Source organism: Microtus pennsylvanicus, chromosome 10 (genome assembly GCF_037038515.1).
Source record: "Microtus pennsylvanicus isolate mMicPen1 chromosome 10, mMicPen1.hap1, whole genome shotgun sequence".
In the NCBI taxonomy this organism is placed as follows: domain Eukaryota; kingdom Metazoa; phylum Chordata; class Mammalia; order Rodentia; family Cricetidae; genus Microtus; species Microtus pennsylvanicus.
Window position 1 is genome coordinate 93,582,311 of NC_134588.1, and position 576,716 is coordinate 94,159,026.

Sequence of the window (576,716 nt, forward strand, 5' to 3'; positions counted from 1 at the left end):
TCCTGGATCCTCTACAAAATGCTTTTGCACAAAGCGGCTATTTCTGTACTGAAAAGAGATAACCCACCAAAGAGGCTGGATCTCAAAACATTGACACCGAGGGAGGGGAAATTTATAGAGATCTTTTTAGAAAATGCTGAGATTTTCTGTTAAGAAACTTTTGTTTCTTCTTCATAAATATTTGAAACAAATAAATTGACAGAAAGAGAAATACCCAGAAGCATTTTACCAGAAACAAAGTACTTATCAATAAATTATCACTAAGTACATATTGTAGAATGTCATTATTCTCAAAAGTGCTCTATATTAAAATGGGAGATTGTTCGGAGCAAGCTATCACTCTTCTCAAACAGGAGACAATGCCCACGGTGCAATGTCTGCAGACTCTACATACATGTCTTCACCTTTTACAACTATGAACCTGTAAACAGCACTACTGTTAAGTGGTGTATACTATATAATAATATACATAAAGTATGCATGTGTGGTGTGTGATGTGTGTATATGTGAATGTGGTGTGCTGTATGTATGTGAGAGAGATGTGTGTGTGGTATGTGTGTCTGTGTTGTGTGGTATGTGTGTATGTTGTGTGTATGGCATGGTGTGTGTATATGTGAGTGTGTGATGTGGTGTGTGTGAGGTGTGTGTATGTATGTGTGCTGTGGGGTATTGTGTGGTGTGGTATGGGGTATGTGTGTGTGGTGAGGTGTGTGTGTGTGTGGTGGGGGGGTTATGTGTGTATAGGGGTGTATTATGTGGGTGGTGGTGTGTGTGGTGTGTGTGTATATGTGGTTAAGTGTTTATGTGTGTGTGATGTGTGTGTGAGGTGGGGGGTTATGTGTGTATAGGGGTGTATTATGTGGTGTGTGTGTGGTGTGTGTGTGTGGTTAGGTGTGTATGTGTGTGGTGTGGTGTAGAGTATGTGTGTATGGTGTGTGTATGTAGTGTGAGGTATGTGTGTGTTGTGAGGTGTGTATGTGTGTGTGTGGTGTGTGTGTGTGGTGGGGTGGTTATGTGTGTATAGGGGTTTATTATGTGGGTGGTGGTGTGTGTGTGTATGTGGTTAAGTGTGTATGTGTGTGTGGTATGTGTGTGAGGTGGGGGGTTATGTGTATATAGGGGTGTATTATTTGGGGTGGGTGTGGTGTGGTGTGTGTGTGTGGTTAGGTGTGTACGTGTGTGGTGTGGTGTGGAGTATGTGTGTGTGGTATTTGTATATAGTGTGAGGTATGTGTGCGTGGTGAGGTGTGCATGTGTGTGTGGTGTGGGGTGTGTGTATGTGAGGTGTGTGAGTATGTGTGTGTGGTGAGGTGTGCATGTGTGTGGTGAGGTGTGTATGTGTGTGTGGTGAGGTGTGTATGTGTGTGTGGTGAGGTGTGTATGTGTGTGTGGTGAGGTGTGCATGTGTGTGTGGTGAGGTGTGTATGTGTGTGTGGTGAGGTGTGTATGTGTGTGTGGTGAGGTGTGTATGTGTGTGTGGTGAGGTGTGTATGTGTGTGTGGTGAGGTGTGCATGTGTGTGGTGAGGTGTGTGAGTATGTGTGTGTGGTGAGGTGTGCATGTGTGTGGTGAGGTGTGTGAGTATGTGTGTGTGGTGAGGTGTGCATGTGTGTGGTGAGGTGTGTGAGTATGTGTGTGTGGTGAGGTGTGCATGTGTGTGGTGAGGTGTGTGAGTATGTGTGTGTGGTGAGGTGTGCATGTGTGTGGTGAGGTGTGTGAGTATGTGTGTGTGGTGAGGTGTGTATGTGTGTGGTGAGGTGTGTGAGTATGTGTGTGTGGTGAGGTGTGCATGTGTGTGGTGAGGTGTGTATGTGTGTGTGGTGAGGTGTGCATGTGTGTGGTGAGGTGTGTGAGTATGTGTGTGTGGTGAGGTGTGCATGTGTGTGGTGAGGTGTGTGAGTATGTGTGTGTGGTGAGGTGTGCATGTGTGTGGTGAGGTGTGTGAGTATGTGTGTGTGGTGAGGTGTGCATGTGTGTGGTGAGGTGTGTATGTGTGTGTGGTGAGGTGTGTATGTGTGTGTGGTGAGGTGTGTATGTGTGTGTGGTGAGGTGTGCATGTGTGTGTGGTGAGGTGTGTATGTGTGTGTGGTGAGGTGTGTATGTGTGTGTGGTGAGGTGTGCATGTGTGTGGTGAGGTGTGTGAGTATGTGTGTGTGGTGAGGTGTGCATGTGTGTGTGAGGCGTGTGTGCATGTGTGTGTGGTGAGGTGTGCATGTGTGTGTGGTGAGGTGTGCATGTGTGTGTGAGGCGTGTGTGCATGTGTGTGTGGTGAGGTGTGTATGTGTGTGTGGTGAGGTGTGCATGTGTGTGGTGAGGTGTGTATGTGTGTGTGGTGAGGTGTGCATGTGTGTGTGAGGCGTGTGTGCATGTGTGTGTGAGGCGTGTGTGCATGTGTGTGTGGTGAGGTGTGCATGTGTGTGTGGTGAGGTGTGCATGTGTGTGTGGTGAGGTGTGCATGTGTGTGGTGAGGTGTGCATGTGTGTGTGGTGAGGTGTGCATGTGTGTGTGGTGAGGTGTGTATGTGTGTGTGGTGAGGTGTGCATGTGTGTGTGGTGAGGTGTGTATGTGTGTGTGGTGTGGGTGTGTGTGTGAGGCGTGTGTGCATGTGTGTGTGGTGAGGTGTGCATGTGTGTGGTGAGGTGTGTGTGAGGCGTGTGTGCATGTGTGTGTGGTGAGGTGTGCATGTGTGTGTGGTGAGGTGTGCATGTGTGTGTGGTGAGGTGTGCATGTGTGTGTGGTGAGGTGTGCATGTGTGTGGTGAGGTGTGCATGTGTGTGGTGAGGTGTGCATGTGTGTGTGGTGAGGTGTGCATGTGTGTGGTGAGGTGTGTGTGGTGTGTGTATGTGGTGAGGTGTGCATGTGTGTGGTGTGGTATGGAGTATGTGTGTGTGGTGAGGTGTGCATGTGTGTGTGGTGAGGTGTGCATGTGTGTGGTGTGGGGTGTGTGTATGTGAGGCGTGTGTAGGGAGGGTGCACGGGGATGCCCGAGAATGACAACAGCGAGCGTCTCCCTTGGTTACTCTCCACCTTACGGTCTGAGTCAGGGTTTCTTACTGACCCCAGCCACCTCCCACACTCTGAGATACCAGGTAGGCTCCTACCCGCTTGGCTTCCTGTGGGCTCTGGGGTCTGAAATACAGTTCCCAATCTTGCACAATGAACTCTGCCGCGCACCGCGGACCCCCGTCTGCGCTCTATGCGCTAGAATCCAGTTTGCGAGCCTCGGGCTAAGGGCTGGAGGTTGAGGAAACACACGCAGAGACAGACCGACACACGGACCTCCCAACACTGGTACCAAAAAGCCCTTCTTTAATAGCACCATGGAGGCTTAAATACCCTGCAGTCAATGGTCAACAGGTGAAAATCCCATCCTCTGATCTTCTAGGCAAAGCACAGCTTTTTGTAACTTCAATTAGAAGCAGGGAAGAGCAGCTGAAGGCCAGGACTCAATCCCAACAGAACTCTTAACTCCTTGAGCCATATTCCAAGCACAGAAAGCCTTTTCAGATTATCCAGTATGAATGTTACTATTTTCTACAGAAAAATCCATGTACTTGAATTAAGAACATTGCCTTATGGGACTAGAAAAAGAGATGGCTCAGCGCTTAGGAGCACTGTGTACTTCCAGAAGACCTAGGTTTGATTCCCAGTATCCACAGTGTGGCTCACAACTATCTGTAACTCCGTTCCCAGGGGATCTGATGCCCTTTTCTGGCCTCTGTGGATATCAGGCACACACATGGTGGGCAAACATATATGCAGGCAAAATACCCACACACATAACAAAATTTTAATTGATTCTTGTAAAGAACATTATTTTATGACAAAATTCTACCTTCACTCCCAAAATAATACACATGCATATATAGTTTAGACATTCCAATACTTAATTACTTTCTAAAGTATGCATGCATACAAATATGTTTCACACGTTTTAAACTCTGCTTTGAATACCTTGTAACTCATTGTCTACTGTGACTTTTCTGCTCCCTTGTGTGTGCAAAGGTGACTTTCTAGGACCCTGTCTTGTAATATTCTGGCATCTAATTCTCAGGAGAGTTTGTTCTCGTGTTGTTTCATTCCTATGGAACCTAGAGATACATTTCATTAAGTTTTTAGACCAATACCATTGGGAACAAAAGTCTAAAAGCTTAATTAAGAACAGAGTCTTCAAAGGGGCTCATGGAAAAAAGAAGTCTATTAAAACACAAAGCCTTTTCTCCTTCATGAATTTCTCGACTTTTAATTGAATAAATGGCAGCTAAATTTATCAAAGAACAAAACAGTTCTTCCATATATAGTACTTTGAAACAAAAAAATTCTTTTTTTTCATTTTCTTTCATTTTAGACTTCATCTCCCCCATGTAACCAGCTCCTTTTCAGAGCTGAGGCTACATTAAACTATTCTATAAGATATTTAATTAGGCCCATTAATAGTTTTAAAGCTAATCAACATAGCTCTGAAATAACATTTTGTTTTCAACCTACATAGTCGTCATGGAACACATAGCATTTTGATGAAGAATGGACCACATATTCATCAGTATCTGACTGTGATTATATTGCTATGTGATGTGTAAATATTGTTAAGTTTATATGACAATACTCCTCTTATGCCTGGATATGATGGTGCCTGCCTTTCATTTCAGCACTTAGAAGGCAGAAGTAAGCAGATCTCTGTGAGTTCCAAACCAGTTAGGGCTACCTGCATAGTGGATCTCTGATTTTTATGATAATTATGAGTGAGAAAAATGGTGTAGAGTTGGGTTGGGGAGGAGTTGTGGAGGATGTGGGAGAAGTTGGGAGAAGGGAAAGCATGATCAGAATATCTTGAATAGAAAAATTATTTTCAATAAAAAGTAGTAATTATAACCCAATTTTTTATGTTTTTGTTTCCTACTGTTTTAAGTCAGTTTAAAACATCCATCATATCAGACAATATTTCAGTTAGAAGAAGAACATTGCATCTTTTTCCCTGCATTACCGGTTTTCAGACCCAGAACCTGGTAGGCAGTGAGTTGTCGAAGACCAGCCCTGACAAAAAAACATTTCTCCTACCAGAGTGGAGGTGTGGGAATGAAAACACAACTCACGTGACAATATCAGGAAGGAGTTTTCAGGAATCCTTCATGAAATCCTGAATTCACATCCTGAAAATCACCCCCATTTACTCTCCAAAATGCTTTTAGATCAAAATGTGAACTGAGGGGGAAGTTCATTAGCATTCTGTTTTCTAGGTAGCAGGGAGAAAGACTTCAGTCACATCCACACATCACACCTGTGCCTTCTCTGTCATGTAGACTGAGAAACACCTCTTCCCCAGGGGACCTCCTAAATCACAACAGGAGGAACAGAAGGACGTTAGCATCTCCTGACCATTAGCTTAGGATGACTCCAGGTTGTCTCACTCTTAAAAAGCCAGGGGACCACCTTCTGTGTCTTAGGTGTAGACTGTGCCTTGCCAGGTCGCTCAGAATTCTGACTGTCATATAATGTAGGAATATGGCAGGTATAATCCGGCCTCTACAGTGAGTCTATCCTTGACCTGTATGTACCTCTAATTCCTGGGAACAAAATTTCACTGGACTGCAGCCACGACCATTAATCGATGATCAATCAAAGACTTCAGAGACCTCATGGGATACATAAAATATTTACCACCGCTCTCTATTCAGGAAAAGTTTTCTGAAATGCTGAAAGAATGTGAATGTCTATATTCAATCCATTAGCAAGATCCAAATAGATTTGAGTACCCAGTATCTTAGCTCTTGTGCACTGCGAACAAATGCCATAAAATAATGGTTGTTTTTGGTTAGTAAGCAGAGAACACCACTGTGCCAGGAAGCTTTGCAGCCCAGCAGTGCAGCAGGTCTTAGCACAGAGTTTATTTAAGGAAAAACTAAGCACTATAGCTTTCCTATAATTGGGAGGTCGCCAGTCTACTATAACTTCACCCCATTGGAAAGTGATTTCATACTATATTTTATGGTTACACTCATTTACTTCCTGAGTATTTAAACTATCTCAACTTAATACAATAATGCTATAATAAGTATGTTTTTGAATTTTTTTTATTTTTGAAAGTATAATTTTATTACATTTCTCTCTTCCCTTTCTTCACTCTAAACCCTCTATATATCCCTCCCTACTCCCTTCAAATTCATGGCCTCTCTGTTCACTAATTGTTAATACAGATATCCATGTATGTGTGTATACACATATGTTCTGAAATATAGCCTGCTAAGTCCATGTAATGTTACTTGTGTGTATGTTTTCAGAGCTAACCATGTGGAACTGGACAACTAACTGGTGTGCTCTTCCCTAGGGACAATCTCCACTTTTTTCAGTCACCTGTAGTTCTTTGTATAGGATGGAGACCCCACGGGTTTTATCCCATCTACTTTGGCATGCTCACTGGTGGCATCCTTGTTCAACTTAAGTTTGGGCAATCATGTGGCTGAGAATAAATATCTATAAAGTTGTGTGTATGTGTGCGTGTGTGCGCGCGCATGCGTGCATGTGCATGCATGTGCACATGTATCTGTGATGTTTAATATCCATTTATAACTTGGATGGATTTTTGATCACCTGTGGAACAAGCACTAGTCATGATTGTGTGGGCATTCCCTGAGAGGTTTAACTTATAGAAGAAGACCCGCTGTGAATGGTGGTAGCATCATCCCATACATAGGCTTGGAGCCTTCACTAAATACAAAGGAGAACAACAGTGTTCATTTCTCCCTTCTTCTTGAAGACAGACACAATGTAACCAGTTTCCTAATTTTTCTGTGACCATTCCTTCTCCACCAAGATGAACTATACACACAGTATGCCAAAATAAAGTCTTTTTTCCTGACTCTATTTATTCACATATTTTATTACAGTAGCTATGAAACAAGTAAGATATGTGACACATTTATATAAATGTCCCTAATATAGATCTTAGTTTGTTAGATATAAGATATATTAAAATGTCCTTAACACATGCTTACATGTCTGTGTTTAAAGATGTGTTTTCCTGTCCCAGAAGAAATGTTATGGAAGTTAGATAAAAATAATTATATATTTGCAATTTTGTTGTATGCTACTACTCAGCGCCAATAATGTCATGGCCATTGGAGGAGAACCTATGACCACTAATGTACTAAACCAACATAATCCCTAATAGCAATCTAGAAAGTTTTGCCCATATACCCACAGAAAAGTGTAATCTTCATCATTGAGAAAACTTCTCTTTGCAACAGACAGAGACCACTTCAGAAAAACATAACCAATCAAAATGCAGTTGTGGAGGCCAGTCCCAGTGGATATATCTACAAAACACTCCACTACCTAAGGCTCAGGCAACATCGCGGAAGACGGGGAAGAAAGCTTGAAATGGCTCTTCTTTCTTGTCCTCTTTCTATGTCTTTTTTTATTCCTCTAACCTATATGATTTCCCTCGTATTTATACTTTGTTCCCTTTTCCCTCCTTACCCACATTTCCCTCTTCTTGTCTCTTAATTATTAACATCCTTAGTTCCAAAATATAAATACTGTAAACCACAAAGGTATGTAAAACATACTTTGAGAAACAGTCAGTATCTTTAGGAACTGGTACTGAAAAAAAGTAGATGTCTGTGTGTTGAAAAATGAACCTAAATCCATGAATCTCACCTTGCAGAAAAAAAATATCAATGTAAAATGGACCATGAACATTACTAAAAATCTGAAGCTGATAGAGGAAAAACTCTTCAAGACAGAAGCTTAGGTAGGATTTTTGAAAACAATCTCCAATAGCACAGCAAATAACTCCTAAATTAACAGACAGGATTGCAACAATTTATAAAGCATCTATACAGTAATGGAAATAAGTAATTAAGTAAAGAGCAGACTACAGAGACCAGGAAAATCCTTATTAATAATACATTGAGCAGGGGATGAATATCTAGCATCTATAGAAAACTTTAAATATTAAGTAGCTAGCCAGGTGGCTCAGTGGGTAAGAACACTTATTATTATTGAAGAGAACCAGGAGTGAGCACCCACAGGGCAGCTCACAGCTGTCTGTAACTCCAATTCTAAAGGATACAACACACTCTCTTGCTTCCGTGGGCACCAAGCATGTGCATGTTACACAGACATACATGCAGGCAAATACACACATAAAATAAAAACGGAGAAATCTTTTTTTAAAGATGGACTGTTGAATTTAATAGACAGTTCTTAAGGGGAAAAGGTAAAATAAACAATGCAATAAATATTTTAAACTGTTGGAGCACCTGGTAAACACAAAAAGATTGTTCTGAGATCCCATTTCACCCTGTTGAGAAGGGTTGTCATCAAGGAAACAGAGACAAATTCTGGCAAGAAAATGAGAAAGAAACGGTTATACACTGCTGTTGGTACTACTGTATGATTCATCTCTACTGTGCCTGGATGAATACCTGAGGGAACATAAAACCATGGGTGTCAGCATAGAGTACTTGCGCATTTATGTTTATTGCTGCACTATGGATGAACACCTAGATTTGACGCCTGCCTAGAAGGGTCCATTAGCAGAAAATGGATAAAGAAAATGAAGGAAATATGCAGTGATGAGTATTCTTCATGACCAGCTTGCCTAGGTTTGGAACCACCTCTGGGCATGACCTCTGTGAAAGGACTTTCAGAGATATTTAACCAAAGGAGGAGACATGCCTTGGAAGTGCCCAGCACCATCCTGTGGTCTGGCATCCTAAAGCAAATGAAAAGGGATAAAGGGGGAGAGAGAACCAGACACCAGCATTCATCTCTCACTGCTTCCTGACTATGGGTAGGTACAAAGTAACTAAGGCCATTCCGTGCTGCCACTGCCAAGCCTTATCAACCACAATGCGCTGTGCCGGCAAAACATGAGCAAAACACATCCTTTCTTCCTCAAACTGCTTTTGCAACTGAGTAACTCATTTATATACAGTAGAATTGTACTGTTACACAGACTGAAATGATGACATTTTCAGGAAAATGAATGGAACAGAAAAATAAATGTTTACCAGGGTACAGCAGGCTCCAAAGGATAAAAATATTTTTCTCTCATATTCAGAGGCCAAATTTAAATGTATATAAATGCATATATTCATAAACTTGTGTGTTTATGTATGTGTACATGTATTGGACACAGAAGTAGACAGGGGACTAAGGGGGAAAGAAACAAGAAAGAGTGATGGAACATATATGACATGTATACAGAGAAGGAGACTGGGAAGAAAGCAGCTGATCAGCAAGAAAGAGTCCGTGGGACCAGCAAAAAAAAAAAAAACAGTGGGCAGGACAAGCAAAAACAAATCACAGGACATATGGAGAGAGCTCTTTGATTAAGAGCACTAGTTGTTCAAGCAGAGGACTGGGGTTTGGTTCCCAGCACCCACATGATGGCTTCGAGCGGTCCCTCCTTCCAGTCCCAGGAATCTGACACCATCTTCTGTCTTCTGTGGACTTCGGGCACACACACATGGTAAACAACATAATAAAAATAAATGTTTAATAAAAGGATGTTGAAAAGAATAAACTATAATCATATGCATGTATGACAATGACATAATGAAATCTAATTCTTAGTATGCTACCTGAAATAAAGTAACACATAATAAAGAAAGACACTAGTGGAAGTCTAGTTAGTTCCCCTGTTTTAAAAAAGGAAAAAGTGAGCCTGTTAGTGATGAGGAAACCTAGTGCAGTGGAAACTTCTGGATTCTATGAAAGTGACCCTAGAAAAGACTCCTAGTAGGGAAGATATGGAACCTGGACTGACTATCTTCTATAACTAAGAAAGACTTCAAAGGTGGGACTGGAACATCAACCCAGCCACAAAACTTTTGACCTACAATCTATCTGGCTTGCAAGACATGCTGGGGCAATGGTGGCACAGAACAGGTGGGAGTAACCAACAAATGGCTGGTCCAACTCTAGGCCATTGCCTGTAATGAGACTGTGCCACCCTCAGCCGGCTCCCAAATAATGACACAGAGAGACTTCTGACCAATTATGAAATCTTGACCTTACCTTAGGCTTGTCCCACTGCCCTTATAACTTAGATGAACCCCTTTATTTTAACCTATGTTCTGCCACACAACTCCTTACCTCATCTCTCCAGACTGCTCGAGCTGCTCCTTCACACCTGGCTGCTGATCCTGCCTTCTTCCCAGATTTCTCTCTGCCCTGAAGTCCTTACCCATACTTCCTGCATAGGTATTGGTTGTTCAGATATTTATTACACCAATCACAGCAATACCTTCCCACACAGTGTACAAATATCCCACATCACTTTACATGAGAGTTAGCCCCCTCCTGACACTGCCTGGATGGTAAGAAAGCAGAGACTGGACAGCGTAGAGACCCGGGATAAAACCAAACAAGACTGGTCAAAAAAAAAATCAATGAATCCTAATGATATTCTGCTATACTCATTGACTGATGCCTGGTACAATTGTCATCAGAAAGGTATCATCCAGAAACTGGTGGGCGCAGAATCAGAGGCCCACAGTCAAACACTAGGCAGAACTCAGGAGCCCCATAGAAGGGGTAGGGGAGGAGGATTGTAGGCTGGAGGGGTCAAAGACATCACAAGAACACAGCCCACAGCATCAGCTAAGCAGGACTCACAGTGGCTCACAGAGACTGCAGAGGCAATCACAGAGCCTGTATGGGCCTGAGCTAGGCCCTCTGCATGCATATTATGTTTGTATAGCTGTGTTCTTGTGGGACTCCTAACAGTGAGAGTGGGGATGTTCTGACTCTTGTGCCTTCTTTTGGGACCATTTCCCACCTACTGAATAGCCTTGTCCAGCCTTGATGTGAGAGTTTGTGCCTAGTTTTGCTGTGATTTATTATGCCATGTTCAGCCTGGGAGGCCTGCTTTTTCCTAAAGGGAAACAGAAGAGAAGTGGATATGGGTGAGTGGGGAGGGGGGAGAAGTGGAGGGAGGGGAAACTGTGGTCAGGATGTAATATAAAGAAAAAAGAGAAGTGCTCCCCTCTTTCCCGTTTCCCAGCAAACTGCTATGGCCAAAATCAGCTGTAGTGAGTTGAAAAGACTTTAATGTCCGGAAACAAGAGAGTGCCTGATGTGGCACCCGTGCGTGCCTGAGAGAGAGAGAGAGAGAGAGAGAGAGAGAGAGAGAGAGAGAGAGAGAGAGAGAGGTGCCACAGTACACACACATCACACATATGTTGGAAGACAAAATACAACCTATGTTGTCATTCCTCACCTTCTATTTCATTGGAGGCGATGAACAGCTGTGAACGTTCCTAAACAGACATCCAGGGAGTCTCCAGACTCTGCCTCCCGGCTAGGTGTAAGAGTTCTGGAGGCGGGGGCGGGGAGGAGGCAGAAATCCTTAATAAATAAATAAATTTAAAAAAAAGTTCTGGAATTACATATATTTGCTACCACATTAGGCTTCATGTGCGTTCTGGGGAATCTGAACTAAGGTCCTCGTGCAAGCATGGCAAGACTTTAATACTGAACTGACGCGTTTTCCATACTGAATCTCTTGTCTGTAAACTCTTCCATGCGGAAGTTGTAGGTACTCTTCTGATAGTGCTTTCTTGTCCACCCCTTTTCTCAACTGTTCCAAATCGAGCTGCTGCTGAGGTTCCTTTGAAGTGCTTACTGGACATCCGTAGTAACCCTTACATGTGCATAATTTCTGAAAACTCATGGGTTTAATAACTTTTCTGACCAAGTTTTCAAAAAGGAAAAATAAATGTGTGCACAGTCTAACTACTCAGCTCTTAAGGTAAGCGAGTGCCACCTAGTGTTACATTTCTGAAACTACTAAGCTTATGAATTTTAAATAGTTATTAACTCAGTTTCTTCAAAAATCGGTTACTGGTGGAGAAAGCACATGAACGCAATGTGTATGAGAAAATATGTAGCATAGTAGAATCATTCACTGGACCACGCATGTTAGCATCACTGATTGCAGAACCCTCGGAAGCTCTGCACAGGCTTCTCAGAAACAAATCAATGTAACGCTTGAACTGGACTGTTTATGCAATCCCCTTCCTTCCCAATATTTCCCATAACACAGCACTCCAAGAAACCGTTAACACATCGCTCATTGTGGTTCTACTCATAAAAATGTCATTTCACCATGGTCCTCCTCCCAACACCACCAGTTCATCGTGGTCCTCCTCCCAACACCATCAGTTCATCATGGTTTTCCTCCCAACATCGTCAGTTCATCATGGTCCTCCTCCCAACACCATCAGTTCATCGTGGCCCTCCTCCCAACCCATCAGTTCATCGTGGTCCTCCTCCCAACACCATCAGTTCATCATGGTTTTCCTCCCAACACTGTCAGTTTGTCGTGGTCCTCCTCCCAACATCGTCAGTTCATCATGGTCCTCCTCCCAACCCATCAGTTCATCGTGGCCCTCCTCCCAACCCATCAGTTCATCGTAGCCCTCCTCCCAACACCACCAGTTCATCGTGGTTTTCCTCCCAACATCGTCAGTTCATCGTGGTCCTCCTCCCAACACCATCAGTTCATCATGGTCCTCCTCCCAACCCATCAGTTCATCGTGGTCCTCCTCCCAACCCATCAGTTCATCGTGGTCCTCCTCCCAACCCATCAGTTCATCGTGGTCCTCCTCCCAACCCATCAGTTCATCGTGGTCCTCCTCCCAACCCATCAGTTCATCGTGGTCCTCCTCCTGACCCATCAGTTCATCGTGGTCCTCCTCCCAACACCATCAGTTTGTCGTGGTCCTCCTCCCAACACTGTCAGTTTGTCGTGGTCCTCCTCCCAACACCATTAGTTCATTGGGTCCTTTTCCCAACCCCATCAATTCATCGTGGTCCTCCTCCCAACCCATCAGTTCATCGTGGTCCTCCTCCCAACACCATCAGTTTGTCACATTCCTCCTACCAACACCATCAGTTCCTTTTTCTCCCAAGTCCTCTTTCTCTTTCTTTAGACCGATTTTCATTCTAACCCCCACATTTGATCATATCTATAGTATTCTTGAGTATGACAATGACACCTTCTGGGAGAGTCTAAAAGAATATGAAGACGGTGTATAGTGCATGGGGTTTGCCGCCAGCTGACAATACAGAATGGGCATTGAAGACAGGTAGGGGATCTGAGTGCAGATGAACCATACCAAAAATCTGTCTCCTTTTACCGTAGAAAGCACATGCAATTTGCGATGATTGATTTTTAATGTCAATTCACCACAAATCAGAATCACCTGAGTGGCACCTACCTGAAGAATTGTCATGATTTACCTTAATTGATGTAGGAAGGCCAACCCCTGGTGTGGGTGACACCTTCCTGTGGCAGCCCAGATTGCAAGGGGCATGGCCAAAGGAAGATCACTGATGTTTTGCTTGTTTGGCCTTTCCTCTGATCTCATTTACTTACACAGTTGCTGCTAATGAAGATTCCTTGGGTAATACCAGAGCCAGTATCACCAAGCTTCTGTTTTCCATGAATGACCAGCACTTTTCCAGGAACTTTCCTGGTTTGGGGCACTGGGCTGAGACTGTAAAACATCTGACATGAGGGTTGAGCCACTATGAGTTTAACATCCTCTCCACTACAGGACAAGCACAGTAAGAATAACCCAAGTACTGGCACTCCATCCTTAGAACAAAACAACTACGGGGTCCTCAGCCTCTCAATGGTGAGATAACTATAGTAACTATTTTAACGTGCTGCAGTAAGCAGTGTTCCTGCATGTCCTCTGCTTCAGTGCCTGCCTTCACTCTCTGCAGCCCTGCCGCCATGATAAACTATAACCTGTAAACCACATGAACCCTCTCCTCCACAAAGCTGCTTTTGGTCATAGTGTTTATCATAGCAAAGGAAAGCAAACTAGAATACAATGCAATCAACATCTGGTCTGCTCTAGAACATCTGTGAGACTCATCGCTAGAACTTGTGTTTATGACTGGAAAAGGACCTTCTGACCTGTGAATGAACCAGCAGTTCCCCAGTTCTCCCTCCACACCTGTTCCTGGGCCTTTCAGTTCTGTTTCCCACTTCTGCCAAGGGAAGGCCAACCATATCTGTTTTTCTGTGCCCTGTCCTGCCCTTTCACGCAGCCTCACACCCTGAACACGTGTCTAGGAGGTTTGTAGCATACCTCAGACTGTCCATCCCAGCGGCAGGGACATAGTAGAACACCGCTGCAGTGCCAGAATGATTGATGGTTTTAGGCCAAAAAAAAAAATTTAAAAAGCTAGACTTTGAACAAAACCCCAAAACACCCAAGAGAAAGCTCTGATTCTGTTTCTAGCAGGCAGGCAACGGTCACTACCATCTTTACTTCTCAAAACAAAAACAATAGCAAAATAAGCAGGGGGTGGGAGGAGAATAATAGAAGTCTCTAAAGCATCCGTGGGCATGGTGGATCGCTGATGGGGTTACATCTCAGCGGTGGATGGTTTCTCTCTTTCTTCTTCCCATTCTTTTACTGAATGGAACCATGTGTAGTCTCTGAGACTTTCTCTGCCTTTAGCCTTAGTCACTGTTCTCTGCGTTTGCACTTCCCCAGCACATTGCAGAGTCCACCCCACAAGGAACCGGGCTCTCTGCAGCCCCCTCTCTCTCACTCCTTGCAGCCCTTCTAAATTGCTCTTCCTTTACTACTGAAGCTTCATTGCTTTTCATTACTCAGAGGAAGACTGCTCTCCAACTGGTCCTAGTTCATTCCCAGGGATTCTAGCAGCCAGCTGATGGGCGCCACCTGCTGTTTTCTCAAATCTACAGCAGCCTTTGGTTGTTAATGCAAAAGCTCTCTGGGTGTTTAGGGGTTCTGCAGTGTTTTCATACCCTCGCCCTCCACTTTGCTCAAGCTGCCTGTCCTCTCTATAATTTGGTTTTTAAGGTAGGGTACCACTTAGAACTGGAATAAAGAAAAGGCTTGAGATGTTTGAGCCAACTACTTAGGGCTAGCTCTGAAGCTGTGTGCCCTAGGACTTCAGTTCCCTTTGTGCTGGGAGTTTTTAAAAGCTGGGAAAGGGGGAGGCTAGGTATGCAGGCTGTAACAGGAAGCGCTAACAGTTCCAATAAGGGTTTAGTCCTGAACACGGATAGGGATACAAGTTCCATATACAATACATGAACAGCAACTGCTAATCATCTGTAAAAGGCAGAGACAGTTGGGCTCTATCGCTGATCCCATTCAGTAACAATAAAAACTGCTTATCTGATAAAAGGGTGGATCAAGAGGCTTTTGAAGAAGCTTTGCTCTGTAGCATCACAGAATCGAACCACAAGAGTGCTATCCACATCCACAGCAATGCAGTGTGCTGTCTCCATGCCTTGTTCCGGTCACCGTGAGTGCTGGGCTGGAAGCCATGAAACCTCTCCCAGTAATTAAACCAATAGCTACACGAGACAGAGTGCCGAAAAGGACACTATCCATTTTGTGTCCTGGAACGCTGATAGCCCAGTAAGGGCACTAAATTGGGGCAAACCGCTACAGCCACACAAATAAACACTGTTCCTATGTAGCTGGAGAGAGGCCAGTTGGCCAAGTTGAGAGCAGAGCAATAACTCATGTCCCTTGGTCTGTGAGCACTGATGGCTGGACTGAGAAGCCTGACTTTATAGATAACCCAGTGAGAAAGGAGAACTGCTGGGTGCTGACTCAGCCACGATGGGAACAACGGAGGGGAAAGAAAATATATAACATGATTCAGCACAGAGCCCTCAGTACTTGTGGAGGCCTAGCAAGTCCCAGAAATCAGAAAGCATGTCTCCTTTAAAAAAAAAAAATTGTTCTGTCTGGCTGTCATCTCTTGGAGGCCTGCTCTTTTCTGAAGAGGAAATGGAGGGGGGGGTCTGGGGAGAGGGTAAGTGGGGGACCTGGGAGGGGTGGAGGAGAGGAACTGGTTGGCATGCATTGTATGAGAGACGAATCTATTTTCAGTTTCTAAAAAAGTTCACAAAAAAGAGAGACAGAGATAGAGGGGATTAGAAAGCAAGCAAATAAAGACATTTGCACACAGTCACCACTAGAGGGTGCTCACTGCGTTCATATAAAGTCTGGCTAGGCAGGAGAGAAAAGAGGCTGAAAAACAGCTAAAGCCATTGGTATTCTGATGCAATAGTCTGACTTTCTAGCCACTGTCCAGATATGTGATGCTAATTTCCAACTGAAGCTTTGAGAATTCAGTGCCTCATTGGGGGGGAGAGGGGAGAACGCAAATTGACCTGTCCCATATGAGACTGGCAAGGAAACCACATCGGGCCTCTACTGATTGATGTGCCCATGTTCCTTCTTCTGGGTGGGCACCTCTAAGGGGCTCTTCGTGTAATTTTCATGTAATTCAGCAGTGGGTGAAGCCAACATCAAGGGTCTTACCTATCTCAATGTTATTTATGGGTCCTATTCCAAAATTGACAGTGATTTGTTTCACATACAAGCTCAGAACTGGGGTGAGAAAAGCCAAGTACAATGGACTAGGTTGACTGGTAAAAATCTGGACTGCTGAGGAGTTTAAATGGAGAGGTTTCCCTAAATGGCTAGGGAAAAAAAGACACACCCAGATACCATAGGTTACTGAATAAAAAATTCAGAGGGAGGGATGAGTTTTCTCACTATAAGTTGTTGGACAAGAAGGCCCCCAGAGTTCCATATACGACACAGACTGCTCTGCCTGCAGTTGGTTACATTGCAAAATAAATGGTAAATCCCTAATCCTGAAGCCATCGCTAACTCTGCTCTCAGATGATGAGAAATAAAGCTGGGACTGAGCTTGGAACTTTCTCCCTACCCAGAGGCCCTGTGGAAGCTACTGGGGACTTGTTATCAGCACTTCCTCCTGACTATGGACTTCATGTGTGTTATGCTAACGATGATAAGCCAAATGTGCCTGCTTGGGAAATAATGGCGCTCCCGTTATGAGTGCAGCCAAACACTTCTCGGTTAGTTTTTAGGGTACAGGAGAGAACTCAAGTTTGATGTTATAACCTATGGCTGATCATATTCCCCAGTGGGGAAACTACTGCTATTGTTCTGTTAGAGAGATGTGAGGTGTCTGTGAAACTTCTAAATGTAAGCCTGTAGAACACTGACATTGTCATCTTTAGCACAAGGGTGAATTACATGAGGGTGGTAGTTACTGAAGAGACTAGTAATCAGTTAAAGTCCTCTGTGTGTGTGTGTAACTATATATGTATATATATATATACATATGTATATGTGTGTATATATGTATATATATGAACGAACTGTCCCTCTAAGGTTAAGTGTCCCTGATCTGACTATATTACACTTTTTTCTATCCCCAAAATTACTGATGTGTAATGGAGTGTCCCACTAGGTAATATGTGTATTAGTATATTCACTTTTAGACTTAATCCTAAAAGGAGGCCCTGGCTGTTTTAAGGAATCATAAAAATAGACCCAGCCTATGCACATCATGGTCCGTTGTGTGTTAACAATGTTTAATGCCAGTGTAGCAATAAATATACAACTATGATCCTATGTCTTGAGAGAAAAATGACAACCTCATTTCCTAGGGGTATGGGGTAGCTGGCACTGCAGAGAGCTTTCAGTACCAGATGGATGTCAGCCCCTAAATGGACAATGGAACAGAATGTGTGGCTTCGCATGGATATTTCTCTCCTGCAGGTGCTGGATGGCTGTGCTGGGCCCACTGATGGTTACCACATAAATGGATAGAGAGCTATACAGTGAGATATTTATTTCTATAAGGTCCTATTTATGATCTTCCCAAAACTTACCTTCTGTCCCACTTTGGTGGGATATTCCCCAAGTATCTCCTAACTTCAGGGTACCACTTTAGATGTCTTTCTGCAAGTGGGTATTTGAGCTAATTTTAATCACTAGAGCATTAGACAACAACCACAGTAGTGTGTTCTTATATTATTTGTTTCTTTGAGCTTCTGTACCCCAGACTGTTCTTGAACTCATTATAGAGACGAAGATGGTCTTGAGTTTAAGGCAATCCACCTGCTTCAGCCTCTCTACATACTAGTATAATCTTGAGTAATTGAGAAACTTTCAAATGAGATAAGAGGGACTACAAAATAGAACGGTCTAGGAAATTGTGCCCCTCGTGCTGGACATGTGTGCTCACTAAGAGAGAACGCTATGTCTGCATACTCATTGACGGGACACACATTACTAGTACACTCGGATGTTCAAAGCAACACATGGACCAGAACATTCGGGTGCCTAGGGTGCTTTTGCCTTAGGTCCCTCCCGCACTATTGGGGTCACCCTTTTCATTAGAGTTCCTCTTGTTCTAAACTAAGTGTCTGTTGCCGTGGCAGACTGGTCTAAGTCCTAGAAGAGTGGGAGTAAATATAGATGACATCCCCTGCAAGGCTCAGGGAGCACTGCAAAACAGGAGGCAGACTGTAAAAGCAGCAAGGAGGGAAGAGGGGGTGCACTGTCTCATAGCTAGTTGCTGGGGCTTCATATAGCGACTGACATATCTATGGAGAACAACTGTGGTGACCTACAAGAAACTTTGGGATGCTGTCATGGCAACAAAGTCATCAGAACATTACAGCAGGTAGTTATGTCTATGGCGATAATAATAATGAGGTTGTTGACATTCCCTCTTAGAGAGAAGCAGGGGAAGTATGAGACTCTAAAATCCCTTCTGAGTTGTGAATCATCACTCCCTCCTGCCAACTGCAAATAATGATGAAATGCATGAGGTTTCAAAAAATGACCGCATATAGGACCTTGCTTACATACAGCTACCTGTGAGTTCCCATGATCCTGTAAGTAAACCAGTGCTATCATTCATTTGCTATGCATAATTTGATGGAATCTTCCATTGACCTGCTAGGAAGACATCTCTATTCGGCATGAGTAGACTCGATGTCTCTTTTATGTCTTCCTAGCAGTGTCAATCAGCATCAAGGATGACTGCTCTGCTTGGTTTTCCTTCCGTTGAGATTTCTGTGACTTATGTTGCTGTTACTATTCCTGAAGAGGTTTGAAGAAACTTGTTTCTTTGCCTCGGTGTGTTGAATACATGCTCCTGTCTGACGCTATAAATCATTTAATTTAGTCAGTTATCCAGTTCCATCTGGGGTTTGAATTGTTGAGTTCATAATGCAGTGTACTGTCATTCCTGTTTTGTCCCCAAATGTCAATGTTTTATAAACATTTTACACGTTGAAAATTAGATTGCACTCTATATTAAGGAAGAGCTCAAATTTACTACCAAATGTGAATGGCATGTTTGAGCCATCTGATCATTCGCCCATTCATACCTGTTTCTTATAAATAATTCATCCTTTTTTCTTTCCATGTGAGTATCATATTTTCCTGATTATCACTGACATTGACAATTTTCCCATGCCATCTTCTGAAGAAATAGTTTTCAGTCATTTTATCATGTGTATTAATTTATGTCTTTTTCACTTTTTAATTTTTAAGAAATACTTTCACATATTAACTCATTCTCATTTATAAAATTGGAAGTATTTCCTCCCAGGGTGGATTTTCTTTTTTAATATTTCTAATATCCTTTTCAATTATGAAAACTGTTCTAAATTGTTTTGTTTGTTATTGATGCTTTCTTTTTTAATGTTGAATGGTGGACACCTAGATACCGAGAGTACCCACTGTTCTAGTGGCTTCTATACTCCCAACAGAGTGGCCCATTACACTCTGTTTACAGCATTCTAGGGCTCCTGTTGCTCACAGCTCCACAGATTTTCCAAATGACTCCTGCAATTAAGTTCTGAAGACCTGTGGACCACATGGTCAGGTTTATGGCAGCCATAACCCTACTTTTAGTAACAAATTTCTGAGTTAGTTCTACTTCTTAATGCTGTGACTAAGCACTTGACAAGAAGCAATATAAGAGAAGAATTATTTTTAGCTCAAATCTGAGGTTAGAGTCCATTGTGGCAGGAAAAGCATAGTGAACCTTGAGGCTGCCTGCTCAACATCTAGGTGAATAATGAAGCAGAGAAAGGAGAATTCTAGCACTTGGCTTCATTTCTGTTTCCCTCTTTATTCATTCCAGTACTCCAGTCATAGGGTGGTGTCCTGGTTAGTTTGGATGTGGACTTGATACAACCTAGAGTCACCTGGAAGGAGGAAACCTCATCTGAAAACCTCTCTCCCTCAGGTTGGCCTGTATCAATGCCTGCGAGAGATTGTCTTGACTGATGTTTGATATCTAAAGACCGCACTCTCAATGAATGGCACCACATCTAGGCAGGTTGGCCTGGCTATATGTGAAAGATAGTTGATCAAGGCACAAAGCTAGCCAGTAAGCAGTATTCCTCCATGTGTTCTGCTTCAGTTTGTGCATAAATTCTACCCTTGACTCCCTCAATGATAGATTGTGACCAATAAGTATAAGTGTAAAAAACCCTTTCCTCCCCTGAGATGGTTTTGGTCATGTTGTTTACCACAGCAATGATAAAACAAACTAGACCAGATGCCATTGCCCATATTTAATACTTGTCCACTCAATTAATTTTCTCTAGAAACACTCTACTGAACATACCCAAACTTGTGCCTTGCTAGTATCATAGGCATTTCTTAATCCTATCAAGTCCATAAACAAAATCAAACATGTCACAGAGTGGCTGGAGGAAGGAGCAAAAATGGAGATCCTGGGGCAAAGTGAAGTTAATCCAGTGATGGATGGATGAGGGCTTTGCTTCAGATTCCCACTGCCCCTCATCATAACATTTCTGTAGAGGTTAAGGCCCCCAAAGGACATTTTATTCTGAAACAGCTTCCTTCTGATCAGAGCTGCTCTAGAAATCTTGAAATGAAAGGCCTTAACAGGTTCAGAAAATATCATTTCTTATGCTTTTTCCAAAGACTGAAACAGGTGTTTACATTCTGGTATGAATACGGTAAATTAAGTGGCACCCAAACAGGGGACATAAAAGGAAAACGTCTGCACTAAACATACGTACTGCCATTCAGCAGGAGACTGTCTTTAGTCAGTTACTGAACGTATCCATTCCTCAGACACATCAATAGCAGCTGTGTGCGTGAGTAGGTCCTTCACTGCTTCAGTTATATCATTTGAGTGATTGGTAATATAAACTCAACACTTTTTAATGTGAACACAAGCTGTCCTGTGGACAGCCGTCAAAATATGGGAGGCCATCTGGTTTGGGAGGAACATTTAACAAGTTTGTGTTGTCTCATCATTGAAGAGGGTGATATTCTGTTAGGTTTTATTCAAAGTGGCTGCTCTGTGTTTCCTAGAACGTCAACTTATAATTTTAATCCAGTAACAGCCGCTCCTGAAGTGCCAACAACTGTGGAGTAGAACTACCAACAAGTGCTCTCCAAGCCTTGTCTGACTTTCACATAGTCCTGGTCATGGGGATTATTGACAAATGAGGAGCAATTCAGCTTGGAAATAATGGGGATCCTAGGTATATTTACTGAGCCAATTCAGTGGCCAGCTGGGACACTCACAGCTTCCATAAGCCCATAGCAACCCCCGTGGCACTGAATATGCCTCTATCACACAGGGATTGTTTCACAAGCTAAGCAACTTGGATACACTCAGAGTTGGGGTCATACATCACATCCCTTGGAGATGCGGTCCAATCCATGATTCAGAAAGTATTGTGAGTATCATTTATTTTTTTCCAACGCATAGGGCTACTATTTTTTTTTCTACTTGAACTGTTTTGAAAGCTATTCAAATCTATCAGGAGCCCCACGGCCTATGCTAGGGTTTTCAAACCAACGCTAACAAGATGTTTTGCTTAAGCTACTGTTAGCAACATTTCACGGTTCTCTTAATAATAGAAAGGGATCAAGCACTCTCTAACATGAGAAGGGGGAAAGTATTTTTCCAGATTTCAGATGATTTGAAAAACTCTTTCCCTTTAGATTGATTGTCTAATGGGATGATCCTGGACTAGTTGGTCATGGGTACCAGAGGGAGAACTTTCCCTATACCCAAAATTCAGGTAGAAAACCTCAAAAATTCTAAAATCCCAGTCTGAAAATAGCTTAGACTGATTAATTTGGAGAAAAGGAAAACATACAGAAATCAGAACATCACCACAATATAATTCTAAAAGGTATTGCATAAAAGGTATTGCCTAAATTTCTGTGTTTTCTTTTTTTTTTCTTCTCTTGGTTGAGAGTCTTACATAGGACAACCTAGACTTGAACTTCTCATGTAACATAGAATTATCTTGAATATCTGATCCTCTTGCCTCTCCCTCCAAAGTGTTAGAATTGCAGACATGAGTCACCGCAGCGTCAGCTTGGGCTTCCTGTTTTCCAAGAGGTTGTTTGAGTCTTCCATGGAGGTTTCCCCCTAAGGTAGAGGGACCAAGAGGGTAACTTTCTGCATGTTCCTAGTGAGTCCACAGCTGACAGCTGCCACTTTCCAGGAAGCTTGAATGGAGGGAGTACATCATAAGGGCTTATCTGCCTTTCTGTTGATTTGACTCCTGGACCCTAATTTCTCCATGCCTGTCTGTCTGTCTTTCTATCTGAGCCAGTGTCTCACTATATAGCCATGGCTAGCCTGGAACTTCCTTATGTAGACCAGGAAGGCCCATAACTCACAGAGCTTTGACTGCATCTGCCTCCCAAGTACTAAGATTAAAGATCAGTGCCACCGCTCCTGATTTTTCCATGTCTTTGTTATAATTTATTTTCCTCATAGATTAGATTGCCCTCAGCATCTGGTTTTATCATAAATGAAGCAAACTTGATAAAGTTATAAACTCTATGCATAAGTCTGCTTCAGCTATTTGTCTTGCTGCCACAGGCTGTGCGTGGTAACCACTCTTTTCACATGAGTCCAGCTTCTGGGAGCTTTCATATCTCCTGATAAGTGCTTGCATCCATAGGATTAAAAATGAGAAACCCTCTCTGTGTGCACCTCTGCCACAACAATTAAATGGCATACCTTGAGTCAGTTTTAATGTTAGAGTTTTTATCTTGTGAAGGTTAAATGTCCATCATTCAAACTTCTGAGCAAAGGTACCTGCCAAAAAGAGATTTTAATTAGTAATAGATTTTAGAGTCACTGTCTCATATATATTATAGAATTTATCATGATCCATGAAGCTGGATTTTAAACATTTTATTCCATTTCTTATTGTGTGTGTGTGTGTGTGTGTGTGTGTGTGTGTGTGTGTGTGTGTGTACAAGTAAATTTGGGGGAGTCAGTTCTCTCCTTCCACTATTTGGGTCCCTGGAACTGAACTTGGGTTTTCAGGCTTGGGGCAGGCATCCTACCTTTGTCCCATGAGTCATCTTGTCAACCTGAAGCCATTTTCATTCAGGAGGAGCTTTCAGTCTTTGTGGTCAAATAGCTGGCCTGTCAGCCCTAGATCGTGGTGAAAGACAGCATCAAGGATTTCACACGTTCATTGTACAAAGTAAGAGCTCAGTTCCTGTGGGCAGCAGGAAATAGCTGGGCTTAAAGTTAGTGTTCTTTGAAAGGTCAAATTAAGTGGTTTAACGAGATAGACTGATTTGCCCAGTTCCCTGGTATTAAGTCAGTATCTTCAATTTTGTTCGAATATGTTTCAAGCTTGATGTGTCATGTACACAGCAATAGGTTGTTGAAGTGGTCGTTTCTTAACTTGCTTTCGCACATCACAAAATAGCTGGTCCTGACTGGATACAAGGAGACCATCCTTTGGCCACTTGATTTAATCGATGTCAGAAATAAGTTACAAATTAGGAAACTTCACGCAGCAACCGGAGAACTCCCAGAATAGATCTTTGCCATTCACGTTTATACAGTTTACATGTCTTCAAAATTGCAAGACAAGCTCAAAGCAAATGATATCAATCAGGGGCACAAGCTTGTAATCCCAGCTGAGAAGAAAGATGACCATGAGATCGAGGCCATCTAGATAGCTGTCTTGTGCTACATATTGAGCCCCAGTCAAGCCCAAGCTGCAAAGTTGTGAGACCTTATCTCAAATATGCAATAATAATAATAATACAATAAAAATGAATTAAAGCAATACAGGGCAAATTGAAGCTTCAAAATCTCCATAAAAGTGGGAGGCAATCACCATGAGTGAGATGAGAGAGTAGTGAGGGTTGGATGTCATCAACATATACTACACAAGAAAATGTCATGATGAAACCCACTATTATGTGCGAGCAATATACACAAATAGGTTTTTTGTTTGTTTTCAGGAAAAAGGCTGTCTTGTGTAAAGTCTCATGAGGAGCTATTCTTATTTTCCTCAAGTTAAATAGCTGTATCCTGCCATTCCCAGAATGCTGCATAACTGTGAAGATTCCAGAGATCTCACTGTTGGCAATAGCCTTTTTTATAGTCACTCATTGAGTTTTATTGACTTGACTGTACCTGAAATCCCAAACAACTTGTTCTTTGCAAATCTGTGTTTATAGAAGAAGACACCATAGACCCCACATTCAGTAGAGTGACTAAGAGTCTGAACGGTGTTTTCTAGTGAAAATTTGCAAATGAGCTAATGATACTGCAGAAGGGCCCTCTGACTTATTTGCTTCCTTCTCAAATCTTTAGCCAATATCTCTCTTCAGATCATATGTAAGCATAAGAATCTGTCCAATACTTCCAACCTGTATTAAGATGGAATTTTGACTTCAGAGTCTGTTCATTTGAAGGCAAAAAATAACCATGACTCGCCGTCTAGGGAAATGCAAAAGGAAGCGTTTTTCAGAATGAGGACAGTGAACCATTTATGTTCTGCTGGTGAAGAGTTCAGAACAGTATAAGGATGAGGCACTGCAAAGACTGAGTGAAATTGTGCTTCAAAAGTATTAGAACCATGGCTTAGATTTAATTGAGTTCTTACCACTTGGAAGAGTATTGTGTTAAGTAGGGATTGGTTCATCTTCTAAAAGAACTTTAATAGGCTGGACTTGGTTACACTGCTGGCTTGACAATTCAGGGTATTTCACAGTAGTGTTGTGATAATTGGCTTTGGATGTCAGCTTGACTACATTCAGAGATATCTAGTACTGGGCTGTGAAGATTAAAGTGCTGGCCATCCAAGCAAGAGGACCAGAGTCTGGAGTCCTAGAACCCACACGAATTCCAAGGGAAGATAGCAGCTTGCCTAAAATTTTAGTCTCAGAAGGAGAATGGATCCCCAGGGCAAGCTGGCTAGTGAAAGTGGCCATATTGGGTTTGATTGAGAGACCCGGCTTCAAGGAATCAAGCATCAAAGGAAAACTTCTGACAACCTTGTACATGCACATGAGCACTCACACTCATACTAACATGCTTACACATGTGCACTTCATATATACAAACACATGGAAAAGGGAGAGAGACAACCATGACTGATGAAACACACCTGTCAGTTCATAACATTTCCAAAGAGGACCGTCGTGTGAGGATTGGAGGGGAAGATCTGCCTTCAGCATGGGAAGTCATGGGATTCAGTGGGTGATCCAGATGAATAAGGAATCCAAGGGAAAAGCATCTTAGATATATCTACTTTTTCTTCTAAGTAAAGGCATTTGCTCCTGCTCCTGTGATAGTCTACTGACATCAGAGTTCAACTTCTTTGAGCTTCCAACAAGGCATCAATAGCTGTGTTCTCCAGGGTACTTCCAGCCTTTCAGTACTGGACAGTGAAAGGTCCAAGGATAAGAATATAAAAATGTAGATTCCAGAAATAGAAATGTAGAAATAAAGAAATATAAATTGTAAGCCTAGGAGAATGAGAACAGACTGTCAGCAGCTTTCTCAGTAGCTTAGGGATTAACTATTAACAGTGGGTTTTCTGCTTTATAACCCACAGCTCTATTTATAAGGCCAAAGCATCTCTCTGCAAACCGAGAGCTAGCCTATGGATATGAGCTGAGTCAACTTTTAGGAAATAGATATATGACCTCTGGGTTATGCTCCCTGCTCTGTGAAACTGGCAGCATCAAAGGGGAGAGCACAGGGCTTCAGTAAACACTACCTGAAAGTACCAAAAAAGACAATAGATTAAGTACAAAAACTAGTTTAACTGAGAAACCCTGTCAATAGAAATTATAAAGTAAGGCAATCTGTATCTGAGTTTTACCTTGAGATTGTAAAAATTCCTCTGTTCAGACCTAGTGCTTGGTGCCCCTACTATAAAAAAGTGGGTTCAAAATTCAGCCTTTGCCACAGCCTTAGAAAATCCATCTCTGGCTGTGGTCTCAGCTAGCTGTCAGGCTTTTTGTGCCTTATGGAGATTTTTATTTTTATTTTCCTGGATTCTGGTTTCTGGAATAAAGTTTGCTTCTGGTTTATTAGATTTTCGTGGTCTGCCCCCATCTTTGCGCGAGCCCCACCTCAGACCCAACAGACAGTACAAGCGTCCAACTCCTTAGCCAGTGTATTAATAAACTAAGCAGCTGAAGGAAAATCCCTTGAAGTATAAAAGCACACATATTCTATCCGTTCTATTGCTCTACAGAAGCCTCCCTAATCCTTATTGTTACAGGGATAAGGGGCCTTGAAATTACATCACTTTTACTTGCATTTGCTACCACTTTGGAAGGGATATGTGAGCATTAAGTTCGTATAATAAGTTTACACCCAAAGGTGAAACTGAACATTCTAGTGTGTGTTCGTTGGAAAGATCCAAATTACATGCTTATCTGCTAGGCTGCACCCCAGGGGTTGTAGAAAAGCCTGCCCAGGGATTTCCTGGCGCTTGTAGAGATAAGTACAATTCAATTAGCCTATTGGGGTTTGTGTTGACCAAGAGCTTATTGTGTTGTATCCTATTATCAGTTGTTCCAGGTCTTCTATGAAGAAATACTGGTTGGAGCCCCTTAGTCCCTAGTAAAGTAATCATCTGCTCCTGCTAGCTGACGCTCTGGCTATTTATCAAGCCTGTATTTGTTTGGGGGCAATGACTTTTCCAATGACCTTTTCATTGTAACACACACAATGATTTTTCCCTGAGGGCATCACCAATTTCCCAGTAGTTCCAGATCTAGGTCTTGACCAGGAATGAAGGTGGTAGCTCCCTCAGCTCAACCTTCTCATCTTCCCGGTCATTAGAAATTTGATAGACTGTGGTGATGGGCTGGGAAATTTTCCTGCCCATAGGCCCCTTGAGAAAAAAAAAAAAGAAATTTCAATAAATCCAAAGTCACTCAGGTAAAACAAAAACACAAATATGAGCTGTACTGTTTTTTTCTCCAGCACTACCTTAGCCCCCTACTAGTTCATTGAATGTTCTGTTCAAAAGTGAGAGGAGGGAAGCATTTTAAGTTTCAGGGGCTGGAACTGCCTCTGGTCTATGCAGTGACCATGACACCTACAGGAAATACAGCTGCAAATCTGGCTCAGATTCTCTCTACTGCATCTCTCAAAGCCTCTTTATACAAGGATTGGAAGGCACAGAGTACAGTGATGTGGATCTTTGCCAGAAACTCAAGGGATCTCATCTGGCTGGTTAGTGTATGGGCCCATGGACCCAACACAAACTGATAATGTGAATGATTGCTATCCTAACACTTTAGGATTTCCTGTCAGATTCCACCTCAGTGACAATCGCCCTGTTTCCCTAGGGCAAACATTCTATGTTGGATCCCTTGATCGATCTTAAATGGAAAGACTGCTTCAGTCTCACCAACACATCAAAGAGATCATCTCTCTTGATGCTCCAGCATCTCCTTTGACTGAGAAAGCAGCAAAATGAGGGACATCAAAAGGGAATGGAGGACCTACTGAGAGAACAGGAACGGTAGGGTTCAAAGATATTGGCAATAGTTCTTCCTCAGTTTCAATATCCCTATTGTCATTCAGCAGGGATTTTGGCATTGATGTCTGGGATGCTTGTTATGTAAATTTGGCTCCTTCCTTAGAGCAACCTTTATGTGCACAGCTCAAAAAATACTGAACATATAATACCAACGCATACATTTCTGAGTTTTGACAAAAATAACTCTAGCTGTAAAATAATATAGAAACCCTATAAACAATCCAGAGACCACCTCTCCTTTTCATCTGGTGCACACTTAGGCTGTGTAATAGTATTATAATATACCATCTTTTCCTTAGGCTCACAGCTATAATTAGACTAGTCACCTGAAATTCTCCCTAAGGACCTCCTGGCAGTACAGCTAACATTTCCACAGCTACACAAATTGCAAGAGTGACCTCCCAGACACCTTGTCTTCTCAATGTTTATCTCAGCTCTTTTTACATTTGGCCTATACAAATTACCTCAGCCCAACCCTTCCGGAGATAACTGAAACACAAAAGAAATAAGAAGGGCTGGAGAGGTAGATAATTCAGTGGTTAAAAGGACTTACTGCTCCTGCAGAGGACCCAAGTTAAGTTTCTGACATTCACATGACAGCTCACAATCATCCATAGTAACTCCAGTTGCGGGGGATCTTGATGCCGTCTTCTGACTCCCACGTTTCCTGCATACACATGGTGTGCATGTATGTACACATACATGCACATAAAATTAAATAAATAAAAATTAAAAAGGAAACCAACCTTAGTTCTAATAAAAATTCGAGTTTCCTCATCAAAAACATATCACCTAAGTCCACACTGACTTCAAAGAGCTCAGACAACAAAGAACCAAAAAACAAGCAACAAATGACAACAAAAACCCCACAATAAAATTTCAAAATTTATTGTTAGTGATAGATGGCATTAACTGAGATCACTCCAGAGTTCATAAACAAGGGACAAAAGCAAGGTTTGCCGTGATTGGTGGAGAAAGCATTTAAGGTGGCCAAACTCTAAAGCTCTCAACCTTCTTAATGCTGTGACCCTTTAAAAAGTTCTTCATGTTGTGATGACCCCCAACCATAAAATTATTCCATTGCTACTGCATAATTGTAATTTTGTTACTGTTACGAATCATAATATAAATATATGATATGTGCCCCCCAGATTAGTCGCAACTCTCAACCCATGGGTTGAGAAGCAGTGTTCTAAAGGCTGGTAATTAAAACACTGACTTCTCCCTGTCACTAAATAGAGCAGAAGTCAGCTAGTATTAGCCAACATGCAAAGCTGAGAAAAAGTCCTTGGAATAAAGGTGATTCCCATCAGTACCTGGGACAATTCGCTCATTTTTCTCACTTTGAGGACATATTATTGTGAGTGGTTCAACTTCCCCACAGAGTCTTATAAAAGTTTAACTTATAAAAGTTGCTTTTCCCCACAGAGTCTTGGGGCAAAAGCCAGTACTGGGAGGTCCAAAGGACGAGGGCCAGCCACTTACGTACATAGATTAAAGAGACAAGTAGTGTGGAAGGGACAGAATGGAGAGTGAGTAAACACACCAAATGGAAGGTGTATAGTTAAAGGGCATGTGACCCCATATCCACTTGCAGTGTCCTCATGTAAACATCTGAGTACTGACAGAAGTGTATTGTGCTTGAACTTATTTATTTAATGCTCATGTATATAACTGCTGGGATCCACGGCCCAAGTGTGGAGGTCAGAGAACAGCTACTTGTAGGAGTTGGGTTTTCCTTTCACCACATGGAAAACTGAACTCATCAAGCTGGTATGTGCCCGTACCCACAGAACCATCTCAACTGCAATCGACAGAAATTTAAATGGAGAAAGAATTGAGGCAACAGATAAGGATAATTACGCATTCCTGGTGAAGGTATGGACTGGTTGACGATTATCTCAGCTCTTGTTCTCTAGGATACTCCAAACAAGTTATAATTGTTATCACCACTCCAGTGGAATAGTCTGACTTCCAAAAGATAATTGCTTCTACATAGCACTCAGCCTCAACATCACAAACAAACCTCATCATTGGGCAAAGATCTATCCAGGAAGAATTAAGGCTGCTTACCCATTTCATTCCCTCATCATTAAGGTCTCTGTTGATCAGTGCTGTTACTCCTGGGATTCAAAATGATTACTAGAAAAAAATGAATACAAGAATATGCTAAAGATGGAAACACAGAACCAGAGAAGGATAAAGATAGAACTCAGATGGCAGTCATTTCTCTCCTTCAGCAGGAAGACACCAGCTAAATATGATGCACACTTTTTATTTGGGGACTGTAGTATGCATGCTACTTTCACTAGAGAGACACTCTAAGAGTCTAGACAAGAGTCTGTGAGTCTCTGAGGTCCCTGCCTTGAGTCTGTATGTTGCACCATTAGCTGTTCCAATTCATGTATAGCAGTTGTTTCTTCCCAGTTGATAGCTGAAATCTTACTTTTTTCTTCTGGGCATTTTCTTGCATATATAATCAGATTATCTGCAGCAATGACTGACATAAACCTTATAACATTCATTTCATATGAACAACTGTGTTAGTGGGAATGATACTGTTTGCCTGAGGATCATCTAAAACAATAATGGAATCGAGTCAGTATTTTGTATGCTAAGCATAGACCCTACCTACCACTGAGCTACAGAACCAGCCTCACGCCTTAATTTTGGCATCTAAATGTGTGTCCATGAGCGTAAAGATGATAGTTTTAACTGCTTCAGTCCAAGTTCATTCCGACGTATTTCCCAGCTCATCCACCATCTCACTTCTCCCTCCTCTTACCACAGATTATCTGCTCCAGCGAGTTCTCCCTTGTTTTGATACATTCCTGTTTTCATCCTTTCTCTATGGATCCCCCATGTAAGTTGGATTCTATTGGCAACTATGTACATTTCTGACCCTGTATCCTCCTACATGCGGCTCACTCTCTACTCCGTCCAAGCCTGTCTTCTGACTACTGCCTTTGTCTCTCTCGCCCACTCCCAAACTACAGCTCTTGTTTGTTGTTGACCTTTATGCTCAGGACTGCTTCCCACAAACATTCATAAACTTCCTTATTTCATTGCCTCAAAATCCTATTCCCAGAAGGGCTTTCTAGTCCCTAAGGAGGTTGTCTTTGTATCTACATGTTACACCCGTCAGCTAGTCAGTTTTTGTATAGATATTTACTATTTTTTGAATGGTTTTATTTTAACCTTATTGTTTTTGAATAATTTCTATTTATTATCAAATTATTTGCAGCAAGGAATGTTGAATTAACATGTACATTTACATTTTATTGTATTTCTGTGTTTGTGTATGTGTGTATCAGCAAACAAAATGCTTGTATTTTCTCCTCCCCAATGAATCAGAATGAACTTCACATGTTTGCTGAAGCATAAAAACACCCAAAACTTTAAACAATTTTTTTTCCAATAGGAGTGTCAGGTTGACATTCCAAAAAAAACTGTCTTTATTCTAGACATAAGAGCATCTAATTCTTAGAAGTCACTTTATAGGTCTCTAAAACACGGATATAATTGTGTATGCTTAAATAGCTTTGAAATCAAAGACCATTCTGTCTGTTCAAGTAGGGATACCCAAACTAACTTTCTGGGGAAGTTTTTGTCATCTACTTACAAATGCTGAAATTACATATTTTCTACATTAATTGTAGTTAGATACGAACTAAATGAAAAATAATGGTAATATATAGAAAACACCAGCTTTGGATATTTAGAAATGAAGGCTGTGAGGCAATCAGCCAAGCTTCATTGGGAGTGATCACTCCCAATTTTGAAAGACTACCGCTAAATAAACCATTCTCTGCCTTGCCCAGGGGTAGAAATGCCCTTTGTCCTGAACTATAAATACACTGAAGAGAAAATATGGTGCTTCAAAACTTCATTTGGTCTCCTGCATTCATTTCCTGAGGTTCTCTGTGCCTGCTCTCTAAATTTTCCATTTAGTGTCCAAAGTTAACTGTTTTTCTTTTTCTTCACATTTTCTCATTGTCATATTTTTATGTGGAATTGTTAGAGGCATCATAATGTTATCTTTCTTGTGATTTTAATATACTACAAGGAAAATGAAAATGAATGTTTGACAGGTATTTGCTGCCTATGTAAATGATGTGCAAATAACTGACTAAGAATCCTAGAGATAGGGGGCTGGAGAGATGGCTCAGAGGTTAAGAACATTGCCTGCTCTTCCAAAGGTCCTGAGTTCAATTCCCAGCAACCACATGGTGGCTCACAACCATCTATAATGGGGTCTGGTGCCCTCTTCTGGCCTTCAGGCATACACACAGACAGAATATTGTGTACACAATAAATAAATAAATATTTTAAAAAAAAAGAATCCTAGAGATACAGTGGTAAACACACACTATAATGTTTTTAAGGAGCTGGGATAAGGTAGGACAGAGAGAAACGGATGGAGATATATCAAGTTCAGATGCAGGACACATGCTTAGCATGTATGAGGTCTTGTGTTCAATTGTCAATACTCATGTGTGTGCACACACACACACCACTACACACACACACACATAACACATTCACACATTACATATACACACATATCATACACATACCATTTACATACACACAAACCATATATAAACACACTAAGTACACAAATATATAGCACATGAATACACACACCATCTACACACATGTGCAAGACAGGCAAGCAAAGAGACATGCATCATAAAATAAGCATGATATTAAAATCACTGAAATTGAGTCAGGTATGACAGCATATGGCTTTCATTCTTCAGCTTGGTATATAGAATTGGGAGAATCAGTAGTCAATGTTATCCTCAGCTGCACAGTGAAGTTGGTACCAACTTGGGGTACATGGGACTCTATGTCAAAAATAAGCACACACACACACACACGAAATTTTTAAATACAAGGTGAATGGTTCTGAAAGCACTTCTGGAGAAGCCAGGATTATTGTAAAGAATCTAGGCTAAGCTCTTGAATGGAAATGACTTCTAGCTTCAACCAGAAAAGGCATAAAGCTTAGCATAGTAGCTAGGATAGTGGCAGACAGAGGAGTTGTCCTGACAGTTTTAAGGCAGCTTCAGAGACATGGAAAATCAAAGAGCACATTAGAATCACAGGTCCTCCCTTGTGTTGGGTTTATGATGATGTGTACTGGTAGACAGTGAGGAGACACTATGCTGTTCTGAAACGCAGCTACAACGATGAGCAGAGACTGGCTGACACAGAAGTTGATTTCTGTCACTGACAGTGATGTGGAGGTTGAGACAGAGCTCAGTGCCGCTGCCATGAGCAACCTGAGTTCTCCCCCAACAGACCTCTGCTCAGATGAAGCCAAGGTTCTTGACTTGAACCCCAGAATATTTCAGGCTCAGTCATACAGAGAAGGATAGGCATTGGTTAGGAAGAGGTGTCAACGTAGATTTAAGCATGAAGCTTAATAAAAAGGGAAGCCTTCTGAAGCTGTGAGGGGCCATGAGACATAGGATGTGGGCTTGGGCTTCTCAAGAAGAGTGGTTGTAAGCAGAGACTGTGCTTTGATTTCCAAGGAACCTACACCTGAATAATTACACAGAAAGTATATTAATTACAACACTGTTTCAACAATGACTTAGGTAAATTCCTAGCTAGCTCTTACATCTTAAATTAATCCATTTCTATTAATTAATGCATCAGCATGGAAGTTGTGACTTACTGGTAATGTTCTGACATGCTTCTCTTTTGGGGGCTATATGGCGTCTCCTCTATCTCTGGCCAGATTTCCTGCCTGGCTTTATTCTGCTAAGCCATTGGTTGAAATAGCTTTATTTATCATCCAATAAAAGAAACACATATACAAAATCACATCCCACATCAAAGCCCCTTTTCTGTCTATTTAAAAAGGAAGGTTTTAAATTTAACTTAGTAAAATTACATATACAAAACAGTTGTCAAGCAATAGTTATAACTACAATATGTAAGCCATTTACATTTGGCAAATTAAGGACAATACTTCGTCATCTATTCTATCTTTGTAAGTCTAAATTTTTATATCTAATTTATCTTTTATTATAACTAAAGAAAACTATAATTATTATTATGTAGTCTCCAACTTCATCAAAGATCCCAGGAGGATATAATATTACCTAAATAAACAGGAGATGCATTGTGAGCAACTTCTAAAGTTCTAGAATTGGCAGAGACATCTTTATGCCTTGTCAGTCACCCAAAGTTCTTTTGTAATGCTGGGACATCCATCTTCAGCCTATCGGCCTGTAATTTCTGGCAGACTTTTCAGTGAAGCAGGAAATTTGAAGATCTCTTATGCCTTGTACTGGCAAAGTTCATCAGTTGTTTTCTTCTGTGCCCTACAGAATGTCTGGCAATTTCTTCTCTGAAGCAGGAACTCTGGATGATCATCCTGTCTTTTGAAAAGTTCAGGATTCACTTTTCTGTGGGTCTTGCATGACTATTTCATATAGCATACCATCAAGCAGTCCAAGCAAGAGTAATTTCTTGTCCAAATGGCTAGTCTTGTCATATTGAAAGAAAATTTCATAACTAATTTCTTCAATTACCATCAATCTTTCTGAAGTAATTGGTGCTATTGAAGTAGACATGTCTTACTGTTGCAAAAAGTCTAAGTTCTTAGAACTGGTGTGGGAGAACAATTCTATATCCATCAATTATGTTTTAAATAAACACTGATTAGTCAGTAGCTAGGCAGGAAGTATAGGAAGGATAGCTAGACAGGAAGTAGAGGCAGGGCAATAAAAACAGGAGAATTTTAGGAAGTAGGAAGCCCATTCCTCTGCAGTCCTGCCTGGAAGAAGCAGAACCCTGCCAAAAAAAGGTCCTGAGCCATGTGGCTAACATATACTAGAATAATGGGCTGGTATATGTTATAAGAGCTAATATGAAGCCTGAGCTAATGGGCCAATCAGTTTATATCTAAAGTAGACTTCTGAGTGATTCTTTGGGGCTAAGTGACTATGGGAACTGGGCAGGACAGAAACCCCAACAAGCAAGCCCTCATGTTACATAGAATCTTTTAAATGCCATATTCTATAGGTCTTTGAAATGTTGAAGGTTATCTATCTAACTGAAATATACCTCTGTATAGCTAGAAAAACTAACATGACTAAAAGTTTGATTATTATAGGTGACTATTAATCTGTATTTCTTAATTATATATTACATTTTAAATGAGTTGCATAAACAAAATACTTTAAATTAGAATAGAAATATATACATAGTTACAAAATTGATCATAAATTTGTATCAATAGATCAAAATCCATCCCAATATAATGTATTCATTTCTATATCATACCCATCACCATATTTTAGAAAGAGATTAACTGTGATCTTTAATCATTTATACTCAATGCCATTAAGTAACTAGTAGCATACTGCTCACAAGCCACATTTAAGTGCTCCAAAGACCTGGAACTATATGTGTCACCAGTGTGAAACAGGAAGCTGTCTCTTTAAAAAGCTGTGCTTCTGCTTGCCACCAGCAAACAGAGCCTATGTGAAAAAAAAAATGTAGCTATCACGAAACTGCAATTGACTCCATTTTTGTGGCTCTAGAAGCATGCTTTCAAGTTTTCTTAGGCATTATGTGGAGGTACATCGCTGAGCACTGGGCACCATTATGTGAATGGAGACTATACTTTTGTTTCCCAGCCACCATGACCAAAATATTCACACAGAAACTACATTAATTACAACACTGATGGCCAATGGCTTAGGTGTATTCCTAGCTACCTCTTATATCTTAAATTTACCCATTTCTATTAATCTGTATATTGCCACAAGGCTGTGGCTTACCAGTAATGTTCTGGCATGTTTCTCCTTTGGTGGTCACATGGCATCTCTTCTCTCTATCTCTGTCTGAATCCTGTCTGGCTTTACTCTTCTAAGCCATTGGCTGAAACTGCTTTATTCATCAATCAATAAAAGCAACACATATACAGAAGGACATCATACCTCAGATGGCCTTGAGTGTCCCAGGTGCAGCCTTATAGACAATATTGGTGGCTCTCAAATTACCTCTCAAAGGAATGCTAAAAAATACATTTATTTGTTTTTTACTTTTTCCTCTTTATTTTAAATAAAAGAGATTTTAGAGTAATTCCTAAGGTGCCCTGGTTAGGATTATAATTTAAAAAGGTGAAACTATAGGTTTCAAAGGAAGTTAGAGCATATCTTTTAATTCTAATGTTTTCTTTATTTTTGTTTGTTTTTTGAAGGTCCTAAAAGTTGCTTGCTTACCACTGTGTAAAGAGAAAGACCATGTTGAAGGTCACATACACTTTGAACTTACGTGTAAATCATGTTGAATTATCATTCTTTTTATTTTATTTTTCTTTTTGGTTTTTCGAGACAGGGTTTCTCTGTAGCTTTGGTGCCTGTCCTGGAACTAGCTCTTATAGACCAGGCTGGCCTCGAACTCCCAGAGATCCACCTGCCTCTGCCTCCCGAGTGCTGGGATTAAAGGTGTGCGCCACCACCGCCCGGCTTGAATTATTATTCTTATTTAAAGTATCCTTCCCAGCAAATGTTATCTGTACTGGAATTTTTGACTCAGAGGCTTAGAGGCTGAACCAAACTTGGGAGTGAGGTGTTGACTGAGGTTTCTTTTTTGTCCAGTTCCCACAATCATTAAGTCCCAAAGAAATCACACAGAGGTCTTCATCAATTATAAACTGATTGGCCCATTAGCTCAGGCTTTGTATTAACTCTTATAACATATATTAGCCCATTATTCTTGTCTATCTTAGCCACATGACTCAGTACCTTTTTCAGCGAGGCAGTTACATCTTACTTCTTCTGTGGCTGGTCAGGACTGCTGAGGGAACTTTCTTCTTCCCAGAATTCTATTCTCATTGACCCACCTCTACTCCCTGTCTTGTTGTCCTGCCTATATTTCCTGCCTGGCTACTGACCAATCAGCGTTTATTTAAAATATAATTTACAGAATACAATTGTCCCGCCCCAGTGAGGTGTCCATTTTCTTTCTCACACCCCCATACACTGTCTTTCTATTTTTCCTCAGTGTGCTTGTTCTGACTTTTGTTCCTTTGCTTGCTTGGCTGGAGATCAAACATGTTGCCTTGCCCATGCTGAGCACAGATTCTTTCTGAGCGATGTCCACAAGCTCTGGACTTGCATATGAGTGACACTGTTCGCCAGCAGGTAAGTGGCATGGCCATAGCTGGGGTTTAGCTGACCTACAGGAGAGGAGGGAACCATGTTAGAGAAATGTCAGAGAGGCCAGTGAAATAGCTGTGCTGGCTTATGGCTTACGATTTGTCCTGCAGAATGAATAGATGGGATTTGGCAGGTGATTCTTCAGTGTGAAGAATGTGAGAGAAGGAGGGGAGTCATGAAGACACTTGTTTCCAGCATAGTCAACTGAAAGTAGTCTTGTTCCAAGGTCATAGTTCTCATTTGCAGACCATCAACAGCACCAACACCTGGGTTCTGGTGAAACTGGAATCCCTCAAGCCCCACTTCTAACCCTGATACTATGCTGAACCTCTGGCCTCGGTGGGAGAGGAGATAATCTGAAGGGAGACATGAGTGCTTCTCCTTTAGGCTACCAGACTACTTCAACAATGAATTCAGAGAATTCAAATTTCTCCAGGAAGTTCATGCTGAAGTCAGAAGAGCTAATGGCCTGTCACCCGCTGTCAGGAGCCAATTTCTTGCCCACCCAAAGGCAATCGACAACCCGAGAGAGATTTCACACCATTCTGGAAGCTTTTCTCACAGTTAAATTAACATGCACGCGTCTCCTGGCTTTACTTTGCCCTGAAATTGTAACACTGCCACAGGAAAAAGACAGAAACGAAAAGTCTTTGCTGACTTTGCCCAATGTAAATACATTCGGTGTTAACAGTTTATATTTCCTAATTAATTGTAAAATCCAGACAAACAATGTGTTTGGCACGGATCAGGACCTTGTCACAGTCCCAGATTAGTAAGGAACTTTGAGGATAGAAACCAGTCATTTGCGGTTTCTGTCCTTTGTGTTGTTTGTTTGGTAAAACTTCATTTGGTTTTTGAGAATTTCATTCATGTATACAACATGTTCTGATCATGCACATTCCCATTCCCTTTCCTCTCACCCTTCCCACATGTCCAGCTATGTTTCCCTTCCAACATGGTCAGTAGCTCCTCCTCCTCCTGCTCTTTTAACATATATCATTTACTCTAATTGTTGTTGCCCTCATGTGCTTCAGTGTAGAGCACCGGGTCACAATCAACCTCCCAAGGCCTGTGGCCCTGGAGAGAAGTCACTCTCACCACTGAGGAACTGCCAATAACTCCATAGTTAGAAGTCGGGCCTTGTGAGTCCCTCCCTCAAGTATTCTTAGTTTAATGTGCTAGCTATGTGATTTTTCATGTATACAAGCTTGGAAAATCAATGTTCTAGTACATGGGTTTTCAAATAACTTTGGTTAATACCATAACATATTTTAAACATATATATTGAAGAAGACAAGATAGAATAATGGGGAAAATATAATAAAAACATATGAAATATATTCATGTATACATACATTTTCATGTGTAAATATAAATGTTTAATATTAAATATTAAAATATACTCCTATGTACACATAGCAGAACTCTCTCTATATATACATATATAAATCTCTTTTTTAAATTTCAAAACAGGGTTTCTCTGGATAGCCCCAACTGTCCTGAAACTCACTCTGTAGACCAGTCTGGCCTTGGATGTAGAGATCTGTCTGCCTCTGCCTCCGAAGTGCTGGTATTAAAGGTGTGAACCACTACCACCAGGCATAGAAAGAACAAATTAAAAAAAAAAATAAAGTATATAGCATTGATAAACTTCAAATTAAAAATCTAAATGATTTCTTTGTAAGTATTATTAAACCTAAATGATACAACTCCCAATTTTTTGTTTATTCTGGGGATCAAATACAGGATCTTATACCTGATAGAATAGTGCTCAACCACTGAGTCCAGATTCTTTTAAGCACATTCAAATGCTAACAACAGCTTCATGCTGAGGAGAATAAGAGGGAACCTAGTAGGTTGGAAGAGGAATCTGATAAAAGGGAAGAACTTATGCTCCCCCAAAGGACAGCAAAGAGCAAACAAAGAAAGGACACTGAATGCAACAGCTCTGCTAATGTACCGGATATACCTATTCCAATAGCTCTTCTAAAGCCTTTTCACAGGATCTACCAAATTCTAAAGAGGCCCGTGTGCTCCTTCCTTCCACTCTCAGCTGGCTGTGCCTGTTCCAGACTCTGCCATGCTCACCATCATTGTGTTCTCTGCCCCTGCTTCTGAACAATGGGCATCACAGGAGCCTGATCTCCATTCTCAGCAGACCCCCAAAGAAAGGGAACAAATTCTTCTGCCCTATGCCAACCAAAGGAATGTGAGTAGGGCCCAATAGTTCTGCTAGGCCTAGGAAGCTTTTCCTACTGATATCCCCTCAACCACACCATAGAAAACCCAGAAAGGCTTCTTTAAAAACAAAACAAAAACAAACAAACAAAAAACAAAAAAAATTCAAGAGGTCTTCCAGGTGGAATGTCTAACCCAATTTATATTTAAGCACAATCTTAAATATAAATTTCACAGATCTTTGTCTCCTTGTATTAGGAGGTTGCTAACCTCTGAGTTCCACTAACTAAAGAAACAGCAGAGTTAACCCCCTTTCTCACGCATGGTGCAAAAATGAAGTTCTGTGTTTTAAATCTGTAGATAAAAACCTGATTTACTCTTGAGCTGCATTCCCATCCCCAAAATAATTTTTCCTACCCAGAGGAGGTCCCGCTATGATTCCCAGGCGTGGCTAGCTAGCTAGCACTCCTAATCACACTGAGCGATGTTGCCTTAGCCAGCCCAGTATGACAGGTGTGTCCTGCCTCAGCCCACTTGCTTGCATGCAGCCCTAGGTTCATTCCTCAATATAAAGCGCGCGCGCGCGCGCGCGCGCGCGCACACACACACACACGTATCATTGGTGTGAAGGTCAGAGAACAACTGTTGTAGCTGGGTTTTGACTTTTCACATTGTCAAGGCAGAATCTTGTTCCAGTGCTATGCCCCCTACTCCCAAATAAGAGATGTAGGACAGATGAACAGGCCAAAAGAGTAGGAGAGAATGGCTGGAAACGAAGGGATATAGACAGCCTTCAGAAGCTAGGAAAGATAAGAAAAGGGTTCCTAGCAGATGTCTTGGAAGGTATAGGACTGCCTGTATAAGCCTGATGGCCTGAGTTTAATTCCAGGAACTCACAGGAAGAGCCAGATGTGATGAGCCCTACCTGTAACCCCGACACTCCTACAGCAAGAGGAGGCAGAGACAGGAGAAACACCTGGAAAGCTCACTGGCCAGCTAGCTTGGATTTGAGTCAATTTTTATTGTCCAAGTTACCTCCAACTACTTTCCATGGGTAATGGTGAGCATAACAGATTTAGCAAAACTGGCCAAATGCTAGCACCAAAAAAGCTTCTGGTTCAGTGAGACTGTTTCAAGAAAATAAAAAATAAAATCAAGGGCAGAGGGATCAAGAAAACACACATGGTATTAACACTGGACCTCTGCATTCACAACCATGTGTACAACCCTAATGCATACACACACACCAGTGTTTAGAGATGAAGACAAAGGAGCAATATGTACAAAGGGAAAGAACCAGCAAGACAGAGAGAGGAGAGATTGAGGAAAGTAATAGGGAGCAAATATAAGCAAGGTACATTGGTATATATGTTAGAAAATGTCATAATTAAATCCATTAGTTTTATGGCTACTAAAATTTAAAGATCACAAGATGTTAAATTGACAACAGGTGAAGTACAGATGCGTTGACTTTCCATTTCTGATAGATACTCTTTCAGTAATACTATGTTCTAATCAGTCATACTGACAATCTTCAAAACAGATGAGGATTTTTTTTTTTGGTTTGTTTTCATCTGTTATCAGCTTAGATGTAGAGATATCCTTATCAGTCCCCCACAGGCTAAACAATGTGGTGCTCTTGTTAGAAATCTATGATCAAAATCTGGAGTCTCAAGTCCTGACTCAGCTGCTGCTGTAGGTCAACAAACCCCAGAGCCGCTGGGAACTACTATTTAGTAGTGAGAACTTGCCTACATCGATACCCACATGTGTGTCTCCAATGTGACTTTTCACATCCTAGAGTCGTTTTCTGATTAGTATGTGCTGATTATATTAAGTAATAGCATTCATTGTAATATTTCTACATATGCATACAAAATGCTTTTGAAACAGGATAGAAAGATAAGGGAAGTCAAGGCGATGGGAGACAGGGAAGAAACTCTTCATTCTAGGGTTTCATTTACATTTCCTGCTCAGAGGGAATCAAAGCTATTGACACAATTGAGGTGACTAAGACTGGAGCTGGGTGTGGTGCCCCGTATCTATAATCCCAACACTTGAGAGGTCAACTTAGTAGGACCAGAATTCCAGGCCAGCCTTAGCTATGTAGTGAGCCCAAGACCAGCAGGGCTAGATGGCACTCTGCCTCAAAAAACAAACAAACAATCAAAAAGAAGAAAAAAAGATTGTTTATGGATGGTTTGGAGATGTTATTCAACGGTAGAGAGACACAGCACTATCAGCAAACACACACACACACAGAGAGAGAGACAGACAGACAGACAGACAGAGACAGAGACAGAGAGATGGCCTACAGAGACAATATTTTCTTTTCTGAGAGATATTTCAAACAAGGATGTTGAGAAAATAAGAACAAAATTATGCTTGCTTGGGAGCCATATTGTTGTGACCTCTGTGTTTAACATTATCAGGGTTGCTGTCCCACCCTTAAACCTAAACAATACCTCTCATGAAACTATCTTACAACTTTATAAAAACAGAATTCTTAACCAGACATTGGTGGCACACACTTTTAAGCCTTTAATCCCAGCACTCAGGAGGCAGAGGCAGGTGGATCTCAGGGTTGGAGGCCAGTCTGGTCTACAAAGCAAGTTCCAGGATAGCCAGAGCTACCCAGAGAAACCCCGTCTTGAAAACAAATCAAAAAACCAGAATTCTTTAAAAAAAAAAGTCTTTCTACATTATATTCAATGTGTGTTTGTTCTACATTTTAAGATAATCTTAAGGGGTATATTATATTTATTGCTAAGATACCTATAAAATCTTCTCCCTTAAGCTCCACCACCCACCCTGTCTCCCTGCCCATCTTCCCCTGTCGTTCCCGCTGTGTTGAAGCTTAACTCTAAAGCATCTACTATCTGCTAATAAATTAAATACTTAGCAAATTGGTTAGCTATTTCACTCTGACTTCTCCTGACATTTTGTGTGTGTGTGTGTGTGTGTGTGTCTGTCTGTCTGTCTTGAGGGTGGGCTTTACCTTCCTGGAGGTCCCAGAGTGGGAAAACTCAGGCTGCAGGAAGCAGCCATGGCTACTCCCAGCTGCTACTGCTGCTGACAATGTGATTCTCTTCATCCTCATTGCTCTCCATTGTCCTCCCTACCTCCCCGTTCCTGCTAAGTGTCTCCTTCTACTTTTGTGACCCCATAATAGAGCTCTGTCAACTCTGACCTGCCCTTCAACTGCCACCTATTCTCCCACATTCAAAAAATGTGGGGGAAAAAACAGTATTTTCACTGCTTCTTTTCTTTTAGCTCTGCTTTCCCCTCCCCTTGGTCCTCTAAACTTCTTGGGTACATCACAGAAGAAAATAACAAAGAGACAAATAGGTCTAAATCAAAGATGTCCCAATAGAGAAAGAGCAAAAATCAAGATTCAAAGTACTGCAGCATTCAAAGAAGCAAAGAATTCTAGAGGCCCACAGGCAAATTGTGCTCTGTGTTTGGGGGCAGAGGGAGGCGTGTCTAGGAAAGAGGAGAGAGTAGCCTTATGAAAGAGGTGAAATAAAGGCTTTTCAGGCTCTCGGGATCCCTTGGAAACTGGGGTATTACCCTGGCACAGTTATTAAAGCTGTGTTTTTCAACTGTTTACTGGAAAAGGCCACTTAAGTTCAATAACCCACCTGCCCTAATGAATGCTTGTTTCAATGTCCATAGTTTGAGAAAGGCTAGGAATCACACTCTCTGATTTCCAACAAAGAACGACATTTTTCATTAATGCTACTTTTATCATATAAAAACCCACTGTTTTTAAAAATAATAATGATGATTTGAAGCATTTAACAAAACTATAAGTTAATGTCTTTAAAATAAAAACAAAAATTCACAAATAAAAGTGTTTGTGTTCATCTAGGTCTGAAACTTAGGAAGTCCTGGTCCTGGACAAAGTGTGTCTGGATGGATTTCCTTGAGAAAGCGGCTCTCCTTTATAACATAATGTCTAATTTCCTGTGTTTGTACCAAGGGCATTTCTTTTCTTTTTCCTTTTTATATGAGACCACATTGTGACATGTTTAATATTGATGAGTTTGACCTCCTGGGAGTTATAATATATGCACCCTTTTAAATACAAATGTTGTCTAATTTATATGGTAAACACATAGACTTTTGGAGATTAGCATTTTAATCAGCTTTAATCTCAGTATTTTCACTTTTCCGTACCTCTCTTTTCTCTGTCCAGAAAGGTCCCACAAATCCACTTTTGAAATGACAGCTATTTCCTGTTGTTGGAGATGTGTGTGCAACAGGCACAGAGCCTGGGGAAGCAGCACACTCACAAATCTTAGAGTGTGCAAAGCGATGATCAACGTTTTAAGAAACAGAACAGTACAACCATTCAACAAGTATTTGAACTGGGGCCACGCAGAAGTAGGCAGACTTGTGTGTGTGTGTGTGTGTGTGTGTGTGTGTGTGTGGTGCTGTATGTGTGGGGTGTGTGTGTGGTGGCTGTGTGTTCCTTCCTGATATTATGACCTGAAATTGGGCTTCAGGTTTTCTCTCGTGTCCATTTTTTTGTCATTGCTGGTCTACGAGCTTTGAAGTTTCGTGTAAATGTTCCAACACGCCAGTTCTTGAAAAGAGGGCAACATTTTTTTTTTTTTCAAAGTAGGGATTAAGACCCCAGAGATAACCTAATAGGAATATCCTAAATTCCATGCTAGTTTGGGTTCATAGACACAGCTTTCGGGAACCCCCATCTCCTAATTATCAAGTCCTAGAGATAGAAGCGTTTTTTCTTTCCCTGCTTGGTTGCAGGAGGAGCCAAAGGGGGCACTGAGGGGGCGGCGGCGGTGGGCGGGGAGCCAGGCCAAAGCTTGAGTCCTGTGCAGCCATTGGTGGGGAGTGCGAGCTGAACTGAGCATGTTCGCGCCCGCCAGCCAGGGCCGCAACCACAGCCGCAGGGACGGCAGCCGGGAGAGCCACCACCGCGCATTATGCAAAGGGGCAGCAGATGTGAGCGGGGCCAGCTGGGCGCTCCTCGGCCTCCCCTCCCAACGGCCGGCCCAGCTGCCTGAATTGTCCCCGACACTCCCCTGGCCCTGGCCAGGGCCGACATGGCCTGAGTACCCCCAGGCGCGGCGGCGCAGCAGCGGGGTTGAAACATGGGGAACCAGGATGGGAAGCTGAAGAGGAGCGCAGGTGATGCCTCCCACGAAGGCGGCGGCGGAGGAGCGGAGGATGCCGCGGGGCCCAGGGATGCGGAAACCACAAAGAAGGCAAGCGGGAGCAAAAAGGCGCTCGGCAAGCACGGCAAGGGGGGAGGGGGCGGCGGGGAGAGCAGCAAGAAGAAGAGCAAGTCGGATTCTAGAGCCTCGGTGTTTTCCAACCTGCGAATCAGAAAGAACCTGACCAAGGGGAAAGGTGCCGGCGACTCGCGGGAGGATGTGCTGGACTCTCAGGCCCTGCCGGTCGGGGAGCTGGACAGCGCTCACTCCATAGTCACCAAGACCCCAGACCTCAGCCTCTCTGCTGAGGAGACGGGCCTATCGGATACCGAATGTGCCGACCCTTTCGAGGTGATCCACCCAGGTGGTCCTAGGCCTGCCGAGGCTGGGGTAGGGATCCAGGCGCCTGCGGAGGATTTGGAAACTGCGGCAGGAGCCCAAGATGGACAAAGGACCAGTTCTGGTTCGGACACGGACATCTATAGCTTCCACTCCGCTACGGAGCAGGAGGATTTGCTCTCAGACATCCAGCAGGCAATTCGCCTGCAGCAACAGCAGCAGCAACAGCAGCAGAAACTGCTGCTCCAGGACTCCGAGGAGCCTGCAGCGCCCCCCACTGCCATTTCCCCTCAACCTGGGGCCTTTCTGGGCCTGGACCAGTTTTTGCTGGGACCTAGTAGCGAGGCTAGAAAGGACGCGGATCAGACACAACCGGTGAGACCCGACTTGCCTGAGACCACCAAGTCCCCTGTGACTGAGCATCCTCCGTCCTCTGGAGGCCACTTGGCCTCTGAGACTCCCGGCTACGCGACCGCCCACTCCGCAGGCACAGACTCTCTCTCATCTCCAGCCTTCACATTTCCTGAACCTGAGTCAAAGGAGGGCGCAACCGGAGCCCCAGCGCCTGAAGCTGGGGACACAGATGAGGAGGGCGAGGAGGATGCTTTTGAGGATGCTCCCCGAGGCTCTCCAGAGGAGGAATGGGTTCCAGAGGAGGGAGAATCTTCTCAGAGGCCGGAGGAAGAGCCGGAGGAGGGGATACGAGGGCCCAGTGTCTCTGCAGTAGCTTCTTTGCCTGGCAGCCCTGCGCCCAGCCCACGATGTTTCAAACCTTACCCACTCATCACCCCCTGCTACATCAAGACCACCACTCGGCAGCTCAGCTCGCCCAATCACTCCCCGTCCCAGTCCCCCAACCAGAGTCCTAGGATCAAGAAGCGACCGGAGCCTTCTGTGAGTCGGAGCCCCAGAACTGCCTTGGCCTCTGCTGCTGCCCCTGCAAAGAAGCACCGGTTGGAAGGCAGCCTCACTGGCGGCCTTAGCCGCTCAGCCGACTGGACCGAGGAGCTAGGCGTCCGTACGCCTGGGGCAGGAGGCTCTGTGCACCTGCTGGGGCGCGGGGCTACTGCGGATGAGAGTGGTGGCGGGTCCCCTGTGCTGACCGCCAAAGCACCTGGGGCTGCAGCGACAGCGGACGGCTTTCAGAATGTGTTCACAGGTGAGCACGCGTGCCACGTAGCTCTGGTGGCAGGTAGCCTGCCAATCAGGGCCTTCCTTTGCAACCCCGCCCCTCCACGTTCTGAAAGGCCCGACCTGCTATTTGGAGATCCTTTTGCCACCAGACATGTCTCTTGGGTGAAAAACCTTGGGTGTGCTTAGTTTTCTATTCTTTTTCAGAGTAGTAAAAAGAAAAATTTAGCTGTATGTCCTACATCATCTAAAGAGAGAATTGTTATGCTCACCCCCCCTCCCCCCAGATTTCCTCTAGGCAATATTAACCCCTTTTGTGCCTTGTTACCTCTGCTGTCCTTAATGTCATTTTTTTCCCATTCCATATTTTCACCGTTTTAGAAGAATAGACCTGTGCATACACATTCTCAAGGATTTATATTGCAGGCACACAACATTTGTTCAAGAACATTCTAAAAGTTATGTCTGACAACCTCTAACATATAGTTTCTATCCTGTAGTGACCTGGGTACCACTCAAGTACTTTGTGACGTTAAGTGATTACCCTGTTTGCTAATGCAAGCAAGTTTGATATATACTCTTAGAAAATGAATAAATAATAGACCATTAGTAATCTGTTATTTATTTATGATTCTAAGGATTGAAAATAGGGCCTTTTGCTTACTAGGCAAGTACTGTACTACTGAGCTGTGTCCTCAGACTTTTGAGATAATTTTTGTTTTGGTAAAGGATCTCACTAAGTTGCTGAGGCAGGCCTTGAACTTCTCTTGCTCAGCCTCCCAAGTAGCTAGGATGTATTGATGTCATTCTGTTTTGTCAGCGAGAGCAGGCTGGAATGTGGAAATATTGAAGACAGGGAGCTGAAAGCATAGGAATCTTATTGATGCTGTCTTCCCCTAGCCATGTGGTCAGTGGACTTGTCATCATAGACCACAACCTGGCTTAGCTTCCTGGGCTAAAACTCAAGTAGTAGAAGAGTTCACTGCTAATGTCTGTTGGCTTCCTGTTGACTCAACATACTGATTATTGAAAAAACAATATTCAAATATGAAGACCAGGGGAAAAAAAGCAGCATTTTATGCCAGTGTTTGTTGGATTTCAGATAAATACATGGATATTTAAAAATTTTAAATGCAATTTAAAATTTGTTTTATTATGTTATTGTAATAAATAGGCTATCAGTTGGATGTGTAACAAGTGCCTGTCACCTCAGTGTTTGACAGGCAGGGGTAGGAGTATGGAAGTTAGTTGAGTTCTTGTTGGCTAGAGTCTATAGTAGCTACTTTCTTAAACACATTCATTTTATTTTATTACTTTTATGTGTGTATTTGCTTTGCTTGCATGAATGTCTATGCACCATGTCTGTGTAAGGCCTGCAAAAGCAAAATAGGGCATCAGATACCCAGGGAATGTAGCTCAGGTCCTCTGGAAGAGAAGCCTGTGCTCTTAACCTCTGAGCCAATTTCCTGAACCTTGAGTTCATGTTTAGTTCACTGTTGTGATAGCCTTTATTTTGATTTTGTAGCATTGTAAAGCAGCCCTTGTTTGTTTTAGAGACTATTTCCATTTTCTTTCCTCCATGTTCTTTCCTGTGAAGATTTGCTGATAGCAGAAGTTTGAAGTCATGGATCTGTTTGATGTAATGTAAGATAAAATTAAAACATTGGAAAACTAAAGGTCATATTTTTATGGATGATGATCCAAAGGTTCTTGGATAATGGCCTTGCTGTTTGGATTTTGGTTTTTGAGAGAGGGTCTCATGTATCTCAGCCTGGTTTCTAACTTCCTGTGAGCTGGAGGAGGGCCTTGAATGCCCACTCTCCTGCTTCTGCTTTCCACTGCTGGGATTTCAAGCTTATACTCTCAAACCAGGCTCTTACTTAGTAACTTGTGTGTGAGAGTTTATTTTATTTTTTGCTGATTCTAGTAACCTTCCACTTGTTAGACAAACACTTTAACAGTGAGCTACAGCCTTGCACACTGACTACTGAATCATGGCACTGGCTTCCCAAACTTTACTAAGTGGAAAAGAGGTACTAAGATGAGAGCCTGGGGTTCAGCTCTGCGGGAGAACAGTTGCCTAGGATGTGCAATGGTCCGGGCTTTGGTACCAGTACTGAAAAAACCACCTATCCACCTATCATCCATCTATCTATCTATCTATCTATCTATCTATCTATCTATCTATCTATCTATCTATCTATCTGTTATCTATATATATCTATCCACCTTTTGTCTATCTATCTATCTATCTATCTATCTATCTATCTATCTATCTATCTATCTACCTATCGTCCATCTATCTATCCACCTATCATCCACCTATCATCCACCTATCATCTATCTATCTATCTATCTATCTATCTATCTATCTATCTATCTATTATCTATATCTATCTATCCACCTTTTATCTATCTATCTATCTATCCACCTATCGTCCATCTATCTGTCTGTCTGTCTATCTATCTATCTATCTATCTATCTATCTATCTATCTATCTATCTACCTGTTATCTATATCTATCTATCCACCTATCTATCTATCTATCTATCTATCTATCTATCTATCTATCTATCTATCTATCTTCCTATCTATCTACCTATCTATCTACCTATCTAATATCTATCATCTATTCAGCAATCACACAGGTGAAAGACAATTCCCCAGAGTTTATCAAGTCTAAAGCAGAAAGTGAGGTAATAGAACCTGTTAAATGAGTGCTGAACGAATTCCCGACAGATCATGATACCTTAAATATATTGAAGGTTTATTTCCCTTTTGCCAAAAGTGTTCTTATATCTTGGACATTCCTTAATTTTGCTAGTAATTTTAAATTTAAAATGTGCAACTCTTGAAGGTACTTCTTGGTAACATGAGAGCTTTGTTGGTTTCTTCGAGCAGACTTTTGTTATTATGCACAGTAAAAGTACAGCCAGTCACTCTCGTGTGGCAGCCATCAACCTGGTGTTAGAGGGTCGGAAATGGCTGTCACTGGCTAACCAGTAGATTTTTATGAAACCGCTTCTTCATTATATTTCTTTCATTCACTTTGTGTTGCAGAGAAAAAGAACACAGTAAGTAGATTTAACTTAACTCTCTAAAGTGTATACTGTGTGATTTGCTCCAAGGCAAGTGGAGAAGAGGACACTGGCCACTGAGCCACCTTTTCTTGTTACTAGTGTTTGTGTGTTTGGCACTAGATGACAGCTTATAGAACAGGAATCTTTGAAAAGTCGTTACCAGATCTAATGTCTTCGCAGACAAGCTATTTCTGGTTTCTGTTAGCAGTGGTTGATGATCTGACTGTCCTTGGGATAAATGGGGGGTAAATTTTAAGGGAGAGAAAGCCGGATTTCTCTTCTGAGACAGCTGTCACGGAGACTTGTGCTGTCAGGAGGTCTCCAGGTTGACCCTTTCCTTGTCACCTGCCACTTTCTGCCACTTTACAATCCTCTGAAGATCTATCTGCACTTTGAAAATTACCTGGGACTGAGGGAGCACTCAGGAAACACTCCCTAAAGAGTGTTGTCCTTAAAGAACTAGATTTTTTGGTGTTAGTGTGGAGTTATTTAGATGACTTAATTTCCAGCTGCCTTTGAGTCAGGAGAGCCTTGTATCTCTTTGTTTTGCCCAGCATTCCTTAGCTTTCCAGCTCTGGGGAAAGGAGCAGGCATTTCTCTCCTTTATTGCATTGCAGACTAGGGAAGATCGTTCAAGTGAAGAGAGTCCCATGACCAGGATTGTGTCTCTGGTAGACATGAAAATGCATAGCAATGAGGTGGTCTCATTTTAGCTGTGAAGAAATTGATGGCATTGCAGGACATTCCATTTCGAGAACTTCATAATTAATTTATTTGAAATGTATCTTTTTTCAGTATTTAGTAGGAAGAATTTGAGAGGTTCCTTTTTGAAAAGTGGTCTTGGTGTCAAACTCAGGGCCTCTTTGATGCTCAGCAATGGCTTTATAACTGAATTAGTTTCCTAGCCTAGTAATAGGGTGCAGTTAATTAAAGTTTGGACATCTAATATATTGAATTTGTGATGCTAAATCACTTTTGATAGAAATCTTTCCAGTCAATTATGCGCTTAATCTGTCTCCCTTTTGAACACATGCAATGAAAGTTCCATCTGTTTTAAAGAGGCTTGCTGTCATCGTCAGGCACATCATTGTCTTGTGAAAGCACTGGTGTTGGCCTGGAGCAGTCTAAATGTGTGGACCAGAGGCCATGGTCTTCTGTAGCTTGAGATTTTGTATCTGTGTAGTTTCTTGACTTCTCCTTGGATATCACTTCTTTTATTCTTTAGCGCTATTTTTATTTGCTTTCCCAGTCTTCCAAATTCCTTAAATTTTTTTATATTTGATTCTAAAAATCCTACAATTATGATGCTATCTATATTTCCCATGTTTCCTCTGCATGTCAGGCTCTGGGATAGTGCATTTTGTAAGTATATGTAATTTTTGCCATAGTTTATAGGATAGTTATGCCTAGTCACTTGTTCTATGAGCAACCAAGGCTCAGACAAGTCAGAGAAGCTGACTAAGAGCATTGAGAAAGTAATACTCTTCAGGGTATGTCCTTAAAAAACAATCCAGTCAATAGTGTGTAGAGAACAAAGGCAAGGAGACCACTGAGCTTCTGAAGGGCTAATTAATGAAGGACTGATTGGCAAAGGGCTTGAAATCTGTGACTCCCATTTTGGCTTTTCTAAGGGTTACCTTATTTGCTGTTTTAGTAGAAAGAATGGGCCACTCTGTGAGCGTGTATTTTCTCACAGTACACTATCTCATGCACCTAGCTTTGAATCCACTAGTAAGGGAGGCTAGCCTTGAACTCCTGGTCTTCTTGTTTCCCAAGTGTTGCAAATGCAGACATATGCCACCATACCTGGCTCTACCCTTGCCATCAATACACAGCTTTTAAAAGAATCATATTGAAAATTTTACAGCCCAAGCAGTCTGGTAGCAGTAGCTCATGATAGAGTACAGTTAGTGGCTGACATAAATGAAGAAGATATTTTGAAAATTACGTTGTTGGTCTGGGTAAGGAAGCACACTGCTTTAATGTCAGCACTTGGGAAGCAAGGGGGGCAGATCACTCCTAGTCCAATGCCAGTCGATGTAAAAACAAAACCAAAACCACCCCGCACCCCAAGTGAAGAAAGACAATGATGTCATTCCTCTGAACAAGCAAACAGGGGTGATGGATATTGTTGTATCAGGTTCCAAACACTAGAAAGAATTTGACAAGAGAACCTGTGACTAAGAACATTGCTCTTAAGTTATTTTAGCCTTGTCTGGAAGATTCTTTAGAACCGTGGCTTGAATCAAAGTTAAATGCCCTAAAGCTTCAGAGGTACATTGAATGACTGACTGCCTTATGCCCTGAATTTTGGCTTGGTTTTAAATCCATTTAAGCACTTGGCTCTTAGCCATGCGCATTTGAGATAGAACAGGTGCCATGAGTGTGCTCCCTTTGGGTTCTATTCAAAAGTTGCTGCAACTGTGTGGGGTGATGGTTTTAGAAACCCTGTTATCCTGCTTATTTGCTTCCTAGCTTTATTCTTTAGCTAAATGACTCTCGAGTGACTGTTCCTCATATATATGAAGGTGCAGACACAGTTCCACACTGAGAATGTTATGAGTCAATGACATAATGTAATACAGCCCTACCACGGTGCCTGGCAAAGAGCAGGTGTTTAATTGGTGTTAATTGATTACCTTAACTGACTTTTTTAAAAAATAAGTTTCATTGTTCAAAGTGGTCAGAGTCAAATGTGTAAAAACAGAACCAAACAGCTCTGATATTATTATGAAGACTTGGCAGGCTATAATTTGTTTAGCTACATAATGAAAATATTTCTTAAAAATGGTTTATTTGTGCATCATGTTTTCTATTTCTTTTTTCTTTCTCTCTATGATAAGCATTTTCATCACTTCAGGTTTCTGGAGGCCCAGATAAGGATGATGTTGGTTATGGGGGTGGGGGGTGTTGTTTACTAAAGGAGGTGTGGGAGCCCAGCCTGTAGATTACAGGCTTAGACCTGTAATCAGGAAGTGGAATCGGGAAGATTGTCACAAGTTCAAAGCCTGTCTGAGCCATATAATCAGTTCCAGGATAACATGGGCTCTGTGTGCGACAGTCTCTATGAAAAACTCCAAAGCAATGACAAGAGCAGGGGAAAGGGGTGGGGTCAGGCAGTTGACACCCTGTTCAGTGTTTCTGTCCTGTGCACTATCAGCCATCAACCCTCTGAGTTTTCAGCCTTCCCCTCCCTTGATTCCCTCATAAAATAGTGACTGAGACAGCTAATATATTTGCAGTTCCATGAACACGAGTTTCCTTTCCCAGACCCCAGAAGCATCTGAAAATGGCCCAGTGAAAGCCGCATTTTCTGAGGCCTGTTAGCTAGCCCAGACTTGCTCCAGATCACGGTCTACACATGATGTCTGCATCACATTGCACTCTGGGTTCAGGATTTCTTTTGGTCTTCTTTCTTGCCTTGCCTGCCAGATGCCATCCATCCATCACCTACTTTTGCTTTCTGTCTGTCTACTCATGTCTATTGTGTGTCTTGCTGGGTGCCAATCTCATAAACACTGAGTATGTGAGTTCTTGGTAAATTCTTGTCCACAGAGTTTTTCTGGGACAATGCAAGGATGTTGGGAATATTGAGGCTTCCTGCTGTCAGCTACAACCTGTTGAATCTAAACCTGAGAATTGCCAGTCTTTTTGGTCAATTGAAACTAGCTATAGTCACTGAAGGAAAGATAGCATAATAATTGTCAGAACTGGTGAGAACACACACCATCTGTGCTTGATTGCACTGGTTAAATTTGAGATGGTAACCACAGTACAGAAATTTAGGTGTCTGTATATGTGTATACTAATGTATGCACACACACATTTTAATTTAATAATTTTAATTTAATATTTAGTGTGTATGTGTGTGTGTACAAACACTCGCTCTGTGTCACACATGTAGAGGTGAGGACAACTTCCAGAATCTTCTCTTGGATCAAACTCAGGACTTTCGCTTGGCAGCAAGCATCTTTACCTGTTGAGCCATCTTGCTAGCTCTATATATATGCTCTTAACGTACATATATTTTTGGATGGGGTTCTGAGAGTCAAATCTAGAGCTTTGTGGATGCTGAGCAGGCGCTCTACCTTCTCTCTCTGAATTCTACCTAATGAAGCTACAGCTTCATCCTTAAGTACATCCTTAATGAACAGTGGTTCTCAACCTTGCTAATGCTGTGACCTTTTAATACCTTTTAATACACTATGGTTGTAGTGACCTTCCAGCCATAAAACTATTCTTGTTGCTACTTCATAACTGTAGTTTTGTTACTGTTATGAATCATAATGTAACTATCTGATATAAGGGATATCTGATGTGCAACCCCTGTGAAAGGGTGGTTTGAGGCCCAAAGGGCTCATGACCACTAGTTGAGAACCACTGCTTATTGAAGAATGACTCAAAAAGTTTTGAGGCAAGGGAAATAGTTCAGAGGGTAAAGTGCTTGATACACAAGCACCAGAAGCTGAATTTTACACAAGGAATGGGCATGGAGATCCTTAGGTCAGGGAATCTAGCCTAACTGGGGAGCATTGCACCAGGAAAGCCCCTAGTTCCAAAACATAAGTTGGCCAGTGCTTGTGGAATCACACCAGTTCTGAACTCTGGCCTCTGCACATGTGCACACACACACATTCACACCCACACCCATGTGTACTCCATCCCACAAAGTAAAGGAATAGGTAAAATTTTACTTCCCTCCATTCTTACTTTTGTATTAGAAGTAGGAGTGCAATTCAGCACTAAGGATCATTAAGGAGAAATAAAATTTGTCTGTGACTTAATAGTTGATGTAATTTTGCCAAATGTACTAACCTTATACTGCGTTTTACTTTTATTTAGTTTTTACTTATGTTTATGTGTGATTCTGCATGTGTGTATCTGTGTGTGTGAAGGCCAGAAGAGAATGTTGGAGCTCCTGGAGCTGGAGTTACAGGCAGTTATGAGCTGACCAATGTAGGTTCTGGGTGAACTTTGGTTCAGAGGAAAAAAAAATATGTAGAAGACAAAACACTCCTAGGTTTTAAAATTTTTTAATTTTTAAAATTTTTAAACTACTGGTGTAGTGTAGTTTAGCCCATTAGAAAACAATGAACTATTATAGGATCCCATATATTTGCAGCTGAGCACAGAGTGCAGAGTTTTGTAAGTAGTAAGTCACTTCATTGCTAAGGTACAAGTTTTCTCTCTAAAGGAATAACAAATGGAGCCACAAAAAGATACTCTTTGCAACTGATCCATAAATTTAGGAATTTTTCTCTTTCCCACAGACTAATCCATGCCCAGTTGGAGATGGTAAGTGATGTGAGCTCTCTGTGGGAGGTATTGTATTTTATAGCTGCCAAGATGTTCTAGAAGCCAATTATACCTTCCTGTCTGTGCAGTGCTGCTTTGGTTAAATGGCTGTGAGGGTGGGAGATAGTTGTGAAAGCATCCTGCCTGCTTATTTTTAGATATTGAATTGGATATATTGCTATCCTGTTTTTAGAAATAAATTCAGACTTTTGTTGATTGTGTTGGGACTCGGTATTTTCTGGGGAGGCATAGATGGTACAGTAAGAGCTGTTCTCATTTAGAAAGAGACTCATATTGCTAAACTGGAAATGTGGCAAATGTGAAGAAGTTATCCTAGGAGCCTTTAGTCTCTGACTTGGATTATTTCTCTAATGTGGTTCATTTGAGTATGATCAACTTTCACTATCCTTCGCCTTGTGATAATGAAGGGTAGAGGTATGGCTTTAGGTTTAGCTTCAAGAAACACTACTGTGGTTTGCTTTTGTCTGCCTGTCTGCTCCTATCAAGGCATGTATCAACATGCCTGGCTTTGACATTAAAGTTCTGTAGAGAAAAAAAAATACATAGAAGACACTATCTTCTGAGTCTCTTCACCAAGGCACCGCTGTCTGGGCTGACCTCATTCCTTCATTCCTTGATTCTTTCATACTCTACAACCAATTAATCTTCCCATTAAAAGTACCTCTTTGAAATGTCTCCTACTTTACACCACTTTGTCCCCATGTCTCCAAGCTCTCATCACTATCACCAGCTTCTCTGCATTCTTCTACTCAAGGTCTGGCTCTTTCCACAAGGCGTGAAGACCAGACTATTAAAACACACAGTTGGGGTCTGGAAGTGTAGCTCAATATTAAAGCATGTGTTAGCACCCGTGAATCTCTGCCTTCACAGTACAGTCGAATACACTTCTACATTGGCTAGTCTCAAGCTAAAAGCATTTCACTGATGTCACTTTATCCCAAGAATAAAGTCTAAAATCACATAGATACTTTATGCATGTAATATGTTCTGTGATATTGTTAAAAAGAAAAATCTTAGATTAAATTTAACAGGCCTTGAGCAGAGAAAGAGAAGGATTCTCAGAGTAACACTCCAGATAAAAAGCAATTTATAACTTGTTGGTAGGGGATAGAGAAATGGCATACAGAAATAGTCCGATGATAACATTTCTGCAGATGCCTTATTTGATCATTTTTGACAATTTGCAGCCCATACTCGTCTAGACGCTCAGAGGCTAGGTTTCATTTTGTTTGCCTTTTAGGTTAGGCTGTATTTCCCCACATGTGGAAGCTGCTTTAGGATTATTTTAATTTAAAGATTTGTAAATTATTATGTTGTGTATTAAGTATGTGATATGTAATAAGCATCTCATACAGTTTAACATACACTAATGCTTTTTAGCCTGGTCCCCTTGTTGCTTGGTTTTACCCATCTCTGTGTCCCCAGTGCCCTAGACATTTAAAGATGTTCATTCTAGGTGGAATTGACACCATTTCAGGGGAAAAATCTGGTTGCTCATATTTCTTATGTCATGGTACACTGGCATTGTTTAGTCAGACAAAACCTTCCTTTTTTAAAAAATGGGCTTAATTCACTTGATTTTTCTAATATAAAAACTACGAGGTAGCCACAGCTGGAGCCTGAGTCCTCTGCGTGGAGACAGTGGTATGAATTTTCACAAGATAGTAAATTCTCCAATGAACATGGTCTATTGTGAGAGGCTGTATCAAAAGTGGCCTTGGTGACATTGCCTGGAATGGCAGTGTAACCCCTGGCAGTCATCAGTATCAGATTCTAGGGAACAGGACAGAGGTGCCTGGAGGAGCAGGGATGAAGTTTATCAGGACAGGGTCACAGCATCTTCTCCTCTTACAGTCTTGTTCCCCCAGTAGCTTCTACCCATAAGGATAATGGAAAACGTGTCCAAGATGATGGCACTTTAGATGCAGTAGCTGCCTCCCTGGAGCACTTTACACCCAGGAAAACTTGACAAAGCCTTCAACCTGGTCCACAGACCAGCATGAGCAGGTTGATAGAATGTTTTAACCCTCATCTTAAAGGGATACTGCAGGAGAAAGTCAATTATCTCTGATTCCTTGGTGGGCAGGCAGAACAGGTAAGTCTTCTCTGGCAACTTGAACTTCATGCCTTTGCCCAGAGAGCTCAGCTTGGTAATGGTTCCCTCATGCTCTGCTGATGCACCAGTATCATCTACCAGTTGGTATTTTCCTGTTTTTTATTTTTTAACATCTATTCACCACTCTGATACCCTATTGCCATGAGAACTATTTTTATCCCTTTGAGGTCCTTGAAATGTATGTATTAATTTTGTTGAATGTATAGTGTTTCTATGTGTGTTTGGTTTGTACTTCATTATAGACGTCATTCTTCTGAAGGTCAACTGCATTACTATAGACTTTTCCTAGTACGTTTTTAGCTCTTTTCTTGTTCTTTATTGCTGCTCTGCAGTGTCCCAAAGGCTAAAAGCTCTGCGGGTTGGACAGCACCAGGGGGCACTATTCTCTTTTTTCTTGTGCCCTTAATGTTCCTCTGGAGTTATGTGAGGTGACAGCTCTGGTGATTTATGTTATCAAACATTTGCACAGTGAGGATCTTGATTCCTCACTTCCTTGGTCCTCACAGAAACACTCTGGTGAGTACGTGAATTGGACCTGGGGGTGTTGTGAGGATTACTCCATTGTGTATAACAGGAAGTGAGACTGCTTGGCCTTGCAGTCAAGGCATATGTAATTTGCCCAGGTATCATCAGATTAGTTTCTGGGATGTTTCCCCTAAACTATACTTATACTTAGCATAACACTTTGCTATCATCTAAGCTTCTGCTCTAGATGTGCAATTACGCAATAGTTTTAAAATTAAGATCTTCAATTTTAAACTTTACTGCAAAAACTTTGCAAATAAATAACACTACACAGCACAATTAACCAAAATTTTATTCCTAACATGTGTAATAGGTTTACTTTATTATGATTTTCTTTCTTATCATCATGCCCCAGTGTTCTCCTGGCTCTGCCTTTCCATTGCTGGGATTTGAAGTGGGAGCCGCTGAACTCTGCTTTTTACCTGGATTCTGAGGGTGCCATCTTAGGTCTGCATGCTCACGTGGCAGGTACTTTTCCAACTGAACCATCTCCCCCTCCCACCTTAAGGTCTGAGGTCTTGAATCTGTTTGCATTTGTTTCTACAAGACAAAATGGGGATCTGGTTCCATTCATCCACATGGGATATCCAGTCTTCCCATTGCCATTTGTCAAAGAGTCATTTTCTTTTCCAGTCAAACTTTTAAACACTTTATTGGGAATCAGGTTGCTTTGGCTATGTGTGAACCCTGGGCTCAGATAGCAAGAGAGTCTGCTGCTTGTTTTATGGCCTGGTCAAACACTGTGGCTTTATGAGTATTTTCTAACAAGGTAATAGAACCTTTTTATCCAGTCCCCCCAAGCGCTTCTAAACCAAGCCCCACCCTATTGACAAACCCTTCCTATTTAGAGGATTCAATGTCGATTAATCTTGAGATACAGAAGCAGGTTTGGGTAGCAAATATATCTTCTCTTTTTCTCCTTCTTTTAAATTTCTGTCTTTCACTTATGCTTTTGCTGTTTTTTTTTCTTCGTGTAAGAAAATCTCTCTTCCTCCAGGCTTGCAAAAACTTCCCATCTGCTAATTTTATCATCCTGCCCTTTAACTTCTTTGATCTTGAGTTCCCTTGAGTGTGTCAGGTGTGAGGCGTAGATTCAGTGTTTTCTTTTCTCCATGTGGAAAGCCAAGTTTTCCAAAATCACTTGCTAAATAGTGTGTTACTTGCTCTTTGACATCACTTTATATTATTATATATCGTTGTAATCTATATATCTGTTTCTGAGGTTTCTATTCTTTGCTCTTATGTGTTTTCTGTTTTTAACCAGTACCATATGGCTTGTATAAATGTGACTTTGCAGAATGTCTGATTCCTAATCCCAGAGAAGTATCGTCTTTTTTAGTGTTGACCATCTGTCCATATGAAGCTGCCATGTTACTTCCATGTAAATTTGAACAGGCGATTGCAGTTGTAAATTTTAAAATTATGTTTATTGTGTGTGTAAGTGTGTGATCAAGAGTCAATTTAGTAAACAGTCATTTTTTACCATATTAATTCTGCCGTTCCATGAGCACAGAAAGTCTCCTCCTCATCTACTGCTTTCTTCAAATGCTGTAGTTTTCATTGTCATGTTTGTTCCGAGATGTTTTATTTTTCAAAGCCAGCATGATACCGTTTTCTCCCGATCCCGAAAGTTTGCAATAAAGAAAAGTGCCTGGGTTTTTGGTGTTGAATCTGTAGTGTGTTTCATTGCTGAAGTGTTTAACAGACCCAAGAGTGTTTTGCTGGAGTCTCTACAGTATAGGCTCATGTCTTCTGCAAACAGGGATTAATTTGACCTGTGCCATTTGTATCTGCACTATATATTTCTTTTTCTTTCCTTATTGCTCTGACTAGCACATCAAGCAAAGTGGTGAGAGCCTGGGCACGCTGTCTGGTTCCTTATCCTCGAGACCTAGCTTTTAGTTGCCCCCTCATTTAGTCTAGTGCTGTCTGTAAGTACACAGTGTAGTCCTTCAGTTCTCAGCTCTTCCGAGCTTTCTTTTCAGGAGTGGATGTTTTCATCAGAAGTCCTTTCTGTAAATATTGAGATTATCATGTTATTTCTCTCTCAGTCCAGTTATGTGTTTTATTACTTTTACCTACAACATTGAATTGCTCTGGTATTCTTGGAATGAAGCCAATCTGCTGGTAGTCTAAGATATTTGAAATGTTGAATTTGGTTTGTAATATTTTATTAAGTTTTAGCCTTGTTCACATGTTTGTTTCTTTTTATTGGTTGGCTGATTGTTACACATAGTAGCAATCTTTACCTGATTTACTATCAAGGCATCCTGGTCTCCTAAGATGATTTTCTTAGGCTCCTTCTCTTCCTCCTTTATGGACTATATTTGAGTTCAGTGATTTTAATTCTTATTTGAACTCTGGAAAAATCTACCTGACCTAAGGTTTTGCTTTTGTCTGTGAAATTCTTTATTTTATTTTATTTTGGTTTTTTCAAGACAGGGTTTCTCTGTAGTTTTTGGAGCCTGTCCTGGAACTAGCTCTTGTAGACCAGGCTGGTCTCGAACTCACAGAGATCCGCCTGCCTCTGCCTCCCGAGTGCTGGGATTAAAGGCATGCGCCACCACCGCCTAGCATGAAATTCTTTACTAATTTTGGTTTTCTCTCTTTTTAGTTTGCCTTTAACTTTGTGGATTAAAGACCCAACTCTTGGATTCATTTATTCCTCATATTATTTTTGCTTCTTCAATTTATGTGATAATTCTTATTCTTTGATTTGTCTACTAGTATCTGGTTTTTCTTTTTTTGTTGTTGTTCTTCTAAGATTTTGAGGTACATATTGATTTATTCCCTTTTAATAACAATGACTTTTTAAACGTAAGTACTCATAACTTTAAACTTTTTCCTTAGAATTGCTTTGTTGTATTTCCAATGTTCTTGTGCTTTCATTTTCACTTGATTCTAAGAATTTTGTAGTTTCCACCCTAATTTATCTTAAATGGCTCTCCAATCACTGAAGAGTCTATTATCCAGGAACTGTGCGGTAATTCACTTTATGCTAAGCCTGCTGACCTGAGCTGGGTCTCTGAGATCTACAAGATAGATGCAGAGAACGGGCTCCCACAAGCTGTCCTCTGACCTCCACACATACACAAAGCAAACAAATATGAAAAGAAGAGTAGACTATTTTGCCAGATGTGGTAGATCACACTTGTGCATATATCATATGGGAGGCTGAAACAGAAGGATTACCCTGAGTTTGAGGCTATCTGGGGATGACGAGTGAGTTCCTGGGCACTGAGTAAGACCCTTTTTGCAATGAAGTGCACTGTTCCATCTCCATGTATTTTTCATGACTATTTTTATTATTTTATGTGCGTGTGGATGTTGATGTGAATATGTACATGCATACAAGTGCTCAGAGATGCCAGACAAAGGTGTTGGATACCCCAGAGCTGGAGTTACAGACCGTTGTGAACCATCCAACATGGGTGTTGGTGTTTGAACTCAAGTCCCCTGGAAGATTAGGAAATGCTCTTAACTGCTGAGCTGTCCTTGAGGCCCTATTTATGGGCCTTCAGGTAGATGTTCTGATGAACTGTTCTTTCCTTTCAATTTAGTTCTACAAAGCAATAGGTTCTGATAGTTGTTAATCCCTTGCTTCTCTAATCTGCCATTTTACTGCAGGAAGCCTTCTCACCAATTCCTCCCCACCCCCTTTTGAGCCATCTTTCCTGCCTATGTGAAGAAGGGGTTCTTCTATTGCAGTGGTTCTCAGCCTCGCTAATGCTGCGACCCTTTAACATAGTTCCTCATGGGTGTGGGGACCCCATAAAATTATTTCATTGCTACTTTATAACTGTAATTTTGCTACTGTTAGGAATCATAGCATAAATATCAGATAGGCAGGAAAGGAGTCGTGACCCACAGGTTGAGAACTGATGCTCTGTTGTCCTGCGTTCTGTCGAAACAATAGCAACCAAAGTCAAGCAGATGCTTGAAGGCTAACCTGGCATGGTGATGCCCACCAGCAATCCCAACACTCAGCAGGCTGAACAAAGAGGGCCATGAGTTTGAGTATTGCTTAGGGTGTAAACTGGTTTAACAAGGAAAGAAAGGGAAAGAAGCAAGCATTAACTGCATCACCTAGGCAAATAAACAAGAAACTTCTATTGCCACTGTGTGGGAGGACACAAATGAGGAAAGATCCAGAGACTTTCTGCTGTGAGCTCCAGAGCCCACGCCCTGCATCTTGTCTACAAGATTGGGGCTCTCGTGTGAGCTCAGTGTGTTTTTACTGGTTAGCACAGGCACCATGCTTCCTCTTGACTATCCTCTGAGGCCTTTCTAGTCTTTCATGGACAGTCGGTTCCTAAGGATTTTCAGCTTCTCCTCCTCCTCAGTTCCTCTAAAGGTATCGAATCCTGTAACTGGTTTTAAACAGACCACTTTAAAATCAGTTCCTGTTTGAGCGAAGGTCATTTGAACTTGGCTGTGAGCCCCTGCAGGGTGCAGACCACATGGTCTGTTTCTTTTCTATCTGATGGTAGAAATTTTGCCAAAAGCTTTGCCCAGAGCTGTTGGCTGACGCAGAAGCAGAAGGTCCCTGGAATAAGAATGAGGGTAGCAAAGTTGATACCCAGCTTTGGCATTGCCACTGTCCAGTCTTATGATGCTGGCAGATTCTGGAACCTTCTCATTCCATAGCTAGTTCTTTGAAGTTGTGACGATAATCCCAGCTCTGCCAGGACGAGGGCTGTGGCTCAGTGACTAAGCACTCTGTTTAGCTTGCCCTGTGTTTAGCTTGCCTAACTCCCAGGGTTACCCCTCAGTGGAAAAAAAAAATCCTTGGTCTGCCTGTTTCACAAGATACTGACAGATATTGAATGACTTTTACCCCACGTAGGTCTGTCCATAAAAAGGATTTTCCAGGGTTGTGGTGGTGCCTGGCTATCATAACAAATACTTGGGAGGTTGAGGACTTGAGATTACTTGAGTGCATGCATTCAAGACCAGTCTGAGAAACATAGTGATATCTTTTCTCAAGGATGTCTGTGTTTCTATACATTTTATATTGCCACTAGATACATGTCGAGTAGAGCTCCAGGGCTAAATGAGAGATCTTGATTCTTGCTAACACAGGAGAATTCCTACATTCAGTGTGATGATACATCTTTCTACTTTCAACCTAGCAGCTCTTGCCATGTTTGTCTGGTTTTTTGGGTTTTGTTCATTGAGGTAAGAGGAACATTTACAACTTGTGCTTGAATGTAAAGCTAATTCTATATGCATATAGCTGTGTTTGCTGTAGTGTAAAGAAGCTGTATGCAGAGAGGGAGGGAGGACGGAGGGGTTCAGATTCATGGGGAGCATTAATGGATTGTGAGTCCCCAGGCTATTATCAGATGAGTTGTTTTAAGCAGGAGTTTAATAAGCATAGTAAAATAATTTGTAGTAGTACGAAGCAGCGGGGCTGCGTCTCCGCCACCTGGCTAGCTTTACCCGAAATAATTACATGAAAACTGTATTCTTTTAAACACTGCTTGGCCCATTATATCTAGCCTCTTCTCAGCTAACTCTCGCACCTTGGACCTATCAGGGCCAAGCAGTTTCTTTATTACTTAACCAATGAAATCAACAGATTGATATATGACACTCCCACATCAATAATGTAAGTGTTCTTAATAATAAGAAGAAAATAACACAAAGTTATGGAATCTAACGAGGAGGTCTTGTGGGATCTTTATTGTTTGTTTTTATTTTTGTTTTGTTGTGTTTACTTTTTTAAAGACAGTGTCTTTCTTAGTAGTGCAGGATTGCTTGGAACTCACTATGCATCCTAGGCCAACTTTAAAGTCACAATCCTACTGCCTCAGCCTCCTTGCTCTGGGGAAGATAGGCACGTGTCACCATGTTTCCCATAAACAAGGTCTTAAATATTGCTTTTTAAATTACAGCTTATTAGATGTAAAAGTAAAATAAAAGTAGGTTAATATGATTTGATCTGTGCGTCCTTTGTCTTTTTAAATGGTTTTGCAATAAACTTATAATTTCCTTCAAGTTGAACCAAATTCTTATTGATCACATTTACAAGTATTGAGTATATGATTGGTATCTTTGAGAGAAATAATTATTTTTTGTGTGTATGAGTGTTTTGCCTGCATGTATATATGCTTGCCATTATGTATGCCAGTGCTCTCTGAGGCCATGATAAGGTGTTAGATAACCTGGAACTGGTGTTACAGACGGTTGTGAGCTGCCATGGGATGCTGGAAACCGAATCCAGGTTTTCTGTAAGAGCTGAGAGTGCTCTTAATCGCTGAACCATTTCTCCATCCCTAGCCTTTAAAAATAGTGTGTGTGTGTGTGTGTGTGTGCGTGTGTGTGCCTGTGTATATGCATGTATGTGTGTGCCTTGTGTACATGAGTACCTGTGGAACCCAGAAGAGGGCATTAGGGGTCTTTGGAGCTGGGGTTACAAATGGTTTGTGAGCTATCCACTGTAACTGGTATGAACTGAACTCAGGAATTCCAGAATCACAGAAACTTTCTTATCCACTACCCTCCCCTGCGCTTTAAGAATAATAATAATGATAAGAATACTAAATAATATTTACTTGGTATTGTTTCTAAACCCTTTATTACCAAGATATTAATGAACCATTGGGATTAATGAAGATGAATATTTCAAGCTTGGGGATGGGGAAGCTGGGCTAGGGTTGTAGCATAGGAACAGAAAGAGTGGTAGTCTAGCATTCTGCAGGGTTTTGGCCAGTTCTGTGGTCTTTGCAGTTCCCAGTGACAAAAGTGACCCCCTCCTTGACAGGCTGTTGCTCATTGCAATGCTGTGCATATTGTCTATTCAACAGGTGTGGCTTTGGCCAGTTGGTACTCTGTACTAAATAAATACAGAATACAACTTAGTTGCTATGAGATAGAATAAAGATGTCAAAAACTGAGCACGTTCAGATGTTCAGGATGACTATTTATGACTGACAAGCTTTCATCTAATAAGGGGAGGAAATGAAGGAACCAAGAATCCTTTGAAATGTGAGTCTGTGTCGTTGGGGGTGAAGCAATACAAATGGACCCTGATGGACTACTGGTTCTTAGTCTCAGTCATCCAGTTTGTACAGTTAAGAAGTCAGGGACTCTGGACTGACAGGTGGAGAACCTGTGTGGGACCAAATTAAGCCTTCTGAATGTGGATGACAGTTATATGGCTTGATCTGTTGGGTTGGCCCCTGGCAGTGGGACCAGTACTTGTCCTGGCTTTTTGGAGCTCATTCACTATACAGGGATACCTTGCCCAGCCTTGCTATAGGGGGAAGGGGCTTGGTCCTGCCTACTAGACTCTGTTGACTCCCTAAGGGAGGCCTTACCCTCTCTAATGAGTAGATAGGGTGTGGGATGAGGTGATGGGGGGGTGAGAGAAAGGGAGGGAGGGGGAACTGGGGTTGTTATCTAAAATGAAAAAAATTCAAATAAAGCAAAAAAGAAGAGGCACGGATGAAATTAGATGTCATCAGGCCAATCTATTCTTCACTTTTATTATGCAGCCCAGGCTGTCCCATATTCACTACATACCCTAGGTTGGTGTTGAGCTTACACTCTTTCTGCTTCAGCCTCCCAAGCACTGGCATTATGGATGTCCACCATCATGCCCTGCTCTCCAAGGAATCCTGTCCCGTGATAGATTCCTCAGTCCTCAGCTTCTGGAAGAGACACAAAAGTTCATGCCACTGCCCACTTCCTTGACCAGTTAGATTGTTTTCTCTAGACAGAAAAGAGAGTTCTATGTATTACAGCTGCAACTAGCTGGAAAAGACAAAAGCTCTCCAATTCTCACCACAATGCCTTGCATTTACTCTTTGATAAACTGGGTTGTCTATTGCAAAATCGTGTGTGTACATTGTTTGATTTTATTTTTATAAAATATTTGAGACACAGTTTCTTATATCGTCAAACAATATTTAATGTGGTGCTTGGAATTCAACCTGAATCTTGACGCATACTAAACACCACTTTGTCACTGAGTGGCTTCCGGAACTTGCCCTTCTGTGAAATCTCTGAGACAGTCACACCGTATAACCCAGGCTGGCCAGGACCTTACTGTGTAGACCAGGCTGGCTTCAAACTTGAGATAATCAAACTTCTACTCCTTGAATGCTAGCATTAAAGTCTTCAAATAGCAGAGCTGAGATATTTCACTATGCAAATCCCTGCCCCACTCCCGTAGGTAGACGTCTAATGAAATCCTAGGAATCTACTTCTCAGCTGCATATGCCATTTATATTACCAGTATTACAGTAGTTTCATCCTCCCTTCTGTAACGGCGTAAACGAATGCAGACAGATTGTAAAAATATATATACAGCTTTAATGGAGAAATAGACTTACAGAACCACCGTTTCTGCGGAGACCAGGAAAGCAGAAGCAGCGGCTGGGAGCATGCTCACCAAATTTATAGGCAAACATTAGCCCGAGGCGAACACGCCCCCTAAGAGGCGGGACTTATTGCTACACCCTTCCCTAACTCTATTACTGTTTTTTAACAGAATAATATCAAATCAATCGTAGGATTATTATTTTAGCATCAGATACTTTATAATACATCTCCAAAAGGATCCTAAGTGACATTTTATCCTTCGGTGTTCAGTAGCCTTGAAATCAAACAACTGTGAACTGCAGATATCGCGAACAAACGGTGTTAGTGTAACAAACACGTGTAGACTCTCCTCCTCATTCGCTAGATAATGTTATCACACCTACTTAAATAATATCCACATTGTATTGGATATTACAATTAATATAGAGATAATTTAGAGTTTTTAAGGGGAAGTATTTAAGGGGATATGTAAACACGGTATTTTGAGCATCCTTGGACTTTGATGTCTATGGCCCATAGCAGGGACCCTGATGCTAGCCCTCTATGGATACTGAAGGACAGCAATAGGCTGGAATTCTTTGAATATAAATAACTTGACCGTGTGGAGTAACTAATGCCTCTTCAGAACTCTGTGTTAGCGAAGATGGACAGGAAGGTGGCATTCTAATGTATGATTTGATGCATGATCAGTTACTTTCTGTTTCTCAGGGGTTGGAGGTCAGCATGTGTTCATGACTGGTTTCGAATTTGTGAATCAAAATCTCCAACATCAGTAGGCTGCCCTGTCTAGCTTTCTCATTTCTATGTCAGCTGTGAGCAGTCTCTGGGTGTGAACATGGTGGCAGCTTTTCCTTTTTTCTTAACTGACTTTTTTTCTCCAGTGTGTTTTTTGTGTCTTTGATATCTACTAAGTGAGCATTATCCTATCAGGGACCTATACCAACGTTTTTCTAATTCTGTTACTTCCTTTGCATCTTTAGGTTGATGTTTTTTCTTTTCTGAATAGTTTTCAATATTCATTAGATATATTTTATCACTCCAGACTACAGTATCATATAGGAAAGAATGAATAAATGCTTCATTTTTAAAATTAATTCTTTGATAGCTGTAGATTGCTATCCTAGCATTGCCTAGCAAGAAGAGTTTGATCTTTTTAATATATTCACTTTGATTTAAATATACTGAATTCAGTTATTTTCATTTCTTCAATAGAATGATACATAATGGCTATATAACTGCCAATCATGTGCATAAGAGCATCCTTTAAAAAAAAAACAGCAAAAATTGCCAGGCATGGTGGGATCTGCCTGTAACTCAGCACTTAAGAGCCTGAAGCAAGATTGATCCCAGCTTAATCTGCATACTGAGTTCCAGGCCAGTGATGGCTTCACAGTGAGAATCTGTCTCAGGAAAATGCAAATGACCCCTGTGATGGCTCAGTATGCAAAGGTGTCTGCCACAAGGCCAAACTGTTTGATCTCTAGGACCCAGGTGGTGGTAGGTGAGAACTGGCTGTCCACACGCTTTGGCAGTGTATACACACACACACACACACACACACACACACACACACACACACGGTTAAATGTAATAAAGTTTAAAATAGTCATTAAAATAAAACCCCAACCCAGTATTTGTTGTTGTTGTTGTTGTTGGACACTTTAGATTTGCTCTGTCCCCAAGAAGTCACTAATCCATTCACTGTTGTGTGGGCTTATGCTTAGTGTTTCACATACATTTTCTCATTTAATCTTACTGACTCTGTGATATATCACTCTTAGATTAGACTATTTAGGCTGAACTGACCCATTAAATGTTCCCTATCCATAGTACAGATGACACTCAGGCTCAGGAATAGCAGAGCAAGGAGCTCAGTAAGACATTGATGGCATGGTTCTTCCAGTTCTCATCTTCTTCCCAAATCCCCCCCCCCCTTACAATTTACCCTTCAGCGTTTTCTATGGCTGTCTTTACCTTCTGTCTCGTTATATTGTCACCTATGCATATGTGATTAGTGTGGCGGTCACCAAGGCTGCACAATTTTATAAAAAGGAGTTGTGTACTCCATTCATGATTATAAAAGAGACTTAAAGAGTCGAGTCCTGAACATTTGTCAGGGCATGTAAGCATTTTGGTAAGGAAACTAGAAAAGGGAATTTGAGAGAAAATGGCCAGCAAGGCAGAGAAAACAGAAAGGACTCTCATGAAGATGAGAGGCATAAGTGTCGTAATGGACAAGTGGGAGAAACAATGTCATTGGCTGTGTTGTAGTTGGAATGTGAAAAGTAGGCTACATGCTATTTAGTCATGATGGAAACCTTGGTGGAGTCTAGCTGGAGATGGCTTCTTGGGGCTGTCTTGTCCCTGGACCTTATCTCTCTGCTTTCTGCCCACTATCAGATGAGTTGCTTCACCATATGGCCCCTCTGCTATGGTCTTCTGGTGCATCCAAGTCTGGAATCACCCATGGACTGGGAACTGTAACAGGGAACTAGAACGAACAGGCTTTCATTTAAGTTGTTTTCCACAGGTGTTTGAAGTAAAAATGGAAAACACATATACTACATTGCTCTCCAGTTTCTGCTTTGTTGTTGTTGTTGGTTTCACTGAATTTATTTATTCATGTATTTATTTATTTATTTATTTGTTTGTTTATTAAGCAATGATGAAACTCAAATTAGAACATGCTGAGCCAGGAGTAAAGGGGAAAGGCAACGACTGTCTACAATTCCTGCTAGTAGTTTTCTATGCGAAGGAAGTTCTCCACCTCTAAAAAATACAACAGTACCTGGGAATGAAGTGTTGTAGGTTCAAGGGATATGTATTTATTTATTGGGATCAAGTCCAAAACTTTATACATACGAGGTTAGCCATATGCCAGTGTACTATATCTCCAGGATGGGCTTTCTCTGGAGGTGGGAGTTGAAGGATATAATGCTTGTTGAATGTTGGAGCTGAAGAGAGAATATCAGAGGTTAATGGGCAGTAGAAGGAATCGGAGCAGCTGGTGACCCAGTGGCATGAACTTTCACAGTAGCTTGTGCTTTTGAAGAATATTAAATTATTTGAGAATGTTTGTGGGAACAAAGGATAACCTCTCCCACCTACTTTCTTGTCTCTTAAATATGTCAGAGTTGAAATAAGATGCCTCCTTGTGAGAGGACTTCAGGACAGGGAGGTCCTCAGGGGGCAGCCAAATTACCACTGTTAATACGGACAGAGAAATTCTCTGGGCACGGTTGCAACCTATGGCCATAGGATATCTGGTTGGCGATGTTTCTCTGATTGTTACAATTGGGAATAGGTGCATGTGCCGCTGTCATCTAGTGATAATGTCATGGGCTGCTGACCCCTCACCCACAGCACCGAGTTACTGCAGGTTGGGTTTAAATAAGGTGCAAACTGAAGTTCCCAGCAAAAAGGTACACATGTTGAAGATTAAACAAGGCTGACTGGCCGATTGTAGTGCCTTAATAAGCATTAAGTGCTACTTCTGTGCTTCATGTAACATCCCTGTGATAATCACCAGCCCAAAGTGTAAGGATGTCATCAAATTCATCATGTCATCTGAGGCCTGTAGCAGATTTCCCTGCTTGGCACTGTCACCTGCCTATCTGATTGTCTCACTAATGTAGGGTGGTTTTTTTTTTTTCTTGCTTGGTTTTATTTTTCCTTTTCTGGATACAGGGTCTCACTGTGTACTGTGGTCTAGAACTTGCTATATAGACCAGGCTGGGCTGGAACTCACAGAGATCTACCAGCTTCTTTCTCACAGCTATTAGGATTAAAGGTGTGTGCCTCAACACCCAGTGATACCAATACATTTTTAAAGTGCCTTGATTTGTGACTTTCTTTGTTTCATTTTTGTTACTGTGAAAGCTTCATGAAACTATTACCATGTTGGAACGTGTTATTTGGGGCAACCAGAATCCATGGTTCTGGAACAACCATTCATAACTGGTCCTTGAGTAAACTATCTCTTGGTCTCTTGGTGCTTATGAGGTAAGAGCTGAAGATACGTGTTATAGCTTGGAAACTCTGGAGAAAGAATTTAGGGATACTTTCCCATCACAGAACTGGAATACATAGGTTTTTAGTGCCTTCCCTTGCACCCTTTTTGACTATTTGTGGCTTTTGTGCACATACTCGTTTATTTTGCTACGTGTGGTAACACACCAAGTCCTGTGCCCTGGCTTTCTGTTGTCATTGTTGTTGTTACATAGCATCTGAGTCCAACAGAAGTACCATGGTCATGTGAGAGCTGTTTTCATCCTCTTCACATGTGCAATCATTGTGTGGACAGTATTTGTTCTTCACATGTGCAGTTATTGTGTATACAGTGAGTATGATCTTCAATGTGCAGTCATTGTGTGTACAGTGTGTGTGCTCTTCACATGTGCATTGTGTGTACAGTGTGTGTGCTCTTCACATGTGCAGTCATCGTGTGTACAGTGTGTGTGCTCTTCACATGTGCAGTCATCGTGTGTACAGTGGTTATGCTCTGGTAATTAACCACTTGAGATTTGAGGTGCACTTTCCTCAGTTTTGATTATAGTTAGGGATAGATAAACTTCAGTTCTGTAGAAGAGACTTCTTGCACTTCACTTAAATGTGCTGGAAGATCAATGAATGTTCTAATGACCGAGGGGAATGGACAAGATAGGTGCTAGTTTTGCTTACTTTGATGTACCACATTTTTAAGACACATTTTTGAGACTAGCTATATTTTACTGACAGAAATGGGAAGAGGCATAAGAATTTCATGTCTAGTATTTTTTGCAGAATTGTCTACTTATGTTTGAAATTTAGGATGAGGCTCTATATATTTCAGTTGTTAGGGGACTTCTCTAACTTGTGGGAGGCCTTGGATTGACTTACAAAACACAGAGCAAATGACATAAACTTATTTCTCATATCCAAATGTAGAATGCCAAGCAATAGAGAGGTGGGGTCTTATATTAGGGCAGATGAGCAAAAGAAAGTGTGTGTGCATGTGTGTGCATGTATGTGTGTTAGATTCCTTTTTATATTCTGACTAGAATATAAATAAATATGTATTATTGAATAGCATGATAATCTTCTAGACATTCTCCAAGTATTTACCTTCTCCCCCTTCAAGTTAGCAGGTTTATAGGTTATGTGTTGCTCTCATGAAATGTATGACGTAGAATAAGATATTTTTTAAAAAAGATTTCACAATCATTTAAGTAAAATGGTCAATTACATGAATTTATAGAGGATCTTCAATGGTGTGAAAGGGAGTCACAGAAGGTTTTTTAGAATGATTGACTTTGAGTTAAAGTTGAAAGATGATTTCTTGAGGGACAGGCAACAGGACTCAAGAACTGAGGAGAGCTGTGACTTGGACGAGATCTGGAAGAGTTTTCTGTTTTTTCTGCTATAGTTTGTTGATGTAGACAAATATTACACGAATTTCTAAATTTCTAAGTGTTGGTGTGTTAGCAGTCTTTGTTAGATTTTGACCTGAACCTGGATCCTTTTTAATTTCCCAGAATTGTGGAATCTGTAACAAGATCAAGTACCCACTGGGCAGCTAGGGAGCCTTTTACTTTGGGCCACAATTAGAAATGAGAGATAAAGTTGCAAATTAGATTCTCAGCCCTTGGGAGGAAGAGGTTTTCTTTAAGGCAGAAAAGAAGTGAGGGGCAGACATAGGCGAATAAGGAGAGTCATGTCTTATATGGGTCTTCTCAGAGGTTTCCCAGGAATTTGAGTGACAGTTCTTTTCTCTCCGAATATAGTATTTCTAGTTACTGCCATGGCGGTTGTCAACTGTTGTGACCCTAGAGGATGGGTCATTTAGCACACACATGGGAGTATGCTGAAGTTTGAGGTGGTTTGGCAGCTATTTATGCTGCTGTCTTCTGTCCAGCCAGTTTCTGGTCCACATGAAGAGGAACTTCTTCTTGACCTGCAGCCTGTTCTCAGTAATACATAAGATTAGGGCAGGACAGAAATTTAGCCAGCTCACCAGAACTCTAGCTCCAGGTATTAGCTAAGAAAGACTAAGGACTGAATCCTTGACTCTCATGCCTGTCTATCTTTAGAATCAAACAGTGACCAATGGAGTACTGGTGCTCAGGGTACCCATCACTTTCTTCTTCCAAGGTGATTCTGGGGCACAGGGAAGGTTGAGGCCTGGACCAGAAGGACCCAGTCTTTTAGACTCTGTTGCTAGTATCTTACTGATTGGCATCGGTCAGAGTTTGGTGGGCACACATGGAGATTTTCAGAAATTTGTATTCTGGACGAAAGAGCAGGGCCAAGGGAATATGGAAAGTAACAGAAATAGATGTGGTTTATTAAGGAAGAGAAGGGAAGGCACTCAGGAGAGTAAGTGGGCAAGAAAGCTAGAGAGACTCTGGGACCCAAGGCCCTGAACCAAGAAAATATCCATCCTTTCTAGATCATTTACACAGAACCCACCTTCTCTAGCTTTCTTCTGTTAGTGCTGTTTGGTTATATGTAACCTATGGTCTTTGGGGTTTCCAGTCTCTCTCTGCCACTGGCTCCCTCAATTGTCAATCTTTTAATACTTTTTAGTTTTAGCTTTCTTTGAGAATTGATAACCTCATATGAGTGTGGAGTGTGGTCAATCTTCCAGGGACTATATCCCTAACGAAAACTAAGCCTGTCCCCACTTAGCAGGCATCCATGGATGGCAGCTCCTGGGTAGGGGCTTGTGTGTGTCTCCGTATTCATGCCAGAACGTTGACTGGCTTGATGTTATGCAGGCAGCCAGGGCTGCTGGGAGTTTTTGAATACAGCAGACCCTTACTGTCATGCCTAGGTGACCTGGATCACTCCAGTCCTCTGATGCTCGGACTAAGAGTCTTTCTGCCCATCGTCCTTGACGTTCCCTGAACCTTGCAGGGAGGGCCTATGTTACAGATGTCTACTTTATTTCTCAGCAGTCCACAGACTTTTATTCTGTCTGTCTTGCCATTTGCCTGTCTTGATGCCTCTAGAACCTTCCCATTCTGCTGTATCTCCCCCCACCCTCAATGGTACTCCTCTTCTCTCAAGAAATAACCCAATATTTAAATGTATACCTTCTATAGAACTTTTTCTTGTTTTAAACGTTCTTTAGACTTTTAATTTTATCATTTCATTTATGTATACGGGTGTTTTGCCTGCATGTATGTTTGTGTCACATGTACTCAGTGCCTGCAGAGGCCAGAAGATGATTCCCCGGAACTGGAGCCATAGGTGGTTGTGAGCCACTGTGTGGATTCTGGGAACAGAACCAGGGTCCTCTGTAAGAGCAGCCAGCTCTCCTAACCGCTGACCCCACACGTAGCTGTCTCTAGGGAGCAACTGCAAGCATTTTTCTGTTTCCTCTTCAGGATGACTTGTGTTTCCTGGCCAACTTTCATGCTTCTTTTATGGACTGATGCCTGTGCCTCGCTTTCTGCCTTCCCCTAGTATTGGGTGTGAGACAGTGAATATCGGTCTCTGACACTTCTAGGCCCAAAGGGTGGCAGTTTGGGGTACTCACTTCTTCATATAATCCCCTGGAGGGTCAACATCAACAACAAGAACAAAAGGAGATTTGCTTAATTAAATCCCAGAGGGGTGGAGGTTCCTTTTAGGTGGAGAATGTATAGTAAGTAACAGAGACTATTCTCTTTTGAGGCAAGAGGTGTTTGGGAACCTGGGAGAGCACATCCCTGTGCCTTTTTATGTGTGCTGTCTGGCCTCATCCTGCAGCTTTGTTTATTAGGAATCCTCCTTCAAACAAGGAGCCTTGGAAACTGTTGCTCACTGGTAATGTTTACTGTCCTTTCTCTGGGGACTTCTGAGCTAGGTGATCTGCCAGCCCCCCTCTAATAACTGTGTTTCCTACACAGGGCGGACTCTGTTGGAGAAGCTCTTCAGCCAGCAGGAGAACGGGCCTCCAGAAGAAGCCGAGAAATTCTGCTCGCGGATCATCGCCATGGGCCTTCTGCTCCCTTTTAGTGACTGCTTCAGGGAACCATGTAATCAGAACGCTGGGTCAAGCTCAGCTCCATTTGATGTAAGTAGGAGAAGCCACTTCTGTCGGGGGGGTGGGGAGGGAGACTGCAGTTGGAGGAGCAGCTGTGATGTGTGTCTGCCCCAATTGCCCTGTAATTTAAAAATAACACGTGATGCGAGGCTTCCTCCCCTGGGCCACTCAAGGACCCAGCTTGTCTACTTCTATGTTTTTCTTTAGAATATGGCATTAGATATAGTTTGCAAACTTCTCTTAAAAAACAACAATAACTAAAATCCAAATAGTCTCTCTTTGTAGTTTTCTAGGCTGATCTAACCAGGACTGATTTGAAGATCTTTTGAAAATTTTCTTTTGAGTGGAGATTAAACATGCATAGGCAAGTGTTTGTCACCGAACTACACCTCACACATCACTATTTTTGTGCTGGTCACAGACATTCCTTCAGAAGCTGCACCAAAGACTAAAATACGAGTCCCAATGGGTCACAGTTTCCATGGGCACTAGAGCGCTGTGCATTTTCCCAACTCATTTGTGCAGTAAACGCTGCCAAGAAGAAGCAACAGCCTCTGCCGTTATTCGGGCCTCCACTCAGCAGGACTTAATAGTGTGGAGCTCAGAAGGCATGTTTGTAACTCATCATGAATACCAGCACGGCCCGACTAGCATCTTCAAGCCAGAGTATTAACTTTCTCAGGTACGCAGTGTGTGTGTGGTGCGGTGCTGGGAAGCACGCACCTAACTGGAGATAGGCAAGAGTTCTCATCTGTGTATCTCTCATGAGAAAGCTGCTAGGGGATCTGGTTGGATCTTTTGTATAGAGCTCAAGAAAGGACTGTTTGAGGACATTGGATTCTGACCACATGGGTAACTACATTCCTTCCAGTATTGCCAGACAGACCTCAAAAGGCAGGGAATATGAACAGATGCTAAACCTCAAGAGCTGGTTATAGAGCCAAGTATGGTGCTTCATGCCCATAATCCCAGCACCTGGGAGACTGGTGCAGGAGGATCAAGAGTTTAAGGTCAGCCTGAGCTACACAGTAAGGCTTTGTCCGCAGAACCAAAGAGTATGAAAAGGTGATTCCACATAACTAAGTGTCCATGCTTGCTGCTTTCTTCTTCCTCTGGGTTACCAATCCTAACTTCTATTCTTTTGCCATCTCTCTCTCTCTTTAGTATGAGCAGAAGAACCCTCATAAACTATTCTAATATTTCAGTTTTGGTTTGTGAGAAACCTTTCTAGATCATGAAGCTATAATAAACAGAAAAGAACAGGACTTGTTGGGCCTTCTTTAAGATTTCTTTTTTATTTTTTCATTCAAGACTTAAATGATATGGCAGCTAATCACTGCTAGGTAGACCTTTTTCCTGTGGAAAGAATTTGGTAATTTACAAAGTCTCCTCTCTGTGGAAACTGTGTGATTCTGGAGACAGAACCTGAGGACTACAGTGTGGTGTGCTGTAGAGCTACATTCTGGCCGATACCAAGATGGAACTTTGGGGATATGGTAAATACAATAAAATAGAAACACTAGCAACATCTGTATTGCATGCAACATTATTTATAGCAGCTGTTGCCATCTTCATCAGAGCAGCTATCACTACTTGCACCTTCAAGATATAACCTGCTGATGTTCCCTCAGGGAGAGAGGAGTGGGGGCAGGGACAGGTACTCTCACCTGAGACTCCAGCCACTCTTCCCAGCTGTGTGTGACTCTGTCCAAGCTTCACATGGGCTACGTGACGTACTCAAGGTTAACTGAAGGAATAGGGAAGTTGTCATCAGGCTACAGTGAAGCTTTTCAGTGATGTAGGTGTTTGGGGAGTCATCCACCCTGCTGAAGCACCCCATCCCTTGGTCTGTAAGAACGCACGATAAGGTCACTGATTTGCAATGTTGGACATCCAAGGGATTGCTATTTTGATAACATTGATATGTCACTCTTGCTCTAGTGGGGATGAATAGCTGCAAGAGTGTGAATTTGTTCATATTATCCCAGGAGAACTTCACATAACAGTCTGGCACTTGCTTTTTTATGAAAACTATTATTAAATTAACTTTATTTTCCTAATTAAAGCTCAGAACTGAAAATTCTTTCCACCCAGTAAGTGTGAAATTGGAATAAACTGATAATACAAGATAACCCTATCCCTCCATTTAAAAGTTTGTATTGTTTACTTATTATTGTGATACTGGGGGATAAAACTCAGGTCCCCAAGCATATTATCAGAGTTCTAGCAATGAGCTACATCCTTTTGCTTTTCTCTTTTTAAGTTCTTACATGTCGCCTTACTCCATCCACCCTGGTGTTGGAGAGACTGAAAACGCTTCTTTAACTATGCTGTCTTGGAAGGTAGCTAAGTGTCGCATGAAAGTAAAAAACAAAAACACAGACTAGGGATTTCATTCCCCAGCTCGAAGTGATTGTTTTCTTCCTGGCAGTATCCTTGGCTGTGTACTACTACCTCTCTAATCCAGGCACCAAATGAACACAAAACAAAGAGGAAATTAAAAGGACTCTCATGGGAAATGTTGTTCCATATTCTAAAATAGCAGATCAGAAACAGCGCCAGAGCTTAATGAATACAGACTCAAGGATTTTTTTTTTCTCAAACTACAAAGGAAGCAAACATACTGGACATTATAGAGACTGAGGTGTCAGGATGGGAGGGGGTGTGCTCATCTCCGGGGAGAGATATTTCTGATAATTAGTCTCTCTGCTGATTTCTAGAAGAGGGTTGTTGTGAGCATTTCCAAGGAACAATTCTCCCAGGGACAGTTCTTTACAAGACGAACCCCGCAGATCTGGGCGTGTACCCACCGCTCTTGCTGTCCCCTGATCTTACAGCAGCATCCCACCCATCTCTGTTTAGACTTGTGCATGTATTGATATGGGAAATCTTATTGATGCAGTTTAGAAATTGACCTACTTCAGCAAAAGGTTTCTCATGTTAGTCTCTTGTTATTCTGTATCTTTTCAGGGCTGTAGAAAATATAAAAGGAACAGCACATTTTCCCTCATGTTACTTGATAAAGGCTTTCTGAACTTTATAAGACACATTTAGTTTTGAGCATCCTTGTTAACTCACTTACAAATGCTAAGGAAATTTATCCTATGTGCCAGGTATCGATAAAATTCAGTATAAAATTGATTCAAATGGAAAGGAAAGCTTTATTAAGGCAACAGCCCAAGAGGGAGGGGTGAGCTATGAGTATAGGTCAAAGATCTGTGTGGTGTTTTGAATGAGAGTGATCCACATAGGTTCATATACTGAATGCTTGGTCCCCAGATGGTGGAGCTGTTTGGAAAAGATCATGAGAACAGGATGGTCATTGGGGGTTTGGCTTTAAAGTTCAAAAGCCCATGCCATTTCCTCTATTATTGTTCTCTCTCTCTCTCTCTCTCTCTCTCTCTCTCTCTCTCTCTCTCTCTCTCTCTCTCTGTCTCTCTCTCTCTCTCTCTCTCTCAGTCTTTCTGCCTCATGGTGATTTTCTCAACATGTAAGCTATTAGTTACTGCTCCAGAACCATGTTTGCTGGTCTGCTGCCACACTTCCTGCCATGATAATCAAGGACTCACCCTCTCACACTATAAGCAAGCTCTTAATTAAATGCTTTCTTTCACAACTTGCCTTGGTCTTGGTGTCTTCATGGGTGTGGGGGCCTACAGAAGTGGGTCCACTCTACCTTGACTGAAGGTCAGAGAGCTTAAGCCTATGCTTGCTCTTTCAAAGTTACTGACAAGAAGTCTGACTTACAAGATATCCTAACCTAGGGTGTGGTTCCTTGGTGTTTTGAATATCATGATGCCCATAGAGGTGGATCTGCTCTACCTTGACCAAAAGGTCAGAGAAATCAAGCCTATTCCTACTTCGTCATTTTAAAATAGGAGGTTTGACCCAAGGAGTGGTTGCCTACAGGATACTTGGTTGAAGGTATATTCACTACATATCCTGCCTAAAACATCAGAATGCTTAACTCAAGAAATGTTGGCTTGCTATCTCAAGTACTGAATCAAGTGATTGTTCTGTTTGTCCTTTGTATCATGTTAAAGCAGTCTTTTGCCTTTCCCCTTTTTTTGATTGGGGTATATAAGCATATAGAAAATAGAGTGGGCACATTAAATATTCAGTATTCACTGGCTAGTCCTCCGGTTCTATCCTATGTCTCTGTATTTCTTTCATATCTCTGTTCCTCCTACCTAATTTTCCTAATCCACACACCTGTACCTTGCCCATTGAGACTGGCCCCTGACACATGAGAATAGAAAAATAACTAAGACATTTTATAATTCCAGCATTTCAGAGGCTGAGCTAGAGGGTTAATGAGTTTAAGGTCAATGTGGGCTATATAGTAAAAATCATGTATTAAGAATAATTAAAATTATCGAGGAAAGAAAGCAGAGTGTTAAAAACTGGGAGAGGTAGCCTGTGGTACGAAAGAATCATGTACTCAGAAAGGACAAAGATACCACCCGAGTTCCTATTCTGGCCTATTTATGTCAATGACATGTACAAGTGTTCTTGGTCCTGACTGGTTAGTTTTATGAACATGAAGGATTTCACTATGCCTATTTCTGCTTGGTTAACATTTACAAGTGTCTACAGGTCATAGTTGATTGATAAGATCCTGGAGACAAAATGAGACTTTCCAGAGGATAGGAAGCTGTTTGTTGGACCGTGATTGTGATTGGGAAGTTTTACATTATTACATTGGATTGATTTCCTCTGTTTTTATTTTGCTGTACTGGAGATAGGCATTAGATATATAATATACATGTGAGGCAAGTCTTCAGCCACTGAGTCACAGCCTCAACTCTTGTGTTTTTGAGGGGGCAATTTGTGTATTGGTTGATTTGGCTATCACCTTCACTTTTTAAAAAGATTTATTTATTTTGTATATGAGTGCTCTATTGACCGTAGGCCACAAGAGGGCATCAGATCCCACTATAGATGGTTGTGAGCCAGCATGTGTTTCCAGGGAATTGAACTTAGGACTTCTGGAAGAGCAGTCAATGCTCCTAACTACTGAGCTATCCCTTCAGTCCCCACTTTCATTTTTATTTGGGGATCTTCTTAGTGAGCAGCCTACCACTGAGAACTGAATCCCCAGAAACATTGGGAGAGGAATAAGAAAACCACTGAAATAAGAACAACACAAGACTAAACAAAACAGAGAAGTATGGTCACATTGATAGCCAACCAATATAGTACCAATCGCCATGGGGCAGTAAAATATATGGGAGGAGCCTCTGCTGGCCACACTTAATTTGCAGCATGTGGATGAGGCATTTTCTGTCACCCTTCCATCTCCAGTGATTACCAATGCAGCACTGAGATCTGCACAGTAGGATCAGTCTCTGTGATTTCAAACCCCACACAACGTTAAAAGTCCTTGCTGTAGAGATTAGGCTATGGAAGTTAGAGATCCTGCTGGAGTTCCAGAGGTCTGCCCATTAGCCACCAAAATCATGGAAGACTGTTGGCTTCATTGTCCAACACTGACCTTATAATGAGCTCAGTGAGACTCCACAGTGATGACTTTAGCTCCTAGCTACCAACAGTAGGGCTAATGAGCATCTACCTTTCACTGTTGACAATCACCTACTTCTTCCTGAACGTCTTGGCATCCCTCCCTTAGGGACTCCTCTTCAGTTGTCCCTCACTCTGGAGTTGTGACACATTGACCCCACTTCTCTGAATTGTGGTTTCTTGTTGGGAGGCTCCTAGGGTAGCTCAGACTTAAGCAATAGGTTCTTAAAGTGTTGCCCAGCCACAACCCTGTGATTCATGGAGAATGACAACATACACCTTCCTCAAATGCTGACTTTTCACACAAGAGAGGCCACTGATCCAAGAAATCCTAAAACTGGACTTAAGGCTTTCAAGAATTTTGGTCTTATCCTTTGGGAAGGACTGCCAGCCCTTTCAATGGGCTACCTAGACTTTTTATGACCTGAGGCTTCTGTCTCCTCCCTGTTGGGGAATATTATCCAGGATCACATTAAAATTTTTTAATGATGATATCTTGATTGAGAAGTATCTTAAGAACTAAATGTGTTTAAATTAGAAACCATTTAACACAGCAATTGGCCCATGCTTTTTACACTATTGTCCTTTAAATTGTTATAGAATCTTGCTGAGCCATTTCACAATTATGACTTGCTTTGGGCAGAACAGGGTTGTAAGGAAGGTGACCGAGAACATAAAGAACTAGAGAATGTACTCAGTGAATCATCTTGAGCAATCAAGCATTATTATGTCCAGCAATCGTGAAAACACATGGAGAGATGGAACGCATGATGGAATGCATGATAGACTGTGGACTTGAGCCTTACATGGTCTGAGAATCAGCTTTGTGTTGGGTCTCTCTTTGTCTTTGTACCCTTTCTTAGGGAAGTGAAAGACTAGGAAAAGCTACAAGAGTGACTACAAATTGTAGAGGGGAACACAACCTGCTCGCCTGGTGTTGTGTTCCTGACCATTCCGTAGTCACTCCATTACCCTGTCCTTTTCTGCAGAGGGTCACACTCAAATATGACTGTGCTGTTTAGCTCTCTGTGTATTGTGTGTAAATGTTAGGGATACTCTGTCGACGATGTAGCATGGAGGAATGAAAAGTTCCTTTTTAAAATAATGCTTCACCAAAGAATAAAGATACCTATTTTATCTGGTACTGCTAACACTAGGAAAGGAGCCCCAAATGGTTGAAGATCAGTATGCTACATAACCTTGCTCCTGTCTTTCACAGAGCTCTACTTCGTGGGGGGGGGGGTGGATGTTCTTAGATGTGTAACTCTAATGTGGGGAGGGGGAAGGATTGCCAGTGGGAAGGGGTAGTCAGTAAAAGTCCACAAGAAGAAATTTGCTGACTGTTTTCCTCAAGAACCCCTTTTCCATCCAACTTTATTTTAACTTATTAAATACATTTGTTTCTTCTTTCTTTCATTTTCTTTTTTATGTTTTTTTGAGACAGAGTTTTTCTGTGTAATAGTCCTAGCTGTCCTGGAACTCCCTTTGTATACCAGGCTGGCCTTAAACTCACTGAGATCCACCTGTCTCTGCCTCCCAAGTGCTGGGATTAATGGTGTGTGCCACTACTGCCCAGCTAATTTGATATCTTACAATGTATCTTGTGATCCTAAAAAATTACTAATACAGGCCAATTTTTCCCAAGTCAAATTACGTGTGCTTCAAAGAATGAAGCCAAGTTGAGACATCTTGTTATATCCACATTTTTTCCTTAAAAAATAAATGTAGAGAGTCTAGGCCCTGTCAGCCTAGACTAGCCTGGAGTTCACTGTATAGTCCAGTGTCTTAGGGTTTCTATAACTGAGATGAAATTCCATGACCAAAAAGCAAGTTGAGGAGGAAAGGGTTTATTTGGCTTACACTTCAGCATTGCTGTTCATCACTGAAGGAAGCCAGGACAGGAACTCAAACAAGACAGGATCCTGATGGAGAGGCCACGAAGGGATACTGCTTACTGGCTTACTTCCCATGACTTGCTCAGCCCACCTTTGTATAGAACCCAGGACCAACAGCCCATGGTTGCACAACCCACTATGTGCTGGGACCTCCCCCATTGATCACTAAATGAAAAAAATTTCTTACAGCTGGATCTCAAGGAGGCATTTCCTCAGCTGAGGCTCCTTCCTCTGAAGACTCTATAGCTTGTGTCAAGTTGACACACAAAACCACCCAGTAGCCAGGTTGGCCTTGAATTTGCGATGTCTCTGTCTGGCAGCCTCCTCTGAATGTTGGAATTTTAGGTTTGAGCTGCCACACCTACATTTTATTGTATGTTGTCATTTTTCTGCTTTCTCTGAGTTTGGGAAATAGTGGTACTTCTTTTTATCCCTTTCATTAGTTCTGTTACCACTCAGTAATGCTCATATGACTACATGCTGTAGTCATTAATATATACAGTTTACTTTTGAGATTAACATGTGTAAGAATGTTTTAAGCTAGGTATGATTAGACACAGAAGCAGACGGGGACTCTGTGGGGAGGAAGGGTAACGAGTGGGAAGAAAGGGTCTACCAAGAAAAAGTGATAAGGGGTGGGTTTGAGCAAAGTGCAATGATGTGTAGCTCAGTGATGCAGGCCTGTGTGTGTCATAATGAAGCTCATTATTCTGCATGCTAACTAAACATTTCTTTTTAAAGCAGGAATGGTTCAAAAGACACATTGGGGATACACTTTTTAAGGCAGTGACAGGCTTTCTTTGTGTTTGCTCATTTGAGAGGACCATGCTGCTTCAGATACACACTTTGGCTTCCGGAACTTGTACTTTGAATCACCCATTTGGCATACATACAGTGTGTGGTGGTTCCCTACGGTGATTGTGGGTGGTGGACGCTTATTAAAATGGGTGATTCAGCCCAACTCTTCCGTCATGATTTTCTTCTTCTTTCCTTGCTGGCTCTGCCTGAGTATCCATCATTTCTGTGTAGGAAGTGTCTTCCTCATGCTTTTCTCTCCAGCAGCAGGATGTGCTACCACTGGGCTTCTTCCCTGAAGGGTAGAATCGGGACACAGTGACCAAGCAACCAACCTGTGAGGCGCTCGTAGGCATTCCTTCCTAAGCCTTATTGGACTTTGGAAACCTGGAAGATTTAGTGTATTTTTTTTTGTTGTTGTTGTTGTCTAGATGAGGGGATGTTGAAAGTTTTATGCTAAGAGTCAGAGAGAGATAGTGTTTGAGAATTTAGGAACTATCTTATAGACTTTGTCAAGTCACAGTCCTTCTTTGATGTGTATTACACAGACAATACACAGTCTGTAAATGTGGATGCACTGATTAATAAAACTTCCATTTACAAGTGGGGGTGGAGGCAGGTAGCACAGATTGGCTTGCAAGCTGCAATTGGTTTACTCCTGGCGTACTATTAAAAAGGTGAATTTATTCAATGAATTTGACTTTTTTCTAATGAGACATTCACAAAATATTTATTGGGTCGAAACTTAGGGCAGTTTGTAAGTGGAGAAACTGCTGTGAGCTTTGCCTTTCCCTTAGACGGGAGTGTTCCCAGTGTCTTTAGAAATAGATGGAGATGGATGAAGGACAGGGCGATAAGGTGAGGGGTAGAGGGCACCCACTAGGGAATGTAAGGTTAAGGACAGAGGAGATGAACATTAAAGACTGATAACATTTCTTTTAGTTCTGAAGAGGCAAAAAAAAAAAAAAAGGATGAGCTATAAATGCAGGTGTCCTTTTATAAAAGAGGAAGTTGACCTTGAAGGTAATGGGGGAGCACAAAGAAGGGCACAGATGCAGCCCCTTTGATATTCATGGCTGCCAGCCGGGAAGGGGCTCCCTCACTCCATTCCCTGTGAGTTAGGTGTCTGAGCAGGCTTATAAGAGAGTACGATTTCTATGGAAGCCCTTCGCTTTGGACATAATAAACTTCAGAATGAGACCTGAATAGGATTTAGGAAGATGCTTTTGGAGAGGCAGGCAGTGACAGAGATGTCGCTGGCCTTGGCTCATTTGTGTCTGGCAAAGAGGAATCATTCAACTGATCCTGAGTTGACCTTCTACTTTTCTCATTGTTGCAATTGCCAGAGACCTGCTTCAGTGTGTGTGTGGGGTTCAGGTTCCAAAGAGGATGTATGGAGTTTGTGGGGACCCGGGGAGAAAAGGAGGAAATGGACCCAAACTAATGGTGTATTGGGATGGCTGCCAGCAGCATTTTATTCAGAAAAGATTACAGTTTTTATAAGGTGTGGTTGCATGTAGGATTAAATGGGAGACAAGGGGCACGTGAGCTGGTGCGTGGCTTGAGGAATCCAGCATTGGCCTTGACAGTAGGCATTAGCCAAGTGTTAAAGAGGGCCTAGTCCGTCTTGCTAGAGATAAGAATGAATGGCTTTAACAGGCCTGAACTTTCCTCCAGCTCTCTTCCTGACCTTGGGAAAACGACTTGTGAGGAGCAGACACCCTACTATAGTTTCCCCAAAAGGAAGGTCCTGATATCTTCCTCCTTTCCCATTACATCATTCTGATTTCTCTTTGTTTATTAACTGAACTCTTGCCCTTAATGGCCTCAGGCTCTAGATCTAAATTGTAGGCATTTCATCCTTGGGATCAGGTGTGTCTAGTAAATCTCTAACTTTCCTGTTCTTGGTGTAATTAGGAGGGTATATTGGAATTCCTGGTTTCACAGTGGGAGGGGGATTTTTTTTTTACAAAGAATTATTTTGTTTAGTAAAGCTACCATTGTACACATTTTATTATTTTTATTTATTTATTTATTTATTTTTGGTTTTTCGAGACAGGGTTTCTCTGTGGTTTTGGAGCCTGTCCTGGAACTAGCTCTTGTAGATCAGGCTGGTCTCGAACTCACAGAGATCCGCCTGTCTCTGCCTCCCAAGTGCTGGGATTAAAGGCGTGAGCCACCACCGCCCGGCTCATTGTACACATTTTAATACTTTCCCAAAGCCCATGAAAATTTTCCAGAAAGGAAAGGCCTAAATAGTGAGGATCATTAAAAATAAAAGTAAATTGGGCAGTGGTAACCTGTGCCTTTAATCACAGCACTCAGAAGGCAGAGGCAGGCGGCTGTCTGTGAGTTCAAGGCCAGCCTAGTCTAAAAAGTGAGTTCCTAGATAGCCAGGGCTGTTACACAGAGACACCATGTCTTGAAAAACTAATAAACAAACAACAAACAAATAAATAAATGTAAAATGGTACTGAATAAGTGTGGTCTGCAAAGTTGAAATGCTGGAACTTTGTCAAGCAGCAGTGGTCACCATGCGGGCCACGCCATGTAACAAAATACCTGACAAGCAGCAACTTACAGGAAGAATGGTTTCTGCTTGGCTCTGTAGCCCTAGTCACAGCATGAGTGTACGTCCTGGTGGAGGTGTGGGAGGGGCATGGATCACAGGATTGCAAGGCTGATCACTCACCAGGAGGTGGATCAGGAAGCAACGAGGTTGTATCTACATTTTCAATGTTCTTCCTGTCTTCCTCAGAGGGTGTATTAATTTCTAACCTTGACTCATGTTTTATGCTCTACCGAGTGGGCCAAGTCACCGTCCATTTCTTACTAGGCACTTTTCAGTTTTATATCCATGGCTTAACTCCTGCCAATCTTGTGCTGTCCTGAACTTTACCGCTAGCCCCTGTGCAGATCTTCTATCTTTAAAAGCTTATGAAAGCTACCACGCCTGGCTTTCCTGTAAATGTCTTCTAAGTATTCACTTAATCTTCATAATGAGGGGGCAGTATTCTTTACAGAAGAAATTGAAGTCATGATCCTGGCTGCTCTTACTAGAAGTCCATTGTCAGCTCAAATGCACTGAAGGTATTTTTGCAGTTCTGGCCATCTCTTGCTATTCATAGACCTAAACCGGTTCCCCCCGCCTCTGGGTGCATCTTTGACTTCTGGAACTTGTGTTTTGAATCACCTGTTTGGCCCACAGTGTGTGTTGGCTTCCAATTCATGGTGATTGTGGGTGATGAGCACTTATTAAAATGGGTGATTCAGCCCAGCTCTTCTGTCACTATTTTCTTTTGCTTTCCTTTTGCTGGATATTCCTGAGTATCCATCCAAATGGCTGCTGGTATCGGCTATTTATTTGAGAGTAGTGATTTCTCAGTTAGTGTGTTTTGTTTTTCTCGTTGGTGCTGGGGTTTGAACTCGGGGCTTTCCTCATGCTTAGAATCTGTTGTGCCCCCAACCACAGTCTCAGTGCTATGCATCTTTCTGATGTTTATAGGATCCTATAGGCAGAACAGGTGATATGTGACAGCTTCCCAGCTGAATGCTTTGGGGACATTTCTCCTCTGTGCTGCATGCTGACATGAGGGTGCTGTGGCAGAGATATTCATGGATTTGTGTTTGCATCTTTCCACAAAGTCAGGATTTGCAGGAGAAACAATAGTTTCTCAAACCCCGTGTGTTTGCTTGCTCTTTACCTTGTAATCCCTATTTACCCGATTGAGTGACTGTTGGCCATCACAGGTCTTTTCAGTCTAATCTTAATTAATTAATGTTAGCTCTCAGATCACATGCTACACTTCACACAGTAACAAGTATTTATAGACTGTCTACAAACAGCCTAAAGATGATGAGGTATTCAGAGATGCCTTAGTGGAGGCAAAGATGGAGAGTCGGTAAGATGTGGTGAGAGCCAAGAGGGCATGAGAAGATATTCAGGGAGACACCTGGATACCTGCTGGAGACCTTCAAAGCTGAGCCAGAATGAAGATTGGTGGAAGGTTAAGTTCAGGGAGAGCTCCTAGGTTCCTTCTGCTCCTGAGGGGCCCGTGAATTGATCGAGACCATGTGGAGCTGAAGTCCAGGGGAAGATCCGGAGTCTTGTGCCTGTTAACCCTTTGACACGGTGTGATGGGTGGATGACAGGTTCATCAGTGCCTCTGTGCCCAATGTGGGAGAGGGACCAGCATCTTTCATGGCTCTAGTGTGCTTGCTAAGTTGATGGGCCTGGTTTTGCTCCTGTAGTTTTGGTGATTCTTGTGCCCATGTGGTCCCCATTCACTTAAATTCATAGCTGCTACTTCTCAGTTACGTGTGAGCTCTCAGTGGTGTGAGTTCGCAGTCCTCTTTGTGCTTTCTACTGGGTCAGTGGAAGTGTAGAGTCTGCTTCAGCATGCACACTCAAACTGGAGTCGGGTGCTGCCTTGTGATATGAAATCATTGCATGGGTAAGTCTCAGGCTAAAAGTTCCTGTTTTAAAGTATAGTGAGACAAATGAATGAAAATGTATAGGGAAACCCATTATTTCCTATGCTAACGTAGAGTAGTAACATAGAGGACCTAAGTTCAGATCCCCAGGACTCACATAGAAAGCTGGGTGTGGCAGTTTGCCTAAAAGCTCAGAATTTGGGGGTACGGGTGGGACAGTAGAGACAGCCATTCCTGATCCCCAAAGCTTACTGGCTGACCTAGCTGAATCACAGAGACCCAGGTTCAGTGAGAAATGCTGCTTCAAAAATAAAGAAACAAACAAATACTTAAAATAAGGTGAAGTGTGATCGAGTAGACGATGGTCCCCACTCCATGCACAAACATACATACACACTGAAACAATTGTATATAAGCCACAATACAAAGATTAATAATAATAATAAAGTTTGGGCAGTGGTGGTGCACACCTTTAATTTCAAAGTATTAAACCTGAAAGGAAAGGCAGGTGGATCTCTGTGAGTGTTAGGCCAGCCTGCTCTACACACTAGTTCCAGGACAGCCAAGGCTGTTATAGAGAAACCCTATCTCAATCACCATAATAATAATTATAATAATAATTTTAATAATAATAAATGCCATTATTCCACACAGCATGAAGTAAGTTAGAATAAAGTGCAGCCTGATTTATGCACAAAGTTTTTCTTTTCTTTTTCTTCTTGAAAAAAACTTATGTGCATTGGTGTTTTCCCTGCATGTATGTCTATGTGAGGGTGTCTACAAACAGTTGTGAGCTGCCCTATGGGTGCTGAGAATTGAACCCAGGTCCTCTGGAAGAGCTGTCAGTGAGCCATCTCTCTAGCCCCTGCACAAAGGTTTTTAATCTGTGGTATTGCCAAATTCCTACCAGCAGACCTCTCAGGGTACTTAAGGAATTTCCTGTTTTAACTATTTAAAGACATTTGTCTATATAGTAAATGGTTAATTTTTAATTGTGTGGTGGGGATCATAAAATATCAAAATTGAAGAGAAGGTTAGCATATATTTTAGCCCAATTCTCCTAAGCTGTCAAATGAGGACACCCAAAGTTTAAAATGTGGAGTGACTTTCTGTGGTTGAGATGGCTTTCTGAGAGCCAGAATTCTCTGCCCCATAATTCCTTCCATTTGAAACAGATTTGAACTTCTCTCTGTTATCCTGGATTTACAGCCCCTGTGCATTCTTCAAGGGATGCTGGGAGATGAGGATTTCTTTCACAAGCTAACTATGTGACATGATGTAGCTGAGTGTGTCATGTTATGAGTGTTAAGGAAGGGGATAGACACTTTCAAGAAAATATTGGATCCAAAGACAAGAAAGGAGCTAAGAAGGGTGGGGGTTGGGTTTAGACCAATACCGTGAGAAACTGTCATGCAGAACACTTTGCTATGATGAAAGATAACTCAGTGGCATCATCAAACTGAGTTTGCGAGAGCAGATGTAGTGTCAAATGAAGGAGCTTGCAGCTTAATTCTGTATAAATACTGACTCTTAGGGCAGGAAGCATCTTGTTCTCATGGCATATTGAAGAGGTTACTCCTGTGATAGAAATCCTTACAAGTTGTGAGGCCTGGGGATTCAAGTGATCAAAGCCAAACCCTAAATAGAGCCATGAGCTTTAAGGTGATTCTGGGGCCTGTTTTCATGTTGCCCAGAAGGACAGTTTTAGGGCTGAAGGGGTGGACTTTGGGTTCAGGTGACAGAGTAAACTTTAGGTTCAAGTGACAGAATGGATTTTGGATTCAGGTGAAGGATGGACTTTGGGTTCAGGTGAAGGGTGGACTTTGGGTTTAGGTGACGGAGTGGACTTTGGGTTTAGGTGACGGAGTGGACTTTGGGTTCAGCTGATGGAGTGGACTTAGGGTTCAGCTGATGGAGTGGACTTTGGGTTCAGCTGATGGAGTGGACTTAGGGTTCAGCTGATGGAGTGGACTTTGGGTTCAGCTGATGGAGTGGACTTAGGGTTCAGCTGATGGAGTGGACTTTGGGTTCAGCTGATGGAGTGGACTTTGGGTTCAGCTGATGGGGTGGACTTTGGGTTCAGCCGATGGAGTGGGCTTTGGGTTTAGCTGATACAGAAAATTTTGAATGTAGGACAGAGATGCAGAAACAGTTTGAGTTGGAGTGCTGGCTTGGAATACTGCGGTCCAATGTGGCCACTGTTTTCTGATACTGCTCATGAAGCCATTGGGTTGTCCTTGGCATTCTGCTGACTCATCCAAGCTGGTGAGCAGAGGGAATTCTTAATTTTGAAAGTTGCGAATTCACAACCAGATTTTCAGAGTTGGTATTATAATGGACTGAACAGTTCTGAATCTGCTAATCTTTACCAAATATATGTAGTGTTTTGATAATATTTACTGACGATTATCAGACAGAGAAACTTCTGAGCAACTCATGGCCTTAGGATGCTGTGGAAGAAATCATTTCTTTTTAGTATTATATTTTAAATGCTATAATATTACTGTAATATGAAGTGATTTTCAATTCATAGTAGCAGAAGCCATGCTATGTGTTGGAGCAGAAATACTGAGCTGCCAACTTTGTAACTACCACAGCTGCAGCTTATCTCGCTACTGAAAGATGTGCTTCTAGACTGGGATATAGCTCAGTGGTAGAGCCCTTGTTTGTGTCTATGGCCTTGGGCACAATCTTTAGCACTGTCAAAGGGGGAGAAAGAAGAGCTTTGGAAACCTAGGCCCTGTGGGTATTTGAGGGGCTATTCTTCCTTTCAACTGTGAATTGTGAAAGTGAGATACAGTGGTCTTCAGGTATTGCCTTTTAGGTTTGCTTTTGTTTTGCCTAGGATTGGGGTCTAACCTGGGGTTCTATCTGTGCTGACAAGCTCACGGCCACTGACCTAGTTCCTTAGGCCAGGGTAATTACCAAAGAACATATTATTTGTTATTTAGTAATTAAAATTACTCTCCTTTTTTAAAAAAATATTTATTTTTTTTATTATGTATCCAGTGTTCTGCCTGCACATCAGAAAGCACCGCATCCCATTATAGATGGTTGTGAGCCACCATGTGGTTGCTGGGGATTGAACTCAGGACCTCTGAAAGAGCAACCAGTACTGTTAACCTCTGAGCCGTCTCTCAGTAGTCCCTAAAACTACTCTTAATTTAAACTGTTTTGACAAATTTATTTATGCACTTCTGAATTGCTGGATACCCATTTGATTTGGCTATGATGCTAATTTCATTGACAAGTCCTGGTGGGTACGCTCTGGAAGGGATTATCTCATAAGAGTGGAGTTTGGAATCCCTTTGCAGATGTCATGGTGGTGTGTGGTACTTACTCGGTGAGGGGGAAGGTGTGTAGTTGGTTTGCGTGGTGAATGCAGATGAATGCGGGTGTGTTCAGTGCAGTTGGCAAAAATGAGTGAAACAGTGGAAACACAACTTTTCATTCCTTGTTTCTTTAGTTCATGAACCTCAGCACTTACAGACCACAAATATTTTTACCGCACTTTGATTAGTTGATTGCAACTTAATTTTAACCTAACTTCATCCTTGGGTGTGACAGCCTGAGACTTGCCCAGAGTCACATAGTTTTAGAAGTGGCAGACATCTAGTTCCAGCCCCAAGGGTGTCACCCTCCACATTTACTCTCTACAACCAGACACGGTTCCCTCCCCTGCCAGTCCTCTTTTGTTTGTTACCTCTGTCTTGGGGCAGCACCTACACAGTAGTCTCTAGTTAGTTTCCAGGCTGCTGTTCTTGTTCTCTCCAACTCCTTCATTATAAAATAATATTCTCTCCCTTTCTCTCTCCTCCCCCTCCCTACCTCGGTGGTCCTGTGCCACCGACATGCATCTATACCTTCAAACGATTAATTTTTAAAACAAACAAACCTTGTTGGGTCTTGTTTCCCATGGTGGGGATATTTTAGTTGTAGAATAACAAAGCTTTCTCTGTGACCCCCAGTGGCTCTTTAGCTGCCCCTTTGCCCGCACTCCCTCATCCTCCTCTCTGTGCTTCTGGGAACTTTCTCAAGTGCTGATTATTAGGCTCCACTCTCGGAAAACAACAACAACAAACACAAAATCTGGAACAGCTCTGAGAATGGCTCTGAGAGCATGGGTATTTGATCACCTTGGTTTGGGAAAACTGTGCCCCAGAAACAGTGTGTCTTGTAGATACGAGTTGTTATTTAGACCTGTGAGCCATTCTTGGCCCTTTTCCTTTTAACTCAAAGGAGGCCTTTCCTTTGAATTCTCAAGGGTTATGTTCAAATGATGAGAGATGCCGAGCTAGGATTTAGTCTAATGATGGAACATTTCCCCTGAATTGCTCATTAATTTTGGTTAACTTCTTGTGTATAATTGAGAGACTTCTCAGCAGAGTGGGTGGGAGTGAAAGAGAGGAAGAAGAAAAAGGGGAGGAAAGGGGGGAGGAGAGGGCAGAGGACAGGGATGAGGGAGAACTCTTGGGGGGGGGTTAAATCTCAGTGGAATTAATACTACCTTTCATGAATCTTAAGAACATTCTATTTAATTCTTTCCTTTTCCTTTTCTTTTTAAACCCATGTTATTCCTTCTTTGAGACAAGGTCTCATGTACTCCAGGCTAGCCTGTAACTTGCTATGTATCTAAGGATAACCTTGAACTCTGGATCCTGCTGCCTTTGCCTCCTGAGTGCTGGGATGGCAGGCATGGGCTACCCTGCCTCCTTTATGTGCTGCTAGAGGGCAGACTCAGGGCTTTGAGCACACTCGATAAGCTTTCTCTCCTGAGAGACATTCCATACCGCTTCCAGTTTTCTTATTTGGGAAACAACAAGCAAAAACAACTTGAAGTATATGAAATGTAGATATTCAAACATGAAACTGTAACTGAATAAAAACCCTGTCTGTTTCAAAATAGAAAAGACCAGATTTCACCCTGGTCAGCATGTACTGTGCATATATGGTAACCATGAACCAGAAAGACCAGATTTCATTCTGGTCAACATATGCTGTGCACATAGGGTAACCATGAACCAGAAAGACCAGATTTCATCCTGCTCAACTTGTACTGTGCACATAGGGTTAACCCATGAATATTCTCTTACTTTTGCTTTCTTTCTATCTGTTTTGGCTGGTCACTTTGAGATGTCCTTTTGAAATACAAAGTATTGCAAAGAATAAATGCTGGGGATATAAAAATGTTAATAAAATAATCATTTGTCTATTAAACATTCAAAAATTCTGGAAAAATATTAAAAACCTTTGCAATAACCCTGTCTATAGGATATATATTCTAGATTAGGAATTTTATGTAGGGCTAGAGAGATGTCTCAGAGGTTAAGAGCACTGCTTTTCCAGAGGTCCTGAATTCAACCACATGGTTGCTCACAACCTCTGTAATAGGATCTGACTGCCTCTTCTTGTGTACATGAAGATAGACCACACAAAAACATAAATAAATCTTTAAAAAATTTTATACAATGCTTATGTATATGTAACTATACATAATCTTTAAAATCTTATATCATTCATACTAAGCGTGACTTGGTTTGAAGTGATTCAATTGTACCCGTGAGTATGCATAAAATAAGAAAGAGACTATTAATGTTAATTATTTCATTTCTTTATTCCGTTCATCTTATCAAATCACATTGTTTTATTGCAGTGCTCATTCCTGTATCTCTGATTGTGCTGAAGAAAGTTTTAAATTGAAAGGAGTTTTCTTGGCTGATCTCTGAGCTCTCCAATGTGGCAACGGAGGTGCTAAATTTTAGTCAAAAATAGAGCTGCTTGCTCTTCATTTTGGAGATTTCCTCATCCCTAAATAGGGAGTCAGTGTTCCTAGCCTCGCCTCTGCCCTCTACTGGTCACTTCATATTCTGCAAGGGGACTATTAAGTTCATTTCTAAATTACAAAGTTGTTGGAAGACAAAATTCTTTACCGTGAAATTTACTAGAAAATTATAGTTTTTATTTTTAAATAAAAATGCTTAGATACTTTGTAAAATTAGAGAGAGAGGAAATGTTATTTATTTCCCAAGCACTTGCTGTTTACCGTGTACAGAAGGAAAAAAAAGCAAGGCTATTGTTAAGGTTACAGCAATGCTAGGAAAAACAATTTGAATGCGTGTAAATGTTGAAAAAGTAGTCTTTGTCCTTTCTGAGGGGGTCACTCCACCAGCATCCCTTCGTTTGTTCAATTAACAACCCCCCCCCCCAAAGGAGACAAGTTTTTAATCAAGTTGAATTTGCTACAGTATTGACTCAGACTTTGTAACTTTTCCCTTTTAAGGAACTATATCACTTGATAACAGGTGATATCAAGACACAAAAGAAAGGTCTCCAATGCTCTCAGAGTAGGCTACCAGGAGAACTTTGAGGCACATCCCCTAAACATAGTCAACAACAGTATACCTGGGCTCTGCGCTGGTTTCTTCCACACCCAGGGATAACATGAGCACTGACGAAACCAGACCTCGGCCCCTCCCATACCCTCAGCTGTCACAAAGAAATTATCAACAAGCCTGAGGGTAGTTTGACAAAGTTAAGGTCAAGCAAGATACATAAGGGAGGCACATCTTGTTTCCAGTCTTGCTGGGTCAGGATTTAACTAGGGTTACACTGACATTTAATGGTAATTTCACAATGAAGTACAGCAAGGGTGTGGGGTTCCATGATAGGATTTTTGTTTGCTTGGGTATTGTTTTCTTGAGTCTTGCTGCTCAGGCTGGCCTAAAACTCAGTACCTTGGTCCCCTGCCTCAACTTCCTGAATGTTGTAGAGCAGAGAGAATTCATCACGGCTCTTTTAAAACTCTTTTGCTAATACCATTATATCACTGGTGAAAGTCAAGCGAACCTTCATCTTAGATGCCTCTTTTAGTGCCTGTAGTAACCATTTCTGGAACTCTTACACTGAGATGAGATTTACCTATGTCATCGGGCCTTGCAGCACCCTTGGAGGTATGGCTGGGTTTGTTTTAACTGGGAGGAGACTGCTCATAATTATTAGCAGAGAAATGATTGGATCTTGGGCTGTTAAACTCTACAATGCCTGTTTTGCAGGACTCCTTGAGAGTCTTTTAGGATAATTGTTACGGGCTGTGCATACCAATGTGTAAGGGTTTTAGAAGTCTGTCCAAAGGCCAAGGGACAAGTTCTAAGAGGAGCCTATTTTTGTAGCTTTGAAAAGAAGTATAAGGTTAAAAACAAAAACAAAAAAAGGAAAAAGAAAACACGTTTTCACTAACTATGCACCCCATGGAAGGATATGCATGGATGCTACAACTTGGTACCCTGTTTTCAGTTGTTGATTTAGAAAGAACTTGTTCTTGCATGTTGTGGTGATGGGGGCGTGTGTCTTGTTTTTAATCTGTGGTGATAACAGTAGTCATTCGGTGCTAGGTTTCTCCCAACCTTTGAGATCATCCCTGATCTAAGCGCACTCCCTGGAGTCTGCTCTCTAAGTAGCAGAGTTCTCACCCATCCTCATCTAGTTTCAGCCTGCTTCCTGAGCTTTAAATAGTCACCGACAAGCTTTAATGCTAAGTTTTAATTTTAGTTTTGTGGGTTTTTTTTTTACCCCCTGTGAAGAGACCCAGCAGTTAGCGCTAACGTATGCAGGACTTCTGTTTCCTACATAGTTCAGCTCACACCTTTGAGAAATGTCAGCTCTGGAGTGCCAAGGGCGGGAGTCTCAGAAAACTGTGAATGCAGTTTCCTATGGGGTTTTCTTTTTGTTTAAGGAAATTGTTGCAGGCCTTGAGACATCCCTCACTTTTGTAAGAACCTTGAGGACAGAAGGAAGACCGTCTCTGTTAACTGGAGCTTTTAGGGTACAGCTTAGACCATGATGCCGTCATACAGTAGGTTGAGTCAGTTGCCACATTTCCTGAATGTGGCCCCACTGGGAAAAGGTAAACTAACCGGGACTAGTCACCCCTCACCCCAAATCCGTCTTCATCCTTGATGTACTAGCTTAGGTTTAAATAGAAGGCATTATAGATGTATAAATAACCACCCTAGTCAAGGTGTGGTTCAGACTTCATTGGCTTAGCCAGCCTCTCTTGTAAATTGGTCTAACAATTCAGAAATTTGTGAAATCTCTCACTGGGAGACATCCCCGCCCACATGGCACCTGGAATTCATGTTTTTCCTTCTTTCAGCATGAGACTCTTGGGAAAATTCTAGCTCCTTGTTGTTCATTGTTTCTGCAGTCTGGTAACTGGAGGAAGGTTCCAGCTCCATGTGCACATTTCCTGACTTTTGTTTCTTCCCTTCTGCAAACGGTGACATCCTTGAGAGCAAGATGGAGACAGACTGAGAATCCAGCTCTCCAGTTTGGGCTGAAACAGTCCATAAGTTTATCTTTCCTGTTTCTCTGTGTGCGCCACTCTCTTTTAATGCTGCCAAGAGTTTAGAACCGGAGCCAGATCGTACTGTCAAGGCTCTGGTAATATGACACAATGTCTATGACATGAGTCATGCTTTCGTTGTGTTACTCAAGACCTCTCAGAACTCCGGGTGCTGATGGGACCTATTAGATTCATGTGCTTTCTATTAATTATGACGAAGCTAACAAGGAAAAGACAAGGCTACAGTACAAATGCATTTCTACTGGGCCTGCCCATTTAAGAAAGATGCATAGTTGGGGTCTTGGGAGAGCTTCTGCTCCAGGGACTGAGAGGCGAGAGACAGTTCTCACAGTGGAATAACAGGGCAGGTGTTATGCAGTGCTGCGTGAGGTGACTGGGAAGGAGTATGATCCTTTGCACCTGCACTTCCCAGTCACGTGGGAGCCTGGAAGAGGATGGTACTTCCTGGCTACTATGATAAAATAGCAGACAAAGGCAACCCAGGGAGGAGTTAGTTTAGGAGCAGGGTTTGAGTAAACTTGTCATTGTGGGAAAGCCGTGGTGACAGGAGCATGAAGTAGCTGGTCACATTGCCCTCAGCTGCAGAGAAGCGAGTGGTGAATACTGGTTCTGGGGTCGCTCTTACCTCTTTTATTCAGCTTACCTTCCTCCCTGTGGAATGATGATGTCAACATTTAGGGCGTGTCTCCACCTTAATTAACTTGATCTAGAAACTCCACTAGTGATTTGCTCAGAGGTGTGTTCCTGTGGAATCCCTTCCCATTGACCCTGACTGTTCGCCTTCACAGCAAGGTCAAAAGGCAAGTTGTTTGGGGAAGGAAAACCAACTTCTAAGATTGAAAGTTTCCGTCTCTGTGTATTGTCAGTGTCTCTGTGTGCGTATGCCATGTGAGGTGCCTGTAGAGACAAGGGAACTGGAACGCCTGGAGCTGGAGTTACAGGTGGTTAGGAGCCACTCAGCATGAGTTCTAGGAACCAGACCCATGTCTTCTGGGTGATCAATAAGCACTCTGAAAAGTCAAACCATCTCTCTATCCCTGAGAATATTTATATAGGGGCCCTGGGCTCTGGATGATCTTGGTGCATTCAAGAAATGTTGAAGCATCTTGGTGGCAGACGCAGAGTGCCTGCAGAGGATGGAGGACAAGAATGGGTAGGTGGCACCATAGGGAGGTTCTTCATAGGCACACCAGCTGTCACAGTTCCATCTCGGAACATTTGGAGAGCTTCAAGCCTTATGGCAGCAGATGCAGGTATACCTATTTTTGCTGTTTGTGAAAACTGCTTCCCATCGGACATAAGGAATGCTCCAGCATTGGGGTGACCGTGGATGAATCTGCACTTGGTGTGAAAGTGTAAAGCCACTGGGATGAATGGGAAGTGAGTTCTAGTGCTATATCTAACATGCAAAACATCATTCTTGGTGGTGTGCTGAGAATGTGAGGTACTGACCTATCAAAGGTCATGGTTTGTAGTTTGGAAGACCGGATGGGCAATAGTTTATATGTAAGAATTCTCCATAATTCATATTCTTAATTTGTTGACCTACACTTTGTAATTAATTAGTCCATTTAAAAATCCTCAGAGCTGAGCCTAGAAAGGCAGAGGGCACAGTGGTCAAGAGTTCCTGCTGCTCGTTCAGACAATCCGAGTTCAGCTGGTAGCACAGAAGCCACAGTCAGCTGTAACTCCAGTCCTAAGGGATCTGACTCCTCCCCCTGAACTCTGCAGGCACAACACTTCCATGCACAGACATAAACACACACACACACACACACACACATAAACACACAAACAAAAGCAAATAAAGTCTTTTCAAAAGATCAGTAGCATAATAAACCTCAAAGCTGGCTGCATGGTTACTGATGTATCAATCCCAATCATATGCCTTGACTTTAACTAGTGGCTAAAATTGGGCTTCTAAAAGAATGTGTGTGCAGCTGAGAGGAGACTCACATAGGATGAAATATTGAGGCATGTCAAAACCTGCCTTCAAACACTTCTAAATTTGGAAGAATTTATTTTAGGGTACTTAAAAATAAAAAATGATGACCTGTTCAAAGCTGTGAGCACCTGCAAGGCAGTTTCTCCCAAGTTACCCATCGTGCATCTCCAGAGGATGAGGGAGGAGGTGACGCTGCATCAGGAAGATTTTTCTGCAGTAATATAGGAGACGGTGATGCTGGTGTTAGTCTCTGAAACAGGCAACACCTTTGCTTCATGGGAGGGATTTTCGTTAATTGGGACAAAGCTGCAAGACCAGAGATAGGATGGTAGAAGATGCAAAGGACTCAGTGATGGTCAGTCTTCCTGTAAAGGAAGGCTTGCCTCTCAGGGTTTGTCTGCAGAGAAGATAAAACAATTTTTTTTTGAGCAGCAATTTGGAGCTTATCCATCTGCCGAGTAGTTGGAATTGTAGAGGCAGTGAGATATACTAGGATACTACATACATTAACTGCCTAAATGACAGGAAAAACATGAGAAAAATGAGGGCTTATGCCTCCTAGGAAAATGTTCTACTAATGAACCACCTATCCAGCCCTTCAAAATTAATTTAGTTTTGGGGCAGGAGAGATGCCTCAGTCCTTAAGAGTGCTTATTGTATTACCATAGTTCCTGAATTTGCTTCTTAGCACCCACTTCAGGCTGTGCATACACATACACAGATTTACACACACACATTAAAAAAATAAAAGAAAAATTTAAAATTCAGTTTTAGGTAGGTGGCATTTTCCCGTTCTGGGAGCTGCTTCCAAATTACCACCTTGTATTTAATTGTAAATGTTCAACCAATAGCTCAGATTTATTACTAAATAGCTCCTATATTTTAAATTAATCCATATTCCTTATTTATGCTCTGCCACGTGGTGGTATCTTTATTAGCGTGACACGTCCCCCTGCTTCTCTGTGACACCTCTTGACCTCCGACTACACCCTTCTTTTTTCCTGTATCTTCACTTTGGTCACCTGCCTATACTTTTTGCCTCACTATAGGCCAATCAGCTTTTTGTTTTGTTTTTGTTTTTTCGAGACGGGGTTTCTCTGTAGCTTTGGAACCTGTCCTGGAACTCACTCTGTAGACCAGGTTGGCCTCAAATTCACAAAAACCCACCTGCCTCTTCCTAGAGTGCTGGGATTAAAGATGTGCACCACCCCTGCCTGGCTTGGCCAATCAGCTTTTATTAGTCAATGAGAGTAAAAATATCCATACTGTATGAAAGGATTGCTTCACAATTATATTACTTAATTGACTAAAGAGCATTTTTATTCTCTACAGTGAAAATGCATTTTTTCTGAAGCAATAGGTATAAGTATAGCCTACAATATCATGCCCCAGTTATACCGTAGAAAAGAGTTGTTTACGTTTGCTTTTCTCCTGAGAACTAACATTGTATGTGGGCTCATAAATCCATTGCAAGGACTTCATGTTCTTAGTAACTGTTATTAGGCAAGTAACTCCTTTGAAATGTCATTCAGAAATCAGCTTTGTCTGTGGCTATATGCCAAATCATGGTGCTTTATTTTCACTTCTCTTCAAAATATTGTAGTGGGAAACTCCCAAACTTCAAATCAGATTGCTGTGAAAGTAAGGTACGAATAATCAGGAAATGAGTATACTTACATCTGTGTTTGGCATTATTTATCAAGCCCGTGCAGTATCAAGGTAGCATGAGGCACATACCTTATTTCCGTTTTACAGAGGGCTCAGCCAGGAAGGTGTTGACTGCACAAGCAGAAAGGCCTGAATTTGGGTAACAGGCAGCTATGTGAAAAGCGAGGGGTGGCAGTGTGAGCCTGTAACCCTAGAGCTACAGCGGCTTCCCAGGGCAATCTAGCCCAGTCAGCATGCTTCAGCTTCAGAGAGAGAGTCTGCCTCAACAGTGTATGAAGAAAGCAGGAGATGAAGGCACTTGACATTGACCTCTGATCTCCACATGCATGTGTACACCTGTGGGCATGCACTTACACGCACACATGCGCGCACACACACACACTATTGTCATCATCATCATCTTCCTTCTCTGCCCCAGTCTGATCCACCTACTCGAACCTTTTTAGGTCCCCGTCAAACCCTACCAGGGGGCATTGTGACCCAGAATACTCATCCTGTGTTCAGTGCCCGTATGAGCAGTTCTTACTTTCTACACCCCTAATGTTGCTGTATCATTTGTCACCTACAACCTCAGGTGACTGGTCACCATTTCGTTCATTCTCTTTGGTCCATATATTTCCTATCTCCATGAGCTGTATTTCTGCATAGACTCTTATTCCTGGAATATGTAGCATTCTTTTCCATGATGTCCTAATCTGGTTTGGCTGATCCTGGACTTGAGCTAGAAAACATTGCTCTTTGGCTTTTGTTCTCTTGGTAGGAATTAAGGAGAATTTATGGTTCTTTAAGCATTTGGTAGATTTCAGTAGTGAAGTCATGAGGTCCTGGGCTTTTCTTTGTTGGAATTTATTTATTTTCAGTATCCATCATTGGCTAGTGAAGGTTATCTACCCCTTTGTGGTCAGTGTTCACAGTTATTTTTGTTTTTTCTCGGATACAAAATTTCTTGGCCCATTATCACCAATAACATCCAATGATTCCTTGTAATGCCCATGCTGTTGGGTATATTTCCTGTTCCAACTCTCATTTTGCTTGTGCATGCAATGTATAGCTCGTGTGCATCCTAAAGGGACTGGCCTTATTCTGAAGTCCTGATGATTAACTCTGAGGTATAGGTCCCCAAGGGAGCCATCTGGTTTGCCTTCTGGCATGAGGTACACCCAGGAACCTTCTAATTTTGTGTGCTTTATCTTGACTACAGCTGGCGAAGCATTCCTTTGCCATAAGAGCCCTATATAATCTTGCTCTTGCCAGGTTCATTGACTTCTTCATGCCCTTTCTTTCAACTTCCAATCTAGGTCTCAAGATAAGCATCTATTATTGTCCTTGTGGTGTCCATGTAGAGACTATCCTCTAACTTTCCTGCAAGTATTTAAACAAGTTTTTTAAGCTCTACATTTTTAAACAAGTTTTTAATGGGACATCATCCCAGTGTGGCCAAACATGCTGGTAGTTCCCACTGATGGGGAAACTGAGAAGAATAATCACTTGAACCCTGGAGTTCAATGCTAGCTTGGTAGATAGTGAGAGAGGACCTCCCTGAGAACCCCAAACCAAAGCAAGCCAAATTCACACCAACAGAGCTAAAGAGACATCATATTTAGATGGGTTAAAGACCCATTTTCAGGAAGTTGTATAACTTTGCATCTGGAGTGTCTCATGGCAGGCCCATGTAATATTTCTTCTTCCAAAGAAAGACACTTAGGTTTTACAATAATAATAATAATAATAATGATAATGATAATAATAATGACAATATTAATTGGGGCAGATTGAGAGAAGTGGTGTCTTAATGGTGCTATATTGTACAATGTAAAATGCTGTTTGAATGTTTTAGATGTGTCTGCATATCTGCATGTATTTGAGGGTTTTTTTACATTTTGTAATGTATTAGCCATTTATTTTTCATGATTGAATTGATTTCCATTTAAATACCTCTTTAAATGCAGCAAGACCAGCTTTACACCTGGGCTGCAGTTAGTCAACCCACACATTCCATGGACTACAACGAAGGGCGGTTTCCCAGGAGAGAACCATCCAGGCTTCCTGATGAAGAACACAGCCCCAAGGATGTTGATGCAGGTAGGATATGGACAGCCAGCTTTACAGAATTATGTGATGGAATGTGTAATTGCAACACTTGCTTGGGAGTGAGTCTCTAGTCTCTTGCAGGTATTTTTTTAAAAACATATCTCCTGCAGGCAACCCATTAAAATCAACGGGAACCCTAAGACAATGTTCTTATGGCCGTGTCCAAAGCTGCTGGGCTAGAATATAGAGAAGTAGTATATGTACTGGGATTTTCCAGTCATTTCTTCTTTTATTGAAGTTTAAGAACCATTGTCAAAAGACACCCACCCACCTACCAGGTTGAAACCCTACATCCTATTTGGGCTAAGAGATCCTCAGGGGATATTTTTCTCTATTATCTCTGAATTTCCTTGCTTAACATTTTCTTTGTATGTCTTAAACATTCTTTTATTTACCTATAAAGAGAACTGGGAAAGGAAAAATAGTGATGTAAATTACTTAAATCTCACTTTAAAATAATCATAGAATATTCCAATGTAATCCATATTTCCCTGAAAAATTATTATTTTTTCTTTTCCTTTTGTTGTCTTAAACAATTTTGTGTTCTTGGCTGGGAAGATAATATGAGACTAGCCTCAGTGTTATTTGGAAAAATTCAGTAGAATGATGGCTTCTTAATAGACTCCAGACTTGGTAAACTGAGCAGAAGTAAGCACCATCTTCTGGTATAGAAATGAACATAGCGGACAATGAGGACTACCGAGAACTCAAGAACAACAGCAATGGGTTTTTGATCCTACTGCATGTACTGGCTTTGTGGGAGCCTAGGCAGTTTGGATGCTCACCTGACTAGACCTGGATGGAGGTGGGTGGTCCTTGGACTTCCCACAGGTCAGGGAACCCTGATTGCTCTTTGGGCTGACGAGGGAGGGGGACTTGATTGGGGGAGGGGGGGGGAAATGGGAGGTGGTGGCGGGGAAGAGACAGAAATCTTTAATAAATAAATAAATTTAAAAAAAAGAACAACAACAACAACAAAAAAGAAATGAAGACTAAACGGAACAGCGTTGATTCTATCCGCAGATCTTTCCACATCAGGTTTTCATGAGTGATGCCATGGGTTTCAGAGCTTAGGTCTTGACCACCAGCACTGGCTCAGTGAAGGAGAGATGGCCGAAGAAGTTGAATCTCGGCTTGTTGTGAAAGGGCAAAATATAAGACTATAAACCTTGGGCTCTGCGTTACATCAGCTTTGTGACATTAGGCAAATTTCCAAACTGCTGTATGCATTTCCTCATCTATGAAATGTTAATGAGAACAGCATCCGCTGTGCAGCATGATTCGGAGGACTGCATGAGCTCATGTAAAGCATTAGAGTACAGGATCGAGTGCCTGAGCCAATGGAAGTGCTCAGCCTTGTTGCTATAATTATCATTAAAGTTATTTCATGATATTATCTTCCTCATATCTTCCCTTGAAAACCAACAATGACTCTGTCAATGGTTTGCCAGGCTTCTGTCCACATTTTGCACAGCGTTCCCACCCTCTTGTTTTTAATCTCAGTTTCTTGGCAAATGTATTTCATCATGTATTCTTTCAGGCAATGAACCAAATGGGAGTCTACACAGTATCCTGCATTTTCCTTTTTAAATGCCCTGTATTTTGGAGAAACTGTTTAGTATTCACTAGATGGCATATAATCCAATAGAATAAAAAATAAACACAAGTGAGTGAGAGAAAATAGAAAACTATTTCATGTAAGATTCTATTTACTATAACACTCACAGACAATAGTTGATCAAGGGTCCAGGTAGAATTTCACACATTACAATCTTCAGAGAAAAGAGAGTTTTGACAGATAGTAACTGAAAACCCAACATATGAATATTGGCATTGTTGGTTTCTTTTTTGTTTGTTTGTTTTGTTTCTTTTGGAAACAGGGTTCTCTGTGTAGCTTTGGAACCTGTCCTGGAACTCCTTCTATTGTCCAGACTGGCCTTGAACTCATCAAGATCCACTTCCCTCTGCCTCCCAAGTGCTGGGCTTAAAGGTATGCACCACCACCACCCAGCATGTTGTTAGTTTTGAAAAAAGAAAAACTCAGGTAAAGATTTTGACCCCATTATATGTATGATTATCTTTAGGCTAAAATGCTATTGACCGAACTTCATAGGTACAAATGCAATAGTTTAAAGCAATTTCATTCAGAGCCCTTGGAACAATGGTTTCTATCCTTTTCTGCATTTGCAACATTGGTTGGCATAATATTTTGATGCCCACACTGTATATTTTTCAACTTGTGAATAATTTAAAAGAATCTTTAGGTTTCTGGAAGAAGGGTCTGGCTGAGAATGAACTAAAAGTGGATACTTATGGGTAGACTAATGAAACTAGATCCCAGTCTTTCCATACATAAGCATCTGTTCTAAAAAGATCAGTGACATTAGCATTAGACCTGAGCTTTTGTAACTGTTGTGCCCTTCTTAGAGGCACAGGTTAAGTAATGGTTTTGAAGATGGCTTTCCAATACCTTAGAGAGCATTTTAGAATGAAGGATTGCTTGAAATTATAATCTGTACATTCAAGGAAAGTTTCAGCAGAGTGAGATGACAACCTTAAAATTAGAAAGAAAATCTTTGCTTTCTTTACACCTGATAAGGAGAAATATCTATAATATATAAAAAACTAAACAAAAATGAAAAAAGTTCTTCAGTCAATAAATGGACAAAGGAAAAGAATTTAAAATGGGAGATGTAAATGATGATTAGAGATACAAAAAAGCCCTTCAGCTATAGGGAAGTGTACAGGAAAACTGTGCAAATATTCAGTTTTATCCCAATCACAATTGCTGACTTCATGAAAATATGATTAATAAATCATAATGAGACTGTAGGAGGGGGGAAGGAACATTGTTCACTGTACTGGGGATGAATTAAAGCAATTGTATCTTTCACAGTGTGTGGAGGGGAGTAGAGAAATATAAGTATTACATGTTTTCCACTCATAGATGGAATCTACATTTAATATATAATAAATATACATGCAATAGGAGACTTGCAAGTGAGCGGAAAGGTTTGTTTAAATGAGATACTGTTGATAGGGGACAATACTGGTTAATTCGGAAGGAAAAGCAAATATAACGTTTTTTCTCATGCAGCATGTGTGTGTGCATTCATGCACACTTATGCACACACATGTTCAGTGAATACAGATGGGAGACTATGGTGAGGGATTGTAAAGTAGGATAGAAGAGTAAAACAGTGGCGTGTGTGTGTGTGTGTGCGCACATATATGTGCTCAAAAGTATCTTAGTGAAACCCACTATTTTGTGTGCTAGCTAAAGAGAAATTAGTAGAAATAATAAAAAAGATACAGATGGTCATATAGTTGATTTACACATAGTCAAAGAATTAATTTTACTGAAAGTGTGTCTTCTTAGTGGATGGAAGAGAAGTGAGTAGCTGTAAGGAAGGGATTAGGCATGCTCATTTCACTCAAGTCCCTCACCATTCCACGACCACGACACCAGCCAACACAACAAATACAAACAGGGTTGTCTTAAAACAAAGCAGTGAAGGTACAGGCAATCCCGGAGGAATAAAAATAAAACCTTGTGTGTGTGTGTCTGTGTGTGTTTGTGTGACTGTGTGTTTGTTCATGTATAGAGTGAGAAGTTGAACAGAAACTTTCCTGGGAAGATCTTCCAACAATGTCTATTTTCTGGCTGAATCAACCGTATTTGTTTAAGAAAACATTTTAACAGCTTAGGAATATCTAAGATGCACAAAAGGAACACAAAGGGAGATGGATCAAATGAAAAGAATCTAGGATGAAGTAAGAGAGTGAGTCTGGGTAAGGTCAGCTCACTGCAGTGTATCTCAGAAGAATCTGCGATATTTTAAGGTCATCAGAAATGGATTCCTTCATTTCAGAGTGGAAAGGGGAGCATGAGCGATTGTGTGCCATTTCACTTGTCATAAGGTTGAAGCAACAGTTGCTTAGGGAATCACACATTTTCTAGCCTCTAATATCCAAATGATGTCGCTGATGGTCCCTGTGAAGAAGGATTTTAGAGGTCTGGAGAGATGACTACATAGTCAAGAGTGCTTGCTGCTTTTCCTAAGTCTAGCGTACAACAGCTCACAACCACCTATAAATGTGAGATCCAGGGGTTCTAACACCCTTCTCTATCCTGCACAGACAACCACACACATGAGACTTTCACAAAACCAGATATACGCATGCACACATAAATCAAAACAAAGACAAATCTCAAGAGAGATGTTGTGTGGTGTACTGCAATGTGGTATCACTGGCCCATTTCTGTGTTTTCTCCAAATGTCTTGACACTGTTTAGCTAATGAACTAATGCAGGAGTACCAAGGATGCAGTGCTGTGCTCTGTCTCCCTGTGCTTGTCACACAATCCAGGGACAGAAGGATGGATTGTGTTTCTGAGTATTGGTGTGTGTGTGTGGAGGGGTGTGTCTTATATTTTCCCTTTTGCCAGCTAGGTCCTTAGTGGGGATATCTTTTGTTGGCAGGGATGAGATAATTCTACTATCAAAGAAACAAACAAAAACATATGGATGAGCCTATTGGAACATGTTAAGCTCTCGCTCCATTTATACCTGTTATTAGAATTAAATCATCAATCCTAAAAAAGACTACAATCAGAATGCATGCAATTTAAATTCTGTTCAGTAAATTATCTGCTTCTTAAATTAACTAGATTTGAATGAAGTTGATGTATTTCAATAAGAAAACATCTCCGTTCAAATGGAGATGCCACTAGTGTCAAGTTGAACATGAGGAGAATATGCTTGTTTGATTAGCTCGATGGGGTAGTGCTGTCTGGGGCAATTGTTGCATTGTAAAGTCACTTGTTTATATTCTGACACACTCTGACACCTGTTGGCAAGTGACTATTCCATGCTAGTCTCTGACTTTTGTTTCTAAAGATGCAATCTTAGCTGAAGTTCAGGGAATAAGTAGATTTCTGCCTCTTTAGAATTCATTGCTCCCCACAGCAAGGCTTCCCAATTCTTTAATGGTAACACAGTTCCTTGACTTGACAACGTCTCATTTGCTTTCATTCCTATATTCACTCTGTAACTGTTTTAAGCACTTGCTGTTAGTGAACACTTTTCCATTTGTACAACAAGGCCAGGAAGGCTGTGCTGAGGCTATAATGTTTATCTGAGTACAAGGAAAGCTTTTACTGCAGCCTCACGGTTCATCATGTTTTTTAAACACTAACTACACAAGATATCTCGGTAGCACTGTTGTGTACATCCTTTATGACACCACGGACAGTGACTGCTCTACTGTATTTGCAGTGTCTTGTATATAACCCTGCTCCTAATACACAAAAGACTTAGACTCCTGCATTCATCTTGCTAATGAGCGGGCTTCTCGTTTCTAAAATGCAGAGGATGGATGAGATTTTTTTTTATTTTCATATACTTACATTTTCACATAGAAAATACTCTATAACTTCAACAACAACAACAATCTCTATTTATCCTAATGTGCTTCCTATATGATGAATTTGTCATCTTGCAGAATCTCAAATGACGAGAACGGCTGAAGGTAGAAAATCCCTTCAGAATCCCTTCTTACTCATGCCTCCAGGTGACAGTATTTATCATACATCACAGAAAGCAGAACCAAATTTGTCAGGACTTCAAAGAGCCTTAAAAATCCCTTGCTTCAAGACTGAGGTGGTCTCATCATGTATGAACTTTCACTAAGTGAATAACACAGTTAACATTCTTAAGCAAGGACTTCTGGGGAAAACAATCAATTAGGAAAAATAATTAAGGCTGGTCTGCAGAGCAGAGCATCGGGCGCCTCCTGTTTGTGAAATATCTAATGACACAGTATGTGTCATCGTGTGTTTATTATACTGAAAAGCAGCCATATTCACATGCTGCGCTAATGGTTTGGAAAAAAGACTGGATATTTTTGGTACTTACTGTAAATAATACATATCTAGTGGAAGTTTTTGCTTTTAACTAAGGAAATGGGAAATTTGATTCTTTAAGATATTGACTGTCTGCTTCCTTTCCAATCCAGAACCTCAATCCTCTGTTTTGGAAAGCCCGAAAAAATGTCCAAACGGTGTCCAGCAGGTAAGAAAGCCATTAGGTTGGTAAATCCCCAATTCCGTTATTCACCTTCACACAGTGATTGATCTGTGATTGGCATTTCCTCTCTGTACCAGAGGCTGAGCTTCCCAAGCGTTAGCTCGCAGGGAGATCCAGCCAGGCGAAAGGAAATGTGCCTCTTAATTTATACTTTGCAATCCTATTCATCCTTCAAGTAGAACCATGTACAAGCTTTATAGATCTGTATGATTCTATAGCCAACCAAAGAGCTGGACACATCATTTGCTGTCTCCAGCAGAAATTTCAGGCCACATCCAAAAATTCTTTGCTGTGACATGTCTAAACACAGTCCCAGGGGTACCCCTTAAAACAATTTTGGCATGACCTTCCTAATATCTAATAAGACACCCTTCACTATGGATAGGAACAAAGCCTTTGTGCATGGTTGGCAATGACTGTGTCACTGAGCCCCCAAGACTCTTAAATGGCTTTAACGGATGAGACATTCGATGACATCTTTTTTAGACACTTTTATCTGTTATTATCCATGTCTGTCAGCCCCATTTTGGAGAGGCAGAGATGGGAAGAGCCTAGAATCTCACTGGCATAGTAAAATAGCTTCATTGAGAGACATTGCAAAGGAGGAGAATGATTAAGGAAGACATTGAATATTGACTTATGGCCTCCACATGCCTGCACAAACATGCTCTGACACATATGCAACCATGCATACAGATACAGAAATAAATAATTTAGAACATCCAGAAAGGAAACATTTAATAGAACAATGGCTGTGGTTAGCAATTACTCTTCTGGATGAACAAGGAACTGTGGAGCTTATCTATAGGTATTCCCAACTGTGCTTTTGACAGTGGTTTCATCCTACATTAGAAAATAAGCTAGTCTACACTGTAAGCCAACAGGAAGAAGACTGGTTCTATCTATTGATTCTGGTCTATGGAAGATGAGAGGGCTCTCACTTGAACTGCAAACTTACGTTGGTTTCTGGTTAATGGATAGTGGTATATGTAGATTATGTAGGACGTGGTGCTCTCCCTCTGAACTGGATAACTGCTAAGATTTGAGAACTCAGAGCGAAGAATCAGTTCTGTTTTAAATAATAAGTTTATTGTTACATTAAAGTGCTCTTCTTGGAAGTGAGGTCAGGCTATGAGGTTTTCTTAGAACTGGACAGGCCCAGGGTGCTCTACCACACACCAGCTAGGTGAACCTTTACTGTTCAGAATACAGCTGCTGTTAGGGACTGGATCATAATAACGTTCCCAGATTTCGGGTTGTCCTTGTTGTTTGTGTCAGAGGAGAGACCTGTACTGACTAAGTACACTAGCCATGCCTGGTGGCATCAACCTGTGGTTATTTAATTAGCTGCAATTGTGAAAGTGGAATAGTAAGACCAGCAATGGTAAACAAACAAACAACAAAACATTATTGTGTTGGAGCTAGATAGATGGTTCGGTGGTTAAGAGCATTTGTGGCTCTCTGCAGAGGACTGGGTTCAGTTCTTAGGTACTTATTCTTTAGCCTATGTGACCCTTACAGTAACCCTTTAAAATAGCTACCGTGTTTGCCATTTTACTAATAAAATGATATTTGGAGGAGCTAAAAACAACTCTGCTAAAACTGCAAAAGCCATAACAGAAAGCTAATATTTGAGCATAGGCATTTATTTCTTATGGATCATATGATGCTAAATTTTCCTTTTATGTAGATAATCTCCAGGCGACTGTTTGGTCCAAGATGAAACCCTGGATGAATGAAATGCGATGCTCATTTCAAGAGTTAGATTCTATTATTTTTGAACTATATATTTTGTAAAAGTCAGCTCTCCAGATATATAATAGAGATGTATAAACCTATTAATTCACTTTTGTCTCTTTCTTTTGAAGTTTTACTGCAACTTCTACGCGTTAAATCGTATTAAATTTTGTGTTTAATTGCTTGGCTGGGAGGACTTAATGGTTTCTGCCAATGAAGCCCTTTGCAGTTTGCATCTTGGTCACTAGAGGGCAGCTCTGCACCTTTGTTAATTACCGCTGCTGCTGGGAAAGGAATCCTCCAGGCCAGTTTGTTGTGTGTGGATGGTGATCAGCAGTGGTTTGCTGGCCTCTCAGGCGCTGCCTGTATATATTCTGTGGTGAGGATAGGAGATGTTCAGGACTGCTTAGCCAGACCTCCAGTGTCTTCCTCACATGTGTGTTTAGACACCTGTTCTCTCCAGTGAAATTCTATGGAATTTGTTGAATGAATTTTGAACATTACTCTGGCCTATATAATAATTCCAAGCGTCCAACATCCCTGGAAACAGCAAATGATCACGTGGTCGCTGTCTTGTGTGTGTCCAGATGGTCAGGTGCTTAAAGAAAACGCAATGGGTTCTCACGAGCAAAGAGATGAACAGAGCTACGTTCCCAGTGCTTCTGTTGAGAGGCTTACAGAATTCAGGGGTTCTTTTTAAAGATAAAATTACATTCTTCAGCTCTCAATGACTTTTCAAAAGCATTTCTTCACCCTGGTTAGCTTTAAGCCTCGATGCTTGAGACGTTTTTCCTGCCTCAGCCTCCTAGGTGTGCCGCTTTACCTGGTACTTGTAATATGCTCAGAAGACTGTATTGTGCCAAAGGATTAAAATGGAACTTTTTCACCTTTAACAACATCCTGCGGTATTGAAGCTACAGTGTACATGGAAAATCCTTCAGGCCGGACTCGGTTTATGAGCATCTTAGCTGCCCAATCAATACTTCCCCAGGATTTAGACAACGGGGCTCAAGAGGTTCAGGTAGTCAGGATTGGGGAGAAGCATGGATATTCAGTGGTGGAGGTGCAGGCACAACCCTGGTAACACTCGAAGGCAGTGTTTACCATGCTGTGCACCAGGGAAGACAGAACTTTCCTGGAAAGAACATTTTTGTTTTCTGGAAACTCGAAGGAGATCAGAGAATAGTGTAGGTATTTTAACATCCAAAAAAAGGAGGAGAGACTCTTTCTTCGGGTCTTTGTTGTTGCTTTGAGGCAAGATCTCACTACGTTCCTCTGTCTAGCCTGGAACTTACTCTGTGAATTAGGTTGGCCTCAAACCCATAGAGATCCACTTGCCACTGCTCGCCCCCCTCCCCAGCCAAGTGCTGGGATTAATGGTGTATGCCATCAGGCCCAGATCTTGTATTGGCTTTAAAAATGAAAAGCAGTCAACCTTGGGAAGCAGGAAGGCTGTGTGTTTAGCAGGATGGGAAAGAAGTGGATGCCACATGGTATTTTTGTTTTACTACAGAGTGGTGGGGACATAGAGATGCCAGGAAATTAACAGCTTGTTCTATTGAGTTTTAGATGGTGTAAAATCAGTTCATGTCACAGCAACACTGTCAAGGGGAGAAAGGCCCTGCCACTCAGGAAGCGAATCTGGTGTAATATTAACAGAAGAGATCCCCTGCTCATTAAAGAGTACTTGCCCATGACCAAGCATCTTCTGGTCTGCTGTGTATAGGAGATAGGAAGAAATGGGAAGACTTGAGACAACAGGGCTCTTTCATGGTAGCATGTCTGTTGTGTCTGTCATCCTTGTTCAGGTCTTGTTTAGGCATCCATCTTGGGGAGATGGTGTGGGTGTATCTTCTCTGATATTTTTAGGAGATGCATTCTCACCTAAATGTCCTGATCCCCTGGCTCTTATAACCTTTCTCCCCCTTCTATTTTCTGCTATGACCCTTGAGCCTCAGCTGCAGGAGTTATGCTATAGACGTATCAGTTGTTGCTGGGCACCACTGAGTCACTTGTTCTCTGTGTTTGATTGGTTGTGGTTTTCTGTAATGATTTCCATCTGTTGTGAGGGGATGTTTCTTGAATGAGGGGTGAGACCTATACTTATCTGTGGGTATATAAGGACAAATATTTAGAATGTAGTTAGAAATTATGTTGGCTTAATAAAGTAGTGGTTACATTTCAATTTCAAAAAATAAAAGTAATAGGTTTTTTAAAAACAAAAAACAAAAATAAAGAAACAACAGTTTATCTGTAGGGCTGTGTCTTTTCCATATATCTATAAACCAACTTACAAGATACAGTGTGACTGCCAAGAAACTTAATGTATGTTGTAGAATACTGGAGCAATTAAAGAAATTAAAACAAAATAGTTGCAGAGAGACTGTAATGAAGAATAGTTTCTTGGGAAGGTGATTCCTCCATCAACTTAACTTGTACAAGGGTGGAAGGAAAAGCCTTCCACAGTGTGGAAAGAAGAGCCTCACGTGGGAGAAGAAAGTGGAGAACAGGAGAGGGAGTGGACTTGGCATTTGGGGGGCTATGTCCGATTGACTTGATGGGCAGCTTAGCGCTCTCCTCCTGTGGAAACTTGACCTTTGCTTTTGGCCTCTGGTGCCACTGCATGCAACTGGACGATGATTGAGCCCAGAGCCCATTGTTATCTGGGTTTCAGCCATAGTCTCCTCGTGGATATCCTTACTTCCAGTCTCCATCCCTTCTAATCTCTTCCTGCACTTCGCCCCAAAGTTATCTTTCTGAAAACACAAATTTGTTTCTCCCTGATATCTGCTTTGACTTGTTCAAGGACTGCTCATTGTGTCTCTAAAAAGTTTCAGGCCCGTGAGTTTGACGTGCAGGGTCTCCCTCCTGCCATTGCTGTCCTGGCCTTATCTCTCACTGTCTCTTCTACAGATTCAGCTTGGTCCAGCAGAAACACATCTCTTGAAGACTCCATTATCCTTCATATCTGCCCTCACACGACCCTTCTATGCCCTCATATACCCTTTTATAGAATGCACTTCCACCTTAGCTTACACTTAGATACTTGTGTGAAAAGCCTCATTCTCCAGAGCCAATTTGGAGTCTTTACCCTGTAACTACTGTTTAGAATCACTGACTTTATGTACAGGGATTATTGGTACTTTTCTTTTGTCTCTCTGGTATCTAACCCAGAGCCTGGCAGACAGGGAAAAGCCAGAGAAATGCTTGCTGAATGAATCAACATATGAAGACCACACCAATGAGACAGAATGGGGCAGGTCTCAGAAGCACTCACGTGGGAACACTCACTCACGGGGGTATGGGCTGTGGAGCAGTTTTCCTGAGCACAAATCTCAGCCTCCTGGTATTAGGTGGAGACGAGTCAGAGCGAAACAAAAGCAGGCACTGACTCCGATGCTGGGGACAGATTTCCATCAGTGGTTGCTACTGCAGTGGGGAGACACTCTGCTGCGAACTGAAGGCAGCTTTGGATTGCACAGAGGTGAATATTTCAGAGGGATGAAGGAGGAGCAAGGAGGGGTGCTGCAAGGCTTGGGAGAGTCAGGGTATGACCATGACGATGGTTCTTTACTGAGAGTGAGCTTCAGCTCTTCATAGCAGCTAAGGTCAGTTGTGTCTGCTAAGCTGGCAAGGACAGGAACAACTGGGATTCTGTCCCATCTCCGAGTTCCAGAGACAGGCCTCATCTTTAGCTGCTGCTTAAACAGATAAAAGATGTTGGCAATCTTTGCATTTTCTCACACAGTAGCATTAAGGGAGAGCACGCAGTCATTCGAAGGATGTGGCCTTGAGACATGTTAGTGTTTGTTCAAGTTCTTTTAAAATAAGGTTGAAGCCACAGAGGAAGCTGGTTACAGTTTGGTCAAGAGAGGATCATGGTTAGACCTTGTTTAGTTTGTTTTCTCTTGCTTCAGAAAACTGAAGGTCAGGGGTTGTGTAATATGTAAAAGTTGGAGGTTTAGTTAGTTTCCAGGGATGGAGGCTAGAATGTCCAAGAGGGTAGCACTGACTTGTCTCAAGGACCTTCTTCTTTGATAGCAGGGGCCGTAGTACATGGTAAGAGAACTAAAGACTGCTCTTAGGACTGGAGAAGGAGGGGGAGGGGAGGGGGATGGGGAGTGGGAGGAGGGGAGGGAAAAGGGAGGCGGGGAGGAGGCGGAAATTTTTAATAAAAAAATAAAATAAAATAAAAACAGATAAAAATAAATAAAAAAGAGAACTAAAGGCCTAGCCTAGATCTTTCTTCTTTTCATAAAGTCACTAACTCACTGCACCCAAGTAACATCCAAAAGTCCTATCTACCCCCCCTCCCCCGAAGACCCCCCCTTCAAAGACCATTTCTTTTTTTTTTTTTTTTTTTTTTGTGTGGTATTTCCTTGGTGGTTTCACCATAGGAAATGACTTGACACTTAGTGTTAAAACGCTGTTGGTGTTCCCAAGTGTCAGAAGACCCTTTGGACAACCTTCACCATGGGCTTTGTTTCAGCATGGGCTAGAGTGTCAGGGGCCATCAGTTCAGTTCAGAATCAATAATAGGTCTTAAATAGGACAGCTTTCAACAGGGATACATGTTCCAAAAAAAAAAAATTGCACATGGATCATGTGACAAAATGTGACCTGAGGCTTGCTGGAGCCCAACCCTGTGTCTTCCTGGAGAGCAGTGGCTTAGCACTGATTAATTGAGGGTTTTTGGAGGCTTTGTTTCTGACAAGTTTGAAGAACACAGGTTGATTGTGTCTTATTTAATCCTCACGGTACCCCCTGCCATTGGAAGATGGGTAGTGGAGTGTTTGTCACAGTTTAAAGGCCAGTATTGTGTTGGCTTGTGGCTTCAGGCTGTAGGCCACAGTCTTTGTTTTGCTTCTAGGCCCTGGCTTGGTAAGACAGAGCATCACAGAGTAACAGTGTGCAGTGGAGCCAAGTGGCTCATCTTATGGTGGACAGGAGAAAAAAGCTACAAACCAGCTAGGTGGGATGTGAGATTGCCTTCAGAAACACACAGCCAGCCATGTCATCCAACCAGACTCAGCTTCCTGCACTTAGGAGTTCGTTAATCAATTAACCCTTTGAACTTGGCACCCGCATAATTCAATCACTCTTCAGTAGCCCTATGAATTAGAGATCACACATTCTACATAAGATCCTTTCAGGATCAACTATGACATGGGCTATCTTCATCATAAAGATCATTAAAGACCATATGAGCCTGTGAGAAGTTAACATATTCTCAGCAAGCAGAGGCCAAACATTACCAACAAGGAAAGAAACTGCCTGGCAAAGGAACCTAGGATTGATCTGAAGAGGAACAGGAGAACCCATCAAGAGTGAAGTTTTGAATTGCTGAGTATCTCAGCTAAGGTGTTATATGATGCAATAGGAATCATAGCCAATGACCAGGGTGTTGGGGGCTTTAACTGTGCAGGGTGCAAATTAATCTGAGTAACCTTGGAATCAACTGGGAACTGATTAGAAATGCAATTGAATTGCTAACCCTAGGGGTGTGGACAGCAGGCTGTGACTTAACAGGTCCCTGGTGATTCTTAGGAACATTCATTGTAAGAGACAGTGGCTCAGCCATTATCAGGTTCAAATCTAATGTTGTTAAAGAATAAGATACAGTTTAGATTTAAGGACAAAGGTGATCAAATAGCAAGAGCTAAGCTTTCACAAGATTAAAGTGAAGCAGCAACGAGAAGGAAAATAAGCACAATTAATAAAAACTCAGGGTCAGACATTGGGGTTCAACCTGAACATCTGAAAAGCAAAACAGCCAGCCCCTGGCTCTTACCTCGATCTCAGTCTGAAATGGCAATCCTGTCTCCTAGTAAGAATGATACTGTGTGTCTCAGAGTTCTCTCCCCCTGCTCCCTGTCTTATTTTCCTCTCTAGAGCTGGGATTAAAGGCGTGCACCACTGGGATTAAAGGTGCCTGTCATTGTGGCTACTGGGATTAAATGTGCGTGTCTTTTTAGCTACTGGGATTAAAGGTGTGTGTTACCATAAGCTGGTCTGTATGACTGACCGGTGGGACTGTTTTACTCTCAGATCTTCAGGCAGTCTTTATTTACTTAAAATATTTATTTTAAATATTTATTTATTTAAAATACATTTGAAATGCCACTATAGGAAGAACTAGAAGTAATCACTGAAGAGGAGAGAGGCAGGGGGTTTGGGAAATGATTTCGCTGAGTATATGTAGCCAATTGAGTTGCCCAAAGGTGAAGTCTCCACCCTAGCCCCTATCAAAGGGAAAGAAAATAAACAAAAACAAACAAACAATAAAAAACAAAAACAAAACCAGAAAAGAAACTAGGGAAAAATGAGAAGGTGGAATTTGAAGTTGTATTAGCCGAGAGATGATGGAGGAAGGTCATTGGTTAAATTAAAAGGAACTGCCTTGGCCCATGTTATTGGTTAGGACATAGGTAGGTGGAGTAAACAGAATAGAATGCCAGGAGGAAGAGGAAGTGAGGTCAGACTCGACAGCTCTCCTCTCCGGAGCAGACACTTCAGAGAGACGCCATGCCCCAGCTCCGACCCAGGATGGACTTAGGCTAGAATCTTCCCGGTAAGACCGGTGCTCACAGATTATTAGAGATAGGTTGATCGGGATGTGAGAATTAGCCTAGAAGAGGCTAGATAGGAATGGGCCAAAGCAGTATTTAAATGAATACAGTGTCTGTGTAATTATTTCGGGTAAAGCTAGCCGGGCAGGCAGCTGGGGTGTTGGGGACGCAGCCCCGCCGCAGCTCCTTATTACTACAGAGAGAGAAGAGGATTTTATGAAGAAAGACATGCGTAGGAGTCTTGAGTACTCGGAACAGGCAGGTTTAAGATCACAGTGTTGACAGCAAGGACATGGGCAGTACCCGGAGAGCAGTTCTATTAGCATGGCTGGATCTGAGAAACACTACACCACGAACTAGTGATCTGAATCTGTTGAAGGAGGCCGCTTGTTGGTTCCAGGCAGTTTGATAGCTCAGACCTGAAATAGTCACAGAGAAATCATATTATTTAAATCACTGTTTGGCCCATTAGCTCTAGCTTTTCATTGGCTAACTCTTATCTCTCAATTTAACCCATCTCCATTAATCTGTGCATCACCACGAGGTTGTGGCCTAGCAGCAAAGTTTCAGCATGTCTGTCTCCCGTAGTGGCTCCATAGCTTCTCCCTGACACCACTTTCTTTCTCCCAGAATTCATTTTAGTTTTTCTCACCTGGCTCTGTTCCCCTATGTTGTTCTTAATTTTAAAAATGCTCCAAGATCCCCGCGGCAGTAGGCAGCAGAAATGGCTGCCGGTCCTAGAGCGGCGGCCCGAGTGGCGGCAGCGGGCCATGTGGCTGCAGACAGCGGCTGGTCTCAGAGCAGTGGTGGCGGGCCATGTGGCAGCAGGCAGTGGGCCCCAGGCAGAGATGGCTGCTGGTCCCCGAGCAATGGCTGGTCCCAGGCAGGGAGACACATGGCGGGCGGGCAGAAGACAGAAACATGGATAGACAGGACAGGCAGGGTGAGGTTGAATGTTTATTCAGGGGGTTATGGAAGGAGGAAGGGTGAAGGGGGGGAGGGAGGGAGAGAGAGAGAGAGAGAGAGAGAGAGAGAGAGAGAGAGAGAGAGAAGAGGAGAAAGAGACAGAGAAGGGGGGAAGCAGAGAAGTGGGGAGAGAGGCAGAAGCGAAGCTGCCTCTCCGAGAGGAAGATGGAAAAGAGAGAGTGAGCTCAGGCCGGAAGCTGAAGATCAGCCTGCCTCAGCGGATGGGGAGGGGAATGGGTGTGGCTTGTCTCTTAAAGGGACCAAAACTATAACACCCTATAGCTCTGTTATGGGCCCAAAGCAGTTCCTTTATTAACCAATGATATTCACAACATACAGAGGGGAATCCCACATCATGAATCCATTGTATTTGATTTCCCCTAAGCTTTATTTTTATGGCATTGGATAGTAGCTGGGTGTTAGTGCAAGGGAAGTAGTCCTTAGGAGATGGTACTTCCATCCAAAGATAATGAAAGGAAAAGCACGCTATCTACAGTGCATGTTTTCCTGGTACTGACTGGGTAAAGGTAGCCATGTACTCTTCAGAGTATGGTCCAGCAGTCTGCCAGAACATTAACTCAGTAGCTGGCTGGAAATGCCAAAGGCATGAGAACCAAAGCAGCAGATTCCTCTCTTTTGTTGATTTGATTTCTCGTTCCCTTGCCTCATGGCCAATATATTATTGCTTCTACCAGGGTCCCTTATCAATGATTCCTGTAACCTTTACATCAATCTATTGATCATCTTTTACGTCAGTATGACATGGTCAGTTAACCAATGATTATTTCTAACTCATCTCCCTCCCATGCATGTCACATGTCTCATTTGTCTACCAGAGACTACAGATTCATTTTGGGTCAAGCACATTATAATTTTTAACAATCCATTATCCATGTTATTATAAAGGGTGATGGGGCCAAGGAGATGCCACAATGAAGGAACACAGATTGAGGACTCAAGTTTTGAAACTCAGCACCTAGAGAAAAAAGTGTGTGTATCTGGTTGTATGTACCCATAACTCAGTAATACATGGGGTGCAGAGAGAGGTTGATTGCTGGGGCATGAAGGCTACCAGTCTCCTAAAATTTGAAATTATTTGTGTTTTACTTTTATAAGTAATTATACTTGTTTAAAGTCTGGATTTATTTTCTATAGGATTTGGTTATTATAGATCTGGAATGCCATTGGCTTATTCCAGAATCTTAGGGTGTTTTAGAATTCAAAACATGAGAAATAGAATTTATATTATCGCTGAATAGTAGGCTACCTCTTGTGTAGATGTGTGTAGTGTTCTCATTTGTCAGTCAAGGGGCTTAAAATCAACAGAACTTGCAAATCTGAGGGAGGTGGACAGTGAATTACATGAATAACATGTCTCATCGTTTTTCATCATGAATTACATGTCAACATTTACAAAATCAATTTAGTAGTAACCTACCAGTGAGCAGTTTTTATATTCTAGACTCTGAAAGCATCTTGCTTTCATAACATAATAAAGTTTTAAAGATGAGTCCATTAGCTTTTCAGCAAGAGCTTGTTTGAGTGTATCTTGGCTTCCTTTTCGACAGTTGTAACCTTAATGTTACTGTAATGGGTTCTTTTCTGGGAATCAGATAATCTTAAACTTGGGAACATGTTTTTGATGAACATTTTATTCTTTCAATGGCACTTTGTATTTTGTGATATTCAAGTGTTCAAACAGTTTACAAGCACTAACCATCACCACCCACGTATAAGATTTGTTGGCTATGCGATGGCATAGAATTGTCCAGCCAAACAGGAGGGCCTCTTCCACTGCTCTTGATGATTTGGGGACTTGAAACAATATTTTTAAATAGAGATAATCTCAATATTGGTAATATATAAATGAATTGCTTTTTATATGGTTTCAATCAGGTTTATCTTAATCTGTCTATAAGGATATAGTTATTATAGAGATCCTTTATAAAACTGCCACAACTATACTTTGCCCTTCTTTTTAAAGTGTGATGTAATTTTTTATAGTGATTGCCAGGAGTATTGGATAAACTATTACACAATTCTGGAAATGTTGAAAGCATTTTTGTAAAGAAGTTTAAGATAACGAAATACATTTCTCCAATGTCAAGTCCCTTGAGAATCGGATGCATCCTCTAGTTGTACCCTGAGAGGAGGAAGATTAAGTTCCAGGCACTGGACACAGGGGAACAGACTTTTAATTTGAGGGCTTTTCATGGACCACAGAGTGCCTGGCAGTCTCTTAGAGATTAATTGTGGCTTTGTCAGTGGGTGGGCCCTGTAGATGGCCACTTCATGTAGGTCCCGAGCATAGAATGTTTGCTTACATGGCCAGAAGATAGCCATTCCTCTTTGTTGATAATGACCTATATTTACCATGTAAATTCCTTTAAAAAAAAAGATAACCCATAGAGAAATCAACTGTTACTGTTGACAAGCAGTGCGGCCTTCTCTAAGAACACAACAGGAACTGTTGTCATGGACGCTGCAAATACTGAGAAAGCCAGCCAGCCCTTGACGGATAGTCCCGGATAAGGAATGCCAGATAAGATTCTTTGATGACTCTTAGCTAAGTTGAGATCAGAAAATCTTATATACATTTGGCTACTCTATAACAGTGCCTGGGTGGCTGGTCTTTCTTAAGTAGTCAGTTAAGGTTTGAGAGACAATTACTCTGCTTCCTAGATGAAAAATGAAGGTTGTAACTCCCAATATTCCATGGAGCAAGTCAAAGATTGTCAAAAAGGGAATGTAAATTCTTCATAATAAATGGAGTTACCCAATTTTTTAATTCCATTAGGCAGAAATAGTGTAAGAAATAGGCAATTCTCTCATCTCAACTTTTCTTCCATTGTCTTTGTCTATAAACTTATCTGTATGAGAAAAAAGTTCTCTGTAGAAACATTCCATCTCTTGTCTATTAAGACCTGCAAGAATTCCTTAACCCTGTACCTGCTGGCACCATCCAGCTTACTACCATGTTTGTTATAGATTTAGTTTGGGGATTTTATTCTCCTATCACTTTTCACTGCCATATCTTAGCTCTACTTCTTTGTTATACACTTGAAAATCTTTGAAGCTTGGAGAATGTGTGTCTTAGTTATCTTTTTATTTAAAAAAGTGAACGAAAGACATAAAAATATGCTATATATTATTAAATAAAAATATGGATAGGTAGGCCCAGTATTACAAACCTGTAATCCCAGCTGTAATTCAGCTCAAAGGTTGAAGCAGGAGCATCACTAATTTAGAGACTGTCTGGATTACAGAGGAAATTCGAAGCTGTCTGAGAAGCATAGTGAGACTCTTCCTCAATATGGGTGACAAATCAATTGAGCAAGGGCTACTTGTATAACTCAGTGGGTTAACATGTATGAGGCCCTAGGTTCAGTGCCTAGAATCACCAAATAAATAAAATAGATGAGTAAATTCAATACAATATTTGGCTCAGCCTCAAATTCTCCCCGTTTGTCATCAAGCACCGCTCACTATCCTCTGTGCTTTAAATGGTAATTATAACTAGAATCTGACCTCTGCCAAAGTGAGTTTAGCAAAGATCTCATGATGTTTTAAGCCACACAGTACAAATGCCCCATGAGGGGAAATTATCCATCTTTCAGAAGCTGTAGTGTATCTTAACATCAGGGAAGGTGAAGATAGAACATTTGAATCATGTCTCATAGGATCATTTATTTACTCAAAAGTTTTAACTAAAAAATAATTTTAAATATGAAATTTATATAGCTCCCTGTTATGATAAAACTTTTTAAAATCCTCTTTCCTTCCCTTCATTACTTGATTCACAACTAAGGCTTTATGCACACTTGGCAAGTAGTCTCCTACTGAGCCCTAGCCTTGAACAAGTAAATGATGAGGTCCCTTTGCTTTTAAGTATTGTTCTTTTGGACACACTCACAACTAACTCTGAAACAGTGGTATATTTTCCATCAGTTAGGCTTTGTTGCTGAATGAGATGAACACAAGCGATATCACTGCTTAATAATAAGATGTTTTAATGGAGCAATGGGAATGAGAAAGTTCGAAGAATGTTCATGTAAGATGAAAATTTCAGCTTTTAATTCTGTTTTTTGCTTGTTTCTTTGTTTTTATTCATTTATTTACTTTTAGTTTTTGTGAGACATGGTTTCTCTCTGTGTGTAACTTTGACTGTCCTGAAGCTCATCCTCTAGACCTGGCTGGCCCTAACTCACAGAGATCCACCTGTTTCTGCCTCACAAGTGCTGGGATTAAAGGTATGCGCCACCATGCCTGGCTTCAGCTTTTGATTCTTAATTGACCTAGAGATCTGAACCCCTTGGAGTGATAGTCACAAATTCGAGTACAAATTGTAATCGTGTTCCACAGAAGCTTCAAGTTTTCGAATCCTTACTGTCGTACTCAGTGTGGCTCTCAGTATTTTTGACTTCCTAGCCTCTCTGTGCCTTCATCTTCTAGGTTCTGAAAATGTCACATTCTTCCTATTTCTATAAACAGAAGAAGGAAGCTTTTGGTTAGGTGAGCCAATAGTTAAAACATTGTGTAGAATGGATTTCGTGCAAGAGATTGTTCTGAGCAGTCCAGTCCCAGTATGAGAACTGGCCCCAGCATGCTGTGGCACTGAAGGAGGGAGACAGCTTGAGGATCACAATTTATTAGATACTTACTCAGAAGTGTGGGCCTGGGCAGCAGAGAGAGCAACAAATCCCCCCGATTACAGTCACAAGTAAAGTTGTATATGTTGGTGAAGTCAAAAGGGGCTTCATCCAAGTCAGAGTACACCTGGTTTATTTCACACTAATATCAATGTCAGGGACATTCCTGGCACTAGGGCCCAGCCATAAAGCTCCACATACCACTCCAGTGTTCCTGTCTGTTTAGAGTGTGCTGGGAAACTATTGAGGGAAGGCTGATGGGGGCGATTTAGGAGTAATCATTGTGTCAGGACACAAGATAGCTGCAGTCAGATCAAGGGGAGCCCTTACAACAGTCTGGTACCAGTTATCATGTGCAATCTGTTTGTTCTTGTTTGTTTGCTTATCTTTTGCTGGCTGATGTTGTAATTGAGAATTTTAAAATTAGCAAATATTTTCTGTGGCTGCTACTGTAATTTCTGCTGTCAGTAGCTTTTGGTGAGTGTTTTGAGTAGCTGGTCTTTGAATGTGAGAATGTGAATCTTTGTTGGAAGGACTGTAATAGCTGCTCCAGAGTGAGGTCATTATAACACAATCATTTTCCTTTTTATACTTTATTTTTCTAGATGTCTATGATTTTATAATAGTTTATTATATTTAAATTGGTGATGAATTAGTGTAGTTCATATGATTTAAGAATTGGGTTTGGAAAATTTCTTTTATAATTTATTTCCTGCATTTCATTCATCAATGAACTTAGACTTTCAGTCTCTCGTTTCTTTGTTTATTTTATGTGTGAGGGCACATGCAAGTCCAGGCATGCTTGTGGAGGGCAGAGAGCAACTGTCTGGAGTAGCTTCCCGCCTTCTAGCATGTGGGTTCTGGGGATCAAACTCTGCTTGTGAAGAGAGAACTGAATGGAGGCACGCCTGCTGCCTGCTTTCTTCTGCTCAGCCAGCTTTCTTCACTTACATACAGTTCAGAGCCCAGTCAGGGTGGGTATTTGCATCCCACCTTCAATGAAGGTAATCAAGACAGCCCCCCACCCCCACGCCCCATGATCACAGACAGACTTGATATATAGACACTTTCTCTGTAACAGTCTCTTCCCAGGTGATTCTAGTGTTTGACAAACTGACATTGAAAGCTAAGTGACACAGTTGCCCATCCTCAATGGCACTGTATGAAGATGAGACATACAAGGATCCTAGGATCCCATTGGAGGATGTGGGAGCCACCTTTAAAATTGGAGGGTGGGAAAGAGGATCGACATAGAAATTTCGGTAGACGCCTTCTTTGACAGGGTCTTTCTGGAGAGGCAGTCCCAGTGTGTTGAATTGCCCATTCTTCTTTAGATGTTCGGATTTTTCACTCTCTTACTAACAACAGTGCCTGTCCTTGTCTCTCAGGAACTTTACGATGTGAAGTCTGAAGGACAGGCAACTGTCATTCAACAACTGGAACAAACCATCGAGGATCTGCGGACAAAAATAGCAGAGCTAGAAAAACAGTATCCAGCCCTGGACTTGGAGGGCCCCAGAGGCCTTCCCGGACTGGAGAATGGATTCCCAGTCTCTGCAGAAGTTGGTCTGGATGCTCTCAGATTGCATGGGAAGGTGGCACAGCTTCCAAGAACTCTTGAGGCCAAATCAATACAAACTTCCCCTACAGAAGAGGGTGGGATCCTGACTCTGGCACCTTTAATGTCACGGCCGGAAGGTCCACCATGCCCACCTGCAGCTGAAATAGGAGAATCAGCTGTTCTGCCCTCACCCTCTGGACCTCAGACAAAGTTCTGTTCCGAGATTTCCTTGATTGTGTCTCCAAGGAGAATATCAGTACAGCTTGAGGCCCAACCAGCCATGCAGAATACATCACAGCTCCATCCTCTTCCTCCCTCTCTCTCTGGGTCTGATGGCCAAGGACTTCCCCTCCACCCTTCTCTGCATACTGCATTGGAAACCAGCCATGAACATTCTGTTTTGTCCTCCTTGGAAAACAGCCGTAATATCCCCCCCGCACCACCTCTGCCTTGTACAGAGTCCTCCAGCTTCATGCCTGGCCTGGGCATGGCGATTCCCCCACCTCCTTGTCTCTCTGACATAACAGTGCCTGCTCTGCCCAGTACAACAGCCCCACAATCTACCAGTCTACAGGGAACAGAAATGCTGCCAGCCCCTCCCCCACCTCCTCCACTCCCAGGACTTGAAATACCCCCTCCCCCTCCTCTCCCTGGAGTGGAAATACCCCCTCCCCCTCCTCTCCCTGGAGTGGGAATACCCCCTCCCCCTCCTCTCCCTGGAGTGGGAATACCTCCTCCCCCTCCTCTCCCTGGAATGGGAATACCTCCTCCCCCTCCTCTCCCTGGAATGGGAATACCTCCTCCCCCTCCTCTCCCTGGAATGGGAATACCTCCTCCCCCTCCTCTTCCTGGAATGGAAATACCTCCCCCTCCTCCTCTCCCTGGAATGGGAATACCCCCTCCTCCTCCTCTTCCTGGAGTGGGAATACCCCCTCCCCCTCCTCTCCCTGGAGTGGGAATACCCCCACCTCCCCCACTTCCTGGAGTGGGCATACCTCCTCCCCCTCCTCTCCCTGGAGTGGGAATACCCCCACCTCCCTCACTTCCTGGAGTGGGCATACCTCCTCCCCCTTCTCTACCTGGAGTTGCTATTCCTCCACCCCCTCCTCTCCCAGGTATGGGAGTTCCTCCAGCCCCACCTCCCCCTGGGGCAGGCATCCCTCCACCCCCTCTGTTGCCTGGTTCAGGTCCTTCCCTCTCCTCACAGGTTGGGAGTAGCTCTTTACCAGTACCACAAGTGTGTGGGTTTCTTTTTCCTCCATTGCCAACTGGCTTATTTGGATTGGGGATGAATCAGGACAGAGGCGCTAGGAAGCAGCCAATTGAGCCTTGCCGGCCAATGAAGCCTCTCTATTGGACAAGAATTCAACTCCATAGTAAAAGGTAACTCCAAAGTAAGCTTATCCCTTACTGTAGAACTATGTGGAGGAGGTGGAATTTAAGGTATACTAAGTCCACCTATAAAAGTTTCTATTTCTGACTAAAGGCTTAAAAAATATAAATTGAATCCATGGGCAAACCAACTCTCCAGGATGAGTTCTGCAGCTTTAAAGGTTACACACTTGCACTGTGATTCTTGTTATTCATAAGAAGTCTTTCTGGAGAAACATCGTACATCAAAACTAACCCAAACTATGTGTGTAAAATAACTTTGAGAATGCCGTGGCACTTCTAGAGAAACAAGGCCATGTCACATGGCCATGGTTGGAAATGACCAATCCAAGCTAATGCTTTTTCACCTAGTGTTCAGGTCACATACTATTTGTTCACACATAATCTGATTCTTGGAGACAGTGCTGAGCGGCTTGGTCATTAAATACAGGGGAGAAGGTGGAAAACACACTTTAAATGCCATGAACCCTTTTTATTCTAATTGATCATAATTCCTTGGTGTATTTGAATGAAGTGGCATGCACTTAGAAAAAGCATCCCTTTCCATTTCTTTTTTTTTCTTCTTTTTTTTTAATTTATTTATTTATTAAGGATTTCTGCCTCCTCCCCGCAACCGCCTCCCATTTCCCTCCCCCTCCCCCGATCAAGTCCCCCTCTCTCATCTGCTCGAAGAGCAATCAGGGTTCCCTGACCTGTGGGAAGCCCAAGGACCGTCCACCTCTATCCAGGTCTCCTAAGGTGAGCATCCAAACTGCCTAGGCTCCCCCAAAGCCAGTACGTGCAGTAGGATCAAAAACCCACTGCGATTGTTCTTGAGTTCTCAGTATTCCTCATTGTCCGCTATGTTCTGATTTTATTTTTCTTTTCACTAAATCCCCACAGGAGAAGACATGCTGAGTCTCCTGACTCCCATTTCCAGTCCATTCTCTGCACAAGGGTCTTATCACCTTGTACATTGATGAATCATTTTAAACTGTAGTCAAACTCACGTTCTCCAGGTCCAGAACATGATGTTATGTTTTATTATTTTGCTTTTTATAAATAACTTTTACTCTTTCTTAGTGGCACTGCATGAACATGGAGGTGTTAAGAAGAAAAATGACTGTGGGCAAGAGGGTGGCAATGTATATATAGAGAGAGCATTTTCTTAGAAATATATATACCTTATCGAGATTGATTTTTTTAATTTTTTCTTTATTTACATGTATGTGTGTTTGGCACCCATGTACAGGTATACTTGGAGGCTACAAGAGGTATTAGGTCTGCATGAGCTAGAGATCCAGATGGTTGTTAGTTGCCTCATGAGGGTGCTGAAAACTGAGCTCAGATTATCTGGGAGAACAGTAAGAGTGCTCAACTTCTGAGCCATCTCTCCAGCTCCAAAAATATACACACATGTGTACCTATGTACATACTTACATTCATAAATACATACATACATATATGCATGCAGGCATGCACACATATATACCTTATTTATGTATTAATTAATCAACAAATTAATTAATTTTGAGATAAGATATCAAAATGCAGTCCTGGCTAGTCTTAGAATTTGCTATATGGCCCAAGATGGTCTTGAATTCACAGATATTTACGTGCCTCTGACTCTTGAGTTGAGATTAAAGGTGTATGTTGCCTTACCTAACTTGTAGATATATTTTTTTTGTTTGGTTTTGGTTTATTTTGTCTTAACCCTCAAATAATCTAGTAGGTTAAATGAAATTTGGATGTAAAAAATCAAGCATTCTTTGCTTGTCTAGCCCATTCTGACAGAGACTTTGCTTTGATGTTGTCATGGAATGACTTAATAATGAAGAATGTCAAAAAAGTCATCCCTGGAGAAATGCCTTATTCATAAATGACATAACTTTTTCATTCATTTGGTAAAACATTTCTTTCTTATCTTCCTTTTGCTTTCTCTCTCCATTTGTTTTCTTCATCCTCTTTGTTTTGGTTCATCATTATATAGGACTTGGGTGGCTCTTTTATTATTCTTTTGCTTAATTTTAGAGACTCCAGTCCTTCACTTATTTGGGAGAAAATTGAAGAGCCCTCCATAGATTGTCATGAATTTGAAGAATTATTTTCTAAAACTGCGGTAAAGGAAAGAAAGAAACCCATTTCTGATACAATCTCAAAGACAAAGGCAAAACAAGTGAGTATCCCTGTACTTTCAAACTGGAGGGGCCCTATTCTAAACTCTGAATTTTCGTTAGCAGCCAAGTTTTGAAGTGGTTTATGGACAGGGTGTGTCTCCTTGGACCCTTCTACAGATAGCAAGGAAGGGATGTGATTTTAGAATGTGTTGTTAAGTAAAATTCATTTAGGAAGAAGCACTAAAACTGTCCAGAAAGAGTACCCTGATTATTTTATTCACTGGCACCTATTTCCAGAACCTTCACCATTGCTTCTTCTTTGTTGGTGATATTTTTTCTTGATTTAAGTTAACCCAGGTGTTAATATGCATGGAAAGAGGCAAACAAGGAATAAGTCTAGCTCTTGGCATTATAGGTTAAGTAGATGCATTTAAAACCCAGTTACACCATACTTGAAATATAGAAGAAAATCGTGTCCCCTTCAAACATTTCTATCTCATGGTAGCTCCTTTAGTCTAACTTGTGACATGAATCAGAAGAAGTAAACAGGGATCTGAAGAAATGCATCTGAACATTTTGAATGGGTAGACCCCACTGGTCTTGGTCAGCAAATGATGCTCTGAACTTAGTCTCCAGGATGCCATTTATCAAGATATGAGAAGACCATGATAGTGAGCTGTGGATATTTGCTATTGGTGCCATTCGTTCCCGATGGAATAGGGGAAAAATCTAATTTGGTAACTTTGCAGTGGCATGGGAAAAAAGACTAGGGAGTAGGTCAGCCTCAGTGGGAAGGCCAATGTCCCGGTGTTCTTCTGGCCCAGTTCCAGTATCAGTGACAGCCAAGGGTCAACCTTGCCTTTCTGCATCTGACAGAGAAGTTGCAGCCAAGTGTATGGCACTGCATTACTTCTATGATATTTTAGAGCAGACAGCACTTGCACATTGGACACGGCCGAAACCATCCAGGGATGGATGGTTTAGAACGGGACAGCCAAACTCCTGGAATCCAGCTGACTGGGTGGCCAGGCTAACCCTAGCCATGCTGTAAGGATGCAAATCTAGACAATATGTTGAATGTTTACTGAAATTTTCGGGACTATTTATTGTCTTCTAGAAGCTTCTGGTAGCCGTAGGTCAATCTCTAGCAAATAAGACACAACATAAATATTTACTAAATGTCAAAAAGAATTTATTAAATTAACAGATTAGCTGATTGAGGGAGAAAGGCTTATAAATATCCCTAGATATTCTTAAACAGAGACTAAACCACAAGAAATGTATTTGTCACAATAATCAGTCCAAGACTATTACTACAACTAGGGTAAAGGAAGGATCCCCATTTTCTCAGATATGCATTTTTTCTTTTTTTATTGTTTTTATTGAGCTATATATTTTTCTTTGATCCCCTCCCTTTCTCCCCCTTCCTAGTCTGCCTTCTCCCATGATCCCCACACTCTCAGTTTACTAAGGAGATCTTGTCTTTTCCTACTGCCCATGCAGATTAGATCCATGTATGTCTCTTTTATCAGATATATATTTTTAAAGACTCTTCCCACATTTGTATAGAGCATAATGAGGCTAGGTCATCTTATCTATTCTCATGGACTATGCCAAAGATGGAAAGTGGTCCATGCAAAATTGGAGCAGAGGAGGCAGAATATGGAAGAGAGCTGGGTAGTCAAAAAGGTGCTTGACTATAACATGGGAAATCTTTTGCAGAGACTAGATACTCAGCTAAATGAATCAATCCCTCTGCATCTCCCAATACCAGAAGCTTCCTTAAAGGGATTCGGATAAGAAAGACAGCTCATATGTTGTTGGGCATTGTAGAACTTCTGTGTTTTATATAATATTCCATTTCTGGCTTACTGAATTATGATTTATGTAGCATCAAAGCTTCAAACTAAAATCGTTGGCATGAGATGGCCTCTTTGCATGTAAACACTACACCTGTGTTGAGTACCACTCCAACAGAATTACCTCACTCTATCACCAAGACATTTTGTAAACCTTAGGGAAGGAGCTTTGCTGGTATCCTAATTCACATGCTCTGTGAGTGGTCTTACTGTTGATCTTCAGGTTCAGACATTATGAAAGCGTCTCCCCATCCTGACCCCTCATAAACTTTGCAATGCCAGTTTGGCCTGGAATTAGAACTGAATTCAGATTTATTTTTAAGGAGATTAAAAATTATTTTTGTTTTGTTTTGTGTGTAGAGGGGCTGGGTGGGAGGGAATCTGCTCCAAAGTGATATATTATAGAAAAAAAAACTATACTAGTTTTATTTAGTATGAATGCCTTTGGAAGAAAACTGTCTCCATCCCATTTCCTTGAGAAATTTTGAATTATGTTTAAGGAAAGTATATTCTCTGGGTGTGCGCAGGGACATTCTCTTTTATGGGCAATGTTTTCTAGTGGTATGTGAAGACATTTGCTGTCTCGTGATTCATTCCCAGTAAAATTAATAGCTTTTAATGCCAAGGCCTACATTTATGGAGGTATTTCAAGAAATAATTCTTATATACAATGGAAAGTAGAAGTTCTGCTTTTCTTTAAATATTTAAAAATCACAAAATGATTTTCCAGGGACCTGTCTTCTTGCAATGAAGGTTTTGTTGAAAAGAACAAGTGTTTAACAGAGTCCCTGGGATGTTTCCATTGTCGTCGTGGGGACATTACTTGTGTGATGATAGTAAGAGGCTCTCTGCTGGAAGCACTGCCCTTTGGCATTGCGAAAGAGAGTGATTCTGCAGATGTCAAGTCAAACAGTGATTTTTAGGTTGCATTTATACATCCTCTTTGCAAAAAAATAAAGAATAAAACAAACCAAAACCCTTAAACACAGCATTTGGTATTTCACTCACGAGACACATATTCATCTTTATTCTGGCTATGTTCTTTACTTCTCTTTATTTTGAAGTAATGCGCATCAAGAAGTTGACTGAGAAGGTGAAAGGAGTTGATCAGCTGACAGCCTGACAGAATTGCTGATAAACAAATGAGTGCAATGTGACATCAAAACTGTATACAAATCTAATTCCAAGTAATAACAGCCTTATCGTCTAAGAAATAGAAGCAAAACTAGAAACAACTAGTCTGGTGCCTGTGTTTGAGCATCTTAGACTCTGGCCCAGTTTTAAAGACTGTTTCAAAGCCAGAAAATGTTTAGCCTTCCCTCTTTCCCACTTTGAGAGTGGCCAGTGATGTATGCCTTCAACAGACTGCATCTAATCGTGCTCAGGAGGAGTGGAAGCTAAATGCTGCCCACAGTGTAAATGTGCACATGAGGGAAACCCGTGGATTAGAAGAAGCTGTGTGATTTCCTACATATTTGGCTGATACCTGCATACATACTTATTTTGCTAAAGCTTATCATGGATTTCTCTTTATCAGATTAAATGTTCTTCCCAAATAGTTAAGGAGAAAAACTATTTATGAAGGTTAAATACATCCTGGGATTCAACCTTTGGACATGTTAGGAAAATGGAAAAGTCTCTGTAGTAATATGGGCGGCGGCAGGGTTGCGACCCCAAAACCCCAAGCCGCCTGCTCGGCTCGGCTAGCTTATGCCCGAAATAATTACACAGACACTGTATTCTTTTAAACACTGCTTGGCCCTTAGCTCTAGCCCTTACTGGCTAATTGTCACATATTAATTTAGCCCATTTCTAATCATCTGTGTAGCGCCCCTAGGTGCGCTTACCGGGAAGATTCTAGCCTAAGTCCATCTTGGGTCAGAGCTTCATAGCGTGCGTCTTCCCTGGAGCAGGTAGCATGGCGTCTCTCCTGCGTCTGCTCCGGAGAGCGGAGCTGTGGAGTCTGACCTCACTTCCTCTTCCTCCCGGCATTCTGTTCTGTTTACTCCACCCACCTAAGGGTGGGCCTATCCAATGGGCCTAGCAGTTTCTTTATTGCTTAACCAAGGAAATCAACAGATTGATATATGACACTCCCCCATCAAGTCTCTATTTGTTAAAGTTCACATTTAGTACAATTGTGATAAGGCATTGAATAATTGGTCTTCTATATTGTCTTGCCATTGTACATTAGCACTTAAACTCTGAAACTTCCATGCTAGAAACACTCAGCAATGATGGACAAAAAAAGTACCTACCTCCCATCACCTAATCTAGACCTCTGAGTGATGCTGTCCAAAATGGCAATGCCTTTAAAAGATTGCTTCCGGCTGTGCTGAGGAGTTTGGCAGATGTGTGGCCTCGTTTTCAAACTGAAAGTATAAAAGAGTGTCTCATTTATCTTTGAGTCTTAGTAAGTATCATCTATAGATTTTCAAATCACATATCACTGTAATTGGTGATTGATAAGTTCCATTGCTTCAAGGGTTGTAGTTCAATGATCACCTGCATATTAGCAGGTTGCTGTTTTTCACTACATTTGGCTTAAAGACTGAAAACCCAAAATAGTTTTGGAAACACCAAATATCCTTAAGATTTGCTTTGGAGACCCATAATAAATACTTGGTACCTAGTGACTTTTGAGATTTATTTTTCTTTATGTGTATGTGTGTGGTTGTGTAGTATATGTGGTGTGTGTGTGTGTGTGTGTGTATGTGTGTGTGTGTGTGTGTGTGTGTAGGATTCATGGAGGCCAGAAGAAGGTGTCAGATACTTTGGAGCAATTGTGAGCTACCCAGAAAGGGTGCCGAGAACTGATCTCAGGCCCTTCGCAAAAGCAGCAAGCACTCTTAACTGCTGAGCCATTTCTCCAGCCTGTGGTACTTTATAACTTTTAACATGTGTCTTTAATATAATACATTCCAGCTGCAGGCCTTAGAATATATTTACATAGGAAACCACATCAAAACACAAAGCTATAATTAGACAAGCGTAGGTTTTGTGGAATCTGGATTTGTTTTACATGTTGAAAGATTTATTATTTTTTTGAATATGCTGTTCCTATAACTGTGTGTACAGCATACCCAATCAATTCAATGAATTAAACAATAATAGCCTCTAGTTTTTGTTTTCTTTAGGCCAAAAATGTTTATATACTCCTAAGCAAATGTCTAAAATGAAAAACCAGCAGTGTAATAAAAAGAGAGTACAATTAGCTAATGATCCTTAACCTTGCTACATTTTGCATTGGATAAATTATCTTTGATAAAGTGCACCTTGCTTGTATAGCCTTTAATCATGCGCATGGGCAATTCTTTTGGATTTCTAACTGTAATATACTGTGATGGTATTACTATTATGGCAGATAAGATGAATAACGAAAGGGCACTGGATTTTAATGGTTAATATATCTGTTTATCCTTATGGAGCAGCTGTAAGAATTGAAAGAGTGCAGAATAGAACATCAGTGCTATGCTTTGGGGCCAGGTGATGAGAAATTTCTTTTTCACCACCGGTTTAGAGCAGAATAACTGTTGTACAAAGCCCTAGTAAACACGGGTAGGGTCTGCTGAGTCTCTATGGTGAACCTTGATGATAGCAATGACAGTACAACTTTTACAATTGCATCTTCTTTCCCCTTGGACCCGAAAGCAGCAGAGTCTCTCCATTTTAGCAGGAAGTATAGCAGAAAAAAGAAACAAAGCATACCAGAGAGGTTGAATGTGGTGGCTTACCTCTATGATCCCAGTACTTGGAGACAGACGCTGAGGCACCTGGAGTTTAAGGTATCTTTAGTTACGTAGCAAGTTTGAGACCAGCCTGGGCCGTAGGAGGCACTGTCTAGGAAATAACAAATAATGCATGAAACAGTTAAGCCCCTCGAAATGCTAGAGAGGGCACAGAGGTTTCTAGAGACAGATCCTAAGTAGTTCAAGTCCCTACCCTGAGTCCTTCAGGTTATGTGGTGTATATTGAAGCTGGTAAGCACTGTTCAGAAGTTGAACAGAGTATATGTCTAACTGAAATAAGGGCTGCATAGATGAGATATAACCTGAAGAGGGCCTTGAAGAACTGATTTAGTTTAGATAAGCAGAGAGGATTAAGGAATGGCGTTTGCAAATTGAACAGAGACTAAAGACTTAGTTGAAGCTCATTTTATGGGTGGGGAGGGAGAAGGAAGGACAGAAGGGGAGGAGAAGGAGGAAAAGGGATGGGGAGGAGAGCTTGAGGAAACTGGAGAGTCATGGGGGAAGGAGAGAGAGGGAGAGCAAGGAATGAGATATTTTTATTGAGGGAGCCATTATGGGGGTAGCAAGAAACATGGCACTAGAGAAATTCCCAGGAATCCACAAGGATGATCCCAGCTAAGAAGCAATAGTGGACAGGGTGCCTGAACTGGCCTTGCCCTGTAGTCAGATTGATGACGACTATCTTTAATGTCATCACAGAACTTCATCCAGAAACTGATAAAAGCAGATGCAGAGGTTTACAGTGGAGCACTGGACTGACTTCCAAAGTCCAGTCAAATAGAGGGAGGAGCGATAATATTTGTTTATTTTTAAAGATTTATTTATTTATTTATTATGTATAGTATTCTGCCTGCATGTATACCTGCATGCCAGAAGACGACATGAAATTTCATTACAGACAGTTGTTATTCACCATGGCAGTGCTGGGAATTGAACTCAGAACTTCTAGAAGAGTAGCCAGTGCTCCGAATCTCTGAGCCATCACTCCGGTCCCTTGAAAATCATTTTAAAATACAGTACACCAGTCAACACTGAAGCAGGTCCCTCCTGTGTTCTGCTGCTGAGTCTTTTAGGGAGATGAATATAGGCCATGCTGACGCACTTCCCCTAGCCCCACAAACTTCCTGCTCATCGCTTTCATGTTCAGGATTGTCTTTTTAGATGGGAGTGTGGGGACTGAATTTTGAGAACTTGGACCTGGAGTTTGCTTTAGTGCCAAGTTAGTAGTATCAGAGTACCTTTCTTTACCATTGGGAACAATGGGATTTTGAACAATTGCAGAGAAATCGAGGATTTTATTTCCTCTTTGACTTATTTAATCACAGTTTTGATGGTCCCTACCTTTTGCCTGTGGGAAAGGATGCGGATAACAATGGGCAGATTTTTATAAACTCTAAATTATTTTGATGCAAATTAAAAAAATGATTATCTGCAACAATTTAAAGATACAACTCTATTTTAAAACACTTACTGTTTGGGTTTTTCAACCCACCCACCTTATCTTTAAGCCCTGGCATTCTGTCTTTTACTTGGTCTACTAAACTGGTGACATTTACTACTGAGTTTTAGGGGGTTTTGTTGTTTTGTTTGAGTTTTTCATTTTCAAAATTTGATTTGATTTTTTTAATAGTACTCCTTTTTAATGGATTATTTTTTCATATTCCAAATTGCCTTCTTTCTTATTAAGCAGCTTGTGTTTTCTTTTAATTAATACAGTTTATTCATGTCCTCTTTGATTTCATTGAGCACTGTTACAATCTTTTTGAATTCTTTGTCTATGATTTTACTTATATCATTCTTACTAAATCAATTACTATGAGTTTATTTACTTCTGGAAGACCATGCTTCACTGATAATCATGTTTCTGAGACTTGCTCATTAGTTGATATTTTTCAGGCATCCGTATTGTTTCCTTTAAATTTTTTTTAATTTATTTATTTATTAAGGATTTCTGCCTCCTCCCCACAACTGCTTCCAATTTCCCTCCCCCTCCCCCAATCAAGTCCCCCTCCCTCATCTGCTCGAAGAGCAATCAGGGTTCCCTGACCTGTGGGAAGCCCAAGGACCGCCCACCTCCTTTAAATTTTATAGTGTCCAAGAGGAACTAAGTTTTGACAAAGATGAAGTATAGCTTCTTCCCAGTAGACTACGGATGTCACTCAGTAGCTTGACATATCCGGAATATGTCATACTCAACCCAGGGGCTTAGCAATGGCCGGCACCACTCTCAGGGTAGAAGACTAACCATAGATTATTATGGAAGAAGCAGCCACACATGATGAGTAAGGCCAGTACAAAGACAGAATATTAGCCACTGCAAAACAAACACCCCTTGACTCTATTAACTTCAAAGCAGAATAAGAATAAAGACAGTGCACTGTAGGATACGACTTACCTTAGGTAGATGTGGAAAGCAAGAAAGCAGAGTGAAACTAGCAAATAGTACCAAAGCAACAGAAAAAAGAAGGAGACCTAGTTAAACACGGCAGAGAACAACAAAGGAAAGAAAATGCTGACAACCTAGAACAGTGAAAAAATTATATTACATGGTATAAGATAATAAAGGAAAGAAGAGCAAGGTGGGGTGGAGGACATCAATTTGAAGACCGTAATGGAGTGAAATGGAGAAAGGGAGAGAGAAAATGGGGAAGGAGGAAAATGGGAAGGTTAAAAAACAAACAAAACTACTAAATTCTGGGTAAGAAGTTTATGTCTACAGTCCCCACATTTGAGAGGCTTTGAACTGGGTATCAGGAGTCTCAGATGGCCTATGGCCTGTGCTAGGGCTAGGAGAGAAGAAGGGGGACAGGGAGAAAGAGAGAACCAAGGGTCCTGGGTGGGGAATAGAGGAATCAGGACCAAAAAGCTAGAAGTGAAATAAGGGAAGAAGAGAAGCTAACATGGATTAAATAGCATAAACAAAACATGGAAAAACGAAACATGATGGTCCCCATCACCCAGGGGTGTCATTCCCTGGTGAGGGTAGATATCTGAGTTTTTGAGTCGTCTCCTTGTGGTGAAATGGAACCTTTGTATTACTTGGCCTCCTCTGCTGATTTTTGTTTTGTCTACAGCAACAAGGCTGTGTGATTTTGAGTCTAGGTCAAAGCTTCATTGCCTTCTTGACTAACTCTTGACCACTCTCTTCTTGAATGAGATATTTTCTTTTTAATGTGTCCCTAGATACATAGGTATATAAAGTACATATACAAATCTAGCATTTACTGACAGTAAATAAAATTTATTGAAGCAACTTTTGATCTATGCCAATTTTTACCACTAAACAATAAAGTAAATTGGCATACTAATGAGATGATGATCTTTGTTTATTTTATAGAAAGGATTAAATTCTGGTTAAATATTTAATACAGCAAGAACATCGCCAATCTTTTTTAGAACTGACTAGTATTTGCTTTTATAATCAGTGTTGAGAGTGGTGCTTTATATAGTATAAAATGAAAGGAGGTTACTTAGGGCCATTTCAAAAATTGTTAGGACTCCTATCTTAGCCCTGAGGCAAAGCTTCTGGAATGAGTTTTTATGAAACGCATCAGCAATTCAAATAGCAACTTAAATGTTTTAACATAATTCAGTCTAAAAATACATTAATTTGATATACTCTGGCTAAAGAATGGTAGTAGAAAATGTGTTTCATGGTGAAACATCGTTTTGGATACAAGAAAAAAAGTCACATGCTTAGTAAAGATAAAGTAGTCTCAAATCTGACCTGAGGCGGCATCGTCAGCACCGTCTGTTAAAGTGCATGTGTGCTCAGAACTGAGGCTACAGCAATGTCACCTTACTCAGCATGGGCACCCACTGCCTGCTGCCACCACCTCAGGTTCATCTTGTCTTTGGTTTTTCATTCACTTTTGATCAGCACACATTCAGACGTCTTCTATGGTTGTTAGTTCTTTTTTCTTTTTAACAACTTCTTGACAGTTTTAGACATGTGTATAAATTTTACTATACCTCCCCACTTCACTTCCTCTGGTTTCTTTCCTCTTGTCTTCACCCCTCCTCTCTCCTTCCTTTACTCCTTTCCTCATCCCCCATTGGCCTGTCTCATCCCTACTCCTCACAATGAAACCCTTCTCCCTAACTCTTCTTTCTTTCATGTCTTTTATGTGTGTGACCCACTGTGTTTAAATAGGATTAGCCAACTGTGCATGGGTGGGTTATTATTGTTTTCTGCAAACCTGATATGAGGTTGTGACTGATAGTTTGAGAAGCCAGGGTTGGTGTGTCTCTAGTGACTGGGAAAAGCTACTGTTAATCTTCCGTGCTGTGGGCACTAATGTTTGGCTCCTTTGAGGTCTGAACATATGGTAGGCTGCATTGTTACCACACATCTGTCCTAAGTGCATTCACTCATTCCCTTGCCTCTGCTCATGCCTTCTCTGCAAGTTGATTATCATGCTTGGCTTCAGGAGGAGGAAGTGAGCCTCATCCTAGCATATAGCTTGGGAAAGAGCCCTGCTACTTGGAGCTCTCCGCGGTTCTGACTCAGTTTTTTTGCTCTAACCTAAGACTTGCTCTAAGAACCTACAGACTTGCTCTCACTGGATACTTCCCCTGGTTTCTCAGAGCACACCATGCATGGTGAAATCCTGGGGCCCAAAGCCATCCAGCTGGCTCCTGGCTTGGTGGAATCTTCCCAAAATGCTTTCAAGTCACTGCTCTGGTCCAGTGTCCAGGAGGGGGGATTTTCTTCTTTTTTCTTTTTATTATTACAAATTTTCACCTCTTCCCCTCCTCCCATTTCCCTCCCTCCCCTCTCCCCCCTCCCCCTTTCTCTCCAGTCCAAAGAGCAGTCAGGGTTCCCTGCCCTGTGGTAAGACCAAGGACCTCCCCACTCCATCCAGGTCTAGGAAGGTCCAACAAACTAGGTTCCCACAAAGCCAGTATATGGAATAGAATCGAAACCCAGTGCCATTGTCCTTGGCTTCTCAGTCAGCCCTCATTGTCAGCCACGTTCAGAGAGTCCGGTTTGATCACATGCTCCATCAGTCCCAGTCCAGCTGGCCTTGGTGAGTTCCCATTAGATCAGCTCCACCATCAGTCCTGACTTCCTTGCTCATGTTCTCTGTCCTTCTGCTCCTCATTTGGACCTTGGGAGCTCAGAAGGAGAGGCGATTTTCCCGGTGAGATTGAGGTATATAGATACCAGGACCCTTGCCTGGTTTGACTGCCCATCTGCTCAGTGATGGGTCCAGTGTGGTTTGCCCTGCTGTCTTCTGTTTGATTCTGTGGTGGCTCCCCTTCCCATCACTGGCATGCAGCTTTTGTTCCTCATCATTTGTGCCGTGCCATGTCTCTAATTCTTTTTCTCTCACTCTCTCTGATGTCTGAATTTTCTAGCATTGATAGAGCAGCATGTATTTTCTTTTGCTCATTCTTCTGATTAGGATAAGCATTTCCCATGTGGACTCTCAGTCTGTTCTGCCTCCAAAAGTTGGCTTGCCCTCTTTTCTTTCTTTTTCCGTTTTTCTTTCCCTGATTCCCCCACTCTCTTCTCATCTGACTCTTTTTTCTATTATTTTTCTACTGAAATTTAGTGACTTGAGTTGTTCCCCATCTTGGAGGATAGCTGTTTTTTGTATTCCTGAAGATTCTAATAGTCTCTGCATGAGTGCTGGTCAGCAACATCAGCCTCTTCCTTTGACCTGTGTAGCTTATGCAAATTGAACAAACATACATGGCTCACTTACACTGTTGAACCTAAATTTTAATTGACTAATTAAAACTTCTGATTGTGGCAATTCAGTTCCTTTGGAGGAGCAGACTATCTTCCTTTGTCCCTGACTCTCAGCCATTCCTTCCCCACCTCCTCTTCAATCTGTTGTTTTCTCTCTTGTCTCCCCACTTCAGTTTCTCCATTCTTTTTTCCCTTTCTGCCTCCCTTTTTCTTCTCCATCTTTTCCTCCCTGCTATATGAAATGATAAATGGTCTGGTGCTTCTGTGGAAGCCAGGGTCCCTTCCTCTTTATTTACACACACCACTTTCTCGGTAACCCTTTTCTGCACCTTCATAGATGATTCAGACTCAACTGCTTCTTTCTAGTTATAGTACGAAGGTATTCTTTATACACATTTAAAATAGAAGAGGAAGAAGATGAAGAAAAAAGACTTAGTTTGGCAGTTGTGTTGAATCATTCATCAGGAAATAAAATGCAGATTTTAACTAGAGTAAGAAAGTGTATGGAAAATAGTACTCTTTCAGTATACCATTTTAAGGGATTCCCCGCAAAAGCTTCACTACCCAGAATTCGTGCTAAGTTGAAGCACAAGTGGAATGAATGGAATTGAAAGGAGAACAGGAAAGAATTGATGTCATCCAGGGCTCTGCAGAATATTCAGGGGTTTTTTTTTTCTCCTCATTTTTTCCAAGATAGCCATCAACTCATTGTCTTGGGATGTATTTGTATGGAAATGAAGGCAAGGTTTCCCCTAATTGATCAATATGACTATATGCATACTTTCCTATTGTTCTTAGAGTTGGCATATTTTTCCATATGTCCTTAAGTTTTCTGCAAACCAGAAGGAGGTAACAACTCTTGGTGGCATCTTCCCCCTCCTCAAATCGGGACAGACTTTCTCTTGAGACTTAACGCTACGTTGCCATTTTTCCCCCTCACAAGGCTTCTTACTGATGTCTGTGCAGTTAAGCCTAGCAATGTATAGATAATCCATCTCACTCTTCTCGTGACTGGGACAGAATCTCTCCTATTGCTTTTCTCTTGCTAGAAACAGCCAGCATGTTTCTCAGACCACACTGGATGCCAGAATTTCAGGTTAGAGTCACCTGGAGCTGGTGTCCCTTACATGATCAGCCAAAAGGGAAAATAGATTTGATTGTCAGGGGCCTATGTAAACATTGGCTTTGAGTGAGGCCCTACTCTTTGAACTGGCAGAGAAAGGCGGAGTGGCTTGTTTTAAAAGTTGTGTTATGGTATTCTGGACATGAAAGACAAGCTGCTGGGTTTGTTGTTGTTGCTTATATGTTTCAGAGGATTTTGTTTTGTTTTAAGTAAAAATTTTCCTATTTCAGTAATGCCAGCTTCCTCAAGCTGCCACACACAAAGAAGGTACACATGGAAGGTTGTACGTAGCCAACCAGACAATAAGACTCCCTCCCTTGACTGTTTCCTTGAATCTCTAAAAAGAATACAATACTGTTACATAGGAAATCAAAACAATTCTTTGCTTTTTAAAACAGAATTATATTTTTCTAAGTTTCTGTTAAATGTGAATGAAACTTGGGTCTATTTTAAAACATGATCATTATAGAATACAAAGACAATAATCAAATGGTGGATGCTTTGGTTTAGAGTATTTGGTGATATAATGTGAAAGAGGAAGGAAACAAAGGCTAGGGTCAAGAGGTTAGAGGGAATTATATGATTGGCTACTTAAGAGGGAACATGGTCTCTACATAGAGATTTTAAGGCATGGGAACTCAGGATGCGGGAAAGTCTCAACCAGGCTCCTGATGGTCTTGAAATCATTGACATAATGGCCATAAGTGATCGTCAACTTTGAGTTCATTCCATGGTGTTGGTATTTTGAAATTTAAGCTTGATTTTAGTGGCAGATTGTCCACCTAAACAGAGTTAAATCATGTACATAAAGCAATCTTCTTTGTTATATGATTGACCATGGACCAGAAAACGTGATTGGGAGTGAGTCCTCCTGGGCCTCTATCTGGTCTTTATCATTTTTCCAAGTTTTCCAAGTTTGGTCCTATTCTAGAAAACTCCCCTGTTTGAAGCATTCTGAGGTATCCTGAGCTCAAGTCTCTCCATCGCGGTTTGCTCCGTGGACCCTTGTTGAATAGGACTTCACCTTTGCAGGGATTAGTTTTTATTATGTTCTCCTATTATGGTGCATAGCTGTGTCTTTTGTTTGCTCATTCATCTTTCTTATTTGAAATCACAACACTTGAATTAAAAACCTACTTAAAGTATTATTTTAAATTATGCTCACGAACTTTTTCACCCAAACCAGTATTTCTAAGGGGAATGAGTGTAGCTGTCTTACCTAGGCTTAAAATTTCTGATTGCTTGAGTATCTTGATTGCTTCTGTTACTGTTTCATATTGAGACATAATTAGCATTTCATGTAGCACAACCTATAGTGCATGGACAATTCTAGAAGGAATAGCTGGCATATGACTCTGCAAATAGCAAGGAGTTTGTTTTGTAATATATCCACCTTCTTTCTTGGTCCGTCTTGTTGGCCATTCTTGAGGTTGCTCATCTGGCTTCACAGACACCCTTGTCCTGTCTGAATCACCTGACCATTCCTCCCTCCTCAAAGTCTGCTGCGTTCTTCTCCACTAGACCACCCACAGTGGTACTGAGTCTGCCGCTGTGGTCGTTATCTTTCCTACTCATCTTGCCCTGCTCTTGATGTTTTGCTCATGAATTTGCTTTCTCCAGTCTATCTTCATCAGCATTATGTTTTCACAGTGTAGCCTGCTGCCCATTCCCGATGGTTTACCGCTTGCTCACACTTTTTATCCACTCCTCAATTTTGTAAGATACCTCATGAACTGACATTATGAGAAACCATTCCTCCAGCTACTCTTTAGCCTCCTTTGTGGGAGCATATCTCTCCCTAAGATTATTTATTATCATCATTGTTTATTATTATTATGATTGATAACAGAAGTCACTTGATAGGAGTGACATTACTAGCATGACACATGCTAAGGTTCAGAGTAAAGGTGATATTTGAAAAAAGTCCTCGAAACAGTTTTACCATAAGCAGGATTAACTCTCTACTAATTAGAGAGACAGCCAGACCAATGTTTCCTTCCTTTTTATATTCTCATTAAAAAAACAAAAAAAACCCAAAAAAACCAAAAACAGAAGCCAGGTGGTGGTGGCGAACGCCTTTAATCCCAGCACTTGCAAGGCAGAGGCAGGTAGTTCTCTGTGAGTTTGAGACCAGCCTGGTCTACAGAATGAGTTCCAGGACAGCCAGAACTGTTACATAGAAAAACCCTGTCTTGGAAAACAAAACAAAATGGTATATATATATATATAGGTAGGTAGGTAGGTAAGTAGATAGATAGATAGATAGATAGATAGATAGATAGATAGATAGATAGATGAAAACTAAAATAAAAAGCAAGAGGTAGATCTCGGACACTATACATTAACCTTACCTTGGACTCTCTCAGTGTTTCTTTGGAAAGGGATTCTGTCCTAACTGTTGGTGATACCCACTGGAGACTACAGCCTGTATATTTCAGAGCTACTTTACAATCTGGGGCATGCCTTTCATCTGGAGAAAGGGATATGGGTAGAATTATTATATGCCCTGAGTTTTTTTATCACCCAAATTCTTTGGCTAATAATCTTTTAAAACTCAACTTTGTTCCCTTTTTCCATTCTAATCAGGGTTCCCTTCAGCACAGGGCATCAGGTATTTTGTCTAGGGAAGAAGAAAAACAAAAGAAAAAAAATGGCAGAAGAAATCAAACCAACTATTGAAACTTTTGCATTAACAACCTCCTCAGGTGATTCTGACCCCCCTACCCTCGCCATGATTCTTCCCTTCTTCCCGATGACCTCTGAAATGAGGAGAAAAGGGGGGCCAAGGAAATGGGCCACACTGGGCAGAACTTCAGTTGGAGAAGATATCAAGGGGGTAGAGATCTTCCAGAAAAGGGGAAATCCATTGTAGAAGAAAGGGAAGCGGGCTCTGGAAGGGTGAGTGCCCCCAGCCTTGTCTGTGCAGGTGCTGGTTTGCATCCCTTTAAGCCCAAATCCACTTCCAGCTGCATGTCTTTTTTTTTTCTGTCACAAAGAGATAATTGTCCTGCTTGCGATAACTGTTCTGCTCAACAATAGTCATGTGGTGTCTGCTTTAAATGATGCATAAGATGCTTTCTGTAGTCACTGGAATATAAAATATGTGTGTGTCAACGTTCCCACTGATTAGTTACAGTTAGGAGAGCACATCCAATGTGATGAGGACAGGTTCCTTGCCCTTTACTGTCTCTCTGGGGATAGGGAGGATTATGCTGTCCCCAAGCTCATTGTTTATTTCTTCAGTCCCGGTGCTAGCCATTCAGAGACACAGACTTAAGTTCTTGTCTTCCCTACTTCTGCTTTAGCCTAGATTTTGGATTGTTCAAAAGCAGAAAATAATGGAAGTGGAGGAAAGGTTAGGGGGTGATTCAGTCATGAAAGCCCCTGCCTCAAAAGCACATGGACCTGCACTTCACTCCCAACACCCATATAACAAACTGAGTATGGTAATATGGACTGGTAGCCCCGAGCTGGAAACACGTAGACAGGCAGATCTAGGGTAGACTGGCCAGCCAGCCTCACATGCTTGGCAAGATGAAGGCAAATGAGAGACCCTGTTGACAAATAGAAAGGATGGACATCTCCCAAGTTTTCTCTGGCTTCCACACATAGGTTCACTAACATGCATGCATTGCACACACACACACACACACACACACACACACACACACACACACACACACACAGAGAGAGAGAGAGAGAGAGAGAGAGAGAGAGAGAGAGAGAGAGAGAGAGATAAAAGAGAAAAGAAAAAGGAAGAAGTTTGATATAGCACAATAAATCATAAACAAATATTTGTACCCTCACATACAAGCTAAAGATCGATCAGAGTTATGTCCAGGAGAAAACAGTGACCAAGGATGAAGTTTCAACAGTACTCATTCATTTGTCATTTCACAAGGCACCTTCGTGTATGTCAGCTTTTGTTTTTGTTTTGTTTTGTATTTTGCATCTATGATTGACATAAACCTTAGTGTGGCCTTGGTTCGGGAGTGTTTTCTTCCTCTTGCTGGCTACTTTTGGGCTAAGTGTCCATGGAAATGTGTGTCCATGGCTCTAATGAGTCCTCTATGGTGTTTGCTACCAGTACCTGAGGACAAAAAGGAATATATATATATTTTTTGACCTATTAGCTCAGGATTCTTTTTTTTTCTTTTTTATTGAAAAAAAATTTCCGCCTCCTCCCAGCCTCCCATTTCCTTCCCCCTCCTCCCACTCCTCTCCCATTCCTCTCCCCCACCCCCTCCAGTCCGAAGAGCAGTCAGGGTTCCTTGCCCTGTGGAAGATCCAAAGTCCTCCCCTCTCCATCCAGGTCTAGGAAGGTGAGCATCCAAACAGACTAGGCTCCCACAAAGCCAGAACATGAAGTAGGATCAAAACCCAGTGCCATTGTCCTTGGCTTCTCATCAGCCCTCATTGTCCGCCATGTTCAGAGAGTCCGGTTTTATCCCATGCTTTTTCAGTCCCAGTCCAGCTGGCCTTGGTGAGCTCCTAATAGATCAGCCCCACTGTCTCAGTGGGTGGGTGCACCAGAATGAGCTCCCAAGGTCCCAATGAGGAGCAGAAGGAGGGAGAACATGAGCAAGGAAGTCTATCTCTTATCTTAAGAAAAAAAACAAAGGAGTTGAAAGATGGCTAACAATTGTGTCTTCATAAAGATTTGGGTCCTGTATGACTTTGTTGACTGTTCATCAGCGAATACCTAGCAAGTGTAATCAGAGCAATTGTCACTGATTAAAAAAAAATGGTATGTGTTTAAAAAATAGCAACTAATAAATATATAAGATAATAGATTTTGTTATATTTTTATACATTTCATAAAGAGAAACATAGAAAAGGAACAGAAAAAATGAGAAAAGGGAGAGAAGAAGAGATAAGTGACCCAAAGACTCAACTAATAATGAGAAGAAGACAACACAACAGAGGCTTCCGATGCTGGAAGATTTGAGGCCAGCCTGCTCTACAAAGTGAGTTCCAGGACAGCTAGGACCGTTACACAGAGAAACCCTGTCTTGATTAAAAAAGAAAAAAATATGAGAAAGATAAAAATATAAGATAAGGCTGACTAATTAAAAAGAGCAAAGAGATAAGGTAGAGAGGAGTGGGAGGTAAGGATTGAAACTTCCAATTTGAGAGTGGGGTGTGGTGTTCATACAATCATAGTACTTGGAACACTGAGGTGAGATCCAAAGCCAGAGCCCTGCCTGGACCTCTTTATGAGTTGGGAAAATAAATCAAAACTAAACTAGAACAGAATGAGAAAAAAACAAAGAAATTAGATGTGAATAAGAGAAGACAGAAGAGGAAGTCATGAAGGAAAAGGAGGGCTACGAGTGTATCTTGGTGCAGCGCTTGCTAGTCCTGTGCATGCCCTTGGTTTAAACCCCCAGAACCACCCAAAACCAAAGCAGGGTTGGGGTGGATGCAATAGAATAGAAATGTATGAATCAGCTAACTATAAAAATGAGATGAGATTTATAATGTAAGGAAGTAACGAGAGAAGTCACACAGCAGTTGGCCAGCCCTCTGAGAGGTAATCTACACAGTAGTGGGCTAAGTCTGGACCTATTAGCCTTTCTTTCAGAACTCTCTTCAGTTCAGTCCCTGGTGGGAACCTAGTCTGAACTCTTTGACTTCTTTGGCTTTCAGTTGAGGTGCTTGCCTAGCAGCCAGGGGGTGGGGTTTATAGGCTGAGCCAACACTGATTGCCTCTCTACTGGTCAGGACCCCTTGGGGCAGGCTCCAAGCTTTCTACCAGCTGATCCAAATCTCCAGTGTTTTAGAATGTCTGCTTGTGGGTGGAGAAATGTTGAGCCCGAAACCTAGAGGTGTCAGGGACTAAAGGTTGGTGGACTTCAACATTCTAGTGTCCCACTTCTCACTTCTTAGCTCCTTTGCATAATCACTCCCCCACCATCTGATTGCCCTGCTATCCTGGAGCTCAGAGCTCTCCTTGGTAACTTCCCTAATGGAATATCCCACCAGCAAGGGACTTAAGTAGGAACAAGCACACATAACCCATCCTTGCGACTCCTGATTCCTACAGTATTCTGAAGTCTGACTTCCAACTCCCCAGGTAGCTAAGGATGACCTTGAACTTCTGATTCTCTTACCTCTACCTCCCAAGTGCAGAGATCGCAGGTCTACAACAGACAACACATTCTGTCTGTGTGGCTGGGAGTCAGATCTAGGGCTCCGAGTGTAGTAGGCAAGCATGATAATAGCTGAGCTATATCCCTAGCCCCTGAAATTCTGATTCAGTGTCTTCCCCTATTAGCTAGACCTGAGTTCCAAGCCAGGACTCCTTGCATCAATGCGTTAGCACTTGACACTTGCTATATATTCCCGGAGCTAGGATAATGCAAGGACTCTTGATTTCCAGTGCCTCAGAACAAGGTAGGAACCTGGTCAAATAGATTGAGTTTTGTATCCTAAGTCCCAGGAAGAGGAGAGAACTGGCTCAGTGGCAATGTGCTGGGCATGCTCCAGGGCCCACTTCTTGTCAGGTCACACTTCTGCTCAGGGCTGTGGACTGTGCTTCATTTTCCGTACCTTCTCCTGTGTAGCATCTTAAAAGTGGACTATGTAAGCACCCCAGCTGGACTGGTGTCCTGGGATGGAATCACTTAGAGAAGGAGACACATGTCTTCCACTGAAATTTAGTCACGGTGTAGTGACATAAGGAAATTTCATAGGAGCAGGAAGATAACCAAAGATCCCATGTGGCATTAATCTTCCCTGTGCCTGTTGAGTGAGTACTAACCTTGTGCCAAGCACTGAGTTGCGTGCTCCAGTTTTTCAAGGCAAGTAGAAGAACTAAAGAATAAGCCTAGAGTTTGAGAAGTTAGAATTGAGTTGTACATATGACATTCCAGAGTTTGGTTTGAGTTTCTCTGTTGCCCTAAACTTAATGACCCTGAGCGAGGAGGGAGAGGTTTACATAATCCCACATTAGCTTTCTCTTCTCAAGCTTGTGTTCTAAGACTTCTGAATGAATTTTGCAAAGGATTTTGATATGACTCCACTTGTGTTCTATACATTTCTTCCAGAATCTAGGAGTAAAGTAAAATGAGTTGGCTAAGCAATTGCAACTCAGAAAGCAACATTACAAGTAGAGCCTTCCAAGGATGCTTGTATACTCAGAGACAAGTCAAAGTCAATATTCACCAAACACTTTTGTGCGGCTATGTATAGTGAGTGTTCTGGAAGTGGGGAAGTATATTGCTCAAATGAAAATGACCGAAAAGCAAGAACTAAGCTGAAGAAAGCTTATGGGTTAGAATTTATATAATATAGGTACCCACCCAATCTTCACTGAATAGTTACATTTAGAGACATGAAAATATATTAATGTTGTGTATATCCCTTATCCCCACTGCTCCAGAGTACTTAGCCAGTGGTCATGGATAGAGTCTATAAAATATGACGGATGAATTAGCATCTAACCCTTATCTACATGTTTCTGTAGATATAATATTGGAAGCCACTGGAAACATCTCCAAAACATTTGATAAGCTGATGGGTTTCCTAGGTGATTTTGCTACCCTTGTGTCTTAGTTAGGGTTTCTATTGCTGTGAAGAGACACCATGGCCACAGCAGCTCTTATAAAGAAAACACATTTAATGGGGTTTACAGTTTCAGATGTTTGGTCCGTTATCATCATGGTGGATGGCATGCAGGCAGGCATTTGCTGGATAAGGAGCTTAAAGTTCTACATCTTGATCCACAGGCAGAAGGGACAACCATGTGTCACACTGAGCATAGTTTGGGCATATACGAGACCTCAAAGCCTGCCACTATAGTGACAAAAATTTCCTCCAACAAGGCCACACCTACTCCAACAAAGCCACACCACCTAATAGTGCCACTATGAGATGCCAGGATGGGGGCCATTTTCTTTCCAAACTGCCACACCTCGTATCTTTGTTTTTAAGATTTTAAATAATTTTGCCATCACATTGTAAACTGATGCCTTATTTGTTCATTCTACCAAATTAAGAAAAATAGAAAACTTTGGACAACCACTTGATAGTAAATGATTATGTTAAGTATATATAACCCGTGACATAGTCATAAAGTTGCTTTGCTGATATTTGTCTATTTCTGAAAGAAATGAGTTCATATGGATATACAAATCTGTGTAACAAAATTCTTGTAGCACTATTTATAAAACCTTTAGTTGAAGCCTTCAAAGTATCTATCAGCACTGAGTTGAACAATAATTTGGTGGCTTAGTGAGATGACTTGGTAGTTAAAATTACTTGCTGTTCCTGTTGAGAACATGTTAGGTTCCTAGCACCCACATGGCAAGTCTAATTGTCTGTAACTTCAATTCTAGGAGATCTGGTAGCTTCTTCTGCTTTCTATGAGTACCAGGCATGTAGGCAGTACACATACATACACATATATCTGCAGGCAAACTTTCATATACATAGAAATAAAAGTACACAAGTATTTTTAAAGGAATAAACTGTGATACAATATGGGATAGTACTCTGCAATAAAATTAAGATTTAAATTTTATAACTGACAATACTGATCTTTTTCTTCTATAAAACCTAATATAAACAGTATTTCCTCATTTATATGGAGTTCAAGAATAGGAGAAGGTAATTTGTAACAATAGGAGTCACATTGAAACTTTGGAGAGGAAGCAGTGATGGGAAGGAGGTATTGATGATGATTTAATTGGTACAAGTAATGTTCTACATGGTGATTTGAGATAGATAAACAGACGGTAGATACAAAGATAGCTAAGTTTTAAATAAACTTGAAGAATTTTGATCATTTTTACAATAGTTAACCTTTAATTCCAGTATTTTGAAAACTAAAATTTCTAAACAGTAGACACTTTGCCTATTCTGCTCATTAAATAAGAAAATATTGAGCCATTTGAGGCATTGGAACAGTAGAATTGAAGATGTCTTCAGTAATAAAAACAATGAATGACTTGGTTATTGTTGGACACAGATGTGATGGAATTGTTTGATCCAATATGGAATTTAAATAGAATTGTTGAAGGCTGAGTACAGTTTCTGGAAACAACGCCAAAAGAAAGAAAACCTTTGGTTTGTAAAAGCATGGTCACATATTGAAACTTATATTCCTTAAAAGTGGACACCATAGATTTGTCCACCAACCAGACACTGTTTATATCACCTTTACTTCAGACTTCTGGTGGAGGTCTTTGGAAAATCAGTCACTTGCTTAAGTAGTAAGTATATATATATATAATTTCCAAAAAGAAAAAAAAATGAAAAATTAAAAAAAAAGTACCAAATTGGAAACATCTTCCTTCACAGGGTGTGATCCATCTTGACAGGGCTAAAACCATCAGGAAACCGTGAATAAGGCCAGAAAACAAGCCCTGTCCCTCTCAAAGTGTCCAAAAATTAATACCGTGCTAAGGTCTGGAGAGCTTGGGGAAAGCAGAGTGCTCATGACTGCTCACAGAGTCCTAACGTTTATTCAGTAAATGGATGCTAGCTGAGTCATTCATTTTTTTTTTTGAACATTTTACTTTTCCTTATTAAAACAAGAAACTAGTCATCAGATTTATCACTGGCTTTTCCTTGTTTGTTATTCATTTGATCACTAGCAAAAAAGGAAACTATTTTCTTTTTAAAAATCCCTTTTTCTGAAACCGAATAATACCTAAAGCAGGATATTCAGTGACTGCTATTGTCCGAGCTTTTGCTTTTGCTAACAAGTTGAATACAAAACTTTCTCTGTGGTGTTTTCTGTCTCCATATTAATGATATATAACAACGCAGGACACTAAAACTCTGAGGGAGTGAGGCACAGTGTGCCCAATCACGTAGTAGATGTGTCTTCAGTATTCTACAGCTTATAGTTGGTCCAGGGGCTTGATGTGATGCTGACATGATGCTGGAGCCAGACCTCCTGGGTTCGGCTCATTGCCTGCCTTTACTCTTAATGGATGTCTGACCCTGATTCTGCCAGAGCTACTGTTAAATGCACAGGTAACAGCACCAGGTCCTTAGGGGTTTTGATGATAAGAATATTGAGAGAAAGCGCTTTATGTGCAAAATAATACTTTCTCAAAGCACAGTCACTGTAACTAATAGCAAAAGCCTCCCCCAAAGGATCTGGTATTCTTACCATACCAACAGCTTATTTTTTCATTTATAAATATTTAATAACTCCTACTGAGAGAATGCTGAATCCTCCAATGAGGTGTTTAAGACATTTAATATATTCACTTACTATTTAATATTTTCACTTAACAGCTATTTTTAAAGATGTTTATTGTTCTTATGTATGAATATTGCTCCTGCCTACATATTTGTGCACCACATGCATACGTGATGCCAATGGTGGACAGCAGAGGGTATTGTACCCCTTGGAACTAGAGTTACAGACATTTATGAGCTGCTCTGTGAGCACTGAGAAATGAACTTTAGTCTCCTGGAGAAGTAGTCAGTGCTCTTAGTTGATGAGCCATCTCACCCACCCCTAACTCCTTATCCTTATTATTTATACCTTTGAAGTGTTTCCTCTTTAGTGCTAGCCAGCTAATTCGATACCCTGCACATACAAGGCACGCGCTTGATCACTGAGCACATACTGTCAGGCCCAATAACTAGGTACTTTTAGCCAGGTCATAAAACATTAAGATCTTGTACCCACAATAAGAGTGTTTTCTGATACTTTAATCTTAGCCTAGATTGTTCTCACTGAGTTGGAAAAAACCTGTATAGAAACTTTAAGAAGGACACATTTGTAAAACCAGAGTTTTAGAAGGAATTCTTGAGGGGCAAGTGCAGTTCATCAGGCTCGCATGCAATCAGAGAGATGAAGCAGAGTTTTCTAATTACTGGGATATTTGAGCTGGTGAAGGGCCAAATTATATCTTGCATATATTGTGCATGATGAAGCAGACTAGTCTGGCAAAAGGATATAAAAGCGAAGATTGTGTATTGTTTTAAATTGGAGGAGTTTAAACATTTTTGCATGTTCCCTCCATGCTTTAAAAAGTGGAGATGGATGGGGATTTGTGGTAGTTGGTTTTAATTACAAAAGCATTTTATTCTAGAAGCCTGGTGATATTTATTTAAGTTCACCATTACATTTCTACGCTGGTTTTTTTAAATGAAAGACAAGTTTGAAAATGCAGCCAATTAGAATAAATGTTTTATTAGAATACATATCTCATACTATTTTCCTTCATCAGCTTAAAAATCACTTTGAGCTCTTAGTTTTTTTAATCCTTAGATTTTATTATTTTATTTCTTTTTTGCTCGTCAATTGGTTTAGATCATCAAATAGTCTAGTTTGGTCTAAGAAAGAGATTTTCATAAAGAAGAAATTGAATTTGTTATTTTAAACTTACCTGTTTAAAGAAAAGAATAAAAATCCCTAATATATTCCCTTGTTTTTTTGATGGTGAATTCTTCTGCTGGGTTTGGTGTATGCAGGGTGTTGGGAAAGTGTGCGAACAGGTAGACAAAGGGATTCAGAAGGAGCTGACGGAGTAACTAACCTGATAAGTCATACTTGGCTGAGTAGGAGAAATCCTGACCTGCCTCTCACTGTCCTGAGCCTTGCTCACTACCCAGTATTCCATATTAGCTCCTGTAAAACAATACATGCTAGCTATTATTTTGCAGATGTATTTTAAGTATGTTACACGTGACACATGACATGCTCCGAGGTTGTGTAATTAAAGCAAGTTGACTTTATTCAGAACAGGTCTATGACTCAGCTCCTCTTTAATAAGCTTGGCTTAATTAGTCAACTATTGGCTTATTGTCCTGTGCTGTGAACCTGAGGTTCACATACTTAACAAGCTGCTCATCACCGCTAATGCGGGCCTTCTAAGAATCTAATTAAACTAACCTCAAAGGGTTATTGATTGTTCATCATCTCTACTTGAGTGCGGGTTTCTTAGGATCCTAGAGATCTGCCTACCTCTGCCTCTCCGGTGCTGGGATTAAGGGTGTGTACCACCACCTTCCAGTGCATTATTTTTATTGTCCTTTATTTCTCTCTATAACTGAATCTCAGAAGATGGTAGAACATGTTTTTGTTATGAAGAAGCAAAAGAGAACAGGATAGATGAATTTTATTTGGTCAGGAGTCCTCTTATAACTCAGTGGTTCTCAACCTTCCTATTGCTGTGACCCTTTAATATAATCCCTTGTGTTGTAGTGATACCCAAACAGAAAATTATTCTGCTGCTAGTTTATAATTATAATTTTGCTATTATTATAAATTGTAATATAAATATCTGATATGTAACTCCAAAAAGATTGTGGCCAACAGATTTAGAACCAAAATTATAGCTGCTTGCACGTACTTGAAGTTCTTTCCTTAGTTTGCATAGCTAAGGATATGAAACCTGAGCATGAGGGTTAGAATTATGGACCAAATGAGAGTAAAAGCAGGAATCACAAAGTTGATGCTAACACAAGTCAGAAAATTTAAACTAACCCATTAATGAATAGCATTTAGTGTCTACTGAAATCCAAAGACACAGGTCTTTACACTGAAGTCTTGACACCCAGAATTGGCAGGCTGTGAGAACATAGAGAAGTTCTTTGTCGCCACTCACCAAACTCTTGCTTCTGAGAGTCTTTCAGTCTTTCAGTTCTGAGGCCTGCTCAGACTCCAAGGCAAGTCAGGTTAAGCCAGATGCCATAGCTTCACCCCTGTGCCCAAAGGCACCTTGGAGACTGAATTAAATACCAGCTATATTATGGTCCTGTTGACCATGTTTTTAAAAGGATGCTTTCTTTATTGGCTTTAAGGAGAGGTATCAAATATCATGTCACCAAGTGCCTGGCTGTGCCCAATGTGATGTGTTTGGGAAACCATTGCCTCTGTTCCATCCCCCATAGTATGCACCTTTCATTCCAGCAGCCTAGTGTGGTCTTGGAATGCTGCTGTTGCCCTGAGCTGGCCACCTTGCCCGAAGGCCTAATGCTAATCTTAGGAAGAGGCTCCCTGAATAAGATTACATTCCTGTTATGTTGTTTGTGGGGAATGAATTAAAGAAACTCCAATAACCTCAATCTGCAAAATCCAACTCAAGTATTTTTCCTTTTTCAAGGTAGACAGTTAAGATGAAAGATGTCTATTCTTTTACGAAGTAGTGTGAAATAGCTCAGAGAAGGCTTTTTATTGGTTATTAAATCCCTCTGGGACAGAAATTGAGAGATCAGTTTGTATTTTCAAAGTAAGAAACCTGAATCCAAATGATAATTGCAGGATGGTCATATCCTGGCTAAATATTCCTTAGGGAAATATTTTAAAGTTCCTAGGAGGGCATGGTCTAGCCAATGTCTGTGTTAGTCTTTCTTTATTGTAGGTGCTTAGTACCCCCAACTTATTATTAACTGTGGCATTCCTCTCGTTGGAATTACTCATATGTTTCTACAGTGTTATGAAGAATAACTGGTAGTTGTTAGATTACTAAATGCAGTGCCAACACACTTCCGATTTGCATGATGTTCTATGCCTTAAGGATATTAGTGTGCTATCTTGTTGATCTTAAATTATGGGAATGTTGCATATGGGTTACTGGCTGTCTTTCACAAGAAAACAAACTGGAATATATGAACCAATGACATATGTCCAGAGTTCCATAGTTAATCATCTAGATAAAGGCCTGTCTCAAAATCCTGATCTCTCCCTCTAAATAGATGAACTCACTAAAGATCCTGAGATTGAGAACTGGTTACTGCATTTTCTTATACCTGAAGATCGCTTGTTCAGTTGGGTGTTACTATTTGCAATTTGCTCCTGTTCTCCTCTGAGGCTTGTCATTAGCATGCCTATTGATGCTCTCATGTGCTGTATACCGCTGGCACACTATGCCGTGCTCAGATGTCTGTATGAGGAACAGTGGTCTTTATGCTCTGTAATTTTGCTCTGGAATTCAGCTTTACCTAATCTCTGTGGTTGGCTGTTTTTATCTTACCACACTCTCTGAAGTATTTGCCTTATTGGATCTGTCTACTTATCCCCTAATCTAATACCCAGTTTCCAGAGAGGGTATCACGTGCCGTCTCAGAAGAAAGAAGTATTCTCCCTTAGCTAGTTTTGGAGAACAAAACTCTTGTTTGGGCTTTACGTTTAAATTATAAACAAATTATTTAGTTCCTGTTTAAAATTTCTGATCTCAGTAGTTATAAGAAACTGCATAAAACTTTAAATTATCTGGATATTTCATGTTGAGATCATTGTAATTATCTTTATTTCATGTAATACACACAAATAAATCATTTTTAAAAAGTATTCTGAGTGAACATCATACATAATTGTAGGTATAATCAAGTAATTATTTAAATATGGTTTAAGTTAGTTAATCAATATAGTTCATATCATATTTCCATCACATATTAGGAAGGTTGCAAAATGACAGAGGTGATTTGTAGTTCATGACTCGAGTTTAGTGGTAGGATAGCTGCCTACATATACCCAAAGGATGCTCAGTCATGCCACAAGGACATTTGCTCAACCATGTTCATGGCATTATTTGCAATAGCCAGAATTTTGAAGCAACATAGATGCCCCTCAACTAAAGAATGGATGAGGAAAATGTCATACATTTATACAGTGGAGTACTACACAGCAGAAAAAATGACATCTTAAAATTTGAAGGCAAGTGGATGGAACTAGAAAAAACCATACTGACTGAGATTACCCAGACCCAGAAAGACAAATATGGGCTTACTCATAAGTTGATTTTAGACATAAAACCAAGAATAACTCACCCACAGTTCACAACCCTAGAGAATCTAGACAATAAAGAGGAGCCTAAGATGGACATACATGGATCTGCCTAGGAAGGAGAAAAAGACAAGATCTCCTGAGTAAATTGGGAGTGTGGGGGGCAGTCGTGGAAGGTGGAGGGGAAAGGGAAGGAAGAAACAGGAGTGGGGAAAAATGTATTGCTCAGTTAAAAACAATAAAGTATTAAAAAAGAATAGCTGCCTACCATTCATTAACTATTGACTTTTCAATAGTTAAAAATTCTGTATTAGCACCATATATGGAATTTTTAGAAAACTGCATATTCTATGAGAAAGTGACTCGACATCAGAAATGGGAAACTTTTTTTTTTTTAACTTAAAAGATCAGTAATATATAACCTAGTGCTAGAACATTTGCTTAACAAGGATTAAATCCCTGGGGCATGAAATAAAAAACAAAAACAAAAAATGATACATAGGTATGGTTTGATGTCTAACAAAAGCCAGAAGCCATTTTTCTAAGGTTTTGGGAGGACTTCTAGCATGGGTATACTATTTAAGACAAGATCACCTGCTTCCCCATTCCTTAATGCCTATAATTTATCAGTCATCTTTCTAAGTATTGAAGTGAATAATATGGCATAATTTTTTTATCTGATAGTATATACATTCATGGGGAATGCCCCAGAAATTACTGTGGCATGTACATGTTCTAGTGGGAGAATATAAGATCCTATGAGAGGAAAGAAGCTCTTAAGTCAGCCCTTACGAGTTGTTTGAGAGGCTGGGAATGTGTAGAAAAAGCATCTTAGAATAAAGCTTCATCTTTCCTACCCAGGGAGTATTCCATTTGTTCATTATCCTGATGTAAAATAAAGCAGAGACACAAGGGAGCACAGAAGACCTCGCACAGGGTACTTACAGGATGAAGGCAGTGCAAGGTCTTCATCTGGGCTCAGAACTGGGATCCTTGGGGCTGCACATCTGGGGGCCATGAGGTGGAGACTCTAGTGATAGACTAGAGGGATGGAGAAGGATTCATCAGTGGAGTCCGATGTATGGCTGGCTGTGACCCATGAGGAGGAATGAGTCAAATACCCCCACTGGGATGACTGAGGATGTCGGATGGCTGACTGATATGTGAGAAAGAGCTGATTTGGCAAAGGACGTTTGTTTCTACTTCCTGTTGGCATCTGTTAATTCACCCCAGTGTAGGCATTGCCTGTTGCACAATGTCTGGTCTGGTGTTTAGTAGATGTATCAGTTATAATATTGCCTTGGGTCCTTTGTAATAGAGGAGAAGTCTGGGCAGCAAATGTCTCAGCCATTTCATTACTTCAGCCTCGCAATGGAGTGTGATGGAGAAGATGGCCAACTCTCAGTTTTGTTTTTGAGCCTGAGAGAATAGCCCCGAAACTGGGAGCAACACACTACTCTCTTCAGAAGCTGTGATTTCTTATAGAGTCATCCAGTTTGGATGTTAAATGTTTCCTAAAGGTACCTGTGTTGGTTTGGTACACCAGGAGGTGCTGTTGAGAGGTTAGGGAAACTTTAACAGGTGGGAAGGCACAGTGGGATTTCTTCAAGTCATGTGGGACATGCTTTTGAAGGGAATGCTTCTCTCCATTTCTTTTGTCTTCTTATCGTGAAAGAAGTGGTTCTCCAGATGTAAAAGTGATAAAACTAGTCAGCTACGGTTGGAAATCTATGAAGCTGTGTAGCATAATAAATCTTTTCTAAGTTTATCACCTTGGGTATTTGTTATAGTGAGTCAAAGCTAACTCATACACCTTGCAATCTATTGTCGAAAATGTATTCCCAGGGCTATACCGTGTTGTCAAATAGGCTATGAAAAATGTAATGTTAGCTGGGCAGCCATGATGTCCAGTTTAAATGTCAAAATTGTATGGCTGTAAGATAAAAGTTTTATAAGAGAGTCTTAAATTTGACAACTGCCTTATAGTCCTTTATTCTGTAAAATGAACCTACTTAAAATTTGGTCATGTTGAATTGAAGGAAGAAAGACATCTAAATAGAAGGTTCTAGAAGATATTGACCAAGAATATTTTGCTAGGTAGAAGATTACACATAGTTGGCATCATTAAAAAGGCCTTAAACTGGAGGGAAAAAACTCAATAACAACAACAGAGCAGGAGACAATTGGTTATCAAGATCACAGCTTGTATGGGAGCAACTATAGAAGAAAGAATCAGTACAGTGCAGTAACTAGCAAAAGAATCTCAGAAGTGTGTATGGGTTTGCAGCTCAGTGGTAGAGCCTTGTATGTACAAGTTCCTGGGTTCAATTCCATAGTACAGCAAAAAGGAAACAAACCCTCAGGGAACTACTTATGAAGGCAGGATGAAAATGGGTAGGATGGTGTTTGAGAAATGGGTAAAATTTAAGAGCAAAAATGAAAGGTGACTGGGATCAGGGAGAGCAAGACCAGGAAAGACTGTGGAACACAACAAAAAGTTTTAGCCAACATCAATATCATGCCCTTATTAGGCTTCCCCCAGAGCATCCACTGAGGAATGTGTTCTGTTACAGAAGAAAAATGTAGGGGAGGTTTTATTGAAATTGAGGACATACACTCTGGGTCATGGTTATGTCTGAGGGTGGCTTTATACACTCTACTATTTCTGTCCTAAAACTGACACTAAAATACCAGGGTGTGATGGCTATGCACAGCGAAAGAAATTATGTTAATTTCTGTAAATAGGTTTGCTTGTGTGGGTTTTATAGTTGGCGAGTAATGCTACCCTCATTTAATTAATGCAAGTACGCAAACCGAATAAAAGGCCAAAGGATTTGAATATGGGCTGTGTGTATTCTCTGGAGCATTGTGGTGAATCTGAAAGTAGAAGTTTTCAAAACTGAATGATGAGCTGGGATTCTGGCTTCTTGGTGCACCGTCTCTCTAAGTATGTTTCTGACTTGGGAATGACTGTGCTGTCCAACAGGACAGAGGTGTAACATGTAGTTCCTTTATGGATCCAGCGCTGAGAACTGCTCAGTGGCAGGACCTTAGGCTTTACACTTACATGTTTGTTGAACATCTGATCCTTATGCCCCCACCTTGCAAGTCCTGCTTTATCTTACATTTTTTAATTCAATTGGAGACAGAGACAGAAAGAGAAGAAGGAGGAGGAGGGAGAGTGGAGGGAGGGATAGACAGACGGACGAAGGAGAGGAGACGGAGATACTGATGAGATACTAGGTTCTGGTTAAGAGTAAATGTGTCTAATCATTTTTATGAACTTGTTAGGTCTTCTTAAACCAGTACTGCCCAATATAGAATTCAAGCCATGTATGTAACTTGGAATTTTCTAGCAGGCACACTTTAAAATTGATCAGAAAGACATGAAATTAAGTTGAAAGTATTATATAGGATTCAGGGTTAAAATCTTGTCTTTTGAACATGCAGTCCACATAAAATCACCGAGATCATTGATATTTCCCTTAAAACAGAAACAAAGCTCAGGATCTTTTAGGTCTGTGCATATTTCCCGTGCCTGGCCAGCCACATGTGGCTCGTTGTTCTGTATTAGTTACTGTGGTTTTAGAGACTTGGAGCCTGTTGTTCTCTTTCTGCTATTGCTGGTTGCAGATTGTTGCATGCAGGTCTCCCATTAGGGTATTGTATTAAGGATTTCTCTTTTGTTTTGATGGCAAGAGACACTGGGCACTGGCCTTAATAGGCACACATAGTATATTAATATCGTGCTGTTTTAAAGTCTCAAGCACTATTTGGAGCTAAAGCAAGTAAGTAGGGAGTAAATCTTTTTTCCCTTGTGTTTTTAACAGAGTACTAGGCTTTGAAAGCCTTCTTCCTACTTATATTTAAAATGACTTGGCTTGGCATGCACTAGGCTCTAGGTTTGATTCTAAGACAATAGAAATGAAATAGAACTGGTGGGCAGAGACATGAAGGGTAATGTTCAGGCGTAATCACCCTATGTCAGACTGCTCTGGCCACTTTATAGACTGCTGGGTGGAGTGAATGAAATATTCACCACCTAAAATGTCTCATTTTGGCTTTTGTCTTGTGCAAATGTGTGCTTAAATTTAACGGGATAACTATTGATTTAATTAGTGTATAATTCCCTCAAATTCTTCTTAATAGAAATTTCTATATCCAAGTATTCAGCTAGGTGATGAGGATTTGACAAAACAGTAAATCAATTTTTTTTAAAGATTTATTTACTTATTATGTATGCAACATTCTGCCTCGATGTATGCCTGCACGCCAGAGCAGGGCGCCAGATCTCAGTACAGATGGTTGTGAGCCACCATGTGGTTGCTGGGAATTGAACTCAGGACCTCCGGAAGAGCAGCCAGTGCTCTTAACCTCTGAGCCATCTCTCCAGCCCCAGTAAAATCAATTTTTAATGATCTTCATGAAAATTTGTGAACATTTTTTTCATTAGCTTGACTACTCTATTATCATATAAAAGAAAACTGTATATAGGTAATGGAAACAGACCACCATTATCTGCTGAATTAACAAGGATTGAGAAATACCAGGCTAACTACAAGACAAACCAATTATATTTTTCTTTATTATATCGGTCAAACTCACGAAACAGGAATGAGAAGTCTAAGCTCAACTGTATAGTGTGGGAACCACAGAGAGAGAGAGAGCAAACCCTGGGCTACCTGGTGTTTTCCAGGTACCCAAAAGGTCATGCCCTAACTTGGTCTCACCTCTTACAGTTCATTCGCTGACAGAGATTTTCCATCAGTTATCTACTTGATGCCACAGACATTCAGACCAACATTACTTAATGCTCTTTTTAAACCCATTTCTAGCCATGCAGCCTAGTTTGGCTATAGTAGGGTCCCGTGTAGTAGTAGGAGCGTGGGGGCTGCGTCCCCGGCACCCGGCCGCCCACATGGCTAGCTCTAGCTTATGTCCGAAATAATTACACGGAAACTATATTCTTTTAAACACCGCTTGGCCCATTATATCTAGCCTTTTCTCGGCTAACTCTCGCACCTGGACTAGCCCATTTCTTATAATCTGTATAGCCCACGAGCTGGCTTACCAGGAATGATCTTAACCTGCATCTGCCTGGAGTGGGAGAATCATGGCGACTCACTGACTCAGCTTCTTTTTCCCAGAATTCTGTTCTGTTTACTCCTCCCACCTATGTTTTAACCTATGAGGGCCAAGCAGTTTCTTTATTGCTTAACCAATGAAATCAACAGATTGATATATGACACTACCACATCAGTCCTGCAAGTATTGTCTGGAGCCATGTTGTGGGGAGCTTTGGTTATGTTCTCTTCCATGGCCAGATATTGTACCTAGATAAAGTGTGCTCATTACTGCTATTATAAAATGCCAAAGAAATAATATAAGTAGGAAAAAAAAGAAAACATTTACAACTACCAGAAGACTTCTCCCAGTTCATATGTATCTAATTTTTGTTTTATTTGTTTGTTACAGGAGCAGAAGGGAAGAACAATAAATTTTTTTTGCAAAATTAAATGCAATCGTGAATGTGTCTGTTTTCTCCCTAATTATAGTATTTAAATTAATACCTCAGTTGATTGAGTGAACCCATTTAAGATAAAAGATGCCAAAATTTCTTTGTATTGTATGTTCAGCTTCTCACAATTGTCCCTTACTGTGATATGTGAGCTCCTTGTGAGACACACTGCTGAGTGTAGCCACCGGGTCCACCACAGATTTCTGAAGCTTCTCCTGCTGCTCCTATTGTTTTTCTGGGTGAAATGTTGGCTCTAAAGAACTGCAGTTGTTGTCTAGATTGTATAGGGTGGAAACAGTAGACCTTCTCAACATCATCTTCTCTGCTTCACAGCATTGGCGTCCCCTAGCAGCTTGGGTAGACGCGGGAATCAGCTTGTTTTCCAGAATCCAGATAATTCTGTGCAATTAAAGGGTGGGGTGCACTGCTTTCTTTCGTAGAGTCCATGTTGATGATCCCTACAGCCTCCTGTCTACCAGGGAAGTCTTTAAGAAACGTGTTGCTGTAAGTGAATTAACTAGATCTAATATGACTAGGAAACCAAGACAATCCTTTTAAAACTCTGATTATGTGTCCAAATACTGTGGATTTCAAATGTGCTAATTCTGTGCTTTCGACTTTTTGCCTATGACTCCTTGGGTCATCTGACTATGTTGTCTCTGGGCTGTAACTTTGGTTACAGCATTCTGGGAATATGCTAGTTTGAGAACGTTGGGTTCTTGTTACCCAGGGTGTCGGCTAAAGAAGGATAGAAGAACTGATTTATAATACGGAAGTTGACTTTAAAATACGGATGATCTGCAGCCTTTATCCTTTGAGAGTTCTGTCTTCTTTTGAATGTGTTTCCTTCTGGATGGTGTTAGATCCTTCTTTATATTGTCTTATGTATAGGAATATAAATTACAACTTGGAATTGAGTGTTTCTGAAATAAACTAGGAAGGTGAAGTTGCAGGAAAGAACTGTGGCGCTTCCAGTATGACCTTTATAAAGACCGTCACCTAAACACGTGCCACTCAGGTTCAAAAAGTAAAGGTGAAAGGTCAAGAAACAGCAAACATATTTCAACCATTGTAGAAGGGTTCTTAGACATAGGGAAGGAGGATGAATGAGAAGGATGAGACTTTTCAGTGATGCTAAAGTCTTTTAGGGGATGTTCAAAATGGTGATGATGTTCCTACTCTCCTTGAAAGCGGGTTTTTGTTATAGCTCAGGAGCTTATGTTTGTAAACTTTGTGGTGGTAATCATAACCACTGTGTAAGAAAGATGGTTGAGAGACACTGAACCAGACCTGGAGAGTCAATCATAGACTTTTTGCTTTAGTATATGTACCTAAAATGCCCTTCTCCTATAACCATATTGATGACTACCTTAATTGTCATCATAGAACCTTCATCCAGTATTTGATGAAAGCAGATGCAGAGATCCACAGCTAAGCATTAAAACAAACTACTCCCGGAGTTCAGCCATAGAGAGGAAGGAGCAATATTACAAGCAAAGAGGGCAAGATTGTAACCTGGGAAACCCACAAATCAGCTGACCTGAGCTAGTGGGACTGGCAGCCGGGGAATCTGCATAAGACCAAACTAGGCCTTCTTGATGTAGGATGTCCTTCTGTATATATATTGCTTTTATTGGTTAAGGAATAAAGCTGCTTTGACCTATGGCAGGGCAGAATATAGCCAGGCTGGAAGAGATATATATATATAGAGAGAGTAGGCAGAGTCAAGGAGATGCCATGTAGCTGCTGAAGGAGGCAGACACCATGTAGCTGCCCAAGAAGTGAGAAGTAACAAACCATGAAACCTCATGGTAAAATACAAAGTAGTAGAAATAGGTTAACTTAAGAAATAAGAGCTAGCTAGAAAGATGCCTAAGCCATTGGAGAAACAGTGATGAGATACCTTGCTCAGCCTAGATACAATTGGGGGGGGGGTTGGCCCTGTCTCAAGTAATATGACAGACTTTGTTGACTCCCCATGGAGCTCTCACCCTCTCTGAGAAGTGAATGGGAGTGGGGTGTGGAGAAGATGGGAAAGAAGGAAGGCAGGAGGGAGAGGGAACTGGGATTGGTATGTAAATTAAGATTGTTTTAAAAATAAACAAAGAAGTAAACACTGGCATTAAGATGGAGGGCACAGCGTCCGAAGACACAGGATTGCCCTTGACTGACTTGATTCCTGCCCATTTTGTTGTACAAGCAGAAGGGAGGGAAAGGTCTAAATTGATACCTAGCTTCTACCTTTGGTAGATGGATGATGGATGGTGGGACACTTATTCCAAGATCCAAAGAAAAGAAGGAGATATTGGCTGGACATTTGGGATCTGACTCCTAGGAGTCTGGTGTGGGTAACGTTATAGGAGATAACGTTTAGGAAAGTAGGAAACTGCTGAATGAATGAGGGGCAGATGCCATGGGAGAGAAATTGCAGATTGAAAAGAATGAAGCACAGAGAACAGAACTGTTGAAATTTAAGGCAAAGTCGTAATTATCTGACTTCAAAAGGAAGAACTGTCAGAACCATGATGAGGAGAGGAGCTAAGGACATGAGCAACATGTTAACACCCCTGGGAAGTAAAATGACACACAAATTCAAGTGTCCCATTGCACCCATTGCAAGAAAATGGTAGGAAATTTAACAGAAGTAGCATAAGTGAGGCCAGATTGCCTGCCCCTGATCTTAGAGATTGTTGTTCATCAGAATATAACCTACTTCCAGACACTGCATTTTTAACTTCTTAGTTCTGAAGGAGACAATGTTGCTGAGCCTACTGAAGTAATTAATAATCATTTGAAACCAGTTTTTTGTATGTTCAATCAAATAAACTATTATAAGAAAGAAGTCAATAATAAACTCCGATGCTACTGTTCTTCCTCAGAGACCACAGTATCTCTTGTGGGGGGGTATCATCCCCCATATTGGAAGCTTTTCATAAGGCTGGGTTTTCTGGCATTATGCTATTTTAATGCCCATCCCCATTCCTGCCAGGAGACCAAGAGTGCTGCTTTTGCTTTGATGAATATTATTTATGCAGTAGACTTGTAATAATCAGATAGCTGTCTCTGATTATTTTATTAGTTTCTTGACTGACCCAACTTAAACCAAAAGAAAGACAAGGTCACAAGATATAAGAGCTTAGGAGGCAGCAACTGATTCTGGTATTTCAACTGTAATCACGTTTCTTTCCCCTCACTATTTCCCTTAGCAGATTTAAAAGAGAACAGGAGAGTTAAATAGACTTTGCGGGAATAAAAATTTCCTAAGCAGGAAATATTGGTAGTGTGGTTTGCTGGAGAATGTGGCTCAAGCATGGCTACAGTCTAATAGTTTGCCCGCCTCTATTGTGGGAGACTTGACTGGGGTCTGCACACGGATTCTCTCAGACTTTCTAAACAGCCAGACTTGGGGCCAGGCCAATGTGTTCCTTCCAATATGATACTCGTTGTCTTCTATTAATTAGTTGGAAACTTGTCCAACAAATGCTGATCAAATGTAGAATGAAAGAAACTACCAGCAAAATAAGGACCACCCACAAGACCCTACTACCTAATGGAGCACATTTTCTATGTCATAGAAGAGATCTGATCTGCAGACTTTCTGTATATAGTTTTATTTTGCCCTTGTAAACCAGTCTTCCAAAGTTTCATCTTGAAAACTTCTCAGGTAGTATATGATGAAAGGTGTAATGTTATTCTTCAGGAAACTAGACTAATATCCTAGAACCCCAGCAGTTTGACTTCGAGGCTGATGGTGAATTTTCAGAAGAACATGGCGGATTTTATTGGTTTGGTCTAGAAGAACCCCAAAGCAGTAACAAATGTAAGCGTTGCTCTTTAGTGGCTCTTCGTGTAGGGTTTTAAAATGCGGCTAAGCATATTAGGGTTTAAATTAATGTTTCTCCTTTTCCTTTTCCTTGAACAGGTTGTCAAGTTGCTTAGCAACAAACGATCACAAGCAGTAGGAATTCTAATGTCTAGCCTTCATTTAGATATGAAAGACATACAACATGGTAAGTATAAAAAATTTAATGAAGTCACTTAATACTCACATTTGGGCTAAATTTTGTGATGTTTGCTAGAAAGTTCTATTCATGCAGTTAGTATATTTCCTTTAGAACTATATATAACATGTTTTTTTATCCTGCTAGGTTTCTATTAATATCATTTCGTGCCTGTTCTATACCATGTTTAAGCTCCAATTTTCACATGATGTTTCTATTCTGTTCTTTTGTGATAATATAAAAGCATAGACAGGTTAGCTTTTAAACTAAAGAATGTGTTCCTTATGGTTCTAGAAGTTGCAGGGTGAAGATCAGGACCCCAGCACAGTTAGACTTTGGTGAGGGCCCTTTCTGGGGCTTCAGAGAATCATTTTCTGCTTGTATCTTGCTTGTGGTAGAAAGAAGCCAGTGCACTCTCATTTGAGTTTTGTTCATAAAGAAACAAATCTCATTCCTGAGGGCTCCACTCTTAAGGTCTGATTAAGCTCAAAGACCCTTACTCCTAATACCGAGACATGACCAGGGCCGGGGGTGGGGATTGGGATTGCAACACACAAAGAGTGGGGTCTCAGTTTGCTGCAATTCAACTCACTTCATTGTTATAAAAATTTACATTTTGTATCATACAAGGCGGGAGTCCTGTTAGCGCTGTAACTACTTAGATTGTATCTGAATGCCACCATGCAAAAGCTACTAGCAAATACTAATGTGAACCAGATAGTGGGTCTCCTAACCATTAAAACTATCCAGAGAAGAAGGGCCCCCAAGAGAAGCTTTAGTTGAGCCTTGACTCTTGGGTGCTTGATGGATAAGTCCAAAATTCTAAACCAGACCAGTGCCACCCAGTATGAGAGTCACAGATGTGCTTGTTGCATTTGCTCTTCTAAGGATGTTCTTGGGATTAGGAATGGCAATTAGGAAATAAATTGCTGTGCTTGGTGATGAACTGAAAACAGGTGTTTCAAAAAGACTGAATGACCATTTGCTCACTGAGATGTATTTAATACATTGAATGGAATACAGGGCTTGTTCTTTTAGGTCCTCATGGTCCAAGATTCCAAGATGCTGAAAGAGTAAAGAAACTTAATTATGCATATGACTTTCTGGTAGAAAACTGGTCATTCTTTTCCTGGGCATTTGAAGCAACTATAGCATAAACCCCAGGGTCTTCTACTATAGAGAGATGGAATTGCTTTGTTTATTTATGTACATGTTTATTTTATTATTTGTGTGTTTGTGTGTGTGTGTGTGTGTGTGTACACGCACATCTGCCTGTGGAGGCCAGAAGAGAGCATCAAAACCTTTGAAGTTAGAGTTAAAGGCACATATGAGCCACCTGACCTAGGTTATGGAATCCAAACTCAGGTTTTAATGATAGAGCAGTGAGCATGCTCAACCACTGAATTCCCTTTTCTAATGATCAACAGAGGGGATTTCAAATTATGTTTGCAGATTTGCTTTGTGGATTGTGATGTCCAGAAATGTAGAAGAAACTACTTCTTTTATGTTGTTTTAGCATACATTTTATTGGGATTATGAAATAATTTGGAATTTGGGTGATTTGTAACGTTTTCTAAATGGCTTTGGTGTCAGCATTGTAACACATTTTGCCTTATACTTTACAAGTATTCCTATGCCATAGCTTCCTATCATATATATGCTGAGAGATGGTCCAGAGATGACTAGGAGAATTAAAGAGAAGTATTCTGAATCTCCCTTGTGCTGCCCAGAGCCTTTGAATAGATTTAAAGCAGATTGAGTTATTCAAAGGAATGCCAATTTACCTATTAAAAAAATATGGTTTCAAGTATAACACAGAGCTTATAAATCTTGAAAATGGTTACTGGCTTTCTAGTTTCCCCATTTGTGAATGCAGATTCTGTTTGTTAGTCCTAAAATATCATGGGGCATAAGTCATAAATAGCACTAGCGTGGCATGCCCTGTCAATTGATGAGTAACTCTTAATCAGAATTTTAGTTTTTATTAAATTGTTTTGATGGAGAGGAGGCTTCCTTGGGCTGAGACATTTGGGGTAATAGTCACAGAAAAGAATGCTAAGGCTGGCGCCAAGCAGCACTTGGTGTTTCTGAAGCTGGCAGATGTAGCCCAGTTAAGTCATAGAATGAAATCTGAAAATAATGATATGGTCTTTTCCTTCAGTCAAATATTCAGCTCGGGTTGAGCTAATAATGAGAACCTTATGAACAAAGGAGTCCGCCTGACATCTGTGTCTGTGGTACAGCCAGCGAGAGTTCATTGAAAATTTGCTTGCTTAACATGCAATTCGAACAATAACATGGCGTGAACGTCAGTAGTTGACGGGTCACACAGAATTATGCATAAGCTTTATCCTATTAGGTTGTGAAGGGAGTGTTTGAGTCCCGTCGGAACCCTGCATACACATTCTCTGAAATCTTGGCTGCCTTCACTTCTGGACAGGGAAGAAAACATACCTGTTTGTCTGCTTCGCTGGGCTCTAGGGTGGGATCTCTCAAGGTCCTGCACTATACTTCGCTTCTAGGATATACCTCCACTACAGAAATCTATGGAAATGTAATCATGACTGATTTTGGATATGAAAGTGACTACAAAATTTATCCGGATCTTCAGTCTAATATTATAGAAAAAAAAAGACATCTTTGCAGGCTGGTTTTGGTGCTCGTTGTTTTCCATGTTACGTGACTTATTCGTGGAGCAGATTGGACTTGATCTCAAGTCTCTTCATCAGGCAGGGCTGCACTTTTCCATCAGATTTGTGGCTACCCCAGATTGGAGTTTTCCTGCTGTCAGCGCTAGGATCTCTAAGGTGAAGTGCACAGTACTGTTTTCAAGGTTATCCTAAACTGTCAGAATGGACATTTTCTGGGATGGCATGCTACGGAGCCACCTTGCCCATTCAGATACTGCTTTCACCTACAGACCAAGTTAGAAGTTGTGGGATAGACTCACCACTACAAAAAGCATCTTATAACTTTTATATACAGAATAATATCCGGGCCTGCCTCATCTCACTTATATTGACTAGAATTTTTCCCCCTCCCCCCCGTTTCAAAACATTAGAAAATCTAGAGTTGATTTTGCTTTGCTGTGATTCTAATTTCAATGCCTTGTTAAAGTGACAAGAGTAAGATTGGTGTCTAGAAGTCAAGGTTTAATTATAATCATAAAACACACACACATGCATACACAAATATGTGTGAAAAATAATATCCTTAGATACAAATTTAAAATGGGAATAAAATGGAAACATCATTCTGCTACCAGATCAAACTAAAGCAGGCATCAGAGCTAATTTTCTTCCCATAATACAGATAAATATTTAATAAATGTTTATTGAACAAGAATAAAACCATTTAAATGCACTTTGTAAACAATGGGGTTGCCTAACTTGTCCTTCTGACCTTTGATGAAAGATTTATCCTCCACAGATACAAGTACATCACAGAGGGAGAGTCTTTGACCTTTAAATCTGCACCAGACATTTAGAAATCAAACCCAGGCTATATCTGAATCCTAAAACTCAGGCAACATCCTTAAATACCCAGGTTATAGCGCTTAGGAGATTCTAGACTCTAGAAGCAAGGAGTATAGGTAGAATATTCTAAGAGATTTTAGCTAATCAATGTATTTTGAAAAACTATTTTTTTCAAAAATATATTTTTCTTACCAGTAAAAACCAGTTGTAGAAATTAGCATGCTAATTTTCGTGAAACATTTTGTGTGGGCTCTGTGCTTTGGTATTTTGAAGTGTTAATCTAGATGGAACTAGCTGAGCTTGTGTTAGCTGGGACTAGGGGTGCACTTTTTTTACATTGCGCTGTGCAATCAACCATTCCCTAAGACATGGACTTTTAATGTAGGACAATGACTGTTCCTAGAATTGAAGCTTAAACTGACTCAAAATACTTTCATATTCCGTCTGCAAAGTTTGGATAGATTGTAGATATTAGAGCAGGGAAACCCAAATATATACTTATTGGCTCTAACCATAGAAATAACTTTAGTATCCTGCAGGGATGATGAGCCCAAGGTATTAATAGTCTTGGTTCTTTTTGACATTGAATGTGTGCCATTTTAAGTGAACTGAGTAGACCTGTCAGCAATAAATTTTAGATTATGTCCTTTTTGAATGAGATTTCTATCTTGTTTAAACCTGAGTAATAAAAAGCATTAAATAATAATGATGTAAACTACCAAGCCTTCTTTAACAACAGAAATAATATTGATTGAGACTGTTTATTTTTTCATGGACATTTTTAAGTGCATACCTGTGCTTGTACGTATGTAGGTGTGTGCATATGAGTTCAGGTATCTTTGGATGACAAGAGAATATTTAATATTCCCTGGAACTGAAATTACAAATGGTTGTGAGCCACCCAGTGTGAGTGCTAAGTTCTTTGTTGAGCCATCTGTTTTGTTTTGTTTTTAATCTTAGGGCCTAAGATTTATTGAATACTTGACACAGTGTGTGAGATATATTGTATATATAGTGGTATATTATTTGTATTTTGATAAATAAATCTTGCCTGAAGATCAGAAGCAAAGCTAAAGCCACTAGAGGTCAGGCAATGCTGACACACATCTTTAATTCCAGAATTTGGGAGACAGAGGCAGACGGATCTCTGTGAGTTCAAGACTACCCTGGGCTACAATGAACAATGCAGAAACAAATCCAGGTGGTGTTGGCTCACAACTTTGCTTCCAGTACTGGGGTGTCACATGCCTGTAATACCAGAATTATAAATATAAAATGGGAGTGGTGAGAGGCTTAGTCTGCTTAGTTTTAAGTCACCCAGCCTTGGTAGACGGAAGACTTTTCTAGTAACTTGACCGCTTTGCATTTCTGGCTTTAGAATTGAACCCCAATTTCTGTTTCTGGGTTTTTAATTATTCATGCTACAAGTGTATATATGTATATATGTGTACGTTCATGTTCACACACATATTGTAGAGAGAAATATTAGTGATAAGTAGGTTAGATATACACTTTACTTACATAAAATAATGTATTTTACTACATAGTTCAGAGTGGCCTTCAGCTTCTCACCCTTCTTCCTCAACCTGCAGTGTTAGGATTGCACAGATGTGTCACTATACCTGATAGTTGTGTGTGTGTGTTTGTGTGCATACACATGTACGTGGGAGTACAGGCATGCATATACCATGGAATACATGTAGACGTCAGGAGACACCTTTCAAAATTTGGTTCAGTTATGATGATCTAACCCAGCTTATCAAGACTGTGTGTGTGGCTTGTACTGTTACCTCCTGAGGCATTTTGCTGTTAGTTATGATGATCTAACCCAGCTTATCAAGACTGTGTGGCTTGTACTGTTACCTCCTGAGGCGTTTTGCTGGCCTCAGTAGTGTTTATGTTCTAAGAGTGTTGCTGGTCACCCAATTTTCCTAGTTACTGATTTTAAGAAAATAAAATTATGAATGATTTTTCACATTTGTGAATTACATGAGAAAAAATTTGAAAAAAAAGGAATAAAAAAGAAGTTTTCTTGTCTTGCGTGGATCCAAGTGTAGATAACTCAAATACTTACTGAAAGAGCCATCGTGGGTGGTGCGTTTTAAGGTTAAATATCTCCCAGCGGCTCACATATTTGAACACTTACTCTCCAGCTACCTTAGCTGTTTGGGGGTGGTTACAGGCTCTTTAAGAGGAGGAGCCTCAGTGGACTGGGTGGGGAGGTGTAAGACTGGGTAGTTAGCTACCACTTCCTGTTCCCTGTCTGCTTCCTGAGTGCAGATGCAATATAAGCAACCATCCCCCTGCTTCGGCCGCCTTGCTTCTCCTACCACACTCGCTTCCCTGGATTTTCTGCACTGATGGACTAGACCCCTCTGAAACTATAAACCCTTTTTCCTTCACTTGCTATGGTCAGGTAAGCCAGTGAATGAACTTACTAGTGAGGGAAAGCAAACTCTAAGTACTAATACTGAGTATAGCACGTACCAGTGGCTCTTCCCCAAGTTTCTAATTGCTCAGGGATCACAGAAGAATTAATGGCTGACTGGTGTCTAGTCCTTGGTATCTTTCAGTTTTCCCATTTTAACGTTCATAGAGTACTTTTTTCACTTCTCAGCACCACTACTTCCATGGATTTTTTTTAAACCCTTTCAGGTGTCAGGTAACGGTGACTAGAGAACAGGTTGCGGGGCCCAGAGCCTAAATTTTGTTATAGACGCCTTGTTTTTGCCAGATTCATATGTTGAAGCCCAATCTCATTGTGATGGTGCTCAGAGGTCATGACCTTTATTAGTTCATGAAGATGAGACCCCTGTTACAAAATCCCTGCCCTTCAAAAGAGTAGAGAGAGCAATGCGCATTTCATCTTCCTCCCTCCCTCTCGCCCCCTCCCCCAACCCCTTCTCTACGACACAGCAAGTGAATACAAATAAACAGCTGTCTATTGGCTACAAGCTGTAAATGAGTCCATACCTTTAACGCCATTGGTGCCTTCTAGCATGGTTAGTCTCGAACTCGGTGTATACTGTCTTGACCTCCCTTCTGAGTGATGGGATTACAGCTGTGCTGCCCCATGCTGATGCATGTGGTGCTGGGAACTGAACCCAGGGCTTCCCCGAAACAAGATTTTGTCAATTGAGTTATTATTCCACCTCTCTCAGGACCTAGGTGTTGGACTTCCCATCCTGTAGAAGGGTGACAAAATAATTTTCTTCGATGTAAGCCACTGAGTCAGAGGCAATGACAGCCCAAGCTGACGGAAATGGATTTGAATTCTAGTTCTCCCACTATCTGGCAAGTAGAGTAAACCTGGGAAAAACCATGTCATATTGTGATGCTCAGTTTGCTCTTTATTATAAACTGCCCACGATTTTTTATTTATCAACACATGGCACTTCCCATGTTAAACACTGAATTCCATTCCATCCTTCTGCCCTTCTTAAGAAATGACATACGTTTGTAGATCTTGAATGTGTTTGAAACAGAGACACCCCTCTCCCCAAATCACCAATAGGAGACCAAATGTAGGCTTTTCTTTCTTGATTATGCCCAGTAATTTTTCCTGCAAACTTTTGCTGTGGACCTGAGGCAGGAGTAACACACAAAAGCTGTTCCTTCTCACAGAGTTTAGGAGTAAGAGGAGCAAGAGGGAGGGACTGGAAATTGCAATTCCAGGGGATCATGTCTGAGTCCTGTTATTTGTAGCCAGGGTTAGAGAAATGCTGAATTTAGCATGTGGTCATCCCCATTTGTGTTTTCTGAATGAAGATAAATATGAGAATTATTTACATCAGTGGCTTTTAGGAGTTGAGCACAGCTGTATCTTTGGATGGTGTTTTATCTCTAAGGAGAGCAGTTTGTTTTGGAAACTTGAAAGGCCGAGGGCTCCCATAATTGTGTGGTTTCTTAAACATTGTATCCATGCTGTGTGAGTCAGCCGCACTTCACATGCCTAGTTCTTGGCTCTGGGTGGCACGTGAAGGGAGCAGTCACTGGCTTTGCTGGGCAGTGAATTCTAGGGTGGGCTGAGAGACTAGACTCTCTAAGTAGTGACACAGACAGACGCTTTTGTTCATTCCTGTGACGTTTGATTTTTCCTGGTAGTCACTGTGGCTTCAAGTTATGAGTAAAATACACCAGAACGCTTTCTTTAAAAACACAAAAATTCTGGAAGGGCCCTTTCTGAACCCCTGGAGCTCAGAAGGTTGTCATTATGGTGACATTCACGTGTGTTTAGGTAACCCACACATGGAGCCATTCCTGTACCCTGCTGGGCAGCCACTGAATCATGTTCTTCATGCAGAACTTTCTATAAACAAGTTGTAGATTATAAACTCCAGGTCGTCTTTTTTTTCATGCAGATTCTAGTTTCATTCTCAGAGACAAGGGTTATTTTTTTTTCACTTGCCTATTAATTACCGAAAGAAAGTTCATCCATAATCATTTGTTTATTTTTGTATGTAATGCTCTCAAAAAATTAGAGTCAGTGTGGGTAATGTTGTATTTTCCCACCATGTTTTCCAGTGTCTAGCTGCTTTATGAAACTGAAGTTTACAAGGCTTTGCTTAGGCATTGCTTCATGCCTCCTCCCCTTCTTTTTCTAACCTTGAAGTGTTTTGCTCATATGGGATATAGGATTTTAAGACCTGCTTATTATATTTATCAAGACATTAAAATCATAGTAAATGTGGATGGATAGTGGAGTGAAGGTTTTCACTGAAACACAAGTCTGTTAGAAATAGAAATTTGAGAAGAGGTGGGCTGCACGGAGCCCCGAGGATCTTTTTTTTTTAATCAATTGTAACCGTGTCGTGAATGGAGAAAAAGACACGTGAGATAGTATGCTTTCATTAAAACCAACTTTCAGAAATTCAATATCAGAATATGCCTTAATTTAAAATAAAGTTTATTACTAAGAGTTATTTCTTACAAAAAGAAAGGCCTCGTATATCATATTAAGTTACACATAGATCATTATGTCTAGGGAAAATAGTTATTGTTAAGTCTTTTCTTACAAGCTTAGCAAAATCCCCGAGATGAATTTTTTTACATTTTTATGGCACTCTGAGAGTTGGACTTGATTACGCTTTTATGGACAGAAACAACATAAAACTTGGGATTTGCTAAGCTGCGAACCTGTATTCTTTCTCTTCGCTTCACTTCCTATATGACTTATGTATCATGTATTTGCTTGCTTATTTTTTCTGTACCATAGACTTTTTGTATGTGAACCTGAGCTCAGAGCCTTATTGCAGCTTAGGACACTGACGTCCCTATAATGCTTCGTTGGTTGCTAAAATCATGGGGTGATGGCAGAATGCCCTGGACCGGGAAGGGCATGTGTGGAGGTGAAGCTCAGATCTGAGTGCCAAGCAGATTGAGAACATGTGATTCATATTCGCTTGACTCCTGAGCCACTGTTTATGAAGTATTGATTGTCACAGAAACAATCCTTTTGAATAATCCTTGAGGAAAGGTGGGGTTTGGATCGTTATTTTGTGTAACTCAGTGTTTGAGAGCATTACAAAAATAAATGTGGCTGGAGACTCAGGTCGCCTTTGTATGTGGAAACTGGCTTCTTCGATGTTCTCTGCACAAGTACTTCTTCAAAGTGAACAGGCTTGCAGGGCGTCTTGACTCCCCCACCCCATAATTGATATCGCTAGAGGTGAGGGACAATAGAGTGATACTGTGTTCTACCTTTTCTCTACCAAGCCAACCATGTACTAGTCCTACAAGGTGAATTCTAGAAAAACAACCATGGTGCTTCCCTGACACTCAGGGAGCAGACACCAGATTAAATTGGGAAGACGTCACAGTGATGTAATGGCATGTTACCTTGTAGGAGGACTGTGGTGATAGTATGTATGGCTTATGCTGATAATGGCCTTGCATCTTCCTCTCCATGATATATGATCTTTACTTTCCCAGCGGTGTTTTTAAACCAAATACAGTGTATGCATTCCAATATTAATTAATTAAGGTAATGGACTGCTTGCAAGCATTCTACAGAGTTTAGGTTTTAATTAGACTATTGTAGGCACACAACTAAAAAGTTAAATTATGTAGAAAGAGCAGCCATAACCATGATTCTGAGGTCCCTTTATGACTTTTGTCACTTTTGTGATGGACTGCAGAAGAATCGTGTGCCCCATGCTTGAACTACTGGAGCACAATAATAGAATAATAGGCCTCTAAAAGGAAATGGGAGTATCTAAGAGTATATTTTGATAGCTTTGTTAGTGACAATATGAAATCTTTATGAATTAGAATTTATGAATGGAGAGAAATGCTGAAAGAGGTTCTCTCTCTCCTTCTCTCTCTCTGTTACGGTTTCAAATGTAAAGATATTCAGTTTCTGATAATAATTGTCAATATCCACCATTACTGTTTAGGCTAGCAATTGCTCTGTGATGTAGGTAATTTATTTCTCTTCCTAAAAGTCTAGGCAGATGTGCACAGGGTCCCAAATCAGCAAGCAGTGGAGCTGGACTCTAGGCTGGAGAAATCTAGATCCTGTCCTGGCCTCTGAGCTTAGGCTGTCTGAGAATTCTCAACTTAGTGATTGTATCAAAGGCTTAAGCTGGAAAAAATGGTGCATGGTTGTTGTCCCTCCATCGTTCTTAATTGGAAAGCCACGGTATTCTGCTAAAGGCAACTGCAGTAGCTGATTGTAGAACCCCAGTGTTGGACTTGAGTGAGCATTTACAGTGTGGGTGTGAGAGGAACTGGGGGGATAAGGAGACAGGGCAGAGATTAAGACACAGAAAGAAAGGCGCTAATGTGTACATTGTATATATAATGGTCACTTGATAGACCGCTCGAAAGACTGACTAAACATTGCTCTATTAACACAGACTACCAGGTCATCTGTCTACAGTTTTATGATTCTAGTTACACTCCAGTGTGATTTTCCCTATGGTGAAGCTGCAGAGAAGAAAGTTTTTGAGCATGGCAGACATGTGTACCAATTCCTAGGATGAGGCAGAAAGATTATACAAGCCAGAGGTTAGGGAGGACTTCTGCGACACTGTCCTCTGGGTATATCAAGTCTATTGTACTCATGAACTCTCTGTGACTGTGCTTAGCTATACAAGACCTACAGAAGATCTAGCCATGCTGAAAACCTCCCTAAATGGGGAGGGACTCACAAAATACCACTCGTGGTTAAGGCACCTTGGCAAATAAACACTGCTGAGGTAGGGAGAGTCAGTTTTCTTCACAGAGGTAGCCCTGTTATATTGCTTACACTCTGGTGGATTCTTCCACACTCATGCACATAAGGATAGCACTGATTAGACTCAGTGGGCTATGAAGACAAAATGTGAATTTGGTAGAGGCTGTGGGCAGGAGGAATCTGGAAGGAGATGGAAAGGAATTTCAGACACTGATGGTATCAAGATACATTGTATATAGGTGTGAATTATCTAGGAGAGATGTTTTTTAAAATGTGTAACGGACTTTTATTACTTTAGTGAATATTAAGGTGCTTTATTATTTTTGGACTGGATAGATTATCTCTTCTAACAAAAGAAGATATAGGCATTGGGGACCAATAATTTATTCGTTCCTACTTCCTTTTTTCCTTCACTCTAATATCCCATCACTTCCACTCCTTTCTCCTTACTATACACCACACAACCAAGACTCACCTAATGCATGGTGCTACCATTGTGATGTTCTTCGCAAGAGCATGGGATCAGCAAGGTTGAATTGACCCTCAGAGGCCACGAAATAAAGAGATCCTTCCTCTGCTGTTCCATTGAGTATTTTGTTAACTTCTGTGCAAAGCAGCTAATCACTATTAGGCAGTTCTTAAGATTATCATAGTCTTATGTGTTTTGGAAAAGCAGCCAAAGAGTACAGGTTAGGTGGATTCACCTCTAGTAGACAGCGAAAGGATTACCACACATGTCTAGTTTTAGCCCTGCGTGTCTTAGTTTCATATTGACAATTCTCAGCTGTTTCCTTTGCTTTCTTATGTTTTGCTATGTGTCTTAAAACTTCAATGACTGTATTCCTTAATTCCTTTTCTTCCCTCAATGTATCTGCCAAACTAAAATATAAATGCTAAAACTTACTTACATCACTCCTTAGGTGACAATTTGGGTGAATTATGTTGAAATTTTTGTCTGTAAAACTTTAATTATTGTGTCCCTAATGCAAGCTTTCTGCTTATAACTTCCTTCAAAGTTAGATGACTTTATATAGAATTAGACTGAAATATATGGATATTAACAGTGTATAGTTATTTGGGTATAACACATCATATATTTCTTGGGCAATATAGATATTTACTTTTGAAAGAAAATTTAATACTTTTACTTCATAAAAGCCTATGTCAGAAAACGGGAGCAAAAATGTGATCCGAGAAGTGGGGTCCTATTTTCAGGGGAACTCACTGAGCCTACTTTTACAAGAGTGTAAATGTTTACCTAAGCAAGAAGGTGAAGCCTGTTATGCCCAATAAAGGACATTGTGCAGTGCTCCTTTACAGAAAACATTCAGCAGACAGTGGGTATTTTACACAAAGTCCAGTGCGTTGTCTGAAGCAATTTACTCATCTATACACTATGCTTAAAATAAACACTACCTGGGAACTTGCCAGCCTGTTTTTTTCTACCTCTTATTCCACACCCTAGATTTTGTCACCTGCCAAAGTCAAATATGTCTTATCTAAACAGTTGAGATAAGCATGGAGTCAAAGCCACTATGGTCAAATCAACAAACCTCTCCAAAAACAGGAATGAAATACAATATCACCAAATTAAACAGTCTACAATGGCAATCATGTTTGCGTTTGGAGATTTTATTCGGAAAGGATTACAGCCTTAGTATCCATTTTTTTCCCCCCGCCTAGACAAGAAGGCGACATTCTGACTCAAACAAAATGCGTTTGTTCTCCAGTAGTTTAACTTGTACAGTGCTTAGGAGTAGGGCCTACAGATATATACAGCCTACTGACTTAATCAGAAACGCACATCCTTACCCGCATGTAAGCAAATCTGCTTGGCACATACCAGTCTTGAGTTGTGTATCACATTAATTTCTTTCTTTCTTTCTAATCAGAAAGTCTGTAGCTTTAGACTTTAGACTAAAACATTTAGAATTCTAGCCCTACCATAATAAAATTCCCTAGGAAGAGAAGATAGGTTAAATGAAGGTGATTTTCAAAAATTTTAAACTCACCAAAATGTACTTCCTTTTAAGAAGCATGCCATTTTAATTGTTAAGAAGTTCTGAAGTCTGCAAGGGGTGGGACTCCATGAATTCTGCAAAGAGAGGGACTACATGAAGTCTGCAAGGGGTGGGGCTACATGAATTCTGCAAAGAGAGGGACTCCATGAATTCTGCAAAGAGAGGGACTCCATGAATTCTGCAAAGAGAGGGACTACATGAAGTCTGCAAGGGGTGGGGCTGTGTCTGCCACCTTCGCCACTCCATCTTCAGGGTTAGGAAGACTCTCCAGCTCAGGTTTTGGACTCTGAACATTTGTAGCATATGTGAATGGTTGGTGTTTTCAGAAAGCTGTACCATCTTTGTGGGCGAATGCAGATGCTTTGTAATAATTGCATCCTTTGTTGATCTGGAAAGGATGCTTCTGGAATGACCATCATTCTTTAGGGAAATGATCCTTTTAACATCCTACTGTTTCAGCTACAGTTCTGTTTTCATAGTGACGCAAGGGCACGGGGCGTTGCAGCATCATCATTGTGTGGAGGAGCTTTTCAGGTGTTACCAGTGATGATGGATTTCTGACCGTGGATATTTTTGTATACATCCAGCTAACTTCAAATCAGTTCATTTCCCCATAGTTCTCCATGTGTATAACAGTTGATTAGCTTGGATGGATGTGTGTGCTTGATTCTAGCATGCTGTCATTCTAAATGGAAATGTGAAATACACACTCCTGTTTTTTTTTTTTTTTAACATATATTTTGTTTCACAGGAACAAGTATATTTTTGGTTTTGTTTTTTGAGACAGGATTTCTCTGTGAAATAGTCCTGGCTGTCCTAGAACTCTCTTTGTAGATGAAATGCCTCTGCCTCCTGAGTGCTGGGACTAAAGGCATGCATCACCACCACCCAGCTCTGCCACCGCCTAGGTGATACATAGATATTTTAATTAGTTTTATTTATTTATTTAAGATTTCTGTCTCCTCCCCGTCACCGCCTCCCATTTCCCTCTCCCTCCCCCAATCAACTCCCCCTCTCTCATCAGCTTTTAAGGAGTTTTTAAACTGACCATACGAAGTAATGAGTCTCATATTGACATTTTTATGAAGTCTTTTTGTCGATCCTCTGCTTTGTCACCTTCCCACTCTTTCTGGCCCATCTTCCCTCCAGTAGTCCACTTCTACTTTCTCATCAAACTTTTGATGTTTGAGGACTGATTATGGAAAACTGCTCCTCACAATAGAGCTGTTATCTCTACCCTTAATGACAACGTGGCCATCTATGAACCCATTTCCCTTATGAAACAGCTGAGGCCCAAAGAGCCCACAAATCCCTGCAGAGAACACGGAGCTGGTTAATTGCAGACTTGTGTTTTCCATCCAGGTCTGTGTGGGTTTCAGAGCATAGATAATAACTCTCAGATAATTTGGAGGAGACGGTAACATTTGATTGATTTTAGTATATTGAAACATTGTATTGAGCATAATTGTGGACTTGAATGAGAAGAACACTATTAAGAGATAGGACCTGACAGATATCAGGGACAGAGTGCTTTTATGCGGAATCCAAAATCAAGGGCGTTGGTTGATCCTCCATTTCCCAGAGATAGGCTTTGCACATTTCAAAATGACGTGAACCATCCAAGAGCATGTATATGTGAGTATGTAAGGAATGCCAAGCCAAATGTCTGGTAAGATGCTAGTAGGGTGGCTGAGGAATAATGTTTCCTAGGGGTAGATGGAGAATTTACCTCAAAGTTACATCTGCATATTTCCTTCGTTTGCTGCAGCCTTTATTTTTCTCTGCACACTTGTGTGTGTATGTGACTGTGTGTGTGAGTGTGCACACATGCATGTGAGCATTCACGTGTGTCGATGTGTGTGTGTGGAGGTCAGAGGTCAACATCGGGAATCTTCCTCAATTACTTCTCTATCTTGTTTCTGGAAACAGATTCTAGCACTGCAGCTGGAGCTCACTGTTTTAGCCTGACTGGCTGTCTAGTGAGTCCCAGGAATCCTCCTGCCTCCAGTTTCCCATGTTGAAGTTGCAGCTGCATGTCTTGAACACCCCCCTCCAAAAAAAAGAAAAAGAAAGAAAAAAATTAGATCCAATTCAGAAAATACAACATACTACTACTCTCTCTGTTTTTTTGCAACCTAATCATAATTTTTTCCTCTTCAATACCCTTAGTTTTAGAGTTTGCTAGGCTTATTCTTAAAGGGCTTAATCATAATCTCAGTGGGTATTTGAATAATACTGAGGGCAGGAAAAATTATCTTTACTGGCGACTATTGAGACTTTCAATACTAAATGGTCAGTCCTGAAAACACACATACAATGAACAATATACATTGTGAACAAGTTTTACTTATATATTAATCTCAAAAAATAATAAAAAAGAATTTAAAATTAATAGAAGCTCCACTGAGGGCTGAGAAAGCAGCCCAGAGAGGAGCCTCCTTGCCTTGCTTACATAAAGACCTGAGTTCACTGCCCAGAACACACATCAGAAAAAAAAAAAATCAGTGGCCTGCTTATAACCCCAGCAATGGGGAGAAGATCGGTGTCTCTGGGGGCTTGCTGGCCATCAGCTCAGCCTACTTGATGAGTTCCACGCAGTAGTATTGTGAGATGTGCTCTCGAAAACCAAGATGGATGGTTCCTGAGAAACAACACCTAAAAGGATCCTTTACCTTCCCACGTGGCTGCCTCTTCATGCACATGTTCCTGTCCCCATACCCGCATGTGGCTTCCTTCCCAGGAAACCTATCCCGAGATTCATCTTCCATCCAACTATAATGGTAATCATTAGAAAGAAAAACAACAGCAAGAGAAAAACAAAACAAATCACCAAAGAACAAATGCTAGTGAGGGTACCTTCATATGCTCCTGTTGGGCATATAAACTAGGCTAACCACTATGTAAATCTCGAGACTTTTCAAAAACCTAAAAGTGGTTCTATTGTGTGACCCAGCTACCATGTGTCAGAGATAACCTGTATGTCAATGTCTATTACAGCATTCTCCACAGTAGCCAAGTAATAGAACTCATATAGGTCTCTAAAACCAAGGAATAGATAAAAAGTAAGTCTATAGCCAATTATGTGTAATTTCAGGAAAATGGGTGTAACTGGAAGCAATCCTCTTGAGTGATTATGTGACAAACATATGTTTTTCCCTCATTTGTTGCTATTCAACTGCAAATAGCTATATAAAACCATGGATGTTTATATAAGGAAACTCTAGAGAAACAAAAGTAGAACGAAGATAGGAGGGACAAGAAAGGGCACAAAGGAGGAGAAGAGGGAAAAATATGTTCAACATACAATATACACAGAGATGAAATTTTTTTTTAATTAAATTGACAATTACATAGAGACATATCCCTGTGTCCCTAGTCTCTCCAGGACTTTTGTCAGGAAGGAATGTTGGATTTTTTTCAAAGCCTTTCTCTGCATCTCATGAGATAGATGATCATGTGGTTTCTGACTTTTCTTCTATTTATGTGGTGGATTATGTATGTCAAACCATTTCTGCATCTCTGGGATAAAACCAATCATCATGATGGAAAGCCTTTTGATGACTGAATTCATTTGCAAGTATTTCACTGACTAGTTCTGCATCTGTATTCATCAGAGATATTGGCCTGTAACTGTCTCTGAGTCTTTGTGTGGTTTTGGTATTGGTGTATTATTACCATTTTTTAAAGAATTTGAAAAATTACTGCTTATATATCACTAGATGTTATAAGTCTATTTAAATTACTTGCTTCATTGGTTTAACTTCAGTGGGTCATGCGTATTTAGACATTCATTCCTTTCTTTTAGGATTTCCAGGTTGTTGGAATGCAGAATTGTAAAATGTGACCTGCTTCTCCGAATTTCCTGTGCTCTTTGTACTGTCTCCCCTTCCATCTCTGATTTTGTTAATTTGGATCACTTCTTCTTCTTGCTCGTTGGCAAAAGATTTATCTATCTTCATAATTTTAAAATTAATAATTACAAAAAATGATGGATATTTTAAGAGGACAAATGTGTCCTTGCCCTGTACTTGAATATGAATGACTTTGTTATGTTTTCAGCTTGAAATCTTATACTAAATTTAATATTAATATTTCCTTTGTAGTTTCCCATAAATCTCTCACTATGTCACCAAAGAAATACAAAAGTTTCTAGCATATTACTCACTGATAAATTACAAAATTACTGAGGTTAGATTCTCTTAGGTTATCCTTAGACTAAACTATAAAACTAAAGGATAAAACTCTATACATGAATTAGCCATTTTTATTGCTTTATGTGTTTTGTTATATATTACCTCAACAAATAGTATGAATTAATCTCTTAATTTTAGTAATTTGTGCTGTTTGGTGTAATTTAATAATAAGGAAACTTGGCTGAAAATCTTACTCTCAGTTTTATATAGGAACACTAATTTTTAAATTGAGACAGGGGATTAATATTAGAGTGGAAATATCATATTCTACTTGGTGCAACATTTGTTGGTGAATTTGGGCTCTGTTCCCAGAACTGTTATATTACCTTGGTTAGATTTTTCATCCATCCTGTGCTTCAATTTCCACTTTTCTTTCTTAATTCTTTCTTGGGACTTTTGCCAGTATCAACTAGTAGATGTGTACTTTAATCTCTAAGGGGGAGAGACATAGTAAATTGCCTCAGTTATCAAAATAAATATATCAAAATTGTGATTATCCACGCTGTGATTTTCTCCTGGAAATCTTTAATCCCATGAGCGCCTCTGCGGTGGCTCTTTGGCACAAATGCCTGTGTCAATTTTGCCTCGTTTCAGTCTAAAAAGTCCGTGAGAAGCAGAGTGGATTTAATGAATTTATAATGAATCCACCCAATTCAAACTATACTACAACATTCTGCATCCCTTACCCAGGCACCAAGTTAATCAGGGAACACATTTCTGAGTAATGATGACCTATTCTGTCTACGATCATCTCTATAAACACCTAACCAAACCTTCACCAGATAGCTTGGTTAAGCTTGCATGCATGAATAGTTATTGACATGAAGCTAGGACACAGTGATTCAAGGAATCATCTGCTGACCTTTCTAGGAGTACACTGGAAAAAAATCAAATTTGTTTAGTTGAACAGTGAAAGACCCATTTATCCTTTTTCTCTGACATTTGAGCAAGTCTCATGGGATGTAGTATCTGTAATGACTTAGTGAGGGTTACTATTGCTGTGGTAAAACACCATGAACAAGGAAGTAAGGATTTCTTTGACTTAGGCTTGTATACCATAGTCTAGCACTGAAGGAAGTCAGGACAGGAACTCAAGCAGGGCTGGAACCTGGAGGCAGGAACTGATGCAGAGGCCATAGAGGGATGATGCTTACCGATGTGCTCTCCGTTGCTTACTCAACCTGCTTTCTTACAGTTCAGGGGTGGCACCCCATACCATGGACTGAGCCCTCCAGCATCAATCACTAAGAAAATGCCCTACAGGCTTCCTTACAGTCTGATCATATGGATGCATTTTCTCACCTGACGATCCCTCCACCCCAAAAACTCTAGATCATGTCAAATTGACAAAAAAATTGCCCGCACATTGAACAAGTGAAATATTTTAAAATTTGGCACCTGAGCCATTGAAATTCCTAGGCCATGGTCTTTGGAGTGGACAAGTATACACACTGAGTTTGTGTGTACTCCAACTGGGGGCCATGAACACTTTGGCTGGCAGAATTAATCATTTCACAGCTGCCGTATGGTAATTTACATTCTTTTCTGTGCCCTTTTTTCCACAGCTGTTGTGAACTTGGACAATTCGGTGGTTGACCTAGAGACCCTTCAAGCTCTCTATGAGAATGTAAGTAGAAGTTGTTCCTGTGTGATCTGCTGAGTACTTGTGTGTGCTCACATGTCTGGCTGTTCTAATGTCTTCTGAGGAAACGCAATCTTCATGTAGTTCTGTGTTCAAAATGCTTTCTAGGGACATATTGAGCAAATGTGTGGTCCCAGGGTTTTCAGAGCTGACTCTAAATTGCTGCTTTTAACATTATGCATGCTTCCTCTTCTAAAATAACAGCAATGATGGTGTGGGCACTAACTTCAGCCAAACATTGTTCTCTGCCCTTCACAGATTTAGAATTTTTTTCTCAGTTCTCACTATTTCAAAGAGAACTAATTTTACAATATGATAATATTTGGTGCAGGACAAATTTAGGCTTGGTGTCTTTTTTTAAATGTTCTGTACAAATTTATATTTTTAATCTTCTATTAGAAACAAAATTTATACATATTCATGACATACAAAATGATATCATGGTTTACCAATGTGGAATAAGTCTAATTAATATATCCATTAAGTCAGATACTTAGCTTTTGTGGTAAGAATATGGGACAATTAGTCTATTAGGAAGTTTGTGATGTAGTGAAGAGTGTTTACCTGTGATGATTCGAAAGAGAATGACCCCAAAGGAGTGCCAGTTTAAGATGTATGGCATTGTTAGAGTCGGTGTGGGCTTGTCGAAGGAAGTGTGTCACTGTGGGGTATAGGCTTTGAGAGTCTTCTATGCTCAAGCTATGACCATTGCCACATTTCACTTCCTGTTGACTATGGATCAAGATGTAGGACTCTCAGCTCCTTCTCCAACACCGTGTCTGCCTGCATGCAACCATGTCCTACCATGATGATTTAAAGGATTAATCCTCTAAAACTATATGCCACCCAATTAAATGTTTTTCTTTGTAAGAGTTGCTATGCTCATGGTGTCTCTTCACAGCAATAGAAATTCTAACTAATATGTCATCATACTATGAAATGCATCTCCAAAGCCTTCACTCCCACATATTAATTGAGGGATTGTATATACATATCAACAAATGTTCACACACACACACACACACACACACACACGGCTTATTTTATTTAGCAAAATGCTTTCAAACTCTGTCTTTATTGCATCATGTTTGTTGCTTTTTCAGGCTGAAAAATATTGACTATATGTGTGTGTGTATGTTTGTGTGTGAGTGTGGGTTACAGTTTATTCATTCATCTGTAAGACACAGCATAAAGCTTTATTTGGAGCATTTTGAACAGTGGTTCAGTGATCAAGGGAGGGCAGATACCTGCCTCCTAAACACATTGGTGTTAAATCTTTTGAGTCAGTATCTAGAAGCAAGATTGCCACCATTCACACAGTATTCAGTATTCACAGACTTTCTTCTTTTTACATGTTGCTGTTCTGGGAGATGTGAAGTGCCATCCCATTGTAAAGTCAGTTTATGTTTCTCTGATGATTTGTCATGCTGAACACATACCTGTTGGATAATTCTATGTCTTGAGTGTCGAGTGTCAAACTCAGGTCATCACACATGGCAGCAGGTGCCTTTGCCCACTGAACCATCTCACTATCCTGGTGTGTGTTTCTAATCTTTCAATAGTCTAAGATTTTTTTCCCCGTGACTTTGCTTTTAGTCTGATTTTCTTGTACTTAGTGGTGTTCTCTTTGACTTGGATTTGGTTGTAGAACTCTGATCTTCTTCTACCTGGATATTGATTTCTTTGCCCAGATCAGTCATTATTTCAGTCATTATAAATATGCTTTATTTTTCTTTTAGTTTTTCTGCCCTTAAATTCTTACCTTACACTGGTTAGGACTGTTGATGGTGTCCTTTAACTCATGTGGGCTTTCTTAATTCTTTATCTCTCCCTTTGCTTCCTAATTGAAACCATTGCCTCTCAACTGATTCTTCAGCAAGGACCTTGATGTTGGAGTGGCCTATGGCAGTCTTCCTCTCCAAAATTTACTTCAAGAATACTATTTTTAGTTCTGTGTTAAAATTTAGTTTTATTTGTATATTATTTGTATATTTTTGTAGTTTATTTGACTTTACGGAAAGTTTTCTAAATATTTTTTTTTTGTCATTTCATAGATCTCCTTTTCTTTGAGAGTCCATTGTTAAAAATTTTTAATTGCTTTTAAAGGTGTTTTGTGTTCATGCGTTCTGGTTTTTACACATTTTCTGGCTTGAGTGTTTAGCTCATGATTGTGGACAGTCTACCCAGAAATGACCCTGGGCAGGCTCAGGTCGACTGATTACCGTGGTCCTCATCTTTTCTGGCTAGACAGCTTCTCAGTTCCATAACACTGCAGTCACTTGTGTTTTCGCCGGGACATAGGGGATACACCCTGGCCAGATGGTACCGTTGTTTTTGTGTAGCAGTTGGTAGCATTACTTAATAGGTCTGGGTTTAAAGGAATTTGTGTGTGTAATTAAATGGCAGTGTGATGCCCTGGTTGTCAGATTTGGACATGTCTGTCCACAAACAGTTGACATCATGTTCACTGTGATATAGTCACAATAAAATACCCCAAGCATATCTAAGGGGTGTATACATTTACTACCGTTTCCCCATTTGAAAGCTCTTTCTTCACTCTGAGATTACCCCAGCATCTTCCTCATTTTCAGACATAGATTCTTTTCTCATTTGTCTTTATCTGTTCAAACCATCCATGAAATGGGGTAACCTCTATTTTATCATTTTAAATTTTATCATTTTTATTTTTCTCAAAAATTAATGTTTTTTTAAAATTTTTTAATCAACGTTTTTCACTTATTTTGCATACAGACCATAGTTTCCCCTCCTTCAACTCCTCCCATTTCCGACCCCTGACTCTTATCTACCCCCATCCCCATCCACTCCCTCCTTTTTCATTCAGAATGGAGCAAGCCTCCCATGTGCTTGAACAAAACATTGCATATTAAGTTGAGGTAAGACCAAGCTCCTCCCCAGATGGGGGGGATGGGAAAAATTCAAGTTTTAAAAATCAAATATTTATCAAATTTAATAATTTTTTCTTCAAATTTAGTAATTTATCTTTAAGCAAAAATATTGGCACATAGACACTTCTAAAAGATAACACAATGCCCCATCAAAATATTTCTAATGCTTCATAGTGAGACTCTTGTCTTCATAATAGGGAAAGAAAAAAAGGTTAGGAGCTGGAACATATAAAAATGTTTACATTTTTGAAACATCTCCTCAGGGAATTTGGTAGACAATATAGAGGCAGTTCAAAAAGAAATAAACGTGTCTGTCTAATAAACATTTGAAAAAGTTTGTATTCTTAATAGTCAACAGGCATAATAAAATAAGACATCAATGAGATAAGTTTTCTTAACTCTCCAATCAAAGAGTATGTTGGCGTTTCAAAACTAAGCAAAACAACGGTGGAGTCAAAAGAAAGTCCGTTTTATGTATCTGATGGTACAATCCCCATGAAAACAATTTGGCAGAATCTCCTAGACGAAGATGCACTGAACATGCAGCCCAGGAATTCTACCCTTCATGCTGCATTCTCAGCAGGCTGCCAACCACCAAACACGTTTATAGGTTCAGCACATGGATCCACTCCTACGTGTCTACTATCTGAATGCAACTCCAAGACAAATTGACCTAGACCAGAAGAATTAAGAGAATTTTAAAATACGGTTTCAAGCTATTAAGCTTTAGAACAATTTGTTTCACATGAGAAAAGCCTACCCCCCTTCATGCTTCCCTTTGCTGTATGTGAATCTAAATATAAATACAGTGAACATAAAACCAAGATCATATTATCATTATGCAACTAATGTGGAATAATATTTTCCATATGAAGCAATGTGTTTGCTCTTGTTATTTTTTCTATGACTTGAGAAAACCAGAAAAACAAGTGAAAGGGGGAAAATATTTTCCTTGCCATTCCTGGAAAGTTGCTGAGACTTTTGTGTGCTATGGCTGTGCTATCCACCCTCACGTGATCTTTGGGGACCTGATATTTTATGGTAACAAAGAAACTTTGCTTGGCTGTATTCATCTGAGAAAAGCTGGTTATGGAGTTGATATGGCTGAGGTGCTCATGTTTGTCACATTTTTATTTTTTTTCATAGTTTTCATGTCTGCTACTCCTCTGTCTCCTCCTGTGTCATTCTCTTTGAATTAAACAGTTTTACAGGGGAGTTTCCTACTAGTGAATTCCCATAGTTTTTATCTGATAGAATCTTCTTTCTCATTTTGGAGGGACAGTCTTGCTGTGCATAAAATTCTTGACTGATTAGTGTTTGTTATATGGTAAATGGATTGGCCCACTGACCCCTAACCTCTCAGTTATATGGCCTGAAATATGCCAATGAATATGGGTCTTTGTATGTTACGTGTTGCTTCTCTTTCCCACTGGAGAGATTATGTGTGCCAAATCTTGGTTAGAATATGTCTTGGTGTAAATCTCTGTTGTATCAATTTACCATGATACCCAGTCTCATGAAAGGTTGAAGAATCTTGATAATCAACTTGCTTAGACTTAGGTTCACCATGGCAACAACTTCTGGGTGTGTATTTAAGGGAGTTCCTCTGTTGGATTGCCCGAGGTGAGATGACCCATCCTAAAAAGGAGGAAATGATCTGAGCACCAACATTCAACCCTGACTGTGGATCCAATGTAACCACCACCTCAAGCTTCTACTGCCTTGACTTCCCCATCATGGTGAACTCTGCATGAAGTCCAAATAAACATTTTCTTTCTTTTGTCCCAAATACAAGTAAATAACTAATACATGTGGTATTGAGACAAAGAACAAACTCTCAGGTTTTATATATGTATGCATATTAGAAAAATATATATGAAAGAAGTGGATTTGAGGACAAGTAGGTCTGTATTGATTTTTCAGAAAACTGAACCTGCCTACGGGCCGAGAAAAGAAGAGAAATGGGATTGAGTTTTTAAAGAAGTTTGTTAAGCATAAGGATGTCACTTTAAAAAGGGGGAGAATAAAGGGAAAAAAAATCTCATCATTGCTTAAAGTGATTTTTCCAAGTGATCTGGAGATATGGATCAATGTCCAGAGTGTCCTGAAGACAGTCCAGCATAATCCTGTCCCCAGTGGCTGTCTCTTCTGTTATAGACTAAGGGCATGTCAGGCAGGCATGTGGCATAGATTGATTATAGGGTGGAGAGAGTAGGTGGACAGCTCAAAGTAGTTAGCTTTGAGACCATGTCCTCTCTTGTCTCTGCAAATGTCACTATTACTATTCTAACCTTACATGGAGTTGATCTTCTTGGATGTTTATATTCTAAGTATTCATCAAATTTGGCAAAGCTTCAGCCATTAGTTTTTCATTTCCGTTCTCTGTTCCTTTCTTCCTGGGATCCAGTGTTGAGTGCTCATGTTCCTTGTGTCCCACAGTTTCCAAAGGGCCCTTATGATGTTCTTCAATCTTTTTTCTGTTCCTCAAACCTGTTATCTTCTCTAGTCCTAAGCCCAAGTTTGTGGATCCTTTTTCTGCCTACTCAAGCCTATCTGCATTTGTGCAACCCAGTCGGAAGGCTCCTCTATGTCACTATACCTTTATACCTCTCAGCACCAGACTTTCATTTCCATTCCTTATTTATATTTTTAGATTTTTCTGTCTTTTTATTGATGCTGTCATTTTGGCTGCCCATTGTTTTTCTTGCTATTTCCATCTCTTCTTTGAGGTGTATAAAAATTCTCGTCATGCATATTATCTCATGATGTCTCTTTCAATAGGCCCCAGTTTCTTGAAAATTTGATTAATTTTATTTAGAATCTGATAATGTGGTGATGCAGCTCATTCTCTGGGATTCACTGCTTTATTGTTGCTATTGTTTACTCTGACTAAGGTGAGTTGTCTTGGGGCTGATAATTAGATTGTGGTATAAATTTAAGCTTTTTTTCCTGAACTCACAGTCTTATTATGGGAATGTGAGGTCACTTTCTGATCTAACCCTATGTCCATACTTGTTCTTAAAAGCTCATTCCCAAAAGGTAAGAAAAAAAATCAGGATTATGGAAACAAACTCTAACCCTTTGAACACTTGGGATTTATTTCAGCCAGTCAGGGAGGAGATTCTACAAGTGAGGTGTAATGATGGCTTGCCCTGTCTATCCACCTGTATGATCAATACTAAGATGCATTATCAAACCACAGAGCACTGAGTCTTTTCCTCCCTCCCTCCCTCCCTCCCTCCCTCCCTCCCTCCTTTCCTCCCTCCTCCTTCCTTCCCTCCTCCTTCCCTCCTCCTTCCCTTCCTTCCTTCCTCCTCCTTCCCTCCCTCTCTCTCTCCTTCCCTCCTTCCCTGTCTGTCTGTCTGTCTGTCTGTCTATCTGTCATAAGTACCGGTTCCTATAATCCATGCCAGTTTGATCTAGGAACATGTAGGCGGCTGGGTGCCATAGAGGTGGGATGGGAGATGGGTAGCTGCTAATAGGATAAGAGCTAAATTGGGTGACTCAGATACACCCAACTTAAAGCCCAATTCCTCTCCTGTAAGTGGCAAACTTGAAACAGACTCCAGAGTCCCTAAGAGGTTGAATCAAGAAGATTCTGCTATTACTAGTTTTTGTCAACTTGTGGTTGGCATCCGCTGGCTGTGTTTTCCCCTAAGAGTATATCTCATTTTTCTGTGCTTTGGTTTATTTGATAATTATATGTTAGACAATACTTATCCATGTATTTAATTATTAATTGCACAAAATAAAACAATTAAATGAAATCAGTACTCTTTCTATTGTATATAAATGTGCTTTTTTTTTTCAGAAAAAGGGAATCTGATTTGTTTTTAAATACCTATTATCTAGGATTAATTTTCAGCAGCAGCCACAGTGAAACACTGTTGTTTTGTAGCCCATATTGAAAACACATTGCACAATTTAGAAACAAAAGTAAAAATAAAATATGAAGGTAGAGGAGATAGCTGAGTGGATAAATGTATTTGCTGAATAAATGTGAGGACCAGAGTTCCCCAGAACCTGTGGAAATGCAGGGTGGGCATCACAACCACCTGCAATTTCCGTGCTCAGAAGGCAGAGAAGTAGATTGCCAGAACAAAGAGCCAGGTGACTAGCTAGATTAGTCATATCAGAGAACTCTGGGTTCAGTTCATGGAATTGGCCTCAAAGAATAGGGTGGAGACTGATCAAAGAACACTCCTGCCCACTCCTGCCGTTGAGTTTGGGTCTCCTCAGGCATCATCACCCATCTGTATATGAACCTACATGCAGAAGGTTAATATTCAGGAGGATGCCTATATGTTTTTCTTTGGGTTCTCCTTATTTAGCTTCTCTAGGATCACTAATTATAGGCTCAATGTCCTTGGTTTAGGCTAGAAACCAAATATGAGTGAGTACATCCCATGTTCCTCTTTTTGGGTCTGGCTTACCTCACTCAGGATAGTGTTTTCTATTTCCATCCATTTGCATGCAAAATTCAAGAAGTCCTTGTTTTTTATTGCTGAGTAGTACTCTAATATTAACCTTCAGCAAGCGATGAAAGGAGACAGAGACAGAGACCCACATTGGAGCACAGGACTGAAATCTCAAGGTCCAAATCAGGAGCAGAAGGAGAGAGAGCATGAGCAAGGAACTCAGGACCGCGAGGGGTGCACCCACACACTGAGACAATGGGGATGTTCTACTGGGAACTCACCAAGACCAGCTGGCCTGGGTCTGGAAAAGCCTGGGATAAAACCGGACTCTCTGAACATAGGGGACAATGAGGACTACTGAGAACTCAAGAACAATGGCAATGGGTTTCTGATCCTACTGCACGCACTGGCTTTGTGGGAGCCTAGGCAGTTTGGATGCTCAACTTACTAGACCTGGATGGAGGTGGGGGTTCCTTGGACTTCCCACAGGACAGGGAACCCTGATTGCTTTTCGGGCTGAGGGGGAGGGAAATGGGAGGCGGTGGCGGGGAAGAGACAGAAATCTTTAATAAATAAATAAATTAAAAAAAAAAGAAACCAGAGCAAAGATAAATGAAATAAAAACAAAGAAAATGGTACAAAGAATCAAAAAAAAATGAACCTACATGCACACATGCATATGCGTACTTGCATGAACACATGTGAACAAACATACAGCCGTATATACACACTAAACAGGCTTTTCCTTTTTAAAAAATGCAACTACTCAGTCTTTAGATATGTCTAATTAAATGATAGTCTTCAGTTGGAGGACATCTTTAGTTAATTAATCTAGTAAAGACACTTGTACACCATTTAAATAATGCTACAATAGGACATTGCAATAAATCCAGATTTGCAGAAACATGTATTATAAAGCATCATGGCTATGCATATCATGCAGTTTTAGCATCATAATATAGTCAGTGTGTGTGTATGTATGTGTGTGTGTGTGTGTCTATGTGTGTCCCTGTGTTCATTCGCATATCAAAGCCAAAGGTTAGTGTTGGAATATCCTCTTCAATTGATTTATAACCTACCAGTACAGGTTCAAACAAGAAACAGAAGCCAGAAAATATTACAAAAGGAAAATTTATTATAATAAATAATTGTCATGTGATAGGAGAATTCAGAGTTAAAGTGACATCTCTCATCATAACTTGGGGCTAAGCAAGCATATCTAGGGAAGGACAAATTTTGAAGGGGGTCCTTCAAGACTGGTGAGCAGATCTCACTGGGGAATGTGTGCTTGTAGCCCATTAGTTCATCTGGACCACTACTAATAGGTAATCAGGAAAGAAGCTTTCTGTGGCCAGTGGATAGACTCGTGTCATTCTTACAACCGTCAGCATTGCTGTAATTGTTAAGATGCTTGGAATATAGGGTGGATTTCCAAAGTCCAGGAAACAAACCTCAGGGGCCAGATGGGCCATGGCAAGTTTAGTACAAGTGTTAAGTGGTCAGAGAGCCTAGGCAATGGTTGCATAGCTTCCAAACAGGCCTTGCACAATGTGAGCTGCTTGGGTAGTGTCAGGGTGCCCTCAGCTGTCCTCTGATGCCTCTGCTGTGGGTCAGAACTGCAACAGCAGACACAAAAGGCTGCTTTTCAGTGGGAAGATGAACCCTTTTTCTGATGTAGCTCCTCTAGTGCCTCCTACAGGCTAAACCTAATTCTCTGTAAAGAAGGAAATGCCAAGGGCTCCCCTACTCTTTTATCTTGGCGTAGGTTCCAGAAAGTAAATTGCGAGATGAGCAGTAGTAAAGGGGCATAGATGATAACAGAAAAGACCCAGGATTGTGGACACATAGTCTTATCTGGCATGTAAGTCATATGTTGTATGTGACTCCATGTGACATTATTTCTATGAAGGGTGTCTGGAGGGGTTCAGCATGCATACACTTAGTTTTGGCATAGATTTTCTATGGAAAATTTTAAAACTTTATTGTATTGACATATTTATAATAATTTAAATAAAGCTACCTGAATAGGTCTTTCTTTGTGTATGATCTCTGAATAGGCTTAATTTTGCCTTACAAATAAAGACATTTGAGGGGGCATGCAAACTTTATTTAGAAAAAAATGTTTTAATTGCATTTTTTACAAATTTACGAGAGGTAATCTTTCATGGCATTCTACTACTTACCCTTGGGGACAAAGGATACAGCTAATGTGAATGCCTTCTCATAAATACACTTTCTTTTTGCCAGATGCTTAAATGCCAATGGACTGTTTTAAAGTAGTTGTATTTGATCTCCCTGAAACAGATGGAAGTATTTGTTATACAAACCTTATTTAGAATGTAATCTTTTCCCCCCCTTCTCTCTCTGATTGCATATGTTTGGCAGTGAGCTTTCCCTTCTAGATGTGAATGAATTTTGGGCAGTCTCCAAATCTAAACACACCCTAATTTCAAAAACCACAATCCTGAGGGCCCGATTCCTGTTTATCAAGGAATTAAGACTTTGTGAAAACCACATAGTTACTATATGCAGTCCACTGTAATGAGGATTTAAAAACAAAAACCTTTGTAGTTTGTTTAGGGTTATTGACTATCATTAAGTTCATAGAGCCAAGTCTCTGCAGTGTATAGTTAGTTAAATATATTGCTTCTGATTCTTAAAATATACTCATATTATGGCATGGTGAGTTTATTGAGTAAATAGAGAAAGATTCTGGGGTAGCAAGAGGGTGAGTTATTGGGTGCATTTTCCTTTCTTTTCTTTAGTGTATGGAGTGATTAACATTACATCTAAATGCATCTGAGATATCCATGGACAAGTGTGAGCTGATTTTTTTTTTTTTTGCTTTTCATTTTACTTCATATTGAGATAAAGGAACAAAAGCATCCCAAGTTGTTTGTAAAAAGAGTATTAAAACGAAGCTAGCCCTTGGAAGTCAATCCTATTAGAAGTTGAAATGAAGAAAAATGTGAGTAAAGATAGGAAGGGGGAAGAATCCTACACCCCTGTGTAATTAACCAGCTCTAATCCAATTTAAAGGAGGGGGAATGCAGGTATGGCAGAAAGAATGAGAAGTCTAAATTTACACTTCTCAGGATTGAATTTCACAGGCATACTTTATAGTTTTAGTAATCTTCACTTAGGGTGGTACTTGACATACCAGCACACGCTAATCTGGAAGAAGGCCGCAGCGTGTCACATGATACAGCATCCTGAAAAGCATATACCGTGTTGCATTAGTGGAAATGAATTGGATTAACCATCTGTGTTCCTCTTGTGTCCGAGAGGAATTGAATTGATTCTTGTTGTAAGCAACATTTAGCTATCAGGTTCTTCAAACAGACATGTATTGGCTTCACAAGCTCGCTGTTTTAAAGCTCCTCGCCTCTTGCATTTCGCTGTTCCTTTGAGCTAGTTCGTGGAATCCCTGTAAAGCATGTTCGCTTTTACCTGCAAATACGTTGAAGGTAAATTCCAGAATTAAAAACAAAAAGCTGTAGATGTTGAGTCATCCACAGATTGGTTCCATAGGCTTAAAAAAAAATAAAAACCAAAACTCCAGATCCTAAAATGACTGTGCCTGTTTGTGAATAACCAACTGTATTGCATGAGTTCCTAGAAAATGAGTTAAGCCGATTAGCATTGCTGCAGTAGTAACTGGAGAATGGAGTTGGTTGCTATACCTGCTTTCCCCCTTCTCTTACTCTTTTTTTTTATGTATTTTTTATTGATAAAAGGAGAATAAAGAAAAGAAAAAAAAAAACAAATTTCCACCTCCTCCCAGCCTCCCATTTCCCTCCCCCTCCTCCCATTCTTCTCCCCCTCCTCCCACCCCTCTCCCCTTCCCCCCACTTTTCTCCCCCTCCCTCTCCAGTCCAAAGAGCAGTCAGGGTTCCCTGCCCTGTGGTAAGTCCTAGGTCCTCCCCCCTCCGTCCATATCTAGGAAGGTGAACATCAGTTGGATAGCTGGTTTCCCAAAGGTTTCTTTACTGGCCTCCCATGCAGTTGCTATTCACTGGGAGTGGCCATTGCTAATGGCTATTTACAGATAGGCATGCCCTGCAGTTTTCTTTCAAGGTTTGTAGCTGACAAGCTGGCTGGTTTGAGTTTTGGCTGTTTTCATATGTTTGCTTTTAGTTCTATATAGTTCTGGCTACTTCACCATCTTTCAGCTCTCTGTCCTCCAACCACCTGACTGCGCTCAGTTCCTCCAGGTGGTTTTCACTCACACCAGAGAAGCAGTGAGCAGAGCGCTTCCGGAAGTCCTTCTCCAGAGGAAAGGCCATCAGACCTTTTGTTCCCTTTCCATCCTGTTTTCCTGGCGAACTTGTTCCTTGTGTCAGATGTCTTATGGGCTTACATCGTGGCTCCTCCTCCTCATTATTCACTGCTCGCTGTTAGCCGCTTGTCCGGCCTGTGTACTGTGCTCATATTCTCTTGATCATGTTCATCCTCAGCTTCTCCAAGCTCCTGAATCCCGCCCCCCCCCCAGTATTATCTGTGTTTGACGTGCAGTGAGTGCAACAAAACCATTCACCAAGTGGAGATCCACGAGCATTTATGGTATGTGTTTAACATACCAGCCTGAATGAATTCCTTTGCATGTTATTTGTTTTTGAATACCAGGCTTTGGAGCTGAGGAGATGGCTCAGTCAGTCTATTGCAGGCATATCTCTCTTTTCTTTTTTTTATATTTTTTTTATTGAAAAAATTTCCGCCTCCTCCCCGCCTCCCATTTTTCTCCTCCTCTCTCCACTTCTCTCCCCCTCCCTCTCTAGTCCAAAGAGCAGTCAGGGTTCCCTGCCCTGTGGGAAGTCCAAGGTCCTCCCCCCTCCATCCAGGTCTGGGAAGGTGAGCATCCAAAACAGGCTAGGCTCCCACAAAGCCAGTACATGCAATAGGATCAAAACCCAGTGCCATTGTCCTTGGCTTCTCTCTTTTCTTTTATGGAGATTTGGGTAAGATTTCCAAACCACCATCTTAACTAGAAGTTGAGCATTGCTTGTTACTTTAGAAAATGGTCTATGGCTTCATTGTTAGTGTCCCAGAAAGCAGAATCTAAGAGCATGGTGCAAAACCTGTTAGCCTAAGGGAGATACACTTGAGTTCCTTAGATTCTTGCCTCATAATTTTCTTTCTTTTCTTTGTTTTGTTTTCTGAGACAGGGATTCTTTTGTATCCCTGGTTATCCTAGAACTTGCTACATATGGAGAACAAATTGGTCTCCAACTCCCAGAAATCTGTCTGCCTCTGCCTAAGCCTATACCAACAAACTTTCCTTCTCATATTTTTAATCAGTGCTTACCTTATTGCATTTGAAGATCAGCATCTTCCTTGCATGTCAAGGAAGCCAATTAAAAGAGTACTTGTTACCCCATCACTTTTCTCCTCCATATCCACCCACTCAGCCTCCGAGTTTGAGGCCAGCCTTGTCTCCAGAGCAAGTTCCAGGATAGCAAAGGCTGCACACAAAGAAACATTGTCTTGAAAAACATCAATGTGAAGACCCTAGAGAAATTAATCACTTAAAGTTGGTTACCTCATTGCATTCCTTGAGGTAAGTGTTATTTTTTTTGTATGAATGCACCAGCACATGAGCTGTGTGCAGTGACCCTGGGTATATACTCTTTATATCCAGGTGTCAGTTTTCAATCCCACAAATCCAGTACAGAGCTTGCTCTTGCAGCGATACTTACAATGTCTCTCATCTGATCTTTAAAATAATGTACTAAAAGTACTTTCTATTCACGTACAAATAGAAATCTTCTGATATCTTCAGGTAGTACAAACTAGAAATTAAATAATTTCTAGTGTTATGTGACTCATTTAATAATGTAAATGCTTAGGTATGATTGAACCAGACTTTATGTCCCCTCTCCAAAAAAAAAAAGAAGGTTTAATGGTTTAAGGAGGAGATGCATGACATCCAGCTACAGCTGTGAGCCCAGACATCAGTTGACTAGAAAGAGGAGGGGGGCTATGACTGTCTATACAAAAGTCACATTCTGTTGAAAAACACTAGTTTAGCTACTGACCTTTTTTTTTTTTTTTTTTTTTGGTCCATACTGACCAAATCAAGAGATATTTCATGTTTCCATTACTTAAGGAGAGAGAAAAAATAGAAGAAGAAAGAGACATCACTGTGATCATCTTCATTCCTTAGAGAAGTAGACAGAGATGTGGTTCTCAGTAAATATGTCTGCAATCCTTCAGTGCTGCCTTAATCCCAGCTTTGATCCTTGCTTCTATTTCTTCTCATGTTTGAGTTCTAAATGTAAACCTTGCTCAATAATAGGAATACTTGTTTGTGTCTCTTTTTATTACACAGTCCTTTGGTCCTTTCATGGCATCCCCTCCTGCCCGTGAACATGAATTTTACATCTTTGTGTGTGGTGGTGAATTGTTTATATGTTCTCATCAACCAGCCATCATTTTCATATAAGTTCTCTTTCTCTGTGGTCACCTTCTTGCTTCTCGCTTTGACAGCATTAACAAACCTTTCAGCTCAAGAGGATGCAGAAAGTGTCTCTAGCACATACACGCTCAACCGTTCAGCAATCTGAGGAGGACAGACTCTCTGACACACACATTAAACATTCCCCAGTAATTTTCCATGACGGCAGGCAAGCATTAGCGAAATGGTACAGTTGGCTAGCAGATATAATAAATTTTTTCAACCTGATGCCATAAATGTCTGCTAGACCACCCTTACATTCTTTTATTCTGCTGATGTTAAATGAATGTACTTAAATCTAGGAACATTGTGGTCTATGTAGAAAACTTCCAGGTTTGGCTTGAGTATTGTTATATAAAAAGAGGATTTTTTTTAAATTTCATTTCTTTCCTTATTTTATTTTTGTAGTGGTAGCAGAGCGTGTGGGAAGCACTGTCAATGGAATTCAGGTTTCTACACAGGCTAGGAAAACGTTCTTTCTCTGAATTATGACCTCTGCTCCGATGGTTTTTTAAAATACCTCCTATGAACCTTGCTTATCACTGAAGCTAGATCCTGAGTTGAAATTACATTACGCATGAAGAGAAAAAACAGTGGATGCCTTTGACGTATGATGCCTGATACGGTCATCAACTTTCCTTGCTTGTTGCTCATGATTACAACAGCTGGAATTTAATTGGGCAATAAATTTATTAAAGGAGTAAATAATTAGCTCTCTTAATCAGATATAGAGCTCCTCGGATGTTTTCCGTCACCGGACTGACATAGGAACTTGAGCGGTTCCAGATGGTATCTCATGTATGTTTGTTTCTGAATTATTTTGTGTTCTTTCATGTTTACACATAGAGTTAAATGTTCAAAATTTGGAGGTTCCCCTCAAATATTCTAGCTATTGGATACGTAATGTTCAGTTTTTATAGTACATGAAAGCCATTTTTTAATTCACTCAGCTGTTAAGTGGTTTTGTGTATTCCAAGAACAAGATCCGCAGGAAGCAGTATGAGGATCTGTAGGACGCTATACTGGTTACTTTCCTATTGCTTTGATAAAGAAGCTTACTGACTCTGGCCTGACAGCAAGGGAACCAGTATAGGACCAAACTAGGCCCTATACTTGTGGGTGACAGTTGTATGACTGGAGCAAACTGTGGGGCCACCGGCAGTGACACCAGGATTTATCCCTACTACTTGTTCTGACTTTTTGAATCCTATTCTCTCTGGAGGGATACCTTGCTCATCCTAGTTAGAGTGGGGAGGGCCTTGGTCCTACCTCAAAGCAATCAATGTGCTAGACTTTACTGACTCCCCATGGGGAGCCTTATCCTCTGTGAGGAGTGTATAGGGGGTGGGATGGGGAAGAAAGATGGAGGAAGCAGGAGAAGGGGAGAAAGTGGGTACTATTTGACATGTAAAATTAGAAAAAAAAATGTGTGTGTGTGTGTGTTTTTAATGAGTTAAAAAAAGAAAAGGAAAAGAAACCTGGTGAAAGTTAGTTGAGATGGAGTTTGTTTGGGTTGAAGGCACTGCCTATCATGTGGGAAGGTACGGTAGCCAGCATGTGAGGCAGCCAGTCACATGATCTCCACAGTCAGGAAGCCCCGCTGTGGGCCCTCCACTGTCTCTCTTCAATCCCCGACCACAGCCCATTGAATTCCACCTACATGCAGGATGAGTCCTCCCTTCTCAGTTAAACACTCCGGATACTTCATCCTCACAGACAGCCCTGAAGGCTCACCTCTAATGTGATTCTGCATCCTGGCCAACTGACCGACAGGATTAATCATTATTACCAGGAAACAATCCTGAAAGATTTGAGGATTAGAAGAGGTGTGAGCCGGCACAATAACCCAGTAGATAAAGCTACCTTCGACCTGACCACCTGAGTTTTATCTCTGGAACCCCTGTGGTGGAGAGAACTGATTCCTACTAATTGTCCTTTGACTCCCTCTCACCCCACACCAAAATAAGTGGGAGAAAAGGACAATTAAAAAGGTTTAAGTCAGCAAACGTTAACATCCTTACCACATTCTGTTGACTTTGCAGTGTACAAGAGGATGATTTAAGTGGCCCTTTAATAATGTATGTTTTCCTTTCAAAGTCCCAAGACCAAAAAAGCTGTTTAAAGATGCAAAGATGACATAATTTACATATTTATATTTCAATATTCACAAAATGAGAGATGCCATCAAATCTCATGTATTTCACAGGACCTACATGGCTCTGTACCAGGTTGTATTTGCCTTTTTTGTGAATGGTGACTGAAACCGAATGATCTTGGCCTACTGTTGTCAATGTAAGAGAGTTCTATTGAGGAAGGGAGGGAGTCAGTGAAGCAGCATCAAGTTCTAAAGCTGTTGGAGCTGTGGAGGTGCTCATGGTGAGCTGGCGAGTGGGGTGACATTTAGATATTGGAAAGTATTGTGCTGGAGAGAAGAACTATGGGAGTTCCTAGATTTAACTGGGTAGAGGTGTATAAAGAAACTGGTTTGAGGATGAGTAAGGATAGATATGGTCAGGCTGCTCTGGGGTAGCAGAGCGTCGCACATGGAAAGGACAAAACCATTTCTGAGTTATCAGTGGAACTGGACTTAACCGGAAAAGTTGCCACAGTGATGTGGGATGAAAAAGACCTGGATGAATAAAAATACACTTCTGTGTTTCATAGTTCTCTAGGGCAATAAAACCAATATAATGAATTTATACTGAAGGAAGGTTTATTTAATTGATATACTCTATGGTGTGGGTGGTCCATCGATGGCTGCCTGACACTGAGAGGCTGAGAATCAGACAGTTGCGTAATCATAAGACTTAGGACGGATTTTTCCTAAGCAGTCCAACTCAGGTACTGAAGCATTGGAAATTTCCAGGAGAGCTGCTGGTCTTCAGTCTTCATCAGAAGCCGAAATGAGCTGGTTTTGATACCAGTGGAGGAAGCGGCAGAGGCAGCAATAGGAAAGATGCACTTGCAGCAAGAGTGAAGACAGTCAGGCGAAGAGCAAAGTTCTCTTTCCCATCTCCTTCTTCTTTGGGATTCCACTAGAAAGGTCATCCACACTTAGGGTGGGTCTGCTCACTTCAGATAATCTGATCAAGAAAAGTTTCACAGTAATGTCTGGTAATATTCAGTTGATTCACTATCCAGTCAAACCGGCAACAAAACTCATCCATCACAACAGTATTGAGCTTTCCAAATAGAACAGACTTTGGAAACCAGATAAAATGAACACTCCGGCCTTTTTGATCTTTAAGTTTTGCTTAATTTTTTAATCATTATAGATGCATAGTAAATTGCAAAATAGTACACCGACATCTTAATCTCTTATTTGGTTTCCCCAAGATAGTATCTTAACAAGAGTAAAGTTGCAATGGAAATTGCACTGGTGCATTCAGTGGACTGATTTGGATTCTGCCCAGTTTCCATGCACCCCTGCTCTGGGGTGGAGGAGGTGGCATATGTACTTGTTTGGGTAGAAGGTTATTATCCTTTTCGTTACGTCTATCTCTTTATTGCCACAATCAACATACACAATTCTTCCATCCTTAAAAATGCCCCTTATGATGCCCTTTTAATTAAACCCCTGCCTCTCTTTCTCTTCTCTTCACCCATGGCAGCCAGGCTATACAATACACAGCAAACACTTGATGTCGTTCCTAGAATTTCAGCAATCTTGTGTTCTAATTCTTGCCTGGGTCTATTCATGCTTGTGTCTAAAGGAGGTAAGAAATATTCACTGAGAAGTGCCTGCTATGTAAAAGGAGAAATTGGCGGCTGATCTGCACCCATCCTCATGTTGCCGGACAATCTCTTGAATTGTCTTTTTTTCCCATTCAGTACAGTGTGAGTCTTACAAGATCCACCCAGGTTTCAAGTCAGAGATAGATTAGGGGTTCTGCCTACTCCTGGGGCAGTATTGGGCATTATTAAAGCATCATGAAAAGCTGATAAATTAAGCCACCATTTATGATCAGTTCCTGAGGTGTTGATGACAGAGATGGTGATAAGGAGGCAGAATGGCATAGCTAGCTTCCAAACCCATCACGGGTGACTCAGTAGGGAACTCTGAGTATTACCCTATTGTCACAAAGTAGAGGATGGTGCAAAGCAGGCAGTTCTCTCCACAGAGACTATCTGTGGCCATATGACTAGGTTGCATGAGACTAATGCATGGCATATTTCTGGTAGTCCCTGGGAGTAAGTCCTAAGCCCACCAGGATGCCGGCAGTCTCCTGTTTCATGGAAGATTTGATTGAAGACTTGTTCCTGGTATTTATAGTTGATTCTCTTAAATGATAAAGTTTGGGAATCAAAATGGAATCCTTCTACAAAGTTCTTAATCAGTTGTATAGGGCAGTGTTCCTTGGAGCCTCACCTGGAAATGACAGATATAATATGATTACATCTCGCACCTCAACTCAACCCTTTCAGATCCCATTTGTTCTCCTTCCTGTTCCTTCAAATGTTCAAATGTTGATGGTGCATGAAGGCAGGGAGAATTACCCTCTGTCAAGGTGACCGCCTTTCCTGAAGTAGCCACGTGGACAAAGAGACACACACAAGTGAGCAGCACTCAAGAGAGGAAGCTCCTTCAATCACATAAGTGAGCAGCGCTCAAGAGGGAAGTTCCTTCAATCACATAAGTGAGCAGCGCTCAAGAGGGAAGTTCCTTCAATCAGCCATGACCGATGTGATAATAAGCAATGCATTGTCTCTTGAAGCAGAGACACGGGCACAGGATAAATGCAGAGATGCAGCTGCATACGTTTACAGCCAGCTGAAGTTTATTCTAAACCAAGCTGCGTGTTTCAAACTCCAGATAAGTTTTGTCTCACACTGCTCCAAAGGGCCTGACAATGCTTCTCTAGTTCCTGTTGCAAGAAAAGATAACATCAAATAATTCTTGAATTGATTCCTGCCAAATGAGGTGGGAAATCTTTCTGCGTACTCAATGATGAAATAACACATTGCCTCCAAACTCTTGGTTGTGATTTAATAGAAAAAATAAAAGATTTTTAAAGGTGTATGTTCATAGAATTTTGAAAAGACCTGGGACCCATCTAAAACAAGTACTTGCTATATTTCTTGGAATTGTCTGGATGTCTCATAGCCTCCCTAATTTATCTGTAATCTTGTGTTGTAGATGCTCTTGTCTGGGCCCATTCATGCTCGTGTCTAAAGGGAGTTGATTATATCCATTATGAAGAGCCTTTTTTTGTAAAGTGGTGAAAAAAATCTATGGCTGATTTGCAACTGTCTTGATGTTGCCAGACCATCGTGCAGACAGGGACACATTTGCTGTCTAGGATATCAGTTTTGCATACTGTATCTCTGGAGTCATTGAAAACACTGTTCAAGAAAGCCTTCCTGTGTTGGATCTGAAGTTCACCCTGGATGTCTATATAAGTGCTGGTCTAGCCCATGTGATCATTATTGGAGCAGCAGATTTAATTACAGTAGAATTCTTACAAGTCAGACTTCAAAACTGTTAGGAGATGAATTGAAAGCCCTCTCTTTAACCATACAGTCCATGTGCAGCTGTCCGGGACCTTTCAGATCAGGGCAAGGGCATGCTGGAGGCTGTTAAAGCACCCCTGGACATTTACTTATAGTTCTAAAGAGAATGGGAAGCTATCAAAAATTTCCATCCCCTCCAAAAACATGTTCAACATTCTTAGTCATCAGAGAAATGAAAATCAAAACAACTCTGAGATTCCATCTTGCACCTGTAAGAGTAGACAAGATCAAAAAACACTGATGACAACTTATGCTGGAGAGGTTGTGGGGAAAAGGGAACACTCCTGCGTTGCTAGTGGGAATGAAAACTTGCACAACTCCTTTGGAAGTTATTGTGGTGATTTTTTTGTAAATTAGAAACAACCTTTCTCAAGACCCAGCAATACCACTTTTGGGTATATATCCAAAGGGTGCTCAATCGTGCCACAAGGATATGTGCTCAACTATGTTCATAGCAGCTTTGTTTGTCATAGCCATAACCTGGAAACAATCTAAATGCCCTTTGATTGAAGAATGGATAAGGGAAATGTGGTACATTTACATAATGGAGTACTACACAGCAGAAAAAAATGACATCTTGAATTTTTCAAAAAAATAGATGGATCTAGAAAACATTATTTTGAGTGAGATAACCCAGACGCAGAAAGACAATTATCACATGTACTCACTCATAAGTGGCTTTTAAACATAAAGCAAAGAAAACCAGCCTACAAATCACAATCTCAGAGAACTTAGACAACAATGGGGATACTAAGAGAGACTTACATAGGTCTAATCTACATGGGAAATAGAAAAAGACAAAATCTCCTGAGTAAATTGGGAGCATGGAAACCTTGGAGGAAGGATTGTAGGGGAGAGGCAGGGAGATGAGCAGAGAAAAATGTAGAGCTCAATAAAAAAGTAATCAGGAAAAAAAAATACCATGATCTATTGTATATACAAAAATGACTATAGTTTTTACTTTGTTTCTTCTTCTGTTAAAATACAAAATTTGAGTACTGTTCTTTCAAGGTCTTTGAAGAATTTTGCTGAGTTTTTGATTGGCATTGCTTTGTATCTGTAAATTGCTTTTGGTTAGATTGCCATTTTTACTATGTTAATTCTACCCACCCAAGAGCATGGGAGATCTTTCCACTTTCTGGTGTCTTCTTCAATTTCTTTCTTCAAAGATTTAAAGTTCTTGCCATACAATCTTCCACTTGTTTGGTTAGAGTTACTCCAAGATATTTTATGCTATTTGTGGCTATTGTGAAGGGTAATGTTTCTCTGATTTCTTTCTCAGCCTTTTCATCATCTGAGTACAGGAGAGCTACTGAGTTTTTTGAGTTAATCTTGTATTCTGCTACATTACTGAAAGTGTTTATGAGTTGTAGACGTTCCTTTGTAGGATTTTTGGGGCCACTTATGTAAACTATCATATCATCAACAAATAGTGAGAGTTTGACTTCTTCTTTTCCAATTTGTATCCCCTTGATCTACTTTTGGTGTCGTATTGTTCTAGCTAAGACCTCAAGAACTATATTAAATAGATATGGAGAGAGCGAACAACCTTGTCTTGTTCCTGATTTCAGTGGGATCGCTGGGAGTTTCTCTCCACTTAGTTTGATGTTGGTTGTTGGCTTGCTGTACATTGCCCTTATTATGTTTAGGTATGTTCCTTGTATCCCTGCTCTCTCCAAGACATTTATCATGAATGCAATGACTGGTAAACAGCATACCTTTGCATAAATGAATCCTCCAAATTCCTGTGTTTTTTTTTTTCTATTTGATTTTTTTTTTTTTGAAAACCCAGCATCTGTGGTTACCACAAACTAGTGGGCTAGAGAAAGAAGAGTCTTTGGGTTCCAACAAACCTAAACCATCCAGTTAACGTCTGGGTTGCGGTACAAATTTCAGTCATAGTTTGAGATAATTTGTATGGTTGAAGATAAGGGTAAGAATTTGAGACCTCAGTAGGTATAAAAACACCAGACGTTTACTTGATCTTTCATGTTTTGCAAGAAGAAATCCAGGATGATGGGTTAGGAACAGTTAGACATAAAAAGAGCACAGTCAGCTTATTAGAGTAACATTGTCTATCAAATCTAGTATTTTAGACCTCATTCTTGTACTTTCATGCTCATTTCTATGAGTTATAAGAAAACATTCTCAAATGTTATAGGAAACATTTTCTTTACACTAGGTGAAGGTATAGAGGACTTAATTCACACATACTTTGGATGGGTATCGTCCTCTTTTTGTATCTACTTTTTTGTGTGCTGTCATAAACAGAACTGATCCCACTTCAGGCATGCACAAGCATCTATGTTAGAGATTATTTGACCCCATAGGGCCCTTCAGCTTACTACTAGGATGATAAATAATTGCTATAATTTTCCCATCATGTCTTCAGTGTTTATGCTCACCCTTGTGTTTCCTGCCTTCTCTCTCCATGTGCTGGCTAGATTTATATCAACTTGATATAAACTATTGCCATCTGAAAAGAGGAAACCCCCTTTGAGAGAATACCTCTATGAGATCAGACAGAGAGATCAGCTTATAGAGCATTTTTTAAAATTAGTGACTGGTCAGGGTCAGCCCAGCCCATGAAAAGTAGTGCCATCATGATCCTGGGACCTATAAGAGAGCAGGCTGAGCAAGCCATGTGGAGCAAGCCAAGTAAACAGCACCCCTCCATGACTTCCACATGACTTCCCCGCCTCCAGGTTCCTGCTCTGTTTGATTTCCTGTCCTGATTTTCTTTGACTGTGAACTGTGATATGGAAATATAAACCAAATAACCTCTTTCCTTGTCAACTTGCTTTTTGTTCATGGCGTTTTGCCATAGCAATAGAAATTCTAAGTTACTCCCTAATCAGAAATCTACCTTCTGTTGCTGTTTATTGCTTGTTTATTTCTTTCTCCATTCAATCCTTGCCTAAATTTCTATTCTTTGTTGTTTTTTTAAAGTTACCAATTGATAAATATATGCTACAAACCATATTAGTTAACGGGATGTAAGGACACATAAGACAGAATATTCTTCTCATAAGATTTACATTTCAATCTAGAAACTCATGTATGTGTTTGTGTGTTTAGCTATCATCATCGTCATCATCGCCATCATCATCATCTAGCTACCATGGTACGCGCAGGAATGGCACAAAGCAAATAGAAACCTCATTTGCTTAGTCATCTCGGGAGAATATTCATTAAAATGAAAATAAGGGGGTCAGGACAAGCTTTCCCAAGATGATACTGAGGCAAAACAAAGTATACTAAATCAAGGTACATGAAGCACATTCCAAGCAGAAGAAACTCTGGGTCACTGAAGCTGCTGGGTAGATGACTGTGCCCCCAATAGTCCCTAGGAATGAAAGAAATAGGGCCACCCAGCAGCAGTTTTGAGCCACTGACATCTCAGGCTGACCTAGCCCAATGTGATTTCCCCCCAGTAGAATGGCATGATCAGGGTATTGAGCCACTGAAACCTTGGGCATGTTCATTAGCTATGAGAAGTGATATCAAAGTGATAATGAGCCTCATCCCAGGAGAACCGTTGGGATTGATAGTGAATGGGAGAAGAAGCAGAGTCTGAAAATATTTAAAAATGACTTATTCAGAGAACTTACTTTTTCTACTTATAAATCCATGGAGGTGGGGTCCTCTCGAAAATTCCCTTATTTCAGGCTACATTTATAGAAGCAATCTTCTAGAAGCTGAATTGAGATTTAGAGCCCACATGAGAGAATTTTCTCCCTCTATGGGAAGGATACTGTATTGTATGTACATTCTATTTCAGTCACCAGAAACCTATTTGAAAAGCCATTAGATTTGCAGGAAGACTGACCTTCATGCCATAAAAAGGCAAAGACTTTACTAGAAGTCAAAGAGGTTAAAAAATCTGATTCTAATATAGTTGAAGGAAATGTGTAAGTGTTGAAATTGACCCCAGAAGACAAACCAATGTTTGAATTTAGAGGAAGCACTTTGCTTAATATAGAACTGTTTTTCATTTTGTTTTTGAAGTGGTCTTTAAAGGCATAAACTAGTTTGAAACAACTGTTTACTTTTGTCACTGGAAGTGCTTGCTTCAGTATGGATGCAGCTAAAAAAGGATTTAGTCACCAACTATGGAGGGAAAGTCTACACCATAAATGTTCAGCAATTCCTACAGTCTACCCAAGAGACTCTTCAAAGTAAAGCCATTTTCACCATTACAATAAGATGGTGTTTATCATTTCGACAGTGGGAGACATATCTGATCTGATGATATTGTGAAAATACATTGTATTCTACAAAGTTTACATCCAAGAACCATACAATTGAGTTGCAAAAAGATTGCGGGTACTTTCAGGTAGTGATTCTTCTAGCTATACGCTCTCTCCCGAATAGTGCAGAAGACCTCTCAAGTTCTGGAGGACAAGAAAGCTCCAGTACACCTACCCATGGCATACTCTATCAGGCACACTTATCCCAGATGTGAGTAGGTAATAGTATTGATGCCGTGGGCTGTTGAAGTTTAGCACCAGAGACTCAATAATATATAATCGAAAGATACTTATTTTTCTAACCTACTGGTGCTATAATTTGGATAGAGTTTGAATGTCCCTTACAAAGGGCCAAGTGTTGGACACTTACGACATTGTGGGAGGTGCTAAAACTTTCAAAAGGTGGGGACTAGTGGGAGGGCCTTATGTCATAGAGGGAGCTGTCCTCAGAAGGGTATTAACAGAGCTCTTATGGAGCTATAGAGCTTGGAAAAACCTGGAGATTTTCAGTGAGTTTTAAGACCTAGCCCACATTCCTCTTTGACTTTTATTTGGCAATATGGCATCTCACTTCCTCCCACACTGCCTCCTCTTGTCATGGGGCTCTCTGCAGATCTGTACTGTTCCTTTTGGACTGTGACTCGGTAAAGCTAAGAACTAAATGAGCAACTATTCTTTATGAATGTAGCCTGTGTCAGGATTCTATCAGTGTCAGTGAAAGCAAGGATTAGTCTGAGAATTTCGCCTTGTGACCATGATTGGACTGTGTATATGTGTGTGGTATGTGTAGAAGTGTGTATGAGAAAAGACATGACCTGAGGTGGCACTAAGTGAGCCCCATAGAGGAAAGGCAAGACCAGAATGGACACCATCATACACATGCATCTGTGAAGAAGAACAGCATGTGGGTGGCCTGGGCAAAGTGAATGTTCCTCTTTGCTCTCCCCTAACTGCACCTTCTGACCAAGGTGGCTTTGTTTACTCTAAAATGAACAGGAATGGTTTGGCCACAAATGGGATCACAGAATACTTAGCAGTAGTTAAATGTATCTGAATGCACAACAACCAAAAATTCATTCAAAATCAAAATGTAACGATGCTTAGGTTTGGTGGTTCTAGAAGCCTTGCTCACGTTGCCTTGCAAGACTTCTGGTCTTGCTTCTGAACACTTATGTGTACTTTGTCCTGCATATGCACCAACATACAGTTGCAAGAAACATTGCCTGAGCATGTTGACTCGGGTTTGACATGATTTGGTGTTATAGACTATACTGTTTGACTATGTATACAGTGTTTTATACATAGTTTTCCTACTTGCCTTCCTCAATATGTATCAAGACATTCTATCTTTGTATTCACTGTATTAGGATGTTTGATTATAAAGTGATTATTTGAGGAGCTATGCAGATCTGAGTGGCCTGGCCATGGTGACATCCAGGCCTGGCTGCTTGCCAAGAGCCATGTCTGGATCCTTGGTTTGCAGCCTGTGTCTGTGTTAAAGTCCATGGTCTGTGTTGTCACCAAAGATCACACGAATGCCCAGGTTATGGCTTTAAACCTGTGGCCATGTTGGTGTCTGAGAGCCATGCTGTCATTGGGGCTATAGTGACCTGGATGGCCTAAGCTGCCACAGGAACCTCGGTGACTTCTGATCCGAACTGCTGCCAAGGGCTCGGAGTCTCTGTTGATTTCTGTAGCCCGTGTTATCACACAGCGTCACAAGAATATGCATGATGAAATGTGAGGGCCAACCTGAGCTGGTCCTAATAAAGCTGTCCCTGCCTGTTGCCTGTCAATGGGAGCAAGAGAGTCGGCCCTGACCCTCACAGGAAAACTGGCCTTAATGACCTGGGCATGGGACGCCTGACCCTCTGCACTCAAGAGAGATGGCCCCATCACCAACCAGGAGCTTGGTAGAGCTGACCCTCATGGCCTGAGTGTAGGAGAGCCCTCTCTACCCCTCACCTAAGTGTGTGTGTGTATGTGGGGGGTAGCCCCAGCTACCCAGGCTGACCATCTTAATTAACTACCACTCAGGCCCACATCTAGGGCCTTGGGTTGGCCCGTCCTAATATCTACCCCATCTGTGACCCACTGGAACATGTGAAGGGTCTGCTCCTGCAGAATGATACCCTTTTGATCTCCATGGGTTGGAGCAATCACAGGATATCCAAGAGGAATTTTGAAGAGGGTCCAGTGATGATGATGTACTAGAAAACAAAGGAACCAGAGCAATATCTCATTGGAATAAAGATATGCAAGCGAAGCACAGAAGACAAAAGCCTGTACTATGTGACACAACATGGCTCCCAATGCCACTAAGAAGAATGAAGAAGAGTTGGAGAGCTGGAAAAGATGGAGGAGCAAAATGATCTTTGTTTGTTTGTTTGTTTTGGTGGAGGATACTGCAAGGGTGAAAGGGAAATGAGTGGAATTGGGGTGTGTGATGTAAAACCCCAAGGAATCAATAAAGAAATTACGTTAAAAAACAGAAACAAAAGAATGATTGAATTGCTGACTTCAGTTTCTTAAAAACACATAAAATGAATCTTGACCTTTGATTAGGGAAGAATTTCTGGCAAAAATTGAAATGGCTCTGCTGCACACTTTTGCCATTTTGCACCAAGCATTCGTGTGAAGTGGTATTTTCTGCATTGAAGGTTATAAATTGCCAGTCAGCTCTGAAAAACGCATAAGTTGCCCCACATCTGACTGCACAAATGCTCATAGAGCATTTCATTTCCTATAAAAAACAGAACAAGCACATCCATCTCACTACATGGAAATGCACAGTCATGTTTAGTAAAGTGGTAAATGTGTATATAGATATCAAAGGTGTTTTAAAATGTCTTCATGATTTATTACCACCAAATTAATTTTATATCTTTTTTACATATCTGTCCACTCAGACTCACAAAAAAAATTTTCTTTGGCAAAAGGGAGATAGAGATAAAAGTTTAAGAAGCCCCTTTACATATAATATAGTATATGAAGGATTTTACATTTAGTAATTCCCAATAATCCCTGGTTTAGGAAGTGACTGTGACACTGCCAGATAGCCATGGCATTGTTTTAAAGATTTAGGGGAGCTTGTATCGCTTGATGTGTTTCATAGTGTGATTGAGTGTTTCATAGTCATGTGCGTGCGCCCCCCCCCCCACAGAGGCATTTAGGTAAGTCCTCTGCCAAGATGTATGAACAACAGCATTTTGTTCAAGACATAGCATCAAAGCAGCATATATAGTTACATGTTTTAGCTAGTTGAGCTTTTTCTTTCTCGTGTGGTTTAAGGTATAGAATGAATGTGGGCTAATAAATAGCAGATAGCTTTCATGCATTTTTTTTAATGAAGAGATAATGAGATCTAGAAGACTATATCTAAGTTTATCTACTCATAGTCTTTGCCTTGTCAGTATTTACAGGCTTAATATTCTTATATTATTTTGGTCTCTCAGGCCAGTAAAATAGATACTATCATTTTAAAGGCTATTTTATAATATGGCTTCAAGAGACATTATGATGATAGCTGAGAGAATGATTCTTTACACAGCTGAGTAATAAATGATTTTTGAGACTTATTTTTAAGTATGTGTAAGTGTATATATAAGCATGTATGTATGTGCGTGCATGTGTGCACATGTGAATGCAAAGGCCTACAGAGGCTAAAGTGTATGATGCCCTTGGAGTTGGAGTCACAAGCAGTTATAAGGAAGATACAGTATGAGCTCATTGGACACATCTTTGTGAGGTGTAAAATTATGTCTGGATACAAATCAAACTAATATTAATCATCTGTAAGAAGAAATAAGTGTGCATTCATGGAATTTCTAAGCCCTTCACTTGTATTAAAAATGAAGATGATTCTCTCCGAGGATGAGGAAACAGAATGACAAATCTGTAGCTTACAATTAGAAGGAGTAGAAGGAGACAAAAGCAAAATATGGCTGGAGCTATTTTCCTATCAAAAAATCATGTTCAACAAAAGCATGAAAACCTTTCATTTTTGTTTCATGTTCTGATAGCTTAATTACACTTTTCTTTTCTCCAAGTACAACAAAAGCAATACACAGGCCCTGCAATAGTTATTTTTTAAGACATTTAACATCGAATTACTTCCAAATTTAACTTGTTTGAGATTTGAATGAGAACTATTAAGTTAAAACAAAATTATGGCCTTCTAGAATATAATATAAATAGACAAATTAATGAAAAATACTATTTTATGTTTTAATAATATCTTTCAGATCACTAATAGTCAATAGCATTATGTGGGGAATTTAGGCATGATCTGGACTTTATTACACATATCTACACTTTAAAATGCCTCACAAATTGCCAAGTTTTAATGCAAACAGATGCTAAGAAATTAAAATATAGAGAATTTTACTGTATTGCGATCATCATTATCTAAAGAAAACCCTTGAAGAGATTTTTTTTAAAAAAAGACACTTGCTTTGTTTTTTCAGAGAGCACAGTCAGATGAACTGGAAAAAATTGAAAAGCACAGTCGATCATCCAAGGACAAGGAAAATGCCAAGTCTCTTGACAAACCTGAACAGTAAGTGTGTCGTGTCCAGGGACCTGGAAGGGCAATGATCGGCTTCTCAGCAATGGGGAGTGATGGTTCCTGAGTGCATGTTTGTTATAAAGGAAGTGCCACTGTTAGGGTAGCTTAAGCTTTCCCTCCCTCCTTGCCTTTATCTTTCTAGGTTCCTGTATGAGCTGTCTCTAATCCCCAATTTCTCAGAGCGAGTCTTCTGCATCCTGTTCCAGTCAACGTTTTCAGAGAGCATTTGTTCAATTCGTCGTAAACTGGAATTGCTACAGAAACTGTGTGAGGTGGGTTCTGGACCAGAAAACTGAACACAAATTCTAATATTTAATTGTGTTCAGTCATGTTCTTATTTATTTTTGTGATTCTTGTTTACTTGAAGTATTTGTAAGTTCGAAGAATAGTAATCCCACGTGAAAGAATATTTGGGGACTAGGCTTCCGTAATAAAGTATGTGTTTAGACATATTCACAGGGCAGTGGTACCACACTGAGATCCTGGCCATTTTGTATAAGTCTCCTGGAATCTCAGATACCAATGGTTTTAATGAAACCAAAGCCCCATTTTCCATATTCTCTTAGATATCACACTTCCAAATGGAAGAGGTCTTTGGGTTGTTTGTTTGAAATGGCCCCTCAGTAAAGTGTTAATATTTATTGTACCCAAATGATGTTTTTGAATAGTCATTTGACTCTCTGGAATATAAATACTCTTCTGAATACAACAAATAAATTTTGGACTGGGGGGGAGGACCAAAATTAGCATTTAAAGCAGTTTATCAAAAATAAACAGAAGTGTTTCTTCTTATTGGGGTAAATCATCTCCCAGAACAGAGAGATACTATCAGGAACATCTTCAGAAAAAGTGGCACACAAACCTGAAGACAGACAGGTCTGGGAGTGGAGAGCATGAACTTATGGGTAACAAACCTAACTCTGGAATTCAATTTTTATAACTGCTTTTTGGGATTCTACAGTTTGTGCCAGAAATCTGTGTTGTTCCAGACATTGAGACAGTTAAGGATGATAGAGATGATGTTGTTTTCTGGAAATTCTCATTGTATGTGGGCTAGAATGGCATCTCTTGGCCTCCACACTCATGCTTGTTGGTTGCATGCCATTGCAAAGCTAACTTTGAGACACTGTTTTTAAAGTATACAAAATAATCTGGAAGGGAATGGTTTGACTGTCACTCAAAACTGTGAGTATAATATAATTAGCTTGATATTGATTTTAGCTGATTCAAATAAAATGGCATGTAAGAGAAAAATCTTTGCCATCCTGTCTTACAGACATTAAAAAATGGACCAGGGGTCATGCAAGTTCTGGGTTTGGTTCTAGCCTTTGGGAACTACATGAATGCTGGAAACAAGACGCGAGGACAGGCAGATGGTTTTGGACTAGACATTCTGCCAAAGCTAAAGGATGTCAAAAGCAGCGTAAGTATTTTGTGTTAATGGGTACACCAAATTGAGGACATTTTATTTTTAAATAGGCTTGGGTTTAAACAAAATATAAGTATCCCTTTCTGTTCTGAGGTCAAAAGTTTTATACACACATGCATGCACACATGCAACACATAAACATATATTTATGCAACTTTTGAAGTAGTATCTTATATAGTCCAGAATAACCTCAAACTTGCTGTGTTAGTAAGGATGATATTGAACTCTGCATCCTTAGGTGTGAGCCTCTATTTCTGGCAAAAGTTTTGTTATATTCTGCACTAGGTAAAAGTTGATCATCTGGGTATCTGTAGTTTAAAGGAGTGAATTTAGTGCCTGTTGTCTTTTCTTCTCTAGGCAGTATAGAAAATAAAACAAGCACGAATGAAAGTAGTTCATAAATAAAGTATAAAAGATGCTCCCACTTTCCTGTACACTGTCTTTCTACTGGCATGTATGGCAGAGTCTAAGTCTGATTGTAGATGTAGGTTTTTTGTGGGATTTTTTGTTGTTTGTTTTATATTTTTCTTTCTATTGTCGTCATTGTTTTTTATTTTGTTTTATTTTGTCTTGTTTTTGGTATAGGGTTTCTCTATGTAGTCCTGGTTGTCCTGGAACTAGCTCTGTAGTTCAGGCTGGCCTCAAGAATTCTACCTGCTTCTCCCTTCCACATGCTGGGATTAAACACATCCATCACTAATACCTGCCTGACCTAGTTATTTTTAACCCTACTTCCCTGAGGTGTTTTGCTGCTGTTTTTTAAAATAAATACTGAGGAGACTTTTGGGGGTAAAGTCAGGCATAGCAATCACAGATGAAAGTCTGAAATGGTAAACCTAGAAAATAAGAGTTGTGCTTCCCTCCATGAGAATTTCTGCACAGAAAGAACACCAGGGTGGGAGGAAATATGAGAGAACTTTTAAGTACTGAGTTTGAGTAAGTGATTGTACAAGTGAAATTGTCATCTGGAGAGAATACAGTCATCTGAGAAGCAGCATTCAGTTATTACCCTCATGAGCTATAACATGCAATCTTCGTCTTTATGAGAGAGAAGCAGCATACAGTTCTTGTCTTCAGGGGAGAGATGTAACATGAGGCCATTGTCCTCATAAGCAAGGTGCAGCATGCACTCATCATCCTTGCAAGAGAGATGCATCATGCAGTTGTCCTCTTGAGAGACATGCAGCATACAGTTTTCATCCTTATGAGAGAGATGCAGTATGCAGTCATCATCCATGGGAGAGAGATGCAACATGCACTCATTGTCTTCGTGAGAGAGATGCAGCATGCAGTCATCATCCATGGGAGAGAGATGCAGCATGCAGTCATTGTCCTCATGAGAGACATGCAGCATGCAGTCATCATTCATGGGAGAGAGATGCAACATGCACTCATTGTCTTCGTGAGAGAGATGCAGCATGCAGTCATCATCCATATGAGAGAGATGCAGCATGCAGTCATTGTCCTCGTGAGAGAGATGCAGCATGCAGTCATTGTCCTCATGAGAGATGCAGCATGCAATCATCATCCATGGGAGAGAGGTGCAGCATGCACTCATTGTCCTCATGAGAGATGCAGCATGCAGTCATCATCCATGTGAGAGAGATGCAGCATGCAGTCATTGTCCTTATGAGAGAGTTGCTTCTTCTGGTGTCTAATCAGTCAGGACTCTTGACTGTTTATTGCTTCTCCACATATGCACAAATAATTCAGCATCATTTTTCTCAGGAACTGCTATGCCAGACACTGCACTTCTGAAACTGAATAAAAGTCTTTTTGTTAGTTCAGTTTGGGGTTATTTGTTTGTTGTTTGTTTGGTTTTGAATCAAGGTCTCAGTAGTTTAGACTGACCTCAAACTCCAGGCAGTCCCGCCTCAGCTTCCCTAGTGCTAGGACTGCAGTCTCAGCTAGCTTTCTCTTGTACACGCACATCAGTTAATTTTTATGCCTTTCATGTGTGCTCAAATACACATGTGCATTCAAGTGCTATTGTATTTATATTATAAATATTTCATAGAAGCAAACTTCTGATTTATAGACATAATAAATCATATGTGCTAAAAACAGATCTACTTTCCAAATGGATGTTTGCTGAGACAACGTTTGCAAATAACACTTGAGTATGGAAAGGGCAATATAATGTTAAGCTTATAAAAATTGATCTAAAATATATTCTGATAAATGAAATTGTTTAAAATTACTTATGAAGATGGATTGTGTTTTCTATCTTGCTTCATATCTCTTCCTCCCTCTATTAAATTGTATTTTTTAGTTTCAATAATCACAAAATAACTTAAAATTAAAAATACTGGGGCAAGAAGCAAAATATTTAATAATTAGGCTTCCATTGTTCTCTCATAATGTCTATGCAAGATATTTTGAATTGGAATTTTCTTTAGGATGCTAATGTAAATGTATTTACTCCTCACTAATATTTATAAGATAGACACTACAGTTTCAGATCAACCAGGTTGTCCTTTCATTGGCAAGCCTTTAAAAGATGTTTTACTGACTCATGTGCATCTGTTTCATAAAATGACAATGTAGGACTAAGAATTGACCTCAAGTTGTCTGAGCCACAAGCAAGTCCTACTGATGGGGAAATCTTCAATGGCCATATTACAATACCCCATGAAACTGGATTACTGGGTGGCATTATTCTTTTCATAAATACAGGAAAACTCGTGCCTAGATCTAGTAATGGAAGCCCTGAGGACAATTAAGTTTAACAAGATTTATTTGCACAAGAGAAAGCCCTAGGGCAGGTAATATTACAGACCAAAGATGGTTCTGAGTGCCCTGTCCCCATCCAAATGAGTCCAGGTTATATTTACAACCAGATGAGAGAGAGAGAGAGAGAGAGAGAGAGAGAGAGAGAGAGAGAGAGAGAGAGAGAGAGAGAGAGAGAACCCAAATCAAAGCACTTGACATTTTTCTTACCTGGACATGGTTTGAAAGACTCTCTGTTGTAATTAGCCAAGTCTCAGTGACTTGGTTATCAATGTGTACTTTTAGAGTAGCGTCAAACTGGGTTGCAATTCACTGTGTAAGGAGGCCCTTCTGGACCAACTTTACCACCAGTGTGTAGAGACCAAATTAAGTCAAATCTCTTGTAATTTAACAGAGGAAATACTTCAGAGAATTTATATTGTGCACCAGGTTTTCTCTAACTTAAGTTATCTGTTGATTAATTGGATCATGACAAAAAACAATTAAAAGTTAATACTTTTAGATGTGTCAGGAAGGGAGCAAAATATTGTGTTTTGGAAGCTTTAAATATTATTGGATATAAAATAATTTTACATTTTCAAATGATATGTACATTATCTTAATAGCATAAGTGTTTATTCCTCAATCTCAGTTGTTAATATAACAAATTGTAATGTGCTTTGCATTTTAGAAGTTTCCACTTACCTGAAATACTTTTCCATTTCTCTGGTCTAAGCACTAAAGAATTTCTGTCAGATCCAAAAATTATTTATTATGGCAACACTGGCTAGATCCTTTATATGGGATTACAAGTAATTATCTAATTATGATGATATTTGAAAACCTAAGTGCTGGGCTGGAGAGATTACTCCTCAACTAAGACCTCATGCTGTTCCTTAGAGGAGTCAAGTTCTGTTCCCAGCATTTACAGGGAGGCTCACAAAGACCTGTAACTCCTGTTCCTGGGAATCCAGTGCCCTTTTCTGGTTTCCACAGGCACCGAACACACACATGGTGCACACACATACATGCAGGCAAAACACATATGCAACATTTAAAAGAACAAAAGTACTAATCAAATTCAAAATAAACACATTAAATAAAACATATAAACATTGAGTTAAATTTCTGATGGAGGGAAATAAAAACAGCAAACTATTTACGTTTGAACTCCTCTCTTAAACAGGGAAGCTTCCTCTTGGCACTTACACTGGAAGAAACAAATCTGCCATCCCTTTAGATACAATGATCAAGGCCGTGTAGAATATAAAACCACTCAGAATATTCCCAAGTTTATATGTGTACTCCCTGTAATTTACTTTACTCTGTAAACTTAATAATACTTGATAATTGTTAAGGATGTGTTACTTACTTTGATCTTTCTGCCTAGGACAACAGCAGAAGCCTTTTGTCGTATATTGTCTCATATTATCTTCGAAATTTTGATGAGGTAGGACCGACTTTGCATATAGCTCTATTTTGATTTTCTTTCCTTGCATCTGTGTGTGTGTAAGGTGCATGATATGAGTGTGATAGTGTGTTTGTGCTAACTTGCAGATGCAGAGGCTGGAGCAAGACTTGGGCCCCTCCCTCTGCGCTCTCCATCTTGTTTCCTTGATGCAGTCCCTCAGTAGCCAGGAAGCTTGTCATTTCAGCTAGGCTGATTAGCTGTCTAGTCCGAGGTTTCAGATCATCCTATTTCTGCCACCTCCTCCACCATGCTGAGATTAAAGGCTCACGTAGCCATGATTGGCTCTTTCCATGGGTGCCATAGATTTGAACTCAGGTCCTAGAGGATGGCAGAGTAAGCACTCTGGCTGATGGAGCCATCCCAGTGGCACATGCCTCCCCTCTGTAGGATGATTCTGTTGTGGTTTTCCAGTTGTCTTCTTGGGGTTGCTGCCATTCCTGTTGTATCTTTTTCACACTGTTTTGTTTTAAATTGTGTTTACTAATTAGGATGCTGGCAAGGAACAGTGTGTCTTCCCTCTGGCAGAGCCCCAGGAGCTGTTCCAGGCCTCACAGATGAAATTCGAAGACTTCCAGAAAGATCTCAGAAAACTAAAGAAAGACCTGAAAGGTAACATATGACCCTGAACTTACATTTTTAAAAATACATAATCATAATGATAGATGATAAACTTTTAAGGATTTTTAAAATAAGTTAGGCAGAAACTTCACTTAGTGTTTTTTTATCTCTTTATGTATAGCAAAAGAACAATATGCCCATATTTTTGTTTTTCGTCGCTTCTGAAAGTTGGGCATTGGAAATTCAGTTATCCAATCATATCTACCATTTGAGTCACAGTCCATTCCCCTGGGAACAAGTTCACATTTTGTTTTTATTTTGTAGCCAAGAACCTTTGGATAGCCTCCATATCTTGGTTGGATACAAATCCTGTCATTGTTGAAAGATTAATAGTTCCGGCCTGTTCTCCTTTGATATACTTGCCCAAAATTCTGTGACTCGTGAACACTTGTGAAAACAAAGCGTGTTTTGTGCACACGAGGTTAAATGACACATGTGTTTACTGTTGTATGGTGGGCAACAAAGCCTAACATCATGTAGTTTTGATTAGTGATTATCTGAAATTCCGCAAATTTCTTTAATCAGTAACATTTACATGCAAGAAAATAGTCTTCCAAAATTTACTTCTTCCCTCCTTTTTGTGCCATTTATTGTTGTTATAGTGTTGGGAATCTATTTCCACTTCTTTTTGAGTTATATTAAGTTTAGACAAAGAGAAAATAAGGTGACATGGAATTTTCATTTGATATAGTGTTAGTAAATGATATAAAGATTTAGTCACTTCTGCACAGAATTTTAACTAAAAAGATCTATTTTTATGAGACCCAGTCTCAAAAGAGGAAATGCATTTACCTGAGTTGGTCCTGATCTGTCACCAGATTTATGGCTGTTATATTCTGGACACAGATAAATTTAAATGGATTTCAATAAATATCACAATTTTTAAAGTTCCTGTATATTCACATGGTATACATTAGGTGTTAGTGAGATGTGGTCAGTTTCCCAAACACAGTAACTGGTGTTAGAAGAGCTACAGTTCTGTCCCTTATCTGTGTTCCTTTCCAATTGTATGTATAGGTACCTTTTTTTTTTTTTTTTTTTTTTTTTTGGTTTTTTGAGACAGGGTTTCTCTGTAGCTTTGGAACCTGTCCCGGAACTCCCTTGGTAGACCATGCTGGCCTCGAACTCACAGAGATCTGCCTATCTCTGCCTCCCAAGTGCTGGGATTACAGGCATGCGCCACCACCACCCGGCTATTGATTAAGGATAAGAAATGGTAGCTTTGCCTTATCTGAATTTAACAAGTATGTGAGAACTGTTTTCTTCTTATTGGAAGTTATGGCAACGTATATTTAAGTTGTTGGAAGGGAGATATGATGAGGGGTTCTGGGAAGAGTTGCAAGTGGTGGACTGTGATGGTTGGATATGTTCAGGATATATTGCATACATGTATAAACTTTCCAATAAATACTTTTTAAAAAAGATGATTGAAAACCAATTCTTAAAGCATTACATAAGAATTCCTATTATAGAGTTTGTGACAATTTAAAAATTATGTCTTTGTTTAGTTAGACTTTACATACGCAGTGGTGTGGTGCCAGAAGCATTTTGGAGAGGCTGGAAAAAGCTTCATATTTCCATCAGCACTCCATTCTCGAAAATTAAGATTTCATCTTTTACAGATGATTAATAAGGGGAATGATGTTATTAGTAAATATGAAGTTACACAAACAAGCACATAGTCACTTACATGTGAGCACTCAGATAAACACATTCAAACATTCATAATCACACACAGACATGTACATACATGCACACAGATGTACAGTTCCCACTTATATATACCTTCACATACACAGAAATGTTCACATATGTACTTACACACATAACTGAAAACATATGATACATGAACATACAGATCCTCTTTAGAACCCATTGGTGTTAAATGTATATGAAGCCATGAAAATACAAGATTTAATTGTGAGAGAAATCTGGGAGCCCAAGAGGACAAATGTTACATCATGGACTGAATGAAGGATGAGGAGTCAGCGCCTCCACTATGTCTCTTGAGTGGTTGTTTTCTAGAGCAATGCATTAGCTATAGAAAACTACATAATGGAGGATCATCTTAGTATATGTAAAAACCACAAGAGGTTAAACAAGAGTTAGCAGCCATGAAGGCTTATGGTTTACAGAGAGAAAAGATGAATGTATTCAAAGACCGGTACCATTGGTCAGCAACTGTAACATTTTCCTAGCAACTCCCTTCTTTGTGGGGTGTGTCAATTCAGTGTCATAGAATGGGAAGTGTGTGAGCTTCCCAAGAACTCTTTAGTTCATGGCAGGCAGAAGCACAGAAGAAGGAAGATGATTCTGGGGACAAGGTACACATTCCATAATCCACTTCCTTCAAAGACTTTCAACCTGTCAGTAGCCCATTGAGCCAGGAGCTCATCAATACCTGAAAATACTGTTGAGGACAATGCCTTCAAGACACTGCTGGCTGGAAACCAAGCCTCCCATACATGCATCTCTGGGGGCCATGCCATATCCAAACCATAACGGGGGGTTCATGAGCAAATAAATCCAGAAACTGCAGCATTAAGTTTAATTGTGAGAGGAAATCACAGTATTGTACGGTGGAGGGATGCGCAGTAGTTCTTTGGTTTATTTTATACAGAGCACCCATTGTTTTTTTCCCCACAGAATGTGTGGTGGGCTCTTTGGCTAGGGGAGCACACCAAACACATTCTGAGGAACACAGGCTTGGTACTGGGTTAGGGGCACAAGCATGATGTGCCTCTGAGCTCACAAGGAAACAAGTTCATGAAACACTTTACACCGTTTGTTGTTGTTGCTGCTGTTGTTTGGACAAATCAGGTTAGTTCGAAGTGGTGTCAAATTCTGAGAATTAAAAAAAATATCTTTTACTTTTCAAAATCTGATTGCTTTCATAGTGGAGATGATTTGGGCACAAGGAAGGAAATTTTATGAATCAAATTTTATTTCCAACTTTTGAGAAATAAAGTACCATCAGAAATATAGTTTTTGTATCAGCGATGCATGAAGTTACTTCTTTCTGTTAGGTGTGGTTTGGTTATGCATAGACATATTCATATAATTAAATTGAGGTCAAATTGGAGGTTATTTTATATGAAGTTATAGTACTTAAAAATAGTATCTACCTTGATCTGTGTAGTCCTTTAAAACTATTGTTTAATTTGCTTTACGTTTAGATTTATTTATTTTTTATTATATGTGGGTGGATGTTTTGCCCAAATGTGTCCGAATGTGTGTACCACATAAATGCCCAGTGCTCATGGAAAGCAGAAGAGGTATCAGATCCTCTGGAGCTGGAGTTACATGGGGTAGTTAGTTACCATGTGGGTGCTGGGAATCAAGCCTGGGTCCTCTGGAAAATCGGCCCATGTACTTAACTGCTGATTCATTGCTCCAACCACTAAAATAATTAACTTTTCATAATCAAATTTAGGGAATGCTTTAAGAAGTTTCAAACAGCCTGTCTGCACATTTTTAGAGGCAGTTGTTTTAATCAGATATAGAAAAATGGTTAAGCATATAAACAAGCCATTATAATACTCTGTGGTAAACATTCAGTAGCATTTGCTATTCATGAGATAAAATTGAATTATTTTTTATTGATTATTTTTTAATGACAAATGTGCCGTCTCCACAAAGGTGCTCATTTACCATCTGGCCCTCTTGTTTCCACATACTGTCTTCATTTTTATTTCTGAGGAAACTGAGGGACAATGTGTTAGGGCTTGGACATCTTAGGGAAACACCTGAGCCTCATCTTTGCACTCCTGCGAAGACATCCATTGAGTTAGGTCTTTCTTCTTACCTGAAGATTCCCATGTCTGCCCCTCAGGATGAGAATCAGGCTTACTAGCTCAGTGAAATGCCTTTTGTTCAGCAATCTTGATTTCTTCTGGATATCTGTAGCTTCTTTTTGATACAGTTGCTCCAAATGGACCCAGTGTCTTTGTCAGGTAATGCAATCTATGGTGAAACTATGTCACAATCTCCATAATCTCTGTGCCAGCGACCTGGCTCACAGATAGATTCTGCTGGACATGAACAAACGTTATTGATATCACAACAGAGCAACAAAGTCTTATGTGCCTTTCAAAAATATAGCAGCTAAACCAAATCTGGAGTTTTCTTTCAAAGAACATTCTACTGACTAAGGAAGCTGACTGAACTGTGTTTGTTATATTACTAACACTTAAGCCATTTATCAATCTTAAGAAAATCCAAGGCATAAGAAAAATAAAAACAAGCCCACTTATTTGAGCTTGTAAGTTCAACAATATAAGCAACAATTAATTCTTTAGGGTGAGGAGGCAGAGGAGCAGAATAAGCAACAGAATTCACTGAGCCTAAGCAGTGGGTCATTAAGGAGTACACTGTTCTCTTTCAAAATATTGGTTATGTTCTATTTCTTCAGTTGTAAATTGAATATATGGATATTCATTTAATTATTCTTAATATTTTATGTGCATGTTATATGTGTTCCTTTATGTGTATGGTGGGGTTAATAATCTTATTTGAGAAGAAAGGAAACTGGGCAACCATCCAGGAATGTTTGATTTAGAGTTGAAACTGAGTAATCTAGGCTCCACTAATTTAAACTGTGTGATCGTTCAGTCTTTTCTGTTCTTTATGAAGAAATTATATAACTTGCCAAATTCAAAAGTAAACATAGCTAAGGAACATAAGAAATTTAATTAAAAGAATAAACTATATTAAAGAAGAAGAATATAATACTCTACTTGGAGGTAAAAGATTAATATAAAAGAGAAGCACTTTTTTGGTTACACAGTTCAAACATATATTATTTAGAAGGAAATTGTAAAAATAAAATTAACTGCTAATGTCAGAAAGCTGTTGGCATTTTACAGAAACATAATCCATTATTTTGGTTATTGCTTTTACTATTTCAGAGTAAACTAAGGAAAACCAAAACCATACTACTATAATAGAAGTAATTTAATATAGAGAAGTTAACACATATTGAAAGGTCAAAACAGTACCAAAAATGACCAAGTAATATAGGAAGCTGCCATCATCCATGGAACTCAGGAAATAGGAGACATTGAAGTTAGTGTAGAACAGACACCTTTAGCAGGAGTGCCCCAAGGGGCTGGACCTAAGCCTCAGAGAGAGGATACTTCTGCTGCAAATGCTGCCCTGAGGGCTTGGGGGAGCAGACCCTGGGGAGATGGGAAGGGAAGCATGAGGACAATATCACCTCATGGATGAGACTGAGATTCTGAGAGCTGAGTTTGAGAATCTGGCTGACAGTCTCTGCCTGGCTACACTGTTACAAGGAGTGGGGCCCCTTTTTCTGTCCAGGTCGCCCAGCTAGCTTACACCTAAAATAATCACACAGACACTGTATTCATTTAAACACTGCCTGGCCCGTTAGTTCTAACTTCTTATGGGATAACTCTTATGTCTTGATTTAACCCATTTCTATTAAATCTGTGTATTGCCTCATGACGGTGGCTTACCGGCAAGATTCTAACCAGTGTCCATCTCAGGCAGGAGCTCCATGGCGTCTCTCTCTGACTCTGCTTTCTTCCTCCCAGAATTCAGTTCTTTCTGTTTTCTCCATGCCTACCTAAGTTCTGCCCTATCAAAAGGCCAAGGCAGTTTCTTTATTCAACCAATTAAACAACACATAAACAGAAGGATCTCCTAAAGAACTATACAGACACTTGGGAGGGATGTGGTGGTGCTGGGTAGAAGGTCTGGAAACACACTAGACACTGGGCTCACCAATGTCTGACTGTGAAGACGAGCAGCCTGAGGGAGGCTAGTTCCTCCAGCACTTTCCATGCTCCTCCATCCTACCTTGTCCCCTTTTACCGTGGAAACTTATCAACAAGACTTGCAAAGAAGAAAGATATATTGCAGAATCTAACACCATTGTCCAAGAGTCAGATATAGAAAGGTAGTTTGGAAGCAGGCAAATAAACAGACAAACACAAAACCAATATTTTTTATCTTTATAACTGCCATTCATTTAATTGCTTGTTTTTATTATTTGAACATGATCCTTCCCGCCTTCAAGTTTATAGTAAGTGAAGGGATATATAACTTTTGGAGACAGATCAGTCATAATATGTGTGCGTGTGTGTGTGTTTTGCCTGTCTGCCTTTCTGTCTGTCTGTGGCCATGTACCTACATATGGTATATGTTAGACCAGAGGAAAAACTTGCAGAAACTGATTTTTTTCTTCTACCATGTCTATTTGGGAAATTGAACTTTGGTCACTGGGCTTGGTGCCTAGCACTTTACCCATCTTTAATACAGACAGACTTTCTGTTATGTTGTCTTCCCACCTTCAAAGCCATCTAAACAGCCTCACCAATGGGGTTGTCTTTTTCTAAAATACTAAGAAGGAGCTAATCAAGGCATAAATTATTGGAGAGGCTGAACAGTGTCCAGGACAACAAAAAGGTGTCTGCAGTTAGTCAGTCCTCACATCTGATTTGGTTCTGATGACAGATGGCATTTTGTCAACTTGATGGTCTCCGTACTTCTTTAGCCCTTCTCAGCCATTTGTCGCTCAACTATGCTGAATGTATCTCCGGTGTCACATGGTGTACAACTTGGAACATTCAAAGATGGGGACCTGAGTCTGATTCCCAGAACCCATACGTGCCTAGAATCCCAGCACTGAGGCATCAGGTGATCTCTGAGACTTCTCAGCCACCCAGCCTAGCCATAAGGATGAGTTCCAGGTCGGGTTGAGAGACCAGGTCTCTAAAAATAGGGTAGATGGCTCCTGAGGAACATTTAAGATTGCTCTGTGGCTTGACACCTATGCACACACTATGTTCAAACATATATATAAATGCACACACACCAAGCAATCTTGTGTATGTGTGTTATACATACTTTATGGCTTCTGTTCATTCCACAATTTATCAAGAACATCTAAAATACTTCTGCTATTTTCCAAAAGTTGGAAGTTCACAGAAGTTAGTGTCACATGTAATCAGTGCAAGAAAAGTAGGATTTCAGCACACATTAAGGCAGTGCCAAAATCACAGGACACCTCCCATACATTACCTTGTGCTGAGAAACTCTTGGGCAAAACAGTTGCTGTTTCCATGCTGTAGATGAGGGAAATGGGGTTCGCAAGACTTAGGAATATGTCCAAGTATCCTCGTGAGTAATAAAGGGTAGTTAAAATCCAGAACCTATCTCCCCAGATACTGTGGCAAGCTGTTTCATCACTGGCTGTTATAAAATGATTCTTATTTATTTGTCTGAGTTCACAGAACATTAAAAGAAGCCTAGAGACATCAGCTACAAATCCAGAAATGGCATTCAATCATTTCTCATATAGTTTTCTTCATACCAGACATGAATACATTAGAAATCAATACCAGTGCGCTAGTAAAATGTTTTAAACTCATAAAAAAGCTTCCAAGTTTGTTAAAGTTCCTATTAATTTTTGAGATGTTTAATAGACTTTGAACTTACCCCAAATTAAAAGCTGTAAATGCCCTACCAAGTCCTTGACTTCATTCCATTTCTTTCTGTATCTTCTGTTCCCTTCAAATGAGGAAGCGCGTGGGTACCATTTCCATTTTTAGCATTTCAAAAGCATGTAAATTTCAGATACTTGGACTTTTTTCCCCCTTCTTCTTGTCTCCTTCTATCCAGTGTATGCCCCCCCATTCTTTTATGTGTTTCTTTCTATAACTCTGTTTTCAATTTGTCTTCTGAACTTGAGAAATTCAAACTTGTGGACAAGAGTTTCAAACCCCAACACTTTGCTTTAAATGGATCTTTTGTTAACTCTCTGTTCATGGTCTGAACTGGAAAGCACCTTTCTCTGGAGGTAGTCTCTGTTGCATTTTGATGTGTAAAATCATAGACAAAATATTACTGTATATAAAAGTTTTACTTCTGGGAGAAAATATGCTTTAGTATGAAGTATTTGCTGTACTAATCTTGTACCACAATGGAAACCACTGGTGAGACAGCATTCCTAAAGCACAGTCGCTGTGGTGTCTAATTGAGTGGCTGCACATCATTGGACTTCCCTTTAGGGGGCGCTTTGCCAGACTCCTTGACGCGGATGAATGTGTGCTGTGGGAGGGCATTTTTCCAGTTTCATCACTGATGTGCAGCATGGTTGGGTGATAGTGAGAACTGAAAGGGAATAGTACTACTCCAAAGAAGTTCAGTGAACTGCTGAGGTCTTTAGGATAACCATAAATAAAACAGTTTGAACTATAAGTCAGTACTTAAGGAAGGAAATGAAGTTAGGCACCTGGCCAGTAGTCTTAAGATCCAGAATAGCCTGGCATAATGGCACATGCCTTTAGCACTGAGAATGCACAGATAGACAGATCTCTGTGAGTTTGAGGCCAGCCTGGTCAATAGCACTACATAGTGAGACCCTGTCTCAATAAATAAATCTAAGCAACAGTATAAGTCATATAAGGCATTTGTACCCTTGATGAACATTCATGGCCAGTCCTAAAATCATGCAACCTCCTGAGAAAGTGTCACAGGCTTTGATTTTCTTTGAATAAATTTCTACAGTATATTAGGATACATTTGAGAGTGTTTAAAGATTTATGGAAATATCTAGAGACTCCAGGTGAGGGAATACCCCATGATATTTATAAAATTTAATCTGATGCCATTGTTAAAAATCCTAAGTATCTTGGTGCTTGGGTACCCAAGGCTTTGAACATCCCAGGGAAGTACTGTGCATTGAGCTACATCCTGTCTTTGATCAATCTTTCAAATTGTTGCAAATATTATGGCTATGATGGTGTCATCATACTAGTAATAAAAGGTCATATTTGAATATTCTTAAAAACCTTGGTAAGTGATAATAAAGAGATTTGTTTGGAGTAATAGTGCTTTTATTCTAGTGTAAAGTTCCCTGTCTGTCATCTTAAGTAATGAAATAATAACCTTCTGTAATTGTTTTGGAGAATTACCATTTTCTCTCATTCAGAAGAGTGAAACTTAACAAATAATTTTTTTGCATTCTGTGGTAATTATTGTAATTATTACTCTTCAGTCTTTTTATCACCCTGAAATGTCAATCAAACCACTAACTAGAGATAAACATACAAGCCTGGCGTGGTTGCTCGTATTTATAATTCCCATACTGGGGAGGCAAAGATAGGAGGATTACCACAGATTTGAAGTCAGCCTGAACTACATAACATGTTCCAGGTCAGCAAGGGATACACGCAAAAATAAAATAAAATAAGCAAACATAAAACCCAAAAATTCAGGATTTCTGCTCTGTAAGACCCTTTCCCCACGCTTGCTGGAATATTGACTAGCCTGACCTTGTACAGATGTTGTACAGCCCAGCACAGCTGATAAAAGTTCCCAAGTATAGCTGCATGTAATGTCCAATGGTTGAGGACAGTCCCATCTAACTTTTGGTTCTTGCAAACTTTCTACCCCCACTTCAGACATGGCATTCTCTAAGCCTCGAGAGGTCATGGAGAAAGGAACCTAGGAGGAGTTGGAGAGAGGTAGTAAAGGATGGACTTGATCAAAGTAAAATGGATTAATGTGTGAAATGAAAGTAACTTAAAGATTTCAAAAAAACACACACTTACTTATGCAGTTATAGAATGCTAAGACACTTACACCATGATTCTGCAGGCTCCAGCCACTGTCATTCATTGTTCTCCCTGACCTTCTCTCTCTCTCTCTCTCTCTCTCTCTCTCTCTCTCTCTCTCTCTCTCTCTCTCTCTCTCTGTGTGTGTGTGTGTGTGTGTGTGTCTGTCTCTCCACGTGCATGTACGCGCACACACACACACACACTCACAGTCTAGGTTGTCCATTGTCCCTGTATAGATGCCATTATTGCTCGTAATCTGGAGCATGGACTTCAGTGTTTATGAGATTTAGAGACTAGCCCTCAGTTTCCCAATTGTATGAATGTTCCCACATGAATAATCTTGTGGAGCAGTGTTAACTGTATGGCACAATAACTAGCTCATGCTTATATTCCTCTTAGTGGACATTGCACTGTGTGCTTAGCATGGTTTTCTTTATTTCCAAAGCTCTGTACATGAGGCACCATTACGTTCTCCATTTTATAAGATACTGAGTCACAGAGGGCATATACCTAGTCAGTTTTAGACCATAGCAAGGGAAAGAGCTGATGTGCAGATCCCCTGTCCAGGGCCGGGTAAGTTAGATTCTTTTCTGACTGCTGATGTCTCTCTCTGGCAATAAGAGATAACAACGATGATAATTAAACTTGCACAGCCCTTCTGTGTTCTGGGCCACCTCTGAGTACTTTGCATGCATTTACTTATTTAATCCTCTATAGAGCTGAAGAATGCCTTGCCCTTCATCACTTGGATCCACACACTCAAGACCCAGTGTACATCCATTGTCATATTGTTAGGAGTGAATACTTGGCAGGAAGTGCGTTGATTGAATGTCTTTATTGTTTCACAGTGTGTCTACAGTCAGGAGGCAGAAAACAAATAAGAAATCAAGCCAGGCTATAAAACCTCAATTCTTCCCCCAAGGCAATGTTCCTTACCCTCTCTGAGGATAAAGGGTGGGGGGCTGGAGGAGATGGGAGGAGGGGAGAATATGTAAAATAAAAAAAGAGAGTTTGTTTTCTTTTTTAAAATAATAATAAAAATAAACACCTCAATTCTTACCTCTACTTCCTCCAGAAAAGCTCTACTTCCCCCCCTGAAGCTCCATAATTTCCCAAAACAGCAACCATCATCTAGGGACAATGCTCAAACACATGAACCCAACGATCACATTTCACATTTAAACATATATTTATATATACATATGTGTGTATACATGTATATATATGTGTGTGTGTACACATGTATATATATGTGTGTGTATACATATATATACTTATATGTGTGTAAAACCTGTCAGAAAATCAGAAAAATAAATGATAAATGACATCTTGCCTTTCTACACCCTTCAAATTCAAATTTTCCTTCTTCCCTCTGAGAGTCACTTGGCTTGTATGTCTGTCCCCATGATGACTCCAAGCTTTAGACCTCACTGGCATCCTTTCCTGTCTACTTTATTGCTACACACATAATAGTCGCTGTGAGGATTTTTATGTCTTTAACCTTGGAGATCATTTGCAAAATGACTTGGATGTAACTCTCACAGGTATGCTCCAAAGAGCCTACCCAGTACATTCTAAAATCTGTTTCTTCAGGAACAATCACTTACTTATATACTTACATGCTAACTCTGATAATTTCAACTCTTAAATATTTATTAAATGTATGCCTTCCTGTCTCTGTTTATGATATATAATATATTGGTAAATATTATTATAATTATATAATATACAATATATTTATAATTAATATAGATAAAATATTTTATTTTTTGTTATTGTTCTTGGAAAAAGGAAGTAGTGTGCATCTCACTGCTTATAGGTCTCTGGAGGTGGAATTTGCTTTCTCTCTCTCTCTCTTTTGCTCTCTCTCTCTCTCTCTCTCTCTCTCTCTCTCTCTCTCTCTCTTACCCATAATGATATACAGATGAGCCTCGTCTGTGGGAAAGGGGACAATTTTCTTCTGGAAGGTTAGAGTTTCTAGGGCTTTTCTTCTAATCGACATGTTTGTTCTCTTTTATGTTCATTGTAGATATTAATGTACCTTTCTCAAAGTTCACACAAAAACTGGACTTTTAGGCTATGATTAACATTGATTGAACTTGGAGACTTGAGTATATTAGGGCTGGAATATGCCAACTCCCTAAAACAGCAACCACACTTCTCCTGATCTAGGCCTGCATGTGAAATTGTTATGTTGCAGTCTATTTTATAATGGAATAGCTGAGGTTTTTATTTCTCCTTCCCTCTGGCTGTATTTTCCTTTGTTGAGAAACCTAATGCATACTTCCCAATATCAATCCTTTAACATCACACAAAATCTCTTTGGCTCAGCAAAGTCTTTAAATTAAACAAAAGTTAACACGATTGGAATGATTCAGCTATGCCAACGGCCTACTGACTAATGTTTTTTAATATTTGGATTTGACTGTAATTAAGTTTTCCAAGAACTCTATCTTTGTTCTGATTTTAATAATGTTTCTAAATGACCCTTCATGTTTATATTGCAGTGTTTTGTGTTCTTAAAAAGAATTGCAGTCACATACCAATTTTCAAAATGATAAGTACTAGCCAGAATGGTATGTTGTAAAATATGGTATATTACAGCTAAGAATAGAATGGGAGACAACGTTTTAAAGAAATATTCTAACGCCTTATGTGTTTGCTGCCTTAAAATTATTCTTTTCTGTGTTGAGTGTTAGAATATGTATGAGGACTGTACATGAACAGAGTTTTTTAAACTCTAAGCCACACCATGGTGGGTTGTATCAGCAGTTCCTTCCATCTTGACAAAATATCAAAAAATATTAGAATATATTTTATCTCACAAGGTTGAGCATTGAGAGCTGGAATCTGGGCTTTGATGTCCTTTGTGGTATTATGCCATCTTCCACTGCAGTATGTCCATATTACAGAAATCCATAATCACGGTGTAGCTGATAACACTTTCTTTTGTGTGAGTTTCTGGTTCTTCTGTACCTCAAGCACTGTGTACGCAAGTGAGTAGGATACTCTTGGCCTGAGGGAATAGGAATTATGTTCAGAGACGATGATGCACAGCTAAATCAATGTGAGGCATGTTAGAGTTACCTGCCATCCTTTTCAGGCTGCCTGACAGGCGTCTCAGCTTAGCTCTTCAGGTTCAACTCTTAGGACTCAAATAGCTTAAGACTGTGGTTTTCAACCTGAGGGGTGTGACTCCTTTGGGATATCCTGTATATTATTTACATCATTATTTATAACAGTCACAGAATTAATTATGAAGTAGCAAGAAAATAATTTTATGGTTGGGTGTCACCACAATATGAGGAATTATATTAAAGGGTTGCATATTAAGAAGGTTGAGAACCACTGACTTAATTTTCATGTCTGGTAGTTAAACTAGACTTGAATATTCATTTATTTCATCTAAGTCCTTCCTTTTATCCCGTGTCATGAATATGTTCTATAGAGAAGGGACATGTGAAGTAGAGGGAAAGATTGGCCTGCTTGCTTCAGAGTGGCAATGGATCCCCCAAACTCGATATGTTTAGGTAGGAACAAGTACCAACAACTGATCATCAGGGCCAAGATATGGTAGGGGAATATGGAATATGCAGACTGAATAACTAGGACATTTTCCAGATTAGCAAGAAGTCAACTTTGATCAGAAGATAGATATTAATGATCTACACATGTGGATTAATTATAATTAATAATCCACACATGTGCATTCAAGCGATATAGCACAGTAAGTAAATAGAGAATGGTAGGTAGAAGTAGAAAATACAGCTGCCCTTGGAGACTAGAATTCCTTTACCCATTAAAGACCTAGGCTGCCACATTGCAGTTTGTTTTTTAATTGCACAAGTTTTTCTGAACACTTGCAATATTTAAAAGCAACATCCAGGCATATTCCACCAAGGTTTGATTATATAGAGAGATCTGTTTAATATCTAGATGTAAATCCTGATGGCTATCACAGTTTCACACTGGCAGAGGTGTGAGTGGACCACACTAGGAACTCCAAGACTCTGGCCAAACATTATTCGTGTGTTTCCTAGATCTCAAATTGTGCTTCATTCTCATTGTGTACAGGGAATTAATTCTATTCTGACTTAAGGTAAAAACTACATTAAAGAGAGAAAACATAATTTTGTTTACCTTAGACTAAGAATATAGTTCATAAGAGTATGGTGAGATTACTTGCAAAATTAAATGAAAAAAATTTACAAAAATCTAAAGACAAAGTATTACAATGTTTTATTTTCTTGTATGTGCACAGTCTATGTGTGTGTATGAGATGAGTGTGTGTATGTTTGCATATGGGAATGGAGGTACACACATGTCTTGGTATACTTGTAGAGGTCAGAGAATACCTTGGAGTTTGGCTAGAAGCAGGTCCTTCTTGTCATTAGCTGTCATGACCTATAAGGCAGGTCAGCTTGCATTTGGGCTTTGTGGGTTTACTGCTCTCTGTTTCACACCTCAATGTAGGAATACCATGGTCATTGCAATCGCCCTATGCTGTATGAAGGTTTTGACTCAGGTCATCCTGCTTGTGTGGATGCTTTACATGCTGAGCCATCTCCCTAACCCCCAATTTTTATTTTCTTATTTGTTAAATGTTCTTGTATCGGCGTAAATAAATGCAAGGCAGATATTAAAGAATATATACAGCTTTAATGTTTAAATAAACTTACAGAACTGAGGTTCCCGCGCAGCCGTTTCACAGGAGGCAGGAAAAGGGACTAGCTGCCTCCCACGTGCCCAATTTATCCACAGGCATTCGCCAGAGGCAAACCCGCCCCCTAAAGGGGCTGGCTTAACCCTACATGTTCTATTCTGTCAAACCTGCTGAGTGGAAACATTCGAAGACTTTGCCACAGTCAGCCCATGATCTGGGCAAGACTATAATGGGGATACCCACTGAAACAGTTTACCTGAGTTAATGGGAACTCACTAACTCTAGCTGAACAGGGAAATAGCCAGCATAGACCAAACTAGATCCTCAGAATGTGGGTGACAGTTGTATGACTAGGGAGGACTGTGGAGCTACTGGCAGTGGCACCAGGATTTATCCCTATTGCTTGTATTGGCTTTTTGGAAACCCATTCTCTTTGGATGGATACCTTGCTCAGCCTAGATATAGTAAGGAAGGCCTTGGATCTTCCTCAAAGCAATATGCCTTATCATCTCTGAGGAGTGGATGAGGGTGAGGTGGGGGTAAGACAGAAGGAATGGGAGGAGGAGAGGGAGTGGGAACAGGGGTTATTATGTAAAATGAAAAAAGATAATTTGTTTTCTTCTTTTAAAAAAATAAAATAAATCAGATTTTAAAAAACAAATAAAAATGTTTCTATCTTTGTGGGCTGTCATCAATGAAACAATCCAAGGCAGATGGCTGCAGTCTCTCTTCATTATCTGACCCATTCATTCCCTTCACCAAGTAGGTTCTGAGTAGTCCTGACAGTGAAGCACCCACACATAACACACACACACACACACACACACATACACACACACACGCACACACATACACACACACACACACACACACACACAAACTCAAACTGCTAATTGACTTCACTGAAGGGAAACATGGTCTTATAGGAACAATCTCAGCTTAAGAGAGTAATGGCCCATTTTCCAGAGGACAGCATTGATCTGGACAGTATTTATATTCAGGGGTATAGTTTTCAGCTTCAGATCCCTTACTGAGTTAGAGCCCTCCTTCCCACAGTGACAGGCATGGCTTCAGAGAATTGCGTAAAAATGATTCTCAATTCCAGCTGCAACTGTCCTGAGGGATTTATGATGCCGTAGAATGGAAAGGGAGGACAAACATCAGTGTCTGCTCAGACTCACTTATGAGTCTGCTCTTTCTTCCGGGTGCCATATTTAAACCCTAATTGCCTCGGCTGGCCTTGTCGTATCCTCTCTCTTCTTGCCTTCCTTTAAAGATTTGATTAAATTATCGGCAAAAAGTACTTGATGTTGGCAAGTAAGTGCATTGTAATACTGGCTGCCCTGCTAAGGTCACCTCCTCTTTGTGTTATGTTTCAGAAATTTTTTTTTGACTGTAATTAGAGATAAACTAGCAGTAGAAGTCTGTTGATAGTTATGATAGTAGAAATGCTTAGCTACTGCTGTCCTGGGCTCCACTGCAACAGCTCACAGCTCTTAGAAGATTTTGGCTCCAGAACTACACTAGGATATAGACTCTTGGATCCTTACCATTTTGCACATGAAGGAACTGAGGTCCTAAGGTCTTAAACACTAGTTCAGCAGATCATTTAAGAAGTGGTAGTTCTGGGTGCATACATTCTTGGCAATATCGTGTTGGTGACTCATTGAAGGGGTATATCATATTATACACACACACACACACACACACACACACACACACACACACATATATATATATATATATATATATATATATATATATATATATATATATATCCATGAAGATAGCTCCAGTGTGGATACACAAGACACATCAGTGAAAGTGGTAGATGGGTTTTCCGATACTGGCTCTTATGTTTTCAGGAAAAAAAATTATAAATGTAATGTTCTTTCTGACAACGTGGTGCTCTACAAATGGTCTTGCTTTCTTCCTTTCAGCCTGTGAGGTGGAAGCGGGGAAAGTGTACCAGGTCTCCTCGGAAGAGCACATGCAGCCGTTCAAGGAGAATATGGAGCAGTTCATCAGTCAAGGTAAACCGCAGTGATGTGTCTGCCCGCCTTAGACGATGTGTAGGCATCTGGTTCAATGAGTGTTTAAACACGACAATCTTGGCATTGTTGAGAAAGCAACAACTCCCCAAATATCCAAACAAACAAGACTTGGGTTAATCATCTCGCAGGCATAAGAGGCTAGTATTTGCTAACTATGCTAGTCTTCGTTGTTACTGGAGGGTGTCCTGTGAACAAAACACTCTTGGTTTAAATAGTCTGTTTTATGAAGGCATTGTAACTTTGTGCTTTTATGTTAAAGATTAGATATTTTGTGAAGTGTTTTTCTTTCTTCGTAATTGTTCTCTGCTGATGTTTTCAGTGATGCAGAATGAACTGAGGCCCTTGCAGACATGTTAGACAAATGCTCTACCACTGAGCGACATCACCAACATTTAACTCTGCATATGACCTCAGTTCAATCTGGTATTTATTTTCTTTGTCAAAACATTGTACCCAAAGAACAAAGTCCATTGGTGTCTTTTAAATCTTTAGGACACCATCTGCTATTTTTGTGGGGTGAATTAATATCTCTAGATAATTGATAAGTTTTTTTCAGAGAGCTTTTTAACTATAAATATTATCTCAATAATACTTCCTACGTTCTGGAGACATGAGCAGGATGGAAAAATTCAAAAGATACTAAATAAACTTGTTTCTTTTTTTTTTAATTTGGTCTCACTGTTTGAAGTCATTGAAACTTACAATTATATCAAAGCATTTACTATTCAAAACATTTCAGGCCAGGAATGCAACATCTCTTCTGAAGATCAGATTTATATCATGCCATTCTCTGGGAAGGATTTTGCTCCTTAAGGAATTCTCCTAGAGGCAAATGTGGCATGAGAAAGAGGCCAAATAACACTCGGAAGCCTGGGTCTGTTCTCTATACTCGACTGTGGCTTTCTTAGTTTGGTCAATGGTGATGACTTCTAAGGGATGAGTCATGACACCTTTTAATCGACATAAGCACAGACTTTGTTAGATGGAAAAATACTACCTCTAACATAACCAGGGAGAATGAGAAAACTGTTGAGAATCTTGAATCAAAGTGATTATCATTCTCAGAGTCAACTCTATATAAATGTAGGCAGAAATCTTCATTTCGAATGTGTTCCTCTACCAAAAATCATAGCCTTGTGGTTAGATATCAGAGAACCCTGGTATCTTATTCCCTTAGTGATGAAAAGGCTGAGTCCTGGTTTTTCCACCTGGTAGAATTTCAAGATCCAGAATGTGTCACTTAAAAAGATGATACCTGACTGTAGAAGATTATATAGGTAAAAGTGTCTAGCAGTCCTTTGTGGCTTAGTAAGAAGTAGGAAGTTCTCGGATTTTTTTCTTTGTTTTTTGTTTTTCAAGACAGGGTTTCTCAGTGTGGCCCTGACTATCTTGGAACTCACTCTTTAGAATAGGTTGGTCTCAAACTCGGAGATCCACCATCCTCTGCCTCCCAAGTGTTGAGATTAAAAGCATGCACCACCACTGCCCAAGAAGTAAGACTTCTTATTCCTAGAACTTATCTAAAACAAAGGCACACCTTCTGACAGATTTCATATGTAAAATGTTGGCAAGAGCACACATTGTACATGATTTCTTACACATAGTATAAATTTGTTATAAATTATGCCTGATTTATTGTATATAATGTTATCACATTATAGATGATTTATTATATAATATTGTTAATTTCTATTTAATAGGCAGAAATTGATTTTTTTATGACTGAACTTTCCTTAGTCATTAAAAAACATGAATTAAAACAAAACAAGCTACTGAAAATTTAGGAATTGGGTTCCCAAAACACAAAAGAACACCATAAATATTTTTCTTTGGTAATCATCTATGATTCAAGGCATAGACAAAGCCTACAGGATTTGTTTAGTAGTTTATACATGGGGAAGTCAGGATTTCCTAATCAGGCTAAGTGAATATCTCTTTACACTTTAATGACAATTCAAAAAGATCTTTTAACTTGTTTCTTATGAGTTGAAGTTATTAGAAGTCATACACTTCTAGGTTAAATAAAAGCCTTTTTATAATTATAATAAAATATTTAGACTTTGGCAGGCATCACCTTCTGTCATTAGGTTAAACAGGTTAAACCTTCTTTTATTTTTCTTTGTGGTATTTTATATTGTCTTTTTTACTTATCTCTGACCCTGTTCAAATGTTATAGGATTATCTGTTCATTATAAAAATGAAGGGATCAGAGGATATTGTTTAGTGGTTGAGCACATGCTAAATATGTTTGAGCCTCTGAGTTCAATCCCTACCACAAAATTTCAATGTGTCCGGCACATCCAGCTATTTATTGTGGTAGTGAACGTGAAAGGTGTGGTCTAAGTGGGTCCTACATCACACGGTCATAAAAGCAAATGATGGGATAGACAGCAATGGAGATGCCTGGGAAAATGCACTTTGATCAAATGTGTGAAAAGTATAAAAAAAGAATGGTCATCTTTATTCATTCAGTCTCTTGAGCCTGTATTTAGTGACTCATAGCAAGAATGATGGATGCCAAAGTATTTCTCTTAAGATAATTTTTATAAGGCAGCATTTGGAGGCTCTTGTTATTTTCTAGGTACTAAGGGCAAATTTTAAAATAAAACTTATCACTAACTATAGAGAATGCTACCTTGATAGCATCTGTCAAATCTTGGCTTGTAATTGGGTTTTTATCAATAATAGCACAGCTTTGTCATTCCAGCCCGTGCCCAGGTGAGCCACAGGAGAATGTTCATATTTTATATATTCAGAGTCTATTTAAATGTGCCTAACTCTTTATTGTAAAAATCTCTTGAACAGTTCAAAAGACAGACCGTGTCTAATGCTGGCCAAACGTTTTATTACATTAGCTCCAGAGTCTAAGAGAAACATCTCTTATCCTTATAATCCAGCTATTGTGTGGTCTGTGGATCACATTCTAACGGTCTTTGTGGATTTCATCTCATCCCAGAACCCACTTATTCATCCAAATTTTTCCCTCCCTGCCTTCCTACTTCTACTCAAGCCAAGATTTCATGGTCTCCATTTCAACATCTCTTTTCTTGGAAATGTCTCTCACGTCTGCTTTGCAGTGGGCAGCTGGAGAGGACTGGTGTCTGCTGCTTTGAGGCGTTCATAGTTTGCGAAGGTGCTAGCTCCTCTGGGATCATCGAATGGAGATTCCCTCTAATCTTATTCTGACCTCTGCCCAACATTGCTTGTTCCTTCCTCAAACCTATAAGTGCCACTGAAAGCAGCTTCACTTGGCTTCTCCCTATACTCCTAGAGAATGGCCCCAGCCAGTTACTTGTCTTTCTCACCAGCCCAGAGATCAACAGTCTTCCTCAAGACCATTTTGTTTTGCTATTATTTTATTATTTAAGGAATGATGGTAGATGGGAGAATTGAAGACAAAGAAGGGGAAGTGCAAAATGGGAGGAGCAGGACTCAGGAGCAAATCAAGAGTCATATCATGTGGAAGGGAGCAGTGGATAAAATGGCCGAGAAAGCTTCAAGGATCCAACTTTCTGAGTCCACATATCTCTAAATGAGAAACTTAGACTATATGCTGATATCCCTTTAGCAACATGGAAAAACTTAACTGGAGGCAGATCGGTCTTTGAAGAAAGAGGCTCCCTATACTATGTCTGGTGTAGGAGGTCCCCTTCTTACAACATATGTCATAGTACATGATCAGAGAAATGGGGAACCGTGTACTGGTGAAGTGATGGTGTTGGAGACAGAATAGACTTCCCTGGTTCTCATAAGAGAGAAGCACATGGACATAGATGATAGATATATCACAAGAGGTATTCCAGGTTTTTCCATTTGTTAGATTTGAAATATTGGGATTTTATCTAGTGTCTGATTTCAAAAGTCTACACTCTGAAATGATCCAAAAATCTGACTTTCTTGAGCAACGGTATCATGCATTGGAATGTTTGGGCTTGCACATCTTTGGAGATGGGTCGTCCATGGGGGTGTGAGCACCACGTGTATGTAAGTAAACAAGTGTGCATGCTCAATCAATGAGCAGATGGGTATGGGCTGGCCTCAGAATAGAGCTCTGCAGTTGAAAAGTTTGCATCAAGAGCAAGGAGATCCTTGAGTAGTTGTGCTCACCTAAGACAAGAGCAAAACAGATTCATGAGTGGTACTCTAAGAGAATGGTGTTCTTAGAGGAAGGGCAGCTCCCATAGCTGTTAGTCTTCAGATAGGATAGAAAAATAACAGTCTCTTGTAATTAAAGCCTAGTTGGGAAGAATACCAAGATGTGAATGATTCCTTTTCCATGTGCAATTGTATTGAATGGCATCTAGACTGTAACTATGAAGTTTTACCAAAGTCACTGGATGGATTCTATTTTGTGGATTCATAGGAGCAGAAATCAAATTTGCAGGCTTTCACATTTAAAACAAGTGAGAAAGTAACAATTTGAAATAGTATTGTGGGGAAGACATAATGATACACGTTAATTGTTTGACTCAACTTTTTAAATGAAGTTAGAATAATTTAGGTTATCTAAATTTTATGTCGTCTATAATGACTTTCCTTTGGGCACACGTGACTGGGAAAGTTAATTCTTAATATCTATATACCTGACCAAGATTATTTGTTAGTTTTTTAAAATTTCTTTTGTGAAATATATTTTTGGTTATGGCATAAAAATGTAAGATAATCAAGTTTGCTGGAAAATCTTAAAACTTTTTATAATTTCCTCAGAACTCAACACTCTTCTTCTTCTCACCACCCCACCCTCTTGATTTGGGGATCTAAGATATACTTTACACAAACTGTCCACAAAATAATTGTAATATTGCCCAACTATGGTGGACCTCAGATGTATTATATTGCCTGTATGTATATATATTATCTGCATGTGTTGTGACCTTTGGGAATCAAATCAGAGCTTGGTTTCCATTGTTGGCCTTCACTGTTTTTTATTCATATTTTGATTCATGTGTACTTTAAAATTTAATAAAAAAGAGTGTAGGGTTCTACCCATGCTAGTAATTGAAGTAAAGTCTCTACTGTCTTTTCATAAAGAAAAAAAAGCAAATGGGATTTTTCACAAGCTGTCTGTATCTCCTGGTGTTTCACAGACACTTCTGCCCTTAACCAAAGCATAGCAAATTGAAGCTGAACAATTCCTGTGAGTTGAATCAAGATGAAAACGCATAAATCTGTAATCACATGCTTATAATTAGAAGGGTGTTGAAACCACAAGTCTTAAATATACAATCCCTGGTATTGGTAATATTATACATGAGAATGAAGAGATGCTGAAAGCAGGGTTATTAACTGTGCCAGGTCCTGGGCAGTCCACCAGCTCTGAGGCTTTTCTGTCAGAAATGGTACTGTCTAGCTTAGAAGCAGGGTTCCATGATCAGAAAGAGGGCAGCGGGTTACTTTTATTCCTTTCTTACTTTTAAGCATATGATGGGAATTCTTTTCAGTAACAAAAAAGAAATGGATGACAATGTGAAGAAGAAGCATAATATCTTTTAATATATTTGTTTTAATTAGTATGACAATAAATAACCATAATGGAATTTTTAAATACCATTTATTTTAGCTTATTTTATATTAAAACTTTATTTTAGTAATTTAAGTCTTAGTAAGCATGCTGGTCTCCAGTTTATAATACTGAAATGAAAATTCAGAGGGCCTCATTATTATTACTTCAGATTTTTGTTGTTTATTTTTTGTTTTGTTTTGGGTTTGTTTTTTTTTTTTTAGACAGTGTCTCACTTTAGCCTAGGCTGCCCCAAAGCTTATGCTATAGTCCAAGTTGATCCTGACTTCTCCTGCTTCAACCTCCTGACTACTGGGAGTACAGATCTGAGCCGCCATGCTGGGTTCAAAAAGCTTGCTGGTGATTGAAATTACACAATAATTAGCAGGTGGAAATGGTGGAGCCAAGCCCTGGCAGAGAATGAAGCTATTTTATTTTAATTTAAAACTTGTAATAATAATAAAGGAATCGAGAGAAATGGTAGAGAAAGCTGCTGGAGAGTGTTGGCGCAGGATGGTTACACTCAGGAACTCACCATTAACAGAGCTAAAAGGGGCCTGCTTTGCTGTGAGTGAGAGTCCAACAGATAGACAGAGCCATTTGCCTGTAGTGATATTTGTTTATGTTTTAACAAATAAAGCTTGCCTGAAGATCAGAGTGCAGAGCTAAGCCTCTAGAGGCCAGGGAGTGGTAGCACACACCTTTAATCCCAGGATTTGGGAGACAGAGGCAGAGGGATTTCTGATAGTTCAAGGCCACCCTGGGCTACACAAGATCAAATCTGTCTAAAAGACAAACAGAGCTCACACAAAAGTGATCCCAGCACTTGGGATCCCATGCTTTTCATCCCTGCACTTGGGAGGTGGATACAGGAGTGATATGGCTGGGCAGAGAGAGGAATATAAGGTGGAAAGAGAGTTCATTGCAGTCTGAGACTTGGTAGAGAGAGTTGCAGTCTGAAGTTTGGAGTAAACAGATGGAGTCTGGAGATGCAGTCTGAGGACAGAATCTCCGGCTTAGTCTGAGCATTCGTAGAGGTAAAAGAACTCTCCAGTGGCTGGCCCCTCTGCTTCTCTGATCTTCAGCATTAACCCCTATATCTGACTCTGGGTGTTTATTATTAAGACCAACTAGAAAACGTGCTACATTTCCCATAATATATTGATACATGATTATTCTATTTTAGATTTCCATGTGCCTTTCTGATAATGCTTTACGTAACAGAAGCACAAATTGGAGGCAACTCCTGTGGAAACCATAGCTCATCTCTCCACATCTCTCTGAGGGGTTATATTTCCACCAGCCACAATCACTCCTCCTGCAGCTGTGAATGAGAATTAATCAGAGTCTAGGAGGACTGAGAGGGAATTCTTCCCATCCGAGGGCCTCTCACAAGTACCTCTTACCTTTTTCTATTGGGGTGTTCCAGCCAGCACATCACAGTACACATCTCTCACATCTATACCGTTCCCAAGCTGTACCCTCAGCACCTAATACATAACAATCAGCCAATAAAGACCTCGTTCCCAGGTAGAGGAATGGCTGTATTTCCAATGCCAGCTCCTGAGTTTGGCCCTATTCATGTGCCTTAGGACTGTGTGGATTGTATGTCTTCCTAAGTGATTTTCCAAGAGGGGAATCTTTTCCTATGCTTTGTTTCACAGTAAATGAGTGTTGCAGCTACTTAAGTAAGAATGCATCCAGTGTAAAACTCAGATATCTCCTGGAATTCAAATCTATTACCATTCCCTATTCAAAATCATACATACATTATATTTATCTTTTCAAATATTTCCCAACACTTGGTTCTTAGCTTCATTTCTTAAATCCTAATCTGTCCTGTAAAATGATGTTCTAGTCATTTCAAGTTTGAGTTGTCCTGGTTGTGTGTTTAATATATTTATAGCTGCTGTCTCCTGGATGATATCACTTTCTAAATCTTTTAACTGTTTTTCTATTGATATGTCTTTCATTTTACTACCATGCTATTGGAGAATCTTCGTATAATTAGGGTATAAAACCTAATCAGTTACATTGTTGAAAATACGCATTGAAGTTTGTCTTGTCAAATTTCTGTTCTTGACTGGTAAATCAAACTGTTGGATTCTCCGTTGGGACATGTACTAACCTGTTCCTTGATAATATATAATTTTTCCCTAAAAATATACTTGCTGGGGGCTGGGGAAGTAGCTTGTTAGGTAAAGTACTTGCTGGTCATCATGAGAAGTTGAGTTTGAAACTCAAGGACTAACACAAAAATCAGGGTGTGAGTGTGCAATGCCAATACTGGGAGCTAGTAGAGACAGGAAGATCCCTGGAGCTCATTGGCCTTTCAGGTTAGCCAGTCTGCAAACCCTAGGCTAAGTGAAGATTTTGAAGTAGTCACCAGACATCTGCCTGAAGTATCATGAATGCCTATAGAGGCAAATGTATCTACACACACACACACACACAGAAAGAGAGAGAGAGAGAGAGAGAGAGAGAGAGAGAGAGAGAGAGAGAGGAGAGACTTACTACACATTTGGACATATGCTCTTATTTTGATGGTTTTGCTTTCATGTTCAATCTGTCAATTTATCTAAATTTATTTTCGTCCGTGGTCTGCGATACAAATCTGATTTTGTGTCTTATGATGTTAGTTGTTTGGTACAACATGAGGTACATGCCATCTCTTCTCTATTAATATGCAGTTTTGTCTCTGCCAAGCAGGCTGTTCTCATGGCTTTCTCAACACTATCAGGTTTATTGCCATCTTTTTCTTTTTCTCAATTCAAAGCTTTTTGCTGCCTTCTTTACTGGAGTCTCCAAGAAATTGTGGAACAAGGAGAGGCTTAGCATGCATATCCATCTTAGTAATTTAGCTTTCCATAAAACTTTAGAGTTGCAATCTCAAGTTTCTTATTAGGATCTGGACACAGTTGCATAAATTTCTATAGATTATTCTAGGTAGAACCGACATTCCTATGGTATCTATGCTTTCATCCTGTGAACACAGACCAGAGCCCATTTGTTTAGGACTCTGAGCAGATGAACATGTGTTCATGTCTGTCTAAAAGGTCTTACCATCTTGTTAAGAGCTTTACTTTTTGGAAGATGTATTCCTATTGACCTTATTTGGGGCTGTATTTTATGAATTATATTTATGGTCTTTGAATGTACATAGTATTCAAAAACTAATGTGTTGCTGCCATTTATTATAGACTACAACTTACTAAACTTTCTTAGTCATGTACCGAGTGGGGATTTTTTTAATTAAATAGTATTTTTTCATTCATTTTGCATACCAATCAGTTTCCCTTCCCTCCTCGCCTCCTATTTCCTGCCTTTTCCCTCCTACCTTTTTCCCATCCACTCCTTCTCCATCTCCATTCAGAAAGGGGCAGGCCTCCCATGGTTGCACAAAGCCTGGCTCATCAAATTGAGGCAGGACCAAGCTCCACTCCTTCTGTCAAGGCAGGGCCAGGTAATTCAGCATGGGGAACAGGTGACCAAAAACCAACTAGGCATCAGGGAGAGATCCTGCGTCTACTGTTTTCTATCTAAGAGACCAAATTACACAATTGTCACAGAAATGCAGAGGGCCTAGGTGGGTCCCATGTAGGTTCCCTAACTGTTGGTCCAGCATCTGTGAGATCTTGTGAACTTGTCTTTGTGGGTTTCCCCATCATGATCCCCCTGACTGGTAAAATTCCTCCTCCCTTCCTTCCACAAGACTCTCAGAGTTTATCACAGTGCTTGTCTGTGGATCGCTGCCTCTGCTTCCATCAGTTACTGGTTAGAGTATCTCTAATGGCAAATAGAAAAGTCAGCAATCTGCTTACAGTTGATGGCTCATTCAGGAACTCTCTCTACCATTGCTAGCAGTCTTAGGCGGGGTAATCTTTGTGGGTTCCTGTGGTTTTCACTGGCACCAGGTTTCTCCTTAACTCCCAAATGTTTCCACCATCAAGACCTCTCTTTTATTACTCTCCCTCTTCATTCTGCCTCCAAGACACCACCTGCACCTAGCCTTCCAAGCCTGCTTCCTCTAGTTCCCATTCCTCCATCCCCCCCCCCAAATGCTGCCCCAGGGTATCTTTTCTACTTCCCTTTCCCAGGGAAATCCATGCATCCCTCTTTGGGCTCTCCTTGTTATCTAGCCTCTCTGAGGCTATTTATTATGGGTTGATTATCCTATCCTCTATTCCTAATAACCACCTATGAGTGAGTACATATTATGTTTTATCATGTTTGTCTTTCTGGGTCCGGGTTACCTCACTCAGAATGATTTTATTTTCTAATTTCATTTGCCTGTAAGTTTCATTAGGTCACTTACTTTTCTTTTCATTTTTTTTCTTTTTCTTTTTTTTTTTTTACAGCTGAGTAGTACTTCATTGTGTAAATGTACCACATTTTCCTTACCCATTCTTCCATTGAGAGGCATCTAGGTTGTCTCTAGTATCTAGCTGTTATAAATAATGCTGCTATGAACATAGTTGAACAAGTGTCCTTTTGATATGATTGTGTATCCTTTGGATATATGTCCAAAATTCATATAGCTGAGTCTTGTCATAGATTGATAGCAGAAGGATGGATCCCATTTTTTTATTCATTCTGTTAGCCGATGTCTTTATAGAGGCAAATTGAGTTCATTCCTATTAAGAGATATAAATGACCAGTGATTGTTAGTTCCTGTTATTCTCTCTCTCTCTCTCTCTCTCTCTCTCTCTCTCTCTCTCTCTCTCTCTCTCTCTCTCTCTCTCTCTCTCTGGTTTTGTTAGTTGCGCTGGTAGTGTGTGTGTTTCCCTTCTTTGGGATTTGCTGATGTGGGGTTATCTATTGCCTGTGTTTTCGTGAATGAAGCTAACTTCCTTGCATTGGAGTTTCCCTTCTAGTACATTCTCTAGGACTGGATTTGTGGATAGGTATTGTTTACATCTGGTTTTTGGTGATTGAAAGCTTTTTTTGGTATGATTGTCTGGGCTAGCATCCATGGTCTCTTAGTGTCTGCAAAATGCCTGTCCAGGACCTTCTGGCTTTCATGGCTCCTTTGAGAAGTTGGGTGTAATTCTGATAGGTCTGCTTTTGTATGTTACTTGGCCTTTTTCCTTTGCAGCTCTTAGTATTCTTTATTCTGTATGTTTGGTGTTTTGATCATTATGCAGTGAGGGGCCTTTTTGTTTTTTGATCCAGCCTATTTGGTATTCTGTAAGCTTCTTAAATCTTTCCTTAGGTTGGGAAAGATTTTGTCTATAATTTTGTTGAATATATTTTCTTTGTTTTTGAGCTTGAATTTTCCTTCTTCTATCCCTGTTACTCATAAGTTCTTTTCATGGTGTTACAAATTTCCTGGATGTTTTCTGTTAAAAATTTGTTGGATTTAACATTTTCTTTGACTGATGAATCTATTTCCTCTATCATATCTTCAACTTCTGAGAATCTCTCTTCCATCTTTTGTATTCTGTTGTTTATGCTTGTATCTATAGTTCCTGTTTGTTTACCCAAATTTTCCATTTTCAGAATTCCCTCAGTTTGTGTTTTCTTTATTGGCTTTATTTCATTTTTCAAGTCTTGAACTGTTTCCTTCACCCATTTGATCATTTTTTTCTGAACTTTCCTTAAGGGATTTATTGATATCTTCTAATTTTTGTTTGTCTTTTCCTTAATTTCTGTAAGAGAATTTCTCATTACTTCTTTAATGACCTCTATCATCTGCATAAAGTTATTTTAAAGGTTTCTTTTCTTCTGCTTCATCTACATTGGGATACTCAGATGTTGCTATTGTAGAAGGACTAGGTTCTGGTGATGCCTTGTTCGTCTTGATGTTGTTGAGTATATTCTTATGCTGCCAGCTACATGTCCGCAATCACTTCACCAACTGAGTCGTCCTCCTGTTCCCTTGTGTCTTTACTTTTTAAAGTGTGGCTTTGGTATTTTAACACAATTTTTTCATTGTATTTTGCTATATTATATATTTGAATATATTTGCAGTGGAACAATTATCATAGTCCAGCAAACTGATATATCTGTTATTTCATAGTTACCTTTTTATGTATTTATGGCACACAAATCTAAAGTTCACTCTTCTAGCAGGTTTCCAATGTATCATGTGATAATTGCTTATACTCCTCATGGCATTGGTTAGTTATTTGAGCTTAGTCATTCTTTGTAACTACAGCTTTGGACCATTTGACTTGCATCTCCCTATATACTACTTGCCCTTTCTAGTCTTCTGTTTCAGTATATTTGAGGGCTTGAGGGTATTTGGCTTTGCTTTTTTTAGATTCCACATGTTCGTGACATCATACAATATTTTTCTTTCTGTTAACACAATTCTTTAACAAAGTCTGATGTTGCTATTTTTACTTCTCTTTAAGCACTACAGATCTGCAGCCTCTTGCTGTTAATCTGACTTATTTATATGTCACTCTTTTGCCCAGTTTTAGCCTTAGTCTACACTATTTTGTGATTCCTAAAATAGAGAATTATCATTGTTTTAAGTATTTGGTTTTGAGTTTCAGTTTAACAGTCATGTTTTCCTTGCTGACCATTTCTTCATCTTACACCTACCTTCTGGGATTTTTTTCTCCTGTCAAATGTCTATCCTTTAAAATCCACTTTGCATTGAACTCAGGAGTGTAAATTGTTCTTATCTGTGTAAAAATTTATTTATATCACATTTGCTTTTTGAGACATAGATGTGCTAATCATAAAACATTGGCCTGAAGGGTAATAATTACTTTTAGTGGTCTGGATGCCCAGATTCATCTGTTCCCTGATGCATTGACAGCAACTTGGGTTCAGTTTTAGTCTCTGTTTTTAGTCTGAATTTGCTCTAGGGCCTTGTTCATGTTTTCTCTTCTTTTTATATTTGTTTTGGATAATCATCAGGAGGCTCTACCAAACAAGATTTATTTTAAAATAAATTCTTTCCTTACACGTTAATGCAGCACTTGTGTGCTAGAGCCCAGTGCACTGCAAAGGTTCAACTATGTGTTACATGAGAGGATTCCCCTTCCATTCACAGCTTCTAGGGAGTGAGCATATTTCCTCAAGGTCTAACCCATGGGGTGGTCCTTTGCAGTTTCTACCTTTAAGCTACCTCCAGACACATTGGAGGATTTGAGGCCTGTTCAGAATTTTTTGCTGTTTGTTCATGCAAGGAAAAGCTCTAAGTGTCAATGATAGCCTTGGGGATGCTGCCTTACACTCTTTGAATTCCTCCTCCTCTTTGTTTCAATGGCCTGAGAGAATTTTCCTTATTTTCTGTCAAGTTTTTTCATGTATTGGCTTTTATTTTATTTCAGTTTGTGTGCGTAAGGGTGTGCATATGTGCATACACACATACATGCACATGTGAAATCCTGTATATCTTGTATATAACAAGTCCATAATACTGTTGAAAATAAAGGTCTACCTTGTTTTTGTGAATACTGGAACATATTTACAATATTTTGTGTCAGTGTGTCCTTCCAAATGATTTTATTTCATTGTCAAGGTGTTGCTAAACTTATTTGCTAGTTTCTGTACTTACTAGTGTTTAGCCCCACTATATAACTATATATATTTCTCCGCATGTATACTTAGTTGTGCATAGTGCATGTATCAGTATAACCATACACTTCCTCATCCCACTCATTTCCCTGTTGCTTACAAACCCCTGAATCCACTCCACTCTAGTCCTAAGGCATCAACTCTCCCAGCCCCAATAATCTCTTACTTTTAGGTCACCAGCCATATAATCTGGGTCTTTTCCTTGTCACCAGATACTGACTGACAATATGTTATTGCATGAGCACCAACAACCTTCATCTAATCTACAGTCTTCTGCAAAAGGTTAGGGTGTCTCACAGTCACCCTAACTGTGAATTGTGAATTACTGAAGTGTGTGAATGTCTATTGTAATGCATCTAAACTATATGCTTAGAATGTTGTTCAAGTGTCCTCCATGTGATGTAATTAATACATAAATAATTGAATGTTTTTATAATTAAGTTTACATAAGGCTAAGTCTACCATAAATTTCTGAACAAAATGCCTTGCTCTTATAGCAGAAAGCTAAACACTTTAAAACTTTTTACTGTTTTCTTTTTATATTTATTTCATGTCTATGTATATACACTACATACATGGAAGAGATTGAAATGTTAGAAGGTCTGCAGTGGGTCCCCTAAAATTGGAGCTTAGGCAGTTGTGAGCCATCATATAGATGCTGGGAACTGAACTCAAGTCTTCTGTAAAAACAGTTAAGTGCTCTTAACTCTTAACTGCTGAGCCATCTCTCCCACCTTAACTATCTCACTTTACCTTCTTTTTCCCACCTGACTCTTCTGCATCATGACCAAAGCTTCTCAGCTGATGAAATGCCCTTAACCAGCTGTTCCTAGCCATTCAATTCATTTTACCCCTACAAAAGCTAACCTTACAAGGCTGTGTGAAGAGTCTCCATTCATTGTTAGCATTGTGCTGATCTTTATGCTTCCTTTTAAAACTCTTCAGATTGAAGAGCAATCAGCGTTCCCTGACCTGTGGAAAGCCCAAGGACCGCCACCTCTATCCAGGTCTAGGAAGGTGAGCATCCAAACTGCCTAGGCTCCCCCAAAGCCAGTACGTGCAGTAGGATCAAAAACCCACTGCGATTGTTCTTGAGTTCTCAGTATTCCTCATTGTCCGCTATGTTCAGCTAGTCCGGATTTATCCCATGCTTTTTCAGACCCAGGCCAACTGGCCTTGGTGAGTTCCCGATAGAACATCCCCATTGTCTCAGTGGGTGGGTGCACCCCTCGCGGTCCTGAGTTCCTTGCTCATGCTCCGTCTCCTTCTGCTCCTGATTTGGACCTTGAGATTTCTGTCCGGTGCCCTGATTGCTCTTCGAGCAGATGAGGGAGGGGGACTTGACCGGGTGAGGGGAAGGGAAATGGTAGGCGGTGGCGGGGAGGAGGCAGAAATCCTTAATAAATAAATAAATTTTAAAAAAAAGATCCAAATGAGGAGCAGAAGGAGGGAGAACATGAGCAAGGAAGTCAGGACCACGAGAGGTGCACCCACCCACCGTGACAGTGGAACTGATCTATTGGGAGCTCACCAAGGCCAGCAGGACTGGGACTGAATAAGCATGGGATGAAACCGGATTTTCTGAACGTGGTGGACAATGAAGGCTGATGAGAAGCCAAGGACAATGGCACTAGGTTTTGATCCTAATACATGAACTGGCTTTGTGGCCTGTTTGGATGCTCACCTTCCTGGTCCTGGATAGAAGTGGGAGGACCGTGAACTTCCCACAGGGCAGGGAATCTGGACTGCTCTTCATTCTCGAGAGGGAGGAGGAATGGAGTGGGGGGGAGGGGGAGAGGGGAAGGGAATGGGGGAGAGGACGATATGTGCGAGGAGGGGGAGGGAAATGGGAAATTTTTTTTGCGACAACTAAAAATAAATAAAATAAAATAAAAAAAACTCTTCAGATTGTGTCATCAATCTATCAACCACTAAGAGAAGAGGATTCGAATCACTGCTCACTGGTACTTCCTCGTATCCATCTTTCCCTTCAGTTTTATCTCGTGTTCTTTTCCTTTTGGATATAACAGTTTTTGCTTCATGTAATTTGAAGCTTTGATTCTGGGTAGATCCATAATTAGAATTCGTTTATCTTGCTGTTGAATTACCTCTTCATTATTGCACTTGACTTTTTTCCCTAACAAAATTTCTCTTTCTAAAGTCTAAGTCATCTAATTTTAATTCAGCCATGTCAGCTTCATTGTGATTAGTGTTTGCACAATGTCATTTTTATCCTTTGACTTCCAATCTAATCTAAGTTCATGTCTCTATTTTTAAGTGGGATTTCCACTAGATAGCATGGAGCTGAAAGTTTTCAGTCTAACAACCCTGCCCTGCCTTTCAGTTGGAGTGTTTGGACCATTAGTTTGATTAAAAATATGATTGGTTTTAATTTATCATCTTTACATCTGTCTACATTTATCCTGTATGATGTTTTATTCCTTCCGTTTATGGATTGGGTTCTTGTAGTATTCTATATTTCCGCTATCAGCTAATATACTATACATCATTGTTTTGTATTTTCATGATTGCTGTCATGTTCTGTCCTATTTAATTCATCACTATCTTCAGACAGAGCCATACCAATCTTCACTGGTACAAAAACCTTATAGACAGTCTTATATTTCTCCTGTAATTCTTGCTATTTTCATTTATTATAGTCCTAGATATATTATCACAAAATAATATTTTATTCCTAATTTTTGTCAGTTATTTAGAGAAGGCATGCTTTATATTCATGCTCATAAATAGCACGTCCCAGTTCTTTTTATTTGTTTATATAGATCTAATGTTTCATTTCCTTTAACACTTCCCAGTGTGTACATTTCCAAGTGCAAAATTGTTCTAGCATCTGAATGCTTGTAAAATTTTGTTTAGATTCTATTTTTGAGCAGTTGTGCTGGGCAGCTTTCTATCAGTGTGACAAAAGACCTGCGGTGACCCACTTAAACAGAGGGTTGGTTTATTTTGATTAATGGCTTCTGAGGTTTCATTTCAAGGTCACGTTGGCCCTGTTCTTTGGGAATGTTTGGCAGAAGAAGCTGCTGTGCCTCCTTCATTTGAGAGGTAAAAGGAAAAGAAGAGGAAAATGAGGAGGAGGAAAGATTTTTGTCCCAATATTTGATACCTCCTTGATGACCAAAGGCCAATGACCCCATCTTCCTCCAGTAGCCCACCTCCCAAAAGTGCTACTGTCTGTCAGTAGCAAGACAGCTTGAGAACCAAGCCTTTAAGAAATACTTAAAAAGTCATAATTACTTTGTGTGTGTGTGTATGTGTGTGTGAGAGAGAGAGAGATCCTACACCCAATTTAATAAGTGATTCTTCTCTGCTTTCCGTTTTCTATTGTTGCTGTGACATATGACCACAAATCTGACAGTTTAACAGAATTTTCAGATACACAAAATAGGGTGGTGGTATTTTCAGGACGGTATTTTTGCTAGAGACTATAAAATACAATCCACTTTTTCTCTTATGCAAATTCTAATAATAGTTGGCTTTGTTTTGGGCATATCATTGAAATATGATGTATGTTCCAGTCTGGTGCCCTTTTCAGGCCTCCTTTTCAGCTTGCTTAGGCAAATCAAGAGTCAACACCACTGTGCTCTCCTAATGAGGTCTTACCTGCTGGAGGCTCTCCTAACTACTCTATACCTGTTTTCCGATGGGCTCTTCAGACTTCAGACTCCCACTTTGACCTTGAAGGATCTTAGTGGGATCCTTAGTGGGTCTTTGCTTGGATTTGTGGTATTTCCCTGTAGGCATGTGTCACTTAATAATGTTAAAACTCAGAGAGACCTTGAAGATGATTTCTTTCTCTGTTTTTATGAGTGGTTTATTTCCTCTCTGGACCTTTACCCCTGAATTTCAGCCACATCACCTTCCATTTCTTAAATTCTCCCATGATAATTAGCTTCTGTGAGCTGCCCCTTCCAGGACCAGTAGTCTGGAAATTGACTTTTTTTAAAAAAAAAAAAAAAGCAATGTAGAGAGATGGAAGACTGGAGCTCCCAACCCCTATGTTCCCAGTGCTTCCTATGCTCCCCGTGCTCCCCGTGCTCCCTGTGCTCCCTGTGCTTTCCATGATCCCCATGCTCCAGTGGATGAAAACTGCTACCTCATGAGTTCTATCCACTTTCCCAAATCATTAGAGCCAGACAAACTGGCCCCAGTGAAGTCTGGAGGTACAGGACTCCTTTAAAAGTGCATTTCCCTTCTTTAGACTGAGCACAAATCTCTGTTCTTCACCCTGTTCTTGTGCTATCACACAGCAGTCCATATTCCCTGACAAGGCCTTTTTGCCAACTAATCCATATCTTGCTTCCCAGCTTCTCTCTTTAGGCCTTCCTTCTTAACATCTTGAGTGTTTGCTTCAGGACCTTGCGTTTCTTACCATTTTCTGTATACTCTCTCCATGTGTTAGTATGCCTGGGACTTGCTCCTCATTCTAATCCAAACTCAGATGCCTTTGTTTCCTGCTCATTGGCCTGTATCTCAGAAGACAAATGAGAGTCTCATTGGGCTGTGCTCATGAGATATTTGACAGGGTTGCAAATTTGGATTCGATTGCCACGAATTTGAACCCTGCCTTTTCATGTCTTATTTTTTCTAATATTTTATGTGACATTTTCACCCTTAATTCAAGACTGTAAACTGTGATACAGTTCCTTTCTTATCGGGGTTTATTATTGTGGATTATTACATATAAAATTAGCCAGGTAATATACATGTGGCCTGTAATACTCCAGCATAGATATTATTGTCCCTTATGTGGCCATAATTTCTTTCCCCATTGATCATTTCCTTGATATAAAAGACTACACAAATATACCACATGAGCCCCAACAAATGATCCCCCAACATACAATACATGCTCAGATATTTGTTGAAATATTGGAATGTTCATTTATATGGCTTTGATTTCTAGAACTGAAATGCCCTCATCTTCAAACATTGTTTTGGCAAGTAATATTAGGAAGAAAAGAAAACACATTGAAGGAGTTTTTATGGTTTTCAGATTTTTATTTCCAGCTGTTTCATATTTCCATGTTTCAGATTCAGCAGTCAGTGGATATTGCTTTTAATATTGAAATCTCAGTCTTAAGATGTTTGCAGTTTTATCACATGGCTTATCATGATTTGGGTTCCACCTGAAGGGTACTAATTTGGAGTCAGCCTGGTATCAGTGCATATTCGTGACTGCTCTGGTAGAAGAGCTACTTCTCAGCAAAGGAAGAGAAAAGAGTAATCCTGAGTGTGTCTTCATTTTTAGACAACATTAGTGGAAGTTGACCAGAGATCTCCAAAGTCCATAGATGGAGTAACATATAGCTTCCAGGTAAAATTTGTTTTAAAAATAGATGATACTGAGAATTATTCTAGTTGGAAATAGATAACTCTTAACAACAATATCAACAGAGTGTTCCACATGTGTGTGCATTGAATGTTTTCACAAATCTTTTCCACTTTGAGTTTTTTGATTAATATTTGGAAAGGAATCTTATCTCAAAGGAGCATTCAAATGAATATATATATATACATATATATATATGTATATATATATATATATCAGACTAGGTGATAGCAGTGCATGGCTTTATTAGTTTAGGTTTTGCTAAAATGCTACATATATCAAAATTTTTAAGTACATACAGTTTTCATTTGTATGTTTTTTGAGTTTTTAATAACAAACATTAATATATTATGTTTGTGTGTGTGTATATATATATTTATACATATATACATATGGACAAAATGGTGCATATTTTTACATGCAAAGTTGAAATGTCCTCACTACTAACAGGTAACTATGAATATTATAAAGGCCAGGTTTAATGCAGTATTTCCCAGATACGGGCTTTCCTCCTCCCGAGCTATTCTACAGCGATTGTTTTATTGTCCTAAATCTTTAGCAGCATTGGAGCAGAGAATGCAGTGAAGCGAGGCTTGGCTTTTTTCTGCTGTCGGAGCAAAGATACTCAGAATCATCCTGTCGGACATGTCTACCCTTCCAAAATTGACTTGACTTTTAGTACATTGTCAAAAGGAGGAGTGTCTTAAAAGTCACAAAACTAAAAGCAATATATTTGCGGTTAAATGACAACCTCGGATGACTCAGAGGAAAGGCAGCCCATCTGTCTAAAGGAATAAGCCATACTGGCTGCACTGAAAAGCGACCCAAATGCACATTCATAGCTAATTATAAACAAAAACTAGTTAACACTTTAAATAAAAGGAAAAATAGCACAAAGATTTAGAGCCTAGACAAGTAGATGAAAGGGCCCTGAGTTGTCCTCCATCTGATATTACTCAGAGGCAACTCTGTCTCCAATTACCTGGGAATATGTGGTATTCCCTCATGAAAGCTGGGGATCACAGAGGGCGTTCGCTCAGTGCCTCTGCTTACTCAGTCGTTTGGAACAAGGTCAGCAGAAATATCTTACAGTGCCAAAGAGTCTGGAGCCAGACAGAGACTAGAGACACCAATCAGTGGGTCAGATGACTAACTTAGTAGGGCAGCAACCACCAGGAATAATTTGTGGGGCCAGAAGTTCAGGGTAAGACGCCTCAGTGCTGCCTGAGAACATCATCAGGACTGCTGGCTTTAACTACTCGCATGCTCCATGGTTCAGAACCATTCCACCATTTCTTTGGTGGAATCAGACTAAGAGGCTAGATAATCTTACACCGTAATACTAAAATAAATGAGCACGAATTAAAGGAAATGGTGAAAGCTGCCTCCTAAGAAGTTTAGTGGTATTTTTGTTTTGTTTTGTTTGTTTGCTGTGGTCCCAACTGTGGGCTTTCTCTGCCACTAATTACAGATCTTTACCCGGTGAATTTAAAGGCTAAGGAGTAACAGCCGTGAGTTAGGTTTAATGCTATCGAACCCTTCCCCTCTGAGGATCAGCAGTTGACTGACCAACTTTCCTAGCGTGATTTCTCCATATAGGTTTAGGTCTATCAAAATATTACTTGCTGATATTCACTGGAGATTACCTAATGCAAACTATTTTCTTCTTTGCTGTTGTTCTTATTCAATCAGTCTGTTTCTTCCTCCCAGGTCAGTAGAGAATTCACTGATTTCTTTCACTCTTTGGCTTTTCACTCTATGTCCAAGCCTGTATTACATATGCACCTTCCCCAGACATTTTCTTGCTGGTGGCTCTCAAGCACCAGGACCTGCATGGTTTTGCCCATGCTATACTCCAAATAACATACCTGCTTTGGAGAAGCATTGAAAATTTTGTTTGTTTTTACAGACAAGTTCTTACTATGGAACTCTACCTGCCTTGGAACTCACTATGTAAACCAGACTGGCCTTGAACTCACAGTGATCCACCTTGCTCTGCCTCCCAAGTGCTGGGCTTGGAAGTGTTTGCCACCACACACAGACACATTGCACAATTTAAAGAAATTATTTTATCTTTGAGATTTTGGCATGTTCTCCCTAAATTCACCAAAAGCACTGTTCTTGGGGCAATTTTATTTACTGCTATGCCTTTTCAAAAATAATAAAAACAAATTTAGGAAGATATTAGGCCCAGCCTATATTATGAAAATTGAGAATTCTCTAGGTATGTCAAATTCACTATGGAGTTGGATACAATGAGAGCTGGTAGTCCAGCAACTAAGGAAGCAACAGAGGGAGATCCCCTGAGGCCAGTAGAAAGGAAAAGAAGGGAAGAAAGAGGAAGGGAATCCTGACTCAAGATAAGTAGGTAATAAAAGAAATGTATCTTAAAATACTTTAGGGTCATTCCAAGATTCCGTAAAGGTCTTGGGACATTATTTCTCCACATTGCTGGAAAGGTATTTTTATTTTAGTTAAGTATGGATTTAATTCTTCATCTTATTTTGTGTAGAAAAATAAGAAATAAATCTTGTGTATTTTTGACAATCTGGAAATAATACATCCCATCCTTTTGAATTAACAATGATATAAAAATAGAAGAAGAACACCATTGTTATTACCTCAAGCACCAGGTGATCAATACACTATCTTACTGACTTATTAACCAACTCAACAAAAAAGAAAATGTCACTCCAGTCTCATGAAGAAAGACTGTGCCATGAAGTGAAAGTCAGTTATTAAAATCTATTACAATCTAATAAACAAGCTAGAATTCAAACCAGGTTTGTAAATGATGTTCAAGACCCAAACACTGGTACTAGAATAAGGACACTGGACAGGGTGTGTACAACTTTTTTGGTAGCAAATGTGCAGGTAGCTTGTTGCAGGAGGCTGCTTGTTTGTTCATGGCTGCTCAGCCCTGAAATAACCACACAGAAACGTATTAATTAAATCACTGCTTGGTCTCTTAACTCTAGCTTCTTCTTGGCTAGCTCTTGGTATCTTAATTTAACCCATTTCTATTAATCTGTATATCCCCACATGGCTGTGGCTTAATCTGGTGCCTGTCGTTGGCAGGGCTACAAGGCTTCTCCCAAATCCACCTTCTTTCTTCCAGCATTCAGTTTAGTCTTCCTCACCTAGCTCTGTTCTGCCCTGCAATAGGCCCAAAGCAGTTTCTTTATTAATCAATGGTAATCACAACGTATAGAGCAGAACCTCACATTAGTAGCTTCTCTTGGAGATGTGAGCTGGGAGTGAGGGTTGGGAGATGCTCCACAGTGATTGTGTCCTTTAAGGGTTATTCAGCCACTCCTGTCCAAAGTACCCAAGGACACTGGGGGATAGGCTGTGGCAGAGGACAACCAGTAATTTGTTGACATGCTAAAGCTCATTGCACACCCACGCAACCCAGTCTTGCACCCATTGGTCCATTTTAAGTGTTCCCTTGGCATTCCTCTACAAACTTGGCTTAGGATCATGGTAAGTTTTGTTTGTGGTGCTAGTTATCGAAACCATGGTTTTGTGATTCTAGGCAAGTGCTATACCACAGAGATATTGTCCCCCAACCAGTAATCGTGTGTTTTGGTGGCTAGAAGGCTGCCACATTATTATGCGTGTCGAACAAGAAATGAGCTATTTCTTCTGAAGAGTGGGGGATGAACTCTTACATGAATTCTGAAATGTAAATATTTTCCCTCCTTTCTTTTATATGATGACTTGAGCATACGTTAATCATAATCTTTGTTAATAGTTGATTGTATATACATAGGAAATTACTGCCCCGAAGAACCCAAGCTTTCAAAACTCTCTACAGAATCATGTGCACCATTAGAGATTAACTATAAGTAATTTGTTTTCTTTACTTACATGTGGCCTGGGGGGAGTAGGGGCATGTGTGTGAGTGCATGTGTGTGTGTCAGGCTCAAGGAACAATTTAGAAGATTCAGTTCTTTCCTTTCATCTTTATATATCTCCTGGGGCTCAATCTCAAGTCACCAGGCTTGTACAGTAAAGTGTGTCCAGCAACTGAGCCATCTCACCAATCTGCTATGAGCGATTTTTATATCTCAGAAAAAAAATGCTTCAAGAGATTTAAATATTCATAAAACATGTTTGTGGTACATGTAGAAAGTTGTCTTAATTTCTATGTCACCTTTAGCAAAGTCATAATGAGCATTACCAGATGCAGCTGTGCCGAGAGTTTGATCACTGTGCATAAATAGCTTGTGCCCCCCTTGGTGAAGGCAGATTTTTACTGCTTATATGACATTTGATTTCAGTTTTCTGGGTTCATCTTCAGTACCCCAAATAACCATAGCTTGCGTGTGACTGAGTGAGTTAGCATCAAAATCTATGTTCATATCACAGTGAAACCTGTTATTTTGTGCAACTAGAATACTCTTTTTTTTTATAAATGACCCCAAGAGGGGACTTTGACAGTAAATAATTGTTTGGGTTTTTGTGGAAAGCATCATGCTAGATGATGTGTGCACCCCAACTTTTAAGGCATTTTGTTGTGTTGAACAAAGACCTGGCAGATACTGGGCAAATGCCCTACCACTCAGCTCCACGCCCAGCCCTTGGGTTTGAGACAAGGTTTCACTGTATAGGTCAGATGGCCCGGAAGTTTGATCACCCAACTCCTAGTCTACGTCTCTATTCTACCAGATCTAGCCACCATGACTCTCTCTCGGAATGTATTTTTTCCTTCAAATTACAATACAAAAGAAAATCTGCCCTGCTCCTTAAATGGTTGACTCTACATTAAGAGTTAAAATTTGTCCTTTAATGTGTTTTCTTTGATCTCTAATTTGACTGTTTATCAAAGCTGATTACAATTTCAATATACAAATTCCTGTAGCTTGAAAATCAGGCAAAAATAGCGGATAGTAGAGAAGTCCCAAGCATTGCCTGTTATTCTAATTTGACTTTATTATTGTAGCATGGTTATTAGGTTTGGTAAGGAGATCTGTTTTTATGTTTTATTTCTTTGGTATGGATCAATCTCCTGCCACATTGGATTAAAATGGTTTGGGTTTTAAATTTTTAAGCCAACTTTCTCAGGCACTGAAACAAGAGCTGTGTTAGTAGACATCAAAAGGAGTTATTACTGTGAACTAGCAAGACTCACTTTCTTCCCTTTTACCATGATTTAAGAGCATACATTTTTTTGAAAAGCTGTAAGAATATATTTTCTGTATCTTGATATGATGTCAAAACATTATAAAACAGTGGTTGGTTTACTTCAACATTTTAAAGATCTTCAATTCCAAAATTTAAGAAAGACATTTTCTTCACATATAATGTTCCTTGTAGACATTGTGCTAAATAATATGCGTATGTTGACAGGTGAATCTAATTGCCAAAAGTCAGGTGGCTAACACTAACCTCATGGGAATTGAAGATAGCTCTTGGGAGTATCAGTTTTGTGGACTTTTAGTTTCATAAATCGTTTACTTGGATCTTCTAAAGTAGTCCAGAAATTATTTCCATCAATTCTTTTAGTCTGTATATTTTTCAAGAAAACAAGGAAATGAAAAATGCCCTTTGTTAAAGTAGTGTTCATTCAGGCGGCCTATGTTATTTCCCCTGGAAAGCACTCTCTATGACTCTAGAATTGTTTCCGGAAGCTAGCCATGTCTTCCTGAGGTACCTCAGACTGGTGTTTATGAGTCTGTTCGTACTAGAGCCTTTTAAATAGAGTCTCTAACGTGCACCTCAGTCTTTCCTGTGGCTAGTGACGGACCTGTAAGCTCATGTAAACAGTCTAAAGTACAAAAAGGGAAGGGAAAGAAGGAAAAAATATCCCACTGCCAGCTCAAATGATCCCTGTTAAGTTTTGACATCCACTGCAGAGACTGTCAGCCTGACACTGTGTCAGGACAATAGAGATGCTGTACAGACCTTCATTCAGAGCAGTTGTGAAAATTGTAAAACTTTAATGAACCCAAGCTGCGCTATTGTGTTTCAAGTAGGGAGAGAGACGCTTTAACAATCCCCACAGGATCATGGGTTTTATTTGGTCAACGCTGCCAATTTTTTATGATTGTAGAGTGATTAACTTACCCTCCTCCATTTTGCCTTCTGATTTCTTCAGATGGCCCCAAATATTACCCAAAGAATTATAAATAGACAACTTCTTTGTTTACTATTTAACGTATCTTTTTAATCTTATACACATTTGTTTGTTGTGGGAGAGGCATTATGAAGACTATGTAGGTGTGGTAATGATGTTTTTCTGTGCTGCTCTATAGAGAAACTCTGGTGGCTTTCTAGCTGTGGCTGGGGAATGACCATAAAATTATTAACTTCTGAAGTTATCACTAATCTTTTACAGTCTTTCAGATAGACTGAAAATATTGAGCACATTGCTTAATAGTGCCTCTGAAACATTTATGCAAATATATATGCATGAAGAGGAAGATAGGAGTGTTGTAGAATATCATAACTTCCTGGAATGCTTGCTTCTCAATGACGGTGAAAGGTGCCGTCATATGTTTTAGTTAATGGAGTTACTCTCTGATGTTTAAGTAATTTGGAATCCTCATTCCTGTCCTAAATCTGATACGTGAGTTCCTGTCAGGTGTCTTTATTTTAGGGGGAAATGAGTAGCACACATGAGGCTGAGTTTGAAGCTCAGTGACAGAGCACTGGTCTAGCAGAGGAGAGGTCCTGGATTTGATCCCCAGCTCTGCCCGAAGAATTACAGCAGAGAAGTGTGTGCATATTGACGTCCCCTTTTAGAGCAAGTCACAATCAGTCACTTGAGAACTGTCCCAAAGAGCATGGCTACAAAGAGTTTAAAGTGTGTTTCACCCTCATTTGTTTTGGTTCCAACTTGGTATTTGTTCCTGTGCTCTAGAGAATTATTTTCAACTAATCTGTGGTATTTAGGTCCTGGCATATTCAGTGTAACTGTGAAAATAGTATTTCCATTCCTTAGGTCACTGTGCCAGAGCCAAATAAACTCATAACCTAAAAATTTTGGTTAGTTATATAAAAATCTTATATGCCCATATACTAGTGTTGTTTTAATTCCATTTAATAGTATTTCTAGCATATTGGTGACATTAATAGGGTTAAATCTACTCCATGTTATTCAGATTGTGTAGTCTCTGAGATGGTAGAGCTCCATACCTATCTCACTTCTTTTTCTTGCATTTTCAGCTAAAATTGACCAAGAATCACAAGAGACTGCCCTGACAGAGACTCATAAATGGTAAGGTATTACTTTTCTTTAATACAATATTTCTTCCCGGAATAGCCGTATGAAAGATCTTAGCTTGTTTTGACCCTAGGAACCAGTTGTTGATTGTGGGGTTCTTTGGTTTTTGTTTTGTTGACTTACTTTCTAGCATAAAGATTCCATACGTTGAAATCTAATGTAACAGTGTACTTTGGGTCCACAGTGAATTGTGAAGTCACTCTGACACATACTTCTATTATGTGCCACGTTGTAACACAGCTTCGCCTCTTTCCAGTGGGATCTAGAAATAAGGAAATGCAGGATTATGCAAGATGTGGAAAAAATGCATTTGTATTGTTTGTCCTTATTTTTTGTTAACATAAAATAATGGGTCGTCTTATGCCATATTCATAAGTAGGTATCATTGCACTTTGTTCATATTTGCTCCTCACTATCCTCTCCATCCCCTGCATTTTACTTTGCTGTATGTAACAATTTTGGTTGGAAATACTTTGGCTTTCTAAGCTTCAAATACACCATTCCATGATTTCCTGGCATTTAGGAATTGTGTCAAACAGTATGAAATTATTCCCATGTGTTTGTCTTTCTGAGTTGACACTTTTCTAGTACAGGTCTTCTTTTCCTTCTTTTGTGCTTTGCGCATCTTGATTGTAATATGTCATAGAGAAGTTCTGTCATCACGTTCATTTAGGATTCTAAAACCTTCTTGTGGTTGGATTCCCATTTCTTTCCCAAAATTTGGGCGATTTTCTGCTCTAATGCCACTGACTAGATTCTCAATGACCTTAGTTTTCATCTCAGCTCTTGCTTTTATCCCATTGTAAATTTGGAGTCTTAATAATATCCCAAGGTTCTTGAAGGTGTGATCATGATCATTGAATTTTTTTTTCCATGATGTTTGATGTCACATTTCCTCAACCTTGTCTTCCTTCCATGATGTTCTTTTTTCCAATTAGTTGAGTCTATTGTAATGATGATTTTTCACTGTTTCTTAGTTTTATTTAATCATACAGTTTTTCATTTCCAGCATTTCTTTATTATTATTATTAATCTCAGTTTTCTCGATGATTTTCTTTTGGACATTGTAAACTTTTCATCCATACTGCCAGCTTTTGGTTTTGACTTTTCTCTCCAGATCTTTGATTGATCACATTCGCTTTATCCACCCATTTACTTGTGATTTCTTTGTGATCATAGGTCAGTTTTACACACATAATTTTTAGATAATTTTATTCACTTCATATTTTTAGCTCAGTAGCTAAGGAGTTACAATATTCTAGTCACGCTTTGTTTCTTCTTTATATTTGTGTTACATTTTGTGCCTTTCTTGCTCACATATCTGCTCTAGTTTTATTTGAGGCATCTTTTTATTGACCAGCCTTCTCTCTGGGGCTCAATTTCTAGCAGAGGTAAAGAGATAATACAATCCCTTTAGATGAGGCTTCTGTTTCCCTTCTCCTGATTTAAGGCACAGGCCTGGAAACATGGCTTATCTCTTCTCTTCTTGTTTTTGTTCTTCTATCCCTAAGAATTTTTCTGTTCTTTTGTATCTTCCTTTTTTGATATCCAAAATATCTTCTCTCTCTCTCTCTCTCTCTCTCTCTCTCTCTCTCTCTCTCTCTCTCTCTTGTCTTTTGAATATAGTATTTTCTCCATATCCTGATTTTTCTTCTTTGTTCCAAATCATGGATGCAGCTTCTAATTTGTCATCTTATTCAGAAGACCTCAGGAATTTGCTTCAAGAGTAAAAATTAGAAGGGTTAGTGATAGAAAACTTTCATTTCAATATACAAAATAATTCCACAGAGGAATCCATGAACTTCCTTAGGTGAACTGCAATTCGAGAATGAGGGTTCGTAATTAGGGACATGATTAGAAAATACCTCAGGAATCTCCATCTCAGCCCTCACTGCTCCTTCCTTTCAGACATTAGTCATTCTCTAGAGAAAATCTTCTTTTTTTTTTTTGCAAAACATTAATAACAAAGAGAAAGACAAAGAAAATGGATATACAGAAAGAGAAGGGAGGGAAAGAGGGAGGAAGATCAGATAGGGGTAGGGGCGTCATGAAATTAAGGAAGAACAGAGAAGAAGTTGAATTAGTAAACCAGATCACATGCTTGTTGAAACTAGCAAGTCTAAAGTTAACCAAGCTAACCCGGAGGGGCCGATGTTGCAATCTTGATTCTGAAAGCCGTCTGGAGACAGCTTTCCTTCCTACTTGAGCTCCTCAGCATAAGGACTTCAACTGACAGGATGGGGCCAGCTATGTTGTAAAAGAAATCCGTCATCCTTAAAGCCTACCGATCAGAGTGTTAACCACATCTCAAAGCTGCCTTCACAACAACCAGACTGGCGTCTCAACCCCGACTAGACATCGTAACCCACCCAAGGAAACCAGCTAACCATCACACTCAAAAGGGACTCTGACTGCTCCTGAGGAAATACTCTTATTAAATACATTCCTTTATTAGGCAAGTTCCTAATAGTCTCTGCTCGGATACCACCCATTTAGCAGCTCTTGAGTTGATTTCAAATACTGCGCTAGGCAAACTGATAAAAGAATTGGCAAGTTCTAAGGAAGTAAGAGCTGAAGGCCAGACATAGATCATAACAAAACACAAAGTCAATGAGTTGAAAACACTAATGATAAAATGTTTAGTACAACAGCCATTTTAATGTTTAGAAATGAAAATAAGTAATGGGTTCTCTGAAACATTTGACAGTACTCCAAAAATGAATCTTTATACAATTTCCCCAGCAAGACTATGTAGCAATCAATAGTAGCTCTGTGAAGAAAGGGAGCATAACCCCTCCCAGGGCCTTTACTTTAGAGCCACCAGGCCTCTCAGATGCTACGGCTCTATACCTTATATTAGTATTAAAACTATCAGCTGACTAGTATTAACTGTGCTAAAGAGGATTAAATAACATGATCTCTGGTCCTTGGTAAGTAATTCATAGATGTTAGCTGCTGTGTTATTGTTGCACAATTATCGTCATCAGTGATTAAGATAATATATGATGGTGGGGTTGCGGAGATGGGTCAGATGCTTTGCAGTCCTGTCTGAGTTCAGCCTGTTAGCTCCCATGTCAAAAATTGATCATGGCTGTGTACATCTATAACCTCAGTGCTGGGAGTGCATAGGCAGCAGGACCCCTAGGGATTGTAGACCAGCTTGTCCTGTAAAATGGGTGATTGACAGGTTCAGCAGGAGACCCTGCTAAGGTGGAAAGTTATAGAGAAAGATACCCCAATGTTAACTTCTAGTTTTCAAATAAACGCACAGATACACACACACACACACACACACACACACACACACACACACATACACACACCTGGTGGTAGAAATAGACCACAGACAGGAAGCCATGAGGGCAAGAGGCTGTGCACCTCGGGTTCTGCTTGCAAGTGTCATTCTGGGAGAAGTTAGCCACTGTCTTCTTCCTGCTGCTCTGCCTAAGAGAACTGGCTGTATCCAGAATAGAATGGGAAATATTCCAAATCTAAAGACTATGTCAATAAAGGAACAAAAATGGAGGTTTTGGCAGAGAAAAACCAAAGAGCATTCTTGTACTCCATGATACAGCATAGCAGATAGCCAAGTTTGGCCAAACTATCAGAAATTTAACAGAAAGAGTGAGGGATGGAGACATCCAAGAAGGACCCTCCTGGAATCAGTTGATAGTGGAAGTTTAGAAGTCTGTTTGTGCTCTCCCGTGAACCTCAGACCCAGAAAGAACATACAGAAACCTTTTCAATCTGTGCTGGGATCCCTTGCTTCATGTTGCAGCCATATAACCTCTGACCAACCTCTGTCTGAACAATCCTGACTCTGAGAACTCCCAGGATGCTAGAGTTAAAAATAAAATTTCACAATATTTACTCTTCATGACCCATGTTTGCCAGCATCAAGTAAATTTCTGCTTCTGGAAGAACTGAATCTAAGCCAGGAGAAATGTTTCTGCCTGGTGTGCTGAGAATGCCACTCAATCAGGTTGTCTGGCTCGTCTCAGACTTATGGGGGAATGGGGAATGGTCAGTGTTCACTAGATGCTACCATTTCAGGTCGCCTTTATAGCTGTGCAGCCTTAGCTTCGTTCTGTACCCTGCCACCTGCCACACCCATCAGTGGGTCACCTTATAACTCAAAGCCTTGGTCTTTTATGACACTTTTTTGTGTTCCTGACTTGGCTCCCTACAGTCAGATAAAACCAGATAAAAGATACATAAAATCACTACATGTGGGCTCTAGGTATGTCAGTTCACTCAACAAGGCCATTGAAAAGGAAAGACAAGAATTTGTCTTCATTTAGACCTACAGTGTCTCAGCTTCTTTCTATTTTTTCATCTTTATTCTTGCTATTTTCTATGTATCCTGTTATCACAAGCCAAATGAAATCCATCCTGGGGATAAGATTGGGAACAAACAAACATGGTCAGTTTGTGTAAGTCTGTGCTCCCAAACTTGCTCTTCATTCCCCAGCCTTCCATTAGCCCCTTCTGACCTTGGGATAGAAAATACACTGGAGGATTCCATTTCTGTGAATGCACTGACAAACTCTCAAAGGAATTTTCTGCTTAATTCCTGCATGGTTGGTTGGTTGGTTTTTATTTAAATCTGGGTGATATGGTAAATGCTTGAAAGACTTAGTTTGTGTTCTGTGAGTGATCCAGTAAAAGCCTGGGGACAGGTTTGATGTTAGAAATGACTGTCATGTATAAGTAGTAAGAATTGCTAAGTCAGGCTTCCAATGTTTGAAGGCTAAAGTAAGACCATGCTCCTTCACTGAATACTCTTCCTCTGTCAAAAGAGAAGTGTATCAAAAGTTTTGAAGCACCACACCACACCGTATGCTCACAGAGGCTCCTGAGAGAGAAGGTAGGATTGTGTGATATGATAGGCAAAGACTTTCTCGGACCTTGGAGCCTATTCAGAAATGTAGTAGATGAACCGCCTGTTGTGTCTGGGACTCTTCTTCCTCTGCCCCTGAAGCCTCAGCAATGGAGTGTTTTGTTCTTTGCAATGCACAAAGCTTCTTTGGGTATGGCTGGTGAGAGGATTTCCTAGAGAAACTTAGTTATGTGAAATGCTTGTTAAACTAAATGCATGTATGCACATCACATGCATATACAAACCCACAGTCGGCAAGCACACATAATTTCACACACGTACACCACACACACACACGGAGGGAGAGAGAGATGTAGGTGGGGACACATATATAGAAATGAAGTCCAAATGTACACACACACACATACAGGTGGGCATACTCGCAGACAGGCAGATAGGTATGCATACACTACACAGAAATATACACTATCACATATACACATACATACAAGTATACACATGCAACCATACAAGTGTACACACACATACACACATTGGCACATGCCCACAGGATCACAGTGTGAGCTTGCTTTGAAAGAAATTACACCCACGGGCCTTTGTGTTACATCTTTTTTATAAAATATCATCTAAAATGAAGAAACTATGATCAAGAAAATCTTAATTATTGTCCAAATAAGATACACTGATATTTTCCATTTTATTATTTTGTAACTAAATAAAGTACGTAAGAGGAATTTTAGAATATATTTTAAAGTTTTTTCTTATATTCCATTTACTACCATGATAGCATCATATACTAATTTGTTTATTCACACATCTTTCTATTCTACAAGTGGCCCTTGCGTTCTTACTTACCTGAATAAAGTATGCTCCTTCTAAATACTCAGAATATCTTCTAGACATCTGCAGATGAGACGTGAGCCATCTCCCAAACTCAGACATAAAATGAAGTGGATTCGGCATGTGGTCGTATTTCAGTAAGCAGGGTGTTGTGAAGAGCGGCTGTATCCCGGCCATGTTTTCATTTCGGTCTCCACTTTATTTATTTGTAATTATCACAGCCACTTTCTTCAATTGTGGAAATGTATCAGCAAGCAAAATACACATTTCTTTTCCCACAGAAGGGCGTGGTATTGGAGTCAGCTCCCAGGCAGTGAAGATAGAAATCTGGAGATTCCTGATAAATTTTCTTTTATTTAAGTTTAAAAAGTGAGGAAACAGAGGCCGTAAAAATCAGTCGATCCACACTCTGACATCCTTAGTGCTTTAAAAATGATGGCCAATTTCAACTTGTTTTCTTTGGATTTATTCTATTTCTTCGAATTCATAGTCAAGAACCGTATCCGGGATGCATCTAACTCTGAACAAAAAAAAGAATGGCTTATAGAAACGCTCTTATGGCAGCAGCCAGAAGCGTTAGCGTCACTGAATCCATTTCTAGATTCATCAAAACTGATAGAAGAGATTACAAAGCAAAATCAAAATTATATTTAAACTATTCTGTTCAGTGGCTTATTTTCCTGTGTGCAATATTCTAGGTACCATTCTGGGTAAAGGACATCAAAGAGAGAAAGGTCTAATGCCTGATACCCATGCACACAGCCAACAGTTGGGGCAGCCCAGACTTTAAAGAACACATTCCTCTGGCTTTTGTGTACATTTTACACATTTCAGTTGAAGATGCTTGTATTTTATATTCATAAAAAGTATGTATGTGTGTACATATATATACATATATATATACATGTGTGTATACATTTATACATGTGTTACTGAAATTTTGACATCTACTGTTTCTAAAACCTTAAAATTGTTTTCTCTACATTTATTTGTGTGTGAGAGAGGAAAGAGAGAAAACATGTCTAGAGTGTGTCTGTGGGTGTGCAAGTGTCACGTGCACATGTAGAAGTCAGAGAACAATTTGTGTAAGGTGGTTGTCTCCTTCTGCCACGTGGGTCCCAGAACTCCAACTCAAGTTAGCCAGCTCAGCTGTCTTGCCAAGCTCCTCTAACTGTTTTTATAATGTTTTAGAATAGACGTCGCTTTCCTCGGGGAGCTAAAAATAAATACTAACTATAAGCAATCAGTGTTTCTTCCTCCTTTCCTTGTGTTCAGGGTTGACTCCAATCTTAAGCACATTAGCCCTGTGTTCTGCACTAGTCACACCCTTAGCCCCTGTAGCTGATCTCACCGTAAGACAATAAAGAATTTTTAAAGTAAAGAAACAGTTAAGGTTTGGGTGTGGGGTGGTGTGCTAGTACATGCTGTTTTCTGGATCTGACATGGCCTGGCCATTGCCGTCATGGTCACAGAAGCTGTGTCTACCTGTGTGAAGTCTGCACACGGAAAATAGTATCAAGGTAGGAGGGGGACTAGCTGTGAAGTGGGGTGAAGGGTGATGAGCAGGAGTGAGGGGTGACAGGAGAAAGTAAGGGGTGTATGAATTATATATATTATATACATGTCTGAAATTGTCAAGGAATGTAAAAGGGGAAAAGATCAATTATCACAATGCTATTAAAGTAATAAATTAATGTTTTCTAGCATTATTCCTGATGAATCTTGTTCTACATAGCTTATAATTTACTTAAACTATCATTAGTCTTTTAAGATTAATTTTAGGAATTAGGGGACAGGATTTTGCTATTTAGCCCAGACTAGTCTTAAAGTCCTGAGACTTCTGCCTTACAGTTCTGAGAACTGGGATTGCAGGTGTGTGCTACCATGACCCAACCCTAAGCCCCCTTAAAGAAAATATAGTAGATACTCCCTCCATTAATATTTTATTTAACTATAATCAGATATTGGAAACAACCAGTGATCAAAAATAAGAGATAGTAAAAAAAAAGGAAAGCAAATTTTTAGAAGAATTTTAATTCACAAATTTTAAAACTTAATAACATTTCTGCATGCAATATCGCTGGAGTGATATTTTACCATAGCCAAGATTGCATAACAAATGAGTTGACATGGAAAAATGATCTTCCATGCAAAATAAAGACAAAACAGAAAAGGCGGGAGAAGGGGGGTAGCTATTCGTTCCAAAGGTTTCATATAGTATATAACTGTTCATTCATCATGGGAGGGAGAATATTTAATCAGTCGTGACTGATGCACACATACTTTATCATGTTTAGTGACGTTTGGAGTGTCAGTTTGTAAAGTGTTTATCCAAGGAATGGACTTCTGGCACAAGGATGAAATGAAAAGTGAAATGTTTAGTTCCTAATAGGCATATTTTCCAGAATCTTTCCGAGTAACTATCCAGAGATGAATAGAAAGACCACAGGTCTTGTTTATCTGCTGATGCTGGCAGACCATGCAGGCTCCAGCCTGGTGTTAAAACTGAAGTGACATGGAATGTCTTTGCAGAATCCCCAAACAATGACATCATTCCCCTCGCAATATTGATAAAGTCAAGCAAAGTTGGAGTTTCTGACTTCCCAATTTGGATTTTTGACTTAACTACTTCAGATCCTGCTGGAGGAACCTCCTAGAGAGATGGTAGAAATCTGTAAACCTGCCTTTTACCTTCGGGTCATGTGGTATCATTTAGACTCAGCACTTTGTAGAAGTGGGTTTGCTTCTGAGGCAGCATTATTTAATCTTTTATAAAAATCGATTGTCCTTTTATCATTGTGAGAACCGTGGCTCCCTCTGCAGGTTCCGTTGTTTTTGAGGGAAGGTGATGACTGTGAAATGGTCTTACTTTCAGCTTTTATGCATTCTGAATAGGAAATAAGAATGTTAGTGTGCTCCCCCCAAGTTAGAGATAACAATTGTAAGGGAACATCCTTTAAAGCTTTTCTGCTTTTATGCATTTATAATAAGAAATGGCAGTTACATGGAGTCAAGTTCTTCCATACTTCAATATTTAAAAATAACTGGAGGTCTACACTAGACAAAACTATCTCTAGAAGCCCCCACAATGATAAAGCTTAGAACTCCCAGACTCTTTCCTCCTAGAAACAAGAAAAATAGTCATCAAAGCACTATGGTTTTAGTGGAGTTTCTAATCATGATTCTTTAGACATATATGTGATTCATGCTAGAACAAGAGGGAATAAGGCACAAAAGAAGGGGGATAGAATCTTTCTAGTTTCATTCTTTAACAAATAGAGAGCAGAAGTAGGATAGAGGTTAATAATTGAAGTTGTCAAGTGTATTTAAGCATAATACAAAATTCATTAGGATGTCCAGCTTGAGAAGTCATGCCTCCAGCATGGTCGAACAGAAGAACAAAGGAAGCTGGTGAGTAAGAACTATCCAAAAAAATAGTCTGACATTAATCTAGGTTTTCTTTTCAGCAAGAGAAGCACAAAAAAGTGCAACAGTTATAGATGGTTTATTCTAGACAGGCATTTCCCAGGGAGGTTAGAATATTCTTTAAAGAACTGTAATTCAATCAGGTGTGGTGGTGCACATCTTTAGTCCCAGCACTTGGAGGCAGAGCCAAGCAAATCTTTGTAAGTTCTAGGACAGCATTGTCTACAAAGTGAGTTCCAGGACAGCCATGGCTACACAGAGAAACCCTATCTCAAAAAACAAAGCAAAAAAACAAACAAACAAAAATTGTAATTCAAGCGAGTCTGCCATTGGTTTTAAAATATATAAAAAAAGAACTGTTAAATTAAATGACAGCCACAAGGCAGTACTGGAGGCTTACAGAACCCAAGGCAAAGACCTATATCCCCACCATGACAAGGTATATATTGCTGTAGTTAAGTTCAAACTCTGGGATGTGTTTCGGGAAGTCAAATTCTAATTTTTCGTTAAAAATGGCTTCCTTCACGGGATGCTATTGAAATCTCATGCCTTCTCCATCTTTCCCCTTCTAAACCAGAGCCAGTAAACTGCTGCTCTGCAGAGAGTGTCAATGAGTTACCACAAATAACAGAATTCTATGTCTTCTCTGTGGTTATTATTGTAAAGTCCTGAGCTCCTAAAGGATTGTGGCTACCCTAGCCTGGGTAATGTGAGGCAATGTGACAATAAGAGAGAAGGAAAAAGATGACATTCCAACCCTTCTGAAGAGGGATGGAACAGAAAGGAGAGTTCATACAACAGTAAGACCGATGGCATACTCTCTTGAAAAGAGATCATTTGCTGACAGTAATGCATGAACTTTCACAACCTGAACTCTGTTACACCATAAAACTCTTACGTCATCTGATTTCCGCCTCTCATGGTTTGAAAGTTAATTCAACGTGTAGCTTGAAGACATGAGCTGATTTGCTCACTGTTTGAAAGACAGTATAGTTGTAGTCTTTGCCCAGTGGAAGTTATGGCTAATTTCACCTTGCAGACTTGAAGTAAGGGTGAGAAGAGAGAAATTACCAGATACTCCACCAACTCTGAGAGTAAAACACCCAACAAGATGATAGCCATGACTCCTGGCTCACTCATCTCTCATTGCTCAGTTTCCTTCATTTGTTCTGAGACCTCACTATGATCTAGTAGATACTGTATTTAACACAATAACAACATGCAATAAGTGTCCTATCAACACAGGCTTTACTTCCCTCCCCAACACCATGCATTTTTCTGCATTTCAAACAGCAATTTCCTGTGTGAGACTGAGGTCAGCTTCCCATGCTTGGTCACACAGTCTCCTAAGGAGAAACATTAGCATATTTGCAGGGAAAATGTGTTTTAAGTCCTCTGGTAATACTGTGGCACAGAAATTTTCATCTGTACTGAGTTTTGAAAGTGAAGGGTTATTACTGACACAGGAAACCCTAGATTAGTGTGAATGGATGCGAATTTTGCATGCTCCATCCAGAAGATTGCCAAACCCTGTTGTATATTATTTAACTCACCAAAGCAGTTCCCAAAGTGAGTGGGAGTTCTTTTACAGTGTTATGAAAATCTAACCTTGCAAAATAATCTATAAAGTCCTTTTTGTTTGTCTCTTGGCTCTTGTCCCCAACATTGCTTGCAGAATTGGGGGAAGGAGAACATGAGTTGATCAGAATCATTTGTTGTGATGGTACTCTAAGTGAATGACCTTTGTAATATTTGACATGGTGTTCAGAATTGGTCTAAGAAACACTCTAGAAGCTTGGCCAGGAGACCGTGGCTTACTCTTACTCCAAGTCAAGGCCCTCCATAAGAGCATGGAATAAGCGAGGCAGTGTGAATAACTGAAATAAGAAAATAATTTCAATAAATCAGGGAAGAAAGGAAGAGATATGGTGAATAATTTACGAGTATTATTTCCCCATGTTTTAGCAAGCGCTGTAGATGAGCATGGAGCCCATTGTTGCCCCCGTGCTCTGTTTTATTACCTGGAATTAGTTGCCAATATTTTGATAATGATTTTCCTTTTGATTATTAAGTGACAACTGAGTGTGAATGAATTAATATTGAGAATATAAGTTCTTTGTAGTGATGATGTTGAGAGCTTCAAATATCGATCCAGGGAAAATGAGAATTGAGAGCCTGTAAGACATCTCATCCAATGAAAGACCTTGCTGTCACACTTGATAACCTGCTTATAAGCTCATATGACTTATCTGTAATGGTTCTCTGGAACATGCTATGGGTTGGTAGCAGGATGAATTAATATTCTAACTAAAATCTCTTCGTTTTATTTCAAATATGAAGCCAGGCTTGGTAGTACATCTGTACGTAATCCCAGAACTTGAGAGCTAGAGGCAGGAGGATTGGGAACTCAAGGTCATCCCTGCCTACATAATGCAGTTGAGGCCAATTTGAGCTCCGTGAGGCTCAGTCTTTAGAAACAAGAGCAGGAGGGGGAGGAAACACATATGAGTTTCTGCAAGCTGTTCTATTTAAGTAGCTAACTCAGATATAAGCTCACGGAATCTCAGCCTCATTTAAAAAACTACCTGTAAAATACGTATTTATATGTCACATTATACACTTTCATACGTGTTTAAAATGTATGTGTGGGACGTGTGGCTGAGCACCTGGTATCCCAGCACTTGAGGAGGATGCAAAGAGAACCGAGATCAGGACCAGCCTAGGCTACAGAGCAAAAGCCTGTCTCCATGTGCGTCACAGTGTTTTCCTTTCACACTATTATAAGAAATGTGAAATTCTTGGTTGTTTCCCTTGGGTCAATCAAACCCAAGTCTACGCAAATGCTAGACAAGCTCTCCTCCACTGAACTGCATCCCCAGGCCTAGTGTTCTGTCTTCGTGCCTCACGAGCTTACACTGCTAATGGGAATCTCTTGCTAGTTCACCGAGCAGCATGCACAGATATGCACAGTCATTCAGCGTTGTAGCATGTATGTAAGCCCATGATGCATTTTACATTGTATGTTATCAACAGACGTACCAGGTAATAAAGGAAACAAGTAACGGCATTCAGTAGTTAACAGCATCTACTGGCTTCCTCAGTCTGCAGCAGGTAAATATCACATTGCTTCAATGGCAGCATGTTTGCATAAGTTATGATTGAGTAGGCATCACAATGCATTAGAGCATGAGGGACTATAGATGTACAAAACTTTTATATTAAAATGTCTAAAAAAAACCTGGCGGTGGTGGTGCATGCCTTTAATCCCAGCACTCGGCAGGCAGAGGCATGCAGATCTCTGTGAGTTTGAGGCCAGCATCACCTACAAGAGCTAGTTCCAGGACAGGAACCAAAAGCTACGGAGAAACCCTGTCTCGAAAATAAAAAATATATAAATAAGTAAATAAATAAATAAATAAATAAAATGTCTAAAAAATAAATATCCATAAATAATTATCTACTTTAACACCACTCTGACCCTCTGAAAAACCATTAATTTATGGGAAAATTAGCAAATTTGATAGCTAAAATAAGGTATAATGCTAATTGTAGAGTGCAGACTTAGTTTAGTCATTAAAGAATGGATATTGGGCCTGAAAGACGGTTCAGTGAGCACTTGACACATAAATATGGGGACTAATGTTCAGATTCCTAGAATTATACACACATGTGCGCACACACACACAAATATGTGTAGACATGCATAGTATTTCACACACCAACACATACAAAAATAAATTTAAAAAAATTATAGAAATCTTGTCTCCCAAGTAATAGCACATAAATCAGGGCATGGGTATTTATTTTTAGCTATTACTGAAAAATAGATGTAAAAATATAATGCCATTTTTTCCTTGATATGTCCCAACTTCATCCTAAAACAAAGGTACCCATGTCCAACATCAGAAACAAAAGTACTCCTGGTAATGTTACTTCTTATTCCTCTTTGAATAAACCTAAAAGCCTGGAAAACATTAACAAACAATGACAGCAGGAAACCAAGATATTTTGAAATAATTGGAGAAGGGTTTTTAGACCCTAAAGGCAAAGTTAATGTTAGTAGAATAAGGTAATTCGAAATGTTCAAATGAGTTTCTGGATTTTTACCTCAGTTCACCAGCCTCATACACCCCTAACTATGAAGGAAATAAACGTTGAAATTAAAAGTAACTGAGCGGATCTATTGGGAAATACTGGTCATATTTAGAACGGGGCCAAACCTTGCCAGCGTCCTAGCCACAGACTGTTGCTGCTCATTTCTATTTTGGTAGTTTATTTTTAAGTGATTCATTGTCTTTGGTCTTCTGAGTAACAGTGCAGAGGAAACAATCATCAAATCAGTTTAAGCTTTCCCAGGCTTGTTAGCCACTTATTTCCTCATACGAATTCTTCCTTTCTAATTCATTTCACTTTTTATTATCTTGTATTAAAGAATCCCCCACCCTTACTTGAGCAAGAAGCTCTAATGAAACTCAGTGGGCCCCACATAAAAGGGAGACTTGAAAGAAGACTTGCTGAGAAGTGAACTACAGTGGGGAGGAAGAAGGACGGTGGAGGGGCAAGGGGGTGGAAATGGGTAAAATTCATAATATGATATAATAATATAAATGCATAAAATTGTCAAACAAGAATTTTGTGTGTGTGTGTAGATATTTCTGTAATGCCAGTTCCCTCTTATCCCTTCAGGCACCGTCTTAGGAAGATGGGAGATGTGATCCTAGCTTTCTCTCTCTTTGCTCCCATGCAGTCCCACTTGCCCTTGGTTGTGACTCTAACATCTTTACATTACAGCGCTGAGTTAAGAGGGATGTCTAGGAGCCATGTGATAGATCACATACAGTATTTTCAGAGTGGAAATCCACAATTTACTCTTTTCTGACAGTGGACAGTTTGTCCTGACCAAATCCTGCACGAACTGATTTTCCCTCAGAACATGGAGAGCATGGCTCCACGGTCTTCTCGCCGGGGCTATTTCTAAGCCTGCTACTAGCATTCTTATTCTCGACAGCCCCGTGTCACATGGATTTTGTTTCCTTTTCTCTCTTAGAAGCACTTAGGTTCCTCTTTGCATCTGGTGTGAAAGTACATCCTGGGGCCCGGGGGGGGGGGGGGGGGGCTCACCCTTCTGTAAACTTCATTTCGTTTGTTTCTCTTTTGGGAACCCCATCCCCCCACCCTCCTTCTAGAAGTGGTTTAGAATTATCCTCAGATTTCTGATACTTGTGGCTGAGGTTGTCGATGTGAAAGAAATTTGGAGGGAGGTAAAATAAGGTGCTTGAGATGTGTATAAAGCAAACAAGCAGGAATGCTGAGTGCTTGGTTCCGGGGTTGAGGGCCAAGCTCTGGTGGAGGGTGGTACAGCATCGTTAGACATGAGCAGCACAGTAGCTAAGGGGGTGCTGGAAATCACTCGTCAGTGGCCTAAAACCTAAATTTTCAAAATGCCTCATTTGCACTGCTAGTAGAAGAGGGGTGATACATAACAGGTAGGGAAGCCTGTTAAAAGTGAAAAGAATACACTGGTAGGTGGCACATTCCGGGAGTCTAGGTAACAAGAGTAACAGAACAGTTCATCAGCACCTTAATTGTGTACCCAAAGATACAGTCATTGGTTTTAGTACAAGAAGACAATGTGGTCCTGAGTTCCTTGCTCATGCTCCGTCTCATTCTGCTCCTGATTTGGACCTTGAGATTTCTGTCCGGTGCTCCCATGTGGGTCTCTGTCTCTGTCTCCTTTCATCGCCTGATGAGGGTTAATATTCATGAGGATGTCTATGTGTTTGTCTTTGGATTCACCTTCTTATTTAGCTTCTCTAGGAACATGAATTATAAGCTCAATGTCCTTTATTTGTGGCTAGGACCACGAGGGGTGCATCCACACACTGAGACAATGGGGATGTTCTATCGGGAACTCACCAAGGCCAGCTGGCCTAGGTCTGAAAAAGCATGGGATAAACCCGGACTAGCTGAACATAGCGGACAATGAGGACTACTGAGATCCCAAGAACAATCGCAGTAGGTTTTTTTGATCCTACTGCACGTACTGGCTTTGGGGGAGCCTAGGCAGTTTGGATGCTCACCTTAGGAGACCTGGATAGAGGTGGGCAGTCCTTGGGCTTCCCACAGGTCAGGGAACCCTGATTACTCTTTGGAGCAGATGAGGGAGGGGGACTTGATCAGGGGAGGGGGAGGGAAATGGGAAGCGGTTGCGGGGAGGAGGCAGAAATCCTTAATAAATAAATAAATTAAAAGAAAAGAAGACAATGTGGGCTCATATCAAAATTTATTTTATCTGTGTTTTGGCCTACTTTGAGTCATTGAGTCAGAAGCTGCATTGTAGTAGACCAAAGAAAACAATTAGAAATTCTGAGGCTAAGCTACTTTTTATAGGAAGATTTGTGGAGGACAAAGTTGACAGGATAGTCTGTTTTTTTTTTAATTTTTTTATTTTAAAAAACCTACCTTTTCTTATTTAACATACCAATCTCAGTTTCCACCCCCTCCCTTCTTCCTGTTCCCTTCCCCTTCCCCTTCCCCATCCCCCCATCCACTCCTTAGAGAGGGTAAGGCTTCCCGTGGGGAGTCAGCAAAGTCTAGCACATTGCTTTGAGGCAGGGCCAAGGCCCTCCTCACTATATCTAGGCTGAGCAAGGTATCCCTCCAAAGAGAATGGGTTCCAAAAAGCCAGTACAAGCAGTGGGAATAAATCCTGGTCTCACTGCCAGTGGCCTCACAGTCTGCCCCAGCCATACAACTGTCACCCACATTCAGAGGATCTAGTTTAGTTCTTTGCTGGTTCCTTCGCTCTCAGGTCAGATTTGGAGGGCTACCATTAGTTCAGGTAAGCTGTTCTGCTTTTAAATCACAAGCACACCTGGGAGCAATTAGATTAGGTGAGTCTCTGGCCAGGCTTGTGAAGGGTTACCTTCTTTTGCTGGAGGTGGACAGAGACCTACCCTAAAGGAAAGCAGCCCTGCTCCCTGCTTGCATCCTGAGCTGTGTAAAAAGAGTCCACTAACTGAGCATAAGAATCACTCATTGTCTGCTTCCTGAACTCAAGTATGAACAGACCTGTTGAAACACCCCTGCCGCTAGGACTTCCATCCCATGAGAAACTAGACCCTGAACTGGAATCCAGAATCAGAATAACTCTTTCTTCCTTAACCCTTTTCTTTAAAAAAAAAAAAATCAAAACATGTTAACATGTGATCAACACAACAGGAAAATTAACTCAAACCTATCTCATGTATTTTCATCACATTCCCTTCCCATTCCCCTCTCTTGTCCCCTCCACACCTGATGACTTCTTCCCCCTTAGTTTACATTTTCTAATGGGAGGAGGACATGTTTTCCCAGGTGGAAAAGAATAGGAAAGCAGATTGTTAGAGAAGAGAAAGCTGAAGGGTACCCGGGCAGCAGGTTATAAAACCATTGGCGTTACAGGTTGGTGACATCTTGTTGACTGGACTTTTTATATTTGGAACTTGTAGGAAATAGTCTTAGAGACATGAAGTAGGAGTAGAATAACTTTTCCTGTTGTTACAAACTGTTTTTCTCTCTTCAAAAATGTTAGGATGTTAAAGAATCCAGTTAGCCTGCAAACGGTGCTGTTTAGTGCTTGCTTTTCACCTTAACAGCTGTTGGGAGATGCCTTGCTCGCTCTTAAGAAGAAGGTATTTTCTCAGTATGGCAGAGCTGTGTAGCTTTCAGCATGCCAGGAATATCTTACAAATACTGTTGGGCTAGTGAAGCAGAGATTTATCCAAGCACTGAAAGTACATTTAGAAATGCCAAGTCTTATTGGAGTGTTGTTATTTCCCTTCCCTGGCCTCGCAGCTCTGAGCTGGCGTCAGAAAGGAATTTGAGTTCTGGTGGGCACAGTCCTGATGAGTCCTGTTATCTGTGAAGGGAGTTCTGTCACGTCACGTGTTTCCAATTGTCAATGCACCCTCCGTCCTAATTGTACTGATCCAAAATGAGGGCTGGGAGGGTTTTAAAGTCCTGATTCAACTAGGTCTCCCAACTTCTCGTGAAGATGTTGGGTCAGTTTTTAGTGCCCATGTTGCAGGTGAGAAAATGGAGAAAGAGAATTTCACTCCTGACAAAATGACTTCTCCAGTATCGGGGAGTGAAGTGGTGCCTGCCAAGAAATGAATCCTGGCCTTCTTAAAAGTTGAATGTGAAACGAGCAATAGTCTATTGCCCAATTCTAGGAGTTGATTATGAAATTTTAAGCCCTAATGAGAGATGGATATTTGTTGAGATGTTTTACTATTCTTTCTGGCAAGTAATATGTCCCTTATTATGACTTTGTATGCCCCCCATAACAATGTGACAATAAAACTAGCAATATATGTTTAACACCTTTGTAATATGTGATAACATATAGATAGGCAATATTTATGTTGACCCTATTTGCAAGTATCATCATTACCTTTGTACCCATGAATATCCAAGAGACAAAAGGAACAGGAGACAAATTCATAAGCTCACCGAAGTCTATTGCTTGCAACTATATGTCTTGGGATCTAAAACTCGAGATTATCTGTTGTAATAAATGTTTTTCTGGGCTGGTTATAAGCAGATCTAGTGCATTTTGAATACTAATGCTAAAATACATAAAAGCTTCCCTATCTTAAGCCCAGTGGCAGTGAAGATTTTTATGACTAAAGGGAAATCTGTTGTGTATTAGAATGTGACTGTTTCTCTATATTCTATGGTCATTGCGCCATAAAATGAAAGTGTGATGTTAGAAGTGTCACGTATCTCCCTAAGAAACATGCTGCACTAATGCAGCTTAATTGTACATACAGAGTCACGTCTAGAAAGTCCCTTGTTCTGAAAAAGTGGTGACCAGATGGTTGTTTTTTAATATTGAAGTTGCTTACTGACCTGAGACATCTACCTTACTTGTATTATGATGGAAGCAATACCACATTAACGTAACCTCAGCTCTGTGTTAATGAAGTAGATGCTGGGAATAATTTAAGCACTTTAGTATCTAGGGCAAGCACTGAGAATGATGCTCCTGATCCACAAGATGCTGGTCCAGTAAGCTGGACCCCTGCAGAGCATTGAAGTAGTCGGTGAGGAATTAGTGTGGACTTGATGGTTACTATAAGAGTACAGCCAGCTTCGACGTGCCATGAGACCTTGTTGTAGACACACCTCTCCCCAAACTCTTATTGACAGCTCCTCCAGATTCCTTATCCTCTGTTCTCCCTCTACTTTAGATCCTGTTTCTTCTCAGCCTCAAATTCAAACATTAAGTCTATGAGAGGAAAGCCCTACTGCCCTCTGTCTCACCGCACACACACGTTCCTTCTCCTTGGCTCATTTTCGTATGGATAATCTGCCTGTCTTAGTTTCAATTCATGTTAAGATAAAAATGCCCCAACTAAAGCAGCTTAGATGAGACTGGGTTTATTTTAACACGGGATTCTAGTCTATAGTCCATCTTGGAAACAAAGTATCAGTGACAGGACCTTGAAAGAACTGCCATGCTGCATCTAGAGTCAAGATCAGAAAGCAATGAATTAATGCACACATTCATGGTCATGGCCAGCTATTTTCCACTCACATATAGCTCAGAATCCGCTGCCTGGTCATAGCATGACCCTCTGTGGGCAAATCTTCCCACCTCAATGAAGTAATAAAGAGTGTTTTCCACAGATCCGTCCATATGTCCACCGGATCTAGATAATCCCTCCTAGACACTGCCTTCCTTCCCCAAGTGGTTCTACATTGTCAAGTTGACAATTATAACTCCACTGATATAAGTTACCTCCGTTGGGTCCCTTTGCCTCCTGGTTTTTATTTTCTGTTTTTTTTAAGAAAGGGTTTTTCTGTGTAACAGCCCTGGCTGTCCTGGAACTCACTTTGCAGACCTGGCTGCCCTTATATTTCTTATATTATACCATACAATAGGTACTTAACAAGCAAAGGACAGAACGCAGCTTCTTGTCTAATACATTTTCATGCTACTCTTTAAAGCTATCCCTGTACACCCTCTCTTTGGCATTAATGCATATCTGTGTCTACTCTATTTTTTTAGCAAATTTGTCTTCTTTATTGATCATGTCAAATGATCAGTTATTTTGGGTCATGAGCCATCTCCCTATTTTTTTATAATTAAATTGACTGGTTTGCTTTTCAATTAACATATTTCTACACTCTAATATTCCTATTTTAGGACCTGTCCAGGTATTTTGCAATTTTTACCAGTTGCATGAAAAAAATATGTTTATTTTCGATGTTTGTTAATATTTTTACAGCTATTACGTTGTATTAAGTTCTTCTTTCTATGATTGATGAGCTTTATCAGAATGTAAAGACACCTATTACCAAGCCTGACAATCTGAGTCCAGCCTCTGGGACCCACAGGGTGAAAGGAGAGAATCAACTCCCAGCAGTTATTCTCTGGCGTCTATATACCCAACGTGGCATCCAGGCATCCAACACTGATTCACATACAGTGTTGTATAACACTGTCTTCTGAGGCCAAACAGCTGATGTATTCATAAGATTAGCTGTGCTTGCTTGTAAGGGTCCATTATGACTGATTCTGTGAACTGCTGACCGTTTCTTCTTCTAGGTGGGAAGGTCATTAGACCATTACCTGAGGATGACTCTCAGTCATTTCTATGGAATTTTTTTCTAGTTGCCTTTGCCCTCGAGGTCTCAGGGAGAGGCTAAAATATGTAAGTAGTGTTAGGGGAGAGAACCCATACTCTATAGAGCCATGGTGCATCTACTTTAGGGTCACTCATGTTCCTTGCTGTAACCCCTCAACCAAGTTCTTTAAGAAAGCCCAGTAAATACTTTGATTTCCCTGGGTGAGCCTTCTCATTAGAAATGAACTTCGGTTTGTCATTTGGACCTTATGTGAAGGGGTAAGACATTGTCCACATCTCTTCCAGGAAGAAAATTCTAAATTCTTGCAAAACACACACACACACACACACCATTTTTAGTTGAATTTTACTTTCTATCCCACAAGTTTTGAAATGCAAAGTATATTTTATCACTGTTTAGTTTTAACTTACTTGTTATTACTTTTTTAAGAAATGCGTTATTTGTGTGTATATTCATTGTAATTGTTTCAAGTATGTCAATTTCCTTTGTTTTTGGTTGCAATCTGATCTGTACATTTGCAGTTAATTGCTTTCCAGGCAAAAATCCTTGTCTGCATGAATCCGACTTCCTACAAGCCATTGCAACTTCCCTTATCATCTAACACACAGTCTAATGATACAGTTTATATTTTGTTGAGAAGAAGCAATTTGCCCTGCATATGAATCTATGATCTTTCAATTCTGAGTTACATATTTTGCTACGCTGCACATCTCTGAAAATGAGACAGGCTTTATAATGTCTTAGCATTAATTAGTGCCGGAGATATTTACATTTTTTTGCTCCATTCAAGTGAAGGCAGTGTAACCACTGTAACTTAAACCCTCTGTTTTTGGTAGAGTTTGTTTATCTTCTTGGGCTGTGTGTGGGGCTGATGTTTGTTTTGTTTTGTTGTTATGTTTTGCTTGCAAGGCTGGGATCTGTTTTTTGTTTTGTTTTGCTCTCGTTTTGTTTTTGTTTTTTTGTTTTTGTTTTTAATGAAATCTGGTAATGAAGTTCAGATGGAAGCCCTGCAGGGTTTTCTGTCTGGTTTATGAGTCAGATCTTAAGGGAGAATTTCTTAAGTTTTCATCTGTGTACTCAGAGCCAGAGCTGAGATAAGTAAATTTCCTTACTTTCTCTTTCAGCCTGGGCTTGTTTTCTCATTTGTTTTTACACAAATCCTTGAAATCCTGATATGTGTGTGTTTGGTACAGGGGAATGTCTTTTATAAAGATTCTTCATCTTAAACCATCTTTCCTACTGGTACATAAAAAGTCATTTTTAAAGTTTCATAGTACGTTGGATTAGTGAAAAGATGACATTCTATAAGTAAAATCTCACAAACAGATGGAAAAGAGTCCAAGAGAAGGCACAAGACTCAGAGTGTGAGTTTGCACACTCAGGAATCACACAAAAATACTAAACTGGAAGCTATAATATGAACACACAGGACCTGGTGCAGACCCATGCCGGCCCACTGTTTGCTGCTTCAGTCTTTGTGAGTTCCCATGAGCTTTGTCCTCCATCCCCTTTAGCTCTTACATTCTTCCCTATGAATTTCCCTGATCCCTGAGGGGAGGGATTCAATGGAGACCCTCAATTAGGGTGAGTGTTCCAAGGTCTCTCGCTCTCTGCATATTGTCTGGCTGTGAGTCTCTGTATTTGTTCCCATCGGCTGAAGAAGGAAGTTTCTCTGGTGATGGTCAAGCAAGGCACTGAGCTGTGAATGTAGGAGAATGTCATTAGGAGTCTATTGCTATGTTTTATCTTAATCAGTAGTGTTTGGTCTTATCCTAGTTTCTGGTTCTCTGTCACCCAAGCAGTTTTGGGTCTGGTTTTCATCTCGTGGACTTGGCCTTAAGTCAAATCAGATAATAAAAGTAAAAATCTCAAGCTTCAAATCTTTGTCATTGCTGGTTTGTAGAAGATTTTATTATAAATCCTAAAGATAAGTGCAGAATTTCCAATTTTGTCCTTTAATTCCACAAATGTTTTTAGCTACAACTTCAGAACTCTCTCTTAAAATTATTGTTATTATCATTGTTTGTATTATTATTAGTGGGGCACATACATCCACAGCTTTGTAGAATCAGGTTCTCTTCTTCTACCATGACCTCTAGGGATTAAACTCAGTTCACCAAGCTTTTATGGCAATCACTTTACCCCTCAACCATCTCGGTAGCCCCAACTATCTCTTCTTTATTGACATTGATAATTTCTTTTCCCACCTGCATGTTTTCTTTATTTTTATTTTGGGGGTATTTTTATTTTCACTCTGCTTTTTGTAAAATCATTTATCTCAATTTTTAATTTTAAGATCTACTCTAATATATATATGCCTTAATATATCACTGTTTCTTTTATACTTATTAGACTATTGGTATATTTTATTTATTTCTGACAAACCAGCATATGCTTAAGTGTTTCTGTTTTGTATTTATAATTTTGTTTTCCTGTTTGTACCTTGAAAGAAAACCTCTTTTTCTCAGTTTTTGTTGAGTTGTACTTTACAAAATTTTAATTTGTTAAATTTTATTTTTTGTCCTTAAAGCAAAGGTTTCCTAACACAGTATGTGGCCATATTGTTTTTCTTTTTCCTTCTAAACACTACATGAGGATATGACTTTTGCAATCATCTTAAGCATAAAATCAATAATAATCTAAAATTAAAGTTTTATTGAACTACTAATGATGATAAATGAATTTCTCTTTCCACTGCCATTTGAACCTTTCTTCCAGATTAACTTATGTTCTGGCCAGGAAACATTCTTTAGTCGCTCTTCACCAAAATCTATAAGGAATTTGAGAAATGATTTCTGTTTTTATTTTGTTTTATTGTCTGGATTTGTTTTGTGTTTTGTTCTGAGACAGGCTCCTGTGGCGTAGGCTAGTCTGAAACTCACTATGCCACAGAGGCTGAATTCAGCCTGCAATCCTCCTGCCTCCGTCTCCCAAGTGCTGGAATTATAGGTGCATCCCCTCACACTGAGCTACACAGGATTCCTGTAGACATGAGCTTTAAAATTTCCAAATGTAAAGCTTTTCAAAGGCGCTCCTTTTCATTATTAATTGAATATAAACTAAATAAAGGAGATCATTGAGAAGAGTAATTCTGTTTAATTTTAAGACTTGTGTTACTGAGAATTGTGTATGTCATTTATATCAGTCTGACTGAAACACTGTGTTCCTGTTTTAGGTGCAGTATTCTGTATTTGTTTGCTTTGTGTGTTTGGTTTTTTCTTGAGACAGTCTCACTATCAGTCTAGACTGGCTATAATCTTATGGTGATCCTCCTGCATCAGCCTGGAATTGCAGGCCCATTCCACAACACCCAGCTTAACTATTTTTGAGAGTCTTGATAAACTTGTTTAAATATTTTCTATCTTTCATGATTTATTATGTCTTGGTGTCCTGCCAGATAAAGGAGCATAAAAACATCAGAAGACCAGCAGGATAAACATGTCACTGTCTCCTAAAAGTCATGACATTTTTGCTCCGTTTATTTTTCCAGTTTTTGTGTTTGTTTTTGTTTTATATACCCACATTTAAAGTTATTCCAACTTTTTGAGCTAGTGCTTGGTTTTAGTGCCATGGCATTTCGGGTACTTGTCTAATTTTTACTTTGCCTGATGTCCCTGGAAGTATCTAGGAGCTCTTTAAGGACAGTGTTTCTTGTAACACTTTGGCAGTTTTACTGTCATCTTTGCCCAGTCCCTGTGACAGCCATTCCTACTGCCGACATGCACTGTGTCAGGATTCTGTCGGCGCCTCAGCCTGTAGGTTTCCATAAGTGGTAAGCATGAAGCTCTCTGTCTCTGGGTACCCTCGTCTGTTGAGATTCTGTGTTTCAGGAACCCCAGTATATCTGAGTATCTCCTACTGTCCAATGTGTGGGAACAATAGTCACTGCAGGATCTCTTCAGGGGAAGACTGGGAGAATAATTATAGTGTATTCTTTTAAAATTGTGTGTGTGTGTGTGTGTGTGTATGAGTATGTGTGTGTGTAAGTGATATGTGAGTGTGTGTGTGTGTGAGTGATGTGTGTGTGTGTGTGTGTGTGTGTGTGTCTGTGTAGGCCAGAGCACAGATCAACTTCAGCTGCTTTATCCAATCGCTGTCTACCTTATTTTCTGTAGCAGAACAGAGCTGACCCTGAAACTTATCCCTTTGGCGAGACTGACTGGCCAGTGAACTCCAGAATTCTGGCTGAACTATACCATAGCTGAGACAGGCCACTGTGCCTGGCTTTTACATGAGTGTTGAGGATTGAACTCGGGTCCTCATGCTTGTGCGGCAAGGATTTTACCTACTGAAACATCTCCACCAATCCATTGCATTTGGTTCTTCCTGCAGCATTTCGTGCCTTTCCTTCCAGGGACTCAGTCCCTTTGGTCAGTGGATTCTGCATTGAAAATTAGCATAGTTCTGAGAACTGATAGATGAATCATGGATTTTCTAGCAGAATCACCCTGCTTTGTCGCCTGACCCTCTATTCTTGCCTTTTTCCTAAGTTGCAGGAATTGAGCAATGCATTTGTTTGCCTCTGAGGGTGTCATGCTCTATTAACCATGTCCACAGCTCCCCGACCTTCTCGGTAATTATGGTGATTGTGGTTCTAAAGCTCTAGTCATTGAGCATTGCCTCTTGACTCCCATTCTTTAGAGTCCTATATCTCCGTGGCTTTCACTGAGCCCAACTCTCAGCCACACTCTTGGCCTACCAGGAAGAATCCAGCTGCTCTGCTCAGCTCGACAGATGCCCTCTGACCACTGTGATCTCGGTGGCCTTACTAAATCTTAGGGGCTCTGGGCTCCCCTGAGGAATAATCCTTTGTTCAGTTTTCTGGGCTCACATAAAAATCATGAGCCTGGCTTATTCTAGGACATTTCTTTATCCCTTCCTCTTCCATATGCCTGTCTCTGAATTGGCCATTATTTATTCTAGGCCTGTAATAAAAGAACCATATGGTCTCTTCCTTTCCTTGTAAAACTTAGAACTTTCTTACTTGGCTTTTGCTTAAATATCACTTTAATTGTTGTATTGACAGCCGAGCAAAAGTCTAGGGCAATACCTGGGGTGGCGGTGCTTACTGCAGTATCTTTTCAGACAGGAGATGCACTAGCTCTTCTTGGAGAACAGTGAATGGCCGCTATAAACTCAAGCGTTTTGAACATCTGTACAAGTTACTATGTAGATATTTCTACCCTCTGTAGAATTTTTAGACCCATCTGAAAGATCTCTATCTTTAGCAAGCCTAATGTGAACACTTAAATGTCCCTGATGTTCTGTAATACTAACTATTGGATATTGTCTCTATTGCTTGGCATTTCTGTCTTACCAATAGGGAAGATAATAGTTTCTTTCCAAGCCACAGCCTGCACCTGTTTCTAAATGTTCAGAGCATTTTACTGTCCCTCTCTAGGGCATCTGTGCAACCTAGCAATAATGAGCCAACTCCATTTCCCATTGGCTTTGTTCAGTCCTATTTTCAGTAGTCTGCAAGGACATTCTTAAACCAGGATGTTGTGTTATGTTAGCTCTGATAGCTTTAGCAATTATTTGGTCACTGTATATCTGTGACAATGCATACTTGCCGCTTAGTATAGGTTTTTCATGAAGCAATGTCAAGAATAGTAGATGCACTATGCAAAACAGGAAGGAAGCTGGAAGAGTTATAGGTCTGATCTCTAGAAAATAAGGAGAAGGGAGGGGAGGAGAGGGGAGGGGAGAGGAGAGAAGGAAAAGGAAGGGAAAGGAAGAGGAGGGAGGGAAGGGAAGAGGAGGGGAGGGAAGGGAAGGGAGGGGAAGAGGAGTGGAGGGGAGGGAAGGAAAGGGAAGAGGAGTGGAGGGGAGGGAAGGGAAGGAAAGAGGAGGGGAGGGGAGGGGAGGGAAGGGAAGGGAAAGGAAAGGAAGGGAAGGGAAGTTATAGTAATTTTTTAGCAATAGCAGTCAAAAATCCTTGAGCCAGGCACCTTAGGAAAGACTGTGTCTTCAAGGATACCAGATGCATTTTGTCCCTCCTGTGTTCACTCATTGGCCCTAGGAAGTGATGGGTTTCAGAACACAGAGTCTGAGGCCTGTGGTCAATTTTGTTTTTCCTGAAGCTGCCATGTGGGAGCTGTGGAAATGTGAGAGATGTATATTCATGGCTCCTGCAGAAATGATGCCTTTTTATTATAATTGTAAAGGCCATCTTTAATAACATTAATTTTTATTATTATCTTTGTGCCTTTTCCCAAATATTAGAGCACTTCAAATTTTTTGTTTCCTCACCATTCCACAATTTATTAACCAGTTGTCCTTTTTTATTCATGAAAATTGGGAGCCTGGTATCTCTTTAGCTTCTTTTAATTTCTTTTAACATACATATGCAAGTGTTTCATCATCAGTTTTTGGAAGACTTTAATTTTTCCATTGGTTTGACTTAGTTGCTGTTTCACAAATCAGCTGATAATTTTTGAATGTTTCTACTTCCTGACAGTCAATTCTGTCTCATTGCTCTGTGCCTGTTCCTTGCCCATTGCTATCTTGCTCCTTGTAGGTCTGTAGTAGGTTTGGCAGCCAGACACTGCCAGTTCTCTAGCATCATTGTTCCGCAGTAAGGTGCTGTCTACTAGAGCATGTGTGTTTCCATACAAACTTAGGGTATGTTTGTTTGTCATATGGTTTATCAAAAGCTTGTCAAAAATATGATTGGTTTTCATTGAACTGGGTAGTAACTATGACTGTGACAATACTCAGTGTTTTAAATCATACAGATTTTATACATGTTTATAAGCTTTATGTCCTGGTATTTCACTATAAATTTTACATATATAAAATAAATACTACATATTTAAAATACGTATTATGTTTGATATAAATGTTGACTCCATCCTGTATAAATGGGACACATTTTAGTGATCATACTATATAACCTTTGTTCATGCTGGATTCCATTTGCTAATATTTTGTGAAATTTTTATCTCTATCTAAAAAAAAATTGGCCCATAGTTTTTCTTGATATCATGCCTTTGTCTTGACATTTGAGTAAAAGCAACTATATAACTCAAGTTAGAAACTGTTTCATATCCATTTTCTGGAAAAATTTGTTCTGAGTAGATTTTATTACTTCAAAGTGTTGGTAGAATTCACAAGTGAAACCACCTAGGCCCTCTGTTTTCTATTTTGGAAGATCATTAACTGTTGACTTAATTTTATTAGTTGATTGTGATAGCTTCAGTCTCTTTATGAGAGATTTGGTACCTTACGCCTTCTAGGAAATCAGTAGGTTTCTTCTGAAATGTCAAATGTGTGGACAGATATTGCTTTATTAGGTGTCTGTGAAAACCCTTCATACATATTTCTGTGTTAGCATTTGGCATCTTTTCTGCTAAGAAGTTTACAGGTTTAATTTATCTTTTTGAAGAGCTGGTATTATAATTCTATTTTTTAAATTTGTGTTACCATTTTTAATTTCATTTGTTTATCCTCTAGCACCAACTAATAAAATGAAATAATTACTATTTATTCTGCAAATTTTAGGCTTGAATTGCACTTTTTATAGTATAAAATATTCTCTAAGTTAGAATGTTGCTTATTTTAGGGATCTTTTCTAATATAAATATTTGATGCTTTGATGATATTCAGGTTTGCCCTAGGAACATTGTTTAAATTGTTGTAATTTTTTTGGTTTTGAATCTCTTCTATTTTTCCTTGAGACAGTCTGTCTGACCTGTGCATTGTTTAGGAGATATTTCAATTGTACTTCTATTGTCTTTATTTTATTGCTTTCTTTTTGACATAATTTGTTTTATTGATTCTTTGGAAATGTCACATCATGTACCCTAACCCTACTCACTTCCCAGTCCTTCGATGTCTGCCCATGTAACCTCTTCTCCAAAGAAATAAAAAAAAATTTAAAAAAGGAAAAAGAAGAAAAGAAACAAAACCAGTCCCACCGTACTTGTCCCACTCTGCTTCTCTATCTTCCCCACCTCCCCATCACACATTTCTTTGTCATGGTGGTATACACCATCTGGTCACCCCAGGCTGTGGGGCTTGGGTGTCTTCCAACTGCCCCCAAATGATTCTAGTATAGTTAGAGAACATACATTGTTTCATTTCCTTTCCTTTTCTTCATGTCCCCTTACAATTATGAGACAACACCTCATGTTTACATAAATCATCTTAAATTTTATATAAATATGTCATCTATGAGGAGATAGCCCTCAAGTGCCAGAAAGGGCAAACATCCCTCCCAATTTCTCTATGCTCTTTACTTGAGTCAAAAGTTTGAAATGCTTTCTGAAGGTTCATTTTCCTTTTGACAAATATAATAGTTATGTGAGATGCTAATATTAGGGGGACGTGGGGGAAGATGCTGTAAGAACCATCTTTGCTGACTTCATAGATTTTCTGTTAGCCTATCGTTGACTGGAAGTGATACATGAGATGGTTAACCCAGACCTCTCAGTAATGAGAATATGAAAATAATGTCTCTAACTCTATTTACATAGGTTCAATCTTAAAGGAGAGAAGAGATGAACTGAACTAATGGTAATTTATTTTCAAATTCAAATGTGAACAATGATGGTTCTAAAACTTGGCGATGAGGTGAGAGCTGGGGAAAACATAAAATGTCACCAGAGAGCCCTGACAGAGACTAGAGGGAAGCAAGACCACGAAGCCAAGCTAAAACTTGAGTCCATAACAGCATTTATTCACAAAGAACCATCCCTAAATTGTGATTCATCCAGAGGGTTCATGTGGTAGGGAGAAATCTGTTTTAATGTGGGAAGTCATTATGTTAACATCAGAGCATGGAAGCAATACAGAAAGAATGTGTTAGACTGGAAACAGGAGACAATAAATGGGTGTCACCCTTATAGAAACAGTGACTAGGATAAAGGCTGCCGAGCATAAGAATTCGGTTTGGATTGAGACTTGGTATGTCTTCAGAGCTGAAGGTACATTATGGCGAGCAAGAACGATCAGAGTGGTGAAAATCATGTGTGAAAAAAATAAGATCTTTAGGAGAGGTTTCCTTGTTTTGCTACTCGTAAAATTCAGAACATACAAAGACAGAAGGTCAATCTAAAAAAATCTCCATCTTTGAGAATATGTAAGAAGCAGGTAAGACAAGTTACCCTGGTGCTGTCAACCACAGCTGCCATCTTGTTCCCGGCTTCAGTAGCTTCCAGCTGTCTGTTCTTAGGACCTACGAATCAGAACAGAGGCACCTTAATTGTCAGCCTGGGAAAATCAGCATTGAAAACTCATTTGGATTTTTCTCTCCACCCTTTTGTATGAGCTGATTCTTGTTCCTGCATGGACCCCATCTTTTTTTCTAAGAGCAATTTACTGGTTTGCAACTACAGTGACCCTGAAGGCATAAATACTACAATTTTTCATCCTAAGAGGAAAGGAAATATCAGTTTATCCTCTTATCATTGTAAATTTCTCTAACTTTTCCATTGCCTGAGGCAAAATAGTTGGCATAGAAAACATGGACCATCCCTCAAAGTCCTTTGTTTTCCCTCTTTGAAGCAATGAAATATAACCCTTCATGTAACTTCTTATGGGGTATGGGGGACTAAGTAGAGATGTGGGTGGTACCTTTAGGGTTCCGGAAACTGAAACAGATTGTGGAGGGTTTTAACTGAAAATAGATGTCCCTCTAGAGATTTTAGTTTGTTCCGAAGAATAATATTACAAAATACGGCATTACACAATAAGAGAAAGAAGTTCAACCAATGGAAGATTTATACGACAGATCCTCGGCAGTCCTTTAAACAATCCATTCCTTTGTTAATATCTAGAAGTCCTGTGTTCTTGGTTCTGCCAGGATGAACTGAATTGAATTGTACAAGCAATTCCCATTATGGGTATAAGCTCTGTTTATAGAATGTGGCCTTTTTGATCTCCTCCAAAAGGAGAATGATAGTAAGGGGAAAATGTAAAAGGAAAGGCCAGAATGGCACCAAAATCGAAGGCTGACCCTGATCTGCTGAGTCTCAAGCAGAACACAGTTGCTGACTCATTTTAAGGCTAGCCTCACCATACGCATCATTACACCTCCAAGACAAACAGGACAGTCCCAAAATATCCTGAAATGCCTCATTGGTATTCAGGCCAGGGACGGAGAACTTTGGTCTCAAGTCTTGTTGGCACTGACTTTAGAAGCAGAAGAAATTAATAAACCGCCTGATCCTTACTGTGAAATGCTTGGAGACCCAAGAGGGCATGAGGAACTTGAATCTGAATTGAGATGTTAGTTTTATTGTAACTATCACTTTATGTTGTGATGAAGGTATGGTTGAATTAAACAAATGTGTGCCTTTTAGCAGACTTCATTGCTCGCCTGATGACTGTGATGCCTGTGAGGCTGAAAACAGGTGTCCCCCATATGTATGTATATATGAATAAGACCTATGGAACCTAGAAATATGAAATCAACATATGAAATAAAATCAAAGCTTTATTATATATATATTAATCTTTTATAAGATAACAGAATAAAGTAATAAAGTGAAAAATTTTCTTGAAAGGCTATACTACAAAATTTCTTCTGAACAAAGTATAATGTATAGATGAGTAAAGGGAATGGGGAAGGATTATCTTCCAACTTGCACCAGAGCACTAGAGAACCATCCCCTCTCTATTTGTATGCAAATGACATGTGTGTCCTTATAATTATGGAGGGTATAATAACGCGAAAGATTCTTTCCCCTAAATGTCTCAATGTGAAAGACAGATCAAACTCTTACCCCCTCTGAACACACCAAGAAGGTAGAAGCCCCTTCTCATGCTGAGTGTGGTGGTACACACCTTTAATCCCATTACTTGGAAGACAGAGACAAGTAGATCTCTGTGACTTCAAGTCAAGCCTGTCTTTAGTGGAAAAAAAAATAAAGCCTTCGGTGATTGCTGTTACAGCTAAAACATTGGTAGAGTTTAACATGCATGTAGCAACACTATGAAGCCCTTCACACCCTTGAACTCACATGATCCTCACAGAAGGTGAATTCATATGAAATGTTGCCATTCTCTTTCTGTAAATGAGATGACAAAGCTTTGAGGAAGGACCTTTCTAGACCAACAAAAACATAGTCATTCAAATCCATGGGCCATGGTTTTAATTGTGAAATATAATAGACAATACCTCACAGATATTTTGCACAAAATTCTTACAAAATCCAAGATTTGTTTCTCCCAAAAGCATGTAGGCCATTTGTTCAGCAGACAGTGATTGTTTAAACAATTGTTGAATCAATTCATCCTTATTTTACCAGGCATTCTCTAGATGCCCTTATTGTACTCATTGCCAGTTGAGTGCTGTGGAAAGAACCGATACCCAGATTATTTTAGAGGAGTCCAATGGTGCCCATTGACTTCTCATGAAGATCTCACTGCTAAATAATCACTCAATAAAGATCGGAAAGGTGAAGGAGACAATCTCATGAACACCTACCAGAGAAATGAAAAACAACAGTACCATCAGAATGCGAGGCTAGGTGGCTGGGCACAAGGAACCAGCAGATAAGGAAATTTGATGTTATTTCAGCTACAGTAGGAGGTTATCTGATATCACCCAGCCAAGTATAAAGTCAAGACAAAGACACTCATGATTCTGAGACCAGTTTTAGGTTAGTGACTATTGATTGTTTTGGGGCACTTTTTAATTCTATATCAGATTCATTTTAGGAACAGCCTCACATACACCAAAAGTTCTGTCCTTTGTTGTTTTAGATTACTGAAGAATACATATTGGGAGCTGCTTATTTTCCATATATAGTCAAACAATGTTTTTCCCTTCTCGAGGAATTTGTTCATTCTATAGTGAAATAGCTATAGAGAGAGCAGTCCAGGTCTAGGCAAACAATGTGTGTCTGACATCCTGAAAACCATTCCCTGCTAACCAAGTGGAATATTTCTCAAAAAATAGTCTTAAAATAGAGATCTTTTTCTTATTTTTTGCCCTGCCATGCAGAAAGCCTGGAGTATAATTCTAACTTGCATTAACAGGAGTTAAATGAAAGCAGTAGTATCCTCTCTGATGACTGTGACAGACTAGAGACCACAAAAGCTAGGGTTCTGATCAAGGTTTTAATACTCTACTGGGTGAATCATGGACACAGATGGGAGATAATTGATATTCATACCTGAGAATATAATATTGAAAGTATTATATTTGCAAAGAACATTGTCCCCCATAAAGATCAGACGTGTGGTAGAAAATGCTATTTTAAGGTAATTATTAGCACCTCTAGGTTATAATAAAAACAAAGTTTTGAGACATTTTCATCTTTATACTTCCCAGGCAGACAATATATATGAGAAGACTGTAAAATAATTTTGTGATATGAGAGCCTTTCAAGTAAAGTGTTGTCCAAGGTCTTCTGTCCTACCCAGTTCCCGCAATTGTTAAGTCCCAAAGAAATCACACAGAGTTCTAATTAGTTATAAACTGATTTGCCTAGTATCTCAGGCTTTTTATTAACTCTTATAACTTATATTGCCCATCATAGCCCTTGTCTATGTTAGCCATGTGGCTCAGTACCTTATTCAGCGGGGCAGTCACATGTTGCATCTTCTGTGGTCAGGTCAGGACTGCAGAGGAATGGACTTCCTCCTTCCCAGAATTCTCCTGTTCCCATTGACCCGCCTCTACTTCCTGTCTTGTTGTCCCATCTATACTTCCTTCCTGGCAACTGGCCAATCAGTGTTTATTTAAAATATAATTGATATATTACAAACCATTCTCCCACACAACTTCCCCCTCTTTCTTTTTAAACAAAAGAAAATACCCATAGTCCATTTTGGGAAATGTGAGTGTAGTTTTCCAGGCTACTTCCTGCTGGTTGGGGGCTTGACAATCTTATGGGGACCTAAAGAAAATTTAGAATTATCATCAAATCCTGTCTGGAGTATCCTGTGATGCTTGATCATCCAGGGAGCATCTTGAATTTGTTCTGGATGTAGAACTCTGACATCTGGGCCATCTGTTCCAAACAGAGATTTCTCAGGTGGTCTTCCTTGATCAAACCTGATTTTTCTTAACTCAGAATAAATTCACAGCCCCTCGTTTCCTGTGGAAACAAAAGCAAATCCTCTTTTCCAAAGTAACATACCTTTTGATTCCAATTTTGATGTCAAGATATTTTCAAACTATCTATCTTGGATGAATTCAGCAGCATTTGTAAACAAATATCTTTTAGTAGCTGTTGCTCCTTCCTCAGCATTCAAACAATTATTGGTATTCTGTCAATTATATTTTAAATAAATGCTGATTGGTCAGTAGCCAGGCAGGAGGTATAGGTGGAAGAACCAGACAGGAAATAGAGGCAGGTCAATGAGAACAGGTGAATTCTGGGAAGGAGGAACTCCATTCCTCTGCAGTCCTGACCCCTCCACAGAAGAAGCAAGGTGTGATTGCCCTGTTCACACAGGCTAACAGAGATAAAAATAATGTGTATATATGTTATAAGAGTTAATAAGAAGCCTGAGCTAATGAGTCAATCAGTTTATAGTTAATGTAAACATCTGTGTGATTTCTTTGGGACTAATGACTGTGGGAATTGGGTAGGACAGAAACCCTGACAACAGTAAAGAAGTCAAAGCTCTTTATTCTAATTATCTTTGGAGCGTAGCTCATATTCAATACCCTTTAAAACTTTTCAATTGGTACATATCAATGTATACAGTGAAAGAGTGTCAATGATATTTTTATCAAGTCTATCATGTGCATTAACTATATTTGTTATCTGTTGCCCTCTCTGTTCCTTCTTCTTTTAAAAAGTCCCTTTTGATGATCATGTGTGTGTACGTGTGTGTGTGTTTACGTGTATATGTCCCTTAGGTTCTAACTATGAGAGAAAGAATAATATAATATGTCTTTCTGATAATATCTGATTCTGTATATTTCACCTAATATGATGATCTCAGTTTGATTCATTTTTCTTGCAAAGGACAATAATTCCATTCTTTATAAGAATAAAACTCTTCTCGATTTATATAACATATTTTCTTTATTCATCTCTTGATGGATATCCATATCTTGGATATTGTGAAGAGTATCACAATAAATATGAATTAACAGATGTCTCTGTCATATGCTAACTTATACTTTGGGGACTATTCCTAGGCATGGTTTAGTTGGATCATATGGCAGTTTTGTGTTACTTTTTAGAGGCACTTTCTAGTTACTTTTCATAGTGGCCTCATTAGCATACCCTCCCACCAATAGTATATGCTGCTCCTCATACCTGACTCCCTCATCAGCATTTCTTCTTGTTTTCATTGTTGTTTCGTGTGTTTCTTTATTTTAGTAGTAGCCATTTTGATTGAGACGAGATGGAATTTTAATGTAGTTTTAATCTGTATTCCCCTGGTTGATTAAAAATGTTGAACCTTTTTTTTTATTGTATCTATAAGCCAGACCTACTTCATCTTTTGAGAAATGTCTGTTCGCATCATTTAGTTACTGACTAGATTATTGGATTTTCTGGTGTTTAATATTTGAAAATCTCTATATGGTCTAGATATATATTAACTACAAAAGGCCACAGCCTTAAAGGAAAGGAATGCTTTTGTGGAAGCCATCAGTTCTCGATAGCCCCTCAGCTAAAAATCAGGCCTCACGAGCTCCTTTCCCCTCCAAGCTGGAACATTGACTGGTTTAATCTTGTTCAGGTAAAGAAAGCTGCTATGCGTTCACTAATGCATCAGTCCTACCAAGTCCAGAAACACTGCCTCACTCCAGTTCTCCACGGCCTCTGGCTCTCATATGCTTTCTAGTACTTCTTTGCAGATCCTTTCTGAAACTTGTGAAAAGGGGGTATGATAAAGAGATCTCATTTGTGGCTGAGCACTCCACAGGCATGCTAATTCTTTTGCTTGGCTGTTATCTTCTGCATTTACCACTGTCCATTACACACACACAAAAAGTTCTGCAATGAGGGCTGAGAGCTACAGTAGTCTATGTCTAAAGAGATAGAATTTAGAGAGTATTTCATACTACATCTCTTTGGAAAAAATGATAGTAGGCTTTCACACCTGGGGCCTGTGAGCTACCAATCATGGTTTCTGGACCAGATTTAGGGTACAAATCATACTCCTTCTGTGGAAAATGTATTAAGCACAATCAGGGAAGTCCAGGTTGCTAGTCTTTTGCAGTACCTTCCGGTACTCATAATGCTGACCAGCAGCGAAGAAGCTACCTGGTTGTTACCAACTTCATTTCTTCATGTCCTGTAAACTATTCCTATACCTTGAAGTATTTTCCTCATATATTCCTCCAATAGTTTCAGATCTTACATGAAGACTTTTCTTTTAAATTGATATTTATTTGGAATAACAGATAGGGATCTAGTTTCATTCTTTTTTATCTGAATATCCAGCTTCCCCAGCATGATGTTCAAGAGACTGTCTCTTTGCCAGTGTATGGTTTTCACATGTTCTCAAAACTTAGAAGACTATGACTATATGAGCTTGCTCCTGAGGCCTCTTCTCTACCCCATTGGTCTACATGTTTCTTGTGTCAATGGCATGCTGTTTATGTTATTATCAACATATTACAAGAGCAGTGGGTGCTTGAAGAAATCAGGGAGGAAATTTGAGAAATACTAGAATCAAATGAAGAAATGAAAGCAATCCTCTGGGGTGCAGCAAAGTCAACTCTGTGGGGGAATATATTAGCTATGAGTGCCTTTGAAGCAGAGTCTCAGATTAATCTTAAAAATTATAAACAACCTAATAATATACCCAACGTACAAAATCCCCAAAAAAACTGCAGGCAGAAAGAATTAATAATGGATAAGGTAGTTAATTAATGAAGTGGTGATTGAAGAAAGTAATTCAAAGTTTTGACAAAATGAAGTATTGGCCCTTCAAAAAGACAAGCAAGATTGATAAATCCTTATCCAAGCAAATAAAGAACAGGGGAGAAAACTCAAATTAATACAGTTAGATATCAAAAAGTGAGAAACTAGACAGATACTAATAAAAGTCAGAGGATCATCATGGAATGCTTTTAAAACATATATCCCAGTAAGTTGAGACCTAGATAATAGATATGTTTCCAGACACATAAAACTTGCCCATGATGTTATAAACAACTTATAGTATAACAAGATATGAGGTCAAAGCAATGATAAAGGACACTGTCTTTAAAAATACCAGAACCAGAAAATCTTGTTGCTCAATCCCACTAGGTGTTTTAAAGTTGAATTGCCACCAAGCCACTAGGTGTTTAAAGTTTAATTGTCACCAAATATATTTTAAATATATTGAACATACTGTGACCTGTCTCCTTTCTGAAGCAGACTTGGAGTTTCTTATGTGATGCTAATATACATTTAAATACAGGGGTTATTAGAAGAAGAGGCACTTAGGGGAAAGAGAGTACATAAGCAAGAATGTAAGTAAAGCTTCTCAGAGATGCTCACCTATGAGAGACATTATGTTCACCACACAAGATATAACTCCATAAGGACCTAAAATTTCAAATTTTAAAAATTAAAAGAGGTACTCCTACAATTTTAAAATATAGTTAATAATCATTGTTTTGTGATTTGTATGTGAAGTTATGAGTTTTAAAAATATCTCTTCATTATAGAACGGTAAAAATATATGCAAAGGTAAAATAACAATATAATCATCCTCTACTCACCTTCCTGCTTACTTAAATAATAATCAATCCAGAATCAGTTTGGCTTCATCTGTACTATATCCTGACCCATTTACTCATTCCCCCCACCCCTGTACTTTAAAAAAAATTACCTAAAGGCATAAGTTCATTGATTCATTTTCATGTGTATATTTGACAACTTGTGACTTTACAGAGGTGAGATGTGATAAATCAATGCTATATGGGCATGTACTATGTCATCACTATATTTGATGTCCTCAAATCCTGCAGTGTGGTGTCACAGTGGTCCTGTGGCATTCCAGTTCTCCATTTTGGCATTCCAGATCTCCATGGTGATATCACAATGCTCTTTTGTGACATCACAGTGTCATGTTATAGCATTACAGAACCCCACTGTGTCATTACAGTGTTTCCCTTTGTAATCAAAGTGTCTCATTATGACATTACAGTACTTAATTATAACTCTACAATGGTCCTTTGTGATATCAAGCATTCTACTATAGCATCTCTGTAGTGTAAGTCACTCAATAGGATATCACATTAATCCTCAGTGACATGACAGTGGCCAATTGTAACATCAAAGTGTTGCATGGTCACATCATAAAAGTGAATTATAATAATTCATGTGAATTGTGCCATCAAAGTGCTATATTCTGACATTATAATGACACATCTTGAGCCAACAATACCCACTATGAGCTCAAATGCTTCACTGTGACATCACAACATCACATGATTTCATCACAATACTCTAATTTTACATCACAGTGCTGCATCTTGACTTGGAATTCAGAATCATTCTGACATTGGTCCTACTTTGCCATCAAAATTCTCCATTGTGAAAACACAGTACTCAGTGTGTCATTACAGTGTCCTGCTATAATAACATAATCATCTATTGTGACATCACATGTTCCATGGTGACATCAAGATGCCTTACTGTTTCATCACAAAGATTAATTTTGAATACCTCAAGGTTCCTAAAATAGATTTCTGACACTTCTCTTTGGAACTTAATTGTTGAAGGAATTGGATTATCTAATCTGCAGTTTCTGCTTAGGATGTGTTTTCCTTATTCTATATCAATGATGTATTTTACTTTGCCCTGCATTCCCTATATATTGGCAGGTTATTCTAAGTGCTTGAACATATTTGAGCATGCTCAAACATTTTAGTGAGATGATTAGTTGAGTGGTGTGGTGACTTCAAGAAAGAAGAATGCCATTTGTTTCTGTGACACTTCTAGTGTTTGGAAATTGGTGTTCAGATGTGTTAATTCTTTATAATATTTAAAACAGGTGACTTTGGACTTTTTTCCCCCTCATTAAGTGAAACACTTTTTTGGTAAAGAAAAATTTACCTTTCTTGGGCATAGTGTTGCTCAGTGGCATGGTACAGAAAGAAAGGCAAGATTTATTAGTTCATAAATATTGAAAACAAGAGGATGAGTCTCTAGCATATGCTCACAGCTGGTGACAAGTTCACATACTTAAATATGGTTGATATGAGCAAGTCCTTCGTAGATAATATTTTCACTCTCATCCACAATGTCACTGGAGTGCCTTATCACAGAAAACAGGAGGGGAGACAACCCTAAAAGGAAAAGTGAGCTTGCCTATCAGACCTTCTGATGTGAAATGACTTTCTATATTTTGTGAATATGCCTTATTACCATTGCCTAATAAAGAAGCTGATTTGGCCAATAGCCAGGTAGGAAATCCAAGCAGAGAAACAGGGGGAATAAAGGTGGAGTCAGGGAAATACCAGCAGCCACTGGGGAAGCAAGATGTGAAGTAACAAGCCATGAGTCTCATAGTAAAATATAGACCAATAGAAGTGTGTTAATTTAAATTGTAAGATCTAGTTACTAATAAGCCTGAGCTAATAGGTCAAAAGATTTGTAATTAATATTAAGCCTCTGAGTGATAATTTTAAAGTGGTTTTGGGACCAGGTAGAATGAGAAACCTCCAGTTACAACCTTCCTTGGCTGTTCTGTAGTAAAGTACTTTAGAACTCAAAGTATTTCTCCAAGCTTTCCGAGTTCTGAGGGTTTTGTTTTGTTTTGTTTTTGAAAACCATCTATTCTCTACTACTGATTTCATAACGAATTTCTATTATGCCTATACTATTATGTGGACAACATGGAATTAATGTACCAAATACTGCCAGTATTTGCAGTGAAAGCCATAGTTCTTAGCTTTCTTGCCAAAAAATAGTATTTTGCCTGCCATTTTGTTGGTGTGGAGCCCATTTCCTGCAAATTTCTCAGGAATTGGTCATGAACTAGTATCCCTTGAAAACTTTGATACTCAAAACAATTTTCCCATCCTCGTAAATTTTGGGTGGGTATTAAATGTTTGCCTCATAAATTTTGTGTTTGACATCTTAAATATGTGTTTCATGGAACGTGCCCTTTTCATCTCATTGAACTTTGAGTCATGTTTTTATGTTTATTTGTTATGAGTATGTTAAGGGGGATGAGAGAGATGGGGGCAGGTCAGAGCATAACCTCATAGAGACCGATCTCTCCTTCCACCTTCACATGAATTCCAAGTATTAAACTCGGGCCTTCAGGTTTGTGTGGGCAAGTTCCTCTACATACGGTGCCACCCTGCTGAATCTCGGCTCATATTTTCAATACTTGTTTTCTTCATTACGTTGGATGTCTTCTCTTCAAGTTTTTACCTTTTAAAGTTTTGTTTTAGTTGACTCATAACTTCATATTGATGGGGTATAATCAGATACTTATCTATATTTCTAGACATTGTATAGTGATTAGATTATAAAATGATTGGCATATACTTCTCCTCTGACACATTCTTTGTGATAAGAATGAACAGATTCCTGTTGTTTAACAGTTTTAAAATATACAGATTCACTACAGTCACCTTAAAGTGCATTTAACACACAAGAACTTATTTCTCCTATCTAACTTGCACTTAGTCCTCACTGACCAACCTGCCTCCACTCTGTGTTCCTCCGTTTCCCTTGTCTGGGGTCCATTGTTTTGTTCTCTGCTTGTGATGGGATCAATTTTTAAGATTTGAGGGCTATTATTCACATGCAAGCATTTTTTTTGTCTTCTCTGCTTCAGTTTATTTCTCAGTTATTCAAGGTTTTTTCAAGTTATTTCTCATATTTTTCTTCATTTCTCTGATTTTTAAAATACTCTTTGTATTTTTTCCCATTAACATCGGCATGTCATGTCATGTTTATGAACCATTGTTTTTCTTCTAGCCTGGTCTTTGTATGTTAAGTGGTCAGTGTTGATTTCATGTTCCTTACTAACTTCTCTTGCTTCCTCTTCACCGAGTCTTTCCTATTTTGAATTCATTTTTATTGCTCTGTTGTTTTATAAACATGCTTCAACATGTCCCAGGCAACTGTTTTCATTTGTTTCATGGGCGTATGTTCCTGGCAGGTTCTTATTGGTCTGTGAACCCATGGTTTTCTTCCAGGCTTCTTGCTTCTTTTAATAGATTAGCTCAGGAATAAGCCTCAGTCTTTCTTCCTTTCTTCCACGGTCTCATTCTTTCTTTCCGACAGCCTCTTTTCGGTTTTCTTACTATATCTTTCCTATTACTTACATATTTATTTGACCACCACAAAGAATCTACTGCAGAATGAAAGACTATAGTATCTATTTAAATTGTTTTTGTAGTTTCTATTATTAGAATAGAAAAAAAATGTACTTTTCAGCTCTAGTTTTTTATATAAGTTCTCACTTTTTAACACAGAGTGGCCTAGAAGTCACTTGATAGCCCAGCCTAACCTCAAACTGGCAGCGATACTCTCATCTCAGCTCTAGATGCTGGATGCCAGAAATGAGCCATCATACACAACTCAATGCTTACTTATATTTCATTCTTTTTTATACTTTCTTTGTTAAATCAGACATAATTGGTACATCATATGCAATAGAACCTGCATGTTCTCTTCAGTAAGTAATTACCAAGATGTGTATTACAGCAATTTCTTGTGCATGGTGACATTTGCCTATAATCTCAGTACTGGAGGCAGAAGCAAGAGGATCCTAGGGTCCAAGGCCAGCCTTAGACACACAGTGAGATTAGTTCTCACCACTCTCACTCAGCCATGTCCTGCCACAAACTATTCTATGACCTCAACCTATTTACTCCATCGCATTAGAGAGAGGATCAAAGTTCTGATTTCTGCCAATCTAGATTAACTTTATATATAAACCACCTCAATATGACATATATAATTTTCACTTCAGTCTATTCTACATGTATTTGTGAGATTCATTGAAGTGTACATATTACTAGTGTCTTTTATATTACTAAGCAATATTTAATCATACTCATTGATAACTGTTTTTCCATTTTCTCATTGATGGACATCACGGTATCCAATTGGGGTTATTGTGTGGGGTTATTTTCATTCTTCTTGGAAATAATACATGGGGTTATATTTTTGGGGTCATATCTAAAGCATTCATTTAGCTTCCTAAACAGTCAAACTGCAAAGCTGCCTAACATTTTACACTTTCACAAGCAGCAAGCTGTGTTTAAACTGTTATCATTAACTTCTGTCATTGTCAGGGGTTTTATTTAACAAGTTCCTATGGTTGTGAAATGGCACCATTTTGTTGTCCTAACTCATGTTTCCTTAAGCAAATGTGATATTAGGCATATTCATGAGCTTGTGATTTATTAATACTCTCTGCTCAAGTTTTTTTTAGCTCCTTATGTATGATTTGTGTGCATTCTCTACAGATTCCCAGAGTCTTTTGCAAGATGCATGGATGGAGAATATTTTCTCCTGTGATTTTTGTGGTCATTTCTTTGAGTATACTCTTATGAATAAAATTTATTTTTGTAAAGTCCAATTCATCATCAACTTTTTAAAATTGGTATTGGATCTTTTCAAATTTCTTTTAAAATTATGATACAATTTTTGTTATTCTGTTAATGTAATGGTTGCTTTTTGATTGTTAGCAGCATTTTGTCTCTATAGGATGAACTTTGACTGTCCATGATATATTATCCAATTTAGAAATTATTGTATCATACTGGGTAGTGTCTTATCATGGATGATTTCTCTTCTATTCATAAAGACTCACTTAGCTAATGTGTCTTCCTTTTTTATGATGTCTGCTTTGGCTTTTAATATCTTCCCTTTGTTTTTTGAAAGTGTTCATCTAAAGTTGATTTCGTTTCCTTATCCAATGTTTGGTAACCCCTCTCTGAAGCAATTTTTACCAGAAGTATTTTGAAAATGGTAATGATTTTGAATTAAAGTTTTTAAAATGGTACCTCTTTGTTAAAAAGTAATTCACTGAAAACAATTACAATTTCTTAAATATAGAACTATTTATCATCTCTATCTCATTTTTCAGTTTTAGTTAGTTTTTAAAGGATTTTTCATTTTTATCTGTGGCATCTAGTCTATAGTTATAGATAATTTAAAATATTTTGTCATTTTAATTGTAAGTAATTGACAATAGTGACTGAACTTTGATCATTGGTATTAGAAATTTATATCTTATCTATTTTCTAAAATCCCTTTTAGTAGAGATTTATCAATTTTAATGTATTTTTTCAGCAAAGTAAATTTTGACATTCTTTTTCTGTAAAGTTTAGTTTTTGTTAGGTAGTGTTTTAAACGGTGCATTTTTAAAATATACCTCTGCATCTTACTTGTTCTTCTGTAGGTCCTTGAGATGGAGGCTCCATTTTTACCTTTCTTTGGTAATCTAGGCATTTTAAAGCAGTGAAGTTTTCTCTACTGTGCTACCTGCATCGTTCACATTTCAATATTGATTTTATTTACCTTTAAGTAATTCCAGTTGCTGTTTTCTGTTTCACGATAGCTTTGTTAATTATCAAATAATAGATTTCTTATATATTCCATTTGTATTTTTCATTATTCATGAACATTGTAGTTGGATACTATTCTTGATGATTTCAGTCCCTTAAGATTTACTGAGACTTAGACCCAGCATGGTCTGTATTTGGGACTGTTTTGTATGCTCTTATAAATGTCACCATTAGCTGCAGTATTCACTTGCCAGTTAGGTCTGTGTATTGATGAGTATACTCAAACATGCTATACATTGAGTTGTAGTAATAAGGAGCGGCGGCGGGGCTGCGTCCCCAACACCCCAAGCCGCCTGCCCGGCTAGCTTTACCCGAAATAATTACACGGACACTGTATTCTTTTAAACACTGCTTGACCCATCTCTATCTAGCCTCTTCTAGGCTAATTCTCACATATTAATTTAGCCCATTTCTAATCATCTGTGTAGCGCCCCTAGGTGCGCTTACCGGGAAGATTCTAGCCTAAGTCCATCCTGGGTCGGAGCTTCATAGCGTGCGTCTTCCCTGAAGCAGGTAGCATGGCGTCTCTCCTGCGTCTGCTCCGGAGAGGAGAGCTGTAGAGTCTGAGCTCACTTCCTCTTCCTCCCGGCATTCTGTTCTGTTTACTCCACCCACCTAAGGGTGGGCCTATCCAATGGGCCTAGCAGTTTCTTTATTGCTTAACCAATGAAATCAACAGATTGATATATGACACTCCCCCATCATTGAGTAATATTTTTGTGTAATTCTGTCAATTCTTCAACTAAAAAGAAAATGTCCAAGTATCTAACTCATTATTTGGTTATCTTTTCTTTTTAGTTCCGCTGGGCTTTAGTTTGGAGATGTTTGTGAAGACTATGCCTCTTTCTGGTTGTGGTTGCTCTTTCACATTTTGGATCTTTTCTTCTTGTTCACATATCTATTTATGTTGGTTACATCTCCCTGGTGACTTTTTTTTATCATAATGACTTAATGATATCATAATGACAGATATTTTTATCATAATGACAGTATGCTTTGTAATGCTTATCTTGAAGTTCCCCCTCTCTCAGGTATTAGGTGAAATGAGACTGGTTCCTCTGCATTTAATGTTTGAATAGCATCCCTTTTTCCTGGCAGTCATATTCTCTTGTTTACTTCTCTATGAAAGCAATTTTCCTGAGTTCAAAAGAAAGACATACCCCGATTGCTTTCTAGTTTCACCAGTCTGTATCAGGGATTCTTGAACTATTTATACTCAAGCCTGCATTTTGCCCAAGAAACTGTTGTATGACTTCAGATATACTAACATGTAAAATGGGTGCTTAAATTAAAAAATTATTGATAATAAATTATAAAGAAATTCTTTAAACCTTCAGTATATTTCTCAGTTTGGGTTACTATTGCTGTAATGGTACACCGTGACCAAAAGCAATTTGGGGTGGAAACTGTTTACTTTTCTTACCCTTTCTTACAGTTTGTCATCAAAGGTAGCTAAGGCAGGAACCCGGAGGCAGGAGCTGATGCAGAGGCCATGGATGGGTGCTGCTTACTGCCTTGCTCCTCATGGTTGCTCAGCCTGCTTTCTCACTGCACCCAGTACCACAAGCCCAGGATAACTCCAACCACATTGGGCTGGGTCTTCTCACATCAATAACAAATATGACCAGTTTCTCAGTCAACCATCATCAGAGAAGCATTCTCTTCTAGGAGACGGGAACTAACACAGAGACTCACAACGGACAGTGTGCAAAGAGTGAGAGACTAACTGAGAGGCCGGCATCAAGTCCTTCCTCTCAGGACTCAGGGAACTATGCAGAAGGGAGGCAGAAAGGTTGGGGAAATCAGAGGAGGCAGAGAGTGCCTAGAACACAGTGCCTTTCCCACACAGCAGGACTGACACACACATCCACTCATGGAGACTGCAGCAGCATGCACCGAACCTGCTCAGGTCCAAGCCAGCGAGAGTTGCAGCACTGAGAAGAGGAAGTGAACATGAGCCTCCATCCCTAACCCAAATTCTTACAAAGAAAAAGTCAGTTTTCTCCACTGGAATCTCACTGAGTATGCAGACAATACTTAAGGCAGGCCCCATGCTCAGCAGTTCATGGCCTGCACAAAATGAACTCAGTGATGCGTTGGGAGATCTTTTGTCTCACAATGCTTACTTTGGGCATTTTTTCACCTTTTTTTTGCTTGTGTATTATGATTCTAATTTTGTTTTTCTGTGGGGTGTGTGTGTGTGTGTGTGTGTGTGTGTGTGTGTATTCTACCATTTGTTAAACCCAGGTCAGAAACTCAACCACAGTTTTAAAAATCAGCCATTCTTCCACATTACAATCAGAGGTACATCGATTTGGTACTTCCATGTTGAGGAGTGACAAATGATAAAATAGTAAATGATAAATAATTAAACAATTATGTTCTATATGTAATAGCAGAAAATATCAGGGCTGTAGATCCCCAGCATCCATTAGAAAGGATGTAGCAGCATCTATCTGGTGACCTGGAGATGGGTAAGGTTTGGGAGTACAAAGGGAAGCAGATCTCCATGGCTTGCTAGATGGTAAGTTGAGTTCAGTGAGAGGCTGTCTCAGAAGGTAAAGGGCAGCGTGATAGCATAAAATACTAAAAATCTTCAAACTCTGGTCTTCACCTGTGGGCATAACCTCTACCAGAAAATATAACTTCATACACCAACATATACACATGATCACATGCATAAAACACACCAATATATACACACTCAAATGATAATTTTAAAATAAAATAAATAATCCAATATTAGAATTAGTTTTAATATTTATATTTAATATGTAGTATAAATTCATAATATGAAGATATAAAATGAATTTGTGTAAAAATATTCAAAAGACAAGTTGGTGTTTTATTTTCCCTATGACATGACAAAATTCTTAAAATCTCTCTGTTGCTGAGGAGAAAGTTAAGAATAATGTCATTAAATGGTTTGCCCATGTAGCAAGTTAGAGTTGGAATTCATTTTTCCACATCTTTTCACTCAAATCATTATATCCCTACCTTTATACCATGTTGCTATGATAAAACATTCAAAATATTGCAAGCTGGCTGAGTGGGTGATGAGTTATTATAGCTTCACAAACTGGACTCCTCTGTAACAACAGAATAATTGAACAGTCAAATAATTGGACAGAGGCCTGATACATTGCAGATAGTCTCCAGGAGCAAAGGCAAGTGAGCAGCTCTCCCTGCGAGCATATCTGTATTAACTTCATTAGCTTTCAGAAGAACTAGTTCTGTCTGACACTGTTTGTGCTCTCTGACATCGACACACTGCAACTGTGCCGGTTGCAGCCCATTCTGTAGACACATTCCCATGCCATCACTGTGGCAAGGGACATGTGAACTCTCGCAATCAAATGCACTTCATATCATCACCTCGCAGGATTTGTAGACTACACCGTGTCATCTCCCGGCTAGGCTACGAAGGGAGGACAATTGTAATGCCCTGGAGCCACACATACAATCAACACAGTATTGCCTTCTCTTCCTGGAAGTCTAACACTGGTATTCCTAAGCACCTTGCTGCTCAGGGACAGTCCTGTTATAAATTGAAAGGAAGAACAGATTCACTACACCTTAGCTAACCCATAGTCACAGGTGGCTATGAACTTTTGTTTGATTTTGTTTGTTTGCTGGTGATGAAACCTAGGACTTTGAGTATGCTAGGGAGGTTCTCTATCGTGGAATTATTTTTTTACTGAGCTATCAACCACCAACTTTTGGGTGTGTGTGTGTGTGTGTGTGTGTGTGTGTGTGTGTGTGTGTGTCTGTGTCTGTGTATGTCTTTGTGTTTGTAAGCATGTATGAGCCAGAGGTCAATGTTAAATATTTTCTTCAATTGCTCTCTATGCTATTTTTTGAGACAGAATCTCTTACAGCGCTGGGACTCATCAGGATATCTAGGTTGCTGACAGGAGAGCCTCAGGGATTCTCCTGTCAGCATCTTCTTGATGTTAGCATTACAGGTGTGAGCCACAACCACAGCTTTTTTACATAGATGGTGAGTCCTCATGCTAACAAAGCGGGCACATTACCAACAGAGCTATTTTCCCAATCTCTCCACTACCAACTGTTAAAACAACACTGTTCAGTCCTTGGGGAGACTGCCAAAGCTGGCAATGCTGGCTCCATTTCCAGTTATGATGGCTGGGTATTGGAAAAAGTTTTCAACTAATGTTAATCTAGGTTCTGGTGAGCTTTATTGACTACAATACCACTACTCTGTGGTTCTATATTTTATTTTTGTGTTTGCTATTCACATAAACCTTCTGAGTAAGCTCATCATAATCACCTCATCTTTTAATTGTTCACATTATTTTATAGCAAAACTTCTAAATCTGCTACATGATAAGTTTAACATATTTTCATGTATATTCATGCCTATATTTATTTGTTCACTTTTTTAATTATTAAGTAAAATTAAGTTGCCTTCTTTCAGTCCTGGCCATCAGACAAAGGGAAAGCAAAGATAAGCTTTATTTCCACACCACTCCTTGGGTTGCTCTTCTGACCCTCTGTGACATTCGGTGACCTGCTGCCTAGCTTCCCTCAATATTCTTGACATAATAAACTATTGGCCAGGCTCCTGTTTGGGGAACTGTTTTCATGACATGAGAGGCTTTTGTCAAGTTTTAAGCCTATTGTTTACTAATTGCATGTTCTTTGTCGAATAGCCCTTTTGAAACTTGAGCATTTATGTAGCCATAATACAATAAACCTGAGTCACACGAGCTGAAAACTAGACCTGATCAGTCCACTATTGCTATGTCCACTGTGTGCAAAATGCTGCCTTGTTGTCTAGATAGTAGACTTCATTTGTATCTCCTAGGTCTTCTCTTCCCCTCCTGCACTCACCAACGTAAGAATGTGAATAAAATACACATGGAATTATATAGACATAGAATGCATATTAAATTAGTAAAAAAAAATGATACGTCATTTGTTTAGAATTTAAAAAGTGGGCTTAGGGTCATCATTTCTCAATGCAACCCCATGTTGACCACAGTTCATCCCCGAAATATATCAGATGCATTGTGACTCATTGGAAATGGAATTTGCCAGTGGTCATTTTCAATATTGAGACAGTTTTTGTTCACCACTCTTATCTTTAACTAAAACTCTTCTGTGAAAGCACAAAGAACAAATGTTGGTACATTAGTCAGATATACCATATTGGAAATATCCCATATTAGAAATACCCCATGTTAGAAATTACCGTCGGTACATGGAGAGTTAGAATCTTTCTGGTAATAACAATTGTGCATGAGTGAAATCAGCATTTGGATGGAGAAGGAATATCCCATATTGGAAAGTCATCATAGCTTTTATGTTCATGTGTTCGTATGCTTTGACAGCTTTTTGGAGACCACAGCCTACTACTTCATGAAACCAAAAATTGGAGAGAAGGAGGTGTCCCCAAATGTTTTCTTCAGTGTCTGGCATGAATTCAGCTCTGACTTTAAAGACTCTTGGAAAAAGGAGAACAAACTGATTCTGCAAGAGAGGTAGGTATTTTCATTTTCACAATGGCATTTAAAACTGGTATTTTATTAAGTGTGACTCCACTGGGGGTTGCCAATTTTTATAGCATGAATGAAAACTTTGATGGCCCTCACCCTGGGATAGCAAGTTGAAGAGGTGCTGATACTTGGCAGGACTTGGAGTTTGACTAAGAGGAGTGTGGGCGAGGCTGTGATGCTGCAGAGAATAGTGGAGGGTCGGGGCAGTGCCATTGTCTATTAAAATAAGTTCTATTGTGATGACACCACAAAAAGAAAAGCCATATGAAAGACTGAATAACCCTATAGGGAGAAACCTTCTCCTCTCTAAAGACTGTTAGCAAAGGCTGGTAAGGTCAGAGGAATAGTTTCTGCTTCCTTTTGCTCCACTCATCAATTCATCCCCAAATTTTACCCAGATGTCTCCCCAAACCATAGATGATCATGCTTTTTGAAAAGATCCCTCAAGATTCTTGTGGAATTACGACACATTTCCTAAAATAAATCTGTTCAAGAATGAAGAGAAATTTTTCCCTCTTGAGTATATGGGAAATAACATCTCAGGGATTATGAAATTCCACAAAGGCATATTAAATATTAACTCATGAAGAAAGCTAGCCCTCCCAGGGCAGCCTCCCCAAATAGCTTGGTCTAGTGGGAACATGAAAGAGAAACATAATCCACCCAGAAAGCAGATCCTAACACAGAACCAATTAATACACTTCCTCACATCCCTGCACTACCAATGGCTTTTCTATAGTTCTTTAGAGGGCTTACATCCTGAGGGATCTGGTTCATCTCTGCTATAATACTCCATAGTTTTCTGCTTAGTGTCTGCAGGCTGGTCTGTTTGCACATGCACCTAGTTTTCATCTATGAGTAGGCTTCCCCCATCTCCTTAAGTAAACAGAGTTAATTACTAGCATTTAATGTGCATATAAATGATGCAGACATGGGCTCTCAACCCCAATTAAAGCTGTACATCTCCTCTTGTAGCTCACTGTCCTCTCAAATCTAGCCTAATCAGTCAGTTCCAGGTTCAATGAAAGACTCTATGTCAAAAAAATAGGATGGAGAAACAATTGTGGGAGTCACCCGAAGTCAACCTCCAGCCCCCACATACGTTCATGTGTACCTGTACACAGATATCTACACACAAACACACACAGGTATATCATACACCAAAGACAGTTGTACTCCAATCAGTGTTCTGCCATGTGTTCATTTGCATTCTCCCTTCGTGCATATATTAAATGGTATTTTTATTTTCTACCCACCAGAATGCTTGCTCAGTTTACATGGTTATAAAGGAGAGACGTTTGTCATCCCCAACACATTAATGTATGTCCTTTCTTGAATCTCTCAATTTAATTTTTTCGCATAGAAAAGCATCTGAAACCCACTCACTTTGTTGCTGGAAGTGGTAAGCATAACATTTCAGATAGAACAGTTATTGGTAGCCTTTCTTGGACTTGGGACCTAGATGAAGACAGAATTTGTCTGATTTGGGCATCAACAAGACAGGAATAAATACAAGAGTAGCTGTCCTAAAATATATCAGATGAATAAGCATGTCACAGATGCTGTGTGCAAGGTGAACTCAATTATCATTTTTTCCTATATCACCAGACAGGATATAAATGCTGGTAAGAAGATGCTGTCTGGTGGAAAATGTTGAGGCTCACACATTCAGAAACACTATTCCCTAAAATCACTTCTAATCTTTGTTCAACACTCCTGAGAAATTCCGTTTCTAGGTGGCATTAACAACCCCAATCTTACCATATTGAGTTGTTGAGTTTGATACATTCAGACAAGATCAGCTTTACTTTGTAACTCCTTTAACCAACCAGACTTTGTTCTGATGTCCTGGACTTGTTCCTAAGGGCCTTTAGATACACAGTTGATGACTGTATATCATTGCTGCTGTATTGTAAATAGGTTGAATCTGAGTGCTCCTAAGTATCTACTTGCACTTCTACTACATTTGCTTGTGATAAAGGGCTACAGCAGAACACGCATCCAGCCAGGAGGGACTGACCTTGGTCTGCTTCTCAGTAAATGATGACCAAGCTGCCACAAAGGGCAGAGCCATTTATCAGAAGAGTGTTTGCACAGGGTTTCCCCTTTGCTCAAACACTGCATACGTAAAACAAAAATGAGAGGTCCCTGTTTGAAAATGAACAATTTCAAAACAACTAAGTATTAAGGCAGACCAGAGTCAATTCTAAGAGCTGTGTGCCAGACAACTAAGTTCTCTACCTGCTTGACATCACCTTAACGTTGTGATTTCTGTGGTAGTAGAAACGCTGTGCCTGGGACTTGACAGACAATGAGGAAAGGATGAGTTCAAAGTTTGAAACTCTGACTCACTCACATCATATAGTTTACTCCAAAAAATTTCGACATTAATTTAAGCTGTTCCTCTGATAGTTTATTCATTCTTCTTTGCTCCTGAATTATTTGCTATCACCAGCATATTTTATTTAAAACCAATTCTTTATTATATAACAGCTTATTTCCAGTGTTTTATTCCATGCTATAAATTGTCTTGCCTGCATCCTAGTATTTATTTCACAGCCAGAAGGTTATTGTTCATATTTCTGTGAGAGCATTTACCTGTGACTTACCCATGATGTTTTCCTTGGTGCATCTGATATCTTTACTGAATGCACCTGTTACATCACTGTCAGGGATATGGGCATGAGAGTACAAACCTAGCTCACTAGAGTAATGAATATGTTCTTTCCAGCATAATTATAAGTTGATCATTGTGGGACACAAAACCCTTCTCCAAATATCTTGAGCAAATGAAAGCTCTTGTTCAGACAGTTGGGCCACAGAAGGGTGGGGGAGGAACTTGCCCTGTGAAATGTCCAGATGCAGAACTCTCCTGGCACTCAGTGCGTTGGGCATGCATCTCTGGACCACTCTTTCTCTGCTTTTATTTTCCTTTCAAAACAACAACAATAGCAAAAGCTATTTCATTATGTGAATAGATATTTTGCCTGCATGTCTGTGAACCAGGTGGCTACACTGCCCACAGAAACAAGAAACCAGAAGAGGACATTGAATTCTCTATAACCAGACTTACAGATGGTTATTAGCTGCCATGTGGATGCTGGGATTCAAACCCGATTCCTCTGGAAAGGCATTCCTTTCTGTTTCTTTTTAAATGTCTTCTCTCTGTCTTTCTCTTTTTTCCTCCTTCCCTCACTTCCTGTCATCCTCTTTCTGTCTTCCCCTCTCCCCTCCTTCTCCTTTTCACTCCCTTTCCCTGACCACAGTCTACTCCCGCTATCTTCAGTGGGGTCCTTTAATTTTCAAGCCAAGCTTTTTCTTTAGCAGTTGGGATTCATGTCCTGTGGCATGAATAGCCATGACTAACATTTTCATAACTCAGACATAGGAAGCACTATCCAGCACCCTCTAGAAGAATTCCAGGGCAAACTCCAAAGGAACACTGACCAGCTTTGACTCTACTACTTTGGTCAGCCAGGAGCTATCACAAACAGCTCAGCTGCACTTCAACCCATTCCTCTAGCCATGATTGGCAGGTCCCTTCATAACAGTTTCTTTTGGAGGTGGGGGAGGGAGAAACAAGGGAAAAACAGTTTCAAGAAAGAAAGAAAAAGAGAGAGAGAGAGAGAGAGAGAGAGAGAGAGAGAGAGAGAGAGAGAGAGAGAAAGAAAGAAAGAGTGAACTGCTACCTCAGTTTACTGAATCTGTAAAAGGTATCCATCTAATTGCTAAAATGATTTAGCATGTGCTTTGTGAAGGGAAGATGTGAACAAATGTCTCTTTTCCCCAGCTAGAGCACCAATGGCAGACCAAAGAAAAGGTTTCGTTCAAGTCTAGCTCAGCAAGGCAGTGAGTTAGGGGATTTATTGTAGTATGACGTGATACTTACTGGAGCACAGCTAGCATAAAGACAGCTGTATTCTCAAGAGGCCCATCCTAAATCGGCAATGACTCACAAAAGCTGCATCCCTGAAGCTTCCTCTTGCCCAGCTCACCAGCAGCTCAGATGATTGGAGAGTCACGTATCCCCAGCAAGTGTTGATGCTATATAAATTATATATAACTTTATACACACACACACACACACACACACACACACACACACACACATATATAACTATAGGGAGTTGCCTTGTGATTCCTCTAACTTCCTGAGCCTAGTAGGTTTCAGTTACTCCCTGAGTTTTAAGAGACTGCCTTCAAGAAGGAAATGTTTTGGTTTAGTGTTTATAAATAACCTGAACAATGATATTAGTTATACCATTGAACTCGTTATCCGGATAAATTTCCATCATCTCATTTGGTATTTATAAATAAATGATTCTTTAAGGTTTTAGGGCATGTATGAATGCTCCTCACCATTTTATTTCTGACTGATATCTCATTATAGAGTAGAAGAACTCTGCTTTTCTGGCATTGTCTAGATAATTTGTGAGATTTCACTGATATTTTTCCTGATATAGTGAGGTCCCCCTCATGTGGAGTAGATTGGCCCTCTTTCTAGTGGATGGGGTTTTAGTTACCTGCCAGTTATTAGCTCTGGGATTGTCTTGAAGGTCATTTATCCATCAAGAATTATACTTTCCTCACCTGTAAAATGGAGCTGATTACACCTCTCTTGCAGCATCAATGAGTAGACAGAGTGAAATAATGTGTATATATTCCAGAATCTACATGTTTAGAGGTTCGTATACCGTTTCTCAATCATCGAATATAAGTGGTATCCACACTGTATCTCCAATAAGATGATTTAGCGTATTAATAAGGGATGGCATCATTCTAAGAAAAGAGGGTATAATTGCAGGATATTACTATGACACAGCTGCCTTTTTACTTAGGTCAAATGTGTCTGTTCTGTGAGTGAAGATGAACTTTTGTTTATAGTTATTGTACTGAGCGTTATGCTTCTATATGAATGTTGTCTGATATGATAGACTATCACTTCTAAATGGACCACTAACCATATAGCTTTGTTTAAAGTCAACAACAGAGATGGAACAACAGCCAAATGATTAAGCACACGTTTATATCTTGGTCCCTGATTAACTGTGAGTTAGATCCTGGAAGAAGAGGGTAGGCCGCTCCAGAGCAACTTCGCTTCTCATCTTTGCTTTATTGTGATTGGAAATTAGTATTAACCCAGAACTGTCAGCTGCAAAACTCTGTGGGGTTAGGTTTTTCTTATTCACTCAATACTCCATGAGCTTCACTAGGCGCTGAAGGGTTCAAGTCCTCCGTAGGCAGTCTCATCTTCCTTGATTACCGTCTAGCACTGAGGGGTTCAAGTCCTCCGTAGGCAGTCTCATCTTCCTTGATTACCGTCTAGCACTGAGGGGTTCGAGTCCTCCGTAGGCAGTCTCATCTTCCTTGATTACCGTCTAGCACTGAGGGGTTCGAGTCCTCCGTAGGCAGTCTCATCTTCCTTGATCACCGTCTAGCACTGAGGGGTTCGAGTCCTCCGTAGGCAGTCTCATCTTCCTTGATCACCGTCTAGCACTGAGGGGTTCGAGTCCTCCGTAGGCAGTCTCATCTTCCTTGATCACCGTCTAGCACTGAGGGGTTCGAGTCCTCCGTAGGCAGTCTCATCTTCCTTGATCACCGTCTAGCACTGAGGGGTTCGAGTCCTCCGTAGGCAGTCTCATCTTCCTTGATCACCGTCTAGCACTGAGGGGTTCGAGTCCTCCGTAGGCAGTCTCATCTTCCTTGATCACCGTCTAGCACTGAGGGGTCCGAGTCCTCTGTAGGCAGTCTCATCTTCCTTGATCACCGTCTAGCTGAGCAGTGTAACATTCAGCAGAGAATGAGGAAGACTCTGGATTCAGAGCTCAGAGCCCTTGCAGGACTTTTTAAAGACAGGTTAAAGCACTAAAATGATTTTAGACAACAAAATCTGTCTGCCTCCCGAAAACTGGTGCCCAAGCTCCATGAAGTGTGTGGTATACCCAACCATGATTTCATTTTCAATCAGTAAGACATTTTAATTCAATAAATCAATTGAGACATTAGCATGAGTTATGTTTAAAATGTTGTCTAACTTAATTTACTGGTTTATTTTACTTCAAGGCAGGTAGTCTTTGATGAACCAAGAGAAGGGCTAGTTACCCCTTTAATTGCACAAGCCTGTGGCAATCAGTCTGTGTTCAGCCCAGCTGAGGTCTGTAATTAGAGAGAAATGATTTGGATGTTTTTTCTTACAAAGTCATATATTTTATTGGATATATCTCTTGCCATGCTAAAATTCTTTCCAAAATTTGTACTTAAATGTACTGTATGTTCAGTTTCAGATTTAGGTACGATGCTAGCAGAGATAAGTTTGAGAAAGATGAAACCACCTTCATGGCAATTGAAAATAAGTATCAATGGATATAGATAAGTGAAATTCCCATTACCCATCTTTTCTAAACAGGATCTCATAGAGCCCAGTCTGGCCTCAAACTCACTAGATAGTGAACTACGACCTTAAACCCCTGACCTTGGTGGAATCATGGGTATTTACCAATGTAGTTGCCATGGTAGAGACTGAACTGAGGGCTTTGTCCTGCTAGGCTGCTTTACCAGCCCATTGACATCCCAGCTGCGGAAAGGCCCTCCACCTCTGTGCTGGTGTATGGTAGTAATAATGCGCTGGCTGATATTTGCTCGAGAAATGACTAATAGAGCTATTTTCTTCCTATTGCCAACTCTCTAGCACTTGAGCTTTGGCAAGACAGTTGACAAACAATATTGCCAAATGGTAAAAGGAAACCAAGTATGTGTGGGAAGTCTGCATCCTTGGCTGGTCCTAATTTACATACGTTAAGGTTGTACCGGGCAGGGCAGTTTGTTTTATGATTATTTATGCTCATCCATATGTCAGGCAATATGTCTAGCTATACAGATCTTGCCCTCTGATTAGAAAAATAGACAATAAATGAAAGCACATATCTAAGCTATGGGTTTAGAAAATACAGAAGGATCAGAAGTTGAAGATCATGTTGTAAAAGGAATAGCCAGGAGACCTTTCTGGAAAGGCAAGGTTTTGGAGTACTTATGAGTTTAAGATTCTGGTCATGTGTGGAGATGGACAGAGAGATGGTACTATGACATGTGAACATTCCAGGCAGAGGGGAGAGACAGTCAAAATACCCAGGCAGAAGCGGCTGTGTGTTCTCCAAGAAAGATGAGCAATAAAAAGAAACTGATGAAGTGTGTTGGGACTTCGCAGTCCAGAGCATGATAGATTCCTCATGAGTGATAAACTTTTATTAGCCATCAAGTAGAAGATCAGCAGCTTGGCTGGAGTGGGCTCTGATAGGATGTGTGTGATGCGATCGTTGACTGTAATATGGGCAGTGCATCAGGGAGCCGCTATGAGAAAGGCGTTAGGAAATCACTGTGGTGTAGGTGAAAGATGTGGCGCTCTAGGCTGAGGTCACGGAAGCTGAAGGAATTGAGGATGCAAGGTACAGTGTTGTTTGGAGGAAGCATCTACAACAGGCTTGGTGGCCCCTCTTTGGAGGGGTATGATTCAAAGTGTCTGCTCAGGCACAACCAAGCTAATGTCAGTTGAGTTATGAGAGATTCAGGAAATAAGTCCGCCTGTTTTGTCTTCTCCTAAACTGTTTTCTTCAACTCTGGATAGTAGCACATTCTTTTTGTAAATCTTAGTTCTCCTAGAAGTCTGTACACATCCAGGGGTAGGGGTGGGAGGCGCTACCTAAAAAAGAAACCTAAATGGCTTCTTTGTCTTGTCTTTCTCAAATGCTTCTTGAGTTCTGTAAGAATAAAAAAGAATATAAGAAAGAAAGAAAGATGGATGGATGGATGTGAGCTAAAGATATCAGTTAGTAGTAGTATGCCTAGCATGCACAAGGCCCTAGAGGGAAAGAGGGGGAGGGAAAATAGGAGGGAGGGATGGGGACAAGAAGAGACAGAAAGAGGGAGGCTTGGAGGTAAAGCTTCCCATTCAAAAGCTGAAGCAGCTCTCAAGAGTTGTAGTTAACACTCCCAAGTAGAAAATTAACACCCAAGCAAGAAAACAGCTCGTTCAGAAGTATATCTGCTCACGGGGTATTTAAATGCTGTCCTTTTCTGAGTGAGTCTGTAGAGGTTGGGAGGTACCCGGGCCACTCGCTCTTTCCCATCAGCATTCGTTGAAAGTATTTTTGATGATTTAGCCAAGTTTATAGTAGAAATATCTTAGATCAAAATATACTTCCTGGAAAATATGAGTCAAAATTATCCCTCAAAAATAGTATCTTTTAACTTCCATGGGCTGAAAACTGCCCCTGGAAAAACAAGATTTTTCAGGGAGGTAATTCCAACTTCCTTTAAGGTACATAATTTCAAGTAATTTCACAGTTATATTCTGTTGCAGGAAGACAAGCAGATCTGTCAGGTTCTTGTAATGGAAAATTAGCAAATATTTGGGTTTGTGAGGGCTTCTGCTGGAGCCTGAACTTTTAAGATAACTAAAGCCTCTGGAATCAAAATGCTCTCCACATGCCTCCCTACCATGACACTGCTTGCTGCTGCCTCTGACTCTTTGGGGTGGAAGAATTCCAAGGCAGAAGCTGCTCCTCCATCTGCCTCAGGGATTTCCTCTCAAACACTACTGCTTTCCCACTGCTGGAAGGAAGATGTTTGAGAAGTCGAAGGTGATTCTTCTGTACTTAAAAATTGAGACTTTAGAATAAATAATGTCCGATGAGAAACTAGGCTTGAAACAGGTCCAAAGTTGCCGCAGCCATGCCGTAGATATTAATCTCTGTATGAAGCCAGTGACAGAACAGGGCCAAGACATTTGTTCGTCCTTTGTTTGGTTTGGGGTCTTCTGGGAGGGAGGGGGAGGGAGACAGTAATAGAGAAGGACCTTTTTTTCTTGTGCTTACTAGCAAGCAGACATTCCATGGAAGTTAACCTTGCTGATGTTGAAAGACTAGCTATAAAATTACTGCGCAGTCTTGGTTGTTGACATTTGCAGTCAAGTCAAATGTCCATCAATTGAACTGTAGCCCTCAGGACAAATTAGTGTTACATAAATAGCTTGTGTTTTTTGGTTTATGGAAAAGCTGTTGCTTACAGTTTGCTCCTGCTTGCAAGCGAACTTCAAATTTTAAATCATCATTGTTTAAGTTTTTATAGACAGAACATTTTTTGGCTTTATTCAGGTACACTTGACAGATATGGTTTGCTCCTGCTTGCAAGCAAACTTTAAATTTTAAATCATCATTGCTTAAGTTTTTATAGACCGAATATTCTTTGGCTTTATTCAGGTACACTTGACAGATTGGATACATGCATACATACAATACACCCACATATGACTGGTTATCTGTGTACATCCTAAAATAACTGTCATAATCTAGCCAATTGGCATATCCATTATCTCACAGGGTTACACTGATGTTTTTCCTTTTGTAACAATAATCCTTGAATTGTGTAGTTTTATTTTTACATTTTAAAAGTTATAATGCAAAGCCAAATAAATGAATATACTGTTGTAGCTGATAGAATCCCTGAATTGATATGAAAGCATTTTTACTTTGTAGCCTTTCTAATTTATGTTCAGATAAGCATAAAAACTCGCCAGAGGCCCTTTCCCTCAATATATATTTTTTCCCTCAATATATTTTTAACATCTTTTTATTTTAACCCCATGAGCATTTATATTTTATTGCTTCTATTTTGACTCATTTGTACCTCTACTTCCTGGATAAGGTCTGTAATAACGCACCTAGAATCCCTGAGCCCTCCAAACTTTGCAAAGTTTGGAAAGTTTATCCTAACCAGCCTTGACTGTCATTGTATCTTGGTGCTGTTAAGCACCCTCTAAATAATCTATCAGCTCTGTCTCCATCCTCTCCACTTTGCCCTGGCCATGTTCCACCTCTGATTGATTCCCCCAGCCACCCCTTTCCTTTAGGACTCACAATCCAATTGGCACCAAGTATCACACACCCAGTCTCCATGAAAGGCAGTGTCCCTGGCCAGTGTGTCTCCAAAGCTCATTGATCTCCCTCTAGCGAAAGACAGCACAGTCTCCTTGCTTAGCCATTCCCTGAATGATTTAACATCGGATGGAAGGCCATTCGAAGTACCTATTAGGGGAGCTGTGCCTACAGAGGGAGGCTCATCTCAAGAGCGGTCACCTCCATATTTGTATAAGGGCACAGACAACTCCTGGTATGGTCATCACCTGGGAGGAGATGGCTCCAAGTTTTACCTGGCAAAGGGAAGCTTAAGGTGAAGAAGGGAGTCAAGGCATGTTGGTGCCAGAGCAATGTCAGCCAGCAAACCCATTTATCCCTGGGGTATTTATTTCTTGGCTTTTATAATTAAATACTATTTTTGCTAACAGGTATTCTTTTTAATTTAATTTTATGCATATGCGTGTTTTGCTTTCATGTATGTCTCTTCACACCTTTTGAGCCTTATAATCAAAGACAAAAGAGGACATCAGATCTCCTGGAAATAGGGTTACAGATGGTTTTGAGCCACCATTTGGGGGCAAAAACTGAGCCTCTGTCTTCTGGAAAGCACCCAATACTCTTAAAGGCTGAGCTGTTGCTCCAGCTCCAGGTAGCAGGTAGTCTTAACAGACATAGAATTCTGGCTGTGTTGGTTGTGAACCTACAGCTGTTTTTTCAGAGGTGGAAAGGACATGGTACCATGAGGTCTCATCCATCCCTTCTTATGCTTCAGAAATGTCTTTCTGTCCCTGGAGTGATTCCAAGAGAGAGCATGATTAGAGCATGCCCTAGAGGAGAAACGAGCAGCCCACATTAAATTGACCTGCTGGCTCCTGAGACTATATGGACCCCTTGAGTTTCATTAACCCCAAAATGACCTTTGTCTCCAACAAATTATGAATCAGGAGGGAGTAAAAGTACTGAGCTACAGAAAGCATGCTTATTTAACATCATCTGAATAACACTGAGGTGTAGGACAAGAATATTGCAGTGTTTAATAAGGAGATGTGATACATACAGCTGCTTTTAAAAATATAGAAAATATGTAAGTATATCAATGATTTAGCATTATACTCTATGCAATTTGGTTCTATTTATGTTATTATTAATCCATTCTACAGTATTGGTACCTGAGGTGAGCTGTATTGGCTACCATGTTGAAAATAAAAATTCAAAATTTCATAATATAAGCATTCAATTTCTATCAGATAAACAATGAATATTCACAGAAAACAGGATGGATTCATTTTCTTCATTTAAAATAATCAGAGCTTAAAGGAATGCCTTTTCCTCAGACTTTTACTTTGTCAAAAAAAATGTGTTGGACATGAGTCTCTAAACCTTGTTAGGTGAGGAAAAAGGAAGAGCCAGTGGGTAAGTGCTCTACCGTGAGCTACATCCCTGACTCTCAGGTTTGTGAGACAGAGTCTCCCAGGACAACCCAGGCTGACTTTGGTACTTGCCATCCTCTGGCTTCTGCATCTCGAGGACTGTGATTAGCAACATGCACACCAAGTCTAGCAGTCTAATCCCCAAATCGTCACAATTATCATCACAGATCTAGACAGCGTGTATCTTGCTGAAGTAAAGCACATCAGAGTGTATTCATAATAGAGCTTAATTGTAGTAGATGGGATCATTTTTAAAGTTAGCCTTTAGGGTTCAAATTCTTAGGCCTAGGGTGAACATTTTTGGAAAGATCGTTTAAATTAAATTTGGCCACTTTAAAGTTTTCCAAGTGTGTGGGGGAGATAAATAAGATGAGACATGGGAGGTGGTTATATTTCATCAGTTAAGAGAATTTTTGATGCTCACAGATAGCACGAGGTTTCATTTTAAAAGTCAGACTTCATGTGGGTATTAACCCATCCTCAAGTTTTAACACTGATGGATTGCTTTCCTACAGCCTCTCATTCTTCCAGAACTTTCATTCTTACAAAGGCTAAATGTAATAGATGGTAGGAATGCTGGATTACACTGTAGAAAACTTGGATTTCACCTGTGACTTTAGTAGGATATGCACAGCCTTTGACATTGACTTAGTGGTAACTCTAAGTCTCAGATAGGTCCTCATTTATAAATGGAGGTACTGATAGTATCTAGATTCTGGAGGGGGTTAAATGAACCACTGAATATAAAACATTTAGCACACACTCTCTCTCATCCCCAAACATCTCAGATAGCATTATCATTAGCAAATTCATATCCTAAAGGCAAGAAATTATGTTAGAAAGACTTAACATTGGAACTCAAAGAAGAACAGCCCTATTCTACCTACTGTTCTTTCTAAAGTATGTATTTCCAAGTCATAAATTTGCATGCTAATGCTGATAATTATAAAATGGTAAAACAGAGAAATTAACTAAACTTACTTGGCATTGCTTTCTAGTTTGTAGAACTGAATTAGTGATCTCACAAAGATATGATATTGAAGCAACTCATGATATTAGCGGCAAATTTCCAACACAGTGAGTGGCTCGTTGTAGGCACTAATAGTACCATGGGTCCTTAGAAATGACTACTACTGGGGCAGGCTTGATGGCATTAGCCTATAATCCCAGCACCAGGAGTGTTTGAGGCTAGCCTGGTATCCATGGTGAGCCTCAGGCCACTCAAGGCTACATGTTGGAACCCTGTCTCAAAAAATATTCTGGCTATTATTGTGTATGAACACAGTGTGTTCCTCCCCATACAGTGAAGAACTAGACAGAGTGAGGTAGAATTTGGAAAAGCAGAAGAGTGGGGGTGAGGCATAGATATTAGAATGAGATTAGTGAAAAGCAATAAATTAAGATAGACAATAGTGCTTAAAACAGAAGGCAGAGAACACAGAGAAACTAGAAATCACTTCTCTGCAGAAACCCCATATTGTCTTTTTAGAAGCAGCAATATCCTATATAACTGGTACAACTAAGGCAGAGGTGTGTTTCCATGGTACCCAGTTCTACGGAATGAACTGAGTGAGCATTCTTTTGTGTGAACCCATAGCAATTATGCAGGTTTGTTCTTTCATTTTTTCTTTACCAGCCCATGGCACTCCAGCTAGTTATGATTGTTCATATGGATTTCAGTCTATCATATTATTGATTCCCATGTAGTGCAGAGCTATATTTAGACCTTTAGAGAGGGAAGATTGAGCCCCTGGCTCTCTTTGCACATTGCAAAGCTCTCATTTAAAAATTAAGCTAGAGCATGAGCAGAGCTAAAAACATAGGATTTGGAGTTTAACATAGAAGTGAAGCTGGGTCTGTTTAAAGCAAAAGTTAGACAAGAGCTGGAGGCTAGATAACACTGATGGTGAGTTAGATATGATGGAGAAGAGGGAATTGTTGGTTTTGCAAGGATGTGTACATGCATGAATGCATGGATAGACGGATACATGGTTGCGTGGATGAGTGGATGCATGGATGGTTGGATGAATGCATGGTTGGATAGATGCACGGATGGACAGATACTGGAAATCACACAACCATTTAAGAAGAATGCTAACCTGTCTGAGAAGACTGCAGCACCACTCTTAAAGTCTTGACTACTGCAACCTTGCTAATTTTCTACTTAATCTTTTATCAGTCAATGTAAAAGCTCCTCAGTCCACTCTGCCACTGAGTAAAATCCTGTTGTAATAGGGGCGGCGGGCTACGTTCCTCCACCTGGCTAGCTTTACCCCGAAATAATTACACGGAAACTGTATTCTTTTAAACACTGCCTGGCCCATTAGTTCCAGCCTCTTATTGGCTAGCTCTTATATTAATCTAACCCATTTTTAATAATCTGTATAGCCCATGAGGTGGCTTACCAGGGAAGATCTTAACCTGCATCTGTCTGGAGTGGGAGAATCATGGCGACTCTCTCATTCAGCTTCTTTCTCCCAGCATTCTGTTCTGTTTTCTCCGCCTACCAAAGGGTTGGCCTATCAAATGGGCCTAGGCAGTTTCTTTATTAATAAGAAATCACTCCCACATCAAAATCCAGTAGGCTGTTCCACATTCAGATGAAAAAGATGAGGAACAAGCACGATACACAATATCTCAGCTGATAAGAATCAGGAATGTAACTATCAGAAAACTGATGGGTCATCACAGAATGACAATAAGCTGGTTTCCATAAAGTGTATAGTCACTCACCATGAAAAGTTGTTAGAAGCAAGTTGTTTTATCATTCTGATTTCATAAAAGCTAAGAATTAAGTTCTTATATCCAAAAGTTTGACTCCTAGATTTCCATTCTCTTCTTGCTTATTTAATGGCTTCTCTGATATAAACAAGGGAGTTCACAGACTTTTTTGTTAAACTATTCTTTTTTATTTATTTGTGTTTTAATTTTATTCTTCATTCATACATTACATCCCAACCACAGTTCCCCTCCCTCCACTCCTCTTAGTCCCTGTCCCACCTCCCTTCTCCCCCAGAGCCACTCCTCCTCTGTTTCCTTTTTAAAAAAAATAAAGAGCAGGCCTCCCAGAGATAGCCACTGAACATGGCCTAACAAGATACAGTGAGACTGCTCACAAACCCTACAAACTTTTAAGCATAATAATTATGACTGATAAAGCTTCACTCTTCATCTAGCAGTCTGGAGTCATGATCTCTTATCTACAATTTGAAGACACATACAACCTATGAAAAAAAATATTATTCATTCACAAATTAGCAGCAAGCTTACCTGTCAGAAAAACTCAATTTTTTCTGGGGGTATTTTTAATCTCTACATTTCCAACTTAGCATAAATGTTCATAAGCTTACTATAGAAATATTGTGCTTTATTATTTCGTGATATCTGATCTATCTGGTAGTGCGGTATGCCATACACCTGTACAAAATGGAGAAATGTCTCCATTCTGTAAGTTATCTGGTGATAAAGTTTTGGGGTAAAGGATTGTAGAATGAATCCTTATTGGACCGAGAGAACTATGCAGGTACTGGCCCCACTGTTCTATATGGAAGCATGGGGATATATCAGTCTCTTAATGAAATTCCTGGTGTGTAAGGTTAACTATGGCGAACCATTCAGATTCTCTCCTGTTCTGATGTGACATCCTCACTTCAGTAATTATGGCAGAGTTTCCTCCCTGCATCTTGTTCACTTAGCTCCTGTTCAGGTCAAGCTTTGTCACCTCATATTGCCAGCTCTGCCTTTGCTGTCTGTGTCCAGGCTTCCATCATCAAATTGCACATCTCCACTGTTCTCTGCTTCTCAGCATCTCTAAGAGGCACTGTTTTCAAGCCCGCAGGGCAAGCATAAGCTTATTTCCTAAGGAGCACAAGACATAGCTTGGAAGGCAGGGGAGAAATGGGAACTAGAGGATGCTTTTATTCAAATTCCATTTCCATGTATGGTCATTAACCACAGGGGTGTTCCTATGTCTTCTCTCTCCTGAACATCGTATCTCCATCATTCCCTCTCCGTTTAGAATTTGCCAACACACTTTGCTTAGATCTTTCATAGAATGATTGAAGTTGCAAACAAAAACAAAAAATCTCTACCCTGATGGAGCTTCTAATATAGTTAAAGAGAAGTCATTACTGGGTCAAGGAAAGACAGAGTTAGAGGATGTTAGTTTGTTGTAAGGTAGCCAGATGGTGTCTGAGAAGTGGTGTGTAAGCAGGGACTTGAAGGTAATTAAAGAATATACTAGTTGAAATCTCGAGAAGGAAAATCCCAGATACTGGGAATAGCAAGAGGAGACGGTGAGGAGAAGCATATTGAGAAGTCCAGAGTGGCTGCATCAGAGCCATCCAGGAAGAGAGAACAGTGTACTTGGGGAAGAAATACTGGGATCAGAAGTATAGTTTAATGCAACAAGTTCAGGCAAGGTTTGAGAAGAGTGGACAATACAATATGAGCCTGTGTGACCTTGCTATGCAAACCAGAGAGAGAAAGAGGGAGGCTAACAATTGGCCTTTGTACTCAGCATCTATATAGGCAGACTCTGAGAGTGCTTAGGGATGAAGATGACAGAAGCGGAGGAAGTCGAGACAGACCAGAGGCAACAAATTCAAGGAACTTTTACATGCAAAGGGCCATAGTGAAACGAAGAGCTGAGTGGCAGAAGGTAGATTGAGTTTTGTTTTCTGAGGTTTTATGAATTTTCAGATGGTGGGATAAAAAACATATTTGTAGCCAGATAGGAATATTCCAGTAAAGGAGAAATTGAGACAGTAATTCTCCCATAGTGAATGTGCTTCCTTCGTTTGTCCCTGCCTCGTATCTCCTGCATCTTAATTAAGCCACTCTTCCTCTTGTGCAATTCCAAGCCATTATGATATAAATAGCTCTGTTGTGCTCTTTTATGAGTTTTACATGGAGGAAATTAGATAAACTCACTATAATATAATTCCTGTGTCTAATAGCCCTTGTGTTTCTTCGCACCAAGTCCTTCAGCAAGTAAGATGCGAATGATTAAATGATTTGTACACATCATTCTTGAGAGACAAGTGTCAAAATGATCATCACAGAATAAATGCTAAGAGAGTTTAACTTTCTATCTCACTAGCTATGGTCAAAACTTTTCTGGACCACTTAAAAAAGAACCATGAGATTAAGAAAACTATCTTTGAATAGCATGCATGAAGCCTTGAGTTCAGCTCCTATCCCATATTCTCATGCACACACACACACAGACACACACATCACATCACAGAGAGAAATAATAAAAGGAAATTTGCATGAAGACTATCAGATGTATTGGATAATCAATTGGTGTGTGCTTCCCCGGAGAAGACTATTTCTTCAACTCTTGTAATCTCCTGTAGTTCTTGGTCTAGAGTGAAGTATATGTACGTGTGTATGAGTGAAGTGACATTGTATGGACTGAACAGGTCTTCACTTATTTATGTATTCATGTTATGCACATACTTGTGTGTATGCACGTGTAGCAACAACAAAATAAAAAGAGGCAATGAACTTGAAAGAGAGCAAATGTGCGGGCATATGAGAGGGTTTGGAGGGAAGAAAAGGAAGGGGAAATATAGTAATCTTATAATCTTTAAAAATAAAAGAAGTATCAGATGTAGTAAACAGCATTATTTTCCTGTAACAAAAGATGAACTTTGATGTCAAATATAATTTCTTACTATTTGGGGCTATCGTGTGTGACAGGATCTGTTTTATTTACTCTTGTATGCTTCTGCTAACAGTATTGTTTTTAGATTTTAAAGAAACCTAAAATTTCTTCAATGTGCATAGAATGATACATGGCCTTTTTTTATATTACTATTAAACTTATATTTTTTTAAACAGTCTTTTCTCATTTTACATACCTATGCCAGTTCTCACTCCTTCTCCTCCTCCCACTTCCCCACTTTCCCCCATCCTCTCCTCAGAGAGGGTAAGGCTTCCCAAGGGGAGTCAACAAAGTTTGACACATCACTTTGAAGTAGAATAGAGGCCCTTCCCCCAATATATAGACTGAGCAAGGTATTCCTCCAAAAAGAATGAGCTCCAAAACACCAGTTCAGGCATTAGGGATAAATCCTGGTTTCACCACCGGTGACTCCACAAACTGCCCAAGCCATAAAACTGTCACCCACATTCAGTGGGCCTAGGGTGGTCCTATGCATGTTCCCCTGCTATCAGATCAGGGTCAGTGAGCCCTCACTAGCTCAGGCCAGCTGTTTCTATGGGTATCCCCATTATGGTCATGACCCCTTTGCTTATATTATGGCTCCTTCCTCGCTTGGACTGGGTCTCTAGAAGCTCGGCCCAGTGCTTAGCTGTGGATCTCTGCATTTGCTTCCATTAGTTGCTGGTGAAGGTTCTATGGTGACAATTAAGGTAGTCGCCAATCTGATGACAGGAGAAGGCCAGTTCAGGAACCCTCTCTCCTATTGCTTAGGGACTTAGCTGGGGTCATTCTTTTGAGAATTTCCCTAATGCCAGGTTTCTCACAGCTAACAGTGGGGAATCCCACATCACCTGGTCTTATTGTTTTGGTTATGCAGTGCTTGGTTGCCATCCCAGGAAGCCTACTCTTTTTTGAGGGGAGATGGAAGGGGTATGGATCTGGAGAAAAGGGCAGGTGGTGGGGAGAGATTGAGGCGAGGGGAGGGAGGGGAACTGTGGTCACTATGTAAGTTATGAGAGAAGAATAAAACTTAAAGAAAAATGAAGTTATGGAAACATTTGAAATAGTATCCTTCAGATTTATCAATAGGCTTTTTTTCATGTTCAATAACATTAAATGGTGCTCTAGCTTGACATTACAGAATCAAGGGCCTTCATTTACACACAGATGCGCCTGAGTTTGACATTTATCCATTGATTCCCTAGACCAATGGTGATTCTCTTCTTCACAGCATGGATAGTTGACATTGCCAGGGCTGTCTGAGACCCCAGCCCTCTCTGGACGGTTTTTAGTCCAGAAGGTTTCCATTGTGCACTTGGTAGATTTTTCAGTGTTCTAACCTATCTCCAATTTGACTCCTTCCAAAACAACATAACATACTTAAAGGGTTTTGAATGTGTCAATTGAAATAGAATTATTTCACTTTGCCTCTTCCTTTACCCCCTCTATCCCTTCCCAGATACTACCCCTCTACCCACTCCCATGAGCATGCCTCTCAAGTTATGTATATGTGTGTGGGCTATGTATGTGTACATGTATATACATGTATACATAAGGTTTTTATTATGTATACTTAAGGTTGTTATTGGTCATTGTCTACTCAAAAATACCTTCCCTAGGTTCGACTTTAAAATTTTGTGTGAGTTGAGATTGAATAATTGTTTTTTAAAAAGCTTATTCATTAAATTTTTTCTCTAAGTTGTAGTTTTGCATTTTTCCAAACTACAGTTCATACCTTTGCGTACTACGTTAAAAATGCCTCCTAGAAAGTAGAGTCAGGAATATGTAGTGATCATTTTTATTTTCTCCAGTCATATCTTACACCTTTCTCATTCTCAAAGATAACTGCCTGTAGACAGTTGTTTCTGTTGCTATGTTTGCTATGTGTCCAATTACGGAACCTCTCTTAGATCTGAAAGACAATTAAAACTTTTAGATTTTGACAACAAATTTTGTTTGTTAAGAGTTGTAAAATACAGTTGTATATAAAAGGGATATAACCAAGTATGAAGCTACCCTGTTGTCTTAACTGTAAATTAATTCAAGTATCTTCTCGGGAAACCATCTTTTCTGTAATTAGCTCACTAACATCCCATGAGAGATTTGTCAAATGTTTTGTGGAACTGAGGCCACATTATAGCCCGGGAGTTACTGAGGTCATTTGGCTTGAATCTTTCTGGTCCTATCATTCTAGGCAGAACACAAAGTTAGTCCCTCTGCAGTGAAAAATACTTTTGGCTATCTTATGACTTTGAATTTTGTATACATCCATTAAAAATAAGTTATTTAAAGATAGAATAATAGCAGTAAATCAGTAAACTCAAAGGTCAAGTCATATCCAGGAGAGATGCAAAACCAAGAGGCAGAAGTCAAAGCCCTAATTAGAACTTATGTTGTTTATCATGGGTAGCTCATCAAATTAGCTGTTTCTGCGTGTCTAGGGAATAATGACCTGTGTAAGGGCTCAGATTGTGCTCTGGGAACTTAAAAATGACTCTGTGATTATTAAACTCAAGCCACTTAATATTCAGCAAGCAAAAAAGAGATAAATAGCTATAGTTGTTGCTTTGTCGTAGAAGCTGCATAAAATAACAAGAAATGGCATCCTGCTTCTGTAAACACACCTGGAGACAAACTTGAGAAGGTCTCCAGCACCCATGTTAGAAGCTAAACTTGATAATATGTTTCTGTAACTCCTAATAATGGGTAAATTGGGGTGGGGGCTCAAGAGGATTGAGGCCAATCTAGTTGAAGTGGTGGGACTCCATGTTCAGTGAGAGACCCATCCCCAGAAATAAGGAAGAGAACAACAGAGGAAGACACATGAAGTCAGTGTCTAGCCTCCACTTGCACACACACACACACACACACACACACACACACACACACACACACACACACACAGGTATGCACACACACATCACACATGTATGTACATTTATGCATAAATGCACACAATTAGAAGTAAAGTAAGCAAATGACCCTTTTATCTCTTTTCACCTGTATATGCCCAACAGAAATACTTCCAGAAAATGCTGGCAATAATCATTTCTATTAATTTTCTTCGTGTTTATAAAAATTCATGAGTCATTTTATGACAAGTCTCATAGAGCCCATCTGGCCAACTGTCATGAGGTAGGGTTGGAGTTAGGAGGTTTCCTCAGAAAATAGGAGACTAGCTTTGGGTGCAGGTAGACAGAGTATGAGGTGCGGCTTCTGTGTGAACCCAGCTCCCTTGTTTTTGGGTCAGGCCCCTGGGCACCTGAAGCACAGTGCCCTACTGAACTCCTTGTCCCTTCCTGTGTCACATCCCTGCTACCCAAACTCTGGCTTCCATCAGTACAAGAGTGTATTGAAAACCTGGTTTTCTTTCTCCAGAACTGTCTTGAACTCATTCTTACTGTTTTCTGTAAGCACTGGAGGGGCTAATGCAGTCTTTTCTGTAAGCACTGGAGGGGCTAATGCAGTCTTTTCTCTGAAAAGCTGAAAACCATCTTCATGCTCTTCAGGAATGGATGCTGCAGGGAGCAGACGCCCTTTCTCCTGGTGGTCATGATCAGTGACTGTGGGATGCTTATTTTATTATTTTCTCAGATCTCTGTGGTTCTGTGTGGGTGAGTTTGAGATCATTTGGGTCACAAAGGAGATTCAACAGAATAAACTTTCCTAAATCACCTTTAATTCCATAAGACATCTGATACTTTTCTGTCTCTACCTGGAAAGATCCTAGAAGTCTTAAGCCATTACCACCCACCAACTGTAGTCTAAGATCTCTGCCTCTCACTTACCCCACTTTGTAGGTTGAAAACATTCATTTGTAGGCAGACCTGATGTTGATTTTCTTTCTTTTTTCTTTTCTTTCCTTTCTTTCTTTCTTTCTTTCTTTCTTTCTTTTTTTTTTTTTTTTTTTGGTAAAGCATTCTGAAATAGCAGGAATAACACTTTCATGTGCTGTTGGCCTCCTGCTACGTCTAGGTCTGTATCTTCATAATGGGGATCTCAGACCGGAGAAGTGACTGCCCCAGACTCAATGTCAACCTCTCCCCCTGCCAAACAACCCGGCTCCCAGAGTGAAGGCAGCAGCAACTCAGAAAGCAGAGCTGGAGCCAGTGGGATGTGACTGTCTGCCACAGATACTTGTGCAGAGCAAATTATTCATCCTTAGCAGTGGGAAAGTAGCTGCCTTTCCCGTCGGATTGAATGATGACAGTGTATCTGTTCTTGATAACTCTGTGGCCAGAGTGGCGTTTGGTCTAGGCGGTGGATAGAGGTTGTTCCGTCTACGGGCTACAGGGATGTCTGGCTTCTCTTTTCTGTCTGTAGCTGAGTCTGTCTCCCTGTTCATCTCACACACTGTTTTTAAACTTAACTGCACTGACCGTTTTGTATATATTTGCCTCACAATAAATGGGTCCGGGGCTAGAGAAGGTTCAGGGGTGGGAAATGCATCTTTATTAGAACAGAAATGAAAAACCATTCCCTTTGTTTAGAAAACACTTAATGCAAATGAATCCAGTTTTAGTACAGACACAGCTTAAGAGTTTTCATTTGTATAAAAAAGTGATGAAGATTTAAAACTGATGTTAACAAATCCTATAAGAACTAAGTCCATATTCTCTTACTTATATCTGTCTTCTTTATGATATTGTAAACCTTAAAGTTGTCCCCGTCTCCTGCTTTCAGATCTTATTTATGCCATAACTTTTAAGCTGGATACACTAAGCCCAAAGGAAGCAGCAGCCACCCACATGCTCTGTGAGAAAAGAAACAAATTCCATTTACATGTGGAGAAAGTTTGTAGCTTCATTTCAGATAATATTCACAATTTTATTTTTGAGAAAATAAACTTTGTAGGGGAGTTTTTTAGGTAAATTCCATCTACAACTTGGTAATTAGTGATCTTTGTATAATGTTCCTTTGTATAATTTCTTTATGTTTATAGGTTTTGGTTATAGTAGTGGTAGTAGGTTTTTATATGACCTCAAAAATCATTGGCTCTGCACCTAGGATAATTTACTCCTCACCTAAACCACTGTTGCCTCTTTTTTGTCTAGACCCCTGTGTCACCACAGACTGTCACTAAACATTAATAGTGGGGGGGTGGGGAGAAGTAGAGACATGCAAGTAGCTGAACCCTGTTAGTCAGCTCTGGCTAAATCAGTAAGCTTCCCTTTCAATGAAGAACTGTCTCAACAAGATCAGACTCTGGCCTTCAGACGCATGCATACATGAGCACACAATGCATGAGCATCAGCATTCATACATGCACATGGCCACACAAGTACATACATATACCACAAATACACATGCATGCAGACACAAACTTGAATGTGGGAGACAGAGATGAGGAGGAGCTCGGAAGGCTTCCTGTAGGTCCAGTAATAACATTCTTTTACATGGTGCTAAACTCAGACGCATGATTATAATCGGTATTGCCATTAGCTATCTGGCTGTCTCCACTAAAGAGGATAGACATAGTAAAGCCCGAGGCAGGCTTTCTGGCTCTAGTGAGGAGAGTTTGGAGTTGCTATCTTGGGAAGAAACAGAAAATATGCAATTTATACACAGTTAGGCACAGTGGAGAAATCCTGAGTACCTTGTATATCTTAGGAGGGCTCTGGAGAGTGGCTCTCTATTGGGCCATCACAGCAGTGATGTGGCTAGTGCTGAATGTTGGATGCCACCAGGTATAGCTCGCTCAATCTCTGCCTCTGTCTCTGTGTGTGTTCCCTTTCTCCCCTTCCCTCTCCTTATCGCTTCAGCTTTAAGCAAAAAAAAAGAAAAAATAGCAAAACTCATTTTACTCATTGGTCACCGCCTACTCTGCCAAACATGATTCTCTATGTCTTTTGATCGCCAGCTGTAATCAACTATTCTCTTAAAAGATAGAGATCACCCCCTTCTGTGACAACTTCTGGCTCTCCCATTAAGGAATAAGTATGGACTTTGAGCATTTATGCAGAGATGCATAGTTTCCTTTGTTTCTGAAGCTTCATGGACAGCGGTTACAGGAAAATATTAACATTAAATTTTACAGCCATTATCTACCATCTAATATCCCTTCTTCCTCTTAAAAGATAATGCCCCATTTCCTGTTTTCTGGTGTCTGCTTCTTCTGCTATTTTTTGCTTTTTTCTGAAATCGCTAAAAATGATGAATGAAGACTTTCTTTTTATTATCCTGCGATTAGATCTACATGCATTTTCTTTCTACTGTCTGCATTGATGATGGAATGTCACGACGGTTAAAATTAGCCTGTCACTCGTGGATTCCATCCTAACATCCTTACCTCCCTTTTTAGTTCATTAAGAGAGTGAAATCTCAATTAACAAATGTCCTGGCAGTTCATGTTCCCATCTCTGTGACTGTAACCATGTTTAAAAGAGCAGATCTTCAGTAATCGTGCACAGAGCTGTCTGTGCTTCTCCATAATATTCATAGATTCTTCGAAACTGTTATCCCATTTCAACAAAGAGGTAGCTAAATGTTGAACTCCATTGTAGACTATGTTTGGAAGCAGTGGACCACTGCCCTCCCCCAACCAGTGTTTCCTCTCGACATACCTTCTCTGTTCTTAGTGACTGCCTTCTGTAAACGAAATGCTGTCTCTTCTTTTATTTTGTTCCCCCTTCCCAATTAGTACAATGTTGAAGTTGGTGTTTTTAATGTATTGCTTGAAATGTTTCTTCTTAGCATCTTTTTTCCCTAATCACTTTGGAAATGTTTGGCTTCACTGAGTGAGGGGAGAGAGCCAGGGAAAGGGAGGAAATGAAAGGCCCCCAGCAATTACTCCCTAGACCTAAAATGACAGGTAACAAACTCTGCCATGATAGCTGAGCTGGGAAGATGCTGACCTAGAGAGCTGGCTTGGGCTGTTCCTCACCAGCTTTGCCTTTCCCGTCTTTATTTCTGTCTCACTTTCTTTGCTTTGCTTTTTCTCTTTTGTTTTCTCTCCCGTCTTGCATTTATTTTGTTTTTAATTTCTTAGAAGACAGCTGTCATGTATCACTAGTTGACTAAATAAATATGCGGGCTAGAATGACCTGGACTTTTGATCCTTCTGCCTTTACCTCCCGAATGCTGAGATTATAGGTGTGCACCACTGTGCCTGGTGAGGATGAGACCCTGTGCTTGGTGCATGCCAAGCAAGCACACTACCAACTCAGGCACATCCAATTCATCCTTCCTTGGCTTCTTCCTTTCTTCCTTTCTTGGCTTCTTCCTCTCTTTTTTCATTCCTTCCTTCCTGCCTTCCTTTCTTCCTTCATCCTTTTCTTTTTTCTTTACTTCCAATCCTGCAGTAAACCTGAACTCCAGGGTTCCTTTTTCCAGTCTCAAGTGTAACAGGAAAGTCTTGGTATGGGAGTTATACTGAAATGTGGTTGGTGCTCAGAAGGAGCAGCAGTTACTCAGAATGGAGGGGAGCATGTTCAGTGGTGCTCTGTTGGAGGAGAGGGCTGAGAAGGCATTGCCCTCCTGTGAAGAGAGGCTAGGCATAGGTTTCAGACCCTAGTTAGAGAGTGCTGTTTCTCACAGGGGTACTCACTGGCTGCCTGTGATTTATTTCCCCAGATGTTGTCTTTGGACCAGAGGGACTCAGTCCAAAAATATAGGTGGACCTGGGGACTTGCACTAAAGCAGATTCTCCATGGAACAAGTACAAAGTAGAACAGCAGTCTGTTTATCCTGGTGCTCAGTTCTCCAGCTCCCTAATTTGCTCACGTACACGTTTCTCACGGTGCCTAAGAGGAGATGACTGAAGGCATAGCTCAGAAAGCACTTGGGCATTTGCCTTGTAGGGACCCTGTGGCAGGAGAAGAACAAACTACTCTTTTTTTTTTTTTGAAGTGCAGCATGGTATTTCTTGGCTCTTTCTCCACCATTGTATGTGTGACTTTATATATCATACTTATTTTCTTCCACCCTCAGTAACAGTTTCTCTATCTAAAAATATGGACAAGTGAGCTCTCTTGGTTGTTTGAAAATCAGATTCAACCCTCAAGATGCTCATTGGTGGTTTTTTATAAACCCTGAATACTAATTGCATAAGCCCCCTCTGGGATTTTTATACAGACGCAGGGAGCCGCCCGTAGTGCACCCTGTCATTGCTTGCTTCTGCTCCTGGATGCCTCTGGCCTAGAGATGTAGAGCTGAATTGTCCATGTAAACCCGAGCGGTACCAGGACCTGACCTGGAGTTTCTGTTCCACTAATGATTGTCAAATGAATAAATGAGCTGGAAGATCCCGTGACGCCACCTTGACGCACACTCTCTCCAGTCTTCATGGGTCCTACCATAAGGAATGACCGGACTTTCTTTCATGTAAAATTAAATATGTTTGTATTAAAATCAGCTTCCTGTGATCCTAACCAAGATATGTCCCGAGACTGTTGCAAATAGAGCAGAGCGAGCACCAGGATGTTTTGGGGATCTAAATACTTGTGAAGTACATTTTTTTTTTTATGTTATGAAATGTTTTAAAGAACTCCAAGCAAATTTAAAAGAGGATCTACTGGATTTTGACTAAGTGCTAAAAAAAAAACAAAAAAGGAGAAGAAAAAAAAAGTTTCCTTAATTCCCTATCCAAATACTTCAAGCTTAAATTTACTGGCAGCTATTTCAGAGGAAGATGGTGACTCTGAAATCCTTAGTTTGTTATAGAGAGAATGTTTTTGTCTTCAGATGTTTAGGGAGGGATTAAAGGGAATTTATGGCTCGGTAGGGAAGTAATAAACGTGGTAACAATGCAGTGTCTAAACTGTCCCCAGTTTCTGGAATTACTGTCTACCCAACCAGCCGCATTTGTATCCGAAAGGAATTACTTTTACAAAAGGCTTGAGACGCCTGCCTGGATCAGTGGGTCATTCTATCGTTTAAGGAAGGTTGAATCAATTACACAGGAAATAAATTCTGTCATTGGAACGTTTGCCACAGGGCCCAAGAAACATATTCAAGATTTGTTTCAAGAAATTTAATCAACATAAGGTATATTTCCTTAAGATCAAACGACGGCCTGTTCAGTTTCTCCTGACATACTTGATGTTTTAGTTAATTTTATTCTTAAGGAAAAAAAAAATCACAGGAGTAAGAAATAAATGACTCTGATAGATCATGTTATTTCTTGTTGTGCCCTTTTTTATTAATGGAGTTCTACCTTCCAGGCTTGCGGTGATTCTTTTAGTGAAAGCAGTCACGACTTTTTTAATAATATATTGCAATTTATAAAGAAATGATTTAGCAAAATAGTCTTTAGCACTGGAAGAAACTTTTCTGTAATCACCTGTAATACTTTGGTGACCGTGTCCTTTTGTTATTTAAGAGGGTCTCTAGATTAGAGGTGATAGGACAATGGCAGTGTTCTATAGCAAGGTCGATTAATACAAATTTCATCTCTAAACAGTGCCACCTTGCCTTCTAGGTAGTGCTTCTCAAGGCCACAGTGCATATTTCCTTGGAATGTTATCCACAAATGCACAAAAAAATCATAAATATTTTAACAATGTTACTTAGAATGGTTGTGCATCCTTGTAATCCCAGCACTTAAGAGGTTGCAGCAACCTAAGTTCCATGTGAGACCCTATCTTGTAAAACAATGAAAGGGTTGAACATAGTGCAGTTGGGTTTTTTTTGTTGTTGTTGCATCAGTTAAATGATAATTGCTTCCATGCTTGATGAAGTTAAATTATTGAAACTGCCCAAAAGTTTATTCTAAATGTCTTTTATATGTAGGTGAGTTTGGTAGAAAGAAAATGAACCTGTCATCTTAAATCTTCATGTAAATAGTTGCATGATCATTCTTAATTATGCAAATGTCTCTGAGTTATACAGTAATTGATCCCTTTTGTATTTATGTAACATATCCCATCTTAGGATGCTCAGCCCCACATGAGTGATCTGCTCTACCTCTAACAGTTTCTATTTTAAAATTAAATCTGAGGAGGCATTCCTGTGTGTGTTTTACAATAATTCAATTCTTTAATGAGTTGAAGCTTGCCCCTTGTTATAAAGTAAGTTTCTGTGGTCATTGTGGACTCCTGTTTAAATAAACTCTCTTCTTTCCCACTTAGAGTTAAAGAAGCTGAGGAAGTGTGTAGGCAGAAGAAAGGAAAAGCACTCTACAAAGTAAAACCGAGACACGACTCTGGGATTGTAAGTATTGACTATTCTTGTTTTTGGCTTGTGATGTCATTGCTATTGAACCCTGTCTTTACAATATACACAAATTTATACAATAATATCTCAGTCATTTTATCCTATGTTTGGATAAACAATGAGCTTTTAATTCCAACAGTCTCTTTTCTTTATGTCTTTAATCAGGCCTTTGTAGTTGAGTTAGTCTCAAAGTTGGATATTTGAAATTTGATAATTAAGATAAATGTAAGTATGAACATATATGAGGCCTTTTGTTCACTGCTGGGGCAGGAGATAGCCTGTACTTTTTCACAGCACATGAGTCACAGGCTATCTATGCACTTTAACCCTGAGTGACTAATATGAGATTTGCTGCATGAAGCTCAATAGGAAATGATATATACTCTCAAGAAGGCTGTTTGGAGTCTGTGGTCCAGAGACTTATCTAGAAGGTTAAGCTAAGATTCCTCTCTGGCCAAGTCCTCCATTACAAGAAAACACCAAGTTGTATATCCTCTGAGAGAAATGTTGGGTACAGTGGCAAATTCTCCCTTCTGATACTGTAGAAGTTTTGAAGGATTTGAAGGTGTCCTACAACCCCTGTTGGCAGGGTAAGTAAATAATGTCAGTTTAAATAAAATTTTAGGGCATCAAATAGAATCATTTTGACATTTATTTTTATTTTTAGTTATTTATGGTATTGATGGTATTTAATTATTATGGTTTTAATGGGTATATGCGTGTGAATGCAAGACCCTGAGGCAGTGAGAGAAGGACTTTAAAGCCTCTAGACCTGGAGTATCATAACTGTGAGCCACTTGACAACAGTTCTGGGAACTGAACTCTAAGCCTCTACAAAAGCAGTGAAGGTCTTAACTGCTGATCTATTTCTCCAGCCCAAATCAAAACATTTTGAATTAGATTAATTGTCTAAATGGAATGGACAGTCAAGATAACTCAAACTGCCTAGGATAAAATAGCCCTCTTTGGAAAAGAGTTCTATCTTCAGATAAAATTTATTTTTCTGTCAGTTTTTCTGTATCAAAATTAGTCTTATTTAGTGATAAAATTGTCTTTGCTGTTTTCTGACCAAAGCTCAGTACATCTATACAGAATAAGAGGAATGGTTATTAGCTAACCCTGGTCATGCTGTAGATGGAAGAGACCTGAAACCTGTCAACCATGAACCAATCCACTGATTCTGCTTCCGTATTCATGCCTTTGCTTGTAGGATCTGGAATGACAGGGTTGGGCCAACCCCAGTTCACATACATTACAAGTTAAACTTTAAAGACTTATTTTCTTTAAAGCATTTGGTAATTTGTTTCAATGAAAACTATTTTAAGATGGAACAGATGTAATGTGTGTAGTTTCTTGAATTAATTGATCTTTCACCTTTATCCAGAGAATGTAATCAAAATAAAAACCTTGTTTGGGCTGCTCTAAACTCCTTTCTTTTTCTATTTTTTAACCCTACCTGGTATATTTGTTTTCAGAAAGCAAAGATAAGCATGAAAACCTGAGCTGTGAACAGCAGAACAAAGCAAGTCATCGAAACGACGTCCGCAGCATCCACGTGACCTGAGCAGGGAACGAAGCTACACCATTCTGATCACTTTTCCATGGAGACTCTTGCATAATCTTCCATGTTTTCTAGAAAGTTTACTGATTGTTGAATTTTTCTGTATGTTCCTTTAAAATTGCAAAAGCAGTAGACCTGTGGAGAATTGGAACCCTTTTCTTTTTGTAAATGTTCTGGTGTTATCCCAAGAGACCGAAACAGCACGTCTAAGAAGCACTAACTCTGAACACACTAAACCTTAACCTATGGTTCCCTTTTGTGAGGTTCTCTCCCTTGTCACAACAAAAGCATCTTCCCTTCTACTGACAACCAGAACTCCATGTCTTGTGATTAGACTTGTGAGTGAATATTATTCCTACTGAAGTCTTGTATCTACTTCACTTCTCCTTACACAGTTTCTATTTTGAGAAGTAAGTAGTATCTGTGTGTCATGACCAACGCTGTCCCCACTCTGAAGTTGCTCTCTGTGTCCCTTAAGACCCTCTGAAAAACTGGTCTGCAGCAGAGGTAAATGAAATCAAAAGACATTCCTTTGTATCTTACACTATTATTCTTCACACATACACACACACACACACACGCACACACACACATACACACACAAGAACTTTAAGTAAGTGAAGCTCATGAAATTGTAAGATTTATTTTTTGATAACTATCATAAATAATAGATGAATCAGATCTATCTGGATCTTGTTAAGTGAAATGCCTGCCTGAGTATTTTGACATGATTGCTGTGACCATGTGTTACAGCCAGTGATTTACAGCTGGGAGATAAGGATGCATTCATCCTGCATCCAAAGGGTTCCAGGGAAGGATTCTACTCACTCTGCTGTCAGGGAAAACAGGTGAGTTTCCCATCCTTTCTGAGCATATTTTGAAGTACACTCATAATACATTAAGAGGGTTTTGTATAACAGTGATAGTTGTTCTTTTCAATTGCTGCTAATAATATTGGTTGAAAGTTATGGATGTAGAAAGGGGGAAAATTTATTGCTACTGCAAACCAGTTATGAACAGCAACTTAAAGAGATAAATAATGTTCTAAATCATAGCTATACTTGTATTTATGTAAAGTACGACCTATTTCCTTTTACTTTGTATTTGAAGTGCAGAGGAACAGTAGTGTTTTATTTTCTTCTGTTGTTGTTTTGTAATTCTCCTATCCCTCAGTCCTTCCCATGTGTATATTACCACTCTTCAATGAAGTCATAGGGCATTTAACAAAGATCGCTATGTGCAATACTGTATTTTAGTGTTTCTATTTCAATTTTTTAGAATGTTAATTTATATGAAAATAAAATAAATAATAGAATATTTCTGCGTCACTTGTGTGCATATCCTGCATGTCTACTTAGAAAATGGGGATCATGGTCAACTTTTTTAGGGAACGAGTGGGAAATAAGTTAGTCTAAGCATTCACATATGGAAAAAGCATGAATATCCTTCATTGTGGGATTCTGAAACTTAAGTCTATCATGAGAAAGTGAGAAATATTGATAAAATGTTGACTCTTTAACCCAGTTGTTTTATTTCCTGAGCTCCAGCAAGTAGTCTAGTGTTCTAGTATCCAATTTTAATTGGATACTATACCGTAAAATGTATTATTAAGACCAGATACAGCTTGTCAACTTGTCCCGCCAAACTCCTTATTCTTCTGTGTTATCCATCTCAGGGAACAGAGCCTCTAGCTTCAGAAACAGGAGGCATTCTTTCTATCTCACTCTCCCTTGAGCCTCTCATTGACTCAACTGCCAACACTACTAATCGTGCCTGGTTTGAAGATGTAGCCATTTTCCTCCCTCCTTTCCAGGGTTCTTTGTTCAAAAACTGGTGGGAATTACCTTGATAGCTGTATTAGTTAATTTTTTCTCTTTGCCTTGATATAAATACCCAAGAAAAGCAACTTATAGAGTGTTGATTTGGCTCACAGATCAAGGGGATACGGTCATGGGTAGCATAAGCATAATAAGACAACTGGTCACATTGCTTCTACATTCATGAATGAAAAGGAAATAAGACAGCGGCTTGCTCTGAGCTCATTTTCTTCTTATTATTCAGTCTAGAACTTCAGCCACTGGGTGTTGCCCATATTGAGGGTGGCTGTTCTCATCCCAGTTAACCCAGTCTAAAAGCTCCCTAACAGGCATGCTCAGAGGTTTGTCGAAGTGATCTTAAAAACTGCCAAGTTTGCAATCAATGTTAATATCACAATATCTATTAGTTGCTGTCATAAAGATTTGCTTGATGCCGGTTATTGCCTATGCATCAAACCCATTTTTGTTCAAAACTAGTCATATACATCAAAGTAAATCATCTCACATTATCCAAAATCTTGACTGTGGCTGACAGAGCATCAGGTACCTGTTTCTGCCTTGGGTTGTAATTCTCTGCTCTGAGCATTTAAATTCCAGCCTTCAGTCAGACTAAGCTTCCTTCAGTCCCTTCATGCAGTGTTCTTTCTCACCTCCTGTAGTATACTTATGTTCTTTAAATTCAAATATTGAAATCTTAATACCCAAATCGTCAATTTCAGGGGAGCATGAGGGGTGTGTTTGGGTTATAAGGGAATTAATGTCATAACTGAGGAAGTGGATTCTCACTGGGGAGAAAAACACCCTATTTCATACTCTGTTACCATGCAAGGCATTCTGCAATGGTCAGATGAAGCAGGTAGGCCCTCACCAGAGGCACTCCATTGATCCTGGAAGGCTCTAGAGCTCTAGTGATACAAATTTCTACTTTATATATTACATAGTCTATGGTATTATGTTATAGCAGCAGAAAATGAACTAACCCATCCACTGTAGATCTTTCTCCATGTTTTCCTTCACCTTAAGCCATTATCCTATTATTTATCCTAGTATTTCTCTAACTCACTAGTAATCATATATGAACTTAATAGCCACTTGGTAGAGGGCATCCCTTACCACTGGTCTCTCTGGCTTCTAGAATGTTACACATGTTAATAAAGATTTATTAAATAAAGGAAGAGTGTTAACTATGCCACAAACTTCGAGATACAAATAAATTGAGGACTGAAAGAAGTCTACTGTGGAGGGCAGAGACTAAGGGTTATATTAGTGCATATTATATTAGTCAGGGTTCTCTAGAGAAACATAGCTTATAGAATTAATATTCTAAGTCAGGATTCCCTGACACTGATATTTGAATATTAAGATTCCAATATCCGAACTTTGGGTCTTCAGATCATAGGAAGTAAGAAAGAGCACTGCAGGAATTATAGAATAAATATAATGATCATTTATTCTATAAATAGCCTGGCTAGTCCGACAACGGCTGTCTACCAATGGGAGATCCAAGAATTCAGTAGTTGTTCAGTCCATGTGGCTGTATGTTTGAGCTGGCCTTCAGCATATGTCAAAGATAGGGTCTAATGCCAGTGAAGGGGCGGCCTTGCAATCAGGCAAAGAAAGAGTTACAGCTTCCTTCTTCCACATCCATTATATAGGCTGCCATCAGAAGGTATAGCCCATACTAAAAGTGGATCGTCCCACCTCAAAAGATCTGGACTAAAGGTATGTCTTCCCACATCAAAAAAATGCCATTTAAAGTGGGTCTTTCCACTTCAAATGATTTAATTAAGAAAAAAATCCTACACAGTTGTACCCAGCCACTTGGATTTCACTTAATGCCAAGATGTATTCAAGCTGAAAGCAAAGAATAGCTATGATATGTCCCCACCTTGTCAACTTGACACAATCGTATCTCCTTATGCTAGGCTTCATTTTAAAGTGAAAACAATAGTAAGGTCATAATTACACCTAACATGATGTAATAACTATCTCTTGACCAACCACAAATGCAATATAAATTTTAGAATTGGTGACAATACAGAAAGGAGAGGCCCAAAGCTGATTCCTAAAAATTAAGGCAGTAAAACAGGTGCAAATATGGAATTTTCTATAGTTTAAGAAAACACAATGCTCTTTTGAATCTCTAAATACTTCTAAAAAGATTAAGTGTGTTTTGAAAAGTATAGACATAGATGGTGGAGGGGAGGGGAACAGGGCAGCCAGGGCTGGTGCATGAAGAGATGAATCTCTGTAAAAGGTACCAGAAAAAGTCATGCCGCATTGGGGCAGTAGGACCAAGCCAATGCCCAGGACCACTGATGCAGACTTCTTTGTAAATAGCTACCCTGAATGCCCTAGGATATTGTTGCTATCACATGTTTGATGGCCAGAGAAAGCAGACCAAACTGGGCAATATCAACAACAAAATATCTTCAGTGTTGCCACTACAAAGAAACTCAGTGGTACCAAGAAAGGCTATCTATGGATCAGAATGACCGGACGTGATATCAATAACTACACATAAAAAAGAGAGGAAACAGTATCATCAGACAAGCCACACCCCCTAAGCACACAAGGGAAGTACCTGCCGAAGAAATAGAGCAGCAGTGATATTCGGTGCCCATGAAGAAATTGGAAGTAGCTAATCATTAGGATATAAAAGAAGAAGTTCCATGAGCTTAATGGATTCTAGAAGGACATGAGCAAAGGGACCATGGCTGAGCAGGACAGGAGTGCTTAGTGATCACTGGGATTGTGACTCACACGAAGACAATGCTGGTGATGTCCAAGAGACATCAGAAGATGCATGGGAGAGACAGAGCCTCAGGAAGGTCCCCGTAAGAACAAAACAGATAGGAGTTCGAGAAAGCCAGGTAATTGCTTCAAGAAAAAAAAATGGCTGAGTGTTTTCTAGTATCAAAGAATGTCATGGTCTTTGCCTGAGAATACAAGTCCCAGACCAAAGAAATACCAATAAATTTGGTCTTGGAAACACACCACTTACAACAGTTTTCCTAAAAGCGAGGAATAAAATGGTTAAGAGGTATCTTGAAAACAGCAAATCAAAACTGTCAGCAAAGGAGATAATTGTTTTCAGAATTTGAAAACCAAGAGTTTACTATCCAAAAACCTCACAGGAAAGTCGGTTCGAGGGCAAGTGCCAGAGAGGAAAGCAGAGGACTTGGACGTCAGAAGTCACCGAGGGCACAGGAATTCGTGCAGTAAATCAATTCCAGACTGTAAACACTAGCGAGTCATTTTGGGGTTTATAAAAGATTAATAATAAGATGGCTGGGAAATTTTAAGAAACAAATTCAAACACGCTAAAAATTTTTGCCTTATTCTTTTTGTGTAATTCAATAAATTCCGGGCTGTTAATATGCACCAGAAACTGTTGTCTGCCTTAGGAGTAAAAGACACATAGAAAGTGTCTTATCCTCATAAAACCTACATCCTGGGATAGAGAAGAATAAATGGAAATCTAGTGTAAAATAATTGCAGGTTCTAGGGTACTTAACAGGGATGAACACCCTTCCTAGTAGAAGTGGATATTCCTACAACGGGAAAATTCCCTTGAACCAACACTATCCCCAGACAAACACATGCATGCTACATAAGCTCTCAAACAAAAAACAGAGAGCACACAGGAATGCTGAATGTGTTCAGAATTTGTTGCAAACATGCATAAGTATATATAATATTTTGGGGATATTCGTCATAAAAATAGAATTACTAAAAGGAGGGAAAGGCTTATTAAGCTGAAATTCAGAAAGTTTATTTTAAGAAATATCAAAATATTGTTTATTAAATGTGTAGATAATAGATGAAGGAGTGTATGCATTGCCTAAGTTGCTCCTCTTGTCTTTATTGCTTCCGCTTCCCAGCCAGCTAGTGCACTTTAACATTGGGGGTGGGGCTATGCTTTTCTTCTTCTCTTTCATGAAATGCATCTTTGCTTACACAGTGCAAGCAAAAGAAGAAAGAACTATAACGATTTAAAATGCTGTGGAGGTGAGTCCTGTACCTTTTCTTCTCTCAAAAATCATCCCAAAGCAACACAGAGCAAAAATGCAAACTTTATCTTTGATTCTAATTGGAGGCATCAAAAACCCAAACCAGAAAATGCATGGGAAGACTTCTGGTGTGTGCCTAGGAGGAGACAGACGGAGAAAGGATGCCCTTGGAGATCTTGTTTTTCAGAGGGAAGCTATATTTTTCAATGCTATCCAAGTTCTTCTGTGTGAAGCAATCAAAGGTGCATGGTACACAGATCAGGTTGGGTATTAAGAATCCTTGAGTTCTCCCTCTCTCTTCCTTTTTCCCTCTCCCTCTCACCCTTTCTCTTCTCTCTCTCCTTCTCCCTCCTTTTCTACCTCCCTCTCCCTCTTTGCACAATGTCTGGCTGTGGATCTCTGTATTTCTTCCCATCTGCTGCAACAGGAAGTTCCTCTGGTGGCAGATCAACAAGGTACTGATCTGTCGGTATGGCAGAATGTCATTAGGAGTCATTTTATCACTATGTTTTGTTGCTGTTGTTTAAAAACCCATAGCATTTGCTTTTGCCCTGTATCCCTGGGCTATCTAGTCTCTGGTTCTTGGTCACCCAAGCAGTATTGGGTATGGATGCCAGCTTATAGAGTGGCCTTAAATCAAATCACACTAAGAGGCAATGGAAGAATCTCAGTAATTAGGGAAAGAATACTATTTGAGTATTAGTATATCTGGCTTCATAAGCAGGATTTGCTAGCAAAGCATGGGAGGAAGAAAGCTTGTCTACCTTAGGAACGCGCTTGTCTCACATACTTGAAGTACTGGGCTCCATCCTCAGCAGTGCAGCAACCTGTGTGGTAGGCTGTGTCCCAGTTCTTGGGAGGTAGAAGCAGAATAATACATTCAAGGTCTTTCTTTACTACATAGAAAGTTTAAGGTCTGTCTGGTATACATCAGACATGTCTTACAAGAGAAGAAATGTATACACACACACTCACACACAAGCACAGCTCTCTCCACAATCTACACCACCAACAAACAACCAATGTATGCAAACATCTGCTCCAAACCAACCAGTATTTTCCAAAAAGTATACTGTAGACTAACTCATTGATGAATAATAATAAATATACTACAATGTGAGCAAATATTAGGAAGAATTTGAAGTTGCGGGGATTATTCTAGGAGATTTAGATGATATTATGGAGGCTTGCATATTATAATACACGTGTATGAAAATGTGCATATATGTGAAAATTATGGGAACTAAAAAAATCAAGCAAACAACATCACTTTTGAAGAAAATTTTTGAATACTATGACTATGTCCTTAAATGATGGAATCCCTGAAGGTAAAGTCAGCCTGGGTATAACACAAAAGCATTAACAATACTATCCCTAGGACTATGAAAGTCAATGAGAGTCCTCACCTAGATGAGTAAGGCCCTAGGCCTGGCACTATGAGAAGCAAATGGAAAGGTCCCAGCAGGCATACAGAGCAAGACCAGTATGCTACCTTTCTGATGCTGTTTGTCACTGTTCTGGTAATGGGGGAAAATTTAAAGGAGTATGATTGTAAGGGGTGGGGTAATTTCTATTTGTTATCCAGCAGAGTACATTCTCAGGAAGCAGGAAGTAACCATTAAGCTATTAAAGACAATAATAGCGTGTCATAAACTCACTAGGCCCCAATCTAACCACAGAGATCAAGAGCAGCATTTAATAAGAAGATACAATGAGAGGAGCCCTCCACTCACTAAGGCAACCAGAAGCTGGGGGGCGGGGCAGCTCAGTGGCAAGGTATGTGCCTACTGCACCATGGGGCCCTGTGTGCTAGCTTGACACCACTAAACGAAGCAACCAAGAAACAAGAAAACCATAAGAACTGTATAAAAACAATTGAGAGAGCCACCAAAAAAACCTGTTTAAATGATCAGACAATCTCAGTGCTCCTTAAAACATATCTGTAGATTCCACGAGACCCAAATAAAATACCACCAGTAAAATACCAACAGAGCAATTTGTATTCAGCTATGTAGAGTTTCTGAAGGCAACACTGGCTGTTCCTGCTAGGTCAAAGCTGATACTTAAGAAAAGAGAAAACAAAGAGGTTTTTGTTTTCCTTTGTTTTCAGTTATTCCTTTGATTCTTTTGGATTTGGCACAATTTGAAGAATAAATGAATATTGATGTGTTTTATAATTAATTTTTTGGACTTCATCTCATTTCCAATATCAAGCACGTCCATCTTTCCCATTATGTTTACCCAAGGGGAAATACATTGGAGGTCCATGTCACTTAGCAACCCTGTCAGATGTCCTGCCCAAGGGAGATTAAGAAAATTCTTTTGGAGCTGTGAAATGAGTCAGTAGATAAGGGTGCACGCTACCACGCGGGATAACAAATTCTCATCCCCAGACTCCTAGAGGCAGAAGGAGAGAACCAACTCCCACAAGTTTTCCTCTGATGACTGAGGTTTCTGTCCTGCCCAGTTCCCACAGTTGTTAAAGTCCCAAAGAAATCATATAGAGGTCTATAATTAATTATAAAATGATTGGTCTAGTATCTCAGGCTTCTTATTAACTCATAATTCTTGTCTGTGTTAGCCACATGGCTTGGTACCTTTTTCGAGGAGGCAGTCACATCGAGCATCCTATGTATCTGGGTCATGACTGCAGACTGAGCTTCCCTCTTCTCAGAATTCTCCTGTTCTCATTGCCCCGCCTCTACTTCCTGCCTGATCGCCCCGCCAATACTTCCGATCTGGCTACTGGCCAATCAGCATTTTATTAAAAATAATACAAGTGGCAGGGTACAGACCATTGTCCCACAGCATCTGACCTACACAGGTGAGCCAGGGTAGACACATTCCTGTGTACTCAAGAGTGCACACTCAGGCATGCACACACACGTATGCACACACGTACACACATACACTCAGCATATCCGCATGCATATGCACGCATGTGTGAGCATGCGCACAAAGGGACCTTAGGGAGAAGAAAAGACAGTCGCCGCTAGAAAGAAGAAGAGCTGGAATTTTCTGTGGCCTCAGTTCAGAGGTGAACTGCTGAGGTGAAGGGTCACTGTTTCCATCAGGCCCCACGTAGGCAGCCCTTCCTGAGGAATGCTACTCATTTCCTCCGAGTTCTTCTTCCTCGTCATTAAAAGAAGCATTTTCCATGGTTACTCTCCCGCCCCCAGGTTTTCTGAGCTCTGCTAGGAGTCTCAACTAGTTTGTGGACTTGGTCATGACCTTTCCACTTTTATATCTCTCCCCATATCTGACTTTTAGTTCAAATCCCAGTTATATTTCTTCAAATGGGGGAGGAAATTCCTATATGTCATTTTATCCTCACTGTAGTGCCAACAACCCCAGAAGCCCACATCATCACCTCAAATACTGGGGCCTCGGGGCTCCCATCTCCCGTATTCTCAGTCTTCCCTTGCCACCAGATGCACCAAGTATTCTCCACTGCCGCTTCTTTCTTTCAGATTCAATTCTTTAATCAAGTCAGGTTCCAAATTATCAGTTCTATATTTTTACAAGCACCTTTAGACTGGTCAGTCTGGATCAAGGTTCCAGGCCCTCAAATTGTCCTGCATATTATGACTGAAACCCAGGTCAAATCTGTCAGAAATCTATTTCCTGTAAGAGCAAGAGAATTTTCCCACCCATCTCTCTCAATGGCTTCTATGATTCCTTTACCTTCTGTCCCTATGCTCCTCCCCCATGCCTTGCCTTAACACTATCTAGAGTACCATGATGGTACTCTCTGCCCAGATTCTTCAGGGATAAAAGACCATCTCATCTCATCTAAACCCAACCTCAGTGAAAATATCACTGCCCAACAGCCAGTAGCAAAATCCCTCCTCCTCTGGGGTTTCCAGAGTCTAAGGTAAGGTCTGCCTCCTTCTAGGGATGCCCTGTGGGCAGTAAATGGGCAATATAGTCTGCAAAGGCCTTTCTTCAATTTACGACAACACTAAAATACCATCCCACCCCCCAGAACTCTCCATAGCATCAGACAAAGCCTCAGTGTAAGTTGGAACCAGGTAGCTTTTCCCATTTTTCCCATGATCTAATTTTTCCTGCTGCTACATAGGACCATGTGATCTGAGAATCCCTAATGAAGCGATTCAGGACTCTTTATCCCAAAGTTGGGGGAAGCAACTAAGATAATCAATGGCAGAAGTGAGTGGCCGGAGGAGGAACAGAACAAGGGATTGGGGAATGGATCAATAGTCAGTCAGTCGGCAAGATAGCGGTAGGCATGCATTAGTGTGCACTACTGAGAGGTCCCTTGGGTAAACTAGCACTGATAGCTGGTGGAGGGCCTCACTGGCTGCTCTTAAAAGTTATGAGGAACAGAGTGGACACGGGGACTCTGGGACTGGATACCTATTTCAAATGACATTTATTTGTTGAGATAATAAAAGATTCAGAATGATTAGTCACTGATTTTATGCAAAAAGTGATGACCGTAAATAGGGTCTCTTTGGCAACAGTTTATTAACCCCTAATTTACTACACTCAAAAGGAGGTCTTGGTTGTATAAGAAATACATACTCAGAGAAATTTGCTTCCTCAGCCCTTGGAAGGATCTTATGCCTGTGTGAAGACCCTCATATGTCTCATAAACTGGGGAGGAGTCTGTGGGTCTATCCAGTGGAGAATCTTATACTATCAGATTCCACTAAATCAGGTAGACCTGTTTGTTGGTTTGTTTCCATCCCTGCTGTTAGGTGTCTGACTAGCTAGATAGTCCTGTGTCCATTTCCTATGGACTGAAACATTACCTCCTAGAGAGAAGAAAGTTTATGATGAAAGATTTATGGTTGTCAGTGGAGACAACCACCTATCTCCAACTGGGTGCTTGTCATGTCCTCCCTTCAAGAATGAAGTGGGCAAACGGAGAAACATTCTAATGCGAGCCACTATGTGCCTCACTCAGATTAACAATCTAAAACTGGTTAGAAAACTTTGAACAGATTGCCATGCAGATTGGACAATTTCAGCAGAACAAGTTTGAGCTCAGTAACAGCAGGATTCTAGCTAAGGGCTGTCACAGCTCTGAGAAGATGTCATCTGAGGGCAAGTCTGCAGAACACAGCAAGGGGGAAGGACAGGTCACTTGTCCTGGCCAGCTCTCAAAGGCCAGAAACAGCTGGAGAAGCGTGGAGTTGTGTGGTACTGAGGCAGGACAAATTTACGTGCAGGTATTGATCAAGTCCTGAAGTCTTGCAGGAAGTATTGATTAAGTCCTGAAGCCTGGCTCAATCAAACCCCTGACCGGGAGAAGACTCAGGTAGGGGAGCCTTGTCCATCTGTGGCAAGTCTTGAAAGCCATCTCCCTTCTCTTCCTCCTCTGTCGGCTTTCAGTGCTTCCTTCGCACTGAAGCATTAGATGTTCAAATTTATTCAGAACCAGGTGGGTGCTTATTGGTTGAGTTTGGGTGTGCAAATACGGTGGAAATAATGGGACCAACTAAGGAAGAGCTGTCAAAAAAGTTAGTCTATCCCAGGTACTACTGTGATCTTTGCAGGCTATTACCTGATGCTTCCTACATTCAAGGATCTGGTTGTCAATTTTGGACAGTGGGGCTTTCATTCAACAAGGAATATTTGTTCTTTTGGTTTGTTTGTTTGTTTGTTTTTGTTGTTCTCTGGCCTTGAGTTTGGAGCTGGAATTCTCTTCCTGTCTGAGCCCTGCCTCAAGTGGGCAGCAACATCAGGAAGGCAAGGGCTCATACCTCTATCAACAAAACTTGGAGTCTATAACATAGGACACCTGGGAAGCTCAGATAGATACAAAACCCATGAGGAACCTCTCCAAGATTATATCGACAGAAAACACTTTCTGGGGATTAGGAGATTCTTCAGTGGAGCTGTGTGAGCATTGGGCAGGCAGCTCCAAAAATACCACTTTCCCTACTCATCACCTATATTGAAGTGTGCTGTTCAGTGATGTAGTTACAAAAGAGTCTCCCATTCTCTTATAATAACTCCCTGTCCATGTCCCTGTACATAACCCAAAATAAACTCATCAGTTTACCAGGCTAGAAAGGAATAGAATAGTTTTTTTGGTGTGTAATTAGCACTCAGGGTGAGGTGAACAGACATTTGTTCATGTCTCTTGAGGAAAAGTCACATATCACAGGAGAATAGGAGGAGAACACAGAGAAAATGTGGTGACACCCAGGGAAAAAAGCACAGGAATGATGGGGTCCTGCTGGGTCAAAGAACAGGAGTTGAACATTAAGATAAAACCAGGCGATGGTGGGGCAAGCCTTTGACCCCAGCAAAGGCAGAGGCAGGTGGATCTCTGTGAGTTCAAGGCCAGCACGGTCTACAAGACCTAGTTCTAGGACAGGATTCAAAGCTACAGAGAAACCCTGCGTAGAAAAAAAAAAAGATAAAAAAGATAAGGGGTATATTTTTTAACAAAAAAGCAGTATCTTGGATTGGTTCTAGGGCAAATGCCCCAAGGATGGTGATAACCTGCTAGGATAATTCTAGGAGAGCTTGAAAGCTACAATCCAGATTAATGAAATAGAAATAGAGACTTCCATTCTGTGTAATGGTGTAATGCAGAAAAGAATCTGAAGACCCAGTGAATTAAGCATGCTAACATGGATCCAAAAACAAGGAAATAAATTTTAAAATTGAAGAAGCAAAACCATGATTAACAACAACAAAATTCAGCTGACTACGTTCTTAGGAAGGCCTCAGCAATGAGTCTGTGCTGTTGTAACTAGACGCCAGCAGACACAAGATTAGCAAAATTCCAAAAGAACACAACCCAGGCATTAATGCTTAGCTTGTAGATGTAATGTAAACATAGTTATTGCAAACGCATAGTAGAATCATAGTGGCTCTCAGGGTAATCCAATCCTAATCTGGGAGTGATTGAAAGAATCTGATGTTTCTGGAGGCAAATTGCTAGTGTTTCTAGATGGGCTACTATGACGAGTATTGCTAATAAAAATATCAGTGATGGTAAGACGTGGAAGGATAAAGCTGCAAGCCTTTCCCAGTTTCCAGGTCAGACTTGGAATGAATGCATTGGCTGAAGGAGCGGTGACTCCCTCTGAATTAAGATCCTACATTACCAGGGCGACTCTATGCGTTTATTCTCTCGCCTCTCCTTAACCTAAGAACATTGCACCACACATAGGTAAGCACACGTGCTTCAGAGAAAAGGGAGAACACTTGATGCTTTCGAGAATGTTTTTGTTTTCACCACTGGATTGTAATTGACACTAACTCCTAAAGACTGAATGAACCATCCTGGCCACCTATTAATATGGAATCTGTAGTAGCTACACTAATCAAAGCTGAAGACTAGTTTTTGGTGGCCCACTGCTTGGAGAGCCAGTCCTTGGAGAAACCTATTGATCCATTATCTCCTCTCCAAATATAAAATGATAAAGGAGACCCTTGGAGGTTTGAAGACACCTCGTATTGGTTCTTTGACCTCAGGTAAGTACTCTTATCATGGTGAGTGGCAAGCAGAAACTCTAAAACTGTCCCATCCCAGCAAAAAGAGAAGTGGAGGAGCCGGGGGTGAACAAAATGCTGAAATATTTTAAATCTCCTTGGCCCCTATGCAACCCTATGTGTTTCACATGTTGCCCCCTGCAAAGACAGCAGATGCTGGGAGATTGCAGTACAACACTAGAAGTGCTCACTGTCATAGTAGCAAGTACGATTTTTGCCGTACCTATCAGCAAGAGAACAAGGTGAAATCTACTTCCCTATGGGATGGATACCCATTTTGTTTATTCTGTTGCCGGTTGTCAGAATATAGCAGAGGAAACCTGGATTTTAGTAACATTCTGTATTACACAATAATATCTTATGACAGTGCTAGATGAGAAATATGGCTCAAATATGCATATACAGGAAATCTTGATAAGTACTTACACAATGTAGCTTAGAGTCTGACTGGTTGCGCTTATGAGGATTCCGGACAGCTTTGTTACTAGACAGAATGAAATAGATATACTTTCCCTCTCCCATCCGGTAAATTCTCTTGATACCACACATATGCATTCAATCCAAGACAGCCCTGCAGGGTGGCTGAAAGAAGATGGACTGACTGGGGAATCTCAGGATTTAAAGAATGATAAAGCTGTGGAGTTGCTGGGGTTTTGTTTGCTTGTCTACATTCTAGATTGAAATGTAGAAAAACCCACAGAAGCTCTGGGGGCTCACACAGTTCATCATTGGTCACATGACTGGGTTGCCTGCTGTGTTTGAGAAGCTGTAGCCAAGGAGCTGGTAAGGGAGATTAGGGGTGGGTTTAAGTAAGATTCAGAGGATAGCCTGAAGATCAACAAGCTTTAGTTATATCATTTATGATCAGATCTTATCATTATCTCCCAGGCAAACAATAGTCAACGGTAGTAGCTCAGTTGTTCATTAAGTAAACTTTCTAGAAGTACTTACACTCCTGAGTTGTTCACTCCGTAGCAAAAGTTCCTTTTCATTGACTGTGCAACCTAAGAATCAGCCAGCCAACTACAGAAACAAATCACTTGGAGTGACATTGATCAAAGTAGATTCTTCTTATTTAAAAAACTAAGATGAATTAGTATCATCTTATTAATAATTGTCATCAATTATTGTCACATTGAATTTGAATCAGTAAAAGTCTATACAGGGAAGCACACACATGCAATTTTATTAAGATTTTTATGTTTTATTGATCATTGCATTTCTTAAATGGCAGATAATTCAACTTGCAGGAAAATGACAACACTGTGAAACTGAGACGTGTTTAAATTAGAAATGTTGAATTCTGTGGAAAGTCAACGGAAAATTAAGCAAAACTCAGCACAGTTTCTGGCTTATGTAAGACACGAGTGTGGCGCACTGGCTACAAGAGAGACGACGAGACTTACAGTGGACTTCTGCTGCATCAGTCTCTCAAAGCTTCCTCATTTCTCATTCCAGGAGCACTGTGAGTACATTCTGTGTTCAGCTGGTGGGTGATTTGGAAGAGGCTAGGTGCTCCTGTAGACTGGGACTGAGAGCCATCCCCACCAATTCTGTTTGCTCAATGCTTCTTTCCAATTCTCCTAGAAGATCCCAAACCCCCAACAATAGTTTGTGACATGGGCCAGTGGTGAACTCCCAGAGGCTGGAACATTCTGAGTGCACAAGATCCCTTGCTACCCACGGACACAAGTGCAGAATTCAGCTTTTATGGCACATGACACCAGGATCACATATAATCCCAGAGTACCTTTACTGGTTCTATAACTTAATAGTATACCTATAAAATAATTACATTATACTTATAGCTTTTCTTCATTTATAAACAAGACAAAATTTAAATACAATTTGAGCCACTCGAAGGTAAACATTATACATACAATAACCCCAGAAGTAGCCTCAGACCACAGCATGTCATATTGCTTTCATGGGTACAACCATGATCAAAAAGAGTGCTAACATGTGTACTTTTGTGGGTTGCTAGCTCAACTCTTCCTCTACTTGTGTGGGTCCTGTTAATAAAATGATATGGGCTGGCTTTGCAGCTGGGTGTGAGACTCTTCTCTCCCTTCTTGTTCTACTTCATCATCCTCCATTAAGGAAACTCGGATGTCCTTCACAGCTTTCCTGCTGCATCTTCTGCTCTGGCTCTAGCTTGAGGTTTTCTACTCAAAGTGAAAACTGCAGCTCTGACCTTGGGCGCCCTCTTCTCTTTTTGCCTTCATCCCAGGGGTTCCAGCCCTCTACAATTTCTCCATTCTCATCTCTCTCTCCAGATTTCAGGCTATGCGCTCTCATTTCTGAAGTTAATATTCCCTTCAAAACCACACCGGCTGGGCTTAGGGTTTACTGGGTTGCAGAAGTAAATAAACTCAAAAACGTGCATTCTGACTCAGGTAAGAGAGTACCTGAAACACCCTACCCCACTCGCCCCAATCCTTTTCTCTGGGTGGCCAACTAGAGAGCCAGCATCATTATCGAGTGTCCAGAAGCCTGAATCTCAGAGCAGCTAACGGATGGTCTCTCTCACACACGAGGAAACCCACTCTTGTGCAAGAGCTTGCACTGAGAATTGGCCAACCAAAGGAGGTTAACGTATTCTGAGCCCCAGCAATGGCTTCTCCTTCACATTTGTCAGATTCCATACATGTCATTCACAGGGACAATTGCACAAAGAGATTGAACGTGAGTGTAATGTTGGAGGAAAATAGATTATTTCAATGTCCTCTCATCCAAGGCCACACTACAGAGACTTCCACAACTCATCACAAAGTCGAAGGGTGACCTAAGGTATTCTTAGGAGTCTAGTCTTTGGAAAGGAAGCTACATTACTACCCTCTATGTGTACTTTTTATGTCTGCCTGTGCCACAAAGTGTCTCAATCCCATATATCCTTAAATGAATTTTAATAGAAAATATTTTTTGCTTAGTGTTATGGCAGTGAAGACAGTACCAGGTCTCATTTCACGTGTGTGTCTCAAGCGTTACCACTTCCCAATGACTCGCCTGGATACACCATCTGTCCTAACCCAGTTTCTACACTATGCTGCAATGCTTTAGTGTCTCAGTGATGTCATACTCATGTATGTAAATGGTGACGTGTCCCTCCTCCCCGCTCAATCTGATAAAAGGTGTGTGGCAGTGAATTGCTGACCTGGCAGTATTTCTCGGTAAAATACCTTTTCTACAGCTCACTCCCTGTGCTACTGTCTATTCAAGAATGGTGCTGCAAAGCCAGAGTCCAAACATGTGAGTCGATACAGGGATAGGTCGATAATACTTTTAACAGCTTTTTACACAATAGATCAATTATAGAACTGACATTAACACAGAGACCTTTTGCGTGGGGAGAGGCTAATGGTAGAGGGAAGAGCATGTGCACCAGAGTTCATCTTGAGTCCACAGGTGAGGGCTAGAAGGAACAAGAAAAGAGGTGGTGGTGTCTAGAGGTGCAGAGGGTCTGGCCTGCTGAGCACAGTTCCTAGGGAAGTCATTTCCTGATCCACTAAGCTTGCCTTGTCCTTGTGGGTATCAGGTTTGTCTGGAGACCCCTTGAGGGTGAGCTTGTGGATGCTGCCCATATTGATTTCACAGCAACCTCAGAGCCCGGAAGCTCCCAGCTCAGAAGAGTGAATGCCCACACCACAGAGGTCTGGTGGCCAACGGAAGTGGAAGTTTGCGACAGAGTAGTGGTGCGTTCTTCACCAAGAGAGGGTAGAGCTGGAGTGTAGGATGTGGCCAGGGAAAGGCTGGCTTTTCCACATGGTGGAAACGTCAATCCCCGATTGACAGTGCATCGCCTAAAAAGTCCTGTCTAGTTTCTGAGAGTGTTTTCCAACATCTTCTGTGCCCGATCCACAGCCTGGATTTGGAGACACGAGTATAGCCCGGGGTGGATCTGGAACATATCGACTTGCGGTCCACATTTGTGACAAGGGCACTGTTAGCCCTAAGAGATGCATTTGCTGCTGACAGGGACACCGGGCATAGTGTGAGTGAGCTCGACAGAAGTGGCGGTGGCGCGACCCAGGGGCAAGGGCTCTCAGGGTGGAGCTGCATCTTGCCCTGGTGACTTCACTGCTTGTCAGAGTCACTCAGGTTCACGGACATACACCGGCAATGCTTCACCTTCTGGATTTTTTTGATTCGGAAAGGTGGGTCAAGCCCGGGGCATTCGAGCTCCACGATGACGGAGGTGACGCGCTGGGGCTTGCAGAAGGCGCAGGACTGGAAGGAGTCCTCCTCCTTCTTCACGTGCCGCGGGATGTAGAAGGAGTTGCACTGGCCATAGCAGAAGCGGTTGAGGATGGTGCGGCTGCGGCAGCCCTCCTCGCTCACGGTCTGCCGCAGTGGCTGCGTCTTGCACCAGTCACTCTTAAGGTACTTGCGCTCAGTGACCACGAGGGCCTCCTGGCTGGAGGCCAGCACCTCCTTGATCTGGTGATGCCATCTCTCCGAGTTGTTGCTGCTGCCATCCTTGTACGGTGAAGGGATGGCGCCCGCAGGCCGGTTCTTCCGGGCTTCAGCAACCTTTACCAGCACAGCCACGAGGAGCAAGGTCAGCGAGAGCTTCCAGAACATCCTGCCAAGAGAAAACAGTTGGTTGACAAGGGTTATCTAGAGACCATCCATCTTTTTCTCTCAGTGTTTACGGTTGGATACCCAGAGACATAGAAGTCTGACATGATTAAACAGTACCATGGGAGGCAGCTGTGACTCTCATACACAGTACCCAACAGCAAGCACGCGACAGCACTATTAGGAGAAGGCAGTATTGTGGTTTGAATGGGAAGCATCCTTCATAGCTCACGTTGTTTGAACACTTAGGTCCCAGCTGGTAAGACCTCGCTGGTGGAAGTGAGTCACTGAAGGACAGCTGGTGCTACTTCCTGGCTGCTCTTTCCTTCCTCACTGCTCAAGAACCCTCTTTATGTTCCTGATACCATACCTTCCCCATAGAGGCAGGCCCTATCCCTTCTTACACTGTAAGGCAAAACTAATCATTTCTCCCTTAACGGATGGCTAAGTCGGGTATTTTTGTGGCAGCAACAAGAAAAATATCAGGGATACAGTAGTAAGTTGAATGATTTCAGAAAAATTAGGGCCAGTAGTGTTGATGTAGCCCAAAGCCAAGGCGCAGTAGTAGCAATAACAGCACCCAGCATTGCCTCTACAGGTGTGCACAGTATGGGTTATTGCTGGCTTAACTGCTTGACATTTGAGCCTCTTCCCAGCTCATTTGAGTCCTGAAACAGCCTTAGACTCTACCTACTGTCGATCCCCTACTTTACAGGGAAACCAACTGAGGCCGTCAGAAGTTGAGTCCTTTGGTCCCAGAATGCATTTTTCAAATTCTAAGCTCATACAGGCATTTACTATAATTTATTGGTACTCAAGATATAGCCGGTTTTCTTTTTCCTTTTATATGTAAATGTAACTAGTAATCAGAGTTGCATTAAGTAGGTATGACTGCTTTTCCAATTTCATGGATGAGGAAATAGGCGGGAAATACCTATGCAACTTGCCAAAATCACAAAGCCTATATATGAAATAATTGAATCTAGGCATCCCAGCTCTGTACCCTTGGCTTCCATGAATGTAGCTATCTCTCTTTTATCAAGTTATGTTAAAATGCCTGTGCTAAATTCCCGTGTGTATCGTTGTTACTAGTCCAGGTCTAAGTGACAAGTGGCTTTGTACATCCTCCCAGAGATGATTCTTTCTGTCATCAAGTATTTCTGGAGACTGGATCCTAGCATAAACACTATCACAAGCTTTGTCAATACCAGTATTTTACTCTTACAGTTGTGTGGCCAAATATCCCCCAGGTTCCAGTGCCCCAGAGTTTGCATATGGAGGATCCTTTAAGAGGTAAAACCTGCTAGGAAGCCTTTACGTCATTGTGAATATACCCTTGAGAGACTGTGGGACCAGTACCTCTTCTCCTTTTTTCCTTTCTCCTTCTTCTTCTCCCCCTCTCTCTAATTAATTTTTTGACATCCTAACTGCAGTTTCCCCTCCTTCTTCTCTTCCCAGTACCCCCTCCCCTCTGCATCCCCCTATCCTACCCACTCCTTCTCCACATCTATTCAGAAAAGTGCAGGTCTCCCATGGATATTGACAAAACATGGCATATCAAGTTGTAGTAAGACTAAGCACCTGACCTTGTATTAAGGCTGGACAAGGCAGCCCAGTATGAGGAATGCGTTCCAAAAATCCAGCAAAAGTCAAAGACAGCCCCTGCTACCACTGTTAGGAGTTCCCAAGAAGACAAAGCTATACAACTGTCAGATATATGCAGAGGGGCTAGGTTGGTCCCGTGCAGGCTCCAGACGAGCATCTGAACCCCAGAGGACCCCTAGCCAGATCAGAGGCCATGCCCATACATAGCCAGAGCTTCAGTCCTAAACTTGTGCATCAACCCCTCTGTGGACCAGAGTCCATCCAGGACATCAGAAGTCCACCCCACCCCAACATGGACAGAGACCCTCTCTCTACTCAACCACAGGCCATGAGATCCAGAAGACCAGAGAGGAAACAGAAACTAAGGAGGAAAACACCCACCCAACAAAAACAAATCCAGAAACTGGCACCTAGACCTACAATTACTCCAAATCCAGAGGCCTAAACCTAAGTATAAAAACACAAACAACAACAGCCAGGGCAGTGTGTCCCCACCAGAACTCGGCCCTCCCACTACAACAAGCCACCTTCTCTCTTCTGTTTCTGGGCTGCAATGGAGTGAGCAGCATTCTCTGCCACAAACTCAACCCTCCCTGGATCTGGCACTTCTCATGGATCTGTGTACGAACTAAAACCTTTAAAACTATGAGCTTTCATCTTTTTCAGTTATCTCACATGCTTTGGTTTCAGTAAAGGAAAACTGGCTAATGAGGAAATCCATGGCCACAGGGGATGTGACGGTATAAAGAACATGTATCTCTTGTGCTAGGTCATTTGAAGTCTGGAAAGGATGAGCTGAGGAGATGGAACAGTAAGGAAGGTGCTCCCTGTGAAAGCATGAAGACCTAAGGCTAGATTCCCCAGAAGTCCTGTGAAGAAAAGCCTGGCGTGGAAACACACCTGTGATTCCAGGTTGGGAGGCAGAGAGAGAGAGGGAGAGAGAGAGAGAGAGAGAGAGAGAGAGAGAGAGAGAGAGAGAGAGAGAGAGAGAGAGAGAGAGAGAGCAGGAACCAGGGCTTACTGTCTAGCCAGTCTAGCTAATCACTGAGTTCCAGGTTCAGAGAGATCCATTGTCCTGGTGGTGGCGTTACCAAAAACACTGACTAACGTTAGAGAATGCAGGTGACATTGACCAACAGGAAGAAACACTGAAGAACTGGGAGGGGGGAAGGGATTTGCTTTTTCTGGTTATAAAAACATTCGTACAGCACAATTTTCAACTTCTAAGTCCAAGCTTCTTTTAAGGGCTCTTCTCACGCCTCTTTGGTTCCACACATGACGTGTCATATGAAAATGGCCACACTTCCAGCAGACCCATGGCAAGAGTTGAGACTTGGATCCGCTCAGCTATTGTATCTGTGGAGTGATTTGCGATCTCAATGGCCTCTTAAAAGGCGAGTCTTTTGGTTCTACTTTAATAATTTCCAAAATTATTAACATTCTAAGTAAAGTAAAACCAAAAGTTTTCAAGTCTCAGCCAGGAAAGATTTATGACCAGCCTAGTCCTCCTCTGCTAGCTCCAACAACAGCTTATGGTGGACTCTTGGTAGGCTCAAACTACACGCTCTCTCCTTCAACAGCTTCTTACTGTTGTCAGGGAGAAGAGAGCTGAAACATGCTCAGATCAATCTGGGGCAGAAACTCTTCGTGTGAACAATATTCGATGTGGTGATTAGTAACAGGCGCTCTTTGAACACTTTAAAAGGGCATGCAAACATCTGGCATCCATCCCTGGAAGCTGTGTCTCCCAAGAACTAAGGAAGTAAAGCGAACTTCCAATTTTGAGGAAAGGCAAAGATACTGATGAAATCTACCCAACTGGGGCCAAGTCTGGCTCTCCTCTCCAGCCCAGCTCCCCACCCCCTGCTATATACCTCATTTCTCCTTTATATGTAGCGAAAAGAATCTGGCCAAGGACCTGGCATCTCAGTGCCAGAACAGGTAAGCCAGTTGCATACCCGTTTGGCTACAAAGATGACTAGGAGTTATCCTTATTACTTTAGGGGCAGTTGAGCCAGCTGCTGCTAATGACAACTACTCCGCCGGCCCTGGTGACCCTGTAAGGGTCACAGTCGGAGAGAAGGTACACATCTCTATCCTCAGTTTATCATCCCACACATGTCAGGGTGCCAACCAGGACCTACATTTAGCACTTCAGGGCTGCCTGGACCCCTTTTCTACTCAGAGAGATGGCTGGCATACAACCACCTCTAGAGAATGCTGCTGCCACCGAGCGAAAATACTTCATTGAACTCTCACATCTTGTGTTTGGCTTGTATCAGAAGAAACTCATAAATAACTCCTGTTGGTTTTATTAACCATCTTTCTGGCCTGACAATGTTGTCAATTTGCAAAGTGTGCCAGGACTATAAATGCTAATGGCCTGAGCAGACTAGGTTGGCCAAAGTAGATTGTATAAAAGGAGAGCTGGTTGTGGAAGTATTTCCCCTAAGTGAACGCCCTTGGGCCTGACCTTTGAAGCCAGAGCAGCCTACCACCTAGGCAGCCAAAATAACAAGTCCTTTCTATCAGTTCTTCGGAGAAAGGTACAGCAGTGCCAAGTCACCAGGGACATGGGATGGATGACAGACAAAGATGCAGTGACACTGGGGACCTCATCCTCAGAGTGACCTTGCTGGAGTTTAGACATCAGGGCAAGATGGAGATGGGCTGTGTAGGTATCGAGAATAGAAGTGGGGCAGAACATTTCCCACATCCTAAGAATTCCAGAACACCAGGGAAGGATGAAGGAAAGCATCTGAGATAGACTTCTCCTCTACCCAATGAGGTAGACCCTAACCAAGCAAAACAATGGAAACCCAAACCCCCAGCCATGTTAATCACCAGGGACTGTTGTTTATAGGTTTTCTACAGCCACAGGCTCACCAAACAAAGGTACTTCATCTGTAATTTTGAGTCTTTTACCGGGAAGGTAATATTTAGTTCCTTGTCTAACTCTCTAGAGACACATTCGGATTTCCTTGGCTCTCCAAGATTACCCTTTGCTTGGGGTTGCTTGTTGCCGAAACATCCAATCTCCCCCTTGCAACTATAAACTGAGGCAAACTATGACCCCTGGGGCCAAACCAAACCTGATGCTCAGTTGTGTAAATAAGCTTGTGTTGGAATGTGGCCACACCCGCTCATTTATCTTTGACTTTGGCTGCATTAGTACCATAAGGGCAGAATGAGTAGGGGAGCCAGTGACCATGATGCCCACAAAGTCAAAGAATATTCATTATGTGGCCTCTTACAGAAAAGATTAGCCAACATCTGCCTCAAACCCCACCTATCCAATTTAGTTGTTGCCTTCTTCGTGTTAGGTTTTTTTTGCCACACAAAGTGCCTTTCTTTCAAAATTTCTAACTGTTCACTGTTTCATGGAGTGAGAGAGAAAATACCATAAATCCTATGGGCTAATCACCAAGATGAAAACAATCTTTACATTTCTCATCTTTATTGTACAGTCTCAATTTAAAAAATATGAATATATAGAGAGACGACCTACAGGTCCCTCCTGTAGCTCCTTCTGAATGTCCTCACTGAGATGACCAGCATCCTGCTCTCTGTACACATTGTACCATTCACTGCTTATGTTTTAGGTTATGATTTATGCATGAGTGTTTTTTGAGAGGGTGTTATAATTCTTCACGTAAATAACATCACCCTCAACTTTCCATTTCGGAATTGCATGCTTGAGATTCTACACCTGTGGGTACTTGCAGACATCTGTTCGCCCCTCTGCTGACTATTAAAATGAATCCTATCCATTCATCTTAGTAAGAGACTGCAGGGCACTTCTGCTTGTCCTCTGTAGCCAACAGCGTTACACCGGACACTTCTAATATCTGTTTATTTATGTCTGCCGGTTTCAGATTTTTACAGGAGACATGGGGCAAATGCTGGGTCACAGGCTACGCTCAGCTTGAACTGGAATAGCTTCCACAGGTTGCTTTCCAAGTGCTGATGCCAGCATTCTTTCCCTGGGGTAAAATGTAGGTCCCTGTTGCTACATATGCTTGCAAACACTTGGTGTGACCACACATAACTTTTGCCTATCTGAAAAAGAAACATGTGAAAAGACATCTTATTATTAATTTGCGTGTCTCTGATGATAAGGTCGCACTGAGTTCAAATGCAGGGGTGCTCTGACTACAAAGGAGTAGTTGCCGTTCATTCGAAGCCAGAGAAGTTGAAATATTGTGAGAGGCAAATTCAGAAGTCCTAACTTCAAATCTCTGAAGTGTCCTGAAAAGACTGGGAAGTGGCTAGCAATTTCAAAGTAGAAATATTAAGGCATCCCACATGATACAGGAGTTTGAAATCCAATCAGATTAATTTACTTTTCCAAGGGACATTGTTTGGGCCGAACTGACCACCCTCTCATCCCAGGGACAATTCCATTTCATCGGGAAAAAAATTATATCATGTTTTAAGAAGATTTTTCAACCAAAGAAAATACGATTTTGGGTTAGGTGTTTTGATTTATGAATAGCAAAGGCATCAGAGTAATCAAAGCTCTTAGTCTGAGGAAAGTACTGGGGTACATTCAGGATAGGCAATCCAATCCCAAGGCAATATGGCAGCAGGCTGTAATCTTCCATAAGGGAATGGATGAGGGAGCTCTGTGGCACTGGGACGTATATGGGCAGGAGTGGCTTCTGTTTAGGACCCATGCATCAGAATGGGAAGATAGTCAATTTCTGGGAATTGAGCTACCAGTATAGGACCCAGCATGGTCCACTGCTGGCTTCTTCCAGATTTCCTTAGATACAATTGTGTTATCACCCACTAGACCATGTTACTGTGAAGAGGAGAGTGGGCTGTCATCAAGCCACTATCCACAAAGTCTCCACAAGTTTTGCTTGAAAGGAAGAGTACTGCCTTCCATGAAGGGTTTTGTAGCCAGCGCCATTGTTCTCCCAGCTATCAGACGGTCCATTACTTCTTTTCAGATAAGGAGTTGAAGCTAATGCCCAAGAAGCTGGCCATGGCGTACTGACTGCACTCGGCAGAGTCTTTCCCATTCTGCCAGGATAGTACTGTGTTCCCAGATCACTTTTCCCTGGTCACATAGGAGAGATTTTTCCAGTGTACCCATCCATAAAAGTCAGAGAGTACTGCTCAAGATACTTTGAGCCAAGCACAGCTTTCCTGCTCAGTCTTACTTCCAGCTGCTTGATTTTGCTACATCACAGTTTTTAGGAATGACAGCAACTCATGGTTACATTTGATAAAGCCAAATCCCATTGCCCCTTCCTCTGGGTTTCATCAGCGTATGCATCTACTTTCTCTTGGCATTTTTCTGTTTTTTTTTCCCCCATTTCTTTCTATGCTTTCCTCAACAGACTGAAATTCCTCCATAAGGACTTATTTTCATAATCTCATCTTATTCTTCATCCATGATTTTGACTTCAGTCATTAGCCCTCTGCTCATGACTCTTAGGTACTATGCCCAACTGCTCACCAAACATTCCCCATGTTTTCTCCAGTCCTAGGTTCCATACGTCCTGTGGCTCTTCAATCATTTCCCATGCATCTGCTGCTCTCCTGATGGTTCAGATCTCAGGGACCAACTTAGCATTTTCCTTTACACCGGAAGCTGAGACTGTCATTTGCTACTTCATGTATAGCCCTATTCCCCCTCACTAGAAGAACCACATTCAGGCATTGGATTCTAAGTTCACCATGGACCTAACACATACCATGTTGTGGAAAGTTGGTCCAAGCCAATGAATTTGCCCCGTCTCCTTTCAATTAATTGGTTTTGACATGGGTAGTTGTATACCTCTGGGATTTTTGTTCCCTGATGGAAATAGACCTGCCAGGAGAAATTACTAGTGCTGATTTTTTTTTAATGCAAGAATTCGATGCCTGCCCTAGTATTAACTGTCAACTTGATCCAACATAGACTCAGTTGAAAAGAAGATCCTAATTGACTAATATTTATCAGATTGGCCTGTGGGCATGTCTGTGAGACGTTGTCTCGATTGCTAATTGGTATAAGAGGGTACCATTCCCTGTGTACAGACATGGACTGGGACTAAATGTCAAACCCTTTCCTCCCCTTCATTGCTTTGGTACAGTCACTTGTCATAGCAGCAGAATGCAAGCAGAACAACGTCCCAGGCTGTGGAATCCCTGCCGAGGGTGTACGTATAAGACAGTATAGACTTTTACGTTACAGAACTCAACGGTGGTATTTCTGGTTGTGTTGATAGGCTCATGAATCCTGCTGGCTTCTGTGCTTGATAATTCCAAGATCAAACTTCAACTTCTAAACCACATGGGCTTGCTCAAAATGTGAACCCCTCTTCTCCCACATGAAATCCATTGGCAACACCTTTCACCTCTATCTTTTTGATCCAGGTTCTTATCTCCTGACCTTGGACCTAGTCTCCCCACTGGCCTCCCTACTTCCCATTCTCAGACTGAGCTTTCAGATACCTATCAGAACAAAAATTCTAACATTTTGAAAGTTTCCCATCGCAAATTCAACTTCTTCAGCAGCTGGCATAGGCCTTCAGAGACCTTTGTCTTTTTCATTTGCATCCCATAGCGTCTCTTTCCCATCTGCTTTATATGTGAAACTCACAAATCTGCATGTTCAACCCTATGCAGGGGAGCTTTCAACTTCTAAACATCTCTAAAGCTATTGCTCTTTACTATTTTTATGCCTGACGTATTTTCTAGGATCACTGTTAATCACTGCTGTTATTTAAATATTATTTCCATTGGGAAATCATTTGTGTTTCTTAAATCATCTTTGTTTCCAACGTTCTTTTTTATATAATTGCTTAGTTACAGCTAATAGGCCCAGCATAGTCACTATATGAAAAATTTCTCCTCTATTTGAAAGAAAATAATTGAAAAACAAGGGTATTTAATCTTTGTTTCCACCGTCATTTATGATGGCTATAGAGAAATGTTTGAAACATTTATGTCTGATGAAAGGCTGCCTGAGTGAATGGCCTTTACTTCTATTTTATCAATGTAGTTTGTTTATTGGTTTTGGAGACAGGGTCTCATGTACCTCACTCAGACTGGCCTCAGGTACTGCTATGCCATTCAGTTTAGCCCAACACTTCTGATCCTCTTGCCTTCCAAGTACAAAGATTACAGGCATGTGGACCACACCCAGGGAGATGTGGCTTTTTAACATTATTTAAAAACCATAAGCAGGTGATGGAGGTTGGGTTGAGTTTTCAGTAGAAACGGTACTTGTTATACAGTCTTCCGCAAGTACATCAGAACATATCTGGCCCCTAAACATAGAACAAACACTTGAAAATCCCTTCAAGCAGTTGCCAGAGTTTCAGTACACATTGTTTTGCAGCTTCTTCTTTCCTTCCATTTTAGGCTGCCATCCTTTCCTCCTTGTTCCTTAGACCTCTGACCTCAGCAATCTTTCCTCTAGGAGTTACAGCAGCTCTGCTTGCCACCCCATCTTTGAATGGGCATATGGTAAGGATGGTGTCTATTCACAGCAAAGTAAAGAGCAATCACTCTGCAAATCCTCAAGCTCCACTTGTTGGGTTTTTTTTCCTAATAGATTGGATAAGCAAACGTGCCTAGTTTGAAACAAGCAGGTTCTGCTTCCCGCCCACTTGAGCGTTCCCTTCTGTCTGCTGACACCCGAAAGGGATGGCTCCCATCCTGCCCCACTCTTATTGCTTGGTCTCCTTTTACTTTCAAGAAATAAGCAGCATTCATCCACAAAGCACTCACGGCAAAATCATCTCCTCACATGAGGTGCCTCTGGTCACTAAAATATATAATTCTAGGCTTAATAACTAAGTTCATAGCTTATTTAAGGTAGTTGATCAACTACTGTTGTTCACTAAAATGATTAATCTACAGGAACATTTAATATTTGATGCTTTATGGCCACTGAACAAAAGGCAAAATTACATGTTTACTTTTTTTCACTGAAAAGAATGGCAGAATTAAAAATAAAAGACTTACAAGTATAAAAGCTACCAGGAAAGCTAGAGTGAAATATGAACTCAAAGAGAAAAAGATTATATAACATTTTCTTTAAAGGAATATTTTACATGTACTGTAAAAACATGTAATAATACACATGAAATACCTACAGTATTTAGAGTCTCTAGAGATGTTAAGAAGAAGGATTTTAGTCACAACATTCAATTTGAGAAATTCTTTAAATGACACCGCAAGTTTGAGATGTCATCTAAAAAGCCACAGGTTTTATTTAGAAGTAATGATGTTGGAGCCATACAATAATGCACGCAGACCTCTATTATTCCATTGCAAAGTATGAATAGTACCATAACAGAGCTGGGCAAGAACAATAAGTCACCCTCCATTTCTTTGGTTCATAAAAATTTTATATCCACGTATAAATGTTAGGAGCGAGCTCAAGCTCCATTCCTCTCTGATTCATTCACTCACGTCTCTCAAATTCTGCAACCTCTCTTCCCTGACATTTTTTTTTCAAAATACTTAGTTGGCTAATGGGTCTGAAGAAAACTGGAAAACCCTGTATTAAGTAATCTAATTGAAACAAGAAGTCTGGTTTGGTTGGTGTTACTTCTTGGGCACTCTGCCTCCTTCCAGTTAGCTGCTATTGACAACTGATGCTGAATTCAGACAAATTGGAGGGCAAATCCAAGGCTCTGGACCAAAGAAAACAAACATAATCAGAGACAACCAGAAGACTTGAAACATGCCAGTGGAGATGGAGCTATGGAAAAACTGAAGAAAAAATTGTTGAAAACACATTTAAAAATGAATACCAAGAGTAAAATCACTCTCTGCTTCCATGCCCTCAACAGGTGGCACCTTTGCTAGAGCTGCACACTTTAATTGACCCACTTGTTCATCCTTCATGCACTGGGAACCTCCATAAGCACTGACACATGAAGGAAATTAATAGCATCCTAGATCAAGAAAATGGTTATGGTGATCTTGGAAATAGGAGATGATGTGATTGGGTTTTTGAGGGAGCCGTGAAATCAGAACTGCTGGCCTGAATCAAGAGCCCAGGGGGAGAGAAAGAAAAGGAAAATTTTAGAAAGTTGTGTTTTAATAGATCCAAGAATAAAATAAGGAAAGAAAATCTAGGTGGTTTGCACCAATTAATTGGATGTCGTGGGGTGGAGCTGAATATTTACTGTAAGAGATCAGAAGAATTGTTCCATGAGGAAAGGAAGTTCCTTTCCTTATGCATGAAGAAAGTTCCAGGCTGAGATGAGCTGTAGGAAGTGGAGCTGTAGTTTCGCTGTGTAGGGGTGGGAAGGATGGTTTGCCTGTAAGCAGAAGAAATCTAGGATGAGGATGTGGGTGGAACCCTGGGACAAACAGCTGTTGTGGGGTATTTGTACACTGTGTGGAGTTGTACCATTGTGATTGGTGTAATAAAAAGCTGATGGCCAATAGCTGGGCAGGAGATACAGGCAGGATTTCTGGGGAGAGAAAGGAGGAGGAGGAGGAGGAGGAGGAGGAGAAGGAGGAGGAGGAGGAGGAGGAGGAGGAAGAGAAGGAAAAGGAGGAGGAGGAGGAGGAGGAGGAGGAGGAGGAAGAGGAGGAAAAGGAGGAGGAGGAGGAGGAAGAGGAGGAAGAGGAGGAGGAGGAACCTGTACGTAGGGGGGAAGCCAGGAGACACAGAGAGAAAACAGGATGGAAGAGAGATAACGCCATGTAATAGAGCATAGATTGATATAAATGGGTTAAAATAATAGTTAGGAGCAAGCCTAAGCTCTAGGCTGAGCTTTCATAATTAATAAATCTCTGTGTCATTATTTGTGAGCTGGCGACCTAAAGAAAAATCCGACTACAAACAGCCCATCGATTGCTGTGTAGAAAGGAAACCCAGCAGGGCGCCCTTGCAAAAGCAGGAAGAACAAAGGCTGTCAAAAGTTACAAGAGGACTGTCTCGAAAAAGAAAAAAACATGTTACATGGGGCAACATCTGAAAGTTTCCTGTCACTGGTGAGCCCAGGAAGCTCCAATGGACAATTCCAATCCCATGGTCACACAGATGGCCCTGGTTAAACGCGATGAGTCTCAAAACAAACTAGAGAAGTGATTGTGGGAGAGAGGTATCTAGGCAGGTATGGAGTATGACAGGGGCGGGAGGGAGACTACAGATGAGGTGAGAGCAATTTAGAATGCATTATACGTTAGTTCACACGTCATGCTCCTCACCCATCTAAAGCACATCACCTCCAACCCTGGGCAATCAGTTGTCCACTTTCTGTCTCTCTGTACTTCACAGTTCTGGACACACACAACTATTAGTTCTCAGCTCTGGAGAGATGTCACAGTGAGCGGAGCGATTGCTGCTCAACCAAGAGGACAGAAGTCCAGCTGCTGGCACCCATGTACGAAGCTGGGCATAGCGGCACACACTTTTCTAAAAGTCCCTGTGCTGGGAAGGCAGAGGCAAGTGGATCCCTGGGGGCTTTCTGGTCTGTCAATCAAACCAAACAGGTGAGCTCCATTAAGATGCTCCTGTGTCAATGAAGTAAAGAGTTCCTGAGACATGACATGCAATGCTGATTTCTGCCTTCCATGTGCACACGCGCCCACACTTACACACAAGTTCATTCACACATGAGAACATGAACACATTCCCGCACACAAACACACATTCTTCTCATTGTTATTTTTTTCCATTTTGTAGACTCTTGAACCATAATGAAAAAAAAATTTAGCCTGAGTCACCTTGAAACAATAGACAAAAGGAAACAAATGTCAAGCTGGTTCATGGCCTTAACTGAAGTTTGATCTGTGTTTTCTGAGATTTCCTTTGTCTCCTCCGTGATCAACCTTTTCCCAGCATATCTGCCTTCCTGGTTCTCTCTGGTGGAAAAGTCCATGAGAGTAGAGACCACGTCTACCATATCCCTCACCACATAAAAGATGGGCAGTGACTACGAACTGAACAAATGAAGAGAGATCAATAGTTTTTGAGAAAGTACAGATGTTGCGTTTGCTAGGATTCAAACATCCAGACTATAAGTGATATTTGAGAAGGGAAAAAAATCTGGGAGGTTAAAGGCATCATTCCTTTGCTTTTTATTTGGGAAATAAAGCAAATTTAAGTGTAGCATTCATGCAGCGAATATTTACTGGGTGCACATGTGCGCATGATGTTTGCTGTCCATTCCGCACTTTATAACTCTCTGTTTAGATCTTTGCTCAGATCAGACTAATTTTAAATAACGTAAACAAAATGGACTTCCACTGAACTTTTGAAGTATTTGCAGAGAATGTTTCTTGTTAACATCAAACGAAACCACTTCTACCTTAAGCCAAGCTTATCAAATATTTTCTAACAATATTGTTTCCAAACAAATAGTGGCACGTCTTTCTCAAGAGAAAAATCTCATAGTATTTCTTATTCGTATGCAATACAAATTCAATGAAGACTTTTGTGTTCCTTAAATGCGGCTATGAACCGGATGCACCTGAGAACTTGCTAGACATGCCGATCCAGAGCGCACACACCGGGTGGAATGCTGAGCTCATCATCCGAATTAGAACCTGAGAACTAGCATTTTTAATGTGCTCCTGTCCTCTAAATCATAGTCAAGAGTATTTACCTAAACTGTAATTATCTGGGCTCTGGTCCACTGGCAAGGGTAAACTTCATTAATTATGTCTTCATTAATAAGGATCAGAAACAAAAAAGCCGGCATGCAAAGCATGCAAGGATACCATTAGTGGAAGCCGAGATCTAACAGCTCTTCAAGCCACTTGCCTGTGTTTAAAGCACAGAATTTCTTTAGTGTTCGTTGGTGAGGAGATGGGAAAGAGACTAGCGCTTTCATATAGTATCCCTTTCTTATGAAGCCTGGGGTGCCATGCTGTCCAGAGGACTCCCAGCAAAGCTAGTTAGAACCCAATGTACCTCATCCACCCACATGCAAAGCCTTTTGCAGGAACCAGACATTTAATGCTGCATTGCGTTCCACCATCTCTCCTTTTCTTTTCATGATGTTCAGGTCATTTTCAGTCAAGATGCGTTATGTGGAAAGCTTAAGGAGCCAGAGAATGAGAAAGATGACTCAGTGGCCATAGTGCTTGTCACACATGCATGAAGACTGAAGTTTGGATCTCTAGCATCCACAGAAAATGTCAACACATATAATGGCCTGTAATAATACCAGCACTTGGGAGGTAGAGATGGGAGCCTTAAGATAAGTAGGCTTGCTGGAATAATCTAATTCACATGATATAGGATGAAGACACTCTGCCTCTGTAAATAAAGTAGAGTGATCAAAGACGTGACATAACATCAACCTCTGGGCTCCACACAAATTCATGTGTATGCACATTGAATATTCATGCATCCATACATATGTTAATATGCATTCTGAAACACATCACATACAGAGAGAGAGAAAATTGAAACACTGATTATTATGGTATAAGGGAGCATAAATAAAATTTACACACTTCAAATGATAGAGTTGTATTTCATGATGATGGTAGTGCCAGAGATGGTAGTGATGGTAATATCAAGAGATCATGAGTTTTATTGGGTAGGGCTGTTGAACTTGAACCTGAGATTCCTCCCTCCACTTCATACATGCTGAGTACAAAGATCTAAAACCATGATCTCTGAAGTTACAGTTAGCGTATGCCCTGAGCTACTCCAGAGCAAAGGAATAGCTAGTGAGCAGATAGGCCAGAAGGAAGTATTCCTACCTGATGTGTACTCAAACAAAACAACAGAAAAAAATGGAAGGAAGAGAGAAATGGAGGGAGGGAGAGAGGGAGGGAGGGGGAGGGAGAAGAAGAAGAAGAAGAAGAAGAAGAAGAAGAAGAAGAAGAAGAAGAAGAAGAAGAAGAAGAAGAAGAAGAAGAAGAAAAAGAAGAAGAAGAAGAAGAAGAAGAAGAAGAAGAAGAAGAAGAAGAAGAAGAAGAAGAAGAAGAAGAAGAAGAAGAAGAAGCAGCAGCAACACTACAGCTCCTAAAATGCTAATGGAATGAGGAATAAGTAAGTTCAGGGAGACAAAAGGCAGTGACAGATGTCAGGGTCTAGAGGTGACAGAGTGAAGAACAACTATTCAGTACAGAATTTCCTCTGTGGAAATAAAAATGAGTTTTAATAAAATAGGACCAATAAATACAAAACATTGCAAAGGTACTAATCTCCACTGAGTTGTGCACTTGAAGATCAGTTCCTCTAGAATATATGTAGTTTTCAGAGATGGGTCTAGCTATGCTGCTCAAGCTGCCTTGAATTCCTGGGCTCTGGGTCTGTGCCTCCCAAGCAGTTACAGATGATCATGCAATAGCACAGCACTGGGTATCAAACAAGTACCCTAAAATGAAGTGAGAGACAAAATTCCATTTGTGGTTAAAAATCATAATCAATAATAGTCAAGTACCATTCTATGAAACAGGTAAGTAGCCAGATTTCTTCAGGGCACTAAGCTTTTATCTCTAAGAAGATGGGGCCGTGAAAGTTTTGGGGTGGAAACTGTTGCTGTATGTGATCTAAGTTCAGCTGCTTTGCTTTTTAAAAACTAAATCTTATTTTTTTTTACATTGTTGCATTTTGGTTACAAGACCTCAAATTCAAATACAAGTAAATATGAACAATTTTAAGGGATATATATATATATATGTGTGTGTGTGTGTGTGTGTGTGTAATATATATATCCCACGAAGTATGACTGTTGCTAATTTTTAGATGTACTAGCAATGCTGCTACTAACCTGTGTAATTAATTTTAGATTATCACATTGCTTTGATTTGATAATAAATATTCCCCTAGGAGAGTCATCAGTTTAGCTATATTGGCATCAAATGTACTCTCCTCTTACATGAATAAAAAATGAGCCAGGTAGTGGTGGCGCACGCCTTTAATCCCAGCACTTGGGAGGTAGAGGCAGGTGGATCTCTCTGAGTTCAAGGCCATCCTGGTCTACAGAGTTAGTTCAGGACAGCCAGGGCTACACAGAGAAACCCTGTCTAGAAAAACTAAACCAAACCAAACCAGGGCAAAGCAAAAATAAAAAAAAAACAAAACAGTTATTTGAGTAGATGACTTAGTTGCAGGCTCATATAATAAGTGTAAGTTTTAACTAAAATCTTCATCTATTTTCTTGATACCAGGGCCTTTCCCACGTTTCACAAATACTTTTTAATCCTGATCAGAGATTTTTAAACTATGATTTCTTGACCAGTAATTAGAAATATAAACTTTGTACCCAGCCCCCTTCTCTTCCCTGACACCCCTCGAAACTGCTGAACTGCAAACTGTGGAGCTGGGAGGTGGGAAGTCCAGCACTCCAGATTTGAGCAAACCTTCCAAATAAGTCTAATTACTAATTTTTTTAAAAAGTAATCCAGAATTTTGACCCTATATTTACTTTAATTACTGTATATGAGGTGGTATCTTTAAAATAACACCACATGAAATTTCATGGAAAACTCACATTCATAGCTCAGCTTCCTGATGGAATTTTGTTATATCTCTCTCTTGTTAGTCTATTAAGAGTCCTGGATGAGAGCATTGCTGGAACCTGATCTGTCCCTGGGCTTCCCCATTCAATGGGAGCTTCCAGTTCAGCCCTTTCATCTACCCATAATCCTCAGCAGACATTTACCATGAGCCTACTATGTGCCAGGCCACTGTTATAGGCACCGGACACACAATAAATAATGTCCCACTTTTCCTAGAACTTACTCTGTAGTGATGATGTACAATAATGTCCAGAGTTTAGCTGCCAAGAGGAGCCATCACCGAGACACAGAAGGGCTGGGAATGCAGCTTAGAGGTTCAGTGCTTACTCGGCATGCACAAGGCCCTGGGTGGTTCAGTGCTTACTTGGCATGCGCAAAGCCCTGGGTGGTTCAGTGCTTACTTGGCATGCGCAAGGCCCTGGGTTTGACCACAAACCCACAGAATCTAGCTCCACAAAGATGGATGGAACTAAAGATAAATTTCAGGGCTGGACATAATGGCCTATGCTTGCTGTCCCAGGATTAGTTTGGGACTGAAAGGCAGTTTAGGCTACATACTAAGCTCCAGGCTAGTCTGGGCTGTACGGTGAGAAAGCGGGAAAGGGAGGGGAGGAGAAAGAGAGACCATGTGGACTAAATCACGGAAGGCTTTTGTGATAAAGCGGGGACTAATGTGGACTTTATTTTGTGCTTAGTGAGAAGGATTTAAAACAACTAAGTTCCAAGTTGTAATTTGATGCCTTGAAAACCAAGAACTCAACTGCTGTGTTGAGAAGCAGAGGCTTATGGGAGAAATCCAAAAACACACAGGCATTGGGACAATCTAGATGACAAAGCAGTGGTTTTGGAGGCTAGGATGGTAGTGGCAGACAAGAGAAGTAAATGGCCATGAGACATGTTTCAAGGCCAGGAAAACAGGGCAGGGGAGTAAGATTACAGATCCTGGAGAAAAACAAGAGCTGAGAATACTGTCCCCTAGTCGCAGAGAGCCATAGAAGGAAGCAGCAGAGGAAAAGGAAGACCACAAAGGAACAACCAGAGATGAACAAGGTAAACTGGGAAAAATTGTGCCACACAGAGCAAGAAGAGTTGTCTCAGGGAAGGCGTTTCCACCACTCACAGTTCCACGGAAATCAAGCTGGCAGAGAAACAAAAATGCCCCATTAATCTAGCATAGAGAAGTCACAGTCAGCTTTCAGGAGTTTCAGTACAGACGGTCAGAAAGGAAGCTGCACCCAGTAGGTCTGATGAGAGGCCATGGTGAGAAACCGGTTTGGAAATGCTGTGTACGCATGCGCAAGGATCCGAGGCAGTCACTGACACAGGGAGGGAAAGTACCGTGAAGACACGGAAGAGCCACGTCTCAAGGACACCATTAATGGTCCCAGTGAGTCCCATCCTCCACAGTGCTCATCAGATCCTTAAATGTCTATCAACTAGGTAACGTCCTCCATCCCACTTTTGGTGATTTATTAAAAGCTTTGGATTAAATGGACATTATTAGCCCAGTTTCTTCTCACTATACAAACTGGCCTGTCGCCCACTAGTCCCATCAGTCGGTGACTATCTCAGAAGCATTTGATTGTCTCAGAGGGTCTATCAGCAAACCTCTTAGTAGTTTTCCTCATTTCCTCATTTCCTTTCTCTCTCTGGGAGGGCACTTTTGAGACTCCATGAGGTTGGGACATATGAGTTAAACAGCACAAACACTTAACACAAGTACCAGCATTTAAAGTAAAAGGGATCCGGGTCACTGCAAAATATTGTAAATGTTGGGACTAACAATTTGGTTTTGTGGGTTTTCTTCCTGGGGCTGTGTTCCAGAGAGGGCAATAAAGGGTAAAACTCATTAGAGCATCATTATCTTTTGTCTAAAGGAAACAATGTGTGGTTTCTGGGCAGCCCACTTGGTGTTCGCATTGGGCCTGGAAGCCTTTCAAACCGACTACATTGTTCGAACAATTCCCCCTCTTGAACATGAAAAGAACCACCAGCGAACCACAGGGCTGATGCAAAATTACTAACTAGGTGATGACTCCTTTGGCTCCTAAAGGTTTCTAGATCGCAGTCATCGAAATCATGGATCTTCCTTCTAAAGAGAAAGATTGGTCCCTCTGGGGAGACCTCCCATGCAGTCTCCCCTCCAGTGTGCTTCCGTGACTTCTGAGAAGTTTGGTTTAAAATTATAATCATTGAGTTCTCTCCAACTCTGATTCCTGTGTGTGCATGCGTGTGTCTGCATGTGTGTGTGCACACACGCACACACTCAAGTGCAGAAGCTACAAGTCATCATCTGGTGTCTTTCTCAATCCCTTTCCACCTTGGTTTGAGAAAAGGATGCACACTAAGCCTGGAGCTCACTCTTTTGGCTAGGCTGATTGGTTAGTGAACTCCTGGAACCAACTACTTAACCTAGGATTGCAGGCATCAACACACCTGGCTTGCTATGTGGACAATGCGAATACAAGATTGGTTTCTCGTGCTTGAGTGGCAAGCAACTTTTACCATCTGAGCTATCTCCCCAGTCTCCCAGACCCTGACTGATGATGAATTTCAGTTCTTTGGAAACTGCAAAGCATTCCCAAGTCAAATTTGCAAACTTGAATTTGAGCAGCATTGTGACTTATTAACATTTTTTCATGAGGAAAGCAAACTCAGGTCCCATTGATCATATAGGGATATTAAATGGATGTTGAGGGCATCATTGCTGCTCCCTATGCTCGCTTACCTTTCTTGGGGGATTTTAGTATGCTTTTTAACTATGATGTTGCCATAGGAGCCTTTGTGAGGAAACCATAGAATATATCTGGGGCTGCCTGGGAAGAAAACTCCATCTATAGGGACCTCTACTGATATAACACCCTGTTCTTCATCTCTCTAGAGTAACTCCACTTAACCTCTGATTCTTGCATTGCAATCTCTTGTTGAGGGCTGAGCAACAAAATCAGGGGCTATCTTCTGGTTTATATTGTCCATTAATCAGGATAATGTTCTAAGATTTTAATATTAGAAAAGCATAGATAAGAAAAAAGGCATCATATATCAGCCAAGCTTCAATTCTGAGGCTAAAGCATGATATGTTATTTTTGATGCTAGTGTTATCACCAACAGCCCAGTATGAGCCATCCATTTATATCTTAAACCCAAAGATGGTGACTATGCAGGGTGCAAGGCTTTAGCTTCCTAGGCTCCAGTTCTATTTCTACCAATACTTACTGTGAATAAAAACATGAGCTGATTTAAACCTCTGCACCACACATACACACATGTGCACATACGCAGACTGTGGTGGTTTGATTAATAATGCCCGTCTTAGGCTCATATACTTTAATACTTAGATATCAGAGTGTTCACTATCTGAAACGATTAGAAGGATTAGGAAATGTGTTCTTGTTCAAGGAAGTATTTCATTGGGGGTGGGCTTTTAGGCAAAAGTCCAGGAATCTCTCTCTCTGTCTCTCTCTCTCTGTCTCTCTGTCTCTCTCTCTCTCTGTCTCTCTCTCTCTGTCTCTCTCTCTCTCTGTCTCTGTCTCTGTCTCTGTCTCTGTCTCTCTCTCTGTTTATCTCTCAGCAGGGGGAAAGGATGTGGATCTCAGGTACTGCTCCAGGAACACGCATGCTGACAAGCTCCCTGCTGTAATAATAATGGATTAAGCCTCTGAAACTACAAAACCCCCAATTAAATGCTCTTAGTTGCCTGGTCATGGTGTTTCTTAACAGCAATAAACAGTTACCAAGATACACACATACACATGCACATACACACATATACATAAACACACATACATAGACAAACAGAGAGAAACACACACATACACACACCCATATTCGTGTACATACACACACACATACACACAATCCAGAATCAGGGTGTTTCTCATAAGCAGCTGTTAGAAGAACTAATTCCCATTTTCCAGATGTAAATACTGAGCTTCTAATACAATTAGACATTTGGAGTTAGGATTCAAACTAAGATTTTCTCTGGCAAAATATCAGCAATTTCCTTTTACCTTTTTATAATTGAATGGTATACCTTTTTAATTGCCTCACTTTAAGTGCCAAAAGAAAACCATAACTCCATATCTAAAGGTTCAAAATGCACAACTGGTCCTGCTTGCAATCTCTGTGTTATGAACACAGAAAGAACTGGATTTCCCACGTCTCTATAGATATTGCCATGGTCACACTGGGACAAGCAGAGCATGGGTTCTTACTACTTAATAGGCATAAGAGACCGCATAGCATACCACTTTAAAGGAGCAAACGGTATTAGGTATCTCCCCTTATCCCTCCCCTCACATTCTTCAGTGAAACAGCATCTCTCAAGGAACTCATCAATTATCAATATGGTCGAGCTATTTGGGTAGCAAGCCTCAGTCATCCCCCTGCCTCCACTACTCCAAGGTTAGAATTACAGATATAAACTTCAGCCCTTACCATTTTAGATGAATGCAGGGCATACAAACTCAGTTCCTCCTTCTTGCCCAGCAAGCACTTTACAATGGAGTCATCTCCCAGGCCTTTCATTGGCTTTCTAAATTCTATAGTACAGAAAACGTATTTTAGGGTTGGGGCACTCTCTATCAGCATCCACCCCATTCTTTTTTCCAACACAGGAATCTAAGCTGCAGATACAGTGAGATCCATAAACACCTTGCCCTTGACTCTGTTTTCACAGAACGGTTACCGCAGAATGAGAAGTTAGGACACTGGGCGGGGAGATCTGCCAATAGGTACACAGCTCTGAGGAGCAGGTACAACAGATACGTCATCAAGGTTAAAAATTTGTCGTGTTCAGGCATGTTTGTCACATGTGTAGTTACATAGCCTGTATAGTTTTTTGTTTGCTTTTGTTCCTCATTTTAAATTAGTAATTTGTTTTGCTGAGAAGATGACATCCTTGGGTTGGGGAAGGAGTGAGGTCTTGTTCCATATCCCGTTCCTTGACTATCTGAAACAGTGGGATAAGTAACTCTACCAAAATAAGCTCTTAAGTTTGCTGTACCTACGGGAATTTTGCTCTTGACTCAGTCCAGTCCACTCTGGTCCTCCCATCACAGCTCCCTCTCGCTGGTGTAAATAACAGAGGCTTTGTCCTCTCCTGGGTTTGTCTTGGGGGTGAAAGTGGTGATTTCTAATTATCCATACAAAAAGACATCAATCTGTGCTCCCGCGCCCTGGTTTCTCATTTCTATACAGTTTTTAATATGAAACAGGAAAAGGGCTATGAGTAGGCAAAAGGATGATGACATATCAAGGGTCAGTGACATTTGTTGGAATATTGTCTATTTGCTGAGGAGCTCAGTCATGGAAAAGTGTTGTGGGGAAAGTGGTCATTTCTTTCTATGCTTAGGGTGACTGATCCTTGAGACTCGTTGCTGCTTGCATGGGTTTTTATATATTTACTTATGGTGTGCTTTGACAATGTGTTTGTAGTTGGAATAGTGGCTTTCCTTGGGAAGTCTGCTTAGAGCAAAGCCTGTAGTGCCAATCCCTATACTCCCAGTCACAGCTCTGCCATGAAACTCTGGTAGCAGCCTAGATTGAGGCAAGCTAGACTCTGACATCAGCCACACAACAAAGCAGAGCAGTTCACGTGCCCAAGTCACAGCCCAAAAGCAAACAATATGAGGAGCCAGGACAGTGGGTACCCTCAAACTTACTAGTTCAATGAGAATCACCTAAATAAACCCAAAGACAAAATTTAAAAGAAAAAACTTAAACGTCAAGAAAGAATTTTTATCTCAAAAAATAATTAAAAGTTGAATAGAAATGCTGAAACAAAGAGGAACAGATTGAGAAAATGAAAGCAAATCTGGGACAGTGGCTCTTGCCATGCCGTTGCTGTGTACAGTTCTCCAGGCTATGTGCTATCGTGACCCAAATAAACTTAGTTCTGGCATGGAAAGGGCCCCATTGGCAGCTTTATCTTGGGAAAATAGATTTGGCCCTGTGACGAGAGAGAGAGAGAGAGAGAGAGAGAGAGAGAGAGAGAGAGAGAGAGAGAGAGAGGCTTGATGGTAAGTACAGTTTTACTACCTTCTGGCTCCTAGCATGTGGGACACTAAGCAGCAGCCAGTCATGATAATTAAGAGCACATTTATGAAATAATTCTAGAGTGATCTTTAGAAGTCTTTGGAGAAAGTCACTGTTGTCACTTCCAATCCAAAGGCACCTTCACGCTATCAGTGCCTTTTATGCAATGTTTGTCTTCGCTCTGGAGAAAACATTGACTTAGACATTTTCAACTTCTAGTAACTTGGTTCTAATTTTCCTGGTATTTACTTCCACCAAAGTCCATTGGAGCACTTCTACCTCCCTGCCGTCTTTGGGCACATAACATCACCCAGCTCAGCCTGTCTGGGCGCTGGGATCGAATCCGGAGGGCAGCCGGGCGGGCGGGAATTCCTTTGTTTCAATAGCCTGCCTGCAGCAAGCAAGGTAGGCGCTTTGTTTATGAGCTACCCAACCAGCACGGAGATCTGATCTTGGCACCAGGAGAGCCATCACTGGGGCACCTAAAGAGCCATCACGGGAGAGTGCCATCACTGGGAAGGTACATCAGTGGGCAAGGAGATCTGATCCTGTAAAAGAAGATCTTTAGGAGAGCATTCGGAGGAAGAGAGGGGCAGGTGCCAATGCAAGAATTCACCCAACAATCTGAAAAACAACATGAAACCACCAGAACACAGCGACCTCACAACAGGAGGACATGAACACCTTAATCAAGAAGAAGTAGAAAAAATGGACTTTATGAAAGTGATTGACGTCCTTAAACAGCATGTAAAAAATGCCCTTATAGAAATGGATGAGAAGTATAACAGAAAGTTTGAAGAATTGAATAAAGCAGTGAATGATACCCTAGGAAACCAAGGAAAAACAATCAAACAGATAATGGAAACAGTTTAAGACTTGAAAACTGAATTGGAGACAAGGATGAAAACACAAACAGAGGCCGGCTGGACATGGAAAATCTAGGTAAACACATACAGACTACAGAAACAAGCGTAACCAGCAGAATACAAGAGATAGAAGAAAGAATCTCAGATTCTGAAGATAACATAGAGAAAATAAATGCACTGATCAAAGATAACAGCAAGTCCAACAAACTCTTATCACAAAACATTCAGGAAATATGGGACACAATAAAAAGACCAAACCTAAGAATAATAGGAGTAGAAAAAGGAGAAGAAGTGCAGCTCACTGGTCCAGAAAATATATTTAATAAAATTATAGAAGAAAACTTTCCCAACCTAAAGAAAGATGTACCTATGAAGGTTCAAGAAGCATACAGAACACCGAATAGGCTGGATCAAAAAAAAAATCCCCTCGCCATATAATAATCAAAACACAAAGCATACAGAATAAAGAAAGAATATTAAGAGCTGCAAAGGAAAAGGGCCAAGTTACTTATAAAGGTAAACCTATCAGACTTACACCTGACTTCTCTATGGAAACCATGAAAGCCAGAAGGTCCTGGATAGATGTTCTGCAGAAACTAAGAGACCGTGGATGCAAGCCCAGACTACTATACCCAGCCAAGATTTCATTCACTATAAATGGAGAAAACAAAATTTTCCAGGATAAAAACAAATTTAAACAATACGTAGCCACAAATCCAGCCTTACAGAAAGTAATAGAAGGAAAATCACAAACCAAGGAGTCCAACAATGACCACAATAACTCAGACATCTAGAGACCCTTCACCAGCGCAACTCAAAGAAGGGAAACACACAAAATCTACTACTAAAAAAGTGACCAGAGTTAACAACCACTGGTCATTAATATCACTTAATGTCAATGGACTCAACTCACCTATAAAAAGGCACAGGCTAAGAGATTGGACACTAAAACAGGATCCAACATTCTGCTGTTTAGAAGAAACACACCTCAACCACAAAGACAAGCACCTACTCAGAGTAAAGGGATGGGAAAAGGCTTATCAAGCAAATGGACCTAAGAAACAAGCAGGTGTGGCCATACTAATTTCTAACAAAGTTGACTTCAAACTTAAATCAATCAGAAGAGATGGAGGGGGACATTTTATACTAATAACAGGAACTATTCATCAGGATGAAGTCTCAATCCTGAATATCTATGCCCCTAATATAAAAGCACCCACGTACGTAAAAGAAACATTACTAAAAATTAAGGCAGCCATCAAACCGCACACACTAATAGTAGACTTCAACACTCCTCTCTCACCAATGGACAGGTCAATCAGACAGAAACGTAATAGAGAAATAAGAGAATTAATGGAGGTAATGAATCAAATGGACTTAACAGACATCTATAGAACATTCCACCCAAATAGGAAAGAATATACCTTCTTCTCTGCAGCTCATGGAACCTTCTCGAAAATTGACCACATACTCGGTAATAAAGCTAACCTCCACAGTTACAAAAAAATATTAGTAACCACCTGTGTCTTATCAGATCACCATGGATTATAGTTAGAATTCAACAACAATGTTACCCCCAGAAAGCCTACAAACTCATGGAAACTGAACAGTCAACTACTGAACCACACCTGGATCAAAGAAGAAATAAAGAAAAAAATTAAAGTCTTCCTTGAATTCAATGAAAATAAAGAAACAACATACTCAAACCTATGGGACACTATGAAAGCAGTCCTGAGAGGAAAGCTCATAGCACTAAGTGCCCACTTAAAGAAAACAGAGAAAGCACACATTGGAGACTTAACAGCCCACCTGAAAGCTCTAGAAAAAAAGAAGCAGACTCACCTAGGAGGAGTAGAAGACTGGAAATAATCAAACTGAGGGCTGAAATCAATAAAATACAAACACAGGAAACAATCCAAAGAATCATTGAAATAAAACGCTGGTTCCTGGAGAAAATCAGCAAGATTGATAAACCCCTATCCAAATTAATCAAACGGCAGAGAGAGAATATGCAAATTAATAAGATCAGAAATGAAAAGGGGGACATAACCACAGACACAGAGGAAATTCAAAGAATCATTAGATATTACTACAAAAGCCTGTATGTCACAAAACTGGAAAATGTAAAAGAAATGGACACTTTTTTAGATAAATGCCATATACCAAAGTTAAACCAGGAACAGGTGAACAATCTAAATAGACCTGTTAGTCGCGAAGAATTTGAAACTGTTATCAAAAACCTCCCTACCAAAAAAAGCCCAGGACCAGATGGTTTCAATGCAGAATTCTACCAGAACTTCCAAGAAGACCTAATACCTATATTCCTCAATGTATTTCACAATATAGAAACAGAAGTGTCATTGCCAAATTCCTTTTATGAAGCTACAGTTACTCTGATACCAGAACCACACAAAGACTCAACCAAGAAAGAAAATTACAGGCCAATCTCGCTCATGAACATCGATGCAAAAATCCTCAACAAAATACTGGCATACCGAATCCAAGAACACATTAGAAAAATTATCCATTATGATCAAGTAGGCTTCATCCCAGAGATGCAGGGCTGGTTCAACATACGAAAATCTATCAATGTAATCCATCATATAAATAAACTGAAAGAAAAAAAAACATAGGATCATTTCATTAGATGCTGAAAAAGCATTTGACAAAATTCAACATCCATTTATGATAAAAGTCTTGGAGAGATTAGGAATACAAGGATCATACCTAAATATAATAAAAGCTATTTACAGCAAGCCGACAGCTAACAACAAATTAAACGGAGAGAAACTCAAAGCCATCCCACTAAAATCAGGAACACAACAGGGCTGTCCACTCTCTCCATACCTCTTCAATATAGTGCTTGATGTTTTAGCAATAGCAATAAGACAACATAAGGGAATCAAGGGGATTCAAATTGGAAAGGAAGAAGTTAAACTTTCATTATTTGCAGATGATATGATAGTATACATAAGCGACCCCAAAAACTCCACCAAAGAACTCCTACATCTGATAAACACCTTTAGTAATGTGGCAGGATACAAGATCAACTCCAAAAATTCAGTCGCCCTCTTATACACAAAGGATATGGAAGCAGAGAGGGAAATCAAAGAAGCATCACCTTTCACGATAGCCACAAACAGCATAAAATATCTTGAGGTAACTCTAACCAAGGAAGTGAAAGATCTATTTGACAAGAACTTTAAGGCATTGAAGAAAGAAATTGAAGAGGAAACCAGAAAATGGAAGGATCTCCCTTGCTCTTGGATTGGGAGGATCAACATAGTAAAAATGGCAATTCTACCAAAGGCAATTTATAGATTCAATGCAATCCGCATCAAGGTCCCATCAAAATTCTTCACAGATCTTGAGAGGACTATAATCAACTTTATATGGAAGAACAAAAAACCCAGGATAGCTAAAACAATCTTATACAATAAAGGATCGTCTGGAGGCATTACCATCCCTGATTTCAAACTCTATTACAGAGCTACAGTAATGAAAACAGTGTGGTATTGGCATAAAAACAGAGAAGTCGACCAATGGAATCGTATAGAAGACCTGGATTTTAACCCACAAACCTATGAACACCTCAGTTTTGATAAAGGAGCTAAAAGCGTACAATGGAAGAAAGAAAGCATCTTCAACAAATGGTGCTGGCACAACTGGATGTCAACCTGTAGAAGAATGAAAATAGATCTATATCTATCACCATGCACAAAACTCAAGTCCAAATGGATCAAAGACCTCAATATCAATCTGAACACACTGAACCTGATAGAGAGAAAGTGGGAAGTACCCTACAACAGATGGGCACAGGAGATCGCTTCCTATGTATAACCCCAGCAGCACAGACATTAAGGGCAACATTGAATAAATGGGACCTCCTGAAACTGAGAAGCTTCTGTAAAGCAAAGGACACTGTCACTAAGACAAAAAGGCAACCTACTGACTGGGAGAAGATCGTCACCAACCCTGCAACAGACAAAGGTCTGATCTCCAAAATATATAAAGAAATCAAGAAACCAGACTTAAAAATGCTAATTAACCCAATTAAAAAAAATGGGGCACGGAACTGAACAGAGAATTCTCAACAGAAGAAGTTCAAATGGTCAAAAGATACTTAAGATCATGATCTATCCCCTTAGCAATCAGGGAAATGCAAATCAAAACAACTTTGAGATATCATCTTACACCTGTCAGAATGGCTAAAATCAAAAACACCAATGATAGCCTTTGCTGGAGAGGTTGTGGAGGAAGGGGTTCCGTCATCCATTGCTGGTGGGAATGCAAACTTGTGCAACCACTTTGGAAAGCAGTGTGGTGGTTTCTCAGGTAATTCGGGATCAACCTATCCCTGGACCCAGAAATACCACTCTTGGGAATATACCCAAGAGATACCCTATCATATGACAAAAGCATTTGTTCAACTATGTTCATAGCAGCATTTTTTGTTATAGCCAGAACCTGGAAACAACCTAGATGTCCTTCAATACAAGAATGGATGAAGAAAATGTGGAATATATACATATTAGAGTACTACTCAGCGGTAAAAAACAATGACTTCTCGAATTTTGCACCCAAATGGATGGAAATAGAAAACACTATCCTGAGTGAGGTATCCCAGACTCAAAAAGAGGAACATGGGATGTACTCACTCATAATTGGTTTCTAGCCACAAATAATGGTCATTGAGTCTATAATCTGTGATCCTAAAGAAGCTAAATAAGAAGGTGAACCCAAAGAAAAACATATAGTTGTTATCCTGGGTATGGGAAGTAAATAAGACTGCCCGGCAAAAAATTGGGAACTTGGGGGTGGGGTGGGACGGGGGTAAGGGGAGATGGGGAGAGAAAAGTAAGAAGGGGAGAATGTGGGGAACTTGGGGAAACTGGATGATTGGGAGAAAGGAAGGTTGGATAGAGGAACAGGGAATCACATAACTTAATTAAGAAAGCCATCTTAGGGTTGGCAAGAGACTTGAACCTAGAGGGGCTCCCAGGTGCCCAGGGCGATGTCCTCAGTTAGCTCCTTGGGCAGCTGAGGATAGGGAACCTGAAATGACCCTATCCTATAGCCATACTGATGAATATCTTGCATATCACCATAGAGCCTTCATCTGGCGATGGATGGAGATAGAGACAGAGACCCACACTGGAGCATCGGACTGAGCTCCCAAGGTCCCAATGAAGAGCAGAAGGAGGGAGGACATGAGCAAGGAAGTCAGGACCATGCGGGGTGCACCCACCCACTGAGACAGTGGGGCTGATCTATTGGGAGCTCACCAAGGCCAGCTGGACTGGAACTGAAAAAGCATGGGATAAAACTGGACTCTTTGAACATGGCGGACAATGAGGGCTGATGAGAAGCCAAAGACAATGGCACTGGGTTTTGATCCTACTTCATGTTCTGGCTTTGTGGGAGCCTAACCAGTATGAATGTTCACCTTCCTAGACCTGGATGGAGGGGGGAGGACCTTGGACTTTCCACAGGGCAGGGAACCCTGACTGCTCTTCGGACTGGAGAGGGAGGGGGAGAAGAGGGGGGAGGAGGAGAAGAGTGGGAAGGAAGTGGGAGGCTGGGAGGAGGCGGGAATTTCTTTTTTTTTCTTTCAATAAAAAAAAGTCCATTGGATGTGACATAATACATTACAATTGTACAACCTACTGTCTTCTCTCATTATCGGGAGAGATCACCTCATTTATAGTGGAACAATAGGTATAGATACCCTTGAAATTTTCAAAGGAGCAAGAGCCAGGAGCAAAGAAGCTAAAAAGTCAAATCAAAGCCTTCTCTTCACAACTTTTGAAAGGCTTTTCAAAGTTCAACAATGGCTTAGAGAAGAGGAGGAAGGGGGTAGGAGGAGAGGGGAAGAAAGAAGAGGATGGAGAGGTGAGGAAAGGGAAGAAGAGAAGAGGAAACAATATGTAGTTTTGAGGAGGCACTGTATGGATTTCTGATATGGAATTGAACAACTACAAAGTAAAAAGCATTGAAAGGTTCCCACCCACTCCTGGCTTTTAAGCCCAACAGTACAGACATCATAGAATCTGTTTCTACCACCATTCTAGAATAGCATTGCTCACCTTGAGGCCCTAGTGATAGTTTTAGTATTGGATAGTTCTATGCTGGGGATGAAAGTTCTCCATTTATTCTAGACTGTTTAGTAGTCATTTGCAGGGCTGTAATGAAACAAATTGTACACATGGGTCATTTCAATGCATACAGTTTCACCTCTAATAAAAATCTCTACAAGAGAAATGGCTGGGTCAAAAACTATATTTGCTTGTCATTTTCATAGGCAGCAACACTTGGGTTGCTGCCAATCTCATCGGTGAAGGATAGTGTTTTGGCATTCTTTTGATTTGCATTGCCACGTGGTTTAAGGAGCTCTTCCTTTAATATCTAGTTATGTACTTTTTATGAAACATCCATTTATAATTACATTTTCAGAAGTCTTTTTAAACATTAGGATCTTTAAATATGGCATAATTATTTACATTTTCCTTTTGTTTTTGCATGTGTACATGATATTCAAGTACATGTGCGTGTGTGTTCTCATGCACGGTAGGTGCATGTGTGTTTATAGGTAATAGTCACGTGCCTGTGCATTCGTTCCTAGGCCACAGACTGTTGCTGTGTATCTTCATGGATTACTTTCCACCGCCTGTACTCACCCGAACCCGAGCTTGCTAGTTTGGCTAGTTTAAGCAGTCAGCTTGCCGTGGGAATCCCCTGTCACTTTCTCTTGAGCCCTGGGATTACAGGTGAGCCATTTTGCATGCCTGACATTTACATGGGTGCTGTGGATCTGAACTCTGTTCCTCATGCTCAGCAAGTGTTTAACCACTGAGTCACCTCTTTAGCCTACAAATCACTTTTTGCTTTTTTGGTTGTGAGCCTAGCCTTTAACGGCTGAGCCATCGCCGGGCGGTGGTGGTGCACGCCTTTAATCCCAGCACTCGGGAGGCAGAGGCAGGCGGATCTCTGTGAGTTCGAGACCAGCCTGGTCTACAAGAGCTAGTTCCAGGACAGGCTCCAAAACCACAGAGAAACCCTGTCTCGAGAAAAAAAAAGAAAAAAAAAACAAAAGAACAAAATCACTTTTTGCAATTTAGTTCATCATCTTTTGATTTACTTATGGAACACAGGAATTTAAAAAAAATGACTGACTGAAGCTTGAGTAAAAGATTTCAAAGTCTACACTTCCCTCCTAATAGTGCCTCTCCTTATGAGTCTATGGGGGTCAAATACATTCAAATACCACATTTCACTCCCTGGCCCCCATAAACCTTTAACAATATCATAATGCAAAATGCATTTAGTCCAATTTCAAATGTCCCCATAGTCTATCACAGTCTCAACAATGTTTAAAAGTCCAAAGTTCAAAGTCTCTTCTGAGATTCATGTAACCTCTTAACTAGAATCCCTTGTAAAGTCAAATCAGAAAGTAGATCACATCCTTTCAACATATAGTGGCATGGGATATATATTACCACTCCAAACATAGGGAAGGGACATAGTGAGGAAATACTACATCAAAGCAAGACTAAAACCAGTTGAGCAAACTCCAAACTCTGCATCTCCATGTCTGATGTTGAGATGCTCTCCATATCTCCAACTCCATTCAGCCTTACTGCTTGGAACACAATTCTTTCCCTTGGGTTGGTTCCTTGTTAGCAGCTCTCCTTGGCAGGCACCCCACAACTCTGGCATCTCTAATATCTTGGATAATTACAAAATTTCAACCGTCCTATGTCTGGGATCCACTCACTATCTTCTGAAGTCTTCCAAAGGGTACAGGACACTTCCCCAGATCTGCTCTCTACAGCCAACCCCTCTTGTCTTCTAGGCTCTGACTGATTCCACTCCACTGTTACTGTTGTTCTTGGTGGTCATTCCATGGTACTGGCATCTCCAAAATGCTAGGGTCTTCTGCTGCAACTGGACTGCACTTTCATGAATAGCCTCTCATAGGCTCTTTTCATAGTACCATGTCTCGACTTCTTTGCATGATCCCTTCAACTGCCATTGGGGCTGCACCTTCACCAATGCCCTTGCCTGGCTACTCACAGTGCCAAGCCTTGGCTGCATTCCATGACCCCTTTACGCCTTCAAAACCAGTACCACCTGGGTGACACTCACACATTACCAAGTCCAACTGTCAGCACAAGGTACAACCGTGGCTGCCTCTGGAACACAGCTTCTCTGTGCTCTCAGAAAGCTCTTCTCAGAAGGTTTCACCTCAGAGATGTTGGTCTCTTCTTAATCACTGCTAATTTCTTAGCTCCAGCAGACCAGAATCGGGTATCCCAGCAAAGCAAAATTTACTTTTGCCGTTCTGGTGTCTTGCTAATCACAGCTGATTCTTCAGCCCCAGCTAATCAGGACCCTATGATGTAACTCCTTTCTTCTATCCTTAACTCTAAAACTAGAACCACAGGACCAAAACTGTCAAAGTCTGCGGCTTACTGGGGCTGGAACACGACCTCCTTGTTTAATTACATCTTCACCAGCTTTTGTCTCTCATTGTCTATGCTTGACTTTTGTGAAACTTGCCCTGTAGACCAGGCTAGCCTTGAACTCACAGAGATCTGCCTGTCTCTGCCCCTGGAGTGCTAGGATTAAAGGCATGTGCCAATATTGCCTGAGACCACCACTTCCTTTATTCTATTTCTTAATCTATTTATCTCCTTGAACAGAAGATTTAGCTCGGTTTCACTTTCCAGTGCTCCTTTTCTCCTCAAACATTTTTCTTTACTCAGCTTGCTCCTTTATTATAGTTACCACTAGCATCCACATGACAGTTTATACTAGGCTGTCTTGAGATTTCTTCTGCCAACAGAATTAATCCAAAACTCTTCACTTTAGCATCAGACAGAGTCTTTGGACAAGAGCAAAAGGCAGCCACTTCCTTTACCAAAATATCACAAGAATGATTTCTAGGCAACATACTAAAATTCTTCATGAAACTTCTTAAGGTCATCCCCCACTGGTCATCAAACCACACACAGCACCGCTGTCTTCCGTGCTCCTATTAGGATGGCCCATTAAGCAGCACTTAATGCATTCAACTACTTTTCTAATTCACAGTCCCATCCGCTGTCTCAAAGTCCATATTATTCCGAATAAAGCCATGGTCAGGCCTATGACAGTGATACCCTACTCCTGGTACCAACTTCTGCCTTAGTTTGGGTTTCAGTTTCTGTGAAGGGACACCATGACCAAAGCGACTCTTATAAAGGAGACCATTTAATTGAGGAGGTTTGCTTATAGTTTTAGAGGTTCAGTCAATTATCATCATGGCAGGGAACACTGTGGCATGCAGGCAGATGTGGTGGTGGAGCTGTGAGTCCTTACATCTTGATTTAGTGACAACAGGAAGTTGACTGACTCACTGGGTAGTATCCGGAGCATAAGAAACCTCAAAGTCTGCTCCCACAGTGACACACTTCCTCTAACAAGGTCATACCCACTCCGGCAAAGCCATGCTACCTAATGGCACCACTCCCTGTGAGATTATGAGATTTGGGGGGCCAATGACATTCAAACTACCACACCGGGCTATAGCAAGGGCTTTGCTTCTAATTCCCACTGCTCTCACTTCCTGTTCCTGCCATAGCTAATGACTACAGGTTTGCTCACTGAACACATTACACATCAATGATGTTAGGGTTCTCTGCATTAGAAATCTGGCATGGGTCTCACTGAGCTAAATCCAAAGTGTTCAACAGAGCTGTGACATTCCAAGGGAATAAGTTTCCTTGCCTTTTCCAGACTCTGAGGACTGTTCACATTGTTTGCTCTTGGTCCTCTAGTTTCTTTTTCTAAAACATGAACAGAGAAAATCACCTGCCCATTCTTTTATTTTAATTAGCTTTGCTTTTAAATTGAAATGATTTTCACTTTCTCTTTTTGTATTTCTCCTCTCTCTTCTCTCTCTCTCTCTCTCTCTCTCTCTCTCTCTCTCTCTCTCACACACACATACAAATACACACATAAAAACACCTGTGCATGCGCGCACACACACACACACACACCTTTGATGTGTTCTCATTCTAGACCATAGGCTAACCTCAAATTCTTAATCCCACTGTTTCAACCTTCCACATGCTGAGATTCCAGGAATCCACCACTACACCCAGCTCAAGTGAATTTCTTAAGAGGTGATACAGAGTGGCTCTTATTTTATTGCCACACTCTTTTCTGACCACAACCCAGACAATTCGCTTTCCTTAAAGGATCTATGAGTCTATATCAGACTCACCTGTAGGATTTAAAATAATCTACCAACTCAAAGTCTCCAACTTAATCACAACTGCAGAGTCAAGTTTGCTATAAGGTAATATATGCAGAGTTTTCAGGTATCAGGGTGTAGACATATTTGGAGGAAACACACTTTGTATACCAAAGTTCTCTAACATGATTCTGGGGCCAAAAATGTTGAAGCATTAACTCGGAAAAAGTGGAAGCTGTATTTTATAATCATGTCATAACAGTAGATACATGAGAGGCAAGGTTTGGGGCTGATCATTTTCCCAAAATTAAGGCCTTTCTTACAAATAGCACCTGACTTTAAAGCGCTAGTTTCTGCAGAAATCAAAGCAATCCAGCCTCCATTCTGCCTTTATCACTAATCCAACAGGCATTTAAAGCCGTGCTCTCCCTGGCTTGCTGGGCTGTGCAGTCGAGCAGTCCAAAGGGCCCTCAGCACAGCTGCTGCTCCCAGTGCCATAACCAGGATCTGGTTACTCCTACTTCTTCTCTAACTTGGACCCCTCCCAAGAAGAACTTTGATTTAAATATTCTATTACTGAGTTACTAGGCGCCCTCTGGCTCCTGCCTGTCTTTGAGGAGATTCCAAATCTCCGTCCTTACGTGGACATGCCTTTAATAGCATCTACCAGAAAGTTGCACTTTGTTCTTTCAGTAGTCAAGAAGAAAATTGTGCTCGAGCGAAGGCTCTTCAGTATTTGCAGACAGTTAGGGGATGGATGAGGATGCTGCCAGTTAAAAAGCATATTTCTAAACTGCTTCTCCAGGCCTACAAAGACATGGCTTAGCATGTGCTGGTTGGAGAGAAATCCGAGCTTCTGCCATGGGGTCAGCTATCTTGTTACCTTTTAACCCTATTAACTGATATTCCACTAGCTAAGCAGTACTTACTAAATGTAGTCTGCAAGATCCACACTAGAGAAATGGTTGAGAAATAAAGTAAGATAAGCCCAAAAGGAGCTGTTGAGTAGGAAAACGAAAGGAAGCCCACTCTAGGGAGAGGGTACATCCTCCAATTCTCCGATCTATACCCATAACTTGTTGGTCAGTTCCATTCTGAATCTGTCCTTAATCCTTTCACTTTTCTCAGAAGGACAATGTGAAATGCTGGTTTAGATCTTGCTCTCTCTTTCCCTTTCTCTTATTCTCTCTTTCTCCTCTCTCTCGTGTATGTGTGTATGTGTGTACATGTGCATGTGTGTGCCATGGCACATGTGTGGAGGGCAGAGATCCGTGCTAGTTGTCAAGCCTCACCTTCCATCTTGTTTGAGACAAGGTCTCTTGTTCACCATTACATTAGCCAAGCCAGCTGCCCGGGAGCTTCTAGGGAATTCTCCTATCTCTTCCTTTTATCTTACTATTGGGCCATTGGCATAACAGATATGCTCAACCAGGTCAGGTTTTATGTGGCTTCTGAACTCATATTCCCATTGTACAAGCAAGAACTGACCCGGAGAGTCACCTCCTCAGCTCAAAATGTCACTGCATTGTATGAGGGAAAATGAAGCGTAATTGCAATAGTCTTCAGAAGATGAATAGTTATCTTCCTATATCACTATTTTGAAGTTGAAAGAATTTATAATGTCCACTGTAAGTCTTGAAAATAATGCTGCATGTCCACAGCTAGAACAATTCTGCATCATTGTAGTAGATTAGTATTAATTTTAATGCCTCTGGTTTTGAAATATTCTTAATGTATACTCCAGTAAAAACAGACACACATACACACACGTTCGCAAGCACACACTCACATCCTTGTGCTTAGGATTAGGGCACCCAATGGAGAAAATAATACTTTTGATTCTGTCTCCCTGTTGATGGCATACAGGGTGTTAGATGTTGATGTGTTTCTCACAGGCCCAAAGAGGAGGAGGAGGAGGGAGGAGGAGGAGGGAGGAGGAGGAGGAGGAGGAGGGGGAGGGAAAGGGGGAGGAGGAGGAGGAGGAGGAGGGGGAGGGGGAGGGGGAGGAGGAGGAGGCGATGAAAGGCAAGCGTAGCAGCAGGAGCGAAGTGTGGAAGGAACTCACTGGAACAAGCTTGCCTAGCCAGTGTCTGTTCCAGAGCAGTCATGTAAAGTCCATGATCTCTACTCTCCACAGTCTGCAGAGGAACACACTGTGGCTTTCGTTGCATGGTTAAGACCACATGGCCATTAGGCTGTAGAGACAAAACTCAAATGGAAAACTGTCAAAATTCTACCCCTTTAACTTCAGTATACACTATGTAGAAATCAATGTCTTCACTTGTCTGCTTTCTTACCAGCAGAGGAATACAAAGTTTCAGAAAGTTAAAACAAACAGACAACCTTGAAAGTGATTTTTGGAGAGAGGATCACAAACTGGGGTAAAAACAGAAGACCCATTTCTCAATGCTAAGTTTCTGAAATTTCATTTAACTCTTAGGAGGAAGGTTTTTATTCCTCTATTATATCCAAGAAGAAAAAGACTTACGGGATATTGGCTTTTATTGAAATGAGTACCTGGATATTAGATTTGCCTAAGGAATGGGGTTGCCTCTCAAATAACGAGATTTCTCACAGGAATTTGAAATTTCTGGGATTGTATTTTACTACGTGAATGGCATAAGTTAGAGGGTCAACTCTTTTTGTTAAACTAGTATATTCTAATCCTTAATGACCAGGGTTCTCACCAACCAGTCATTCCATACTCACCTGTCCCCAATCTTAATACTTTAGAAACATTATTGGCTACAAGAGGAAAGATGAGCTGAAATACTGTAGGGAATGGATGTGTGTTTCTTTGTCCTGTGCAAACCTGAAAGCCACACAACAGCTACACTGAACTAATTAACTGAAACAACTAAGTAGTGGGAACCAAGTGGGTATCTTGGTCTGCTCAAGGAGTGGCCGAAGGAAGCTTTCGCTTGAAGATCTGTTTCTCTGACCCCTCAGCACAGGTCTGAGTGGCCTGGCAAGTCACTTCCCTCTCCATCAGAGACCTTGCCAGAGAAATGATCAACAGGCTGCCTGCTGAGGTTTACGACAATAGCCCGAGAACAGCTCTTTCAGTCCAAGTAGAGCTTCAGACTCAGCACCAAGTTTTGCCAAAGCCACATCAAGGAGAATCATTTAACCTGAATTATTTTCCATCTTTTTCTCCTGCTTCTTCGTGAAGGGGCTCTTGGGACTTTCTTGAAGGGAATAGCTGATGAATCTTTGTGTTCAGCCGCCAGTGTTGCTCTAAGGTGAAATATGACTAGAACTGTAGGATTGGCTTTTCTTTTTGATCTAGCCATTTCTAAGGATGGCATCACACCTACTGCCTTCCTTCCTTCCGTCTATATAGAAGGGCTGGGGAAGAAGATTTCTGTAAGATTTCCAGGTGAGGCTGAGATAGTAACGATGGGTCGTGAAGCTGGGATTAGTGATGCCAAGGTCATTCATCCAGAGCCTTATGCTGAATTCATTTGAGCCACCAGATTGAATTCAAACAGACAAACAAGCAAACAGAACATTCCCTACTATGAAGAAAAAGACGATTACTTATTCTTTCTTTCTTTTTTCTTTCTTCCTTTCTTTTTTGTTTTTATCTTTTGATAGTTGGGATCAAATTCAGGACTTTAGCATGGTAGGCAGATGTAACCATTGAGTTGTATCCTCAGTTCTACATTTTTTGTAAGGTTAGATAAATGGGTGATTGCATATATTCATCAACAGTTTTTATGAAATTATAGCAAAACATTAAAAATTTGGTACCACAATGAACACAGGAAAATTGGCTCATTTACTAAAATAACAAATTTGTCACATTTTTCTCCTATGGCCCTTGCTACAGAACTGTTCTTTTGGGAAATTGCTTGCAGAAGAATGGTGCTATTGATCAGTTATTGAACAGAATAAGTTAATGACTTTATATACTGAACATCTGTTCAAAATGCTGCTAGTTACAAAATTCCAGGACTATCAGAAAATTCTGCAAATAAACCTTTGAGAAACTGCTAGAGGTGTGAGCTAGTTACATGAATCTGACTTATATTCAGAGAGTCCAGGGTTTTACAGTGGCTTTCCTCATTATGTGGGGTGGACCCTTGAGTCTTAGGAGTCTTTCCCAGCTTTGTTTCCATTACTGTAGGGACACACACACACTGTCATTGCCACCAGTGTAAGGACAATCATTTCATATCAGACTCAGAGGTATCCCTAATTCTCCTGCTTGACCACCTGGCACATCTGAGAACACAAGTCATCCTTAAATGCTAATCTACATTTCTATGTATGGAACAGTGGACCTGAAACTGGTCCTAAAATCAAGCAAGTTTCTAAGTTTAATAGTCATTGATCATTTGACAAGCTCATCAAGCCCAAGGATTTTAAAGGAAAAAAGAATAGCTCAATACCTCTTACGATGTGAATTTCTGCAGGCTGGCTCCATAAAAGCTGTCTGCGATCAAATAAATTAAGTCAGCCAATGTTAACTAGAGCAATTGAGACTCTCTTTCTGGAAGACGTAAGTGTGACGGATGTGATATGCAAGTCTCTAAAGCAGAGTTATAGCATGCAGGATTTCCTGAATTCTCAGACAATGGGAAAGGCCAATATTGTCATCAAGGGACTGGCTAGACAGGATGATTTCGAAGACTCTTTCCTACTCTGAATCCTCCAATAATCTTCTCTTCACATGAAGAGCAAGTTATCCTGCAGATATGTCCTCAGTTTTCAATGCTCCTCCTTAAAATATATGAATCTTTATGAAAAAAAAGCATAAAAAAATCACAAGGATCATACGTGGCATTTATGAGGGAAAAAAAAGGAACCTGAAAACCATTGTAGAGGGAAGGTGCAATTCAAAGTGCACATTGCTCAATTTCTAGTGATAGTTTTCATCACTAACCACACTGACATAGCGCAGTCTCCCATGATGTGAGTCTTAGAAAATAAGAAGATCAGTGGTAAGTGATGCAGTGTTGATTACCAAAAAAAAAACTGGAAATTCTTTCCAGAATCTCTGTGTAAAAAGCTCTGAGTCAAATGCAGGACTTATTTTGTTTTTAAGATTTATTTTATTATTTGTGTGTGTGTTGTGCATACTAGTGCCTGCAACAGGCATGTCAGTGCCTGCCTACAAAGGTCAGAAGAAAGCGTCAGATCCCTTAGAGATGGCGTTACAGGCAATAGTGAGTCACTTGACGTGGGTGCTGGGAACTGAATTTCAGTCCTCTACAAGAGCATCAAGTGCTCTTAACCACTGAGCCAACTCCCCAGCTCCTAAAATGCCAGTCTTGCGGTAGCATTTTTTTTTTTCCGTGCACACAAAGAATAAAAATCAGCCCTTCCTCCAGTCTGGAGAATCGTTCACCATCTAAAAGTCAAAGGCTTGAGAACAATAGTAAGATGTGAATGCCCTGGCTCTTGCTGTTTTAAAGAAATTTCAGAGCAAAAAAATAGACAATCCTATAAACTCAGACACTATGAGAGACATCTAGGAGCCCGGGTTATTAGGGGCTTTGTTGTGTTTTGTTAAGTCTTCAATCAGATTTAGTGACAAATAACTGCGTAATTGAACTTCTGACCAAGAAACTTGTGGAATTAAAAAAAAAATACTCCCTCAAACCAAGCAAGATTCATTTAGAAACTCTTGTTTGGATTCCCATAAGAGGAAGAAATATCCTCCTCCTTATAGTGTTTTTTCTTCCCCTTTTTGGCACAAACTGCTAGTTTGAGTTCGTGTTCTCGTAACTGTCTCTACCTCCGTTTATGGAGATTTCCTTTCTTTATTCTAACCTGCTGGTGGAACTTGAACAAATGGATGATACAACTAAAAATCTATTTTCTTGGAATATCCCTTACTAGGGGAAAGACAATATAGTTTAGGCTAGACAAAAATGGTGAGATTAAACATGATCAGGGCTACATGGCAGCCCTAGGGAATGTGTCCGCCTCAACTCAGGGTTTACAGTCACTGTAATTTTAATCAGATTTAAATGTAAGAGTATTTCATAATTTTCCACTCAGCCCTCCTTTTTTTGGAAAAGAAAAACCTCCAAAACAAGAGAAATTAAGAAAAAGAATAGTATAGTCAGTGTGGTTATGTGGCAAGGCTCAGTCTGCACACACATGGTCTCTGCCTGTTTCCCGACATAGACAGAAAACTGCCTGTGCTTCTTCTTAAAATCTAATTGTCATACTCTTTCTTCAAATCAGGAGACTGGAAGTAGAAGACAATGGGAGGAACTTTAGTTTTGGCTTTAGATCGCTACCAACTAGCTTCCAATAAACCATGTGACGATATCTTGAACATTGTAAATGACACTCTCTGATGATACCATCTTACACCTGTCAGAATGGCTAAAATAAAAAACACCAATGATAGCCTTTGCTGGAGAGGTTGTGGAGAAAGGGGGACACTCACCCATTGCTGGTGGGAATGCAAACTTGTGCAACCACTCTGGAAAGCAGTGTTTCGGTTTCTCAGGAAATTCGGAATCAACCTACCCCTGGATCCAGCAATACCACTCTTGGGAATATACCCAAGAGAGGCCCTATCATACAACAAAAGTATATGCTCAACTATGTTCATGGCAGCATTGTTTGTAATAGCCAGAACCTGGAAACAACCTAGATGCCCTTCAACGGAAGAATGGATGAAGAAAGTATGGAATATATACATATTAGAGTATTACTCAGCAGTAAAAAACAAGGACTTCTTGAATTTTGCATACAAATGGATGGAAATAGAAAACACTATCCTGAGTGAGGTAAGCCAGACCCAAAAAGAGGAACATGGGATGTACTCACTCATATTTGGTTTCTAGCCATAACTAAAGGACATTAGGCTTATAATGCATGTTCCTAGAGAAGCGAAATAAGAAGGTGAACCCAAAGACAAACACATAGGCATCCTCATAAATATTAACCTTCATCAGGCGATGAAAGGAGACAGAGACAGAGGAGCACGGGACAGAAATCTCAAGGTCCAAATCAGGAGCAGAAGGAGACGGAGCACGAGCAAGGAACTCAGGACCGCGAGGGGTGCACCCACACACTGAGACAATGGGGATGTTCTATTGGGAACTCACCAAGGCCAGTTGGCCTGGGTCTGAAAAAGCATGGGATAAATCCGGACTGGCTGAATATAGAGGACAATGAGGAATACTGAGAACTCAAGAACAATCGCAGAGGGTTTTTGATCCTACTGCACGTACTGGCTTTGGGGGAGCCTAGGCAGTTTGGATGCTCACCTTAGGAGACCTGGATAGAGGTGGGCAGTCCTTGGGCTTCCCACAGGTCAGGGAACCCTGATTGCTCTTCGAGCAGATTAGGGAGGGTGACTTGATCGGGGGAGGGGGAGGGAAATGGGAGGCGGTTGCGGGGAGGAGGCAGAAATCCTTAATAAATAAATAAATAAAAATAAAAAAATTAAAAAAAAAAAAAAAAAAAAAAAAAAAAAAAAAAGAAAATGTGAGCGACTTGAGTTAAATGATTTTAACTGTCTTTTCATTTGTACAGATTTACCTCTGTAAATCTTAGTGATGATTTCATGAAATTAACAAAAGTTATATAATTTATTTTCATTTGTATAATAATTAAAGCAATCTGACAGACCAGGGAATGAAAGAATAGTAATGTATATTTACCTAAGACCAATCTATCTCAAATGATAATACATAATTTATATTAATTGGTCTATGAAGGAATTGAGCCTAAGGTCATCATCATCCTCACTATCATCATCATCACCATCTTTATCACTATTTTACACACAATATAGTAGACATAAGGAAAGACTGTTAGGGGAAGTTCTACTACAGAATAGCTAGTGAATGTCAAAGGTCAGAGTCAAAGCCAGGCTCTCTGTCCTCTTCAGCAATGCTCATGACCTGTGTGGTTGTTGCCCAAACCAGGCTAGAAATAACAATCCCAGAGAACTTAGACAACAGTGCGGACACTAAGAGAGAATTACATAGATCTAATCTACATGGGAAGTAGAAAAAGACAAGATCTCCTGAGTAAATTGGGAGCATGGGGACCTTGGGGGATGGTTAAAGTGGGGAGGGGACAGGCAGGAGGGGGAGCAGAGAAAAATGTAGAGCTCAATAAAAATCAATAAAAAATGCCTACAATTATGCTATGGAGAAGTGGTTAGAACTGAGAGTTTGGAGAACACACAGGCGATTAGGAAAGGGTCTGGCTAGATGAAAAGACACTGGAAGTAGCAAGGAAGGTGAGTGATTGGCCGTGCTGCCAGGTTCTCAGACAAGACTGGCACAGTGGATGGTGACCATCTCCATTCTTGGAAAGCTGGCCTAGAAAGAGACCAGTCCCTTTGTAGGAAGGCTCACTTTAGTTGGGAACATGTCATTCTTAGGTTGCCTATAAAGTTCTTTCATATAGAGAAATATTGCTACATAGGCCAGATAAAAGTTGGTGCTAATCTTGGATAACATGTATGTATAGGAAATGCTGGTGTATCTGTAGCAGGAGATTTTTATTAGATGTGAACAATTCATCAAAACAGTCAAGTCTTGGGTGTGTGACAGGGAAAACAAGCCCAGCCTTATGATGGGTGAGGACACAGGCAAAGCCGAGGGGGATCTTTCCAGCTGGTAGGCACATCAGGACGTGAAGTATGAGGCAGTTTGGGGAGAGGACAGCAAGAACAGAGAGATGGACTATAAAAAACATCCATGTTTGAAAATGAAAGTCATTTTCATTTGGCACATTAAAGGGAAGGCAGAGAGTACATCATGAAAAATTAGCATATGTCATTATCAACAGTATGGATCTCATGTGTATCATGAAAGACTGCAGAAGGGTCTTTCTCTGAGAAAAGAGTTAAGAGGGGGCAATGCAAGTGGAAATGGGAAAAAATGAGGAGTGAGAAGGCCAATGTGATTATCCAAGGGAGAGAAATGAGAGGCAGATGAGCAGGCCCGGGCAAATGGGTTGATGGAGGTACAGAAACATTTGGAAGAGAGACCTTGTGTCTGGGAGATGCAGAGACTCTACATGGTTTGGAGCAGAGAAACTGAATGCTTTCATGAGTGGGCACTGATATGAAGGAAGAGAAGACATGTTTATTTCTTTGTATCTGAATCTCTGGAGCCCTCGTGTAGTTATATCAATCTGAATGTCAGGGAGGGAACCTTGCTGAAGATGATAGGCTTTCATTATCAGGAAAAATAATGATTAAAATTGTTCTTGCCAGCACTTACAGTACGCAGGCCTCGACTGATAGATATTCTGCATGAGTGCACACAGTAGCTCCATCAACCCCCAGGACGGCAGCCTGAGCAGAAATGAGATTTCCCCTTATAGAAATTGTAAATGAGAACAGGATGGCCACACTGTTTATCCAGAACTGTACAGCTAGTCAACGTGGGTGTAAGAGCTAGGAGTTCAACTCAGGTTTATCGTCTAGACGTAGACAACATTTGCAACGAGGTTTTTGTTGTTTTGTGTTTTTGATATTTAAACATAACTTTTCCTATTTGTTTGTAAAGCATGAAAACTGTAAAAAGGAGTGATTATAAAATGAAAATAAGTATGAGCATATAAGTGGGACAAGAATGTTACCTTTGAGGAACCAAAGAATAACAAACAGCTAAAAAAATGAACGCAGAAGGAAAAAGAATTTGCCCGGGGCCTTGTACATGAAAAGAACAGAGACTACAGTGGGGACAAAGAGTAAAAAAATATTGAAGAAAGTGGTGCTCCACATGCTAGCTGTTGCCAAAAGAACCCAGATGAATATTGATCTGAACTATTTGACTTTGGCAGCAATCAAAGGAATTTCACTGCAGCAAATGTCCTAAAGATGCAAGGAGTTGGAGCCCCTGTGTAGGATATTTTGAGAGAGTTGTTTAACAAGGAAAGAAAAAAATCAGGTATCAACAATAGTGATTGCAAGGATGGTGGCTCTTGGAAATAATTTATTATTTATTCACTTGTTTATTTGAAAAGAGGCTTATTTGAGTGTAGTTTTAGAGCCAAGGGTGAAAAAATTGAAGCACGAGGCTTAACCCATAGAGGTTAAAGCACATTAGCAAATCTGAAGCCAGGTCTACAGGGAAGCAGGAAAGTAGGGATAACCACCTGGCACACAGAGAGTTGTGTTGGCCTTAAACTGGCCCAAGGTTAATTTGTCTTTGACTGCAGAGGAAACGTGCTGGGAGAGGAGAGAGTATTTGTAAATTGTTATGGTCAGGGGTAAGCAGCTTATATTCTGTGCAATTTGATTTCTCAATTGGAGCAGGTTGATTTATCATTCCATAGGGTAAAAAATATGACACGTTGACAATATGGGAGACTGAGAAAATGTTGACCAGGGGAGCAGACTGGAAGCCATCTGTAGCTATGCACCTGGGGACAAGATCTCTCGGGTGTCAGAAAATACTTGACAGGAGCAAACCTTGAACTTAGAGAAAACTCCCATCTGAACTAAATAGTGGATAATAAACTTTCACTGGAGAGGAAGACATTTAGAAAGAATACCAGAGGGAGATGGATCCGTGGGTAAAGTGCTTTTTGTGCAGGTATGAGGACTTGAATTCAAAGCTCAGATACTCAAGAGCTGAAGTCAGAGGTGGCTATAATCCCAGCCGAGGTGGAGACTGGAGGATCCCAAGGACTCACTGGCCAGACACTAGCCAATTGGGGAACTCTAGGTTTAGTGGGAGACTCTATGTCACATAAATAACATGGAAGTTGAGAGAAGACAGCTGACTTTAACCTCCTGTCTCCACATGCACCCACATGGACTAGTGCACATCTACACACACACACACACACACACACACACACACTCACACACACGCACACACACACACAAAACAATGAAAGATAAAAAGGAACTGAGTACTCAACAGAATGAGAATCCAAGGCATACCACCCATGTACCATGGTCACAGAGGTTTTATTTAGACCGTTGGAAAGAGGTGGGAGAGTAAAGAGACCCAGATATTTTACCCTAGCAGCGAGAATAGGCCTCGGAGGTTACAATCTTCCTCTGTAGCCTCCCTCCTTCATTCCACTCATCCTTCCACTAGTTACATTTTACAGTGTAAAATGGAAACTGCCTGAATATAAGTAAGTGATTCAGGAGGAGGATGGGAGAATCAAAAAAAAAGAGAAACAAAGAGAGAAGCATTAGGGGGAAGATGAAATGGAAGAAATAAAGAGCATGTTGGGCAAGATCAGCGATTTTGTCCTCTGAAATGGAGGAGACACTGTAGGGCTGAGGAAATCCATGTCTGAGCAGATGCTCCACCTCCAAAGGCATGTCCTCAGAACACACAGGAGGAAAATGACCTCCCCATGTAAGAGGTGTGATCGGAAGAGGTGTGCTAGACTTAGGAAATAACTCTGGTGGAAGGGGGAAGGAATAGGACCTAACCAAGTGAATTGACCTCTTAGCATTCCATCCTGCATAGAGGAAATACCCATGATGCTTCACCCCTTCCTGAGAAGCTGTTCATGTGTCATGGTTGCTGCAGGGCCAAGTGGCATTTTGAACATTGTCACTACTGGGGGACTAGTTGAGAAGAAGGGGTCCAGAGGGAAAAGAAGGGGGTAAGAGAAAATAATAGGGATGACTATAAACACAACACATGTTATATATGCGTGAAACTACCAAAACACAAAACAAACACAAGCCAGCAGAGGGAGTTCAATAAGCCCTGAAGGCTGTGGGGGTTTATTTCTTCATAATGAAAATGGGAAAAAAACAGTCATACAAGTCCTGCAGGATACCCACCATGACTCATGGAATGACTCTCATGGTGGTTTACAGAATTCACTTCAGACATTGACCCCTAATATAATTTCCTATAAAAGACAGAACTTTGTTCTACTAAACCCAAATAATCACTAAGCCTGAAAATGATTTATATTTGTACTATACTTATATTGATATCTATGGAAGAATGGGTTTCAAAACAATGAAAGTCAACCAGTAGGAAGAGGATCAAGGAACAGGATTGGCTGTTAAGTCATTCTTTGTGGCTACTTGGATTGTCAGTGTATTCTGATCAATTAAAAATTCCCTAAAAGTTTTAGGGGATTAGGTTGGATTCACCTCTTAAACAGCTGGTGGCTCTGTCTTGCCTCTGGTTCTCTTGAGAATGATCCCCTTTAGAGTCGTATGCACCAGCAATATCTATCACCATAGATAATATGGGTGCAGGGTTTCTCCCCCCTATATGTAGCACACTGGAAATAGATTTAAAGGGCTGTGGATCACCTAGTGGATTTTCTTTGTTTGTTTGCTATTGAGACAAGGTCTCATGAAGTCAGTGCTGGATGGTGTAGAATTTGCTGTGTAGCCAAAGATGACCTTGAATGTCTGGTCCTCCTTCTTGTATCTCCCAAGCACAGGGATTAAAGGTCTGTACTACCACGTGCTGTTTATGTGGTACTGAGGATGGAGCCCAGGGCTTTCGTGCATACCAGACCAAGGGTTTTTTAGCAAGCAAGCCATGTCCCCAGAACACCTCATCATTTTCTTCTCTACCTGAATTTATATTAAAGACATTGTTAGATAAAACATCAACCATTGACAAATTATCAAATGGGTCAAGGTACTGTATATGCACATCTCTTTTAAGATGAACTGGAAATAACACATTGAACTAAAAGTACTTTGAAATATCTCTTCAGAGGAGCAATTTTAGACACCATATTATAGAAATTAAACACTATCAAACCATGGGCAGCCCAAGTTATCTGCTCAAATACTGATGCCAAATGCATGGCAGAAGTCTATTAAGGGCTGGCGTAGATTTAAAAGGGGGTGTGGAGACACCAACTGGTACTTCTAGAATTTCAGAATTGGAGATTTTTTTTTTCCTGCCACCCTGCTGGCTGTGGTTATCTTGTTTCCCCAGTCTTATTTATTTATTTATTTATTTGTTTGTTTGTTTATTTAAGATTTCTGCCTCCTCCCTGCCACCGCCTCCCATCTCCCTCCCCCTCCCCCAGTCAAGCTCCCCTCCCTCGACAGTCCGAAGAGCAATCAGGGTTCCCTGCCCTGTGGGAAGTCCAAGGACCACCCACCTCCATCCAGGTCTAGTAAGGTGAGCATCCAAACTGCCTCGGCTCCCACAAAGCCAGTACTTGCAGTAGGATCAGAAACCCATTGCCATTGTTCTTGAGTTCTCAGTAGTCCTCAATGTCCGCTATGTTCAGCGAGTCCGGTTTTATTCCAGGCTTTTTCAGACCCAGGCCAGCTGGCCTTGGTGAGTTCTCGGAAGAACATCCCCATTGTCTCAGTGTGTGGGTGCACCCCTCGCAGTCCTGAGTTCTTTGCTCGTGCTCTCTCTCCTTCTGCTCCTGATTTGGACCTTTTTGAAGGAGGAAAACCTCACCTCACTGGCCACATTACAGACAAGTCATGTGCACTGAGCCCTCTCCCTTACCATCAGGCTCCTACCATTATGTTTCTATTTATCATCCTCATTGGCTTTCTTCTGATAGTCTGATGCATCTTACACTGGTCAAAACCAAACTCATTGGGCTGAGGAGATGGCTCAGTTGGTAAAATGCTTACTCTACAGTTACAGTTTCCTGTGTTTCTTTCTCCAGAACCAACACAATGTAAATAGTAAATGAAATACTAAGACACATGGGCACATCAACACATGTCTATATTCCCAGCATTGGGTAAGCAGAGACAGGAGGATTCCCTAAGGCTAGCTGGCCGGTCAGGCTAATGGAAATGGTGAGCTCCAGGTTCCATGAGAAAGCCAATCCCCAAACAGAAAATAATAATGTGGACAGTGACTGACCAATAGATCCAGTATATGCCTCTGGCCTCCACATGCACCCCGCACACGCACTTGCATACACATGAACAGTTCACACACATGTGAGCAACCTGAACACCTTAGCTGTTTGCACTGGTCCGCTTGAGGTCGTCAGTCTTTCTCCTATGTGTCTGAACACCTGGGATTTTGTTATCCTTTTGTTCTGTCTTCTGATCTTGCAGGAATGAATCATCTCAAAACATTTAATCGAGAGGGGGGAGGGTGAGAGAGAGAGAGATTTACTGAACTTTGAGAGAAGCGCCCACCTCTCTCTTCAGACACATCCTGCTGTACTTCTAAGAATTTACGAGAGCTCCAGATCATCCACACTGGGCTCCTTCATGACAAAAGTGTGGGATGATACACAGTTTTAAAAATTGACCTGATTGCTCTCCAAGACTCTGAAAGACTTGATAGCCTGTCCTCAGAATCTACAGACCTGTGTGGTAAGGATGGGAGGAGGAGAAGGTCATTTGGCTTCTAATGCTAGCTCTGTGCTAGGCAGTTAGAAACAGGGGAGCGTCTTGAAGTGCAATGCTGCTGTAAATTTTCCAGTAATCTAGCTCTCTGAATTGCAAATACTGGAAACCCCTTTTTGCCTTCCTGCTTCACACTGACAGCAACACTTTGCCTGCCCACATCTGAGACCTTGTGGCTTTTGATTCCTTCTGCTGCGGAGGCCTCCCCTCTTGTTTTCTCAAAATGTAAATATTTGTTCTGTCTGCATCCTAATTGCTAGTCTTGGTGTCTTATTGACTATGAGGGCTGTGGTAATGTGGACGCCTCAGGATCCCTTGTTATGTGCTAGGATTTCATGTCGTATGACATTAGCTTGGCGTAGCTGACAGCCACCCTGTTCTTATGCCCCTGACTAACTTGCAGTTATGTCTATAATTGAAACCCTCTATTATTTGATTCCCCTCTACAGAGAGGAAAGGCAGAACTATCGTCTTGTACACACAGCAAACCACAGGAGCCTGGGCAAGGGTCCGTAATGACAGGGCCCCTCCCACACAGGGCATTTGCAAGCTTTTTACTAATGACTTTAATTTTCTTTGTCTAGACTAACTTATTGCATTTAAAGTGCTGCTTTTCTAGGGGGCAGGGAAATCATTAGTCCTTCAATGCCGGCCAAATGAGGAGCGGCGAGGAACACAAATAACCAAGAGAGTCAGGAAAAAGACACCAGAGGACTTGCCAGTGAATGTGCTGCCTCCTGAAGAACATGCTAGCTTCAAGTTGCCTAGTTAGGAAGCTGTGTTTCAGAAGGACCAGCATCTACAGCATCAACAGCAAATAGCTCATGAGATAATGTGTAAATCGAGAAAAGGTGGGGACCCCTTCAAAGTACACAGGTAGTCGGGAGGGAAGGGCCATGTCTGGCTGCTCGATTATGGATGCTCTTGGGTGCCTGAGGAAGAACTCTGTTCTACCACTATTATAGTGAGGCCTCATTGGTGAAAGCAGCAACAGAATGAGGGCTTGTGTGGTATTGCTGGCACACGTTTGTTTGTGGTGAGAACACCGGGAGAAATGTAATATGTTGGCCATAAACCCTTTTGAAACGTTCCTTGGACGAAAGGATACTGAGCAAGAGCAGGGTGGTCATTCGCACCTTCTAAAAGCCTGAGTGGGAACGGAACAGAGGTGGTTTATAATGGCCAGGATTTCAGACTGGGAAGATGAACTTGAGGGACCCCAGGTCGACACAGAACACCAAAAGGCCTCAGGGCAAGGACAGTCCTCAGTTGGTACATTCTCTTCACTTCCACACGCCAAAGCCTTGGGAACATTGGGAGTGTCTGAGGCCTGAAAGGCCTTGTCCTGGGGCTGTTCCCTTTTGCCAAGTCCTCCGCTGTCTGCCTGCTCACTTCCTACTCCTCCTCTGCTTGTGTCCTCTCCGCCACTTTAGCACACTCAAAATTGGTTGTTTTCCTAGGCAGTGCTGGCTCTGTTCATCTTACTCCTGTCTGCTTCAGTTAAGCTTCTCTTGAAAGATCTGCTTTGCAGTTTGGTTGAACTTTTGGTGAGCCAAAATTCCTCGGGCTTTTTACTGGTGGTATGGATTTATTTATATTTATTCTTTACAAATTGTGCATAGTGAAGATTATTCTTTTAGAAGTAGTCTTCAGGCTGGGTCTGAGATGAAGAACTGATACGGTATATTTCTGTTTGTTTCGGTGACTTAAACATTTCCATTTGTTTGTTTGTTTGTTTTGATGGGGCACCCACATGTGGAGGTAAGAGGGAAACTTAGAGGAGTTGGTTCTCTCCTATCATATGGGTTCCAGGGAGCAAACTCATGTTGTAAGGTTTGGCAGCAGGCACCCTCACTGTCTGAGCTATCTTACAGGCTCTTTTCTGGTGGTAGAGATGGTGGTGGTGATGGTGGTGGTGATGGAGGTGGTTGAAGTGGTAGTATTGACGGTGGAGATAGTGATGGAGGTGGTGGTGGTAGGCTTGTGTGTGTGTTTGTTTGTGTGAATTCACATTTTAATTTTGTTTTTATTTTGTGGCCATTTTTCACCGTTACCCAGGAAACTCCTAGGCTAAAACAATCCTCCTGCCCCAGCCCAATTGAGTAGATAGGACCACTGGTCCATGCCACCAGCCCTGGTTTAGATGCCCTGTGTTTTCTCAAGAAGAATAAGGAGATGATTTAAGCTTGCTAAATCTTCCTAAATTTGAGGGAACCGTTAAGGTAAAGATTATAGTAGGCCCAGGATCTGCTCTGTGTCCTCAGTCCTAGGTTGGGCAGTCACACAGCTGGCAATAACCTTTGACTGCCTTTGCTCTTTCTCTGCTACCCACAATTCCACTTTCTCTGGGAAAGACAATTTTGTACTGAAGCCCCTGTGGTTTTCTTCTGAGTGGCACCGTGCCCTCAGTTTGGAGGTATTTTCAGTTGTCAGTGTGTGGGGGCTTTTGTCTAAGATTGCAGATAGGGATGGGGGAAAATGAGCGACAATGCACCTGTCTCCGCCTTCGTGCAAGTGTCCTGTCCTTTGCCAACAGCACCCAGGCTGAGGAACCGTGGACTAGACCTGTTTACCACCCAGTCACATCCCTGAAAACACGGAAGCCAGAGGTACCGCTAGACATTCCATAGCAACTTTTAAAAATGGATACATTCTTTTCCTTTATGATATCAGATAATTCTTTGGATTTTTTTCCTCACTCAGATTTGACAGAACTTGAATCCTCTGATTGTTGCCATAAGATTGCAAACCAGCCTAATCTCCAGTAAAACTTTGTTTATGCTTCTTACTTAGAACAAAGACATTTTGGGGAATCTTAATAACTTCATTTTTTAAATCTTTTGATATCAATGAAAGTAAACGATCCAATTGATGTTTGCTACAGAATTATTTAGCTTTTCTGGGAAAAAATGATTTTTTTTTTTTACTTTTACAAATTCTGTGAGATCCCACCAAAACTATTGCCTTCTTGATGTAGCCTCGTACTGCCTTTCTATACGGTTCCTAGGGGCCGAGGAAGAAGTAAGCCTTTCTGTGAAGATTCCTAAAGTGTTAGCCTGACTTCCTTTTCATTTTCCGAAGCATTTTATTTTTTAAAATAATTATTAATTGTCCTGTATATATAATGTGGGGGGGATAGACAGGAACCACAGCTCATTTGTGGAGGTCAGAGGACAATTTGGGGAAGCTGGATCTTTCTTTCTATCATATAGATTCTGGGTATGGAACTCAGATCATCCCACTCCATTGCAGAAGCTTTTGCCCTTGAGCCATGTTGAATTACTTTAAGCTGAACCCAAACATCTCACTTTACCATTATTCTATGCCTTAGGAGAACATGCAGGTTTAATGTATCATAAAGTATGGTAACAAATGCACCCAGCAGTCATCAAAGAAAGTTCATGTTATTTTTAAGAACAAAATACATTTTGAAAAACATGCCTGACCTAAGTACCAACGATGTCATTAAGGGAAACTTACTATGATGAGCCTGCCTTGCCACTGGTCTTTCAAAGAGATTGCTGTATAATCACATTTTAAAACAGCATGATAGGCTTAACATGGTTTCTGAAATTAGAAATAAGGGAAATACTCTACATAGTGTGAAAATACTAGACTCTGAAAGCTATATTATTGGCTTTTTTTTTTTAAGTGGAAGCAAGACTAGAGTGATTCACATATTCATCACGTTCCGACTGTGACCAGAAATACTCCCGAGTTGTCAGGCAGTGGTGTGGTTTCTGTTATTAGAAGGAGGATGATTGCATCCTGTTTTTTCACCATTTCCAAGGCCACCCATACCCCTTCCCTTGATTGGCTTTGTGATGCTCGGAGCCTCTATTCCTGTTTCCTAACACACAGTCTGTGTCCTGTGATCTGCACACATGCGCACAACTGAAGTGTCAGAACCCTGAGTCTCCGACAAATTGGGCAAGACTCAAAATTCAAAACCAACGTCACCCACACCAACTAATTTCATAAAACGAAAATCCGATTACAAATTATGCATCCACTATAGCATAACCACTTTGCATAAAGCTCAACAGAAAGGCAGCTGTTTAATTAGCCAGGCGATGCTTATTAACCAGTTATTGCTTTAAACCACAATAAAGACCACAGAGTCCAGAACCAGTTCATTAACCAATGGTAAGCTTCTCTGCAGCTCTTTCACGGGGGCCTCTGATTCCTCTAAATAGAATCTGCTGCCAATTCATTTGTATTACGCACTTAACTCCACGTGTGCCTTGCTGTGCATGATGCCGGCAAACAAGCGGCTTGCCAGCACCATCCTTTCTTAAGCAGATTCCGTATTTGTACTTATCGTTGCCTCTCCCATAGTCTCCACCATGGGGTTTTGTATGTAATCAGCTACCAATGAGTAATTGTTAGATTTACCTAAATTCAGTAGAGACATGAACAATGGAGGAAATCGCAATGAATACTGCTTTTGTCTATTTCCAAACGTACATTCTTTTTGTGGATTTATAAATGTGTCGCAATATATTGTTGACACTATCCCTGGTAATTTTGACAGTAAAGTATTCATTTTATTATAAGGAGGGATTACTGACAGATAAATAGACTCCTGTCTGCTTATTGATGTAGCACAGCATCTCACGTATTATACACAGAGGTAATGTACCCTCTGTTCATTTACAATATGGTGACCTAGGGTAACATGTGAAAATTGCCAATTAACAAGAATTGCCAATAGAAGGCAATAGATATTATAGAAAATAAGGAACTTGAAGCCTTAAAATATTTATTTTTATATTACGTATTTGATATTTTTATTTATATTTATAAAGGCCTGGGACATGTTTTACACACACACACACACACACACACACACACACACACTCGCATCAGAAAAGTGTAATTCACGAGAAGAAGGAGACTCGTGAGACAGGAAGGCTTGTCTTCGGATGGGAGGAGGTACAGGTTCCTCGTGCAGTGGAGAAGAGTTGCAGCAAGCTGCCAAGGCAGGCCTGGAGATGAAGAAGATGTGGAGACAACAAGAGAAAGGAAGGTCCATTTGCAGAAAAGAGTGTGGCCATCTGATGGGTACAATCACACAGAACTGACTTTGGGAACAAGACAGATAGTGATGCGGGGACAAAGAGAAGCATGATGAACTCAGGCGAACTCACAAATTAATAATCTGCACAGAAATCCACAGCAGAATTCCCTACACTTCTGTAGTGCCACTCGAGACTGGGTGACTGAGAAAGCACCTGATGACAAGGAGTGTTGTGACAAAAGCCCCCGAGGGTGGTCTTAGAGATCACTGGGCAAGGGGAGAGAACACAATGTACCATCTACTAAAAAGTGCATAAGGATTGTTCTGGCCCTAAACGAAGAGCTGGAAGCAGAGATTCGGAGGCGTCTTCAGAAGTTGGCTCCTGACACTTCTGTCCCACATCAGCATCGCCTGTCCACATTCCCACTGAAGAGTGATCTTTTGGATCAATATAAAAGATCTTAATGATACTTTTGTTACAAACTGACAAATTTACAGTGGTTTTCATCACACATTGGCAGGGAGATCAGTTCAAGGCAGATGCTATGCTCCCACAGGCAGTAAGTGGACAATTTCAAACAGTTACAGCCTATATTGTTTAAATTATAGTCTTAATATATTTGAACACATTGTGATTGCTACAGCAGGGCCATGATGATCAACTAGAATGAAAACAGAATTTAAAAGCAACAATAATTTTGGAGAAAAAAATTCTGAGGACAAAGAAACCCACTAAAAGTGTTTTGTGATGGGCTGAGCATTTCTGGATCCTCTTTAATTTGATTTATTCTGTTGCCTGCTGAAATCGGGCTAGTGTCTTGTCTTCTGTGTGCTTTCTGTGGAGCTATTCCAAGCACAGAGTCTTCTTCAGTTTTGGAAGAAACTTTTCATTTGGATGCTTTCCATGAGAGTTCAAAGAAAGATGAAACGCTGGATCCTGAGAGATGAAACGATGCTAAGAATTAACTTCCTGCCATGAGATGGAAGGACCTGATGTTTGCTGAACATCACCTTTACTGGAAAAAAATATTTTGAATATTGTTTTTAAATGAATACTTAAAATATAAGCATAAATAAAAGTAAAAAAATCCATAGGGTTTCAAACAGCTGTTTCTTATCCCCTATTTAAGGAAGAGTGAAGATATCGAAGGCAAGTACCCATTGAATTAATAGACAATGAGGAAGAACTTCAGAAAGCAGTTTCTTGCAGCAAGGCTTGTAGGTTATGTTACTGTAGTTCCAGATCTTATGGATCAGAGAAGCTGTGACTTCACACAAGTGAAGGGATTAGGCAATGTAAATAAATAAGTGGATAATGGAAGCTGGTAAACTACTATGGCATCTCTTATATATGTCTCTTTATCCTCACATTTTAACCAGATAAAGTTCAGTAGAGACTATAGACATTTTCTTATAGGCCTAACATTCAGCTTAAGGCTGAAGTGACTGTGAAATCATATAAAATTTAATCTTTTGTTTCCTGTAAGCAGCTAATGTAAGAATGCAAGCTTCTGAGGGCTTCTTCCTGTACTTTTCCAGCTTTTAAGAGTGTTCACTTAAGAACATAAACATGTTCTCGGTGGGGTGCACAGTGTCAGGGTGGAGGGTCTTATCAGAAAGCTCTGATGCCAAGAGGCAATATGATGCAAGATCGCCCCAGATCTCAGATTCAGCTTATGAATGCAGGACAATGACACAGACCCCAGCCTATTTTATGTACGGAGGCCACCTCTTGATGATCTTGTAAAAGTTCATGGGTAAGGTGGCAGGACATGAAAAAACCCTTTTCAGTTGCTCATCTCTTCTCCTCTGTGGCTTGCCATGGTTATTAATAGATGGCGACCACAATCTATCTATGTAAGTATTCTTAAGCTTATTTAACCATTCCTTCCTTGTATTTTGCATATCCTGCCCCAAATACCAGGATCTTCTCAGGAAGAAATGCCGTGGTATTTCTGGCAGACCGTATATAGGAAATCATATATTGCAACCTGACCTCAGAATGCTTTGATGCCAAGGGCCATAAGAAGTCCATCTGAAATCACAAAGGCTTTGAAGTGTCAGATTTCTTGGCCCTGAGCCAATGTGACCCTTGAATCAAAAGGAAACAACTGGTCTTTTCAGGCATCTGTTAAAGCTCCACAGACCCAATGGGGTGGTTGGCCTAAGCCTAGCAGAAGCAAAAACCAAGGTAGATTCTGGTCTTCTGTTGCCCGGAAAGCCAGCCTCTTGCAAGTGGAATGTATTCCGCTTTCAAGGGTAAGGAACAAATGATACATTCATCTGACTCTCTGGGAATCAAAGTGTATAAATTTGTTTTTGTAGCTTTATTAGTGCCTGTCCTCTGCCCCAGGCCACCAGCTTATCAAACACATAAAAGTCTTCTCAACTCAACATGAAGCATGGATGTTGAAGCAAGATGACAAAGATCCACACTCCATTAGACGTCTTCCCAATTAGCAGTTATGATCATGTTCCCACAGTTTAAACTGTTAACACTTCATGCTTAAGGCAGTGTGAGATCTCAGATTGTCACCATTTATTGACAGAGGAAAAACTTTTAAGACCAATTGCCCTTCATTGTATATAGGAAAATAAAAAAATTTAAAAGCAGAACACAAACACACACACACATATACAGACACAGACACACACACAAATGCACTTTGCCACATACACACAGACAAACACATGCACACATACATATCACACACACACACACACACACACACACACACACACTGAGAGACCGTGCCTCCCCAAAATAGCACATTCCTCAGTGAATAACAGTTCAGCTCATCTTTATGGAGTTTGGTTTTCTTAATCCTCATCTAAAACAACCGTGGAAAATACTGCATGGTTTATAGAGGAGGGCAGTCTGACTTAACACACACCAACTAAGAAGAAACAAGTGAAACTGAAAGACAAATCCCAGTTATGAATAGCTGCCTAAAGGGCTCACCCGTGTGCCATCTTCCCAGCACAGTGCACAGCTTCTGCAGTTGACAGGACCCACCAGTTCTTGGCTTAGGTGCTATATGCATTCAAGACTTGAGTCACCCAATTTCCCTTATGCAGCAAGGGAATAATGAGACCTAAAGTCTAACATTTTCCAGGTCTTTTGCATAGGTCCTTCTTAGAGTAAGAGACAGGAAGATTCCAGAAGCTTCCAGTACAGCCAATTGAACCAAACTGCTATAGATTCTGTGAGAGACCCTGTCCCAAAAAACAAGGTAGAGCACAATAGATGAGGATGTCCTAGCATTGACCGTTGGCCTCCAATGGGCCCACTGGGACAATTGCATCTACATAAATGTTTATATACCACACATAATGTCAGTAATATTTTACATGCAAAATGGTGGCAATCCTAGAACCAAAGCATTTAAACATGTACAGTTCATGGTTTCACGGAGCACAAAGTCTATGCACAGACCCCCCCCCCCCCGCTTCAAAAACATGAAAGAAAGAGAGAAGAGAGAAATAAGAAAGAAAGAAGGAAAGAAAGAAAGAAAGAAAGGCCAGCCAAATGATTTCAATGCCCTGCCTAACCCAGAGAAACAAGAGGCAATGGCAAGCTCAGCCATGGAAGCAACTGCACTACAGCGTTACATCTCCTAGGGCTTCAACACCAGGTGTCTTTAATTTTAACTGCTGATAAACATACAGCAGCCCATCTCCATCTGATTTCCTCAAATTTTATTTACATTCATTTCAGAGCAGTGAGTAGTACTGGTTGGTCTCTGTTTCTTAGGACAATCTCCAGAAAGCATGACAGGTAGCTAAATGAGATATATGGAGTAAAAATCTGAATTTAGAGCTCCCCCCCCCCCGAGTTAAAAAAAAAGTGATCAAAACTAAATAAGCTAGATACATGGACTTGAGAAAGAAAAGGTATTTTATTTTCAATGCTTTCAGAAACTAAAATTAAAGTTCAGATTTTAAGGACCGAGTACGTAACTCCATAGTATAGCTGTGGGTTCGTTTTCAGCACTGAGAGAGGGATGAGGAAGAGAAAGGGGAGGAAAGGGAGGGAAAGGAAACAGAGCAGTGGTGGAAAGGGGAGAGAAAGGGTAGGGCAGGAGAGAAGACTAAATCAGATTTTAAAAACGGCCTAGTTTGAAAGTAGGATAGTAAGGATCAAATAAACTAAATAAACATGAAAAGGATGTTTTTATGGTCTTTTAACGTTCAGATTACAGAGTTAAGGCTTCCATGTATTCAATTACTAGGAATAAGTTGATCAATTCCTTAGCTTTATTCATACTTCCACCCAGGACTCATAGAGAGTGAACAGTTGAAGAGATGAAGGATAGATGAATGTTGGATTAATAGTGTCCTAAAATGTAATCTCTAGTAGCTTCTTCAAGAACGCAGGTATAGTAGTATCTGAGGTAGTATGTGTGCATGTGTGTGTGTGTGTGTGTGTGTGTGTGTGTGTGTGTATGAGCGTGCACGTGTGTGGTCGCATCTACTTGATTTGTTTAAAGTACTGTTGGCTCTTAAGCCAAGTTGAATTTGTCTAAGTAAGCAATGGTTTATTTTTTCAGCTTTGAAACAAGATCTCACTGTGTAGCCCAGGCTGTCCTTGCATCCATGGTAATCCTCCTGGCTCAGTGTTTCAAGTGTTGAGGTTATAGGTGCAGTGGTTTTGATGAGAAGAGGCCAACATGGACAAACACACTTACACAGGCAGAGTACAGAAATTATTAAATTGTCAAGGAACAAAAGAGCATGCTTCGGATTGTTACAAAATAAACAGAACAGGGCTTTAAATCCCATAATTTGTACAACATTTGTCATGTATTCTTAATAGTTTTTATCTTGTTCCAATGATTATAATGTCCTTCTCTGGGAATTTGGGTAGGCATATTCTATCCACTTTCTTCTGCTTCTCTTCATTAGCTATGCTAATTTAAGAACAAATTGTCAATTAATACACATAACCATATCCTAGGACACTTTATTTTGCCCTGTGATTTTTTTTTCCTCTTTAAACCTGCAGAATTTGAGAGCAGACAAAGCTAAGTTCAAATCCTAGTTTTCTCGCACGCTTGTGACCTTGAGCGGGTCTTTGTTTGTTTTCCTCTTGGTGCCTTGGCTTCCATATCTGTGATACTAGATTCTTGTAAGCATTGAGAACGTGTAGGACACCTGAAACCCTACACACAGAGCGTGACACAGATGTGAGACAGGGGAGCATTTGCTTTGTTTATGGCAATGGAAAGGGTTGTGTGTGATGTTTAAAACTGGTGTAAATAGTCACCAATTTATGAGACATAAAAAGTTTTAGGACTAAGTCAACTCTGAGCTGATTCAGACAGAAATAGGGATCTCTGTGTAGTTGAGTGCAGTGTGCCCTTGATATTGTCTCTGGGGTCAGAACGAGAGCTGGACACTGACTAGTATTGAATGAACATGTCAGGGAATGCTGCCACAGCACATATTTTGAATGTGTGTGATGCAATAGGAATAAATTAATCTGATTGTGAAGTGAACATAGGGTAGGAAAGATAGCTCTACAGTTAAGAGAGCTGTCTGTTATTATAGAGGACCCAGGTTCAATTCCCAGCACCACATGGGTGCTCCCAGCACCACATGGCGGCTCCCAACACCAGTTGCAGGAACTGTTCAGCACCATTGCCGATGATCTAGCACCCCCTCTGGCCTCCATAGGCATCAGGCAGACACATGGTACAAAGACGTATATGCAAGCAGAAACCCATACACATAAAATAAAATTCTAATTTAAATTTTTTTTAAAGAAAGGTAAGTGTAAAATGGGCCTTTGGTGACTTTGAAGTTGAAAATGTTTGTAGTCGTAAAGACACCGAAAGTAAGAGATGCATTAGCCACCCATCCCAGCTGTCCCTGGAGAAGGGCAGGATTGAGAGCAGATGATAGAACTGCAGGCAATTCAAAACTGCCACAGAGTAGACAGACTTTAATTGCTAAGATATTTTAGTCACCTTTGATTTAATAGCTTGTTTCTTAGGTCCATTTGATTGGAAAAAATTTTCCCAACCCTTTACTCTGAGGCGATGTCCGTCTTTGAAGTTGAGGTGTGTTTCTTGTATGCAGCAGAAGGATGGATTCTGTTTTTGTATACAATCTGTTAGCCTATGTCCTTTTATAGGTGAGTTGAGTCCATTTATATTAAGGGATAATAATGACCAGTGATTGCTAGCTCCTGTTACTTTAGTTCTCGTTGATGTTATTGTGTGTATTTTTCCTTTTGGGGGGATTTGCTACTGTGAGATCAACTATTGTCTGTGTTTTTGTGGATGTAGCCAACTTCCTTGGGTTGGAGTTTTCCTTTTAGTACTTTGTGTAAGACTGGTTTTGTGGCTAGGTAGAGATTAAATCTGGCTCTGTCATAGCATATCTTGTTTTGTCTGTTTATGGTGATTGAAAGTTTTGCTGGGTATGGTAGTCTTGGCTGACATCCATGGCCTCTTAACGCATATAGTTCTTACTTTTCTGTGTTGAATTAATTTTTCAAAGTTATAACAAAAATTAGCATTACAACACTTTACAAGCTATGAGATTCTAGTGGAGGATATCTTAAAGATAAGAAATGGATAATAACCAATAATTATTACAAAACCTGTCATTTGTTTTTCTGTCCTAAGATCCTGATACCCCCAAGTGTGTGGCTCTACGTAATATATTAATTTAAGTTGTTTGATCTTTGAAAACTAAATAAAATTACAGCCAGTTATAAATATGGTAAAATTATAACAAAATTCTTTAAAATGCTCCTATTCCATAAAAATTCTAGACAATGATATTCCTGACAATTTCTGGAAGTTTTGCTGAAAAAAAAAATAAAGTGAGTCTTTAAAAAACATGTGAATATAGGGCCAGTGAGGCGGCTCACCAGAAAAGGTGCTTGCCACCAAACTCGATGATCTGAATTTCATCCCTGGGTCCCACATGTTGAAGGAAAGAAACTAACTTCTGACTTCCACATTTATGCCATAGCATGTACACACACACACACACAGACAAATAGACACACATACATTCACACATGCACTGTGTAAAAACTCAAAATACAATGAATATATATATATAAGCATCACTGCAATCCCAAAAGACACTTAAATGACAATATATCATTTAAGAAAGGTTTTTGTAAATTTTTTATTTTTTAAAACAGTCTTTTCTCATTTTACACACTGATCTCAGTTCCCTCTCCCTCTTCTCCTTCCACCCATCCTACCTGCCCCCCATCTACTCCTCAGAGAGGGCAAGGTTTCCCTTGGGGAGTCAACAAAGTCTAGCACATCACTTTGAGGCAGGACCAACGCCCTCCCCAAATGTTTTTTGTTGTTGTTGTTGTTGTTTTGTTTGTTTCTTCTTTTTTTTGTGAGAGACAAAAGAACATGGGAGGCAGCTCATTTAGTAAAGTGTTTGTTATCCAAGCATTAAAACCCATGTGAAATATCCAACATGGTGGTTCATGCCTATTACTACAGCATTTTGGGTGGTGGGAACAGGGAAAGAGGATGCCCACATCTCACTGGCTAAGCTAGTTAGCTGAATTGATGAGCTTCACGTGCTCGGAGAGACCCTGTTTTAAAAATAAAAGTGGAAAAAAAATCAAGGAAAAGCATCAGGCATGAACCTCTGGCCCCCACATGCATCCGTGTGAACATTTTGGTGTAAGGAGGCATGAGGAACGTGCATGTGTTTGGTCGGTGACATTGATAAGGCAGTTTGAAACCAAAAGTCTGAATCCCGTCTTTGTTGGCGGGACATGAACAAATACAGGAACAACTAAAGAACAAAGATGCTATAAGGCAAGTCTATGCAGTGAGATCCAGGGATGCTCCAGCCCATAAGCTGGGGATGTGGAGAATAACTATCTTTTAGAAATGGATATAGGAAGAGCGTAGCAGCTAAAGGAGATCTGGCTTGAAAGGCTTTATAAGAAGAAAAAAAAATCCTGTAAACTCTGCAAAACAAATTTTGATGAAGTAAGAATAAAATCTTAAAAAGTAAACAAACAAACCAACAAATAAACAAATTATATATGACATTTAAATCACATAAGGAGAACATACTATGCTGAGATATTTTGTGTTCTGACAAATAAAGTTTTCCTGGAGATCAGAGGGCAGAGCGAGCCACTAGTTAATCATATGGTGAAAAAAAAAGAAAGAAAAAAAAAAAAGAAAAGATAGCTGCCCAAAATGGGCCTATCAGCTGACAGATGCAGATGAAGGAGGAGTGCAAGCAACCCTATCATTAACTGCTGAATAATTTGCTATTGGTAGATGCAGGGAAAGGGGGAATCATTGTCTTCAGTTGTATACCTACTGAAGATTCTAACACACTACAATAGCCAGTCCAGATCCTGTGGTAACACAGACAGCCTGGTTAAAGTAAATGAGTTACAAAATGAGTCTGAAAAAAGACTGGTTGGAAAGAGAAGTGGATAAGGCCTGAGAAGGAAGGAGGGAAGTGAGAGGTGGTGAGGGAGAGTGACTAGAAAAGTCTGCCGGTATGAAATTGTCAAATATCAATAATTCATCCAGAAGAATAAAATGAATAGATGGAAAAAAGAACAGAAGGGGGCAGATATAATAGCTCCATGAGTTCTCACCTAGCATGCAAGTTTCTGCAGCTTAATCCTAGTACAACAAAGAAAAAGAAGGAGTAGGCAGAAGAGGAGGAGACAGTTATTTTGTGAGGTTGTCAAGAGATAATCCCTATATACTCTGCCTTCATTTGCCGTCCTTACAGACTGCACAGTGTTGAACATGGCACAGGGGTCACGCAGGTGGGTTCAGGTACAGAAAGCAGCGGTGATATCTGAGAGAATAACTAGCTACAAGGAAGTAAAAAAGGAAGGACTGTACATGGGAAGTCTTCTGAACACAGGAAAACCAAACTGGGCTTTCAGGAGTTCAACATTCCAAGCAAGTCACATTATATTTTATTTGCTCATCCTAATAGGCCTAGGCAAAAATAAGCATGGAGAAGCTATTTCAAAATACCATAGTTCAGAGTTATGCATCAGCCAATGTCATCAAATGTTGCTAGAAATAGTCATTTCCATGTTCCCATAAGAGGATTTCGTGAAAAGAATTCCTTGAGATGCTTGAAGAATATTTACAAAATTTACAAAATTTTGTCATCACACATAATAATCTTGCACAAAATAAATAATTAAATAAAGAACCAAATCATAATTGTAAATTGAATGTAATTACTATGATATGAATTGTATCACATAGTGAATACAACTTTCAAATCTTCCACATAAATATTAGAACCTCTGTTTGTAGAAATGGGATAGAAACTTTAAAAGAAAAAGCAACTGGTCTCCAACATAAACCTGTGAGCTGTATTTTCTGGATTGGCCTCTACTGAGGTCTGAATCTTAGATACATCCTTGATTCCATGCACCCTGTATGTCCACTTACTGACTGATGAAAATATAAGGTAAGTTACCTAATGGAAAATTGACTAATTACATGGATAGTGAACGTCTGTGTGAACAGTCAGTCTGATAGTCTGTGTCTTCTGGCTAGGTCAATGCTTCTTTACCCAAGGCAAGGGCACTAGAGTTCTTTGGAGAAAGCACATTTGGCCAAGTACATCTAGGGAGGATGGATGATGCAATCGCTGCTGTGTTGCTGACTCAGAAAAGTCGCGAATGGTAACGATAAACACATGGCCCAGTGTTTTATTCCTGGGTGAACTCTACCCACCTCTGAGTAGAGAGCTGGAAGCTTGTCTACCTGCCCACCCTAACGAAGTGAGTGAAATAAAAAATGACAGGCCACTTGAAAACTCATAAGCGGTCCTTCCTCTGAGACGCAGTCATTTGGGGCTTCTGGGGATTATGGCTCCCGTAGTAACAGGTGGTGTCAGGACTCTAAACCTGATCCTTTAGGAGCTGCCTGGTGTTCGGTTTCCCTTTCACTGTAGGTGTAACCTACGCCATGAGTTTACTATTTCTCGGTGGGAAAGGCACCAAAGGAGAAGGTCCTGGACAATGTCCCAGGGTTCCCGATGTCTCTAGAGGAAACTACTTGTATCTGACAGGGCTCTCCTTTGAGAGCTTCCCATACAGAGATGAGGAAACTGTTCTGTTGTAGGGTGTCTATGTGTATGCATGCCCCAAAACATAATGTCTGCAATCTGATGTTTCTACACATCAACAGCAGTGTGCCTTCAAAGTCTGACTAGTGCTCCCCAGGCTAAGTTCATGGTGCGGACATTTGTCAGTTGGCTATTGCATATTAAAGGGTAGGAACTGAGTTAGCAGAAATTGCTCTATGAACACATTCTGTAACATAACAACATAACAAATGGATTTAGGCCAGGACAGAATAGCTGAGGATGAAATAGCTGCTCTGTGCCCAGTTATTAACCCAAGCATGGGATAGGGTTGCTACCTTTTGTCTGAGTTTCCCAGGACGTTAGTGAAGGAGTCTTGTGAACCTTAGGCAACAACTTAGGTGCTTGATGACTGACAATGGATGGGACCAGCATAGCCAAGTGGACCTGGGAACTTCAGGTAATCTTGAAAATCCCCATGTTAGCAGGATCATCTGTGCAACAAAGGTTTTTGACCCCCATCTCCATCTCCCTTCAATGCATTTCCTTTACCATTTCTCACTATTAATGTTCTTGCTTAAATGAAGCACATAGGTGGACATGTACTGAGTAGTTTGGGGATGTTTTGTGTGTAGGATGATAGTACAGGCATGATCCCATGAGCACCTAATATTGAAATTTCCAGTGATTTGTTAGAAGAGAGGAGAAAATGTGATGCTTTGAGTGACATCTCCTAGTTCTACCATGACCCTTGGATCCCTGTTCTAAAGCTCAGATCCTCAGAGACATGCAGGAGACAAGTGCCACAAGCCCACAGCCATGTTTTTCTGTGACACCTGCAGAAATAAGGTGTGATTCTGTTGCACTGAATGGCATTCCATTATGCTCTTTGCCATGTATCAGAGGGTCCAGTGTAAGCACAGGAGTATTTCACACTTTTCTTCTTTAGGGACATGGACTTGGAGATGTATTTCCTGGATTGGCCTTCATGGGGATTGGTAGGTGACATTTATGTGGCTCAACTATAAGTCCTGTCCCTGGATGAGACTGCCTTTCCATGACAGGATGTCTTTCAAGAAAAATGACTTCCTTTTTTACTACTTGTATTTTTTAGAAGTTTAGATTTTGTTTCTTACATAAGATCTCCTGAATTACAAGTTACCATGAGATTCTTTTGAATCTCTTGGCCCGGACTTCCTTTGATTTGTTTTTTTTTATATTTATCTTATGTTAATATTTTGTTCTACATGGATAAGAGAATAGGGTTCTCTGTTGTTAGATGTATGAATGTGAAGTTTGAAGAAGGCTTTGGGGAACTTTCTGTCATTATTTTATGTTTTTAAAGGCCAGGACAAATCACTACTTAAGAGGTTTCCATAGCCTTTATATGTATATATGTATATATAATACAGTATTTCCATAGCTTTCATATATTATATATATGTGTGTGTGTTTGTGTCTTGTCTCTGTTTGTAATATATATATATGTACATATATATAATGCCCTTCACTCTATTTATATAGTTCTATGTCATCATTTACTTAGTTTTGCTACCATCAAATTAGCAAACTAAAATTTTCAAATTGAGGTCACTCCTAATTTTTCAAACTTCAGCTATATATTTTCTTATTATAGATTTTTCATTGACATTGTACAAATGTTGATGGGCACAGGACTTTAGAAAGTACTCGAATCTCTAAAATGGTTAAACCTGTACCTACTGTATAATCTAGGCACTTAATCAAGAGAGAGCAAGCTATTTCTTTGAGGAAATTGGTATTCACAAGTTGGTAGTGACTGTATAATGTATACAGCAACCCAGCTATCCAGCATAAGATAAAATAATAAAGAAACTGAGATGGAGCTGTGCAAAGCAAAAATGAGATGGCTTGAAGAGATATTTCATCGGTAAAGTGTTGAGTGCTTCTTGTTCAAAATTTGAGCGCTAAGTTGTGACAGGAGGACACAAAGTGGCCTGAAAAAACTTCTGAACCAATGACAATATCCAATATCTTAATTGCAGTAAAGTCTGTAAAAGTTATACCTTTTAAATATGCATATTTATCAGATGCCAACAGTTATAAGTAAGCTTTGTTGTTGTTTTAGAAAGGTAATACGAACTGATATCTATTCCCATTGGTTATTGATTGGCTCCTGATAGATTCACTGACAACCCTGTTCTTACAGTTAACTGATAATCTCTTACATGCTTTTGGTCATCTCTTAATAAAAAAAAAAGGCCCAGCTCACTTGTGCATGCATACATAGCAAACAATAACCTGCTGCCGATCTATGCAGGGTTTTTCATAGCACCTTCCTCAAAAGGAAATTTGGTTGCCATGGACAAGTTTGCTTTACAGTTTCACTTTCTCCCAGAAATGCCAGTGTCAGGTGAGTAGGATTTAATCAGGTATTTGTACATCATGTCACAAATCCTTTCTGAATGAGGATATTAGCTACTTTGATCAAAAGGACATGGCCATAGCCACCTGGACAGAGCCTATTAATCTCCTTGCTGTACTTTAAGACAGAATGCACCTGGTTTAGGGCATCACTGCAAACTAAATGTGGCTGGGGTATGCACAGGAAATGGTTCGTATGTTAATCGACTCCTATAGCTATGCTGAGTATCTACCTGTTACTGATTTCAGTTGTATAATATTTCATGATTGAGGTAGCGGGATTGCTCAGGGGAAAAGGTGCTTGCTGCCAAGCCTGATAACATGCGTTCAATCCCCAGGACTCCCATGGTGAATAGAGAAAACTGACTTCTACAATTTATCCTCTGACCTCCGCATTCAAGTTGTAATGTACACACACACACACACACACACATACACACCACACCACACACACACAGATACACACAATTATTTAATTAATAAACATTTAGAATATTTAATTTAATAACTTTGATAAGGATGAATTTGACATAGAACTAGTGTATCTTTAAGAGAAACATCTAGACTATTTTTTCTCTAAAATGTATGAGTAAATTGTTTTGTATTTTGAGTGAAAATATTTAAATACTCTTCTGTGATATTCTAGTTACACTCAACTTAAGCTTATGCAGGTAGAATTGGCAGAAGAAAGAACTCTGGAATAGGAAGTCCATAAGCTTCAGTATGTCCTAGAGTCTTAGAGACCTGTGCAAATCCATTCTTTGTCAAATGGACGTCCTTCAAATGGGCCAGTTTCTGAGATTCTGCTCCTCGAGTGAAACTGTCTGATTTGAGTTAGCCTATAGAGAAGGATTCATGTGAATTTCTGGTTTGGCACATATGATATTTCTTGCCCTTAGGCAAACTTTTCCAGAGGTGTTAACTGAGATCTCACATGGCATGACCAATCACCCCCCCCCCCCTTGGTTTTCAAACTGGAGAATTTGAAATTACAGATTTGATTTGAGCCCCAAAGGACTAGGGGAGCCAAATGGCAGTGCTGCCCGCTCCCATCAATCCTCTCATTGTGGAGACATGCTGACTGCCAAGACGAGCTACCTACGTCAGCATGGCCACTTGGAACTGGCTGGATCCAGAGGGGAGTCTGATTACACCCACAGGGCCCCATGAGGATTTTGGCACCTTTTGAGCCAAGATGAACCTGACACTGGACTAGTAGCAGATCAGCATCTTCTTTCTTTTCTCTTGTCATTTTAGTTTTCAATGTAGCTGGAATACAGCAATAGATTTACAAAAAGCAAAGAAATTTTGGGGAAAAATTAAATTTACCAAAGGTATTGGCTGGTTATTGGGGTAAACCCGTGATTGGCAGAGGTCTGTGCAAATCATGTTGCACATAGCTGGTAGAAGAATGTGGAACAGTAGCTCAACAGAGAATTGACCATTTTCCATTAGTGTGTTCCTCTCATTGTATGTCTATAACCTACTCTTTGAGTCTAAATTCGAAAGACAATGGTAAAGGAGCTCATATTGCTGGACAGGAGAGGTTAGACTTCCTGTATTCTATGAAATTAAACAAGCCTTTGCTAGCTCGACAACATCTGCCTGCAGCTTGCTACTGTGGCAGTGAAAGTGTGACCAACGTCCATTTTGTCTGCTAGCTTCAAGCCAGTGACCATGGGAAACTGAAGCCAGATTTTCAGATGTGAGGCACACATGTCCCATAATTCTTATTCATTGAAGATGCTGGCCCTTTCCTTGGTGAATTGCTTTAATGAGAAATATCCACATTTAGATGTTTTTATGGCATAGCCTAAACATTTCAGGCAATCAGTTGTTTAATTCTTCCTCTGAGTTAGGTATATGCAAGGGAAGCTCTGAGAAGGTTTATCATCATCTATAACCCCTGCTGCCTGGCTCTCCTCTCCTTTACTAAACTCTAACAGTATCCATCCTTCTGTCTTAGGAGCTTCAGGGTCAATGTTGATTCTACCCCCATCTTTATCTAAAAGATATTAAACTGTTGAATAATTTAAAAAGTCTGATACACACACACACACATATTTAAACTTCGAAGTATCTCATTCTTTCTGTTTCTAAAATAGGAATTACAAAATTGAATATTACTAAGATCCAGACAAGAACCAGAGAAGCACAGTCAAGCAAACTGGTATCACTATATTAAAATGGAAATTTCTTTTCCTAATTAAAGTTGTGTGTCACCACTGACTTCCAGACTTCCAGAAAATGGAAGGAAATAGTCTTCATATTTTCAGCCCTTCTACTGGGTAGAATAGCTTGGTGTCAAGCATACACTATTTAGGATTTTCCATGTTTGTTTTACCTTTTTTAATTTTTTATACACACACCACAAAAGCAAACAAACAAACCACACCAACAAAAACAAGTCCATGAGAACACACTTCAAATAATAATAGATCTGAGACCACATAAAGCAAGTGAACACAAATCTAAGGATTACTTAGTAAAATTTGTTTCAGTAACTTCCTAGAAATTGCCTAAAGGGCAACTGTTACCATAATGGATTGCTACACTTATTTGATTAAATTATTTTTCACTCAACATCATAGTAACACTAATTTTATAACTTTAAAAAAATACACAGGAATAAAATCAAAAGTAATTCCAAATCTTAGGTGCCATGTTGTAAAGTTTTTATTTAAAAAGGGAAAGAAGAAAACCACAAGTCACAGAACGTTATTCATGAGAAAGCCCAAGAAAGGATATTTGTGGTGGCACATGCCTTTAATCCCAGCACTCAGGAGGCAGAGGCAGGTGGATCTCTGTGAGTTCAAAGACAGCCTGGTCTACAGAGGGAGTTCCAGGACAGCCAAAGATATACAGAGAACCTGTCTCAAAATGTAAAAATAAAAGAAATAGAGGTTAAAATAAAGTCACATAAAGATGAAAAATACACAGAGAATCTTGATACTGTATGTTATTATGCTCTCTTTGAATTGTTTGAATGCTGAGAAAGGAGAAACAGCTGCTAAAAGATATTTGCTTATAAATGCTGCTGAATTAATCCAAGATAGGTGTTTTGAAAATACCTTGACTTCAAAATTGAAGTCAAAAGGTATGTTACTTTGGAGAAGAGATTTTACTTTTGTTTCCACAGGAAATGAGAAGCTGTGGATTCATTCTGAGTTAAGAAAAATCAAGTTTGATCAAGGAAGACCACCCGAGAAATCTCTAGTAGGAACAGATGGCCCAGATGTCAGAGTTCTACATTCAAACAGGTTCAAGACTACTGTCAGAGATGATCAAGATTCACAGGATACTCCAGCCAGGAATTGATCATAATTCAAATTTTTCTTTAGGTCCCCATGAGATTATCAGTGTCCCCAACCAGCAAGAAGTAGCCTGAAATACTATGCCCACATTCCCCAAAATCGGACTATGGATATTTTTCTTTGTTTAAAAAAGGGGAATATATACATATTAGAGTATTACTCAGCAGTAAAAGACAAGGACTTCTTGAATTTTGCATACAAATGGATGGAAATAGAAAACACTATCCTGAGTGAGGTGATGAAAGGAGACAGAGACAGAGGAGCACAGGACAGAAATCTCAAGGTCCAAATCAGGAGCAGAAGGAGACGGAGCACGAGCAAGGACCTCAGGACCGCGAGGGGTGCACCCACACACTGAGACAATGGGGATGTTCTATCGGGAACTCACCAAGGCCAGCTGGCCTGGGTCTGAAAAAGCATGGGATAAATCCGGACTAGCTGAACATAGAGGACAATGAGGAATACTGAGAACTCAGGAACAATCGCAGTGGGTTTTTGATCCTACTGCACGTACTGGCTTTGGGGGAGCCTAGGCAGTTTGGATGCTCACCTTTGGAGACCTGGATAGAGGTGGGCGGTCCTTGGGCTTCCCACAGGTCAGGGAACCCTGATTGCTCTTCGAGCAGATGAGGGAGGGTGACTTGATCGGGGGAGGGGGAGGGAAATGGGAGGCAGATGAGGGGGGGAGGCAGAAATCCTAAATAAATAAATAAATAAAAATAAAAAAGGGGGGTGGGAAATGGTGTGGGACAATTCTGTATTCTGTCAATTATGTTTTAAATAAATGCTGATTGGCCAGTAGGCCAGGCAGGAAGTATAGGCAGGACAACCAGATAGGAGGTAGAGGCGAGTCAATGAGAACAGGAGAATTCTGAGAAGGAGGAAGCCCATTCCTCTCCAGTCCTGACCCAACCACATAGAAAGGAAGATGTGGCCTACCCCGCCGAAAAGGTATCGAGCCATGTGGCTAACATAGATAAGAATAATGGGTTAATATAAGTTATAAGAGTTAATAAAAAATCTGAGCTAATGAACCAATCAGTTTATAACCTAATGTAGACACTATGTGTGATTTTCTTTGAGGCTAAATGGCTGTGGGACCTGGTGAAAGGACAGAGACCAGGCAGGATAGAATCCCCAACAAGCAGGCACTCATGTTACAGATATTTGCTTCAAAAAGAGTTTAGTCATATTTCTACATGACCAATGAAAATAACTTTTAAAATATTCCTTCCAACTTCCTCTGGCATCAAACAAGCACACACCTTCTAGTAAATTAATTCTTTGACAAACAGAGTCAACAACAACAGAAAAAAAATATTTCAGTGGTACATACCAGCTTACTGATCTAAGTGTTATGAAATCTATGGTATGAAATATTTCCTTAAACTATGTGAAGATGTGTCGCTCTGATTGATTTAAAAAATAGCTGAATGGTCAATAGCTAGGCATGGAGAGGTGAAGTGGGACTTGTGGGGACAGGGAAGAAGAAAGCTGAAGTTGCCAGTCAGGCACAGAGGAAGTACAGAGAAAAAAGGTAACTGAGCCATGTAAAAGAATGTAGATAAAAAGATATGGGTTAATTTAAGTCATAAGAATGGTCAGAAACAAGCCTAAGCTATGGCCAAACATTCACAATTCATAAGAAGTCTCTGTGTGGTTATTTGGGAGATAGCAGGTGGAACAGAGAAAGACTGGTTACAAATGACATACAACATTGGGGCACGTATTTCCACAGAGGGCCTGAGGAAGCTGTCTCTCTTGGGTAGGCTCAGCATACAGAGGAATGGTTTTAAGAGGCCCTGCTACTGAGCATGTAAATGGGCATGATATTTAGTGACAAGAGATGAAGCAGAAATACCTAATGGAGCTGGCGGATAGACAGACTCCAGGCTGGGCTCTCAGGCATGAGGCTACACTCTCACAGACCCAAAACAGGTGGAGCCAACTGCTGGGCTATGTGCTAGTGGCTGAGGGCTTAGTGGCCACTTAACAATTTAAAGTTTGGCTCACATGTAGCAGAGAACACTGTAAGTGCACTTAGTAAAGCAGTCCGGACTGAGAAAACCATGGAACAGTTATCGTATGTTTAAAATGCACTTAGATGATACAGAGAGAAAAGAAAATGGGTATAGACCATCATAGAAAAATAGTTTATAAATAACAAAATAAAGTCTTTAAAAACAAAACAAAATATTATAAAATAGATAAGCCTTGTTAAGGCACAAAATACACAAGGAGTCTGGATTTTGTGTGGTGTCTTGTTAACTTAACATTTTTTAAATCCCGATGAGCAAACAAAAGCTCCCGAGAAACAAGGGATTGTAAGTGGGACAACTTACTGAATTAAGCCAGCCTAGATACTTTAGGAATGCTGTAACTTTAGAATATAAGTCAGAAAATGTTTTGCTTTGGGGAAGAGGTTATGGTTTTGTGTCCATAGAAAAGCAAAGTCTGTGGATTCATTCAAGGTGGATAAAGATTAGGTTTGACTAGGAAAGGTCCCTGGCTGCAGACATAAAGAATGGATATAGAAAAATTACAAAACAGGTAAAATATATTTTTACTTGCTTAAACATAAAACAAAAAAATCATCTTAGCTTGTGTACAATGCACAATCCGCCCATATTTGTGTTAATGCAGATATATATCTTGAAAGTTTTTGTGTTTTCAGAACAAGGAAACCAAGAACTAATAAAAACAGGTGTCCTAAGTGGTCCAGCCTATTAGAGTGCCTCTATTCTAATTTCCTCAGAATTCTCTATCTAGAACAACTTCAAGGTTGCTGAATGAGGTGATGCAACCTCACAGACTGTTCTAACTAGGACTGTAAATAAACTTTATGCTTTCCATTAGAGAGAGACTGGACAAGAAATGTTTTGACATGTTTTCCCATGACTTGACCATTATCTCAATTTTCTCAGGTTTTCCTATAAATGTCATCATCCCAAGACAACAGGAAGCACTCTGGAGAGCACAGCATACACATTTCCAAAAGGGGGTGGGTGGTTTTTGGTCATTCGGTGGGTTATGTATGTTTATCATCCCTTAAGGGAATCAGTTACAAGTTGTTTCTCATCATGGTCAGAGAAGAAACTAAGCAATGAAGGTTAGATTTAAGGATTTCTGAAAAGACAAAAATGAGGATATGAAAATGATATGAAAGGTAAATTCTTTAACAACTGCTGGTCTTTAATATTTTACATTGGTATGAACTTTTGCATACTGATACAAATTCGAGGTTATTTTGTTATAATATATATATATATATGTTTCTATTCTTTATTACTTTTAAAGTTATATAAGGTTTTAGTCCTTGAAATCTATTTAAGATAATAAAAAATACAGGCTAATAGTCATCTATAACAATTAAACTTATAGTCAAGTTACGTAAGTTTTCAAAGTCATGCAGAGATATATTTTAGATAGATAGGTGATTTTCAAACACTTCAAATACATCCAAAACATGGCCTTTAAAATGTTTTGATAACAAGATTTTTCATGACAGTGAGACACATCTGCTCCTGGCAGTACCAATTTTCTTCAAAAAAAGGATAATGGGCATCAAAGAGCCTCCATATGGAGTTTGTTTTCTTTGTGGCAAAAGCTAGCCATTTGGGCAAGAAACTGTTCTTGCCTCAACTGCTGAAAGTATGTTGTACTACCTGGACAAGCAGGACACACACAAAAAAATTGACTGGCAAACATTGCTAAAACAAGGTAGGGAGATCCTTCAAAATCCCTGCTTCACAGAAAAGTCTGCTAGATTCTAGGTCTATAGGCAGAAAATGAATGTCCCAATGTTACAGAGGGTGACTGCTATCCATGCAGATATCTGCTTCTATCATTTCTATAGTTTTGGAAGTTGCTTGCTCTGCACTTCCTGTTTATTCAAGTAATATTATATCCTTTTTTGGTCTCTGTTGAAGTTGAAGATGAGATAGTTATAAATACAATTTTCTTTGTTATCAAACTCAAAAAAGAAACTCACAAAACAGGTATAAAATTTATAAGGTTGAAAGACATAAAGGCTTAAGTTGTTTATTTAAGGCAATGTTTTAAGGTCTAAACAGATACAATTTATGATAGAAAATGGTTTATGTATAAACTTTAAATTCATCAAGATAAGAGAGATAATAGAATATTTTCTCCAAATATGCAAAATACAAATGGACTGGACATTGAAAATATAATTCTTACCTGATAATTTTTCTTATTATTTATATTCAATGATATTAGAGCTAAAACCTTTTCTCTTTATTTAGATAAAAGCTGGAAATGTTGTGGAAAATCTTTATACTATGTAAATATTTAATAAGAGCTGAATGACCTATAGCTAGGCAGGAAGAGGATAGGTGAGACTTCTCAGGACAGAGAGGACTCATGGAAGAAGAAAAGCAGAGTTGCCAGCCAGGCCCAGAAGAGGCAGGATGGTCAGTCAGTACAGAGTAAAGGTAACCAAGCCCCATAAAAGAACATAGATTAAAAGATATGGGTTAGTTTAAGATAGAAGAACCAGTTAGACACAAGCATAAGCTAAGGCTAAGCATTCATACGATGAAGTCTCTGTGTGGTTATTTGATTGTCTGCAGCAAGACATGAAACTTTTTGTACTTTCTGTTCCACCTCCTTTTGCCTAAGCATGTATTTTGCTAATCTTGTCAATGCACCTTCCTTGTGTCTCTTGATGGAACTTCCTGATTCCCTCTGGGAACACTGAGGAAGATTTTTGACAGCAAGACACATTATCATCCCCATCTATTTTCCTGTTCAGATTTCAGGCAAGCCACAAACCCTTGAGGATCATAGCTCTGGTTTGGTGACCAAACATTGTTATTATTAGTTTTTAAACTAGCCAACCACATGATAAGTTCTCAGTCTCCAAGTTTGTTAAACAACCCTGGCTGACCTAGTTAATACTGTAGTAGAAAATAAGGGGTGGTGGGGTAGTCACAAATCTAATTAAAATGAGAACATTAACATTTTTAATTTAATTATTTGGAATAGAAACAACTGATGATTTGGGCATGATAGGGAATATATAGAAAATTGAAATCATTTCTTTTTAAAGTTTCAGATTCCCAATTATGATGAAACTACAGGTTTAGCTCTGAATTGAAGTTAACTAAATTCTTCCCATTCCCTTTGCAATAGTTCATGGTTTTCCTCCTTTCAAATGTGAAAATGTGCCCTGTAGACAGCAGTGCACAGATTGTTTTTAAATTCTGTTTCCCACATTTTACGTATATACCTTGCTCAAGTCTGTGCATCTTGTATATGACTTGCTTGCTTCTATTACTCTTTTTGCTGATATTGCTTTTTGATACAGTGTTTACGTTAGCTTCAAACTCTCTATGTAGTCCAGCTTGGCTTTGGCCTTGTGATCCTTGCCCCTGGATCTCTGGGGTGCTGTAATTATGGCATACACCACCACACCCAGATCCTATTCCTCTTCAGTGAGTAGGTCAATGAGATGCATATTTGAAATCCTTAGCTAAATTTTCCAGATTATCCTGTGTCTCTGTTTATAGGCAGTGTCAAAATAAACCCCTTTAGACTGAGTCTTCCTCTGTTCTTTTCCTGAGTCTGCAAAGCAAAGATCTCCTTTTCAGTTTAGTTTTAAAACATTCCCAGCAGTGTCAATAACCAAATAAATAGCGACCCCACTCTTGAAAATGAACATGGAATTTAGTCAACTATAAAATGGTGTCTCCACAGCTTATTTCAACAAAGAGAAGTTCTAAAACAAAAAGCATGTTTCTTTGTCATGTGTCATACAGGAAAAGAAAGAAATCATAATGTGTTCCTAATTTAGATCCCTCTTCTTTACCACAGACATAACTTGCTCTAGCAGTGACACACAACTATGTTCTGCCACTCATGAGTTAGGGGAGAGTTCCTGTTTTCTGTCTTTGTTTTCACCGTTTGGACATTGTAAAGATTGAAATCTGAATAGGGTGATGCCCGCCTGAAATCTCAGCCCTTGGGAGGCAGAGGCAAGAGGATCAATTTGTGAAGTTAGCCTGGTCTATGTAGCAAGTTCCAGGACAGCAAAGGTTCCAAATCAGAGCCTATCTCTCATGAAATAAAATTAATTATTGTGTTACCTTATGCACCTACAACAGGAATGAAGGGAGGCAGGACTGCAGTTAAAGTGTATGCAGTTTGAACACACATTGCAAAGCAAGCATCATGAGCATACATCCTTGAGAAACTGGAGTGTATAGCATCAGTCTTAATGGCAAGTTAGAAGATGTTTGGCAATTCCTACAATGGGTGACCTATCTAGTTAGTAATACTAGCAACTTTGCTTTTTTTTTTTTTGAGGGGAGTGGGACAGGGTTTCTCTGTAGCTTTGGAGCTTGGAGCCTGTCCTGGAACTCTCTCTGTAGACCAGGCTGGCTTTGAACTCACAGAGATCCACCTATCTCTGCCTCCCAAGTGCTGGGATTAAAGGTGTGCACCACCTCTGCCCAGCAGTAAGTTTTAAATTATATGTGATATATCTTTATATCTATATAACTTAAGAGTGCTTCCTGAGTCTTTGTAGACATGTGAACTAACCAGCAAGGAAAAGCTGGATGTGGGTGTTTCCATAGACAGCTGAGGGGTGACATTTATTCATTTTCCATGACTTTTGAAAGGTGACTGTCTTATGCTTCGAGGGCTCATCTTGGGAAATTGGTGTAAAAGTGCTCCATAGGACTCTGGTCGGCCTTGCAGGGGCTTCCTGAACAGCGCTTCTCATTAATCTGTCCTATTTGCCAGTCAATTATTTTGTTTTGATTTGTTTCCAAATTGCCTCCGCCCAGGCTCCAAGACCTCAATTTCACTGCTGGTGAAATAAATGAAATTGGAATTATTAACAGATGCTAGACCATAAATCTATATGTGCCTCTGCCAAGAGCACACAGGCTTTAAGGCTGCTTAAATAAGTTAATAAGATAATCACCTATAAAGAGAGATCTTGGGGTTGAACAGCAAGGCTAAAGAGGCCACACAGACAGCCCCTCACCTACTCAAGAGATACAGGACAACACCTCCTTGTCTTTCAGACCATGATCTCTCCTAAATACCTTTGTCCAGTCGTACATGAGTTCAATTGAAGTGCAGATATAGAGACTCAGTATATCTTAATATGCTTGAATATTCTTTTTAAAAAATGTGTTAAAATTTATTTTCATTATTTTTAATTCTGTGTGTGTGTGTGTGTGTGTGTGTGTATACATGTGTGAGTACACTTGTGCCCACAGATGTCAGATTATACTCGAGCTGATTTTAAGCCATCTGCTGTATGTGCTAGAAAGTCTAGCTCAGGGAGAAACAATTAATAAGTGGGACCTCCCCAAACTGAAAAGCTTTTGTAAAGCAAAGGACATGGTCAACAAGACAAAATGACAGCCTACAAAATGGGAAAAGATCTTTACCAACCCCACATCAGACAGAGGTCTGATTTCCAAAATATACAAAGAACTCAAGAAACTGGTCACCAAAAGAACAAATAATCCAATAAAAATGGAGTACAGACATAAACAGAGAACTCTCAAAGAGGAATCTAAAATGGCTGAAAGACACTTAAGGAAATGATCAACATCTTTAGTCATCAGAGAAATGCAAATCAAAACAACTCTGAATTCCATCTTATACCTATAAGAATGGCCAAGATCAAAAACACTGATGACAACTTATGCTGGAGAGGTTTTGGGGAAAAGGGAACACTCCTGCATTGCTGGTGGGAATGCAAGCTGGTACAGCCCCTTTGGATGTCAGTGTGGTGATTTCTCAGAAAATTAGGAAACAACCTTCCTCAAGACCCAGTAATAGCACTTTTTGGTATATATCCAAAGGATGCTCAATCGTGCCACAAGGACATGTGCTCAACTATGTTCATAGCAGGTTTGTTTGTCATAGCCAGAACCTAGAAATATCCTAAATGCCCCTCGACCAAAGAACGGATAAGGAAAATGTGATACATTTACACAATGGAGTACTACACAGCAGAAAAAAATAATGACAGCTTTAATTTTTCAGGAAAATGGATGGATCTAGAAAACATTATTTTGAGTGAGGTATCCCAGACCCAGAAAGACAATTATCACATGTACTAACTCAGGTGGTTTTTAAACATAAAGCAAAGAAAGCCAGCCTACAAACCACAATCCCAGAGAACTTAGACAACAAGGAGGACACTAAGAGAGACTTACATAGATCTAATCTAAAGTAGAAAAAGACAAGATCTCCTGAGTAAATTGAGAGCATGGGGACTTTGGAGGAGGTTTGAAGGGGGAGGGGAAAGGCAGGGAGTGGAGCAGAGAAAAATGTAGAGCTCAATAAAAATCAACTTAAAAAAAATACAAACCTGGAGTAGAAAAAAATTTTGGAGTTAGAAGACAGAGAGTAACATTGGGCAAGACATTTTCTCAGTACGGCTCTCAAGGTCTTCATGTTTAACAACGTTAAAATAATTCTTGCTCCTACTTGACAGATGTAAGGAGAAGTAAATAACATAGTGAAATCACTTGTGACCCATATGGGTGTGTAAGAACTACAGAACGTCAGGCCCACAAAGGGCTTGGATCGTCTTCTTCAATTTTGCTCTGACTGACTCTGTAAACTTCAGCTTCCAAGTCCCTGCTCCCACTCTTCCCCCTACTCTTCCCTTCACCTAAGTTGCCTGCACTTTCCTGGACTCCTGTTTGTGTGTGAAGATGCCCTCTGCTCTCAGAACCACACTATTTTCTTCTCCACACAGGGCTGAATGAAGAATCAGTGAAGACAGCGGCCGTGGACATCGTTCCTGTCACCCTTGCTTTCCCTCCCTTCCTGTTCATGTGTGTGTGTGTCGGGGATGAAAGAGTATGTGTCCACATAAATCTGAAAATCGGATGACAGTGCTGGCCTTTTCTTTCCATTGTACTCTACCTTCACTTTGAGACAAAGCCCTCAAGGATCAGGCGCTTGCTGCCTGGCTAGACTAGCTGAGCAGCAGGACCCGTGACTCTCCCTTGTGTGCCTACACAACTCTGGGTATGCATCCGCGTGCCTTTGTGCCCAGGATTTGACATGGGTGCTGGGCATCCGTGCTCAAGCCATCATGCTTGGCCAGGAACTACTTTACCAACTGAATGCCTTCACAGTCTCTGTTTTCTACTCTTGTGGATTCACTCCCCCCAACCCTGGTCAAAAGAAAGGGTTGGGGATGGCACAAAAATAAAGCTTTGAGACTAGGGGCATGACTCAGTGGTAGAACTTGTACTGAGTTCCATCCCAAGCCCTCTATCCCTATAAAAAAAGAAGCTTCTGGGTTCATGTCTACTTGTTAAGTACCAGATCTTTTTAAAAGAAACCCCTATTCCTTTTGTACTTTAAGAGTGGCATCTAGTTTGTTTGACATCCACAGTGTGTAGTGAGAGTCTAATCAGACAAGGAAGTTACATAAAAATGTGCTGTAGGCATAGGCTGTATGCCAGGACTAGGAAGAGGGTGAACAAAGACAGGTGTAGAAAGCAACATATTTAAAAATATCTAGGATACTGTGATGACCGTCTTTCAATAGTAGCAAAAATATGAAAGCCTACACACTATTAGTATTGGATGAATGAAAGAGGGACATACAGGGAGCATAGTCTCAGAACTAAAACTACAGTGTTTAGACAGTGAAAGACCCTGCCCAGATTCTGATTGGATGTGGTGTCAGGCCTCCATGTGAAGAACACATTGCTGAGTGCTCAGAGGAGCAGCTTTTTTGTTGACAAAGATTCTTCAGAAAACAGTTTTTTTTTTAACTGAAGTTCTCAAGGGAAGGTTTGAAAAAATTTAACTACTTTTTTCTTTTCAACACAGGGTATCTCAGCCACAGTCCTGGCTCTCCTGGCTGTCCTGGCACTAGCTCTTGTAGACCAGGCTGGCCTCAAATTCACAGAGATCTACCTGCCTCTGCCTCCTGAGTGCTGGGGTTAAAGATGTGTGCCATCACTGCCTGGCATTTAACTACTTTTAAATCATACATAGCCCATGTTTAAAAAAATGGAAAAACAAAGCAAATCAAACCCATGCAGAATCAGAACTAAAACTGTTTTCTGAGACTAGCTCTAAAGATGGGGATGCATCTGAAGCAGCCTTAAAGACAAGTTTTCTGTACCTCCGCCTAACACTGGGATGAGGACGGCTGTATAACAAGACAGAATCATCTTCTGAGCATAGAGTTCATCATTCACAGAGACCATCATCTGCCAAGAACAAGGATGCTATTAATACTTGTAAAGCTCTCTGGCCTAGAAATCCATCACTAGCAGAAGTGCAAGTCCTTTCTATCTTAGGTAATTAATATAGTTTGACTTTCTCCTATTCTCTGCTTAGCAGAAATGAATGCTGACTGCCATTTCAACAAAGGACAAAAAGACCTCTGCAGAGACTTTTCAGGGAGTGACATAAGTCAACAGTGTTCTTTCTTCTGTGTGCATCTTCAGTGTTTAGAGTTTTCCAGGTGCAGAAACATACCCAGAAAGAAGCTCTGGTACCTGCTGCGGGATGGTAAGGAAGAAGGTGGGTCCTGGGAGAATAGCAACAAAGCAGGTCGTAGCCACACCACCATTAACCAAACAGCAAATACACAAAGATCACATGCTGGACAACATTGCTTTAACTAGGTAAAGTTGTGTTACATTTGTTTATGTTGTGGAATATTACTGTAACTACGTGAAGCTGTGTTACATTTGTTTAAGCTGCATTTGCTTAACGATGCAAAGATGTGTTGCATCTGTTTTACTTTGCCTGCCTAAGGCACCTGACTGGTCTAATAAGAAGCTGAATGGCCAATAACTATGCAGTGGAGGGATAGGTGGGGCTGGCCAGCAGAGAGAATAAGTAGGAGGAAGCATCTAGGCCAGGGGAGGAGAGAACAAGGGAGAGAGAGAGGAAGACTCTTGGGGCCAGCACACCAGGTAGCTGTCTGCCAGCCAGCCACAGAGGAAGCAGGCAAGTAGGACATGCAGAATGGAAGAAAGGTAAAAATCCCTGAGACAAAACACAGATGAAGAGAAACAGGTTAAACTAAGTTATAGGAGCTAGTGGGCCAAGCATAAGATAAGGATGAACCTTCATCACTAATATTAAGTCCCAGTGTAATGATTTGGAAGCTGGCAGTCAAGAAAGCTTGCTGCAATTGTAGAAAACAGATCAGTCAAGTTTCACTTTTGTGCCTCTGTGACTTCCTTCAAAAACAGCCGAAAGACCTTTTTTCATGTTATTACAGAGAAGATGGGTTTTACACAATCAAGCTCAGAAATGCTGGCTTTAGTGCTTCACCCATCTCTACTTCAAGACGTTTTTGGCAAAAAAATAACAAAGACTCACAATTCTTAGCTAGGCCTAGTCATGGCTGCTTATGACTTCACCTAACCAACAGGCTGAGGCTCACAAATTCAAGGTCAGCTTGGGTTGAAAGACTGAGTGTAGTTCCAGCCTGGGCAATTGGGTGTACCCATGTATCAATATAAAAAGTAAAAAAGAAGGCTAGGGTGATAATCCAGTAGTGGGTTACTTGCTTAGCATATGTGAGGCTTTGGGTACAACATCCAGAAATACCTACTCCTTCACCCCCCAAATCAATCGTTCTTTCAAGGCTGCAGCCCATCTTTGTTTTTGACTGAAGTGAATTAAACTGGAGAAATGAAAGACTGCAGTAAAATAAAGAAAGGGAGTCTCAGGCCCTAACGCAGTCAGTGGAGACATTTGAAAATCTATATGGCATATATTACAGATATTTCTGAGTCAAGTTAACTGTTCCTTCTGCAAGGATGATTTGATTGACTCCACCCTCCAATATTGATTATGCTTTTCCTGTCGCAAATGTGTATCTTTCTTAGTCACATAGATCAATACACAAGTTTTCATTAGAGAACACAGATCATCAGAAAACCAAAGGCACTGAGAAACCTAACTAACTCTCAAAGATCATCATTTTAAAATCTCCACTGTATTTGCAAAGATTTATTCCCAGGCTACTCGGATCTTATCTCTGGTCCTTGGGCTTGTATAGCAGGTGCTTTAGCCACTGAGCAATCTCTCTATCCCCAAATGCAGTAGAGACTGTATATATTTCAGACAGACTGAAAATATCCATTTGTCTATTTTATTTAATTGTGCTGACTTTTAAACCTACTCTGGCAATTCAATTTTTAGAATTTTGGTCTGACAAGTAGATCTATTCAAAAAGGGGTTGCCCACACTCTGCCTTACCCTTTCATTTCTTTACCATTTCTGAGCATTCTAGCTTGATAACCTTGGAATAGCATCCTCCCTTCAATGGAAGACTGGTGCCCAATTTCTCTCTAGGGCTCACCATACTCTCATGCAACCAAACCTAGAAGAGTCCAGGTCCTCCCAAGGTCATTATTCCCCCAATGACTGACAGATGAAAATGGGCGATATCTGAATTTTCTCACTTCTAGGCAGTAATGAGTGTAAGAGATGCATTCTGCACTATTTTTCAGTGCTGTCCCACTGGGTTAAGAGCGATTTCCCTACTGGAATTGCTAATTTATTGAATGAATGTCTGCTTTGGGGAATGTTTAAATTCTGGCCACTATTAATGGTCACTTTGGTAGCAGAGATTCTGAAAGAGTGGCCTGCAATTGTTGTAGCAAAGATACTGGGAAATTCACCTAGTTAGCAAATGGGTGTACAAAAGTACAGTCATGAACCACGTAACAGTGCCACCCAAAATGGCAGACTACAGAGGGATGCAGCAGTAGTTTCGGAGATGATGATGACGCTGAGACACTCCTACTGCCTAGTGACTGCATCCTATCAGACTGGGAACTGGTTATATCCCTCCTGGTTGTGGTGAGATGAAACAAACAGACCTAACATTTTTCCAGATATAAGTCTTCCTTCAGTCCACCAAGACTAAGGGAACTGTTGCGGGAGGTCCTCCCGCTCCTCCAGCCTATAGCTGCTGAGATACCAGCCCATTGGGGCGTGGTCTCTCTCCCTTTAAAAAAGCGGCCACTTCCGGAGCAACCACTAGACTCCCTTCCTGGTTGCACAGAGGGCTGTTGTCTGGGACGGTGATCTGTAAGTTTTTTCCCCTTTAAATAAATACCACCCTATTAATCATAATTCCAAACTGGTGTGGCATTGTTTGGGACTTACGCCTTCAGGGAACAGCATGGAAGAGGAGATGGGAATAATGCAAGAGTTAGAGGGCAGGGAGAAGTCCTTTGACATGCTATTTCTTAGACATGGCATGGCTATTGTGTGCATGAATGTACAGTGACTATAGTCAATAACCTACACTAGACCTACAAAAGATCAAGAGAGCCAAGATTCTGCCATAGATGGGATGATGTTCTTCAGGCCTGACTCCTTGTTGAGAAACTATGGGCAGGTGATATCAAGTGGGGGAGGGAAATTTGTTTTGTGGGGGTGTGAGCACTTGGAGGAGTCTCACACTTTAGTGCATGGCCCCATATCCATGCACATATAGGTAGCACTAACCAGACATACTGGGCTACTTAAAAAAAAAAAAAAAAAGCAGAGTTTGGAGGGATCATCTTGTCATTGGGGGTGAAGAGAAGATTGATATGATCATCTTTCATTGTCTACATCTATGAGATTCTCACGAATAAAGCGAATATTTTCAAAACTATAACATTTACGTTTTGGACAGTGAAAAGTACTTGATAGCAAGAGGAAGTATCCATCTTACTGGTCTATGTAGCTACTACATTGTACCTTTAATCATTATTTTAGAAAGTATTCTTACTTATTAAAAAGCTAGTTACTGTAATATGCTATGTGGGTATTATATGGATGTTTTATTTCTAGTTACCATAAAAGCACCGCATCCAGTGATGTGTAGGTAAATTATAATGCTGGCATGGTAACAAAACTGCCTAACAAAACAATTCTCCTAAGCATTCCTATCCGTATATAATGCAACACTGCTTTGTGTTTAACTCCCAACCAGCTCTGCATTTTACACATCTACAGGAAGTCAGAACAGTCACAGACCTGTTGACTTGTTTATTTATTCATTTAAGAGAAAAGCTTCTCTCTTGGATAAGGGGAGGGGATATTGACTCATGTGTGATATTAAAAGTGAAGCCAGTATCTAAACCTATATTTCCGACTAGACAATTATTCCTCTACAAAACGATGCTAGTGTCTCAGAAATAAATGTGAACTGGGATAAATGAAGATCCAAAATAAATAAAGCAGTCTAAATGCCTCTCCTCATCAGCAGGAGGAGGATGTATTACCTGCTTGACACCTCACACTATATAGAACTCTATGTACCTTGTGCTCTTCCCAATGCTCACACCCCTATCATTTAGCTGAAAAGCCTCAATAAAAGGTTAATAAACTTGTGCAGTTATGAAAATCCACTGCAAGAAAATGCCTGGGAATTTGATTCCTTCTCTTGAAAGAGTCAAAACCAACCAGAATAGTCTTGGACTGTAGTTAATGGCTTAATTCCTATGTTTTACTTCTAATCCTACTCTCTACCTTCCCGTTTCTTCGCAGTCATGCCCCAGCATCTGTGAATTTGCTTGGAGGTGATTCTTTCTACATGCTATTGCCGGGACCAGGGAGTTGTAATTGCCTACCCGCTGACCTTTAGCAAGCTGGACCCGCTCTGCACGGTGATGTACATAAATGGGTAAGGCTCAAGGAGGAGTGTAGTAGGCATTCTGAAGGAGGTGCAAAGTCCTTAGGCAGGAAAGAAAAACTCTGGCAGAGGGAGAAGCTTGCTGGAACAGGTGGCCTTTAAGCTGGGCCTGGAAAGATGGGTAGGATTTCAACAGGCGGATGTTGGGTGGGGGAGGGGAAGGCCAGGGCAGAGAGCAGGAAGAACACAGAAGAATGCAATGCTGGGTCAAGGGAAGGGGGTGAGTTGGCACTGCGGTCAGGGCTTAAAGACCTGTGCATGCAGTGAGATGGAGAAAGGTTTTCCTCTCGGTGCCCAAGAGTTTTTATTCAGTGACAGTGTTCTGTGAGCAGAGAAGTATCAGAGGTCTGCATTTCAAGAATGCTAATTTGAAATGATATTTTATTACATGTTTATTTATTTTGTGTGCAAGCATATAGGTATGCACATGCTATAGCGTTCGTGTGGGGGTCAGAGGACAAACTGGGGACTCAGTTCTTCCTTTTCCACTGTGTATTTCCCAGGGATGGAACTCAAGTCATCAGCTTTTCCCACAGAGCCACCTTGCTTTCTTTATATTTCTGTTATTGAATGCGCTTCATTTTGCTGTGCTCAGCCATTTTATTGCTAACATTTTGCGATGAGGTCTCACTATGCAATCCAGGGTGCCCTGTAATTTCCTAAGTAGCTTGGGCTGGCCTTAAACTTAAGGTTCTCCCACCTCTACCTCCCGAATGCTTGAGATTATAGGTATGTTCCACCCTGCCAGGGCACTGGCTTCTTAACTGACATCTGCTCAAGGAGAGTTCTCTGGCCATTTTTGCTCTGTTCTACAAAGTAACTAACAATATTTTCAATACAGACATTTACTTTCCAGCTCCGCACTGTCACTGGCTGTATGAGAGCATGGACCACATATTTCCAGTCCACTAGTATCTTCCCAGGGCTTTGCAGAGTAACCAGTACAGAGAGGACTCATTCTGTCCTCACTGAATGAATTAACTGAAGGAAATATAGTTACTTTTCTGAGAGAGATGTTGCTTGGAGATACGCTTAGATAAATTATTGAACATCTAGCAAGAAAGATTGAATACGTGACTCAACCTTACTGCCCCATGAGTGTAAGATAAAAAACAAAGTAAAACAAAACAAAACTTACACTGTTTATAGATAAAATTTTCTCTTGATTCCTTTGTTCTTTCTTCCCGACATCTTCCACTTCCAACATTTTCTAGTACTTATTTCAACTAAGTCTGGTAAATTTCCTAATGATCTGGAAAAGACTGCTCATAAGCCGTGATCATGATGTGTGTACATGTATGTGCACACACAACAGGGGCCTTTTAGGTCATCTAGCAAGTTTTGAAACATTTTCAGTATCCAAACTAGTAGGTTCAGGGCCTTCCCTGGAAATGTGGTTTTTGGATTTCTTGCAAGGAATCGTGCTACTTACGATGCTTGGGATGAAAAGTAAATTAGGTTCTAAACTCTACTACAGGATAAAGTTTGCTTTTAAAATGTTTGAACTATATTTTTTAAATCAGGCTATAAAATTATACAGCTTTAGTAAAAAGATATAAAGGTGGATGATAGGAGACTGGATTCCAGGATACAACAGGAAGAACATACTGAGGCTACAGCTGAGAAATGGGCCATCTTGATACTGGAACCAAGAATACTTTTGAGTAATCTGTAGATAGGTATATCCAGTACAGAAAGAATGATTAGAATGGCATTGTTTGTTTATTTGTTCATTCGTTTTGAAAGAGCACTTTGCTTTGTAGTTCAGGCTGACCTCAAACTCATATATCTCCCTTCAAATTATAAGGTCATAGATGTATGCCACAACTTGAGATGGCTTTTTAAATTAAAACTCATCTGGAATGGAATATTACTATAACTCATCCACAATTTCTAGAGGAAATAAATGTAGAATTCTGAGCTCTAATTAATTTGTAAACTCTGTTCACATGATAGGAGTGAATCTCTTAATCATTTCATCTGGACCCATGGGAAGCATGAGGTAGAATCCTAAGGCAGCTTTTTGGGCACTTTGAAGATAAACATTACTTTTCAGAAAGATTGGCATAATATTTAAGCTTTAAAACTTAGTGATGAAAATGATGCTTTTCAACTGTCTTTAAAATTCACATCACTAGGGCCTGGGGATGTGGCTCAGTGGACTGAGTGATCGCAAGAGGCCCTGGATTCGAGTCTCAGCACTATGCAAACCAGGCTTGGTGGGGGGAGCTGGGAACTGCAGTACTTGGGAGGTGAAGGAAGAAGGACCATAAGGTCATCCTGGCTACTTAGCACGTCTGAGGGTATGTGAGCCTGGAAGAGATGAGAGTGTGTCTTGAATAAGTAAACAAACTGGTATGGGTGGAGCTTCTGTGTTTCATATTGCCTGGAGATTAGAATTTGCTGCTATTTTTCTTGACATGTTTCTCAATGATGTGGACAGTTCAGTATTCTGAAAGGTGACAGAAACTTTCCACAGGAACAGCTCTGTGAATGAGCATCCATGTGTCTCAAAAATGCTGTGGACTTAGGCCCCCTCCTGTTCTCTGTTGTGGAACTAGGTAGTACAACTTCATAAGTCTCTGCTTCCCAGTGCTGTCAGGAAGAAATTTGCTCTCCTGACCCAAATACCAAGCAATGAAACTTGACAGCAAGTCTGTCTCCTGTCTCCACCCACCCTTCTGAGTGTCCGTCAAGGCTCATCTCAACTGTCCCCTATTTGGTAAGCTTTCTTCCCTTCTGTGTTCACCAGCAGGGACAAGATGGAGAAAGGGACTTGTGGTCATGGACAGTCGGGTCCTTTCTCATGACATGGCCCTTGTGTTCTCTGCAGAGCATGATTCTGTCTATGCTCAGCCGTCAAAACCACACATTTGGAAACTAACTCTGTCTTCACTGGATATATGCGGGGATACCCTGGGTAAATTCACCTAGGAGCTCACGTGTGGGATTAGGTGGGGATTAAAGAAATGATGAACAAAACCAACGAGGAGAGCATCTGTCGTGGAAAAGATCTCAAGAGAATGGGTCAGTGCTGTTGCTGCGCTAGTGTCTCCAAGTCATATGTGGACTTTCTATGAACTGTGAGATTTCTTGGGGAATCATTAGTAGATCTTCCCCCAGTCAGGAACATCAAGAACACAGTCTGTCTCCAATGCTCATGCATGAGTGGACATGATTGTCCTCAGAATCTGTACAATAACCTATGTGATCGGACCCAGACTGTTACTGGAGGGCTGTCCCTGCATTATTGACTTGTCGCATGTCCTTGTGTGCCCTGCAATAGTTCCAGCTCTGCCGGTTATCCCAGGCAGTTTATTAATAGCAGCCCCTCCATGCCCTGAAAGCCATCTAGTTGGGATGATAAATATTACGATCACCCTAGTTTTGAGAGGCGTCTCACCAGCTTGATTCCCAGAACCAGGGCTCCTCACCAGGGGCAATGCACATACCGTACTCAGCGGGCACCATGGGTGGAGGGAGGCCAGCTGCTGCATGTGACAGAAGTCCTGTATGCAGAAGAAATGCTTAGCAAACACAGCTGGCAAGAGACTGGAAGGGCAAGAATTGGTTTGTTCTTTCGTCTCTCTTTTCCTGGAAATAAACTTGGGAAGGATGTTGGATGGGAATCTAAGAGGATGAGAAGCGTTGACTGGAAAATCCTCTCTGGAATTTAGAATGATTGGCAGGACAATCCTGTATGGGCAGAACATTTCCAGAAAGCAGCAATAAATCTAATAAACCCCAAACCAGAAATCAGAAACAAAACCAAACCAAAACAAAAAATAAACAAAGTGGGCATGGGCTAATTAGCACGTAACTTTTTACCAGAACTTTAGGGACTACCACTCTCTGGAATTCTAAATCTAGTTCATACACAGATGTCAGAATATGAGTGGCAGCCTAGCCCACACTGTAGGGATGGACAAAGTGGGCATCCACTTCACCCACTCCCAGGCTCCTTTTCTTGATATTTTTGCCATCTCAGAGTTATGCCCTGTCCCTTCAATGTCACCATTTCCCTTGTGTCCCCTATCCTGTGCAAACCTAGGCAATTTGGCTTACTTCTGGGTAGATTTTTAAATATCCTGATAATACATTTTCTTCCAAATTATATTCTGACTTATGGAACAAAAGTACTATTCCCTATTAAAGATTTATTTTATTTTATTTATTTATTTATTTATTTATTTATTTATTTATTTATTTATTTTTTGGTTTTTTGAAACAGGGTTTCTCTGTAGCTTTGGTGCCTGTCCTGGAAGAATTTTAGACTCCAGAAAACCCATTGGGAAGGCAACCTGGGACCAAGCAGTGCATCCTGGAGCTGTCTGGAGCAGGGCTAGCAAATGGTCAGAGAGCACAGGAAACCTGATCAGAATGCCAGCTCCTCACTGTTGGCAGTGTGGCTTTGGACTTCATTTGTAATAATAAGAGCTGGCTCTTTGAGTTGCTTTGAAAAGTAAATAAGATCATATTTAGCATTTAATACTGAGCCTGGTTCAGAGAGCAGCATGAAGCCAAGAGCAAGTGTTCTGGTATTTGTAGACACAGGGCTACCTTTGGATGAAGGGCAGACAACTTAACACCCTGCTTCTGAGGAACAAGGGTAACTAACACTGCTTGCTCACAGTCTCCACTACGGTTGAAAGATTTACCTTGGTTCCTGGCATGATAAGCAACCAATTAGTCGTGGCTGTCATGGTCGTCGTTAGCGCTGTTGACGGGGCTTACTGAACAATAGACACTGGCTTTGCTCTACCTGTTATTACGGCAATGGGGTTTCTGAATTCAGTTGAGAGATGGTCTTTCTTCCCTTCAGAATAATACTGAATGCTGAATCAATGAATCATTTCATGCATTATTCACCTTGAAGGGAAGCTTAACTTGTGTTCGGGAGGTCCACTGTGTTTCTTTAGGGACCCATCCTAACCTTGATTGCCCCACTTGCTCCTTACCAAAGGTCACTTCTGTGCACCAGCCTGGTCTTACAGGGTAAATGGTCTGTTTTTAACATGCTGTCGAGGGCAGTTTAAAGCACCCAGGGAAGGCCTTGTTATGAAATAGGATTTCTACTCAGTTGCCACCAGTCACGTAGTTGTACCCAAACTTGTGCGTTGATAGAAAAACAAACATTTGGTTAGCTCCTTGTACATATGTGGAGGAGAAGAGGAGAAAAAAAAAAATAGGAATCTGACCTCTGGGCAGTCACTTTCCCAATCCTCCGTTCTGGCTGGTGTTCAAGGACGTAGAGGCTGGACACACCACACCTGCTCTGCCCTTCTTTCTTCTACACTAAAAGCCAGCCAGTGCCAGACATGGAACAGGAAACAAAGAGCATGGGGACTTGACTATGGCAGAGTTCCTCGAAGCCCATTTTTCTCAAGAATTATACCTGAATGTGACTTGCTTGGTTCCCAATAATCTTTGGATTTTTATGATTGTAATTACAGGACTCCAAGAAAAAAATCAAAAGTTAAAACGAAGGCCTTTGGCTCTAGAGTACAGAAAAAGACAACAGCCAGGGCTTGGCATGCAGAGAGCAGGCTGCAAAAGTGACTCTTGAGGCTCAAGCCTGCAAATCATTGGGGTGGTGCGGTTGCCCCCAACTCTAAGCACTGATAGGTCACCGAGCCCTAGTGGGAGGGGGACTGCATGCCAAAGTGGCACGTGAAAAGCAATAAGGTAAACTGCTGAAGAGGTGAAGTGTGGATACTGTGATGCTGAGGCCGATGAGCTGGCTTTGTTCTCCTGCAAGGCCTTCGCCTGCTTGACAAACCTCGCTGAGGGAAACCAGTGACTCCAGTTCTCATTTTCATCCTCTTCCCATTCGGCTTGTTCACAGGTTGTCTGGACTGTTTTGGTGGTGGGGGCGGCGGCGGTGGCCACACATGCAATGCAAGTGTGTGTGTGTGTGTGTGTGTGTGTGTGTACCACACACGTGCAGGTGTCTGCAGAAGCCAGATGAGGGCACCATGTTCCCCAGAGCTGTTGTTCCAGGTGGCTATGAGCTCTCTGACAATGGTGCTGAGAAAACCTTAGGTTGTCTGGAAGAGCAGCAAGCACTCTTAGCCACTAAGCCATCTCTCCAAAAGCCTTTGCTTTTGATTTTTGAGACAGAGCCTTGGTCATACCCCTGATTAGCCTGAAACTTTTAGCAATTCTCCTGCTTCACATTCCAAGGCGCTGAGATTACAGGTATGTACGCAGATTATTTTACATATTAGGCTTCATCATTTACTAGTCCTGGGGGTTGAGAGCAGGGCCTGGCACATGGTAGACAAGCATTCGACCATTGGGTTATACCTAAAGCTCTTCCTACACTGTTTAACTTGTTATTTTATTCACTTGTGTGTTTTCACAAGCGAGCAGGGAGCCACTGCAAGGTAGGGCTATATCCTATTCACTTTATATTTCTAGTACCTAGAACACTCAGAAACTCAGTGAGAATTGGTGAAACATGCTCAAGTCAGAACTTTGACTAAAAGGCTTGCATTCTAAACTAGTGCCCAGTTTTGTGTTGGCACCATCAATGACTTTGTCACGTTTCCACAGAGAGCCTTACTTCCCATCTACACACGTTAAGTTTTCCAAGCACCCGCAGAACATGGTTTAAATATCTACCCCGTGCCAGCTACAGAGGGGGCTGTGCAGATGGAACACATTTTCTCCCTTCCCTTTGCAAGATTAGTCTCTGTCACGAACCACACTGTATATTCAGAAGCCACCCTAATAAATATCACTGGGTTTATTTGATAGCTTTGGCTGTCGTTCGAAACAGAAAATCAGTCCAACCCCAGAGCAGTTAATATCAGTTCTAGAGCCCCAAGCCTCAGTGGGCCAATGTTTTCATCATATGGAGACAATCTGAATTTTACTGCCACCAAGAAACAAAGGCAGTATCGGCTGCGAGAATTAGGAATGCAGATCAGCTTTCACAGCACTGTGTGGCGATTATAGAAGTACACTTTCGTGTCGCCGCAGACAGCATTTCTAGTAGCCAAACTATGGTGCTGGTGTGTGGGGAGTGTGGAGGCCTCAGTGGCCTCCCTGCCTTTGATCTTTCGAATGTCTGAAGTTGTGAGATTTTGCATGCTATAATAATAATCTGGGAAAACGTACAGCCACCATAAAAAGACATTTCTCTATTAGTCCAGGAATAATCTCTTATAACAAAACCACCTGACAGAACCATGTGGACACATATCACCCGGATGAAGACCAAAGATATTTTTACAACTGGGGATTATTTTCTTCCCTTTGTACAAATCCATATGGTGCCGATTCGCACGTCAGTCATTTGCAGTGTCTCATTCAGCTCCAAGAATAGAACAGAAAATGTTTGTTCCCCATTTCTATAAAAATAAAACTTGGTATTAGTCGTTCTATTTTTCCACACCCATGTTTCTTTATGTAATGGCATGTCACCTTGACTGGAAATGAATGCTAAGTGTGAAAAAAGTCACCATGAAATATGGGACACACTCTGCTTGATCCTTCCTCCATTCTTGGCTGCTTCCTCTTCTGGAATCAATTGTCTAATTCTCCCTTCAGAGGATGATACTTGCTCCCCTGTGAAAAGCCATCTGCCTGCGAAGTGTCATAGCCATCTGGGGACACTGGACTGCAGCATCTCCCCCAGTCAATCTGTCTGTCTGCCCATTCACCTTCCTACCTACCCATCCTTCCACTCATCCTCCAATAGAAAGTGGTTGAAGAGCGTGTCCACTGTGTATTGGGGATCCTTTCCTAGGGCGTTTCTGACTGTGGTGTATGTGCTTCCAGAAATAAAATGGGGAGAGAGGAGGTAGGAACATTCTACCAGCATGCCTATCTAAGAAGAGCAGAGTACTTCTATCCAGAGAGTGACCTTCCACTAACAAGTAGGGGTAGACTCTGACAGACTCATTTCTTTCCTGAGTCCTGTCCAGAGGTTTCATCTGCTAGCTAAAGGAATTCTAAGTATGATCAAATAAGCCAGCCCAAATAAGGCATTTGGACTATAGGAGACAGTGCTTTGGGAGTGGGAGACAGCTTGAGCACATGTATCAGGGAGATAATCCATCCTAAAGCCATACAAATCCTTTAGTCCAAACAGAAGGGAGGAGGAGAGTCATTGCTCTCACTTAGGGAATCCCAGACTCACTACAGTGCCTGAAACTCCATGCGGGAGCAGCAGCGGCTGCCCCTGCTGCATCAGCCCCAGTGCGGATGAAGACAGTGCTGGGTTTCTAGATGAGATTGGGGCAGTTTCACTGGAGCTCAGCCTTGGGGAGTCCAAGCTCTGAGATGAATTAGTGCTGAAATGAACAGTGCAAAGCAAAGATCCTATGTAAACAACAATAAAACTTCCTATGAAATCTACTGTCATCAAAAACAATGCTTCTCCCCAGCTTGGGCAAACCTCTGGCAGGTGGTACCTTGGACCTCTGTGAAAACTGCCCTGTAGGACTTCATGCACTGTTGATCTAGGATCCTTAATAGTAGAGTCCTGTAAGGGAGTAGAGCATAGAGAGAGGATGGGGGAGGACCAGAGGGAGCCTGGATTCGAGCACTTGTTCTACGATGAACCATTCTACGATGAACCAGCTTATAGTTTTGAAAAACAGGAAACTTCTGTGTTAGTGTTGTCATGGCTATAAAACCAGGAGACTAAATAAGTTATATCTCTATCTAAAGCTCTAGTATTTATAACACATCAAACATACGATACATGCCACGAAGAGGCAAAAGCAGGAAGAAAATTATGATGGCAGCACACAGTAGAACCTGTCTAGTTCTTTAAGAATATCCCTGAAGACTTCCTTAGAAACGACATTTTGCTTCCCCCAAACTCAGGAGACTTTATTTGAACAATTCTTTTCCTCGTGCTCTCCACTCTTCACCTTGTGTCCTTATTGTTGACACACACGTCTTGCCTTCCTCATGAACTCTAAGCTCCTTCAAAACATGGTCCATCTTTTGATCTCTTGCCATGTCTAGCCCTGGATCCACAAATACTTGGTGAATGAATCAATGGCTCTGTGAAGAGTGCCTGATTAGCTCTTCTTCCAAATAATTATTCTTTCTACTTCAAAGATAAAATTGAGACCCAAACACTACAACTTATTTATCTCAGTTTACAAAATTGAAGTCTCAGTTCCAAAGTACTTAGGGTGATGAACTGTTCTTTTAGCCAACCTCCACGGACATCCATTCTAATGACTATTCCATTAATATCCAAAGTTCGAGGAACAGTAATAATTAAAACAACCATAATGATAATATCAACTATGCCAAGAACAATAATACTTGTGACTTTTTTGTTTTAACTGAGACACCTTTCCTGTTCAGAACATGGTCTTTGGGGAATATTTCATATCTAAATTGAATAAAATCAGAAATAGTTTTTTTCTTATATAATTTTCCCACAATTGAGTATTTTTAAAAATGTGATAACTCTGTAACAGTGATGACCTCTGTATGTGGTATCTTCTTATTCATTCTCTTGGCAAATATTAGACATCATGACTCAGGTATAATGTGATATAGCAAAGATATACAAATGAGAATAATACAGCCCCTTCAAAGGTGACAGAGCAGAAGACGAAATGAAGCTATGAAGACAGCACTTGGGTACAGCATGGGGCTCTGAATGCAGACAGACTCACTTTTCAGGACTGTCCGCTATGGCCTTGAGTCATTTAATTTATCCTACAGGAAATTACTGATGCTGAAGACCGAATGTCAAAAATATAAAGGCATGGGCCATGAGGTATTCCAACAGGACTCTTCTTTTGTGACATAGCCATCTGACTCAAGCCAGGAAAATTCAAACAAAGGAGAGACAGTCTGTCTACATTCCCGTTTGTTTTGAGCATGCAGAGATTCCTTGGTGGTTGGTGCCACCAAGACCTAACTCTGGGTGAGATGCGTGCCCCTGTCAACAAGATCTCCTTCATTCCCAACCTCCAGTGCAAATATTTCTGGCTCACATTTCCAATAGTGAAAATTGCAACCTCTTGAGAGGGGTTTTTACATTTTTTTCCACAAAGACCCCCCCTTTTTTGTCTGTTAAAGGCTAAAGAGTCCTCAGAATAGTTTTAAGATAAGATATAGGATAGTTAAAGATATACACATACTTATGCAAATAATAATAAAAGCATCTGAATAATGCTAGCACCAAAGAATAAAATGGTTTTGAGGTTGTGTCAGTGATGGTTTAGGATATATGACTCAACATAACATCAAAATAGCTTTTGATTCTACACAACTGTGTTAGCACTACACTTATCCAATGCATTCATTACTAGGATGGACTATTTCAACTACTGGCCAGGAGAAATCAAGTTGTAATTCTTACCCCGTTTGAGCCCATTCTAGCTCACAGTGTCTCCTGAATTTAGAATAAGACTTCTAAAGTAAAAAAAAAAAAAAACTGAATCTTTTTAAAACCTGCCCTCTATGTTAGGCATGGTGCTTCTCACCTCAGTTCTAGTAGCCAAGAAGCTGAGACGAGAGAGCCAGGTCTGTGAATTCTGGTCTAGCCTGAGCTAGATAGCAAAAGATTGCATAACAACAACAAAAAAACCTGCCCTCTCAAAATACTACAGAGCAAATTAGTCTCATTAAATTCTCCAGTTTCTTTTAAATAAAGTTTTCCATCTGAAAACATTAAATGTTATTCCCAATTTCATTGACATCGCTTTCTTATTTACCAGAAGGAATTTCTTAATTTTCAAACTAAGCAATGAAAAGTCAGATCATGGGCAAGTATTCCAAACTGTTACAATCAACTTGCATAGTCCCCCAGGATTGGAGGACAAATCCATAGCAGTGCCTTGACATCATCTATGACATGCTCATTCACTTGGGGAAAAATATCTGTCAGAATATTGTCTTATTATTTCTAATGTTTAAACAGTAAGATATCTTTGTAAAGAGGACTGATTTTTTAAAATGTTAATTTGACTTTCTTACTAAAATAACCATTTTAAAGCATAAAGAAGTTAGGCAAATTAAGGCAAAGGAAGAAAGAAAGGAAAGAAAGGAAGGAGGGAGGAAAGGAGGGAGAGAAGGAAGGATGGAAGGAGGGACAGAGAAAGGGAGGAATGGAGGGAGGAAGGGAGAGAGGAAAGGAAAAAGAGAGAGGAGAGAGAAAAGAAAAGAAAGAAGGAAGGAAAGGAAGGAAGGAAGGAAGGAAGGAAGGAAGGAAGGAAGGAAGGAAGGACAGACTGGTGCCAGGGTAGATGATGGAGTTTGTCATTTGTTTAGCTTCTGGTTGATATGTGTATTTGAATAATTTGGAGGCCGTATCTCCTAGGAGATAAAGGGCAGTCTTCTATCCCAGCTCTAAATTAGATGTAGCTGGGTCTTAGTGGATTCAGACCAGATACAGTTTGTTATGTAACAGTTCTGGTATGGGAAATAAAACATTGAATAAGAAACAGTCTCTGTCCTCAAGAACCATTTGAAAGTAAGTGGAAGATGTAAGCAAATGATCACACAGGAAGTCACAACCCTACTCAGATGGATGGAGAAGTATGTAGCCTGAGTGTAGGGTGGAGTCAAGAAAAGATTTGAACTACTATAACGAAAAGACTTCTGTTGTCAAGCAGCCTTGATAATAAGGCAAAATTCCCACTACACTTCAAAGTGTTCTGGATTATGATTCCCATCAAATATCTTTGGTTTTTCCTATAATACTGAGTTCTTGTAGGAACCTTCTCTCCATTACTGTGGCAACCTATATCCTTGCAGAGTGTTCTGTAGGTAGCACTTTCTCAATGCCTACTTAGGATACCTGAATGGAGGGAGGTCAAGGAGGGTGGGCTTGGAACTGAAGATCTGCAGCAGCTTGACTGGTGACATTCTTTATGTGTGTTAGTTCCCGTGTGTGTAGGAGGGGGCAGAAGACTACTTCAGGTCTTGGTTTTCAGATGCCAGCCACCTTGACTTTTGAAACAGCATTTCTCATTGGCCGAATGCTTACCAAAAAAAGTGAGGTTGGATAACTGTCAAGCACAGAGGTCTATGTTTTTCTCTCCCCAACTATGGAAGTACAAGCACACTATGTCCTATGTGTCCTAGGGGTTGAACTCAAGGTAAATTTCTTATCAACAGCGCCATCTATCCATCCCATTTGTGTGACATTCTGAAAGCCTGAAGTCTTGATAAACCATCTGTAAAATGGGGATGATGGTGATGATGATGATGATGATGATAGCTAGGATTGTTGTAAAAACTGCATGATATCTGCAAAGCATTTAGCAAAGTCACATTTGAAACAGCTGTTTTTACAGAGGCAAGAATGTGGAACTGAAGTCCAAGGTGGGATGGAGCACAAGGATGCATTCTCTTCTTCAGTGTGAAAACTGAACTCAGGAGAAACGGGAGGCTTTCCGAGGAAACATGTGAACAAGGAAACCAAGTCACCTTACTTTGCCAGGTTAAGCATTTTTCATAATATCTAGATAACACTCTTCTAGGTCAAGAAAGTGTTAATATGATTTTGTTGTCAAAAACTAAGCACCATTTCTGGTCTGCTTCCTCCAAAGTTTAGGAGGAAATGAAACTCAAAGAGGCTGATATTCTTTGTTGGGATGAAGCCTTGGATATACATACCTGAAATCCATACCTCTGTGTCATGCAAAAGTTTCATAGGAAACAGTTTGAGTAATCTTTTTTGAGTAGAGAATCTGGTCCCAAAGCATGAAGCAAGCTCTTGTTCTAGAGACTGGCTCAGCTACAGCTCTCAAATACACTTAAGGCTCAGTATGTTTACATGTGTTTAGTCTATGAAATATAGCATGAGCATGTAACTAATATACTCATTTGCATATATACCTAAATCACTATAAAAAGCACACATATAATTCTATTGTTATTATGCAAAGAGGTTCACTAGGTATCTGAGATGTACGCTTATGTGATTGAAAGAATGGTTGTATTTTTAACTATTCAATGTTATGGTTACACAAACACACTTACTAATACCTGAAGTTTTGATGTGATTTTTATCATCTGTTATGAGGGATGCACTCACTGAATGTTAGATGAATTGTAGGTTTTCAAATGAGTAATAAGGGGGAAAAAGTTTCCTTAGAAAGCTGATGGTATTTAGATTCCTAGCAGAGATGATTGGTGGGAAAATCTCATTTTTACAGCTACTCGATTCTTATTAAATATGTCTACCTATCAGTTTTCCCCCGACGCAACCATTATAATTAGAAATCATAATGGCGACCATGTCACAATGTCAAATAACTGTGGTAAAGCATTGGAGACAAACACGTTTTCATGGGTGAAGAGATGAGCATCCTTTCAGCCTTGAGTCACAGCTACAGAACCAGGCTGGGTGTTACTTTTAAGGCAGAAAATAGTTCAACTAGACAATGCCAACCATTTTACACGAACTGGTCAGGAGGTCGCCTGCCCAATGTCTTCCCTCCCACCTGCTCTGATACTGAGGAAATTACAATAGAGGAGAATGGTAGGCTGGGGCATACATGAGCCCACATCATGAGAATCATGTTTGGGAGTATTTGTGTTCTTGGCCTCATGTTCTGTGAAACCTCCCCCTCTAGAGAACTTCCCTAAAGCTATCCATTCCCTTCATTTCTAATTCCCTTGCATGAAAAAATCAGAAAAAAAAAGCTTTTTAGTGAACTGTTTCCACAAGTATGTCCTCTTACTAGGGTTATTATACCAACCAAAATGTTCTTACTATAAGTATTTTTTTTAATTTTAATGTAATCTTTAAAAAAGAGACAGAAATGGGCTATGGTTTATTTGATTATCTGAAAGGAGTTGGGGTGAGGGGTGCTAAGCCACCGTAAACTGAAAAGCAGCAGTTGAGGCTCTGGGTTTTGGATGAGAGGTGATAAATCTTATCCTATTTCCCAGTCTTCTCTGGGTTAGTCATTTTTCTCTCCCGTGCTATACCCTATTCTTACAACAGTGTACTTGGCTCCATGAAGACCCCAAATAAATCTCTCCCCTCCCACAGAGCTCCCCCAGCATCCAGGCACCACACACAGCTCTAGACAGTAAGTAGGAGTGTGACAGAAACCACTGCAGCCTTACACGGGGGAGGGTGGAGACACACAGTGACCTCACTCTTCTCCCAGACACTAAGGAATCCTGAGTTTTGTCCTTGAAACCCTCTTTTCTTTTATTCAAGGGCACCAAACATCCAGCAGAGTACAGTGGCCCTAGGAAAACGTAGATCTAAATGTTTTCAAGGTCTCATTCATGCATACACAGGCAGCTCCCTAAGCCTCCTGTAATCTACCTTGTGGGCTTGAAGTCATGCTTTCTTGACAAAACTACCTTGGCTTTCCTTTCTCTGAGGCATCTATCCCTAGACCAGTGGACCCCAGGCCTTCTCACTCACAGGGACAAATAACTTTCCCAGAATGAGAAGGCTCTGTGATCTCCAGAGTGGGTTCCAAACCCCAATCTGAGCCTCTCCTCAAGCCCTCACATACAGTAATAAGCTGGATGGTGGATGAACCAAAGAGAGGAGAGAGACAGGATCTGCCCAGGCTAACACCTCTAAACGGCTAACTGGCACCTAGTGAGGCCACCTGGCTACTTAGAATTCACCACTGCCAGTTACCCTCCTTAAGAGTAAGGCATTCTTTCTTCTGAGAACATTTAGCGAGTGTGCTCTCAGAGTCTTCTCTGAAGATAAAGACAGCAATAAATCTCAATAGTCAGGAATCTGACAATAGTTGGGAAGGGCTAGGTTTAATCATCTCTGAGCTCTTAGGGATAGATGCCTGCCTCTTGTTAGCATGTCTTAGACTCCGGCTATCACTGAAACTGCTTATTCCACATCTCTGCTTTTAAAAGCCCCACTCCCCAAAGTGTTACTGATTGTGCAGAGGCCTTGAACTTACACTTGAGACATGCTTACAATAATGTTCAGTCCTGCTGATGAAGCAGCAGCAAAAACAAACAAACAGATATAATTCTTGGTGAAGCATCAAGGAACCCGGCTCTTTCTCTTCTGCCCTTCCCTGCATTTGGCTTCCTGTTCTTCCATCTCCTAAAAGCCTAAGGATTGCTTGAGTGGAGTCAACAGGTGAAGCTAGCTAAAAGAAACAGAAGTTGAGCTCACTAGTGATAGCTTGCTGCTCTCCTTAGGTCAGGCAATTCCAATTCTGAAGCAAAACTAGAAACAACCCCTCTGGGTGACATATCTCTTCAGAAGACTCGAGACTGTGTTTTCCAGAGGGGGAAGGGCACAGAAGCTTTAACAGGCATTCTGTAGCCACCGGGAAATTGGTGTAAGCGCGTGGAGGTGTCACTTATTTCTGAATTTGCATGCTGCCCCCTTCTGGCTTCTATACCCAGGCTTGTCAGCACAGCAACCACATTTATTTCAACCCCACACCTGTGGAGTACCTGGGACCACAGAAAAGAGTGTTGAGAATGTTCAGGGCATCTCATCACATGTATATCCTTGAGGCTAACCAGAGGAAACAGACTCATTTCCCCTCTGGCTCCTGCTTCTCATTGGAGGCTGCCCACCATCACAGAATCCCACTTCACATTCTTGCTGCGTGAAACATCTCCTTCTCCACCCTCGTAACTCCCACATGGCCCTGGGACTCATCTCTGCAAATTAATACCCCACCAAGGGCTGGTCCTGCTGATGTGCTGGACAGTCAAGGGGATTTTCCTACTAGACGTGGCGGCAATGGCAAATATGCCAAATTGGTGGGTTAGTGTTGCAATGAATGGTCTAAGGACCACATCTTTTTTTTTTTTAGCCCGATATGTGAGCAGGTTTGGTTCTACACATTATTAAGTCCATGTGTACGATTCTTAGAGACAAGAGAGTCATGTGATAGGAGGAGACACAGGTAATTGAAGAAGCAGATGCCACCATAGATCAAATTTATAATTACATGTCTTCCTCTTCTAAGCAATTCATCTTACATGCTGGTCCTTTGTGGGACTTGTCAGAAGCCCAATAGCGGGCACATTTTCTTGGGCTGAAATAATTCATTACGGGTCTTCTAACTGCTTAACAGGGTCTAACGCTAAGCCCTTGCCTGCCACCTGGCACCTATGTTGTCACAGCCCTGGAGCACAAACGTGGCTGGCCCAGGCTGCAGTGTGCCTGGGAGCCTGCAGTGTCTCCCAGTTCGCCCTTCACCCAGGCAGACCAGTCGTCTCACACCCGTTGAACCCCGGACTCAACTCGGGATCCAGCACTGTTCTCTTGAATCAGAAAAGAGCTATGAGTTATTTTAAAACAGCTAGAGCAAGAGTTATTTTAAAATATTTAAATGCCCATGATTTGTTTAAATGAGGCTGTACATGGTGTGAGGAAACCTAGAGCTCTGGCTAGCTATTGTGAGACTTAGAGAGAATGAATATTGGACTACCTCTCTCCATAAAATTGGTAGCAGGAAACAGTAGATAATCAAAGCACTATGTGTACATATGTGTACCTATAGTCCCCCATTTTTATCCATAAATATACCTATATTTTAAAAGCCACAAATGTATCAGACTATACAAAGTGAATGTGTTCAGATTCTCACTTAGTCAATACGAACACACCCAGTATGGCTTTAGAGTTCACCGGCGAGAAGAAATGAGCTATAGAAGACAGACAACGGCTCCTAATACAACTGACAGGCCTGTAGGCTGGCTCAGCTGTACCAATCTGACGACCTGAGTTTGAGCTCAGGATCCCACTGTGAAAGGACAGAAGTGATTGCCTAGAGTTTTCCTTCGATTTCCATATATGCACCCCATACACACACACACACACACATACACACACAACAATACTCAGCACATCTACTGCTTGTCGTGACCTTTAAAAAAAATGCCCTGTGCAATCGTTCACTTTAGTCAAAGGGCAAAGATGTGATATTTTCCTATATCCATGGTAGAGCTACGCACGCCATTCTTCTTAATGACGAAAGAACACATTCATCTGATTTAAAGAAAGTGGGTCACTTACATTCTTCATGGTGATATGCAAAGTGAGTAGCTTTCTTATAACTTCCTTATCTTGCTTGGCCAGGCACAAGATTTGGGATAAGGACAGTGCTGAAACTTAGGCGCCACCGAGGGACGAGCCAACTACGAACTGCCAATGAATGGGTCAGCACTACTAGGAAATATTAGGAACGGGCTCGGAGAAGTGCGGGTTAGCTAAGGCACCTGGTTACCTGTACCTGCATGTCATCCTGAAGAGACCCCTACTCTGTATGTTCCCCACACCAAGAAAAGCACTTCTTACAGAAGATGGGGGCCATGAAGATCAGCCCTTGAGGACTGCCCCAAAGAGGACCAGCCCTTTATCAGAGTTACTCAGTCCCTTTGGCTTTTCCGGGAAGATGGAACTGATTAAGCAATGTTAATTTAATCATAAGTAATCAACATGGGAAAAAATTACATAACCAACTTCAAAATTGTGAATCAAAGATGGCAAAAACCCCAGGAAAATAGCTGTTTTGTCGTCTCCCCTGCCCACACAAAATTTTCACCTCAAAAATAGACAGGGAGAAATCTATAAGTTTGACGATTAAATAAAACCGAACTACGAACCGACATTGCCTGGAAACGGTTATATTTAGTGTAAAGTTCTTCAATTCACATTTTTAACTATTTAGTCCAGGCTGGCCTGGAACTCACAATCCTCCTGCCTCCGTTTCTTGAGTGCTGGGGTCAAACTGTATGTTTTTAACCAAAATTGAGAGAGTTTGGAACTCATCCCGTCGAGGGTTCTGAAAGACAAACTTGCTTTTAATTCATCAATAAAGGTATAAAGGTAAGAATAATTCGAGTTTGTTTTATAATTGCTGCCTTGTTTCTTTCCTTTTCTCCTTCAGAGAGTCTAAAGGCACAGTGATAGCTCAACCGTGAGGCTATATATCCATTTGGTCACATGCGTAAGAAATCAAGACCATGCCCAAGTCAGCTTTGGTTTCCTGATCAGAGGGAGCACATTAACGTAGTAGGTAGGTGAACAATATGCAAAACCTGCTTCCTAAACTAGTCCATGATGCTTGACTTGCAATGGGTCACCGTCAATGTAATGAAAATCATCAAGGGGTACCCGCACGACAATTTGTAGGTACTGGTGTTATTTTACAAAGAAAGATCACGGTGGAGTTTAAAGGTCTCTGTTTTCCACCTACGCAGAATCCAGTAGGTTAATCTACCTGGCGGTCACAGCCATGCACAAACAACGTGACTAACTACCCGGGAGAACTCGGGAGGGCTTTCACGCCGCGCTTCTCTGCGTACCAGCCCCACAGACAGACGTAAATCCACCTTAGTTGCCTTGGGAAGGCAGAAGACAGAAACCTGTGCGCGTCAGATCACTCGTGACAAGCCACTTACCTGCAATGACTGGATGGAAGCCTCCTCCTGGGGTCCCTTGTTCGTCTCCTTGTCGCTCTCCTCTGTGTGAATGACACGAACCACAGCGGGGCGTGCACAGGATCGCCTGGGGCGGCCGCAGCCTGGTTCCGCAGGAGACCCGGGAAGCAGCGCGGGTGTGTGCGGAGCAAGCTGAGCCTAGCAGAGCGCGCAGAGGGCGGAGCGCGTCCCGGCCGCGCCTGCAGATGTGGAAGGAGCTGGAGACAGCGCTGAGTCCTCTTGGCGCTGCGCTGCGTGGGGATATTATCACAGACTGGGATTTCTATTGGCTCGGAACACCAAACAAATCACACCAGCCACCCCCTCCTTCTCCGCTTCACTCAGCTCTTGCTTCTCTTCAAACCCACAAACATTGCAGCCACACACACACTTCAGTCGCTAGCCCTGTTTCTCCCTTCTTTTTTGCAGACTGGGGATTTACAACCTTGTGGGCAGCGCTTCACATTTTGTTTAGCAGACTTCCAATGCAAAGCTTATCATGTAGAGAAGAAATTCACCATTCTCTTGGCCCGCAAAACCCACTCATGCCTTCAGATCTCCCTTTTAGATGGGCTCAAAATGTGAAAATGTGAAGAATGTAAAAACACACACACACATTCGCAGGCACGTCTGCACGCACGCACACGCGCACATAGAACCAGGCTCCTTTTGTTTTGAGTGATTGAGGCTGGAGAAATTAAAAGCAAGCTAAACCCCATCGTCAAAAAAGTGAGTTTAGCTAATAATAAAATTTTGAATGAATTCAGTGTAAAATATCCAACGTTTGGATTTGTTTTCTCTTCCACATACTGCATTAGTCATTATATACCTCCTTTCTTCCCTTTGTGAATGCAGACATCTCTCATAGGAACCAGACTCTTCAGCATCCAGAGAATGTAGACCGATTTTCGTATACTTGGGCTGGGCATGCGAGACCATGACACCGTGATGCTAGCTGAACGTTGGCTTCTTTTCTGCAGGATTATTTGGTCTCCCTGATCTCTTCAGCAAAGAAATTCTCTGTGACTCTACTGACAAAGGTTCCTGGGTGAAAAATTCTCATCTGCGTCTGTACACAGAAATAAACCTTTGCCCCCCACCCCCACCCCCCGCCCCAATTGGGAAAAGGCCCAAGGGGAATCCTGGACCTTAGTTGCTGAGCTGGGAGAATTAAAATAAAATAAGGTTTTACTGTATTTTATAAAACACTGGCCAGTCTCCAATGGTCTTTCCTCCCCAGTAAGTTTCACTGATGCTCCTGGAAATTTGAATGACAGTTTTCTCGGCAGAAACCACGGAGCTCCGTTTTGATTTTTGACTTGACAGTTTCTTTCCCAGAATTGTTCACTTCTGTTTACCTTATTAAAACCTGACAGTCTTGCTTCAGCCAACTCAGAGCATAATCACTTCAGAATCATGGAAAGCAAGAAGTTTTGGAAATTTGTTACCAGCAAGCATCTTACCTGCTTTCTCTTCACGTTTGGACACATTTTAAGAATCCTGAACGGCAAGGCTGTTTTTCAGAATGGGTCAACCTAGAGTCATCCAAGAATTGCCAGAGTTTTCACGGGAAGAAAAAGAAGAACCAAGCGCCTTGCTGAAGGCGCGAGCACGCATAACTGAAGATGAGGCGACTGCTCTCCCTTCTGTTATCTTGGAGTTACCAAACCAAAGGAAGCTAAAAGAGTTAACACAGCATATTCTGACCACTGCCAACCCTTTGCCCAGAAAAGCTTAAATCATGGACTCAAACATCTAACCTGATAGTCATTCTACCCATTATTATAGGACTGGTCATATATGCAAATAATTTATCAACCCCTCGTTTTTGAGTTGCCTTTCAGGATGAATACAAATAGGGATCACCCACAAGTAATGATAAAATAACAAGAGTAATAATAACCAATAAATCAAGTTGTTTTATGTTGCTTATTATATTCAGGGATCATTATAGCTTTTCATATCACTAGAAGGACAGTGTCAGTGGAGTCATAAATAATGTAAAGGCACAGATAAGGTGACTATATGCTTAGAACTTGGAAGGCCAAGGCAGGAGAACCTTGAGTCCCAGGCTTGCCTGGGCTACGTATCAAAACCTTGCTACTCTCTGTCCCAACCAAAAAACAAAAGAGGAAAAGAAAAAGAAAGAAAAAAGAAAAGGAGGAAGGGACAGAGGAAGAGAGGGATTGAGGGAGGGATGTTGGAAGGAATGAAGGAAGGAAAATGCACAGTTAAATCTTCAATTTCCTTTCAGGTAATATTTCAAGTTTCCCTTTCTTGCAGTTAATGAAGAGCAAAAGCCGATGATTTAAGGGGCACTACTTACGCCTAATCAGTCATGCAATTAGTGAAAAATAAATCAGTATATATTCCTTACTCTGCTGATCATTTACTACTTTAAAAGACAGTGTTTCCCCTAAGATAATCCCCATATGCTACAGTTCATTAAGCCTTACTTGTTGTAAATGGCATGGACATTAGCACAAATAAAACTCTTGCGTCTTGGTAGGAACAATAATGAGGAGGCTGCAGTGCAGGTTAAGGACCAAGCACTCCTATTTTATTTTCTACTCTACTTTGCTGTTACCCTCTTTATTTCCATATGCTATGCTATTTAAAAAAAAACAGGAGACCTTCAAGACTTGGCATGCATCCAAGAGAGCTGCCGATAAGAAAGTGATTATGTATGCTACAATTTATAAGGGATACTGCAGAGCTCGGGGGCGGTCCCGTCTTAGGGATAGAACTTGTGGCAAAGCAATAGCATGTTTTCAATTATTAAAAATGGGGGGAACACACTTACAATCCGTGTAATGTTTTAAGTGTATTGTCATTTTTATCAATATCTCCTTTAGGTGTGTGTGCGTGCATATGTATGTTCACACTGGGGGTACAGAGGTGTATGAGTGTGCATATGTGTGCATGTGCGCATGCGTGCACATTAGAGTCCGAGTCTCAGCCCACAGGCTAGGCAGGTGACACCCAGGGCTTCTCTCCCACTGTCATCTTCCACACTGGACACTGGAATAATTACAAGCCTGTACTACTTATCTGAACTTTCTTTTTCTTTTTCTTTCTTTCTTTTTTTATTTACGAGGGTGCTGAAGATCAAATTTAGGTCTTTGAGCTTTCCCAGCAAGCACTATTGCCACTGAGCTGTCCTGAACTACATCCCGAGTCCATTCATTAGTGTTTTCTTGTTTGAGTCTTTAGGGGCCTTATGTAAACCACAGGTAAACATTTGGACCTGACCTGGTCATGTTCATGGTATGAAAAGATGGGGGAAATTTTAAATGGGCGCCAAGCCTTGTGTTCTTCTAAGGCGAAAAACAAACAAAAGCAATGGTAAACAACATTCACACAACTGAGAGGCTTCTTACAGTTAACGTTTTCAGCAGCCCTTTTAGAAAGGATGTTGTCTGGGGCAACTGGAGATTTTGATGTAAGTGACTGATGGGTCAGGAAAGGACTCAGCTGTCTAGAGATTATGAAAGCATTGCTAGAAAGTCAGACAAGACAGCCTAAGGGTTATTTCAACCTGAAGATATCTGTGACTCTATCATTGAACTTAAATATTACTAAGGAGTATACTATTTCATTGAGTGATTTTCATATCAATAAATCTAAAAAGTTTACAACTTGTGATCTAAGTAGATGTTGTCATGGGGTACAGATGATTATTGATGGCATTTTGCTCTTCTTAGGCAATATTTATGTGTTCTTTGAGGAACACACACATATATACACATATATATTATACATGTATGTAATTTATAACTCTGCTATACAAAGATAGGAAAGGGTCATGTGATCAGGAAATTGAAGATGGACTTCACATTGTTATTGTTAAACTTCACTTTTGGAGCTTGTCTGTTCCTGCTCAGCTACACACTAGATGTTTTCTTAATGATAAGGATAACCCCTTTCTATCTCTTTATTAATCAAAAACTTTCTTTTCATCTATACATTTCTTGAATCATCCATAAATGGTGGCTTTTATATCTATAGATTATCATAGATGCTTAAGTCTAAAGTTATTAAAATCCTTTCAATATGGAAAGCTTTAAAATCTTAATTTAATAAGTGTTTATTCCTCCTTCAGATAGAAATCTTTATCCTACAGAATGTCATCAACATTTTTGTCGATGTTCTGTTTAGACCCAACTCTAAAGGAAATACTTATGATTCACTGATATATATGAAAAGAGTATACACACATATACATTATATATGTGATTTTCTACTGATAAATCTATAAAATAGAATTTATTGCTCTTGTGTCACAACATTCCTGCCCAAATGTGTACAAGTGATTTATAAGACTTTTATAGGAAAAACTCCAGCCCCTGCTATGTTTCCGAATGAGCTCTTTGGCCATGAGAGTACCATCTGTCATTCTGTGTCACCACAGCAGAGCAGAGAGCACAGCTCACAGATGAGCTTGGAAAATTAAAAGGATAGGAAATGACCACATATTCAGCTGAAGCCCCCTATTCTCCCTTAAGACCCAGGGAGCAGGTGGCCATAGGTTCTTCTGACTCATTAGTACATGTTTATTAGAGGTCATCAAAGTCTTTGCATTGCATTATTGGTTCTGAGATATGAACAGGAAGGGATGAAGTGGTTGAAATCAGAGCTGAAAGCCACCTTTGGCTTATTGTGCTGTTGTGTAAACAGTAAATTCATGCAATATAAATAAAATAAAATTTGAAAACTATGTTTATTTAGCAGAATCAAACTGCCCTCTGAATTCATACACCTCCACCCACGGATCAATGCAGCTCTCAGACCCCATCGGAGGAGTTTCTCTGTTCAGCAAATGATGGTTAATGCAGATGCAACTGGTAAAAGCACAGAGTACAGATGTTAATGGAGCTCAGGCAGAATAGGACATCTGTACCAGATCCTCTCTTCAAGGCTCAGGAACCCTTGTAGAAGTGAAGGCTTAAAGATTGCAAGATCTGGAGGTTAGAGCAAGGGGACTGAGTGACACAGTGTATTCTGCACACAATAGAACTGTTTCGATCGCTAGCTCACAAGAGTTATAGTTGTCGAGATCCACCCAGAATTAAGCCATCAAGAGGCTAGCATGGAATGAGAAGATTCTCATGCGTCCCCACACCTAACTGAGGGACTATGAATAGTGGATGGCTTCTGGAGGAGGGACGGTCAGACAGCTTTCTTTTAAAGAATGTTTCTTGGTAGACTGACTATTCTCTACTGAATTACTGCATATCGTGGAGTATATCAGCAGCACAAATTATAATCAATTGGTTACTAAAAAAGAAAAAGAAAAAGACATGAAAGTGGGGGTAGTGTAGGGAGGTGAGGGTTGAATTTGGGAAGAATCAATGGAAGATCTGGAGGGTGAATATAATCAAAACACATTTATGAACTTCTCAAAGAAATGAAGTAAAATTTGAAGGGGTGCTTTTATATTGCTATGTCCTCGTTTTTTTTTTATGTAAGCAGGAATAAACAATTGAATTTAGAGAGAAAAGACTTAACTCACAATTTCAAAGGATTTCAGTCCATCATGGCAAAGAAGTCATGACAGGGTAGTGAAGCTTGCTGTAGCTTATAAGTCAGGCTATTCACACTGTGGTGGATCAGGAGACAGAGGGCAAGGGGAGAAGTTGGGGACCTGCAAAGATTTTCTTTCCCCTAGATAAGCCTCATCTTCTAAAGTTTCTAGAATATTCAAAAAACGTGCCACCAACTGAGGATCAAACATTCAAAACATGAACCTGTGGTAAACATTTCAAATTTGAGCTATAATGTAAGAGTACAGGAAGAATGATCAGATAGTCCTCATATGGTGCCTGGCACTCCCGAAGCTCCCTCCCAGACCTTCCAGACCAGCTAAGGAGGCAGATATGCTCAGTCATACAGATGGAGAGAGATGTGTCCCAGGAATCTCTATGTACCATGCATACTGTTGAGACCAGGGTAGCAAGTACAATATTCACCTTGCAAAGAACATTGTTGTTGTATGTTACCTGGATTTCTTCTTTTGAAAAGATTGAATTAGGTCTATCTATCTATCTATCTATCTATCTATCTATCTATCTATCTATCTCTATAAATGGAAATTGATAGCAATATAACAAGCTTAAATATTAAAGAAAATCAATAGAAAGAGAGTACCTGATTATGGATAATGGATATGGTAGAATAAGCACATAAGCAAGACAAGGTTAATCCAGTTGTTCAATTTTTCTAATTTTGTGTGCATTTATGTACTAAATCATTCAGTGAGAGGAGTTTATGGATTTCTCCTGTTTGGAAAGGGCACTAAGCAAGGAAAAGAGCCCATGTCTAACAAGATAAAAGAGAAGCCTGAGGCTAAGGCTTAGATGATAGACAACACAGATTGAGTGGCTCTTGATGTCACTGAATGAAGTCCAGAATCATTCCATGCTTGGACATCTACTTTTATTCATGGATATCAATTATCATGTAAACATGGGATCAGAAATATGTTCAAGTTAGAGTTTTATAAGAGGATTAACTTAACTTAATTTTTGCTTTAAATGGTTTATCCAGAATCTGATGTGGAGGAAATAATAAGGGACAAATTCCAAGCTTGATAGCACAGGCCCTTCATGTGCAGTAGACGAGAGGCTTGGCAAGTCATCCTTTGGACATGGAGGAGGCGTGCTCCCTGGATGGCTTCTAGCACTCCTAGGATTACATTCTGACTGCGTGTTTAGAAATAAGCCCCAAATAATTAAAAAAATATTTCTTACTAGAGTATAATATGACTATTTAAGTTTAAAACATGCTATAAAGACAACACATTAAAATGGCAAGTGTCTACCTTACCTCGGGAGAGCCTGTGTCTCATCCACCCCTGTCTCTATGTTTGGTCCTTAGCAAGCTAGCAGTGCAGGATAGCTGAGTACCTTAATCACCTAGTTGGTCAGGAGTTTAATAGTAGAGTGATAACTTCCTTATGTAGGTTTCAGACTGACAAGGAATATAATTTTAAGAAATGGGTTCTAGTAACTTTTAACCAGTAAAAAAAAATGTTTGGCATAAATGTTTATTGATGGTTGATCAAGAGAACTGTCTCTTACCTACTTCCCTGGCTAACACTAGCAATTGGGCTTAGTCTGGCCATGAGAGTAAGTCCAAACTTTACATGTGTACTTTTAAAACAAGGCTTTTCTGTTTCTTTTTCCTTCTCAGACACTAGCCAGGTCTTTGGGTCTCTGAATGAGGGCACTAGGAAGCAGAGGCCGAGTCCTCCCGAGGCGGACATGTGATTAAGGGAAGTGATACAACCTAGCTGCCACAAGTCGCAGAGACTATTAGTCATTTCTTGATTATCACACAACATAAACTAGAGAACGTTTCTATAAGCAGAAATCCAATTGTTTGATTCCTCCGGCTATGTTTTGCTTCACCCTTTTGCTTCTTCAATTGGTGTCTGCAAAGATGACAATTCCTGCTTGGAAGCACTGTGGTAGAAGGAGGCTCCAGGTAACCACTTCTTTCACATGGCTGTTCCATACTGATCTTGCATAACAACTAGCCATAATAGGAGAACTGAGCAACGGCACACTTAGCCATGAGTAATTTCACACTTCCACATTTTCTGTGGGTGCCTCCTCTCCTCTTTAAATCTAACTTTTAACTTGAAAATTCAGATCCCTCCTTCCAGATGTGGCCTAGACCTACAGTCCCCTCCCCCTTTCCGTGTTGACAGCCTTCGTCTCTGTAATTCCCCTTACAGAAAATGCTTTGTCCTTTATTCGCACTTGCTGTTATCTGTGTGCTCCACTTTTTCGTCAGCTCCCCAGGAAACACGGTTGCTATAACAATGAGACACACGCTAGCAATAGGATGAAATCAGAGCTTCAGAGTCAGATGGTCCAGGTCCCAACTGGAGACACGTCATTACCTCTTCACCTGTGTCAGCCCCAGCTTCCTCCTCTAAAGCAGAGTTACCGGTCAACGTCCGTGATGTTTTAAATGAGGCCACAATGTTATTTAGCATTGCTTTTGGTATAGATGTGAAAACATGTCTTGGTTAGAAGAATGAAAAGAAGAAGACTGTTGTAGTTAGTAATGATATTCCTCTCCACCATATAACATATTTTATTAAAGAGACACGTGGACCAATGTCCAGAAAACCCATTGATTGTCTCACAAGGCAGTTTCTGAAGATATGGGAGAGCTGGCATTGTGTGTGTTTTAATGATTTGTGTCGTCTTTTAAACGGTCAAGACTGTTACGTTTGACTCAATGGCTGCTAACGATGGGCAAGCACAATGTTAGAAAGGATTGTTTAGCCCCCTCCACAATTAGTGCCTTCATGGGGCATTCTTGTGTGTGGTTGTGTGTGTGATGATGATTTGTGTTTCTAGTATAACACAGTGTTACTTTTCAGTTAATGTCTGCTAACAATGACAATATACAATATTATTGTTTCTGTTACATTTATTCAATTTCGTAGTGCATGTATATGTGTGTGTGAGAACATGTGTATGTGGGGCGGAGTCAGAGGAAAACTTGTGGGGATTTGTTCTCTTTTACTATGGGAGTATCAGGAGTAGAATCGGGTCATCAGCCTGAGCAGAAAGTGCCTTAAGCCACTGAGCCATCTTTGTGGCCAAGTGCTATTGTTCTTTAAAACTCTGATCCAGCTTGTTTACCAAGTAGGTCAAGTCATCCACCTCCAGCTCAGGGCCAAGACTGAAATCAAACAATCCATGCTGTTACTTCTGATCTCCCCAGTGCAACTGCTGCCTCCTGGAAGGGCCTCAAGCAAACATTCCTGATATATTTGGAAGGGAACAAAAGTTAGTTTGGAACCTTGACAGAGGTTTTATATTAATGTGCATCCTAGGCTGCCCTGCACAAACTTCTGAAAGCAGCAGGATCTGTGTGTGACAGGGGGACAGCTGGCCAGCCTCAGAGCAAGCTTGGCCCCATAAGGACTGCAGGACTGTCCCATTAGAAAAGCAAGACCGAGTGCCTCCTCCACAGCTGGGGCCTTTGCAGGAAGAGTCTCATCAGGAGTAGTTACACAGACAGGGTCATAGTGTCATAGGTCTGTGGGGATTGGGTAACAATAAGACTCCATCCCTCAGACTCATGGTTTCAGAAACTCATGAATATTGACGAAGTGCGTGTGTCTCACTCAGAGAAATTATTGATTAGACTTCTGTACCCAAGTGTCAACATATTAGGGTTTAATAAAGTGAGCTAAATTGATAGGAAACACTGATCTCCAACTCAGGCGGCAGAATTAGACCTTGTGTGTGTAAATAAAGCACACAGGAGAAACACTCTGTGTCCTTGTGATCAGTTTTAAAGTCAGCCTATTACTTGAGTTCATAATACCAATAAGAATCTTTCAATTATATTCATTTCTACTATTGGTCACTTTTGGAGGGAACAAGGCAGAGTTAGCTTTCTCTGAAGGACTTAAGGACTTGACGACTTAAGCCTCAGAAACTCTCTTGGTCCTCTGTGACCCTGAATGATCATGCTGCTCAGATTCATTCTTGACCAGAGGAAAAGTTTTGACATTCATTGGAAGGTCCTGCTGAATCCCATGGATATTTTTGTTGAGTTTGTTATTGATGTGTGTAGAGTTGGAATTATTTTATTTTAGGATAGTTTCTAGTCTAAACACCTCCCTTAGTATTCATGATCTTCAGAAGGCCCTATATCCACAAATTCAAAAATTTCTCCCTATCTTTCCTCCTCCAGTGTGGGAGTCACCCAGCACATAACCAAATACAACAAACCATGTGACTTCAAACAGCAAACTTTTCTCTGAGTTCTGTGCCTAAAACCAAAGCATTGGCACAGCCACGCTTCATCTGAAATCTTAGGCGAACATTTTCTCAGCTTCCAGCGGTGGCTGTCAGTCCTCAGGGTTCCTTGGTTGCTGCTTCACTACTTTAGTCTATGTCTCAGTGGTCTTAATTACAAGTCCCATTGCAACAACCTCATCCTAATTTGACTTTACCTTTCCCATAGGTTCACAGTCACAGTTAGGAGAGGTGAGGGCTTTGGCACTGTCTTAGTTAGGGTGTCTATTGCTCTGAAGAGACACTGTGACCACTGCAACTCTTCTGAAGGGAAACATTTAATGGGACTAGCTTACACTTCAGAGGTTTCGCCCATTATCATTGTGGCAGGAAGCATGTTGGTGCACAGGCAGACATGGTGCTGGGGAGTAGCTGAAGGTTCTATATCTGGATCAGAAGGTAGTAGGCACAGAGTATGAGAGAGAGAGAGAGAGAGAGAGAGAGAGAGAGAGAGAGAGAGAGAGAGAGAGACTGCACCTGGCTTGAGCATCTGAAACCTCAAAGCCCACCCATTCCACTTCCAACAATAAAGTCACACCTACTCCAACAAAGTCACACCTCCTATACCTCCTAATAGTGCCACTCCCTATGAGCCTAGGAGGGCCATTCCTATTCAAACCACCACAGCATATGTTCTGAGAAACACAGTCCAATCCAAAATATCTGGTAACTTCTATCACCACCATAGCTCTTTGGCTCATCCCAAGGCCCATTCATACCAAATTCTACACCTTTATCTTTGAACAAAAAAACAATTCAAAATCCATTTGCTGTTTCTATACCTTGTTTGCCATTGATAGAATATTTCTTAGATGATGTCAAAGAGATAGGAAACAAATTGTCTCTAAAAGAAATCAATTTGTCCACAGAGCTGGATCACAGGAAAAACGTCAAGGTGCAAAGAACAGTTCTGGCAGTAGGTGTCCAATAAAGACTGAGTTGCAGTAGCCATAGCAAAGAGCTATCAGCAATGGGTCGGGGGAAATGAGATTTTCTTTTCTTTCAACCTGTTATAGCTTGAGACAGTTTTATTTTAAGGGAGCAATAGAAGACTGCTGTCTTTAGGTCTAACAACCCCGAGTAGCTGGTAGTAAGCTTCATTCATAGTTTGAGAACTGTGTTTGGTTTGCAGTGTACATATGCACTTTCAAAAACATCTATGGGATCGCTGGAGATGCTCCATAGTGGGCATGGCTTTCCCATTCTGTGGGCATCCTTATGTCAAATGCCCAACATGGCGTTTTTGTTTTCAAATCCTTTGTTGATCAGAAAAACATGCACACACAATTGGTTTTTAATTTTTGTCCCTTTCTGACTCATATCCATTCAAACTTCGTTCCTTTAGAGAATTATGAACAGTACCTCCCTATTGGGTCTTGATGGAGAAAGGCCCAACATCTTGTTGATCTGGTAGCCCATATGACTTTCAGTGGGTGAGTTCACAAAAGCTTCTTTTATTTTCATGTGTGTGTTTGTTTGTGTGTGTGTGTGTGTGTGTGTGTGTGTTTGATGGAGTCTACTCCAGAGGCCAAGCTAGGAAGCTAAGGCAGGAGATCACAGCAGGTACCTGGAGACAGAAACTGACGCTGAGGACTTGACTGCTTTTCTATACAATCCGGGACCACCTGCCCAGTTACCACCCGCGGTGGTCTAGGCCTGCCCCTATCATTTACCAACCAAGAAAATGCTCTGTAGGCCTCTCAAGGGCCAGAGGCAATTTGTCAGATGAGGCTGCCTCTTCCCAGGTGTGCCAAGTTGACAACCAAGATCAGTCACCAACTTCAGTCACCCAGTAAATTGGAGAAGTTGAACAGGAATCCAAAGTTCAACTCCAGGATCTGTGCCTGATCGTTTACGATAAACATCTTTCCATCTGTGAACTAACACATGCTCACCATAAACAATTTTATTTCATGAATCATAGTCAACTTTAAAAGAACTTTAGACAACATTACGTGTGTGTGTGTGTGTGTGTGTGTGAATGCATGTTCGAGTGTGCTTGATCTCAAAGAGGCAGAAGTGGTGTGGACAACAGTGTTTACAAACATAGTGGGAGAAAAAGCTAGAATGATCTGATTGGTTACATCCAAGGCTTTGCCTTATTTGGACAAGGTATGGTCAGTTAACTGCCTGACACAGACTAATGCTGACTGCTTGGAGTCGGCTGACATTTGGCCGCTTTTTATACCTCAATGATAGGTTTTCATTTAGCTTATGTATTGCTTGGTTGAAGCTCTTACTCAAATTTTGAAGCCAACTTTCATTTAAAGGCCATAATTTGTTAGCTTTTTAGTACTATTTTCTATTTTGTTCCTTCTTGTACTTGAGTTTACTCTCTGTATTAAACTTAGATATTGCCTTCTATTTCATGGTACATTTAAAATTTTTAATAAATTTCCAAGGAGACAATTTATAAATCATTTAGTGGCCACATAATATCCCCAATTATGGCCACATTTAACCATCCCCTTTTGTTAGATGCTTAAATTATTGCCAGGGATTTGCATTATGAAATAGCTAAAATAAATAACTATGACAATGGTATAATCTGGATGTTTTCGCAGATGAGTTACAACTGGTGGCTCTAGAGTTTAGAATACTCAATTTTTAAATATCTGTTTTGTCATGTTGCTATTAGTGGCATATGTCACTTAATCAATATGGATTTTTATGTATCAGTGAATCTTTAAGTTGTTTGACTATTAGTAATATTTTCTCTTATTTGACACTGTTTCTTTGTTCACTTATTTACTTATAATCAATATCCCTTGCATAGGCCTAGTGACAGAGCCTACTATAGTGTGAAATCCCAAGGTATTCATGTAAGTCATGCTGTATGCCTCGGTTCTGTCTTCTGTGATCTTAAACAGTAGCCATGATTTTCTGGGTCTAGAAAAGTACTTTCAGATATCTTCCAGGCCCTCGCTTATTTCTTCAAGTTTTATTTTTCTTTCTATCAGAAATTTTGTAAGCAGAAATAATATTTTATGAAATTTTAATCTCAATTATTTTAGTAAGGAGAAAGAATATTTAAAAACAGACTGGTGATATGTGAATGAAAATGGAAGTTTTAAGAAAAACCCAAAGTTGTAAATTTTGCCCTTATTTTGGTCTTTGCTGTGTTTATGTCACATAATAAAAAAAAACAAAGTTGAGATGCATGCATTATAAAGATAGCATGTGCACTCTGAAGTACGGTGAGTGGTACTGTCGTGTCTTTAGTTGGCACATGAGCAAAATCCTCATTAAACCTTAGTTGCATGAAGATTTGAGAAGAAATGATTGTCCTTAACCCTTATTTTTCTGCTGTTCAGCCTTCCACATGCTTGAGGCATGAATGGATTTTCAAAACCAGGATAATGCTGAGAAAGGTCCCGGAACCAGATGCCCTCAGGCTCTCGATATACATTTTCGAGCATCTGAACATTTATTTCCACACATTGCCGCTACGTGACAATACTGACCACTTTGTTTTAAAACTATCATTCATGGAAAGATGGTTTCTTGCTCCAAATTGCATTTGATGTGTGTTTATTTTTTTCTAATTCTCCCATAGTTAATGAGAATGATTTGACAATGAGTGTGTGTGTGTGTATGTTAAAAAACCACTCATATGTTTTATCAATGAATTTATTCATAGTTACCTCCTAGTATCCACTCTTGTCACTTAGAAAGGATGAAAACACAGACGTTGAAGGTCAGATGTGCACTCACACTCCAAGGGCAGGCAGCCCTGGATGAGATTCCCCAAGCGAAATGTTTTTGTTGGCACCGCTAGGGTATATTTCCACTGTAGCCACTTGGGCTTGCTATTCTGTGACCTGTTAGTATAAACTCTACGCCTTTAACTTTAACTGAGTGAAGTGGTATAGAAAGAGATGAGAAATTAAAGGGAACAGGAAGGAAGAGTCCTTCCCTCCACAGTCTCCTCCAAGCCTCTCACTGTCTGTAAACCAGAATTCCAGACAATTAACACTTGCTCTAAAGGCTGTCAGCATGAAGATAATGGCGATTTTATATCAAAATGCTGTCAGATAAGGAGCTAGAGAGTGGCTCACAGGGAAAGTGTCTATCAAGCAAGTATGAGCATGGGGTTTGGGATCCCAGAGTCCACATAAGATGTGTCACAGTCACGGAGGCCCACCTGGAATACCGGGCACAGAAAGGCAGACTCTGGGGCAAGCTGTCAGACTAGCTGAATTGGGCTCAGCCAGAGATCAGGGCTCATTGTATAAGGTGGAAAACAATTAAGCAAGATGCCTGATTTCAGCTTCGCGCCTCCACACACATATGCACACACTTGTACACACACTCACACACCAGTGTGCACCTAGACACAATCAGATATGCATATATACATGCATGCACAAAATACACACATGCATAGGCAAGATGATTTCAACCAAGAATATTAAAACATCAAGAAAACATTAATAAGGACTGAGTGTTTGTGACCTGGAGTATGGCCTAAGATTATTTTTTTTCTGAAAAATCTCAACCTTCATTTGTATGGAAAACACCCCAAGTGTTTTTAACTCTCGTGACCTAAAATTCTCCCCAACACTTGTAATCCTATTATATGACTCTCAGGATCCAGCATGTTAGCTCATGCAGATAGCAACTTCAGAGCTCACCAAGTCACATATATACGACTTTATAAAGACAGTGGGGTACAGTGTCCCAAGAAGCTCACACTCACTCCTCAGAGTGCCTCTCTTCCTGTTGACACCACTGCTTAAGATCTATGTTAAACATGTATTTTTGTAAACCCCAGTTCTACTTCATGGTGGATCGTCCTGAAATTCTTTTCTGAGGGTAAGTCAAGTATTTGACTCTCCCTGTGTGGAGGTCTCTGGAAAGAACCCCTCCCAGTGCCTCACTCTCCTGTGTTTATCCTGAACACATCCAGTAGCTTCGTACATTGTAACATCAACTCTTTGCCAATTTTAATATGAGCATTTTGCAATACATCACTTACCTATAATTTTATATGTGCTCTCCTGAAAATGCAGCGTTTAGATTTTAAAGTGCATGTGGTCCCTAGGTGAATACTTTTCTATATTGTTTCACAATTTAAAAGTCATTTTCCATTTAAGGATGAAGTCTATTTTATTGCTTCTTCTTTTACTACTTGTTATTTAACTTGTGAAATTTAATTCTTTCCCAATAAAAGTAACTTACTACTGCAAAGTCAATTGGGGATAATATTGAGTAAATCTAGTGTAAATTAAGTAAAATGCAATTACAATATTGTATAAAGGGATAGTGAATATTTTTCTACTGATTAGTATGATATTTTAAAGATATATTGGATTACATGTAGATTATTAAATATAAATCACACACACACACACACACACATATATATCTTAAGTTACAGATATTCCCCACTGTAGATGGGATCTGTCACAACCTACATCTTCCTGAGACTGACAGTTTCTAATGTGTAATATTACCAAAGTGGGGAGAAGTAATAGGATTATCTTTCTAAATTATGATTTTATAGCTTATCTAATCTGCAAGTGAGAGACACCCACCCCAAAGTCTATACATGTAAGATTTTCTTCATTCCGATGGCTGTCGTTGACTTCCTAGCTTCTCTCTTTGTGGGTGATTATAATTAGTAAAGAATATTTCACCTGAAATCCAACGCAATTCAAGTCCCTACCAAACCTGGAGGAATCTCTACTGTGTAAAGAAAATCAGAGCTCCTGTTCTATGTGCAAATGCATAGGTATTTGGATACGTAGACATGTGTATGTAGGATCCATCTACTTATTTCCCACTTTTATGAATCTTTCACTGACAAAGTCTTGGTTTTAATCCCATGGGGCCTTTCACAGTAAATTAATATCAGTAAATGGCTGTATTGCTTTACCTCTTAGCTATTAGGACAGCATATTAGCTAGTTTTGTGGACACTTGATAAATTTAATAAGAAAATTCTCCCAAGGATAAGGGACTATTCTGGAGATTTAGACTTGTCAGTCTCGCACTCCCTCTAGCTTGTGCTAAAGGCTGACTCCAGAGCATCACACACAGTAGGCAAGTGCTCCACCACTGAGCTCTCCCCCGCCCCCCCAGCCCCAAGGAGGTTCCCTTCTCACATTCATTTACACGAGCTGTAGGGTGGAGCTGTGACGGTGGCATAGGAAGGGCTCAATGTTGTTGAAAAGATTCATTGTTCAGCCCTTGAGCTCTGAAAACGTTATCTTCCCAACCAAAATGCTTTTGATTTCGAAAGGAGTCACACGTAATTATCCTGTATGGACAACAGGCATAAAGCTGAAAATCTGGTACAGTCCCCAGATTTACTGAATGACTAGCCAATGACTAGCCACAAGCAATATGGTTTGAAAGATGCATAAAAAAAAATGCAAGAGCATTTGTTTTCTTGTTGAAAGAAAAAATAAGTTCTCAGAGCTGGAAAGAAACAAGCTGACCCTAGGGAAGCAATCAATTGAGGAATTGTTCTGCATCCCTAAGGACAAGTCTGGAGCAGATCCCTTAGTTTGCTACTAGAGCTAAATCCCTGAGGATGGAGGGGACCTGTTTTCAGTCCCCAGTATGTTCAGGAAAGCCAGCCTCATGAACGACATAGTCACATCTACATAATATGAAGTCTGTAATGTGGGCAAGGTGGCTACGGCAGGGTGACTTTGGTAACATGGCAACAGGAGGAAGAGCAAGGAAAGGGAGACAAGTCTCTCAGTTGGAAACTGAGAAATGTACTCGCAGTTGTTAGTGGGTGCCAAAGCCTGGAATTATCGGGGTGGTGGCATAGCAGGAGACAACTCCATGATGTCATCCACAGCAGCCCCCAAAGCTCTTTTAGGATCTTCCACTCAAGCAAACACCAAACTCTTGGCCTTGGTAAAGAAGTTTTGGACAAGCAAGCAGGAAGCAGAGCTGGAGTTTATTAAGTGAGTTTCCTATAGATTTTCAGGACAAAGAGGCTGGAGACGTATCTCAGTGGTTAAGAGCACTGGTTGCTTTTCTAAAGGACCTGGGCCCAGTTTCTAGCACCTATGTGATGACTTACAACCATCAGTAACTCCAGTTCCAGGGAACCAAATGGCATCAAAAGGCACCAGGCATGCATGTGGTGCACAGATGTGGGCAAAACCCACTCCCACACATATGCTTTATTTAATTTAAGAAAATGATGATTAAGAGCATGAATATTGTCAGGAAAAAAGGAAAAAACATAAGGGTGGGTTTCGTTATGGGAGGGTGGTGTGTCATTGTCTTCACAGCAAGTCATACATGATGCATTGGTGGGTTTGGTGTCTTGAAGAGAATTCTTTAAGGGTTACTAAGAAATCACAATGAGAACATGTGTTTCCTGAGGTACCTGGGAGGGTTACATTCATAGGATGATGTTGCGGGTCGTAGGGATGTGGAAATGTGGGTCACCTTCAATATAAGCAAACAGTATTGAAATTCTCAGAAAAAGCCAGAGGAAATGAATAAATCTTATACAAGGTCATATACATTTAGGCCTTAAGCCTGGTTCACCACTGTTTTAACATGAAATATCTATAAGTAAAAAAAAATAGCATCCCTATATTGGTTAATGTTGGCAGAAATGCTGTTAATTGTTCTGGAATTCTCTTTTAATTATTTTATTTTTTTATGTGTATGGGTGTTTTACTGACATGTATGTCTGTGCACCATGTGTGTGCCTGGTGTTTGCAGAAGCCAGAAGAGGGTGTTGGATCCCCTGGAACTAGAGCTACAGACAGCTGTGGGCTGTCATGTGCATGCTGGGAATCAAACCCCAGTCCTCTGGAGGAACAGCAAGTACTCTAAACCTCTGAGTCATCTCTTTAACCTCTGTCCTGGGATTCTTAATTCTCAGATGGTGAGAGTCTCTAAGCAGGCTCTGCTGTGAGAAGGTCCTTTTTATTCCCCAGTTTCCAGTATTCTCTTCATCTTCCTTCCTTCCTTCCTTCCTTCCTTCCTTCCTTCCTTCCTTCCTTCCTTCCTTCCTTCCTTCCTTCCTTTCTTCCCATTTTACATACTATTCACAGTTCCCTTCCTTACCTCCTGCTGCTCTCCCACCTCCTCTATTCCCCATCTACTCCTCAGAAAGGATAAAAGCTCTGATGAGGAGTCAAGGCAGGACCAAGTCCCTTCCTACTGCATCAAGGTTGTATCCCACCATAGGGATTGAGCTCCAAAAAGCCAGCTCATGTATCAGGGATAAATCCTGGTCCCATTGCCAGGGATCTCACAAACAGACCAAGCTCTCCTGTCTTTCTCTCCTGCTTTAATGCACACTCTGAGACGTAGATCCCTCATCTTAAGGGCTGAACATACATACATGTAATTTCTTCAGACTTAGTGGGGACATAGATTATACCCATCCAGAGAGCACAAGTCTCAACCTGTCTGATGTCACGGGACCATGAGAGTTCTGAACTTTTGGACCAGAGAGCCATGGATTGAAGAGAATAATCTGGAGAACAGGGAGGAGTTGTTTGTTATTCTGGAAGGCGCTGGCTCTTCCTTTTCTTCCCTTTCCATCCATGCTCAGAGGGAGAGGAGCTGACAAGCAGTATCAGGCAGGGAGAGCAACAGCGAGGACCACGGATCAAGGGTGTGAACAACAGCATCAGAATTGGTGTTCGGAAGACAATCCTAAAAAGGTTGTTGATGAGTGCGTGTTGGGGAAGGAAGTGGCAGCTTCAACAGCTCGCTGAACCAGACTGGAAATCCTCACGTCCTCTTACTTACCCACCCCCAGTTTGTCTTCTGCTACAGCTGATGACCAATTCCTATTTAGATGCTCTTGAGTCATTTTGCCCTTTGGGTGGGGTGGTTGCTATGGATTAAATCAAGTCTTTTGATCTCTTCTCAAAAGAGTTCAACAAATCATCACGGCAACTCAGATATCTTTACGCACTTTCAAGATGATTTCTTTCCGCTAATTCTTTAACTCCGTTCTTATTTTTTTTTTTTTTTGTTTTGTTCCCTTCCTGACACTTGCTTTGTAGCAGAGACTGACCTGGCATTTGCAACCCAGCCCAAATTAGCTTTGATCTTGCCATTCCCCTGCCTCAGGCTTCCCAAAGGGCAGGGGTAACAGGCACATACCCCCACAATTGACTAATAGCTTTTAGTCCTTTGGCAGACCACATAGTCCCAGAGCCCACATTGAGAATTGCTATCAATATGAAATGCTCAACTGATTTCAAAAGATAAAAGAAGGATAAAACAAGACATTGTTAACTCGAAAGTTTTTATTTTATACTTATTTAGTCCGTCCCCCCCCCCCCCCCGCCCTGCATGTGTGTGTACTCATATAGAGGTCAGAGGACAACCTTTAGGAGTCGGTTCTCTCCTTCCACTGTGTGGACCCTAGGAATCAAACTCAGGTTGTCTGAGTAAGCAGCAGCTCTGTCTTTACCCACTGAACCACACTGCTGACCCTCATTAATTTTTACACAATGTTGAAATGACAGTGCCTTGAAAGCATTGGCTTAAACAGATCACTGAAAAGTTAATAATATTATTTTCCTCTGTCATTCTCCTCTCTCTCCCTCCCCCCCGTGTGTGTGTGTGTGTGTGTGTGTATGTGTGTGTATGTGTGTGTGTGTGTGGTGTGTTATAAGCCAGAGGAGGATGTCAAGTGTATCATCTATATCATACTCAATTTCACACCCTTCAAACAAAGTCTTTCATTAAATCTGGATCTAGATTTGTAGCCAACAAATACTAGCAATTATCCTCTCCCTATCCCCCAGCACGGAGGTTACACGTGCACCCAATGAAGATGCTGAGCCTTTTCCGTGGGTTCTGGAGATTTGAACTGAGCTCACATCCTCATTCTGGCACAGCAAGCACACTTAGACACTGGGCCATCTCCCCTGCCCTTTCCAATTTTCAGCGACGACAAGAGAGTTAAAGATTACATATGGGGCTCACATTTTATTTTTCTAGGACAGTGCCAAGCTTAGAGTCCTTAATTAGAAAACAATGCTGACAGTTACATACACAGTTTAAATTTACACTGAACCGTTGGTGTCCATGGCACTGCTCAGAATTTGTGGACTCCAGGAATGAAACTCTTGCTTTGGCCCCTTCAGGGGACCATTGTCTGACATGTATTTTAAAAAAGAAATTCTAACATGGATGTGGCTTAAAATATTGAAGAACTATGTCATTGCCTACAGAATAGATATACTATACATTTCTGTAATTTTATAGTCAAGACTCTTTTCAATACAACCTAATGCAGTTTCTTGTCTTTTTCTGACATCCTGATCACACACTTGCATCTGTTCCCTAGCTCCCCAAAACTACTTGACCTCCTTACAGTCAGGCCATTGCCCATTGCTCCTCCTCTTCCCCCAGCCTAGATATGTCCTCTTCCAACTTTTCCTCTGTCAAAAAGTTCATTCAACAAGACCACTGGTAGCCTTTCCCCTACTAATCCTTTCCCGTCACCCAGCAATGAGTAGGTTTCTTGTTTGTAGTGCGTCCCATGGGTCGCTCTCCTCCTCTTCTATCAGTTGACTTCATGTCATAGCTATTCATACCCTTAAGCATGGGTATTTCACAAAGATGTGTCATCTGCTTGCATGCTGCAGTATGAACTATTTTAAGCCATGACCTTATATGTTCTACTTTTGGTTTTCTACTGTCTTATATATGGCACGTATGCCATTAGCAATTGTTCAATGAATGAAGAAAGAAACTCTAAAAGAAGGACAACACATTAGACCAAGAAAAGTTATTAAGATATGCATCAATAGGATGGAATAGGGGAAGAAATAAAAGACATCTGTTTTAGGCTTTGGGTAAAAGAAATAAAATTAGATGGCTGGGGGCCCTAAGCACCCTGAATGCGCGTAGTGGGCATGGGTGATTAAACTGGGCATGACGAGGTGTAAGTGGCAACAGGACTGGTGAGGAAGTTAAGTCGGGGTGGGGAAAGGTACATGCTGTGCTTAGATTTGTTAGGTCTCCAGGTTACAGAGAAGGCGCCAAAAGTTACAAAACTTCTAGGCTTTGAAATTGATGAGCAGTTGGTAAGTATTTAAGGTTTTGGATGAATCCAGGGGAGAAAAGAAGAACCAAGGAGGCAATGTACAGGCAAGGGGGTCATCATAACAGTCCAGTTTATTTTCTACAATAGAATAGCCAAGGTCAGGTGACTTAGGGAGAGAAGAAGTTTTATCAGCTCCAGGTTTTAGAAGATGAAACTTCAAGCAGCATGGGGCACATAGAGACAGGATTGAAAAGAAAACATCACCAAAGGGTGGGGGCTGCCCCACAGGACGACATGTTACTTACTGCTCAGTGCTTCCGTTCTCCAACACTACTTGTCAAACCCTGGACTGGAATGGTGCAGCCCTGTGGCTACGATGATGCAGCCTGCACACACGTACCTGTCCTGGGAGGATGATTAGAATCTTTGCCCGCAGATTCGTGACAGATTCCTCTGAGGAATCTGCATGCTGAAGTCCCCATCCTCAAGCCTCCAGGAACTGGTAGCTATTGCACAGCCATCTCGCTCCTGCTCCTTAATGATAGGGTGAGCAGACATTGGAATGAACTCATCTTAACAGCTCATCTGCTGCAACACCAGGGGAGGCAAGCAGTAAGTCACGTTTTTCCTCGGTGCTCTGAGATGGCAGACCCTGGAAGGAAAGCCAGAAGACTTGGCTTTGATCCCTGGCTCTGTTTGTCCTTCCTAGATGTATAACTTTACATGGGCTTAGCAGGACAGTCCATGTAGTATTCCTACTTTGAAGAACTGTTTCAGAATGATGAGGAGAAATATGGCAATGCAGGTGACTCTAGTTTTATAGAATGTAGTATATGACACATCCTTGGCAGAATTTAGCTGTCAGCAATATGAAGTTTGGAGGAAGCTGAAAAGACTATAGCAATTACAGCCGAGAAGTAAGCATTTAGCTTCCATTAAAAACAGAAGAAAACTGGAGAATGCTCTTACGTTTTCAACCTGGAACCATTGCAAATGAGATCCCTCTTCACATGTCTCCTTGAATCGTTGGTTTCTGTTATCTTGAACTTTATATACTTCCTTTCCATATTACCATGTCTTATTATGAAAAATTCTAGCATATGAAAAGAATAAAAAGTGCTATTGTTAGAGGGGGCTGCTTGTTTGTTCCGGCTGCCCAAAACCAAAATAATCACACAGAAACTGTATTCCTTAAATCACTGCTTGGCCCATTAGCTCTAGCTTCTTATCTGCTAACTCTTACATCTTAATTTAACCCACCTCCATTAATCTGTGCATCATCACAAGGTCGTGGCCTACCAGCAAAGTTTCAGCACGTCTGTCTCCGGCAGTGTCTCCATGGCTTCTCTCTGACTACACCTCCTTTCTCCCAACATTCAGTTTAGTCCCCCTGCCCATCTACCTCTGTTCCCCTCTAGCTCTGCTATAGGCCCAAAGCAGTTCCTTTATTAACCAATGGTATTCAGAGCATACAGAGGGGAATCCCACATCATGCTATGTGGTGCAGTGCTAGTGCTCAGTAGGGAGAGACCACAGGATGACTGTCAGTTTAAGGCAGCCTGGACAACACAGTAAAAACCTTTCTCAAATTCTTCTTTAGAAAATAGGGAATAATGCAGGACTGAGTGAGCATACACACAAGTGACCCACTGAGCATGATCCCACATGACTGAGTGTGCATGCCCCCATGTGATCGAGTGTACATGCACCCCCGTGACCAAGTGAGCATGCATCCACATGACAAAGCACATTTGATGTAATTTGTAAGTTTCCATTCCTCATTTTTTAGATCTGTCAATCACATATTGAGGCTTCCATTCTAAAAAAAATCATATATACCTAAAAAGGAAAAAAATCAGTTGGCATTCATCATTCGGGCAACACTTACCCTATACAGGTAGTTAAATTTAATGAGATAGGGAAAGGTGATAGATAAGGATATATACATCACTTTTCTTGTGGTTGTGGAAAAATAACAGACAAGAACAACTTTACAGAGCATGGGATTATTTGACTTATGGTTTAAGAGGCCCACGGTAGATCCTGGCTGGTCACATTGTATCATTTAAATCAGGAAGAAAAGAGTCATGATTGTTGGTGCTCATCTCCTTTTTCCCAAATAAATCAGAGTGTCTCTTCACTCTTTAGCTAACCACCCCCTGCCTGGAAATACCCTTACACATATGCCGAGAGATTCCTCTCCCAGGACATTCTAGATCTACTCAAGTTGACAACGGAGATCCACCATAGCAGAGGGCTACAACTTTAATTTACAGTTAAGCTCCAGACTCTGAGAACTATTTATTTCCAATTAGGTTTTCCACTTATTCCTTTGTTTAGAGAGAAAAACCACTGATGTCCTCTAACTCTCATTCTCTAGACCCAGAGTCATAGTTCCAAACTCTATGTCCTAACCCATTAGTGAGTCATGGCATTAATGAGTAGCTCGTGGCAAACATGATCTAAGCTAATGAAACAGAACAAAATAGGAAAAAATAAAAGAAAGCCATGGGAAAATATCGAGTGTATATAACAAGGGCAAATTGTTGACAAGTCTGTTTGGTACCTGTAGATGACTGTGTATTTATGTGTGTATATATATGCAGACACACATACCTAACTGCTATGTAAAACTGTCCTTTACCCTGTGACACAAGTCTGAGATCTTTTAAGTGAAGAGTCGACAGTGTACCAGCAGACTTTTTGTCTAGCCTTAGGGTTCTGGGAAGAAGCAAGCAATGAAGACAGAAGATAACTTTGAGACAGTGTTGTAGAACCAGAACTATGACCAGAAACTGAAAGCATGAGCATGCATCTTCTGCCTTCTTCCTGTACTTTAACCATTCATTTCCTGGGTAAGAGTGTATTTACCTCTGTCCAGAAAGCCAACCATTATGAGACAGGCTTCATTCTTACACATCTATAATTGTGTATTATTTGTGTTTTAATAAACAAAACTTGCTTGAAGATAAGAAGGCAAAGCAGCCAGACCAGTCAGCCATTCAGGCCAGGGAGTGATGGCACACACCTTTAATCCCAGGACTGGGGAGACAGAGGCAGATGGGTCTTTGTGAGTTCAAGGCCACTTTGGGCTACGTGAGATTGAGTCAGTCTAAAAGAGAAACAGTCACGGGGTTGGTGAAGATCTTCTCCCAGTCAGTGGGTTGCCTTTGTGTCTTAGTGACAGTGTCCTTTGCTTTACAGAAGCTTCTCAGTCTCAGGAGGTCCCATTTATTCAATGAGGTCCTTTATGTCTGTGCTACTGGGGTTATACGTAGGAAGTGATCTCCTGTGCCCATGTGTTGTAGAGTACTTCCCACTTTCTCTTCTATCAGGTTCAGTGTGTTCGGACTGATATTGAGGTCTTTAATCCATTTGGACTTGAGTTTTGTGCAAGGTGATAGAAATGGATCTATTTTCATTCTTCTACAGGTTGACATCCAGTTTTGCCAGCACAATTTGTTGAAGATGCTCTCTTTTTTCCATTGTATACTTTTAGCTCCTTTATCGAAAATTAAGCTATGAAAGGAGACAGAGACAAAGACCCACATTGGAGCACCGGACAGAAATCTCAAGGTCCAAATCAGGAGCAGAAGGAGAGAGAGCACGAGCAAGGAACTCAGGACAGCAAGGGGTGCACCCACACACTGAGACAATGGGGATGTTCTATTGGGAACTCACCAAGGCCAGCTGGCCTCGGCCTGAAAAAGCCTGGGATAAAACCGAACTCGCTGAACATAGCGGACAATGAGGACTACTGAGAACTCAAGAACAATGGCAATGGGTTTCTGATCCTACTGCACGTACTGGCTTTGTAGGAGCCTAGGCAGTTTGGATGCTCACCTTACTAGAACTGGATGGAGGTGGGGGTTCCTTGGACTTTACACAGGGCAGGGAACCCTGATTGCTCTTTGGGCTGAGGAGGGAGGGGGACTTGATTGGGGGAGGGGGAGGGAAATGGGAGGCGGTGGCGGGGAAGAGACAGAAATCTTTAATAAATAAATAAATTAAAAAATAAATAAATAAAAGAGAAACAGTCACACAAAGGTGATCCCAGCACTTGGAATCACATGCCTTTAATCACTGACTGGATGCAGAGAGGAGTATAAAGGGGAAGAGAGAAAAATTCAGTGGAATGTGGAGTCTGAGGATTCATGAAGACAGGATCTTGCCCCTTCAGTCTGAAGATTTCATAGAAGTAAAAGGTCTCTCTAGTGGTTGCCTGTTTTGCTTTTTTGATCCTCAGGTCGAACCTCAATGTATGTTTCTGTGTTTTCATTATTCATGCTACACACATCTCCCATGTTTTCCAACATTTCTACAGATCCATGTTTTTGTTGTTGTTGGTTTGATTTTTTTTTTGTTTGGTTTTTAAGGTTCACCGTGTATAAAGAGTCCAGTTCATTTTAAGTTGGTCTGGGAATGTTTTTCATGAGTTATGGTAAAATATAAAGATTTGCAAAATGTATTTATAAACAAACTCCTAGAAACAGAGGATGTGGGGCACTATGATGAAGAGATATACAAAGACACAGAAAGAAAGAGAGAAAAATATATGTAAGAGATTTAAATACATTTTAAATTGTGTGTGTGTGTGTGTGTGTGTGTGTGTGTGTGTGTGTGTGTGTGCATGCCCATGCATGCACACCTCATCCTATCTCATCACTCCGGAGACAGGATCTGTTTTGAGACAGGATCTCTTATAGAACCTGAAGCTTGCTGGTTGAGGTAGGCTGGCTGAGCAGCAAGCTGCAGGGACCCACCTCTCCACACCCATCCCCCAAAACTGAGGTTATAGACCAGTGTTGCAGGACTCTGTGCCCCTTGATGACTTTGAAGATGGAGAAAGCCAGTGCAGAAGGAATGTGGGCAACCTGGAGGAACAACAGACAACAAGTACACAAATATATCAGATTACAATCACAAGGACTCAAATTCTCCAAAACCACAGTAATTTCAGAAATAGGTTGTTCTCGAGGTTACCAGAGAAGGAGTGCATCTAGCCAACACTCTGATTTTGGCATTTCTTATCTTATCCATAAGACCCAGCAAAATCTGGGTAAACTGAAGGCCTATGGGGTTGTGAGTGAGCAGTTTGCTGTTTTCAGTTGCTATGAACATGAACACACCTAATATTTATGAACAATTATCCTTAAGACACACACTTATTTTTCATTTTTTTAATGCATCAGCAGGGCAAGATAGATCTTATTGCAAATTTTTGGATTATATTCATTGATTTTCAGAAAAAGATAAATGATATTGCTGAGGTACCCTAACTATGGACCCACAAGAAGAAATAGAAATTTAGTATATTGTTTGAAACCAACAGATGTTGAAATAGAATACCCTAAGCAGGCTTGAAGCTTTATGAAAACTTGCATTTTTTATTTTTCTTTTGGATTTTTTTGTTTTTTGTTTTTTCCTTTACTTTCTAGGTATGGAAACCTTCTTTTTGGAGATTTCCCTTGCTACATATTCCAAGGAGTTTTCATAGTTGGAAGGCTGACTCCACAGCTAAGAGTGCTTGTTGCTCCTTCAGAAAATCTGAGATAATTTCCTAGCACTCACATTATAGTTCACAACTGTTCATAAGTTCAATTTCAGAGGCCCCAATGGGTGGGCACCAGGCATACATGCTATCTAAAGACAAGCAGGCAAAACAATAATTCACATAAAATAAATATTTTTAAAAATAAAAAAGTAAGCTTCCACAGTATACATAAAACTAAAAGATCATTTTTAAAGGCCCCAAATCAAAGATGTTTAGTGCATTAAAGATCTATATACAAAACATAAATGGAATTATTTGGAAAATATTCTATCAGTTTTTTATAAAGACAATAATTCCAGGCTTGTGTATATCCTATATAGTCTTATATAAGTGAATTTAAGAAGTAACCTGCTCCAATTTGCACTGTACATTGATAGTAAAAGTCCCCAGCATGGCTATATTGAGTGGTAGGTAGTATTAACTTTACAAAAAAGAACCTACTGGAAGATCCTTAGGTCATTGGGTCCATGCAAATGGAAATTATGGGACCTTACTTCCTTTTTTGCTTTGTTTTGACTTCCTGGTCATGAGATAAACAGTTTTGCTCCACCTTTTCTCCATGATGCATTGCCTCATATGGGCCCAAAGCAAAGTAGTCAACCTGTCCTGGCCTGAAACCTTCAATCCTATGAGCCGAAATAAAACCACTTTCTTTAGCCACTGAACTATCTCGGATATGTGCTACAGTAAGGGAAAGCTAACTGATTGTACATCGATGCATGGTTCAGAATAGCGTAAGGAGGGGAGTTGTTGGTTTAGTAGGTCCTTCTGTATTTGTGTTGCTTTCATGGGTCATTAAAGAAACTACCTTGGCCTAGTTGATAGGGCAGAACTCAGGTAGGCGGGGAGGACAGAACAAAATTCTGGGAAGAAGAGCAGAGTCAGGTAGATGCCATGGTTCTCCTGCCAAGACGGACACTGGTTAGACTCAGGCTGGTAAGTCACGGTCAAGTGGCGATACACATTAGGAGATGGGTTAAGTTAAGATGCGGGAGTCGGCAGGTGAGAGGTTAGAGCAGTAATGGGCCAGGCAGTAATTTAATTGGTACAGTTTCTGTGTGATTATTTCAGGTGTAAGCTAGCCAGGCAGCATGAAACAAAAGGACCCGATCTCACTACAACAAGTTATAGCTAGTATCTGTCCTTTGGGGCTTTGAGAACATAATTGCAATGGACATCTCAAGCCTGACTATGCTTGTCTAAGGACTAACACTGCTCTGGCACTCTGTGGTTATATGCAAATGACACCCCAGGTGATGCCTGGGAAGGATCTTCTCATCATCCACTCCAGCTAAGCCTCCTTTGATATCATGAGCAAGCTTCCTCTTCTTACCAACATCTCATGGATGGTTAAGCAGGTCACCCCATCATTCCTTTGTTTTGTTCTTCCTTTGGCCTCATGCTTAAAATCATATGCTCCAGGGCAAACAAATTTCACAATGTACTCAAATCCTAGGATGAGAATTAACAATTTTGATTTTTAGAAAGATGATTAATTCTTTTAAGAGTCAATTTATATCCTGGTAAAGTTGGAATGAAATTCAATTCAATTCTCATGATAGGCAAGAAGAATGTGTCAATAGGCAAGCAGTATATCCAGCATTACTATATTTCTATCTAATATATTCTGATTTTGTCATTATTTAGTAAAATTGAAGTTTCTTTCCTATCCAGCTAGGAGCAGCTTTTGAGAGCCAGTGCCATATTTCATTTTTGTTAATTTCCCTACCCATCCATCATGTTGTCTGGCATGTCACGAGCACTTGGTGATTGCTAAAAGAATGGATCAATGAGTCAGATGAATCAGCGATTGCTTTGATGTGTCACTACTACAAAATGTGTGTGGATTTTTTTTTTATTTTAAAGGGGAAGCAGCAGCAGGCTGAGGTAAGGCCAGGCGTTTTTCTTTTGCGTAGATCTGAGACAACACACTGTCAACATGTCCATGAACTTGGATTAAGAAAAAATGTGATGGAACACCTTCCAGATAAATCACATTAAGGAAGAGAGAACCAACTACATTCCATTCTTATCCATATATAGAATTTTTTAAAATTATTTATTGGTTAGCTGTCATTACCTTGCCATCTCTCTGCCCCAAGTCTGTGTCTCTGATTTTATCTTCACCACCAAAGCAAGGCAATTGCTTCCAAACTCATGGCCTTGTGTATATGCCAGTATGCTGTTAGCTCATATTTTGCCCGAGGTATTAGAACCATGTGGATATGCTTGAACCACAAACATGAAAGACAGTGTGATTCTCAAAAGATTCTGGAAATTACTTTTGGAAATACATTTTAAAATTCTCAAACAGATGTGCATGGACTTAGGAAACTCTTTCTTGGGTGTATCCCACCTTCAGAGGTAAAATCTCACCTATCTTAATTGCATGCTTATGAGTTTGTTGTTTTCAACTGTCTGCTAGAAGTCTTAAATTATATGTATACTATCAATATTTCGACATATTTAATAGTATTCCACATTTTTGTTTGGAAAGACTGTCTTTTCATTCAAGTTAGATTTGTTCTTTATGTTTCCTGCACCAGGTTTCTCAGGAAAAGAGTTGTATTTATGTACAAACATATGCATATGAGGATAGTGTATGTGCTGTGCCATCAAAATAGTTCACTAATATTTTCTTATTCTTTTTTTATATTTTCTTATTCTTAAAAAAACATTTTGAAGCCAGATTTTGCTATATATCCCTGTTTAACTTAAAGGTTGGTATGCTGATCAGGCTGGCATCAGATTTACAGGTATCTATTTGCCTGCATCTTCTGAGCTCTGTGTTTAAAGGTACATGGCACCACACCCAGAGGTGGAGGCAAACATAGTAGTACATATTTCATCTTCATATAGCTAAGATTCATTTGTCTTTTGAGACACCAACACTATGCCTGTATTTGTTCAGTAAGCATTTATTGGATATCACTGTTCATAGAATTATGAGGAAAATTCCATAAAATTATGAAGAGCTGTGGATAAACATAAGTGCAGTCAGGCAACATTCATCTAAAATAAAGACACAAGAAGTCATGTGGATGACATAGTTTAATAAGTGGAGATTATTTCTATCTTGAGGAGCTAGAAAACATTTCATGAGGAAATAAAATATGAAGTTAGTGTAGGTGGATGTTTCTGTCCTGCCAGGATATTCCAAATAAACATGTTGAGGCTTATATTAACTATAAGTGCTCAGCCAATAGCTCAGGCTTATTACTAGCTAACTCTTATGCTTTAAATTAACCCATATTTCTTATTTATGCTTTGCCATATGTTTTGGTACCTTTTATCAGTATAGCATGCCCATCTTGCTTCTCTCTGTATTTGCTGGTGACTCTTCTTCCCAGCATTCTTAGTTTGCCTCTCCCACCTGTTTAGCTGTTGGCCAGTGAGTTCTTTATTAAACTAACCACAGCAACATATATTCACACAGTATAAAGGAATATTCCACAAGTCAGTCTTGACATATAGCCAGGATCTTGATAGATGGCATAAAACAGATATGGTGTAAGAACATTCTCAGGAGGTAGGACAGCAAAGAACAAAGAGAAAAAACCCACTGATTTAAAGAATGACCCAGAGATAGTTTTAAATGTGTCTCTGACTGAAGTAACCTTTATTCTGTGAAAATAAAGAAGGAACAAAGAAGAAACACAGGGCCTTGTATTAATGGAATACTGGCAGGCAAGCCCTTTACTACTGAGCTATGTCCCCACTTATCCATATTCTATTAGAAATGTGGACTCTGAAAACCTCCCACTGTAAAATAAACCTGTCTTCTAAAATAAACATCACATGGATTTTGCACTAGCATTTGTATATTCTTGAAATGGTCCTGTAGTTTTTGAATCAGTGAAGGTCCAGGTCATTGCCCACGTTTAGTTGTCCTTTACCTTACTCCAGAATTTTAATTTTGTTAATTTGTTTTAGGATCAAAATCACAGCAAAGAATGGAAAGCCTTTTTATTTAATAAAAGTCATTTTTCTAAATGGCCACATATGTCTAATATCATGGTTCACATGCTTCCAGTTCCAGGACATGAGTGGTGATCTTGAAGCTGGCATACCCAGCCCTCTTTCCCATACTGGGGACAGACAGAGTCCCTTCTTGGGCATTTGCCCAGAATAAGCATGAGTTGAACCACACACTGACCTCAGTGATGAGATCTGGGTTTTACAAGAGCCCAGGTTAGTATGGTGGTCTACTAAGACTGTTCCTCTTAGATGCATGTGTTTCTTTTATGAACAAAAAAAGGCTCACTAAGCAGTGTTTTTGAGGTTATTTCATTCAGTTTTTGCTGAAGTAGTCTGAAAAATTAAATCGTGGGGAAATGAAGGCTTTCTCTGTGCTTTCTGCAAAAAGGTAGAAGCACATTTTACACTTAGGAAATAATAACTAAGGTCTCACTGAATATGTACAACTTGGATAGTCAATTCCCTGCCACAGGTCACAAGTCTCTCTTATGTGAAATGGCTGTTTCTCAGGGGTTTGGCACTATGATTTGTTTCCCTTGATGAAATCAGGTACCTTTGATAATCATATCAAGAGGGAAGATATAGTCTGGGACTATTGTGACCAGGCTAGGACCTGTAGTCACAGATTTTGGAGCTTTTGAAAGCTTTTTGGACGTGGGGATTTTCCTCTGTATGCTGTGAATATCATTGGTTAATAAAAGAACTGCTTTGGGCCTATAGCAGAGCTGTAGGAGTGTTGTAAGAGGAGCGAGCTGCGGTCCGCTGCCCGGCTAGCTTAACCCTCAAAATGGTCATATAGAAACTGTATTCATTTAAACACTGTCTGGCAGCCGGGCGGTGGTGGCGCACGCCTTTAATCCCAGCACTTGGGAGGCAGAGGCAGGCGGATCTCTGTGAGTTCGAGACCAGCCTGGTCTACAAGAGCTAGTTCCAGGACAGGCTCCAAAACCACAGAGAAACCCTGTCTCGAAAAATCAAAAACAAACAAACAAACAAACAAACAAAAAACAAATAAACACTGTCTGGCCCATTGTCTCTCACTTCTTCTTGGCTAACTTTCACATCTTAGTTTAACCCATTTCCATTAATGTGTATCGCTACTTGACTGTGGTTTTCAGGCATGAGTCTAACCAGCATCTGTCTTGGGCAGGAGAATTATGGCAGGAGAATTATGTCTGCCACTCTGCCCCTTTTCCCAGCATACTGTTCTGTCTACTCCACCCATGTAAGTTCTGCCCTATCAAAAGGCCAAGGCAGTTTCTTTATTCAACCAATGAAAGCAACACATAAGCAGAAAGACCTCCTACACCATAGGAGAACAGAGCTAGATGGGGGAAACTAAGCTGAATGCTGGGAGAAACAAGGTAGAGTTAGAAGGAAGCAATGGAACTGCTGCCAGAGACAGATGTGTGAAAACTTTGCTGATAGGCCACGACCTTGTGGTGATGCACAAATAAATAGAGAGGGATTAGATTAAGATGTAAGAGTTAGCAAATAAGAAGTTACAGCTAATGGGCCAAGCAGTGATTTAATTAATACAGTAGTATCTGTGTGGTTATTTCAGGGCTAAGCTGCCAGGAATGAAACAAGCGGCCTCCTCCAACACTTTTCCTCAGAGACTGTACCTAGAGCTGATTCTTAACATGTTCTTTATGTTACAAATTTCCCTGGGAGCAGCTATATCCATTCTGACTGGAGGACAGTTTGATTTAATGGAAGGCTTCATGCCTCTTACTTGTGAAAGTAGGGTCAGGCTATCTGGACTTGGACTGTACCTGGGAGCAGACAGTTTGCTGTGCTCTTGTCAGCACACACTGCACAGTGGGACTCACTTTTTTGCACAAGTGCCTATATTCAAATGCTAAGGAAGAACAAATGGTCCTTCCTTACAACCTGGGTGACCATGAGTCCATTCTAATACTTGTCATTGCAAGAAAGTGGTCAAATAATTTTGCAAGTTGCAAATACCACTATCCCTTGTTACAAAAACGAGGTGTGAATCTTGTTTTTGCCTGTATTTTCTTTCAGACTAGAGGCAAGACATAATTTTCTGTCTACAAGCAACCTATCTCATTTAGTTCTATATTCATTTATTCAACAAATACGGTGATTAGAAACTATATTAAACATGATGTATTAGGTATTTTTCTCATTACTATGAAAAAAATCTGAAAAGCACAATTTACAGCAGGTAGCAGCTACGGTCTGATCCAGTGGAAAGAAGTGGAGGCAGGAAAGTGGGATCTCCAGTCACAGTGTACCCAGAGTCAGGAAGCAAAGAGAGATAAACGCTGATGCTCAGCTCATTTTCCCCCTTTTATTCCATCTAGGACAGATGCCACATCATCTACGGTCCATTGTCTCACCTCATAGAACCCATTCTTGGACTTCGTCACAGACGCAATCAGAGGTCTGTTGCCTAAAGTTTGTCAATTTGAGAGTGAGCGCTGACCATAATGCATGGTCCAGGGACTCTGGTCTCCCTGGGAAATATACAAGTAAAATCAGTGGTCAATCAAAAATATATGGTAAATGCATAAAGACAAAAGAATGTGTGTTACAATTAAGTAGAACTCTGAACAAAGCAGTCAAAAGCTAGACATTTTGTGCGAGGTTTATTTTCGTTCTCAATAATGCTTTCCCTGTCTGTGTCACTTCAATTTGCTCTTCATTAAAGTGCCAGGATTTATTTAACCCTCATGTCAGCCAATTTCACTACATTTTACAACTCAGACATATTTTCTTGGGCCAAGAGTAACTTTCTCATTTGGTGGCACTGAATTGTCATGCAAGGCAGTTACCCCAGAGTGACATCATCTCCATACAAAGCCCTCTTGTGGGAAGGAATCTCAGACTCATCCACAGTTGCCCTCCCTTGTCATTTTATTTACTGTCCTTCTCCGTTAGTTCACACCACACTTAGTCACACACATGGCGCCGCTCTGGGACACATACTCATCCCCTTCATTGTCTCATATGCTCATCAGCATGGTCACACACACATACACACACACACACACACACACACACACACACACTCATTCTTTTGGCATCTCTTTCACGCTGAGTTTCTCACTCTCTCTCTCACACACACATGACCTCAAGTCTGTAATTTCCTACAGATGTGTTGTGTCCCCAGAGACTCATTCTCCCTCCTGTGAGCAAGGGGCCTTTCTCCAGGACAGTCTCTCTCTGAGCTAACACACCCACATCTGCAGGCACTCAAGGCTCATGTCGCCACCAGCCCCTCCTACACCTCCAGCGCCTGTCTCACTAGTGATCAGGGGAGGGACAGAAGACAGGAAGGGCGGGGGAGGTGCCAGTAAGTCATTTCTCCTCCACCCACATTTGTAAAAATCTGCTTTCTTGAATTTCTTTCTTCCTTTCTGGTTAGCAGAGGAAGAGCTGTCTGGGCAGCGTGGAGAGACTGCTTCCAAGGGTTGATGACGCTAACAATGGACGGAGGTGTGAGAGAGAAACCTGGAAACCCCAGGAATCATGTCTCTGCAGGAGGAGAGGACCGCCCTGCATCCCCGTCTCACTGAACACAAACTCTTCTAGGCATTCTTAACTACTAGAGATATTTTGTTGAGCTAAGTCATCCCCTATACAGAAAAAAATAAATCTCTAGGAAATGCAGCAATCCAAATTGTAGAAATGATTGCTGATAAGTATAGGAGAGGTAGGCCAACCTGTTGTCAAAAGAGCCAGAAGGTCAGTATTCCAGGTTTTGAGGTCTGTATGGTGCTTGCTGCATTTAGTCATCTATTGGGAGTGAATGACTGAACATGGGAAGGGGAGCTGTTTGTCAATAAAATAAAAATTTATGTACAAAGTGAGTCAGTGAAGTGACTGAACTCCTGCTCTCAATAGATCACACTGTATTTCCTTCTAAATTCCCTTTTTTATTGATGACCACTTGAAATAAAAATGCTATATGAATTTTTCATTAAATTTGTATTTTTTTAAAAAAAATATAAATGTTTTACAATTGGAGAAAGAAGAAATTTCTTCAGTGTTTCTACAGTCATGATAATGAAATCATTTTTTAACTAGTGGCTATATCCCACCATGTAAGCATAGCTAATTCATCCGGGACCCTCAATTGGGCTCAGACTGCTTCTGTTAGCCGTGAATACCACTCAAGAGACTGACATACTGTAAGAATGGATCCTAGGACAAAGAACTGATCTGTTGGGATTAGGGAGGTTTTGCTAGCAAATAGAACTGTGAAATGGGGCCTGGTGGTGGCACACAGATTGCCAGGGATAAGTGTGAAGGATGGGGGCATCAAAAGAGAGGCGGAAAGGGGCAAGCTCCAACTCCAAAAACAGAAGGTCAACTTGAGTAAGTGTGTTTATTGATTTATTATGCCACTGCCTAGGGGGTCTCACTTTCTCTGCTTCCTGCTTATTGTGGAGAATGTCAGTGATCAGTTTCCTGCTCTTCTAAAAAAGAAAAATGAAGGCCATGTGAAAGGTCTAATTTTGAGCCAATCAGCTGCTGGGTTCAGGAGTGAATACCAGAGCATATGTACCAGAGATATCCATATACGTATCTGGGGATGTTGTGTTTGTTAACTTTCTCTTGCTTTTGAAATGCTATTTGTTTGGCAACAGTTTCTAAACAATAGGCCGCATCGAAGCTGTTACAGGGGAGATTTATGCATAATGACATATTTACACAATATGTTGGGAACAGAAAGGAAAGTAGATTTGCAGAGAAACTTTGTAGGAAAAACTCTCAGTTTGTGTAGACACACAGCACACATATACATATGCGTAGACTAAAGACAAATATGTACAGACCTTAAACAGTGATTATTTCTTGACTCTGGACTTCCAATTTACTCTAGCTTCTCTTTATTCCCTGCCCCATGTCTCTTTGCTTGTCTTATTCCATAAGCAAGCATTAGACATATGACAGCAATGGGCAATTCAAAAATTCCATTTAACATAGATATGAAAGCTATGATTTCATTTCTAAAAGAAGTAATGATTATGGAGAGAAAGAAAAGCCCTTCTCTTATTGACCCCATCATGACCCTTTCTCACCAGCTGTTTGTGAACATCACAATGCAGGTCTGTATTTTAAAGCTGGGGATGGGATGTGGGTGCAGAGCATGGGTGAAGCCCTAGGGTCCATGTCCAGCCCAATAAGCAGGGCATGGCAGTACATGCCTATAACTCCAGCGTTGGAGCAAGATTGCGGGAGTAATAAAGGTAGGAGGATCAAATATTCAAGGTCATCTTCTGCGACATATCAAGTTTGAGGCCAGCCTGGGCTGCAAGAAAACAAAAGAAAGGTTTTTTGTTTTGTTTTGTTTTTTGTTTTTTTTTTTTCCAGAATTGAGCGAATCCTGGTTAGTGTTGCAATCCAAGCTGAAGAACATGGGAAAAGAATTCAGAGTATTGTGAACTCTGAGCTACCCAGACAGTCTTTAAAAGTAAGGATAGTAAAGTTATCTTATCACACAGAGGGATGCCCTTGTCTATGAGACTAACTCTGTGAGTGTGTAAGCAACTGAATTGCAAATCAAGGACAAAAACCAGATTTTGGAAGCAGAGTCCTGTGTAATTGACAGAGAATTATTTAATCCCTATGAAAACCTGCTTTTTCATTTTCTATGACTGGATCACTCAACCCTACTTTGCAAGTGCAAGGTTAGGTGACCACATATGGAAAAAGCCTGGCAGCGAGTGGCACATAGAACGAACTCTAGAGAAAGCAGCTTCCTTTCTTTCTTTTCATTGTCCTTCAGCAGCAGCTTTCTTAAAGGAGAGGAGATGGGTTGAGCACATTGTCCCGTCATGTGTTCATCTCCAAGTCCCAATCCACTCTCCCTCTCCTCCGATGAATACCTCAGATCCTCCAATGCCAGGAGCTAGCAGGGTGGGAAACAGAAGGCAATCCTGCATGTGCTCTGCATGCTCCCCTAACTACATTAGAAAGTGAAACCATAGAAGCAGCACTTGGAACAATTCAGTAGCTCTCAGAAAGAAGCCTTGACTGAGACGGTTTTATTTTATTTATCTTTTAAGGGAGACATGTATTTTAATTTTGCCTATGTCTGTGCAGTGGCAAGTGAACATGTGTACGGTTGCCCCCAGAGGTCAAAGTTGTTGGAGATGCCTAGAGTTGGCGTTAGAAGGAGTTGTGAGTTGCCTGATGAGGGCGCTTGGAAAGGAATTCAGATCCCCTGCAAGAACCATATGCACTCTTGATTTCTGCAAAATCTCTCTAGTATCTTCTTTTTATATTTTTATTGCACTTACGTATTGATGTGTATGTGTGTGCATGCACCTGTGTGTATGATTATGTGTGCATGCACACAGGCATCTGTATGGGCATGCTGCATGTCACAGCACACGTAGATAGAGGTCGGAGGACAGCCTGTGAAAGTAGTTCTTGTCCTTTGTATGGATCCCTGGGATTAGACTCTGGCCCTCAGACCTGGGAGCAGGTGCCTTCACTCGCTGAGCCGATTCCCTGGCCTGAGAAGGTTTCATTTTAAAGCAGTGGTTTAGTTTCTTGAATTATCAGTCCCTTATTCTACCCTCATATATTCAAAGGATGATCAAAATTTATATTAAAAAAAATTCTGTTTCTTCCCTGTGAATGGACTATTGGCATTCTGATATGTGAGCGTTTCTTGGCCTCAGTGTGCACTGAAATACCCTATCTTAGATGTTGTGATTTGAAGGATACAAATATCAACGCCAACAGTGTGAATGTTTTCATATCAAGGGGAAATCACTGGAAGCACGGGAAAGTCCAAGCTGAACTGCTAATCTTTCCCTGCAGTCTTCTCCATCTTTGGTTTTTCTCTCACCACGAAGTCACATTCCATTCTGCCCCCCAGATTCATTTCTTTTTACTTTTCTCCATACCGCAATAAACGTACCATGTTAGCTTTCTTTGCAGCTGATGCCTGATTTAGTCCCATCCTCTTATCTGAAACTGATAGATCCACCTCAACTTGTGCCCATCTGTTTTCAAGTACCGAGTTCAGCGGAACACTTTTATTACTAAATCCTCATTGGTGCCCCAACACCTACAGGATAAGCATCATTATTTTTTTAATATAACATCCAAGGTCCTTTGTAATTGTGATAATGAAGTATTCATTGTCTTCCAACATGAGGTTCCCATGGAAACCCTTTCATTGGAAGAAACCTAGGAAATTTTCCAAACTAACGAGAGATGGGAGTTGGGTGTGTATTTCCATTCTAAGTATTTCACCCCAGAGGAGTTGATCTGGATTTCTAGAGAGGACACTGTTCCAAAGACAGTGCTCTTAAAGGGTTTGTGCAGCAGGAGCTAACTAAAGCTGAACTCATAACAGTTGGAGCGGAATCCTGTGATACCGTTGCGGGTAGCACGTGCAATGCGGATGCTGGAGCTCAAGAGTAGGTGGCTGGTTCTGCAGATCAGACCTGAGAGGTACCACCCCGAGGATGTGAGCATAGTGCTGCTGCAGGATTTCGTGCATCCCCTGGACAGGAGGTGGCAAGCGGTCTGTGACTGCAGTTAATGTGGGCCAGTGATGGCCGCTGTAGCACCAACTGGGTCTGTGTCCTTTCATGTCTTAACATTTATGATTCTGTTACTATCTGGAGAGCTTAGAGAAGCAGCCGACTGAAGACATTTGAAAGAAAAACCAGCTGGCTTACCAGTCTGTGCAATGTGTTTGTGCAGTGAGTGCTGATGGCCGTGTTTTTACACAGTAGCTTTTTGTAGAGTTTAACATTTCTAGGGTTGGTTTTTTTTTTTATGTTTCTATGCTTAAGAAGACTTTTCAGGAAAGTAGTGAAGGAAATGAAAATGTCTATGGATGTGTTTTGTGCGTGTGTGTGCATGCATGTGGGTGTACATTGTGTGTGTTGTGTTTGTGTGCATGTGTTGTGTGTGCATGCATTGTGTGTGTGTGTGTGTGTGTGTGTGTGTGTGTGTGTTATAAGCATTTGTGGGTGACTCTGAAGCACTATTTAAATCATTCAGAGTTAAATTCGGGCAAGTTACAAAGAAGACCCAGGATAAGTAGCTCTTACCTTTGACATAGTTTAATCCTGTCTCGCTTTCCACAGGATCGTTCTCTGTCGTCGTTACCAAGATTACTTCCTTCTGATTGCCTTACCCTGTCTCAAAGCACATAGTTTATAGGTTTTGGATTATTGGAAATGTATACTGAAGGGTAGTCCACTAATTACAATTCTCCACAGAATGTGGAAGTTCCTGCAGTATTAACACAGTTCAGAAGAAACGCCCCACCCCCTCCAGTGTCGCAGCCCTGGGAGCCTCACCCAGGGCCTGCTCTTCCTTTGGGGCCCACCTGCAGCCTGGTATCTGACAGGTTTGGAAAGAATTTAAAGGCAAGTTTTTAAAAAGATGCTTTTGTTTAATATCTTTAAGAATTAAAGCCCCCTTGTGCCTTGAAGTGTGTTTAGGCGGATATTTGATAAAAATGTACAAGATGCTCTACTTTATTTGTGTTGATAAATAGGCGAGCCATGACTTTTCAGAGGCACTGGAAAAAGCTATAGACAAGCAAAGACACTGAGCATTTTCCAGTATTCTCACTATGTGTGCCCCTTCCTCTCCTCTCAATGTTTTAGATGGTGCTTATATGAATGTGTGTGCCAGTTACTAAAAGTAATATCAACTAGAAGGCTGTGTCCCTTTCAGAAGAACAAATCAATGTGAGTGGGAGCAGGATGGGGACACAATGCAATGTGTTCATTGGCTGAGGCTGGAGGAACCTAACTCTCAAGGTCCTCCTATGCCCCCAGCCTCAGAGCCACAACCCAGCCACTGACTTCTCTTTGCACTTCAGCCTAAAGGGCTGCACACAGGTGGGGCTTCTTGGTTTTGTAGGTAGGCATTTGACTTTGGCAAAGACAATGGATTCATGGGAACACTGTGACAGGCTCCAACAGCAGCTCCTGACTAGGTGTCTCATCTGGCACCTATGGCAAAAATGTAACGGTTGCCCCTGTCTGACACGTTGGTACTAATGGTATCATTGATACAATAAGTATCATAAGTGTCTCAGTTTTATCTAACAAACAAAAAGAGGAAAGGATAAATTTTGTAGACTGTCTATGTTATTAAAGTTATGGGCACTTGGTCATTCACAATATTCCTCTATTCCTTTGTTTTTTGTTTGTTTTGGGTTTTTTCGAGACAGGTTTCCCTATAGCTTTGGGGCCTGTCCTGGAACTAGCTCTTGTAGACCAGGCTGACCTTGAACTCACAGAGATCTCCCCCACCCCCCATCTCTGCCTCCCTAGTGCTGGGATTTAAAGGCATTTGCTACCACCCATGGCTAATGTTCCTATCCATCTCTGGGTGGGCTCAAACCACAAACCTTTTTGTTAACAGCTGAGCATGATTGTATCACAGAGACAGGTGTATTTTCTGTCAATCCTTCATTTCTAGCGCTAGTAATACGTGCATTGTACCTTTATTGAATCAGGTGCATCCTGTTAAGAAGTTTACATTTTCTCTTTAGCTTTTCTGAGAACCAGCATTCTCTTTTATTGATTTTTCTGTGTTATTTTCCAGTTTTCTTTTTCTTTTATTCTCTCTCTCTTTCTCTGTTTCTCTGTCTCTCTGTCTCTGACTCTCTCTCTCTCTCTCTCTCTCTCTCTCTCTCTCTCTCTCTCTCTCTCTGTGTGTGTGTGTGTGGGGGGGGTGCCATGGCCAGTGTGTGGAGGTTAAACAGCATAGTGACTTTGCTTTCTCCTCCATGTTGGTTCTAGGGTTGAAACTGATCTTGTCAGGATTGTATAGCATCATCCTGCAAGCTGAGCTACCAAACCAGTCCTCTCCTTATAGTTCTACCAGGTTTTATTTCAAACGCTCACATGTCCTGCTCTGAGGATCATACACACTAAGAATTGCTGTATCTTTTGGTATGGCAATGCCTTTATCATTATGTATGACTTTTTTGTTCAAAATGATTATCCTTTCGAGGAGGTTTTGTATTAAGTGAATGTACCTACTCTGTTTAGATTAATGTTAATATAATTCATCTTTCTCCATATTTGTTATTATTTTTAATCTGTATTTTTATACTTAGGATGGACTTTTGTAAACAGTGTATAGTTGGATCTTATTTTTTAAATGCATACTAACAATATTTGCTTTTTACTTGGTTTATTTAGTTTTTTCATATCTGGAGTAATTTTCAACAGAGTTATATATTTCGGGGGCTTTAGGGCAAAAGCTATGTCTCCGGGAGTTCAGAATTCTTGACTTGATCACCCAATCAATATACACCAATCAAACACAACATACCAAACACCATACCAATCAGAAAAAAAAGAATGATAGCAAAACTAGATAAGATTTGATCAACATGACCACATGAAGAAGAACAGATACTTGTGTTCCGTAAATCTCAAGTTCAAGTCCAGTTTGGGGCACTGAAATCAACCTAATACAAGATAAAGAACTGGAGCAGGGCAAAAGGTATACATATCTAGCGGTCTCGGTCAGTGTGTGGTCTCATTTTCACTCCTCAGTTAAAGGTTTTGAAGTTGATCCTAAGATGTCCTAATGGGTTGAAGGGACAAGCTAGTCTCATAGATGATTGATTCTGCTTGAGTGTGATGTCATGACGGGGTGACATACCTACACAATTGTGCTGCTCCTGGACTCCAAGGTAGTTTGGGTTTAGGATGATGACTGGAACCCTTCAGGCACTTTTGGAGGCCTGGAACAGAGCACTGTGCAAGCTGACAGTAAGGTTTCCTCAATTACCTTTATCTCTGTGCCTTGAGCATCAGAGGAGGAGGAGATGGGTTAGATAGTCTGGGCCTGTAGACAGATACTCCTGGAGTGATTGACGTTGCCTACGTGGAGACTGGGGAGTGACTGACTCAACGTATTTCTACAGAGACTCCAACTCAAGGCAGAGACATGTGGCTTTTTTTCCTGCTTTTCATTTCCTTGTCGGACCCAACATAGAGCCAGTGCTCTTCAGAAAATCAGTTTCTAAGTACCTGCTGCAGTATTTATGTCCACTGTGCTCATAGCTGTTTCTTCTCATTTTTTATTCAGTCTCCTTTCATTTTTGGTTTCCATTCCTTCTCCACTTTCTCAAGTTTTAATTAGATGTTTGATGTGATCATTTTATTCTTTTCTCCTTGCATTAGAAACTGTGGTTTTGTTTGTAAAAAAAAAATGTGTATGTAATTGCATCAGCGATTGTCGACACACCTTTTACATTTAATTCGAGTCCGTTTTGAATGACATTCTTTAATGAGTAATGCAAGCATCTACCGGCAACGACTATTTTCTGCCTTTTATTAACAACCCGATTGTTATTCATGTCTCTGATTCATGTGCTATAATAATTAAATACATAGTTACTATTAATATTTTGAACACACAGCTTTCTGTAAGAATGATTAAAAATAAAAGGTTTGATTTAATCTTCATTTTCACCTTCTGCAGTATTGTCCGTCATTATGTGATACGTTTCTGAGTCGTTATACCTTCAGATTTAACGTCACTTGCAAGAAAGTATAGATAACATATTCCCTCTTTGGTTGTGTTTTGCTTTGGGTTTTGAAATTTGAAAGACGGATTTATCTACATAGTTTTGGCTGGCTTGGAACTTACTGTGTAGACCAGGCTAGCCTTAAATTCACAAAGCTCCACCTGTCTCTGCCTTCTGACTGTTAGGATTAGAGGAATGCACCACCACACCCAATAACAATTTTCTTTGTCTAGGAAATTGCTTTACCTTCACTTCTGAGGAATAATTTTACTGGACACAAGATTTCTGGCTGTGGTTTTCTTTGCCATTTCATTCTGCTTTCTTCTTTTCTTACTTGAACAGAAGTGAAAATAGACTGAGCGTACTTTTTTATCCATTTCCCCTATAAGCAAGACTTTTATTTTCCTGTGCTTCTTTCAATATTTTCATTTTCTTTGGTTTTCTGTACTTTGGATATGACATGCCTATAAGCCCTTAATATGTTTGCTGTCCTCTGAGCTAGTTGGATCTGTGGACTGATGTCTGTTATTCATTTTGGAAAGTCTTCACCCATTCTTATTTGACATTCTTCTTGTTTCCTCTTTCTTGTGTGTTCCCACGACAAAGATCTGCATAGTTTTTCATTATAACATGGTTCTACATTCTATTCCATTTTGTCTATCCTCAGTTTGTCCTCAGTGTTTGGAAGAATCTAAGAATTGCTGATAGTTACCTGTTTGGCTCATATGCAGAAGAGGGGAAAGGTGGCTTCTGCTTTGCCTTGAATCTTCAATGCACACAGTCCCTTGCAGGAAAGCCTTATTCTCTAGCCTGATGTACTCTTTGGAGATCATAGACCCCTTCAGAGGTAGAGCTTAATTAAAGCATTTTAGAGCAGAGGGTTAGGCCCTGGACGTTGAGATTAGGAATGGAATCTTTCAATCAATCATAACATGTTCCCCCTCCTCTCTCGGTCCCTCCACTCTCCTTCACCCTTCTTGGAAAAATGGGGTGTTATTCCATTAACTCTTCAGCTTCATGTTGATTCTGCTGAAAAAGTGGAACCAACTGATGACAGGCTGAAGCCTTTGAAACTGGGGGTCAAAACAGATCCTTCCTCTTTAAGTTGATTGTCTCAAGTTTTTTGTCACAGTAGCAGAAAGTAGAATAATGGAACATTCCACTGTATCATATTTTAAAATGGAAAGTAAAACTTCAAAGTTGATTAACTTCAGTTATCAATTTATTCATCTATAAAATAAAGATAATATAGAGTTATGTCAGGTTTAAGTGAGTTAGGTGAAAGGTAATGATTGGAACACAGCATGACAATTAATTAAGGCACCATAAATATTCTTATAAAGGGGTCTGAGGGTAGGAGATGAACGTTGTACAACTCTTTTCTTGCAAGTATTGAGAACACAGTAGGCCACGTGTATTTTTGGCCCAAAGGGCTTTGAAGTCTGAGCAAACCATTAGTAATCCCCATCACATCACATTTCATTGAGCTTCTGAAGTCGTAGGAATGTGCTCACGTGTGTGGTCTTTTGACTCTGAATCACAAGCCAGGAGAGATGTTCCCTGGAGGTGAGATAAAGAGCTGTGGCTGGTGTCCACATCATTCACCAGGGATAGGAACTGATGGATGATGGAAAGCGCATTATAATGCTATTTATTTATCCCAGATTCAGTAGAATGTGTAATGTAGGTCTGGACTGATGGTCAGCTCCATTGCATACAATAATAGCATTTTTTTTTGCTTCTGTTGTAAGACCATGTGAACTCATGGGTTGGTTTTTCTTATCTCACTGAACACTTTCTGTCTCTTATAATATAGATAACATTCTGTCCTCCTTATACTCATGCCCTGTCAGTGCAGGAAATTGTGAGAGGGCAGGAAACACATCCAGAATTCTTTATTTTAATGGATTCTCCCATGTCAGTAGGAGCATTCTATTGCATTGGGAGTGGACTATCCTTACATATAACAGTCATAAATTTTTAGAATCAAATCAGAAATGCTTAAATTGAGTATCCCTTCCTTTCTCTTTTTTATACTGTTACTTTTGTCCTAGTTTTTATTGAAATTTATTTATTTTAATTTGTCTATTCTTTCCTGTTGTTTCTACTATGGGAAGAGTTGTCTGTATTGGGAGAGTTTTGTTGCTACAACTTTTGACCATTTTCTGGATATTTTTAAAATGATAGCCATAAAATGAATAAACAAACAGAGTGTGTAGGGCAATTGAGATGGCACAGAAGGAAAAGGTGTTTGGTGCAAAGTCCAGGAATCCTGGAACCAATGTTAAGGAGCAGGGGAGAGATCTGACTCTGCAAAGTTGTCCTTTTGACCTACACATTCACACTGTGGCACACTCATCACATATACACATAGATAGATGATAGATAGATAGATAGATAGATAGATAGATAGATAGATAGATAGATAGATAACAGCTCCCCGAATCACCACTTTTTTTCAAAAATGATTTTGTTTTTGTATTCTACCTTACAGTTCCTTTCCATGATGGGTGACAGGATAGGTAACTAAGAAGCAGAGGACTCATCACTTAGTCAATGTTGTTTCCATTGCTTTAATACTATTGCTTGTGCTAGAAAATGCTCAAGGTCATCTGTTAAGCTTCACAGACTATGCTAAGAGAATGCAGTAAGCTGAGGAACAACAGAAAAAGGAAGGAGAAACAAGGACCTATCATGGAGGTCACCACACTAATAATCAAGTCAGAAAGATAGATTTGCTTACTATAAGCACTGCAAATGGCTCCCAAGGTTTCAGCTCTCAGGAGCTCCTGGAAGGAAGTCCTTAGTAGTCACACTTTTCAAAATCATTTGTCGGAATGAAACAAGTCACTTACTCTGAAGGAGCTCAAACATCACAAAGTGTCCAAACGGGCTAGAGTGAGAGACCCAATTAGGATTATCCTAAAAAGGTTATCCAATAACCCTTTAACAATACTGAGGACCAACTCCATGACTCACCTACAGGCTTGCCTTTTGTGACACATATCGCTGTCATCAATAGCATTACATGGAAATAATTTTGCTTCGTGTGGTTTGTTTGAAAGTTAAAGTTCTGTATTCAGAATTACATCTTTCAGCTGGTCTGTCTCCTCCAGGAGGTGAACTCTGGAAAAACCCAAGAAGCAAGTGAGCATACGGTCTCCAAGCCACTTGTTGCCAGAATTGTTCACAGATGCTGCATAGCGTTGAGCTCCCAATGGCTGATGACAATATCAGGGTCTCTCTATTCTTTACCTTGCATGTCTTTTCCCACTCTGTAGACTCCTCCCCTGCCTCAGCTTTTTCACAGGTACCTTCACCTCCAGACTGTCTCACAAATTCTTTCTTACCAATCCTAGGAATTTCTCCTAGGCCGCATTGCCCTCTTTTTACAGCCCTTACGTGGTTTGCCCTGTTGTTTGATCACAGAACCCATTCATCTTCTGTTTGTAATTAAGGTGTCACACGGACTCGGCAATACAAACAAACTGTCACTACACAAACATTTGACTCATCTGTGACTGCATGCGATTGTTGACAGTTGTTTTATCTTTCGGCATCCCAGTCCTTTTCAGCTCTTTTACATTATCATGGTCAAGAGAAAAGTTCATCCTCAGATCTCACATGAGATACCAGTGCCTCCTGGATCCTGACTCACCTCTCTGCCTTGCAGTCACGTGTGTTGTGTCTCAAACACATAGTTTACCTTCCCTTCCATTTCAGGCAGCTTCCCGGAGTCAGCCTGCAGCACCGCTCCTCTCATCCCAGGTACCACCATGATGCTTTCCACCTGAGGATCTGGCCTATTCCTTCCCATTTCTTCACAAGTGAAGAGGTGGCTCAGTTCCCAGTCTCATGTAAGCAAGTGTTCTTCGTCACTCTCCTTTGTCCTAAGTGATCTGTGTTATCATGTTTAGTGTGCATTAGGATACGTCCTCCTTAGTTTCCATTTTCTTAGTTTGTTCTTCTTCTAGATTTTGAAGCTCAAAACTGGGAAAATCTTAAGTAGTTTGACGTGAATGAAGAAGAGATGGCCTGCCTGTTAATACTGACATTCCTTGTTTCATTCAACATCACAAGTATAGTGTGCCTAGTTCCATATGGCAAGGAAGACAGTTGAAAAATGCAGTCGGTCAATTGTTAAATTTAGTTGACTACTTGATACCTCTCCTCCTTTTCCTTCTTCATGGTTTATAAGAATTTGAAGGTCTTAGGATGTATCTCAGTTGGTAGACTGGCATGCATGGGACTCTGGGCTCAACCCCCAGTAACACATGAAATGGCATGGTACATTGTGCCTATAATCCCAGCACGAAGATGAGGTAGAGGAGGGAGATTGAATTGAAGATTATCTTTGTCAATATAATGAGTTCAGCCAGCCTGGGGCATCTGAAACTCTGTGGCAAAAATAAACAAATAAATAAATGAACTCAGAGGGAAGAAGACAGAATACATTTTATGCCCTATCTACCATCACTTTCATGAAATGTTACACATTATAGTGGGTACTATTTTCATTAAGTTGATGAATTTGTTTGATTGTTTTTATTCCAGGAAATAATATATTAAGTACTGTAGCACAGAATAATAAAAACCCAGAGACGGAACTTGGGGTTCAACCTGAAAACCAGAAAAGCAAAGCAGCCAAGCCACTACAGAAGTCTTACCTCTACCAAGGCTGGGTGACCCCCAAACTAAACTGACAGCCTCTCTCCTCTCATTTTGTATCCCATCTAGTGCTGGGATTAAGGGCGTATGACTCCCTAGTACCGGGTTTAAAAATATAGAACTACCACCCGAATTTGTTTCTGCATTTATCTTGTGTAGCCCAAGGTGACCCTGAACTCACAGAGATTTTGCCTCCAAATCCTGGGATTAAAGGTGTGTATCACCAGTGCCTGACTTCTACAGGCTTTAGCTTTGCCTCTGGTCTTCGGGCAAGATTTATTTATCAAAATACAAGTAATATACCACTACAAAGTACAAAAAATACAATTATGATATATTAGGAGAGATTATCATAGTGAGCCATAGTACTCATAATGAAAGCAGCAAAATATAATAACTGAACAAATAATAGACATGATTTTATCAAACTATACAGTTTTGGATAATGGTTTTTCAATTTTTACTTAATTTAACATGTTTGGGGTGGAGGATTAATGCTGTAATGCATGTGGAGGTCAGAGAATAACTTCTGTGAGTCAATTTTATCTAGAGACTGAGCTTGGGTTATCAGGCTTGTATGGCAAGTGCCTTACTTACTGTGATGATGAGTTTTATGTCAACTTGACACAAGCTAGAATCATCTAAAAGGAGGGAGCCTCAGCTGAGAAAATGTCTCCGTGAGATCCATCTACAGGCAAGCTTGGAGAGCATTTTCTTACTTAATGATCAATGGGAGAGATTCAAGCCCATTGTGGACCTGACAAGTGGTCCTAAGTCCTCAGGCTGAGCAAGCCATGAGGAGCAAGCCAATAGGCAGCACCCCTGCACAGCCTCTGCATCAGTTCCTGCCTCCAGGTTCCTGTCCTGACCTTCTTCAATGATGAATGTTGACATGAAAGTGTAAGATGAATAAACCCTTTCCTCCCCAGCTTGCTTCTGGTCATGGTGTTTCATCATAGCAAGAGTAACGCTAAGAAACCTACTGAGCCATCTTAAAGGCCAGGCAGTAAATTTCATGCTGTTGTTGGACCATCTGTCTTTATTTTGTTCATAAAGCAGTATATTGCTATTTCTTCTCTTTTGCTTTGGGGATTCATTGAGGTCAACTCAATTGCAATTATGAGCTATTCACACCACACCCACAAACTCCCATAAAATTTCTGCATTAAAAAGGCATTGTTATGTTGTTTGGTTATCAAAAGTTTTCAATTTGAACATCAATATAGTTAACAAATCAATAAAACAGAGAGTTTTGGCTTGACCGACCAATGAACGAAGTGGTATTAAATTGTGGCCTTACAATAGACAAGTTTGACTTTACAAAATTAGAGTATCCCTCTTCACACAGATTTTTCTCCCTCCCTTTAAGCTTTTAGCACATTATATACCTGAAAGGCTTTCATATATATTGCCTGACATAGGTCAATATTCACTAAGCAATATTTTTCTAATTATCAGGAAAACTTCAAAACAGAAAACCAATGACTACTTCCTACTAATTTCTCCAACAATCAGAAAATAGCTAACTTAAAATGTTCAAGAAGTAACTCTGCTCAGTGTTGATTTCCTTTCTGAAGACAGGCTTGGTCCTTTGCTTCCAATCTCATCTCTAGCAGGACTTATTAGCATATCAACCCCATTTCAAAGCAAGTAACAACCCAGAGTAGTAAAAATCCACCACTACTTATATTCTCACGTCAAGATGATTCACCAAGAGTCTGTCAAATGTGTGTGGCACAATAATGTGATCCGAACGTTGAAAACTCCCCCGTGATTTTAAAAATAGCTCCTCAGGATGCAATTAATCAATTATTTAGAATGTCTTGAAGACGTCAGATGTAGGTCCAAACTCCAGTCACATGAAGAGAGTAGTTTTCAGTCACTTGTCCAGTGGTTGAGCCAAGAAGATAGTAAATATTTATAGGCTTATCCCAGGGCGCTGACTAACGGGGCCTGGATGGCCTCTGAGAGAAAATAAACAAGGGTCTCCCACAGCGTAAGCCTGGCCAGCTTCATTGCCGGCTTCTCTTTCTGCTCTTCACGGGGGATTATCCCTGCTCATCTCCAGTCACATTTTGATGGACCCACTGTTAAGTTATAACAAGTATTTTAGAAGGGACAAGAATTGTTTTCTTTCCTCTCGACCACATGTTTAGATTGGAGGAACCTCGCATTCATGATGCCTTTTTGCCTCTTAGTTTGCTTATCCCATCTCAATAGGCACCCACAGTGTCTGCTTTTGATCATTAAGCATTTGAACATCATGCAAAGCACTATAACAGGAAAGTATTTAAACAGTAGAGGATGTAAATTAAGTCCACGAACTTCATCCCTGAAATCAAACATATAACTTTCAGGAGACAAGACCTTGACATAGGATGGCATTTAGGTTACTCAACTCATACAGTTTGATTTCCAGTTTAAATACTTCATTGGTTATATTGATGTCATATCTTAGGGCCGAAGAGACGGTTTAGTGTGCAAAACGGCCCCTGTGTATACATGAATATTTGAGTTTGGTTCCCTTGCAAACATGTAAAAACCATGCATAGGCACACACGAATGTATTTGTGCTGGAAGATGGGGACACTGGGATCAAAGATACTTTCTGACTTGCCAGTCTATCAGAAGCAGAGAGCTTCAGGTTCGGAGAGAACCTGGTGCAAAAGCAAGTGTCACCTGATAGAGGGAGGAATCTAACATTGACTTTTGCCCTCCACAGAAGCATAAATGTGTATGCATTCCTCCACACATGGACACACATGCACATAAATCGCATGTACAAGCATAAAATAATAATTTTTAAAAATCCGCTTTAAGAATTATCTAGCCAAAAACTCTGTGAGTTTATTATTTAAAATTTTGTACGAGTCTTGAGTAGCTCTACAAAGTTACAGCTTGCCATGATCTTAAAATTCATTTCTCTGGTTGAAACTCCTCCGTCTTCAAATTAGGAAACAAAGGGTCAGGGAAGTTAATGGGAGATGCTACCATCACCAGCGATAGTTGGTGACAATGTAGCTTGCTTTGCCAAGAGGAGCTCCCGGCTTCTAAAGAATAGTTTTTCATCTTATATAAACTTAATTTTTACATTTTAAACATTTTTGGGGGCCATCTTATGTAGCTCATGGTGGTATTGAACTTCCCACGTGGCCGAGGATGACCTTAGTCTTCTGGTGCTCGGGCTTCTACCTCCCAAGTGCTGTGATTATACTTATTGGCCATGCTTTCTAGCTGATGCAGAGCTACTAATCAAACCCATGACTTTGTGTATACCAGACAAGCGGTCTACTGACTGAGCTCCATCACGAGGTCCATTTTTAACTTTCTTTTGATCTCTTTGAAAATCTGTTGAAAATCCTGGAAACTCTTGAGAGAAAAACTCACAGACACTTAGAAATTTACAATTAATTTAAGAGAACCTATAACTCTTGAAACTTGAACTCCATTTCATTTATGTGTCAACTCATAAGTGTTTATCAGAACAGTGAATATTTTTGTGTTTTTATTATACTTTTTTTATTCTTTGGGATTTCATATATGCAAACAATGAAAGATGAACATATACACCCCACATTTCTCTCTTCCAACTCCTCCCATATCTTCTCAACATGTCCCCATCCAAACCTCCCTATGCATTATGGGTCAAGGTGGCCCTAGAAGTCATCAACACAACCACAACATTGCTCATGGTCACACACTGTAACTGCATGGTAAGATGCTATTACTCACTTAAGAGGCAGAGGCAGGAATTGACTGAGGGAAGGGACACTGACCTCGGGCATACCTGCTGGTATCACACACCCCCAGTTATTGGTAGTCGAGATGGGGGAATAGCTTGAGTTTTCTAGTCCACAGTCAGCATGGGAAATATAAGCAGAACTTGACTCGTAAGAAAGAAAATGAAGAGAAGGAAAGAAAGAGAAAGGGAAGGGAGGAAGGTGAGGGGAAGTAAGGGACGGAGATTGGAGTGGAGGAACTTCCCACCTGTATCAGCTGAAGATAGTTTTCCACTTTTTCCTTCAAAACAAAAGCCATGGGACTTTATCCTATATTTGACATTCGCTCTCCCTGACCTTTGTGATGAGAATATTAGCCATTTGTTTCTTCGTAGCTAATGGTTAAAAGATCTATTTTCAAATGCTATTTGATACTTTAAATTTTAAAGAAAGACATTTAACAAGTTTTATTAAATGTTCTTAGGTTTCTAGCAAGAGCAGCCAACAAGAGCCCCTCAAAGATGCAGTCCTGTGTTCCGATGTTTGAAGCTTTTTTCACTTAAGTCCTGAGCTTTAAGATTCCTGGAGGCCTCCTCTGCCTCTGAAACCCTGGACCTCAGTGCTTTGGTGAAAGTATCAGATTCCTCTGAGGCATATTGAGGCTTATTGTGAGCAATAATCTTTCTTGGGAATTCCACAGCCAGCATACTTGGACTCTGAATGGGATATTGTGGTGTTGTGTTCTTTTTTTTTCAACTCAAGAAAGCCACTGGAGTTAAAACCCAGTGTTAACACCACTTCCCCCCTGTAAGCTCAGTATCTGCAGTGACTTAGAGGCAGCTCCCTGTTCGTATTATTTAGACAATGGGATATTTCAAGGTTAGGAAAGCAATTCTTAGGCATGACAAGGATGAGAAGAGTATTCCAGATTCTGTGTTTGGACTCTTCTGCACTCATGCGCTAAGGCTAGATTTGCTTCAAATAATCTATAGGCAAGTGAAATGATTAGTTTCCAATTCTCTTAGGCCAATAACACTCTTTTAATCGAATTAATAGTTAACAATGCCCAGAATTACCTCGTTATCATTTTAACACAACACTTTACTTTCCAGTGGTTGTTTAGAGTGAATTTTTATGCATTGAGCCTTCCTCTTTCTCTTTGTTGAGAAAAAGTATCCATTAAAAACATCAAAGACCTTGGGGGAGAACTGAAGGGGACAGGGGAGAGGCAGGGAGGGGAGCAGAGAAAAATGTAGAGCTCAATAAATATCAATAAAAAATGTAAAACAAACAAACATCAATGTTCATATTTGTCTCTTCACAAGCTGTGCTGCACCCAAGCAACCAATTCTTTCTCATACTAAGTGAGAGGCAGGGCCCAACACCCCCACTTTTGAGGCTATGGTCTATTCTCTAATCCAGCTGTGGGTGGAAGGCAAGACAGGTATAGTCTCAATAAAGAGTGGTTTCTGTTCATCAGTTAGGACTTTATCCTTCCCAAATAAAGATGCACAGCACCCACAGATTGTCCCTTAAGATCTCAATAATTTCTTGACAAGGACATGGTAGACTGGGGTTGCAATGCTTTTTGTACCTGAGTGCATGAATCCATTCCTGAATCTGCAGGTGGTTTGTGTGCCTACAGCTCACTTAGGCGAGGTTGAGAGGTTCCACTTTAAGCTGTGGCTCTGCACATGGGCCCGAAAGCTGCTGTAAGCGTGTCTGCTAGGCTGGTTCTTCTGACGCCATCATAAAAGCCTGAGAGGGTAAGTTGAGCCATACCAGGGCTTCTAAAGCATCGTGTCTACTAATAGCCCCAAAGGAGTAGTAGGGGAAGGGCACAAGGTCATATAAATAGAAAACAATGGCTTTCTTCCAATAGTATTTAGGAGACAGAAGGGAAGTTTTTGAAAAATTGAATCACACTTTCCTAAGTCTAAATGCTGATTGAAGAAATTTCTACCTTTGGTCATAGTGCTTGGATGTAGTTTCTCTCAAGCTAAATTGCATACTTGGCCTGACTATGGAAGCTTGGTAAAGTGGGCAACTGTTGATGGTACTGGGATACAACAAAGGGAACCGGGAGTGGATGGGGTCAAAATCCCAGTCAGAAAACTACCAAGTTCAGTGTCACAGTTACCTGTGGTTTTTGATTAGATCTGTCCCTTCCTTGCAGTGCAAGGGAGCTACTTGGTACTCCCAGAGTCTTCCTGTGGGAGAGACAGAGGGCTGAGATCAGCTCTTCCAACACACCTTCTCCTATGACTCATACCCCAGGTAGAAACAATAGGACCTCAGAAGCTAGAGCCTGAAATTCTATATACAAGTTTTCTTGATGGTTTTGTTAACGTGCACCTGGGTGGGACAATAGATTCCTAAGGGGGAGGCTGACGTGCAGAGGGGAGAGCAGGGCATCTGGAAATGCTGGGAAGCTCAGAGGCCAAGTTCAGAGTGTGCCAAAGCAGAAGACCTGCTTAAATACTTAAAGTCTTCCACCGAATCTCCTGGTGGACAGCTAGAAAATCCACGGAGAATCGAAAATTAGGCAGTCTGTTTCGAAACGGTCCAGCAGTTTAGGATGACATCCAAACAGGAATTAGAATATCAGTAAATAAGAAACTGTTTCATGGCTGGGAATGTGGCTCAGTGATGCAATGTTTGCCTAACATGGTCATGGCACTTGTAAGAAAAAAGAAAATAGGAAAAACGAGAGAGACAGAAAACAGGGAGAGAAGAACAGGAAAAAAATCTAAGGAGAAACATTCTACTATCCACAAATAAGCTCACAACGAACAGCAAGTTAAACACAGGGAAGAATTTACATGTTAATAATACAATTAGCAGTAGAAAACAGCAAAAGCAAATGCAGCGTACAAAAAAATCTGACAAAGGCAAATTTGATGGTTATTTTTTTGCCCATTGCCAGGGAATACAAATTTGATTTTAAAAATCCCAATACAATTCATAACTGTGTGATTAAATTTTTAAGAAGAAAATACATCATGTTTATGCAAATCTTGTGTATATATACACAAATTTTTATCACATAAGGCTGACAGTCTGGATTTTAGCCGCCATGGGCGGTGAGTAGTAGAACTGCTTTGAAATGACCATTGGCTTTATTATTTATTTATTTATTTATTTATTTATTTATTATTGGTGAGTAATAACACACAATGCTTTGCGGACATGGTTTGCATGAACATCCCTCTTTTGAAACGGCCATTCTCTGGTTTTCTATCTGATCGTATTTTCTTATTCCTTTGTCAGTCTTCCCGTGTTGTCAATATGCATGACATATGTGTGAAACCCTGTGGAGGCCAGAGCAGGGTGCTTGGGTATCCTCCTCTAGGGATGGATTTCTTGAATAAAGTCTGAACATGAAGTCTTGGTCTGCTATGTAAGCATACCTGGGATTAGGGATGAGTGTTAACGCTGTCAGGCTCGCCCACGTAACCCTCAGACACAGATGAACTGAGATGATGACAATGACCGTCTTGTGGAAAGGAGCGCCACGACAAGAGCTGGTCATAGTTAATGCCCTGGGGCCACCCGAAAATGAGTCATGTGTGGAGTTAGAGGGGTTGAGGTTTTTTTTGCATATATTATTATTATTATTATTATTACAAATTTTCACCTCCTCCCCTCCTCCCATTTCCTTCCCCCTCCCCCCATCTCCCTTTTCCTCCCTCTCCAGTCCAAAGAGAAATCGGGGTTCCCTGCCCTGTGGGAAGTCCAAGGTCCTTCCCCCTCCATCCAGGTCTAGGAAGGTGAGAAGGGGTTGAGTTTTATGCCAAGCATAAAACTTTTGAAATCAAGGAACTCGTTGGTGGATGCCCATATTGCTCACTCACTTCTAAGAAAAGCAGGTCACATTTTTATGTGGCTTAAACAAGCCACCGAGGGGCAGAGTTTCCTGAGTGCAAACCATGTGCGCACTCTACAAAAAAGCAGAATTAGAAGGCCTCTCAACCACATCAACAATAGTCCGTGCAACAGAGATGCTCTCTGCATGTGTTGGAATGAAGTAGATCGGGAAGGTCTTCGTGCTAAAGATACTACACACACTTGGAACTCAGATGAGGCACCATGCTCTCAAGCATCATTTCAAATCTAACCTTGACTTCAGCTGGCCTAGAGAGGAAGACCTAAGCGGTACCTCTGTTGGCAGCCACCAGAGGCATGTGACTCAGGCACCCTCCTTTCACTCTCTTGCCAAATCACACAGAGTTTACATGCTCTTTGCAAGCCATATAGGATATCTGCTAACCAGATCTACTGTGCTAACTGCTAATCAGCCTTTGACTTCTGTTTTTACTCTAAGACATCAAAAACTTGGACACAGGGCTTTGGTCTTGGTTTTCACATGGTCCCTCTACTCCCAGAACGCTGTTCTCAAGTCACTTTCTGTTCTGGATATATGTGTCAATCTACAAATGGTAAATACTCAGACAGGCACCTTTCTTCTGTCACGCAATGTCACCAGGGACTGGAGAGAGGATAGCTGGGTGGTTTGGATGCCTTTTAACCCGGTCTTGTTTATTTGGCAACTTAAGAGAACTCAGACAAAGATGATTAGCCTGCTGGTGAAGAACTGAATATCAGATCATTTTACGAGACTCCTCTTTGCTCATAATTAAGGACGCCAACACATCAGGGGGAGCTCTATTAACCAAAGGGATGTGGGTAAAGGCAATTTCTATGTATAAGGCTCTGGCAGCTGGTACCAGCACAATCTTATTGATTCCCTGGTGGTCTGGGGTCAGACTCCACTGCTGTACGGTAGTGGGTTTTGATTAATCTCTCCATTCTGGCTTTCAGTATGAGTAGTTCCTAGCAGTACTCCAGGAAAGAGACATTGGGTAGTATCTGAGTTACAAACTAAATGGTTCTGCATTCTCCTGATGCTTCGCCATGAAATTCCCGATTAGCAAAACCTGGAACCAGGCTCTGGGTGCAGCTTGTGTTTCAAATTTGCCAAAGAAAGTTCTGGTATCTCTGTTCTTGGATTTCCCATCTGGGATCTCATGCTTTTCCGTTACTGGCTGTAGTAAGTCACTCTGCTCTCTTGGTTCAGATTTTCATCTTAATACTGGGATTCATTGGCTTCGGAAATGCTCTTAAACATATTTTCTTCTTCTTGCACCTCTGGAACATGACCAGACCACTAGGCCATTCCCAGTGCAAAATAGGATTGAGAAATAGTTGTTTTAGAGGTTGGGAGATACTGTTTCATGCCATGCCAGGTAACTGTCTTAAATAAAAACCAGAACAGTGACACAGTCATGTAATCCTTTTCAGAGATCTTAATAGTTTGAAAAAATGCTACCAGTTAGTAGAAATACAATAAAAATGCCAATGTGCTTAATTGCCAACTCACAGTAAAAGAAATTTAAAATTTACTGCTTCTTGGTATATCACGATCTTCACTTGGCTATTTTATTTAATTGTATTTTTCTTGAAGGCAGACTGGGAGGCATCAATCGACTGCTAACAAACCGCGAACAATTCCTTAGGGCACAGCTCACCTTCTTCCCTCATTAATAGCCTTGCCTCTCTTTACCTGTCCGGTCATCTGCAAAGCTGATTTCAAGACCAAAAAGAAAGCAAAGCAAGAACTCAGAAAATTGCAGGAGTTACTAGTGTTCTGTACATATAAAATAAGTATCCACGACATTTTGCAAACCAAACACAGTGCCCAGTGCCGAGCTATGTAGAGCTGCACACATGGGCCTTTGTACGTCTTCTGGATAAGAGACTGCTTTCTACGGAGTCTCGGAGCAAGGCTACGCTCCACCAGGAAAAGAAGCCCTTGAATGGAAGTTGCTTTTTCGTCCAATGTGCACAGCTTCTGGGATCACACATACCGTGCAGGCTGAGGTCTCTGCTACTTGCCTGCTGTCATTTATTTCTACTCTCTAAATTGCTTAATCGCTCAAAGTAAAGAGAGCGTGTTGCCCTACATTCCGCGTCTTTGACTTTATTCTTGTTTGTGTCTGAGGGACTTGGAGAAAGCAGGGCTGTGTCTGGCTTCTCGTCTCCTTCCTCTCGGCTGGCAGGGTAGTGTCAGAGTCCCAAGTGGTATGTGATTCTTCTTTTTATACTCAGTTTTTATCTGTTTCTGGGAAGTTATAAAATATTCAATTTTTCCTTTACTTTAAAATGTACACAGTATCCCAGCCCAGAGGAATTTGTACGAATCATGTGTTTTTGGGGGGATTTCAAGCTGGTACACTCTGAAAAGCCTGCCTCTTCGTTCTGTTTTGTATCAGCCCACTCTCATATACAATAGTAAATTCAGGCTTATTTTAAAGGGTATCTGCTTTCGTAACTCACTTCAACCAGAGAAGTAAAATATCCTTTAATGGGTAAAGAACATTAAATGTGTGAAGAATTTGCTCTTCAGCTGTGGGGAACTTTTAAGATGTCTGGGATTCAGGGCTGGGGAAATGAGTCAGTTGGCAGAGTGTTTACCATGTAGACACAAAGACCTGAGCCTAGGCCAGCACCCAAATAAAGTGTCAGGCATGGTGACATTCATCAGCAGCCCTCGTCATGAGGGTGAACCCTGTCATGGTGGTGGCTTACGAGGAGCACATCCTGTCGTCTAATCAAGTTAGTGAGCTACAAACTGACAAAAAAGAAACACGGAGTCCCAAAGGAGTCTAGCTTGGTCTGTGCTCCAGGTTTGACTAGGTTAATATCACAAGACCCGCCAAGTAACCTATCACCTGATGGTCTTCCCAAAGTGGATACATCATTGAGCTAAAGACAGCAGCCAAAGGCCTCCTATGACTTTCCATCACTTCTCCTGGGGTGTTGTTTCTCAACAGTTGGGCCAAAGGACAATGCAATGAACTGAGATAAAATTCAAAGTTTGCAAGTTGGAGTTCTTCCCAAGTGTGATTTTAAAGTATTTTGAAAGACTGCAAAGGAACATCTCTTGGTGATTTGGTTTTGTTTTTCTTTTTTGCCAACAGATTCACATTTTCACTATTTCATAATTCTTAAGTGGGATAGATAGGAATCAGCTAATCAGTTACTCTTTGTTGCTAGGAAACCAGAGATTTAGCCAAATGGTCCATTCCAGAAATGATGCAGGGGAGGAAAGTGTCCTTATTCTCATCCAACTTCTACTGAAACACGAAGTGCCTGTGAATATCCTCATTTTGCTTCACTTTGCAAACGTATTGGGGAGTGAGTTCCTCGGAACTCTCTTTTAACATTCCTTGTGGGAACCAGATATTTGAAATTCCATCAGCTGCATTTTTAGGTACTGTTTACATGATGAGATCACCTAAGACGATCAAGGTCATTGTGCAGGAAAGTTTGAACTTCAAGTTAGAGAACCAGGAGGAAAGAAGCGGTGGTTTCAAATGCATTTGGTATTGAGGGTGTTTTATATATTTTGAATTAAAAGAGTTGGTGTTAAACTCTGTAATCCTAGTTGCCCATACAGCCAGATGTGTAGAAAATTTAAGTTTAGATAACAGCATTGGAGTATCTGATTAGAAACAGAATGACTGGCTGAAACACAAGTTGATAGTTATAAAAAATAAACCAGGCTGTCCATGTCTAGAAAAAAAATCTTACCTTCCAGATCTAAGCACAAAGAAGAAAGGATTCAAGTTATCTAATGACCCCCAAAGATAGGAGAAACCATCTCATGTCACACCCACTGTTCCTGCTGGTCACTTGAACTACAAAGCTAATCAGAGCCCCAAATCCCAACATCACGGACAGTGCTCATGGCTTACCAGCTTCAACACAGATAAATGGCCCCATTAACGTCAGGGCAGTTGTGTTTGTCCGAGGAAGAGACGTCTGTATTTTAAATTGCATTATCCAGCTTATCCAAGGGATAAGAGATGTTTACTTTCACAAGTTCCAGGCTTCTGAGCTGAGTTAAACAGGACAAGTTTAAAGGCAGGGGCCCAGAGAAGTACATGGTGCTTTGACAGCTCCACTGTGGTCTGCAGAGGCTGGGTTAGAATTCCAGCTTATCTCTGAGCTCCTGGGCGGCGAGCCGTGGCCTCTCAGACCTTCCTGCTACCTATGACTTCTGCGTAGCTGCTGGTCTAAGATTGACAGTTAGAGAAAGAGGAAATACCCTGCAAAGGATTCGGCATTGGATTAGTGTTCACAGTTGTATGTCCAAGGATGACTTAATAGCCCCTGAAGGCTGAGAAGTGAAGAAGAGGGAAGAAGAGGGCAGGGTGGGCCATGAAATTAGGCCTCCCCTGTCTCTGTTCAGCCTCAGGTAGGGCTCAGGCTCCAAGAACGATCCTGTGTTCTTCTCTAACCTCTTATTGTTAATTTAATGGGCTACTTAGAGATGAAACGCATCTTCCTCTCTAGGCAGAATAGAAACAGAGATTGAAAAAAAAAGACAAAGAACACTGAAACCCAACAAATTAAGTCCCCTTTCAAACTTCCTTCCACCAGGCTTCTCCCGGCTTGGAAATGATAAGCTCAGAGCATGCAACAGCTGCCTGCTGCCATCTGCTGTACTCTGTGTTGCTAGCAAGCAGGGCACCCTTAGAAAATGTGGGTGGAAGAGATGGGCAGCTTTCTGGCACCTAGGAAATCTCCCAATATTGCATTGTGGATTTCTCCCACCCAGCTGCCACTGCAAATGGACTACGGCCACATTTTCAGGGCTTACAAGGTGTTTTCCTTTATACTGTGGCTATGGCTTTCATTTCACAGTTGTGAACAGGGCAAAAAAAAAAAAAAAACCTGCTCTGAAAAAATAGTTCTCAACAGAGTTGAAGCTGCCTGCACACTTGCCTGTCTAACACAAATGCTCTATTTAAATATATTGAACAATAACTGGTGTTTGAGGATCTTGGAGAGCTGAAGATCCAATGATGCTGAGACATCATCTTAGTATTCTTCCTCATTTTTAATGGTCTGATTCCTTCATTTTCAGTCACGTTCAGACCCTTTCCATGGTTTTTATTTCCATTGGATGAATGAATTTTCAGGAGCCTATAGCAATGTGCCAAACCACAAACAAAATAAGTGAACAAAGTTCCCACTGGGGTCTATTCTCAGTTTAAAGTTGTCTTCCTTGGCATATCCCAAATCCAGGTTTCAAAACAGTGTCTGCCTCTGGCCCTTGAAAAATGTAGCTCTGCCATGACTTTCTTTTATACCTTGTCTTTGTTGCTGCTGTGGTTCTCCTGCCTGCTGATTTCTGAAGTCTGGGTCTCTGCTTCTTCTGAAAATGCTAAAAAACGTGCATGGAGGAGAGGTGGGCATAGAATGCTAAAGTAAGATCATGATTATTACTTTAATCTGTGAGGGTTTCACTCAGCACTGCCATCTGGCAGGGAATCTCATTCTTCTGTGTTCTCACTCTTTTCTTCATGGGTTTCTTTTGTGGATCCAAAGATACTGCATATTTTGTTTATAGACCTCTCTCATATTTAGACTGTGTGTGCTTCTGAGAGAGAGAGAGAGAGAGAGAGAGAGAGAGAGAGAGAGAGAGAGAGAGAGACATTAAGACATTATAGAAATTTGTAATGATACAAATTTATAATGATACAAATTTCTGGGTCCTTTTGCCTTAGACACAGCAAGGGTTTTGTAGGTGTTCAGTGAATGAGTCAATTTTATTTAATTATCGGCTTCTGACCTCAAGCAAGATGGACAGAAAAGTGAGATGAACATGTGAACAGTGAGAAAGGAGAGGCAAGAGTTGTGCTAAGAACTGCTGTAAGTGGCATGTGCTGGCTGGAATCCACAGTGGTAACTCTGTCTCCTCAGCCCTTGTCTTAGACTCACTGAATCCTCGGCAGAAAGGTAATCTGGTCTAATATCTCTATTTTGCCAAATAAGGACAGAAGTGGTCAAACAATCCATTATTTCCCAATGGTCAAATATGACTGATTCCTGGTTACTCTCTATGAAGGTTGAAAGACATATACAAGCTAAACAAAAGCTATAAATTTATAGTGCTTTTTATTTAAAGTCTTACTTCATTCATCCATTATGTAATGTGAGAAGTGTGATTCTTAATTAAAGCTGGGGAATTTCTTTAATTAAAATAACAGAACTTATTACTATATCATCTGATGACACCTAAAAAGTTATAAAATCATAATGATAGTAAAATAACAATAATAATAATAATAACTTCTCTTTATTGGTGCTTACATCATAACATGAGCCAGGGAGCTGTCTATGTTTTATACATGTATTTATTTGTCTTTCTAACTACTATGCTATGTACACATGAGGAAACTGAGGCACAGTGGTTGGCCAGGATCACAATCTAATGAAACTCAGAGGATTAATTGGTCCAAATAATTTGACTCTGTAGCTTAAATAATTGTTTCCTAGAATGTTCTCTTTCAGCAAAGACATGGAAAAGCTGGTGTGTAAGCTTGATAACACTGTACAGGATATTAAGTCCTGACATTTGTCTGGATGAGAAGTTAGAGGATAAAACAGGGAGACAACATTCATTGGGCTTCTAACAGGAGCCAGTCACTGGGAGGAAGTTATATGTGCATTGCCATCGGTAGAACTCAGGATGCTGAAACCTACCCCTTGATTACTCTTCCTGGAAGCCCATTCTGTCTTCCGTGAGGTCCTCTCCTATTCTACCAGTGTGTGGAGAATATGTCACAAAATCATGCTGAAAATGTCATGAATCTGTGGGGCTTTCCCATTGCTCACTGTCATTCAGACTCATGCCCATTGCTGAGGAGCTCTGATACATGGAAGGAAGTAAGAGATTGCAATATTTTCATTTTCCTAGCAAATTATGACTTCATCAACTAAGAGTTTCAATTTCATTCATTTTTATATTCATGGTCTAGAAAGTTATTTTTCTTGAGATTTTACCATCCATAATTTTTGTCTAAACAATTAATTACCGACATCTAGGTGAAGTAATAATTCAGCAAGAGCTGAACATAGTTACTCAAGTAGTGACATGTTGACTAGCTTGGCTTGAATTTGATTTTGTAAGGGACACCGAAATCCTTAGATGTTCAAGCCACATATACAAAATAGTATAATGCTGGCATGTATTGTAACATGTCATTTATCTTAGTTTGGATTCTATTTCTCTGTTAAATACACCATGACCAAAAGCAACCTGGGGAGAAAGGTTGACTTACCAGAAACTTGGAGGAAATTGTCTCTGCCTTTCCCAGTAGCTGTCCATTGTTAATAGCTCCTAGGTTAGGGGTTAGGAGTACAACTTTGTGTTAGTTAGGGTTTCTATTGCTGTGAAAATACACCATGACCATGGCAACTCTTTTTTTTTTTTTGACCATGGCAACTCTTATACAAGAAAACATTTAATTGGGTGGGTTATAGTTCAGAGGTTCAGTCCATTATTATAATGGTGGGACATGAAGACATACAGGAAGACACAGTGTTGGAGAGGTAGATGAGAGTTCTACATCTTGTGAAAGCAACAGGAAGTGGTCTAAGACACTATATGAGACCTCAAAGTTGCTCCCACAGTGACACACTTCCTCCAATAAGGCCATACCCACTCCAAAAAAAGTTCCACTCCCTACAAGCTTATGGGGGTAATTACATTGAAACTAACACATTTCACTCCTTAGTCCCCTTAAGCTTGTAATGATATCATAATGTAAATTGCATGTAGTCCAACTTCAAAAGTCCCCGTAGTCAATCACAGTCTCAACAGTGTTTCCAAAGTCCAAAATTCAAAGTCTCTTCTGAGATTCATTCAATCTGTTAATTGTAATCCTCTATAAAATCAAAATAAAAAGTATGTCACATATTTCCAACATATAATAACACAGGATACACATTACTGTTCCAAATGTTGGAAATGAAGCAAAGTGAGAAAATATTGGACCAGAGAAGGACCAAAAACCAGCTGGGAAAACTCCAAATTCTGCATGCCCATATCTAACATCAAAATGCTGTTCAGATCTCCAACTCATTCCAGCTTTCTTGACTGCAACACACTTCTCTCTCTTGGGTTGGTTCCATTTCCTGGTAGCTCTCCTTGGCAGGTATCCCATAGCTCTGTCATCTTCAACATATTGGAGTCCCTAAGGAAATCCAGGCTTCAACTTCACACAATGGCCTCTCTGGCTCCATTCAGGAACACCCCTGAAACAAGCCTGGCCTAAGCAGCTTTTCTTAGCCACAGAAGCAAATTCCATAGCCCGTTTCTTCTGTCTTTAACCACAGAAGCACGTGGCCGAAGCTGCCAAGGTCTGCTGTTTACTAGGGATGGAACATGACCCCCTCATTAATCACCTCTTTACCTGCTGCTTTCTCTTTTCCTTCACTGCTTAAGCTTGGCTTACCTGAAACTTTCTCTGTGGATCAAGATGGCCTCAAACTCAGAAATCTACCAGCCTCTGCCTTCCAGGTGCTGGGATTAAGGTGTGCACCACCACACCCTCTTTTAACTTTTAAGATCTCCTGAGTATATTGGGAATATGGGGACCTTGGGAGAGGATTGAAGGGGAAGGGAGAGGCAGGGAGGGGAGCAGAGAAAAATGTAGAGCTCAATAAAAATCGATAATAATAATAAAAAAGAATCAGAGGCTACAGAAGAGGATAAAGGGGTTGAACTCCAAGCTGGGCATTTACACTCTGTGTAAACTGTGATTATGTGTGCAGGTGTGTGGGGTGTGGGTGTGTTCTTATATATATATGAAATTCTTAAATAATTTACTATATATATATATGCTTTAAAACAAAGTTCCCTTTTTACAATTTGGAAGCTTAGCTGAATGGGATGTTGCCCTGATGTCACCATTCCCTTTATTCCATTTCTTAATCTGTTTATCTCCTTGAACACAGGACTTAACTCCATTTCAATTCCTGGCGCTCCATTTCTTCTGAAATGTACACTTCATGTTTTTACTTTCTCTGCTTTCTTCTTTTCATTATAAATCTGTCTAACAGTGACAAGCAATAACCATACCACAGAGTCAAGCTGTTTCTAAGTTCCATCTATCATGGAATTAACCCAGATCTTTTCACTTTATTCTCAAGCAGACTCTTTAGACAAGGGCAAAAAAAAAAAAACCAGCCACATTCTTTATCAAAATATAACGAGAATGATCTCAAGGCCACCTATTAATATTCTTCTCTGAAACCTCTTGATCCAGCCCCCCATAGTTCATCAAGTCACACTCAGTACCAGTGTCTTCCATGATCCTACTAGTATGGCCTATTAAGTAGTTCTTAAAGCATTCTACTCTCTTCCTAATCCAAAACACTGAAGTCCAAATTCCTCCATGCAAAAATATAGTCAGGCCAATCATAGCAATACCCCAGTCCCTGGTTCGCCAACTTCTGTCTTGGTTACGGTTTCTATTGCTGTGAAGAGACACCATGACCATGGCAACTCTTATAAAGGAAAACATTTAATTGGCTGACTTACAGTTTCAGATGTTTAGTCCATTATCATCACATGGTGTGACATGGTAGCATGCAGGCAGACATGGTGCTGGAGAAGGAGTTAAGCATTGTGCTCCTTGACCCACAGGCAATAGGAAGTGGTCTGACACAGTAAGTGTGGCTTGAGCATATGTGAGATCTCAAAACACACCTCCACAGTGACACACTTCCTCCAATAAGGCCACACCTACTCCAACAAAGCCACTCACCCTAGCAGTACCATCCCTATGAGCTATGCAAATTACCACAGACTTCACGTCCACCTCACTTTAGGCTTGCACAGGTCTTGCACATTCAGTCACAATCACTGTTTGTTCATATGTACAGCTACCCTGTTGTGTCCAGAAGACTTGGTTTCCTTTTAGCCATCCACCTCTTCTCTCTCTTACACTCTTCCAGAACCTTCTTTCTTCCACAATGATCCCTGAGCCTTGGGAGAAGGGGCTGTGATATGTATCTGTGTACATATAATATATATATATATATGTATGTATATATACTTTTTACTTTTATATGATTTCCAGCTATAATAGTTCCTCAAAATTAAATAAAAAGTAAAATAAGCATCCATACAACAGATACTCATATTATCTATGTTCTATAGTGAATATTTTAATGTATTTTCTTTATTTCATTTTTTGTCCACCTATATGTTTATCCACCTGATAGACTTTATTGCTAAATTAAATTCTTTTTGTTCAAAATCTTACCACAAAACTAATAAGAATTAGAAGTGTGCTTCTCTCTAGGAACAGACTGAAGAACAGTAACTTTTTATCTGACTGTCACAATTCTGTAGAAACTATCATTAACAATGAAAACCGGTTACAACTACAGAAGTTTTATTGTAAAACTAGAGTTTTACAGACATAGCACAATGCACACATGCGTCTTAGTTTCTAATTTTGAAATAAAGCTAATTAATGGCATATCCTATAGTCTATAAATGCTATCTCCAAAAAAAGTAATTTTGGGTGAACTGAAAATACCATGTTCCGAATGACATATTTTGACACTTATGTAATTCAAATATTGGGTGAAAATATCTTTATTTTCAGGAAAAGAAAGTCTTTTTCTGCCAAGTTACAAGTTCAAAGGATCTTTCTGTTCAGCAATTCACCTATTCTAACTGGTTGAAATGAGTACTGTTAATGAAAATTCCAAGGGCCATCGTGTTAAGACATGGATGACCATGACTTCCTCAGCATTTCAAATGCTCATGTCAATCTTAGCATCCCAACACTACCAGTAGAGTCAAGCAGCCGAAAACCTATCTCATCATACTTAAGATTCTCTGTGCACACACTGTATCTGTACTGTGCTTATGGGCAAACTCTGCTCATTAAGTGAAAGCCTCCAAGACCCAAGATGGTCTTGAACTCATGGAACCCAATTTTTCTCATCATGGTACCACTGGGATCAACCCTTGCTTCTTGGTCTGATCTGACTCTTGTAGAAATCTCTGTCACAGAAATGCCAATCCAGCTCCTCACCTGCACCTCTTAAGATGGCCTTCAGAGGGGGGTTACTTAGTTGTAGCAGAAACAGCACAGAGTTTTGAGTTATGTATGCAAAGATGTTTATAGTGTCTTTGTAACATTAGACACTGTTTCTTTTTTTTAAGGGGGGATTATAATGGAGTAAGATGTATCTATTCCCTTGTTGATCTTGTGTTCTTTCAAGCAGAAGATTTGTAATAAGAGTGTAAACAATGGCTAATACGACTTCTGGTACTGAAAAATATAATAAAGGGAAGAAGGCAATGTGACAGAAGGAACACTTTGGGATAGAAAATCTTCCTGTGAGGGGCATGTCCACTTTCAGTGGGGTCATGAGAACATGCATTTGAAGGAACTTTGAGGAAATGTAAAACATTTTTTTGTTGTTGTTTCCTTTGTTTTGCTGAGGAGATAGCTGTAGGCACATGGGTCTCGAAGGGATAAGGGCACCAGGTGATAGAATAGAGAGGCTGCCTTAGATAGGAACATAGCTCCTAGTTCCCAGTAAGAGGAGAAAAGAAGGCTATGGGCACTGACTCCAGTGGTTAAAATAATTGTATAACATTAACAGGCAAGGCATTCTAGGCAAAGCATGTACTTTGATCAACATCTGACAGTAAGGGGAATCCAGGCACTGGATATAAGAGAACAGAGGTAAAGAGGAGAGAGGTGGCCATCGAGGCAGTACTGTGTGACTTTTCAAATTCTGTTTCTTAATTGTAGCTTGAAGATGAAGCCATGCATCATGGCTGTGCAGCTCTTTGGAGGCTGTTTCAATTTGTTCAGGAGTAAGTAAAGTTTCAGGAAGTGTAGGAAAGGGTAGCTGTGGGAGGGAGGACTGAGCATAGTCAAAGGCACTTGTGAAGGAGTGGCTGTTAGCTGAGTCACAGAAGCTGACCGGGTGGGGAAGGGAAGCTGTGTTCAGGACGGCGAACTGAGTACTGCGCACTAACTGGTTCACCTCTGGAGTGTGGTCATTGTAAACCATCATGAACAAATGGCCAGAGAGCTTGATAGGGATGGATATTTCATATAGCTCAAGAATGAGAGTAAGTGAACCAAACAGATAGGACGTGACATTCAGACATTTCGAATGAAGGACTTTTAAGTGGCAACTGAATAATAGCAATAGCAACAACAGTAGTGATTCCTGAGGGCCTGTATTGGAGAGCTCAGAACCACGAGCTCATTTACCCTGCAGGAGCCACAGATGCATTCACTTTGCAGGAGTAACTGCTGAGAGAAATGATAGCTAATTTGTTCAAGTTACTAAGGTAGACTATGTCGAGTTAATTTGCAAAATGCAAAGTAACCTAAGGTGTGACAATTCATGGCAGGACCAAGGAAGAGAAAAACATTGCTGGGGTATATGAAAAGGCCATGGACACAAACATCAGCATGGAGAGAAAATCATTCAAATAGTTTTTAAAAATCATCAATAATTAAAAGAGGAATCACAGCAATAAAAGAAAGAGGCTGGGGAAAGAGGGAAGGTGAAAAGAATAGGAAGAGGTTGGGGAGTAGCGTGCCTGGACACAGCAGGCTGAGTATAAATAATCATTACTAAGTGTTTCAAAGAGTAGAAGAAGGAGTCCCGAAAGTTTTCCCCATCAAGAAATGGCACAAGTTCCAAGAGATAAATATATTTAACGTAATTTAAATAATGCACAATGTATGTGTATGTATGTCATACTGTATTCTACACACATACACAGACAGACACATGCACACACACACAGTTGTTGTATGTACATGCCTCATGGCATTAAACATAGATATTTAACTGTTATGTGCTTGCATGTATTGCAATTAAAAATATTTTGAAAAGGTCATAAATGGGGAGACAAAGTTCAGGCCTTAAAAAGGACAAAAGAAAATAAATAGCCCCAAAACTGACATTTTATTTTCTTTTTGCTGATATAGATAGCAATGTACCAGAATGTTGACAAGTGGTAAAAACAAAAATCGCAATCATTGATGATTTCAGATTCTAATTGAAAGTCATAATAATAATGATATAGATGTACCAATAAGGAAAAATGGAAGCCTTTTTCGGGGGCCTAATGTATACATAGAAATGGGAGCATGGTCAGCTTCCTCTTGAAAAGGCCTTGGAGGAAATGGCCTGAAGGGTGGGAAGACATAGTCCAGTGCACAAAATAAAAAAATGTCCAGGTAAAAGTCTGGAATGCCAGGGTTTCTACAGGGCACCAACAAAAAAACTAAAGAAGGTGACTGGAGAGATCAGACTGTGGAAGCTTAGCTGTGTGCGGACCAACTGAGGTGTGAGTGTGTGTTTACGTAGTGATTCATAAACAAGAACTGGGCTTCCCAATGAAGAAGAAGAAATCAGGAGAATGGCGGGTAGAGTTGAATGGAAATAAGGGGTCAGGTCTTCCTTGGGTGCTATGTTCTGAAAGTGAGTCTAGGTTCTGTCCTAGACCACACAGTCAACATTGTGGGAGACACCGAAAGTGTTCTCTAATTAATAAACTTTGTAATAACACTTGGGATTCACAAGTATAACTGGGATAACAGCTAGTACTATTGATAAGGGGCTAATATGGCTTAGATATTCTGATAAAACCAGTTGTGTTTGTAAAATTGTGAGGATAATGATGACTTATGATAATGGTCTCAAAAGTCTTCACTAGCTCTTTATTTTCTGCCATTTTCTCAGTTGTGTCTACTTTTTCCTAAGTTGGGAGCTGGGAAGTGACAGCTTTATATTTGGGGAAAAGTGCGGTTAGGAGTAACACTAGTAAAACAGGTGTTGTCAATTAAATCACCTGAGAAGTCAGGCAGAGGTAGGAAAGCATACTCAGAATGAAGAACGTTAAAAAGGTAGAAGACTTGCAATGCATTCAAGTGTGTCACCTGGAGTCTGTTGCCTACACCCTTCAACCACACAGATATTCAGAAGAATCAACCAAACGTGAGCAGTGCGCACCTGAAGGAAGTGTTCCCTATGCTGGTCTTCTTTCTTGATGTCCCTCGATGACTAACATGGAAGATATGTCCTTAGACCAAGTATGGCAAGTAACTTTCAGCCTCCTGTTCCTGTGCTCTTTCAGAAACATGAGTGTTTTATGTTCATACTAGTTGGGTGGCACTTTTCCTCAGATCCTAACAGGATACCATCTTGTAACTGTCCTGGTAAGCACAGAAACTAAAAAAAGATCAATACAGTATTGGTCAGGTCTACAGGAGCATCAATGGAACACTCAACTCTCCTTAGTTGCCACAGGAAAGGTCAGTCAGGAGACCCTCATATGAGATTTGTGCAATCATCCTAATAATTCATCTGCTTCTCCAGTCACACATGATTGCGGGAGATGCTGGAGTATGGGGGAAGTAAAAGGCTAAATTAAAGTGTGTCTCTACAACGTAGCTTCCATGATGTCACTACTCATGAAAGGGTGAGATTTGGAGGCAGTCTGACTATGTGGAGGTCACTTGCCCACTGTAAGTAACCCTTCTCCTGAGATCTGTAAGAATGTCCAATGAACTCATTGGTCTCAATCCGGTTGAACTTAGAATACAAGTTACTTTGGTTTGTCGCTGGTGTCCCTCTTGGGTAACTGGATGCTTGGTGGTGTTGTTTCTCTGGGAGGAAAGGGTTTATTTCAGCTTACACTTTTCAGTCTATTTAAAGAAACCTGGAGTTGGGAACTGAAGCAAAAGTCATGGAGAAGTGTTGCTAACTGACTTGTCCCCTCTGGAATGCTCGGTTTTCTTTTATACAACAATCCAAGAAGACCTCCTGCCCAGGGGTGTCACCATCCACAATCAGCTGGACCCTCCCTCCCACATCAATGCTTAATCAAGAAAATGCTCACACAGTCTTGCCAACAGGCCCATCTTATAGAAGCATTTTCTCAATCAAGATCCCCTCTTCTTGGATATATCTGGGTTTGTAACAAGTTAACAAAAGCTCACCAGCATATCATATGTCTACACAATTCAGGGTCCTGGTTTCACATGTTGGAGAACTTGATCTCCAGTTGGTGGTGCTGTTTGGGGAGGCTCTGGAACCAGTAGGAAGTACAGTCAGCAGGAAGAAAATATGTCACTAGGGGTTGAGTGTTTATAACCTTACCCCATTTTCCTGCTTTCCCACTCTTCTTGTCCACAGATGAAATATGATCTCTGTTTCCTGTTGTCAAGCCTTCCCTGCCATGATGACTTCTCTGAGCCTCTGAAACTATATGCCAAATAAACCCTTCTATAAGTTGCTTTGGCTTATAGTATTATATACTAGAAACAGAACAGAAATTAATACATACATGTTGTGCATACATTCTCCTATATACTTGAAATTTTCTCTACATTATACACAATTCCTAAAAGCTTATATATATATATAAAAGGTGCACATATATCTATATTGTGCATGCATATATACATATATGGGTATATACATGCCTGTCCATTGTACACATAACTATACATGTCTATATGTTTACATGTATGTCTTGTATATTTTACATATCTATATGTGTCTATAAAAGTCTGTACCTGTATATACATATATAACTATATGTCAACTTACACATATGTATAGGCATATTTGAATTTAACTATATGTGTATGTATATATGTATGTTTCTTTACATACATATATGTAGATATATTTAAATATAAACATATATCAGTGTAGAAAAAATAATAAATGCACTGAGAATGTACAAAAATAATCCAGAAAATTAAGAGGAGAAAAATAGAGAAAAGTCATAATTCTGGAAAAATTCATGGAAAAAAAACCCGAGAGTGTTCCTAACAACAGTAAAAAGGAAAGCAATGCTCACTGCAGAAAGGGCATGAAGCAGTCTGGAAATTAGAGTAGAAGGTGTGTCTGAGAAAGATGAGCAAATGCAGGAAGGGTGGATTAAAACTCCTGGAACAAACAACTCTTTTGGGAGAGAAAGATAGGACATGCAATTGAGAGGGAGTTGTGGGGCATAAAAGACCTGGATAGGGACAGTGGGTAGATATAATTAAGATACATTGTATACGTGCATGAAATTTTTGGAGAGTAAAATTTAAAAATACAATTTTAGCAAAAGAATTAAAAAGCCAGTAATTCAGACACTGATTGGAGGAAAAAGGTGATTTATATATTCTATTATTAACATAACCAAAATGCCTTTAATAGTATAAATCTATTTATAATATAAATAAATAAATCTATTTATAATATAATATAATAATAATTCTATTATTAACATAACCAAAATGCCTTTAATAGTATAAATCAGAAGGCCATCCATAAAGAAAGCTATCTAATTGTTTTGTTGTTCTTTTTTTATAAAAATAATCTAAAGTACTGTTGATAAGTACATGGCTTGAAAGTTGGGCAGAGTGATGTCCTCCACACTCTCTTGAAGACTGAAATCTGTCAGTTTTTACTTTTGGTTTGAGAATTTGGTTATATCACATACCCTGATATAACCATGATTTCAAAGTCCGTGGCTTACTATGCTGAGATACGAGCACACATTCTTTGACTTGGCTGTTCCTGAGTTATACTCTTCATAGACACAAATCTGGAAGGGATCCCGCAGGTCAGACATCTGCTTCTCTTAGGTACATCCATGAGGTATTTATTCTTGCGTTCAAACCACTAAATGAAGCTACTGTTAACACTGCTAAGAAGGGCAGCACCCTCATATGTGTCATTTTTAAAAGCGGTATCAGTCACAATTTCATTTATAAGCATAATTAAATTGTTATAAGGAAGGCTGCTTGTTCATTTCCTGGCTGCCTGGCAGCTCAGACCTGAAATAATCACACAGAAACTATATTTAAATCACTGCTTGGCCTATTAGCTCTAGCTTCTTATTGGCTAACTCTTACATATTAATTTAACCCATTTCTATTAATCTGTGTATTGCCGTGTGGCTATGGTTTACCAGGTAAAGTTGTGTCTAGCATTTGTCTCTGGCAGTGCTTCATGACTTCTCCCTGACTCTGCCTTCTCTTTCCCAGCACTCAGTTTAGTTTTCACCACCTAGCTCAGCTCTACCCTATCACAGGCTCAAGACAGTTTCTTTATTAACCAATGTTATTCACAACATACAGAGGGGAATCCCACATAAGGACAGCACCCTGATATGTTCATGTTTAAAAGATGTATTCATTCACAATTTTATACCTGTGCATATATAATATACTTTGATTATATTCTCCCCCATTACCATCTCTTACCTCTGTCCTGCTTCCACTGAACCCCTTTTTCTTCCCAAATACTGACTCTCTTACCTTTGTATCATTTTGTGTATGTGTGGCCCTACTCCATCTAATTAGGGCTGTTTGCATGAATACAGATTGAGGTATATTTTGAACAAAGGCAACTTACTAGTGACAAACCCAAAGAGGAATATGATACCATAATTACCTATAGTTCCTCAGGGAGGGGTGGACCTTATGAACCCTTTCCCTATTGATGCTAGATATTAATGGGAGAAGTCTTTAGCAGGTATTATATAAGTTTTCATTACTGATATAATGTCAAGGGTACAAGCAGTCAAGTCATCGTAAGAAGATGACATTTAATAGTTCTCCTTTTAATCCTCCAGCTACTTTCTCACTTTCTGATCCTGATGTCAGGTCTGATATGTTTCCCTTCCAGCTCATACATGCAAGCACTAAAGAAGTTGTCTGGGAGTAGTGGTGTAAGGCACTATCCTGCACTAGAGGGGCTAAGGCAGAAGGAATGTGTGTTCAAGGCTGAGGCTAGCCACAGAGGAAGTTCAAGGGAATCTAAGGATTCCAAGAACCTTTCAAGTTAGTGTATAGGTCTAAGTTACAATGAATGTGGATGAAACCAGAGTTTATTCAGTGTGGGCTCTTTGAGTACAGGTGAAGAAGAAAACCAAAAGATGCCAAGAGACAACTTTATCACCCAAGACAGACACCCAATTATAGGACCTACAAATTTTGGCAGATGACAGAGTTCCAGCTGCCAATAAAGAACTGCACATCTGGTAGGAACTCTCAGCAACTCCTTCGCAGCCTGTGGTACAAAACTCCTTATGGCAGTGTCCAGGGGACCTTTTCCAGTGTACTTAGAATTCCTCTTCCCTTTGGCATCCATCACTTCCTCTGGGCATCTGGCAGTAAGATCACAGCAGGTTAATACAGCTTGTGTTTCTCCACTCAGGGTCACTGAAAATCCCACACTCTTTCCACCTACCAACCCTCACCCCCACCCCTGCCCCTATCCCCTGCCAGTGAGGTAGAACAGAAGCAAAAATCTTATACCAGAGCTGTGCATTAGCATGTGAAAGAAAGCAGTTGGCAAAGAGGAAGACTGGAACTTCCCTAACCCTTCAGAACACCACATAATACACGGGGCATAACTGACCAAGTTGGCACTATGCAAATGAGCCAGAAAGCCCATACTGTGACGATGACATAAAAAGTCTAAATCTTTCTTACTTCATTGAGCTTCTAACCTTTCTTTTGGTCCTGGTGTACATGGGCCCTCAGAAATGTAGTTTTGTTTAAACTATCTCTGCTTTGCCTGATAATATCTGTGCACCCACACAATTCCTTGTTCTAGAATACAAAATTTTAGACTCCCAGCAGGTGGACACTGAGTCTAAAAACCTGCTGATATCACTTAAAAGGTTTGATTTGACCAGTGTGTACTGTGTACATGTCTTGAAATATCACACTGAGCCAAAGAATATAGCTAATCAATATATGCCAGGAGAACATAATGTCATAATTATAGAAGCCTTGCTCCTTGCAGCATCCTGTTTCCAGAGAAACTCATCTCCGAGATCTACGCTGAATATTTAGGTACTGAGGAAATGATCATGATAGGGTTTTCAGTGGCAGAATTTTAAATTTGTTACAAGGGATGTGCACACTATTAGAAAGGACATGGTCATAAAGCAAGAATCCACAAGGATACCAAAGGAAGAGCAAGGCAGAGAGAACACAGGAAATCCTCAGCTAAAGGAGAGATCTAGCTATAAAGACAGTCTTTTCACAAAGGCAGACATTGAAAATAAATACAAAAGCAACTAAGTTTTCCGTGGACACTGACAGGCTCTGAACCCGGGCCTTGGTGGCACTCTGAATGTTAGTGAGGTCATAAGAAATTTAGCGCTGTAGCCAATAGGCTTCTGAGGAAAAGCACTTGGCTTCTTCTTTCTATGCTAGGCCAGCCTTTCAGGACAAAAATGTTCATTAAAATATTAAATTTTAAATGTGTGCATTTAAATCTAAACCTCCAAATCTCTCTCAAAATTTATAGCAAGGAACCTGAAAATAGGTGTGTGATGCCTGAAACTCCCCACTTCTCCCCTTTGGTGTGTTACAAATCCTAATTTTTCATCTGTTGTGAACTAAAGAGCTTTGCTTTAGAGGGGAGACTTTGGTGCAGACTTACAGACAACTGAGAACAAGTAACCATAAGTAAACCTAGTAATAAATTTAAGTCATCGCACACCTAGCAATGACTGAGTCCCGTCTCCACTGCTAAGACTGTTCACAGGACTCAAGCATCCCTGGAGGAAAAGAAATGAAAATATTTTCAGGGGGAGATATCATTTCACTTTGAGAAGATTTTTTAATATCAGAACAGACATATCAGAAGAATCCAGTGAATCTTCGTGTTCTGAGATCCTGAATTAAAATGAGCAAAAGGCAGAGATGGTTTCTGAAAGACAAAATTCCCATTTCTTTCCTTCCCAGACAGGCTTACTAAAAACATTGATCATGGAGGCACCAGCTTCAGCTTGCTGAACTTCGAAATATAAAATAAACAGCCATCCGTCTCCTCTCTGTCTCCCTTTTTTGCCCTTCCTACTGAGGAAAGCTAAATAGCACATTTTTTCCCACTAAACAGAAGCAGCAGAACACAGAAGTTCTACGCAATTTTAAAATAAATTACTGGATACAGAACTAACAATAACAGACCCTGCACTCAGCCAACCAATCAAAAAAATGTCTTGCACGATGAAAATGCAGGCACAGCCAAAACCCAGATTTAAAAAGCAATAATATTTAGATGTGATTAGAATTTCCATCCCATGAAATAGATCCCAGACTGGGAGCTGTTATCTCCAGCGACTGCAGCCTTTCTCAGCGGTCTTTCTTACATATCTTTGCAGAGACAGGTTCTCATCACCTCATGCCTGAATTATTACCTTGGCATTCCTCTCTGGGATCTTGTCTCCAGACCCTCTTCACTTCCAGGCTTATCTGATTGATCAGCACTAAACCCAGGCTGCCTTCTGTGAAGGACATCCAGTCTGGATGTCAGGATTCCTCATTCTCAACTCATACACCATTGAATATCTTCACTGCTCCCTGAAGTCTGCATCTTCCTGTCCTGGCACCAGTCCCCTCCCCCAGTAAGGAGCAACCCCACCTACACAGTCTCCCCTCTTACACTTCCATTTTGCAGGCTTTGCAGCCCTATCTACACCTAGAAGCCTTCCTTAAGCAATAACCCTTCCAAACACTCTTTACTGTCCTGTGATTATAGCGTCTCCTTTTCTTACATGTTACTACCAATACTTTGTCTCTCTCCCATTCATTTTATGTTTAAAGGTTTTTTCACTCTAGTGTGTAATTTTCTTTCTAATTATAAATTGGGTATTGCCGTATGAACTGACCGAGTGGCTCTGGTTCAGTGTTCCACAAAACCCAGTGTTTCCAAACTTTACTGAGCAACCACATAGGAGCTTGCATGTACTTTTTCTCAGCTTGCTTTCCCTAACATTCTCTGAAATGAACGTTTTAGAGACAATCCCTTGAAAACCAGAGGGGATTCACTCTCCCAAGGAGTGCCCTAAGAGAAACTAAGGTGTGGCTGTTGAAACAGAACAACCAAGCTCAGTCTTTGGAGCAATCTCTTGGAGTAGAGCTCCTCTCCAGTAGCTCTGCCCCATCGCACCGTCCCTGCCATCGTCGTCCTTCCGCCTTGCCACTCTGCCTTCCATTATAGTAAATGCAGTTTGATTTGTGTTCAGCCAAAGTCTCACTATGTAGCCTTAGTTGGCCTCAAACTCCTAATCCTCCTGCTGCAGCCCCCTCAGTGCCACTGTGCCCAACTTTGATATATAGGCCTCCGAATTCTGCCTGTCTTTGATCTCTTTTGAGCAGCTTATATTTTGATAACCACTAACTCTTCCCATACAAAGAAAGGACAGGCATCTGGCCTGAAAGGGATTTTTTTTCTCACCAGAGTATTGAAAAACAAAACCTAAAATCCAAGGCATGTTACCAACTGATGGTAATGAGGATGTCTCTCCACTGGAATTTGTGATAAAGGAGGATGCATTGCTTCTGGATTGTTCAATATATCTCTGAAGGGCTAGGATGATGCCCACATCAACATGACATGGGCTGGAAGGCAGGGTACCGGGTTGCCTATTGAAAGACTCAAGTACAGAATCAAATCTTCCTGCCTTTCTCCAGATCATGCTGTGCCCTCAAATCTCAGTCTACATGGTTTCACCCTGGGACCAGTGTCTTCTTGAGGTCATCCTGATCCCTTTTCATTCCTATTAGCCTGTCTGTTCTTCTAGAAGACCAAGAAAGCTACAGCCATATTGCAAGACTGGTGGTTTTCTAAAGAAGGACACTTGCACCTCTTTGGCTATCAGACTGTTGATAAAATGGACTTACATATCCCCAGGAGTCTCAGGGTAAGGTCTTCTTACCACTTATACCAGCCAAAGAAGTAGTTTGCCTTCTAAGAAGAGATTTCACAGGATGCTGACAACTTGCAGGGAAGACAGGGAGTGAGGAGCTGAGAAGTGAGGGGCAGTACCATATCTTAACAAGGACTTTGTGCCAATACACACCTCATGCCTTCTAGTTAAACCGAAATCTCATGTCAGGACTCTGAAGACAGACTAAAGGGCTCTGTGAGCCTCTTTTCTTGTGTGGCCATATAGATCACATTGCCTTTCTCTGTTCTTTAGTGATGGGCTCTTTAATTGGTTTGTGGATAATGGGTGACCAGGTCTAGCTTGTTAGAACCTCCAACGATGAGAATCTGACCCTAACAACTGGCCAAAGAAACTCTTTAGCGTGAACTTCTGTATCAGCAAATTCCCACCATGGACCTCAGTGCAAGCAGCTCTGAAACTGTGCATCTCCCCTTGAAACCTTGCTTCATCCCGTCCTCCCCTCTGCCAAATAGCTTCGGAACCCAAAGCTTGTCAGGAGGTCTCGGCTCACATAAACGATAAATGAGTACTTGGTCTCATGCGATCTCAGCTCGTCACCGTATGGGCCAGGCTGGCAGCTCTTTGTATTCCATACTATACTGTTTTGCTTTGATATGATTTAAAGGTAGGCCTTGTTTACTCTGCTGAGGAACCTATTCACAGTACCATAGGGATTGTGTCCATTTCCGTGCTGGCTCTGCCTTAGATCATGGACATCTTCATCACAGGAGACCTTGTAACTCTCAAAAGCCACACACTGTCCTAGCTGCTTTAACACCTGAGCTCCCACTAATTGGATGCTGCTTCCTTTTAATTATTTTCACTGCATTATGTCCGGGAAATTGTTTCCCATTTGGGAAGATGATGGTGATATCTTTTATGAAAGCAATGGGTATGGAGGGTGATACACACACACACACACACACACACACACACACACACACACATTATTAAAGCAAAATTACCCATATTGGGCACCGAAGCAGAGCTACAGAACATGCTTCCCAGCGCGGAAGAATTTTTTCTAGAGAAAAAATGAAATGTCCTTGTCAGTAGTCATCCTGTGAAGATCCTCGGAACACTCTGCCTTCTTGTGATACAAACAAGTTGACAGGAGACCTCAGTCCTCACAATATTTTAGACTTGTGTTAAGCAAAGAAAGAGAATGAGCAGAACCATAGGCCTGAATTCCACAGGGACCAGGACACCTTCAGAATCCTCTGCCTCCCTGCCTCACGTTAATGAGAAAGGGTCCCTAAATCCTTCCTACGAAGTGTTATTTATATTCTGTCCACCTCTTAAGGTGCCTGTGTCTTTCATCAGTTTGTGTCCCTCTGTGCCCCTGTCTCTTTCATGACTTTTTCTCTCCCCTCACTGCAGCTGGCTGTAAAAGACTCCTCTTGGCTTTGGGCTGCAGTCCCATCAATTCCAAGCTCAGCAGGCCGGCTCCAGGCCTGTCTCCTTCCTAGAGGAAGGCCCTCAGAGCAAGGCTGGCTCTGCAGGAGAGACAGGTTCTCAGACCCAGAGGGGGAAGGGTGTTGGCTCCACCGTGGCTGGAGGACAAGATTCCACAGCCCTCTAAACAGTACAGAGCCGGTGCCAGGGAGGGGAGGCCTGCTGTGTGGGGATGGCGCTCTGTACATTGGAGCAGGATTTCAGCTCTGTCTGTTCTGTCGGCAGACACTGAAGCCAGTGATTGATGATGGGACCTAGGTAGCAGAGAGTTAGGCAAGCTGCTAGGTGGTCTCTGGGGAAACTGGTGCTAATTCAGTTATTCAGTTATGCCCGTCACGTGAGAATGAGCTGCTGCTCCACACCCAAGCTTGAGGCAAAGAAGAGACGCAGAGTAAGCAAAGAGCATCGTTTCCGGTGAAGGTGGGTAGAGACACAGTTAAATTTGGTGACGTGTAACAAACATTTAAGAGAGGAAAGTTTTAAGAGCATGGATTCCATACATAGAGGGAATAAATAAACTTCCTAGGTATTGTTCAAAATATCGCCACATGGTCTTCAGGATTTGTAGTTAAAAAAAAAGGACACAGATGTGAGGAATGAGTTTTACTTCCAACTCACGGAAAAGAGGAGGTGTAATAATCTTATGTATCCTTTTGTTTTTAGAGATTTATTTAGTATTTTAATTAAATATATATAAATTTAATATATATATTGTGTGTGTGTGTGCGCGCGCGCTCATGTGCTTATACGTGCACATACCCACTGAGTCCCTAGTCCCGAGCAGGCAACAGATCCTCTGGACCTGCAATTGTAGTTGACTGATCTGGAAGAATAGCAATGGCTCTTATTCACTGAGGCAACTTCTGAGTCCCTATACATCACTTCTGAAGAAGAGTATTCCAGATAATCCAATAAATGGCTAAATGGCAAGCTTGAGAGGCAGTGTAATAGAACTGTCTGTGATGAAATGGAGGAGCTGGGGTCAGACTCAGGAGAGCAACAGTGCTGGTGTCCAAATTCCACCCAACCAGCTCTGCTTCTCCCAAGCTCCTCAGTTCTTCCACCTGTGAATGAGGAAATAATAGTGTCTTGAGGTTTAAGAAAAAAACCTGGCCATCAGCAGTCCTAACAAGCTGGGCCAGCTACCCAGAATTCATTCAATGAAGCTACAGATAGAGGTGTTCGAGGACCCCAAGTTCCGTCCATCTTCAAAGGCCTGATAGGAGTGTTAAGTAGAAGAATCGGGGCAAAAGCAAGCAGGCTGCATCACTAAGCAGTCCCGCTCAGGATGTGGTCTGGATGATCGTTGTTTCAGTTCTGGCTCTGCAAGGTGGAGCGAAGAAGTCTACCATGCCATTGCTCATGGAGGAATCAATCCCTTCTTACAAGATAGTGAGTGATTCCTGCCACCAGGTGCCACCTCCCCTGCATGGAGAATTCTCTCTCTAGGGGATGATGTGCCCTCCAAAGCCCTACTTTTCCTGGAATCCAGGGTAACTGTTTGTTTAGGATGATGACTTATCTAGGTGCTTTGAGTCCCAAAGTGGGATGAGATAGGTCAGCTGGACAGGCTTGCCTTCATCACTATTATGCCAGTGGAGGATCCGGCAAAGAGGAGACAGACAGGGATGAAGGCAGAGGTAGTGGCACTAGGAATTCTCCTGCTTTTAGTTACCTTGTGGACAGAGCAGCTTCGAAAGTCCCACTATGGTTTGCAGTGGCAGTGAAGTGAAGGCTTCATTCAGAGTTGTACCCCCCTTGCTACCTTGGGTCCTCTGGCCAAGCAGGGGCAGGGAGGGAGGAGAAGGCATTTTGTTTATGTATTTACTTGTTGTATGTGTGTGTGGTTATGTAGTGCCTGTGGAGTTCATAGGCCAGTGCCGAGTGTTGAGTATCTTCCATAAATGTTCTCCACCTTAGGTTGTGTGTTTGGTTTGTTTACTTTGTTTTGTTCTGTTTTTCAATACAGGGTTTCTCTGATAACCATCGTGACTGTCCTGGAACTCACTCTGTAGACCAGGCTGGCCTTGAACTCACAGAGATCCACCTCCTTTGGCCTTCTGCGTGCTTGGATGAAAGGTGTTCACTGCCTCCTCCAAGCTACTTTTTGAGACAGAGCCTCTCACTGAGTCTGGAATTTCAGGGATTCACCTATCTCTGTCTCCCTAACACCATGAATGACTGTAGGCACATTTCACTACGTATGACTTTTTACTTGTGTGCTGAGGACCTGAACTCCATATGTGCTGCTTCCACAGTGAGCTACTTCCTAATGGAGCCATCTCCCTACCTGCAGAAGGCATATGAAGTTACAGTAAATGCAGAAAGGACCTAGATTCCCTTGAGCTGTCTGCTTACCTTCCACTGGGAGTGCTGACAGATGGTGCCTTCTTCCAGATAACCAGTTCCCCATTCTGTAACAGAGAATTCAACTACTTCCAAGTGTTCTTCTCACTTCCAGCAACCTCAGGTTCTTCTTCTCTACCCAGGTGTAGATGAAGGTAGTGTGAAAACCATCAGGAAACAACCAAAATTCTAAGACTTACTGAATTTCTTGATGCTAATCTACAGTTAGTTTTATCTTCCAGAGAAGAAGAAAAGAAAAAAACCCACAGCTTTTTCCCCCAGTCTCTGCTTGCCTGCATTCTGCTGTAGGACCAGACTAGGGTTATGGCTATTTATTTTTCTGTCTCTGCTTGTTATTTAAATATATGCCAAGTTCAACTTGGCATTTCTAAAAACAGAAAGAAAAAGAAAAGAAAGAAGAGAGGAGAAAAAGGAAAAAAAATGTTTCAGAAACACAGACCCGGGGATGTAAGACTTTTATGCAAACACAAAACATTAATACACTGAAAAACTTCAAAACTCTTCCATTCCCGGGAGAGAAAATAGCTTATTTTTAGAGGCTCATTCTAGGACGTGGGATACAGCACTGAGGAAGAATGTTAAAGATGCTAGGTAAATTCTTTAGCTGTCTGTCTCTTTCTGTGTAACAGCAGGAAACTAGGTGCCAGATCTGAAACTGTCATTTTGAGCAGGCAGAAAATGAGCCATTATTCCAAGGATGAGGAGCCAGCTCCCATCTCAGGGCCCCAAGGTAAAACTCGTTATAGCATATGAGAGGATGAGGCCACAGAGGGCTGTAGCCCTACCCTGTTACTGTGACAACCATACACGGTCATCTGCTCCTCCCTGTCAAGTTTTACACTTATGCTGCCAAATTATATCCCTAGAAACACTCTAGCAATCTGAGCTCCTGAAAAGTAGAGGAATGCAGAATCCATAAGCATAAATAGAGGCCATTTGTTTTCCAAATAAAGAAAATGGAGCAAAACTATAGAAAATGTAATGCTTCCTCTGAGGATAGAACTTTGGAAAAACCTTGGTGCTCATCAATGATTTATCAGCTGGATCCAGTGTGTGTGTGTGTGTGTGTGTGTGTGTGTGTGTGTGTGTGTGTGTGTGTGTGTGTGTTAGAGGGGATGGAGAGAGGTTCACATAAGATTCGTATATTATGCTAGGGTTTAAATTAAGTCCAAAATAAAAGCACATCTCAGAGGAACTCTTAATCATGAAATAGTGTCCAAGTGGAACTCAGACAGCTTATTTTTAAATATTATATTTGGCACATATACAGATGTTTTGAAAATACATACTAATTATAGAAAACTTGTACAAAACAAATATGAAAAAACAAGATATTTGATATTTGCAGTCCCTCGTAATAGCATTTCATTGCTGAGTGTTTGCTATGGTATATGGATATTGTTCAGATTATAGTCAGTTAGTACTCTAGAGTAAGATGGCCAGCTTTTGTTTTTCTATAAAGGCCACCTCTGTAAATATTTCTGTCTGTTTGGCCCACACGGTGTGTCACAACTCAAGTCTGCTATTGTATGGGAGAAAACATCACACATGAGAAGTTGCAGTAGGAGGTCACTCTTTTGTTACCAGCTGCTCTGACTCGAAATAATCACACAGAAACTACATTATTTAAATACTGTTTGGCCTACTAGCTTATGCATATCTCTAGCTCACTCGTATATCTTAAATTAACCCATTTCTATTACTTTCTATTTTACCATGAGGCTCATGGCCTACCGGCAATGTCCCAACTGGTAGCTTGCTTCTTTCTCCTCTGGCGGCTCCATGGCCTCTCTTTGACTCTGCCTTCTTTCTCCCTGCATTAAGTGTAGTTTTCCTACCTAGCTCTATTCTGCTAAGTCACTGAGCAAAACAGCTTTATTCATTAACCAATGAAAGCAACACATGTACAGAAAGACTTCTCACACCAAGAAGTGAATTTGTTAGTTATTTTATGACAATAGACTTTTTTTTTTTATGAGAGCAGGCAGGGAGCTGGATTTGATCTCTTTCCTAGAGCCTTATTTAAATGACAGTAGAATACTTTGTTTCATGCATGTGTTCAGATCAGAAAGCCCTGCCATTCTCTGCAGCTGAACACTAAGATCTTCCAGCACAGTGCTGGGTGTAGTTCTGAAAGTAATTCCTTTCATTGCTCAGAAACTTCTAAAGAGGAAAGAGTTGGTGATCCGCATTCTATAACATGATTACTAAGCTATGGACAAAACTCACCTTCCAGAAAGCCTATGGCTTTTCCTTTCAGGAGAGCGATTAGCCTTGGATGCCCAGCAGTGAGGGGATGGGAGGTTTGCTGGGACCAGACTTTGGAATGCAAGGACCCCAAGGCAATGACATTCACTGGCTGCAGGTTTTACTGCAAATATTTATACGTGTTTCTTTTTCTGCTACAGGCAGCTTGGAATTTCTATTCAACCAAATCCATCCATCCTTTCCTTCCTATTAAGAACATTTTCCCTGTCCCTGACACTGCTCTTCCCTGCCCTTCAAGTGTGCTTTGTGGTCAGTGTTAAGATCAAACTTCTTTCCTCCTGTGTTCTGCTTTTGTCTTCTTGCTCTATTTGCTTTTTTCTTTTTCTGTCTCTCCCTCCCTCCAATTATCCAAAACACCCTAACATCTCATACTGGAAATACCATCTTCTCCAGACCAAATGGCTGTGTCCCTGGAAATCTCTCATGCAAAAGCCTGACCCCCGATGCAGTGGTATAAGAGGTGGGGGCTTGGGGATGTGACCAGATTCCACTCTTTTGATTTGGATGGACTAGCGCCCTCATTCAACAGGCTGAGAGAGATTTGTACCTTTTCACTTGGTAGGAAGGAGCAACAAGGAGGAAATGGTTCCAAATCTCCTGAAACTTTGATGTTGGACTTCATGGCTGTCATAATTCTGAACAAAAAGTATCTGTGATTTATAAATTTGTCCAATGTGAAATATTTTGGTTTAAGAACCTGAGATGAACAGTACCTATCATCTAATACAATATTACCTACTTATGGATCTGTTTCCACATTTTATTATATCACACTAATTTCTGTCTGTCTCCACACTGGTACGCTATAGATGGGTGTTTTGATAACTAAGGCCTATTTATGTCTTTCAACACACATCAGTCTTCTGTTTTCTAACTTGTATTCATCATACGCAGTAATTTACTGTTTAGGAGTTTAAAAATAAATGGAGATGGAGTTTAAAGGACATTCTGACTTCTGGGAGAATTGTATTAATTTGTAGATTGCCTAGAAATGACACACCATGATCCCAAGACTAATCTATCTCCCCTAGTACATATATGTCTCCTCATTTATTAATGCCACCTTTTAGGAAATGCATCTAACAAAGATAATTTGTTTTAATAAATATATTTTTCTTATAAAGTATCAGTGGAGCTGATCTATTGGGAGCTCACCAAGGCCAGCAGGACTGGGACTGAATAAGCACGGGATGAAACCAGACTTTCTGAAAGTGGCGGACAATGAAGGCTGATGAGAAGCCAAGGACAATGGCACTAGGTTTCGATCCTAATACATGAACTGGCTTTGTGGGAGCCTAGCCTGTTTGGATGCTCACCTTCCTGGTCCTGGATAGAAATGGGTGGACCTTGGACTTCCTGCAGGGCAGGGAATCTGGACTGCTCTTCATTCTCGAGAGGGAGGGGGAATGGAGTGGGGGGGAGGGGGAGAGGGGCAGAGGAGTGGGGGAGGGGGTGGTGTGTGTGAAGAGGGGGAGGGAAATGGGAAATTTTTTTTGCAACAACTAAAAAAAAATAAAATAAACAAAAAAGTATCATTTTTTCCTAAATTTATTCTACAGAATCTTCTTTTTTGTACTATTGCTAATCATATCCCTCCTTACACATCTGTATTCACTATAGTAGCCATGGGGAAGACTCAGAAAGACTTAGGCATAGATCTTATACTTAGCCATCTTGCTGAGCTATTTTATTTCTTAGAATAATTTCTCAGTTGATGTTTTTGGGTATGTTCTATAATACTTTATTTCATTTGTTTTTAAGTGTTTTCATTTCCTCATTGTTTTGTAAAAATGACTTCCAGGAAAAAACCTGAAGCAGTAATATACAGAATTTTGACACTCCAATAAGGGCTAGCTGGTTTTCTATGTACCTGATTTTTAGCATGGTAATAAAATATCCTTCTGTGGTGTGGGACCATGGTCTGTATTCTGTCAATCATATTTTAAATAAACACTTATTGACCAGTAGCCAGGAAGGAAGTATAGGCGAGTCAACCAGACAGGAAGTAGAGGTGCGTCAAGGAGAACAGGAGAATTCTGGGAAGCAGGAAGCCCATTCCTCTGCAGTCCGGACATGATCACAGAAGAAGCAAGATGTGACTGCCCCATTAAATATAGTACTGAGCCACGTGGCTAACACAGATAAGAATAATGGGCAATATAAGTTATAAGAGTTAATAAGAAGCCTGAGTTAAAGGGCCAATCAGTTTATACCTAATGTAGACCTCTGTGTGATTTCTTTGGGACTTAACAATTGTGGGAACTGGGCAGGACAGAAACTCAGATAACACTTCTGTTTGTAGTTTATGGAGAAATATTTTAAAATTATAAATGAGTGTTGAATTTTATCAAAGGCATTTTTTGTCATCTTTCAAAAGAAGGCATGTGGTCTGTCTGCTTTGATTCATTCATGTGATGAAAAATAGCAATGCATTAAATAATATCAGACTGTCATTGGAGCTCAGTTGCTTGCATCTATGCTCATAAATAATGCACAGTCTTTGGATGCTTGGAAAAAGTTAAAATGCCTTGCATTCACATTACATTAATTGAAAGGAAAGTAAGTTACCAAGTTATATGTTTATAGATTTTATAATCCTGTTTTCTCTTTCACAAAACTTAAATAAACATATACTGACCTAAAGGTAAGGAGAAAGAATGAAAAAGATCATAAATCAAACACTAGTTTTGCATCCCCAGGAGGTAAGAGAGTTAGAAAGGAGGAAAGCTGTGTTCACAAGCTTTACATAGTGTATGGTTTTTATTGCAGTAGGATGTGATCGTTTCTGGTACTACTGAAGTCAAAGACCCCATTTTTTTCCCAAAAGAATATAATTAAATAATATACTCATAAGTTTATTTTTCCCTATTAAAATCTCTCAAGTAAGTTATATTCCTCTCTCTCTCTCTCTCTCTCTCTCTCTCTCTCTCTCTCTCTCTCTCTCTCTCTCTCTTTCTGCCAAGAAAATATTTTAAATATAATTGTCTATAATAAAATATGAGGTATTCCCACATTTCCAAAATACAGGAGAATTGGGGGAAAGAGGGGGGTGGATAGAGGAGGAGGCTGTAACCTGTGTCTCCAGAAAGGGTATTGCCAGCATTTAAATTTCAGATATTCACACCTCACATCTACTTTCTGCCATCCCATGCCATGCTGATTGTCCTGTTGGATGACTGCAGTATATAAGCCATGTTTTGTTTGTGCTAACTTTTATATCTTGGATCTTTGTGTTATGTCTACCCTTGACATTGCTCAGTGGTCATTCAATGCAATAGTATTATTCGGCAAAGCTTAATGGTTGGGGGTTGATAGCTCAGGGTCTTTTGCCTTCAGAACACATACAGTATTTACTCACATGACAATATCCCAGTAATAACAGCTCTTCATAGTCTTTGCATCTACTTCCTCTGTTCTCTAAGGAAGAAGGGGTAACTCTGAAACATGATAGATTCGTATGTCTTTTTCCATCTTTACTCAACTTTCACTCTCTCTCCTACCCCACACTCCTAAACCTTTCAGAGAGACCCTTGCTAATTGCTCTGACCTCGCAATATCCCTCATTTGTCCTCCAGAGTATTGCCTTAGATCTGGAGATCACTTTGATTGCTTCCACATCTGGGATTCGTCACACGCTTATGTTAACTATGACCATGTGCAGAGTTACACAGCAGGATTTAGGAGACAGTCAGGAGAGCCATCCCTACGAAGAACACCATCTGGAGAAAATTAAGAGAGGATACTTTCCATTGACCAGCCCTGGGAATGTATCTAGGATGTAGACAGACAGACAGACATGAACACACAGAGGAAGTGAACATCCTTTTTCTTTGGGATACTGAAGAAGAAAAATAATTCTTCTGAAGATTTCCTAATTAATTATGCACCCTAAATGCCTGACAAAATCGTGAATAAACAAGGGCTTTTCTGAGAAAGGTCTTGTTTAGTAGCTGGCGTCATCTCCAATCAAAATGTCTCTGTGGACTTCTCTGGGACCATGTGTGTGAACAAATACGGATTCTATAAAAGGGAGAGAGGAAGTGGGCCATGTTTTCCTCAGTTGGATTATTGAACATCTCCAGCAATTTTTCCAAAGCTTGGGCTTGGCAAAAGTCAAAGTTGGCTTTACCAAGCATTTTTCTCTTAATTTTTAAATCCAAGTGTATTAAGGGAAATTTAATCCATATGTTTATGATTCATTTACACTTAACTCATCAAAAATATTGTTTTGTTAGAGTCGTTTGGCCCTCAACAAGACTTGGGAGCTGGTGACACACAGACAGACACACAGTCACATCGCTTGAGCACACTTAGGCTTTGGTTCTTTACATTGGAGTTATTTTTTTTTCACCTTGAACACCCATCTAAATGGTTGTTTAAGTATGTCATGGCTACATAATTATACCTATCCATGCAATTTCATGCAAACGTCACAGTGCAATCATGAAACTTATGGTGCTTCTGAGTCTATTTGGAATTAACCATTTCTGAGTTTCCCATGTTACTTCTCTTCCATAGCCAATGCCCTGACTATGGATGAATGGTTCCTTTAAGGATCTGGCACTAGGATGCTTGGTTTTCATTCCTTCATTTCAATATATAATGATGGTGCATCATCATCATCATCACCATCATCATCATTTTTGTGTTATTAGGGATAAAATTTAGAGCCTTGCCCATGCTGGGCAAGTACTCTATCAATGAGTGACATCCCCAACTTGTACTAAATATTTGAAAAGTGAATTCCCTTAGTTCAGAGGAAGTCAGCGATGCAACTGTAGTTAAGGACAAAGTTAATATAAGCAATTCCATGAAGGCCAACGTCAAGGAAAGCCAAGGGGTGGACATGAGCATACAGAGTTCAGGAAGGCTCTGCTAAAGTCTTGCTCTTCTCGTCCCAAGACATGAGCATGAAAAGGGGCTTAACTTAAGACCTAGATCATGCAAAGCATCTCAGAAGAGATTTTGAAATTAATAATGAGCTTTCACTATGGTGTATTTCTAAGAAGGGCAGCCAGATTTGTTAATAAACTAATAATATGTACCAAACTGACACAATAATATGTCTCACAGTAGCATAATTTCATGGATATCCGTGGACTTAGGGAATTCTGATTGTGGTGTGTGTGTGTGTGTGTGTGTGTGTGTGCGCGCGCGCACGTGCATGCACACTAAAGCCTTACATCAGCTTCAGTTGTCATTCATCAGATGCCATCCAAGATTCTTTTGGAGACAGGCTTTCTCATCAGCCTGGTACTCATCAAGCAGGCCAGGCTGATTAACCAGAGAACCCCGCGGATCCATCTGTCTCCACCTCCCCAGCAGAAGCACTTTAGAGACTGAGCTGTGCCTCTAGCTCCTTCATTTCTGGCTGGCAGATGGAAATTTGAATGGTAGTTAAAAAGGCAGAAAAGCATTCTGTTGGCTTTCTGTATGGGATAACGACCTCGGTGTTTTTAAACCTAATGCCACTCACTGGAGAGACAGTGACAGCAACTGCCATAGTTTACAAATCTATGCTGGAAAACGCAGGTGCTTGCAAAGACCTGTCCTGGCTGGAGGGAGCATCTGTTACAAAGGGAAGCCATGTGTCTGTCCTAGTGTTAATATGACATCGTCTTCTTAACCCTCATTTCTTCACAATTGATATTTCCGCCTCAGGAAATTGTTAAGTATGGACTGTCTTTCCTGCCTTAGAGGCAATTCTGTCTCTTCCTGTGTCCCCCAGTTCAGTGCAGTGTAGTGAGGTTTTTACTTTTTGAATACGTGTAGGTTTTCCTAAGATGTTTTACCCAGTGAAATAATATTAGTTTAATTTTATCTAGGGTCAAATACTATTTATGGGGCTTTAGAGGAATCTCAGTGATTAATAGCACGTACTACTCTTGCAGAGAATGAGTTTAGTTCCAAGCACCGTGATTGGCGGTGCACAGCCTGCTATAACTTCGGCTCCGGGGATCCGATACATGTAATCTCCTCTGTCACCTGCACTCATGTGCATGAACTCACACACACACACGTGCGCGCACACACACTGAAACACACTTGCATGCACACACGGAAGCTGAGTAGCACAAAATTAGCTTTATAAAAGGAACACAATTAACACCAATTGGATTAACTGTCAGATCCATTTCTGAGAGGAAAAGGAAGAAAGAACGTGATAATATTTGGGTTTAACCAAGCTGCCTTACATACTTTGGAAAGAAAATCCAATATTCTGTAAGTTTTTCAAGCACTTCATTGGAACCGCTATTTTCAAGGGAAATGTACTTACAGAAAAATTACGTTTTTTCATCCTAAACCAACTTGTTTCATGATAATAACATGTGTTCTACACTGATGCCATTTTAACCCCTGTATCTTAGCATGCATGATTAAGAAGAATACCAACCCTAACAGACAGTTTTTCTTAAGAGTAAAGACAATAAAAGACTGAAGTGACGTCAGATTTGTTTCTGCTGTCCCTTTGTCCTGTCCCCCTCCCTGCCACCGTTCTCCATAGTCCCTGGCATATGTCTGGGCTGAGGCACCTTCATGCCTTTTGTTACTTCTTCCCCAGCAAGTCTGCTCAGCCTACAAAGGCCAGTACAACAGAGCACACTGGGATTCTTTTCTTCTCTGCAGGAAGAAGTCAACTGTTATTTCTATGATCTATTATAACACCGGACATCTCTGCCCTGTGCCTAAAATGTCCTGGCTCTTTATGAGCTCATAACCTGTAAAGCACTTTCTGAAGGGAAAGTGGAACATATTTGTTAAGTAAACTTAAGACGAAGATACTTGCCTTCAGACCCATTTTCTCTAACAGAGAGGGAATTCATGAAAATCAAGCTTGATGTTTTATTCAGAATTTTATACTCTGATCAACTCTATTTATCGATGATCCACCTGCTGGCTCAGTGGTCACCCCTTAGAGAGTGAGGGGGGCACTGGAGCAGGAAACCCTTTTCTGGAGGTACTAAATGTAGGCACTATGGCTGGCCTGCCACCAGCCTAGCTTCTACACGCTTAGCTTCCACTTGCTCAGCTCTTAAGCTATGCAGACCTCACAGGTTTGGTTCCTAAGTCACTGTAGACAACACGTGAAACCCATGAGCTCTTTTCTCCTTGGCATTTCACTCAAGGGTGGGGGCTGTCTTCTGACAGTCAATATTTGATGGCACAGTAGGAACACCACAGCTAGTCAGTGTCTGGTGCCCATTGTCCCTTCCTTCCCCTTGCAGCCACTGCCCTCTGTTGTCACACATGTGAGTGCCCTCCAGGGCACTGGATAGATGTATGCTTAGATTGCATTTCCCCTAGAAGCCATCCTCTAACTCATTAGTAGTAGATGTTTTTTTGCTCAGACAAGGAATCTGGGAAGATGCTCTGTAGACTTCTAGTGTAGACAAACAAACAAACAAAACAGCAACAGCAAAGAATCCACACATTTATCTCAAAGAGGAGAAAGCATAGTTTGTTTTGGAGCCAAATAAGAATTGCCAAATTCTCCTAAACAAACGTAAGAAGAAAACAAATGACCGCCTTCAAAGATTTTGCTTTTCAATGAGGCCAAAATAGTTGACTGTATCACAAAGCTTGTATTAGTATTTATGTATTTAGGAATACACACACACACACAAACACACGCACCAACAATTACTGAAAAAAGAGGCCATGAATTTGAAAGAAAACAAGTTAGGGTTATATGGGAGGGTCTGGAGGAAGGAAAGAAGAGGAAAAATGATATAATCTTGAAAAATAAAAGAAATAACTTTTGAAAATGCAGGGCAGTCATTTGTTCCCTTCCCCTTGCATTTGTAAGAATTTGACAGCCCAGCAAGACTCTTGCCTTCTGTTTTATCTGTAAAATCAATGCCTATGATTCAAGGCTGCTGGGCAGACGATGTTTGACGTACACAGCTGAAGATGATCAGATGGGATCCTGTGACACAGCCAGCACACTGCCCCCTGCTCTTTCTCTTGCTCTTTTGTCTCTGACGCCCTAGTCCCTGTTGAGTGACTGCAAACGGATGTGTGTTCCTGGGCATAGACAAGTAGGCTGATTACAGATGGATGCCTCACCCACCGAGTGACTTTCATGCTTTCCATCCCGCACAGTTTACAATAGTGTTGACCTTGACAGTTACTGATCCACCGGGTTTCCACACAGCACTTAAGTCAAACGGGTCTAGCTGCAAGTTGACCACTAGATGTCAGGCTTGTCAAATGCTTGGAGATCACTATGCTTCCACCAGAGGCCTGGGGAAACACATTGCTTTGGCTCTCCCTTTTCAGTTTGATGGCATTCCACTAACCTGGGTTTAGATCATGCTCACAAGGGCGCTGATTTTTATCTGAGGCTTTTTGGGTTTGTGGCTCGCACTCCTATGTTTTGTCCTTTTTCAAAGATAAAACATCAAAGACAAATCTTGCTCTCTTTGTACCCAGGAAACAGGGGTTATTGGTTCATAAGCTTTTTATGGATCCTTGTTACACTGATGAATGAAGGAGAGACAGGATCCCCCAGGGAGTCAGCTGGTGACGAGAAAGACCAAACATGAAGAGTGGCCTAGAACAGTGACAAAAAGAGGTGGCCAATGAAACAAAATGTCTCTTATGTTTAAGAAGTCAGAATTTACCTCTTAGCCATAGAGCATTTTGGAATACAAAGTCTCTGAAGCTAGCCATGGATTCACAGCTTTGGGATGCTGAAGGCTACCTGAAGATTAAAGTCTCAGGAGATGCTTCTGATATCTCCTTGACCTAAAGCTTTAGTTTCCAGTGCTCAAGAGATGCAAATATCAACTGCACATATATAGAATTCAGCCTTAATAGGAGCTAAGAAAGACTTAAGAAAAGGAATTAGAGATCTCGGCACCAGGAGAGCCATCACTGGGGTGAGTTTTGGACACGCGGCACAGCCTGGGACAGGGAACTCAGAAATTCCTCATCCTCCCTATACTTCCTGGGCTTCCTGCTGGGCCTATACTCCCAGCATACTGCCTCTCGCCTCCTATCCCACCCAGCTTGCATCCAGAACCCTCCCCCTTTTTGCCTCCCTTCCATCTTGGGGCTCTGGGGCCGAATCCCGAGGGCAACCTAGCAGGCAGGAGCTCCTTTGTTTCAATAGCCTGCCTGCAGCAAGCAAGGTAGGTGCTGTTTATGAGCTACCCAACCAGCATGGAGATCTGATCTCAGCACCAGGGGAGACATCACTCGAGCACCAGGAGAGGCATCACTGGGGAGTGCCATCACTGGGACGGTACATCACTAGGCAAGGAGACCTGATCCTGTAAAAGAAGATCCATAGGGAAGCATTCGGAGGAAGAGATGGGCAGGCGCCAATGCAAGAATTCACCCAACAATGTGAAAAACAACATGAAACCACCAGAACCCAGCGACCTCACAACAGGAGGAAATGAACACCTTAATCAAGAAGAAGTAGAAAAAATTGACTTTATGAAAGTGATTGACGCCCTTAAACAGCATGTAAAAAAATGCCCTTTTAGAAATGGATGAGAAGTATAACAGAAAGTTTGAAGAATTGAATAAATCAGTGAATGATACCCTAGGAAACCAAGGAAAAACAATCAAACAGATAATGGAAACAGTTTAAGACTTGAAAACTGAATTGGAGACAAGGAAGAAAACACAAACAGAGGGCCGGCTGGACATGGAAAATCAAGGTAAATGCATAGAGACTACAGAAACAAGCATAACCAGCAGAATACAAGAGATAGAAGAAAGAATCTCAGATTCTGAAGATAACATAGAAAAAATAAATGCACTGATCAAAGATAACAGCAAGTCCAACAAACTCTTATCACAAAACATTCAGGAAATATGGGACAAAATAGAAAGACCAAACCTAAGAATAATAGGAGTAGAAAAAGGAGAAGAAGTGCAGCTCAACGGTCCAGAAAATATATTTAATAAAGTTATAGAAGAAAACTTTCCCAACCTAAAGAAAGATGTACCTATGAAGGTTCAAGAAGCATACAAAACACCAAATAGGCTGGATCAAAAAAAAAAAAAACATCCCCTCGCCATATAATAATCAAAACACAAAGCATACAGAATAAAGAAAGAATATTAAGGGCTGCAAAGGAAAAGGGCCAAGTTACTTATAAAGGTAAACCTATCAGACTTACACCTGACTTCTCTATGGAAACCATGAAAGCCAGAAGGTCCTGGATAGATGTTCTGCAGAAAATAAGAGACCATGGATGCAAGCCCAGACTACTATACCCAGCCAAGCTTTCGTTCACTATAAATGGAGAAAACAAAATTTTCCAAGATAAAAACAAATTTAAACAATACGTAGCCACAAATCCAGCCTTACAGAAAGTAATAGAAGGAAAATCACAAACCAAGGAGTCCAACAATGACCACAATAACTCAGACATCTAGAGACCCTTCACCAGCGTAACTCAAAGAAGGGAAACACAAACTCTACTGCTAAAAAAAGTGACCGGAGTTAACAACCACTGGTCATTAATATCACTTAATGTCAATGGACTCAACTCACCTATAAAAAGGCAAAGGCTAAAAGATTGGATACGAAAACAGGATCCAACATTCTGCTGTTTACAAGAAACACACCTCAACCACAAAGACAGGCACCTACTCAGAGTAAAGGGCTGGGAAAAGGCTTACCAAGCAAATGGACCTAAGAAACAAGCAGGTGTGGCCATACTAATTTCTAACAAAGTTGATTTCAAACTTCAATCAATCAGAAGAGATGGAGAGGGACATTTTATACTCATAACAGGAACAATTCATCAGGATGAAGTCTCAATCCTGAATATCTATGCGCCTAATATAAAAGCACCCACGTACATAAAAGAAACATTACTAAAACTCAAGGCAGCCATCAAACCACACACACTAATAGTAGGAGACTTCAACACTCCTCTCTCACCAATGGACAGGTCAATCAGACAGAAACCTAACAGAGAAATTAGAGAATTAATGGAGGTAATGAATCAATTGGACTTAACAGACATCTATAGAATATTCCACCCAAATAGGAAAGAATATACCTTCTTCTCTGCAGCTCATGGAACCTTCTCGAAAATTGACCACATACTCGGTAACAAAGCAAACTTCCACAGTTACAAAAAAATATTAGTAACCACCTGTGTCTTATCAGATCACCATGGATTAAAGTTAGAATTCAACAACAATGCTACCCCCAGAAAGCCTACAAACTCATGGAAACTGAACAGTCAACTACTGAACCATACCTGGATTAAGGAAGATATAAAGAAAGAAATTAAAGTCTTCCTTGAATTCAATGAAAATAAAAAACAACATACTCAAACTAATGGGACACTATGAAAGTAGTCCTAAGAGGAAAGTTCATAGCACTAAGTGCCCACTTAAAGAAAACAGAGAAAGCACACATTGGAGACTTAACAGCCCACCTGAAAGCTCTAGAAAAAAAAAGCAGACTCACCTAGGAGGAGTAGAAGAATGGAAATAATCAAACTGAGGGCTGAAATCAACAAAATAGAAACACAGAAAAGAATCCAAAGAATCAATGAAACAAAAAGCTGGTTCCTGGAGAAAATCAACAAGATTGATAAACCTCTATCCAAATTAATCAAACGGCAGAGAGAGAGAATATGCAAATTAATAAGATAAGAAATGAAAAGGGGGACATAACCACAGACACAGAGGAAATTCAAAGAATCATTAGATCTTACTACAAAAGCCTTTATGCCACAAAACTGGAAATGTAAAAGAAATGGACACATTTTTAGATAAATACCATATACCAAAGTTAAACCAGGACCAGGTGAACAATCTAAATAGACCTGTTAGCCGCAAAGAATTATAAGCTGTTATCAAAAACCTCCCTACCAAAAAAAGCCCAGGACCAGATGGTTTCAATGGGGAATTCTACCAGAACTTCCAAGAAGACCTAATACCTATACTCCTTAATGTATTTCACAATATAGAAACAGAAGAGTCATTACCAAATTCCTTTTATGAAGCTACAGTTACTCTGATACCAAAACACTCAACCAAGAAAGAGAATTACAGGCCAATCTTACTCATGAACATCGACGCAAAAATCCTCAACAAAATACTGGCAAACTGAATCCAAGAACACATTAGAAAAATTATCCATTATGATCAAGTAGGCTTCATCCCAGAGATGCAGGGCTGGTTCAACATAGGAAAATCTATCAATGTAATCCATCATATAAATAAACTGAAAGTAAAAAACCATATGATCGTTTCATTAGATGCTGAAAAAGTATTTGACAAAATTCAACACCCCTTTATGATAAAAGTGTTGGAGAGATTAGGGATACAAGGGTCATACCTAAATATAATAAAAGCTATTTACAGCAAGCCGACAGCTAACATCAAATTAAACGGAGAGAAACTCAAAGCCATCCCACTAAAATCAGGAACACAACAAGGCTGTCCACTCCATACCTCTTCAATATAGTGCTTGAAGTTCTAGCAATAGCAATAAGACAACATAAGGGGATCAAGGAGATTCAAATTGGAAAGGAAGAAGTAAAACTTTCGTTATTTGCAGATGATATGATAGTGTACATAAGCCAACCCAAAAACTCCACCAAAGAACTTTTACAGCTGATAAAGACCTTTAGTAATATGGCAGGATACAAGAACAACTCCAAAAAATCAGTTGCTGTCTTATACACAAAAGATATGGAAGCAGAGTGGGAAATCAGAGAAGCTTCTCCATTCACGATAGCCACTAACAGCATAAAATATCTTGGGGTAAATCTAACCAAGGAAGTGAAAGATCTATTTGATAAGAACTTTAAGGCATTGAAGAAAGAAATTGAGGAGGATACCAAAAAATGGATGGACATCCCTTGCTCTTGGATTGGGAGGATCAACATAGTAAAAATGGCAATTCTACCAAAGGCAATTTATAGATTCAATGAAATTCCCATCAAGATCCCATCAAAATTCTTCACAGATCTTGAGAAGACAATAATTAACTTTATATCGAAGAACAAAAAACCCAGTATAGCCAAAACAATCTTATACAATAAAGGATCTTCTGGAGGCATTGCCATCCCTGACTTCAAACTCTATTACAGAGCTACAGTAATGTAAACAGCTTGGTATTGGCATAAAAACAGAGAAGTCGACCAATGGAATCATATAGAAGACCCGGATTTTAACCCACAAACCTATGATCACCTCATTTTTGATAAAGGAGCTAAAAGTATACAATGGAAGAAAGAAAGCATCTTCAACAAATGGTGCTGGCACAACTTGATGTCAACCTGTAGAAGACTGAAAATAGACCCATATCTATCACCATGCACAAAACTCATGTCCAAATGGATCAAAGACCTCAATATCATTCCTAACACACTGAACCTGACAGAAGAGAAATTGGGAAGTACCCTACAACAGATGGGCACAGGAGATCGCTTCCTAGGTATAACCCCAGCAGCACAGACATTAAGGGCAACATTGAATAAATAGGACCTACTGAAACTGAGAAGCTTCTGTAAAGCAAAGGACACTGTCACTAAGACAAAAAGGCAAACTACTGACTGGGAGAAGATCTTCACCAACCCCACAACAGACAAAGGTCTGATATCCAAAATATATAGAGAACTCAAGAAACTAGCCTTTAAATGCTAATTAATCCAATTAAAAAATGGGGCACTGAACTGAACAGAGAATTCTCAACAGAAGAAGTTCAAATGGCCAAAAGGCACTTAAGGTCATGCTCAACTTCCTTAGCGATCAGGGAAATGCAAATCAAGACAACTTTAAGATACCATCTTACACCTGTCAGAATGGCTAAAATAAAAAACACCAATGAAAGCCTTTGCTGGAGAGGTTGTGGAGAAAGGGGTACACTCATCCATTGCTGGTAGGAATGCAAACTTGTGCAACCACTTTGGAAAGCAGTGTGGCGGTTTCTCAGGAAATTTGGGATCAACCTACCCCTGGACCCAGCAATACCACTCTTGGGAATATACCCAAGAGATGCCCTATCATATGACAAAAGCATTTGTTCAACTATGTTCATAGCAGTATTATTTGTAATAGCCAGAACCTGGAAACAACCGAGATGTCCTTCAATGGAAGAATGGATGAAGAAAGTGTGGAATATATACACATTAGAGTACTACGCTGCGGTAAAAAACAATGACTTCTCGAATTTTGCATGCAAATGGATGGAAATAGAAAACACTATCCTGAGTGAGGTAACCCAGACCCAAAAAGATGAACATGGGATGTACTCACTCATAATTGGATTCTAGCCATAATTAAAGGTCACAGAATCTATAATTGGTGATCCTAAAGAAGCTAAATAAGAAGGTGAACCCAAAGAAAAATATATAATTATCCTTCTGCCTATGGGAAGTAGACAAAATTGCCAGGGAAAAAATTGGGATCTTGGGGGTGGGGTGGAGTGGGATGGGGGTAAGGGGAGATGGGGAGAGAAAAATGAGAAGGGGAGGATGGGGGGAACTTGGGGAAACAGGATGATTGGGACAAAGAAAGGTTGGATAGGGGAGTAGGGAAGCACAAATCTTAGTTAAGGGAGCCACCTTAGGGTTGGCAAGAGACTTGAACCTAGTGTGGCTCCCAGGAGCCCAAGGCGATGTCCCCAGTTAGTTCCTTGGGCAGCTGAGGATAAGGAACCTGAAATGCCCCTATCCTATAACAATACTGACGAATATCTTGCATATCACCATAGAACCTTCATCTGGTGATGGATGGAGATAGAGACAGAGACCCACACTGGAGTGCCGGACTGAGCTCCCAAGGTTCCAAAGAGGAGCGGAAGGAGGGAGAACATGAGCAAGGAAGTCAGGACCACGAGGGGTGCACCCACCCACGGAGACAGTGGGGCTGATCTATTGGGAGCTCACCAAGGCCAGCTGGATTGTGACTGAAAAAGCATGGCATAAAACCGGACTCTCTCAACATGGCGAACAATGAGGGCTGATGAGAAGCCAAAGACAATGGCACGGGGTTTTGATCCTACTTCAAGTTCTGGCTTTGTGGGAGCCTAGCCAGTTTGGATGTTCACCTTCCTAGACATGGACGGAGCGGGGAGGACCTTGGACTTTCCACAGGGCAGGGAACCCTGACTGCTCTTTGGACTGGAGAGGGAGGGGGATAGGAGTGGGGGGAGGGGGAGAAGGGTGGGAGGAGGGAGAGGGAAATGGGAGGCTGGGAGGAGGAGGAAACTTTTTTCTTCTTTTTCTCAATAAAAAATTTAAAAAAAAAGAAAAGGAATTAGGAAAACAGAGTTAAAAGAATAGAGAGATGTGCGGGGATGCACAGTGGATTGGCTGAGGCACACATGAGGAAGAAAACCTTTATAGATAAATTATGTAAATTCCTGTGATCTAAAAGTGTGTATGCTAATAAATAAATCTGACGAATGAGAATTATAAATTATACATGTTAGCTATCTTATTTCCCCTATGTACATATTTTAATATGCATCCATCATATCTGCATATGCATGTCTTTAAAACACTAGAAAGCAGTCCTTGTCAACTCTTTGGGGGATTCCTGTGCTCTATGTGAAGAAGGTAGACAGAATTCATTACAGTTCCCATGTCTTAAGGGGAACAAAATGCACACATGAATTATTCAACTGGTCAGATGCTATGTCGAGACAGCATAAAGCAATTTTAAGAAGTTGTATCTTCTAATAGAGACGATATTATGACCAAAAGCACAATCACAGAAATCCTTGCTCTTTTCACATTCCCATTTTTTTTAAATGAGGAAATACATTTTGTGAGTCCTGAATTAGTTGTCACAAGGAGGAATGTAAATTGACTCACCGCTCTCATTTGCCCTTTGGATAGCTAACCAATTTAATTAGCCATAAAAGGCAAACATCCCTCCCCGTCTTTTTACTACACACACAGGGAAGGGCAGACTCCCCTGAGGTGAAAACATGAGATACCTAAAATCGCATTGCCTGTGGGAACCCCACCTGCACCAACAGTACTCGGAATTTGGAACTGGTGACATAGGTCTCTTAACTTTGGTCATTTCTTTAATTTTGTTTGGGTTCACTTTGCAGTGTGTGCAGTGGAACTTAAAACCTCACACAAGCTAGGCAAATGGTCTACCAATGAACCATAACTGCAGCCCGGATCTCTTAACTTTTTAATAGAAAGGTATTTTACAACGGGAATGAAATAAAACTTTCTAGGTTAGTGGAATACACACAGGCTTCCACATAGATGACCAGATTAAAATCCTTTACGGTTTACTAATTAGCCTTGAACCAACTCACTGAGGTTGACTTGTTATTAAGGTCCGAACTCTCTGGTTAGTCTATTATAATGACCAAACTTAAGCAGAAACTGTTAAGCACTTGGACGAGGAGAGGAAACGTTTGAACACAGCTCATACCATTTAATCAGTGTAACCTGTAGCAACAGAGATCATCTAGAAAATTATCTAGGTTTTCCAGAACAGTTAGAATCTCGTGCTATAAAACTTACTAACTGTATAGCAGCATGTGAGATACTATTACATCCATGTAACATTTTTTATATATAGATGAGGTTTTTTTTAAATATGCCATCCTTAAAAAATAATCACAGTTCTTATTCCATATGAAAACATTTCATTCTCTCTCTCTGTCTCTCTGTCTCTGTCTCTCTCTGTCTCTCTCTGTCTCTCTCTCTGTCTCTCTCTCTCTCTCTGTCTCTCTCTCTCTCTCTCTCTCTGTGTGTGTGTGTGTGTGTGTGTTGTGTACTATGACACACATATGGAAGTCAGAGAACAATTATAGGAACTTGTTCTCTCCTTCCAGCAAGAGGGTCCCTGGGAATGGAAGTCAGGTCATCAGGCCAGGTGGCATGTGCCTGATGAGCCATCTCTCTAGCCCCAACATCCTTACTGAAGGCTGAAAAATTATAGCAAAATAGAAATGGGGAACCAGTGTTATATACATGTCAAGTTGTTGCCAGGTAGACATGAGCAGCGCTGGTGTGCTTTAGTATGACAAACTGTGCACAGCAACTCTGGCCAGCTCACCTAAAAAGCCTGAAGGAAAGGGATTCCTTGTCATAAAGAATAGGGGACAATGTATAATATGATTGTACAATGTACACATTTATCAGATGCTCACGTGGTGCCTTAGTCATAGGTACAGAAATTTTGTTTTCATGTTGATTAAAGATAAACTCAATTAAAACATAAAGTTAATTGCATCAGTCAGAAAGTATTCATAAATAAATCCCTTCAAATACCAGAAACCCTTCGTTGATTTGTTTATTTTATTTCGGAGAAAATTCATCATTATATTTGCTATAGCAAGAGTGGAACTGTATGTGAAAGATGCGTGGATAATGGGAGAAATGACGTCATTGTGATGAGCATCAGGACTGAGCTTGCAGTAAATAATTTTAAAAATTTTCAAATTTAAAAAAGGAATAAAATATTTTAATTAAAAAAAATTACAATAGACGGTGTTTTCAGAGAACACTGGCCCTGGGGAACTGTGGAGAAGGTATTCTGCTGTGGACATTGGGGCTATTCTTTGTGGTCCTGCTGAGAGCCTCCCTTGGGGAAGCTGGCAAAATCAGCATTCCCACAAGTCAAAGATAAAAATTCTACAGTGCCTGCCTCCTTTCTCCCTGTTCCTGCAATGCTCTTCCCTTCTGTCCGTGTCTTTCCAACTTTGTTTTTTTCTTCAAGATTTGATTTGGGAACAACTGATGAAAATCAAAGGTCACCAAGATACATGAGTTAAAGGTTCTCAACACACAGAGTAACCCTCCCACCATGCTGCCCAGAATGAAGTCCTGTGTTTGCAGCAACAGAGATGGAAGTGGGGCCATTGTGTTAAGCGAGAAAGTCAGAGAGACAAGAAAGGTGCCTTCTCACTCATGTCCAGAGCCTAATGAGAAAATGCAGCAGAAGAATGGGGAGCGGGGTAAGAACGGGACCTAGAGTGGGGGAGGCAGTCAACATGGCACACCGAAATGGAGTGGAAAAATGATGCCTGGCTCCTTAGCGTTGCCAGTGTACTGTTGGTAAAAACAATTTAGGGTGTATTTTAAAATGATTAAAAGCATAAGGAATTCCCAGCACACACAGAGAAGAGATTAATGGCTGAAGAGGTGGAAACACTCACTGCCCTGATTTGATTAGAGAGTGTGTACACCATCAGCTACTGCAGTATACCCCATAAAGATGCCCAGAGAAGTCTCAATTAGCAATGGGGAAGTAAAACGTTATTTTTAAAGTTATCAATAGCTTTGTGTGTTTGTTATCCTTATTTAATAAATATTCAATAAAAGGGCAGTGGGAGATGCTGAAACTCAATTACGTGCCTGGGACTTCACAGTTGGAGTTTTAAGTCACGGGGCTCAGGATTCCAGCACAGTTTCTACTTTTGGTCTGGGTCTTCCAGGCTTAATTCTCCTATTCATGTAAGCAGGCCTGTGACGTTGGGGTGTACCACGCAAACGCTGCCATGTACTTACTCTTTGCCACCTCTGGCACTGTGGAGAAGGGAAGGACTGTGTGAATTTGGTCCCAATCCTGGTTCCTGCCAATGGTCATCCCTAAGGATGTTTTGATGAAATACCTACAGAACAACTATTTTCTCTGAGGCAAAGACTGATTTTTTTTTAATTAATTATTTTAACAATGTTTTAAAAGAAGAGATGTTTTAAATCTTGAAGGAGAGATACTTCAAATCTTGAAGATGTTTTAATTTATTTCCTGTAAATAATTTATAAAATTATACATAATAAACTCTTTATGATTCATGCTTCTGGTAAAATATTGAAGAAATCTTCGGGTAATTCCAGGCTGCAAAGATTCCCTTCTCTGTTTGGGTAATAGTGTTAGCTTAATATGTAGGTTTTAACCCATGCAGAGTTATTTTTCTATACAGATCAAATTCCAACTTTTTAAATTGATTTTTATTGAGCTCTATATTTTTCTCTGTTCCCCTCCCTGCCTCTCCCCTCCCCTTCAACTCTCTCCCAAGGTCCCCATGCTCTCAATTCACTCAGGAGATCTTGCCTTTTTCTATTACCCATGTAGATTAGTTCTACTTTTTATCTTAGCTTCCACACATGGCCTTCTAACTGTCCCACACCACTTTTCTACCCAAACTCCGTCCCTTCACTAAAAGCCAGCTGAGTGTTTTTCTTTAAAGTAATAAGGGGAAGGTACCATGCCGTTAAATTCCTCCACGTTCATCTCCATTCACGTTGAAAGTGCTCGCTGGACCCCTCTCATAATTTAACTTCATCTATATTTCATTTGTAGGCCGTTGTAAACAATGCAGCCTTTAAATATCAATTTCTGATTGTTTCTGCTATGTAGGCAATTCATCTTTAGGACACTTGTGTGTATATCATTTGCATACCAGAACATTCTCCCTTTTACGATGCGCAGGTCAGTATTTCCCATGTGTACACAGTGTTGTGCAGTGACTACCACTCTTGAATTTTAAAACATCATTATCTCTCAGAAAATTGTCTCCTCTCTCCATCTTCTGGCAGCCACTAGTCTGATTTCTGTCTCTCTGTTTACCTATTTGGGATAGTTTATTCTGTTTGTTGCAATAATACTTTCATATTTCCCCTTAATTCTTTAGTTATAATTTCCGTTAGTTTTTGGCCATATTTATAATAGCTGATTTACGTCCTTTAATTCATCTTTCTAATAGTTTGTTTAGTCTCTTCCAACATCTTGGTGTCTTTAGGGACAGTCTCTCATGATTTCTTCTGTGACCCATGTAAGAGTCATACTATCCTAGTTACTTGTAAATACAGCAAAATTTTATTATTATTTCTAATATACATATGAGATTTGTGTGTGTGTGTGTGTGTGTGTGTGTGTGTGTGTGTGTGTGTGTGTGAGTGATGTGTACTCTTGTGTGTGCAGGCACATGTTCAGGGAAGGCAAAAGGCCTGTGATAGGGTAGAGTAGAGCTAGGTGGGGAAAACTAAACTGAATGCTGGTAGAAAGGAGGATGAATGAGGGAGATACCATGGAGCTGCTGCAGGAAACAGATGTGCTAGAACCTTGCTGGTAGGCCACGAATCTCATGGTAAAATATAAAATAATGGAAATGGGTTAAATTAAGGTGTAAAAGCTGGCCCTCTGTCTGTGTGCGTTTGTCTCAATTCCTAGAGATATGTCAGAGGGTTTTAGACTCCTTGCCCAGATCTCACCCCTTGTGTGTCAGGTTCATGTTTTTATTGTTACTCTTATGCTCCTTTAACTACACTTAGTGCCATTGCCTCGATAGCTACACCGTTAAATTGGTTTCTACTTCTCTTTGGAACACACACACACACACTAGTATCTGAACTTTTCTCACAGAACAGTCTCTGACTTGGATCAAGCAAAGAGGTGCTCTGAATGTGACCTTCAGCGAGCTTCCAGACAAGCTAAAGAGCCTGGTCTTGGGACCAGGCTGGCAGAAAGTTCCACCTGCCTCCCTCTCATCCAGTAGCTGCCATTCTTAATTGTAAGTACGAGAGAGTTGGTTTTCAGTGTTACCATAGAACTAGGGGGTAGGGAGATGGGAAAAGGCTGAGTCAAACATTGGGACGACTCTTTTAAACCAATGGTCTTCCAACTGCTGAGTGTTTAGTTAGAGTCCAGAGTTCTGGGGTGGATGAGGGGATGGTAGTTTCACTGTTCTTAAGCTTTTTATCATTCTGGAAGGCCTTAGTATCATCAGCTTTCAGACATAAATCTTTCTTATTCCAACCCTGATAATAGCTGCTTTTCTGATGGATTCAATTGTTCCACAATATGGACCAATGAAATTCCATTTGGGAAAGATTTCTACTGGCATTCTAGGAAGAAAGTCATCAGATCCCCTTTGGCTGCTACTGATGGTGGCATGGAACTGTGTCTCTGGCTTATAGAAACAAAACCAAAGACAAACTTGGAAAATATTTAGGGAAAGACAACAGATCCAAGCCTTGAGCCTTGGAATTGTTGTAAATGCTGCAAAAGAATGAAGTTTGGCCTGGTCTGCTCAGTGGAAGTGGCGTGGCATTTACAGGCCCTGACTTTTCTCCATCCAAATACAAGACAAGGGACATCGCAACTCAAATAGGTGGCAAATACAATGAGAAGGTGAGGTGTAAATCAATCCCAGAAAAAAAAACCCAGGGGGCAGGAGATGTAGCTCAGGAACAGACTGCACGCTTAACATGTGGATCTCCAGTACTGAAGAAAAACACAGGACTCAGGGTGTTCACTGTTGGTTTTGTTTTTAGGAAGACCTCCGCCTAAGAAACGCAGAGATAAGGTCTGTACTTGCCTGTCAGTGTGCGCTCTCTCCTTGGAAGGTGAATCAGTGAATGGAGACCTGGAGCTTTCTAAATGTTTGGAGTGCTGTTTCTCCAGCTGGCAACCCAGCAGCTCAGAATTGAGGGACTGAGGAAACACCTCCCCACAAGAGACAGAAAAGGACACCAGATTACTCTCAATTGTGGTAATGTCCCAGAGGCTAATCTGCATTCTAATGAAGTGAAGCTGGTCAGAGGCCAGTCAGTTCAACCATTAGCTCTTCCTCTTCCTTCAGAGAGGGAAGCCAGGAGCACAATGGGCAAAGCACCCAGCAATGCCTTGAAGTACTAAGAACTCATGTCCCAGGCATTTGCTGTAAATGAGGCATAGAAAAGTCAGGCCTTCTGCCACCCTTATCTTTAGAAGTTAATTTGCTTCTCTGCAACTGTATCCTTTTAGATGTTAAAATGTAAACCAGAGGGGTGGGAGAGAATGGCCTTCAGTATCTTAATTGCGACTCTCTCTCTCTCTCTCTCTCTCTCTCTCTCTCTCTCTCTCTCTCTCTCTTTCTCTCTCTCTCTCTTTCTCTCTCTCCTAAATTGTTATTTCTGTGGTGGTGGGGAGGGGTATGTGTATGTGGAAGTATTTGTGTAGCTTAGAAGACATTTTGCTACATGGTAGGCTGTGTGGCCCTCATGTATCCTTGAACATTTGGGTCGTATATCCTATCACTCAAATGGAGAGTCACATTGCAAAGTTCCACAGATAATCTCACTGAGGTTTTAATGTATTTAATTGATCTATTCATTAGCAAATAATCATATTGCGCGTTACAGAAAATTCCCATTCACCATTAGGTAAGTGTTCTTTTACGACCTTCAGCTAACTTCATTAGTTCAATTTTAGTAACTTTGTAATTAAATACTGTGTAATTTTTAAAATGAGCTTGCATAGGATGTCTCAACTCCTTTTTCTCATGGATCCCACCGTGTTCGGTGTTATTTGATTATACTCTCACTCCAAAAATGTATCTGAGGTCACTGAGACTGAATTAGTTTTAAAGTACCAGTGAAAACCCAACTAGCCCTTATTAGCACCATTGCAGCTGTTATTGGTTCCATCACTCAGCGCTTTGGCAAAAATCTCTAGCCACCCCAAACACCGGCACTTAGGGGTTCCAGGGCCATGGAACAGGCAATTTACATAGCCACCCAGGGCCCTCAAGCCCTACTTGACTAAGTGCAGTGTGGTCACGTGATCCACGCACGCCACTTTAGGCAGCCTTTAAAAGTTGGACAGGCACAGAGAAACCCTGTCTTGAAAAACCAAAAAAAAAAAAAAAAAAGTTGGACAGGCCTGCTCCATGGCCGTCTTTCCTGCACGTGTCTTTGTCTCGCTAGTGTGTCTCCTGATCTGTTCTCGCTTGCGCCTGGTAATTTCAACAGCAATCGCCTTTTTCTCTTCTGCATTTTTCCATCTCCTTTCCTCTTACACCTGCTGAAATCTTCAGCATGCTCGGTTCCCTGCTCAGTGCTAAGCTTCCTCTGATAAACATGCCCCCTGCTTTGACTCCTGGGTCAGAAAACCCAGCTTTCTTTCTGCTTCCTCTATCTCCCTCCTCCTAGCAGGGGCTTAGTGTTCCTGCTTGCCTATACTGTGTCTTATTCCTAGGATGTTTCTAAGATATTTGAGGCATAGAGGGTTGTGGTTACCTGCAAGATCCCCAGGCGGGCTGTCGGAGTCCGCCATGTGACAAGCAGCTACAGTTTCCCACCAGCGGGAGGGCATGCTCTGCTTGGGCAGTGGCGGCAGTGTGGCGGGTAACAGACACATAGACACAAAAATAGGCATAAAGCTAAAATATTTATTACAGGAGAGAGAGAGAGAGAGAGAGAGAGAGAGAGAGAGAGAGAGGGGGGGGGGGGAGAAGAGAGGCAAAGCCCCGTGTGTACACTGGGAGAGAACAGGAGAGAGAGAGAGAGAGAGATGGCGGCAGAGGTCAGAGGTAAAAAAGGAGTGGGCGTGGCTAGGGCAGGGACTGAAAGAATAACACCGTGTTTCTCGAATTCCAATAAATTATCTTTGAGTTTCTTTCTGTGTCTGTTTTAAAATTACTTTACCTGCAAGACTAAGAACCTACCTGCCAAAAAGATCCTGTGTCCTTCGCAGTGTAACTGAGTTGGTTAGTTACTTAGTTAGGTGTTGGCACCCATAGCTTACATTCACTGCCATCTATTCTCATAGTAGATTAGTAGATGCTGGCCAAACTCCCCTGGGATTTTTAGACTACACATTGGTGAGGCCATGGATATCTTTGGCTAAGTTTCCATTTCCCAAGCATTGGCTTCCAACATCTCCTCCTCTGGGACACAATTCTCTTAACTGACCTAAGGATTCCCCTTTGGTCACTGTTGCGGAATGTCTTAGCCTCTATCACAGTTTCCTGCACGCCCAAGACCTCTGTTGTCCTGACTCTATTTGCTTCTGGCCTTCTCCGACTTCATCCTAACTAAAAAGGAGTGTGCGGATACTCACTGTATCTTTTTATAAAGATGTCTCCCTAGAGGAAAAAAAAGAGGAGTATGTAAGAGAAAAATTATTTCCTACCAGTTAGGCAGCAAGCTCTGTGCTGGCTCATTTACATACATTATCTTAATCCTTTTAACCAATACACGAGTAGGATATTATTAACCTTTAAAAGATATTAAACACGCTCTGACCTACTGCATTTCCAAACAAGAGTGAGATGATTAAGGCTTTATAACCTAATAAAAACATTAAGATTTATGAATCAATTTATTAATCAAGAAATGTTCACATCTACTTAGCCACTAATGGCCATTTGGAAATGAAGTTACAAATACATTACACTTCAGGCCCAAGGAAACATCCCTAAATAGCCAAGGGCACGTGCCTGTTGTGATTTAGTTTTATTTTAATAATAGTTTACGAGCGGGGCATTTTTTTTTTTTGCATTTTTTTTCTCAAACTGAGTTGGTGGGACTAAGAATATTAGTAAAAAGTCCCAGGTGCAGAGTCATACAGCAAAATCTCTGAGGTCCTTGAGGATGAAATATGAGCTTAGTTTCCTCTCTGTCTTTCCCATTCTTCACACTTCACCGACACTTGCTGTTTCTTAAAAGTCTCTGGAGACAGAATGGTATCTTTGGTTGTTTCCTGTAAATGTCCAAGAGAATTCTCAGAGCATCCTCTGGTTGTTGTCACGGGTTACAGCGGCAAAGCATTTGGAAATTCAATGTGTTGTCTCGAGTATGTCTTTGTATATGGATACAATCCATCCTTGCACTGAAATGAATGGAAGGGATTCATAGTCCTCGAGTCTTGCCCCTAAGTTCATGCCCCAATTATTTCTAACTTATCACATAATAAGAAGTGCGCACCCAGCTACCAGGGCAGATACACCAGCAAGCCGCAAGGAGCAAGATTAAGTGTGACACTTGTCAGGAAGCCTGGGAATCACCCTGCCTTCATTTCTTATACTGGCTCCTGCCGGCTGATAGCTTAGATAAGTTCACGGCCACATTTCTGTTATTCAGAATAAGTAGATTTTTTTCCCCCTCCAGATCTGCTGAAAACATTATTGCAACATTGCAAAGAAGAACTGGGTCAAGGAGGACTAGATGCTTTTATAATGTGAATACACAAACTTTGAGTCACTGGGGGATGGTGGCGGGGCCAGGGGAACAACTGTGAGCTGTGAGGCTCTGCCAGGAGAGTGCAAGGGCAGAAGTTTTCAATCGCCGTTTTGTCTGGAAACCTTTAAGAAATTTTTATTTTCTGCCTTATAGTTCAGCTGATACTAGAGATGAGAATGGGGGTGGGCTGGGATTGTGAAGCGCTAAAGGGCAAAAACAAAACAAACCTCCAGAGCTTTGGTCTGTGCTTCCTGAAAGCTAGTCAAAGCCTTCACATACTCCCAGAGAAACCTGGGTGTCTTCAACTGCTATAAAACTCTTTAAATGTATCCCCCTCCCTGTCTCTCTCTCATGTGTATGTGTATCACACAGACACCCAAGTGTCACAGAGCATATTTTGAGAACATAAGATAAGTATGTTCAGTTGGGGTTATTCTATTTTCATACAGGGCTTCTGGGAACAGTTACCCATATATATACACATACATACACACACACACAAGCACACATGCTATTCATAGCCTTTCTTTTCTGCATGATCCCATGATGTAGGCCCACAGATAATGAAGGTGATTAACACAGTGCTGAAAATTGCCATTGAAATAACCCATCGCAGCCGTGGAAGCACACATTTCACTTACAACTTCCTCCCCATAACAGCTTATTAACCAAGCTCCATCTTAGCAAGACTTTCCGCAGGACACAACAGATAGTGACTGAACTGACTTTGAAATTTCCTGCTTCATGGAAATGTCTCTGGATACTATGGGCCTGTAGGCCAAAGATGGATGCCACAACGGTACAGAGAAACTTTGGATGACTGTCCAGGCAGCGAGATGTCTCTGTCATTTCTAGAGTTTGAAAGTTGCTTATTTCTTGTTTGCTTAGGTAATATTGTATCTTTCTGGAGTCTTTGATGGAGTTGAAGAATAGATAGATAGTTATAGTTTTCCTTAGTTATGATAAAGATAAAATAGATGTAAATATTGTAACTTTTACTTGATAACTGTTTTGTTATATGTAATTTTGCTATGTTAAAGTTAAAGCCTTCCTTTTTTTTTTGTTTAAACAGACAAAGGGGAAATGATGGAGGAAAGTCATTGATTAAAAAATAAAGAAACTGCTTGGCTGGCCCTCATAGGTTAAAACATAGGTGGGAGGAGTAAACAGAACAGAATGCTGGGAGGAAGAGGAAGTGAGCTCAGAGATGCCATGCTCCCCTCTCCCGGGCAGACGCGATAGCTCTGCTCTCTGAGGCAGATGCCATTAAGCTCCGACCCAGGATGGACATAGGCTAGAATCTTCCCGGTAAGCGCACCTTGGGGTGTTACACACATTATTAAAAATGGGCTAGTCCAGGTGCGAGAGTTAGCCGAGAAGAGGCTAGAGATAATGGGCCAAGCAGTGTTTAAAAGAATACAATTTGTGTGTTGTTATTTCGGGGCATAAGCTAGCAGGCGGCCGGAGTGCTGGGGATGCAGCCCAGCAGCTCCTACTACAACTTAATTTGAAATATTAATGTATTTTTGAGACAGGGTTTCTCTGTGATGTCTTTGTCTGCTGTGGCACTTGCTCCCTAGACCAGGTTGGGCTTGAACTCACAGAGACCTGTCTACCTCTGATTCCTGAGAGATGAGATTAAGGGTTTTGCTACCAGTGCCCAGTGAATTTTGTATTTTTTCAAAAGCCGAACAAGTATATAATCAACTTTCCCCCAGCTGTTTACACTACTTATATTCTAGCCGATCTGCACATTCTTCCTACCGATTCTTTTCCAATTTGTGATGGTATTTTCAGCTAGACTAGACCCCACTGCTTATATATCACTGATGTTGACAAACTTCCTCCGTATTTAAATTGTCCTACATAGTTAGAGGACACTAGTAACTTGATATATTTTAGTAGCTGGGGTATGCTATACCTTGGCATAGATAAAAGTAAAGAAGCCAGCCTACTTTAGCACTATCTCATCCTTGAAAGGTATCAAGATTTTTTTTTTACCTGTGTCCATGGGGGACTCCAGAGATTGGAATAAAAATGTCCTGAGAGTCAGAAAAATGTTTCCTCTGTGAAATATGGATTTTCTCGTGGCTTTTTTTTATCAAAAAAAGGGAAGAGTTATGGGTCTTAAGGTCAGAGTGCATGAATTTATATGCTGAAGGCAACTGTAATACTATGCCAAAACATCATATCCTGTGTGTTGAATCTTTTAAGTTAGAGTTATTCATTTTGTTTTGTGTGAGTATTTTGCCTTCATGTATATGATTAGTGCTCTCAGAGGTCAGAAGAGGGCATCAGTTCTCCTGGAACTGGAGTTATGGATGGTTGTGAACCACCATGTGAGTACTGGGAATTGAACCCAGGTCCTCTGGAAAAGCAACAAGTGCTCATAACCCCTGAGGCATCTCTCTAGCCCATGTTATATATCTCATGATATATATCTTTAATAGTTTCCATTTATTTTCTTTCTGCATCTGTGGAGTGTGGCATGCCATGTATATGGAAGTCAGTGAGAACCTGTTTTCTCCTAACACCATGTGGGCTCTAGGGATTGGACACAGACTATTAGGCTTGCCTACTGAGCCATCCTCATCCTGACCTGTTTGGTATTTTAAGATGAAAGAATTTAGGTAGACGCTGAGAGGAACCAGATCACCCAGCACCTGCTGTTTCTCCTTTGTTTGACTTCTCTACTCCTGTCCCTTGGTCCTCTCAGACTTTCTCACAGGCTCCACCTTGTCAAACCAGCTGAGGAAAGAGTAGGGTAGAGTCATTGGTTTAAGTCTGCCTTTTCATATGCACTTGCCCCTCACATAAGGCTTCTGCTAAGGAAATGCGTGCTCCCTTCTCTTTAATCTGTCTGGTGTGTGAGATTCAGCCAAGAACCAAGCAGGGCGGAGTGAGGCTTCTCTCCTCTAATCTCAATTTACCATTGTGTGACTTCGAACAAACTGCCAGTTTTCTCTTCATCAATAATTGAAGATGAAATACCTCCCGTAGAATCTTCTCTTTGAACACTTGTTGCCCAGCTAAGGGAGTGCTGTTTTGAAATGTTGTAGAACCATTAGGATGTAGACTCTTAAAAGAGGAAGTGAAGCAGTGGGGGGGGGGGGGGGCTTGACATTTGGTAACCCCATTCCTCTTCCTGTCCACTCCTTGTTTCCTGATAAGGGCTAGAACGGTGACCAATCCCATCTGTCACCCACTCCTGCTGCCATGCCTTGCCCTCCAGGATAAACTCTAAGCCATAATAGAGCCCTCTTATCAGAAGTGGTTTTTGGTAGGAATTTTGTCACAAACATGAGAAAGTCACTAACAGAGCCCATAAGAGAGTGGCAAACAGGAAACTTTCACTAAGCTCAGAGTCATGATTTAAAGGAAAAAAAAATCACTGCTCAAGCCTCACTCTAGCTAAAATACTCATTAGCTTTCTCAGGCAAGCATAGATTTCATCATATGCTGGAAAGTCCTCCTCAGATAGGTCTGAAAATGTGGAAGTCTGATTTGTGATGTTTTCCATAGAAGATAAACAATCTCCCTAATCCCAGGTCAGTCCATCAGGGAGATTCTTCCAGTGTGCTGGTCCTGACTTCATCCCATCCAAACTTGAGATGAACTGGAAGATGGCAGCTTACACTGCAAATCCAAGGCTGGGAGTTCCTTCTCTTCACTTTCTTTTACAGCTAGCACCACCAACAAAAGTTCCCAAAGCAACGAGATTCTGCATCTTTTAATGAAAGTTAAAACAACAATATAAACATACACAAATTTACAGAGAAGAGGTCAACTTTGATACATTTGGAGTAAAAGGTGTTTTCTCATTTAAATATGGTATAAAAATAAACGCAGGAAACATGAACAGACAATGTCCAGAGAACAGACAAAGACGGGCGTTTGTTACAGACTGTGGATACAAGGGTGGAAGGACACCTTCTGTGCTAATTTGTTATTTAATAAATGTGAAGCCATGTGTATACTTATTGATATATACTTTTTTTTCTTTTACAATTCTTCCAGTTTGTGACTGACTGAATTCTCAGTGAACTGTGTATCTAGCGGAAGCTTAAGAAAAGGAGAAGAGGGGGAAAAATAAAGTTTACTTCACTTGAACTGGTTAAAAAGGAAAAAGACACAGATCCAGCTTAATAAGGGGGGCAAGGGAAGCAGACGACAGGTGGAGATGGAGGCAATGGGGTGGCGAAGAGTCCCTTGGCGGTGGCGATGCCTTAGTGTGCACACAGGAGAGAACAATTCAGGTCCTTCGTTCATGCAACATCTCGGTCTAATGTCCTCTGCTCCAGGTAACAGCAATGGGCTACAAGGTATGGGCGATGGCTCCGTTCAGCTTTCATGTCACCAAGACGATCCTTTTAGTAAGACTGAACAAGGCTTGTTAACCTCTTGGATGTGAGAGATTTCCCCTGAGGAAAAAAAATATCAAACGAAGAAAGAAAGAAAATAATTCACAATCACTGGAAAACTGTACAATAGTAGAATTGAGCTACTAGAGCAGAAATTGGTGTTAGGGTCAAAACTGGACCCTTGTCTTTTGGTGTGTGGTCCTGGGAAGCAAGCCCTAGACCTCACACATAATAGGCATGTGCTCTAGTACTGAGCCCTGCCCTCCTAGACCCCCAAACTGAACCCCTTAAGTCACCCTGAATTCCAACATCATGATGAACCCTCTCCCCTCCCTCACCCTCCCACCACAAAAACATCAAACAAATAACTCTCCCTCCCCAAACACTCCCTCTCCTCCCAGCCCCCCCCCCCACTGCAAACAGACTGATGGGGTCACAGCACACACTAGCAAATCATAAACATGTCCAGAAACGTTCCATGGAGGCTGAGCTATGAGGCAACGCCTAGGTTCCCAACCCGGAATAGACATCCTAGCACGATTCTGCATCAGATATTCTCCAGGACAACAATGTGAATGCATTTGGTCAAGTAGGTGCTTGGGTTGGGGTGGGATTGAACTACATAGCATGCACATCTCAGGATGTGATTGGTAGAAGCTCAGACTGGAGTCTCTCCCTTGTAGTTAACGGAGGAAAAGAAGCCAATTGTGAGACTTGATATAAAAGTCTATTCATTCCTCTTTCAAACAGTCAACATTGTTTAGCCATCCCCCATTTGTGTTTTTCCCAAACTGGTATATGTATATATGTATGGTGTGTGTGTGTGTGTGTGCATTAAGGTACATGGAATATAGAATATATAGTATACATATACATGGAATATAGAATATATATGTATGCTATATATATATATATTAATTCCACATATTTTGCTATTATACTATTACAGAAAGTATGTGGAAATTTTGTTTCTTTCTTTTATAAAATCTTGACAACCAAGTTGTTTTTTATAATGGTGAGCATGCTGGAGCTATAAGGGATTTGATATTTTTAATGAGAATACAGATTATTGACTGGTGAGTTGTCTTATGACTCATTTTCTAGGTTTTGATATGAAAGTGATTGACCTATTCATTGAATTTCTTTTTTCTTCAAAAGGGATGAGATAGGGACTTTTGGGGAGAGAAACTACAGTATTTGGGGCATAGCTTGTGTCACAGCTGAATCCTTGACTTGATGCCCAATGTGGTTGAGTTTGATCAAGGGCTGTGTCAGAAATCGTCACTCACAGCTATCATCTCTCGCTGTTGATGAAGTGAGAACACAGGAATTGAGTGCTTGTCAAAGGGAGAAATGTGTTTCCCATGGTCCAGAGAGCCTGAGTGTGCTTTGTTGTTATTGCTGTTATTGTTCTTGCTGTTTCTGAGAGGGCTTTCTTCTGGTCCACAAATAGTACATTCTTTGGTCCTTGCATACGAGAAGAGAAGAAGCTGCTGGTGGCCTCCTTCACAAAGCCCTTAAACTTGTTTGTCAAACCTCCTCCCTTAAGATCTAATCATCCTCCATGTCTAGACCTGCTAGTCTATATCCTTGCCACTGTAGAATTTAACATGTGGTATTTTTCTTGGCTGGGAAGCACAAAAATTCAACCCCAAACTGCTACATTTTAGGCAAAGAATGATATGTTTAAGAAATGATTAATAACTCTTTAATTGCTAGTAAAGATTAGTAACTCCATAATTCATAATTGATAAGCTTTCTTTATACCTTTTATGGTCTTTGACTGACAACGTGGCAGGCAAGAGAAGCAAGACATTTTCTCTTGTTTGGAAAAGGGCTCCCAGCTTGGCTTTCAGCGGCTGGCAGCGTATTCAAAGAAAGCATCTCATAACAGGCTATGCTTAGCTCCTCCCCTCCAAAGAAAATACCAAAAAGCAGTGTGTAATCTGCACACACGTCTTGCCCATGATAGTTTTGCAGAACACATCCAAGTGAGATTTTGGGCCTCCATGTGAGGGCACAGGAAGAGGCTACCATCATGAATGACAAAATGGATCCCCACAAGCCATGGAATTGGCTGACATCTTGAGCCTGAATTTTCAGCCTCTAGTACTGTGAGCAGTGTTTGTGTTGTATTAGGGTATTTTGTTAGAGCAGCCCAAAGCGATGAAGACTTCTACTTCCAATCCTGTACCTGTTTTCTCAGCCTTAAGTGGAGACAATAATTGCATCTGCTTTAAAACCTCGCTTGGAACACTGATGCAGGCACATGTTTTAATATTGTTCTTAGCACATCCTTGGAGTCACTTTATCTTGGGTGTGACCTTACTATTGTAAATGCTGCTGATACTACCTTTTAAGTAAAGAAATCTGATCTCTTAGGAATTCCAGGGCCGAAACTACTATTCTGATGCTCTGAAAGGCAGAAAATCACAAAGGAACTGAAAACCAAGGTTGTTCTCCTTTTCTCCATCCAAAATAGGCAATAATGTATTTAGTTGGTGTTAGCATCAAAAAGCACTTTTCTGTGCTTAACGATGTTACTCTTTGCTGTATTTGCTACTGTAGTATGTGTTACTAACATACACACATACATGTGTAAGCACTCATTTATTCGGAGATGAAATAACTTGTCTTGAAATGGGATTTACTAATGTCATTAGTGGAGAAGAAGGAGAGAAGAAGGCTAGGCCAAGATAGAACTATTTCTCTTAAAACTTTAGGTTACCGTGATTTGGGTCAACATTCTGAAAAAGAAGACTAAAATAGCTGTACTGGAATAAAAGGTCATTTGAAACCCAGGCACAGTAACAGTTTATCTAGATAGAAACCCTTGTCACTTTTAATTTATACATTTAACTTAAAAGGGGACATGGTTCTTTTCTTGTGGTTTTGTTTTTAAGTTTCTGCAAATCATAAAGACGGCTAACAGACTTCACTAAACATAAGTTCTGGTCAAAGGTGAACCTGACTAGCTCTGTCCTAAGACATAGCTTAAAAACTCTTCCCTGGAAGCCCACAGTGAAGCAGTGTCACGGTCAACCTGGGGGACTGAGATAACAAAGAAACAGTGATCAGAAATAAGAAGGTGTGTGAGCCTATGCCTGTGTGTAGTCCTGACTGTCAACTACACAACAAGCTATTGGTGTTGTGTATCACAATGATTAAAAAGGGACACTGGGTGCAACTAATAGTGGACAGATCCTAAGAGCCTGGGGTGACAGCAAGAACATGCGTGTCTGGTGGCTCACCTAGATTTATAGATCTAGACCCTGTGCACAACCTGCCTTGCTTCCTTGTGGAGAAGACCAGTCCTGATGTTGGTGCCCATAGAGAGGACTCGCCCTATTGGAAAGTATTAAAGGCCTAAGAACACTGCTCTCTCCTCCTAGGGATGTAAACATGAATCTTTTAAATTGTATATGAGCCATTTACAACAGCATTTTGAGTCAGTGCCCTAGAAGCCATGTAGAATTGTCCCCGACCATTATTTTTGGATAACTACAGTGAAGGACTAGAGAGATTTTCATGGCTAAATTCTAAACTCTCTACTCTAGCAATTCAAAGGGATGAAGAAAACCTTACCAGTAGGATTCACCTACAAGATTGCCTGATCACAATAATTTGATAATTTCATATGAAGAGAAACTGTCTTAATCTTGGAACTACATGAAGGTCAAGTGATGTCAGCCCCTCCTGTCTGTCTCAGGGACAGGGACTACAGCAGAAACAAGTCTACAGAAAAGATAAACACAGACATTTCAACCAAATCCCAAACTCAAGAGACTATAAGTAAGCCTTTGTGGTATGTAGCTGAGGGGCAGTATGTTAGAAAAACAAGAGTGTGTTCAGTTTCTGAACCAATTGAGCTTGGCACAGAGGTGAAGTTGGAGCACCAGCTGCACCTGCAACACAAGAGTCATCTAAACAAAGTTCCATGTGTCTCACTATGAAATTTCACCTTCATCAGACCACACATTTCCCTTCCCACATGATTCCAAGAGGTTTTCTGTAATTAGGAAGAGAAGAAACAACAAGCCCCCAAACAGCAACTTATGAGGTGTTCATTTTACGGTCTAGGTACTGAACCCTGGGCCACACACATGACTTAGCACTTGACCACAGAGATGTTACCTCAGCCCTCTTACTTAATTTTATTTTTAGATACAGTCTCACCAATTTGCCCAGGCTAGCCTTGATCTCATGTTTTAGGCCAGGGTGGTCTTGAATTTATGATCTTCCTGCCTCCGCTTCCAAATTGTTGAGATTACAGACATATTTACTCACAGTTATGATTTTTAACTGATTTGAAAACCTCATTGTTAGTCATAAAGCAGAGTGATGAAACAAGGTATTTCGAGTCCATGAGAATGGACAGAAAGGCCAGGCTCTCAGCCACAACGTGAAACTTGGGATGATGGCAACATAGAGTTTTCCACTTCCCTTTTCTGCTTAGCTTGACCCATAAGCAAGCACAAGGAGCTACGTTTTCCTGAGTGATCAACTCCATAAGTTTATGATCAACATGGAAGTACACGCACAGTTCAGCAAGTAGACTGAAGAGTGGTACGAGCTGAGCTACAGGGATACAGGGATGGGCACCAACCTTAGCCTGACCTTAGCATGAAAAGGCCAAGACTACACTTTCACCTTTCTGTTTAACTCAGCTTCATAACTCTTGCTATTCCATCACAGTTCCTGGAATTACCCGCATTGCTGCTAGACGTTCCTGTAGACTTATAAGCACATTCTAGAATAATGTCCCGGTGATTACTTGCTCGCTGATTTAGGTGGTCTGACGAATGCCTAGTTTCTAGGCATGAATCAACACCACTGACCGTGTGAGCATACTCATATAAAAAGATGAACTAAAGACACAATCTCTTTTAACTCTGGTATTGAAATGTTCTTGTCTCACTATTTGCCTAGATTTCCAGGTCACTCACTATCTGGCTTCTCTGTCCCTCTAGTCTGCTTAGTGTCACTTCACACATGGTTCTTCGGCTGCCTTGGCACCTGATGCTCTTTCAGTCAAGACTCTCTCTCTCTCTGCACACACCTGTGCTCTTTACTCAGCCGCCAGTGATAAGTGTTCTATCCACATCTCTGCTTCCTGGATTTTGTCATTTCCCTCCCTCAGTTCTGCATCCGTGTCTCTGGGTATTATTTTGTATGTCACTCACCCTGATGAAGTTATTGACAGCTGTTAAACAACACCAGGCTTATAGAAGTCCCCAAATAAATTCACAGTTCCTTCCATGAGCTGAACTCTCTCACCAGAATGATCACTTCAAGAATAAATTTTACAAAAGGAGGTAAGAAGAATTTCATTGTCTTGGGATTAAATCACTTTTAATTCATGGCAGAAGAGTCTTGATATGGTGAGGGAACAGAGATTTGGTGATAGAGGGACACCAATCTCACCTTATGTATTAACCAATTCACTAACAGAATCTGGTTATTTCAACGTGGAAGATGGCTAAAAAGAAATTGAATCTAGTCTGCCTGTCCCAAAAGTTCTTCCCTGATTTAATAAAAATTCTTCTAAGTAAAGCTGCAAATGAGTTTATTAAAGTGTGTTAGATGATTCTAGAGAAACTGTGAATGGATACAACTTCCTATAATGTTGGATGTATAGCAATTCTGAGATTGAAGAAAAGAAGGAAGCGGATTCTGTCCTTTGAATGTTGACTTTCTTAACTAAGAGGATATAGGTATGAACAATTAAACACTTAAGCACTGACTACTAGATTTCTATATAAGTTAAGAAAGATCATAAACCAAATAACCTCATTTCCTTATTTAAAATTATAAAGTAGACAACCATTAGATAAAAATACAGGTAACAGAAGAAACAATAAAACTTAAAAAATAATTGTTTCCAAACTAATACTTTTCAACTGTTTTATTAAAAATCACATTTTAGAGCTTTTTAAAAACAAAATGAATTATACTATGGATACTGACTTATTGTGGCAGGTAATTTAAACTATGCATGTCACTCAGCTATCCATTTCTTATAAAACAGCTTTCCCAACTAATATGTGACAAAATCAATTTAGGTAGATGCAGTCATGTTTAGGAAAAATTTAAATATCCTAAAACAAGTTAGAAAATAGCACATGGGATCTACCCAATAGAGGAATTTACTGCTTGTGGAGAGTTTTAATTCCATACAATTTAAATTTACATAAGTGTAATCTACATGTATGTGTGTTTATATATAGTACACACAGATGTAAAATGAATCAAATGTCAGTGGTATTAAAAAACATGAAAGCCACTGTTCTGAACCCGATTTTAATATGTGGGCAATGGTGAAGTACATAGGCTCTGGTAGATTAAGAAAGTCTCAGTTTCTGAACTTTCAGAATTTCTATATTTAGCAATTACATGATGCAATAAATGTTTTTGTGTATGCCAGAACACCTGGGGTGTATTAGGGTTAAATTACTTTAAATTGAATTATTAATTTAAAGTTACAAGAATGTGGAAGCTTTTAGAATATTTTATGAATTCTATCCCATAAAAAGATAACAGTTTGTACTTACAGAAACAGTTTGAGATTGTCTAATTTTATCTCTTTCCTTCCTTCCTTGTTCTTTTTTCCCTTCCTCCCTCTCCCCTTTTCTCCTACCACCTCATTTTTCTAATTCATGACTTGAGGACAATGTATTTATTATATATTTACTTGAGTCAATATATTTATTGACTATTTGTATTTATCATTAAAACAGCCCAATTCCTTTGCTAATTCTCCTAATGGCAGATTTCTCTCCCGGTTTTCGTTTACCAAGAACTTGCAGTACATCAACTACATTAGCTGTGTATCTGTCTGGACATGCGCATTGACAGTTGTTAGAAAGGGTTTACCAGATTTGAGGACAGGAGCTTGCTTTAAACAAAGGCTCTTGGGCTAAGTACGGCGTGGAGCAGCCTTTCATGGCATCTCTGTGGATGAGACAGAGAAAGATGCAGTTCATAACCAGGCAAACGACCACCTCCAAGGTGCACTAGAGCGGTAGCTTCTGCTGTCTTCCCAACACCTTAGAGCGTTTCCTTTGTTAGCCTGAACAAAATGTTAGTAGGCTGCAGAGAGAATGCATGCATGATGCAAACTTGATCAACCGCTTCAAAAGACTAGCCAAGAGATACTCCAAAGAGACAGCAAGTACAGAGATGAAGTATGAAATTTAATAACAGGGCAAAACAGGAAGAAGGTAGAAATTCAAATTTACATTAAAATGAAGAAGCGACACACAAAAAGTCTAGAAACAAAAGACAAGAGTAGAAAACATAACTACAGTTCGTAAAGAAAAAAAACAATGTTTCAAAACATTTTAGCTAAAGCACCATACTTGGTTATGGTTAGAGGTTGGGGCCAGAAAGCTGATGCGGTTTTCCAGATAGATTGTCAAGAAGACAAATCTAGGGAGGTGATAGCTCTTGTTGGGTCACATGTTCCGTGTTGTGCTTGGCTGTCACCTAGGAGGGCTTTTGATGGACTGGAGCAAACAGCAGTGAGCAGTTAAGGTAGTGAGAAAACACAAAATGAGGAAAGGAAATGCAGGACAGCGCCCCTCCTCATGCAAGATCCAGTCAGACTTAATCTGAAGTCAACTTTTAAGGTATCTTCACATTATCAAATCTTTACAAGTGTTCTTGCTCAGTTTTCACAAAAATATCATTTTCAGATTCACATTTGATACTTTATTTATGTGTTAATAAATTACATATAAATGTAAGGATTCCATAATAGCAGTAAAAAGAAACACAACTGACTCGATGCTGTATAATTCTGATGGAGGTTGTGGAGCTGAGCTCACCTAACGGGAGAGCAGCCTATCCGCTGTGTCATTGGCTTTGTGCTTAACACTGATCTGTGGAAAGGGTGGGGGGTATTGCCTTGTGCAAGACAGGGGCTCACAAAGCATGGTCCTTACTCCAGTAGCATGATCACCACAAGTATCAACTAAAGAGGTCTGGATGGGCACGGAGTTGGGGGAGTTTCCATCAAGGTGTGTTATAAGACTCCTTGCGGGGGCTCTGATGCAGGCAAGTGAGAAGTCCTGATATTTGGTAAGAAGAGCTGGAGTGTGAACACTCCTAAGGTGGTAATCCTTCCCCTGCATTGTCCTGAGATGCTTATAAGCACTGCAGGAAAGAGAGCAACAGAGACAGAGACACACAGAGAACGACTGTAATTCAATGAACAGGGACGAGCTCACAGACTCTGTATTTTCTAGGTGACTGGTAACTTCAGGATGTGGTAAGTGGCATCCCACTTAGAAAGGTAGCAAGCTAGAAATTTTAACTGAGAGGAACAGCAAGAAAACTTGGGAAGAGGTGACATATCCCATGACTTCAAATGATACCCCTGTGATCACATCGATGAGGGGTTTGCATGGCTCTTCTCTGTTACAGGAAACAGTAGAGATGGTACCTGAAGACCACAGAAGAGTAGATGATCCTAGAAACAAGAGGGTGTGGATTTCTTAATGATGGGTTTGATGCCTCTGCCACCCAAATGTACTATGTTTCTGGAAGTCAGGGGCCAGCAAGCATAGTGAGACTGTGGAAGAAGACCCTAGGGACTGCCCTGGATGAACACGTTCTGCTGAATTCCTTTTTAATTCTGAGATGACCATAATAATTAATATCTTTTCCAGTATCTTCTCAGAACACTTTGTAGACTTATCATTTAAAGCTTGAAAAGAGAAATATTTCCCAATGACTTTTGTTTTACTTTTGATATTAGTAATATGCTCTTATATAAACAGTAATATGCATATTTTAATTGAATACTCTTGTTTGTGGGTGGTTATTGTTCCCCTTTGTAGTAACTCAGCAATGACTATTGTGCATTTGTGTGTATGTTCTTCATGAGCTAGATAAAAGTAAAAAAGATCTCTAATGCCAAAGTCATCTGTATGGTTTGGAGAAACAAATCAAATGACAGGTGAACTTTTTTTTTCTCCTTCTAGAAACAATTAACAGTTGGTAGATTGCACTTTAAAGGGACGGTAATCGCCACGGCCTGTTTTATTGCTGCTTCTCACTGGTTGAGGGCACAGGAATAATGAGTGAATGTGGGATTTTCGAATATTGTTCATCCCACTCAGACCCCGACCACTGGCAAACAAGAACGGCGCAGCAGCGGGAGTGTAAAGTCGTATTCCACCAGCTAATCTTGCCCAATCCAGGCTGCTTGTGTGGTCTGCCAGGGTGTAGGGAAACCACAGCGGGATGGCTACAGATGCACTCATAAGACTTCCAAGCACACAAAGGCTTGCCAGTTCTGCAAAAGAGTCTCTTGTCTTGCTATTGTAATTGGTCTCCAAGAACAAGCACAAATGATAGAAGAGTTAAAAATTACTCCCACAGCGTTCTGTCAGCATCAAAGTGCCTCTCACTTTTCTGAAAGATGTTTCATAGGGAGCGTCAAGAAACATATAGGGCCCCATATGTGGTTTTAGAATGGATGAAAGAAAATGAGAAATAGTTGACTTGGTCAAAGGAGAACGGTCAAGTATGTAGTCACATAGGGAGACATGACTGAAACTTGACTCTACTGTTAGTGGCAATTAAATCTGACGTCACAAGGAGCCTTATCTTTGTCTATTTAAGTGCTATTCACACTTTTCCCAGCTACATGAAACACACTTATTAGAAGAGAACATGCATACCCATTGTTCCTGGAACACTGATGAGATTGTGTGTATTTAATTTTGTTGCATGCCACGCTGCTTAATGAGATAATTTAGAACAAGGTTGTGTGGATGATTAAGAATGTTGCCAGGGGCTGCGATGTTAAATCTTTATATACACACAAACATTCCCGGGTCTTTCTACTTCAGTCAGTGACAATTCAGAGGATGGATATAAGATGATATGAAACTTGAGACATTCCAGAGTCATAATTTAAGCTCAAGAGATCTTCAAATAAAAACAGTGACAAGGAAAAATACTATTGGCTGCCTTATCAACATTATGAATCCTAAATTAGATGGTTTGAAGCTCAATCTCAATTTCCAGTAAATGTGGCTTTAAAATATTGCAGTAAACACGTTGGGATTCCAAATTTTCTTCCTCCTTCCCTCTCTTGCTTGAGCAGCCCTGTTCTATCTGGAATCACCTAAGGTGTATGTTGGAATGGTAGCTGCTGGTCCTATAGAAGGATCCTCTGCTCTCTCCCCCACCTTCTACAGCCCCAGAGGTGGCAGAGCATGGTCTGGCTCCTCATCTGCCTTCTCCTGTGCTCTGCTGCTCCCACTGGAAGCCCCAACACTGCCCTGGCTCGAGTCTGCTGAGTACTCAGGACTCTTTTCAGTTTAGATCTTGCAGGCCTCTTCTCCCCTGTTTGCTTTGGGCTCCCATGGTGACTCACATTAAGGAAGCAGGTGGGAGCCTCGTTCTGTTCACTGGACAATCAGCTTCCATAGGAAGAGAGAATCAGTTTAGATATGCATGCTAGCAGCATCTCAAGATAGCAATCTGAGTCATCTCTGTCTTCTTACAAATTAAAATTTGCTCAGAGCAGGATACTGTGTCTTATTACCTATGTATTCTCAATCACAGAGCAAAGTATCTAGCCAGTGTAGGGACTCAGTAGTTATTATTTGTTTTATATATAAAACAAACCAGTGGTGGACAAATGCATGCTACCACTGAGCTCTACTTTTATCTCAGAAGTCCCTCTGATGGTCATCCCTGAGGCCTCCCAACCAAAAGCACAAACAGAGGGCTTGACATCAGTAGAACGTAGACAATTCTGATAGAGTTTCTGCCTCTGGCACCTGCAGAACAACTTGGACATTGCTCGGCAGTCACACCTGCGCTCCCTTGGGGCCCCTGTCGGTGCAGTGGGTAGTCTGTAGCCAAGCATTCACCGCACCTAATTCATAGCTTGTATCACCTTGAGTGACAATTTCTGAACCAATGATGCTGTCAGGGGAGAATAAAGTTCCCCCTTCCAAACTCAATTAGGCTACATGATCCAGAAACATTTCACCAGTGGGTTTATATCATGCTGCAGGGAAACTGGAGTTATTTTGTCAGGCAAGTATTTACCACAACCAGTTCCACTAAAACAAGATGGATGGCCATATCTGCCAACAAAAAATGATGAAAGAGATGGGTTTAAGATCCATAAAGGAAGAAGGAGGAGACAGAAGTTTATTTTTGATCAGGTTTGCTTTCTGTTTGCTGGAGAGGTCCAACGATCAGTTCCTAAGTGTTTTTCACCCAAGATGTCATAGGGATTCCTAATGCAGTTTTTCCTAATTGCAGTGTACCTGCAATTCTGAGCAATAAAAGACAGCACTTTAGCTGGCGAGGGTGGGGGTGTGTGTGCATAAAACCTTTACAGTCAACTCACAGGGGACACAGACATGAAACATAAAGCTTTCCTCTCTCGGTTTTAGAATGTGAGATCCTGGGTTAGGAAAAAAGAGATCAAGAACGAGATTAAGCACAGCGAGATTGCCTCCTTATACAGTTATATTATAAGTAAATAATGTGTTCAATTTTTAAATGACTATACTAAGAGAATAAAATCCATATTTAACTTGAAGGATCCTGATCATATTTTGATCTTTAATAGCCATGAAAAAATAAGGTAAGATCTGATGCAGGCTAGTGAGATAAATAGTTGGAGAAGCTAGGGTCTAGTAGATGAAATGATTTCTAAAACTCGCATGATAAGACACAGAACCAGACGTCATGCTGAACTGTAAATAAGCACATCAAACTCCAAGGCTGAAGGACGTTTTGCCGCTAACACAGATTCTGCATAAACCTAGATAAAGAATTTCATTGCAATAGAGTATGGTGGTGAGGCATTGAAGCCCTATTGCTCAGGAGATAAAAGCAAGATGGTAGAGAGCCCAAGGGCAACCCCGAGCTATGAAGGGAAGCCTATCTCAAAACTGACAAAGAAAACAAACGTATTAGCTTTAATAAAAAATAACATTCAAGAGTAATCAAGTTTTGAATCTTTCTCATTGTTTAATGCTTCATGTTTGTATCTCACTCTGTCAATATTGAAACCACTGAGCTACACTGTTAATGAAGAATTGACTCAGAAAGATCAACTATCTCTTCCTGATCAAGCTGGCCTCCTGTGAAAATTGTCTCATAAAGTGGGAACTGGGGTGGTTATCTCAATGGTATAGTATTAGCCAGTGTGTGTGAGGCCCAGGATTGTTTCCCTAACACGAGAATCTGAAGATAAAAATCTGGCATGAAGTCCCCATTGTTGCTCCAGACGATGCAGTACAGCCTCCAGAAGGTGACAACACAGCGTAGTGCTTCAACTTAGCCCAAGTAGGCCAGAGCAGAGGGCGGGCATGGTGTGGCTCAGAAGACTTGATGGCTTTTCTACTGACTTTTGAAAGGCTCTAAAGATAACTGTCTTCACTGGAACAGAACAGGACTGTTCTCCAGAAAGAGGTTAGCTTACTGAATTCCTGGGAACTCATCACTAACACCCCCTAGTACACATTTCCACAGGTCCTACTTTTCTAACTCAAAGCCAAGCTGATTCAATTTCCTCTTCACGCAAGCGACAGAGAGATGCGTCATTGGTCCTCAATTTATGAACCTTGACAGATGGCATTGCTGATCAATCTTCATGCACCCCTTTCACGTGTTGTCCTATCTGCCCTTCTGTGCCGTCCTTTTGGTAAACGGGCATTGTGGCAGCTAAGCAGATGGAGCAATGGGGATGCACTCAATGGTGAAGGAGAAAGGAAACCATTTTCACACTCGGTAAAGCACAGACTCCGCAGGAGAGGAGAATAAAGCCAACTTAGGATGAGTGACACTTGAGGGCTTGAAAGGACACAGCGACCTTTGAAAGATGGACTTTAAGGGATGTCTCTAATGGTAAGAAAAATAGAGAAACAAAAGAGCATGCCACGGGCAAATAAGTTGGTTTTTTTTTTGTCCCGAAGATATGCCAGTGTGAAGGCAACGCACAAGTGTGAGTTTCACTCATTATCACCTGTTTGGGGCTCAGTGTGAAGAGCAAAGGTGGACTGTAGAGAGGAACAGACTTCAAGTAAGCAAATTCTGCTTCCAATCTGGCTATAATACTCAGCAATGAGCGACGCGGGGGAAGTGGCCTCACTGGGAAAGCAAGGTAACTAACACCTGCCCCACAGCACCCTGGGACTGTTGAGCATAAAGACAACCAACAAACCTATGACGGGAAAGAGATGTCCGGGAAACACTGAAGCTGCTGCGCATCTCTGCTGTAAGGACGTCCTCTAGTGGGCGTGGCCGCAGGGAGAGGTCGTGATTGAGAGTCAGAGAACTACTGAAGGTTCCTTTGACTTTTGGAAACACTGACTCTGGGCTAAGAAAAGCACATTGTGATTCTGTTCTTATCACCCAGGTTGCAAATGTGCTATATGGAAACACAGAAACTGAACTCCCTAAAACCAGCATTGACCTGAAGTGGATCTGAGTTGGAGGGGAGGCTGCGACTAGATGGCAAATAGGAAATAAAGTTTTGGTCATGGCCAGCAACTTCACTGTGTGATGTTGGGACAATTATATTCTTTGAAAATGCACCTCCCAATTAATTTTTTTCACCTACAAAATGGGTGAATGAATATGCACTAGAATTTCCA

At 40.6% G+C, this 576,716-nt stretch overlaps 3 protein-coding genes across 6 annotated transcripts in view; 1 reads left to right on the plus strand and 2 right to left on the minus strand.

The window, feature by feature from the left end:
• Positions 1-43,913: 43,913 nt before the first annotated feature.
• Positions 43,914-333,992, plus strand: Fmn2 (formin 2). The gene is made up of 18 exons (XM_075989205.1): positions 43,914-45,716; positions 72,926-73,092; positions 99,631-99,763; positions 105,790-105,845; positions 121,170-122,725; positions 124,745-124,889; positions 161,395-161,482; positions 179,906-179,967; positions 207,988-208,079; positions 208,231-208,360; positions 209,365-209,511; positions 213,617-213,676; positions 214,186-214,306; positions 230,503-230,595; positions 256,173-256,224; positions 303,776-303,925; positions 331,020-331,101; positions 332,580-333,992. The coding sequence occupies exons 1-18, from the start codon at positions 44,156-44,158 to the stop codon at positions 332,604-332,606; spliced, it is 4,722 nt and encodes a 1,573-aa protein (XP_075845320.1). The 5' UTR covers positions 43,914-44,155; the 3' UTR covers positions 332,607-333,992.
• A 13,162-nt stretch (positions 333,993-347,154) lies between these two features.
• Grem2 (gremlin 2, DAN family BMP antagonist) lies at positions 347,155-452,107 on the minus strand. Its single transcript, XM_075989207.1, has 2 exons — positions 451,853-452,107; positions 347,155-350,553 (listed from the first exon to the last, which is right to left on the minus strand). The coding sequence occupies exon 2, from the start codon at positions 350,550-350,552 to the stop codon at positions 350,046-350,048; it is 507 nt and encodes a 168-aa protein (XP_075845322.1). The 5' UTR covers position 350,553; positions 451,853-452,107; the 3' UTR covers positions 347,155-350,045.
• Positions 452,108-562,436: 110,329 nt separating this feature from the next.
• The window catches only part of Rgs7 (regulator of G protein signaling 7), a 357,666-nt gene continuing 343,386 nt past the window's right edge, over positions 562,437-576,716 (minus strand). For 2 of the 4 annotated variants that reach the window (XM_075989210.1, XM_075989208.1), the window contains one exon: positions 562,437-563,142. In XM_075989210.1, the coding sequence (XP_075845325.1) occupies positions 563,092-563,142 (51 nt within the window). In that variant the 3' untranslated portion in view covers positions 562,437-563,091. Of the gene's footprint in view, positions 563,143-569,955; positions 570,034-576,716 lie in introns of all 4 variants that reach the window. The other 2 variants (XM_075989209.1, XM_075989211.1) reach the window with 2 other exon arrangements.

Bases quoted from the DNA above. Each gene is read 5' to 3' on its own strand.
- Fmn2 (XM_075989205.1), top strand. From the start codon at position 44,156: ATGGGGAACCAGGATGGGAAGCTGAAGAGGAGCGCAGGTGATGCCTCC. The intron at 161,483-179,905 runs GTAAGTATAAAA...TTTTTTCCACAG, and splicing joins TATGAAAGACATACAACATG to CTGTTGTGAACTTGGACAAT. The intron at 331,102-332,579 runs GTAAGTATTGAC...ATTTGTTTTCAG, and splicing joins CGAGACACGACTCTGGGATT to AAAGCAAAGATAAGCATGAA.
- Grem2 (XM_075989207.1), bottom strand. From the start codon at position 350,552: ATGTTCTGGAAGCTCTCGCTGACCTTGCTCCTCGTGGCTGTGCTGGTA.